The sequence below is a fragment of the Phacochoerus africanus genome, chromosome 1, assembly GCF_016906955.1.
Source record: "Phacochoerus africanus isolate WHEZ1 chromosome 1, ROS_Pafr_v1, whole genome shotgun sequence".
Taxonomy (NCBI): domain Eukaryota; kingdom Metazoa; phylum Chordata; class Mammalia; order Artiodactyla; family Suidae; genus Phacochoerus; species Phacochoerus africanus.
This window is the reverse complement of record NC_062544.1, coordinates 10,956,142-11,477,279: the sequence shown is the minus strand read 5'-3', so window position 1 is coordinate 11,477,279 and position 521,138 is coordinate 10,956,142. Positions and strand designations below refer to the sequence as shown.

General features: G+C 46.7%; 3 protein-coding genes and 1 long non-coding RNA gene across 13 annotated transcripts; 1 reads left to right on the top strand and 3 right to left on the bottom strand.

Annotated features, from left to right (window-relative positions):
- Positions 1–138,417: 138,417 nt before the first annotated feature.
- LOC125123593 (uncharacterized) lies at positions 138,418–239,859 on the bottom strand. 3 transcript variants are annotated; one of them, XR_007134097.1, is made up of 5 exons: positions 239,770–239,859; positions 233,821–233,926; positions 232,305–232,556; positions 153,658–153,845; positions 138,418–138,619 (listed from the first exon to the last, which is right to left on the bottom strand). It is a non-coding gene; the product is annotated as an uncharacterized LOC125123593 (long non-coding RNA). The 3 variants fall into 3 exon arrangements; XR_007134095.1 differs by lacking the exon at positions 138,418–138,619 and having other exon boundaries at positions 152,955–153,845; XR_007134110.1 differs by lacking the exon at positions 138,418–138,619 and having other exon boundaries at positions 152,955–153,845; positions 232,482–232,556.
- Positions 226,797–230,115, top strand: HAND1 (heart and neural crest derivatives expressed 1). Of its 2 annotated transcripts, none has more exons than XM_047773441.1 (2): positions 226,797–227,565; positions 229,079–230,115. In XM_047773441.1, exons 1-2 carry the CDS (start codon positions 227,014–227,016, stop codon positions 229,181–229,183), a joined length of 657 nt encoding a protein of 218 aa, XP_047629397.1. In that variant the 5' UTR covers positions 226,797–227,013; the 3' UTR covers positions 229,184–230,115. The 2 variants fall into 2 exon arrangements, with proteins under 2 accessions (XP_047629397.1, XP_047629484.1); XM_047773528.1 differs by having other exon boundaries at positions 226,811–227,565; positions 229,082–230,115.
- Positions 239,860–243,014: 3,155 nt separating the features above from the next.
- On the bottom strand, positions 243,015–256,852 carry SAP30L (SAP30 like). 5 transcript variants are annotated; one of them, XR_007134070.1, is made up of 5 exons: positions 256,653–256,852; positions 252,429–252,551; positions 250,137–250,235; positions 245,808–248,297; positions 243,015–245,305 (listed from the first exon to the last, which is right to left on the bottom strand). XR_007134070.1 is itself a non-coding variant. In XM_047773135.1 (4 exons), the coding sequence occupies exons 1-4, from the start codon at positions 256,848–256,850 to the stop codon at positions 248,169–248,171; spliced, it is 549 nt and encodes a 182-aa protein (XP_047629091.1). In that variant the 5' UTR covers positions 256,851–256,852; the 3' UTR covers positions 243,015–248,168. The 5 variants fall into 5 exon arrangements, 1 of the variants encoding a protein (XP_047629091.1); XR_007134054.1 differs by having other exon boundaries at positions 243,015–246,028; positions 247,119–248,297; XR_007134075.1 differs by having other exon boundaries at positions 243,015–245,757; positions 247,119–248,297.
- Positions 256,853–271,111: 14,259 nt separating this feature from the next.
- Positions 271,112–505,131, bottom strand: GALNT10 (polypeptide N-acetylgalactosaminyltransferase 10). 3 transcript variants are annotated; one of them, XM_047772930.1, is made up of 12 exons: positions 504,831–505,131; positions 399,902–400,004; positions 396,475–396,613; positions 369,020–369,186; positions 317,553–317,738; positions 313,266–313,449; positions 306,627–306,744; positions 287,959–288,066; positions 282,416–282,637; positions 278,192–278,308; positions 275,500–275,649; positions 271,112–274,964 (listed from the first exon to the last, which is right to left on the bottom strand). In XM_047772930.1, the coding sequence occupies exons 1-12, from the start codon at positions 504,987–504,989 to the stop codon at positions 274,806–274,808; spliced, it is 1,812 nt and encodes a 603-aa protein (XP_047628886.1). In that variant the 5' UTR covers positions 504,990–505,131; the 3' UTR covers positions 271,112–274,805. The 3 variants fall into 3 exon arrangements, with proteins under 3 accessions (XP_047628886.1, XP_047628965.1, XP_047628795.1); XM_047773009.1 differs by lacking the exon at positions 504,831–505,131 and adding an exon at positions 454,835–454,964; XM_047772839.1 differs by lacking the exon at positions 504,831–505,131 and adding an exon at positions 404,610–404,747.
- Between the last annotated feature and the right edge of the window lie 16,007 nt (positions 505,132–521,138).

The following is a 521,138-nucleotide window of genomic DNA, read 5'->3' as shown; positions in this document are numbered from 1 at the left end:
CGGCGCACCTCCGGCGCTGGCTGGTGAGGGGTACTCAGACCCGACGGGGGCGAGCACGTGCCTGATGCAATTCGGAAGGGGGGTGGGGCAGTTAGCCGGGCTAGAGAGAAGGGGTGGTAAAGTGGGGGAAGTGTCTTAAAGAGGTAGCGCGTGAGAGCGGCCGCAGGTGGAGCACATGGGAACCGGCCACGCGGCCGGCTGGGCCTGCTCGCGCTCTTTACGTTGGGTGCGCCAGATTCCAGGGAAGGAGCCATTAGTGTCACCCTCGATTTAAGGGATGGTGGAGGGGGGTGCTGCCGGCTCCCTGGCGTCCTGTGGGCCTGGCTCCTCCAAGCCCCGCCTGGGTGACCTTGGGAGAGCCCGTCTCACCTCCGCGGATTGTGCTCGGCTCCTCCCCGCCGCCCCGGCCGGGGACACTGCCCCGAGTTGGATTCGACGCCCGGCCTGGAAGGCGGGCCTTTACCCCTTGGGGGCATCGCGCGCCTAGGAAGTGAGCTAGGGATAACCAAGCGCTCCCAACCCAGCCAAGTTCTGAAACCAAGTTTTATGGGCAGAAAATGTCTTTTTTGTCAAGTGGATTTCATTTTTTATAAAGATTGCTTGGAGCAGAGATGAACCAATGCCCGAATGAGACTCAGGAGTTCTGAGATTTTTATACTGACCTTGATCCTGCCCTTTACCAACTCTGCAGTCTTTGGGCCTCAGTTTCCCTACTGTAAAATAAAGAATGGTGTGACAGCGGTTCCAAATTTTAGTGCACATTCAATTAAATAAATATTTACCGTGGAGGTCCTAGGAAACAGAGTTTGGAAGTAAACCAGGCTAACAAAGTCCCTATCCTCACGGAATTTACATTCTAAGATGGTGAGAAAGACAAACTGAGAAACAGGTGCTTGTCTTGCATCTAAGACAATAATTTACAGTAAGAGGTTAGACTAGATTAGTTTCAATGATGAGGGAAAACCCTGAATGCAGATTCCAAAGCATTTGGATCCAGAAATCTGCATATCTAACAAGACCCTTGGGTGCTTGTGGTTCCACACTTCACTTGGAGAAGTCCTGGCCTCTGGCTAGATGGGATCCCACCCGCTTAAGAAATAACCTAAAAGTTCCTGTGTGGCCCAGTGGGTTAAAGCTCTCAGGTTGCCAAAGCTGGAGCACAGGTTGCAACTGTGGTACAGGTTCCATCCCTGGCCTGGCATTTCCACATGCCACAGTTGCAGCCGAAAACAGAAAACAAACCAAAAAACCCATAAATCAAAACCCTGAGTGTTGGGCATCTCCACAACAGGGATTAGAACACACACCTGACAAAACATTGTAAATCAACTATTTAAAAAAAAAAAAAAAGGAGTTCCTGTTGTGGCTCAATGGGTTAAGAACCCAACTGGTATCCATGATGACAGGGGTTCAAACCCTGGCCTTGCTCAGTGGGTTAAGGATCTGGCATTGCCATGAGCTGTGGCAGCTGTGGTGTAGGCTGACAGCTGCAGCTTCAATTTTTTTTTTTTCTTTTTCTTCTTAGGGGCTGCACCCGCAGCATATGGAGGTTCCCATGCTAGGGTTTGAATTGGAGCTGCAGCTGCTGGCCTACACCACAGCTACTGCAATGCCGGCTTCTTAACCCACTGAACAAGGCCAGGGATTTAACCCACAACTTCATGGTTCCTAGTCTGATTCGTTCCCACTGCGCCACGACAGGAAATCCTGCATCTCCAATTTGACCCCTTGCCCTGCAACTTCTAGGTTTGGCCCTAAAAAGAAAAAAAAAAAAAATTTTTTTAATCTATTAAAAAAAACCACACACACATGACCTACTGGTTAGGGGAGAAGGCTTATTGAAAAGCATCTTGGGAATTCCCACTGTGGCTCAGTGGGTTAAGAACCTAACATGTCTATGAGGATGTGGGTTTGATCCCTGGCCTTGCTCAGTGTGGTGTGGCTTGGATCCACTGTTGTTGTGGCTGTGGTGCAGGCCTGCAGCTGCAGCTCTGATATGACTCCTAGCCTAGGTACTTCCATATGCTATAGGTGCAGCTGAAGGAAGGAAAGGAGGGAGGGAAGAAGGGGAGGAAAGGAAAGAAAGGAACGACCTCTTGGTACTGCCCCTGAGAGGCGAGGCCAGTTGTAAGGTTGTTGTAACCAGGACTACTGGGGAGAGGTGCTGGTGGGGACACCCAGGCCATCTGATGTCTAGTCCCAACTCTTCCATAATTCATAACTTGACCTCTCTCTGCTGGCCAGCTCTCAGCACTTCCCTGGACCCCTTTCCTGGTGGAAAAGTGGAAGTAAATTATGCTTGACTTGCTTCTGCCTTCTCAGCTATCGTGAGGAGTCAAGTGAGACGTTAGTCAAAGTGATGTGTAGAGTTCCCCTGGTGGTGCATCAGTAATGAACCTGACCAGTATCCATGGGGACTCAGATTCGATCCTGGCCTTGCTCAGTGGGTTAAGGATCTAGCGTTACTGTGAGCTGTGGTGTAGGTCACAGATGCAACTCAGATCTGGCATTGCTGTGGCTGTGATGTAAGCCAGCAGCTACAGCTTTGATTCGACCCCTAGCCTGGGAACTGCCACGTGCCATGGATGCGGCCCTAAAAAGACAAAAAAAAAATTCCTGACCTACTGTGGCATTTCTATGTGTGTGTGTGTTTTCAGCTACTTTTATTGAGTAACTACTCTATGCTAAGTTCAATGAGAAATGTTTAACATACATTATCTCATTTAATCCTCACAATAACCTAATGAGATAAATATTCTTTCCACAAATATCTATTGTGTCCGTACTATGTGCCAGGCACGTAGTTTAAATGAGGGGTGGCTTCTTGAGTTATCTGTGCTTGATAGGAAGAAAAATTTAACACAGTTGGATATTCAGAGTTTTATTCCTCTTTGAGGTGTTTTCTTTTTTTTTTTTTGTCTTTTTTACGGCTACACCCGCAGCATACGGAGGTTCCCAGGTCAGGGGTCAAATTAGAGCCATAGCTGCCAGCCACAGCCACAGCCACAGCCACACCAGGTCCGAGCTGCATCCATGACCTATACTATAGCTCAGTGTTGACGCTGGATCCTTAACACGCTGAGCAAGGCCAGGGATCAAACCCACATCTTCATGGATACTGGTCCAGTTCTTAACCTGCTGAGCCACAACAGGAACTCCTTTCTCTTTGTATTAGATTTTCTAAAGGACCTGGTGCTTCTGGATGAACATGGACTGTATCCCCTTTTTTTTTTTTTTTTTTTTTTTGATACCAGGAGTTCCTGGGCTTGAGGCCTGTCTATAACAACTTGGAAAAGTGGGTGGGGTTAGCAAGGATGGGCATTGGCCAAACAAACCGTATGAGCTCTGAAGTGTTTTCCCAAACCTAACTCTTGGGCCTTTGGGCACCTGCCAAGAAATTTGCTTCATGAAAGGAGGCTCAGCCTAGGTCTCCTCTTGTCAAGGAGATGCCAACAGTGATAGTTAATGTGTAAAGGGGCTAATGCGTGGGAGGGGGGGGGTACCAACTGTTCCCATGACATGTGGTTAACCCCAGGGGCAACGTTTTTCTCTAAGTATGATTATCTCCATTCTATCTATCTAGCTAGCTAGCTCTCTTCTTTTTCTGGCCACATCCATGGCATATGGAAGTTCCTGGGCCAGGGATTAACTTCAAGTCACAGCCTCGACCTAAGCCACATCTGGTGGCAATGTCAGAGCTTTTAACCCACTGCACCAAGCAGGAACTCCAAAAACCAACTTTTAATACATTCTGCACTCTGAGTTTGAGGCAGACACTATCCACGGCCTCTTTCTACTCCATTCTGCCTATGCGGCCCCCTCCCCCAGCGCCGATACCCTCCCTGAGGTCCGTGCCCTTTCTCAAGCGGTCTCCTGATGGGCTTCCCCACCGGCTGTTCTCTTCCCTGCCAAGTAACCTACCACACTGCCTCAGCCAGTTCTCTGGCTCTTTGATTGATGGGCCCTGCCTCGGCTTGAAACCTCTGCGTTCACATCCTGCCTGGCCTGCTGCCTTCCAAGCACACTCCCTACACTCCAGCAACAGTCGACCACTCACTGTTTCTTTCATTCGTCAAATATTTATTAAGCATCTGCAATGTACCAGCTACCATCTAGGTCCTGGACATGGAGAAGTGAGCAAGACATGCATGTTCCTTGCCTTCTAAAAGCTCCCGTCTAATCCCCTGTGGGCACATACTTTCCTGCCTCAAATCACGTTATTTCTTGCACTGTGACACATTGTGAGGTCTGAGTGTAAATCCTAGCTTGACCATCTCATGACTTTTGGAAAATATTCAACCTCTAAGCTTCAGCTTCCCCATCTATAAATTGGAGATAATTCTACTTTCTTAATAGAGCTTCAGTGAGCCTTAAATGAAAGAATGTGTATAACTGAATAGCACAATGACTAGCATATAGTATATGCTAAGTAAACATTACCTTTCGTTACTTTTTTTTTTTTTGCTTTTTTCAGGGCTGAACCCACGGCATATGGAGGTTCCCAGGCTAGGGGTCAAATCAGAGTGTAGTTGCTGGCCTATGCCACAGTCGCAGCAACTCGGGATCTGAGCTGTCTTTGACCTGTACCACAGCCCACAGCAACTCCGGATCCTTATCCCACTGAGCAAGACCAGGGATCGAACCCAAGTTCTTATTGATACTAGTCAGGTTTGTTACCGCTGAGCCACAATGGGAACTCCACCTTTCATTATATATATCATTGCCAATAATGCCAAACATTTTCACATGCCCAGAATTCTACTGGTCCTTCAAGGCTCAGCACAGAATGCCAACTTCTTCACAAAAATCTTATTTAATCTCCATAGCTGGAATAGATTTATCCCTACTCAACTCCTAGTGACAATTTCCCTAAAGCATTTAGTACTTTCTTTCTACACTCAATCATGGTTACCTATGAATATGCCTTATCCTCCATCTAGATTATAATATATTTCTTTCGTTCGTTCTTTTTTTTTTTTTCGCTTTTTAGGGGCACACCTGCAGCATATGGAGGTTCCCAGGCTAGGGGTCCAATCAGAGCTACAGCTGCTGGCCTACACCTCAGCCACGCCAGATCCGAGCAGCATCTGTGACTTACACCACAGCTCATGGCAACGCCGGATCCTTAACCCACTGAGAGAGGCCAGGGATTGAACCTGCAACCTCATGGTTCCTAGTCGGATTCATTAACCACTGAGCCATGATGGGAACTCCTGCATTTTTTTCTTTTTACGTCTGTACCTGCAGCATATGGAAGTTCCCAGGCCAGGATTCAAACTGGAGCTGCAGCTGTGGTCTGTGCCACAGCCATGGCAACACTGGATCCAAGCTGCCTCTGCAACCTATGCCACAGCTTGCAGCAGCACAGGATCCTTAATCCACTGAGCAGGGCCAAAGATTGAACCTGCATCCTCGCAGAGACAACATCAGGTCCTTAATCTGCTGAGCCACAGTGGGAACTCCCTATTTATATTTTTAAATGATAAAATATAATACAAAATGGGACTGATATTGGCAAAGAGAAAAAAAAATTAAGCCTAGCAAAGTAAAATCTACACATAAGCCCACAATCCAGAGGCAATTGCAGGCAAGTTGATATATTCTAGTCTTTTTTTCTTTCTTTCTCTCTCTCTTTTTTTTTTTTTTTTGCTTTTTAGGGCCACACCCATGACAAATGGAAGTTCCCAGGCTAGGGGTCAAATCAGAGCTGTACCTCCTGTCTGCTGCCACAGCAAGACCAGATCTGAGCCACATCTGTGACCTACACGACAGCTCACGGCAATGCCGGATCCTTAACCCACTGAGTGAGGCCAGGGGTCAAATCCACATCCTCATGGATACTAGTCTGATTCCTTTCTGCTGTGCCATCTTCTAGTCTTTTTTTCTATTTGTATTTCACATAATTGAGGTCATACTGCACATGCGACAGTTTTATTTTCTTTTTCCTCCTTTAACTTCGTACTGAAGCACTGTCTTCACATCACTGCACATCCCTCCACGTAGTCAGTGACATGTCATTGAGCATCTATGCTATGCCTTCCTCCACAGCAGCCCCCTTTCTATTTGATCACACTGAATCTCTCAAAGAGCTTTCAGGGAAAGAGGAAAGGGGTGATTGTGTGCCCAGTTGGCAGCTGAAGAACTGAGCCCTACAAAGTTCAGTGACTTGCTCCAGGACACTAGGGCAGCAGAATCAAGGTCGGAATCCAGTCTCGCCCCTCCCATTTCAGACCCTTTGCACCACACTGTAGGAACCACAGATGGCACGCATTGAAAATACAAAACTCCCACAGCTAAATGAAGGTGATGACAGAAGGACCCAGGGGTCAAAGAGTTGGGTTCAAGCTCAGGTTTGCCTCCTTCCAAGCTCTGTGCTACCAGACAAGTTACTTCACTTCTCTGAGCTTTGGTGTCTCCGTCTATAAAATGGTGAAAAAGAAACTACTTAGCTGATAAAATTCAGAGGTCGTTAAGTAAACCAATATTTGTGTAAGGGTTTTATAGTCCCAGCTCTGCCATCTACCAGCTCTGTAACCTTGGGCAAGTGCCTTCACCTCTCTTTGCCTGTTTTCTCATCTGTAAAATTGAGAAGATAACAACATCTATCTCTGAGGGCTACTGTGAGGACTAAATGAGTTAATACTTGTAAAGTGCCAGATAAATATCTGCCACCAAATAGTAAGTGCTGGATAAATAGTTAGTGCTGGATAAATGCCTGACAAATAGTAAGTGCTAGATAAATGCCTGACAAATAGTAAGTGCTGGATAAATGTCTGCTATTTTTATTTTTTAAAAATTTCTTTGGCCACACCTGTGGCATGTGCAAGTTCCTAGGTCAGGGATCGAACTCATGCCACAGTAGTGACTCGAGCCAATGCAGTGACAACGCTGGATCCTTAACCCACTGTACCACAAAGGGAACTCCAAATGTCTGCTATTTTTATAAAGAGGATACTGGTCATTGGCTTAGAGTCAAAGCAAACATTCTTCAAATCCTACAAAGAAAGCAGAGCTAGTCAATGTTCCCCTAAAGTATAGATAAGAAAACTGAGACTCAGAAAGATTAGGTATTTATCAGGACTCAACTGCTAGTTGGTGGCAGCTCCAGGACCTCTAAAGATTCCAAATGCAATGTCTTCTCCTAGATAATATTCTAGCTGTTGCAAGCTGCCAGCCCTCTGGCCAATTTCAGCCCACAGGCATGTTTTATTTGGCCTATAGTATGTCTTTTTAATTGAATTTAACTGAGATTAGATGGGCCCAGCACACACTAGTGAGCCTCAGGCCTCAGCCTTCTCTGGTGTTTGTCACTCACCCTCCTTTAGATCCCTGTACAGGCTGATGCCATGCCAATCACTAAACACATGGTAGAGACAAGTTTAAGAGACCAAAAGGGAGGCAGAGAGGAGTATAGGCCAGAGGGACATGGAAGAGGAGTCAGGGAAGACTTCTCGGAGGTGGTTATGCTTGAGTTAGGACTTAAAACTGCATTGCGGGAATTGTATACATTAAAAAGGAGGGTAGGAGTTCCTGTCACGGCTCAGCGGTTAACAAACCTGACTAGAATCCATTAGGATGTGGGTTCGGTCCCTGGCCTCACTCAATGGGTTAAGGACCTGGTGTTGCCATGAGCTGTAGTGTAGGTCGAAGACGTGGCTTGGATCTGGCGTTGCTGTGGCTGTGGTGTAGACCAGCAGCTGTAGCTCCAATTGGACCCCTAGCCTGGGAACCTCCACATGCCACAGCTGTGGCCCTAAAAAAGCAAATAATAATAATAATAAATAAATAAATAAAAGGAAAGGTAGGTGGCAGGGCAGACTGATGTGGCACTTGGTGACCTGCAGGGATGTTTATGAGTTTCCCTGCCAAGACTTCCCCAGGCCTTTTCCTTGGTTGAGAGGAGGAAAGAAAAGAGTTGCCCTTTATCTTAGATGAGGCCATGTGACTCAGGAGGTCCACAGTCAACACACACTGTTGGTGTTTGTTGATAGGATTATTGATCTGTGTTATCAGCCCTGAAGACTGAAGCACAGCACCAGGTACCAGGAAGGAGGTGTCATAGGAGCCAAAGTGTGAACTTTGGCCTAACAATGGCCACCTAGAACTAAGTTTCTTTCCATCTGGAGTTCCTGCTGTGGCTCAATGGTTAACGAACCCTGCTAGGATCCATGAGGACTCGGGTTCAATCCCTGGCCTTGCTCAGTGGGTTAAGAATCCGGCGTTGCTGTGAGCTGTGGTGTAGGTCATATATGCGGCTCGGATCCTGCATTGCTGTGGCTGTGGCTGTGGCTGTGGCTGGCAGCTGTAGCTCGGATTCAATCCCTAGCCTGGGAACCTCCGTATGCTGCAAGTGCAGCCCTAAAAGACAAAAAAAAAAAGTTTCTTTCCATCTGAGCAGTCTCGATAGTAGTTTCTAACATTTCACACCTCTGTGGCAAAGAAGGCTGGTTGCAGGAATAAGGTGGGGAAAGGCTGTGGCAAACTACTGAAGCCGCCTGACTTCAGTAACAGTTGCTGGGTCAGAGAGGTTTGCTAATTCCTATGGGGGTCCCACAGCACTTGGGTCTGGATATGTGACATCCGGTAGGAAGAGGGAACTTTAAATAATGGGATTGGCCTAATTACCTAATGTGGGTAAAAAGCATAGAGATCACACAAGACAAGGACTGGGCGGGCTCATTTTGCATTGATGTCACTGCCTAGTATGTTTTCTCCAAGCCTCCAGGGTAACAGGGTTCCCAGGGAGCCCCTCAATGGGGAAAAGTGGGAACTGTTACTGCACTGCCAGCAAAAAGCCCTCCAATGGCTTCATATTGCGACCTCTCACCTCAGCCCACAAGACCATGTGCTCCAGACTCTATCCACCTCAGACTTCCCTCTCTGCTCCTCTCCCCAGTCCTGCCCTGTGCCAGCCCCTCAAACACATGGAACTCACCCCCACCGGGGGGCTCTAGAGCATAGAGGTCTCACTGCCTAGAGCACATCCCCCAACAGATGCACACAAACAGAGTGCACTTCTCATAATTCAAGCCTCAGCTTAAATGGCCCCATCCCAGAAAGACCTCCCTGGATCACCTTGGTTTAAACACTTCCTATTCGTCATAGCACAGATTACAACCTCTGGTTTTATGTGTTTCCCTGCTTTTTCCCATTTCCTTCACTGTGTAAACTCCATGAGCCTGGAGCTTGTGGCTATTTTGTTCACCATGAGTATTCCCAGCTCCAAGCACAGTTCTTGGCACAGCAGGCCCTTAATATTTTTTTGAATGAATGCTGTGTGACCTCTGGCAAGTTGCTTTCCCTCTCTGGGCCTTAGTAGCCCCACCTGTGAAATGCAGTGGCTGGATGAGGGGCTGCTGAGAGCCTCTGGGACTCTGACTGTGATTCCGTGACTAACATCTGGGCCGTGGGCCCAGGAGTGAGCCCGGCACGCTGCATCTCCATAGCACTGCAGGCAGCACACTGATTTAATCAGGCAGCAGACACCCTGTAATTCAGGGTTCTGCTGTCTTTCCTCTGTGGTCCATGGGCTAGAGACCATGCTGTCAGATTTCCAGAATGATCCATGCACAGCCATCTGTTCTCCCGGCTCACTGACCCCAGTGCCCACAAGGAGGGGATGGTTGGCAGGCAGAACAAGCTAGGAGGGGATGTTCAATCTGGAAGCTTGAAGCCAGGAGGACTTGTCAGTGTCATGAACCAAAAGATTGGAATCAGTGAGAGATTTTATCAAATCCTATACCCTCTGGTTAGAAGGGACCTTCCAGGATGCCTGACAAGTTGTCTTCCTAAACCTTACCTGTCCTAAACACTGCTCAATAGTGATCACTGTCTCCTTGATTCTATATGCGAAGTACTCAGAACAGGGGCCTCGGCCCTTCTCAGAGCCGCTTATCTTATCAATGAACAGCTTTGTTTAAAAAGCTCTTTAATCCACAGCCCAGTGAAACAGGAGGCGGTGTAACACAGGGGCCAAGGGCCAGGGCTCTGAGCAGGTGGCCAGGGCAGAATCCCAGCTCCACAACCTCCTTGCTGTGAGGGCTTGAGCAAACCACAAACCCTCTCTGTGCCTCTATTTCCTCTTCTGTAAGACAGGGAGAACCCTCATCGGGCTGTTGCGAGAATTACGAGTGGGAGGGCAATGACTGTTACTATTAACTGCCCCTCGGAGTGTTCTTGTTGCTATTGTTTTTAGTCCTTCTTGGACTCTATTCTAGGGCCGATTTGTTTGCAAAGCAGACAGTGAAGACCCAGCCCAAAGACAAAGGCTGGGAAATCAGAGGGGTGTGCTTGAAGGTGGCTATGAGAACATTGACTTCATCTTTCTGGGGTTCAGGGTCCTCACCTGAAAAAAGGAGAGGGAATAATCCCCATTCGGCTTCCTGTCACAGAACCAATGCACAGCTCAAATGAGAAATGTACAAGAAGGCTTTGAAAAATGAAAAATGCTGTCTAAATGTGAGGGAGTCCGCTCATGTTGCCGGAAAAGCCCTTTCCTCTTTCAGCAAGGCACATTAGCTTCCAAACAGCAAAATAGCTAAACTATTTGGCAAACAGTGTGTTTTGGGTAACTTGTCATGAATCTGAAGCTAATCCCTCCAGAATCTTCTTTCACCAATGTACCAGAGCAAACACATTTGAGAAGGGTTTACTTAACAAGCATTTAGTCCCTTCCTACAGGATGGAGGACTTGGTTTGGCTGATTTCTGCCATCTTTGTTTATTGTTATTATTTCTTCAGTTTCTTTTTTTTTTTTTTTCAGCAATTTGATTGGTAGGATCCAGCGAAGGTTTATCCACTTTGCAAATGTCAGCTGGACACTAGCTCTGCATAATGTCAGGAATCTTGTGTGACCTCTGTCTACTACCTTAGCGCGCCATGTGGACCTACAGCTGGAGGAGGCCCCTAGAGTCAGCCTTCTCACTGTACCAATCAGAAACCAAGGCCCAGGAGTTCTCGTCGTGGCACAGTGGAAACAAATCCAACTAGGAACCACGATGTTGCAGGTTCGATCCCTGGCCTTACACAGAGGGTTAAGGATCCGGCGTTGCTGCGGCTATGGTGTAGGCTGGCAGCTACAGCTCCGATTGGACCGCTGGCCTGGGAACATCCATATGCCGTGGATGCGGCCTTAAAAAGACAAAAAAAAAAAAAAAAAAAGGAAAAAAGGAAAACAAACCAAGGCCCAGAGAGGCAAAGGCACTAGCCCAAAGTCACACAGCTGGTTAATGTCATAGGCCTGACCAGGTAATTAGGTCTCTTGGGTCCCAACTCCATACTCTTTCCAACAGTTCTGTGGACTCTTCTAACTTCTCTAAATCAGCTGATTATGTATCAAACTCATCATTCATAGGGGTTTACACTTGTCAAAACTCATTTGAATTGTACACTTAAAATCTGTACAATATAATGCTGTAAATTTAACATAATTTTAAAAAATGATAAAATGGCATAGCAGAGTCCTATTTCATGAGTGGGTCAGTGGCTAAGGTCAGCATTTAGCGTGAAAATAATGTATACTGTAAAGGGCTCAAGAAAAGCCCTTAGGAGGGTAGCACACAGGAGCCAGCAGAGGATCTCAGACAGGGTTTCTGCCGGCATTGGAACAGCCTGCTGTTTCTTCAGAGGATCCAGACTAGATACTGGCTTGCGTGTAGGGGTCAGGTTGTGAGGAAAAGAATGTCTCTCTACAATAGGGTGATATAAAGAATGTCTCTTTATATTCAATGTGGTGAGATGGATACGTGGGAACCAAGACTGCTGAGGGAAAGGCAGCTTATAGTTTCTCATCTCAGATACATACACACACGTACACCACACACACACACACACACACACACACACACACACACACTCACTCTCATGCCATGCACGCATGGGCTCTCCCTTCTTCTGCTGCCCGAGCAGGTTCCTGGAGCAGGTTAACTAAGGGCCTGAAGCCACAGGTAAGGATTTGAGAGTTCCTGGGACCCAGCATGTGAGTGAAGTCAGGGAAATTTCAGGGCCTCTGATGAGGAGGGCTAAGGTAAAGGGGTTGGAGTCCCGGGCTGGAAAGCTGGAACAATGGTGAATACCTCATTCAGGGGAAGAAGGCAGGGGTGGGAACCAGAGAAGGAAGAGATCAAAAGCTTGGAAGAAATCAAAGAGAGAGGAGAAAGCAAGAACCAAGAGCTGACCTGCTGGAGTTCCTACTGTGGCTCACAGTAACAAACTGACCAGCATCCTTGAAGATGCAGGTTTGATCCCTGGCCTTACTCACTGGGTTAAGGATCTGGCATTGCCATGAGCTATGGTGTAGGTCATATACTTGGCTCGGATCTGGCATGGCTATGGCTGTGGTGTAGGCTGGTAGCTGCAGCTCGGATTCGACCCCTAGCCTGGGAACCTCCATATGCCATGGTTGTGGCCCTAAAAAGACAAAAAAAAAAAAAAAAGAAAGAAAAGAAAAGAAAAGAAAAAAGAAAGAGCTGGCCTGCTATGGCATTACAAAACTAATAATTATCCTCCGATAAGTAAACACCCTAACATTTGGAGTAACAGGAGGATAACTTACAGAGCAGAATGTGTTTAATGAGCTTAGATGTGATAAATTTCAGAATGGTCTGTTAGCCATTTACATGTAAGAAGGAAGACCCTACACTTCTCAGTAACCAAAGGGTTTACTCTTTGAAGGATTTTTAAACATTCTCTCTGGAATTGTGTTAAAACAATACCTTTGTTCACCTTATACCCATTAGGATGGCTACTATCAAAAAGAAAAAGAAATTAAGTGCTATAAAGGATGTGGAGAAATCAGAGCCCTTGGACATTGTCAATAAGAATGTAAACTGGTGCAACTAATATGGAAAACAGCATGTAACTTCTCCCTTTGGAGTATATATTCAAAGGAATGGAAAGCAGGGTCCTGAAGAGATATTTGCACACCTGTGTTCACAGCACCATTATTCATAATGGCCAAGATGTAGAAACAACCCTAACGTCCATCAATGGAGGAATGAATGAGCAAATGTGGTCCATACATACAATGGAATATTACTAAGCCTTAAAAAGGAAGGAAACTGCCACATGAATGAACCTTGAGAACATTATGCTAAGGGAAATAAACCAATCACAAAGCAACAGATACTGTATGATTCCACTTTCATGGGGTAGCTAAAGTAGACAAATTCATAGAAACAGAAAGTAGAATGGTGGTTGCCAGGGGCTGGGAGGAAGGAGATCAGGAACTGTTTAATGGGTCTAGAGTTTTAGAAATGTAAGATAAAAATGCTCTGGAGATCTGTTTTACAACAATGTGAATATACTTAACACTATTGAACTGTACATTTTTAAAAGGAATTTTTTTCTTAGGTGTCTTCTTTTACAATAATAAAAAAAAAAGAACAAGCAAAAACTGAATACATTTGCCTGCATACCTCCCTCTACTCACTGAAAAACAGCTGGTTGTCAAACAGCTTGCTCAATATGATACCGTTAGTGTCAAACGTCCTTTTTTGTTCTAATATATGTATATCACTGTCATTAGGATATATACCAGGAGTTCCTGTTGTGGCGCAGCGGAAACGAATCCAACTAGGAACCATGAGGATGCAGGTTCGATCCCTCTCCTTGCTCAGTGGGTTAAGGATCTGGCGTTGCTGTGGCTGTTGTGTAGGCTGGTAGGTATAGTTCCAATTCAACCCCTCGCCTGGGAACCTCTATATGCCGAGGGTATGGCCCTCAAAAGACAAAAAGACCAAAAAAAAAAAAAAAGATATATACCAAAAGATAAACAGTGGTTATTTCTGAGTACTAACTTTGCTCCTTTGGTCAATCTGTGTTTGTTTGTTTTGGCGGTGCCTACAGCATATGAAAGTTCCTGGGCCAGAGATTTAACCCATGCCACATCAGTTACCGGAGCCACAATAGTGACAATGCCAGGTTCTTAACCTGCTGAGCCACAGAGGAACTTTGCCAGTCAATATTTTCTAAACTTTTTTTTTTTTTTTTTTAAGGACATGCCTGCAGCATGTGTAAGTTCCCAGGCCAAGGAGTGAAACTGCACCACAGCAGCCAGCTAGGCTGCTACAGTGATCTTTGCCCTGCTGTGCCAAAAGGGAACTCCCTATTCTAACCTTTTGGTCTTTCGTCTTTTTAGGACCTCACCCACAACATATGGAGGTTCCCAGGCTAGGGGTGAAATAGGAGCTGTAGCTGCTGGCATACACCAGAGCACACTGATGCCAGATTCAAGCTGTGTCTGTGACCTACACCACAGCTCATGGCTAAGCCGGATCCTTAACCCACTGAGCAAGGCCAGGGATCCAACCTGCATCCCTGGATGCTAGTCAGATTCATTAACCTCTGAGTCACGACGGGAACTCCTGCATTTGTATTCTTGAGTTTTATTCTTTATCTAATTAGAAATCACTAATAATTAATTTTAAGATAGTAATATTAATAGAATATTTCCCATGTAGGGCAAGCTTAATCTGTGCCAGACACTTACTCTTTTCATGAATTATCTCATACAATAACATTTTGAAGTATGTACTATAATTAAACCCATTCTGCAGATGAGGAAACAGAGGTTAAGCAGCTGATACAAACTCATATATAAATATTGACCCTATGTTGAAACCCAAAGCAGTCTGAGTCCTGACAGCCTGACTATTCTGCTAGACCCAAATGATGTACTCATCTGTCATCCAGTTTATGAGTGTCTTCATCAGCCACAAACATATAATTTTTGTGTTATAAAACTGTTTCAAACAACACCTACCACTCTCCCACTGGTTATGGGATATTTGTTTCAAAGATAAGACAAAGGTCAACATCCCTCCAGAAATTCCCAAGCCAAGTAACTTTCCAAGTGAGTCCAGACAGAGCTAATAAATGAGCCAGTCCTGGGGATACTGAGTGGTCTGGGATCCTGGTAATGTGCCCAGGCCACTCCCCTTCTTTTTTTTTTTTTTAATTTAATCTTTTTAGTGCCGCACCCACAGCATATGGAGGTTTCCAGGCTAGGGGATGAATTGACGCTGTAGCCACTGGCCTACACCGCAGCCACAGCAACACCAGATCCAAGCTGTATCTGCGAACTACATCACAGCCCACAGCAATGCCAGAGCCTTAATCCACTGATCGAGGCCAGGGATGGAACCTGCATACTCATGGATGCTAGTCAGATTAGTTTCCTCTGAGCCATGACAGGAACTCAGGCCACTCCCCTTCTTGATCTATATGCTGATTTCACTGTTCACAACAACCAATCCAGACACACGCTTCCCAGGAACAACTCCAACCCAAGGGGAGACAGGAAAGGCTGTCAAATATGGCAAGTGTAATAATATGATTGAACTCGAAGGAATGATTACGATTATGTAATTAATTCAGACATTTTCATCTCCAAGGATCTCTGAGAAGCTTAGGATTTATTTAAATTTATATCCCATACATTGCTGGAGACAAGTCTATAGTTTTAGAAGATAATTAAAATTCCTTCCCCTTTGGAATTAAGAGACTTGCCTATGGGATGAATAGTATGCCAGGCAGACACATGAACAGACCTAAACCTGACAACTCCACACACTGGACTGGAAAGGATCTTGAAGAACCACCTCTTTAGGAAAAACAAGGAAGTTTTCAATAAGCAATACCAATGTCAAAGCCCCTGCTCATGGCAGAAATTATTAATCAACCACAGCATTCTTCCCCACGAAGCCTGACCTTCCCTCAGAATCCTTCTCAGCATAGCACTCAAGGCTGCCACCACCACCCAATCAGAGTTGAACCCTGTTTGCTCTCCCAGAAATTAATCCACTTTCATCCCTCCAGTGTGACAGAGAGGGAAATGAAGTTCAGAGAGGTAAATTAACTTACTCAACATTGCTGGTAATACAAAGCTGAGGTTTCCAAATGCTTGCTGGTTTTTTTTTTTGTTTTTTGTTTTTTTTGGCCGAGCCTATGGCATGTGGATGTCCCCTGGCCAGGGGTCAAACCTGCGCCACAGCAGTGACCAACAACATTGGATCCTCTGGATCCTTAACCCACTGTGCCAAGCCTGGGATCGAACCTCTGTCACCACAGAGACAAGGCCAGCTCCTTAACCTGCTGTGCCACAGTGGGAAGTCGAAGATTTCTCTTTCTTGAATGAACTTTTTATTTTTAAAGCATTTTTATTTATTTTTATTGTTTTATTTTTTGCTATTTTAGGGCCATACCCATGGCATGTGGAGGTTCCCAGGCTAGGGGTTGAATTGGAGCTACAGCTGCTGGCCTACACCACAGCCATAGCAATGGGGGATCTGAGCCGTGTCTGTGACCCACACCACAGCTCATGGCAACACCAGATCAGTTTTCAACCCATTGAGTGAGGCCAGGGATTGGACCTGAATTCTCATGGATCTTAGTCTGGTTCGTTAACCACTGAGCCACGAAGGGAACTCTTTGAATGAGCTTTTTAGAATGCCTCTTCCAATGATTTTCTGAGTGACGATAGAAGTACTGCTTAACCTCTTTCAGCATCAAGTGCTTTTAAGTTGAAAATGGTGACAGTGATGTGGGTTCATAGTCTTGCCTTGCTTGTTGGCAAATTGGGATATTCTTTTGAGAAACGCACTGTTGCTAAAATTTCTGTAACACTGGGGAAAGGATCAGATACTTGGAGAGCACGATGGTCCTGCCGCATCGTGACTTTTGCCCAAGAAAGTGTAGAAATGAGTAAGACATTGGCCGAACATGGTGATCCGGCGATGCTACTTGGAAGGAGATAGCATTTGGGGAAGACTTTGGAGATCGACGGGATTAAATGTTTCTTTTGAATACATGGTCATCACACAATTACTGGCAAAGACAGTATGTCAAGAGGGGAAAATCACCCCTATTTCCTTTATAAACCATGTCAACATTTTGTTTTACTTCTTTTTTTTTTTTCAGCTGCACGCATGGCATGTGGGGAGATCCCAGGCCAGGGACTAAACCTGCACCAGAGCAATGCCAGATCCTTAATCCATGGCATTTCCTATTTTTCTCTTCTAATATCTTTTTATTCCATGCATGGGTGTTTGTTTGTTTGTTTGTTTGTTTTTTCTCCTTTCACATGGTTGTTGTTAATCTATGCACGTCTTGCTTGTTTGTTTTTCAGGGAAGCACCTGCAGCATATGGAAGTTCCCCGGCTAGGGGTTCAGTCAGAGCTGCAGCTGCTAGCCTATGCCCCCAGCCACGGCAACACGGGACCTGAGCCTTGTCTTCAACCTACACCACAGCTCACACATTGCCGGATCCTTAACCCACTGAGCAAGGCCAGGGATTGAACCCACATCCTCATGGTTACTGGTTGGGTTCCTTACCACTGAGCCATAGTGGGAACTCTAGGTTGTTCTGCTTTCTGGTTTCAGTGCATAGGCTCACATAGCCCCTGCTGTGCATGGTCTTCCCAGGCCCAGCCCCTCAGAAGAACGTTTCTTCCCCATCAGGCTCCTGCAGTTCACAGCAGCCAGCAGCTTCCCCAGAAATCCTTGTTGAGTGATTTTGTAGCAAGGTGTCCTCTGGTGAGACATTTCTCTGGGAATGACTTTCCTGGTAGCTGGCAGGGCACACACACCCAGCCCCTTTCAGAGGATGATTCCTATCAAGTCCACTGGCTTGGCCTGGTACCACAGTGACTTCTCTGCCATTCAGTGGGCATAGCTATGTCTTTTCCAATGAGATCAGGATCTCGGCTCAGGTTGCGGGTAGGCTCTTTCTCAGGTGCTTTATGCCAGCTCTAGGGAGAGCGGCCGCTCCTTATATCTGCTATTCCTATACTCTTTAGAGTTCTCTTTACTTCTTTTTTTGACCCTGCCTGCAGTACACGGAAGTTCTGGGCCAGGGATCAAATGCAGACCACAGCAGTGACAGTGCCAGATCCTTAACCCACAAAGCCGCAGGGAACTCCCTCTTTATTCCTTATTAGTGACTCCCTTGTTACTCCAACCCTGGTAGCAATGAATAATTATTTATATTAAACTTTCCCTGTTCAAAGTACTGTGTGGTTTCTCCGTCCTGGTTGGTTCCAGACAGATGCATGCTTCACTCATCTATTTGGCTACTGGCTGTGCCTTTCTCCCCATTGGCCTCCAGAAGGATAGGGTCTTTTTTTTTTTTTTCTCTTTAGGGCTACACCGGTGGCATAAGGAAGTTCCCAGGTTAGGGGTCGAATTGGAGCTGCAGTTGCCAGCCTATACCACAGCTACAACACCACCAGATCTTAGTAACATCTGTGATCTACACCGCAGCTCATGGCAACGCCAGATCTTTAACCCAGTGAGCAAGGCCAGGGATCAAACTTGCATCCTCATGGATGCTAGCTGGGTTGGTTACCACTGAGCCACAATGGGAACTCCAAGGCTCAATCAAAAAAAGAAAAAAAAATTTTAACATGGCAGCTGGGTTTCAAGAGGGTGAATGCTGAAAATGCAAGGTCTCTTGAGGCCAAGGCTCAGATGTCCCATAATACCATTTCAAGGGATGTCATTTCAAGCGAGCCAAGGGGCAAGCCCAAATTCACAAGGAGAAAAAAATAAACTCTACCTCTTGACTGGAAAAGTGGCAATGTCTCACTGCAAATGGGGATGGGTGCAGGAACGGGAGGAAGTATAGTATCACCACAAACAATCTACCACAGACCCTCCACTGCATCAGAAGCAGTAGAATATGTCTTTTTTTTTTTTTTGGTCTTTTTGTCTTTTCTAGGGCTGCACTCTCAGCATATGGATGGTTCCAGGCTAGGGATGCAATGGGAGCTACAGCTGCCGGCTTATGCCATAGCCACAGCAACTGGGGATCTGAGCCACGTCTGTGACCTACACCACAGTTCACGGCAATGCCAGATCCTTAACCCACTGAGCGAGGCCAGGGATCGAACCCACCACCTCATGGTTCCTAGTCGGATTTGTTTCTGCTGCGGCATGATGGGAATTCCTTTTTTTTTTTTTTTTTGGAAGAGTACTTCTTGAAAGTAGATTCCTCGACTCTACTCCAGAGCTGATAAATTCAAATATCTGGGGTGAGATCTGGGAAGCTAAGATGTTAACATTCCACTCCCTACTCCAGCCCAGATGATTCATACTCGTGTTAAAACTTGAGAACCATTCATCTAATATTTATTCACATTTGTCATTTTTTTTTTTTTAGCGCTGCACCTGCAGCACATTAGAAGTTTCCGGGTTTTGGAGAATCGCTCAGATCATCAGGGTCGGAAAGTGAGACACATGAACATGGGGAGATCTTGACAAGGCTGTTTACTTCTGCAGAAGGGCTCAGGCACTCAAAAAGCACATACGAAGAAGGAAAGACCCTCCCTATTTATTCCTAACGCAGGTGGTATACCTGTCCCCTTCCCATTGGGCAGGTCAGGGAGCACATTCTTCCTGGTTGGCTAACTGAAACAAACTGTTGCTGGGAGAAGAGGTAAAGAGGAGGGGGTCGCAGGAGGGCGTCTCAGCCGAAACCGGAGCAAAATGGAATAACCAAGATTTCCTTTGATAGAAAAGACATGTTAATTATCACATGGGCCAAGGGTCAAATCGGAGCTGTAGCTGCTGGCCTACATCACAGCCAATAGCAAAACCAGATCCAAGCCACATCTGCGACCCCAAGCCAAAGACTTCAGAAACTCAGGATCCTGAACCCACTAAGTGAGGCCAGGGGTCAAACCTGCATCCTCATGGACGCTATGTCAGGTTCTTAACCCACTGAGCCAAAACAGGAAATTCTCATTTGTCACTTTTATTATTCCATTGCCTTCTGGCTTTCATAATTTCTGTTGAGAATCTGTCAATATTATTACTGCTGCCTTCAAAACTTTCCCCTTTAATCTTTGGTTTTTAGCAGTTATAACATAGTAGGGCCCTAGTTCAATTTTCTCTTTATTTATTCTGCTTGGGGTTTAGAGTGATTCTTGAATCTGTGACTTAATGTCTTTTACCAGCTTTGGAAAATTATTTACCGTAAAATACTACTTCTGGTATCACTCTGCTTCTCCTATAGTCTCTCCCCTCCACCTCCCAATTCTACTTCTCCTTTCTTCCTACTTCTGCACTTTCTCTTCCTCTTCCTCCTTTTCCTGCTCCCTCTTTCTCTCTCTTTTCCTTCTCATGGGACTTCAGTTATTCATATTTAGACATTTTCACCATGTTTCATATGACTCTTTTTTGTATTTCATGTGGTATAGCTTGGATACTTTCTACCGGCCTGTTTTTCAGTTCACTAATTTCATTTTTAGCTGTACTGTAAAGTTATATCCATCTTTTAAGTGTTTGTACTTTAAAACTTGGAATTTCTATTTGATTCTCCTTGATAGATTCTAACTCTCTGTTGAAATTCTCCATCTTTTCATATAATTTATTGAATATATTAATATATATGTTTTTAAGCCCATGTCTTATAATGCCAATATCTGCATCTTCTGTGGGTCTATTTTGATTACTTTTTTTTTTCCTTTTGGTTTTCAGCCATTTGGTCATGTCTACTGTGGCAGGTAAATTTTGATTGAATGATAAATATTGCATACTAAAAAATTATAGGAACATTTGAGGGCCTGGATGGTATTATCTTCCTTCAGAGAGATTTTTACTTTTGCTTCTGGCAGGTATTTAAACCTAAGTCCTATAAAGGATTTAATTGATTAGATGCTAGACTTCAGTTTTTTGGGGTCTAGTCTCTTTCTAATTCACTTCCACTCCTAGGGTATAGCCCTTTGTGGGTTCATTTGAAACCCTGGAATGTTTATTAGGGACACTTCTCCTTGGTGGACTCTGAAATCCAATTTTTCTACCCTAGCTTCATAACATTTCCAGATGCTCTGCTCAGATTCTTAGCCATGTCTTGAGCAACAGCAAACTGACAGGCACAGGTGAATATAGGGCTTACCTCTCTGCATTTCCCTCTGGAATCTCTGCCCCTCAGGTCCTTCTTGTTTTGGTAGTTCTCTAATACCTCCAAATATACATACCTACACAAGTTTATTTTGTTCAACTATTTTAACAATTCCCAGTAGGAGAGTTGATCTTCAATCAGCTAACATAATTACTAGAAATAAAAGGCCCTTGTTCACCTAACATTTTTGTTGTATTTTTCAATAGGCTGGAACCATGCCTTATTCTTCTCTGTAGCACCAAGGCCTCACTTACTTTAAGTTCTTTTTTTTTTTTTTGGTCTTTTTGCCTTTTGTAGGACCACTCCTGTGGCATATGGAGGTTCCCAGGCTAGGTGTAATCGGAGATGTAGCCACCGGCCTACACCAGAGCCACAGCGTGGGATCCAAGCCACATCTGCAACCTACACCACAGCTCATGGCAACGCCGGATCCTTAACCCACTGAGCGAGGCCAGGGATCGAACCTTCAACCTCATGGTTCCCAGTCGGATTCTTTAACCACTGCGCCATGACGGGAACTCCTACTTTAAGTTCTTAATAGATGCCATTCCAATGAACAGGTAACAGTTTGTAAATTGCTTTCCATTTCATAATTTTATTTATTTTTTTCTTTTTACAGCTGCACCTGTGGCATATGGAAGTTCCCAGGCTAGAGGCTGAATCAGAGCTGCAGCTGCCAGCCTACACAACAACCACAGCAACCTGGATCTGAGCTGCACATGCAACCTATGGTACAGCTTGTGGCAGCTCCGGATCCTTAACCCACTGAGTGAGGGCAGGAATCGAACCTGCATCCTCATGGATACAAGTCAGGTTCTTAACCCGCTGAGCCATAAAGGGGACACCTCAATTTCATAATTTTAAATTGCAGGCAAAAATAGAATTACCTTTCTGTAGTCCTAGATATTGGGCTCGCAGAAGACTTGCCTAAGGGTTCTCTGACCAAGGTCTGCTAAGAAGTCACTGACCTGCCTGGGTCTTGAATCTAGAATCAGAACAGTACTTTTTTGCCCACTTTGCCAGATTGCACTAAAATATAATGGTCAAGAACCTCATGGGTTTGGGTGTCAAGTAGACCTAAGTTTAAATCCTGGTGCTGCCACTTACCAACTATGTGGCCTTGGAAAATTTCCATGAACTTTTGGAGCTTGAGGCCCCTCATCTGGTAAAGTGGAGATGCTAATTACAGGAGATACTCAAGGTAATATCATTGAGAAGATTAAAGTGAGCCACTGTGTATGAAGTAGTTGGCAGAATCACTGGACCTGTAAATAGGGGTTATTATTTAAGGGGAGCTCAGCATGGTGAACAAAGTGCCTTATTTCCATGAGTTTCAGACACAGCTGAGCAACCAGCGATGTCTCACTACCTTTCTTTCCCCAGGGGCTGGGGGCTCTACTGGAGGATCTCAGTTCTCGTCATGCAGAATACCCACTCCAAGTCCTGCCGAGAATCTCACAGGCATGATGGCAAGGGTGGGGGTGCTCTTTACTTCTTAAGGGTCTTTTTAAAATAATCTGTGGTGGATGGAGAATCAGCAACCCTGATATCAGGGGGGCAGGGCAGAGAGGCCCCCAGTCTTTCTTTGCCACTAATCTCCAAACAAGTCCACACAGCAGAGTAGGTAAGAGCATAGACTCCAAAGAAAGATAGAGTCACGGAGTTCCTGTCGTGGCACAGTGGCTAACGAATCCGACTAGGAACAATGAGGTTGTGGGTTCGATCCCTGGCCTTGCTCAGTGGGTTAAGGATCCGGTGTTGCTGTGAGCTGTGGTGCAGGTTGCAGACTCGGTTTGGATCCCGAGTTGCTGTGGCTGTGGCCTAGGCCGGTGGTTACAGCTCTGATTAGACCCCTAGCCTGGGAACCTCCATATGCCTCGGGAGAAGCCCTAGAAAAGGCAAAAAGACCAAACAAACAAACAAACAAAAACCAAAGAAAGATAGAGTCAGGCACAAATCATAGCTCCACCACTTCCTAGTTATGGGATCTTGGCTGATTTCCTTGATTTCATTTCCTGATTTGTATAATAGACTTGATAATAGGAGTTAAAGAGCTATTTGAAAGACAAACACAATAACTATATCTTTTTCTCCTGTTATTTTTTTCTCCCAGAATACACAAAAAATCAGAAGGGAATAGTACAGCAGCTAAAACTAGCAGAACCTGTGTCTTCAGACTCTCCCTTTCCCCATCTTTGCCCACACCACCCCTAAAAGTACTCGTGACTTAGGGTTAAGGCAGTGCTCCCCAACTTTTCCCATTACAGTACATTGAGAATATTTGCAGTCCCTCTGGGCTAATCTAATAAGCCTGTTTGATGCCTGTAGGTAACTGTCCCTTCAGAGTTGGGGGCTCTGGCTGCCCTGGGCTCCATCTAAGACCTAAGGGCTTGATATAGCTCAGCACACTTGTAACCTGTTACTGTCCCCCAGCAGGGGACCTTTTGGTTAAGGTTCTGACAACCCCTGGTAAAAGCCAGCACTGCATTGCCTAGAAGTGACACATTAACCCATTGCTGGTGAATCAGTCCTGGGCCAGTTACTCAGTTTCCTGGTGGAAGTCCAGAGGCCAGAGCCCAGGACAGGGAGACTGGGAAAAAAATCAGATGTCAGGCTCGGCCTCAAACTTGTGTGACCTTGGGCAAGTCATTTCCCCTTTCAGTTTGAAACAGAAAGGAGTTAGACTACAGGGAACATCTGCATAGTCCCCTCAAGCTCTGACATTCTAAGAATCCAAGATTCTATGAATTCCCCACTGCTCAGCTGTATTCTGTTCCTGGTGACCTGGTTCCTGCCTCTGATTTGAATAAGCATTGTGAATGAGAGACTCTCCCTGACAGCACAAGGTGCTCCTAGCTCTTTGCACCATTATTGGCTGGTCTCTGAAACACCCCTGGTCTGTCCCCTGCCGCCATCAACAGAACTCCTTGGAGTCCTCTGCGCCTTTGGCTCCTTCTGCCCACCACATCAGCCTCTAGGGTGGCGGGGGGAAGCGTTCCTAGTTTCCCAAATTACTGCAAAGACAGGGAAGAGTCTAGCAACAGGAGGGCAGCAGTCTCCTTGAAGGGGAGGTAAGGATGCTAGGAAAGGGAGAGTGTGGGGAGGTGGGAGGCTGATCCTGAGGCGACTGGGTGGCCATGCTCTGGAGGCAGGACTTGGCCTCATGTTCAGTGAGGAGACAGCATAGGCCTTGAAGCAGAAGGACAGGGCCAGAATGGATGGTCAGAATGTGTTTGGGGCTCCATGGAAGGCTGACTGGAGCAGAGAGACTGAGGGCTGTTAGAGAAATGTAGGCCAGAGATCATGGCACGACGGTAGGGACAGCCAGCAATGGGGAGGAATTTAGGAGGTCAAGCGGCAGCCAAGGTGACTGACCGATCGGCTATTAAGCCACAAATCTGACTCTGTCCCTATGCTGAGTGACTGAGATTATACCCTGTGGGAGAGAAAGACCTCAAGCAAGAGTTGAGAAATGGGTCTCAAGCTTAGAGATATGCATATGAAAATCCCTTTGATAGTTTTTATGTTAAAACTTTCCCATTTTGCATTTTGTCCCCTCAATACCCATGTATTATTGTTTCTTCCTTCCTTCCTTCCTTCCTTCCTTTCTTCTTTTCTTTCTTTCTTTCTTTCTTTCTTCCTTCCTTCCTTCCTTCCTTCCTTTCTTCTTTTCTTTCTTTCTTTCTTTCTTTCTTCCTTTCTTTCTTTCTTTCTTTCTTTCTTTCTTTCTTTCTTTCTTTCTTTCTTTCTTTCTTTCTTCCTTCCTTCCTTCCTTCCTTCCTTCCTTCCTTCCTTCCTTCCTTCCTTTCTTTCTTTCAGGGCCACACCTATAGCATATGGAAGTTCCCAGGCTAGGGGTCAAATTGGAACTGCAGCTGCTGGCCTACACCACAGCCACGGCAACAAGGCATCCGAGCCATGTCTGTGATCTATACCACAGCTCATGGCAATGCTGGCTCCCTAACCCACTGAGCAAGGCCAGGGATCAAACCCACATCCTCATGGATATTAGCTGGATTTGTTTCTGCTGCACCCAAATGGGAACTCCTATTCTTTCTGTTTTGCAGATGAGAAATGCAAGGCCGTGTCAGATCTGGGACCTCAAATTCAAGGCTCCTTACTCTTGGCTCTGTGCACGTCACAGCCGACGGCTTCTCTGAAATGGTTCCCAGGCAGAGGTAGTGGGAAGTTCACCCCCACCCAGCTGCTTCCCATGGCTGCCCTCGCACTCCACATCCTCAAACCTGCCACCAAATTCAAGGAGCCTCCAGTCCCCTCACTGCTCAAGGCCTCTACTTTGCTTTCCATCCTAAGAAGGGGTGGGCAGGGCCAAGCAAGGGTTTTTGACACTCAGAGACAAGTGGGTGAACCATCTTCTACAAAGGAATCTCATATGAACCAAATGAACTCAAATGAAACTCAAATGAAAAACCTGCTCAAGGGAGACAGAGGTGGTGGATTCAGAGGCTATCTGATGGGACAGTGGTCCTGCTTGCCACACACTTTGGCAGTCACTGTGACACATCCTGAATCCCCAGGGTTCCATGGCCCACAGTTTGCAAACCACTATGCTAGCAGACTCCTGCTCGAACATCCTAGAGCAAGGAATTCTCAGTCAGGGTCCACAGATTGAATTGAAGGTGTCTCTAAGCTTGGACAGAAAAAACTCCATCTTCATTTTGAATAACTCGAGCTAAATACTTTGTTCCATTTGCAATTTAGGCAACAACCACAGTAATACTTATGGTTCCTGGGACTATGTCATCAAGAGCAATCAGGTATTTTCATATCACTTACAGCCATCATACACTGTTCAAGATATTATTTATGCTACCCTTTACTTTAAAATTCCAATAGTTATTGTACCTGCCGCCTGATCTTATTTTATTTTTTGTCTTTTTGGGGCCGTACCTGAGGCATATGGAGGTTCCCAGGCTAGGGGTTGAGTTGGAGCTGTAGCTGCCGGCCTATGCCACAGCCACAGCCATATGGGATTTGAATTGCATTTGCAACCTACACCACAGCTCACAGCAATGCCGGATCCTTAACTCACTGAGCGAGGCCAGGGATCAAACCCATGTCCTCATGGATACTAGTCAGGTTTGTTAACCGCTGAGCCATGATGGGAACTCCTGATCTTAAATGTATTAATAAAGTACATATTATTATACCATAAACACTTTTTAAAAATATCTTCATAACTGTATTTTACTATGACTGATTTCCTTTGTAGGCATATGTATTTTATTTTATGCATTTAACAACATTCCAAGAAGGGGTCTGCAGACTTCACTAGATTGCTAGAGGAATCCATGGCATCAATAAGGTTAAGAACCCCTGTTCTAGGACTTACCTTCCAGAACAAAGGGGGCTGGGGAGGTTGTTGCCAAAAAGGGCATGTAGGACCCAGGGTCCCAGGAGGCAATGTGCACTCTCTGAGCCTGAGCAAAATGAGGCAGGAAACTGGGGCAGGAGCAAAGGGACTCTGAGAAGTGGAGCAGAAGCCAACAGGTCACCTGGCAGGGCTCAGTCTAGTGGGATAGAACTGAATTCCTTAGCCCCGACCCCAGCCAGGCTTCTTGGGGGAGCCAGGACTCCTGGGTCCTCAGCTTGCTTCTGTCATTTCCCATCCTCTTCTCAGTTTCCTTCTCTGAGCTAATATAGTGGAAACAACAGTGGCTTCCAGGTCAAGAGAAAGGCTGCTTTGGGATCTGACTCTTCTTTGTCTTGCTGAGTGGCTTCAGGCAAGTCATCTCTCCTTCCCAGCCCAGTTTCCCGTCTAATTTCTGGCATAGGTACTACTGCAACCCCTTGTCATGCTCACAGTAGATACTGCTGACAGATCTCAGTGTATGATCAGTCCATGCTCATACGTAGCTTCGGAAGCCTTTTCAGAGCTCTATTGATTGCTAGGAATTAGCACATAGAAGTAAAATGTATTTGCCGTTATTGAACAAGATGAGCGACACATTTCTATCTCGACTATTCCATGGTTCTAAAGATCTGACCTCACAAACCCAAACAAGACATTAGTTAGATGGGAAGAAGTATAAAGCATGGCTAGTTCCTTTTTTTTTTTTTTTTTTTCAGCCATGCCCTTGGCATGTGGAAGTTCCCGGACCAGGGATAGAACCCACACCACAGTAAGGACCCGAGCTACTGCACTGACAATGTGGTATCCTTAACCCACTGTGCAAGTATGGCCACTTGTGACCTGTATGTCATGTGTGCGCACATGTGTAACAGAAAGAGAGAACATTCTTAGCTGGGTTGTAGATTTTCACATACATGCCCTATAGCAAAAATGGGGTCAGAAAAGGACATTTAGATTATGAAATCTCAATCTGGCTTCCTAGAGCAGATAAACAGAGGCACGTAGACGTCAGAGTCTTTGATTAATGTGTTAGCAGTGGGCAGCAGGATTGGTGCAACCAGGCCCTACCTACCCCCAAATGTCCTGTGTCACCAGGAACATGAGCCATGAAGTGTAGTGGAATGGTGGTGATGAGGAGTGGATAACACCAGCCGGTCCTTGTGTAATGTACACAGACTCAGATCACACACAGCCAGGTGGCCAAGATGCAGATGTGCTTGAGATTATGATTTCTTCCCCAAGCAGCACAGTAAGCCACCTCAGACATCCTTCCAGAGTGTTAACTAGCCCAGGTTACAGCTAGAGTCTAGGTAGGTGCCATTACTTACTTAAAATCATAACCAGTTCAAGTGGTAGGACAAGAACCCAGGTCTCCATAGGCCTAGGGGGCCAGGCTGGTATCATCAACAAGAAAGTAGATTGGGTAGAAGTAGTAGGGAGTGGTGGGGACTGTGGCAACCTGGAGGTTACATGGCCAGTTTAAAGGCAGCAACTGATAATCAGTTCAAGTTGATTGCTGGCATCTGAGAATGTGGACCCACAGTGCCATTTCTTCCTTTTGATTTTTAAAGAGAAATCAGCCACAGAAAAGAAACTCATGGACTTGAAGAACAGACTTGTGGTTGCCAAGGGGAAGATGGAGGGAATGGGATGGACTGGGAATCTGGGGTTAATAGATGCAAACTATTGCATTTGGAGTGGATAAGCAATGAGATCCTGCTGTGTAGTACAGGGAACTACATCTAGTCACTTGTGATGCAACATGATGGAGGACTGGGTCGCTTTGCTGTATAGTAGAAATGGACAGAATACTGTAAACCAACTCTGATGGAAAAAATAAAAATTATTAAAAATAAAGAGAAATCAGAATCTAGATTTTTACATTAAATAGCTTCATTTTCAAATGTTGGCATCTACATTTTTTAAATGCTATAACAAAACAAAACAGTGTATAAGTCAAACAAAATGCTTCTGGGAAATTTAGTATTTGGACTGATTTACAACTACCAGTAGAATGCGTAAGAGCTCAGGCTCTGGATTTAGACATACAAAGGTCTGAACCACAGTTCTGCCACTTGTTAGCTGAGCAATCTTTTTTTTTTTTTCTTTTTCTTTTTATGGCCACACCTGTGGCACATGGAAGTTCCTGGGCCAGGGAGTTAATCCAAGTCACAGATGCAACCTATGACACAGCTGCAGCAATACCAGATACTTTAACCCACTGCACTGGCCGGGGATTGAACCTGTGCCTCTGCAGCGACCTGAGTTCCTGCAGTTGGATTCTTTTTTTTTTTTCTTTTGTCTTTTTGTCTTTTATAGGGCCGCACCCATGGCATATGGAGGTTTCCAGGTTAGGAGTCCAATCAGAGCTGTAGCCGCCGGCCTACGCCAGAGCCACAGCAAAACGGGATCTGAGCCATGTCTGTAACCTACACCACAGCTCACAGCAACGCTAGATCCTTAACCCACTGAACAAGGCCAGGGACCGAACCCGCAACCTCATGGTTCCTAGTCGGATTCGTTAACCACTGCACCACAATGGGAACTCCCTGCAGTCAGATTCTTAACCCACTGTGCCAGAGCAGAAACTCCACGCTGAGCAATCTTATTCAAAATAAAGTAAAAAAAAAAGTAAAAATCTTATTTAAGATTTGTAGCTCCTGTGAACCTCAGTGCTCTCAACTGTAAAATGGGAATAATAAAATGGGCTACTGTGAGGATTAAAGGAGGTAATGAATTTAGAACATGTAGTACAATCATTAGATCACAGCAGGCACTCAACAACTGCACAAGCTCCACCAAAATGCCTCTAAGCTTCACGATGAAAGGAGAAAACCCCAATCTCCATTGCACCCTGGTCCCGCCATCTCAAACTTATTTTTCTGCAAGGTTTGAGTATTCCATGTCCATGGAACCCTAACTCAGACACCCAAGCCCTTCAAACATGCTCACACACACACCGTGCGCCCCCTTGGGAGGATTTTGAGATGCCATGGCTGGTTACCAAGGAAAGATGTTTAGGAGGCTTCCCTGGGGTACAGCTGCAACCTTTCAATGCTGATTAGAAGAAAGTTCTGCACAGGTCAGGGGGCTGGCTAACATGGCCCCGCAGGGGGCTTCACACACCTTGAATTTTGTTAGCTCATGCGCACACACACACATGCACACAGACAAACAGCGCTGTTTCTGCCTGGTAGCCCCGTAAACCAGGCAAGCTCTGTCTAGGGGCTTCCCACCTAGGGTCCCCATTCTCTCAGATGTCTCACCATGCCCTGTTTCTATTTCAAGAGGCCAAATGAAAATCAAATATTGGCTCTAGATAAGATTGCACAGACAGACTAAAACGCTACATTTCTTTGCTTTGTTTAAATGTACATCAGCTCAGTGGTCCTGCCAGGGTTTGTTTCTGCTGACCAGAAAACACTGATTGGTTGTGATAGGTCCCCAATTAACATACAGGGGGGGAAACCAATTAACAACTTATTATGTAACAGGTACCGCTTAGCAGACAAAAATCTTTCCAAACAAGGGGTGTGACAGGGAAAAATAATAAAAAGGGCAAGCTGACGTGGAAGTTTGAGCTCCTCGTTATCCCAGATGGGACATGTGAGGGTCAGAGAGCTGGAGCAATTGCTCAAGGTCACACAGCGGGGCTGGACCGAGCACCTAAGTTTTCTGGCCCTGGGAGGCATCTTCCCCCACACCCTGCAGTGCTGAGGTTCAAGAAGCCCGGAGCATCAGGACTCACCAGGGTTGCTGAAGGGGGTCAGGACAGGGAAATGGCTCCTCCCTGGCACCTGTGGGCTCCTTCCTGGCGAGCAGCTGCCAAGGCCACGCTGCCTTTCCTCCCTGGGCGTCTGCCAGGCAGCCAGGCGTGGGAGCCTCCCGGAAAGCCGGCTCTGGGCAAGGTGGAGGAGGGCTCCCTGAAGAAAGCACTCCCCAGGACATGGAGTAACCGAGCGTGGGGTCACAGAGTGGCTGTGGAAGGCTGAGCTACCTCTGGCTTGCCCAGCTGCCTGCTGGCATCCTCCTGGGAGCTCTCGAGGTCACAGCGCTGGTTTTCCTGCCAGCCCCTGGGTGCCTTTAAGAGAACAACAGCATTTCATTGGTTGAGCCAAGCTCCCTCCACCTCTTTACCTGAGCAGGTGAGAGCTGCTACGCTAGGGGCAGACCAAGGAGTAAACACTCCGTGGCAGCCAGCTGACTCCCCCGCTCCTCCACAGCACTGGTCTGGGGCTCCCCGCTTCACAACCTCACCCCCACCCCGCCGGCTCCTAACTCCAGGAATCACCTGGGAGTCAAAAAAGGAAAAACATTCTGCACAAACCCTAGTGCTGTCTGTTTCAGAAGCTTCATTATTTCACTATCACCCTAGACCAGAGGTAACAGTACACCTCTTTCAGATGGAAAAACTGTGCTGGGAGAGGGGCAACAGCTTGTTGAGTCCGCCTGGCTCTTAGAAGGAAGGTTAATAGAGTAGGATGATGTGAGGACCCAAACCCCAGCCCCTGCTTTTAACTTCCCAGACAGTGCTACTGGACCATGCCTCTGCCTCTCTGGGAAACCTTTGGCAAGTCAGTCACTGCCTCAGTTTCCACGTCTGTAAAATGGTAGGCTCACGCTCGTATGTGAGCTTACCCTCACTGTATTGTATATCCTTGGCCTCAGAGCTCAAAAGGATTTTCGAGATTCCCTAGGCTATCCATTCGTCGACCAGAATTCATTCATTCAACAGGCACCACTAGTCAACCACCATTATGTGCCTGCTCAGCCTGTCTTAGGGCCTGGACACACATCAGTGACAAAGAAAGTCAAGGATGGAGTTCCTGTTGTGGTGCAGTGATTAACGAGTCCAACTAGGAACCATGAGGTGCAGGTTCGATCCCTGCCCTTGTTCAATGGGTTAACGATCTGGCGTTGCCATGAGCTGTGGTGCAGGTCACAGACATAGCTCAGATCCTGCGTTGCTGTGGCTCTAGCGTAGGCTGGTGGCTACAGCTCCGATTTGACCCCTAGACTGGGAACCTCCATATGCTGTGGGAGTGGCCCTAGAAAAGGCAAAAAAAAGACAAAAAAAAAAAGAAAGTCAAGGACCCTACTAGTAGGTCTTAAGCTAGACCTAAAAAGTAAACAGATCAGACAGGTAAAAAGACTCCTGAAGAAGGGAAATAGGCTGTGATGACCAAGTCATGGCTGTGGCTATTTTAGATTATGTGGTCAGAGAAGCTCTCTCTGAAGCAGTGATATTGAAGGCGAGACTTGAATAAGGACAAGGAACCAATCATTGGAAGAGCTGGCGTGAGAGTGTTCCAGGCACAGGGAACTACAAGTGCAAAGGCCCCGAGCAGGTATGTTTGGAGGACAGAAAGAAAGCTGCTGTGATGAGAATACAGGCCAAGCCCTGTCCCCACCCCACCCCCTTTTAACAGATAAGGAAATGATTCAGAGAGATGACTTGTCTTGCTCAAAATCCCCAACTGCAAGTTTCTCCTTCTTCTCTGTCTTTTTTTTTTTCTTTTTTTAAGGCATATAGAGGTTCCCAGGCGAGGGGTGGAATCCGAGCTGTAGCCACTGGCCTACACCAGAGCCACAGCAATGCCAGATCTGAGCTGCATCTATGACCCACACCACTGAGCGAGGCCAGGCATCGTCGAACCTGCATCCTCATGGATATTAGTCAAATTCCTTTCACTGAGCCATAATGGGAACTCCTCTCCTTCTTCTTCTTCATGTACTAAGGAGGGAAACCGAAGACTGGAGCTCACCAGCATACATGCATCACAAAACCAATAATCATCCCACCAACCTTCCCTGCAATAACTTCCTGTTTCCCACTTTCTAGATATGTCTAAATTCCCAGAAGGCAAAAACTATGATTTTAAGAGTTGATTGCACTGAAGAACAAAATCTTGACCAACAGAATATAGTATTAAAAATTCTAGCAATGGAGTTCCCATCCTGGTGCAGTGGAAACGAATCCAACTAGGAACATGAGGTTGCTGGTTCGATCCCTGGTCTCACTCAGTGGGTTAAGGATCCGGTGTTGCTGTGAGCTATGGTGTAGGTCGCAGATGTGGCTCATATCTGACATTGCTGTGGCTCTGGTGTAGGCCAGCAGCTATAGCTCCGATTACACCCTAGCCTGGGAACCTCCACATGCAGCGAGTGCAGCCCTAATAAAAAAAAAAAAAAAAAAATTCTAGCAGTAAAAGCAATTGCCAGATTTAACTAATCTAGGTTACTGTGAATTTGAAAAAAAAAAAAAACTCCAAGCACAGAGACTCAGAGCATGAATTCACTGGCAAAAATCTTATACTCAAAGTACATGTACTGGAGTTCCCACTGTGGCGCAGCAGAAACGAATCTGACTAGGAACCATGAGGTTTTGGGTTCAATCCCTGGTCTTGCTCAGTGGGCCAGGGATCCAGTGTTGCCATGAGCTGTGGTATATGTCCCAGACATGGCTTGGATCCCAAGTTGCTGTGGCTGTAGCACAGGCCAGCGGCTACAGCTCGGATTCGACCCCTAGCCTGGGACCCTCCATATGCTGTGGTGGGGCCCTAAAAATAGTCAGAGTAAATGCACTATCGGATTTTACACTGGAATAATGTGACATTAAACTCAGATTTTTTTGTGTGTGAGATGAAAATAAGCTGGTGGTTATAAGCTGACGGAAACATTGTACCAGTTTCAGATGTTGAGGTATTTATGGCAGAATGTGAGCCAGGATGTGAAAATGAAAGTGGAGGACATTTTGGTTCCTTCTCAGTTCCATAAAGGCATTAGGTCACACCACCTATCATAATGAATGAATGAGTGCATAAACTAATTAATTAATTTTAGCAAAATCTTTTTTTTCTACAAGCTGGTGTTCTATGTAATTTCTATTTTTTTGTTCATTTTTTGTTTTTCAAAATTTTCACTCTAAGCCATATTATTATTTTGACTTTTAACTTTTTACAAAATTGTTAATGTAGTATAATACAACAATATTAAAACATTTTTTAGTAAAAGGAGAACTGAGTTCAAATTCTAAAAAAAATTAAAAATAAAAAATTGCAGCAGTAAAGCAAACTGCCACACAGTCACAGGGGTCAGCACAGACTCTTGCCACAGAGGTCCTTTCCACTTTCATTTTCAGAATTTTTCATTCTGATGTTTAAAAAGGGCTGCCTGTTTTTAGCCATAATATTATTAGTAGTAGCATTGGAATTGTTATTCTGAGACTACGGAATAGGTAATGTTTCTAGTGCTGAGAACTAGGACTTGGCGTCAGAAAAAGGAGATACAAACAAAAGCTGAAAGGGGTTAAGTGAAACCATTATAATTCAATTTGAAATGGACGTTTCAGTGTGATTTTCTGATGTAGCTAATTGGAAAGCAAATACTATATTGCCTAGATCTGCTTACTGTTTTCAGGTCTAGAAACAAAGACCAACACGTTAGTAAGCACCATTAGTGCCCAGACTGTGGTCTCTAAATATCATTTCTTACTAAAAGGAATCAGGGCTCCTCCAATAAACAAACAAATAAATATGTAGCTGATACTAGCTTTGGGACTAAGCACAATATGTACTTAGACTTTCTTTTTATTTTTTCTTTGGCCACATCCTCAACCCACTGCGCCACAGGAGAACCTCTACTTAGACTTTTCTTTTCTTTTCTTTTCCTTTCTTTTCTTTTCTTTCTTTCTCTCTCTCTCTCTCTCTCTCTCTCTCTCTCTCTCTGTCTGTCTCTCTCTCTGTCTCTCTCTCTGTCTCTCTCTCTCTCTCTCTCTTTCTTTCGTCTTTTTGTCTTTTTAGGGCTGCTCCTGCAGCACATGGAGGTTCCCAGGCTAGGGGTCTAATCACAGCTGTAAGCCACCGGCCTACGCCAGAGCCACAGCAACGCCAGATCCGAGCTGCATCTGTGACCTACACCACGGCTCATGGCAACGCCAGATCCTTAGCCCACTGAGCAAGGCCAGGGATCGAACCCGCCACCTCATGGTTCCTAGTCGGATTCATTAACCACTGAGCCACGACGGGAACTCCTAGGCTTTCTTTTAATACCAAAAATCAAGGACATTAGTCATGGTAGAGAGACTTAGGAGGTGACCAAAAAGTCTCCCATTGGCCAAAGTCAGGACAATTTGAGCATCAGTAAAGGAAAATAACTGCAGGAGTTCCCATTGTGGCTCAGCAGTTTATGAACCTGGCTAGTATCCATGAGGATGTGGGTTCAATCCCTGGCCTTACTCAGTGGGTTAAGGGTCCAGTGTGGCCACAAGCTGTAGGTTGCAGATGTGACTCAGATCTGGCATTGCTGTGGCTGTGGTGTAGGCCGGCAGCTGCTGCTCCCATTTGACCCCTAGCCCGGGAACTTCCATGTGCCACAGGTGTGGCCCTAAAAAGAAACAAACAAAACAAAAACAAGAAAACAACTGCAATGAGTTGAAAAACATCATATATGATGGTTTTTTGTTTTCTTTTTTTGTTTTGTTTTGTATTTTTGGTCACACCTGCAGCATTTGGAAGTTCCTGGGTCAGGGATCAAAACTGCACTACAGTTGTGGCCTGCACCATAGCTACAGCAATGCCAGATCCTTAACCTGCTGTGCTCCAAGGGAACTTGAAAAAACATCACATGTATGTGTGTGTGTGTGCATATATATATGTATGTGTATATATATATTTTTTTTTCTCTCCTTTTTACATCTGCATTGCAGCATATGGAAGTTACTGGGCTAGGGACTAAATTGGAGCTACAGCTATAGGCCTACGCCACAGACATGGCAACACTGGATCCGAGCTGCATCTGCAACCTAGGCTGCAGCTTGTGGTGATGCTGGATCCTTAACTCACTGAGTGACGCCAGGGATCAAACCTGCATCCTCACCGTCAGGTCACCAACATACTGAGCCACGATGGGAATGCCTCATCAAATATATTTTAATCCATGAATCTACAATGATATTTTTAAAATAAACAAAAAACCGCAATGATCATCTTTAGAAGATATTAAGAAATCAATTCATTTCGAGACATGGTAAATAAAAGGAAACAAGCATTTATTCTATCTTTCCTGTAAGAACTGTACCTCGGGCAACCAAATAGTAAAGAGAGGGAGCTGCTCTTTTACATAACCATTTCAACAAATACAATGAAAAGGAAGGGCTGAATTGGAATACCATCATCTGTTATGAATTAGTTGAACTAACCAAAAATATTACAAAAAGAAGCAGCAACTAGATGCAATGGGCCTTTTGCGTGTGTGTCTGTGTATCTTTTTAGGGCAGCACCCACTGCATATAGAAGTTCCCAGGCTAGGGGTCCAATTGGAGCCGCACTTGCTGGCCTACATAGACCACAGCCACAGCAATGCGGGGTCTGAGCTGAGTCTGGGACCTAAGCTGCAGAGCTTATGGCAATGCTGGATCCTGAACCCACTGAGTGGGGCCAGGGATTGAACATGCCTCCTCATGGATACTAGCTGGGTTCTTAACCTTCTGAGCCACAATGAGAACTCCATAATGGGTCTTTTGATGGAATTAAACACCACCTCCTATGAAGAAATCATGCCTCCAAAAGCAATCAGGAGTCTGATCAAGACTTTAGACACAGAGGTTGCCAAACTTTCTCTCTAAAGTGCCAGGTAACAAATATTTTATTTTATTTTTATTTATTTATTTATTTTGGCTTTTTGCTATTTCTTGGGCCACTCCTGTGGCATATGGAGGTTCCCAGGCTAGGGGTCGAATCGGAGCTGCAGCCACCAGCCTACACCAGAGCCACAGCAACCTACACCACTGGATCCGAGCCACGTCTGCAACCTACACCACTGTTCACGGCAACACCGGATCATTAACCTACTGAGCAAGGGCAGGGACTGAACCCGCAACCTCATGGTTCCTAGTCAGATTCATTAACCACTGCACCATGACGGGAACTCCAACAAATATTTTAAACTTTACGGGTTATAAAGTCTCTAGCCTCTGTTGCAACTATTCAACTCTGCTGTTATAGCACAAATAGCAGCCATAGACAATATCTAAACAAACGGGCATGGCTGTGTTCCAACAAAACTCTGTTTACAAAAAAGAGGAGGGGCTGGATTTGGCCCATGAACCACAGTTTGTTAATCCCTGTTCTTGATCTCACCTCCAGTTTGCAGGAAATACAGGGACTGAGGAACACATGCAATGATACCCAGGGGGTGCAATAAGCAAAAGTTAAACTAGGAAAAAGTCTGACAGGAAAATCCATCTGATTTCTTTAAGAAATAAATGTCAAGATATTTAAAAGAGAGAGCGAGAGATTTAATCTGCAGAGTAAAAGAGACTTTAAAATATTAGCCAATCACAACGTAAGGACTTTGTTTGAATCCCAATTCAAACAAATATAAAGAAAACATGATAATATAATTGGAGAAATGTGAACAATAACTCGAATATTTGGTAATATTAATGAATTATTGTTGACATTTGGTGCTATTTGATGATGTGTTGTGCTTATGGGTATTTTTTTTTCTTTTTCTTTTTTTTTTTTTAGGGCTGCACCCGCAGCATATGGAGGTTCCCAGGCTAGAGGCTGAATCAGAGCTGGAGCCACTGGCCTACACCACAGTCACAGCAATGCCAGATCCAAGCTGCATCTGTGATCTACATTTCAGCTCATGGCAATGCCGGAATCTTAACCCCCTGAGTGAGGCCGGGGATTGAAACTGCATCCTCATGGATGCTAGTCAGATTCCTCACCACTGAGCCACGATGGGAACTCCTGTGCTTACGTTTTAAAAAGGGGAGTTCTTATGTTTTACATATATTTGTTGAAATATTTACAGATAAAATGATATGATATTTGGGATTTGGTTAAAAATAATGAGTGGTGAATTATAAAGGGAACAGAATTGCTAATAAGTTAGTAATTGTTGAATGTGGACAATAGGCACAGTAAAAATTCATTATATTGTTCTACTTTGCATAAACACTTGAAAATTTCCACTGTGAAAAGTTAAAATATATTTATGTCATTTCACAGGTCAGCCAACTGACAAAATTTTTAAAATCTGACAAATTCCAATTTTGGAAGATATGGGGAAAGGGTAGCTCTTACAAATGGTGGGAATGTAAATTTCTACAAAAACTTTTGAGAAGGAATTCCCATCGTTAAGAACCCAACGAATACCCACAAGGTCCAGAAAAGTTAATCACCTTGCCAAGGGCACACAGTTGGTTTGTGGAGGAACTACTATGAGTCAGGTCTCTGATGCTCAGAGAATCACGTGATCTTGGAGCCACACATTCTTTTTTTGTGTGAGTGTTTTAGGGCCACACCCGTGGTATATGGAGGTTCCCCGGCTAGGGTCCAATCAGAGCTGAAGCTGCCAGCCTACACCACAGCCACAGCAATGCCAGATCCGAGTTGTGTCTGCGGCCTACACCACAGCTCATGGCAACGCCAGATCCTTAACCCACTGAGTGAGGCCAGAGATCAAACCCACGTCCTCATAGATACTAGTCAGATTTGTTTCCATTTAGCCAAGACAGGAACTCCTCGGAGCCATGCATTCTTAAGTTGAATCTTGGCTATATAACTATCTGTGACCTTGGCCAGGTTTTTTAATGTCTCGTTCCTCAGAAGGCTAATAATACCTACTTCATGGGATGAAATGAGGATTAGATGAAGTGATACACATAACGCCTTTGAGTTAGTGACTGAAAAGAAATGACTTTAATGTATTATTTACTATTATTAGCACAAAGAAAGGCCTTAGCAAAAGGACAATTTGTTACCTTTTACGTTATTGTCAAAATAATTAACGCCACGCATCTCAGAGCCAGAATGGCCAAAGCTCTATACTAAGTTGAAGGCTGGTCCCAGGAGTGAGCTGCTTTCCATTCTGGGCTCTTCCCCAAGCAGCCGCATGTAAGAGAATCCTTCCCACCCTGACTCTACCGACAGGCTCTGCTCTCTGCGGGCTGTGCTGAGACATGACAAGGTAGCACAGCTCCGTAATCTGTGTGGATCCTGCCCCACGACCCCCAGCCTCAGCTCCCTGTAACATGAGAATAATAGCAGAACCTACCTCATGGGGGTTGTTGTGAGATCAAATGAAACAATGCCTAGCATATAGTAAGCCCTTCATATGGGATGAAAGACACCTGTCCCAGGGTGTCAGGATCGGGAGTTACCAAAAAGGAATGAAGTGCGTTCCCCTCCCTCTAAATGCTTCAGTCCAGTGAGGAATACAGTCAGAAGCCACTCCTTCCTTCCCACTTCCTCCCATGCTGTCACATTTCAGGTCTGGATCAGGGCCCAGGCGGCCAAGTGATCCTGGCTGCTTAGCTGCGAGGCTGCCTCTAAGGACAGAGCTCCTACGTCTGAAACCATATCCACATGCTCACCTCTGCTGCTGAGAACCCCATTCCTAGCTCTGCAGGATCGCTGACCGCCTCCGGCTGCCAGAGTCAAAGCATCATATGCTCTGAATAATAAAGCCATCCAGAAAGTTCCCTGTGGCAAGCAGCACACCACACTGCAGGCTGCACCCTTGGGGCCAGCCAGAAATATCACTGAAGACCTGCTCTCAAAGCCAAGCTCCTGCCCCCAGCAGGCTGGAGCCACGGGGCCCAGGGAGTTTCAATCCTCAGTTCCTTCCCTTTCCGCTTACTTTCTTCTCCCAGTGAGACTGTGTGTATTTTTCACCCAAGACCCTATTTTTACAGAGCATAATAAAACATTCTCAGTAGGTTCAGTGACCATTTGTCCCAATTTTTCAAACCCTAGAGAGCAGAAGCCATTGAGGGTCAGAGAAAGATATGGTAAGACTGATATGAGGCCAATGGAACCAGGTAACTACATCTGGTTCACCTGTGGAAGCAGGCATGACATTGTTCTTTCAAGCGGATGTCAAAGCTGTAAACTTGCAACTGCTATCCAGCACCAGGTGGGAGGAACAGCTGGTTGGATGGTGTATTTGTTGTGCGCGGTGAGTTCCTTGTGGGCAGGAGCTGAGCCTTGTTCCCCACTCTGCCCGCCACTCAGCACCAAACTCTAGAACTAAGCAGTCAATCCAAAAACACCTGTCAAATACGGCAGAAATTAATGCAATATTGTAAATCAACTATACTTCAATGCAATTTAAAGATTCAAACCAAAAAACAACAAACCACCACTCCCCAAACAAAAAACATCTGTCAAATGATCAAAGTTGCTTAGATGGAGAGTTCCCTTTGTGACTCAGTGGTTAAAACAAACCCAACTAGGATCCATGAGGATGTGGGTTCGATCCCTGGCTTGCTCAGTGGGTTTAGGATCCAGCGTTGCCGTGAGCTGTGGTGTGGGTCGCAGATGTGGCTTGGATCCCGTGTGGCTATGGCTGTAGCTGTGGTGTTAGCCAGCAGCTGTAGTTCTGATTTGACTCCTGGCCGGGGAACTTCCATATACCACAGGTGCAGCCCTAAAAAAAGGAAAGATGTTCAGATGGTTAGCCAATGGATTAAGATGATTTTTTTTGTTTGTTTGTTTTTTCTAGGGCCCCACTCGCGGCAGATGGAGGTTCACAGACAAGGGGTCTAATTGGAGCTACAGCTGCCGGCCTACATCACAGCCACAGCAACTTGGGATCTGAGCCTCGTCTGCGACCTACACCACAGCTCAGCAGCAACGCTGGATCCTTAAACCACTGAGCAAGGCCAGGGATCAAACCTGCAACCTCATGGTTCCTAGTCGGATTCGTTAACCACTGCGCCACAACAGGAGCTCCTAAGATGATTCTATTGCACATCCTCCTAATAGCCTGAACTTTTCCCTCCCATTACTTAGCATTCTTGTAATTAAATAATTGCATTGCAATTACGTGTTTAATATCTGCCTCCTTGGAGTTCCTGTTGTGGCTCAGCAAGTTAAGAACCCAACATAGTGTCCTTGAGGATGCAGTTTGATCCCTGGCTTCACTCACTGGGTTAAGGATCCTCTGGTTGCTGTTGTGGTGAGATCCCTGACCCAGGAACTTCCACAAGTCCCAGGTGTGGGGCGAAAAGAAAATAAAGTTAAAAAAAAATATGTGCCTCCTTGACAAAACTGTCAGCTCCCTGGAGGCAGGGACTGACCCCAGTGTTGTTCACCAGTTGTGTCCTCAGCACTTAGAATGGGATCTGGAGTATAGCTGGCACTCGATAAGTGTTTACTGAATGAATAGGTGATCAAAGATGGCAAAGACAGACGGCCTCAGTCAATGAGTTCCCCCATGGCCAATCTTGAAGGCCTGTGCTGCCTGGGTTGCTGAGCTTCACTACCAGGTCAAAAGAAGCTGGCCTAAGGTTTCTTACAATAAGATGCTGACAGTGCTATGGGAAAGTGTGGAGACACGGGTTTGCTAATGCCCAGGCTCGGCTGTTCTTAGGAAGAGTCTGCCTCCTAGAAAGTCTATTTACAAAAGAAACAACATGGAGTGGGAAGCAGGCTCACTGCTAGTTAACCAGGGCCCTCCCCATGCCTCTAGTTGGTGACTTGGGACATTTGGCCTGGGGTGGATGGACTGGCTTTCAGCTTAGAGCTAATAATGGAATCTACTTCGTAGTGTTGTTGTAGGACAGCATGAGTAAATAGATGTGTAAATATTTACTACAGGATCTGGAAACGGCACTAGCGCTCAGTAATGCTGTCTAGAGGTGTTGCTACCACTACTCTGCCTTCTGAGGCCGCCCCTGGATGAAGGTCGCCATCACCTGGAGGAAGAGCCTCAGGGTGGAAGTCTGATGCTGGGCTTCTCCAAGGAATCTCCTGGGAGCAGCTTGGCCAGACTGCAACTGCAGGGAAGGAGTGAATCATCCCCATGACAGAGACACTCTCAAACCGACTTGGGCAAAAGTTCACCCATGCATCTCTTAAGTCCAGAGTGAGAACTGCCTCGTGCACTGCTGGATCCAGGAGCTCAAGAGTTATCACTGGGATGTCTCATCCCTTTCTCCATCTGTTCCTCTCTACTCTGTGACCCAGAGAGGCTGCCCAAGGAGACTGACACCCTATCCTCAGCTATTACAGAAAAGAGAAAGTTGGGAGTTCCCGTTGTGGTGCAGTGGAAATGAATCTGACTAGCATCCATGAGGATGTGGGTTCCATCCCTGGCCTCGCTCAGTGGGTTAAGGATCCGGCATTGCCATGAGCTGTGGTGTAGGTCATAGATGGGGCTCAGATCCCAAGTTTCTGTGGCTGTGGTGTAGGCCACCAGCTACAGCTCTGATTGGACCCCTAGCCTGAGAACCTCCATATGCCAAGGGTACAGCCCTAAAAAGACAAAAAAAAAAAAAAAAAAAGATCAGACTAGACCCACAGAATTTATTTTCATTGGCTGTAACTGAGTCACATGACCATTTCCTGAACCAGTCATGGTGCCCAGGGTATGCAAGGCTTTGGTTGGCAGAGCTGAGCCACAGATGGGCAGCTGAGGTACCCAACCAACTTAGGGTTGCTGTTGCCAGAGAAGGGGAAGTGTTGCCAAGGCAGCAAAAAAAAATATCCACTGCAGATTTCAAATTTCTCTGCAGGTCAAGTGACAAGGACAATGCCACAGTGAGACCAAACAAACATCAATTCCATCAGACAAAGGGATAGGATCTGGAAGGATTCCCAGAGGACAATGGGGTATTACTCAGATACCTGCCCAAAAACCTGTTCTGTAGGGCCCAGATTAGGGTAAGGTGAGTGAGGCACCTGCCTCAGACACTAAATTAAGTGCGGCAGGTGGAGGAACTTCTTATTACTAAGCTCAAGAATACTTAGTATCCTAGATATAGAGTCCTTGAATGCAGTATTTTAAAAATCAAAAGTAATGCAAAAAATCCATGATGAACCAAACATTGTAACTTTAAATAAAAGCGAGATGAGTAATAGTGCCAGAGAGAGCCATATTGGAGCTTGTGTAAAAGAAAAAATCAGAACTACCAATTCCACTTTTATTTAAATTTTGGAGGAGTTTCCGCAGTGGCACAACGGAAACGAATCCCAACTAGTATCCAAGACGTTTGATCCCTGGCATCGCTCAGTGGGTTAAGGATCTGGCATTGCCATGAGCTGTGGTGTAGGCCAGCAGCTGTAGCTCTGATTAGACCCCTAGCCTGGGAATCTCCATGTGCTGAGGTTACGACCCTAAAAAAAAAATAGAAAAAAGAAACAAAGTAAAATAAAATGCACTTTTGGGAGTTCCACTGTGGCTCAGTTGGCTAGGAATCCAACTAGTATCCGTGAGGATGCGGGTTTGATCCCTGGCCTTGCTCAGTGGGTTATAGGATCTGGCATTGCTGTGGCATAGGCCGGCAGCTGTAGCTCTGATTTGTTCCTTAGCCTGGGAACTTCCATACGCCGAGGGTGCGGCCCAAAAAAGGAAAATAAATAAAGTAAGTAAATAAGTTGCATTTTCCATGACCCCACCTTAGTCCTAATGAATCTGAATCTCCAGGAAGGAGGCTAGAAGTCAGCATTTTGAATACCTTCCCTGCCAGTTGATGAACATCCACCAAAAAGTGTTTGGGTTCTTCCCAATTAAGTTATTTCCACAGAATCTCCTGAGGTATTTTATTCTGGAGCTTTATTTTTTTAATTAATTTTTTTATTTTTTTTTGTCTTTTTCTAGGGCCACACCTGCGGCATATGGAGGTTCCCAGGCTAGGGGTCTAATCAGAGCTGTAGCCATGGGCCTTCGCCAGAGCCACAGCAATGCCAGATCCGAGCTGAATCTGTGACCTACACCACAGCTCATGGCAACGCTGGATCCTCAACCCACTCAGCGAGGCCAGGGATCGAACCCACAACCTCATGGTTCCTAGTTGGATTTGTTAACCACTGAGCCACGGCAGGAACTCCTATGTTGAAGCTTTAAGTAAAACCACCTTCTGAATGACCAGGGAGAGGAGGGAAAGAAAAAAAAAAAACACTACAAAAATACATGAGCCCAGATAAATGAATGAAGGTTTGCCAAGTGGAAACAGATCACAGATCTCCAGGGGCTCTTCCCAGACAGAACATCCTGGCGGCTCCTCGCTCTGCAATCCCATAGTTTGTACCTGGAAGAAATCATCTGTGCATTTCTTTTGCTTTCTGGAGTGGAACTGGCAACCTCAGGAATTACTGAATTATCAGGTTTCTTCAATTTCCTAGCATATTAATTGGTTCCTGGGAGCTAAGAGTAAGCATGCCTGTAAGCCTGTTAAGGAAATTCACTTTATATTTTGCCAACATGGTAGATTTTTGTCAACGGCAAAGGGAAACAACCATTCATTCATTCATTTTTTTTGCCCCACTCAACTAGCTTAGATTCATTGGTGCATAAGATACTTCCTCTGCTTTTTTCAGCTTTATTCAGATATAATTCTTGCACCATACAATTCATTCATTTCAAATGTAAATTCAATTACTTTTGATATATAAAGACTGTGCAACCTTCACAATCAATTCTAGAATATTTTTATCACTCAAAAAGAATTCTTGGGAGTTCCCGTCGTGGCGCAGTGGTTAACGAATCTGACTAGGAACCATGAGGTTGTGGGTTCGGTCCCTGCCCTTGCTCAGTGGGTTAACGATCCGGCGTTGCCGTGAGCTGTGGTGTAGGTTGCAGACGTGGCTCGGATCCAGCGTTGCTGTGGCTCTGGCACAGGCCAGCGGCTACAGCTCCGATTCGACCCCTAGCCTGGGAACCTCCATATGCCTTGGGAGCGGCCCAAAGAAATAGCAAAAAGACAAAAAAAAAAAAGAATTCTTACACTAAAAGCTTTCACCACCCCATCCTCCATCCCCTCACCCTTATGCAAGCACTAATCTATTTTCTATCTCCATGGATCTGCTTACTCTGGATATTTATTTATTTATTATTTTCTGTCTTTTTAGGGCTACACCCTCAGCATACGGAAGTTCCCAGGCTAGGGGATGAATTGGAGCTGTAGCTGCTGGCCTCCACCACAACTCACGGTAACGATGGATCCTTAACCCACTGAGTCAGGCCAGGGATTGAACTCACGTCCTCATGTATAATAGTTGGGTTTGTTACTGCTGAGCCACAATGGGAACTCCTGGACATTTAATTTAAATGGAATCATATAGCTGCGGTGTAGATCACTACTGATTCAATCCCTGGCCTGGGAAATTCCATATGCCATGGGTGTGGCCATAAAAATAAATAAATAAATAAATAAATAAATGGAATCACAAAATATGAGATCAGCCTCTTTCACCTATTGAATGTTTTTGAGGTTCACCCATGTTACAGACTGTATCTTTAATTCATTAATTTTTTGTGGCTGAATAATATTCCACTGTATGGATATACCATATGGTGTTTATCCATTCATTAAGGTGATGCACATTTGGGTTGTTTTTACTCCTTGGCTATTCTGAATAATGCTGCTACTGATATTTGTATACAAGTTTTTGTGTGGACATATATTCTTTCTTCTGCTTTTTTTTTTTTGTCTTTTTAGGACTGCACCCGTGGCACATGGAGGTTCCCTGGCTAGGGGTCAAAATGGAGCTGTAGCTGTTGGCCTACACCACAGCCACAGTAACTCGGGATCTGAGCCGTGTCTGCAAACCACACCACAGCTCACAGCAATGCCGGGTCCTTAATCCATTGAGCCAGGCCAGGGATTGAATCTGAGTCCTCATGGATACTAGTCAGATTTGTTTCCAATGAGCCACAATGGGAGCTCCTTCTTTGCTCTGCTTTTGATGGGCTCCTTCAAAAATTGTGCAAGAGAGGGACAAGGCAATATAAGTGAAATGGTTAGAATGACATGCTTCTGCCCTTACTGATGGAATGATCTTGGGGGCAAGTTTCTTTACCTTTCTGTGTGTCAGTTTCTCATGTGTAAAATGGGATATTTCCCCAACCTTATAGGTTTGCTGTGAGGATCACAGGAGATAAGGCATGTTAGGGGGTTAGCACCAAGCCTGACACATAAGAAGTGCTTGATAAAATTTTGTCATTATCATTTTCATTCTGGAGATTACTAAAAGTAAATTTATTGACAGACCATGCCCTGCAGCAATAGTAAAGTCTTCAAATTCAATAAGTGTTGATTGAGTATTGATTATAAACTTGGCACTGTAGTAAATACAGTTGATCTAGACCTGAATTCCACTGCCAGGAGTTCTCGTAATCTGTAATCTAGATGGCAAGACTCATTAGCATTCATCACCTCCATATATTGTGATCTCTTCTTTAATAAAGGCCCAAAAACTTTCAGTGGGAGCCTCAGAGAAGAGATATTAAAAACAAAACAAAACAAAACAAACCTATTTTTATTATGAAAATGTTGAAACACACAGGATAGTAAGAATTATAAACTTAATATCTACATATAATCACATAGATTCAACAACTGTCAGTATTTTACCATATTTACTTCATCTTACTATGTGTTAAATTTGTGGGTGAACCTTTGTGTGTGTGTGTCTTTTTTTTTTCTTAGGGCCACACTCACAGCATACGGAGGTTTCTAGGCTAGGGGTTGAATCAGCCAGATCCTTAACCCACTGAGACCAGGGATCGAACCCACAACTTCATGGTTCCTAGTCGGATTCGTTTCCATTGCGTCACAACGGGAACTCCTGTGGGTGAACCATTTTAAAGTTGAGTACAGATACTCTGTCACTTCAGCCCTAAACACTTTAGCATACATTTCCAAACAGTAAGGATCTCCCCCATTTAACCACATCTCACAAAATTAGTAATTTCCTTATGTCATTTCCCAGTTCAGTCAGTTATCCTTATTGTCTAAAAATAGGGTCTTTATAGCTTACTTTAAAAATGAACCAAGATATAATCAAGAATCACATTCTACATTTAGTTGTCAGAGTCCAGGTTCTCGTTAAATCTAGAACCTCCTCCCTCACTGCCTTTGCTTTGCTTTTACAGTGTTGACTTTTTTTTTTTGTCTTTTTGCCTTTTCTAGGCCCACACCCATGGCATATGGAGGTTCCCCAGCTAGGGGTCTAATGGGAGCTGTAGCCACTGGCCTAAGCCATAGCCACATCAACTTGGGATCCGAGCCCTGTCTGCAACCTACACCACAGCTCAGGGCAATGCAGGATCCTTAACCCACTGAGTGAGGCCAGGGATCAAACCTGAAACCTCATGATCCCTAGTCGGATTCGTTAACCGCTGAGCCACAGTGGGAACTCCTACAGTGCTGACTTTTAAGATATCCTGTCAGTTGTCATATAAACTGTCCCACATTCTGAACCTATCTGATGGCTTCCCTGTGGGTTATTTAACATATTTCTCTATCCTCTGAAATTCTTGTAAACTGAAGCCAGCTCTAAAAACTTGATTAGGTTCAGCCTCAATATTTTTGTGGCAGGAGCCAAACTAGGTGGAGTTGTGTAGTCTACTGCGTCCTGTGGAGAGGGTGTAATGCTGCCTGTTCCACCATCAGTGACGTCAAGCGTAGCTGCAGGGTGACAGGGGTAGCAGGCAGAGAGAGAAGGAAGGAAGTGGGAAGGAGGGAAGTGTCTTCCAGGGCAAAGGCATTTGAATCAGACTTGAAGGGGTGTGTAGGAGCAAAGGCATTTGAATCAGGCTTGAAGGGATGGGTGGAGAAAAGGGGAGGGCTTTCCAGGTATGGAGGCCCAGTGTTGGGAAAGAATGCTGAGCTTCAGGAAGTAAGTGGGAGGTGGTAGCCAAAAGTGGTTGCCAGTTATAATAATAACAAAGGCACTTAAGGCCTATTAGAGTTTACTATGTTCCAGGAACTATGCTAAGTGATTCATTTCTCACACAGTCCTAAGAAAGGGGTGCTACCGCCCCCGTTTTAAGGGTATGGAAATCTAGGTTTAGTGATCGGTGGTCATTTGCCTGAAGTAATGACCTTACATCAGGTCTGGAACAGGCTGCCTCAGTATTTGAATCCAGGTGCCTCTGCTTTTAAAATCACGAATGTCTACGTTAGGGTGATGGGGCCAAAGAGTTGGGAGAGGTGGGTTGGGGTACAGGTGGAGGCAGTCATTCTCTACCATTCTTAGGAGTCTGGATGTTATTCCTGAGACAGCGGGGAGCCAGGGAAGGCTTCCTCACAGGAGCAGGCATGGCTGTGCCAAATAATACTCACCGGCTGCAGTGAAGAGGTGGAGAGTTGCTGGCTGAGCTCTTAGGCGCTAGGTTGGGTGCCCCTTCAGGCAAGTTGGGGCCCTAGGGAACAGAGATCTAGGGAGGAATTCAATTGCCTCCTGGACTCTGAGCATAGACCCTCCCTCCCAAGTGCACTGCCCCCCTGGGAAGGGTGGGGTGTGGCTGGGTTCCCCTCAGGGCAACCGAGAGCCTTCCTGCCAGCACACTCAGAGGCTGGGCATGGAGCAGGAGCTGGATGCCTGCAGCACCCACAGACCCTGCGCACCGTAAACGGGTCCAGTTCCCACCTAGACACCCTTACAGCCCAGCATCCTGTTAGCCACAGGGCTGCGATGAGAGCTGCGAAGTCCAGGTGAAAGGACCAGCTTTTTTTGGTTTGTTTGTTTTTGTTTTGTTTGGTTTGGTTTTAGGGCCGCACCCATGGCCTATGGAAGTTCCCAGGCTAGGGGTCCAATCAGAGCTGTAGCCATTGGCCTACATACACTACAGAGCCACAGCAATGCCAGATCCAAGCCACGTCTGCAACCTACACCATAGCTCTCGGCAACACCAGATCCTTAACCCACTGAGCGAGGCCGGGGATTGAAACTGTGTCCTCATGGACGCTGGTCAGATTCTTTTCCACTGAGCCACGACGGGAAATCCAGGACCAGCTTTAAGACCCAGAGGACCCATACGGGGAAAGTAACCAGCCCAAGATCACACAGATCAAGGCAAAAGCCTAACTGCAGCTCAGGCCGTGCCTCTTGATTCCAAGCCCCTCTTCTTTCAGGATGGAGGTGATTTCAGAAACAAAGAATAATCAAGACAAAATCACCAGAAGACTGGCCATGAGATGCCGAATGCTCTGGGGAATCTTTATTTTTTATTTATATTTTCCCATTTTGGGAATCCTCTCAGAGGGCTCTAGCTGTTGTCGTGCAGCCCCTGAGGCAGCACAGCATTGGGCCACTGCCTGGAGGACCTGGTGCACAACCAGTGGGGTGTCGCTGGGGCGGCAGTACAAAGCCTACTGCTCAGCCTTCAGGCAGGGAGGGTGTGTGGATGGAGTGAAGGAACCTCTCTGGGACCAGATGCCAGTGTTTGAACCTTGGCCGTGGTACTTACCACTTACTAGCTGTGTGACCTTGGGCCTGTCACTCCCCCACTCCATGCTTCTGGGTTTTTCGGTTTGTTTCTTTCTTTTTCCTTACTAGGGCCACACCATGGCACATGGAAGCTCCCCAGGCCAGGGGTCGAATCAGAGCTGCAGCTGCCGGCCTACACCATAACAACACCAGCTCTGAGCTGAATCTTGAACTACACCGCAGCTTGGGACAACACTGGATCCTTAACCCACCTAGCAAGGCCAGGGGTTGAACCCGAATCCTCATGGATGCTAGTCAGGTTCTTAACCCAATGAGCCACATGGGGGAACTCCCCGTTTCTTCACTTTTAAATCAGTGAAAATAGCAATGCTTCTCAGCTGGGTGTGAGGATTAAATACCTTAAGCGGGGTTCAAGGGCTTACTTATGAGACTTGTGACAAGATAAGTGCTGGTATTACTATTCACTTGAGAATTAGTAGGCTTGGGTGCCTGCCATTAACTTATCTATTTATTGGACAAACCTTCCAGACGCTGCATAAAAACTGCCTCTTCCACGAAGTACATTAGGACTAACTGTGCTCAGATTAAAGCCTCCTTGATTCCCAGAATTTAAAGCACAGCTGGCATTACCTAAACTAACTATATGGGGGTGAGGATGAGCAGCCTGGGTGCCCTTTTCCTCCCACAGCGCTAAGCCTAACTCAGAGGCCTGGGCCTTGTTGCCTAGCCCTGGGCTAACTGCTGGCCAAACAATTTTGGGTACATCCTTCATCTTTGTGACTCAGTTTCTTCAGTAAAATAAGGGTGATAATATCTCTTTTGCAAGATGAAAAAAGTCAGATTCCTGACTCTACTTTGAGAATGGAAGGAACAAAAGCATATTTAATAACCCAGAAGAATGATGCTAATGTAATGTGTTTATTTTTCCTTTCTGAATTTTCTTAAAGTTTTACAAGAAGATGCATTAATATGTTTTCATGGTGAAAGATTCATGATATAATATTAGTCAAAAAAAGGGCACGGAGTTCCCGTCGTGGTTCAGTGGTTAACGAATCCGACTAGGAACCATGAGGTTTTGGGTTCGATCTCTGGCCTCGCTTGGTGGGTCAAGGATCTGGCATCGCGGTGAGCTGTGGTGTAGGTGGAAGATTCGGTGTGGATCCCGCATTGCTGTGGCTGTGGTGTAGACCAGCGGCTACAGCTCCAATTAGACCCTTAGCTTGGGAACCTCCATATGCTGAGGGTGTGGCCCTAAAAAGACCAAAAAAACAAAAGGCAATCAGTTGTATATGAAATGTGAAACTAGCTTTGTTTTAAAAAGCATAAATAGGCAGGACAACCTGCAGCCAAGTGATTCGGACGAGCACCTCTGGATTGCTGTTGCCGGATCCCCAGGCAGGCATGGGGCCTGGTCCTATTCCCCATGGAGCACATTTCTTCGGCCGGGGCTGGGGTCTTCAAAATGCAAAATGCTGACGGTGGACCGTGGATCTTTGATAAAGGATCCTGGCATATTTACTTTTTTTCTAACCCCAGCCAGCGCGTACATTTTCACCAGAGTGAAGAGGCGTCCACCAAAGGGACAGATGAGCAAATATGGTGATGCAGTATACTTCCGTTTTTTTTCTTTTTAAGGGTAATATTTAAAATAATCATGCTGGGAGTTCCCTCTGGTGCAACAGGATGGATCGGTGGCGTCGATCAATTAGGTTAATTAAGCAATGTTGTCACTGCTGGGGGTGGCGGTGTGGGCAAAATAAAATAATACATAAAAGTGGGGGAAAAAAAGCATAAATACACTGAAAAAAAAATAAGGAAATCCACCAACATGTTAACAGTGGTGGCAGAATTACTGGTGATTATTATCTGTTTTATTTTTCTGTATTTTCCTTTTTTACTTATTTATTTATTTATTTTTTGCTTTGTAGGGCCGCACCTGTGGCATACGGAGGTTCCCAGGCTAGGGGTCTAATCGGAGCTACAACTGCCAGCCTATGCCACAGCCACATGGGATCTGAGCACATCTGCAACTGACACCACAGCTCTCGGCAACGTCAGATCCTTAACCCACTGAGTGAGGCCAGGGATCGAACCCACAACCTCATGGTTCCTAGTCAGAATCATTTCTGCTGCGCCACGACGGGAACTCCACTTCTTTTTTCTTTCTTTCTTTTTTTGCTGCATGCGTGCCATGTGGAAGTTCCCAGGCCAGGGACTGAACCTGAGCCTCAGTAGTGACAGCATCATAGCTTCGGCAACACTGGAATCCTTAACCTGCTGTATCACAAGGGAACTTCCAAGGAACTCTTACTTCTTGGTGCCAATTGCTACCTGGTGGGATATTTCAATTTTTCAAGAAAATCGAAAAATCTGGATTTTTATGGGAAATTGCCTTTTTTTTTCTTTTTTCTTTTTTTTTTTTGTCTTTTTAGGGTCGCACCTGTGACATATGGAGTTCCCAGGCTAGGGGTCGAATTGGAGCTGTAGCTGCCGGCCCATGCCACAGCTCACGGCAAGGCCAGGTCCTTAACCCACTGAGTAAGGCCAGGGATTGAACCTAAATCCTCATGGATACTGGTCAGATTCGTTTCCGCTAAGCCACAATGGGAACTTGGAAACTGCCTGATTTTAAAATACTGGCAGCTAATTCACAAAACACAGTTGGCCAGTCTGCGGATCCCAACTGGTGACCTGTCATAGGAACAGACTGAACTTTTCTCCCTCCTTTCCTTTGCTTTTGCTGATCTCACTGCCAGGAAGACCTGCCCATTCACGTGGGTCTCAGGAACCACCTATTCTGTCAGGCCCAGCAGAAATGCCGCCTCTTTTGTGAGCATCCTCAGGTGACCTCAGCTGGTAGCGACAACTCCCTCCCTGGGGCTGCACCATTTAGTCCACATCTCATGCCATGGTTATTTTGATGAGTCCTATCTCTGCTGGATAATCAGCTCCTAAAATTTTACTGATCCTGGAGCAAGGCAGGCATTACAGGCACCAACCATCCTTATAGTCGAAAACCTGCCTATGACTTTATAGGTGACCTCTTTATCTGCAGTCTGCATCCTCAGCTTCTACCAAATGTGGATTATATTAGTACCGTAGTAGTACTTATTGAAAAAAACAATCATATTAAGTGGACCCGGGCAGTTCAAACTGTGTTGTTCCAGAGTCAACCGTATTCAGCAAATATTTATGGAGCACATGCTTTGTTGAAGGCACCAAGTTATGCACTGGGGCTACAGCCTAGAGGAAGATGGATAGTCTTTGCCTTGATGGAATATAGTCTTGGACAAGGGACTTTTTTTTTTTTTTTTTTTGGTCTTTTTGCCATTTCTAGGGCCGCTCCCCCGGCATATGGAGATTCCCAGGCTAGGGGTCTAATCAGAGCTGTAGCCGCCAGCCTACGTCAGAGCCATAGCAATGTGGGATCCGAGCCACGTCTGCGACCTACAGCACTGCTCATGGCAACGCCGGATCCTTAACCCATGGAGCAAGGCCAGGGATCGAACCCACAACCTCATGGTTCCTAGTCGGATCTGCTAACCACTGTGCCATGACAGGAACTCCGGGACTAACTTTTAAATAAATCATTCCCAAGACACCTCATTCACACATTCGCATCCAATGTGTGACGAGTTTCATGGAGTTAAGAGAGTTTCTAAAAGGAACTTAATCCAGGCAGGAGGATTAAGCCAGTCACGAGGCTGCTCAGGGAAGCATTAGTACTAGGGCTGCCACCTAAGACTGCACAGTCTGTATTCTGCACAAAGGTGACAGGCAGATAAGGGCAGGTGAGAGCAGCGATCCAGTCCCATCCAAGCTGGGCCTTTTCCTAATTTGCAAAAAGGCCTTGTGTAGACTAATAGGGACAGCGTTTAGTTCCTCCTCCCTCTAATCCCCCTCTCCAAGAAAAACTGCTCTAAAGAAATGTAGAATCTGCCTGCTGCATAGCACCAGGAACTCTACCCAATATTCTGTGATATTCTATATGGGAAAAGAATCTGAAAAAGAATGAATATGTGTATAACTGAATCATTTTGTTGTAAGAAGAAATTGTCACAACATGGTAAATCAACTATACTCCAATAGCTTTTTTTTCTTTTTAGGGCCACACCCGAGGCATATGGAAGTTCCCAGGCTAGGGGTCGAAATGGAGACACACCACAGCCATAGCAACACAGGATCTGAGTCACATCTGCAACCCACACCACAGCTCATGGCAATGCTGGATCTTTAACCCACTGAGTGAGATTGAACCCACATCCTCATGGATACTAGTAGGATTCGTTTCCACTGCACCACCATGGAACCTCCTTCAATCAAACTTTAAAAAATTGGGAGTTCCTGTTGTGGCTCAGCGGTTAACGAAGCCAAATAGTATCCATGAGGACATGGGTTCGATCCTTGGCCTTGCTCAGTGGGTTAAGGATCCGGCGGTGCTGTGGCTGTGGCGTAAGCCAGCAGCTGCAGCTCTGATTCAACCCCTAGCCTGGGAATTTCCACATGCTGTGCATGCAGCCCTAAAAAGACAAAAAAAGAAAAAGAAAAACCTTTAAAAAATAAAAAAGAGGAGTTCCTATCGTGGCTCAGTGGTTAGCGAATCCGACTAGGAACCATGAGGTTGTGGGTTCGATCCCTGGCCCTTGCTCAGTGGGTTAAGGATCTGGCGTTGCTGTGAGCTGTGGTGTAGGTTGGAGACGTGGCTCGGATCCCACATTGCTATGGCTCTGGTGTAGGCCGACGGTATGGCTCCGATTCGACCCCTAGCCTGGGAACCTCCATATGCGGTGAGAGTGGCACAAGAAATGGCAAAAAGACAATAAATAAATAAATTAAATTAAAATAAAAAAATAAAAATAAATAAAAAAAGAAATGTAAAATCTATTAAAAACATTGATAGGTGTGTGTGTGTGTGTGTGTGTGTGTACAGATCCTCAAGAGATGTCCCCTGTGCTCCCTTTCTACCCCCTAAATCCTTACTTTAAAGACTGGAAGTAAGGGAAGGCATCTCTAAGGAAGTGACATAGGAGCTGAGACTGAAGGATGAGAAGGGGCCAGGCAGCTGAAGTATGAGTTCTCTGAGGAGAGAAGGACCACAGGTGAAGGGTCTAATAAGCAGCCAGGGTGGCTGAGTCAAGGATAGAGAACAGGAGAAGGGAGAGGATGGGCTGGGTAGTGCCAATACCATGCGTGGTCCCTTCCAGGCCCCATTAGGGGTTTAATTCTCATCCTGAAATGTCTCATACTTTCCCCTCCCTGACCATGTTGCCCACGGGCAGCCCACAGAGAATGCATGGTAACACAAACCACCCTTCCAGAGCGCCTACCATGAGCCACGCGCTGGGCTGACGACCCACGTCTATATTTCCTTCCCTGTCCTCAAGGAACTAAATATTCTTTGATTCCAATTGAGCAGATGAGAAAACTGAGGCAGAGGGGATGAGCAGCCTGCCCAAGATAACCTGGCTATCAAGAGTGGGCCGAGGAGTTCCCGCTGTGGCTCAGTGATGACAAACCTGACTAGAATCATGAGGACTCCTGTTTGATCCCTGGATTCACTCAGTAGGTTAAGGACCCGGCGTTGCTGTGATGTGTGGTGCAGGTCACAGATGTGGCTCGGATCTTGCATTGCTTGTGGCTGTGGTGTAGGCTGGCAGCTACAGCTCTGATTCTACCCCTAGCCTGGGAACATCCATATGCCAATGGTTCGTCCCTAAAAAAACAAAAAAGAAAAAAAAAGAGGTAGGCTGGGATCATCCCAGGTTTGTGATTCTAAGCCCTTCTCCTTGGATGCCTTGTAGCAAAGAGCCTAGTAAATAAGCAGAAGGCACAAGGCCTCCAGAGCCTGGTTATTCAAAGTAGGGCCTGGGGGCCTGCAGCGTTGGCATCACTTGGAAGTTTGTCAGAACTGTAGGAGCTCCAGTTCCATTTCAGCCCTACTGAATCACAATTTGCATTTTACAAGAATAATTACACATTCCAGGCCGAGCTGCACTACACCAGAGGATAATCCAAGCAAAGTAGCGTATTACCTGTGCGGCCCTTGCACAACAGTCTAGTGTCTCAAAGGCCAAGTCTCCAGTGCCTTGAAACCAACTTATTATAGCCAAATTTGCCAGAACTGCCAAGTTTTCCATCCATCCACCTGCCTTAGTTCTTTCTTCTATTCCAACTCCAAAGGAAAGTTCATGAGAGGCTACCGTCACCTCCAGACAGGGCCTGCTATACATTATGCTTCTGCTCAGTTCCTTAGTAAGCACCTGCCCTCATATAGGGAGAAATCCAAAGTTGTTTGACCCTTCTCAGGGTTAGTCACTGTTCCAAATCATCTTCCACGTGGGGTCCACTCTGATCCCTGAATCATTTCTGGGACCCACTTTTCACAAGTCAATTCCTTTTCTTAGCCTGCATGCCAAAGGAAGCAGAATGGTTTGGTGGAAAAGATTCATGCGTGCGGAAAAGCTGGATTCTCTTTCTCCATTAAGGCCACATGTTGTGTAATTAGGAAACTCCCATCTCCACTTAATCATTCCCATCTGAGAAATGGGTAAAATGCACTAGATTAGGAATCACTAAATCAGGCAGGTGACAGAGGAAGTTCAACAGCCTTGGTGAAATAGGAATGGGTAGCAGGAACTGTGGAAAATTACAAGATGCAATGCCCTGACTAAAAAAGCAGCCCCCCTCAGCATTAGACTATTGTTGTCATGGGCAATGTAGGTTCCGAGTTGGCACATATTCTAATTTTTCAAGAGTTAGGAACCAGATTTCCTCCCCTAGGAAATATCCTATGGTGTTTAAACACTGGCATCTGGTTAAAACTTAAGTAGACAAATGCCGTGTGAGCCACATAAAGATCAGGTGTGGGGCAGAACTGCCTGTGGGCCGCCGGCAGGCGACGCCTGGCCTGGATGCCACCTAAGGTTATGTATAAGCTGAGGATTCCAACGCGTGTGCGGCTCCTCCAGAATGCTGCAAAGCTGCCACCTTAAAAGCGGCGGAATCCGCGCCTTCCGGGGCGCGGCGCTCCTCCCCACCGTGTTGGGGCCTCCGTCCGTGCTCCTTCCCAGGCCTCTTTGGGAGACGGCGGTGCGCGGAGACTGCGCCCACTTCGGCTGCCAGCGGACGGGTCGCACGGCATCGCTTTCTTCACACCCTCCCTACTTGCTCGCCAGCTCTCTCGGCAGCGCCGCAGCGATGACTCAGCCTCCTGCAGCCCGCGCGTCCCGGGAGCGGAGGAGAAGGGGAGGGGAAGGGGACAGGCTGGGCGGGGCCAGTGGATCGGGGGAGGGGAGCAAGGAGGAAAGAGGACCCAGGGGAAAGGGAGGAAGACGGGGAAGTGGGAGAGGAGGAAGGGACTGGGAGGGAAGATGATCCTGGGGTGGCCGCAGCCCCCGCCTCCTCCCTCGGCGCGCAGATTTGGGCTGGGCGGGGGCAAGCGGGCCGGAGCGGAGCAAGGGGGGTGGGGAGAGGGTGAGACGACCCAGGGAAGGTCGTGATCTCCCGCCCACCCCCATCCCTGCGTGCCCTAGTTGGCACGCGGTTCCTAGCCACACCCACGGACTCGCCCCTGCCGCAGTTGAATTAGTGCTGGGAGAGGCACCTTTCGACACAGACCCTTAGGGAGCACTTCCCTCCGGTTGGAGGCCTTGGAGACCCAGCACTTAGAAATCAGCAGAGATGAGACAGAGCCTTGCTTCCTGGAGGCTAGCAAGGCAGAGAGAAAACGCACACGTTCTATCCGCATGTGGAAATTGGAAGGGAGAAATCATCTACCGGCGCATTTTGCTGGGCTGCACAGTAGCTGTAACACAAGGTTCATTTTGGAAGGTGGCCCAAGGAAGTTACCTTAGCAAATTTAAATAATATAAATGAGTCGATGAATGAATGACATGTGCTTCGGGATCATATCTGTGTGGATAGAGGCTAGTTTTTTTTTTTTAATGTTTTTTGTATGTCTCTGTGTTTGGAAGGATGAATAGGAGTCTATGTATGTATCCTGAATGATGTATGCTTATGGAAAAAGCACATTGATAACTGTATATGAGTATGTGTGTTCAGAATTTGTTTTTCTGTGTATATGTACAGATGTTTATCTTTCTGTGCCTAAATGTTAAGTGTGTGTGTGTGTGTGTGTGTGTGTAAGCTCTATGGGGTTTCCTGGGTGTGTATTTGAATATGTCTATCTATGTGACTTTGTGGGTTTGTGAATGTGACTGTATAATATGCTTGGGTATGTACTGCTCTTGTGTGCCAATGTTATTGCTTGTGGGGGTGGTTGGGACTCTATGTATCTTGGTGAGACTGCATTATGGTTTTGTGTGTGTGTTAGTGAGTGTATGAGAATACATTTGTGAGTCTGTGACCAGGGCCTGAGTGTTCCTTGAAGTTGCTTGTGTGTTTAGATGAGAACGTGTGTTTTTCATAGTCTGCAAGGATATGTTTGTGTAAGAGTCTGGATGCATCTCTGTAGCCATCCTATTGATTCCATCTATGATAAGGGCTGAGTGATTCTTAAGGGTTGGGCTGGTCAAGGTGCTTCTTGGAGGAGGAGGTGCTGGGAGGGAAGGGTGGGGATTGTGGAGGTAGGAGACCCCTGGGTGTGCTGGCCCAGTGACCATCCAGAGCCATGGGAGGCAGGGCGAGCAGTGTAGGCTGAAGCCAAACCCAGTGACCTTGAATGCCAGAACAGGTCATCCTCCAGGTCTTCCTGGGAGCCTCCTCTGCCTTCCTCCACCCTCTCAAGTCTGCTTCTCCTGTAGCCTCCTCACTATGTGCCTTGTCAGTGCCCTTCTGCAGAGGCCTGCCCTGTGTCATTAACAACAGCAACTGTATGGAGCACTTACTGTGTGCCTACCTCCTGAAAGCAGTGAACTGGCATTGGCTCAAGCTGAGTAGCCCCAGTTTTACAGAGGGGGAGACTGAGGAGATAAAGTGCCTGTTCCCGGTTACACACTAGTAAGGGTGCCTCAAACTCCCTGTTCAGCTGCTAGACCAGGTGGGGTCTCACAACCTCAGCACTGTTAACACCTGGGCTGGAGAAATCGGTGTTGTGGGGCTGCCCTGTACACTGTAGGAGGTTCACAGCATCCTTGGCCTCCTGTAGCCCCTTCCTTTCCCGTTGTGACAGCCAAAATGTCTCTAGGTATTTCCAATGTCCCCTGGGGACAAAATCCCCCCTGCCTGAGCACCACTGCGCTGGACTAGCCTTCCTCCCTGGATAAATGTTTTCTGAGGGGCTGCACCAGCTGCTCCCTGTCTACTGGCTTCAGCGGTCCCTCTTCTTTCACAGTGATCTCACTTCCACGCAGGTAGGCCCTTGCCTCTATCCCAGTCAAAGAGAAGATCAGCTGGGCCACCTTGTCCAGCAACTCACCCTCTCTAAGCCCCAGCCACAGAAAGCACAGGGCTCGGCACCTTGACGTTACCTCTAGGGTTCTTGTCATTAGCGATCGAGTTATAGGGATTCCCTGGGATCAGAGCTGGGAGGAAGAGGGTGCCAAGTCAGCTGACTCCAGCATGGACTGTGAATGATGCTGGTTCTGCCAGTTTGCTTTCCTGGTTCCGTGAGAAGGATACAGTGCTACGATGGAGTTGAGCCAAAGCTGGTCCCAACTGACATGGTCATATTTATGCTGTTTCATTTTTGCAAATAAAACAGCCTGACTTTTTCCACCAGCAGAACCTGATTTTGATGAGCATATGCTGTGTTGTGTTCAGAGCAGGCACTCAGGAGGGATGAGGCAGAGCCAGCAGCAGAACTACCATACATCCAGGCCTGACTCCTGTGCAAACAAGCCACAGGTGATAACACCTGCAGAGGACTTCCACACCTGCCCTGACACTGCCTCTCTTCTCAACTGTGTGTTCCTTTGCTGCATCTTCTCTCCTGCTCTTCTGCAATCCTGCAATGTTACTGATAATTACAGGGCTCTCTATCCAGTCCACTTGGGAGGTCCAGGGTGTGGGTTCGGATGCCTCATTGCTGAGCCTTTGTGATCTTGAGCAAGGCACTTCACCTCTTGGTGCTCCAGCTTCCTCATTTTGAAAACGGGGATTCTAAGAGGCCCTGACTGGCCGGATTAAGATAGTACATGTGAGGATGCTAGACGTGTAGTAAGCCCTTAATAAAGAGCAGCTACCATTACTTTTGTTAGTCTTCATTAACAATGAAATGCAAATGAGTGCTTACTAATTGCCAGGCAATGTGCTAAGCCCTAGACAATTCCTTCCTCATTTGATGCTTTCAGGAAGGTGCTATTGTTAGCCTGAGCAGGGAAGAGGAAGCTCAGGTACAATGATAAGTGACTTACCCAAGGTAACAGGGCTAAAATGAATCAGAACCAAATTTATTATTGCAGAGTCTCACTGCCCTGAGCTTCTCCACTGGAAGCAGATTTCACCATAGGTAGGAAGGGCCCCCAGAAATTTGAGAGGCCTGGAGTGGAAGGCAGTGAGAGGCCTGGATAGAAAGAACGGTTTGGCTCAAAATGGGTGAAGTTTCCCTTTTTCAGCTTTTGTTGAAATCTTCTCATATAGTGGACAGTGGTCTTATGACCTCTAAGAGGGTCTCCAAGTTTTTACTAGTGTGTAAAGTTTATTTTTATTACAAGGCAGAGTGTATATCTTTCCAGCGCTTTTTGTTTGAATTGGATTGTAGGATGGTACAGAAAGGTGTTAACTTGCTACAAGTCACAGGACACATGGGAGGCCCATTTTAGAGCTCATGGCAGAGAAAGATGGTTTGTTTACCAGGAGCTGTGAGAACCAGGCCAGGTGGGTATTTATAGGAGAGGACGGTCTTTGAGGAAGGGTTAGTTCTTCCAACCCATGTGCCAAAGGGGACAGAGGGAGCCATGCGATAACCGTTTTGTTTTCATTTCAACACAGTCAAGACATTGTTTTTCTTTGTACTGTAATGATGTATTTATTGCTATGTAGCAAATTACCCCAAAGCCTAGTGGCTTAAAACAAATGTTATTTCCCAGTTTCTGTGGCTCAGGAATGCAGGGGTGGTATAGCTGTGTAGGCTCTGGCCTGGAATCTCTTGTGAAGTTGCAGTCTGGCTGTCAGGAAGGTCTGAAGTCATCCGAAGGCTTGACTGCACCTGGGGAATCTGCTTCCAAGATGGGGCACCCACATGGCTGCTGGCAGGAGGCCTCAGTTCTTCACCACATGGACCTCTCGTAGAGCTGCTTGAGTGCCTCACATCATGGAAGTGGGCTTTCCCCAGAGCAAGGGAGAGTGGTGCAGAAGCCACACGGTTTTTTTGTTTTGTTTTGTTTTTTTGCTTTTTAGGGCCGCGCCCAAGGCATATGGAGGTTCTCAGGCTAGTTGGAGCTACAGCTGCCTGCCTACACCACAGGCACAGCAACATCAGATCCAAGCCGTGTTGGCAACCTACACCACAGCTCGAGGCAACACCAGATCCTCAACCCACTGAGCGAGGCCAGGGATCCAACCTGTGTCCTCATGGATCCTAGCTGAATTCATTTCCGCTATGCCTCAATGGGAACTCCTGTCTTTTTTTTTTTTTTTTTTTTTTAGGTCTGCACCCATGGCCTATGGAGGTTCCCAGGCTAGGGGTCCAATCAGAACTAGAGCTGCCAGCCTACATCACAGTCACAGCAACAAGGGAACCGAGCTGCGTCTGTTACCTACACCACAGCTCATGGTGACGTGCGATCCCCGACCTGAGCAAGGCCAGGGATCAAACCTGCAACCTCATGGTTACTAGTCAGATTCGTTTCCGCTGCGCCACAATGGGAACTCCCACATTGTCTTTTTTAACCAGCCCCAGAATCACGTCATCGTTTCCTGAATAACCTGTTGCTTATACAGGTCAGCCCTCCTTGGTGTGGGAGGGCACCAAGCAAGGATGTGAATAGCAGGAGGTGAAGATCCTGGGGTTGTCATAGTGGCTGTCATTGCCTCATCACTGCATCACCAATTGTTTACTACTGTATGGAGGACTCTGGATTTCAAATCAAATACAGTGTTCAAAGTGGGCTGCAAACACCAAAAAGTCGAGAGCTGCTCATTCTACAGCTTCTTCTTCTTCTTCTTTTTTTTTTTTTTTTTTCTGTTTTTTTAGGGCTGCTCCTGTGGCATATGGAAGTTCCCAGGCTAGGGGTCAAATCGGAGCTACAGCTGCCAGCCACAGCCACAGCCACAGCAACGTGGGATGGGAACTGTGTCTGCGACCTGCACCACAGCTCATGGCAACCCACTAAGCGAGGCCAGGGATCAAACCCTCATCCTCATGGATTCTAGTTGGATTCATTTCCACTGTGCCACAATGGGAACTCCCTTTATAACTTCATTTTATCTGGACCTGCCAGTGGTGTCCCCTTGGGGGCATGGCTCCAGCAGTGTCCCAGGATGACTCTCTCAGAAATAAAGTGCGATGATCCCATGACACTGAAAGTTTGTTATCTGTGCCAGGTGCCAGCAGGGTACAGTGGGTTAAGGAGTATGAAACTTGCAGCCAGGCAGAACTGGATTCAAATCCTGACTACCCTACTGATGACTTGGGGACTGTCATCAAGGTTTAACTTCTCTGAGCCTCAGTGTCTTCATGAATAAAAGGTATTAAGATCAGGGTTGTTGGGGAGATAAAATACTAGATGATAGACAGATGATAATAGGAGTCAGAAACTCTGCCAATGTTGGCCCATAGGTTGGTTGGTTGGTTGGTTTTGGCTGCTCCCATGGTATGTGGAAATTCCTGGGCTAGGGACTGAACCCAAGCCACAGCAGTAACCCAAGCCACAGCAGTGACCACTCTGGATTCTTAACCGCTAGGCCACCAGGGAACACCAGACCCATAGGTTTGTTAATGATAGTGATAAAAATAAAGTAATAATTACGGCTCCCATTTATCTGTCTCTGAAGCTTAGAGCAGTTAAGAACCTTGCCTAAGACAGACAGCTAGGAGAGCTGAGACTTAGACTCAAGTCTGTCTGTCCCCAATGCCAAACTGTTGGATAACTTGCTCTTTTCACTTAAGGGTCCATAATGATCTACACAACATTCCTTTAGCTCCTTCCTCTTTCCCCTCTTTTTTGGCTGTTTAGTAGGACATAGACATTGCTTAATTAGTTAACTATTTCCCTTATTATTGGATACATAGTTTCTAATTTTTTGCTCTTAACAGTGAGGCTTCACTGAGCATCTTTGCTGCCCAGGCAATTGCCTGGAGCTCACCACGTGCCGGGGTGTGCTCGGTATTTGAAGTATGTACCTTGTTCACTTCTCCACCAGCCCAAGGACACTCAGCTAGGAAATGACACTTTCAGGCTCTCAGGTTCTAACACAGAGTGCCTTTTATAAGGATTGAGAATCTCTTGCTTTCTCAGTCCTGAGGTTCCTTATCCCAATAGGACCCCCAAGGCGTACCTGTCTTTCTTCTGTAGTGTGTCCATGAAAGACCAGAGGGCTTAGAGTCTGCAAACCCAAGTTTAACAGAAGGACAGCTCTTGGTCACCAGGCTCACAGCAGCCGGGGCTCCCTGTAACAGACAGGACAGGACAGGTTATGCTGCAGGGATAGTGGCTTAAAATATCCATTATGAGGCTGTGATGGGTTCCTTTTTGTGTTGGCCTCACTCCAGGCCCCAAGTTGATAGAGCAGCCACCAACCTGAATAGTGCCACATGCCATTCCAGGAGGCAAGGGCGACTGCAGTGCACACAGGCTCTTAAAGCTTCTATCTGGATGGAACTAGTCCCTTACTTCCTCTTTTATTATTATTATTATTATTTTTGACAAAGGAAGTCACACAGTCACGTGTAACTCTGCAGAGATGTACATCCTTCTGTATGCCCTCACTGGGGAGAACTATTTGGTGAGCAGTACTGATGACTATGACGGGTCTTTTCCTCTGCTGACCATTTAGAAAGAGTCAGACCATCAAAACCATATTTTGGAACAATTGAGTCCAGGCCAGAAGTGCCCAAGGGTGTCTTAGCCTTTTGTCCTGGAGCAAAGACCTGCCTCTCAGCCCCCTCTTGCTCACATTGTGAAGTGGTGCTGGCCCTGAATCTCTGGGGGCCCAGGAGACCTGGCATGACCATGGGCGAAATTCTGAATTGCATCAGCTGCAGACTGACTATGCCTCTGTGCTTTTGGGCAGTGGAAACGGCATTTGACTCATGTGTGACCTCGGAAAGTCATCTAGAAAGAACCTAAATGTACCTTGAAGTGGAATAGCTATACCAGCCAGGAGGCTAAAGAGGAATAATCCAATGTTTATATTTATGCAGATATACCTCAAAGACTTGATGCTGAGGGGAAACAAAAGCAAGTGTTAGAATGGCATGTGCAGTTGCTGTTGATACCACTCTTGTAATTCTGAAACACATATGCTGAACGATACTACAATATTGTTCTTTGATGCATATACTATATGTGATAGTGGTTGGGGGGCTGGATGTGTGAGGAGTGGGGGGAGAGGCTAGGATAGAGAATTAAGAAGTCAAATGGGGCTCCAACTCTTTTTTTTTTCTTTTTGTCTTTTTAGGGCCAAACCCTTGGCATATGGAGGTTCCCAGTCTAGGGGTCGAATTGCAGCTACAGCTGCCAGCCTATGCCACGGCAACTGGGGATCCAAGCCGCGTCTGCGACCTGTACCACAGCTCATGGCAGTGCCGGATCCTTAACCTACTGAGCAAGGAAAGGCCAGGGATCAAACTCGAGTTCTCATGGATACTAGTCGGGTTCGTTAACTACTGAGCCACAACGGGAACGCCCATCAAATCTATTTGTAATTAAAAATAAACACATGGAATAAGCATACACAAAAAACAGATTTAGTTGTCAATTCTGAGTAGGAGGATTTGGATGCTTGTGATAATAATTGTTTGTATTTCTTATGTTTTTAGAATGAAAAAGAGGAAAATGTACTTGGTCTCCTAGGTCTCATTTCTAAAATAAGGTCACTGATCTAAGACAGTTATCATAGACTGGTGAAATTTCAAGGAAAAAAATTGGGCATAGGGTTGTCCATTTTAAATTTTGCTCAGAATGGAGTGAAGTCAGTCAGAAAGAGAAAGACAAATACCATATGCGATCACTTAAATCTGGAATCTAATATATGGCACAAAGGAACCTTTCCACAGAAAAGAAAATCATGGACTTGGAGAACAGACTTGTGGTTGCCAAGGGGGAAGGAGAGGGAGTGGGAGGGATTGGGAGGGAATGGGAGCTTGGGGTAAATAGATGCAGAATATTGTCTTTGGGATGGATTAGCCATGGGATCCTGCTGTGTAGCACTGGGAACTCTGTCTAGTCAATTATGATGGAACATGTAATATGAGAAAAAAGAATGTAGACATGTATGTGTGACTGGGTCACCATGATGTGCAGTAGAAAAAATATATATATAAAGGAATAATAAATAAATAAATAAATAAATAAATAAATAAATTTTGCTCAGAATGGGTTTTAAGAAAACTGAAGTATCGATTCTTTGCTGTTGTTGCTTTTTGTCTTTTTAAGGCTGCACCTGTGGCATATGGAGATTCCTAGGCTAGGGGTCAAATCAAAGTTGTAGCTGCCGGCCTACACCACAGCCATAGCAATGCCAGATCTGAGCTGTGTCTGCGACCTACACCACAGCTCATGGCAACACCGGATCCTTAACCCAGTGAGCGAGTCCTGGGATCGAACCTGCATCCTCATGGATGTTAGTCAAATTTGTTTCTGCTGAGCCAAGACAGGAATTCCTGAATTATCTATTCTCAGATCATGAGTTCATAAAAAGAAGGAATATTTGGACATGAAATGAGGGGGAAGGACACACTCTCAAAACAGAGAGTTGGATAAAATTTTATGCTTGCTTTTCAATAAATTCTTTAGTAAAAGAAACACATACTCATTGCAAACATTGCAAAACATTTGGAAAATTTATTGCGAACAGAATAAATCACCTGCCCCTTTCTCACTACCCGTGGGGGGGTGTTGATTGCTGTTAACATTTTATATGTGTGTGTATATATACATATGTGTAGTGTGTGTGGTATTTATAATTTACATATGACTTCTGTTCCTTTTTTCTTATTGTAAAATAATACATTAATGAGAATTTAGAAAAAAGATAAATAGAAGAATATGGAGATACTAATAAATTGAGATTTTTTTCCCCCAATAGTTATTTTTCTTATTTCACCTTGAACCAAACAAAACTTCAGGACTGGCATTTGGGGATAATAAGTAAAAGGCATAATAATAAATGATATTTACTGAGCCCTTACTATGTGCCAAGCCTTGTGCTAAATGCTGCTCATCCCACTTAATCCTCACCACAACTCTATGGGGTAGTTACGTTTACTGCCCCATTCCACAGATGTGGAACCTGAGGTTCAGAGAGGTTAAGCAACTGATGTCAGTTCCTGCTTCACACCCCGAGCAATTTGCCTTCTGCTCACCCTGGGCCCTGAGAAACAGCAGGTGGCCTGCGCAGAGTTTGAAGTTCAGCCCATGGTCAGGGATAAAGGAAGCTCTGGCTCAGGTCCAAGGGGCACGTGGTCAGGAGTGCGGTGGCCCTGATCAGAGAAGTCTTTTCTGAGAGGCACTTCTGTGGCTTGGCGGTAGTGGTAGAACTTGTTCTTCCCATCAGCCAAGGCCAAGGCCGGCTCATCTTGTCCCTCTGAATCAGCCTCTGGGCCTTGCACAAGGGTCAGCCCCACCTAGAAGCCCCTGGGAAAGCTCAGGCCAGCCTGCCCATACACTGCTGCCCCTAAAGGTCTGGACCCCAACTCCTATCTCCCAGAAACCAGGCAGCAGCCCCCTTCATTCGATCATCACATGTTCATTCATTCGCTTCCTTTGGACCGAAGTCCTGCCATGTGCCAAGTGCTGCAGTGAGTGTGGGGTGTCTGGTGAGGGATAAGAAGAGATCTCTGTTGTCACGGAGCTCAGTCTTAGGGAGAGAGTCTGAAGGTGGAAAGAGAAAGGGTCCTGGCACCTGCTCTTGGCTCACCTACGGGCTCCAGACCAGACGGGGCTGCCAGTGACACACCCCTCACAGCCCACCCAAGGGCGAATTAGGACAGTGCAATGGCCAACTTGCACTGGTTTGGTGAAGCCTGAGGCTCACACAATCTAGAAGAGTTCTTTAGGAAAAAGAGTGCAGGCGTTCCCACTATGGTGCAAAGGGCATTGTGGTATCTTTGCAGCACCAGGATGCAGGTTCGATCCCCAGCACAGTGGGTTAAAGGATCTGGTGTTGCCACAGCTACAGTATGGGTCATAACTGTGGCTCAGATCTGATTCCCTGGCCCGAGAACTCCATGTGCCATAGGGTGGCCAAAAAAGAAGAAAAAAAAAAGTGCAAAATTCACAATTATAAACACAAAATTAGCATAAACATGAATGTTTGCTTAGCGTGTGGAAAGAAAGCAGAGCACATAGCAAAATTTTTAAAAACTACCAATTCCATAAACATCACAAAATCCAGAGAAATAAAGTAAAACACTTTTTTTTTTTTTTCCTTTTTTTAAGGGCCGAACCTGAGGCATATGGAGGTTCCCAAGCTAGGAGTCAAATCAGAGCTGTAGCCACTGGCCTACACCACAGCCACAGCAATGCGGGATCCAAGCTGTGCCTCTGACCTACACCACACAGCTCACGGCAACGCCGGATCCTTAACCCACTGAGCGAGGCCAGGGGTCAAACCCATGTCCTCATGGATGCCAGTCGGGTTTGCTAACCACTGAGCCACGACAGGAACTCCCTCACTTTTATTAACTGTCTGACATGCCTCTATTATATTCCATCCTATGCTTTTGATTGCAAATCCCTTGATTGCTGTGTGGATGCATTTCCAGGAATCCTCCCATGGGAGGTGACAGGGCAAGTGAGGGGCCCTGAATAAGCTTCGTTAGCTTCTTGGTAAAACCACCTCTAGATTTATTTTTTTACCTCACCAAATCCTCAGAACAATTCTATCTTGTAGGCACTGTTATTATCCCATTTCATAGATGGGGTCACTGAGGCTCAGAAAGAGAATGGTTTGTCCAAGGTCATCTGTTCTCCATTGTGACCTTCACACCACTCTACCCTACCCTACATATACCTCCTGGGTTTTCTATATAGACTCAAACATATCCGTGGCCCAAAGTGCTTCCAAGCTGGAAAGAAAAGGCAAGACTTGGAACCTGGAAGAAACGAAGCTCTACCGCAAGGCCCTGACTTCCCTTCCTTCTTTCTCTCCAGATCTGATCAACTTCCACTGCCAGCAGGAAGCCTCTTGGGCTCCACGGGCCCACCCCAGCTGCTTCCTCTTTGCATCATTGCATGATTTCATGACCCCATTTTTCTTTCTTTTTTTTTTTTTCCCCATGGTGGGGGCTAGTCAGGGTCCCTCTCTGGGATACAGTTTCCCCAACTGGAAAATGGTCTCTAAGTTCTCTTTCAACTATAGAAACACAGGAATTTTGTTTTATTTTATTTTGTTTGGGGGAGAGAAGCCTTGACTTCCACTATCAAGGCTGCAGCCCCACCCCATCCAATCTATCACCAAGCCCTTTTCCCTCTCTGACCCAACGCCCAGCTACGGCCCTGGTGCAGCTGCCACCTTCTCTCTCATCTGGATTGTGACAACAGCCACCGTCTCCATAGGGCTGCTTGAGTCATCTTTTAAAAACGGAAAAAAGGCAAGAATCCCTGCCCCGGTTGCTGAGCTTCTGGTCCCAGCTCACCTCTCTCTGCTGCCCTCCAGCCCCCCTGCCACAGGCAAGCTCTTTCTTACTTCAGGCCTTTGCACAGGCTGTGTCCTCTGTCTAGGACACTCTTCCCCATGCTTCCCCAGGCTAACTGCTCGCATCCCTTCTAGTTCAGGTGCACCGTCTCTTCTTTGCAAAGGACTGTCTCTGACTCCTCAGTTTAAAGGAAGTTGCTGGCAACAGAAACAGATGTTACATACTGTGGTAGGCTGGAAATGGCTCCCAAAGATATCGGGGCCAACTCCCGGGGACCTGTCAATGTTACCTTAGTCGGAAAAAGGTAATTGAATTAAGGACCTTGAGATGGGGAGATTATCCTGGCTTATCAGGGAGGGCCCTTCAGTATCCTCAGAAGAGCGAAGCAGAGGGAGATTGGACAAAGACACGGAAAGAAGGCAATGTGAAGTTGAAGCAGAGACAGGTCTGAAGATGCTGGCCTTGAAGACCAGAGTGACGTGGCCACAAGCCAAGGAGTGCCAGCAGCCACCAGAAACCGGAAGAGGCAAGGGACGGATTCTCCTGGGGAGCCTCCCGAGGGAGTGCAGCCCTGCTCACACCTTAATTTCAGCCCAGTGATACTGATAGCGATTGCTGGCCTCCAGACTTAAGAGAATAAATGTCTGTTGTTTTAAGCTACCAAGCTTGTGGTACTTTGTCGTGGTGGCAACAGGAAACTAATACACAGACTTAATAACCTTTCTCCCTTTAATTCTTACAGAATTCTTATTTAGGATGCCCAGCTCATTTCCTCATTCGCCAGCCTCCTTTCCAGCCAGGAGTGGCTATGTTACTATGTTTTGGCATAGATAAGCAGAGAAGTTGTGTGGATTTCTGAGAAGGCTCCTTAAAAGGGGGATAGAGAACCAAAGTGTGCCTTTTTGTTCTCCCATCCTTCTTGCTTTCTGTCTGGAATACATGCACAAAGGCTGACACTCCAGCAGCCATCCTGAGAACATGAGGTGAAACGGAGACCTCCGTACCTGACCTGCTGAACCCATACCAGCAGCCACTACCTCTAAACTTCTCATTATGAGAAGAAAATGGACTTTCTCAGGCTGATGCCACTCTCCTCAAGGTCAGTGTAAATAATAGTTGTTCAGGAGTTCCCGTCGTGGCGCAGTGGTTAACGAATCCGACTAGGAACCATGAGGTTGTGGGTTCGATCCCTGCGCTTGCTCAGTGGGTTAACGATCCGGTGTTGCCGTGAGCTGTGGTGTAGGTTGCAGACGCGGCTTGGATCCTGTGTTGCTGTGGCTCTGGAGCAGGCCAGTGGCCACAGCTCCGATTCGACCCCTGGCCTGGGAACCTCCAAATGCCGCAGGAGCGGCCCAAGAAATAGCAAAAAGAGAAAAAAAAAAATAGTTGTTCACAATCCCCCCTGAAAAAATTTTCCTACTATTCCATCTCATACCATTTTTTTTTTCATGTAAGTCATCAGAATGTGTAATAATACCTGTACTTGTATGTTTATCTGTTTAATGTCTGCTTCCTCTGCCAAACTATACTCTCCATGAGAGTGGGAGCTGTCAGCTTTCTTCATAGTGTGGGACCTTGCACATAGTAGGTGCTCAGTAAGTATTTGTTGAATGAATGAATGAATGTTCCTGGAATCCTGATTAAGTGGAATGGAATACAGAGAACTGAAACTATCTGGGCTCCAGTGTGCCCTGCAGCTCGGTGACAGTGGGTGCTGAATACAGTTTTAATGAGGGACTCAGGAACAGCCTGGCCCTTTGGAGAAGGACTAGGATGTGAAGCCCTGAGAGGCCATCAGTGTCCACATCTCCAGCATCCATCAGTTTTGCTGCGTAGGCAGAAGCCAATGCTGAGCTGGACTGGGTGTGCCCATTTAAAATTCCTGGGATCCAAGGCTCAGGGAGGGCCGGACCTTCCTGAGGTCACTGGGGATATTGACAGAGCCTAGGTAAGGCCATGCAGATACCAATTCAACTTTTCCCTGTTTGCTGTTCTCACCTCTGCACGCTGGTGTCTTATAGGTGAGGGGACCACGGGGAAAGGAGGTCTGCAGGCTGAGGGCTTCCCAAGTCCCAGCTGGAGCATCAGCAAGCACGGGTTCAGCCTCCCCCCTCACAGACACCATTCCTGAGGCACCGTGAGGCTGCAGGTCCTGCACCTGAGTCTAGAAGCCCAGACCAGGTGACCTGTGCACAGAATGCTCTGTACACTGGCATTCTATCTCTTGACCGAGCCACAGTGAGCTTCACCTGGCCAGGCTGGGGCAGGGCGTGCATTCCCACGGCGGTTCTCAAGCTCCAGCCTCAAGGCTACCAGATTTAGTACCGACTGTTTACAGTTTCTCTTCATGTTTAACGTACCTGAGAAACCTGCTCAGCTGACTGCCTGTCCTGCAGGTGGAGAAAGTGGAAGCTGACAGCATCCAGGGTCTAGTCCAGGGTCACACAGTCACCAACCATGGTGGAATCAGGTCAAGGTCTGCCTTGTCTCTCTTGGCCAGTGTTCCACCACCCGTGGTGTAGCAACGATCCCTGGCAGGGCAGGCAGCGGAAGGGAGACTTAGCCCTGAAAGAGAAAAAAAAAATGGTGCATTTTAGCAAAAGCCCAAGGTCAGGGCCCCTCCTTCCACCACTGCAGCCAGGGCCTTACACTCTCACCTGGCTGTTCTCACACTTTCTGGTCTCAAGATCCTTTACACTCTTAAACATGACTGAACCTCTAAGATCTCTTGTTTATGGACGTTATGTCCATCAGCTTTTACTGTGTCAGAAACTGAAACTGAGAGAGTTCCCGTTGTAGTGTGGTGGAAACAAATCTGACTAGTATCCATGAGGACGCAGGTTTAATCCCTAGTCTCACTCCGTGGGTTAAGAATCCAGCGTTGCCGTGAGCAGTGGTGTAAATTTCAGACGCAGCTCAGATCCCATGTGGCTGTGGCTGTGGCTGTGGCGTAAGCTGGTAGCTGTAGTTCTGATTCAACCCCTAGCCTGGGAACTTCCATATGCCTCGGGTGCAGCCCTAAAAAGCAAAAGAAAAGAAAGATTAAAAAAAGAAATGGAAACTGAGACATTTAATAAAATTTGATGTAAAAATACCAATAAGCACTCTAACACAAACCTATTTTATGAAAAGAACCATATTTTATATTTTTAATTCATTTATTTATTTTAGGGCTGTATCTGTGGCAGAGAAGTTCCCAGGCTAAGGGTCGAATTGGAGCTACAGCCACTGACCTACACCACAGCCACAGCGACCTCAGATCCAAGCCGCGTCTGCAACCTACACCATAGCTCATGGCAACACTGGATCCTTAACCCACTGAGCAAAGCCAGGGATCGAACCCTCATTCTTAGGGATAACAGTCAGCTTCATTACTGTTGCGCCACAGTGGGAACTCTCGAAAACAACCATATTTTAGAAAAAAAAAAATCAGTGTGAAGAGTAGCAGTGTTTCACATTTTTCCAAATCTCTTTAGTGTCTGGCTTAAGAGAGGACAGCTGGATTGTCACATCTGCTTCTGTGTTCAATTTGCTATGAGATAACATGACACAGAGCCTCTGGAAAACTCCACGGCATGCTCATGAGAGAATGAGAGTAAAAAAGCCAAGTACAATCTTAGTCTGATAATGAAAACAATTTTGTCTTTTTTTCTTTAGGTTTTTTTAGGGCTGTACCTGCAGCATATGGAAGTTCCCAGGCTAGGGGTCGAACTGGAGCTGAGCTGCCGGCCTACATCACAGCCACCAGAGCTCTCGGCAATGACAGATCCTTAACCCACTAAGTGAGGCCACATCCTCATGGATACTAGCTGGGTTTGTTATTGCTGAACCACAGCAGGAACTCCATGAAAACAATTTTGACCTCGTGCATCCCCTGAAAGGGTTTTGGGACCTTCTGGGGTCCCTGGACCATACTTGGATAACCACTAGTCTCTACTCTTGATTTAAAATCCATGACAACTCTGTGAAGTGAATCCTGTTGTCATTCCCATTTCACAGATGCCCAAGGCCAGGCTCAGCGAGGTTGTGAGGCTTGCCCAAAGACACACAGCGAGTGAGTGGTGGTGGCAGGATTTGAACCCAAGACCACCAACTCCGAGGAACAGTGCCCTTAACAGCAAAACTCTACAGTAGCCCCTGGCTGAGGCGCAGATGTTGTAGGATGGATGGTATCAGGAAGGAGCCAGAGGGTCTAAGGTGCCGTTAGGTGGGAAGGGCGATGTGGTGTGGGGGTTAGTAGTGTGGGCTCGGGAACAGTCAGCCTGGATCCACATCCTGGCTCTGCCCTGTATGTTCGTTCTGTGAGACCTGGGGGAAAGCACTCAAATTCACAGTTCCCCTCGTGGCTCAGTGGAAACAAAACTGACTAGTAACCATGAGGACGCAGGTTCGATCCCTAGCTCTACTCAGTGGGTCAAGGTTCCGGCATTGCCATGAGCTGTGGTGTATGTGGCAGACACAGCTTGGGATCTACAGCTGTGGCTGTAGTGTAGGCCAGCGGCTACAGCTCCAATTCAACCCCTAGCCTGGGAACTTCCATGTGCTGCAGGTGCTGCCCTAAAAGACACACACACACACACACACACAGCACTCAAGTTCTCTGAGTCTCAGATACTCTCTCAGCAAAATGTGATAATATGATATAAACACTGTAGGGTCACTGGGAAGATTAAATATTAATTCACGTGAATGATAACAGTGAATAATAAGTGTATATACATAGTGTACCCATCTTTTGGTTGCCATAAATTTGAGAACAGGGCTGCCCACAGGGTTTTGCTGAAGCTGGAGGGAAGCAGGGGGCACCTGAAGCACGGATGCTGAAGGCAGGGGCCAGGGGAGCTAGGAGAGGGGGGACCTGGAGGGCGAAGGAGGGCTGGAGACTAGGGACGTCTTGCTCTCTGGGGCAGGGCATCCACTGATGCTCTGCTCTGTGGATTTCAGGCGCTCAAGCCAGCAAAGAAATGTGCTGTGACAGGAGGCCAGGCTTGCCTGCCCCAGAGGCCAGATCTCCTACTCAGGTCCACCATCCCAGCCATCAGGGACTGAGATAAGGCCTCCAGTTTCCAGCCCAGACCACCTGCCTCTCCTGACCTTGTTCAGGAACTGAAGCCATGAGCGCTTTTCCTGTCATGCTGGCTCTAGAAAATGGTCTAGAACCCGAGAGCCATCTTGCCAAACTGTCCCCCTTTCTTTCCTGTAGCTGAGGGACCTGAGTCCCAAAGAGGGAAGGGGACAGCCCACCTTCTACAGCAAGTTGGGCACAGAAGGCCCAGGCCACCTGGCATCTGATTCAGGTTGTATCCACGTGACTCATGTCGCCTTCCTTGCTCAGCAGGGACTCAAGACCAATGTGCCTTTGAGGGCAGTGGCTCTGGAGCTTCTCTGCCCAGCAGAAGCCTCAACTCTGCCACTTCCTGGCTGTGTGACTTCAGACAAGATGCTTAACCTCTCTGGGCCTCAACTTCTTCATCTGTAAAATCGGAATTATAGTTTTCCCTTCTTCACTGGGATATTGCGTGGATTAAGGTGAGCTGACCCACGCAAAGCACTGAGGACACTGCCCAGCATTCAGTACCAGCAGTTAACCCTGTGACTACATCGCCAGCACTGGCGTCATCACTGTTGTCATCAAGGTCTTGAACATCCTTAGGGGACACATTGGGGGTGTTCCTTGAAGAGTGCCCACCCTGCTTGGTGCAAGGCCCTGCAGAAAGGTGGGCAAAGGAGAGGTGGCTTCTAGCCTCCACAGAGAAAGTGATTCTCAGAATGATTTGGGGCATGTTGTCTGCCTTGTCTGGGCTTCTGGGTCTCCAGCTAGAACAAAAGGGGTCTATTGTTTCCAAATGTCTACTGTTACCTTATAAATGAAACTGATTAGTAAATCCAAAACGACTCAGGTTTCATCCCTGGCCTCGCTCAGTGGGTTAAGGATCTGGTGTTGCTATGAGCTGTGGTGTGGGTCGTAGACACAGCTCAGATCTGGCATTGTCATGGCTGTGATGTAGGCTGGCAGCTACAGCTCTAATTTGACCCCCTTGCCTGTGAACTTCCATATGCCCTAAAAAAGCCAAAAAAAAAAAAAAAGCGATTAGGAATTCTCCAGTAGCCTAGTGGCTAAGGATTTGGCATTGTCACTGCTGTGGTTCTGGGTTTGATCCCCGGCCTGGGAACTTCTGGTTGCCCCAGGTGCGGATAAAATAAATAAATAAAAATAAGAGAACGGAGTTCTCACTGTGGTGCAATAGGATCGGCGGAGTCTCTGGAGCACTGAAACAGAGGTTCACTCCCCAGCCTGGCACAATGGGTTGAGGTTCTGGTGCTGCTGCAGGTGCGATGTGGGTCAAGACTATGGCTGGGATCTGAGCCCTTGTCTGGGAACTCCACATGCCACAGAGTGGCCAAAAAAGAAAAAAGAGGAAGAGACTACTAGCCCCAAATGCAAATAATCCAAATGTCCATCAACAGGTGGAAAAAGGAAACTCACATTGTCCCAACCCCGTGGGGGACGCTCTCCTGCAGTGAAAAGCAAGGAACTCTGGTAACGCAACAACACTCAGAAACATTATGCTCCGTGAAGAAGTCTCGCCCCAGAGAGTGCCTGCCATGCAACGCATTCACATGAAATTTTGGAAAAGGGAAATCTAAACTTAGGGACAGGGAACAGTTTGGTGGTTGTGTGGTGGGGCTGGAGATGGGGGCCAAGAAATTGGTTACAAAGGGGCGTGAGGGAATTTGGGGGTGACAGAATATACATCTTGATGATGGTGGTGTTACACGGAAGTATAATTTCTGAAACTTACTGAATTGTATTCTTAAAAATGGGTACATTTTCTTGTATATAAACGAGACCACCATAAAATTGGTTAGGAAATAAATGATGATTCACACAAACAAGGAAAGCTTTGAATTTGCCCATCAGAGTGGGCATCATCTTTGGCACCGACATGGAAAGGTGCTGGCGTTGTGTCATTAAATGAAAAATAAAGGCAGTGACGTAACGACGCTGGTGACATTGAACAGTTCCTTTTTTTAGGGCCACCCCTGCAGCATGTGGACGTTCCCAGGCCAGGGGTTGAATCAGAGCTGTAGCCGCTGGCCTACCCCCCACCTACATCACAGCTCACGGCAATGCCAGATCCTTCTTTAACCCACTGAGCAGGGCCAGGGATCGAACCCGAGTCCTCATGGATACTAGCTGGGTTCATTACCCCTGGCTGAGCCACAAGAGGAACATACTGACAATTATTCAGAGCTCTCTGGGGGCTGGGCCCAGGTTAGATGCCACACATGCATTACTTTGTGTAATCCTGACAACATCCATGCAATACTTTTTTTTTTTTTTTTTTGGCCATGCCTGTGGCATGTGGAAATTCCCAAGCCAGGGATCGAACCTGCGTCCCAGCACTGACTAGAGCCACAGCTGTGACCAAAGCCACAGCAGCGGCGATGCCAGATCCATAACCTCCTGTGTCACAGAACTCTCCTGCAAAGTTTTATAGATGAAAAAATTGAGGCTCAGAGATGAAACTATGAAGCCACGTGGTTGGAGCCTATGATATGATTCCAATCTAGTAAGGTTAGCCTATGTGTACAAAAAAATCTGGAGATAACCCCAAACTGGGCCTGGGGATTATGTCTCGGAAACGTCTTATAGGCGCTTTCACTTTCAATGCCATCTCTTTCTGCTCTGTTAAATTTGGTGGAACATGCCTGGACCTTTCTAATCAGAGAAAGCAATATTTTGCTTAAAAAAAAAAAAAAAGATTTAAAAAAGTTACTAAAAAAAGTTCCTGTCCTGTATCTCCTTGGCCCAGGACCTGGGTACCCTCTCCCCACTGCTCCTTCTTCCAGATGGGGCCACCTGCTTGTCCAGAGTCCCAATCCCCACTGATAAAGGCTGGGGCCTACCGAGCCCCATATCAGGCCCGCACAGCCCCTGCAGTCCCATTCATCTGGTGACCCCAGAGAGGGTGGGCCCAGCCCCAGGAATCAGCAGGTTCCAGGGCCCTGGAGATAAGAGGAGCTTCAGGGGGTGGGTGTACCAGCGGGGCCAGGGTCTGCAGCAGGGGTGTGAGCCAGGGATGCTGGTGGGCCTCTCCCACTGGATGGACAAAGCTGCTAAGACCCAGAGAAGGTGTTACCAGCCTGGTCTGTCTGTGGATGTGACTTTTGTCTGCTGTGTGGCTCTGAGTACATGTCATCCCCTCTCTGATCCCCTGAGGTTCCCCTGAGAGTCTTTGGTTCCAGCCTGCTCCTCTTTTAGGAAGTCACCTGGGCCCGGAAAATACCACTGAGAGTCTCCAGCGTACAGGCCGACAGCAGGATGGACTGTCCTTGGGCCTCCAGGATCAACTCTGAGTGATCCGCGGAGGCCCAGCGTGACCCTGAGCCCTCGCAAACACGCCTGCCTGGTCATGCCCTAGTCGACCGGCCTCAAGGACAAGCCCTGCCACCCAGGGCCAGGCCAAGTCTTGTTTACACGTCCAAAGGTCAGATGCCGCCTTCCAGGGAGGGCCTCAGCGGGTGAGAGTGTGCAGCTGTGTGCCCAGGACTCAGATAAAGTGTGCCCTGGGGAGGGGCGGGCAGCGCCGGGGAGGGTGGAGTCAGAAGGACGCTCAGCTTGTCTGCAAGGGAGAGCCTCTGCCTGCTCCCTGCTGTGGGCCCTGAGGGTCGCCTCCCCAGCGGCGGTCCAGGACCACCCTCACGCCCCCTCGCTCCGTGTCCCCGGGCCTAGGACCGCCCTGTACTGCCCATCACCGTTCATGCCGGAGTGGGGGGGGGGGGGTGCGGCGCAGCATCCACCCCCCTGTGCCTCAGTTTCCTCTCAGCTGCGAGGGTGCGGAGAGGGCGGAGGAAGCCGAGGCAGGGTGGGTGGCTGGGGACAGGGGAGCGGAAGGCACTGCACGGGGGAGTCTCTCTCATTAGCGGTAGCTCCGTGTTCTGGGCGTCCCCCCTCCCGTAAGAGACCCGAGAAAGCCCCCTCGGAGAGGCTCCAAATCACAGTGTGGAGCCTAGAAGTCCTGCTGGTCGCCTTCTGCCCTTGAGGCATTTTCCAACTGCTTTCGAATCCTCCCTCCTCCTCTCCCCACTGCCCTATTGTGTCAACAAAAGCCTGGGGGCTTCCATTCTCCTTTCATTCTTCCATTCCTTTGTGGTGACGGATCTGTACGTTGAAACCTAAAAAGTGGTGCCTCTTCTTCCTTCCTTCCTTTTTCACCTCTCGGCAGCGAATGGAAGTTCTGGGCCATGGATCGAATCTGAGCCAGCAGCAACCTGCGTCGCAACTGCAGCAATGCCAGATCCTTAACCTACTGCTCCACAGCGGGAACTCCAAAAGTGGTACTTTTTCAATGTGTGTGTGCCCCGTGCACACAGAGAGGGTGTCCACAGAGGATGTCTCTGCCTGGTGGGGCGGGGGGAGGGGGGGGGAAGAGAGCTCTAATTCAACCCCTAGCCTGGGAACTTCCATTCGCACCTGGGCGAGACCCTAAAAAGACAACAAAACAAGACCAAAAAACCTTACTCTCTCTTTTTTCTTTTACCGCCGCACCTTCGGCATATGGAAGTTCCTAGACTAGGGGTCAAATCCGAATCCGAGGTGCAGCTGCTGGCCTACACCACAGCCTCAGCCACGCCAAATCTGAACCACATCTGCATCCTACACTGCAGCTCGTTGCAACCTGATTAACCCACTGGGTGAGGCCAGGGATGGAACCACAGTCTCACGGACACTATGTTGGGTTCTAAACCCGCTGAACCACAGTGGGAACTCCTCCTCTCTCTTTCCTGATAAAGGTAAAAGCCCCTCAGGTATACTGCCGTGGAAAAGTTCCGGCAGGAGTCACACCAAATGATTAATTTAACTCCTGCCATTTTCTTGCTCGGTGACCTCGGCAAGTTACTTAACTCTCAGCCTCAGTTTCCTCTTTTGCAAGAGGACCTCCTAAGGTTGTGAGCATTCATACAACTAACAATGGTACATCATTTGGCACATATCAAGCATTCCATAAATAGGGAAATAAGGCAGGAGTCAATATTCAGTGAAATTTATTTTCTGGAATCAAATGCTCAGCTTTACGGGGTCGAGGTTCGTCCGCCTGTCTTTGCTGCCACCTAGTGGTCTTAAGTGAGAAAGCACGCATTGGAAGGCTTGCCTGGTCCTTCATTCACTTCAAGGTACAAATTATCCAGGGCCTACAAAGTGTCAGGAGTACACAAGGTCAATTCCTTGGAATGTGGTAGGCATCAATGATCCCAGGCCTCTGTGAATCTCCGTTTTCTCAACCCAAGAAGGCGAGTGATAACCCCTTATGTGTTTCTGAGGATAAAACGCAATCATGCATGTAAAGCATTTAGCACTGGCCTAGAGCCAAAAGAAAGTTCTAGAAATGGTAATTATTGGTATTTACACATACTGTCTTATTCTGGAAGGCACTATCATACCCATTTCATGGGTGAGGCTTAGAGAAGGCAAAGTAAGTTGCCCGAAGCTAAGAGACAAAGAACTGAGATTAGAATCCAGGTCTGTCCTGGGATGGCCTCGCCTCCTTTAAGATACCATCTCACAGGCTTATCTGAAAAGGAGCTGTAAGGGCCTGTTTTTATCACCACAGGCACCTGAAGTTTGGATCCCACAGATTAGGAACCTTAAAAAGTGCTCAGTTGTATGGGTTATCTTTGGCTTCACAACGAAGTACCCTAAAACCCATTTGCCCCTACTGTCCCCACAGCTGGGCTATAGTGATCTTAAGGCTCCCCCAGGGAAGCGTCTGCTTCCAGGCTCACGAGGCTGTTGGCAGGATTCAGCTTCAATAACTGCTAGACTGACAGCCTCCGAGCTGCTGGCCAGAGGCCACCCTCCATTCCTGGATGCACTGTCAGTCTCTCCTAGTTGCTGTTTGCTTCATCAAAGTGTGTGTGCAAGCCAAGAGGGCATGAGCACAAGCCGCCCGGCATGATGGAAGTCACTGTAATGTGCCACCTAATCAGGGGAGGAACGGTGGCTGTATTCCAGTCTTAGAAGTGAGTCCCCAGGTCCAGCCTATTCTCCCAGGCAAGGGATTAAGCGATCCCCTTCATTATGTACTAGGAAGAGGGGGTCCCAAAATAGAATAGAAGGTCCTGTTCTAGAGCCTTCCTGCCACTCTAGAGTTGCTAGCTTTTCCTTTTGCTGAAGAAGAACATTTAGAGAATCAACTACCCCCTCTGGTTACCTTTATTCCATTAAAAAAGGGGAATTTTTTATAATGTGTCTAGATTCCAAGAGATAATTTCAGCTTCAAGGAGAGTGTCTTGTGGTCATACATGTAGTTCTATGAGAAACGGCCCTGTGGTCCTGAGTTTTCTCTCTGCAGTGCCCGGTCTAAACTGGGAGCCTCCTGCCTAGACTGGTATTCCCCACCAGTTTGGGGGAAGCAGAGTGGAGGGGATGGGGTCTGCCTGAGCACAACTGGGGCCCCCGCAGCACCCAACACCCCACATACTGGTTGAATGAATGAACGACTGGTGAATGAAACACCTGTCCCAGAAGTGTCACATCCACCCCAACCCTCACACTAGACCCGGGGCCTGGAGGGCTAAGTGGGTCTAGGGCTGCAGGGCTAGAGAGGAGGTGAATGTCTGCAGTGCGGCTTATTTGATGTAAGTCCTTTCTTACCTAAACCCATAGACTCCACAGTCCCCATGAGGGGAAAGAGGGTTTTGTTTCCCAGGCACACGGGTTCTGGGAGCTAAGTTAGGTAGCCTTCGTGGAGGGGGGATGGACCCAGAAAAGGCCAGGAGGTTCAATGGGAAAACAGCAAGGGGTCACTGAGCCGGGAGGGTCTGGCCTGGGGTCATGTGGCTGGGCTTCCAGACTCAGGTATCAATCCCGGGGGAAGGGGGCGATTCTGATGCTCTTCTCACTCAGCCGGGACCACCAGCTGTGCCCATCCCCTCCAAGAGGGGTAGAGGTGGCACTGCAGCAGGCGGCAGTCAGGCCCCAAGGGGAAGACTGTGAGAGCAAGCCACCAGGTCAGTCTGGAAACTCAGAGCTTCTCCCCAGGCCTCTTCGGGGCCAGAACTGCCCTGCTCATTCCCGGCCCTCCTCAGCCTGGGCCCTGGGCCCTGGGCTGCAAGGGCTGCTGCTTTCCCAGTTGGCCCTTTTACATGCATACATAGCCCCTCGTTTATGCCCGCTCTTGGTGAGGGACACCCCCCTGGGGTGCCCCCCCTGGGGTGCCCTCTGCAGCTCCAACCCCCAGCCGAGCCCCAGCCGAGCCCCTGACATCATGGGGATGGCATGGCCACACTGGCCGGCACATCCTGTATCCAGGAGCACCCACTCCCCACCAGCCCACATACAGCCCCCCAGGTAGATGCAGCTGTCATGCCTGCTTCCAAGAGATGGGGGCCCAGGAACCAAAAGGGTGGCCAGCGTGGGCCGGATCACAGAGCTGGGCTGTGTGGCCACAGCTGGAAGGAGAAAAGACCACAGCTGGCAATCTTTGCCTCTGGGCTCCCCTTGGCACCATATATGCTAAAATGGCAATAATACCAAGAAGAGCAGCAAGGCCCCCGTGCAAATACGTGAAGCATTTCATATTTTTAACTGTTACTCCAATAAAAAAAATGAATACAAATAAATAAGTATGGTTAAGATGATAACATTTTTCTTTTTTTTTTTTTTAATTTTTAAGGGCTGCACCCACAGCATATGGGAGTTCCTGGGCCATGGATTGAATTGGAGACACAGCTGTGACCTTTGCAATGCTGGCTCCTTTAACCCTCTGAGCCAGGCTGGGGATCGAACCTGCACCTCTGCAGTGACCAAGCTGCTGCAGCGGGATTCTTTTTTTTGTTTGTTTGTTTTGTTTTGTTTTTTAGGGCCTCACCTGAGGCACATGGAGGTTGCCAGGCTAGGGGTCCAATCAGAGCTATAGCCACAGCCACAGCAACCCTGCATCCCTGACACACTGAGCGAGGTCAGGGATCGAACCTGCATCCTCCTGGATACTAGTCGGATTCGTTTCCACTGCACCACAACCAGAACTCCCTGCAGTCAGATTCTTAACCCACTGAACCAAGGCAGGAGCTCCACATTTTTTTTTTTTTAAATAGAAAATCCCTTCCGCATGCAAGGGACTGTGCTGACACTTTTACAGGTGTTATTTCACTTCATCGCCGGCACATGGGGGCCACCACCAGTATCTTCACCTTGTCCTCGAGGAAAGGAAAGCTTAATTAAGGTCAAGAGACCTGCTCAAGCTTGTCGGGGTGGAGACTGGCTGCAGCCCTCGGCTGGCCCTGGTCAGCAGAACGCCCCACTGCCTGCAGAGCTGTGCACAGACACATGAGGCTTCTTCACCTATTAGGTCGGGGTCCTGGTTTGCTTTCTGTGGTTGTTGTCTTTGCAACCCTTGCCCTGTGCTGGGGGTTGAGGAGGTGACCTCTAGGGCCAGTCAGCCCGGTGTGGGATCCTGATGGGCACTGCAGGTCTGGGACGCTGGGAGGTCACTCTGCCTCCTTGAGGTTCAGTTTCTTCGTCTGTCAAGTGGGACCAGGACCATTATGGACCTCGCAGCCATGGTGTGGCCTCAGAGAGGCGGCGCATGTGTACACTGAGCGCCAAGCCTGGAAATAAGGTGACGTTGCTGTTCATTATTCTTACAGCTTATAAAACACTTTTGTATACATTGTTTGATTTAGTTCTCACAATAGCAATGAGAAGGTAGGCAGGGTAGGACTTATTCCTGGTTTTTCACAGGGGGCATCCAAAGTTTGGAAGATAAGGGCTCGTTCCAAGTCACAGGGTCAGGAATCAGGCCCAGGCTCACCAGGTCTTCTCACTCCTCCAGCATTCTTCACAATACTCTGTCCAGGATGCGGGTTTGATCCCTGGCCTCTCTCAGTGGGTTAATGATCCAGCGTTGCTGTGAGCTGTGGTATAGGTCGCAGACACGGCTCGGATCCGGCGTGGCTGTGGCCGTGGCTGTGGCTTAGGCCAGTGCCTCCAATTTGACCCCTTGCCTGGGACTCTCCATATGCCTCAAGTGTGGCCCTAAAAAAACCCGAAAAACCAAAAACCAAAAACCAAAAAAGCACAGTACTCTGTCCAAAGGAAATATAAGGCAAGTCACAAGCATAACTGCTACACTGAGAAAAGTAAAAACAAGTGAAAGCAATTTTAATAACATTTTATTTAATCCAGTATCTATAGAATTTTATACTTTAACATGTAATCAATACAAAATGGCTGAGATATTTTACTTTTTTTTTGTCTTTTGTCTTTTTAGGGCCACACCCACAGCATGTGGAGGTTCCCAGGCTAGGGATCGAGTTGGAGATACAGCTGCCAGGCACAGCAACACAGGATCTGAGACACGTCTGTGACCTACATATACCACAGCTCACGGCAACACCTGATCCTTAACCCACTGAGCAAGGTGGCCAGGGATCGAACCCGCGTCCTCATGGATACTTGTCCAGTTCATTAACTGCTGAGCCACAATAAGAACACCAAAATATTTTACCTTTTTTTTTAAAAAATTACAGTTGATTTACAATGTATCAATTTCAGCTGTATTGTGAAGTCATTCAGTTATACATATATAATTTTTTTTTTTTGGCTGTGCCTACAGCAGGTGGAAGTTCCCAGGCCAGGGACTGATCCTGCGCCACAATGGCAACCCAAGCCACTGCAGTGACAGTGTTAAATCCTTAAGCCACTGAGCCCTTTATAGTCTTTTCCGTTACAGTTTTTCTCAGGATATTGAATATAGTTTCCTGTGCTGCAGAGTAGGCTTTGTTGTTTATCCATGTATATATAATAGCTCATATCTGCTAAATTCAGACTCCCAGTCCATCCCTACCCCATGGGAGACCCTTCCCCCTTGTCAACCACAAGTTTGTTCTCTATGTCTGTGCATCTGTTTTGTACATAGGGTCATTTGAGATATTTTATTTTATTTTTTGGCCATGCCTGTGAGATGTGGAAATTCCCAGACCAGGGATTGAACCTGCGCCATATCAGAGACCTGAGTTGCTGCAGTGACAATGCCAGATCCTTAGTCCACTGTGCCACAAGGAAACTCTAATTTGTGACATATTTTAGATTACACATATGAGTGATGTATGGTATTTGTCTTTCTCTTTCTGACTGACTTCACTTAGTATGATAATCTCTAGTTCCATCCATATTGCTGAAAATGGCATTATTTTGTTCTTTTTTATGGCTAAGTAGTATTCCATTGTATAAATGTTATCACATTTTCTTCTTTTTTTCTTTTTCTTTTTTTTTGATCTTTTTAGGGCCCCACTTGCGGCCTATGGAGGTTCTCAGGATAGGGATCAAAACAGAGCTGTAGCCTCTGGCCTAAACTACAGCCACATCAACACCAGATCCAAGCCATGTCTGTGACCTCCACCACAGCTCACAGCAACGCTGGATCCTTAACCCACTAAGCAAGGCCAGGGATCAAAACCGTGTCCTCATGGAAACTAGTTGGGTTTGTTACCACTGAGCCAGGATGGGAATTCCCGTCTTTTTATTTATTTATTTTTAATACCACATTTTCTTAATCCATTCATCTGCTAATGAACATTTAGGTTGTTTCTGTGTCTTAGCTATTGGGAATAGCACTGCAATGAACATAGGGGTGCATGTATCTTTTTGAATTATAGTTTTGTCTGGATATATGCCGAGGAGTGGAATTGCTGGATCATACAGTAGTTTTATTTTTAGTTTTTTGAGGAAACTCTATACTGTTTTCCACAGTGGCTACACCAACTTACATTCTCACCAACAGTGCAGGACATTTCCCTTTTCTCCACACCCTTTCCAGCATTTGTCATCTGTAAACTTTTTAAATGATGGCTATTCTACTGGTGTGAGATGGTACCTCACTGTAGTTTGATTTGCATTTCTCTAATAATTAGTGATGCTGAGCATCTTTTCATGTGCCTATTGGCCATCTGTATGTCTTCTTTGAAGAAATGTCTATTTAGGTCTTCTGCCATTTTTTTTTTATCCAGTGATTTGGGTTTTTATTGTTGAGTTTTATGAGCTGTTTGGAAATTAAGCCCTTGCTGGTAGCATCGTTTTTAAATATTTTTGCCCATTCTGTAGGTTGTCCTTTTTTTTTTTTTTTTGTCTGTGGTTTCCTTTGCTGTGCAAAAGTTTGTGAGTTTGATTAGGTCCCATTTGTTTACTTTGGTGTTTATTCCTATTGCCTTGGGAGACTGACCTAAGAGACACTGGCATGATTTATGTCAGAGAATTTGCCTATTATTGCTTCTAGGAGTTTCATGGTGTCAAGTCTTATCTTACATTCCTTTTCTGAACCAAACCTTTAAAATCCAGTTTGTATTTTATACTTGCAACACTTCTTAATTTGGATGCTGAATTTTCACTGGAAATACTTGATCAGTATTTAAACTGTAAAGTCACAGTTGAAAAATAAATTCATAAACACACATTGTTCCACAGTTTTTTTGGTTGTTGTTGTTTGTTTTGTTTTTAGGGCTGCTCCTGTCCCAAATGGAAGTTCCCAGGCTAGGGGTCAAATCGGACCTGCAGTGGCTGGTCTATGCCACAGCCAGAGCCACACAGGGTCCAAGCTGCATCTGCAACCTACACCACAGCTTGCAGCAACACTGGATCCTTAACCCATTAGAGTGAGGCCAAGGATTGAACCCACATTCTCACGGATACTAGTTGGGTTCTTAACTCACTGAGCCACAACGGCAATTCCTAGAGGCCTTTCAAGTGCTCAGTAACCACAAGGGATTAGTGGCTGCAGTCCTGACTGGAGAGTTGCAGATGTAGGCTTTTCTATTATCTCAGAAATTACTTTCTTTTTTCTTTTTACACCCTTGCCCGCTGCATATGGAAATCCTTAGGCTAGGGGTCAAATTGGAGCCACAGCTGTTGGCCTATGTCACAGCCACAGCAATTCCATATCCAATCTTCAACTTGAACCCATGCTGCAGCTTACAACAACACCAGATCCTTAACCTACTGAAGGAGGCCAGGAATCGAAGCCGCATCCTCATGGGCACTATGTAGGGCTCTTAACCTGCTGAGTCTCATTGGTTTACCTATCTCAGAAATTTCTGTTGGATAACACAGCTTTGCAGTATCGCCTTGTTTTCATCACTTCCTGTGTCAGTTGATATCAAAAGCAATGATTGGAATAAAGAAAGGTAGTTTTCAATATGCTGAAAAATGATTTTGCATAGATAAGATAAAAGCTAAGTAACAAATACATTTCATGGAGAAACATTAGAAGCAGTCCCACTCATGTCAGAAGACAAGGGTGCCCACAATTCCTGCTCCAACCCCAAATTTTACTAGTGGTCCTAGTTATGAAATAAGACAAGAAAAAGGAAAATGTATAAATCTTTGAAAGGAAAAGAAAACTCTTTATCAATGATTGGATCAGGCATCTGAAAAGTCCCAGAGAACTGATGTTCAAACCTTTTTTTTTTTTTGTCTTTTGTCTTTGTTGTTGTTGTTGTTGTTGCTATTTCTTGGGCCGCTCCCGCGGCATATGGAGGTTCCCAGGCTAGGGGTCCAATCGGAGCTGCAGCCACGGGCCTACGCCAGAGCCACAGCAATGCGGGATCCGAGCCGCGTCTGCAAACTACACCACAGCTCACGGCAACGCCGGATCGTTAACCCACTGAGCAAGGGCAGGGACCGAACCCACAACCTCATGGTTCCTAGTCGGATCGTTAACCACTGCGCCACGACGGGAACTCCAAACCTTTAAAACCAATTACAAATTTCAGCAAGTGGTTAAATATGAGATCAACGTGGAAAAATCAATAGTTCTGTTGAAATCCATCAATAATAATCAATCATACATAGGTAGTAGGAAGGAACCTCATTCCACAAAGCAAAATGAAACAACAAAAACCCCAGAGAAAATTACGCGTCTAGAAAAGAATAACCAAAAAAATCCCCTAAAACCCCACCTTTACAAAGGCAATTATAAAACTTTACTGAAGGATGCAAAAATTCTGATTTATGGTAAGATATATCATGATCATGGGGAAAAGATGTTAGTTCTTCCCAGTTTATACCTGCAAAGCAATACAATCGAAACACTGGAGTTCCTGTCGTGGTGCAAAGGAACAAATCTGACTAGGATCCATGAGGATGTGGGTTTGATCCCTGGCTTTGCTCAGTAGGTCAGAGATCTGGCATTGCTATGAGCTGTGGTGTAGGTCTCAGAAGCGGCTCAGATCCCATGTTGCTGTGGCAGTGGGTAGGCCAGGAGCTATAGCTCCGACTGGACCCCCAGCCTGGGAACCTCCATATGCCTCGGGTGTGGCCCTAAAAAACTAAAAAAAAAAAAAAAAAAAGAGAGAGAGAGAGATAACACAGAAATACAACATGACATATGACATAGATTACTGGATAAATAATAAAGACTGCCTTAACCCTATCTTTCAGAAATAATGATCAGTAAAAGTTTTACTTTCCCGGCCTTTTTTCTGTGCTGCACAAACATTATTTTAAGAAATGGAATTATATCATATGTATTACTTCATAACTAGCATTCTACTTAACTATACAGTGAGTACTGTAACTTTTTCAAGAAGCATAGATTAGTTTTATGCTAAAAATCTATGTTTATTAATTTTTAACTTCACAGAGTGCATTCTCATCTAAGGACACAAACATTGTAGGTAAATCTAAAAATCTCTTTGCTTCCCCTCCGCAGCAGTCACCGTGTTGGATGTGCATCCTTTCAGATCCTTCCCCAAACTTTTCAGGCCATTTACATTCATGTGTATGCACACGTACACACATAGAGTTATGTATTATTTAGTAACTTGTTTAACAGTACGACTTGGAACTCTGCCAGGAGCCAGACAAATTTTAGTATTTTATTTGCTGTCTCATGTTCTATTTCCTTGCTGATGGCCACTGAACACTAAAAGAAGAAAAACAGCAGAATAAAAATTTAAAATAAAGCATTGATGAGGAAGGACGGGAGGGAGGGAGAGAAACGGAAAACAACGTAGCTTCCCTGTTAAAAAAGTTTGTAAAGTTCCCTCGATGTCCACTAGGGGGAGACAGAGAAAAACCGGACGAGAAGTGTCCCAACGCACCGTAATTGATGGGAAGTCTGCCAATTAGACAGTAGTCTTCCTGGGTACCCCATCACTTTCTACCCTCCTCCTCCCATCATACCAGCTTTTTCAAAAGAGCTTCTCATCTCTTTCTCAAGATTCGCGACTAAGAGATTTCGCGGGGCATTCACCTCGTTCATTCTCATACACTCAAACTCTGAGCCCACACCCACACCCACGCCCACACACGCCCTCTGGGACGCGCACCTGGAAGAGGTGTGGGACCATTAGCAGCTGTGCTATCGAAGGTCCACTTGGGGTGGGTCAGATGCGCAAAGGTGAGCGAATCTCAAGGTCCTGACGCTGTCTGGACTCAGCATTGGGTCTTGGTGTTTATCGCCCCCTCCTGGTGGGATTTTTTAGCGCGCCCTACACCCGCATGCTCAGAGCTGGTGCCGCCCCGGAGATCCAGATCACCGTGATCTTGGCGCTGCCCACTCACTGCTTCGGAGAAATACCCCCGCCCGCCCCGCCCTTTTTCAAGATTCCCCAAAGTAGATGTGTGAGCAAAGACAGTGGAAATACTGAACTCCACCCACCAAGCATGGTGGAGCGCTGTCTCCCTTAGCCAGAGAGAACCAGTTTGTAATCCCGCAGGTATTTTCCACAATTCCCATGTGCCCAGTTCTGTGCTAAGTTCATGGGTAGGGGGCAGGCAGGGGGTGCACAGTGGGGAGCACAACATAAGACTCTACCTCTATCCTCTAGTGGCTTCTGGTCCTCAACAGTTTTTATATTTTGCCTGTTTGTCACCCTCCACTCCTGCCCCTACCCTCATGCTAGAATATCTGCCCTTCTGAGAAGTGAAGCAGGTGGCCAGCTTCTCTGTGCCCTGATCCCACGCCTGGCTGGCCTGAATCCCAGCATCCCCCAGTATGGGGACAGAGAGCAGTGCCAAATCATCTGTGAGGTTTCCTGAGGGAGTGGAATGAGCCCTGGACAGGGAGCCAGCAGGTGGCTTCTGACCCCGGCTTGGCAGTTCCTTGCTGTGTGACCTTGCTTTGGTCTAGCCCCTACCTGGACTTCTCTCTCCACCTCCCCTGGAGAGCCCCTCAAGTTTTCATACTCCCAGGTCACCTCTCACCTGGATGACCACCTCTGGAAGCAGCTGTGGTCTGCCCTTGGACTTGATGAGCTGGGCCAGGGTTAGCCTCTTGTGCCAGTGGGGGGAGGCAGGAGGGACCACCAGACCTGTAGTCCTGCTGTTCTGAGCAGCACACAGGAGCTGGGGCCAGGCCACTCCTTTGGGAAAGGCACCTCCATCCCATCCCATGCTGCATGATTCTCCCTCAGTTCTTCACTTCTCAGTTTAAACTGGTTTTCTGAATTAGAGGCCAGCGTTTGAAAATAGAGTTACATACAAATTCCGAGCTCCTTGTATAAAATCAGAACCTCTGCCTCCCTTGACTTGACTTCCTAGGATTGGGGCTGAGGGGAGACTGCGCCCCTCAGGTGGGGGCTCTGGATGTTGGGTTACTGCAGGTCCTACCCAGCCCTGGACGGACGGACAGACAGACAGACAGACAGACAGACAGACACACACACACACACACACACACACACACACACACACGAGCTGTCTGTCCTGGGAGAGCTGTGGCCCCTGGGCAGGGTGGGGGACTTCCTGGGGTCAGGGTAGTGTCTGTGTCTCCCATGCCCAGCACCAGGTCTGCAGCTCGGTGGGAACTCAGTAAGCATTAGTTGAATAAATAAATGAATAACCACATTTTTGACATGAAATCGAAATTTTTGTCCTTCACCTTGGCATTCCAAGCCTCTCTGATTCTGTCCCAAACTAGCAATGACAATGACAGTGGTGACAGTGACAGTGGTGAATATAACAGTGATGCACTGTGTGGGTGACCTTGTAGTTCTTTATAAACTCCCACTTTCTCTTATCAGCACCCCTTTGGGGGTCTGTCTTACCTTTCCATTTTGCAAATGAGGACATCAAGGCTTGGAAAAGTAAAGCAATTTGCCAGGGGGTAGGGCATGCAGTTCCTTGTAGGGCAGGGATGGAGCTGGACCTCAGACCCGTGTGACTTCTGGCCCCGCTCTTTCTTTTTTTTGGGGGGGTGGGGCCCCGCACCTGAGGCATATGCAGGATCCCAGGCTAGGGGTCCAATTGGAGCTGCAGCTGCTGGCCTACACCACAGCCACAGCAATGTGGGATCCGAGCTGAGTCTGAGATCTACACCACAGTGCATGGCAACTCTGGATCCTTAGCCCATTGAGCAGGGCCGGTGTCAAACCTGTGTTCTCATGGATACTAGTCTGGTTCGTTACCGCTGAGCCACAGCGGGAATTCCATGGTCCCACTTTCCACTTCTCTCTCTGGCTGTGCTCAGTCCAGATTCCTCAGTTCCCTTCCAGTCCATTCTATATAGAACTGCCAAGAACCTCTGCAGGCAAGGCGCTGGGCTTGGTCTCTGTGGCAGAGGTGGGAGTACAGTGGCCTCCAGGGGCCACTGTTTTTCCTCCCCATGGGAATCTCCCAAGGCAATGGCTAAAATGCTTTCCAGCCCTCCTGCTTCAGGAGGTCTGGCTGTGGAGCCTGGGAACCTGCATTCCCTCAGGAGATTCTGGCGTCCTGGCGGGTTTGGGATCCTTGCCTCTGAGAATGGCTGTTGTAAAGACCCAAACAGGCACCTTAGGAAACCCTCTGTCCTTCCAGGTACCTGGGAGCCTTCAGGCAGAAGTGGGACATGTGTCCACTTATTTATTCTTCCATTTACAAGGCACTGTGCTGGGCACTCAAGAGTGAGCAGATCAGACCCTGTCCCTGCCTTGGAAACTTAAGAGTCTCGTGGGGGAGACAGACCATAACCAATAGGCAATCCAAGATGCACTGCGAAGGAAAACCCTGGAGAGAAAGGAGAGGAATCAGAGGGGTCCAGATCCTTCCCAGGCACTGGGAAAGCGAGCGCAGAGGGTGGAGGAAGCAGGAGCTAGAACATTCCCTCTGCAGGGTAAGGGGCATGTATAGGGCATTTGGAGCAGAGGGAGGAGGGCAGAGGGGATGGTTTGTTCCCTGTTGATACCGGCTTTCAGAACCTTGAGCAAGTCATGGCCAGTCTCTGGGCCTCGCTCTTCACATCTGTGAAACAGGTGTGCTGGGCAACATGAGCGACTGGATGAGGCTTTAGTATCTCTTACCCATGTGGGGAGGGAGTCGGGGTGAGGAGGGGCAGACTTTGTGCCTTTCCCCCTCTTCTCTGGTATGGAAAGTTTTCATAGCAATCCAGGCCATGATGGGCTCCTGTGATGCTCACTGGCCAGCGCTCCCTGGCACTCTGGTTTCCCTGCAGCCCCCGAGAGGCTGTGCTCGCCCTTCTCCTCCCAGGGAGAAGCCACCTGGGCAGGCCTGGCTCAGGGTGCTAGCCTCCGTCAGGCCTCAGAAAAACCCAAGCCCCTCCTGACATTTATGAGGTGCTGCTGGAGGAGAGGCACCCCAAACCCTAGAGGAATGTTAATTGGCTACAGCTGTGGCCCATGTACCCACCGGGGCCTGAGTTATCACTGTTTATTTTTATTTGTTTTCCCCAGAGGCGCCTGGCCCTGCAGCTGGCTGCCTGCCTCTCCGCACTGGAGCCAGAGATGGGAAGGAGCTGGGGACCAGCGTCGGGGGTGTGATGGGCACAGAGCACCCTCGGCTTGTCCCCAGCTCCCCTCAAGCTTCTACTACTTGTTGGGATCTCAGCTCAGGGAGGGGGTGAAGAGAAAGGTCTGGAAGGGGAATGAAATGCTGAGGTTGGCAGTGCGGCTTGGGCGTGAGACCCAGAGCATCCAAAGATCTGCTCTGCCCTGCTTGGCTGCGGGGCTTAGAGAAGGTGTAGCCTGTGTCTGAGCTTCTGCTACCTTGTCTGTTATACTAACATTCATAAGATCCCTGTGGCGTCCTGAGCAATAGAGGACAGACCTGCCTACTCAGCACATAGCCATTTGCAGTTATCACAGGAGAGGCCAGCTCTGGGGCAGGTTTGAGGACATCTTACTGGGTGAGTCACAGCTTCCAGAGGGTCTGCCTGAGAGCCAGGTGGAGAAACTAGCTCAGAAGAGAAGACGACCCAAGGGGGTCTCTGTGCGGTGAACGTGAACTCAGGGGCCAGGGCTTTCCTGGTCTGAGCCCAACTCCATGTCTGCCTGAGTCTAAGGAGTCAGCCCTCTGAACCTGGGGGTGTCACGTGGACAAAATGGTACCCCTGGAATCTCCCAAGAGGGTGATCGCAGGGGGAGGTGTGGAGAGGGTCTGGGCTTGAATTTGCCAGCCAGACCCCTCATTTCAAACCATCAGCCCATGTCAGGCTCAGAGCACTGCTCTTGTGCCATCAGACTGCCTCTTCCTTCCTCTCTCTTCCTTCCCCTTCCTTTCTTCTCTTTCCTTTTCTTCCTTCTTCCCCCCACCCCTCTTCCTGCCCTAGCTTACTCACAATGGATTACTTCATCTAATACCCACCACAGACTGAATGCTGTGCTAGGCTCCTTCCACTGTCACTTCTCAGCCTGCAGAGGACTATGTTGAAATTCTAGTTACAAAAATCTTACAAAGTTTTGTTTTGTTTTATTTTGTCTTTGCTTTTTAGGGCCACCCCTGTGGCATATGGAAGTTCCCAGTCTAGGTGTTGAATTGGAGCTGCAGCTGCTGCACTGTGCCACAGCCACAGCAATGCCAGATACAAGTTGCATCTGCGACCTACGCCATAACTCACAGAAATGCCAGATCCTTAACCCACTGAGTGAGGCCAGGGATCAAACCCGCATTCCTCATGGATACTAGTTGGGTTCATAACCTGCTGAGCCACAGTGGGAACTCCCTAAAGTTTTTGCTTTTTGGCTGCCCTGAGGCATGTGGAGTTCTGTGCCAGGGATCAGATTCAAGCTGTAGTTGTGACCTAAGCCACAGCTGCAGCAATGCCAGGCCAGGGATCGAACCTGTGTTCCAGCTCTCCCAAGATGCCGCCAATCCCGTTGTGCTATAGTGGGAACTCCTAAAGGTTTTGTGTGTGTGTGTGTGTGTGTGTGTGTGTGTGTGTGTGTGTGTGTGTGTGTGTGTTTTGGTCTTTTTGCCCATTTCTTGGGCCACTCCCACGGCATATGGAGGTTCCCAGGCTAGGGGTCGAATCAGAGCTGTAGCTGCTGGCCTACGCCAGAGCCACAGCAACGCGGCATCCGAGCCGCATCTGCGACCTACACCACAGCTCACGGCAACGCCAGATCCTTAACCCACTGAGCAAGTCCAGGGATCCAACCCGCAACCTCATGGTTCCTAGTCGGATTCGTTAACCGCTGCACCACGATGGGAACTCCAAGTTTTTAACTTCTCATATAATGAGACATTCAGAGCCAGGCAGTTTATGGCTGGTTCATCAAGAACCGAGGCCCCTTCTACCCTGCCATCTTTAGTGTGTGGCTTCCATCCTTGAGGTCACCCCATGGTCCAAGATGGCTATTGAAACTCCAGCCATCACTAAAGTTCTATACAAGAAGGAGATGAGTAAAAGGCACCCTTTGCACTAGTCAGTTGTCTTTCAAGAGACTTCCTGGAAGACCCACCTAATAACTTATTAGAACTTCATGGTCTCTCTGTCTGTGAAGGAGGCTGGGAAATTGAGTTTTTCAACTGGACATATTGAAAATTGGAACTCTGCTCCTAAGGAAAAGGAAACACAGATAATGGAGGTAGAACACGGACAGTGTATCCCACTATTCCCAATGAACTTTGCCTCCTATAGCCCTGGGAATGTCTCGTCTCCTATACACCCCCTGAGTGTGGACAGGTGTCCCCATAAGCATAGCTGAAGCCTCCCCTTCACGTCCATCTTATTCCCCGAGTGTCTACATGTTGTGTTCTGCGGGGGGGGGAGGGGGAACCACAACTGTCGGAGCCCTGCTGGAACAGTTAAAGGATACTTAAAAACTGTGAAATAATAATCACTCTTATTTGTTCTGCAACAGTGTTAGCATTTGCATCGAGAATGGAAAGCAGCAACAAAGGCAAAAATAAACACGTGGGACTACCCGAAACCAAAAACTTCTTCTGCACAGCCAAGGGAACCATCATTAAAATGAAAGACGACTGCAGAAAGTATGTATAAATCATACATCCGATAAGGGATTAATATCCAAAATACACAGAGAAGTCAAACAACTCAATTAAAAAAACCCTCAATCTGGGAGTTTGAGGGCACAGCAGAAACGCATCCAACTAGTGTCCATGAGGATGCGGGTTCGATCCCTGGCTTCGCTCAGTGGGTAGGGGATCTGGCATTGCCATGAACCATGGTGTAGGTTGCAGACACAGCTCGGATCTGGCATTGCTGTAGCTGTGGTGTAGGCTGGCAGCTACAACTCTGATTCGACCCCTAGCCTAGGCATCTCCATATGCCGCGGGAAACGGCCCTAGGAAAGGCAAAAAGACCAAAAGGAAAAGAAAAAAAAAAAAGGGCAGAGGATCTAAATAGACATTTTTCCAAAGGAGACATACAACGACCTCATGAAAAGATGTTTAAAATCACTAAGCAACAGGGAAATGCAAATCAAAACCACAGTGAGATATCACCTCACACCTGTCAGAGTGACTATCATCAAAAATAACACAAATGACAGATGTTGGTGAGGACGTGGAGAAGAGGGCACCCTTGGACACTGTTGGTGGGAATGTCAGTTGGTGCAGCCACCGTGGAAAATAGTATGGAGGTTCCTTAAAAAGTTAAAAATAGAACTACCATCTGATCCAGCAATTCCACTTCTGCCTATTTTCCCAAAGAAAACAAAACACTAATTTAAAAAGATATATGCACTCCTATGTTCACTGCAGCATTATTTCCAATAACCACAATACGGGAGCAACTTAAGTGCCCGCCCACAGATGAATGGTTGAAGGTGTGGTATGTATGTACGTACAATGCTTTATTACTCAACCATAAAAAAAGAATGCGATCTTACCATTTGTGATATACCATGGATGGACCTAGAGGGTATTAACGCTAAGTGCAATAAATCAGAGAAAAACAAATACTATATGATTCACTTATATGTGGAGGAGCCACACGACAAAATGAATGAACAAACATAATAAAACAAAACTCCTAGGTACCGAGAATAGGCTGGTGGTTATGAGAAGGGAAGGAGGTTGGAGGGTGGGTGAAGTGGGTGGACAGTATGGTGACAATGGCAACTAGATTTATTGTTGTGATCACCTCATAGTGTATACAAGGGTCAAATCATTATGTTCTCCTAAAACTAATGTATGTTATAGACCAATTTTTAAAAATTCAATTTTTTTTTTTTTTTTAGGGCTGCACCCATGGTCTATGGGAGTTCCCAGGCTCATAGGGGTCGAGTCGGAGCTTCAGTTGCCGGCCACAGCCCCAGCTACAGCAATGAGGGAACTGAGCCACATCTGTGACCTACACCACAGCTCACAGCAACACCGGATCCTTAACCTGCTGAGCGAGGCCAGGGATCAAGCCCACGTCCTCATGGATCCTCGTCAGGTTTGTTACCACTGAGCCACGACGGGAACTCCCTATATACCAATTTTATGTCAATTAAGACAAAAGAAAAAAGGCAAAAAAAACCCACACAAAAAACCCCCAAAAAAACAAAACAGCAACTACAAAAAAGCAAAGCAAAAAAGAACCAAGCCTGCCATGTCAAAGAGGTGTCTACCCTGCTGCACCCACATGCCTGTGGCCCTGCTCCCCTAAGGCCTGGCAGCTCCCTGGCACTGGCCTTACATCCCAGATGATAGCTGCTTGGAATTCTTTGCATTAACCTAAGCTAATCAAAGTCCTTCCAAACCACTAATCCTGTCAGTCCTCAGAATGCTTCTGCGGGTATAAATAGGAATATCGTCCTGTTATAGAGAAGAAACAGAAGCTCAGGAATTTGAGGAGCAATAACAATAATAAGATGAATAATTATAATTTATTGAGCATCTACTATGTATCAGACCCAGAGCCAAGCCCTTTTCATGTATCCATCCAGTATATATTTATCAAGGGGCCCGTTATGTCAGGCACTGGGCTGGGTGCTGGGGATAGAATGGCAGGTTTTTTTTTTCCCCTGAACCCGCGGCATATGGAAGCTCCCAGGCCAGGGACTGAATCCAAGCTGCACCTACGGCACAGCTGCAGCAGTGATGGATCCTTAGCCCACTGTACCAGGAAGGAGATCAAACCTGTGCTGCCTCAGAGAAAATGTGGCAAATTAACCCGCTGCACCACAGTGGGAACTCCTAGAATGGCAGACTGAACAGAGCACAAGCACCTTAGAAATGCAGGGAGGGCTGGGGAGGGGCACAAGGAACACGCAAGTAAGCAAACAGATCATCGTGTGTGTGTGTGTGTGTGTGTGTGTGGTGTGTGTCCGCCACTGAGCAAATGTGGGGGGCAGGGGCCAGAGGTCGGGTGAGACCCCTGTGGGGGGCAGGGGAGTGGCACTGGGTCAGACCCAGGAAGACATGCCTCCCCATGTGAAAGTCAAGGTCAACCAGCTAGTGAGCGAAGGAGCCTGGACATCACTTTGGTTCCCCAAGGGCTGGCACCTGCTATGCGTCCTGTCTGTGGGACTCCAGATTTCCCCTCCAGGCCTATGCTGAGGGCCGAGTCTCGTCGCTCAGAAGGGGGCTGCACCGCCAGGCTGGGCTCAGGCTCCTGGCTCCTGGCTCCTCACCCAGTGCTGTGCTTCTTATGATCTAGCCTGGAGCTCTCCAGGGACACTTCAGGGATCCCCTCGACCCACAAGGAGCCTCTGGGTGACTGTGGAGAACTTTTCAAACTTCAGGTGCTTCTGACAAATCCTAGCCACCGTCATAAACAGCCACTTCACAGCCTGCCTCTAGCCTGAGTAATACTTTACTGAGGAGCTTTAATCAAAAGCAGCCCTCATCTAATCAGTGTTCTCATCAAAAGCAGCCTTGGTTTCCTACTAGTTCGGGAGCCAGTTCTGTATGTGTTTGTGTGAGTGGGTGGGGTGTTTTGTCAGCCTGTGTGGCTCCCAGTTGGGAGGACAAGAACCCAATTCTGGACTTTTTAATTGCAAAAATTTCCAAACATACACAAAAGCAGAGAGTGCAACTGACATCCCAGCTCCAGAAACCATCTACATTTTGCCACACTGTTTTTATCTATGCTTTACTTTTTATTTATTTATTTGCTTTTTAGGGCAGCATCTGCCGCATATGGAAGTTCCCAGGCTGGGAGGTGGGGGGTGGAATCGGGGCTGTAGCTGCCAGTCTACACCACAACCACAGCCACTCCAGATGCTTAACCTAGTAAGTGAGACCAGGGGTGGAAACTGCATCCTTATGATTATTAGTCAGGTTTGTTACCGCTGAGCCATAATGAGAACTCCTTTACGCTTTTTTTTTTTTGTCTTTTTGTCTTTTTGCCATTTTCTTGGGCCACTCCCATGGCATATGGAGGTTCCCAGGCTAGGGGTCGAATCGGAGCTGTAGCCGCCGGCCTACGCCAGAGCCACAGCAACTCGGGATCTGAGCTGTGTCTGTGACCTACACCACAGCTCATGGTAATGCCAGATCCTTAACCCACTGAGCAAGTCCAGGGATCCAACCCGCAACCTCATGGTTCCTAGTTGGATTCACTAACCACTGAGCCACGACGGGAACTCCCTTCTATGCTTTTCTATCTTTGATTTTCTTTTCCTTTTTGGAGTATTACAAAGCAAATCTCAGGCATCATGTCTTCCATCACGTCTATTCATCATGTTCATTTATTTCTCTTTTCAAAAGTCTTTAAAAATATTTCACAGTTGCCCCCTCCCATTGTTGTGACACGGACTTGGATTTAAGTCTTTTTAACAAATATTTATGGGGTGCCTGAATAATAAATATCATAGGAGGAGTTCCAGTTGTGGCACAGCGGGAAACGAATCCGATTAGGAACCACGAGTTTGTGGGTTTGATCCCTGGCCTCGCTCAGTGAGTCAAGGATCCGGCGTTGCCATGAGCTGTGGTGTAGGTCGCAAATGCAGCTTGGATCTGGTGTGACTGTGGCTGTGGCGTAGGCCGGCAGCTATAGCTCCGATTCGACCCCTAGCCTGGGAACCTCCATATGCCATGGATAGGACCCTAAAAAGACACAATAAAATAAAATAAAATCAGAGGAGAAATAAATGAAATAGAGACTAAGAAAACAATGGAAAAGATCAGTGAAACTAAGAGCTATTTCTTTGAAAAGATAACAAAATCGATAAATCTTTTTTTTTTTTTTCTTTTTAGGGTCGCACCCAAGACATATGAAAGTTCCCAGGCTAAGGGTCAAATAAGAGCTGTAGCTGCTGGGCTGTACCACTGCCACAGCAATGCCAGATCCAAGCCTCATCTGCAACCTACACCATAGCTCACGGCAACGCTGGATCCTTAACCCACTGAGAGACGCCAGGGATCGAACCTGTGCCCTTATGGATCCTAGTCAGATTCGTTTCTGCTGAGCCATAACAGAAACTCCAAAATTGATAAATCTTAAGCCAGACTCATCAAGAAAAAAGGAAGAGGGCCCATATGAATAAAGTCAGAAATGAAAAAGAAGGAGTTACAACTGACACTACAGAAATACAAAGGATCCTAAGAGATCACTAGGACAATTATATACCAACAAAATGGATAAACTAGATGAAATGGGCAAGTTCTGAGAAATGTACAATCTCCCAAGAATGAGTCAAGAAAAAATAGAAACTATGAACAGACCTATTACCAGTAATGAAATTAAGTCAATAATTCAATTTTTAATTTTTTTTTTTTTTTTTTGCTTTTTAGGGCTGCACCTGGCATATGGAAGTTCCCAGACTAGGGTTCCAATTGAAGCTGCAGCTGCTGGCCTACAGCCCCACAGCAACAGGGAGATCCGAGCCACGTCTGCAACCTACACCACAGCTCATGGCAATGCCGGATCCTTAACCCACTGAGCGAGGCCAGGGATTGGACCTGCATCCTCACGGATACTAGTCGGGTTTGTTATTGCTGAGCTATGATGGGAACTCCTAAATCAGTAATTTTATTTTATTTATTTTATTTTTTAATTACTTAATGAATTTTATTACATTTATAGGTGTACAACAATCGTCACAACCAAATTTTACAGCATTTCCATCCCAAACCCTCAGTGCATCCCCCCACCCCCCAACCTGTCTCATTTGGAAACCATAAGTATTTCAAAGTTTGGGAGTCAGTACCTGTTCTGCAAAGAAGTTCACTGTGTCCTTTTTTAGATTCTACATGTAAGTGATAGCATTTGATGTTGGTGTCTCATTGACTGATTTCACTTAGCATGGTAATTTCTAGGTCCGTCCATGTTGCTGCAAATGCTGTTATTTCTTTCCTTTTAATGGCTGAGTCATATTCCATCGTGTGTAGGTACCACATCTTCTTGATCCACTCCTCTGTCGATGGACATTTAGGTTTCCATGTCACGTCTTGGCTATTGTATAGAGTGCTGCAATGAACACTGGAGTACATATGTCTTTTTGAGTCCTGCTTTTCTCTGGATAGAGGCCCAGGAGTGGGATTTCTGGATCAAATGGTAGTTCCCATGTTTAGTTTTCTGAGGAATCTCCATACTGTTTTCCACAGTGGTTGCACCAATTTACAATCCCACCAACAGTGTACTAGGGTTCCTTTTTCTCCACACCGTCTCCAGCACTTACTGTTTGCAGACTTTTTGATAATGGCCATTCTGGCCAGGGTAAGGTGGCACCTCATAGTGGTTTTGATTGGCATTTCTCTAATAATGAGTGATGTTGAACATCTTTTCATGTGTTTTTTGGCCATCCGTATGTCTTCTTTGGAGAACTGTCTGTTTAGATCTTCTGCCCATTTTTTGATGGGGTTGTTTGGTTTTTTTGGTATTGAGCTGTAGGAAGGGCTTATAAATTTTGGAGATGAATCCCTTGTCAGTGGATTAATTTGCAAATATTTTCCCCCATTCTGTGGGTTGTCTTTTCGTTTTGTTTAGGGTTTCCTTTGCTGTGCATAAACTTTTAAGTTTAAGTTCCATTTGTTTATTTTTGTTTTTATTGTTGTTACTCTAAGAGGTGGATCTGAGAAGATGTTGCTGTGGTTTATGTCAGAGAGTGTTTGGCCTATGTTTTCCTCTAAGAGTTTTATAGTATCTGGTCTTATATCTAGGTCTTTAATCCATTTTGAGTTTATTTTTGTATATGGTGTTAGGAAGTGTTCTAATTTCATTCTCTTCCATGTGGCTGTCCAGTTTTCCCAGCACGACCTATTGAACATGCTGTCTTTTCTCCATTGTGTATTATTGGCTTTTTTGTCATAGATTAGTTGACTGTAGGTGTGTGGGTTTAATTCTGGGCTTTCTACCCTGTTCCACTGATCTATATTTCTATCTGTGCCAGCACCATATGGTTTTGATGACTGTAGCTTTGTAGTATTGTCTGAAGTCCGGGAGCCTGATTCCTCCAGCTCCATTTTTCTTTTTCAGGATGTCTTTGGCTATTCTGGGTCTTTTGTGCTTCCAAACAAACTTTAAAATATGTTGTTCCTGGAGTTCCCATCATCACACAGCAGAAACAAATCTGAATAGGAATGATGAGGTTGTGGGTTCCATCCCTGGCCTCGCTCAGTGGGTTGACAATCTGGCATTGCCATGAGCTGTGGCATAGGTCGCAGACGAGGCTTGGATCCTGAGTTGCTGTGGTTCTGGCGTAGGCCGGGAAATGTACCTCCAATTAGACCCCTACCCTGGAACACTCCATATGCCACGGGTGCAGCCCTAAAAAGCCAAAAAGACAAAGAAAAATTATGTTGTTTCAGTTCTGTGAAAAATGTCCTTGGTAATTTGATAGGGATTGCATTGAATCTGTAGATTGCCTTGGGTAGTATAGTCATTTTGATAATATTGACTCTTCCAATCCAAGAGCATGGTATGTCTTTCCATCTGTTTGTGTCATTTTTGATTTCTTTCATCAGCATCTTCTAGTTTTCAGAGTACAGGTCTTTTGTCTCTTTAAGTAGGTTTATTCCTAAGTATTTTATTCTTTTTAATGGGATAGTAAACGGGATTGCTTCCCTAATTTCTCTTTCTGATCTTTTATTGTTAGTATATAGAATTGCAGTCAATTTCTGTGTATTAATTTTGTATCCTGTGACTTTGCCAAATTCGTGGATAAGCTCTAAGAGTTTTCTGGTAGAGTCTTTAGGATTCTCTAGGTATAGTATCATGTCATCTGCAAATAGGGATAGTTTTACTTCTTCCTTTCCAATTTGGATTCCTTTTATTTCTTTTACTTCTCTGAGTGCTGTGGCTAGGACTTCCAAAACTATGTTGAATAGTAGTGGTGAGAGTGGACATCCTTGTCTTGTTCCTGACCTCAGCGGGAATTCTTTCAGCTTTTCACTATTGAGAATGATGTTTGCTGTGGGTTTGTCATACATGGCCTTTATCATGTTGAGGCAGGTTCCCTCTACGCCCACTTTCTGAAGGGTTTTTATGAGAAGTGGGTGTTAGATTTTGTCAAAGGCTTTTTCTGCGTCTATTGAGAGGATCATATGGGTTTTTTTCTTCATTTTGTTAATGTGGTATATCACACTGATGGATTTGTGGATATTGAAGAACCCTTGCATCCCTGGGATAAAGCCTACTTGATCATGATGTACAATCCTTTCAGCTGGATTTGGTTTGCTAGTATTTTGTAGAGGATTTTTGCATCTATGTTCATCAGTGAAATTGGCTTGTAATTTTCTTTTTTTATGGTATCTTTGGTTTTGGTATTAGGGTCATGGCAGCCTCATAGAATGAGTTTGGGAGTGTCCCTTTCTCTGCAATTTTTTGGAATAGTTTCAGAAGGAGAGGTGTTAGATCTCTAAATGTTTGATAGAATTTGCCTATGAAGCCATCTGGTCCTGGACTTTTGTTTGTTGGAAGTTTTTTAATCACAGTTTCAATTTCAGTACTTGTGACTGGTCAGTTCATCTTTTCTATTTCATCTTGGTTTAGTCTTGGAAGATTGTACTTTTCTAAGAATTTGTCCATTTCTTCTAGGTTTTCTGTTTTATTGGTATATAGTTGCATATAGTAGTCTCTTATGATCCTTTGTATTTCTGTGATGTCTGTTGTTACTTCTCCTTTTTCATTTCTAATTTTATTGATTTGAGTCCTCTCTCTTTTTTGCTTGATAAGTCTGGCTAGGGGTTTATCAATTTTGTTGATCTTTTCAAAGAACCAGCTTTTAGTTTCATTGATCTTTTCTAGGGTTTTTGTTTGTTTGTTTCTATTTCATTGATTTCTGCTCTGATCTTTATGATTTCTTTCCTTCTACTAACTTTAGGTCTTGTCTGTTCTTCTCTCTCAAGCTGCTTTTGATGCAAAGTTATCTTGTTTATTTGAGCTTTTTCTTGTTTCCTGAGGTGGGCTTGTATTGCTATAAACTTTCCTCTTAGAACAGCTTTTGCTGCATCCCATAGATTTTGGAGTGTCGTATCTTTGCAGTCATTTGCTTCTAGGTATTTTTTTATTTCTGCTTTGATTTCTTCAGTGATCCATTGGTTGTTTAGTAACATGTTGTTTGGTCTCCACGTGTATGAGTTTTTTGCAGGTTTTTTTGTTGTTGTTGATTTCCAATCATATAGCATTGTGGTCAAAAAAGATGCTTGATATGATTTCAATTTTCTTAAAGTTACCAAGGTTGGATTTGTAGCCCAGGATATGATAAGTCTTAGAGAATGTTCCATGTGCACTTGAGAAGAATGTGTATTCTGCTGCTTTTGGATGGAATGTCCCATAAATATCTATTAAGTCCATCTGGTCTAATGCTTCATTCAAGATCTGTATTTCAGAGTTCCCGTCGTGGTGCAGTGGTTAACGAATCCGACTAGGAACCATGAGGTTGCGGGTTCGGTCCCTGCCCTTGCTCAGTGGGTTAATGATCTGGCGTTGCCGTGAGCTGTGGTGTAGGTTGCAGACGCGGCTCGGATCCCGCATTGCTGTGGCATGGCGTAGGCCGGTGGCTACAGCTCCGATTCGACCCCTAGCCTGGGAACCTCCATATGCCGCGGGAGTGGCCCAAGAAATAGCTAAAAAAAAGACAAAAAAAAAAAAGATCTGTATTTCCTTATTGATTTTCTGTCTGGTTGATCTTTCCATTGCTGTCAGTGGGGTGTTAAAGTCCCCCACTATGATTGTGTTACTGTTGATTTCTCCTTTTAAGGTTGTTAGCAGTTGCCTTATATACTGTGGTAAACTTGTGCTCGATGTACAGATATTTAAAATTGTTATATCTTTTTCTTGGATTGACCCTTTGATCATTATGTAGTGACCTTCCTTGTCTCTTAAAATATTCTTCATTTTAAAATATATTTTGTCTGATATGAGTATTGCTACTCTAGCTTTCTTTTGATTCTTGTTTGCATGGAATATTTTCTTCCATCCTCTCACTTTCAATTTGCATGTGTCCCTGGAAGTAAAGTGGGTCTCTTGAAGACAGCATATCTATGGGTCTTGTTTTTATACCCATTCAGCCAGTCTGTGTCTTTTGGTTGCGGCGTTTAGTCCATTAACATTTAAGGTAATTATTGATATGTATGTTCTTATTGCCATTCTATTAATTGCTTTGGATTTGTTTTTGTTGCTCTTTTTTCTTCCTTTCTTCTCTTGTTCTCTCCTTTTGTGGTTTGATGACTATTGTTAGTGTTGTATTTCAGTTGATTTTTCTTATTTGTTTGTGTATCAATTGTAGATTTTTTGTTTGCAGTTGCCCTTAAGTTTTGATATAGGAGTCTATATATATACATATATACGAGAGTATTTTAAGTTGTTTGTCTCTTAATTGCAAGTTCATTTCCAGTGTCCTGCATTTGTACCCTCCTCTTCTCATGATTTCTGGTTTTTGTCCAGCATAATTGCGCATGCATGATTTCATATCTTTACTGTATGTATGCCTTTATTGGTGAGCCTTGTCATTTGTGGTATTCTTGTTTCTGGTTGCACCCTTTTATTTTCTGCCTATAGAAGTTTTTTTTAGTATTTCTTGTAAGGTTGGTTTAGTGTTGCTGAATTCTCTTAGCTTCTGCTTATCTGTGAAGCTTTTGATTTCTCCTTCAAATCTGAATGAGAGCCTTGCTGGGCAAAGTAATCTTGGTTGGAGGTTTTTTCCTTTCATCATGTTAAGTATATCATGCAACTCCCTTCTGGCCTGCAGAATTTCTGCTGAAGACTCTGCCAATAACCTTATCGGGGTTCCCTTGTATGTTATTTGTTTCTTTTCCCTAGCTGCTTTCAAGATTTTCTCTTTGTCTTTAATTTTGGTCAGTTTGATTAATATGTGTCCTAGTGTATTCTTCCTTGGGTTTATTTTATATGGTACTCATTGTGCTTCCTGGATTTGAGTGTGTGGTTCCTTTCCCATGTTAGGGAAGTTTTTGGCTATTATCTCTTTGAATATTTTTTCTGTCTCCTTCTCTCTCTCTTCTTCTTCTGGCACCCCTATAATATGGATGTTGCTGTGTTTAACGTTGTCACAGAGTTCTCCAAGACTCTCTTCATTTCTTTTCAATCTTTTTTCTCTTTTCTGTTCCACATCCGAGATTTCCACTAGTCTGTCCTCCACCTCGCTTATTCATTCTTCTGCCTCCTGTATTCTGCTGTTGGCTGCTTCTAATGAATTTTTTATTTCAGTTATTGTCTTTTGCATCTCTTCTTGCTTAAGTTTTATATATTGTATCTCTTTGCTCAGGGTTTCCTATAAATTATCCATCTTTGCCTCCAGTTTATTTCCAACGTCTTACATCATCTTCAGCATCAACAGTCTAAAGTCTTTCCTGGAGGCTGAGACTCTCCTGATCACTTAGCTGATTTTCTGGGTTTTTTTCTTTCTCCCTTATCTGAGTAATAGTTCTCTGTCTTTTCATTTTTTATAGGTTTTTGATGTGGTAACCTTTTTGCAGACAATAGAGTTACAGCCTCTTCTGCTTCTTGTGTCTGCCCCCCTCGTGGCTGAAGTTGGTACAGGGGCTTGCTGGAGGCTTCCTGATGGGAGGGACTGATGCCTGCCCACTGGTAGGTGAAGCTGATTCCTATCCCTCTGGTGGGTGGGGCTTTGTCTCTGGATGGGATAAGAAGTGTGCCTGGGGGGGGGGGGTCTTTAGGCAGCCTGTTTACTGATGGGTGGGGCTGCAATCCCACCTGGATTATTGTTTGCCCTGAGGCTTCAGTCACCCCCTGTTTTCCCAGGAGATCCTCCAAGAACTGCAGTCAGGTTTGACCCAGATTCCTATGGAGTCTTCGCTTTGCCCTGGGACCCAGTGCAAGTGAAAGTTTGTGTGCACCTTTCAAGAATAGGTTCTCTGTTTTCCCCAGTTCCATGGAACTGGTGTGCACAAGCCCCACTGGCCTTCAAAGCTAGATGCTCCAGGGGCTCTTCCTCCCAGTGCCAGATCCCCAGGTGTGGGGATTTGATGTGGGGCTCAGAACTCTCACTCCTGTAGGTGAGTCTCTGTGGGGCTTCCCACCCAGGAGGTATGGGGGCTTCCCACCCAGGAGGTATGGGGTTGCTTATATCATGTAATTGCTCCTCCTACCTCATGATGTGGCCTCCTCTTTGTCTTCTGGAGTAGGATATTTTTTTGAAAGTTTTCGGTCCATTTGGTTGAAGGTTGCTCAGCATTTGGTTGTGATTTTGTTGTTTTTATGAGAGAAGTTGAGCTCTTAAATCAGTAATTTTTAAAAGCTCCTAAATCAGTAATTTTTAAAAGCTCCCCAGAATCAAAAGCCTAGGTCCAAACAGCTTCACAGGTGAGTTCTACCAAACAGTCAAAGAAATGTTAACACCTATCCTTCTCAGACTTATAAAAAGTGGAAGAGGAACAAATACTTCCTAACTCATTCTAAGAGGCATGCGTCTCCCGGGTATCAATACCAAACACACCACACCACACACACACACACACACACACACACACACACACACACACAATAATTACAGGCCAATATCCCTGATGAACATAGATGCAAAAATCCTTAATAAAATATTAGCAGACTGGGAGTTCATGTCATCGCGCAGTGGTTAACAAATCCGACTAGGAACCATGAGATTGCGGGCTCGGTCCCTGCCCTTGCTCAGTGGGTTAATGATCTGGTGTTGCCGTGAGCTGTGGTGTAGGTTGCAGATGCAGCACGGATCCCACATTGCTGTGGCTCTGGTGTAGGCTTGTGGCTACAGCTCTGATTTGACCCTTAGCCTGGGAACCTCCATATGCCACGGGAGCGGCCCAAGAAATGGTAAAAAAAAAAAAAGAATAATAATAATAAATAAATAAATAAATAAATCTTTAAAAAATATTAGCAGACTGAATTCAATGATACGTTAAAAGGATCATACATCATGATCATGATCATGTGGGATTTAATCTTAGGTATGCAAGGATGACCAATATCTGTAAATCAGTGTAATATATCACATTATCAAACTGAAGAATAGGAGTTCCCGTCGTGGCTCAGTGGTTAATGAATCCAACTAGGAACCATGAGGTTGCAGGTTCAATTCCTGGCCTTGCTCAGTGGGTTAAGGATCTGGTGTTACCATGAGCTGTGGTGTAGGTTGCAGACATGGCTCGGATCCCACGTTGCTGTGGCTCTGGCATATGCCAGTGGCTACAGCTCTGGTTAGACCCCTAGCCTGGGAACTTCCATATGCCATGCAAGCGGTCCAAGAAATGGCAAAAAGACAAAAAAAAAATTGAATAATAAAAACCATATGATTATCTCAACTGATGCAGAGCTTGTGACAAAATTCAATATCCATTCATGATAAAATCTCTCAGCAAAGTAGGTATGGGGGAAATATACGTCAATGTAATAAAGGTCATATATGACAAACCTACAACTAACATTATATTTAATAGTGAAAAATAAAAGTGAAAGCATTTCCTCTAAGATCAGGAACAAGAGAAAAAAGTTCATTCATCACTTTTATTCAACATATCCACAGAAATTAGACAAAAAAATAATTCAATTTAGAAAGGAAGAAGTAAACTATCACTGTTGCAGATGATGTAATACTATATATATAGGATATCTTAAAGATGCCTCCAAAAAACTTAGAATTCATCAATCAATTCAGTGAAGTTGTAGGAAAAATTCTGTATACAGAAGTCTGTTGCAAACTGTCAGAAAAAGATGTTAAAATAAACAATTCAAGGAGTTTCCATCATGGCTTAGTGGTTAACGAATCCGACTAGGAACCATGAGGTTGCGGGTTCGATCTCTGGCCTTGCTCAGTGGGTTAAGGATCCAGCATTGCTTTGAGCTGTGGTGTAGATTCCAGATGTGGCTCAGATCCTGCGTTGCTGTGGCTCTGGTGTAGGCCGGTGGCTACAGCTCTGATTAGACCCCTAGCCTGGGAACCTCCATATGCCATGGGAGCGGTCCTAGAAAAGACAAAAAAAAATTCAAGAAGAATAAAATACTTAGGAATAAATCTAACCAAGGAGATCAAAGAACTATAGTTAGAAAACTATAGACTGATGAAAAAGATGATGCAAACTAATGGAGAGATATACCATGCTCATGGATTAGAAGAATTAATATTGCTAAAATGACCAGACCCAAGGCAATTTACAGATTCAATGTAATTTCTATCAAAATACCAATGATATTTTTTCACAGAAGTAATTCTAAAATTTGTAGGGAAACATGAAAGACCCTGAAGAGCCAAAACAATCTTGAGAAACAACAAAGCTGGAGATATCACAGTCCCTGATGATTTCAAAATATACTACTATAAAGTATACTACAAAGCTGCAGTGATGAAAAAAGTATGGTGCTGGCACAAAAACAGACACAAAGATCAATGGAACAAACTAGAGTGCTCAGAAATAACTTATTTGGTCAATTAATCTACAACAAAGGAGCATACAACAAGGAACAGATAATCTCTTCAATGAGTGCTGAGGAAACTGGACTTCTACATGCAGAAGAATCAAATTGGATTACTTTCTCACACCATATACAAAAATAAACCCAAAGTACATTAAAGATCTAAATGTAAATGTAAGACCATGAAATGCCTAGAAGAAAACACAGGCCATACACTCTGTGACACTAGCCTTAGCAATATTTTTTTTGGATATGTTTCCTCAGGCAAGGGAAACAAATAAACAAATGGGGCTACATCCAACTAAAAATTTTTCTCACAGTGAAGGATATTATCCACAAAATGAAAAGGTCACCAACTGTTGGGAGAAGATATTTGCAAATGACAGATCTGATAAGAGATTAACATCCACAACATACAAAGAACTCATACAACTCAACATCAAAAAAAAACCCAACAACCTGACTAAAAATGGAATGGACAGAGGAACTGAATAGATATTTTTCCAAAGAAGACATACAGATGGCCAACAACCACATGAAAAGATGATTAATATCACTAATCACCAGTGAGAGGCGAAGCAAAACTGCAATGAGACAGCATTTCACCTCTATCAGAATGGCTATTATCAAAAACAACAAACAACAAATGTTGGCAAGGATGTGTGGAGAAGAGATCCTTTGTACATTGCTGGTGGGAATGTCAACTGATGCATCCACTATGAAAAACAGCATGGGAGTTCCTCAAAAAATTAAAAAATAGTCCTACTGTATAGCACAGGAAACTATATTCAATACCCTGTGATAAACCATAATAGAAAAGAATATGAAAAAAAAACATATGTACATACATATACACATTTATGTATAACTCAATCATTTGCTGTACAGCAGAAATTGATACAAATTGTAAATAAACTATATTTCAATCAATTTTTTAAAAATTAAATAAAAATTAAAAACAGAACTTCCATATGATCCACTTCTGAGTATTTTTCCAAAGACAATAAAGACACTATTTTTTTTTTTTTGCTTTTTAGGACTGCACTCCTGGCATATGGAGGTTCCCAGGGTAGGGGTCGAACTGGAGCTGCAGCTGCTGGCCTACACCACAGCCACAGCAAGCCCAGATCCAAGCCTTGTCTGTGACCTACACCACAGCTCACAGCAACGCTGGATCCTTAACCCACTGAGTGAGGCCAGGGATCCTAGTCTGGTTTGTTAACCGTTGAGCCATGAAGAGAACGCTTAACACTAATTTGAAAAGATATATGCACACCTATGTTCACAGCAGCATTATTACAATAGCCAAGAAATGGAAGCAACTTAAGTGTCTGTCAGTAGATGAATGGATAATGGAGAAGTGATACACACACACACACACACACACACACAATGGAATATTACTCAGCTATTAAAAAAATGAAATCTTGACATTTGGTACAACATGAATGGACCTAGAAGGTATTATGCTAAGTAAAATAAGTCAGATAGAGAAAGACAAATTCTGTATGATTTCACCTATGTGTAGAATCTAAAAAACAAATGAATCAACAGAACAAAACAGAACGGACTTACAGATACAGATCACAAACAGGTGGTTAACAGAGGAGTGAGGGGTTAGGGGATGAGAGAAATATGTGAGAAAGATTACGAGGTACAAATTTCCAGTTACAAAACAAATGAGTCACAGGGGTGAAATGCATAGCGAGGGGAATATAGCCAATTATATTACAATAGTTTTGTATGGTGACAGATGGTTACTAGACATATTTCTTAATATATATATTTGGTCTTTTTAGGGCCACACGTGCTGCATATGGAGGTTCCCAGGCTAGGGGTTGTAGCTGCCGGTCTACACCACAGCCACAGCCGCGCCAGATCCAAGCTGCATCTGCGAGCTACACACAGCTCAAAGCAATGCTGGATCCTTAACCCAGTGAGCGAGGCCAGGGACTGAATCTGTGTCCTCATGGATACTAGTCAGATTTGTTTCTGCTGTGCCATGATAGGAATTCCACTAGACGTATTTCTCAAAAAAAGAAAAAGAAAAAAAGAAAAAACAGGAGTTCCTATCATGGCGCAGCAGAAACGAATCCGACTAGGAACCATGAGGTTGCGGGTTCCATTCCTGGCCTCGCTCAGTGGGTTAAGGATCTGGCATTGCCCTAAGCTGTGGTGTAGATCACAGATGTGGCTTGGATCTGGCGTGGCTGTGGCTCTGGCTTAGGCTGGCTGCTACACTTCTGATTAGACCCCTCGCCTGGGAACCTCCATATGCTGCAGGCGCGGCTCTAAAAAGACAAAAGACAAAAAAAAAAGAAAAGAAAAAAGAAAAAATATATCACAGTTGCCCCCCCCCCCCATTTGTTATGACATTGTCTTGAATTTAACTCATTTCAACAAATATTGAGTACCTCTCTGCCAGGCACTGTGCTTAATGCTTTGTTATTATTAATAAAAATACGAGCTGTTCTTTCTTAGGTACTTACTATGTGCCAGGCTCTCTGTGTTAGCATACATACTTTTTTGTGTCAAAATCCTCTGAGAGAGATATTTCTTTTTTCTCTTCCTTTCTCTCTCTCTCTGCCCTTTCTTCTCTCCCCTCTCTCTCCTTCCCCCTTTCTCAATAGGTGGAGTCTTAGGGACCAGAAAGGCAAGTAATCTGCCCAAGGTCACACAGGTGACAAGGGACATAATTTTTTTTTTCTCTTTTAGCCACCCCTGGGCATATCAAGGGATGATGCCACTTCAGCAATGCTGGATCCTTTAACTCACTGTACTGGGCTGGGGATCAAACTTGTGTCCCAGCACCACGGAGATGCTGCCGATCCAGTTGCGCCACAGCAGGAACTCCCAGAACTGGGTTTTAAACTAAGCATTGTTGTCTCCAGAGTTATTATTTTCCCTGCTTTCTCTGCTATCTCTAAAAGCAGAGAAGGATAGTATTCTCAGTGTGAAGAAATTTGGGGGGATGCTTTATGGAAAAGGACTCCCCTAAGGTCAGGATGAAAGACTGTGCCTTTATTATGATTGACTGGAAAAAATTCTGCTTCTCAATATGATGTGAAATGGGGCTTAAACAAGGGAGAAAGAGATGGGAAAGGAGAAATATGGACCTCATTTAATTCTAAAGTGACCTTCTATATATGTATATGTCTATCTGTTTTTTTCAGGGTCATGTGTGAGCTGGGAGTTGGTTAGAGGGTTAGAATATGGAGATTTACACCAAAATTTATTCTGTGGATTAGCTGCATTCTTTGAGTTGTAAGGGATAAGAACCCAATTCTGGACTTAAGCAAAAATTATTGACTAGCTTAAATAACTGAAAAGATGAGGAATTCGGTTTCAGGCACAGCTGGATCCAGAGGCCCAACAAGGTGAGCATCATTAATACACCAAGCAAGAAGGCAAGCTCTTTCTATGTGATCCTCGTAACATCCTTCCAAGTGAGTAGCATCATCTCCCATGGCACTGTTGAAGAAACTGAGGCTCAGGAAGGTTAAGTGACTCTTCCGAGGTTGATGTACCTGGGAAGTGGCAAAACCAAGGATGGAACCCATTTCTTCCTGGAATTTGTCTGATTCTGAGGCTGTGCCACTTGCCACTAGGCAAATACTGGCTCCCCAACTAATGTTAGGCCCCATGTAGTGCTAGAGGCACTACAAAAGTCCATGGCAAGGCTCAGGTGAGCCTAACAGATCTCCGTGTTGGCTCCAAGGAACTTCCTCCCAATCCAGCTCGCTTGCACCCCAGCCTGTGGAAAGCACAGACCTTCTCACACCAGCCATTCCCTACCCTCTGCTGACCATGGCACTTCTCATTGTTCTTTAGGGGCATTATGTTCTGGGGGATGCAAAGGGGTCTGGCTGCACGACTGGTAAATGGCAGAATTGCAATTTGAACCCAGGTAGTCTGACTCCAGAGCCTGTGTCTTCCTCTCAAAGGGCTGACAATCTAGTGAGAAAGATGGAAACTTGGGAGTTCTCACTGTGGAGCAATGGGTTAAGAACCCAACTGTAGCAGTTTGGGTCACTGTAGAGGTGTGAGTTTGATCCCCAGCCTAGTGCAATGGGTTAGGGATCCAGCATTGCTGCAGCTATGGCGTAGATCACAGCTGTGGCTCAGATTCAGTCCCTGGCCTGGGAACTTCCATGTGCCGTGGGCACAGGCATAAAAAAAAAGAAAGAAAAGAAAAAGAAAGATGGAAACGTGAAAAACAATTGTGAAGGGGAAACAGAAACAGAGGGATTGTGAAATCAGCTGGGGGATGGGCACACCCGGTGTGCGGCGCAATAGATAAATTGAACGGGGGAGGCACGGTCCCTAACAGATTTTCCAAGCATGCTATCAGTGAAAAATCAAGTTGCAGAACAGTATGATGCCACTTATGGAAAATAAAATACTCTCGAAAGGTATATGTTTGTAAATGCACTGAAACAGATCTGGGGAAAAAAGCCACTTCAAACAGTGAGGCTGGTTGTTAAGAGGATTTAGGGCTCACCTGCATTATTTTCAGTTTTTACAAGAAAAATGCGTTCATAATTTTATTTATGAAAAATTTTTTCTTAGGCGTTCCCATCGTGGCTCAGGGGACATGAATCTGACTAGTAACCATGAGGACACAGGTTCGATTCCTGGCCTTGCTCAGTGGATTAAGGATCTGGTGCTGCTGTGACCTGTGGTGTAGGTTGCAGATGAGGCTCAGATCTGGCGTGGCTGTGGCGTAGGCTGGTGGCTACAGCTCTGATTCCACTCCTAGCCTGGGACCCTCCATATGCTGTGGCTGCGGTCCTAAAAAGACAATAAAAATAAAATAAAATAATTTTTTTTTTGTCTTTTTGCCATTTCTTGGGCTGCTCCCAAGAAAGCACTGAGTAAGGCCAGGGATCAAACCCACATCCTTACAGACACTATGTTTGGTTCTTAACCTGCTGAGCCATAACAGGAAATCTCCATGTCCATAATTTTTTATTTTTATTTTTATTTTTTATTTTTGCTTTTAGGGCTGCACCTGTGGCATATGGAAGTTCCCAGGCTAGAGGTCAAATTGGAGCTACAGCTGCTGGCCTACACCACAGCCACAGCAATGCAGGACCCAAGCCATATGTGAACTACACCACAGCCCATGGCAACGCTGGATCCTTAACACACTGAGCAAGGCCAGGGATCGAATCCTCATCCTCATGGATACTAGTTGGATTCGTTTCTACTACGCCACAATGAGAGCACCTCACGTTCATAACTTTAAAAGGAGAATCGACATAATATTTTACATATGCCAAGAGAGAGGTGGAAAGTCAGAAGGCTATGACTACCCAATCCAGTTTGAAGGAGGTGGTAATCAGAGAAGCCTTGCTGGAGAAGGGACTGTGTGCTGGGTTTTGAAGAACAAGTAGGGTCTTAACCAGATAGAAACCTGAACAAAAAGTGTTCCAAGCAGTGGGAACAGCATGTGAAAAGCCCCAGAAAGATTAAACATGATGTTAGGGGGAACCAGCCTACTCCTTCCTAAAGCACTGGGGTGAGGGTTAAAACTCAGATTTCCAGGCCTCACTATAGATGCTATGGAATCGGTTCTGGGAATCAGCATTTTGACAGATTTCAGATATACTTTTTCTTCAATATTCAAAAACAAACTGTGTTTCCATAGAGTGGCAATGAGAAAGATGAAAAGGAAATTAAGAAAACAATTTCACTTGCAACAGCATCATAAAAAATAAAATACTCAGGAGTAAATTTAATAATACTGCAAGATATCATTGAGGAAAATTGAAGAACCAAGCAGAAAGACATCCTATGTTCATGGATAATACTGCCCCAAATTGATTCACAGATTCAATGCAACTCTATAAAACTGCAGCTGATTTCTTTTTATAAATTGACAAACTGACCCTAAAATTCATATGAAGCTCAAGGGACCCAGAATAGCCAAAACAAGCTTGAAAAGTATTAAGCTGGGTCCCAGGACTCACACTTGTTGATTTAAACATTTACTGCAAAGCTACAGTAAAAGCAGGGTGATACTTGGATCTAGACATTTCTCCAGAAAAGATATGGAAATGATCAATAAGCACATGAAAAGATGCTCAACATCATTTAGGAAATGCAAATCAAAACCAGGGTGAGAGACCACTCACACACAGTAGGATTACTTTAATCAAAACAAATGTTGGGGAGGACCTGCAGAAATTGGAACCCTTTTACACTGCTGGTGGGAATGTAAAATGGAGCAGCCCCTGTGGAAAACAGGTGGGCAGCTTCTCAATAAAATAAACATGGAATTATCATACGACATGGCAGTTCTGTTTTTTTTTTTTTTGGTAGATACACTAAAAAAATTGAAAGCAGGGATTCAAAAAGATATTTGTACACCCGTGTTCATAATTGCACTATTCACAACAGCCAAAAGGTGGAACCAACTCAAATGTCTATCGAGGGATGACTGGATAAATATTATGTGGTGCAGCCATACAAGGGAATAGTACTCAGCAATAAAAAGAAATTTATACCGATCCAAGCTACAACAATGGGGGAACCTTGAAAACATGATAAATGAAAGAAGTCAGTGAAGTAAATGATGCCAAAGATCATTTACTGTACAGCCGCATGCCTACACAATGTCAGAAACAGGCAAATCCACAAAGACAGAAAGCAGATTGGTGGTTGCCAGGGGCTGGGAGGTATTCAGGGAAATGGGTACACTGGAGTGATAAAATTATTCTAGAATTAGATAGTGGTGATGGTTGCACAACTCTCTGAATACACTAAAACACACGGAATTATACACTTTAAAAGAGCATGTGAGTTACACCTCAATGGAGCTGTCCATCCTCCCTCCCCTCTTTCCTTCTTTTCCTCCCTCCCTTGCAGCCTTTCTTCCAAGCCTATAAGCCATCAGGAGAAAAGCGTCTGGAATTCAGGGCTGGAATAGTGTTGGGCGTTCTTAACCTGGAGGTCTGAGACCTCTGGGGATCTAGGAAGAGGCTCCAGGGAGCCCTGTCCAGTGCAGCTATTTTGTCTCCATAGCATCCTAAAAATAATCATATTAAAAAATAATTTCCTATTTGAGTCTTTTACTGGTGCCAGGTATGCTGGTACTGGGCTTAGTGCATTCTTTCTTCCTTTTTTTTTTGTCTTTTTTTAGGGCCTCACTTGCAGCATATGGAGGTTCCCAGGCTAGGGATTGAATCCTAGCTGTAGTCACCGGCCTATGCCACAGCCGCATGCCAGATCCTTAACCCACTGAGGAGGCCAGGGACCGAATCCACAACCTCGTGGTTCCTAGTCAGATTCGTTTCCGCTGCACCACGACAGGAACTCCTATTTCTCTTGGATTCTCACCTATTCCAGTGGGAAGTACTATTATCAGTTACATTTCACCAAGGAAAGGAGGAAGTCCCTGAGACCAAGAAAAGTCAAGTCACTGGCCAAGTGGTCCAGGCCACTGGACCCACGGGGTCGGAGCTGAGCCAGGGCTCAAACAGGGGCGGTCTAAGTTGCGGTGGCCCTGTGGGACCTGTATGGCAGCTAGATGCTTGGTCCCTTTTGAGCTGCGCGGATGAGTTTGAGGAGAACGGGCGAGGGTGAGCAGCGGCTGGGGAAAACTCCGGCTCCATCGAGAAGGCAGGCTGGGTGTGTGTGGGGGGTGGGGTGAGGTGGGATTCGTTGAGGGTAAATTTACAATCCGCGTGTTGGTAAACTCCTAGCCCTGGTTTGTTACTCACTCGGGCTTCTCGCAACTCACTCCCCAGAAGGCCCATTGGGGGAGGTGGCGCTTTGAGGACCGCAGGCGGAGGAGAGGGAGGAGCGAAGCCGAGAGGCTAGGGTGGAAACCAGACGCGCTAGCTGCGCGCAGCGGGCGTGCACATGCGTGCGCGCGCGTGTGTGTACACACTTGATGGGTCGCGGGCTCGCCTAGTTCTGTGACCGCGCGTGCAGCGTGAGGGGCGCCTCGGATCGTGCGGGAGGGTAAATCATCGCGACCTTGTGTGCGCGCTCAGAGAGTGTGATTGTGGGATCGGACGCGTCTGTGTGTGTCGTGACTGTAGTTCTACTTAAGAACGCTACAAGTGTTCTAGCTGCCAGTGCCATGTGGGATGCCCGGGGGACAGGGTGACAAAACAGTTGAGGACCTTGACCTCCTTGCTGGAGCTGACACAACGGGGAGGGCGAATTTTGTGTGGAGAAATGGAAAACAAATCAAGGCAGGGAAAAAACTTTAACTTGGGTGCGGGTGTCTGGATCTAGGAGATTGTGCGCGCGTGTGTGCGTGGGTGTGTGCATGCGCCTGTGATAGGTTTTGGAGCAACTGCTGTCCCACGAGTCCGGACAAGCAGCTGTGGATCTTGCCTTGGGGAGAGGAGAAGCCGAGCCTTGACCGCATCTTAAAGTCTTAAACCCCGGAGGACTGGGTCCTGCGACTCGCCCTGAAACAACGCCTCCACGAGGGATGGAGTGTGACCTGTGACCGTCTCGCATAGCACCCATGTCCGCTTTGGGAGTTTGCTTTCTGAGCTCAGGCTGAGCCATTTCCCCAGGGAAAGCATTCTTCCCCCTACCCCCTAAGACTCTGAAGGCCCCAAACTAAGCTGATGTGGGGGCCAATGGACAGCACCATCTCCTTTTAACGGATAAGGGGAGAGGCCCGTCCTGCGTAACGAGCGCGGGGAGTCAGGGCAGATCTGGGACTTGCTCCATTGCCCTTCTCTCCCGGACTGCAGGGTGCGTCATTCCGCTATTAGGCCAGTAGGTGGCGTTAGAGGCCAGGGCTAGGCCGGCGTCTCGCAGGCCCTGGGGGCTTTGGACTCCGGAAAAGAGCGGATGAGAGATACCTTCAATGGGCTTTGCTGTATGTCAGAGGCTGTGCCGGGGCCCTTCTTGCATTAACTTGTTTAACCCTCCTGTTATCTAGTTTCCTGTCCCTTTTTTTACAGATGAGGAAACTGGGGATCAGAGATTCCTTCTGTGTAACTTACCTATAGTCACTCAGCTTTGTGTGTGAAGCCCAGTTCAGAGGCTCAGGTGCAGGTGGGGGAACCAGGGCTTGAGAGTGGTCCCAGGTCTTGCTGGGAGTGGATTGGAGGCAGGCTATGAGATTGCCTCTGATGCCATGAGAGAAGTGCATCTGTGACAGGAGGGGACGGGATCCTGGGAGGAGCACCAGGGGGTCTGAAGCCAGGCCCAGCCTCCTCTTCCTGGGTCTTACCATAGCCCACTTTGGTGTCTTGGACTTGAGGGCAAGGGGAGATGCTCAACGGCCCCCTCCCTCCCCTCTCCCAGATGTATCTGTGCACCTGTTCGCAACACAGCTCTTCTAGGGAGCCCGCAATGACCACTGATGCCCAAGAAGGCCTCTATTCCTACCTGCTGCTGGAGGGACAGTCCAGGTACCACCTTGTAACAAGCTCCCCGCATCCTAACACATGGTCAGTATGGCACCACCTCCCCCATACCAGTCCCTAGAGTTTGCAGTGAAACCAGCAGCTATTGCTTGCCTTTCTAAACACACCCAACTGGTCTGCTCTACCTCAGTGGGAAGCACTGGGCTCCTCAGAGCAGGGATCCTGGTTTAGCCACCCTCCATCTCCCCACCCTCCCCTGCCCAGAGCCAAGGACTGTGGCTGGACAGGTCCGCAGCCTCATCCCTTCACCCTGCAAATTGCTTCTGAGCCCCCACCAGGTGCCAGGCACTGTCTTACACACTGGGGCAAAAAAATTTGGCTCCCTTCCTCATGGAAGAGGCAGATGATAAGCATGTGACATGAATTTTAGTTTCTGTTTGAAAAATGAAATAGAGATATGCTAGGGTGACAGTGGGGTGGGTGGGGCTCTCTTAGAAAGGTGGCCAGGGGCTAGGGAAGGCCTCTCTGGGACAGGACTTTTTGTTTCTTTTTAGGGCCACACCCTGGGCATATGGAGGTTCCTAGGCTAGGAGTTGAATCAGAGCCACCACAGCCACAGCAATGACAGATCTGAGCCACATCTGTGACCTACACCACAGCTCACGGCAATGCCAGATCCTTAACCCACTAAGCGAGGCCAGGGATTGAACCCGCGTCCTCATGGATACTAGTCAGGTTTGTTACCGCTGTGTCACAGTGGGAACTCCTGGGATATGACTTTTGAGAAGAAACCTGGAGGCAGCGGCTTGTGAAGCCCTCAAGGGGGTTCCAGACAGAGAGGGCCAGTGCCAAGTCCCAGGGCTAGAGCATTGGGGGTGGGGGTGCTGTCTGGAAGGGGAAGAAGGCAGAACGGAGGAGTAGGATGAGTTCAGAGAGTTGGGTAGGACGGGGGGTGGGCACAGTTTGGAGTTTATTCTCGATGTAGAGGACACCTGGGGAGGGTCCCCAGCAGGAGAGTGAGACGCTCTGTTTAGCATTCATCTCTCTGGCTGCTGGTAGTTCCATGGAAGCCAACCTCCCCACATCTCCCTTTACAAACCATCTGAAGCTGAGAACCCTGGGGCGCAGCTGGTAGCCAGGGTGCCTGACCCAGGCCAGCCCGGGGTCTGCAGAGTTAATCCTTTGGGCCCAGAGCGGCCTCTGATGAGCAGGCCCTGACACTCCTGGCTGATAAAGCCGCAGGCGGGCCTCTGGCTGGGGGGAAAGTGGAGAAATCCAGGCAGGAGGAGGAGGGGCGCTCCAAGAGCCCCGTAGGAGGGCTGGCCTCTTCCCTCTAAGGTGGTGAGTTTCCTGGGTGAGGGCCCACGAACTTCACAGCCCCTTCTCAGTTAGGGCCCCTCTGAATTTTACAAGGACCTACTTAAAGAAGAGAAGGCAAAATTAAGTGCAGGGTTTCAGAAGGGGCCCTGGGTGAGGCTCCTTAGCTGCAAGGTTAGCACATCCCTCGGCCCTTCCATCAGGGGAGAAAGCCTCGCATAGACAGGGAAGCCGGGGCTCCAAGAGCAGAAGTGTGTCCACAGCAGGGGCCCCAGACCAGAAGTGGGGGGCCCGGGGCATAGTGGAGACGGGTAGGCAGGTGGTTTCTTGGCGGGGAGGGCTAGGACCCACATCCTTCTGTCAGTTATTCCAAACCTGCACACTCCAAACTACCTGGGTCGGGGCAGGGGGTTCAGGGAACTGGCTGAGGATTAGAATCCCCAGGAATGGCTTAAAATGCAGTTCCTGGGCTTGATCCAGATCTGCAGAATCAGAACCCCCCTGGAGAGGCCTAGGACTCTGGATACTGAATACACTCGCCAGACCTGGGGACACTGATTTGGCCATTGGTCCAGAGTCCTACCTGTGTCAGGAAGGACCTCGACAGGAGTGATGAGGGACAAAGAGGGTGTGTGTGTGTGTGTGCGTGTGTGTGTGTGTGTGTGTGTGTGTGTGTGTGTGTGTGTCTAGGGGAGGAGGCTGACAACATGGTAGCCTCAGCTCTGGCCAGGATGGCTCTGGGACGAGGAGAACCAAGCCTGGAGGTGGTGGACTTTGCCTAGGCGCGAATCCTGCCTCTAGTGCTCAGAATGGAACCGTGTCAGGTCCTCCCTCTGTTCAGCCGCCAGAAAATTCCTGAGACCTCTCACAGGAATTACGAAAAGAGCCGTGATCCTTCCAGCCACCCTTTAGAGAACATGGGCTGTGTGCTGGCATGGTCCTGTGGGGCACGGGGGAGACTGTCCCTCCCAAGGACAGATGAGGAGGCAGGGGTCCTGAGAGGCTGGGGAGCTTATCCAAGATCACAGGCTGGTAACTGGCAAGACTAGAATTTGAACCCAAGGCCATCTGATTCCAGAGCACATCCTTTTAGGCCATTCTGTCGCTTTGGCTCCCTTTTTACTTCCTGTCTTTCTCTCTCTCAGTGACATACACTGAATGCCTCCCATGTGCCAGGCGCAATCGCGGCCTGGCCCTGTCCACTAGCTCCCGACTCCTGGGGTTGAGTCAGGTACAGTGCCCTCCACCACAGAGGGTGCTGGTTAACCATGCAGCGCCCCCGCTGGGGCCTCATTTGCCGCATCAGGGTTACCTGGAGAACTTGTCCAAATGCACATCACTCAGCCTCACCCTCGGCAATCGTGATTCAGTTGGTCAGGGCAGGCCCTGGGACTGTGCATTTTGACAACTGCCCAGGCTCTCTGTTTGAATGTCACACTTTCAGATACACTTTACCAGAAAGACTAATGTCAGGAGAAGGGCAGAGAACCTTGTGGCTTAAGTCTCAGAGGATGAAAGTTAAGACTTTCTGGAGTTCCTGTCGTGGCGCAGTGTTTAACGAATCCAACTAGGAACCATGAGGTTGCGGGTTCAATCCCTGCCCTTGCTCAGTGGGTTAAGGATCCGGCATTGCTGTGAGCTGTGGTGTAGATTGCAGACGTAGCAAGGATCCCATGTTGCTGTGGCTCTGGCATAGGCAGGTGGCTACAATTCCGATTGGACCCTTAGCCTGGGAACCTCCATATGCCACAGGAACGGCCCAAGAAATGGCAAAAAGACAAAAAAAAAAAAAAGAAAGAAAGAAAATTAAGACCTTCTTCTTAGAAAAACGGGCAAGCCCACCTACATACAAGATTTTGTTGTTTCAGGGGACCCCTGGATCCTTGAAGGTCAACCATGGGGCCTGGACCCCAAGGTAAGAACCATCCCTGGTTCTAAACCCTAGGCCTACCTCTCAGGTCCCCTTCCATGCAGCATCCCCAGACCTCTGAACAAAGCCACTTCTCCCCTGCCCTCCCACGACGCTTGGTGAGAATGTAACCCCACTGGGGTAGCTGTTCACATATTTGCTGCAGCTCCTGGACCATGGGCCTGTGGGAGTCATCTTCCTTTTCCCTCTGGGCACAGTAAGAGCACATTTCCCTGTGAGGCTAGGCAGAACCACGTGATTTACTCTAGCCAACGAAATGCTGGGCGACACAAACTCAACAAGTGAGCCTGTGATTTGCCATATTCTCTGGGTGTTTTTTTTTTTTTAGTTTATATAATGATTTTAATTTTTTTTCCATTATAGCTGGTTTACAGCCTCCTGTCAATTTTCTACTGTACAGCATGGTGACCCAGTTACACATACATGGATACATTCTTTTTTCTCACATTATCATGCTCCATCATAAGTGTCTAGACATAAATCCCAGGGCTACACAGCAGGATCTCATTGCTAATCCATTCCCAAGGCAATAGTCTGCATCTACGAACCCCAAATTCCCAATCCATCCCACTCCCTCCCCCTCCCCCTTGGCAACCACAAGTCTATTCTCCAAGTCCATGATTTTCTTTTCTGTGGAATGGTTCCATATTCTCTGTCTTGCTGGTGATCTTGCAAATGCAAGTCAAAGTGGCGGGTCCACAGCCACTTACCTTTAGTGACGAGGTAAACAGAAACTCCTGCCCACTCATGTTGGACAGGTAGCATAAGTGCAGACTAAACCTGTGTTACCTTAAGTGCTGGGTGGTCTGTTGCTGCAGCTTAACCTGGCTGGTCCTGACAGTGCTTTGAAGGCAGAGCCCTGCTCTGCCAAGCTTTGGGTCTTCGGTTCCTAGCCCAGGCTGGCACTGAGTAGGTGCTTAAAAATCCCGGCAGCTACTGTTTAATAAGGTCTTGCTAAGTGTCAGGCACTGCTCATGGTTATCTCATCTCCTGCTTTTCTCCCAGGCCACCTGTGGCATGTAAAGTGTTCCACATAGTGACTGGCGTGGACTAAGGGCTCGGGTGGCTATTATTTCTAATGATGATGCTCCTGGGGCTTTGGCTGAAAGTTGTCTGAAAGAACAAATGAATGGAAAAGGGTACAGTGAACTAGCAGCTGGAATGAGGTGTCCGAGGACACGTTAGGGGTCGAAAAGGAAATGTGGCTCTTTATTTCTGTGGCCCCGACCAATACTAGAGGTCAGTTCTGTCTGCTGAGCCCCCACTGTGTGCCTGGTTCTGTGCAAGACGCATGCCAGGCGTTAGCTTATTTCATCCCACGGGGAAGATGCTGTTATTCACACACACACACACACACACACACCCCGTTTTACAGATGAAGAAACTGAGGCTCAGGGATGTCAAGGACCCCTCCCAAGGACTCTGTAAGAAGATTCAGAGCCAGGCGGATTCCCAAGCTTGGGATACGAACCTCTCACTATGCGGGGGAAAGAGGGGAGGCAGGACAGTGGCAGAGCACAGGTCCTGGGCTTCTAGTCCAACAATCGGTCTTCTCCACAACCTTCTCTCCTCCTATTCAAAAGGTGTGAACAGCGTACATGCACCCCCCCCCCAAAAGAAAGCAAGCCAAGGAAACCCCTAGTGGCCGCGGGGCAGCCCCTCCCCGTCCAGGGCGGCAGCCCTCCCCACGCCGCACAGACTCCATGTCACCACTGTGATTGGTAGACTAAACAGCTGGAGCGGAGCCGGTCTCCTCGCTCCCTCTCGCCAGGGCGGCCGGGGGGCTTTCAAAGACCAGCCTCAGCTGCTATCTCCCCCATCAGCCCCAGCAGCATTTAGCCACTTTCTTCAAACACCCAGCCAGGGCATGATGGTTAATGTCAAATCTGGCAGCAAGTCATAACCTATAGGGCTGGGACATTTATCACGGCCCCTGGGGCCCCTGGGGACTTCAAAGGGGCCTGAGGGGTGGGGTCGGGGAGGGGGCTTTGAGGGGGGCTTTTCCTCCACCCAGAGCCTCAGATCCTTCAGAGTTGGAGGGATCAAGGGGCTACCTTGGTTGACCAGTCCCAATAATAACAATAATCATAAACATTAATGACTAATGCTAACTGTTGTATATTGAGGGATTATTACCTCCAGGCAATTTACAGGTTTTATCTCATTTAACGCCCATCGCCACCTCGTGGTGCATTTATTGTTATTTTAATCCTTGTTTTTAGAGCTCGGGAAATGGGGCACAGAGAGGTTAAGCCACTTGTCTAAGAGTCACAGGGGTAATGAAAAAAATAGTATCAACAACAATAATACCTGTCATTTATAGAGTGATTACTATGTGCCAGGTGCTTTGTGTGTTATCTCATTTAATCCTGCAAGTCCTCTCTGAGATAAGTCTCATTATTCTCATTTCAGAGGTGGGAAAAGAGTCTGAGATGTTAGGTAGCTTGCCTGAGGTGACACAACTGGTAAATGGCAGAGCTGAGATTCAAAAGCAGACTTTCTGGGGAGTTCCCGTCGTGGCTCCGTGGGAATGAATGTGACTAGTATCCATAAGGATGTGGGTTTGATCCCTGTCCTCACTCAGTGGGTTAAGGATCCTGTTAAGGCCACAGATGTGGCTTGGATCCCACATTGCTGTCGCTGTGGCGTAGGTCGGCTGCTTGTAGCTCCAATTTGACCCCTAGCCTGGGAACTTCCATATGCTGCGGGTGCAGACCTCAAAAATATTAAAAAAATTAAAAAATGTTAAAAAAGCAAAAACAAAAGACATCCCACTAAAAGCAGGTCTTCTGTTCTAAACCTGGCTCGCAACCACTGCACAGGGTGCTCTCTGGGGACTGGGGACTGGGTTCTGAGGGGCAGCCTGTCCTCATACCTGTCACGGCCTCCATCAGGCAGCAGGCAGTCCTGCTGTCAGATCCCAGGCCTGACCAGACTTGTTGGCATATCTTGGGACCCTCCAACTGGGGAACATGAGGCTCCCTGGGGGCAGAGGGAGAAGTGGAGGGGCAGGCAATTGACTTCCATCTAGCTGCCTGCCCAAGTCTGGGAGGGGAAGGGTCTCTTTCATGCAGGTGGTCCCCAAGGCTTTTTCTGGCTCTTGGCTGAGAGCAGGATAGCCCCAGCAGGTGTGGGGACAGCAGTGTGAGGCTGAGCCCTCTGGCTAGAGTCCTGCCCCAAGTCAACTTCTGGTGAGGGAGAGAGCAGCTGCCTACAATGGGAAGACTCTCTCCTTAAAGGCTCCCTGGGGCCACTACACAAACTGTCCAAACTCCACAAACACTATGTATACCCACAAAGCCCAGGAATCCCAGCGCTGCTGAGTCAAATGAGTGTTTGAAGCAAGGAGCAAAAATGGTTCCTACTCACAAGGATTACACTCCCTGTGTGGCAAGTTCCCATGAGAGAATGCTCCAGAAGGCTTCCTGGAGGAGGTGATACCTGGGCTGAGGAGACGGGGATAAGGTCTATGTAGAGGGAGTCAGGATTCTCCAGAGATGTATATATATCCTATATATACATGTATACACACACACATACATATGTGTGTGTGTGTGTGTATATATATATACACACACACACGCACATGACTGTGGGAGCTGGCAAAGCTGAAATCCGTAAGGTAAGCCCGCGGGCAGGAAAGGCAGCTAAGAACTGATGTTGCTAAACAAAAAAATGCAATGCAAAACAAAACAGCAGAGTTCTTGTTGTGGCGCAGTGGTTAATGAATCTGACTAGGAACGATGAGGTTGCGGGTTCGATCCCTGGCCTCGCTCAGTGGGTTAACGATCTGGCGTTGCTGTAAGCTGTGGTGTAGGTCACAGACTCGGCTCGGATGCCACGTTGCTGTGGCTCTGGCGTAGGCTGGCAGCTCCAGCTCCATTTGGACCCCTAGTCTAGGAACCTCCATATACCGCGGGTGCGGCCCTAGAAAAGGCAAAACAAACAAACAAACAAAAAAAAAAAACAACTGTTGTTGCTGTCCATCATCCTGAGTCTAGAAGCTGGAAACTCAAGGAGAATTTCTCTATCGCAGCCTGGAAGCGAAATTCTTTGGGGAACTTCAGTATTTCCTCTTAAGGCCTTCAAATGATTAGATGAGGCTCACTCCCATTATGGAGAGTCATCTGCTTTACTCAAAGTCTCCTGATGTAAAGATCAAGCATATCTAAAATATACTTTCACAGCAACATTTAGGCTGGTGTTTCACCAAACAACCAGGCACCCAGAGACTAGCCAAGTTGACACATACAATTAACTATCAGAAAGCACAAAAATGATATGAGTCCACTTACATGAAGTGCCTAGAATAGTCAAGTTCACAGTGACAGAAAGCAGAATGGTAGTTACCAGAGGCTCAGGGGAGGGAGAAGTGGGGAGTTATTATTTCCTAGGTACGAAATTTCGGTTTGGGATAATGAAAAAGTTCTGGAGAGGAATAGTGGTGATAGATGTTACAGGAAAAATGTGAATGTGTTTAGCGGCCCTGCACGGTTAAAAGTGTAAGTTTTTTGTTATGTGTATTTTACCACAATAAAACAAAAATTAAGGAGTTCCCATCTTGGCTCAGTGGTCAACAAAACTGACTAGTATCCGTGAGGATGCAGGTTTGATCCCTGGCCTTGCTCGGTGGGTTAAGTATCCGGCATTGCCATGAGCTGTGGTATAGGTCGCAGATGAGGCTCAGATCTGGCGTTGCTGTAGCTGTGGCGTAGGCCAGCATCTACAGCTCCAATTCAACCCCTAGCCTGGGAACCTCCATGTGCTGCGGGCATGGCCCTAAAAATACAAAAAAAAAAAAAAAATTAAGCATCACAGGCAGTGAGGGCTGAACAGCAAAGGGTGATGGGGAAGAAAGGCCTCTTGTGGATGAAGTGAACTCATCAACCCACCGGGTATTTAATGCTAAGCCGGCATGAGCCAGCACTGTGCTAGGGCTGGGGAGGAGCAGTGAGCGACAAAGGTAACTCCTGCTGCCATGTGCCCAGTGGTACTGATAAGCCCTTTAAATTCTTTCTCTCGTCTCGTGATCACAAAGAGCCCATTATCAATAGTCCCCTTTTACAGAAGAGGAAGCGAGGCTCAGAGAGGTGCTGTGATTTCCTTGAGGTCACACCATAATCCGGGGAGGAGGCATGAAATTCCGATCTGTCCGACCACAAAGTCTTTATGAGGGCACCGGCTGGACAGGACACATAGAATCCTTTTTTTTTTTTTTTTTTAAGACAAAGAATATCAGAATATTTAATTTTGACTTTGACCTTTCTAATTCAAGTATAACAAATATTCTGTCTACATACAATAAGAATCCTTTTTTGCCTGAAGAAATTTGGTGGGGAAATATGAAGTGGTAGAAGAAGTGGAGAAAGAAGTGGTAGCTTGAAGGAGAAAAAGAACTGGGGAGAGGATCTTTGGAGAATGGGGAGAAAGGGAGCATGTCTGTGGCTCTTGGGGGAAGAGCTTGTAGAGGAAGAGGGAGAAGGGGAGGGGTGGGTGGCTGAGGGGGCACAGTCAAGAAGGAAGAGGGGAGCAGGTGAAGAAGCAGGGGAGTCCTGCATAGAGGTGGAGAGCAGTAGCAGCTGCTTTGGGCCAAGGCCTCTCCTTGGTCAGGCAGAAGCCCAAGGCCCTGGCACCAAGTGTATGGGCAGAGTAGGGTTGGGTTTGAGGAGCAGGGGACCCAGGGATGGGGCACCTCAGGACAGGGTAGAGCACGGGCTCCAGAGTCAGAGGGTTATAGACTCCGAGTTCAAGCTGCAGCTCTTGCTGGTTAGTCTGTAGCCTTGGGCAAGCAACTTATGCTCCCCAGACCCCAGTTCCATCCCTGTTCAGTGGGTTATTGTGAGCATGAGAGAGGATACTGATGGAACCCTGCAATATGCCTGCACACAGTGGGTACCTGGGTCAATCAGAGAGGATAAGAGGATGTTCAGGCAGCTGTGAAGGCCTGGCTGAAGTGTTGAGAACGTTCTAGTTGGCTCAGATTGGCATCCTTCTCCACCTTGGCTGTTTGGGAGTCATAAAGCATGTTTAACCAGGGTGGGATTAGCAAGAAAAAAGTGCTTCTGCTTAGAGCCAATTCAGTCCACCTTGGATTCACACCATTCAATCCATCTTAGATTCATACAATTCAATCCACCTTGGATTCACACCATAAGGTTGGAACTTAATAGATACTTGAGGTGGAATGGACAAAACATTTGGCTCTGCTCTTGAGTAGCTATATGTCCCTGGGCAAGTGTCTTAACTTCTCTGAGCTTCAGTTTCCTTTATCATTCAAGTGAGGATTATAAGCCTAGCCCCAAACTCTTAACAACAACTATCTCACAGTAGAGACGATGGCGAGAGGCTGGTGGGAAGAATTTCTCCTTATATTTTTACCTGTCAGTATCAAGTGGAAAACTGGCAACATTTTGTGATCTGCAAAGATATTTTTTTGTGAAAAAAAAAATTACTCATCTGTTTCCTGCCTACTTCATGGGTATGCAAATAGGTGAGAAAGTCCTTTCTGACATGTAAATGGTGAAACAAATGAGAGAAAAATGTCAGCATTATCACTGGTAGAGCACTTTTTCCACTTTGCAAAGAGATTTTGGAGATTTCCAGGATCAGACCTCATCCTTCCTCCTTGCTGCTTAGTACATCTTTCAACTCATTCAACAAATGGTCATCAAGGGTCTCTTGTCTGCTGGACCCTGTACTAGTCCTGGTGATAGAGGAGTGAGCAAAGTAGAGAAAGCATCTACTCTTGTGGAGCTCACACGTGACAAGAGAGAACAAACAACCAAGCACATATCTACTACACTAAGGAGTGAGAAGCACTATTAAGAATACAGGCGGGCACAGAGTTGAAGAGTGTTCTATTTTAGACCAGACAGTCATGGCAGGCTTTCCTGCGGAGGTGACATCTGCCTAGAGCCCTAAATTAAATGAGACGTAAGCCAGGGAATATATTACAGAATAATGCAGGCAAAGAGAAGACCCCAATGGCAAAGGCCCAAAGGTAGGAACTCATTAGGCATACACCATCTAGGCACCTGATCTTCAGCCACACTTTCATCCATCCATCCATCCATCCATCCATCCATCCATCCATCCATCCATTCATACATCCATCTGCCTTTCCATCCACTTACCTATTCACCTGTCCATCTATTTATCCATCCCTCCACCCACCCATTCACCCACCTATTCACCTGTCCATTCAATTTTCCTACCCATCCATCCATCTCTCTATCCTTCTATCCATTTGCCTCTCCCATCCATCTATCCATGTATCTGTCATCCATCCATCCATCCATCCATCCATCCATCCATCCATCCAACATATACTGGGGCTCTGTCACCAATCAATCATGGGAAGCTATGAGGGAGACTTTCTGACAAATTAGACACCACCTCTACTGACGTGGAGAGACAGGGGCAAACAGAGTGTGGGCTGGCCAATGACGGTGTGTCCTCCATCAATCACTGTGCATTTTTTGCTGAGGGAGCTCTCTCGGTGTTTCCGAACTATGAAAGTTTTAGGAAATCTTGCTTGGATTTCACAAGTCAAGTCCCAGCCACCTTCTCTGTGAGAAAGTTTCTGACCCTTCCTCTTAAAATTCACTACCTCTTCTTCTTTGGACCTTCACTGTGCACTACATTCTTCATTCTCTTTGGAGGTCTTTGCATAAATTTGAGTCTCCACCACTGGCTCATGAACTTTTTAAGATCAGGGCCAAAATCAATCAATCAATAGGCTACTGTTTATTGAATGCTTAACTACATGTTTGGCATTGTGCAAAGCATATTTTGAATACTTTTATCTTATTTTTTACCTAAAATACACAGAAGGGGACCTTCCCTCCTAGGAGGGACTTGCTATTATTATTATTATTATTATTATTATTATTATTGTCTTTGTAGGGCTGTACCCATGGCATATGGAGGTTTCCAGGCTAGGGGTCGAGTTGGAGCTACAGCTGGCAGAGCCACAACAATGCCAGATCTGAGCCGCATCTGCAACCCACACCACAGCTCACAGCGACACCGAATCCTTAATCCACTGAGCAAGGCCAGGGATCGAACCTGAGACCTCATGGTTCCTAGTCGGATTCGTTTTCGCTGCACCACAATGGGAACTCCGGGACTTGCTGTCATTATCTCCATTTTACTGATGAGGAGAAACAGAGGCAGAGAGAATTAAAGCGACTTGTCCATGTTACAAGCTAGTAAGTGGCCAAGCTGGGACCTGGCCTTTCTGGAACCTGGAAAAGTCTATCTTTTTTTTTTCTTTTTTTTCTTTTTTAGGGCCACACCTGTGGCACATGAAAGTTCCCAGGCTAGGGGGTCAAATCAGAGCTGCAGCTGCTGGTCTACGCCACAGCCACAGCAATGTGGTATCTGAGCCGCATCTGCGACCTATGTGGAAGCTTGTGGCAATGCTGGATCCACTGAGCCAGGCCAAGGATTGAACCTGCATCCTCATGGATACTAGTCGGATTCTTTTTTTCTTTTCTTTTTTTTTTTTCCACTGTACAGTAAGGGGATCAAGTTATCCTTACATGTATACATTACAATTACATTTTTTTCCCCACCCTTTGTTCTGTTGCAATATGAGTATCTAGACAAAGTTCTCAATGCTATTCAGCAGGATCTCCTTGTAAATCTATTCTAAATTGTGTCTGATAAGCCCAAGCTCCCGATCCCTCCCACTCCCTCCCCATCCCATCAGGCAGCCACAAGTCTTTTCTCCAAGTCCATGATTTTCTTTTCTGAGGAGATGTTCATTTGTGCTGGATATTAGATTCCAGTTATAAGTGATATCATATGGTATTTGTCTTTGTCTTTCTGGCTCATTTCACTCAGTATGAGATTCTCTAGTTCCAGCCATGTTGCTGCAAATGGCATTATGTCATTCTTTTTTATGGCAGAGTAGTACTCCATTGTGTATATATACCACATCTTCCGAATCCAATCATCTGTCGATGGACATTTGGGTTGTTTCCATGTCCTGGCTATTGTGAATAGTGCTGCAATGAACATGCGGGTGCATGTGTCTCTTTTAAGTAGAGTTTTGTCCTAGTCGGATTCTTAACCTGCTGAGCCACAGTGAGAACTCCCAAAGCCCATCCTTTATTTATTTATTTTTTGTCTTTTTAGGGCTGCACCCACAGCATATGGAGGTTCCCAGGGTAGGGGTCCAATCAGAGCTATAGCTGCTGGCCTACATCACAGCCAGAGCAACGCCAGATCTGAGCCACGTTTGCGAACTACACCACAGCTCATGGCAACGCCAGATCCTTAACCCACGGAGCCAGGCTAAGGATCAAACCTGCATCCTCATGGATACTAGTAGGGTTCATTACCAACGAGCCATGACAGGAACTCCCCAAAGTCTATCCTTTAAATGTTGCGCCACTTCCTACCTTAGTGGCACCCATCAAACCACTCCCCACCATCCCCCAAGGTGCTGAGTGAAGAGGAGGAAGAACTAAGTTCCTGATCTGAGCGCACACCACCTGGTTTGAACTGCACCTTCACTGGGATTCATGCTTTGTGACTTTGGTCCTGGTCAACTCGATTCACCTCTCTGGGTTTCAATGGCTTCATCCAAAACAAGGGAAATCACAGAGTTGCCATCATGGCTCAGTGGTTAACGAACCCAACTAGTCCCCATGAGGATGAAGGTTCGATCCCTGGCCTCGCTCAGTGGATTAAGGATCTAGCGTGATGTAGGTCACAGACTCAGCTTGGATCCCACCTTGCTGTGGCTCTGGCGTAGGACAGTGGCTACAGCTCCGATTAAACCCCTAGCCTAGGAACCTCCATATGCCGTGGGTACGGCCGTAAAAAAAAAAAAAGACCAAAATAAAATAAAATAAAATAAAATGAGGGAAATCACAATAGCGGTCTTATAGGTCTATTGCGGCTTAAGATGATGCCCGTTAAAAAAAAGGCAGATGGGTGCCTGGCACATGGTAAGCAACCCGTTGACCCTAGCAATGCATTTTATCTAATAAAGATTGCAACCTCAGTTCTCACACGATTTGGCTTCTTTCTTCTTTCGCAATTTGCCTATCATATTTTATCATTCTTACTTGGCACTATTGGATAGGGAAGGTCCCTAAAAGCTCCAGAAGCTTTGCCTCTGGAACTTTTCTTAAACTAGGCCAGGAGGTTGCCAGAAGAGGAGCAGATGTGACCCACGCCGTGGGAGGGGTAGAGCAAGGACTCCCCCACCCCCTCACCCGGCACCAGCCTTCGTGGGGAAGGGGAGACGGCTGAGCCTGCTCAGGCGGCACTTATCTGCCCCTCCCCAGGGACCCGCGTCAGTAGGGCCTTCAGACCTTCCAGGGCCTCCCCGTAAATCACCCTGGATGATTTATAGGGAGACGCCCAGTCCGCTAATCCAGTAAACAGGATAAGCTGGGTCCAGCCGGATTTATGGGCTGCCAGAAGGGCCTTTCGCCGAGGGAGATGTGCACCCCGTGACCCTCCTCCTGACCGCTGGCCTGCAGCACCCTGGCAGGCGGGGGTCAGCCGCCTAGGTTCCAGGCCTCCCTCTGCTCCCTCAGCTGCTGTTGCTGAGGTCGCACTGGCGCCTTTCCCTCTCTGGGCTGCAGGTCCCCAAAGCCCAGGTGTTCACTGGGCGGCTGGTACATGCATTCGGCAGTAGAGAAGCTAAGGAACTGTAAGGAGGGCCACGGCGGGGACAGGCTTTGGAGCACAGGGATGCAGCTCAGGGGTGACAGAGCTGGGCTGGGCTGTGTTCAAATTCTGGTATGGATGTTTCCTAACTGAGCCTTAGTTCCCCTCAGATCTGAAGAGGCAATAATATTAATATATTTCCCACAGAGTTGTTAATGGAATAATACAATAAGAGAATGCATATAAAGTGCCTTCACAGGGGACCGGCCTGAGCTGTGTGTTGCAGCTTTGTTGTGTTCCTGGGGAACCGGAAGGAACCAGAAGTCCCTCACAGGTCAGAGGAGGGGACCCATGAGGGCTCTGCAGAAGTTAGAGATGACAGAGGCAGACCCAATGTTCACCCAGCAACATGGGTGGAGCTTGAACGTAGAGGGCAACAAAGATACAGCAATGATACATCACCCGAAGACTGAATGTAATCCCTACAAAAATCTCAATAGCATTGTTGGCAGAAGTAGGAAAGCCCATCCTCCAATGCATATGGAATTTCAAAGAATCCCAAATAGCCAAAGGCAATCTTGAAAAAAAACGACAACAAAGTTGAAGGTCTCACACTTCTTGATTGAAAAACATACTACAAAGCCACAAGACATAGACCTAGCAGCCAATGGAACAGAAAAAAGATCCCAGAAATAAACCCTCACATCTATGGTTAATTGATTTTCCAGTGGTGCCAAGATCATTCAATGGGAAAAGGAGGGTCTTTTCAACGAATGGTCCTGGAAAAACTACAGAGCCACATGCAACAGAACAAAGTTGGATTCTTACCTCATACCATGGACAAACCTAACTCAAAATGGATCGAACACCTAAACTTAAGCACTAAAACTACAAAACTCCTGGAAGAATATACAGGGGGAAGTCTTCATGGCAATTATTTCTTCAATACAACACCAAAAGCACAGGCAATACACACAACACACACAAAGGCAAACTGGACTTCAAGATTTAAAAGTTTTTACATCAGGAGTTCCCGTTGTGACACAGTGGTTAACGAATCCGACTAGGAACCACAAGGTTGTGGGTTCGGTCCCTGCCCTTGCTCAGTGGGTTAAGGATCCAGCGTTGCCGTGAGCTGTGGTATAGGTTGCAGATGCGGCTCGGATCCCGTGTTGCTGTGGCTCTGGCATAGGCCGGGGGCTACAGCTCTAATTTGACCCCTAGCCTGGGAACCTCCATATGCCGCAGGAGCAGCCCAAAGAAATAGCAAGACCAAAAAAAAAGAAAAAAAGTTTTTACATCAAAGTACACTATCAAAAGAATGAAAAGAAAGCCCACAGGGCAGAGAAAATATTTGCAAGTCGTACATCTGATAAAGGATTAATATCAGAATATATAAAGGACTCCTATAACTTGACAACAAAAAATCAAACAATCCAATTAAATGGGCAAAGGACCCGAAAGACATTTCTCCAAAGATGATAAACAAATGGCTAATAAGGCCATGAGAACATGCTCAACATCTTTAGTCATCAGAGAAATGCAAATCAAAACCGCGATGAGATACTACTTCACACCCACTGACTAGGATGGCTATTTTTAAAAAACCAAACCAAACCAAAACCAGGAAAATAACAAGTGTTGACTAAGGTGTGGAGAAATCTGAACCCTTGTGCATTGCTGATGGGAATGTAAAATGGTCCAGCTACTGTGGAAAACTGTTGGCAGTTCCTCGAAAGTTAAACACAGAATTCCAATATGACTAGGAATTCCACTCCTAGATACATACTCCAGGTAACTGAAAACAGGACCTGTAACAGATACTCAGACACTGATGTTCACAGCAGCATTATTCACAATAGCCAAAAGGTAGAAATAAGGCAAATATCAATCAACAAATAAATGGTGGTCTATACACACAATGGAATATTATTCAGCCATAAAAAAGAATGAAGTTCTTACATAGGCTACAATACAGGTGAACCTTGAAAACATTATGCTAAATGAAATAAAGCAGACACAAAAGGACAAATATTGCATGATTCTACTTATATAAGCTACCTAGAATAGGCAAATTCATAGAGACAGAAAGTAGGATAGTGGTTACCTGGAGCTAGAGGGGTGGAGAAATGAGGTGTATTGCTCATGAGTACAGAGCTTCCTTGGGGTGATGGAACAGTTTTGGAGATGGAAGTAGTGATGGTTACACAACATCATGCATGCATTTAATATCACTGAATCCTACACACAAAAATAATTAAAATGGTTAAACTTTTTTTTTTTTTTTTTGCTGAGCCCATGGCATGTAGAAGTTCCCAAACCAGGGATTAAACCCAAACTACCGCAGTAACTAGAGCCACAGCAGTGACAATGCTGAGTCCTTAACTGTTAGGCCACCAGGGAACTCCTAAAACGGTAAATTTTATATTACCTCTCTTTTATCACAATAAATATACATATACACATAACAATCATGCACATTTCACTCTAAAAAATGGGTGTATTCAACCAATAATTCTATTTGCCTTTGTATGTACTGTGTGTGTGTGTGTATATGTGTGTGTGTGTTAGAAGGGCAATGATGATAAAAAAGAAATACAGAAAACAAATATGTAAAATCCAGGCAGCAAGCACCAATGGTGGTAACATGTCATGAACACGGGAGGGTGATTAACTCGGTGCTTTGAATTTGAGGTCTAAGAAACAAACATGTAAACTCATCCTAGAGACAGAACAGTGGACAATAAAGGCTAAAATACCAGGTTACAAAGTGGGTGTATAGATTTCCATTACACTAACTTTGGTTTATGTCTGAGATTTTCTTTTTCTTTTTTTAGAGCAACACCCGTGGCATATGGAAGGTCCCAGGCTAGGGGTCGAATTGGAACAGCAGCTGCCAACCTACACCACAGCCACAGCAATGCCAGATCCGAGCTGAGTCTGCGAACCACACCAAGCTCGTGGCAACGCTGGATCCTTGACCCACTGACCGAGGCCAGGGATCAAACCCACATCCTCATGGACACTAGACGGGTATGTAACCCACTGAGCCACAACGGGAACTCCTGAAATTTTCAAAATAAAAGTTAATATGGTAAACCTTCAGGGCTGGACTTCACAGAGCACAGGAAAGCCAGGGGACTTGGGGCCAGAGGCTGACCTGTGCCTACTCACTTACTCCCTTTTGTGTTTGGACAGAGTAGCAGAGACTCTGAACCACAGTTATTTTGTCAGGAAAATGGGTCTAGTAACACTGCATGCCAGGTGTAGTGTGTTTTGTGTTTTGTTATTATTATACATGGTGGCTCTGCTTCCTCCAGAGGCTGTGGCCAGAAGCCACCCAGAAAAGTCCACGGTGAATGCAGAGCCCAAGGTCAATAAGGGGTTTAGATGTTGGAAAGAGCAGAGGGCCCTGTGCTCCCCTATGCTGGTTGGCTTCATGGAAGTGGTGGAAGCAGGGCATACTTTGGCCTTGAGGGCCTACGTGAAGTGGACAAATGGAGAGGAGGAGAAAGAAGAATAGGAGCAAAACAGATAAAAAGGACAGACAAGGGCAAAGAAAGGGCAGGGTTAGGAAGAAGGTGGGAAGGGAAGAAGGGAGGCAACAGGGAGAAGAGAAGGAAGTGGCTTGTGAGAGGGCATCGTGCACAGGGCGCTGCCGACCAGGCCCATCTCCTCATTCACTGATTCACTCATGTGTTCATTCATTCAACATGTACTGAACCCTTAGACGTACCAGACCCTGTGCTGGGGACAAGGGATGCCGCCGTAAACAAGACAGACAGGGCGCCTGTCCTCACGGAGCTGACATCTCCCAGAAGACTGATGTTAGAAATAGCCATGAAATGAAATAATCAGGGTGCAGGGAGACCACCTTGTCTGGAGACGGCCAGGAAAGGCCTTCAGGGAAGGTGCCGTCTAAGAAGGGGCCTGAAGGATGAGAAGGGCCTGCCCTATAAAAAGCAGGAGGACAAGCCTTCCAGGCAGACGGCAAAGATCCAAGTGTCCTCTGCCGTGGGAGAACTTAGGAGATGGAGAAAGTGGTTGCCATGGCAACTCCAGGCCCAGCAGCAGCAGGGATCACATCCCTTTTCTTCTCTTTTCTTCTGGTTTTTTCTTAGGGCCGCATGTACAACCTAAGGAGTGTCCCAGGCTAGGGGTTAAATCAGAGCTGCAGCTGCTGGCCCACAGCACAGCCGCAGCAACACCAGATCTGAGTCGTGTCATTGATCTATGTCACGGCTCATGGCAATGCTGGATTCTTAACCCACTGAGTGAGGCCAAGGATGCTCGTTGGGTTTGGTACCAGTGAGGCACAACCGGAACCCCTATATACCTTTTGTCTGAACTTTTACTTCCAGAAAGTACCCCCTGGATCACTGAGTCCATTACACAAATGGGGAAACTGAGTCCTGAGCAAGGCCTTTCTAATGTCACTATTTGCCCGTACGGGATGGCAGTTCCCTCAACTTCATTTAGAGTCTTTCCTCCTTCTTCTTCTTCCTTTTTTTTTTTTTTTTTTTGTCTTTTTAGGGCTGCAGGTGTGCCATATGGAAGTTTCCAGGCTAGGGGTGGAATCAGAGCTGCAGCTGCCAGCCTACACCATAGCCATAGCAATGCCAGATCTTAGCCACATCTATGACCTCCGCCACAGCTCACAGCAACACTGGATCCTTTAACTCACCAAGTAAGGCCAGGATCGAACCTGCATCCTCATGGATACTAGTTGGGTTTGTTACCACTGAGCCACAACGGGATCGCCCCTTTCTTTTTTGAAATGGAAATTTGTCTCATCTGGACATGGCCTTGGGAGAACTGGATGAGAGGGAGGTGGCACAAACCTGGTGACTCTGGCTCCCATATGCCTTGGGGATGTGCCACCAGAGCCCAATCATGCCACTGGAGCCCAAGGACTCAGGTTTGGGGAACAAGCCAGGCTATTTTTGCCACATAAAAACCCAAGATGCACACGCATCCTGGGAGGTAGCTAGAAGCACAGTGACATGGGAGGGTTTTCTTGCCTTTTCCAGAAATTTCCACCTCGGCCCTGGAAAGACTTGGGGTAGGGAGGAGAGTTGTTTTCAGAGAAGTGAAAGGCCCCTGGGGAAGAGGACAGTAGACGAAGGCACAAGTGGGTCAGCAGAGGCAGATTTCAGCCCCGCACCAGAACGTGCTTTCTGCCTCCTCACTGCGTCCACGGTGAAGGCCCACTGCCGGGGGTATTCAAGGGAAGGTGAAATTCTGAGATACTTTCCAACTAGGAGTCCATGACTCCGCAGCTTTAGGACTTAGGATCCAACCATAAGATTAGCAGCGTAACTACTAAGTACTAATTGAACTCCTAACTGAGTCAATGGTCCCTTCGACTCCCCTTTTCTACGGTTGTGAACTGCTCGGTGGACCCCCCGAAAAGGCATGTCATTGGGCCCCCGGATGTGAGAGGAGGGTCCCCAACACATTCCGGTCTCAGATTTGTTCTGAAGAAGGAGTATGGCCTAGAAATAACAGCCTCGAGCCTTTCCTTTCCTGCCGTCAAGGGTTTCAACAAATATTCATTGAGCACTGGGTTGTGGGCCCACCTGGAGGCACGGAAGCTCAGAAGAGCCCCGTGAGCGGTTCTGTAGTGTCGCTGACCCTAAGAACCTTGATTCTGTCAGCTCTGCGGTCAGTGGGAGGGGGGCTTTAAATTCTCCCCCAAAGACCTGAGCAGGTTTTCATTTGCATTTTCATTTGTGAGGCTGAGCTTAGGAAGTTCTGGAAGCGAAGACCCTGCCAAGTTCTCTGCAAGTTCTGAAGCAGAGCAGGAGAGTGTGTGTGTGTGTGTGTGTGTGTGTGTGTGTGTGTAGGCACATGCACAGGCCCTGCTGTTCATGCCTGCAATACTACGCAATTCAGTGACACAGTCCTCATTTCTAAAAATGGATTCCAGGCCACTCCAAACACACCCAGAAATCATCCCTCTGCTTCTCCTACAAGAAGGAGAATTCATGCAAAAAGCAACAAGGAGGTTAAAGAAAGATGGGGTGGGAAGCATTTCTCTTCTCTTTCCACAGACTGGCAACCACGCAGGACTCTGTGGACAGGTGGCAGGGTTCTATTCTCCAGGCCTCCCTGCGCTGGCTCCCCTCCCACCTACTCAGAGCTGAGACCCAAACCCGAGGACCCTGGACTTACATGGGGCTCGTCTGCCACATTTTCTGGGCTCTGGGTCTGAATGACGCTTTAGTGCCTTTCTACTTGATTCATTTGATGGATTTGTGGAGATTTTTTTTTTTTTTAACTTGGAAACAAATTGTAACTGAAAGGGGAGAAAAGGTGTTGCTTAATTTCAAGCTCAGTTCTGTTTTTCTAAGATGTGGTTCTTTCAAAAGTAAGATAAAACAAATATCTATTTACCACAACTAGCCTTTCTAATTAGCTCCCCTGTGCCCTCTCCTTAAATTTAAACCACTTGTCTCCACATAAAATCTCCCACAGTTTCCTCCATTAACACCCTTCTGAAGGAAGGGCCAGCCCACAGCTGGCAACCGCTGGCTCGTGGGCTGCAAGCCATGGAAGGTGTGGGGCTGGGACGAAGGCGTGTGGAGAGGGGGTGGGGGATCTCGGCCTCTGGAGCAGCCCTCTTTGTTGAGGCTGCAGAAGTCTCCGACGGTGGGATACCATCTGGGGGATGCCTTTTGAGGGACCCTCAAAAGGCCTCGGGATCCACGAGGTCACAGCAACTCCTAAGCACTCTTGGCAGAAGATGTTTGGTGCTCTGAGGGAAAAGAATCTATCCCCACATACTTCTGCCCTGGACGCCCACTAGATGTTTATACTTCCCTAGAAGAGGTTATCTGCTTTTGACTTGAGACAGGCCCCAAACCAGGCCTCTGATGGGTGGACTGGGGACGCTGTGAAAGATGGCTGGGAGTGTGTGTGTGGGGGGGGGGGGGGTAGAGGGTGGGGATTCAGAAGAGGGGCTCCTTGGAATCCAAAGACTTGTAGCATCAGCTCGGTTCCTGGCCCTGCTCCATCCACTCCTACCAAAGAAGGAAGGGGTCTCCTCTCAGAGAGGGCAAGGTCTGAAGGGGCCCACCGCTGCCCTTGGCCAGTTGTGCGACCTTGAACAAGTCATTTCCTTGTCCGAGGCCTCAATTTCCCCAGCTCTGCAGAAGAGCCTGTTCTTCACATTTTGGAGACCCCGGCCTTCTGGCAGCCAGATGTCAGAGTGTCTCTAGGAAGGACGTCTTACAGGTGCAGATTCCAAATTCTGCTTACACATTCGAGGGTTCTCAGGCCCCTGGAAATCCCTCTGAGGACCGGCCGGTAGGGGCCCTGGTGGCGGTGACCAGGGTCCCGCATGCAGCCTGCGTGCTGTTGGCGCTCCAGAAATGTCTGCAGAATGAATAGATGGTCCCTTCCCACTCTCACCTCCTATGAGTCTAGGATTCTAGGTGCCTGGGCTTGAAGTCACATTCTGCATCCAGGGACAAAGGTACACAGCAAAGACACCTGTCAATGTTAGAAGTGCAAGTGTGCACACACACATACGTGCACACAGACCCAAGGTGCATGCATGCTGGCCGACTGCCATTCCTTTGCCAGACATGTTTTATCAAGATCCTACTCTGTGCTAGGCACCAGGCATATGGTGATGAGCTGGACTGACCCTGTCCCTGCCTTCATGAAGCTCAGAGTCTGGCTGTTCTGGGCACAGATCCATGCCAGACCTGGGTGCCCAGCAAGGCACAGCCCCAGCCCCGTGGCCAGGGCTGGGCTGCCATGGGCCTCGGGTGCTTCTGCCTTCATGAGTCTTTTCCTCCATCAAAAAACATTTTAAAGTACTCCTGTCTTGGTATAACGATGACCATAATCCAGGCTGAATGCACTGTTAGACATTATTACAGCCCTGCCCATGGCTCAGCTTTACCCACGAGATAATGCACAATCTAGGGCTGCAAGCACGGGTTTCAAAATGAGAATCCCTAAGAGTCAGAGGAGGAAGAGGTCAGGGAGGGAAGGAGATGGCTCTTGAGCAGCGCCCTGGAGAGGGCACAGGACTGAACTGATGGAGCACAAGAGGCATCGGGACCCGGGAAAGATCAGAGAGGGCAAAGGCCTGGTGGGAGGACTGTGCAGGACACGTGCCAGCAGCAGCCGGGGCCAGAGTTCCAGTGCCCCTCAAGGCTGGACCTGGGGGTCATTCAGGGTCTTGCCAACAGCCCCCAGCCTCAAGACATGCACCTCATGTCTCCCAGTTCCACTTGTGGACTCTCAGAATGCTGAGAAGGATGAGCCCTTAGATAACCTCCACCACAACCCCTGTTTACTGAGGGTGCCCAGGCACACAGAACACTTCACCATTACCCCACTTTGCAGATGAGCACACCAAGGCTCAGGGAGTTAAATAACTTGCCTGCAGTCAAACAGCCAGGAAGAGGCAGAGCTGGATTCATACAGGTCCGTCCTCCAGAGCTCTACGCTCCTAGCCCTACAGGGTGGAAGGGTGGGGCGACAGCAAGGCCAGGGGTCCCCATGCCACGGCCCCTGGGAGGAGGCACAACTGTCTCTCCGAGAGCCTGAGGGAACCCCATCCCATCATCCCACAGATGGTCAACTGAGGCCCAGAGAGGAGATATGATTGGTCCAACGTCACAGAGTTGGGGACAGAATCCACGGATCCTGGCTGCAGCCCAGGGGCCCTGCCCAGCAGTGGGGACGAGCAGCACCCTCTGAATGATTCCACTAGCATCATTAGTCTTCCTCATCCTCTCAATGTCAGAGAGCACAAAGCTTGTTTCTACAATGGCTGTGCCCCCTTCCTGGTCCGCCCTTCCTACCCCACCTGGCCATGCAAGTTCCCGAAGAATCAGTTTCTGTAAGGATCAGACTGAGATCTCCTTTCTCAAAAGTTTGTTCTCAGAAAGGGGAACCTTTCTTCTTCACATTCTTTGACTCCCCGCCCCAGTACAGAATAGGCTCCTCCGCGTCCCAAACCCATCCTTTCAGCACAAGAAGCACTTGCCTCCCAGGCTGGCTGCGTAGATGTTATCATGAACACGAGGTGACTCACCTTCGTGACAGCTCAGCCCGCTGGGCAGGAACGCAGTTCTGGGCGCCACAGTCTTCCAGAGGTAGAGACACACCGGAGCAGTCCCAGGGTGGGGGCGACAGGAAGGCCAGGGGCCCCCACGCCATGTCCCCTGGGAAGAGGCACAATTGCAGGAACTGGGCTGTGGAGTCAGGGTGTGTAAAGCTGTCATCAGATCCTGGGAGAGCATCCTGTAGAAGAAGGGTGATAAAAGTTGGGGAGAGGATTTTGACTCTTCGTGGAAGTGACAGGGTATCGGTCCATTCAAGATCTTATCACCATCAGTGCTGACTAAGGAGGAAATGGGTTGTCTAGGGCACTACTGAGCCCCCATGTACTGGTGACGTGGAAGCAGAGGCTGGACAGGGATGCTGGGAGGAGATTTAGGTACCAGACGGGTGATACAGGAATCCATGGCTTTATGGATTGGAGGGCTTTATGAAGACGATGCCTCTTCTCTTCTCATTTTCTAGGGAGGCAACATAGTCGAGGGAAAAGGAATATTTCAGCCTTTGAAGTCAGACAGTCTCTGTTTCAATCCCAGTTTGTACTGCTAAAAGAGCCTTCACCTCTCTCTGTGACTCAGTTTCCTCTCTATAAGATGAGGACAATAAGAAACATAACAGCTGTTGTGGGCGTTAAATAAGAATGTATATAAGGGTTAATAATGTACATGATTAATAACCTACTATTAATAATAACTCTTATATACTGTAAGTGAGTTTCTCCTCCCATTTTACAGGGGGAGGGAACAGAGTGTGGAGCTGTTAAGTGACATGCCTGGCCATTGTTCAATGGCTGGTAGGGGCGATCAATGTAGGAGGGGAGCCCAGTTCTCTTCTAGCACAGTGGGCTGTGTCCTGCTTGCTTTGGTCCCATTTACTGAGAATCTGCAAGTGCCACTGAGTAGCTCCTCTGTGACCAGGTACAATCATTATCCTCATTCCACAGATGAGGCTCAAATAATTAGGCCAGTTGCTCAAGGTCTCACAAATGAAGAAGCAGCAGAGTTGGGATTCCAATTCAAGTCTGACTCCCAAGCCCAATTTCTTAACCAGGCGTTGGCAAACTACAGCCCGAGGAGCAAATCCTCCTCACCTCCTGTTTTTTGTAAATAAAGTTTTATTGGAACACTGTTCGTTCGTTTGATTATGTATTGCCTAAGATTGCTTTCCTGGCACAACTGCAGGGAGAGTTAATGCAAATGGACTATCCGACTTGCAAAGTCTGAAACATTTACTATCTGGCTATTTACCAGAAAAATTTGCCTAGCCCTACTTTTTTTTCCCCTCTTTTCCATATGCACCCAGGGCACATGGAAGTTCCCAGGCAGGGACTGAATCTGAGCCAGAGCTATGACCTATGCCACAGCTGCAGCTGTAGCAACACTGTAGCAGCATCTTTAACCCACTGTGCCACAGCAGGAACTCCAGGTTAGCCCCACTCTTACACACCATTTTATAGTCTCTTCTTGGGAATTTAAGGAGAAGGTGCTAAATACCAAGACACTTTTTTTTTTTTTTCTGGCCCCATGGCATATGGAGTTCCTGGGCCAGAGATCAGATCCAAGCTGCTGTCTCGACCTAAACTGCAGCTATGGCAACACTGAATCCTTAACCCACTATGCTGGGCCAGGGATCAAACCTGCATCTCAGGGCTCCCGAGATGCCGAAGTTCTCTTTGCGCCACAGCAGGAGCTCCCAAGATGCATTTTTAGGCAGGTGGGAAGTAGTGACATGAACACTTTGATAATTAGAGACTGAATTACTGACCATTCCACCTTTCCTCCATCTCTCCTTAGGCAGATCCTCTGGTCAAAGGGGATGGGTTGAGTAAAACAAAGACCAAATTCTGTGTCTAGAGGATCAACAATGCTCTGTGTTTTGCATCTCCGTATTGTTCTGTATTATGGTATAATCGGGGGATTAGTTTTAAATTTTTTATTATTTAAAATATTTAATTATATTACTTTTTTTTTTTTTGACATTTCTAGGGCCGCTCCTGTGGCATATGGAGGTTCCCAGGCTAGGGGTCCAATCAGAGCTGTAGCCACCGGCCTACACCACAGCCACAGCAACGGCAGATCTGAGCTGCATCCTCAACCTACACCACAGCTTACAGCAATGCCAGATCCTTAACCCAATGAGCAAGGCCAGGGATTGAACCCGCGACCTCATGATTCCTAGTCGGATTCGTTAACCACTGAGCCACAAGGAGAACTCCTATATTACTTACTTCTTGATGGATATTTAGAGTTTATTTTTATTATAACTGTCAGAACTGCATCTTTTCTTTTTTTGTGTCTTTTTTAGGGCTGTACTTGAAGCATATGAAAGTTCCCAGGCTAGGCGTTCAAGGGGAGCTATAGCTGCGGCCTATGCCACAAGCCACAACAATGAGGGATCCCAGCTATGTTTGCAACCTACGCCACAGCTTGCAGCAATACCCACTTAACCCACTGAGTGAGGCCAGGGATCGAACCCACATCTTCATGGATACTCTTTCCATTCTTTACCGCTGAGCCACAACAGGAACTCCCATCTTTTCTCCTTTTCAATATATGATCTCCACTGTGAATGTATAATATCAAGCACCACTTCATTCCCCAAGTGAACCAGGGAGTTAATAGATTTCGATATATAGGGTTAAAGAACCGATTCGGTCCACAAATAAAAGATATGAATCTGAGCAGAGAAAATACCGAACCAGGAGTCCAGAGACCTTGGTTCTAGAATAGCTCCATCTAACCAACTGGGTGATTTGAGTCTCAGTTTCCCCTTATATAATGGAGCTATTGGACCAAATGTCTGCTAATGGCTCTTCTAAGTATGGTAGTGCATCCCCATAGAAAATGCACCAAAATAAAGCCTTCGGGGGCAGTTCTGCCCAGAGGGAGAGACCTCACAGAAATGACCACTGATCCCCCAGCGGGGGGGTCTCTGTTCCGAACCCAGCCAGTCCTTTGGGAAGAGAGGACTGGGGTCTGCGTGCATCAGGCACCTTCCTGCTCATCTCGGGTTTTGTCACAGGATCCAGGGCTCCTTTTATCAGAAGAGGGGGATTTAGGGCTGGTGAGGGAGGAGGGGCCCTGGTGAGGGGCAGTGGGTCAGAAGACGCCAGCAGTTGGTCTCTATGACGGGGTGGCGGGGGGAGCTGAAGGAAGCGGCGACTGTCCTGTCATCTCCCCCCTCCTGGGGCTGGCTCTATCAGGGCACTGGGGAGCAGGGCAGGATGGGCATGTCATCGCCGTGAGGGGAGGGGGCGTCCCCACCTCCCTGCTAATCCCCACCGTGATTACCCTCTCCCTGGGCAGGAACCAAAGCCTTTTGGTCCTTAGGTCCTATCACCCTTCACAATTTGATCAGCAAAGAAAGAAATTTCATTGTTGTTTTAATGTGTATCTATTTGATCACTCCAAGAATTGGCCTTTTTCCTGTTTGCTATGTGTATTTTTACTTTGATGGCTTTTGTTTAAACTTTTTTTTCTTATTAGCGGTATTTATCTTTTCTCTTTTGAGTTTTTAGGTGACGTAACATGTAAATATATCTTTTATGTTGTCAAGCGTTTACAAAATCAGACAAAACTGGGTGTAGCAAGAAAAGAGCCTCTTCCCTTCCTCTGCAATTCCGAACTCCAGAGGAAGCCACTTATAATTAACATTTGCTGGGTAAATGCTGTTCATTTTCTGTATTTATAAAAATTTCTTCAAATACACACACACACACACACACACACACACACAATTTTTTTTTGCTTTTGCTTTTTAGGGCCTCATCTGTGGCATATGGAAGTTCCCAGGCTAGGGGTCAAATCGGACCTGTAGCCGCTGGTCTATACCACAGACACAGCAACACCCGATCTGAGCTGCATCTGCGACTTACACCACAGCTCACAGCAATGCAGGATCCTTAACTCACTGAGCGAGGTCAGGGATCGAACCCACATCCTCATGGATGCTAGCTGGGTTTGTTATCTGCTGAGCCATGAAGGGAACTCCTGTATATACATAATTTTTTCATGTTTCATAAAAGTGGAAATATGCTATATCTTTAATCTGAAAATTGTTTTTAACAATTCTACATTGTAGGAGTTCCCGTTGTGGCTCAGCGGTTAACAAACCCGAGTAGCATCCATGAGGACATGGGTTCGATCCCTTGCCTTGCTCAGTGGGTTAAGGATCCAGCGTTGCCGTGAGCTGTGGTGTAGGTTGCAGACTTGGTTCAGATCCCGCGTTGCTGTGGCTGTGGTGTAGGCCGGCAGCTACAACTCCAATTGGACCTCTAGCCTGGGAACCTCCATATGCTGCAGGTATGGCCCTAAAAGCCAAAAAAAAAAAAAAAAATCTACATTGTAAACTGAACGAGGTCTCTCTTAGATTCCTATGCCTCTTCTCTATTTTACAAGCTCTTTCTTGTCATCCTTACTTCAAGAGTTAGGAGGGAAAAAAGAGTCAGGCAAGAATCATTAACAGATTAGAGAAATTGAGGCTCAAGGAGGAAACCTAACTTACCCAGATCCTTCAAGAATTCAATACTGGATGAGATCCTAAAGGTAGGTGTCTTCTCTATGCTGAATGAATCAGACCTTCTGTCCCTAAAGTCACCCTCCTGAGGGACACAGGCTGGAGTTGGGGGTCAGAGAAAGCAGAGGTGCTAAGAGAGTCCAGACATAGAAATTCAAACTACCCCCCAAGGCTCCACTCAATTCCTGATGTGCTAGGGGACCTTGGGGCAAGTGGTTGGCCCTCTGCATTCCCCATGCTCATCTATAAAATGAAGGCTTTGGTGGAACCAAATTTCCAACTGTGCTCTTCAGGGCCACAGGGAACCCCCGCAAGTTACTGTTCCCCAAAACTGAGCACGGGGGCACGTTTGGGGATGCTCATCGAAGCACTGGGTATGCTGGTGAGAAGCTGGAAGCAACTGCCATGTGACCAGCAGAGGGTGGGTTCTATGCATCAGGTCATGTATCTTTTCTTTCCTTCACGGAATAGTTAGAGAGTAACTACTGCCAGACCCTGATTCCCTGCCAGCATGGGTGGCTGTCCAGGCCACAGGGCTGAGGGGAGGAAACAAGGTACCAAGACCTGGGTGGGCTGATTCTTTTGATACAAACCACCACCTTCTCCAGGATAGGTCTGGATGTCTGGCTACAGGTGGACAGAGAGATGAAAAGGTGCTGAGGAGGGTTTGCAGGTGTGTCTCCAAATGATGGTGCCACTTCAGGAACGGGGGGAGTCTGGGCACCTTGTCTGGGGCACTTTATCTGTATTTTTCTAAACAAGGGAGACATATTCAAATACTGTTTGCAATTAAACTATATATATATATATATAAACTGTATATATAAAGACTTCTCAGTCCAGAGAGAAAGAAAGGACAAAAAGAAACTTGCCATTTTCAGTTTCAAGGAGTCCTTCAAAATCTAGTAACGCTTAGGTTCTACAACCTACCCAATGCTAGAAAGCATCTTGGTTTGGGGATCAGAGATTTATTTTATTTATTTATTTTGGTGGCTGCACTCACAGCATATGGAAGTTCCCAGGCCAGGGTTCAAATCTGAGCCATAGCTGCGGCAATGCCAGATCCTTTAACCCACTGTGCTGGGCCGGGGATCAAACCTGTGCCTCTGCAGCAACTCAGGTCACTAGAGTAGGATTCTTAACCCACTGGACCACAGCAAGAACTCGATTTTAAAGTAGATAAATCAATGACTATTACTGCTTGGATCCAAGACCAAGCTGGCTTTATCATCGAGGCAGCATCCAGTATATTCAGCTGCAGCTGATCTTCCCTTAGCTGCTTAAAATCCCATCTTGGCATTGCTGGACAAGAACACCCCAGGACTTAATTTACAAATGAGGAAACCTAGGCCCAGACTTGTGATTTCTTTCAAAAAAGTTATTGAGTATATTTGATCTATAACATGGTGTAAATTTCAGGTGTGCAAAATGTTAAATGATTTCTCATTTTGCCAAGGACTCGATTAATGGTAAAACCCAGATTATACAGCAGGGCGCAAGCCTGCCCTGTCTGCAGATCCTGGGCCCAGTGCAGGGAGGAGGGAGAGGATGGGATGGAGGGAGAAGCCATTGTCCAGACTCCCACTGGAAGCTCCAATGATGAGTCCTGGTGTCCAGCACATGCTGAAAGGAAGCCTTGTCAACATGGAAGGAGATCAAGGTGGCCGGGGGGGTGCTGAAACCTCCTGTCGGGTCCAGCATCTCTGGGAGATAGGGACACTTCGGCCGCTGCCCCCGCCCCCTCCTTGAGCTCTCTCCACTCGAATTCCGAGGGGCTTTGGAATCACTAGACTGTCTCCCGCTCCCAGGAAACCCCAGGCTTCAGTGGAGCCAGGCGACTGGCCATCCATCATTCTTATCTCCTGGCTCTGGCGGCCCCAGGTCCCTGGCCTGGATGAGCCCAGGGGGCCAGGAGGGCGGGGGGGTAGGGAGGGGGCAGGGGGGGGCCTTGATAACAAGAAAAGCAGCTGTCCCCTGGGGGAACTTCAAAGTGCCTGGAGCTGAAATTTATGGGCAGAGTTGTTCACATTAGGTGCCAGAGGACCATTCATCCCACAAATATTTACTGAGCACCTACTATGTGCCAGGCACTGGGTTGGGGGAATCTTATGGGCACAAAGAGATTTTGTTGTCATTAGGTTAAATGTCTGCCTCAGTGGACTCAGTTTGATAACTGCATATGTTCATTCATTCATTAGGCATTTATTAAGCACCCACTGTGTGCTGGGAGTTTCTGGAAAACCAAGACTGTTGGCAAGGTTAAATGAACATGCCCTCTCCTGTGGGCAGGGTCTGAGATCTACTAATGTGGGGGTCCAGAGCTTCAGTGTCAGGCAGATGGGCAAGTTACGCAACCTCCCTGGCCCTCAACATTCTTAGTGTAAAACCGGGGTGATACTCCTTCCTATCCTGTAGGGACTGGCAGAGGAGGAAATGACCTAAGAAACTGTAGGTCGAAAGCTTAGCCTGAGCATGGTAGACAGGATCTTGCACCAAAGGTAGCTATTTTTGTGACTCCAAGAATCACTGCCATCATCTGATTGTTCCGCGTGTGTCGAGTAGCTGCTCCTTGCTCAGCAGTTGTTGGCGGGGCAACTGGCTTGTCGGCCTGGGAGGGTTTGCAAGAGTCCCCACCTCTTCCCTCTGGTCTCTCCTTGGCTGAACCTTTGAGGTGTTAAGGAAGGGTTCCTGCATGGGGCCCAGAAGAGGCATTTGGACTTGGCAACCCTTCAAATCCCTCTCAGCCCAAGACTTGAAGGGCCTCTGAGCCTCGACCTAGGAAGGATCCTGGCAGGGGACCCCCCCCGCCGCCACGGGGCCCATGAGGAAGGCCTTCCTTCTGGAGAGTCCCCAGCTCCCTCCTCTGGGCCTTAGCCCTACTCTTTGAGCCTCAGTGTATTCGTCTATAAAATGGGGTTACCGGCAGGATAAAATGAGATGAAGACAGACGGTAAAGCCCTCGGCACAACGTCTGCACAATGAAATCTGTGATAAGGGGCGGCCAGTAACAAGAAGCCACAGTAAAATAACCATTGCCGTGGGGAATCGAAAAGGAGGAGGGGGAGGAAGAGGAAGGAGAGGAAGAAGGAAGGGTACCAGAGCTGTACTTTCTGGGGGTAGGAAGCCGTCCTTAGGTCCTGGGAAACCTGAGTTTGGCAAAGGAGAGCACACGTGATTCCAAAGATGTTTCTCAGCTCAGAGTCGGGTCAACGTGGAAGGGGAGATGCTGGGAGTTAGTGCTCTTCCTCCCCCGGTCAGGGGAGTGTTACCACACACACACACACGGATGAGCATGAGAGGCCCCGAAGAGTCAGAAGCAGGGGGAGTAGGGCACCCCCAGAGCTTGTCTCCTCTCTCACCCCTACAAGGCAGCAGTATGGACAGGCCTAGAGGTTAGAGGTGTGCCCCCTCTCTAAAATTCCTGTGTTGGGAGTTCCCACTGTGGTGCAGTGGAAACGAACCTGACTAGTATCCCTGAGGATGTGGGTTCGATCCCTGGCCTCCATCAGTGGGTTAAGGAGTCAGTGTTGTCGTGAGCTGTGGTGTAAGTTGCAGATATGGCTCAGATCTGGCGTTGCTGTGGCTGTGGTGCAGGCCAGCAACTGCAGCTCCAATTTGACCCCCTGGCCTGGGAACTTCCATATGCCATGGGTATGGTCCTAAGAGGTAAAAAACAAAACCAAAAACCGATGTTAAAATACTAACTCCCAGCACCTCAGATTATGGCCTTATCATGGCCTTATTTGGAGACAGGGTCTTTACAGAGGTAGTGAAACTGAAATGAGGTCATTAGGGCAGGCCCTCATCCAGGACAATTGGCGTCCTTACTAAAAGGGGAAATCTGGACAGAGCTTGGCTGGACAGAAGATGATAGGAGGAGACACAGGGAGAAGACAGGTGTCCACAACCCAGGAGAGAGGCCTGCACCAGACCCTCGTAGCTCTCCAGAGGAACCAACCCAGCCAACACCCCGATTTAGGACTTCCCAGGCAGCATCGCCTTGCCTGCCCACTTGCATCTCTCAAAAGCATCCTATCTTAATAAATCTTTTCTTGCTTATCAAAAAAAAAAAAAAAGAGAGAGACTTCCCAGCCTTCAGAACCATCATTTAAGTCAACAGCCTGTGGCGCTTTGGTGGTGTGCCCCACGGGATGTGCCGAGGGCCTCTCTGCGTCCTGGAGAGGCTGGCTCCCCTCCAGAACCCTGGGATGTTGCACAGAAACCACGGTGCAGGCTTGGCAGCATCTGACCGCCATACCAGCAACTTCGCAGTGATTCTCCTCTTCCCTGTGGCTGCCTGAGAACTGAAAACCCATTTTCCTGGTGCCTTCTGGTGGCAGCTGGATTAACCTCACCGACTGCTCTCCTCTGGGAAGACCTGTCAGGCTTGCTCTGGTCCTCTTGGGACTAGGGATTTGTCAGAGATTCTAGGAATCACTGAGCCAGCTGCATCCATCTCCTCCTCTGTCATTTTCTGTCTCTTCCTTCCCTCCTTCTTCTTTGGCGCCTCCTCTTCCTGGACTGGGCTCACCCACATCCCACCCCAGGACTGCCTCCTCCCGATTCCCCATCCTCCAGGCCACCCTCAGCTGGTGGCCCTCAGCAGAGTGAGGGACAGTCCAGAGCCCAAGGTTGCCTGGGAGACAGAGGCAGGAAAAGTCTAAACTCACTTCTTTGGAGCCAGAGAGAAATTATCCAGAGCTGGTTTCTCCTCCCACCTTCCAGGGAGCCCTGGTCTTGTCCCTGGTCTGGATACATTATTATATTTGCTTTAATTGCATTAAAGCAAATGACTGTGTCACCCTGTGGTTTGGATCAGGTCAAGGATCTGATAATCCATCCTGGCACAGTCTAGACAGGAATCACTTTGATGCTGTTTTTAGCAGGATGAGAACAAACAATTTTTCCAAAGTGGTCACATAGGCAAACAGGCTGGTGGGTCATCTTTTTGGGAGGACGCATGCCCTGGCTCCAGGCAGCCTGCTGACTGACTCCCGGGCCCTTGGGGGAGGGAGGACTGCACCCCCTGGGATACAAGGAGCTTGATGTGGAGACATCACAGGCTTAAGCCTCCTAAGATGTGAAACCTGGCTCGGATGCCTCTTCCAGGAAGCCAACCCTGACTGATGTCGCCCCACACAGGGCATAAAGGTAGCATAGCGCAGTGTGAGACAGCTGGCCAGACAGATGGAAGAGCGGTGGAGTGCATAGAGGGTGCTGCTAGAGCAGGGAGCCCGTCCTGCCCAGTCTCTTTCCTAACTCTCTTTCCATCCTTTGGATTTCACTGAAGAAAGCCTCAGTGTCGTCTAATCTGTCTCTAACATGGCTCTCCTGTCTGCTGATCTCCCCTTTTAACAGAGAGAGCAGGCCCTGGGCTCTGCAGCATCAGATCAAGCTAGATTTTGATAACAGCACTTTGTTTTCGTTGTATTTATTTCCTACAGTCTCTTTCAAACAACACTGGTCTTCCCTGGACAGAAAGTGACCCATCGTTGGAGCACAGGAAGGTGGAGATGCTGAAGGCAGGAGCTGAAGGAGGATTTGGGGAGGCAGTGCTGGGGGATCTTGGGTGCGGGACCCACGCCAGCTCCGCTCTCTGCTGCTATGTGACTTCGGGCTGATAGCTTTGCTCCTGGAGCCTCAATTTCTCCATGTAAAATGGAGCTGACCATGTACTGCACCTGGTGAAGATTTTCGGAGTGTGTATACATATGAAAGCATCCAGATGGTGCTTGGCATGAAGTCTGCCCTCTGCCTGGTGGTCTCGTTCCTTGCAGGAGCCACCGTTCCCCTAAGCTGGTCTCAGAGTCTTCTCTGGTCCCGTAGTCAGAACGGCCTAGGCTCCCTGTTCAGTGGAAGCTAAAGGAGCCTGGAGCCCCCAGCCATGCTCTGGGTCCAGCTCCCTGGCCTTGGGCTGGCCCTTCCCCTCCCTGGGCCTCAGTTTCCTGATTTGTCAGCAGAGGTTCTGACCACACGATTTCAAGATCCCTTGCTCTGACATAAGAACATTTCAGAGTTTCAACTCCGCAACAGAAGAATTTCTGTTTTGCCGACTCAGTCTTGTGCTCCTCCCCACCTGCAGACTTGGCCACGGACCAGCGGCATGAGCCTCACCTGGGAGCAGGTGAGAAATGCAGACTCTCAGGCCCCACTCGGATCTCCTGAATCAGCATCTGCCTTTTTGTTTGTTTGTTTGTCAAAATTTTGTCTTTCTAGGGCTGCACCCGCGGCATATGGAGGTTCTCGGGCTAGGGGTCGAATCAGAGCTATAGCCGCTAGCCTATGCCACAGCCACAGCAACACCAGATCTGAGCCATGTCTGCAACCTACACCACAGCTCATGGCAACACCGGATCCTTAATCCACTGAACAAGGCCAGGGATCGAACCCACAACCTCATGGTTCCTAGTCGGATTCATTTCCACTGCGCCATGATGGGAACTCCAGCATCTGCCTTTTAACAAGATGCCCAGAGGACTTGAAAAGCTGATTTATACGGCCCAGTCTGACACAAGAGTTTTAAATGTTTTTCCATCTTCACTTACACTTATAGATTTCTTAGGAATTTTAAAAAACAATGAGCATGGAATTTTTTTCAAAACAATAAAGCTGTTGGAAAAATGCTAAAAGAACCCAGCCCAGTTCAGAGAAGAAATGGTTTCTGTAAATCTGGTAAACAGCTTTTCCCAGGAAATTCTCCTCCTGTGTAAGGTAGGGTCTCCCACTTTCCATAGGTTAGCCTCTTCCCAGCAAGTGTCTCCATCATGCCAGATTCCTGGAAGTCTGTGTTTGTGGGGTATGTGTGTATGTGTGTGGTGTGACTATGTCTTGAAGCTGATCCACTGAGCAGAAACTTCAGCCAAGTCAGCAAAACTGGAATGGAAAAAACCCCTAGATTCCTAAGGGCTTCAGGGTAAGCCTGGGGAGCTTGGGCAACCAGCCCTCAGATAAACCAGAGCAGCGCATACTGCGGATTAGTCAGGCATCTGGGCCTTCCAGTTGGGCCCACCTCCTAGAGGGCTTCTTGCCTCTCCCTCCTGCCCAGCGAGGGTCCTCTGTTTCTCCTCATCTCTAAAACAAAAGCCCCAAAGACTGGGCCATCCACGTCTTCAAGGAGTTTATCCCAGAGAAGCCATCCAATGGAGGCAAAGATCTTCCTGCAAGAATGTTCACCACATGCTGGTGATAAGAGTGAGAAGCCAGAGAGAAAATCCAAGTGTCCAAGAATAGGGCCCTGAGGTCACTTCGTGCTGTATTTCAATCCTCCGGGCAGCGCCTGGGCGTGGGTCAGCCGTTATGGGCAGGAGATGGCAGGTCTGGCTTTGAGGGATATTTGAAGCAAGTTATTTAGCCTCTCCAAGCCTCAGTTTCCTCAGCTGTAAAGTGGGGATGATCCCAACACCAAACTCACTCTCTTGTTTTGAGGATTAAATGAGGACACACCCAGAAAACATGTAACAATATGCCTGGTGCCCGGCAAGCGCTGGGTCAGTGGTGGTTTGCTGTGCACTGGTTCAGATACGGACAAATGTTGCAGGCAAATATTAATGACAAGGAAATATATATATGGTGCAGTGTAAATGCAACATGATCTGTTTTGTGAGGATATGTGTATATATTCACGTTTAACACAGTATGGAATTAATAAACATATGGCGAAGATGTGGTTGCTACAAGGACAGGAAACATTTGGCCACTGGGTAACCCTTTCTTATTTCTCAGGCTCACTTCCATCATCTCTGCCTGAAAGTGCCAGGGAAAGTCAGCTTTGGAGTGATCTTTGATTAGGACCATAAAGATGACACAGAAGTGGTGCCAGTTGAGTGCGAAGAGCCAGGCACCTTCTAGGTGTCCTTCCAGCCATTTACTCTTCATAACCACCTATGAGGGGATACTATTAGTATTCCCATTTTACAGATGATGAAACTGAGGCACAAGGGGGCTGAGTAGTAATCTGTTGAAGGGCTCACAGCCAACATGAGGTTAGAAGATAGTTTTGAACCGGGCTCTTAATTCCTATGCTATCCCACCCCTTAGGCGTTTCATTTACAAACAGTGCAACTAAGAACCCCAAGAACCCGGGGGTCAGGCCCGAGGCCACAGAGCCAAGCAACTGCAGAGGAGAAACTAAGACTGAGCACCTCGAGGCCCAGACTCTGAGCCTCCACAGCGCCCCCTTCAGCTGGGAAGGGCACCTGGGCAACTAGCATTTGCACTCCTCTGCACACAACCATAGGGCACGGAAGTGCAGTCTTTGGCGAGCAAAGGAGATAACCCAGAAACCCCTGGCACCATCCCCCCTGCCCAGCACCGCCTCCGCCCTCTAAATCCTGTGGCATTTAAGGCAAATGTGATCCATATGGCTCTGATTCATTTACACTTAAATCTTCAAAATACTGGATTCGAAGAGCTGTTACTTGCAAAGCCTTCAGAACCTGTTAAGTAAGATTCAGCTCCCTAACTCCTGCTCCCAGCCCCCGCCGCCAAACCCGTCTCCCTCCCCTTTCCCCATCTGGACTGGGGCTCACACCAGCATCTGGTAGCGCTGAAAAGAAACGCACAAACGCACACTGGGAAATGTGTATGTGGGCTCAGGAGACAGTTATGAGGATGTTCAGAGCAGCAGTGTTTGTAATCCCCAAAGCTGGAAACAAGGCATATGCCTCTAACGGGAGAGTGGACAAATAAAACTGTGGCCACAATACCACACAGAAGTGAAATGGATGCGTCTCACAGACATCCTGTTAAGGGCAGAAACCAAAACAGTTGCAGACAAATTCATCTAATAATACCATTAAACAACATTTTATTTTATTTCTTGATGAATTCTATTACATTGATAAGTGTACAACAATCATCACAACCAAATTTTACAGCATTTCCATCCCAGACTCTCAGGGCATCCCCCACCCCCCAACCTGTCTCATTTGGAAACCGTAAGTTTTTCAAAGTCTGCGAGTCAGGATCTGTTCTGCAAAGACGTTCATTGTGTCCTTTTTTTAGAGTCCACATGTAAATGATAGCATTTGATGTTGGTGTCCCATTGTCTGACTGACTTAGCATAATTTCTAGGTCCATCCATGTTGCTGCAAATGCTGTTATTTCTTTCCTTTTAATGGCTGAGTCATATTCCATTGTGTATATGTACAATATCTTCTTTACCCACTCACTCCTCTGTCGATGGATGTTTAAGTTGTTTCCATGTCTTGGCTATTGTAAATAGCACTGCAGTGAACATGGGAGTTCATGTGTCTTTGTGAGTCATGGTTTTCTCTGGATAGATGCCCAGGAGTGGGACTGCTGGATCAAAATGGTAATTGTATTTTTAGCTTTCTGAGGACTCTCCATACTGTTTTCCACAGCGGCTGCGCCGATTTACAATCCCACCAACAGTGTAACAGGGTTCCTTTTTTTCCACTCCCTCTCCAGCACTTATTGTTTACAGACTTTTTGATGACAGCCTTTCTGGCTGGGGTAAGGTGGTACCTCATAGTGGTTTTGATTTGCATTTCTCTAATAATGAGTGATGTTGAACATCTTTTCATGTGTTTTTTGACCATCTGTATGTCTTCTTTGGAGAACTGTCTGTTTAGATCTTCTGCCCATTTTTTGATGAGGTTGTTTGGTTTTTTTTGGTATTGAGCTGTAGGAGGTGTTTAGAAATTTTGGAGATGAATCCCTTATCAATTGATTCATTTGCAAATATCATCTCCCATTCTGTGGGTTGTCTTTTTATTTTGTTTAAATAAAATTTTAAAACACTGAAAATCATTACTTGCAAATATAGAAACTACCTTGGTAAAGTTTCCTTTTTTTCTTAGGTCTGCTCCAGAGGCACACAGAGATTCCCAGGCTAGGGGTCCACCGGCCTATGCCACAGCCACAGCCTCAGCAATGAGGGATCCAAGCCTTGTCTGCAACCTATACCACAGCTCATGGCAATGCCTTAACCCACTGAATGAGGGCAGGGATTGAACCCATAACCTCATAGTTCCTAGTCGGATTCATTTCCGCTATGCCACAAGAGGAACTCTGGTAAGGTTTACTTTTTAACCTAGTAGTGAGTACCTGGATTTTTGTTCCAGCATGTGAACCTTTTTGTATAATGTTAGAAAGCTACATAATAAAATTTTCAAAAAATCCTAGACTTAGCATCAGCAAAGAAATGTATCTTATGTATTGAGTTCAATTCCCTTATTTCACAGAAGAGGAGAAGGAAATAATTCAGTATTTGTTAGCTTTGTAACACTTCAGCATACTTACTTGCCAAGCCTGTCCTCATTTCATTTAAATTCTACACCCCTGCACTGCAGCATCTGCTATTACAATTTTCATTTTACAGATGAGGCCCGGAAGGCTCCAAAACTTCCTCAAGGTCATGTGGCTGATAAACCACAGGGTTGGGATAGGAGTCCTGACCTTCTGGCTCCCAAGGTCACACACACACCAGATCACATGCTGTTGAGGCCAGCACTGTTATTTGATTTTCCCCCACAATTCTCTGAGTTAGGTTTTACTATTCCCAGTTTCACAGATGAGGAAACCGAGGCTCTGAGCAGTCAAGTGATTTGCTAATGGTTGTTCAGGGAGTTATTCCACAGAGACCAGACCAGGGAGCTTCCTGACTCCAGGTCCAGTCCTCTTTCTAGTCCAGGCTTCACCTGGAAGATCTGAAGGTGGGAGAATGCAGCCATGTTTATTCTTACCTTCCATTCTTTTGAAGCTCTACACAGTTTAATTACTTCCAAGGAGAATGAAGCCCCCAAAGTTGCCTCGGCCAGGTGTGGGGCACTGAGTTGTCTAGAAGGGGAGAACCTGGCATCCTGCAGCCAAAGGAGCCAACTTCAATTCCACATTCATTCATGACCAGCATCCAGTCTATTTGTCAAGGTTCCTGCAGGAAACAGGTGGCACAAGCAAATTGGCTGATTTGAGGGGAGTTTAATAAAAGGACTATGCACAAATTTACAGGCAGGGTGTGGAAAAAGCAACCAGTTACAATGTAGTGCTCTGGGGCTGGCAAGGGCAGGGAGGTATCACCACCCAGGTCTGATGGGCAAAGGAAAGAGCCATTATCCACCCCAGGGGAGAAGCACTTTTCAGTGGGCTGCCTGACTAGAGCTGTGCCCTTGGTACAGGGCTCAGCACCTCCAAGGAGGGAGCTGAGGAAAGATAACCCAACCTCACACTCCTTCTTCCCGCAGAGCCCTTGCTAGCAGCAGATCCCCTGCTGATCTTTTGGCCAAATCCCATGGGAAACAGGGCAAAGAAGGCTCTTGGTGGAGTTCATACAGCTCAGCTTCCCAGGGCACAGAGCAGGCTGGGGAGAGCCAGAGACTGAATCCAGAGAGGCAGGGAGAAGATACCTCTCTATTCTACAGAAAACACTGGCTCTCGTTCAGACATGCTCAGACTTGCACCCTTTTGTATCACCTCCACGGCCAGCCCCTGGTATGAGTGTCATCCCTCGGTTGTATTTCTGCAATAGACTCTTGAGTTATCTCCCAGCTTCTACAGTCAGCGATCCTTGCAAATTGCACATCAAACCGTGACTCCTCTGCTCAGAGACTTCAACTGAAGGGTATGAGCCAAAGTCCTTACAAAACCTCACAAGTTCCTATACCATGTGTCATCCACCCTCACCCCTTGACCTCATCTCCCTATTTTTCTCCAGTGCTCATGCTACTCCAGCCACAATGACTTCCTTTCTCTGTGATATACCAGGAGAGCGCCTGCTTTAGCGCCTTTACTGATCCCTCTGCCTTTTCCTCCCCCTCCATTTTTCACCTTCCATCAGGTCTACTCAAGGGTCTCCTGCTCAGTAGGACCTATTCTGACCCTCCTTTGTAAAACTGCAAACTCTCTCCCCATCTCTCACCCCCTACCCCTGGTCTCCATCGTCCTGCTCTAGCTTTCTTTTCCTCCTATTACCTGTCCTCTTTTAACATGCCATAAAATGTACTTAACTGTTATATTTGTTTTCTTTTTTAAATTAAAAAAAATTTTTTTTTTCTCTTTTTAGGGCTGTGCCTGCAGCATACGGAAGATCCCAGGCTGGGGCTCAAACTGGAGCTGTAGCTGCTGGCATCTGCCACAGCCATACCAACGCCAGATCCGAGCTGCATCTGCGATCTACACCACAGGCCATGGTAACACCGGCTCCTTAACCCACTGCGTGAGGCCAGGAATCCAACCTGCATCCTCATGGATACTAGTTGGGTTTGCTACTGCTGAGCCATGATGGGAACTCCAGGTTTGTTTTCTCTATCTTTCCATTAGAACACAAGCTCTGCAAGCATAAGGCTCTGTTTTGTTCATCAGCGTGTCTCCGGAACTTGGAATTTAGTAGGTAGTCCACACATAGTTGCTGAATGTTGTTGAATGACTGAAAGGGAGGCGAGGAAAGATTAGGCTTGGAATTTTCTGATTAGAAAAGGGTAGATGCAAACTATTACATTTAGATAAGGATAAGCAATGAGGTCCTGCTGTAGAGCACAGAACTACATCCAATCACTTGTGACAGAACATGATAAGAAGATAATATGAGAAAAAGAATGTATACACATGTATAACTGGATCACTTTGCTGTACAGCAAAAATTGACAGAACATTGTAAATCAACTATAATTTTTTAAAAAAGGGTAGAGAGTGGGTAGAGCCAGTGAGAAGATTAATGGGTCCCATAGGAGGAGAAGGAAAAAAGTCAATGGAGAACTGTTCAATATCTACCATATACCTGTTAAAATTGTACCCTACCAACAGATATAAAAGGCCTGAACATTCTGTATACACTTTGACCTAGCAATTCCACTTTCAAGAATTTGTACAAGGAAGCAGTCACAGTTTTTTGGTAAAAATGTGGTCACAATGAAATTCTTCATAGTGTGTTTATAACAGTAAAAAATTGGAAACAAAGTAGCCATCAAATAATGCTTCTATGGTACAGCCATAGGTGGAATACCATGCAAATATTAGGTGTATTAATCCACTTGAAAATGTACTTATGATAACGCTTAGTGAGAAAAGCACATTATAAAACAGCATTATATTCTAATGTTTTGTTTTACTGAAACATACAGATGTCCCTTGAACCACATGGGTTTAAACCATGTAGGTCCAGTTATATGCAAATTCCTTCCACTAAATTCTTATGACAGGAGTTCCTGTCATGGCTCAGGAGTTAATGAACCCAACTAGTATCCATGAGGACTCGGGTTTGATCCCTGGCCTGGCTCAGTGGGTTAAGGATCCATCATTGCCGTGAGCCATGGTATAGGTCTCATATGCTGGCAACTACAGCTCCAATTCCACCCCTAGCCTGGGAACCTCCATATGCCTTGGGGGCGGCCCTAAAAAGACAAAAAAAAAAAATTCATGTGACAGTACATGATTCATTGTATCCTTAGATAGGGAATCATGGATACTGGAGGGCCAACTGTGAAGTTATATGCAAATTTTTGTCTGCATGGGGGTCAGCACCCATTGCCTTCACATTGTTCAAGCATCTGCATGTGCATTTTATTTCTTTTTTGTTGCTTGCTTGCTTTTTAGGGCCACACCCACAGCATACGGAGGTTCCGAGGCTAGGGGTCTAATCGAAGCTACAGCTGTGGGCCTACACCACAGCCACAGCAACGCCAGATCCAAGCTGCATCTGGGGCCTACACCACAGCTCATGGCAACGCCGGATCCTTAATCCCCTGAGCGAGGTCAGGGATCAAACCCGCAACCTCATGGTTCCTAGTCGGATTCATTTCCACTGTGCCACAACGGGAACTCCTGCAGGTGCATTTTTAAAAGTCTAGATGTGTTCCCTTCATGGTTCAGTGGTTAACAAACCTGACCAGGATCCATGAGGATGTGGGTTCGATCCCTGGCCTTGCTCAGTGGGTTAAGGATCTGGTGTTGTTGCCATGAGCTATGGCATAGGTCGCAGACAAGGTTCAGATCCCAAGTTGCTGTGGCTGTGGTGTAGGCCGGCAGCTGTAGCTCCAATTGGACCCTTAGCCTGGGAACCTCTGTGTGCCGCAGGTGTGGCCCTAAAATAGCAAAAGAAAAAAAAATCTAGGAAGCTATAACCCAAAATATTAATAGCACTTATCTCCAAATGGACACTATGCAGGTATCTTATTTCTTTTGCCTCAATTTCCTAAATTTGCTTCAAGGAACTTAAATTACTTACTTTAAAAACTAAATTTATATATTTAAAACAGCAGTTATTTATGAGATCTTGGACAAATAACTTGACTTCCTTTGGCCAGTTTCCTCATTTTTGAAAGGGAGATAAAAACAGTTTCAAGTTCCTCCACTTTAATCAGACCTGCTCTTAGATGTATATTGGAGGAACTGGCCAAAACTAAAATATAAGGGAAGAAAAGAATTAAGAGATGTAAGGATTGAAAGGGATAAAGTTAGCATTATTTGCAGTGACTATGTTTATTGACTTCAAAAAAAATCAAGCTGAACCTAAGAAAATTAATAACTACCCAGAAGATATAATTTTAAAATACAGGACATTCATGAATGGTAAAAAATATTATAAAGTCTCTGGGAAGTAATGAAGAAAAAAGCCAATCCAAATACACTAATTTATTCTTCCAGCACAGAGTAAACCTATTCAAAACTGTGTAATAATCTATATGGGAAAAGAATCTGAAAAGGAATAGATGTATGTGTATGTATAACTGATTTACTTTGCTGTACGCCAGAAACTCACATAACTTTGTAAGTCAACTATATGCCAATAAAATTTAATAAAAATGAGAGAGGGAGGGAGAGAGATAGAGAGAGAGGGAGAGAGAGCTAAGATATCCCCTTTTGTAATCCAAATGGACACTATGGGGCCTTCCTGGGACAGACCCCCTCCCCCAACCCTCTGCATTAGCTTCTCTCTGAAGAGCCTAGATAATAGTATCTGATACACATTTCCTGAGCTGTTTTACAGATGTTAAAACCCCCACCAAATGGAAGAAATTAACTACTTGATGACCACGTGCGCATAGCCCCCAGACCTACTGGCACCTAAGGATTGATAAATGTAACCCCTGTGACATCACCTGGTTACCTTGCCATCAACCAGTCAGAGAACTGTGCATGAGCTGATCACATACCCTAGGATTCCCCCTCCCTCATCTGCCCCTTAAAAGTGCTTTCCTGGGGGTTCCTGTCCTGGTGCAGTAGTTAACAAATCCGGCTAAGAACCATGAGGTTGTGGATTCGATCCCTGGCCTCCATCAGTGGGTTAAGGATCCAGCATTGCCATGAGCTGTGGTATAGATCACAAATGTAGCTCAGATCCCAAGTTGCTGTGGCTGTGGCTGCTGTGGCTGTGGGGTAGGCAGGCAGCTACAGCTCCTATTCAACCCCTAGCCTGGGAACCTCCTGGGTGCGGCCCTAAAAAGACAAAAAGGAAAAAATGCTTTCCTGAAACCCAGCGGGGACCTTGGGTGCTCTGAGCTGCCCTGGAGTCCTTGCCTGGTGCCCTGAAACAAATGCTGCACTGAACTTTAGCACAACCCAGTGTCAGTAGACTGGCTTTTCTGCACACTGGTGAGCAGACCCAAGTCTGGTTTGCTAACACTTTCACCATTTCTAGTCCACATTAAAGTGGTTATTTTAGCCATTGTAAAAAGAAAAGAAGAACTAATGAAGACATACAGCCTGGAAAAAGAGTAAAATTTTTTTTCCCACAGATGATATGCATAGAAAAACATAAGAAATCTACAAAAGAAACTATTAAACTCAAGACACAAGGTCAATATTTAAAAAATTAATTTTTGGAGTTCCTATTGTCGTTCAGCGGGTTAAGGATGTGGCCTTGCTGTGAGTTGCGCTGTGGGTCGCAGATGCAGCTCAGATCTGGTGTTGCTGTAGCTGCGGCATAGGCTCATAACTATAGATCTTATTCCACCCCTAGCCTGGGAATTTTCATATGCCACAAGTATGGCTATAAAAAGAAAAAAAATTAATTTTCATTCTATAGTAGCGCAAACAATTAAAAATTAGGTGAAAAATAATATTAATCATAGCTACAGAATCTATAAAATTCTTAGAAATAAATGCATCAAAAAATGTGTATGCAAGGAGTTCCCATCGTGGCGCAGTGGAAACGAATCTGACTAGTAACCACAAGGTCACATGTTCGATCCCAGGCCTCACTCAGTGGATTACGGATCTGGTGTTGCCATGAGCTGTGGTATAGGTTGCAGACGTAGCTTGGATCCTGTGTTGCTATGGCTGTGATGTAGGCTGGTGGCTATAGCTCCGATTTGACCCCTAGCCTGGGAACCTCAATAGGGGTGCAGTCCTAAAAAGGAAAAAACAAAAAAACAAAAAAACCCCAAAAAACCTCTGTGTGCGAAAAGCTACAAAATACTGGCTAAAGAAATCAAAAAACATAAACGAAGAGAGAGTTATACCATGGTCATAGATTGGAGAGTTTAACATTGTTATTTTCTTCAAACTTATTATAGATTTAGCATAATCCCAATCAAACTTATAGGAGGATGTTTTGAACCACAAATTAAGTCTAAAATTTGTATGGAAATGTAAACATCCTCAAATATTCAAATCATGGGTTGAAGGACTTATCCTACTTGATTTTAAGACTTACTATAAAGCCACAATAATCAAGACAATGTGGTAGTGGCCTAATCATGGATATATGATCAGTGAAAAAGGATGGTATCCAGAAACAGATCCACACGTATATACAGCCAATTAATTTTCAACACAAGTTCCAAGGTAATTCAACGGGGTGGGGGGGGGGAAGACTTTTTAACATACTGATATCTGGGAGGGGAAAAAATGAATCTCAATGCCTACCCCATACTATACCCCCAAATCAATTTCAGATGAAATCAGAGAGCTACTTGCCAAAGCTCAAATTATAAAGCCTCTAGGAACAAACAGGAGAATGTTTTCCACCTTGGGAGAGAAGAATACCTCTTGGAGACATCTCGATAGGTGCAATTTATAAAGACCGAGAAGACAAGCTACAGACTCAGAGAAAATATGTGCAAAAGGACTATCTGATAAGGAACTATTATCCAGTCTGTCTTTCTAGCCCTCGGAAGAATGGCTAGGATATATTAAAAAGTCTCCTGTGGCTCAGAGCATAATCTGGCAGTGACTGATGTGGAGACTGAGTCATAGAGAAATTGAGATTTAAAGATCCCACGGGGAGTTCCTACTGTGGCTCAGTGGGTTAAGAATCCCACTAGTATCCATGAGGATGCAGGTTCCATCCCTGGCCTCGCTCAGTGGGTTAAGGATCTGGCATTGTCGAAAGCTGCAGCGCAGGTCACAGATGCAGCTCGGATCTGGCATGGCCGTGGCTGTGGTGTAGGCTGGCAGCTGCAGCTCCAAACAACCCCTAGCATGGGAACTTCCATATGCTGCAGGTGTGGCCTAAAATGCAAAAAATAAAAATAATAATAATAAAAATAGTTCACACAGCTTGTGCCTAGGAGAGCCAGACTCTGAATCCCATGTAAAACTTCAGAGCTAAGACCAGACGACCAGTCCATAAAACCATGCTAGAGGTGGTATTTTACTTATCACTGTACCTCTGCCCACTTTGTTTGATACTTTAGAGAAAATAATACACAGACGGCTTTCTCCAGCTGGACTTAACTGAATCAAACAACCTATTCCTTCCAGGACAGGAAAAGGTACCCAGGACACAGACCTCTTCCCTGGAGAGGAGAAAGTCTATTTCTACATCATACAGGCCAGTAGTTGCCCAACCAGCTGATTCCCCTGGGGCTGGAGTGTCTCAAGATCCTCCACCCTCCTTGCTCTGCACCTATTAACTACAGATCTGTGGCAAATTGCAGGACACTCATTGGTGATGCCCAAAAAGCTAGACATGAAGTTGAAGCAGAGTATGTAGATGTGCTCTCAGAGCTTTAAAACGAGCAAATACAGGTAAACCACAGTGAAAGTGAAAAAGAAGGGGCCCAGAAGTTCTATAGAAGGCTTGCCTCTCCTGGAGCCTTAGAGCCTCTCTGAACCTCTGGCCTTTGCCTGTCTCCTATGTGTAGCCAGGGGAAAGAATCCCAAGCTGGGAGGAACAGAGATCTTTCTGATATTCTAGTGGGACAAGGGGACTAAGCTCACTTCAGAGAAGTCATTGCTTTTTCAGTAACCAGAATGTCTCCACTCCCGGTGGAGGAAGGTTTGGTGGGTATGCAAGGTTTTAACCAACGACTAAAGTTATCTCTTTGTCTGTGGCTTTTCCTTTCTCTCCATCGTGGGTCTGGGAGCCAGCACCTTGAAGCACGGTCCTTGATTAATTAATAAAGTTTTCTGCCCTAGGATGGAGGTGGTCAGTGGTAGGAGAGGGTGAGAATACTGTCCTTGATTTTTTAAAAAAACCCCTTCTATCTACTTTGTGTATCCATGTATAACGTTAGTCTCCTAAATTGATCTGTTATTTTTTGCCCTCAGTTTATCTGTAGAAAATAATTTTCCGGGAGGCATATGACCTTGTCCTTAACTACTGAGTCCATGTACATAAAATATGTCACATGTGTACTTATAAATGTATTTTGTTTTGTTTGTTTTTTGTCTTTTTAGGGCCACACCCATGACATATGGAGGTTCCCAGGCTAGGGGTCAAATCGGAGCTGTAGCTGCCAGCCTATACCACAGTCACAGCAATGCCAGATCCAAGCCACATCTGTGACCTACATCACACATCACAGCAACGCCAGATCCTTAATCCACTGAGTGAGGCCAGGGATCGAACCTGTATCTTCATGAGTGCTAGTCGGGTTTGTTAACCACTGAGCCATGATGGGAACTCCCATAAATGTACATATAATGCTTAAAGACAAAGCATTCTGAATTTTTGAAAGAAAAAGAAATGTACCAAGAACTCTTAAAACTCAACAATAATCAGGGGAACAACTTGATTAAAGAATGGGCTGAAAAACTTCACCAAAGGAGGTATACGGGTAGCAAATAAACAGATGAAAAAGCACTTGCCATCCTATGTGAGTAGGGAAGCAGATATTAAAGCAACAGTGACACACCTATTACAACAACAAAATACCGAAACACTTGACGATGCCAGTTGCTGCCAAGGATGTGAGCAGCAGGAACTTTCATTCATTGCTGGTGGGAATGCAAAACAGTTACAACCACTTTGGAAGACAGTTTCCTATAAAACTAAACATGATTTTGCCATATGATCCAACAACTGCGCTCCTTGGTATTTACTCAAACGAATCAAAAACTTATGTCCTTATGAAAACCTGCACACAGATTTTTTTTTCCCCTGAGCCTGCAGCATGCGGAAGTCCCCCAGCCAGGGGCTGAACCTGTGCCATAGCAGTAACCAGAGCCACAGCAGGGACAGCACTGGATTCCTAACCCGCTGAGCCACCAGGGAAATCTTGTACACAGCAGTTTACGGCAGCTTTATCCATAATTGCCAAAACTTGAAAGCAAATAAGATGCCCTTCGGTAGATGAATGGATAAATGGTGGGACATCCAAACAATGAAATTAGTACTGAAAAGAAACAAGCTATCAAGCCATAAAAAGACATGGAAAAAACTTAGATGAACATTACTTAAAGAAACTTAAATGGATTTCCATTTAAGTGAAAGAAGTAAATCTGAAAAGGCTACCTATTGCATGATTCAAACCACATGGCCTTCTGGAAAAAGGGAAAACAATGCAAACAGTATAAAGATGAGTGGTTGTCAGGGGTTGGGGGAAGGAGGGATGAATAAGCAGAGCACAGAGGATTTTTAATGGCAGTGAAACCATCTGTATGAAACTGGAGTGGGGAATACGTGTCATTATGCATTTGCCTAAACCAATAGAATGTTCAACGCCCAGGGTGAAACCCCAGTATAAACTATAGACTCTGGGAGACAGTGTGTCACTGTGTGTTCATCAACTGTAACAAATATACCATTCTGATGGGAAAGGTTGATAGTGCGGCGGCTGTGAGCCAAAGACTGCTCTTTAAAAATAGTCTATTAGGGAGTTCCTATTGCGGATCAGTGGATTCGTGTCCATGAGGATATGGGTTCAATCCCTGGCCTTGCTCAATGGATTAAGGATCTGGCATTACCTCAAGATGCTCCATAGGTCACAGATGGGGCCCAGATATGGTGTTGCTGTGTCTGTGGTGTAGGCTGGTAGCTGCAGCTCTGAACTGACCTCTCATCCAGGAACTTCCAAATGCTGCAAAGTGCACCCCTAAAAAAAAGGGCAAAAAAGAGGTAAAAATAGTCTATTAAAGAAGTTCCTTGGATGGGCAACAGGTTAAAGATCTGGCATTGTTTTTGCTGTGGTGTGGGGTCAATCCCTGGCCTGGGAACTTCTGATGCTATGGGTGGAGCAAAAAAAAAAAAAGTCTATTAAAAATTGGTAAGTTAGACTTCATTAAAAATACAACCTTTTGCTCACCGAAAGACATCATTAATATATGAAAATATGAGGCTTAGATGGGAGAAAATATTTTCAATATATATGACAAAGGACCTTCATCCAAATTATATAAAGAACTCCTACAACTCAACAATAAAAAGACAATCAATCCAATTTAAAGCAGAAGTTCAGAAGATACAAGCACTCTACAAAAGAGATAGACAAATGGTCAAGAAGCAGGTGAGGAGTTCCCGTCGGGGCGCAGTGGAAAAGAATCCAGCTGGGAATCGTGAGATTTCAGGTTGGATCCCTGGCCTCGCTCAGTGGGTTAAGGATCTGGTGTTGCTGTGAGCTGTGGTGTAGGTCAAAGACACGGCTCAGATCTGGCACTGCTGTTGTGGTGGCTGTGGCGTAGGCTGGTGGCTATAGCTCCGATTGGACCCCTAGCCTGGGAACCTCTATATGCTTCTGGTACAGCCCTACAAGGACAAAAGACCAAAAAAAAAAAAAAAAAAAGGAAGCAGGTGAAAAGGCGTTCAGCATCGTTACACATAAGGGAAAAGCAAATGAAAACTAACATGAGATACCACATGCCAGAATGGCTAAAATTAAAAACATGGACAATATCAAGTGTTGGTGAGGATGTGGAGTAGCTGGAACCCTTTTATTTTTCTGGTTGGAGTGTAAACTGGCGGAAACCATCTTGGAAAACTCTTTGGCAGTTTCTTCTGAAGGCAAAATATACTCCCTCCATGACTCAGCAATCCCATTTTTAAGAACGAAATATGCGTATGTACATATGTACACATAACATAAAGAAGGCTTGTATGTGAAGGTTTATAGTAGTTTTGTTCATAATAGCCCAAAGCTAGTAACGGCGCTAGCATCTATAATTAGGTGAATGGATAAACAATTTCTTACAATGTTATACTATTCAGCAGTAAAAGAGAACAAATTACTGAAACATGCAATGACATAAATAAATCTGAAAAACACACTGAGTGAAAGAAACCAGCCATCAGAGTCCATGTGTGATTCCATTTACATGCAGTTCTGGAACAGGAGAAGCTAACCTACAGTGATGGACATTAGAACACTATTTGCCATTAGTGGGGATTGAGTGGCCAGTGGCAAAGGGCACTCTCTGGGGTGATGGAAATGTTTTATATCTTTATTGTGGTAGTGTCACATGAGTGTACACACCTGCCCAAACTCATCCAACTATACGTTTAAACTCTGCACATTTTTTGTGTATACATTAGAACGTAATAAAAATTAAGTAAAACTCAGAGGTTTCTACTGTGGCTCAGTAGGTTAAGAGCCCAACTAGCATCCATGAGGATGTGCGTTTCATTCCTGGCCTCGATCAGTGGGTTAAGGATCCGGCGTTGCTGCCATCTGTGATGTAGGTTGCAGATGAGTCTCAGATCTGGCATTGCTGTGGCTGTGGTATAGGTTGGCAGCTACAGCTCCAATTTGACCCCTAGCCGGAGAACTTCCATATGCCTCAGGTGTGGCCCTTAAAAACCTAAAAATAAATAAATAAATAAAAACTAGGTAGAACTAAAAAGCACTCAAGGGGTTCCCATTGTGACTCAGTGGGTTAAGAACCAAATATTGTCTCTGTAAGGATGCGTGTTCGATCCCTGCATTCAGTAGAAACAAAAAGGATATTAATATATCAAAATTAAGTTTTTTTTTTCTTTTTTAAGGCTGCACCTGTGGCATATGGAAGTTTCCAGGCTAGGGGTCAAATGGGAGCTGCAGCTTCTGGGCCTACATCACAGCCACAGCAATGTGGGATCTGAGCCACATCTGTGATCTATATAGCAGATTGTGGCAATGCTGGATCCTGGATCCTTAGCCCATTGAGCAAGGCCAGGGATCAGACTCAAGTCCTCCCAGAGACTGTGTTGGGTTCTTAACGTGCTGAGCCACAGAGAGAACTCCAAGCCTTTTAAACGGAGAAAAACATAGATGTAGCAAAGAGATGACAGATTGAAGGAAGGTAACTTGCATTGTCAAAACCTAGCAAGAATTAAAAAAGATCTCTTGACAATTGGCAATAAAATGACTCAATAGAAAATTGGGAGTTCCCACTGTGGCGCAATGGGATTGGTGGTGTCTCCGCAGTGCTGGGATGCAAGTTTGATCCCCAGCCTGGCACAGTGGGTTAAGGATCTGGCATTGCCACAGCTGCAGTGTAGGTTGCAACTGCAACTCAGATCTGGAAACTCCATGTGCCACGAAGCGGGGAAAAAAAAAAAAAAGACAGAAAACTGACTTGACCAAGGGTTTGAGTTAGCAGTTCATAGTTCTCAGTCAAATCAGGAGTGCATATATATTATATGACCATTCCATTCCTGGCTATAGATTCTAGTGAAATTTTCACACAGGTGCATAAAGGATATGTTCCACTATGTTCAAGGTCATATTGTTTGGGGGGCAGAGTGGAAGGCAATTCAACAGTGAGGAGTTGTATTAACTCTACCCTCTGTACCTAAAGTCTCACACAGGTACAGGCACACACACACATTTATTATGGACATGCTGCTCTATTGCAGTTATTGTTGTATGTTACATAAATTAACTCATTTAGGCTCCATAATAAGAAAGAACTACTGTCATCATTCCCCCTTTTACAGATGGGGAAACCCAGGCACAGAGAGGTTAGGTAAGGTTCTGAAGGTCACACAGCTTGTCACTTGCAGAACTTAGATTCTAGCTGAAGCCCACACTGACAATGGCTGGCTCTGCCTCTCTGTGCTTCCTGTGTGTGACTGCAGAGGAGGACACTCAGAACTTGAGGTCTAAGGCCCAAGGGGTCCACCAAGTAATGCAAAAGCCTCTGCAAAAAAGTTTAACCCAGAGCAAGCAGGGTCTGTGCCTTCAGCCCAAATAAACATCCCACCAGCATTTCCTCACATTCAGCCATCAGAGGGAGGGAGCCAGGTGGGAGCCCATGTGGTTTTGATAGAACATCCATTCAAGCGGAGCTTTAAATATTAGAGTGGCACTGTTGGTGCAGTTAAATTTAAGGATCTGTCAGTTTATGATGAATTTTTATTTTTAAAGGTTGCAAGTAAGCTGTAAACAATACACTCCAGACTGAAAGGTCCCCCATTTCACACCTGGAAGGGGCAGGGCAGGAGAGCCACGTGGGGGTGGGTGGAGGGGGGTGGCTGGGAGGTGAGCAGGGAAGGGTTGAGAAGGGGTGATCCTCCCCACTGGTACCCCCAGGGAGGGGTGTGAAGGGCTGCATGCCCTAAAATGAGGGAGGCAGGCTGCTACCCCAGAGAGAGCAGGACTGTTCTCTTCGCAACTTTAGTTTAGTTTTCCTTTCCCCATTTCCAGAAAAGCAGGACCCTAATGGGCATTTAAGAATAATCCTTTGGGAGCTCTGTGCAATCTGCTGCTGGAGGAAGGGAGGAAGTGGGCAAGTTATGCATGGTATGGACATACTTTTTTTAAAAGTATATATGTATATAGAAAAGGGGCTAACAATCTTATACAAGATTTTGTGTGTGTGTGTGTCTTTTTGCCATTTCTTAGGCCGCTCCCGCGGCATATGGAGGTTCCCAGGCTAGGGGTCTATTGCAGTTATTGTTGTATGTTACATACAGCCTACACCAGAGCCACAGCAACGCGGGATCCTTAACCCACTGAGCAAGGCCAGGGTTTGAACCCTCAACCCCATGGTTCTAGTCGGATTCGTTAACCACTGAGCCACGACGGGAACGCCTACACAAGATTTTTATTTCACATCTTTGGGTTTTAAATTTTTGTTTGTTTGGAGTTTTTGTTTGTTTTTGTTTTGTTTTTTGCTTTTTAGGGCCACACTTGCAACATATGGAAGTTCCCAGGCTAGGGGTCGAATCACAGCCACAGCAATGAGGGATCCAGGCTGCACCTGTGACCTACCCCACATCTCACAGCAATGCCAGATCCCCGACCCTCTGAGTGAGGCCAGGGATTGAACCAGCAACCTCATGGATACTAGCTGTATTGGTTTCTGCTGTGCAACAATGGGAACTCTGCATTTTGGGGTTTTTAAAAAGATGTGCTGGACCGTAAACACTCACGGCTTTTGCAGTCACCACAAAGTTGTTGCTAGGCAAACAAAACGCAGCTCCCCAAATAACGTGCTCCCAGTGATGACTAACCTTTTCTGTCCTTTAGCCTTGTGCCAAGCCCCAGGCACCCCTCTTCACCCGCTATCCTATTTAATCTTCAGCCTCCCCTCCGAGGTGGTTACTATTTTGAATCCCCATTTTATCATCAAGGAAACTGAAGTTTAGGGAGGTGAAGTTCCTTGATGGGGGTATATAGCTAGAGAAAATGGAGTTGCTGAAACATAGGGAAACCTCGTTGAAGATTCAGCTTCAGCAATTCAAGCTCGGCCCTGGCGTAGCATCTCATTCTTGTCTTTAGAGGCATTTAGGATCACTTCCAGGAGATGGAGACGCAAACCTGGGTCCCCTGGTCTCCTCCCAAGCGCTACCAGCCAGGGAGGTACCCTCTCTACCAGGCTTATGTGCCCTGCTTGGCTCTCCCACAGCTCCGTTTGCCCAGCAACTATTTGGCCTCCTCGTTTCTTCAGAGATAGAAGGATGCAGGATGAATGACACAGGAAAGAGTCACTTACCGTGAATCTTCTAACAGTGGGGGCCACAAATTCACACCCAAGTGTGTATGTCTGTGGGGCAGAGACTGATTGGGCCTCTCCCCTGGAAAAAGAAACCAAACATTGCAGAAATACGCTTAATCAAATTTTGAGTAATTGCGACTATGTGTTCATGCTTAACATGAACGAAGAAATCCAGTGCTGCTTGTTTGAGCTCTGGTGGCACTTTTGTTTTTCTAATCAAATCATATGACAATGTGTTTCGCTTTACTTATGTCTCGGCATGATTTACAAAGAAAAGCACTAGTGCAAAAATATTCGAGGGTTTTATCAATTTCCCGAAGCGTTTCTTGTAATCTTTTAAGAGTTAAACTGTTCTCTTTGGAAACCCCTATCACCATGTCCTCTTTAACAATGGTAACTGGCCTAACTGCTCTGTCCCAGTTTGTCCATGGCATTGCAAGAATTTGAGTAGTTCATGACAATTGTCTTCATTTTCATATATATATATATATATATATACAAACAATATTTGCAGTATCACTCAATGACCAATATATACTATTAATTTATTTTTGTATTGACCAGGGAGAAACAGTTGGTGCAGTGGGTAGAGATAGAAATCTGTACTAAGGAGGCATGTGAAGAAAGGTGACTGATTTTTAAAAGTATCAGTTCCATTAGTGAGTTGTTTCATGTTTCAATGCACAACTGCTTCCTTCTGCAAACCTGTAACCCTAGGAACCTTCTATAATGAATATTCAAATAATAGGAGAGTCCCTGTAGACTTATTAAATATATAGCATACTTTTAAATGTTAACATATACTTGGTAAGTATATGTGGAAGAAACAGAATGCCCACGTAGCTCAGAAAGTGCATCCACAATGGCCATTGTGGTGGGTGATGGTTTCTCTTTCGAGGTAACCGAGAAACTGAGCTCGGAAGGCTGAGTTCCATGTTTGCTGCCAGTGAGATGAGTCACTCTGAGGTGTCCCGGGAGATGGAGACCGAAGTCGGTCTAGATGCTTCTATGATGGGAAAGAGAATGGCCAAGGAACTGGGATACCCCGCACCACGGCCACCTGCAGCACCACTCTGTCCTCTCTCCTGCCTCTGCTCTCCACATGAGCAGAAAACTTTCTGCCTCTGGTTGGAGTATGCGGATGAGGAAGAACAGGGACTAGTGCCAACAGCTATCATTTCTGAGCAGCACCTCGAGTGTGTCAGGTACTCTGCCAGTATCATTTTTAATCTTCACAGCAGTCCTATGAGGCAGGCGTTAGGGCTATGTTATTTGGAATTTTCTGATTAAAAATGACAGAAAAACCAGTTGGGACTAATTTAAGCAAATCAAAGAAACCTATCAGCTATTGCTACATAATAAACTTCCCCCAAATGCAATGCTTAAAATAATTATTAATGGCTCATGAGTTTACAGGTCAGCTCTTCTGGTTCTTCTGGGCTCAGCTCTGCTGATCTTGGCTGGGCTCTCTCATGCATTTCCAGCCAATAGGCCATAGGCTAGCCCAAGAGGCCCAGGGCTGGGATAACAGGCTTTCTTGTCCTCCAGCAGCACAGCCCAGGGTTGTTCATGGGTCCAAGAGAATGAGTGTAACGGCATAAGACCACTGAGATATAAGCTTGGAACTGGCCCACCGCTACTTCTGCCCTGTTCTGATGGCCAAGGCAAGTCTGGAATGATGACCATTCCAGATACAAGGAATAGGGAAGAAGACTCCACCTCTTGATGGGAATTTTGTGTGTGTGTGTGCTTTTTAGGGCTGTACGCGAGGAGATTCCCAGGCTAGGGGTCAAATCAGAGCTACAACGCCAGATCCTTAACCCACTGAGTGGGGCCAGGGATTGAATCCACAACCTTATGGTTCCTAGTCATATTCGTTTCCGCTGTGCCACGATGGGAACTCCTTGATGAGAATTAGTACAAATCCATATTATAAGAACGTGGATACAGAGAGGGGTGGGGACGTATAGCCATTTATGTAAATAATTTTCCACAAAGTATGTATTGGTTGGTGTGTCTGGAAAGTCAAAAGAGGCTGGCTTCAGGCACAGCTTAATGTAGGCACTCGAATAATATCACCATCTCCTGGCTTGGCTCTGCTCTGGGGGTTGCTCCCTTCTCAGATGTGCTTTTCCTTTAGGACAACCAAACTATGAAAGTGACTTCACGTCACACTTCTTCACAGCTGTACAGCTTCCGAAAAGAGACAGCATCAGCATCGGCCTCTCATGGCATTGGTCTCTCATTGGCTAGAACTGGATGACGTGTACATTCCTGAACCAATCACTGGAGGGGGTGAGGGAACTGTGGGTGGATGAGTCCCCGAGGGGAGGGTGGGATTGCCTGCAGACCATATGGGCTGAGGGTGGAAGAGAAATGATGCTCTACAGGAAACTGGGGGAACAGGTGGAAGGCTGCTGGGCAGCAAAATTCGAGCTGTGCACTGTGTTCATTACTTCTGTTTTACAGAGGAGAAAATGGTGCCTTGAGGGAGCTTACCCAACGTCAGACCAGGGTTAATTCATGTACCTTGGGGCCCAATGCTTTCTCCAAGACCTGGCTCTCTCTCCTTCCAGAGGGAGAAGATCCCTTAACCCAGGCTGCTGCTAACTCCACTCTCCAATTTTGTGTCCTCTCTCTGCCCTGACCTCAGAAGGCAGCAGCCAGCATGAGGAGGGGCTTAGAGTCCACGTGGTTTGGGGAACTGATGAAGGCATTGAGGGGCTTGGAGAAGACTCAGCGCTGAGGTGCGCCCCCAAAGTCACAGCGCTTTCCTAGGAGAAGCCCAGGCAAAGGGAAGAGCTGGGCCAAGGGGTGCCAAGCACAAGGAGGAAGATCCAAGAAGAAGGAGACACGTGAGGACCCTCTCAGGGTGGAGGAGGTAGAAGGGGAAGGGGCCCAGCACAACAAGAGGACAGAGGGGTGGGAACAGAAGGAGTAAACAGGGGCCCATCAGGTACCCCAAACGCAGCCAGTTAATTCCCAGGGCATCTTGTGCATTGGACCCTTAAGGTCAACTCTGTGACACAAGATTCTCAGACAGTGACTGCACCAAGGCGGGGGGAGAACCCAGACAGGAAGAGCCATCTCCTAATCCTCCATCTCTGAGCCAGGGGACCCTTTCTAAATTCCACTGCAGATGGCTCTAAGGGAGCCCCAGTGACAAGAAAGCGCAGTGGTGAGACCTCAGCCTGTCTTCTGTCAGAGTGGGTGTGCACCCTCCCTGACCTGTCCCAGCTGTGTAACAGGGAGCAAGCTGCTTCACTTCTCTGAGCCTCTGGCTCCTCATCTGAAAACAAGAATAATTCCAACCTCCCAGGGCTGCTGTGGGGGGAACCAGTGAGCTAGTGCATATGCTCGCATGGAGTGGAACCCAGTACACCTGCAGCCACTGCGCATCTGCAACCCCTCGGGGTCCTCCCTGCTTTAGGCCTGCACAGTGCCCTCCACTGATGCAGAAATGGGTTCCAGGTGCCATTGGCAGGAAACTGAGGGGGCCCCCAGCCCTCCTCTCGCCTGCCCCTCAGTTCTCCCCCTCGCCTCCTGGTGCCCACCGACACACAGATCTCTTTCACCTCCAACGGCAAGAACCCAGCAGCTGATTTAGGAGTGTGTTCAGGGCCCAGAATGTAAACCGTTTCTCACCAGGAATGTGTAAACAACCCATAAAGCAAAGGATTTGGGGCCTGGTCACGTGGCCTGGCTGCTCATAAAATCAAAGCATTGATCTCTACTCTCCAGCAAGCCTCTAAGCCACGGGAATGGCAGAGGGGCTGCGCCTTGGGAACCCGTAATCTCCTACCATACATCTGAGATGGCGTGTTTGAAGTCCCAGGATGAGTTATTTACATCGTTCTTGCAATGTGTACTGAAAGGGTGTTACACTCCTGGCAATGGGGCTTTACAGGGACCTGGCCACCTAAAAATAGAAGGGGAGCAAGTGCTCCTCTGGCAAGTCACTTGCGAGCCACAGTTTCTTTGGGCAGCCGTGTAATCAAAGCCAGATCATCTGGGCTAGTCTTCTGCATGCCCGGCTGTTCAAGGACCACCTTCTCAATTTCTGCCACATCCAAGTACCCCCTGATCTATTATTTACTGACTGGCGTTTACTTTAAATCATTCCCTTTTTACTTAGCTACATTCCAAACAATATCCGTGAAATCACGTGCTTGGTATCCAGGTTTTATTTTTTTCCTCTTACGTGTTCAAATATATTCAGGACTTAAAAATAACACACATTGGCTTTGTGTCACTTCAAACCGTCCAGCTTACCCCAGTGAACCACAGCTGGGGAAACAGTGACCCAGTCGAACACGTTCACTGTACAAATTGGGAGGCTGAGGCTCATAGAGAAGAGTCTCATCCAGGGTCCCTTAGCTATTTAGGGGAAGAACTGGGAGCATAAGAGGTTAGCAGTAATGGCTTCCTATTTATTGAGCACTTACTATGCATTCAGCACTGTGCCAAGTCTTTTTTTTTTTTTTTTTTTCCCTAATGGCTGCGTGCATGGCACATGGAAATTCCCAGGCGAGGAACTGAATCTGAGCCTCTGCCACTGCAGTAACGCTGGATCCTTTAATCTACTGCACTGGGCAGGGCACTGAATCAAACCTGCACCTCCATAGTGACCCATGGAGTCTTTTTTTGCCATTTCTTGGGCCACTCCCGCAGCATATGGAGGTTCCCAGGCTAGGGGTCGAATCGGAGCTGTAGCCGCTGGCCTACGCCAGAGCCACAGCAACGTGGGATCCAAGCGCATCTGTGATCTTCACCACAGCTCATGGCAACGCCAGATCCTTAACCCACTGAGCAAGGCCAGGGATCGAACCTGCAACCTCATGGTTCCTAGTTGGATTCGTTAACCACTGCCCCACGACAGGAACTCCTGCAGTTGGAGTCTTAACCCACTGTGCCACAGCGGACACTCTTGTGCCAAGTCTTTTATGCATATTTCCTGATTCACGTAACAGCAATGAGACAGTGTCATTCACTGTCCCAATTCTGCAGATGAGGGAGCTGAAGTCCAGAAAGGTTAAGTGACTTGTCCAAGGCCACACAGCTAGGTGCTTAACCAGCACTTTAACTTAGGTCTGCCTGACTTCAAAGACTGGCTCTAAATCACCCAAAGGAAAGGGGGAGGGGGAAAAAGATGGAAGGGCTGGAATACTTGCAAAGTGCTAGCAACTTTTACTATTAGAAAAATAGTAGGATCTATTGCTGGATCCTTCTCTGCTCACCTCTTCAATGTCTTCATCCCATAAAATCTTCACCATAGCCTAGAACTGCCACAAATAAGAGTGTGTCACCCCCAAAGCCTTTGGGTAAAGGAATAAATGTTTAAATTCCAAGGCCCCAGGGGTGGATGCCCTCCAATGCTCATGCCCTTAGCAGAGGCCCCCGCAGAGCTGTGGCTGCTGTGGGCATACTTGGGAAAGTTGGGCTTTGGATCCAGCAGACCTAAGACGGAATCTCAGCACCTCTGCTCCCCAGTTAAGTAAATCGGGCAAGCCCCTCCACCTGTCTGAGCCTCTGTGCCCCGAGAACTGGATGGGAATGGTGGTAATGCCTACCTCGTGGGATTTTACTAAAGGTGAAAGCACTGCTCTGTGTAAAGTGCTTAGCACAGTGCCTGAGACATGGTGCTTAAAACTCTTTAAAAAGGAAACGGGGAACAGACCCCTATTTTCTGCAGGATGCAAGAGCAGATCCGCAGCAGGCCATGCAGCTGGCAGCCACCACATAGACCACGGTCCGGGAAGAGGGACAAGAGACGCTGAGGCACGGAGAAGACGGCTGGGAAACAGAAAAGATGGGCCCAGGACCCAGCTCCACCACCAAGGAGCCCGTGTTTTGTGCCAGTCCCAGGGTCCTGCTGAGTCTGTTTTCTCCACTGCCAAATGAAGGTCACCTGGAGCTCAAGTTTAAGTGACCATCTCTGTGTTCATGGAATCGATTGAGACCTTGGCTTGGCAGGGCATGAGGTGCCGTCCCAGGCCACCCAGATCAACTGCTAATTTTATACATTTGGGAACTTTTCATGCATGTGTGTGCATAGAGAGTGCTGCATGTATGTGAGCATTTGGGGTTCTGATCTTACCCTTGCTATTACTGTAGAAACCACTGGCCTTGGTAAATCTCAGTTTTTCCAGGTGTGAAATGGGCACAGTCGAAAGCCTCTTAAAGGACTGGTTTGAGGGTTATATGGATGAAGTTTACAGAACACTGTACAGTTCCTGACATATGGTAAAGGCTTAATACACAAGTTACTATTCCTTATTTCCAAGCCACACATCTTCATGGCTTGATTTGGGAAATAAAGTACTGGGAAATGCTTGCTGGGTTCTTGAAAAAAGGAAATTAAAAATGTGGATTTCACCAAAACCATGAATGGTCAAATAAATACTAGCCACGAATAAATATTACTGTAAAGACTGGTTACACTTCCTTATTCAACGTCGTTTTTTTGTTTTTTGTTTTTTGGTTTTTTTTGAATGCTAAATGAAGGTGCAGGCTGCCTGGGTCTAGGGCAAGAACTCTGAAGACTGGTCAAACCTCCCAGTGAGACAGGAAGACACTGAGCAAACAGCATACAGTCTGCACTGTTAATGACACTGTTAATGGGGGTTCAGGGAAAACATGAATAATTCCAACTAGAAGGATCCAGTAAGCAGGAAGACTGACTTGAGTTGATCCTCTAAGAATGGGAAGAATTTCCTTTTTACAAAAAAAAAAAAAAAAAAGGGAAAGAAAAAAATTTTGCCCATGGCTACATGTCCAAATTCTCCTCATCCTTCAAAAGTCCAAGGCTTTCAGGAGCACTCCTTAATGGAAGTGTCCCTTCCGTCCTCTTTTGAAATCCCATTCATTTGCCCAGCTCATTGGGCCCTTATCCACTCCTATCTGGTGTTCATGCATTTCTGGGGCTTTTTAAGGAAAACTCCCTGAGGTCCTCTCTGGCATCCAGTGGGCACTCAATAACTGGACTGGACTGAATGGACATGTGTGTTCTAATGGCCAAATCTGGGCGCTGAGACCAAAGCCAGACCAGAGGTCCTTGGGATGGAGTTCCCTGCCCGCACATGTCCAGTCCCAGTCTCCTCTGGAGGGCCTCATCCCCCACGCAGTCCTGGACCTTCTCCACCTCCACCTTGCCTTGACGATCAGTGCATCCCAGGCCCTTGCCTACCCCTGGGTAAACCCCCAGAACATGTGGTCTTCAGGGCGACTATGAGACTCTACCAAGCAATCTCTGGTTGTTAGGTGGCTGCTTCCTGGCTGAGTTACTCGGGCATGAAAGGGGGTGATGGGCATTTTGTATGTTCCTTCATTTCACCTCCACAACTCAGTGAAACAGGAGCTATCATGACCCAGTTTCAAGGTGAGAGAATGGAGGGACTCAAGATCCCTTGGTTAGGAGCAACCTGGGATTCTTCTTTCGCTCACCACCCCACAAGTCAACCCATTCCCTGGCTAGGCCATTTGATCTGCTGGGTGTTTCCCAAGCCCTTCCTTTTGTTTCCATGCTCACCGCCAGCCCCCTGGTCCATGCCACCATCTCCCCTTGCCTGTGAGAGGGCATAGCCTCCCAACTGATCATCCTGCTACCAGGCTGTCCTAACACTGGAGTCAGAGACCTTCTGTTTTAAAAACCTTGGAAATTTGATTTCTTTATGCTTACGCCCACAAAACATACACACATATATACAAAAACATACACATATAATTTTTATGCGAATACCTTAAAATGCTCAGAAGTACAGCTCACTTAGTACAGTTTTCTTTTCTCTTTCATTTGGCTCCTCTTTTTCTAGCTCCTCTTACCAAAACACCCCACACTCCATGCCAACAACCCAAAGTATGTCCTGTGTTTTTATCAACTCATTCAATCCTAAACAGACTCATTCAATTCTAAGCATGTATGCGGCACGTCCTGTGTGGCTCGCAGCATAACTACTTGGCGTTGCTTCTACAGTGGCTGTGGCTAATCATGCATGCATATTCACATTTACACATAGTTTATACGTCACTGTTGCTTTTTTTAAAAAATGGGACCATATTATAGTATTCTGCTCCTTGCCTTCTTCACCCAGCATTACTTCACAGACATCTTTCCAAGTCATCTAGCGCAACTCTAATTCATTCTTTCTTTCTTTTTTTTTTTTTGTCTTTTTGCCATTTCTTGGGCCATTCCCGCGGCATATGAAGATTCCCAGGCTAGGGGTCCAGTCAGAGCTGTAGCCACCGGCCTATGCCAGAGCCACAGCAACGTGGAATCTGAGCCGTGTCTGCAACCTACACCACAGCTCAAAGCAATGCCAGATCCTTAACCCACTGAGCAGGGCCAGGGACGAACCCGCAAGCTTGTGGTTCCTAGTCGGATTCGTTAACCACTGCGCCACGACGGGAACTCCTCTTTTTTCTTTTTTTTTCTTTTTTTTTTTTTGTCTTTTTAGGGCTACACCCTTGGCACAAAGAAGTTCCCAGGCTAGGGGTTGAATTGGAGCTGCAGTCACCAGCCTACGCCACAGCCACGCCAGATCCAAGCCATGTCTGCAACCTATGCCGCAACTCACAGCAATGCCAGATCCTTAACCCACTGAGCGAGGCCAGGGATCAAACCCGCATCCTCATGGATATTAGTTGGGTTCATTACCACTGAGCTACAATGGGAACTTCTAATTCATTCTTTTTGATGGCTACTTAATATTCCATGGCGTGGATGTAATGCAATGCAGCTTATTCTGTAGGTGTCTTGTTGATGGTCATTTCCCGCTTCCAGGTTTGAACTACTAGGAAACGTGCTGCAGTAAGTGTTAGGCAGGTGTCTAAGAAGCAGCCAATCCTGTTTCAGCTGGAGGCCCAATTTCTACGATCAAAGTTTTAAACCACATCATAGATTAGGGAATAGTGAAATCACCAGCTGTGGTGTCATGAAGCCTTCCCCTAACCCCACCCCACACCACTGTGCACCTGGAATTCCACCTTGAAGCCCCTAGGAGTCTGCCACTGGTGCTACGACCACCAGAGCCAGACTCTCCGTTTGTCCCTGAGCCAGCACAAAATGAGGGACATCTCACTGGGCATATCTGACTGGTGGAGGCTGCTGGGATGGAACATCTCAGCAGCAACTTTAAGGTTCCTCAACTGGGGGGGGGGAGCTCCGACACGAGGATTTCCCCAAACATTAGAGAGACGCTATTCAAAAGATGACGGGCAACTATAAATATTCTTGCACATAAGTCCTTCCTTAGTAGCATCTTTATTCCTATGGGGTAGATTCCTAAAAGTTGAACTGCTGCTTTCCAAACATCTGTCACACCTCACATTCCCCCAGCAGTGTGCGGGAGTACGACCTTTCTTACTGCCCCACCAGCAATAGGGGTTACAGCTCTGATAGACACAAAACTCTATCACATTGCTAGACTTATTCACATTTTCCTGACCAGTAGCATACATGCGTTTTTGGTAATCTTTTTTGGGCATTTAATTTGCTCAGTCATTAGCCATCTAATCATCACCTTTGCCCATTTTTCTATTGGGATGTTCTCTCCCTTCAGGCTACATGTTGAATATCTTCCATTTGCCCCTCCAGATCCATGCTCTCTGCCTTTCTCCATCTGCTCTGTGCCTCTTACACCATAGGGACTATACAGAGCTCCCAGTCCTCAGCTTCCAGTTGGATTTGGCCAATGGGAAGCACAGCTGGAGGTCACCGGGCAAGAGGAAAGAGAGGCTGGGGTGTTTATTCCCAAGCTCTCCCCATCCTCCTGCTGGGCACAGGTTCTAGGTAGAAACAACTCCCTTCTGACACCAGCTCTCATTCACCTCCCTGCGTGTGCTTCCTCTGCTCTGCCCGCACCTCTGAAAACGATGCCTCCGTGTTGTCCCTTCATGACAGCTCCTTCAACTACCCAATTTTAGTGTGCCACCCCCCTCTTAGCAGGACCCCGAGTGATACAAGATAGGAATCCCTTCTCCATGGTCAGTGTTACAGTTGCTATTTTCAAGTTCAACTTTTTTCCCACTGACTTTATTTTTAGTGTCTTCTGCCATAGTAAAGATTATATATATGTTATTTAATATATAATATATATATTATATAATAATATCCTATTGTATAGCTAGATCACATTTTATTTACACATTTATCTTTAAGGAACATTTGGGTTACATAGATTTTTATACATTATATAATCTTATATGTATATATTATATGTATCATATATACACACCAAATGTATATATGATACATATGATCATACATATAGCCAGGTTTATTTTTTAAATAATATCTCTTTCTTTTATAGCATCTTGATTTTCAGCCTTGAAAGGTGAGGTCTTCCCTGCCTCTAGATCAGGAGTTGGAAAACTTTTTTCTTCTGTAAAAGGCCAAGTAGTACACATTTCAGATATTGTGGGATGTACAGACTCTGTTGCAACTACATGACGCTGCCATTGTAGCAAGAATGCAACCAGAGACAATACATCAACAAACATGTTCCAATGAAACATTGTTTACAAAAACATGCGGCAGCAATTCTGCTCCTAGGTATCTGCCCAAGAGAAGCTAAAGCTTAGGTTCATCAAAAACCTCTACATGAATGTTCATAGCAGCATTAATCCTAATAATCAAAGTGTAGAAACAACCCAACTAGCTATAAACTGATGAATGGATCAAGAGCCACACAATGGAATAGGATTCCTCTGTAAAAGTGCTGATCCATGAACCTGGGAAACATACTCAGTGAAAGAAGTCAGACATGAAAGGACACACACTCTATGAAATGTCCAGGACAGGCAAATCTATAGACAGAAAGGAGACTGGGTGGTTGCTGAGACCTGGAAGAGGATAGGGGATAGGGGTTGATAGCTAATGGGTACGGAGTTTCTTAAGTTAAGAAAATGTTATGAAATTGACTTTGGTGATGGCTGCACATATCTATGACTGTACTAAAACCCAGTGAGTTGTACACTTTCAATGAATGACTTATGGTATATGAATTCTATCTCAATAAAAGGCAGCCATGGATGTGGTCTATGGGCAGCAGTTAGTTGCTGATCCCTGCTCAACACATGCAGGCTCCTAGAATCTCTGACAATATTTTTTTATTATTTTAGCTCTTACATTAAATTTTTTGATCCACTTGAAATTCAGTATTGGATGATATAATATGGGGGTTCATTTTTACTTATTGCAATGGGCTACATTATTGGGCCTGCATCATTTGTGAAATAAACTATTCCTTTTTCTGCTGAGATACCTCTTCTGTCAAATATTAACACTTATATCTTGGGATCTCTTTCTGGATTATTTATCCTGTTCCACGGATCTATTTGTCTATGCCTTTCCTAATACCAGAGTGATCTGACTTCAGTGACTTTATTGCCTGTTCTGGTTTCTGTAAAGGAAGCCCCCCCTCATGTTCTTTTCTTCCACACTTGACTTGAAGCCAGTGGGCTTATCAAAATGGATATCACTCCCTGCTTAAAAGCCTTTAATGGATTTCCAATGCTCTTACAATTGTAGCCCAAATCCTAACTGGCCCTTCCTGAGTGTTGCATGCTTGGCACTACCTAGCTCTCCAGCCTCATTTGGCCGAAGAGGCTTTGCCTGGACTCTGGACCTCAACCGCACACAGTTACTCAAGTGCTCCTGCTCCCTCCTGCCCCAGGGCCTTTGTACTGATGGTGTCCTCTGCCTGGAACATGCTTTCATCCCCTTTGTCAATTTAACTTTTCCTCTTCTTTAACCTCAGTTTGATCATCATTCTTGGTCAGCCTATGCTGACCTCCCTGACCAGAGCCGATTCCCCTCCCCATGCTGTGAACCTCCACCATTCTACACTGGTAATATTACATTTATTTATATAATGTTTGGGAATTCCTGTTGGGGCTTAGTGGTAATGAAACCCATTAAAAAGACAAATATACATACACACACATATAATGTTTGGGCTGATTTCTTTTCTTTTTTTTTTTTGTCTTTTATCTTTTTAGGGCCACACTCGTGACATATGGAGGTTCCGAGGCTAGGGGTCCAATCAGAGCTGAAGCCGCTGGCCTGCACCACAGCCATAGCAATGCTAGATCCTAGCTGTGTCTGTGACCTACACCACAGCTCATGGCAATGCCGGATCCTGAGCCCACTGAACACGGCCAGGGATCACACCCGTGTCCTCATGAATTCTAGTCGGGTTCGTTAACTGCCGAGCCAGGAGGGAACTCTATGTTTGGGCTAATTTCTGCCTCTCCTAGCTCCCCTCTGCCCTTCTCAGGATTTCACACTGCATCCCACACATAGCACTCAAAAAAAAAAAAAAAAAGGTTGAAGGCATGAATAAGCAGGTAGAAACTGACCTCAGGCACCTGCCACCTGGCTCTGAAACCTGCCCTTTCCCCTCCTCGGGCTGTGTGCTGCCCTGCAGCAAGCCTGGGACAGGATGTCAGGCTATCAGGACACCTGGGTTCTGGACCCAGCTCTGCCTCTGGTTGAGGCAATGCCCTAAATCCGTTTGCAAGGTGCTCCCCCTTCCTTGCTTCTGTCTCACAATCCTCATGGCCACCTTGGGAGGCAAGCAGAGTGGGGATAAATTTCCCCCTGTTACAGAGAAATCTGAAGTTGGGCATGAGGTGACTCATTCACGGCCACAGAGTCCGTCAGAGGCAGAGCCAAGAGCCCTGCCCTTTGGGGCCCCAAGTAACAGTTCATCTTGGGAGAGACTCTTTCCTTTGCCTCAATGGTGACAAGGGGTTTGGTTGGAATGGTGTCAATAGTGCCCCAGACCTCAAGCACCCAAGTGTTGCTATATCTGAGTGCCATCTGTATTATTACTGACCTAAATTTTTACTTAAAAAACTCTTTTTTTTTTTTTTTGGTTGCGCCCATAGCACGCACACATTCCTGGGCCAAGGACTGGCCCTCACCATAGCAGTGACCCAGGCCACAGCAATGACAATGAGGGACCCGCTGAGCCACCAGCAAACACCTAAAGGCCTTTTTAATAACTTACTTTTATTTTTAAATTCGCTTTTTTGAAAAGAAACTTATAAAAATAAGGAAATACATTTTTATTATGCCTGTCATTCCACTGTAACCACTAGCTGCATTTTATCTGACACATTGTATTTATTTTTAATTTTAAATGATTTTTATTTTTTCCATTATAGCTGGCTTACAGTGTTCTGTCAATTTTCCTCTGTACCACACAATGACCCAGTCGCACATACATTCTTTTTCTCACATTATCTTCCATCATGCTCTACCGTAAGTGACTAGATACAGTTCCCAATGCTATACAGCAGGATCTCATTGCTTATCCATTCCCAAGGCAATAGTTTGCATCTATTAACCCCAAACTCCCAGTCCATCCCACTCCCTCCCCCTCCTCCTTGGCAACCACAAGTCTATTCTGCGAGTCCATGAATTTCTTTTCTGTGAAAAGGTTCATTTGTGCTGTATATCAGCTTCCAGATATAAGTGATATCATATGGTATTTGTCTTTCTCTTTCTGACTTACTTCACTTAGTATGAGAGTCTCTAGTTCCATCCATGTTGCTGCCAATGGCATTATTCTGTCCTTTCTTGGGGCTGAGTATAAGACACCCTTTAGTAAACACGTATCTCTCTGAGACAGCTGGGCTCACCTGGGGACTAGTGATAATCTCCCCATCCCTTTGGCAGTGGAGGGGCTGTGCTGAGGGCAACTGTGGCCTGGGGCTGGCTGAGGACAGACACCCCTCCATGAAGCTTTCACGTGTTCCATCAAGAAACCAGTGTCTGTTTAGGGCTGCGATGTGCAGAGCACCAGGCCAGGACCACATCTGGGTGGGATGCTGGGCCCAGCCGGGGGCTGTCCCGAGGGAAGGTGGGCACAGCTGCGTGCCGTCTGGCTGATGCCGGTGTTGGAGCCCACGTGCCTGCCGTGTGTGCCCATCCTTGTGAGCTCACGCGTTTCTGTGCGAACGCCAGCCCACAGGCCCTCTTCCCTGCACTCCCACCACAGCCCTTCCTTCCGGGCCTGGGTTGGGGTCAGCCCACGTGACCGCCCGGGTGGGGTCTGCTTTCTCTCAGGGCCAGAGCTGCGGAGTGAGGGAGACAAGGGGGGGCCACCAAGACAGGCCCCGCGGCCCCGCCCCATCTCCTGAGGGCCAGTCAGCAAAGCAGGCCCCTCGGGAGGGCTTACTGGGACCTGGAATTCTGGGATGGTCCTTGTCTCACCCCCTCATCCTACCCACGGGGAGACAGGCCCTGAGTGGGGAGAAGACGCGCCAGAGACCCTGAGCATGCGAGGGGCAGGGCCAGGCCTCAGGAGTCCCCTGACCCTCTGCATCTTCTCCACATGCTTCTGGGGGTCACCCAAGTCAACGGGAGGAGAAAAGAAGTATTTCAATCTAATTCACAGAAAAGCTCACGGGTACTGAGCACTGTACTCATTGGAAATGGGGCATGACTTTAAATGCATGAACACATTTAATCTTCAGGCAACCCTAAGAAGTAGATACATCATTATCCTGTTTTCCAGATGAGGAAACCAAGGCACAGAGAGGTTCACTAACTTGACCAGAGTCACACAGCAGATGACTTGGCTTCACGGCCAACATTCTTTACTTCGACATTAAGCGGAGGAATAGAGGCTTGTGGACAGAAAGATGTCTTCCTTCATCTGACACTGGGTTGAGAATTGCTAGAGCCCTTCTGCCCTTCCATGGTATGTTCTGGAAGCCTAAGCTTTGCCTGTGCTGCCTGGCCTCACCTCTCAGATGAGGAGACCAAATGCAAGGAGGCAAAGTTAGGAACATGCTCACGATCACGCGGCTGTGCTCCATCCCCTCACCACTTGCCATCATTGTGCCAAACATTTTCTGTGCTTTGCTTCACTTAACCACCACCACAAGTCTCTAAGTATGAATTGCCATTCTCCCCATTTTTTATATGGGGAAATGGAGGCTCAGAGTGGTTAAGTAACTTGCCCAAGGGCACACAGCTAGTAAGGGGTCAAGGCAGCACTTGAATTCAGGTCCCTCTGATCTGCAGCCTGTGATCTTAACTGCCAGGGGCTCCAGCCTCATGTGTCCCTGCCTCACATAACCAGGCACAGGGAGGGCGAGGCACAGACACTGCCTCTTCTTACAGAGAAGGATGCGGGCAGCAGCCTAGGAGCACACAGCTAGTGAACATGGGGGCTGGGACTCAGAACTCCAGGTCCATCCGGCTCCCTGGCCAGTGCCCTCTCCTGGGCTCCTTCAGGAACACTCCAGAAAAGGCCCCAGCTGTATGTTTGTCTGTGGTCAGCAAGGCACTGCTGCCAGGGATTCTTTCCAAAGCAGCTTTCTCCCTTATTACCCCCCAAGCCCACGAAGGTCAGAATATGGTCCATTGCACAGATGGGCAATTAGAGGCCCGGAGAAGGAAAGAGACTTGCCCAAGGCCTTGAACTAGGGTCCCTGACTCTAGCTGTCCAGCGTGGGAGGTCTCAGGGAGGGTGTCTGCCAGGGCAGGCTCTAGCTAGCTGGTCTCTCTGCTCTGGCCAGAAGCAGGACGATGAGGTTATGGCCTTATCAGACTAATTGCCCCCCTGCAGTCAAATCCTGCTGCTCAGCTGGAACTTGCAAGAACAGTCTCCGGAGACAGGAGCTGTTACTGTCCAGATGAGGGGATGGGGGCAGGGAAGGGGCAAGCTGACCCTCAAAATTCCCCTTGAAGCAGTTTGCTTTCTCAGCGGCCTTCGTAGAAAGACATTTCTCAGGCTTTCTCTTGGGTGGGACTGAAGCTTTCTGTAGCTTTCCCGTGCAGGGGGCCATAGTAACAGAAACAGCAGTGAGGCCCCCCACTTTCTATAAATAGACAAAAGAAGCCTGCAGTAAACTCAGGGGGCAGCCATTTCTCTCTGATGCACAGTGCACAGGAGTTGGCCATCGACAAGAGTTGAGCAAGAGAACTTGGAAAATGTTAGCACAGGGGTCCCTCCGCCCAGCTGGGGAGAGCTGAAGGGGCTGCTGTTGGTAAGTCACAGGTGGCCGCACCCTAACCCTGGGTGTTGAAAGGAGGGACTAAGGCAACAGTGACAGTCATGGGACAGCCAGCCTGGATTTAGTGTGGCCAGTGTTCCTGGCTTTATAAACAGCGAGTAGCTGCAGAGCCCACTGTGTGGTTAGGAGCCCCAGAGTCACACGGGCCTGGGTTTGAATCCTGGCACCACTACTCCCTGTGCAGCGGTGCTAGACTAGGCTGAGGTGGGGGCAGGGGGGAGCTGGGATACAAAATATAAGGCAATGCAACCCTGTGACTGAATGGCCCCCACATTTGTACACCCTGGCTGCCTCTCTTGCCAGCCCTGGTGGCAACCTGCTTCCCCTGTAAACTCCAGAACTCCAGTTCTGTCCTTGGGATGGAGATGAGAATAACAGCTCCTATCTCAGAGGACTGTGAGGAGTGAGAAGAGGTGGAGAAAGTGCTTAGCACGGAACGCCACACATTTAAAGCCAGCTCTTAATAGTTCTCACACAGGGTAAGGGGCTGTTGCCGTGTGCTGGGCTTACAGAGGTGAAGGAGGCTGTGATGGACTCAACGTTTGTGCCCCTTCCCCCAAATGCATATGCTGAAACCCTCATCCCCAATGCCATGGTATGAGAAGGTGGGGCCTTTGGGAAGCAATGAGGTCATAAGGGTGGAGCCCTCACGAAGGGGATCAGTGCCCTTGTAAAGAGACCAGAGAGCTGCAGCACAAGACGACACAAGGGGAAGTCGGCAGCCTGCAATCTGCAACCAGGAAAAAGTTTCTCCCCAGAACCCAACACTGCTGGCACCCTGGTGCTGGTTTTCTGGCCTCCAGAACTAGGAGAAATGAACGACTGTTGCTTATCATCTCCCCAGTACTTTGGTACTTGGTTTTAGAAGCTTGAATGAACGAAGAGAGAAGCACACCTCATTCCTGATCTCGTGGTGCTGACAGCAGAACCCGGAGGACATCAGGGATAGACTGTGATGAGAGAGGACGAGGGAGGAGGGAGTCAGGGAAAACCTGAGAAGCAGGATGAGAGGAAGAAAAATCCATTTCCCCAAAGATGGTCCCTTAGAACCGAGAAAAGCGTGTTCTGACTCTGAAAATTAGCAGAATTGGAATGGCATCCTGCATCTCACTCAACTTATTTAACCCTCAAAATAATTTTGGGCTATCCCCACTGGATGAATAAAGAAACTGAGGCTCAGAGAGGTGAAGTGATTTGCCTCAGGTCACCCAGCTTGGGACTCAAACCCAGCCTGCCTGATTCCTCAACAAGTTGACTCCGCTGCTAGCTGGATGCAGGATCTCGGGAGAGCCACACCTCTCTACCCAAGGCTCAGTCCTGTAGCCCTCACCCCTCCCCTGCACACACCCACCCACACCACAGCAAGGTGGAAGGCGAGAGTCACAGGAGGTCATGGATATGGGACATTGCGAGCTGCTAGCTGTGACTGAAGAATTATGAGTGCAGAGTGTACCAAAGAGTCCCTTATCTTTGATGACCCCCCGGGGCCCCCTCTATCCCTACGGGATCTTCCTGTGAGTCAGGGTGCTGAGTCTGCCCAGCTTTCCTTTACATCTGTCCTGCTCTTAGGAGCAGAGGCACATGGGAGCATTTTAATCTGCAGTTGTGACTACACCTCCCTGGGAGAAAGTGCTCATGCTCGCATTTAACAGATGATGAAACTGAGGCACTGTGAGGTAACTCAGAGCCCCAGAGGTTACAGCTTGTGGCTGAGGAAGAACCTGGGAGCATACATCAGTCCCCAGACACCTGTGCTGTGGTGTCCAAGTGGGTGAGATGCTCCTGGTGAGCAAGCTGGAGGATGGCACCTCAAGGATGAGGACCAACGAACTGTTCTGCTTGTGGGGGTGTGGGGGGGTAGATAAGCCCCACCCAACCTTCCAGCTCCTGCCTTCCACCACTGCCAGCCTTTCCTGGGCTGGAGACTTCTTGGCCAAGCCAGCACACTGCCCCGCTCCCCCCAAGTGCAAATACCCAGGGCCCTTTCAAGCTTCATTCTCACCTGCTTATGAATAACTTTAAGCCCACATCTTGGCTGCTTTTTCATGGGAAAGAGGAGAAGCTTGGAGTAGAGGACCAGTCTGATTTTAGGGAGTTCAGGATGGAGGGGGATGGGAACAGAGGATGAATGATGAAACAGGACCCCAAGCTAGTCAAGCTGACACCTTCATTTTTAAACTGGTGGAACCCAGAAAGGGGCCCAAAGTCTCACAGTAAGTCAGGGGCAAAATCTGGGCCTGAACCTAGGTGTCCCAAGCTCCAAGTTCAACAGCCTCGCCCTCCCTGGCTTTGTTGCTGTGACCTTCAGATGGCAAGAGCCTTGGCTATCAGCAGGAGAGAGGCACTGACAAATTCTCGATGTACATCAATGAACAAATGAATGAAGGAGCAAATGAAAGAATACTGGTCCTTCCTCTAGGAGGAGTATGGGGGTGCAGTGTTGACTCCTCCCAGGTATGGGACCCTACCTGGATAGGCAGGGCTTACCTCTCTAAAACCATCCCTCCTTCCTGTGGAATTTTCACCCCGGTTCCCGACTTTCCCCAGAGAATTGTGCGCCACCTAGAGGAATCTGGGAGCCCAGCACCCTCATCCCTTGTGGAAAGTGACAAATACGACTAAGGTGGCCCCTCCCTACTTCCAGAATCTTACCTGATGCCAGCAGGCATCACTCTGGCCAAGCTCAGCTTCAATACACCTCTAGTGAATGAGGACATTCTTGCAGCAGGAAAGACTTAAAGTAAAGCAAGCCACATACATTCCCACCTCAGTGTCTTCTATTCAGAGGCCACTTTTTAGACCTTTCTCTTCCTGCTTTCCCATCTCCTCGTTCTCCTTTCCTTTAAAAACATGCTTGCAGAAGAAACAGCATCACATCTCTGGTGTTCCTTCTGCATAACCTGAACCGAATCAGATGGAACCCAGTTAAGGGATGTTCTACAAAATAATTGGCCAGTAGTCATCACAAGTGTCAAGGTCATGAGAGTCACAGAAAGCCTGAGAGATGGTTCCAGGCTGAAGGAGACCTGGGAACTTGCAAGAATGGAACGCCGCACGTGTTTCTAGTGCATTGCACAGTCTCGGATGGAGTGTGATGATGCTGTGGTAGGAATGCGTCAACGGTAATCTCCCAGAGTGATGGCTGATTATGGTTGGGAGGAAAGGATGGATGATTGTGGAAAAGAAACGAGCAAGTGTTCAGGGGACACTGGGCATCATATGAGCAACTTATTCTCAAATGGTTCACGGGAAAAACTTCTATGTATTTTTTTTTTTTTTTACTTTTAGAAGTTTTTATAAACTTCTAGACATTTACTTGCACCTTTTCTATACATTTGAAATTGTTTCCATTTAAAATATATGTAGCATTAAAAAATGAATCAAATTAATGTATTACAGGAAAAAAAATTCAGACAGTAATAACTCCTTCAGACTGGAATGGTGATGATAGGAAAATGTGCGATTTTGATGCTATTTATTGAGCTCCAATTAAAGGCTTTCTGAACCTCTACCTCACATCTGCTCTGTCTGTGAAGTAGGTGCAAGTAGGATCACCCTCCTTTTTCAGGTGGAAGAAATGGGATTCCAGGAGTTGAAGTGACCGGGCCACCGTGGCTGAGTTTGCGGCCCTTGGTCTCCGCACTGCACTGTGCTCCTTCCCCCGGGCTGTCCTCAGCTCAGTGTCCACCCCAAGGCCCAAGCACATCCCCTCTCCTTCTCTCCTCTCCTCCCGCCAAAATCCTTCCACTCAGCAAGACCAGGCTTTAATGCCATTTCTCCAGCATCAATCCTTCTCATGGTTTACTAAAGAAATGTTAGTTCAGAGCCTTCCACGTGGCAAGCACTCTGCCAGGGCTGAGGATGTGCTGATGCATAAAACAGCGTCCCCACCCCTGTGGACGTGGACACTGAAATCATCAACAATCAAATACACATACCGTCCCGAACAGATAGGAGCCATCAGGGAAAGACAGCAGGGTGAGGGCGGGGCCTCTGGAGAGGAGTCCACCACAGGCACAAAGGGGGTGAGGGGAAGCGCTGGCACAGACACATGGCCAGCTGGCCAGAGGGGCTGGGGACAGAGTGCGCTAGAGGATGGAGATGCCAGAGCCGAGGTCCAAGCCAACAGTGGGCAGGAGCAGGATCCCATGGGGCAGAGACCATTTTTAAGGAAGCTGATCTTTACTCGACTGCAAAGGAAGCCACCAAGGGGTTGTTAGGAGAGCGCGACGGAAATTTACATGTTTGAAAGACCACTCTGGTGCAGCTGTGGGAGATCAGAGGGGACAAGAGTGGAAGCAGATGGGTCCTTATCTCTCCCCCCTGTTTTCTGGTTGAGTTTGGGTCTTATCTTGCTTTACTAGAGAGCTGCTTGAGGCCAGGAACGGCGTCTGTCTCGGAGTCACCAAGCCCAGGCTGTCCTGCAGAGGCCCGGCCGGAAGGCTCCGTCTCTGGGCCCAAGTACGGTCCCTGGGGACAATCCGGGACACACTCTGCTCTCGGCTCCCAGGGGCTCTGTGGCCCCAGCACGGGTGGAATGTTTGACAGAGGAGTGCACGTGTTCTCCAAACAGACCTTGATTCATGTGTCCAGGAGAAACGTGCAAACAGACTTCTGCCGGCTGCATCCATCAGAGGAGAGATGGGCTCTGTAAACAAAGACCCACAGGCTGTCTCGAAGCTTTGCAGGCAGACACGCCTCCCAGTGGGTCACGGGCAGCACCCTGCCCCACCCTGGCCGCTGGGGCCACACTCCATGCCAAGCCCCTCTCGAGAGCCACAGAGACATACTGCCACCCACAGCCCCATTTTGCAGGTGAGAAAAGAGGCACAGAGATGTTAAATCAGTGGCCCAAGGTCATGGAGTCAGAGCAGCTACTACAAGCGAAAGCCAGTATCCTCCTACTGTATACTAGTAAGAAAAATACCAGCAACTCGGGGTTCCCATTGTGGCTCCACGGTTAACGAATCTGACTCGCATCCATGAGGATGCAGGTTTGATCCCTGGCCTTGCTCAGTGGGTTAAGGATCTGGCATTGTCATGAGCTGTGGGACAGTGTGGTTGCAGATATGGCTCAGATCCTGCGTGGCTGTGGCTGTGGTGTAGGCTGGCAGCTGTAGCTCTGATTCAACTCCTAGCCTGGGAACCTCTATATGCTTCGAGTGTGGCCCTAAAAAAACAATAAATAAATAAATAAATAAATAACAGCAACTCACCCTCCCGAGACCTCACGTGCCAGACACTGTTCCAAATGCTTTATCGGATTAACGTGTTTCATCCTCAGAACTCTATGAAGTAAGGGGCCTTGTCTTCCTACCTTTTCTTATGGGGAGACCAAGGCAAAGAGAGGGAGGCCAGGTGATCATCCAGAGTCACGGTGACGGTAGTTGGGACGGTGGGACTTGAATCCCAACGCAGTGAGTCTAGAGCCCACGAACCCCGCTCCACTCTTTACTCCACTGGCTTCCTGGGAGCTAAGAGCGGCCTGTTCTGCTCCCTTACTTCTGTCTCTGATGGAGAACAAACCAAGGCTCCAAGAGGGAAGTGACTGTGTCCTGGCCCCCGGCTTCCATGGCGGCGGGGCCTGGGGCCTGTGCACTCTCCTTCTCAGAAGCCAGGACAGGTTCTACCCCCCAGCAATTCCTCACCCTTGCTGTGTGGCCTGCACCAAATCACATGCCCTCTCTGAGCCTCCGTTTCCCTATCTGCTCAATGGGAATGACAATGACAGCCCTTGCGCCCAACATGAGGCCTGCCGTAAAAACAAACGGGTGACAGGGTGGTGGGATGGGATGAGTTTCCTGGCTTAGAGCCCTGGCCCATGAACGGAATGTCCAAGCAGCTGTTCATTTTGGGGTTGAAAGCCCCCGGGGTGGGACAGGGCTGGGCCGCCTCCATCGTGAGACCCCCCACCTTGGGCTCCAGTCCAAATTGCCAGACACAGACCTGAGAGGAGGGCTTCCCTCCCTGGGGGTGACCAGGAGCCAGCCGGCTGGCCATTTGTCCACAGATGGGTGTGTAGATAACAGGCGTCTGGAGATAAGGCAGGGCCTGCTCACAGCCTGCTGGAGAGCCAGGCCAAGCCCCAGGGCGGCCGGGGTAGAGAGGGCTAGACCCCAGCCCTGAGGCCCCAGGCAGACTCTTTCTCCTACCCCGAGGCACAGGGCCAGTGCCCCCTCCCCACACCTCCCACCAAAACCAAACAGAATAAAGCAAACATAAAATAAACAAACAACGTACACTTTCTTTTCTTTTTTTGGGGGGGTGCTTTTTAGGGCCACACCTGCAGCATATGGAGGTTCCCAGGCTAGGGACTGAATTGGAGCTATAGCTGCCAGTCTACACCACAGCCTTAAGAACGCGGGATCCAAGCTGGGCCTGTGACCCACACCACAGCTCACAGCAATGCTGGATCCTTAACCCACTGAGCGAGGCCAGGGATGGGACCTGCGGCCTCAAGGTTACTAGTCAGATTCACTTCCACTGAGGCATGATGGGAACTCCAACAGAAGTGCTGCTTAACCTTAAACAAGCACTGGATTCCAGTCTGACCCTGCCACTGACTTCCTGGGCACCTACCGGCATCAAGTCACTGGCAGATCCAAGTCTTAGTTTCCCCACCTGGGTGGGTGGTGGGTGCGGGGATGCCACCCCAGCCTTCTTCCCAAATATAGAAAAGCCCAATAATAAGCAGCTAAGACTGAACTCCTGCTGTGAAGTGGGTACTGTTACCATCCCCACTTGACAGGTGGAAAAGCTGAGGAGGGGAGGGGAGGGTCACACAGCCATAAAGGGGTGAGGTCAGGAGGAGGGGAGGGGAGGGTCACACAGCCATAAAGGGGTGAGGTCAGGAGGAGGGGAGGGGAGGGTCACACAGCCATAAAGGGGTGAGGTCAGGATTCCCACCTAGACAGTCGATACGAGGGGTGGGCTCCTCCCTGCCTGAGACGTCACTGCTAATTTTATGGTACGGACAAAATAAACCAAAATTCGAGCCCATTTCCCTTTAAAAAATGCACACATTTATATGTGCATATTCATAGAGTTTAGGGAAAATAAACCTGCAGATATTTACAGCATCAATATCCAGAGCAGGGTTTTCAACCTCGGCTCTGTTGACATTATAGGCTGGATAACACTTGGCTGTGGAGGTGCCCTACGCACTGTAGGATGCCGAGCAGCTTCCCTTATCATTAAGTGCCAGTAGTGGCACTGCCACGTGCCCCACTCCCCAACTCTGTGACAACCAAAAATGTCTCCAGATATTCCCCAGTGTCCCCTGAAGAGCACCCTCCCCCCCGACCCCGCTCCACTGAAAACCACCAATCTTATGACTAGGAGGGACGTCCGCTTTCTCAGATTCTGTACTGGGAATTTTGCCAGGTGCAAGCAGGACACCTTGAAATGAGAAGAACTGCCAATAAAGATGAAAAAATAAAGGAACGCCATTGATGAGTGACGGATGGGTAGGCAGAATGTGGTCAAAAGGAGCCAGATGGAGATCAGAGCCCATGTGTTCTGGGGGAGCATTTTGAATCCGGTCACTTGAGGCATTTCACAGAGAGGAAAGGGGGGCCACCGAGGCAAGGGGTTCATCTGATTCCACAGAATGAGCTGCCGCAGGGGGAGCTCAAAGGCTGGTGTGTTGACTCCCGGTCCAGTGCCCTCAACCCCAGAATGTGAAAACGCCAATGAGAGAACAGGCAAGCTGAGAAAACTGCTTTTGCAGCCGGAGGCTCCTGGGGCTGCAGGGCAGAGCCACCAATCAGCCTGATGCTTTCAGATGATGGCTGGAACATTCCAGAGGCAAGTGACTCCACCTGTGACCTGGCCCCCATGGAGCCCTCATGGGTAGGGCAGACACGTGCACACACACTGCAGCTTGTGCCAAGGGCCAAATGACAGGGGAAATCTGTTCCGTGGCCAGCGGCATTTGCAGGAGATGGAGACGGCGGGGTGGCTAGGGCTGCTGAGAGTGGGATGACCCAAGAGGTGAGCAGGACAGTTTTGAAAGGAGAACTCTCTCCTAGAGATGGCCGTGTAAGGGTGACAGCTCTCCTTCACCGAACACTTCCTCTGGGCCCACGGTGTCCCCAGGGCAGAGGCAGGACTCAAACCTAGGTCCCTCTGGCTCCGGAGCCTGTGCTCCTAGCCTTGCTGCTCTCCTCTGGTACAGCCACTAGGAAGGAGGTGGCAGTGGCACTTGTGACAACAGCAAGAGGTGCAAGTGACCCAAGTGTCCATGCACGGATGAACGGACAGCAAGTGTGGTCCACACATACAACGGAATAGGACTCAGCCTTAATGAGGACGGCGACGCCGACACCTTGGCAACATGAGAAGCCCTGAACACACACTCAGTGAAATGAGTCGGTCACAAGATGACAGTCCCTGAGGAGTTCCCATTGTGGGCTCAGTGGTTAACGAATCCGACTAGGAACTACGAGGTTGCGGGTTTGATCCCTGGCCTTGCTCAGTGGGTCAAGGATCCGTCGTTGCCGTGAGCTGTGGTGTAGGTCGCAGATGCGGCTTGGATCCCGAGCTGCTGTGGCTCTGGCGTAGGCCGGTGGCTACAGCTCCAATTCGACCCCTAGCCTGGGAACCTCCATATGCTGCAGGAGCGCCCAAGAAATGGCAAAAAACAAACAAACAAACAAAGACGACAGTCCCTGAGCGATTCCACTCAAAGGAGGTATCTAGGGATGTCAATTTCACAGAGACAGGAAGTAGAGTGGCGGTCGCCAGGGGGTGGGAGGGAGAGGGGTGGTTTAATGGGTGCAGAGTTTCAGTTCTGCACACGAACTGAAGAGCACCCTGGAGAGAAGCCGCCCAGCAAGAGCACTGTCCTCAACGCAACCACAGCGGAACTGCGCACTGCAGAACTTTTAAGACGCTAAGGTTCATGTTATGCAGGATCTGCCACAATTAAAAAGGACGAGGCGGGACATGGGTGAAAGGGTCAAGGCTCCCTCAGGCAAACACAACCCTGTGATTTCTGGAATGAGGCACTGCTGCGGGGGGAACAATTGGGGCAAAGGGGATTCAGGAGGGAGGACCCTGGAGGGTAAGTGGCAGAAGTTCCTCTAAGTAAGATGTAAGTTCCTCCTGATCTGAGGAAGCCGCAAGCTCAGCTGCCCTGGGAGGGCTGCAGGAGGCTGTGCCTGGGCGGCGGGTCCTGGCCCCGGCCCCCCAGCTGGCAAGAGGAGCTGGACTTGAAAAGAAGGCGGAGAAGCACCACCAGCTCTGCATCTGCCCACGGGGCATCTGACCGCCACAACCTTGAGAGAGGTGACCTCTTGGCTCCCGCTTCCCAAGTCTCCACAAACTTCTTCTGACTCCAACCAGACACCCCACAGGGAAGGTGGTATGTGTTTTGTTTGGGGAAACAAAGTTCGCAGCTTAACCAAGATGACCAAGAACACATCACCACATGCGGCAATGGTAGAATAACCTACTAGACAGTTAACTGAAAAAGACGGAGGAAAATATGGATGGTAGGCACATTATGATTTTTGTCTTTCTAGGGCTGCACCCGTGGCATATGGAGGTTCCCAGGCTGGGGGTCAAATTGGAGCTCCAGCTGCTGGCCTACACCACAGCCACAGCAACACCAGATCTGAGCCGCGTCTTCGACCTAAACCGCAGCTCGTGGCAACACCTGCTTCTTAACCCACTGAGCAAGGCCAGGGATCAAACCCGAGTCCTCATGGATACTAGCTGGACTCGTTAACCACTGAGCCATAATGGGAACTCCCATTATTTTGTTTTTAACTGTAGTAAAAGACACAAAGAATGTTCCTTCCTTTTGGCCGTGCCTCCAGGGCCTGAGAGTTCTGGAGCTAGGGATTGAACCCATGCCACAGCAGTGACCCAAGTCACAGCAGCAACAATGCTGGATCCTTAACCTGCTGTGCCACAAGGGAACTCTGTAAAGTTTATCATTTTAACCAATTTTACATGTAAAATTCAGTGGCATGAAGAATATCCACGTTGTTGTGCAACCACCACCACCACCACCACCACCCTTCTCCAGAACTTTCTTAGCATCCCAAACTGAAGCACTAAGCACACCATTTCAGGACACACCCATGCACAGAGGCACCCCTCTATCTCTGTGTGCACAGAATCTTTCTAGAAAGATAGTTGGGAAACCAAGAAACTCTCAGGGTTGTCTCTGGAGAGGGCGGCTGGCAGGTAGGGGTGGAAAGAGATTCACTGCTAGAGACTTCAGTTTCACTTTGTCTTCTTCTGTGCTGTTTGAACATGTATTTTTATTCATTTTTTTCCCCCCTGGAAGCTGCTCTCATCCCTTAATTCTGATAGAGTCGAGAGGGGCAGATCCTTCCCCGTATGCAATCAGATCAGAGCACCGCAGCTGCCCTCCTCCCCCAGGAGCACAAGGCCTCCGGCACAGTTTGGTGTGGAATACAGGTGGCTGGACCGTGTGACTCACGGTGTGGCCTTTGGCCAGCACCGTCCCTCTCGGGGCCTCAGTGTCCCCGTCTGTACAAGGAAAGGCTTGGAATCCATGGCGCCTATGAGTCTGTAATGCTCAGGGATGTCTTGATTCTAATCAAAGTTACAGAATTTGCCTGGAGGCTGGGTCTTTGCAGTAGGCGAGGAAGCAGAGATGCAGGGAGATAGAAAGACTTGCCTGTAACTACCTGGAAAGGCAGCAATGGGGATAGGATGAGAAACAAGAGTTCCCAGTTACCTTCTGTTCAGAGATAGCCAGAGGCTGGCCGCAGACAAACTCAGCTTCAGTAATGGAAGCAGCAACTCCCATCAAACCATCATGGGGCATGGCAGGCTTCCGTGTTACCCTCCTTTTATCTCTTCTCTTACATATAAAAATATATTCATAACTATTAAAACAAAGACGCTCACTTTGTACAATGTAAAATCATTTAGTTTATCATACTTGGAGAAACACTGATTTGGTCAAATGCGATCATTGTACAGTGGGTATGTTTGGTGCCCAGGAGACGGCAGTTCAGGGTGTGGCTAATACCTTCAGATTTAAGCAGATTTCCATTTCAGCTCTGCCAGCACATGATAAATGCCACCTAAGTGGTAGCCGTTACTATTATTATGCTATAAAATGAACTTATTACACACTGTAAAATGTAAAATAAAAAATGATCTTATATCTTGTGTTTAAAAACTAAGATGGATATCACCTATACTTAATTAGACCTAGAAAAAGCTCTAGAAAGATTCGTGGTATGTTGAAAGATTCACAGACTGCCTCTAGGGAAGGGGTTGGGGGTTGGGAGTATGTTGTATGTTGTATACTTTAAAGAATGGCTTGACTGGAGTTCCTGCTGTAGCGTAGCAGATTAAGGAACCAGCATGGTCTCTGCAGCAGCACAGGTTCAATCCCCAGCCTGACATGATGGGTTAGGATCCAGCATTGCTGCAGCTGTAGCATCGGTCACAGCTGCAGGTTGTATTCAGTCCCTGAACTGGGAACTTCTACATGCCACAGGTATGTCCAAGAAAGGAAAAAAGAAAAAAAAAAAAAAAAGAATGGCTTGACTTTTAAAACTTAGAACTACAAAGCTTTTAAAAATGAATTAATAGGCTGATTCCAGGCGAGGGGCAGGAAATGTACAAGATGAATGTGGAACATCTCGTAATTAATAAGAGCAAAGCTCTCAGAGATACTGGGGTCACGCTAAACTGAAGAGGATCCAACTGCTTAAAGACAGGAGGGGAAAAAAGGAATTTTAACAAGGATAAATAACTGCAATAAATCTACAGTTCATAAAGAAACATAAACTAACCAACAAATAAATACCTCATTGGTCTCCTGTGGAGGATGCCGGGTTTGGCTAATGGCAAAAATGGACCCATTTCAAATGTAAATGGGTGCAGGTCCTTTGGAGAACACTATGAAGATTCCCCAACAAACGAGAGTTGCCATATGATCCAGAAATCCCACTCATGGGTATATATCCAGATAAAAACTATAATTCAAAAAGATGCATGTACTCCTATGTTAATAACAGCACTATTTACGATATCCAAGACATGGAAACAACCTAAGTGTCCATCACCAGAGGAGTGGATAAAGAAGATGTGGTACATACATACAATGGAATATTACTCAGCCATAAAAAAGAATGATTATCATACTAAGTGAAGTAAAAGACAAGTATCGTGATATCACGTATATCTAAAATGTGACACAAATGAACTCATCTATGATTCACAGACACAGAGAACAGACATGTGGTTGCCAAAGGGAAGGTGGGTGGGGGAGGGTGGGTTGGAAGTTTGGGATTAGCAGATGCAAACTATTACATAGAGAATGGACATACAACAGGGTCCTACCGTATAGCACATGGAACTATATTCAATATCCTCTTAAATGAATATAAAAAAGAATGCATATAATATGTGTATAATTGAATCACTTTGCTATATAGCAGAAATTAATACAAAATTGTATGTCAACTATATGTCAGTACGATTTTTAAAGAAAAAAAATGGACCCAATTCTTCACCCTTCCCTGAATCTATGGAGAATTCTGCAGCTCCTTCCATTGGGAGGTGGGGTCTACCCCACACCTTGAAGCTGAGCCACGTGACTTGCTTTAGTGAATGGATGCTGGTGAACATACCCCAGCAGAGTTTTGAAATGTGCTTGCATGGTTGGGCTTGCTCTTGAGCTGCTGCCCTCAGTGTAGGGACACGTCCTGGGGTCGTTCACTGGCCCCAAGAGAATAAGAGACACACATCTGAGCCCAATGGCAGCCTATGGCGAAGCCCGCCTACTTCAGTCAAACCCAGCTTCCCCGGCATGAGAAAGAATCACATGCTTGTCTCCTATGCCTGAGTGTGGGGATGCTTTGTTACACGGCATCACTGTGGCGTTAGCTGACGGATACAGATGCAACAATGGTATGATGGTTTAACAGAAGACACTGCATTTTAGAGTTATAAATGAAAATACTTACAAATTAAAAAGTGAATTCATTTTCAGAGAAAACTTGTACTGTTGTCAGACCACATGCCAAACCATGTGTCCCACCTTGAGGTTATTCAAACTCAGTGCCCCTGAGGCACGTGTCTTCTCTCCTGCAGTGATTCTGGGGGTCTGGAGTCCTGGGGGGGTCAAAGTGAGGAGGGACTGTGGTCTATGTTTTCCGTGAACTAACTGGGGGAGTCTGCAGACCGTAGAGGTGAAGGGCCTTGGCAAAGGTCCCCATGACGGGAGATTGCCACGCAGGACCCCTGATGCCTCTGCCTTCACTCCTCTACACTGCTAAGAGCAGGAGACCACAGCTGGCTCTGGGCATCTCCTCCCCTTCCCAGGCTCCATCTCTGACTTGGCCTGGAAAAATACAGAACTGCCCATGAACCCAAGGCGCTATCTTTCAGTTTTCACCCTCTGGCTGAGCAAAAGTCCCATGAAAGGCCATGTCCAGATCCCTGAGGGTCTGGTACAGATTTAGGACATCCCCAGTTCTAGACAAGGGGATGGCAATGGAGAGCCAAGCTGTGCCCCCCAATCCCCTCTCCCACCGCACCCCCCCCCCCCCGCCCCATAAGGCCCAAACCAGCCCATCACCATCAGCCCCTCTCACCCATACTGGGCTTTTGATGCACAAAGGCTCACAGGCATTGGAATGTCATTCCAATTCATGTGAATGGAGGAGACAAACGAATCCCCCCAGTTTTGTAGATGAGGATACTGAGGCCCCAGGGAGCTTTCCAAAGTCTCCTGGATGTCAGAGGCTGTCTAACCACCTCCTGTGAGGGCCCATACAGCTCTGCAGCAAGGGCTTCACATCCGTGCTGGGCAGCCTGGGGTTCACTCCTCTCTGCTCCAGGTGCCATCCCCCCACACCCTCACAGCTCCTAGGGGCCTGTGCCCCAGACTCGGCCACTCATGAACCTTGACAATATAATGCTAAGAGGGAAACGCCCGATACAAAAAGTCACATTATGATTCCATTTACATGAAATATCCAGAAGAGGCAAATCTACAGAGATAGAAAGTAGCTCAGTGGCTTCCAGGGGCTGGCGAGGAGGAGGGAGGGGGAGACACTCCTGCTGGCTACAGAGTTTCCTTTTGGGGTGATGCAAATATGCTGGAATTAGACTGTGGTGATGACCACATGACTTTGCGAAGATACTGAAACCTGGTGAATTGCACACTTTTAAAAGTGAATTGTATGACTTGCAAATTATAACTCAGAGCTATTTTTTAAAAAAGAAGAACACAAGAGTTCCCGTCGTGGCGCAGCAGAAATGAATCCAATTAATATCCATGAGGACATGGGTTTGATCCCTGGCCTTGATCAGTGGGTTAGGGATCCGATGCTGCTGGGAGCTGTGGTGTAGGTCACAGACACGGCTTGAATCCCATGTTGCTGTGGCTGTGGAGTAGCTCCAATTCAACCCCTGGCCTAGGAACTTCCATGTGCTGTGGGTGCGGCTGTAAAAAGAAAAAAAAAGAAAATAGAAAAAAAAGTCTTTATGAATGAAGTTTTCCCTATTTGAAACTGCAATCCCTCCGCGCCCCTCACACTTAGCCTCATTCTGCTTTGTTTTTGGCTATCACGTTTCTACCATTTGCCATGTTATCCACGTTTTTTTTTTTTTTTTCCCCTCATCTCTCGCCTCCACCAGAATTTGTGTCTGCCTCACGCAGCACTCTATCCGCAGGACCTGGAACAATGCTTGACATGCAGTAGGTACTCAGAAAACAGCTGGTGAACTCACTACCCAGCCCATTCTGGACAAGCTTTCCTACCCAGGGGTCCCTGAGCAAGGATGCCTTTTAAGTATCTCTGAGTCAAACTTTCAGAGTGACTCTCCCTTGATAATCCACCTCCCTCCCTCTGACTCTTCCAGCCCAACGGAAGGAGGGGCTGCTCCCTCCTGAGCTCTGAATCTCTCACCTGGACAACATCCCACCCAATCCTCTCCCTCCCGCCTCCTCCACACCCGGCATTCTCCCCTCTCCACACAGTGCACCAACCCTTGAGCAGATGCAACCCTGATGCGCACAGCCCTTTCTTTAAACTCTGCTGTGACTCCCCACCCTTCCAGGATAAAGGTGGCGGCCTCAGGTTCACAGCCAGCCTCATGAATGCTTTTGAGGTCTGCGAACAAAAATCCCTCTCTCCTGCAGGTGGTCTCTGCACTGTTTCCTCTGCTTGGAACCCTTGTCCAGCCCCCTTTTCCTTCAGGGCTCAGTTTAAGTGTGGCTTCCTCCAGGAAACTTTCCCTGACCTCTGGTCGACTCAGGGACACCCAGGAGGCCCTGTGTATTCTTGTATCTCTTTTTCTATCATATTTGTCTGTTCCACTCCTTATGACAGGGGGGTCTCTGGTCCAGCACAGCGCCCCGCCAAGGCCTGCTATGTACAGGGTGCTCGTTAAACATTCCAGTAAGAAATGAGTGCATGAATGAACACGCCCCTTCTTCCAGGCCTTCCCTCATCCCATTCTTCCTGCCTCCTTTCCCGCAATCCTGCCCACTCAGCCATGTGACGTTCGAGTACCACTTCCTCTAGGAAGCCTTCCCTGATGACTCTGGCAGAAACACAGCTCTCTCCCTCCTGCCTCCCATGGGCACTGGGATGGCATATCCTGAGCCTTGGTCCCTGGCCTGCTCTGTGCCCTCTTCGAACTGCCAGCAAAGTGAGGGAAGCAGTGTGGCCATCCCCAGCACCAGGGGCATAGAGATGATGCAGCAATGCTGCTGAGTGCAGACTGTGGTTGGGAGACACAGTCAAGGATGTTCAAGCAAGTGCATGTGGCTGCCACCTGAGAGTTCACGTGTCAGAGCCTGAGGGGCTCACAGCCAGAAACGGTCTTTAAGCGATGCCTTACACCTGACTTTCGGATGAAGAAAATTTATTGATGACTGTGCAATGCTGACTGCCTGCCAGGACCTGGTTACTTTCTTTATCAGAGCATCTCATACAATCATCACAAGCGCCTTATGCATTAGGTACTACAAATGCCCTCATTTTACACATGGAGAACGTGAGATTCAGAGAAGCATGGTAACCTCTCCTGGCCTGGGTCACACAGTGAGTGAGGACCAAAGCAGAGAATCTTGGGGGTTTTTTTGGGTTGCTGCATGGCATACGGAGTAACCTGGCAGCTGGGACCTTGGCCGCAGCTGCAGCAAAGCTAGATCCTTAACCCACTGTGCGGGGCCAGGGATCCAACCTGCGTCCTAGTGCTCTGGAAATGCACCACAGCAGGGTTCTGAAAGCAGAGCATCTTTTTTTTTTTTTTTTAATCTTAGAGTGATTTTTACTTTTTCCATTATAGCTGGACAGTGTTCTGTCAATTTTCCACTGTATAGCAAAGTGACCCAGTCACACATACATATATACATTCTTTTTTCTCACATTCTCATGCTCCATCATAAGTGACTAGATGTACTTCCCAGTGCTACACAGCAGGATCTCATTGCTTATCCATTCCAGAGGCAATAGTTTGCATCTATTAACCCCAAATTCCCAGTCCCTCCCACTCCCTCCCCCTCGGCAACCACAAGTCTCTTCTCCATGTCCATGATTTTCTTTTCAAGCAGAGAATCTTAATTTCTCTTAATGACTAAGGCATATGCCACCTCAACAGAATAGGCTGCAGATCATCATCTAGCTTCCATTTGCATCTCACTGTTTTCAGACTACACACTAGGTCATTCTTTCATTTATTCATTAAGTTAATAAGTATTTCCTGAGCACCACAGTATTTGTCACTGGGGATGAGGGAAGCATGAGACATCTGCTCTCATGGAGTTTACACTTTAAAAAGTAGTAGGAGACAGAGGACAATGAAAAGGAAAAATGACGATGGTAAATTCTAAGCAGAAGTAAAACAGGCTGAGGTGACTGGTTTCCTTGTGGGAAGAGCACTTGCTAGGGACTCAGAGGACAGGGTTTGAGTCTCTATGACCTTGGATGACCCTCTCCGGGCCTCAGTTCCCTATCTGCAAATGGCAGGACTTAGAACTTGTTCCCTAAGCGTTTCCCAGGCCTGAGATGGAGACCTGGCCTCCCACAGGACTCTGGGAGGTGGGCACAAGGAGGACTGGAGAGGCCACAGGTGGCCTCCTGGGACCAGAAACAGAGACACAGGAAGGACTCCAGCTTTGATCTCAGACACATGTTCTACTTCCTGGGACCTTCCTCTGGGACCTTGCCCCAGAGGTGCCAATTCCCTTCCACTTCTCAACAGTCCAAAGCTGAAAAGAAGCTGGTGGGAGGTTGTGCCCCCTATCTGAGGGGGAACCTCAGGCAGGCCCTTCACTTCTCCAGGCCTCAGTTTCTCCAGCTCAGACCTTCCTGGCATCCAGGAAAGGCTCTCTCAGTGGGCCTCCATTGGCGGCAGCGGCGCCATGGTGACAAGCTGACCTACACCCAGGCCTCTGTCAGGGTCGAGGTACCCTGCACGCAGGGTGATGGTGCCTCTGTGGGGCCCTTTATCGGGAGGCCGCCGGCAAGGGAGGCCTGCGGAGGGAATGTGCTTTACCCACAGGAGCAGGCCCGGGTCGGGTTGCGAGTCTGGTTAATGCCTCCCTGCATTAGGCCTGTCGCCCGTTGACAGGATTTTTTGTTTAATTGGAGGCATAAGAAAACAATAACATCTGTCGGCATGAGGAAAGTGGCAGGAGCCCAGCAGAAATTGCTCCCAAGGAGGCAGGGATGGAGGAGTCTGAGGTCTGGGCTCAGCCACTCGGGCTGGGTGACCCTTCTCCATGGGCCTCAGTCTCACTGACGGGTGATGAGCAGACTGGACCAGAGCTGGTTGATTCCCAGTGTGGTCCAAAGAGCACCTGTATTAGGATTTCCCCTGAGCCTGTTAAATTCAGATTCCTAGGCCTGGTCCCACTCTACTGACCCCGAGGGTCTGGGGGAAGAGGCCCATGAACCACCACGTCCTGAGTGTGACTTGGGAGGACCTGTATCATGGGGCAAGAAGAGCACTGTCGTCCCCATACGTTAGCATAGGGTCTGGCGCACAGGAATGGTTATCTGTCGTTATGAGTGGAAAGTCAAAAGGATATGTACTGGAATGTTAATTGGTAGTAATTCTGGTAATTTCAATTGTTTCCTTTTTTCTTTTTAACTTTTTCAGCACTTGCTGATTTTTCTATATTGAACATGCAGAGACAGCAGTGTAACTGATAAAAATACTTATGGACAAAGGAGGTGAAAGACTTATAGACCAAGAATTTTAAAACATTAGTAAAGAATTAAAGATGATTCAAAGAAATAGAAAGATGGGGTTCCCGTCGTGGCGCAGTGGTTAACGAATCCAACTAGGAACCATGAGGTTGTGGGTTCGATCCCTGCCCTTGCTCAGTGGGTTAATGATCCAGCGTTGCCGTGAGCTGTGGTGTAGGTCACAGATGTGGCTCGGATCTGCGAGGCTCTGGCTCTGGCATAGGCCGGTGGCTACGGCTCCAATTAGACCCCTAGCCTGGGAACCTCCATATGCCTCAGGAGTGGCCCAAGAAATGCCAAAAAAAGACAAAAAAAAAGAAATAGAAAGATATCCCATGTTCTTGGTTGGAAGAATTAATATTGTTAAAATAGCCATACTACTCAAAGCAATCTACATATTTAATGTGATCCCTATCAAATTACCCCTGACATTTTTCATAGAACTAGAACAAATAATCCTAAAGTTTATATGGAAACATAAAAGACCCAGAATTCCCAAAGCAATCCTAAGGATAAAGAACAAAGTAGGAAGCATAACAGTCCTAGACTTCAGACAATACTACAAAGCTCAGTAATCAAAACAGCATGGCATTGGCACAGAAACAGACATATGGATCAATGGAATAAAACAGAGAGACCAGAAATAAACACACAGATCTACAGTCAATTGATCTTCAACAAAGGAGGCAAGAATACACAATGGGGAAAAGACAGTCTCTTCAGCAAGTGATATTGGGAAAGCTGGACAGCCACATGCAAATCAATGATGTCAGAACACTCTCACACCGCACACAAAAAAACACCTCAAAATGGCTTAAGACTTAAATATAAGACATGGCACCATAAAACTCCTAGAAGAGAACATAGGCAAAACATTCTCTGACATAAATTGTAGCAATATTTTCTTAAATCAGCCTCCCAAGGCAAAAGAAGTAAAACCAAAAATAAACACAAGGGACTTATAGCTTTTGCACAACAAAGGAAACCGTAAACAAAAAGAAAAGACAACCCACAGACTGGGAGAAAATATTTGTACATGATGCGATAGACAAGGACTTAATTTCAAAAATATGCAAACATGTCATAAAGCTCAATATCAAAAATCACAAACCACCCAACCAAAAACAGGCAGAAGACCTAAATAGACATTTCTCCAAAGACAGACAGATGGGCATCAGGCACATGAAAATATGCTCAACATCACTAATTATTAGAGAAATCAAATCAAAAATACAATGAGTTATCACTTCACACCAATCAGAATAGCCATTATCCAAAAGTCTACAAACAATAAATACTGGAGAGGATGTGAAGAAAAGGGAGACCCCCTACACTGTTAAGTGGGAATGTACACTGGTACAGCCACTATGGAGAACAGTATGGAGGTTCTGTAAAAAATTAAAAATAGGAGTTCCTGTTGTGGTGCAGTGGTTAACAAATCCAACTAGGAACCATGAGGTTGTGGGTTCGATCCCTGGACTTGCTCAGTGGGTTAAGGATCTGGTATTGCCATGAGCTGTGGCGTAGGTCACAGACGTGGGTTGGAACCCATGTTGCTGTGGCTCTGGTGTAGGCTGGCAGCTACAGCTCCGATTGGACCCCTAGCCTGGGAACCTCCATATGCCGTGGGAATCGGCCCTAGAAAAGACCAAAAAAAAAAAAAGAAGAAGAAAAATTAAAAATAGAGTTATAATAGCACTATTGACATAACCAAGACAAGGAAACAATCTAAGTGTCCACCAACAGATGAATGGATAAGGAAGATGTGCTACATATACATGGACTATTACTCAGCCATAAAAAAGGATATAATGCCACGTGCAGCAACATAGATCTAGAGATTACCACACAAAGTGAAGTCAGACAGAGAAAGACAAACACTGTGTGATACCACTTATATGTGGAATCTGAAAAATTGTACAAATGAACTTATTTACAAAACAGAATCAGACTCACAGACATAGAAAATAAACTTACGGTTATCAAAGGGGAAAGGGGGGAGGGATTAATTAGGAGTATGGGATTAACATATACACAACAATATATAAAATAAACAACAAGGATTTGCTATATAGCACAAGGAACTATAGTCGATATCTTGTAATAACCTATAGTGGAATAGAATTGGGGAAAAAAGAATACGTATATATATGAATCATTTTGCAGTACACCTAAAACCAACACAATATTGTAAATTATATATACTTCAATAAAAAAAGAATTATGGTGGAAAATGAGACGGCTCTACAGTTTGGATTATAGTCAGTCTTCTTGGTAGGTGCTCTTGTAATTGTATTTAATTTTTTTCTTAATCACAGGGCTTTGAAAGTGCAACAGTAGTGCAGGCTTACCAAAGCAAGTGAACAACAGAACACACCTATAGGCACATGAGACCTTGTTACCCAGCCTCCCCCCCAGGTAACCAATGTTAACAGCCGATGGGGATCCCTCCACACTGTTCCTCTGGTTCATACACAAACCTGTACACCCTGGTATATGGTCTCTCTGCGATTTGACTTATTGTTGCTTTTACTGAAATCAAATCACCTCGTACACTAGCCTGCAACTTATTTTTCCTCTCTTGACAATATATCCTGGACATAACCAACTGTACGTCATTTCTTTTTAGACTCACTCAATAAATACTTAATTTTCTTTCTTGACTCTATGAATGGAAATTAATGAAAATGAAAGCTACTCTGAAACTACAGCGTTCCAGGTTTGTTTGTTTGTTTTTTGGCTGAGCCTGTGGCACGGGAAAGTTTCCCAGGTCAGGGACTGAACCCTTGCCACAGTTGCAAGCCAGGCCACTCCAGTGACAATGTCAGAGCCTTCACTCACTGAGCCACAAGGGAACTCCCAGGGTTCCAGTTTTGAGCTGGACCATTCCATACTCATCCCCCTCCAATATACACACACCCCTTCTTTCCTCTCCCTACATTGTTGGTGAACATGAAGTCTCAGCACGCAAACACCTACCTCCTTCAAGAGCAGGAATGTGAGTCGACTTGGGCTCAACTCATGTTATGAAGCCAGACCTTCCTTCTAAAGGAACATCTAAAACCAGTTATGGCCAAAGGCAGAGGCAGCCCCCAAACCGGCCCTGTCTTAGGCTCTGGAGATGGATCCTGCAGATGTGGGGAGAGGGCAGCTTTTGCTTTTACACAACCATCAACTAAAGCCTTTAACCTAGAGTGGCAAACGGAGGCCACAAATGGGACGAGTCTAGCCCAATCAGCATTAAAAATGTGCTTTAAGGGAGTTCCTGTTGTGGCTCAGTGGAAACAAATCTGACTAGCATCCATGAGGAGGCAGGTTTGATCCCAGGACTTGCTCAGGGGCTTAAAGGGCCTGGCGTTGCCGTGAGCTGTGGTGTAGGTTGCAGATGCGGCTCAGATCTGACGTTGCTGTGGCTGTGGTGTAGGCCAGCAGCTACAGCTCCGATTCAATCCCTAGCCTGGGAACCTCCATATGCCGAAGGTGCAGCCCTAAAAAGCAAAAGAAAAAGAAAAAAAGAAAGAAAGAAAGAAAAAGAAAAAGAAAGAAACTGGGGTTCAGAGAGCATATGTAGGTCACTTGCCCAGTTGACACCGTTTTCAAGAGGCTGAGCTTGAATTCCAACCTAACTCCAACACCCAAGTACTTAGACTGCTCTGCCCACTGCCTGGAGGAGGGATGGCGACGTGCTCATTTCCATGCCCACACCAGCTTGCCCTGCCACGTGGAGATAGCACGTCAGAGTGGTTAAAAGCAGGGCTTTGCTGTTAGACCTGAGCTCAAAGCCCCACTTCCAGTAATACCATTTACCCGCTGTGTAACCTAGAGCAAGTGGCGAAACCTCTCTGAGCCTCACCTTCCTTATATATGAAATGGAAAGGATTTTAACGCCTGCCACTGAGGGTGACTGCAGGATTGATAGAGTGCATTTACAGGCTGTATCTTTGCATACATGCATATATGCATCTATATGCACACAAACATGTATTTGCATGCAGTTCTTTGGTGGGAGGTATAACAAAGGGAGTCTGGCTGAAACATGAGCCAAAAAGGGATAGAAGGATGTGAAACACTCAGAATCCAAAAAACCCCTGAAGAACTAGGGGGTCTCCAGGAGTCAAGATGGCAGGAGTAACAGACAACCTAGTCAGGGAGCCACGACTGGCACGGTCTAGTTCTAACCTCTTTTTCACCCCCATCCTTTATTCAGTGTCCCAGGAGACTGGCCTGCCTGGGATCCTACCCCTATCTGTGCTATGCGAGGCTCTCTTGAAGCAGAGCTTGAGAAGTAGATGCTTGGGCCATGTATCTGTTGAGACCGCCTGCAGGAGCAGAGGAGGCCTCCGGCAGAACTGGGTAAGGGAAGAAGCTGGTCAAAGATGAGGAGAAGTCCAGTGTCAGCGGACCCCAAGGACAGTGCTGGATCCTGGATGACATGAGTCTGTCCTCCCCTTGAGGCCAGAGAGGCTGGGTTTACCCTATTCGTCAGCCATGGACCACACCACCCTGTGACCCCTCAAGCAGCTGCAGGTGCAACCCTCTTGAGAAGGAGGCAGCTGCGACCCATTAGCACCCAACATTCACAGCACCTGGGAGAGGGGACACCAGCCTGGAAGGGAGTCTAAACAGGGCATCATGAGCGCTGCAGTACACCCACTGCTAAACCCCCAGCAGCCCACACACAGCCAGGAGAGGTGATTACCTGAAACAAAATCAGCATGCTGTGTGCGGAAGAAGGAGAAACGAACACAGAAAGCTGAAAAAAAAATTCACTACAAATGGTCAGCCCTGAGCCTGCTCTATGTAAGCATCCAATGAACGGTGTTCCACTATTATTGTAAGTGCAACAAGATGTTAAAATGGAAGTGGCAGCTGAGAGGCCAACATACCAAAGACGCCGCTTCCCAGGGCGAGGTGCCAGCCCATGGTACGCAACTGGCAGAGCAGACAAAAACTGGCTGTTCCCAATCCCCAGCTCCATTAAAGGACTGGACAGAGTTGAGGACGAGAGAGAAATTTTTGAAGACAGCACTTGGTGTGCTCTGAGTACCCCTCCCCTCAAAAAGGAGTAACGGGGTGGGGGCGGGTACATTTCTCCTTTATCTCAGGATAGGGTGGTCCTATGAGCAATTACTCTTAAAGCTCAAAATGTGTCTCCTACAATTCAGTGGACACAATGAGCTGTTCCTTGACCTCTGCCTGTTCCACTGAAAGGGCGATCTTAGTGCTGGCCCAGGGCTTTGACCGTGGAACAGAGGCGTGGTGGCTGCGCTGGGTAGCTCACTCAGTTTATTGGAGCGAGCGCCTAGAAGGGTTGGATTGGGTTGGGGGGTGGGGGGGACTCACGTTGGCGAGGTAGAGAGAGCCTGTCCAACAGGGATTCCAGGAGAGCAAGCTAAGGTCCTGCGGGTGCCTCTGGCTGGGGAAGGAGAGCCGCCTGCCAGTAGAGAGCTACGTTCATCTGTCCTGCAAAGGACCTGCAGGTGAGGGGCTTCAGAGATAGGGGGGGAAGAGCGAGTCTCCAAAGGCCCCAGGCCAAGGCCCCACAAGGGTGTCTGCTGTAGACGCCTGCCCAGTCCACTGCGCCCCAACTCTCAGCTACTGGGACAGGACCCATCACATAAGAATTCTGGCCCCTGCTCCAACGCTGGAGGGTTGAAAATCAAGCTTGCCAAATTCTGAGCAGAGGTGGAGATGCACAAGGCGGAAGATAAAGAGAGAAGAGGCCAAATACCCTCTTTCCCTAACTGCAGGCTTCTGCAGACCTGCAACAAACCCATTCTGGGGGGAGGCCACACGGAGAAGGTTTCACTTTGAGTCTAGTGTGAAGACGATTTGGGGGATTCAATGAGACTGTATTTAGTGACTGGATGTGGTTGTTGGGCCTAAAATGAGCAGAAGAATTCATCACTAGCCCCAAAGAACAAACAAAAAAGGAGTGGGGGCAAAATTGAAGTTCCTTTTGTGTTAAACCCTGTGTTCCGTGTGTTCCAATAGTGGCTACTTGAAGAAAGGCATTGGAAATAACATTTCATTATTATTATTATTATTATTATTTTGCCTTTTTAGGGCCACACCTGTGGCATATGGAAGTGCCCAGGCTAGGGGTTGAATCAGAGCTGCAGCTGCCAACTTTCACCCCAGCCACATGGGATCCAAGCCACATCTTTGACCTACATCACAGCTCATGGCAACACTGGATCCTTAACCCACTGAGGGAGGCCAGGAATCGAACCCATGTCTTCATGGATACTAGTCAGGTTCTTTACTGCTGAGCCATGACGGGAACTCAGTAAACAACATTTCAAATATGTGGCTTTGGCAGACCGGGGCCTGAATATTAGGCCTGAAGGTCTCTTGGGAAAACTCGGACCCATCATTTTGAAGTTTGATGAGCCTGAGCCCAACGTTGCCCTACACTCTGAGACCTAGGTTCCAAACAGGCATGAACAGCCCTAAACCTGCAGAGTGCCATCTCTAAAGGGTCTAGTCTGGGAGTTCCCATTGTGGCTCAGAGGGTCAAGGACCTGAGCAGTATCCACGTCGATGTGGGTTTGGTCCCTGGCCTTGCTCAGTGGGTTAAGTATCAGGCATTGCCACAAGCTGCAGTGAAGGCAATGGATGCGGCTCATATCCTGCATTGCTGTGGCTGTGGTGCAGGCTGGCAGCTGTAGCTCCAATTCGATCCCTAGCCTGGGAACTTCCCTATACTGCAGGTGCAGCCCTACAAAGAGAAACAAATAAATAAATAAAGGGTCTAATCCTTTCGACATATCACACCCCTCAGGTGAGAGAAGGGAGTGTCCAAGTGGGCAAATGATGTCACCAAAGTCTCCAGGCTGGGATGGAAGAGGCCTGCGGACTCTGCAGTCTCCTGACCCTGAATTCTCAAATTCTGGCCATGACACGATGGCTCCCATGGTGCTGCTCCAACATCACAGGCTCTAAGTGAGTCTGTGGGTTACGGTGCTGGGGTGACACATGGGACTTCCCAGGAACAGACACCAGGTATGCATCAATGAAGCCAGAAGCCAAGGGGAGGACTGTCTGGGGCTCACTCTGGAACCAGTGACCTGTGCAGAACTGGAGGGCCTTAGAAACCATCCAGTTTCCCAGAACATTTTACAGACTGGGAAAAGCAGGCCAGTGTAGGGCCAGGGACTTGAAAGGGCTCAGTCTGGCTCAGGCATGAGTAGATCTGGGTACCCCCCATCTCTGGAGAACACTAGGAGGAGACACAATGGGAGTGGAAGGAAGAACTCCAGCCAAAGCACCAAGAAGGAACAGTTGGAGCATGAGGGTGGGAAGGGGTGGAGTTAGGGATTGTTCCATTTGACTTTGACCAGAGGCTGCAGGGCAGGAGTGGACAAGAGCTGCTGAGGGCTGGCTACCAGCATGGGGACTCCTGGACATCACCTATAGGCAAAAGCTGCCTGAACCAGAGGTGTAATAATAACAGCAAGTATTTGGTGAGTGTTTTCTGCCACGTTGGGTGCTGTTCAAAGCACTTCAGCGTGTGTTACCCCAATTAGCCCTCCTCGCTTGACCCCGTTAAACATCCGTCTAACAAGTGACTGAGACACAGAGAGGTGAAGCTGCTTCTCCACAATTACCCCCTGTTGGAGTCAGGATTCCTACCCCAGAAGTCTGACTCAGAAGCCTGGGAAAGCCAGCCACATCGCCTAAGAATGTTTTAGGAAGAGCACTGTGGTGGCCAGAGATGGATTGGGGGTGGAGTCTGGGGCAGGGAGAGGGGTTAGAAGCACATGAAATCTTCTCTGTGAGCCAAGGCAGAACTATAGGGCCTGTGAGGACCACACAGAGTTTGCCAGAAATGCCTGGGCTGGAAGAATCACAGAATAGAGTGGGAAATCCTAGAGGTCAGCTGGCTTAACCTGTTCATGTTTGCAGGTGGGGACACCAAGACCCAGACAGGCAAGATGAATTTTCCCCAAGGCCAGGCTAAATCCAGAAGGCAGGAATCCAGTGACACGGACATTCGCTGTACTTTCTGGGGACAATGTGATATTCTGTAAGAAAAGCCTTTTTAAAGTAGGCGTATCCTTTGCTACTTGGAGGAATTTAATACACATGCACAGACATATGTCATAGAATGTCTTATTAATGATTATTATTGTAAAAAATTTCCAAGAATAAAGGGACTGGTTAAGTGAGTCATGATGTATCTGCTTGAATACTATGTCATGTTTTTAAAAATTCCAGTGGTAGGTCAGGAGTTCTTAACCTAAACTGAAAGAGTGGGTTTCAGGGGGACTGAGAACCTCCTAAAATTGTGGGTGTGGTTGGAGAATGTGGACTTTTCTGAGAAGTGGATGCATAGCCTAAGGATTCTGTGACCAAAATGGGAAAAAAACCCAGTATTACAGAAGAATATTGAAAAAACCTTGTAGACAGCAGAATATCAACAATTACTAACTTATTTTTTAATTTGGGGTCTTTTTAATTTTTTAATTTTGCAAACCATGCACTTCATAAAGGTGATAAAGTTATCTGGAGGGGTAGAATTATGTGCTTTCTTCTCTTTCCCAAGTTCTCTGTATACCACTTTAAAAATTTTTTGTATTTTTATTTTCTGGTAATTTTTTTTTTGGCTTTTTAGGACTGCACCTGCGGTATATGGAAGTTCCCAGGCTAGGGATCGAATTGGAGCGGCAGCTACCAGCCTATGCCACAGCCACAGCAATGCCAGATCCAAGCTGTGCCTGTGACCTATACCACAGCTCACAGCAATGCCGGGTCCTTAACCCACTGAGTGAGGCCAGGGATTGAACCCACAACCTCATAGGAACTAGTCGGATTCGTTAACCGCTGAGCCATGATAGGATCTCCTGTATTATTTTTTGAATTAAAGAAAAAAAAAAGAAAGAAATAAGACTAAGAGGGTAGATTTCTTTTTAAAAGTCTAAATTCTCTAGTCCAGCGTCCAAGTTTCCAGAGTTCATCCTGTTCCATCCTGAGACTGAGAAGGCCCGGCCCCCCAGAGAAGTCTGGGGTTCAGCCACAACTTGCCAGGGAGGGGAGGCTGTGGAGGGAGATAGGAGGGTCCTACTGGCTTTCCCAGCCTTTGGGAGGAAATGCAGAAGCGGCGGTTCTGGAACGTCTCTCAAGCTCTGGTCCCTGATGTCCTGCCACCTCCATCCTCTTACCTTCCCACTTTTATCAAGCCTCACACGTTTGGGCCACTTTGCTGCTGGAGTTGACAGACCAAACGAAACAGAGGCGGGCGGCAGATAACCAGAGCCCTTTCTAGCCACACATAGGCCTGTTGGCTTGTTGGGCCTGGAAGAAAAGGCGTCTTGTTTCCCCAACACATTCCACAGTCATGTCCCCCAGGCAGCTTGGCCTCCTGGCCAGACCTCCCCCAGCTTCCCAGGTCTTTCATAGTTGGGACAAAAAAAGAATGAAAGATCTGACATTGTTCGGCTCCCCTTTCCCAAGGCCTAAGTCTCCGTTTTGCTGTGTGACCTTGGGCTAGTCTCTCCCCTCTCTGGGCCTGGGTTCCTGCATCTGGACAGGAAGATAGATAATCTCTAATTCTAAACCATCCATCCTTCCTCCTACCCACCTAATTGTTTCATTCAGAGTTGCTACATTTATCAGAAATAGGAAGTAGATCCACCACACCTCCAAGTGTCAGCTTGGAATTTCATGGCTTCCTCAGGCCACGGTGTGAAGGCCAGCTGCTAAAACTTTTTTTGGCAGAGAGTATATGAGACAGACATAATATCTCAAGACCCAGTCCCCCCCACACCCTTGAAATAAATGTTTCATGTACTAACACTTGCCCTTCCTTTGTGAGATGCGCTGATATTTTCTATTTCTTTAAAAAAAAAATTTCAGATTGCAATCCATTAAGGTATTTTCCCAATCCATGAAACAGATATTACAACACTGGTTCATACAATTATGCCCCAATTTCTGACAAGGTGGTACCTGTCCAGACAAACGCAAATGGATTCTGCATTTACTATCTTCAATTACTGGGCTTCCCAAACTTGGAATCCCAATAATTCACAAACAATATCTTGGAATGTTTTTAAAAATGCAGATTCTAATTCAGCAGGTCTAAGGTGAAGCCAAGATTTGTGCATTTCTGACTAGCCCCTGAGGTGATTCCAGTCTTGGGTCAGACGACAGATACCTCAGACATCCACTCCGTTGTCGATTGCTCTTAGTAAAGGGACTAAGTTTTTCCTCGTGTCTTGTCTTCCTCTCTCCCTCTCTCTTTTTTCCATCCTTTCGTAAATGTGTTTCGAGAATAGGTTTGAAAAATCACAACTCTCCCTTTTACCAGCTAGAGAACCTTGGACATATTACTTATATTCTCCATGCCTGTTTCTTTATCGGCAAAATGGGAACAATAACAGCACTTTTTTGATCAGGTACTTTTGAGATAAATGAGACGCCGTAACATGGAAGCAACTAGAGAGTCTCATACTAAGGGAAGTCAGTCGGAAAGAGAAAGACAAATACCATACGATATCACTTATACGTGGAATCTAAAATATGGCACATGTGAACCTATCTACAAAACGGAAACAGACTCACAGACGTGGAGAGCAGACTTGTGGTTGTCAAGTGGGAGGGAGTAGGATAGATTGGGAGTCTGGGGTGAGTAGATGCAAACTATTATATTTAGAATGGATAAACAACAAGGCCCTACTGTATAGCTCAGGGAACTATATCCAGTCTTCTGGGATAGACTATGATGGAAAAGAATATAAAGATTGTATATGTGTGTATATAAAACGGAGTCACTTTGCTATATAGCAGAAATTGGCACAATATTGTAAATCAACTATAATTTAAAGAAAGAAAGAAATGTGATAATCTATGTAAAGTGCTTAATACATTGCCTACCACGTTATGAATGACAAATAAATGTTGTCGTTGTTGTGGTCGGTTTTGTTGCCAAAGCTGCCATGGTACTTTTTCTTATTGACTGTCTCCCACCACAGGAGTTATATTTTAGGTTGTATATTTAGTTTGGCATATGAATTATTTTAATTCTAGAATTTTAATTATAAAATACAACAAACAATATGTTTGGGAAATTACAAAAAGGCAAAAATACCATCCATAATTTTAATGATTCCGCCAACGATGAGTGTTGTGGTTTGTCTTTTTCATATGCTTATTTGATCGTTCTGGTTTTTGGTTGATACCCAAGTGCATCTTTCTCTTATAAGACCCAGTGAGAAAAAAAAAAAAAAAAAAACCAACAAAACCCAGTGAGGTCACTCACTTTCATTTAGATGTAGGTTTACGCTATTTGTTTTGTCTTAAAAATAAAGCCTTTCTTGGAGTCCCCTTGTGACACAGTGGGTTAAGGATCTGGTGTTGTCATTGGTATGTGGCTCAGGTTGTTGCTATGGCATGGGTTTTAATTCCTGGCCCTGGAATTTTTATGAGCTCTGGATGCAACCAAAAAAAAAAAAAGAGGGCTTTCTTATCTTGAAAAAAATTCCAGTATGTTTACTTTTATATCCTTTTTCTTTTTTTTTTTTTTTTAACTCAATGTTAGATCATACTCACCTTCTCCCCAAAAATTCATTCTAAAAGTGTAATTGGGAGTTGGTGCAAAGTATGACTTCTGCAATCAAGGACTGGCTGCAAACCTCAAATCACTGCAACTAACTTGACTGAGGTTTGACTCCATGCAGTGTCAGACCTGGCAGTGGACACATGACTTAGGACCAGACAAACTGGATGATCCCTGGGAAGGATCTGGAGCCTGGAATTACATAATGAGATCAGAAACCATGAAGGAGGCAGTAAGGGACTTAACTAAGGTGGAGAAGCTGTTTTAGTTCTATTTTACTAATTTAGGTGAGACGTTACTTTTTAATTTTATTTATTTTTGCCTCACCTACAGCATATGGAAGTTCTCAAGCTATGGATCAAACTGTGCCACAGCAGTGACCCAAGCCACTGCAGTGACGATGCTGGATCCTTAACCCACTGTGCCACAAGATAACTCCAAGACTTTATTTTAACAATTCCACGTGCCAGCTCTCCTCCTGAAAGATTGTTCCTTCAACCATGTCTTCCTAAGCACTCACCATGTGACAGGGCTGTACTTCTCGGTAATCATACAGCCAGAGGCATCTCCTCAGAATTGTCTGTATTAAGCAAGTTACCATTCATTCATTCATTCAACAAATATTTGAGGAATTTCTATGTGTAAGCACTGTGCTAAGTACTGCGGATACATTGCTGAGTAGAAGACATTTGACTCTTCTCCTCATGGGGTTTATAACCTCATTAGGATGAATCATCTCTTAAGATGCTACCTGTTGAACACCTGATGATACCACTAAAACTGATGAATTTGGACGCTGTATCAAGAAAGATTCTTAGGATATAGTGTTTGGGGGGTGAAGGAGTGAAACAGAGTTGCATTGTTTGGGGGGCAGGTTATATTCATCTTTCATGAGAGTACATTATTGTTAAAATACTGTTGGAGAACATTTTTCCAAAGAAGAAAGGTAAATGATCAGCAGGCATACGAAAAGTTGCTCAACATCGCTAATCATCAGGGAAATGCAGATCGAAACCACAATAATATATCATCTCACACCTGTCAGAATGGCTATTATCAAAAAGAACACAAATAATAAATGTTAGAGAGGATGTGGTGAAGATGGGACCCTTGGACACTGCTGCTGGCAATGCAAACTGCTGCAGCCACTGTGGGAAACAGCAAGGAGGTTTCTCATAAAAACTAAAAACAGAACTGCCATATGAACCAGCAATCTACTCCTGGTGTACATACCCCAAAGAAACAAAACCACTAATTAGAAAAGATACAGGCACCCCGCTGTTCATAGCAGCCTTATTTACCATTGTCAAGACATGGAAGCAACGTAAGTGTCCATCCACAGAGGAACGGATAAAGAAGATACGGCAAACATATACGTGAAATGGAAAATTTTCCATTTGCAGCAACATGGACAGACTTGGAGTGCATTATGCTAAGTGAGACAAGTCAGACAGAGAAAGAGAAATACTGTGTGACATCACCTATATGTGGAATCTAAGAAATACAACAAGGAGCAAATACAGCAAGAAATAAGCAGACTTTTAAAACAATAAGGGTATTTTGGATTAAACACACACACACACACAAAGAAGGAGATGTACAGATATAGGAAACAAACTAGTGGCTACCAGTGGAGGAGGAGAGGGATGGTACAGGGGTGGAAAAGTGGGAGATATAAACTATCCGGTGTAAGACAGGCTCAAGGATGTATTGTTCAACACAGCGAATAGAGCCAATATTTTGTAAAAGGAAAGTAACTTTAATTTTTGCTTTGTAGGGTCACACCCACAACCCCAGGCTAGGGGTCTAATCAGAGCTACAGTTGCCGGCCTACACCACAGCCAGATCTGGGCTGCTTCTGCAACCTACATCAGAGCTCATGGCAATGCTGGAGCCTTAACCCATTGAGGGAGGCCAGGGATCGAACCCACAACCTCATGGTTCCTAGTCAGATTCGTGTCTGCTGTGCCACGACGGGAGGCCTGAAGTATTTTAGCTACACCCTTCCCCACCTTGCTCCAACACACAGCATTGTCATCATTAAAAGCAAGGCCTTTGGAGTCCAGGAGACTGGAGACCTGGGTTTCAATTCTACTTTTCCAATGCCCTGGCAGAGAGGCCTTGGACATTAACTCCATACCCATAAAGTGGAGTTAATTGTGTTGCTGGGAGGATTCAGTGAAAGGCTCTGTAAGGTGCATGACGTACAGTAAAAGCTTAAAGCTACTGTCACTACTGTTAGTACACTGTGAGACACAAGGAGAGGGGCTTGCCTCATGGTTTGGGATAAGAACTGCACATTTGTGAACTGCAAACACCCCACCATCCTGTTTCGTGGGCTGTCTGTGCAATTTTGCTGGCGTCTTCAAAAATCCAGCTGTTCTGTTTGGTACAACTCAGTTCCAATCCACAGTGATGGCTGGGCTGCCTCAGGCAAGGACAACCCTAAACTAATATCAGATAGAGCAAGCAGAAAGCTGTCAGACCAAGCGACAAGACATGGAGAAGAAACACACACATGTCTAAATGTCAAGAGATGCAGTAACAAATATATCTGAATTTATGCAATTACATTTTTTTCCTAGAACAGAGAATGAAAAATAGAATGTTAGGGTTGGAAGGGATTTTAGTGAGCATCCAGTCCTACAGCTTCGTTTAACTCGTTATTTCTTTCAGTAGATATTTTTCGGAGGTCCTACTGTGTGGCCAGTGTGTGCTGGATGCTAAGGGTAGGACAGATGAAGACAAGATTTGGGATTTGGTGGTGAAAGCTATAGCCCAGGGAGCTTAAAATATTGTTAGGATTAAGGAAATTTTTTTTTTTGTCTTTTTGCCTTTTCTAGGGCCTCACCCACAACATTATGAAGGTTCCCAGGCTAGGGGTGGAATTGGAGCTGTAGCTGCTGGCCTACACCAGAGCCACAGCAACGTGGGATCGGAGCTGTGTCTGAGACCTAAACCCCAGCTCACAGCAACGCCAGATCCTTAACCCACTGAGCAAGGCCAGGGATTGAACCCGAAACCTCATGGTTCCTAGTTGGATTCGTTAACCACTGAGCCATGACAAGAACTCCGGATTAAGGAAATTTGGATTTTTTCTTCCTATGTTTTTCTATATCTTCTTAATTTCTCACAATAGACATGTATCACATTTAACTGTATATATACATAGAGAGAGAGAGAGACTTTGCTGAAATGTATATATTTTGCTAGAGTCACGGAGCTAACAGAAAATGAATTTATGTCAGTCAATAGCTTGCTCTTGAGTCCCTACCAGGACTGTACAAGCCCTATTCTCAAACCACGGTTCCTGCCTCTAAATCTGCTAGTGAACTTTATTGAAAATGCTGATCCCAAGCCCACTCCTCCCCTACACAGCTCCCTGTACTAGAAACCTGCTCAGCAAAGGGACTGAAATACCCACTACGTTTCGAGAATGACTGCCTGCTTAGGATGATCCCCACGTAGCAAAGAAAGGAGTACTGATTTTTTTTTTTTTTAATTGGCCCCAGCAATTTAAATTAATGAACTAAGTTCACGAAGACAAACACATTTATCTTTTATTGGGAATAAAGTCAACTCTTCCCATTTTTTGCCTCTAGTGCTACAGCTAATTGTGGCCATTACGTGTTTTTAACAGGTGCTATAAATCAGTGTGCCTGGGAGATGACTGCGATGCGGGGAGGGAGGTGGAGGGGGCGAGGGTGAGGGCGGGGTGGGGGGGGCGTCCCCATCTCACAAAGCGGAATGTGAAACTAGCTACACATTTCCTTGGAGCAGGCAGCCCAAGCTCTCCTTTCTGGGCGCTTCTCCACTCCCCAGGGCTAATCCGCTCTCCCTGCTTGCTGAGAGTGGCGGGACAACGTTTTTGGGGGTCCTACAAATCACAGCCCTGTCCTAGCTCCTGAGCAAGTGCCCTTTACACTGCCCAGCCTAACAGCCCTCAGAATGTAGAGGCTCTCTCTCTCCCAGGTTATCATCATCTGTCAGATCTGAAGTTAAACAACAAGAAACATGTCAGGTGAGTGCCTGGGAGAGACACTTGGCTGTTTACGAGAAATATTCCATTACAATCTGCCACAAAATGTTACAATGCCTCTGCCAGCCCAGGCTCAGAAAGGTTCCCCTTCTCAGCAGGCAAGCTGATGAGTGTGTGGTTCCAACCAATGTTTATCCTCTCTGGCTCCGTGGCAAACGCCCTTGGAAAATCCTGGCTCACTGGATGCCTGGTCGCCTGGTACATTCAGATTCATCCAATTAGGATACCCAGTTTCAGACATAATGGGTTTGGTTTTACACACATGTACAGAAAGATCTGATTTCCTCTGTGGAATTTATGGCAAGGGAGAAGAGGGAATTAAATTAATTTCTGCTCTGGTTTCTAGGCTTTCCTTTCTGTTCTCTCTTTCTGCTGCCACCTTTGCTGCTCCTTTTTTGTGTGTGTGGGGGGGGAGGTCTTTTTAGGGCCACACCTGCAGCACATAGAAGTTCCCAGGCTAGGGATTGAATCGGAGCTGTAAAGCTGCTGGCCTACAGCACAGCCACAGCAATGCAGGGTCAGCTGTCTACGACCAACACCACGGCTCATAGCAATGCCGAATCCTTAACCCACTGAGTGAGGCCAGGGATCGAACCGAGTCCTCATGGGTACTTGTCAGGTTTGTTACTGCTGAGCCACAACAAGAACTCCTGCTGTTCCTTTTTTAAAGTGACTTTTTGAGGATGCCTTGCCTGCATGGATGAAAATGAATTTAATAACCACCAGCAGTTGGCTTGAGTTTGGGGACTGGGGTCCACTGTGACTTTTTTCTTGTTCTTTGCTTTGTGTTCCGAATGGTTTGGGGATGCTAATGGGGACAATCTTGTGTTCTGCCGTGTGTAGGGGTGAGGTGATGGGGGGGGGTGTCCATGTGGCTAGGGAGCAATGTCACACCAGGTAGAGGCAGTCAAACTCAGACTTTCTGGAAGGAAACCCACTTTGATCATTGATAATGAGATAAAACCCAAGTGTCCTTCCCCTTTCTCCAATCACCTTCATGCCTCTTGCCTTTCTTTTCTGATTTCTGTTTTCTCCCCTCATTCACCTACCATCTCATCTCCCCCTCCACAGCAAGGCTCTGCTGCAGCAAGGGGAACAGTAGGGCAGAGAGAGGCTGAAACTGAGAACAGTGCTGGGAAGAAGATTGACAGGGACAGAGAGAACGATTAAGACTCAGTCAAGTTTGCAGGTTCCTATTCCACTCACTTCTGCTTCCCAAGCTGAGGTCCTTAGACTCACCCTTGACTTTTTAAGGCAGTACTTCTCTTGTTAAATTAAAGAGACAAAGAAGACCCCCAGGAGATTGAGAAATTCAATGGAAAAAGAAGAAGAAAAAAAAACACTCAGCACTTAACTTCTCTCCCAAAGGACGGAGAGCCTGCCAATTCCCCAGCAACGCCAGTGCTAAGCATTTTTCCAGCATCAACATTAAATCCTTTTTTTGTTTTTCTCTTGTAAAGTGTGTTTACAATTAACCATTATGGGAAAGATGACAAATGTAGTCTGGCCCCCTTTAAAATAATAAGACTAATAATGATATGGTTTCTTGCTCACAGGCTTGGTTTCTGAATGCTTATATGCAGAAAGAAGAGTTGCGGTGCTGGGAGTATTCACCCCTAAGTGTCATCAGCCACACTGAGTATTCACCAGTATGTGTAGCGGGCCCCACAGCCCCCTGCTGAAAGGCTAAGCAAAGAGTTCCCAAGATGAATATCTCTGTCTCCAAGCAACTTTGAAAGCCCTGTCCTGTTAGGGAGTTTTGGGTGCAGGAGAATGTGCAGATCCCACAGCTCATCAGAGAAAGGCCATTTTATTTTATTGATTCATTTTCCCGCCGCACCCCCAACGGCATGCGGAAGAACCTGAGCCACAGCAGTGACAACTCAGGATCCTTAACGTGCTGAGCCACCAGGGAACTCCAGCAAGGCCATTTTAGACTGGGTGAAAGAAGGCCCTAGGAAGGAAGGCTATCCTTCCTCCACCAACCCAGGCCGAGTCCTAAGGGAAAATAGTGGAAGAGGAGCCCTCTGTTCCCTCACCGCCTCTGACCGGTTCTACGTCGCACCAGTTTTTAATCTCCCAGAACGGCGGCGCTAGGTTGATCCTACTGGGTTTTCTCTACCGGAAGGTACTGCGTTTCTTGGAATCACGCGCTACGGTGGTATCAGCAGTTAACTACTCTCCCAAAGGACAGGAGAGCCTGGGGAATTGGCAGGCTCTCCTGTCCTTTAGGGAAAAAGTTAGGTCCCATCAGGTAGTGGCTGAGGGCGCGGCTAGCGGCTAGCGGATGGGCTTTAGAGGCAGGTGGCCGCGGCAGGACGGACAAGTCGGGATCGGTTACCGCGCCGTCGCCGCCGCCTCGGATTCCCGCAAGACCCTGCAGCCACTTGCGCGCAGAACTGCGTCGCTCCAGCGCGCTCCTTTGCCGCCTCTGGAGAAAGGAGCGCGGAAGTTTAGAGTGAATCCCCAAAGCCCTCTCCTCTAGATAGCAGCGCTTAGACGGACAAGCCTGGAGCGGAGAGTTTGCCTTGCTCCCCTTGGTACGCTGCCAGAGCGGCGCTTGATCCTTAGTAAAAAGGACGGAGAGATAGGGCTCAGCCCAGCGTTTCCAGGAGAAAGCAGACTCGGTGATCGCTGGAGAAGGCCCTACGCTTCCACCTCTGCCTGGACTACAGGTCTCCCAGCCTGTCGGGCCCGCCGCGTCTGTCCTGGGGGTACCGTTCTCAGCTCCAGTTTTCCTCCAGTCCTCAGCTGGGATAGGCTGGCTGAAGGGTCGAGGAGCTAGGTGGAGCGGGTTAATTCCATCCTCCTGCGGGATTCAGTTTGGACTAAAAGAAAAACTTCCCTGACCTGGGAAGCAAGTCAGGCAGTGAAACTGATCTTCATGACACTGACCAGAGAGAAAACTCTTGGCATGAAACAGCTTGGCACACAACTGATCAGTCGGTTGGGGATGGGCTACAAGCAACCAGCGAGCACTTGACAACAACAACAAAAACCCGATATACCAAAAGCAGCCTGGCGCAGACAGAGCACCTTTAACTGACCACCTGAAACAGATCGCTGTATGGTTGACCTGAAAGGAATTGCCCAAAGCAACCTGTGCGAAAGGAAACAGAATGACATCCACCTGCCTGCTAGCACACTACTAAACCCCAGCAAGGGACGGGAGCAGGGTGGCTGAAGAGGGCAGCAGGGTGAAGCGGAGAGGGCGCTCTTCTCCCGCTGCGCTGCTTGCAAGATCCTGACTGGTGCTGCCTCGGGGGCTTGATGGAGAGTAGTGGGGGTGGACAGGCGAGGGGTTGTCCAGTGCTTTTTAATTTATGACTGCCGCGCCCCAAGCGATCCCATAAATTTGGGGGCCGTTTTCACCAAAGCTGTGAGTTACGATTTTTCAAATAAATACATTTTCCAATCAGACGGGGTTCTGTTTAGGTTGAATGCGTCCTGAAGCAGACATCTCTCTGTGCGGAAAATACACAGAGGAGGAAACGGAGCCGGGACGAAGCTCAGACGACATAAAAACTTGTGTAAACACGTTGTCATTTAAGGACTTCGGAAGAGAAAGGGAAAGGGGGAGGAAGATGTTTAATTCTCCCTTGAATCCTCAGGTCCCGGCCCCAAGGGAAAACACGGAAACTTTAATATTCTTTTTCCATAAGCTTGATTTGTGTTACGAATTAGACAATGGGCAGCATCAAGGTTTACCTTAAGTCGATTTTGTAATTTTGAGGCTGTTACAAACCTAAGCATGGGATGCACTCCCCCCCTCTGCACCCCCAGGCATGCACAGACATACAGTCTCATTTAGTTTTTCTTTAAGAAAGAGTGTGGGGAGATAAACTAGAATGTACTGTTTTATATAGCAGGAGGGTCTTCAGTTTCTAGCTGTGTGCCCTGTCCTCTGGACCTGTATTTTGTCACCTGTAAAGCAAGGGGGGACAAGACTAGAGCTCCCCCCCCCCCCGCCACTGCACACAATCGAATTCACACATAACTCAGTGCACAGTTGCAGGAATCTTAGGGATTCTCAAAGTTAAATGGTAGAGAATGCAATGTCAGCTTGTGGCATTGACACCCTCTGGCCAGACCACCGCGCATCCCAGGAAAGGGGGGTCATAAGGGGAGACAGAGGCCCCAGCTGATAGGACCCAGGTCTTCCCTAGATGTTTGGGCTTTAGCTGTTTTTCTGCCATCCATTGGCTGTGTGTTCTTACAAGCCGCTTTCTCCCCCTGAGCCGTTTTCCTTATAGGTCCTAACAGGAAATTTCAGTAGATGTGCTTCTCTCCCATACCTTTGCAGGCAAGGAGGCCTCTTACCCACGAGCTTCTAGGGGAAATCAACCCCCTTTCTGTCTCTTCCCTGCCCTGACTCTCTCCCACCCCTCACCCCCACCTGGCCCTGGGAGCAGCTTGGGCCAAATTGGAAAGTCCTAGGCACTCTAGATGCGGCAGAGAAATGTTTAAGGGATTTGCGCGCTCAAGCTGCGGGGTAAATGGCCCGCGGGCTGATTTATGGCGCGTTACTGCGCGACGCGATTCCCCAAGACAGCGAGAATATTTTACACCGTGCTAATATAAACAGGCGGCCGGCCGGGTCCTTTTTATGGAGTTCCTGTAATTACCCGGGCCCTGACAGATCCTTGATTTACGGCCCTATTTAGATAAGGGGTCCGGTGCGGGGATTGCCGGTGGCGTCAAGGTCACGGGACACGGCGGGAGAAGGTTTTGCGGTAGGCGCCGTGGCGCGGGCTCTCCCAAGCCTGCCGGTTTCGGGGCGGGGGAGGAGTGAGGGGAGGAGCGGGGCTGGCAGGAGAGAGATCCTGCCTGAGGCTGAGGCCATTGTCACCCCAGAGCGTTTGAGGCCGGAATAAGCAGGGCCACTGTACAGATGAGAGAACTGAGTCCTGGAGGAGGCCGGAACTATGCCCAGAAACCATACAGCAAATGAAATAGGTGGGAGTGGGACCTGGAACTGGAATTCAGGTCCCTGGCGACATAATCCCCCGGGAACCTGGCAGGATGCTGATGCTCCTCTTCCCCATCTCTGGCCTCCTGGCAGTGAGGTTCTGAATGGTCGGTGGGGGGAGAAGGAGACCCCATGTGGTCAGAAACAGGGGTCTTCCCATCAGAACAGAGCATTGCAAGGAGAGGCCTGGACTCCCTCCCTATCCTGGGCCATGTAGTCACATGTGGGTAACTTGATTTCATCTCCTATGGAATTCATAGTCCTAAAAACAGCCACCATTTCCCCAGGTTTACTGTTACTGCGCTAAGAGCTTCACATACACAATTTCACTTAATTTTAAACCAGACTTCCACTGGAGGGTATTATTGTACCCCAATTCACAGAGGAGGAGAATAAGAATGAGAACTTTCACATGGGAAGAATGACAGAGTTCTAGCGCAGGGGTTGGGGTGAGGGGGTGGCCAAGATTCTTCCTCCAGGCTCTTTTAAGCACTCCTTTAAGACAAGTTTTGAACCTCTTTGTGCTTAAGATCCCTACCCTGTAAAATGGGGCGAGGATTCTTGCCTGACCTCACTAGCGTAATTGGAGGAAGAACCATGCATTTGAAAATGCTCAGAGTGCCAGACTTTCTGAAGGTGCTGTCTGGGTGAGTACCGGGGTGGGGGGGGGAGGGAGGTGGGGGGTGGTATGAGACTGGTGGGTAGGATGCCCTTGACTCCAGGTCCTTGGTCTGCTGTTGTGGGCTGGGGAGGCTAGAGTCCTTTCATTCGGAGCGCCTAGTCTGTGAGCCGGGAGAGAGGAACCAGAACAGGGGCCCATGCAACAGCCTGGAGCTGGGAATTACAGAACTCCTGACTCTCCATCCTATTCGATTTTTCTGAAAATGGGGAAACTTAGGTTCAAAGATGGACAGGAACATAATGAGGTACTAGTAGAGCCAGAATTCAAGGCACATCTTTCCCCTCTCAGCTTTGAATGATTTTGGCTGAACTCCTGGGTCTGAGACCACCTACACTGCATAGCCTGGGGCAGAAAGAACACCTTCACCAGGTCCCCACTGTCTTTCCAAATGCACCTGATCCAGGTTGGAACTAAAAGCATATTGGGGTCTCCCAGAAGTCTGGGTCCGGAGCCCCAGCAATGCCATCCCTAAGGACTAGACTCCCAGAGTGGGCACCACTTGAAGGATTACTTGGACTCCTTGGCTGGGGTGGAGAGCAGCACTTTCTGGAGCCCAAGTGGCTGCTGGCACCCCGCTCGTTAACCATCCTTGGGGGAACGCTGGGGGATCTGAGGGTCCTCAAAGCATCCAGTGGGACTGGGATTTATCATCCAGTACTGATAGTGCATTCCCCACCACACTAACCAGGCTGGATGGTATAGACAGCCCTGAGTGATCTGTGTAACCCTGGAAAACATCTGGGACACATGAGGGTGGGTGCTGGAGCTGTGACTTTGTGACTATGTGGGTCATTGTGTGTACCTACCTATGGGGTGCTCCTCATTCATCGGGGGGCTGAAAATGTCTTCTTGTTCAATTTCATTTCCAGGGTTTGTGACTGTGGCTGTTTAGGTAAGATAGAATAGATGTCGGCTTGTCTGAGTGTTTGGAATTTGTGTGCTTCCGGATAATGGACAAACATGTGAAAACGTATTTCTGAGCATCTGTGTGTATATAGTAGTCATTGTGGCTGTGGACTTGTGTGTGTTTATGGGAACTGAGGGTTTGTACTGCCAATATAATTGTAGGGTACTGTAGGAAACAAACAAACCAGTTGTACCAGTGCACAATTGTCACAGTAAGTGTATGTGTCAAGCCCTGCAGCTGTGGTATCTGTGTGGAATTGATGAGCCTCTGCTGTAAGATGGTATCTGCACACATGCCCGCATGGAGGATTGGGAGTGGCTCAGAGCTGTAACGCGTCTCAAGCGAGATGTGTGCCCTGTGGGTGACAGAGAGACAATGCGTAAAATCCCAGGAATGTATGAATACTGAAATGCCGTGTGTCGCATGGGTGTAAATATGTAACCAGGAGAATACACATACTCTGTGGCGTCTATGTGAATTTATGGACTTGTGTGTATGCGTATGATTTGGGGGGAGGCCACGTGCGCATATATGTGCTTGTATAATGGTGGGCCTGCGGGGCGGCGGGTGAAGATCTTGAAAGATTAGGACCAAGGCGGGGTTGTGTGAGGCCTGAGGTCCTTCTCCACAGAGTAATTACTTTCTCTACCCGCACGCGGAGCCGCGGGACCCCGAGGAGCCGCGGCTGAATTGGGCGTCGGGCTCTCCCTCCCCGCGAGCCTCCGGCTCCGCGCTCGGCCCAACCCCAGCGCTGCTGGCGCCAGGCGCCCGGGAGAGCGGCGAGTTTCCAGCCGCCTCGAGCAGCAAACAAGCACCTCCCTCCCCCCACGCACCTCTAGGGCCCACAGCCCTGCCGAGCTCCCGCAAGGGGAACCGGCTCTGGACTAAGTGTTTGTCCGCTTCTCCCCTGCAGCGCCCCCATCCCATCCATGTATTCCCTGGCACACGGGAGGAATACCGCATCTCCAATCGCTACCTGACCCCCAGGAAAATCGTTCTCTGGGCCTCACTTTTCCCATCTGTACAATGAGCGAGTTGACCTTTCTTCCTGTACCTCTGGGCCGCTGAGTGTGCCAGACACGTAACTGGGAGTCAATAAGTACTTGTTGACGAAATGGGTAAAGGAATGACTTCACCCTCTAAAAAGAGCAGTCGTGTATTTCTCTTCTTTCCCCCTCACCGCCGCGTTGCTTTTGAGGGAACCGCACACTTCCCCTACCCCAGCTAGGGAAGGGGCTTGGATGGGTAAGGTTGATGAGGATGGAGGGACCAGGCAGGAGGACGTCAGTGGGGGAGCTACCCGTCGGGAGGGTAAGGCAGAGAACCCCAGCCGCAGGCGCGGCCACCCTGGGCTTCCCAGGTCCCGCCGCCAGCCCAGGGAAAAGCCCCTGCGGACAGAATCGGACCGGCCGGGAACTGCCCTGGCCGGGAGCGGAAGCAGGGAAGGTCTGCGCGCCAGGACCGCGTCTCCGCGCCTGTGGGTGTGAGATGCCGGACGTTGGGTTTCTCACCCTGCGTAGGTGAGCTGCGCTAAGAGTGGTCTCCTGGGTGTGTGTTTACCGCCGAACCTTCTCAAGCGGTGGTGGTGACCTGCATGGAGTGACCCAATGTAGCCGAACTCTGGACCCTCGCGGGGAGGAAACTGCCTCTGGGTCCGCGCGTCGGGCCTTTGGACTGGATGAGGCGCCCGGGAGACGAGAAGAGTGGGTCTCAGGCCCTGGAGCTCGGGACAAACTGGTAAAGGCCTGTGAGCTTGGAGCCTGCCTCGCCGCATTCTCCTATCACCCGTTGTCCCTGGCTTCTTAGGGGGTGGGTGGCCTCCTGCGAGGTAGAACACAGGACTTGGCCAGAGGTGGCGGGTGCTCTTGGGGGTGCAGGAACGGCTGCAGTCCCAGCGGATGGGCCAGTGACTAAAGGCTGCGGGTGCTTAGGGACGAACTAGGGACCTACCCTGTGTGCAGCCACGCACACAGATGGGAGCTTAGGCCTGGAATTCCTACTTTGGATTCTGGAGGGTCTGAAAACAAGAACCCTTCTTTTCTCTGCGCCTCAGTTTCCCTATCTGTACAATCTAGGTGAAGGCCTTTCCCCTCTACCATTCTAGCGATTCTAGATTCCTTTCCTTGCGCCCAGGGGAGGGGGTGGCAGACGCGGTCCTGGGCGTTGACAGGCCTGTGGCTCAAGTACGGAGCCCTCGCCTCGCTCCAAGCCCGGAACTGCGGGAGGGGGAGGGGCGAAGGCGGGGCCGCCTCCCTGTCCCCTCAGGCGGCCTAGAGTCTAGTGGCGCTAGCAGAGCTTAAAACCAGGGACCGCCACCCCCCTTCCCCCCGCCCCGCCCCCCTGCCATTGGCTCCAGGGAGAGGTTGACATCAAAGCCGCGGCCTTATATAAGCCAGACCCTCAAGGGGAGGCCGCAGAAGGGTTAAACAGGGCTCTAGACCTCCTCGTCCTCGCCTGCGACAGAAAGAGGCAGGAAGTCGGCGGGCTGCGCGTCTCATCTTCAGCCTTGCCCAAGAATCTCTCAAAGCCGGTGCCCGCCAGAGCGCCGCCCCAGAGCCCACGGGTGGGCCCGGCAGTCTCTGGGGCGCATGGGGCGGCGCTAATCGGGCTGGCGGCGCAGGCCAGGGGCCGCTCCAATATGAACCTCGTGGGCAGCTACGCACACCATCACCACCATCACCACCATCACCACCCGCACCCCGCGCACCCCATGCTCCACGAGCCCTTCCTCTTTGGTCCTGCCTCGCGCTGTCACCAGGAGCGGCCCTACTTCCAGAGCTGGCTGCTGAGCCCCGCAGACTCTGCCCCGGACTTCCCCGCTGGAGGGCCACCTCCCACAGCCGCAGCAGCCGCCGCCTCCTACGGTCCGGACGCGAGGCCCGGCCAGAGCCCCGGGCGGCTGGAGGCACTTGGCGGCCGCCTGGGCCGGCGGAAAGGCTCAGGACCCAAGAAGGAGCGGAGGCGCACAGAGAGCATTAACAGCGCGTTCGCCGAGCTGCGCGAGTGCATCCCCAATGTGCCGGCGGACACCAAGCTCTCCAAGATCAAGACTCTGCGCCTGGCCACCAGCTACATCGCCTACCTGATGGACGTGCTGGCCAAGGACGCACAGGCCGGCGACCCTGAGGCCTTCAAGGCCGAACTCAAGAAGGCGGACGGCGGCCGCGAGAGCAAGCGGAAAAGAGAGCTGGTAAGGCCGGGGGTCTGTGCGCCCTAGCGAAGGGCATGGGCACGGTGAGCACCCGCGGGCCAAGTGCGAAAGGGGAAGAGGCTGCGTTGTGGTGCCTGCGATTTTGAGAGGCTGTGGGGAGTTCTGAGATGGTTGAAATATAGGGTGATGTGCGTGAAGGGAGGCACATTCGTCCTTGAAGTGATTTGTGATATGGAGAGCATTTGTAAGACGGTGAATAAGGACAGAATCTTAACCCTTTTTTACCGGGTCATAGGGTCTCTTAAAATTGGAAGATTCAGACCAGGAGAAAATGCACACATAATGCTTCGCTTCCAGTTGCAAGGGGTCCCCGATTCATCTCCCCACTTTGCTGGAAGCCAGGTTAAGAATGCTCTAGGATTTCGTAGTTTTCATTTGCCTGAATGTGAATGTATGCATATGGGCTCAGCTACTGTTTTCAAAGGGCCTTTGCTGGAGAGGTTGGTCTACTTCTGTCATTGTACAGATAGGGAAACTGAGGCTCAGAGCCCGGTAAGAGGGGAAGGCCACCTAGTAGAGGACTTATTAACTCGCGTTTACTCCCTGTCCAGAGCACAGTTTCACCGCTCCACCTCCCCGAGGGTGGTTTTGAGGACCACCTTGGCGGTTTTGTGTACAAACTCACACAAGCAAGTCACTCGCTTCTTTGGCTTTGGAGGTGGTGATCCCTACTTGGCTTTCTCTGGCCTCTCCAATGAGGTGACCCTTTTTGGAGCTTGGTTCCGCTGGCCCAAGGCTCTGGGACCACTGAAGAGAGTGGTTTCCAGGCTAGTGAACTGAACTAGTTTCTCTAGGTTGGTGTGCTCAGGACCGAGGCATGTTGGAATTGACTAGAGAGCTCCCCGGGTTTTATCTGACCCACACAGGGCTGTGGTAAACTAGGGAGATCACCTAGGGAGACAGAAAGACCGGAGTCGCAGAATCTCTAAACCGCTGCCCTGGGCTGGGGGTGATGCAGGCCTGGGCAGGGCGGCACCTCCTTGGAAGCAGTTATTGGGCATATCCCCACCCCCAGCATATCTCAGCCTCCTTCAAGTAGTGGGAAGGGGGGTGCTGACGGCCCCCCTACCCCTCCTTTCACATAGCCTTCCGAGAGCCCAGTCCCAGAGCCAGTTGGAGGGACCCAACCCTGTATCCGGGCCCAGGCACTAAACTAGGTCGGAAAGCAGTGTGACACGTCGGGGGGAAGCACATCCTCCCTTTGTCACCATAAAGCCAAACCTACCAGCACCAGAGGCAGAAAATTCTCATCGCCAAACCCCTAGAAGCTGCCCAGCCCAACCGGGCCCCGGGAACTCAGCGCATAAAGGCAAATTTATGAGCCTGTTTGCCTATTTTGCAAACAGAAATTCGTCACTTATTTAAAGGCTCCCAGTTACTGCTCCCGACACCTTTCATCCCCACCCCACTTTTACCCCACACCCTGGCGACTGGAGCAGAAACATTAAAACCTGTCTCTCTCGCCTCTTTTCTTGTGTGTGTCCTCTGGCAGCAGCAGCACGAAGGCTTTCCTCCTGCCCTGGGCCCGGGCGAGAAGAGGATTAAAGGGCGCACAGGCTGGCCGCAGCAAGTCTGGGCGCTGGAGTTAAACCAGTGAGCGGAGGCCCACGCCGAGGACCCCGCCACGGCTGCCCGACCCTGGAGTTCCGGGAAAAGAGGAAGGCTGTGGCGAGTGCCAGGCCCTGGGTGCCAGGGGCTTGTAGGGGAGCATACTGCCCAGCCTTGATTGCGAGCAGGCAGGTCACTGGCCGCAACTACACACTTGGATCACACGTGCAATGTCATTTGAAATTGTTTTTAATACATGAAGAGAAAGAGAAATATATATATAACCACCCCCACCCCCCACCCCCACCCCCACCCCACGGCAACCGGCAACCGAGAGGGCGGCACTTGGCTGCATGATTGGAGAAGGAGAGACTGCAGGACCCAAACGTGCTAAGATGTACCCTTCCAACCCTTCTGGGGCGAATTTAGAACCCCTAACGCCTTCCCCACTACGCTCTCTGGCTCTCTTTCTCACTCTCTTCTCAGCTTCAAGTCAAAACCCTCTATGGGCTCTCCTTCCTAATTAAAATGCAATAAGAGGAATCAATAGTTTTCTGCCAGGGAAAGAGAACCAAACCAGGAAGACGGAGGGCTGCCTTTGTTGTTCTTCTCCCTCAGACGTGATGTTTTTATTTTATTTTTGTCACTGCACTCCCTTCTTAGTTCCGAGGGAAATGTTCTTTCTTTACTTTTCTTTCCTTCCAGCTTTCGTTCTTTTTTCTTTCCTCTTTTTTCCTTTCTCTTTTCTTTCTTTCCCTCCCCTTTCCTTCCTTCCCTCCTTCCTTCCTAAATAAAAGCTTTTCCCTATGTTGAAAAGTTTTTATGGATTTAAACTACCTACCGTGCCTGCTGAGCTCAGGTGTTTGTTTATCCCCCATCCTCACCCTTTTTCTACCTCAAATCTGTATGACCAGTCACCGTCCCTTTCCTTTGCCAAAGCAGTGTCTATGCTTTTGACTAATAAAACATTTTCTGAAATCAGCAGAAGCCTGTGTGATATTTCAGTAGGTATCCCCTCCCGACTCCATCATTTCTGCTGGGTGGAAAGCCTCCTGTTCCTACTTCTCTTTTGATAAACGTCAAACCAAACTAGAAATCAAGTCAAAGGAAGGGAATAGACAAAGGATGTACTCCTGAAACAAGGAGCAAAGTTCTCCTTAGAAGATACTGGGGGGACAGGATAGTTTCTTGGTTTGTTTTTTTGGCTACGCCTGAAGCTTGTGGAAGTTCCCAGGCCAGGGATCAAACTTGTGCCACAGCAGCAATCTGAGCTGCTGTAGTGACAACACCAGATCCTTAACCCACTGAACCACAAGGGAACTCAAGTACAGGATAGCTTTAATGACCCCACAGTAAAGAAAACTGCAAATGAATGAGACACAGAGGAGACCAGCTAGGATTTATGTGGGTCAGTATTTGGGCCTGTCCATGGGATAGTATGCACATCAGTGTCTGCAGGCTGAGGTTTGGGGCTAAAGGGGAGGGGGGGGGGTCTGTCACACAAACGAATGGCAATTCGAGGGCAAGGGACGTTGGGAAGAGGGGAATGCTTTTGGTAATACTTTCACGGATGTGAAATTCTGAGCCTACAATTGCACATGCAATGGTGCAAGAACTCACACAGAGCCCCGTGGCAGGGCAATGAGGGTCTACTTAACACGATCTCAGCACACAGTTTAGGACTCGGCAAGGTGTAGCAGCTTTTATTTTCATACGTAAGTGAGTGAAAAATGCTTGTGAGTGCCTGTGGTCAAAGTGAGGCATTTAGGTTTCTCTCTAGTAACAAAGAGCTCAAGTATTTGTGAGAGTGTATGGATTTGTGCGAATGGATGGGGAAGCGGTTTGTGTAGGCTAATTCGGGCACTTATGCAGGAAAGCCAGCCTCTGTGCCTCCACGTGAGCACCTGTGGCAGGGTGTGGAGATAAAAGTGGGTACATTTAGCAAAAGGCTCGGGTGAGTGCTGGGCCGAACTGGGGCGGGGGGCATGTAGGCGTTTATGTGTCCCTGAATAATAGCATACAGACCAGTTTGGTTTGTGAGGCTCTCTGCTAAGCGCTTTTATGTCTCCTAATAGCTCACACGATCGCCCGAGGGAGTGCACGGTCTGCAGCGCTGGCATACGTCCTCCGCGTGCAGCGCGGGAGGCGCGCGTGTCTCTTGGAGTGTTCTCGCCTGGGGCCGAGAAGGGGCAGCTCCGGAGCCAGGCGTGCTCCAGGCGCCTCGTCTTGGCATTGGGGTGAATACGGGACCCCATTCGTTTGGGCTGTAAACACCCTGGCAGGGCTGAGTGACCACGCGGGCCTTTCCGGACGCGAAGGAGTTAATAAAAGGTGTTTTATGGGCGCGAGGAAACGGGCGGGGGAGGTGTGAGCTTCTCTCTACTCTGACCCCCCTACTTTTTTCTTTATTCCCTCTCGCCACCCGCTGCCAGATCAAACGGGCCGAGATTTAACTAGGGCAACACCTCGCGGTAATGAGCCGTCCGGCACACCCCTCCCCGGCCTCAGTACCTGGCCTGGGGCCCCACGGCCCCTCGGGGAGAAGCAGAAAAGAAAAATCGAGTTTTCTTTTTTTCTTCTCCTTACCAAGAGCTGAGGAGCCCTTTAGAAATGCAGACACGCACGGGGAAACTGAGACAGGGAGCAACCGATTGAGGGCAGCCAGCGCGGAGGGGACCTTTTCTGGATTCGAACCCAGGACTCGAGTTTAATTTACGAACCATTCGCTGGCGCTACGCAGAGCACCCCGCCCGCGACTATTTTTAGCACGACGAAGTATCCTAGGCATGGGAAGAATGCGCACCCGGGTTCTGCTTTTTTGTAGCCAGTGAGAGGAGAGAGGGTACCGAGGGGTACAACGCGCCAAGTTTGGCCTCCTCCGAAAACCCCATCTGGCTGGCGCAGACCCTCTTAGAGAAGACAGCGGGGGAGCCTCGCATTCGGTCCAACCACGCCGGGTCCCGTCTCAATCCTAGCACTCGTGAGCAGGGACAGGGGGCCAGTGCTCGTGGAGGGGCCCGCCCGGACGTCCTCCCATCTCCCCCAAGCCTTACTCCACGCCCAGAACGCCCGCCCGCCCGCCGAGCCCCAGTCCCGGCCCTCCCTCCAGCGGCAAAAACCGAACCCCGGAGCAGAACGGAGTTGCGAGTTGCTCCCGGGGTTTCACAAACCTGCCTGTGTCGTCGTCGTCGTCGGGGCTCCAGATTCGGGGGTCCAGCTCTTCTCCCCGCTCAGGGCTCACAGGCCTCTCACCCGACTTTGGCCCTCCCTCCGTGGAGCAGCCTTAGAGACTGCCTTTTACTTTCTTATTCTCTCCCAGGGTGCAGCGTGCTTAATCAGACACCTACCTCCACCTGGCTGTGGCAGAGAGCGGCGTCATTATTAACTTTGGAGTAAGGACATCTCTCTCTTTTTTCTTAAATCTAGGAGAGAAAATGGAATGATCACTAACTTCACAGTAAATTCCAGGAATTTATGGCAAGGAAATACTGATGTTACGAAACTTTAACTATAGGACTGTTTTACTAGAGAGTGAAAAGTGTGAAAGGACCTCCAAAGTGTGACAATGACAGAACTGGTTAAATAAATCTCTCAGTGGGTTACTATTCAGCCCTTACCAAAAATATGGGAATTGATACGTAGATTGTTCACGATAGAAGTGAGGGGGCACAAAAAAACCCCTCTCCCGTTCCTAAAGACTATCCATAGTGACGGGCTTCACATAAAAATAAATAAATATCATTCATGGAGAAAAAGTGGAAGGATGTACCTCAAAACATTTACACCTCAACCTCTGAGCTGTGGGAATAAGGATAATTTTGAGTTTTCCTCCTGCTTAGCTACGCATATAAAACAATGAATAAGTATTACTTTTGCAATAAAAGATTAAGCTGCAATATCCTTCGAATTTCCCCTGTGGCCACTACTTTAGTAGACTGTTTATTCAACATGCAGCAATTGAGTGCTCACTTTGTGCTAGGCTCTGTGGGTGTAAATAATGAATAAGAAATAATCCTAATAATCACCATCAATTAACATACAATAGTAAATATTTGTCTTGAAGGGTTTATTACTTCCACACAGTACATGTGGCTTTTTCTTACATTTAAAACCTATTAATACATGAAATAATAACAAGTTAAATTTTGTTAAGGAAATTATTTAAGCCTTTAGCATGTGTTATTTCATTTCAGCCTCACAAGGCTTGTATGAGGTTCATACACAGGCAGCTGAGGCTCAGAGCAGTGAAGAACTTTGTTCAAGGTCACATACATGGTAAAAGGCAGGCTGGGCTTGGATCAAAGGGCAGGTCTGTCTGCTTCCAGAGCCCTAGTTTCTCCCTACATCTTGGAGCATCTCGTGTGTGTGTGTGTGTGTGTGTGTGTGTGTGTACGTGCACAAATACAGCCTCTCCTTGTCTGATCTTCTTTGGTCCCCAAAGTAAGTAGAGAACGAGAGAAGGGGGTTTTGAAGGGATCCGGGCGTCTAACTGCAGCCTTCCCCTGGAACCCGCTTCCTCTGCTCTGGCTCAGAGTGGGTCCCATCTGTAAAATGAGGAAGAGGGCTGCTCCTCAACTTCTAGGTTCTTTCCTGACTGTAACACTGGCTGTAAGGACCTACTTTCTGCTGGTGAAAAACTCAGCATGTTGTTCTTTGCAGTCCACAATGTGTGTATAGCGCATTCACCTTTCCACGGTACTTTCACTTCTACAGGCACATGTTTCTCCTTCAAGACGAGAAGGGAGAAGGGCAGGAGTTATGCTTCTCATGGACAGGAGGAGAAAGGAAGACCCTGCAAGGGAAATGAACAGCTCAGGGTCACAAAGCAGTCAAAGACTGAGCTGGGACTCTCTGGCAGTCTGCAGACTGCAGGCCAAGGCTCTCTTGCAAAAGGCTCTGGGACCTTCTTTCTTTTCAGGGAGCCAGCAGTGAAGCTTATGGTTTTTGCTAAATCTTCATAAAGAAACAAAACTAAGAAATCAGCCAGTCTAATTTTTAAATGAAAAGTGACTGCTAAGGAAAAATATGCAGGCTCTAAAGTGTTTGAAACCAGCCTCCTGCTTTAAACCTAATTTGTTTGAAAAAAAATTTTTTTTCAGCCAAGAGAGTTTTTACAGCTGAGCTCTCCCAAACCCATAAAAAACAAGGGTTATATGGGAAATAGTGAACGACTCTTAACTATAATACACAGCGTCTAATGTAAGCAGACATAGACACTATATAAAGCTCCTACAGATGTTATTAAAACAAACAGAAATGCACATTTATCCCCACAGAATAGACAACGGAAGACATCAGACTTTCGAGGAGAAATGTTAAAGCAGCCCCTCACACTGGGACCCCAAAGATCCTTACCCATCGGGGCAATCCCTCTCCCATTTTACTGGAAGGGGAAAAAAGAGCCCGCACGAGGGAGGGACCTGCCCAAGGTCACACGGGGAGTGGCACTTCTTTTCTTCTTGTCTGCTTAACCCCTCTACTTCTGGGGCAGGGTGTGGAATCTGACAGTGCCTAGGAGACCCTGCACAAGTTACTGAACACTGCTGAGCCTCAGTTTCTCATCTCCAAAGTGGCTGAGATCACTGCCCCAACCTCCTGGGGTTTGTGAGGGTCGAATGAGATAAGGCGTGCAGAGCTCTTAGCATGGTGTTGGGGAGCAGACCTACTTAGTGTTTCATTGAATCCTTGCAATAGCCTTGGGAGGCATGGAGGATTTACTTTTGCTTGCCTGTTTTGGAAAGATTGGCACGGAGGTTGCAATGACTTGCCTATGGGCACACAGACAGGGGAGTGGATTCCTGAATCAAAGCACTTACATTCCACATCATTAAGGTAAACCCAGAGCGGCAGGCTGCAGCGCTTGAGTTTTTAAAACTGTCTAAGGTAGTACTCTACAGTAGTATAGTGCTCTTAATCCATGAATATAGTAGTACATTTCTCCTAATGCAAGACATCAATGGGAGCCATGTATGTAAATACAATTTTTCTAGTAGCCACATTAAAAAAATCAAGGAAAACAGGTGAAATTATTATTAAATTTAGTAACATTTTATATTATTTATATGTCTAGTCAACTCAATATGCCTAAAATATAATTTAAGCATGTAGTTAATTATTAATGAGGTATTTTACACCCCCCCCCCTTTTTTTTCATACTGAGCGAAATCAGGCTTAGTTTTATTCATCTTACAGCACATCTCAGTTTGGACCACATTTCAAGCATTTAAAAGCCAGCACACATGGCTAGTGTTACCATTTGGACAGCGTAGGTCTTACAGTTCACATAGCAGAAATATTAAATATGGAGGTTTAGTTAATCATATCAATAAACAGCCACCATTCTGGGGGGTTGGGATGGAAATGTTCTAAAATCAGGTTGTACGAGTATAAAAATAACAAAGGTAATTGAATTATTTAAAAAACTATAAAAAAAATAGCCACTTACTGAGTATTTCCTATGTACCCAGCAGCAGTGCTCAACCTATATTGGCTCATTTACTTGTCCCAACAACCACTGAGGGCATATATATAATTTATTCACAGTCACATGACTATTACGTGGCAGGGCTGGCAGGCAGACCCAGACCCGGCTGGCTCCCAAACCTGCACTTTTAACTGCTGAGTTCCTGGACTTTCAGGGACATCAGCAGGGATATAGGTTGGCTGGCCAGTGAGATGTGGAGTGTCCTGCCCAGGGGTGGGTCCTTGGGTTCCAGATCCAAGGATCCTATGAGTCAGGTGACCACTCATCCTCTTGAGCAGTGTCTAATCTCTAAGATGGGCTAACACTTCCTTTCCTCACCACACTGAACTGTTGTCAGGCAAAAATGGGAAGTTATTTGACAGTGGTTTGAAACGGACAATATAGTATAAGAGACTGGGTGAATGTCAACAGCGAGGTCTGGACTGGCCCACAGGCCTGTACTCACAGCTAGATGAGCTGGCTAGATGAGCTGTGTGACACTGGGCAGGTTTCTTAACCTCTCTGAGTGTTCTTCTGTAAAAGGGAAAGCAGAAGAGCTTGCAGAGACGTTGTGAAGATCCAGCAATGATTACATAATGACTGGGAAACTTTGGCCTGGCCCAGAGTAGGGAGGGGTAAACATGAGCTATTATTACTGCTGAGGCGGTTGGGGTTGGACTCCAGGGCCTGGTTAGGAAGCAACAGGGAATGGCAGGGAAGGTAAAGGGGCCCTGAGAGCCAGCTCTGGCTCAGGGTAGAATTTTAGCAGTCCCAGGGTGGAGTGTGGGAGCTGTCTGTGGGAGTGAGAGACAGTAGTGTGGTGGAAAAAGCATTAGACCCAGAGGTCAAGAGAAGGGGTTTGGCCTACTGTGTGACCTTGGGTACTTCCTGGCTCCCACTCGCCCTTGGTGTCATCTGTAAAATGAGGGGTGGAACCAGAGATCGCTTTCTGCTTCGACTGTCCAGATTTTCACAATGGTTTGAATCAAGGCATTCACCAGACAGGAGCCAAGCACCGGTCAGGGAAAATAACCCTATGCTTTCCTTCAGGTGGCCTGCGGCTGCCACTAAGGGGAGGGCGCCACCTGGTGGCCACGCCCCTCCTCTGTTCAGTGTAGAGAAATTAGCCAAGATTCCAGACTTCCCTAGGCAGTAACCCCAGAGCGCCAGGGCACACTTTTTCTAGCTTTCTTTAGCAGTTCAGAGGAGCAGCGAGGGGGCTCAGAGTTCACAGAGCCAGGAGTCCTGGGCGTGAGGCTAACTCCCAAGCGACATTAGGGTTTTGCAGTCTAAAATCTCTGAGTCTTCCTCCTCTGAAGGTACCTTGGGGCAGGGGTCTTTGGTTTCCCTACTGTGTAAAGTCCAAAATGCATCACACATTTTTTGTTTCTTTGGATAGGAACCACTGAGCAAAACATAATCTCTTGGTAATCCTTCTGTCACTAATGCTCTGGGCTAATGGAATGCAGTGGGCTCTTTCCCCCTCAATGCCCCAGACCACTGGGATCCTGAGTTTCTCTAACAGCTTTTATTACCCTCCCATCCTCTCCACACTGTTCATATTGTATTTCTGTCCATGGTAGAGGCTGCATTGTGCATGGGAGGTCAGGCTGACATGTGTTCAAATTCCGGCTCACTATAAAGTTCTGGTTTTAACTTCTCTGTGGCTCAGTTTTCTCATCTGAAAACTGATCATAGCTTCTTTGCAGGTCTATGTGAGGATTACAACCATGCACCTAATGAATGAACAGCACCTATTCTAGCCCAGTGTCCAGCACCTAGTGGGTGTTTAATAAATAATAGCTATATGGCTGCAGGTATGTCATCCTGACCACTTTTTCATATTCAGTTTTGGAAGTATTCCTGGATAGAAACACGAAGAGTATGCATTTGAAGATGATGTGGGCAACCAGAAAGGAATCGCCCTTACCACTGAAGATGGTAGAACGTCCTTGGACAGTTTAAATTGCCTCATCCAAGTTCAACTTCACCTAGTTGAGCTTCACCCCGTAGGCAGGCTGGAGTCTCTCAGTCTTTGTTCTCTGGGCAGCATTAAGCTTCATTAGATATGATTTCGCTTCAGGCAGTAGCTTACTGACACGGCTGGCTGACCCCTGCCCAGCTGATTGCTCTACTCCCTCTGGGGCCCAGCCTCTTAGATCCTCAGAGGGGTCTGGCCAGGCACAGGTGTCCTTCCTCTGCTCTCTTAGCACAGTGCAATCTTGCTGGTGGCCATGAGCCCTCAGGAGGTCTCATTAGCTGCCTTAGCCAACTTAAGCAAATGTAATGCTAAGCCTTACAGCTTCTCCCAAGATGACATGAGCTCACTATGCCCGGTTTCCTCATCAGAACACAAAAGGCTCCAAGGCTTCTTCATGGATCCTGGGATTTCAGCAGGACTGCTTTCCACCCCTGTCGGGGTATGAACTCCTGTGAAATTCCCAGCTCCTGGAAGATAAAGTCCATTTCCAAATTCCCCCAGCCACCTGGCTCATGGCAGAGCTCAGATATCTTCTTGACCACGTTTCATTGCTGGGTTTGGTTTTTCGTAAGAGCAGGTTTGGTGATGCCAGTCTAAGCTCGTTGCTCTGACATGTGAGGCTTTGCAATGGAATTCCCCTCAACCTGTCTCCTGTCAAAACTTTACTCCTTCAAGGGCCTGCTTAGAAGCCTCTTCTTCCAGGAAGCTCCCTTGATCTTCAGAAAACCCTTTCCTTCCTGACATTTGCCCTTGCTCTGCATCGTAGATACAGATGGAGGATGGCTGCCTATACATGGAGTTGGGAGATAGGTGCTTTGACATGCCTACAGATACGGCCATTGTCACAGATGCAGGCATGTGTGTGTGCAAGTACATGTGTGTGTGCTATTATTCTATTTTACAGGCAAATAAAATAGATAACTGTACACACACACACACACACGCACACACACACACACACTGTAGGTACAGTCTTCCCTTGGTATCCATAGGGGATTGGTTCTAGGACCCCTGCAGATACCAACATCTGTGGCTGCTCAGATCACTCATATAAAATGGCTGGTACATGGGAGTTCCTGTTTTGGGGCAGCAGAAATGAATCTGACTAGTAGCCATGAGGATGCAAGTTCAATCCCTGGCCTCACTCAGTGGGTGGGGGATCCAAAGCTGCCGTGAGCTGTGCTGCAGGTCACAGACACTGCTTGGATCTGACATTGCTGTGGCTGTGGTGTAGGCGGGCAGCTGTAGCTCTGATTCAACCCCTAGCCTGGGAACCTCCGTATGCTGCAGGTGCAGCCCTAAAAAGATAAAATAGATAAAATAAATAAAGTAAAATAAAATAGCTAGTACAGTTAGCATCTTGTAACCTTGGGTTCAGAACCCATGGACCTGGAGGGCCATCTGTATATCTGTATATATACAATGTATACATACAATGTATAGATATGCACATCCACACACATATATACTCATACACATACATGCATCCATATCTGTATTTCTAAACTGATATGAATATCTTCCTGTCATTAAGTATTATTTTATAATTTTGATGTATGTACAATAATTTAAAATCAGTCCCCTATTCTTCGACAATCCTTCACTCTTCTAAACAAAGCTCCTGTGAGAAATCAGCTTATTAGTAGGCAAAAGGGCACAGGAGGCTCTGGTGTCACACTGACCTGGGTTTGACTCACCCCCACCACTTTCTGTGGACCTTGGACAAGCCATTTCACATTCGTCTATAACACAGAATAATTGTACTTACAGTAAAGTCCTTAATGGTGGCCCTGTCACACCGTAAGTGCTCAGTGAAAAAACTACACTAGTCTGGGAAGTGGAAGAGGAGGATCTGCCTTCCCCACTTTGTGACTTTGTACGTTACTATTTCATAGTGTGCGACAAAAACCCACGGAGGTAGCAGATGACCGCCCTCTATTAACAGTAAGGAATGTCCCAACTTAAGGTCGTCTTGTTGTTGTTTCAATTCTCTTAATGTTTTCAACTGGTTTTAGGAATGCGTAACAAACCATGCAAGCAGAGAGTAAGTGATAGGAGAACACTTCAAAAACTGTTTTGCTATTTTACAGTTTTGGTGCAAATGGTTCACGTCTACAATAAACAATTTCGAGAACACCAAGAAAGCAGAAAGCAGAAAGTAAAATTCCAAATCCCACCAACTAGGACTCACCCTGGTTGGCATGTTGGTTGTGGCCTCCTTTTCCTTGCTACCCATGGTGCCCGAGGCAAGCCTGGGTAGGCTCCCGCTGTTTAATACATGTCTGCTGCCCTCAGCCAGGTTGACGTGTTAACGGAGGCGTGCTCCAGCTCTGCCCCTCTTGGCCGACCTCTGACAGTTTCATTAACCCCATTAACTCGCACAGGTGCCTTTACACCTCCTGGGTCTGTTCATCTCTGTTCAGTTCTAGTAAACTAAAATCTGACTGCAAAGCGGGATGTACCTTGTTAACCTCCATTAAACTCTATTATGTTTCCCAACTAGAGTCTCTGACTTCTAGGAATTCCTCATTAAAGTTTACTGAATGCAGTGGACCAGGACGAGGGGAACTCCTGCGGCTGCAAGGCTTCAGCACATAATGTTCCTGACTCTTGACGGCGGAGTTGACAAGTGTCCCCAGGATCAGATGCCCCTTGGATCCAATCCCAGGAGGGCTTTTCATTCTGTGGGCAGTTCCTCAACCTCTCTGAGCCTGCATCTAGCCTCTATAAACTGGAGTTGGTAACAGTTCCTACTTGCTGTGACTGTAGAGAGGTTGGATGCATGGATGCTGCACTTGATGGCTACTGTTCTACCTGGACGTGGAAGAGCCTTATAAACTGAAAAACTGTTGAGTAAACAGAAGATGCGATTCCAGACATTTGTCGTGCCCTCCTACATGCCAGGCACCGTGCTAGGAACCAAAGATTATTTTCATTCTGTTCCTCCCCGCCCCCCACCCCCAAGAGTGAAGATTATCTATTCTGATGATTCATTCGTCTGAATAGTGTCTTTGCAGCTGTGCAAGTCACTACATTTGCTCGGGCTCTCGACTTTCTGAGCCATCTGAGACTGAACACAGCCACACTTTCCCCCTCTGGCCTTAGGGGGTTAGACTCAGTGGTTTCGAAACCTGATGTGCAAATTCCCCAGGAGTTTTTGTAAAAGTAGGTAGGTCTTGCTGGGAATTGCGAACCAGCATTCCTGATGAGGATGAAGCTGCTGGACTGGGAAGCCTCTGGATCAGATTAGTACTTTTCAACTTTATTGAGCTTAAGTCTTACTTGGGAAAATTTTAAAATTTCATATTCCTGAAATTCAGCCCCTGGACTTTTCATGCTGAGAATCTGGGAGGGGAGCCCAGGAACTGGCATAGTGACAGAGTTCTTAGGGGATCTGGATGAGGGTGGAAGGTGGCAAGCGCTGCCTTTCCAAAAGGCTGGGCCTCGACGGATCTAACAGTCAATATTCTAGAGGTCTATTTTGGAAAAAGGTATCTGGTTCCTAGTGGAACTTCTGTCCTAATGCTACTACAGTAAGATGTAGGTTTATCCTTCCATCATGACTGGTCCAAGGAGGTCGACTCCAGCAGAGGCCAGCCAGTTTGTGGGAAGCCTGGTGACAAAGCACCTGTCTGAGGTGCAGCGTGTGATGGGTTAGAGGCAGCCCTCTGTGGTCACCTATGAAAGAAAAGGAGGGCAGCAGACAGGAGCGGTAGGAACGATTTCTGTTATACCTCAAGTCAAGGGACAACATGGTATGAAGACTGGACCTTTGCTTCCTGAAGGAAGTCAGCTCAGGGATCCTCTAAAAGATTCAGCAGCAATCCACCACTGACCCTATGGGCTCGTAGTGGCAGCTGAGCTTCCTCACCCTTCTGCCCCCCAAAATGCCTCCTTAAAGTCACCCTCTACCTTTAGTTACGTGGGAGTGGAAGGAGAGGGTGAGGGTGCTGAGGGGAGGACTCGCACTTGTAAAGCTCGGTGCTGTTTAAAACGTTAGAGCTAGCGCGTGTTACTTCTAGTGCACTAACCTGAAGCGAAATGTTTGTCGCATTTCTTCCCTTTCATTCTGCTGAGGACAGAGGTGGAGTAAAGTGACACTAGAGACAGATTGGAAATGAAAGCCCTGCGTCTGAAGCTTGGCTGGGCAAGGGGCTTCATCCCAGAGGCCTTAGGGCCTCCAGCTCAACTCAGAGAGCCTGGCACTAGCATGTGACTTGTCTGGGGCCTTCGATTCGGTGGCTGGTTGGCAGGTGAGGCAGAGCAGCCATTCTCTATTTCTTTTTTTTTTTTTGTCTTTTTGCCATTTCTTGGGCCGCTCCTGCGGCATATGGAGGTTCCCAGGCTAGGGGTCAAATCGGAGCTGTAGCCACCAGCCTACGCCAGAGCCACAGCAATGTGGGATCCGAGCCGCGTCTGCGACCTACACCACAGCTCACGGCAACACCGGATCATTAACCCACTGAGCAAGGGCAGGGACCGAACCTGCAACCTCATGGTTCCTAGTCGGATTCGTTAACCACTGCGCCACGACGGGAACTCCCATTCTCTATTTCTAATAAGCGTTCGGATGATGGACCAACTTTAAGCAGCAGGGCTCTACTGCAGGTGAAGAAATGTGAGTCCTTACACTGTTAAAGATAAGTTTTTGAGACATTTAAACACTGGAATATTTATATGAAGTTGTTTCTGTATTTCCAGCTTCTCTTGAGAAACTGTGACAGCTAGTCACTCAGGGCTGGCATTCCTCTGGGGCAACAGGAAGCTGGAGCTGAGTGGCAGCTGCCCTTAGAAGGGACCTGTTTTCTAGTTTAAGCACACTAATCCCCACCCACCCCCGGCATTTCAATTTGCAACCCGCCATCCAATTTACTCAGAACTTTTGTTTTTGTTTTTTGTTTTTTTGCCTTTTTAGGGCCGCACCTGTGGCATATGGTGGTTCCCAGGCTAGGGGTTGAATCAAAGCTGCAGCTGCTAGCCTCCACCACAGCCACAGCAACATGGGATCCTTAACCCGCTGAGGAAGACCAGGGATCGAACCTGCGTCCTCATGGATGCTACTCAGATTCGTTTCCGCTGAGCCACGACGGGAACTCCGGAACTCTTGTTTTATAGAGGATAACTGGAGACCTAGAGTGAAGCTATGTGGCCAGGGTACCTGGTATGGCACATGGCACTCAGGGCAAGACTCAGGTGGTCGACCTGCAGTCAGGGTGAGTGGGAGGCATGCGAGTGAGTGGGAGGCCAGGGCCAGACCTCTGTGACCTGGACCTGTGCGGTGCGTCCAGGGAGTGGAGGGGGAAGGGGGAGCAGGCACGTGGCACCGGGAGGAAGGACTGCTGTCGTCAGTCACTGTCCCGCACAGCCAGGGCCACATGCACAAGTGAGAGCATCTCAACTCCAAGTGGACATTCAAAGAGAACCACAGAGTGTGTCTCTTGTTTCTCACTCAGATCGTTTATTAAGAGCAAAAGTCGGGCTGTCCCATCTGTGTGATATTGCAACATGAAAAGTCACATACATACCAAGGAGACCCCACAGAATCGAGAGCCTTTCAACAGTACAGAGCCATAGATTACAAAATTAAAATACAAATGATCCCCCCGATTTGGCAGGAAACACGTACAATATGAGGAGGCCTGGAATGGAAGGGCACTTGCTTTTCGATAAGGCAGTTACAAAACGGAAAAATAAAAACAAACCGCACCCCCGCCAACACTCCGATGGGCATAACACATAACAGACACGTGAAACAGGGATTCTGTACAAGCCTCTGTCATCAGCAAAGATGTGTTCGTTAGGCGAGAGCAACCGAAAGGCTTGTGCTTGAAGATGCAAGCTGGGTGAAGCAACGAGGGTAGACCACCCGGCCCGAAGAAAGGGCCCACCTTGCCCCTGGGTGGATTCCACCTCAAAACATGGGATCAATTTACCCTTCCTGACCATAAGCTTGGAAACAATCTGTCATGAAAGGAGAGGACTACAAAGGCACCCCTAAAGCACCATGCTTCCCAGGGCATGATCCTGAGTTCACCTGTCCTTCAGTTCAACGGCCTCTCTCCCTCACAGGGACAGGGCTGCGGATGGCAGGGCCACAGAGCTGTGTCTGTCCAAGTCAGGGTCACCGGAATTACCCAACCTCCAAGGGCCACCTGAAAGGCGGCCACTGACCACACGGCAAGTGTATTTCATGAGAATTTAGATTCTAGGACAACACCACATTTCCCGCCAGGACTTTTGAACCTTGGTCTGAAATTATAGGCTACTTCTATTCTCCCCTCCCCCGGTTTGGCAAACTCACCTGACTGCCTTCCTGATCTTTACACACAACCTTGCGTCCTACAAGTTGGTTCCCAGTCCCTGAGAGCCACGCTGGCCTTGCAAAACTCTGCTCAGTGGCAAGGTCTCCAGGATCCAAGGGCAGCTCACTTCAGGCTGGGTTACAGCTATGCTGCAAGTTGGAAACGAGTGCCCGGCAAGTCAGGAGGAGAGGCTGGCCCAGGTGGTGCCACCGCACTCAGGTAAGTAAACCCTTTCGAATTTCTGTTTCCTCATCCCTAAAAATTAATGACTAGGCAGCGGCAACCTTAAAGGACTTTCCAGCTTGGAAATACGGTACTTCTCTGACCCTGAGACGTGTGGTTCCCCCAAGTTCCTAAGCTTTGTTTTCTCGATAAAAACAATGAAGTGAAGTTGTTCTTGCAGGAATCTTAAGATACAAGCCCTCGGTGGCCGTGTAACCTTTCGATGCCACACAGAGCAATGACCACATTTTTAAATCTCCCCGCTAAAACTTTTCCTTAGAGATGAGAGCATCGGTTTTTGTGAGCCAAGCACAAAACTAAGGCCTCTTCTGTCTTCAGGTAAGTTTTAGCAGGCAGATAACACTTCCTCCCCCCGACCTCCCCCATCAGCTTCAGCAAGGTCAAGGAGTGTAATGAGCCTGATGGGGGTTCCGTGACATCTCCAACAAGGAACTGAATGGGCCCATACTCAGGGGAAGGACAGACAGCCAGGACACCAAGGTGTCTATCTGCTAGCTGCTCTTTCCAAAAGATAAGCACTGTGCCCTGGGACAGTGCCAGCAATGAGGTCCTTGGCCAACTAACGTGGCCCCCTACTGGGCAGAGGACTCAGATGGAAGTTATGGAGAACACAGAAAAGCCAGAGGTTTACAAAAATAGAACAGGCTTCCCCAGGAGGTAGTGAGTTCTCTGTCCTCAGAGGTGTTTAAGCCCAGGCTGCTCAAACCCTTGGTGGGCGGTCGTCAGCAGAATGTCAGCACCTATGGGGAGGCTGGACTGGGTGACTTAAAGGCCCTTTCCCAACTTTTGGATCTTGCCAGTCATGGTAATGACTGAGAGCCTTCAGCTGATTTCCACGCAGCAACAGCCCTGGGGTCCGTGGCCGGGCCCCACGGTGAGAGCCCTCTCCTACTTTCTGCTTTCCACCAGGCAGGTGCCCTGCGGGATATTAACAAAAAGCTCCCACAAAATAAACAGCTGAAATGCCAAGGTAGCTGCAACATTCCAGCTATAAACAGTTCTGAGTATCTGTTCTCTGGAAGACTAGCTGTGACTGTTTAGCCATGACAGGAACATCTAACAACTTGGCGGCTGTATCACATCAGTGAAATTCCTCTTCCTTTAACACCACCGATCTTGAATCCTTCAGTTGCTTTCTTTCAAGGGATTCAGCCAAAATCTTTTTCACACACTGTTGCCAACCTAAGGGTTCATTTGTTGAAATAAGAAGTTTTGTCCACTTGTTTTTTAAAGACCTTAAAAATGAAGCATCATGAGTAGCAGGATATTGACAATTCCGAGTGACAAGCTTCGGAGCGTATGAAAGAACCACACCAGGCCGGAACGGAGGCAGGAGCCGTGCTCTTAAGGCGCCAACACCAGTTCTGGAGTTTATATTCCAGTTTCGCCCAGGAGCACCAAGAGGGGAGAAGGCAATGCTGCAATGTTACAGGTGGAGCGAAGTGCAAGTCCTTGACAGGTGAGATACAAAGCCGCCCTCCCCAAACCCCACTGCTCCCTGAAGCCAGACCCGGTTGCTTTGGAGGGCCCACCATTTCTAACAGGCAGAACTCTCCTGCCCGCAGATGAAGCTGTGGGAAACTGCAGAAGAGGCTAAGGCAAGTGGCTTGGTGGTCTTATCAAAGAACAGATTTCTGCACACAAGAAAAAACATAAGTTCAGAGAGCTTTGTCTTTTCTCTCACCTGACATGTTTTCAAAGGTTGAAAAGACACCCACAACTTCCACTTTCCGAAGTACTTTAGAGGGAAGAGGGCCTGGGCCTGGAGTGCACACAGCATCCGGCTGAGGCGGGAGAGGTTCCCCAGGCTCCACGCAGGAAAAAAGCACTTGTACAGACACACAGGAAGAGATGGGGCCGAACACCACAGCTTCTTGTGCAGAAATGCCCTGCGGTCTCTCTCGACTGGGAACACAGATTTGCTTTTAAAGAAGCAGTGCCGTGACCTACACACCCACAGTTTTGGTTCAAACATCAGAAAGATACATTTTTCTTTCCCCTCAGTAAGATGTGGACATTTCCAGAGAGCTGGCTACCAATGCCTTAACCCCATCTGCCCCCAAAGGCCAGCCTGATGAGAAAACACTGCCCATGGCAAAGAGGGTTTGCTGTTGGATGTCTTCAAAGCCCTTCTAACTCAGCTTCTCAGGGAAAAACCAACACAAGCCACAGGCGTTTGAGCCTTCTTGATGCCTACCCACCAACAGCTTTCAGCTGTAAATAGTGAGACACTCTCTAAATATGTACTGAATCTCAATGACTAAAAACAGGCAGAGAGCTCACCGATGTGCCATTCACAGTCAGGTGTATGAAAATAAGACCCCCTCACAGTCTAGAGTTTGCTCTCTCTCTATTCATTTATACGTATTTTAAAAGGCTGCAATCTGCTAGACATGCACTGTGAACACTGGTGAAAGCGTAGCTGCAATGGGACCCACGGTGTTTTAGTGCGAGTGGTGGCCCCGTCTCCGTGCAGGGAAAGCATGCTCCACAGCACCAAGACCTCTGGGCGCTCCACCACCCTGCTGGGGGCGCGGCTGTTCTGACTTCTCTCTGTGGATGCTTAGACTCAGCCACCTGTGAGATATTAAAACTCCCTACCAGGCCAGGTTGTCCACTGCTGCTCATATTCTTTAAGGCTTAAGAACTCAGAACTAAAACTGAGTAAGACAGTGATACTTCTGACCACAGTATGTGTGGAGATGGTCAGAAATTAGAATTCAAGTCCTTTCTTCCCTTTTCTTCCCAATCCCTGTCCACACCCTCTGGCCCCCAACACAATGACTAGAAAATTTTGCAAAAGCATACTTCTGGATATAAAGCTTTGTTTTCAAAGGATACTTTGGCTTTGATAGAGAATCTGCGTCTTTAAACACACACACACACACACAAAATCAGGTAATTCCTAATCCTTTAAAAAAAATAAATTTTAGCAATCTTTCCCCCTAAAAGAGAGGCAAATTGCTCACAAAAATGAAAATTAGATGGCACTGACCTTTGTTGCTCAAACCCATGATTTGCTGTTGACCCCCAAGTCCAAGAAGTCACGGCCGGTCAGATTTTCTATCCCAGAGCTGGGCTTCTGAGCAGGAATCACACTGTCCTTGGCGGCCTCTTGTGGTTGTGAACTAAGTATTACTTCAGAAAAACATGAGCCCCAAACCACTAAATATCTCTCTTTGATAAGTATTTCTGGCCCAGGAGAATGGCTCAAGTCAAATACATAGCTTCACCCCGAAGAATGAAGCGTGGAGGGCACACAGAGGGCCAGGACTCCGGGGGCAGGAAGGGGGAAGGCCTCTGCACCAGTGTTTCTGGGGCCTCCACGAATGCAGTTTGGCGCCTGAGGCTGCCCTGCTGTCCTCGTCTGCCCTGAAACCTCCTGTCGGTGCATTAGGACTTCCTCCGCACTCTGGAAGTTAAGTGGTGAGCAACAGAAACAGCAGAGGTCTCAATACCTAGAGGTGGGAAGCAGATCATTATAAGACTGGCACTGTTAGTGACAGCTGGACCAGCCACCAAATACTGACTGAGTGCCTACTGTATGCAAGGCACAAGGCCGGTGAGGGGACCAGTGTCAAGCTGATTTGCTGATAAATGACAAAGCCTGCAACAAAGCGGGGTGTCTACGATCCCAGCAGACGTGCTCATACACCTCCACTGCCAGCCTCACCCTGCCACCGTTCCTGGGCTACACCTCACCTGTGGCAGTGTGGGACTGCAAGGTGCCTACCAAAGTATTTGTCCGTCTACATTTCCGGCAGAAATGACTTAATGCTTTGTTGAATGTGGCAGTACACTGCGTTTCTTTCCTTCTCATTCTGATCTTTTTTTTTTTCAGTCCAGTAGTTGCCTTAAGAGAAAGTCTGTGTATAACATGCTGAATCATGAGAATACAAGCCTCCTGACCGAAAAGATTTAGAGTATTCGCCATTCAAACATTTTTATTTACAATAAAATTTAACAGTCTTTATGGGTGTAGATGTAGCAGATGTCACCTGTGCACTAAGCATCACACCTCATTCCCCGGAGACGTGCTTCACCCTCACTCGAGCTGCTTGCCGCCCTCTGATTTCTGGTCCAGTCTACTCTTGTTACTCTTCACCATGTAGATGAAGTACGCCAGGGTCTCCTTTTCGTTCACGGGTATGTTCCTGAAGTGTCGACTGACAGTCTACAGGGGAGGGGGAAAAAGAGAGCCCGTTAAACTGTGTATAAGTCAGGGCCACAAATTCTACATCGTGCACAAGAGGAAAGGGCGAGCTGCTTCCAGAGCAATGGAGGCGGTGACGGTCCCTGCACAACTTCCTGCAATGCCACACAGCTCAGCATGCCCTGCCTTCCCAGGTGTAGGTGATGTGGTTTCCAGGCTGCCAAGAGCGGCACTTTAACCCACAACACTCCCAAGGTGCAGCTCCATTTCAGAGGCAGCCAACTGTCCATCATGGCAGAGGCTCAAGGTCTTCCCTGTGGAGGAAGAGACCGGGACTGCTCTGGTTGCCCAGCTGCTGCCATAACCGCTCTGGTCCTGGAACTGGGCCGAAAAGTGTTTTTTAAAAATTGTGTCAAATAACCAGCCAGTTGAACAGATGCTAAATGTCTGACCCGTCAAATCATCTACATAGTACATAACTACCTCTTGAAAGACACATCAGACCTGAAGAAAAACTCACCATTTACTATGCAGACCCGCTGCTCTGATTTATTTTACAGCTCCTGAGAATGCTGGTCTCCTCCTGCCCCACCTCATCCCATCCCACCCACTGGGGGCGGGAGGATGACACACTGGCAAGTGGGTAATGCTATCTTCAAGTAGGAAAGGCTTATGTGCTTCTATGTTTTATCTGGACGCTGGATAGTTAAGGAAAGGTTGATAGGAGTTCCTGTCGTGGTGCAGTGGTTAACAAATCCGACTAGAAACCATGAGGTGGTGGGTTCGGTCCCTGCCCTTGCTCAGTGGGTTAATGATCCGGCCCGGCGTTGCCGTGAGCTGTGGTGTAGGCTGCAGATGCGGCTCGGATCCCGAGTTGCTGTGGCTCTGGCGTAGGCCAGTGGCCACGGCTCCGATTCGACCCCTAGCCTGGGAACCTCCATATACCACAGGGCCCAAAGAAATAGCAAAAACACACACAAAAAAGAGGTTGATGAAAAAATGATGGGTCAGCAAGAAACCTCTAAAGGAAAGACCAACAACCAGTGGGGCAGTGAGGCTTTAAGAAAATCTCTGGATGGCCCGAGGTGTATAGCACAGACAACACCTGGAGTCAGGGAACTAGAACTACAGGGCAGTTGTCTCTGGATGGTAGGGTTGCATTTTTCTTTTCATCATTTTCCCAGCTTTCTACAAAAGGCAGAAAAACACGTTTAGAAAAGAAGGATGAGAGGAACCCCCACAAATGCAAGAGGACGGAAGTAGCTCGGCTCGAAGTCAGACTATTAAAATAAAGGCCAAAGGAGCACTCCCACCCCACGCCCAGAACTGTGTTAAGGATTCAGCGCAGGAGAAAACATTCTTGCACTCCTTTCGCTACAATAAATACTTCCATTACCAACATCATGGTAAAAGAAAGCGAGAAAAAAAACAAAGAAAGAAAAAGAGCTCCTAGAGAACACGAGTGAAGGTTCCGGGGTGATTAATCTGACACACCCCATGTGGAGAATGGAACATATCTAGAAAGAATCTTGCAAAACAAGATTCAAATAGATGAACAAACAAAAGAATACCCAGGACTTCGAATCAGGAGTCTTGAGATTCCAACCTATCAACCTGCTGTGTGATTTTAAGCAAGTCCTTTCTTTTCTCTGTGCCCTGGTTTCTTTTATGGAAACCAGGCCATTCTAGGTCTAAAGCTGGGGGATTCCAAACTGCGTAAAAGAGGAAAGAGGAAGTTGCTTCCAGAGCTCTGGAGGGGATTATGATCAACAAACACACAGAGCCGTAGGGAGAGTCAAGGTCACCGTCAGAAGCGCAATGCTGGCTCTCCCTCTTCTGAGGGCAATTTTGTCCACCTACTTCTGCTAACTGGGCCTTATTGAAGCCTGGTCTGGTCTGCAATTTGTAGTGTCGTTTATAACGTCGGAGAGTGTTCACCTGCAGCTGGAACAGATCAACCTAGAAAGAAGAGGAGAAACACATGATCCATCGCCTGACCAGCCAGGCCGCACCGAGAGCCCACTATGTGCCTAGCACTACACCAGGTAGGGTGGGGATAGAGAGGACTGCAAAGAAGTCTTAGAAATGGCCACTGCTGACTAGTAGGCTGGGAGGACAGAACAGTGGAAACAGAATTCTGGCCGGGGAGGGGTGGTCCCAGAAGGCTGATGGTGGTGATGAAGCTTTCACTAAGGAGAGGCAGCGCTTAGAAAGGCAGTGAGGAACAGAGCTAGAATAGGGAATGAGAGAAGGCCATGCACGCAGAAAGCCAGGAGGGGAACAGATGGGCTAGGGGGTCAGAGGCGCTCATGATGGGTTTTAAAGGTAAGCCAGGCTAGGAGCACGTCTTGACAAGCAGGAGCTATCCAAGCTTGGAGGTACTGTTCCAGGGCTGGATCTGCTGTGGTTTGTAGGAAGATCGATCGGGACAGGGCGGGAAGTGGGGGCGGGGGAGAAGGGTGTGGCAGAGGAAGATGCTATGGCAATGATCCAGAAATGAGACGGTGGAGTTGAGCTCAGGAGGGGTGGTGATGCTAGTGGCAGGCAGCAGGCGTGGAGGGCAAAGGTAAAAGCAGACGGACGTCCTGGAGAAAGACAGGCCAGAGCTGGGCAGACTGGACAGAGGGGCATGAAGGAGGACTGAGGGAAGCGCCGCTGTTCTCAAACCGTTCTCCGCTAGGCGCAGCCTTCCAGTACGAGAATCCTTAACATCCCTCCAGGGAAGCTCAGAGCGACCGCAGCGAGTGGGAACATCAGGCTGGGGTCAGGGTTTCTGCCGATGACTGGGTAACAGAGGGGAAAGGGCCCTCCTTTTTTTTTTTTTTTTCTAACAAAGGAAGAGAGGAAAGCTGCACAGTCATGAAATATTGAAGGCCCAGAAAGTTGGGCTGCCTTTACCTGCCTCTAAAAGAGATGTTCTTGCTTCAGGCAGGTGGAGAGCACTTAAAAAACAAAATGAATGATCAATATGAGGGACCAAAGTCCTTCATTCTTTTCAAACATTCCTCAAATCTTTTTTTTTTTTTTTTTGGTGAAAAGCATTTAGAAAGTGAATACATCCATTTCTTTGTAAAATAATAATAATGCTAAAGGCATTAGAAAGATACGGTACACCAACGCTAGAAAAGGGGACACAGGGAGGGGCAGAGGGAAAGGACCGTATTTCCAAAGGTTTCCTTGGCCTCTGCAGACAAAGGCCCGCCTACTCTTTCTATTCCCACACAGTCATTTTCACTCTGAGTGCTAACAGGCGGTTGCCTTATGAAATATTCATGCGTCAAATATTCAATGTACATTATAAACGGTTCTTCTTTTGCTGAGTCTTAAGTGAAAACAATTTAGAGAGAAAAAAATCGAATATTCCTTCCTGTAGCCTTGCTTAATAGATAGTGGCACCTTCATGGAAAGGCAGTCTTCTGGTTTGAGAAGCCAAGGGCTTATGGTCTAGTGCAATGGTTCTCAGCAGGGGATGATTCTGTCCCCCAGAGGACACTTACAATGTCTGGAGACATTTTTGGATGGTCACGACTCAGGGGGTGGTGTGCCTGGTACCTAATGGACAGAAGCCAGGGATGCTATGAGGCATGGGACAGCCCCACCACAAAGAATGATCTGGCCCCAAGTGTCGACAGTGCCAGGGTTGAGAAACTCTGGGCCAGTGTAACTGACCTTGGACTAGGTCTTTGGGAACAAGCCTAGAGCAGGAATCAGAGCTGGTAGAACCTGACAACTCAGGTTCTTTATTTCACAGACCAGAAAAGAGAGGGAAGTGACTTCCCCCAATCCACAGACACACAGTCTCCAACTTTAAGGGGAAAACAAAGTTTTACAAATCTGGACAGGGTGGTTGTATTTAAGCACTTGTCAGGGGCTTCTTGCAGAAAGGCAGCACGGCTTACTAGAGAGGGCACTAGACTAGAGCCCCCAAACTGTGTGACTGAGTGTCTGTAACACGGTGGGGCAGTTGGACCAGCTGATTTCTAAGCTTCCAGCTCTCAGACTCCGTATTACTGGGATTCTACGATTCCCTTTTCAAATAAGCCACAGCAACACCAGGGGACTAGAGTTACCTCATAGACAGCCCAGGCGAGGGAAGGATCAGATCAGAGCCCACCCTTCCTGCCTTCTCAAACTGCCGTGTTGGGCTTTTACCTCGGGAATGTCTGTGTCGTGCTCAGGAGAGTCTCCACCATCGTCACTTGTCTTCCTCTTCCTTTTATTTCGTACACTCTGGATGAAGTTTTTGTGGAAATCGCAGATATATAGGTGCCTTACCTGATGGAAAGCAGATTAAAGTCAGAGTTGTCAATCCCATGGAAACAGCACCAGGTACCTGTCAAATTCTGGAGCTTCTCTTCTTCGAGAGGCATTGGAGAAACAGACGGGAGAACCATCATTTCCACAAGTTTACTACAGAGTTGCACAAGGAGACCCCCTCCAAGAGAAGGCTACCATCACACTAGGCGGTGCACCATAAACCAAGTCCCCTGAATGGTAAGGACAACAAATGGTGCCGACGTGGCCAAGGGCAAGGGCCCTGCAGCTGTGCTAGCCCGGGGGGAGGCCTGACTTTGTAGGTCGTAGGTAGACAAGAAGCATCCCAGATGGGAAGAGCCAAGACTTAAGTTTCAAGCGAGGCTGGCAGAATGCGTGTCACTTAGGTGGAGGTGACTGCCTGTGTAGGAGCATCATGAGACATCCAGGCGTGGGGGCCATGAGAACAGCTTAGACATTCAGACAAGACAGAGTCCCCACCCTCGCCCCCCAGGGTTTTGAAGAAGGGCGTAAGGCAACATTTTCAGATCTGGAGGAGTTATGAACTTCCAACGAGCTGGAACACATTGGCCCTGGGAGCATGAAAGAAGGGACTGTGGTAAGGGTAGGCGGGACATCCTACTTCACGTTGACAATAGCTATGATGACAGCTCTCTGAACAACTTTCTCTCTGTGTATCAATTTATAATTCCTGCATCATCACACAAGTGATCCACAGAGAAGTGGGAAGAGGTGCAGAAACTGTCACAAAGTGGAACCACAGAAAAGAACCTGGATACTAACTAGCACTGATTTTCTAATGCAGGCTGGAGGCGTGATAGTAAGTGAAGGCGGCAACCACAGCTGAGATGGGAAGAACGTGTTTTTATTAAGAATAAAGTACCGGGGTGGCTGGAGGAGCTATTCAAAAACCTAGCAAACTGAATGCCTGTGTAAATGACTTGGGGTTGTTGACACTGAACCAGATGTTGCACAAATGTTCTTGAGAGACTTCTGAATTTCTTCCTCAAATGCTTAAAGATAAAAGGAAGCTGATAGGAAACCAGTGTAATTAATTCAGGCCTTTTCATGGAGAAAATAATGAAAATTGCTTTTTATTCAGATGAATTAGTACCTTCATGTGGTTGGATTAGTGAGTCAGGAGTAGCTTTAAGTTTATTCTGTGATGGTGTCTTGCAGAGACTGCAGGTATCCAATAAATGCTGTTGCACCTCCAAGCAGCTTAGGCCAGGAAAAGTCCCATTTACATATGGTGACAAATTGGAATAGCTTTGCCAGATTCCACTCTGTCAAAGGACTTTCAGACACAGCATGTGTCATGGTTTCAAAGAACCCCGTCTAATTGATGTACAAACTACTGGACATGCTTTTATCAGGGAAGAAAGCACACTCACAGCACACTCCACATCCCTGATAGGAAGCTGGCTCTCATGTTAGCTAGTTCCACATGTAAAATCTGAGAGACTAAGCTGTCCCTCAGATTCACAGAGTGACAGACTTGGAAAAAGAATGGGCAGAAGAAGAGATTCCTAAAGCTGAGGCTGGGAGATTCCAGGTCGAGATACCAATCACCAGGGAAACTCCCTGGGCTTCCATCTCATTTTACAGAGGGGTAAAGGGAAGCCACCCAGAGTGAGGAAATGACCTGGCCAAGGTCATCCAGGCCTTCTGACCCCTGGCACAGGTCCCTTCCTTACTGCAACATTTTCCTCATACTGTTCTCCACTTCCACTTTTCTCTCCGGATAAAAGCAGATCTATGTTAAGTGAAGGGATGTTTGAAAGCATGTTATATCTTTTTTTTTTTTGCTTTTGCTTTTTAGGGCTGCATCCTCAGCATATGGAAGGTCCCAGGCTAGGGGTCTAATCGGAGCTGTAGCCGCTAGCCTATGCCACAGCCACAGCAATGCCAGATCTGAGACGCATCTGCAACCTACACCACAGCTCACGGCAATGCCAGATCCTTAACCCATTGAGCAAGGCCAGGATTGAACCCGCAACCTCACGATTCCTAGTCGGATTCGTTTCCTCTGAGCCACGTCAGGAACTCCCAAAAGCATGTTGTATCTTAATAAATCACAGAACACTGCCAATACCTACGTGAAAGGAGTTAAAACGGACTGAGTTGTATTTAAGGTGCCATTATTTAAAAAGGTTCTCTCCTAGACCCTTTTACAAGATAAATAGTCATTATTCCTCCCTACCATTTTCAAGTACATACTGGCTTTCAGAAATTTCAGAGCTCAATGGCCTTTGGGGAGGTGGGGGTGGAGGAAGGGAGGAGGGTGGTGGAAAAGGCTCCAGGGTTTTTTTTTTTTCTGTTTCACTTTCTGCAACAGCTAAAAATTCTTGTAACACAGCAGTTACTTAGAATTGAATTCCTGCCCAAGCCTGTGAGAATGAAATAGAATCCCTTTCAGAATTAATGACTCTACAACACCACCTTGAAACAAACTGTGAGTGATTCCACCTCAAAACCCTACTCCTTCAAAAGCATTACCTTTTGGGAACCCTAGTGCCAGGCTCAGGCTGCCTCTCTTCCAGCACATGTGAAATGGTCAACATGACCCAACAAAGATTTTCCAGTGGGGTTACCGGGAAAATGGAGCCTCAGTTACAGCAGCACAACTGTTTGAATGGTGGGTTTGAAAGAACAGGGAATTTCTTTTTCTTTTTTAAGAGTGTAAAATATTATTATAAGCTGCTCAAGTAAAGGCTCCCAACAACCTACACAGTAGGTGGGCAGTGTTTCCATGAGGATGAATTCATTCCTGTCTTAGAATTAAGCATTTCACTTCAATACATGTCCTAATCAAGGCCACTGTAGGGTCTAGCCAGTCGTTCATGCAGATGAATTCCTTTCATTCATTTATTCATTTACTGATAGAGATTTGTAGTAAGAAAGCTATCAACTCACCCTCAATCATTTAAAAATAGCATCTTTCCATTCAAGAGTTGCAAATATAATTGTTAAAAAAACAGGGGGGGGGGGTGGAAGGGAAGAGTCTAGAAGAAAGGGCAGGGAAATTTTTTTTATTCATTAAAGATGTGGTTATGCATTGGGCTTGCAGGTAAATCAGACAATGGAGTTAAGAATTTAACCAGCCTCACAGGTGCTGTGTGACTTTGGCACCATCACTTCCTATCTCTGAGCCTCAGTTTCAGTTTCAAATCAGAGGTGGACAAGTGAGGGTGCTTTCAGTTTAAGGAACAATCTCTGATCCCCCCAAGAGCGAAGAAACTTTGGTTCTAGAAGAGAATGGATGTGAAGCACTTAGCCGGTCTACCCGAATATTAAATACCCCTCTAACTCATTTCCAATTCCTAATCACCAGGCAGACACAGAAGACTTGCAGCAACAGATGTCAAACTAAAAAGTTCTCAATTGGTTGACAATAGGCACATCTTTAGAATAGTTAACTGGTGAAGTGGTGGAATCACACAGGAAAAGTTTTCTATTCAAATTTAAATTACCCACCCCACCCTCCCCGGCATTTCTAAAGAAGTGAACCCTATAAACATGGATTTTCTTCCTTCCAGTCACTTCGACTGCCAGAGCCACCTCCCAAGAGCAGGTCTCGGCCCTAGTGCTGCCACATCCTTGAAAATCCCATTTCTCCACCGCTGCCTGCGAAGCGGCGAGCCTGGTGACCCTCTGCGGCAACCGAGGCCGCCGCATACAGGGAAGTAACTGCCACCTTTCCGTTTTGGAAGGAATCACAGGGATCCGGGAAGAAGGGAGAAGTTGGAGGAGAGCCGGCTCCCTTCATCACCCCTCCCTAATACCTGCTCCTTCAGGGGCCAACGAAATGAAGCCACCTCTTCCTGCTCCCCTATCTAAACCAAATAAACGAGCTAAAAACTGGTGTCAAATCCTCTCGGGCGGGAAGGGTCCTCCGAGCCTCCCGCCACCAACCTCCCGGATTTGGGCAGAGCCCCAGTTAGAGCTCGAGCGGCCTCTGCAAGCCGGAGTCCAACTCCTCAGTGTGCAGATAAAGGGCGGCGAGGCCCAGGGCGGGGAGGGCTCCCGAGTCCCGCCCGCAGCCCCGGGCAGCGGCCGGAGAGCGGCCCGGCGCGGGGGCCCAGGCGGGGGTGGACTCACGCTCTTGTCGATGTCCAGCTTGAGTTTCTTCTGCGAGATGCTCTTCTGGACCCTCTTGCTGAAGGAGGCGTTGCCCGCGGGCCGGACGCAGCGCTCGCCGTCCTCGATGAGGCAGCAGCTCTGGCCGTAGCCCGGGGCGGCGGCGGGGGCGGCGGGGGGCCCTTCGCGGCTGTCCTCCTCGGTGCTAAAGCCGTTCATTTCCCCGCCCCGGGCCGGCCCCTCTGGGGGAGGGTCCCCCGCAGGCCACTCCGCGGCCGCGCTCCCCGCGGGGCAGGTCGCCGAGGCCCCCGCTCTCGAGGGTCCCAGAGTCCGTCTCCAGACGAGGCGCTGCCCTGCCCCGCGCCAGGGAGGCCCCGCTCCGCTCCGACGCGCTCCGGGTCCTTCGGTGCCCGGCCCCGCGTCTCCGCCGAGCCCCTTCCTCTCCGCTCGCGGCGCCGGGGTTGGCTCCCGCGGCTCGCAGGGCCCCGCCGGGAGTCACCCGGCGGCGCCTTCTGCCGGGGGCCCTGAACCGTTACCCTTCGGCGAGGACGTCCGAGAGAACGTCCCAGGAAGAAGCCGCTCCCCGGGGACCCCGGGCCGGGGTTGCCAGGGGGTTCCGAGGGCCCCCGCCGGCTCCCGCCTTCTTTCGGCTGCTGGGCAAACTCGCCACTGGGCAGCTCTCCCGGGGTGGCGCGGCCTCCCCGCGCGGGGCCCGGCCTCGAACCCGCGGCGCCCGGGCCCCGCGGAGCGTCGAGCCCGCCCCACCCCTGCAGCAGCTCGGCTGCGCCCCGAGTCCCGCGGCAGCCCCTGGGCCGCCTGGCCGCCGCCCGCCCAACGCTCCGCACCACAACAGTTCGCTCCCCCGCCCTCCGCGGGACAGCGGAAGTCCCGCCGCCGCACGCCCATTGGTGGCTTTCTCCATCTGGGCGGGGCCATCGCCGCCGCTGGCGCGTCCCATTGGGCGCCATCACCGCCAGTCCCCGGCGCCTGGCTACTTCCTGGACTCTGCTGGGATGGGTTCAAAGTAGAGAAAGTGGAAAAGGGAAGAGTTCCCCGGGTGAGGGAGGGGAACCGGGCCGTAGACTCTTCGGGCTCGGGGAGGATGGTGAGCAGGGTCCCGGTTGGACCGAGGGCCCCACTCTGGAAACAGAGGATCACTTCGGGAGCGGACAGAGTACAGACGTGGGCGGGGGCACGGAGGGACATATACACGGAGGGCATGTGAGGGGGGACCTAGAGAGAAGAGAGGTACTGTCATGAGAGGGACAGACTGGGCAAAACGGAAGGACCAGGGCCTGAGGACCTGCAGAGCTGCAGGAGTTAGGGTGCGTGAAACAGGACAGAAGGACAGCCATGGCGGGAAAGACAGGGGGACAATCGGAGCAGATACAAGGAAAGACGTGCGGAAGAGGTGAAGGTGGGTGGGTGTCTGATGGCGGGTCTTGAAAGATAGTCAGAAGCTTGTGGGTGGCGGACCCTCGCCCACTGCGGAGACAGGGACTGGCTGGGTCTGCTCGGAAAGAGGAGAGGGGGAAGGGAACCCGAGGGGCTTGGGTGACCCTTCCGCTGGGAAGAATCGGAAGTCGAGATAAGGTCTAGAGGGTGGACTAGGCGAACCGCGGTAAGAGGAGGAGCTGCGGAGGAAAATGCAGAAAGGATGGGCCAATCTCGGCAAGGGGAAGTGCTTGCTGTATTTTGGGCCCTCCCTGGAGCTCTGTAAACTGTAGCTCCTATGGCTTTAAGCCTCCGGGTTTATCCTGGAGGTGACCGCGCCCTGAGGAGCCCCAGCGCATGGGGTTCGGTGCTCAGGGCGTCACACACACCCAGCGCCGCAGGAAGAGCCTCTAATCTAGCATGCCTAGTCAGGCCACCTCTCCATTGGTAGCCTGGGGACAAGTGAGGGCCAAAGGCCCGAGGAGACTAGCCCAGGATCTTGCAGTCTTTCAGGACTGGGCAGCATTTGTGGGGACGGGGGTTGTGCGGGGGAAGGAGAGTGAAGGGGAATGTGACCGGGAGTGTTAGGGAAGCACGTGTCCCTATTTTGGTGGTACTAGGCGGCACTGAAGAGGCTTCTGGTTTGTGTCTTGTAGCAAAGGGGAAGCTACCAGATTCCATGTTGAGAAGCAAATGCCCTGTGATCTTCAGTTTTCCTCACTGGCCTTAAACGTATTTGTACCCTCTAGCCTGGTAATTTCACATATGGGATAGCCATTTCAGGAAATTGGCCTGCGGGAGGAAATTTTAAACACAACAATGTTCGTTATGGGATTAATTATAACAGGAAAAAAAATGTAAATGCCTGAACGTTCCACAAGGGAAGTGGTTAAATCAACAACCTAACATCTTCAGAATGAGATATTTTGCAGTCCCTTTATGATGCCTTCAACCTTTAAGGTAGCTTCAACATCAGTGTGAACAGGTTCTAAATATGACAATTCACCATTGACTCGTCAATGAAGAGTTGATGAGTTGGAGAAATGCTTTATGTTAAGTTTGAAATGCAGGATACAACTTTGCATATGTGTGTACATCTATGTTTAAAACAACAAAGAAAAACGACTATTTGTGCATAAGAAATACGCCAAAGTCCTAACAGTAATTATTTTGGGGTGGTGGAAATATGATTGATATTCTTCTCTTTTTATTCTACCTTTGCATTTTCCCCAACAAGCATTTCTTCCCTTAACAGTAGGGAAAAAATACAATAAAAAATTAATGGCAAAAAGGCAAGTTTAATAGGATTCTTCCCTCAGCGTTCATATATTCAAAAGTAAATTATTGAGCAAATAGTGTACATTCATTTCAGGCTTGGCCACAGGAGGAAGATGAAATAGAATCCTTGCCTTAAAAGAGTATATGTTCTAGCAGGGGAGCTGAGACATGCACACAGGAAACAGCTGGGTATCCATACAAGGCAGTGTGCGATGTTGGTATCAAAGTTGAGAGGTATGGATAAGAGCCCTTCCATTTCCCACGTATATTTTTTTCAAAACAGCATTTGCATCCAGCACCAGACTCCCGCAGTACATACACACAGTTTCTTCAGCACCACTCCCCCCACACTACCCCTCTGGCTGTGGAGGGGGATGGGGGCCTTTTTTTTGGATGCTCTCTCAGCCCCAGGGGTTCTGTCTGCTCCTTATAACTGTTATTCCTGTATTCTTTAGAGTTCTCTTCTTTTTCCCTCTGGGCAGCGATAGAACTGGGCAGTGACCCAATCCACTGCAGTGACCCTTGACCCATAAACTGCTGTGCCACAAGAGAACCTGGAGTTCTCTTTACTTCTTAGCAGGCAGTGTCTCCTTACTGTAGTCCCCTGTTCTGATGAATAAATCTCTATATTAACCTTTCCCTGTTCAAATTACTGTGTGGTTTCTCTCATAATTATGCCTAGCCTCTACATATTTTTTTTGTTGGTGGGGGCGGGGGGGGGGGGAATGACACATGCTTTTAACCATCCTTTACATACAATTTTGTAGTCTTTCTTCAAGGAATGTTTTATCATAAGCTTTCCCCATGTTATTATATAGATTGGTTCCAAGTAGCAATATATGGGGAAAAAATTCCGATCCCCTTGTTGGGGAAGTAAATCTGTAACTTTAGAAAGCAGATATAAATAAATATTCAGATATTGAGGGAATGGATACAGGAGAGACGCTTCTGTGATTTTGTTCTGCTTTCTGTAGGATTTAAGAGTCTGGAAATGGCCCAGATAATCTGACTTGCTACATTTATAAGTTTAGGTAATTAATTTATAACCATTGCTTAAGTGCTTAGAAAGATCTGGCTGTTTAGATGTGTAAGTCTGCCCTGTTGGGCATTTAAAGTGTTTGAAAAAATCAGGCATATTAAATTTGTAATTGTAGCCTGAAATGTCTAAGGAAATCTGATTAATTAAGGCTGTAAGTCTGTTAAATGTTTGAGGACTGAATCTACTAAACTTAAGAATTAATTTAATAGTAATCAAAGAACAAGTGAAAGTGATTATTCTTATCTTTATATGAAAAATTACTAGATTTGCAATGGAATAGCAAGATTTGTAAGCTGAACCTAAAGCCTTTAAGAAAAGCTAGGTTTTAAAATGAGCAACTTGGAGTTCCTGTTGTGGCTCAGCAGGTTATGAACCCAGCTAGTAACCATGAGGATGTGGGTTCACCTCCTGGCCTTGCTCAGTGGGTTAAGGATTCGGTGTTCCTGTGAGCTGTGGTTCAGGTCGCAGATGCAGCTGGGATCCTGTGTTGCTGTGGCTGTGGTGTAGGCCAGCAGCTACAGCTCTCAATTGAGCCCTAGCCTGGGAACGTCCATGTGCTGCAGGTGTGGCCCTTAAAAAAAAAAAAGGCAAAATAAACAAATAAAATGATCAACTTGAGTCAGTAACTATAACATTCTTTATACCTATCCCCAGATATTTAAAATTGTACATCAGGAGTTCCCTGGTGGATTAGCAGTTAAGGATTCAGTGTTGTCACTGAGTAGTCCATCCCTGGCCAGGGAACTTCCACATGCTGCAGGTGTGGCCCAAAAGAAAAAAATCGCAGGTCGATAACCCCCAACTTTACAGATCCTAGTTGAGACCTCTCTTCTGAGCTCCAGATAACAACATTCAGCTCTTTGCTTGGAAAGCTCCAGAGGCATCACAGACCAAGAAGACATTCAAGTTAACCTTCTCTGGCTCCCAAATCCATAAACTGCACCCTGCACTACCCTTGATCTCCCTTCCTCTCACCCCACTCCAAGCCAACCCATCATCGAGGCACCTTCTTTTATTTCCAGTAGATATTTACAATCTGTGCCTTTTGCTTCATTTTCTGCAGCCAGCAGCCCACTCCAGCCCAGCATCGTCTTTTGCCTAAAGTGTTTCACTGGCTCTGACCTGGTCCCTAAATCACTCTTTCTCTAGGGAGCCTCTACACAAAGCAGACCATACCACACCCTCTTTAAGGCCCCTTGCCAGCTTCCCAGTGCACCAGCTTCCCAGTGTGTTCTCAAAGTGCCCCTTGCCATCTCCTTGCCTCAACTCTGTCTTTCTTCCTGAAGCTCCTCGAATTAGCCAAGCTCCTTCCTACCTCGAAGTTTTTGAATTGGCAGTTCCATCTTCCTGGAATACTCTTCCTCCTGCTCTTCTATGGCTGGCTCCATCCTTCAAGTCTTAATTTTTTTTTTTTTTTTTTTGCTTTTAGGGCTGCATCCTCGGCATATAGAGGTTCCCTGGCTAGGGGTCAAATAGGAGCTACAGCTGCCAGCCTACACCACAGCCAAAGCAATGCAGGATCCGAGCCGCATCTGTGACCTACACCACAGCTCATGACAATGCCACATCCTTAACCCACTGAGCGAGGCCAGGGATAGAACCTGCAACCTCATGGCCCCTAGTTGGGTTCATTTCAGCTGGGTCACTGCAAGAACACCCAAGTCTAAATTTAAATGTCACCTCCCCAGAAAGTCTTCCCTGATTAAGAGCAGCTGGTTTCCCCTTGCCCATCTCTGTTCTCTATTCAGTATCTTTTCTTTAGCATTCATTACAATATGCAATTCATCTCTTTTATTATTGTTGTTGTTGTTGTGTGACTGTCTCTCCCATTTCATTATAAGCTCCATGAAGGCAGGGACCATGTCTGTATTATTTGTCGCCGTGGCTCCAGTGCATACAACAATTCTCCAGTGCTGGTGGGTGGCTACCAGAGTAGGGACTCAGTTAACACTTTTTCAATAAATTAAATATATTCAACAATATCAAGATATTTACTTATTTACTTATTTATTTGGTTGCACTTGTGGCACATGGAAGTTCCCAGGCCAGGGATCAAACCATAGCAACAACCCAAGCTACATCAATGACAAGGCCAGATCCTTAACCTACTGAGCCACCAGGGAACTCCACTGAGCTAGTTATCAAGTGGGGGAAAAAGATAGAAAGCAGTATGTAGAGTATAAGTTCCATCTGTAGTTCAAGAGAATTTTATGCACACATACATACATGTACACATGGAGGACACACGAGGAACTAGTCATTGTGGTGGCCTCTACGGTAGAGACTGCAGGTCAAGGGAGGAAAGGGAGAAAGATTTCGAAGTTAATAATCCTTTCTCCTACTTGAATGGTTTTCCGTGTGTCTACATTTCCCTTATAATAAGAAAAATACCATCTTTTCATACTGTTAGCAGACAATAAGGAACACCCAAAAAGTAGGAAGACTCAGAATAAAGAACAGTCATCCAGAAGTTCCCGTCATGGCTCAGCCGTTACCAAACCTGACTAGGACCCAAGAGGATGCAGGTTTGATCCCTGGCTTCATTTGGTGCGTTAAGGACCCGGTGTTGCTGTGAGCTGTAGTACAGTTTGCAGAAGTGGCTCACATACAGCGTGGCTGTGGTGTAGGCCTACAGCTGGAGCTCCGATTCGACCTCAGCCTGGGAACTTGTCATCCAAATGGAATATATTTAGCTTTAACGAAAAATCCACAATGTGGTCCTTATTTTCCTCATTCCACTGAGGACCTATGAAGGTTTCCTCTGGCTCTGGCTGTGGACTGCATTTCTGGCACTTGACAGCTATCATGCTTCTTGGCATTGTGAAAAAGAGCAGGGCTCCCTACTCAGAAGCCCTTGGTTTGAACCCCAGGTCTGCCACTTTATTAGCTGTAGAATCAATGACAATGTAAACTATAGAGCCTCAGTTTTCTTCATCTATAAGAGATGATACGAGTACCTCTCTCAAAGGCTTTTGTCAAGATCAAATGTGATAAATATTAAGCACTTAGCACAATGTCTTGCTCATAGTAAGTGCTCAATAAGTGGTGGTTGTTATTTTATACATTACGTGCTGACATGTCTAAGCTTCCCACTGAATTCAGGTTGCTGCATGTTCAGGAGGAAGACATATGACAAGGTGGCTGGGTGGCACTGTCTATCTGCCAACTGTTCAGCTTCCGCATGGGTGTTCCCCATATCCATCTGCCCAGCAATGACTGGGAAAGTACTTGATTATTTTATTGCACCTTAACCTCATCTTGTAAAATCGTGTGAATGGAAAAATGAAAGTACCAACAGTAGTGATGGGAAGTATGTACAAATCAAGCAAATGAGAGCAACAATCCACAGAATGGGAGAAAATGTTGCCAAATCATATGCCTAATAAGGGACTTGTTTACAGAATATATAAAGAGCTCATGTTTCAGTAGCAAAAGAAAAGCCAATTAAAAAGTGGGCAAAGGGTTTGAGTAGACATTTCTTCGAAGAGGTTATACAAATGACCAACAAGCACATGAAAAGATACTCAACATCACTCATCATTAGGGAAATGTAAATGAAAACCACAATGAGATATTACTTCACACCTAGTGGGATGGCTACAGTCCTAAGACAGGCAACAGCAAGCACTGGCGAAGATCTGAGGAAACGGAAACCTGAATATTTGCTGGTAGGAATGCAAAATGGTGAGGCCACTTTGGAAAAATTGTTTAGCCGTTCCTCAAAATGTTAAACATAGAATTACCATGTGACCTAGCAATATATATCCAAGCGAAAGGAAAGCGTACATTTACACAAAAAACCTGTACATGAATGTTCACAGCAGCATTATTCACAAGAGCCAAAACATAGAAATAACCCAAATATCCATCAAGAGATGAATGGATAAACGAAATGTGGTATATCCAGACGTTGGAATGTGATTCATCTATTAAAAAAAGATGTACTAATACATGCTACAATATGGATAAACCTCAAAAAATTATGCTAAGTGAATACCAAACAAAAAAGGTCATATGCTTTATGATTCTATTGATTTGAAATGTCCTGAAAAGTAAATCCATAGAGACAGTGGTTGTCAGTGGCTGAGGGGCTTGGAGGGGCTGGAGTGGGAAGTGACAATTAATAGGTAAAGGGCTTCTTCTTCTTCTTCTTTTTTTTTTTTTAGGTTTCTTTCTAAGGGTATAAAAGTGCTCTGGAATTTGCAAGTGATGATAGCTACCCAACCTTGTGAATATACTAAGAACTTTGAATTATATCCTTTAAATGGGTGAATTACATACAGCTCAGTAAACTTCTTTAAAAAAGGAAGAATGTGTACTATTAATTCTTTCTAATTGATATAAACATAGAAATAAAAGGATCTGTTGAAATGGATGAGTTTTTAGCCTCTACTGGATGTTCTTCTTCTTTTTTTTTTTTTTGTCTTTTTGCCATTTTCTTGGGCCACTCTCGCAGCATATGGAGGTTCCCAGGCTAGGGGTCGAATCGGAGCTGCAGCCACCAGCCTATGCCAGAGCCACAGCAACGTGGGATCTGAGTCGCGTCTGCAACCTACACCACAGCTCACGGCAACGCCGGATCGTTAACCCACTGAGCAAGGGCAGGGACCGAACCCGCAACCTCATGGTTCCTAGTCGGGTTCGTTAACCACTGCGCCACGACGGGAACTCCTTTTTTTTTTTTTTAAATGGAAGTATAGTTGATTTACAGTGTGTTAATTTCTGCTGTACAGCAAAGTGATTCAATTATACACCACACACACACACACATATATACATTTAAAGAATATTCTTTTTCTTTAGGGTTTATCACAGGGTATTGAATATAGTTCCCTGCACTATACAGTAGGACCTTGTTGTTTATTCATTCTATATGTAATAGTTTTCATCTGCTAATCCCAAACTCCCAATCCATCCCTTCTCCACCTCCTCTCTCCCTACTTGTCAACCACGAGTCTGTTCGCTATGTCTGTGACTCTTTCTGTTTCACAGATAAGTTAATTTGTGCCATATTTTAGATTCCATATGTAAGTGATACATATGGTATTTGCCTTTATCTTTCTGATTTACTTCATTTAGTATGATAATCTCTAGGTCCATCCTTGTTGCTGCAAATGGCATTATTTCATTCTTTTTTTAGGGCTGAGTACTATTCCATTGTGTATACGAACTATATCATCTTTATCCATTCATCCGTCAATGGACACTTATGTTGTTTCCATGTCTTGCTATTTCTACTGGATGTTCTTAAGCCTGTTTTTTGATTTGCGAAGGAAAATAATCAAATTGAAGACATATTAGCAGAGACTAGATATATATTATCAAAGATTGTATCTAAAAATGCAGGTACAATTGCATAGTGTTATACCACGTTTTATTACCTAGGAACAGATGGGCCCTGTTGACGATATATTTGTCATTTGACTTTTGACATTAGTCACATTTTCGGAAATGAATTTCTATATGGAAATAGGGGCCTGTGCATGCTGTCATGGAGAAAGCAAAAAAAAACCTCTTTCTTTCAGGCTAGTTCACCAGACGAGGAATAATTCAGTTTCTAAGGAATAATTCAGTTTATTCCTTAGAATAAAGAGACAGCACAAATTATTTGGATCACTGGAAAATTCTAACACCCACGAAAAAAATCAACTTTTGATTTAGATATCAATCTTCTATTAGCGTGGTTAGGAAAAAGCCTGGAAAGCTGTTTTATTTTGACCTCAACTAAAAATGCAACTCATGGTGACATAAAAAATGAGTATTAATAAATCTCAAAAAACTACAATTCCAGAGGTAGGTGTTTGGTTCATCAGTAGCGTACCACTTTCCAAATTCCCAATCAGCTCTGCTAGGAGCTGCGGGTAAAATGACGCTCTGCACAGAGGGAGCCTTACCCCCATGCAGTCAAGTGGAGGAGAACGACCTCAAACAACCGAATGAAGGAATAAAATCATTAATAAGGAAAATAAACCTCATTCGCTAATTTCATATTTGCAGATTCGCCTACTCACTGAAATGTACTTGTAACCTCAAAACCGAGACTTGCAGCGCTTTTGAGTTCACTTGCGCAGAGTGGCAAAAACTTGGAGTCACCCAACACACGTTTCCAGCTGAGGTCAGTTCTGCTCTTGTGCTATAAACGGGAGTCCTTCTTGCATCTTACCCTGTGCTATACTTTTTACATTTTTTGTGTGTTTTGTTGGTGATTTCGGTTTAAAAAATGCCCCCTAAGCATAATGCTGAACATAATGGCTCATGTTCCTAAGCACAAAAAGACTGTGGTGTTCCTGAAAATCTATGTGTTAGCTAAGTTTCCCTGAGGCGTGAGTTCCCGCGTGGTGGGCCGGGAGTTCAGTGTTAATGATCTATAACAAATGAGGTGCACAGAAAGCAAGGTTCTGTACTGACTGCTTGGCGAAAACGTTGTGACCAGAGGCTGGCCAGGACCTGACCCTGTGTTTCCCCTCGGAGTGAGAGTTCTGTATTCGCTCACTCAGTGTCCGCGGTGACTTTATAGAACAAACCACCGTGAATTACAAGGATGGATATGTATCAGGATGAGTGCCAGAAGAGGAGCTACAGAGGTGCCGAGAATGATGTGGGTGAGCCTGTTCTTGAGAGAGAAGCCTCTTGGAGGAGTTGACAGTTGAGCTGAGACCCAAAGGTGAAAAGAAGCTGCCGAGCAGGTGGAGAACATTCCCAGCAGAAGGACCAGTGGGATCTGGAGGCAGGAAAGCCTCGGCCTCCGTGGGTACCTGAGCCCTGTTGGGACATGATGGAGAAACAGGCAGGGGCCAGCTCCAAAGGACCTTGTGGACCTGGCTAAGAAGTTTGGGTTTCATTCTAAAGGCCTGGAGTAAAGCTGCAACCTGGAAAGAAGCGCAAGCTGCAGCCTGCAGGCGATGCAGTGGAAATCAAGTGACTCTTCTCAGTTGGCTGGATCCTTGTCTGTTCTCCCATCACCAGGCTCTAGAGGTCACAGATTGTCCCTATTCGCTGTCTTTTCGGGGCCTAGGATAGAGCCAGGACCAACCACTCTGGGCCCAGGGCATGGACCACCACAAGCCTACACACACGTGTCTGCTGACGGAATTCTGCAGAGGTAGGTGTGAAGACACCATAGCGAGGACTTTTCCTAGAACCAGGACAAAACCAGAATTCAGGCCTCTGCCTCCCAGGCTGGCTGACAGGCCAATGGTGGGAAGCTGAGCTCTCAGCTCCAGCAAAGGCAGACCCGCCCTCCCCTGCTCCTCATCCCCGGGCAGGAGCTGGCAGGAGATCAGACGCTGCTTCAATTCCAAGGAGCACACGAACAAAGGCTGTAAAGTTGCTAAGAAACCTGCTTTCGCTGAGGGCTCACCCAGTGTTCTTTTGTTTCTCTGGCGTTGTGTGTGTGAGTGAGAGTGGGTGTGAAGTGCGCCTAGGGCTGTCACCCTGCCAGCCCCAGATCACGTCAAACTTGAAGGCAAGAGCTGTATGCTACTCTGAGCCCCATGGGGACCCCAGGTATCGCCAAAACGGGCAGTGAAGGGGGAACAAAAGAGGAGCCAGCTGCCTGAGGGCAGACGCTGGCAGAGCTGGGAGCAGCTGCAGGAAGGATGCTTTGGATGCTGAGTCCTGGACCCATTTCACAAAAGCCCAGAAGCCTGAGGGTGGGGGACACCACTAGTCACACCAGGGGAGGAGGGGGGGTGTCCCACTCCCATCCCCCAGCTGAACTTGGAAAATAAATCGTTAACAAGACTCAGGCCATTGGAGACTACTTGATGCACGATCTGTAGAAGTGTAAGGTTCCAGGCAACCATCTAATTTGTTCGTCTTCTCATTGCTGTAAGGAGAATCTGAGGCCTAGGGTGGGGAAGGGACTTTCTCAAGGGCATATAGCTTATGATGGATGTAGGAGAGCTCACTATAGGGTCTGCAGCCTGTGAGTAGAGGAAAAAAAAGGCTTGGGGTGTAATCTGAAAGTACACTATTCATCCATGTGTCCACTCATCAAATACTCTTTCTTTCTTCCTTCCTTCCTTTCTCTTTCTTTTCCTGCTTTTTAGGGCTGTACCTGTGGCATATGGAAGTTCCCAGGCTAGGGGTTGAATCGGAGCTATGCCACAACCACAGCAACTCAGGACCCGAGCTTCATCTGCAACCTACGCCACATCTCACAGCAATGCCAGATCCTTAACCCACTGATCAAGGTCAGGGATTGACTCCGAATCCTCATGGATCCTAGCTGGGTTCGTTAACCGCTGAGCCACACAGGGAACTCCCCATTCATCAAACACTTATTGAGCCCTTACTAAGTGCCAGGAGCCCCAAATCCCCAACCCCAGCCAAACAGCAAGAAAAGGAGAATGCAAACCTTTGAGCAAATTGCCAGATTCTCTGCATCTGTTTCCCAGTAAGTGTGCCCACCCCACTGTGGAGCTCCCACTGTGTCTGGACAAGGGCTTTGTTTACCGTGGGCCTTCCTCTTGCTTGCAGCCTTGGGAGGACGAGGAGCTAAAATGGATAGGAAACATGATCTTCCTCCCTGTCTCCCCACCTACTCCAGGGAAGAAGAACCCTTTTCCCTGGTCAGTGACTTGGAGGAGGCACCCAAGGGCTGGCTGTCCTGGATTTGTTTCTCCCTCTGCAGGCCCTGGGTGCCTTGTAGGTACCCAGCACCTTGAGCAGGTCATTCCTGGCTCCAGATGTCAGTGAAGGGCACAACTGACACTCTCACTCTGCCCAGTTTAAAATCCTTAAAATCAAGACCAGAGGCCCTGTGGGGTCTGGCTTCAGCCTGCCCTTTCCTTCTCTCCTGTTCTGCTCCAGCCTTGCTGACCTTTCCACCTGCAAGCTTTCCCAGGGGCTTTGCCCATGCCGCCCTACACCTGGAATGTTCTCCTCTCCCCCCTTTTTCTCCTAGTAAAATATTTTTTTCCCCCTGTCTTTTGAGGCCCACGCCCACCGCATATGGAGATTCCCAGGCTAGGGGTTGAATTGGAGCTGTAGCCACTGGCCTACGCCACAGCCACAGCAACATGGGATCTGAGCCGTATCTGCAACCTACACCACAGATCAAAGCAATGCTGGATCCTTAGCCCACTGAGTGAGGGCATGGATTGAACCCGAGTCCTCATGGATACTAGTCAGGTTTGTTAACCACTGAGCCATGATGGGAACTCCCTTAGTAAAATCTTTAAAGAAACCATTCAAACTTTTAGAACTCATGGATAGATAAGAGATTTTTCAAACAAAAAAAAAAACCTTAGTTGCAAAATATCTACTCTCTTGTTCCATAATTCAAACCTGCCTCAGCGCGGCGATCCCTCATTCTGGTAATCGGCCTTCTTCAAGCCACGGTCCACAGCACCCTCTGGTGGGCCCTGAGCGACAGCACCGGTGGATAGCTTGCGTTCTTGGTCACCTGCAGCTCCACACGGAGATTGACCATAGACCAGTGGAGCAGGAAGCATCCTTGAAAAACTTATTTCACTGTGCAACGCTGAGACCTAGATGGGGGGGGGGGAATTTGCATAAGATCTCACTGAATTTGTTGCAAAGCCAGGACAGTCAGTGTTCTTTCCACCGCATGGTGTTATATAATCTAATTAATATTCCAAAGCATCACGATGCTTTGGTGAAGCAGGCACTTGCAGCTCACGGGTGAGCATAAGAAATCAGCTAAGGAGTTCCCGTTGTGGCACAGTGGTTAACAAATCTGACTAGGAACCACGAGGTTGCGGGTTCGATCCCTGCCCTTGCTCAGTGGGTTAACGATCTGGCGTTGCTGTGAGCTGTGGTGTAGGTTGCAGACGTGGCTCAGATCCCGAGTTGCTGTGGCTCTGGCGTAGGCTGGCAGCTACAGCTCCGATTAGACTCCTAGCCTGGGAACCTCCATATGCCGCGGAAGCGGCCCAAGAAATGGCAAAAAGACAAAAAAAAAAAAAAAAGAGCTAAGCTCGGAGTTCCCATTGAGGCACAGAAGAAACAAATCTGACTAGTATCCATGAGGATGTGGGTTTGATCCCTGCCCTTGCTCAGTGGGCTAAGAATCCAGCGTCTCCACAAGCTGCAGCATATGTCACAGATGTGGCTTGAATCCGGCGTTGCCGTGGCTGTGGTATAGGTTGTAGATGAGGCTTGGATCCTGTGTTGCTAGGGCTGTGGTGTAGGCCGGCAGCCACAACTCCAATTTGATCCCTAGCCTGGGAACCTCCATATGCTGTGGGGTGTGGCCCTAAAAAGCAAAGGCAGAAAGGAGCTAAGCTAGTTTCATATTGCCGATGAAAGCCTCCGTGTCTGTAAGGTCCTTTGTGGGCTACCCCACTAAGTCTGTGAGCTCACCTCCTTTTGTGCCTCCAACCCAGGAACTCCTTCCTGCCTCAGGGCCTTGGCACTGGCTGTTCTCTTTGCTCAGAACACTCCTCCCCCACTCTGCCTCTTGGCTCATACTCTCCCCTCACACCATGCCTCTCACACAGAGGCATCCCTGACTATCCTACCTCATGTGAGTCTCCACCCCAGTCTCTAAAATAACTTGTTTTATATCCTTCACAGCCCTGTTCACATCTGAAATCATCGTGGTTAGTGGTTTTAGGTCTGCCCTCCTCTCAGGAATGGCGGCTGTCGGGAATTTATTCAGGACCCAGCAAAGGGTGCCGGGTGAAGAGGAGGTGCTCGATGAACCCCCAGGGAGTGATGGCATGGAGAACGGCGCAGGACAAGGAATTAGCCAGAGACCACGTTAGAGAAAAGTCTGGAGATTTACTCAACGACAGTCATCGTCACAGTTGTACATGGGGAGTCAGGTCTTCACAAAGGCTCACTTTTTCAGGCAGGAGATGAGGGGCTGGCCGACTCGAGCTTTCTGTGAGGAACCCCAAATTTGACGTCTCAAACATTCCCTGCCTGGAATCCCTTTGAGATGTACCTTTAAGCCCCTAACAGACCGAGAACCCGACCCTGTTGGCTGGAACGGTGGAATCAAAGCCATTTTGGGAGCGGATGTTAAGAGGAGCTTATCGCTTGGAATGTAGGTCCCACTCCCACCCCAGAGATGACCGCAGGCCTTGGCTCCAGATCAAGTTTGAACTAAAGCATCACTTGGATTTTCACACAAAAAAAGCATCAGCTGAAAGCAGAAATGAATTCCAGAACAGAACTCACTCTGTGCCCCCCCTCACACTTAGACATCTTCGGAAAACTTAATTAAAAATGCGCTGTCTCCTAAGAATTATAAAAGACTGCCCAATCTGTACAAACGAGGGATCCTTGAAGCAAGGAGTCCAGAATCCTCAGGTACTGTAAAGTGCTTGGCCATCCTTTTGAATCTTTCATCAGAGTCTAGAAAAATGGAGATGCACAGAAAGAAACATGGAACCGTCTTCAAGGATATCACCTCTTCCTTAAGGAGGAAAAGAAACTCAACAGGCAGGAGGTCAGAAAAGCGAACACAAGGTGGACTTGGGGAATCCATATGTTACATCTCTGACAAGAATGCTCTTTCTCCCCCAGTCCTAAGGTCGCATTCCCCATCAGATCGCTTCCACGGATGTGCTCCCTTCTGCCTCTGAGCTATTTCTTCCACAACTGGGGAGTGGATGGTTCCTGGGTTCTTTTAAAAGGTGAAGGCCCCAACTGGAGGCACCGGGTGGAATAGCTTTTCACTTTCGGGCCTGCACACTTAACAAGTGTACTTACGGCAAAGATGCTCTCTGCATTCTGAAGTGTTGGCGGGGTTCCCCTTTGGAAAGGCTGTGGGTGAGCCACACAGGGATCATACTTCCTGGCCACACCCTGTTTGGTGACCTCATGCTCAGGAGAAAGGCTTTGGAGGAAAAGGGGGCCACAGGGTCACCTGTTACGAGACTGACGCACCTCCACAGGTTCCTGGAGACAGGCGGTTTTCCAAAATGAAGACAAAGCAATGCGTGGTGAGGATGTGCCCTCAGCTGGTCAGTGAAGGAATGAGCTTCTCTGGTCCTTCCCTGATGACAGGCTACGTGGAGTCTCTGCACCTGCGGATGTGGGCTCAGCAGTTACAGACGCCAGAGTGCTCAAGGAGCCGCCCATTCCTTGGTGGGGGTGCAAAAGCAGACCCAGGATAACCCAAGGAGGAAAGGAGGGCTGCTGAGGACGGCCTGCTGCTGCTCCTGCTTCCCACACGCGTCCTGGTCTTTTGGAGAACGCGGTCCCCTGCCTGGAGTGGGACAATCTGGAAACGTAGCCAGTGTTCCACACTCCACCTGGGGGCTGGGATGTCAAACAGGGCCCTCTCCCAGGGGCGGCTCAGGCCCTTGTTGGCCCTGGATTAAACGAGCCATTCAGTTGTCCTTTAATTTGGGGCGTTACACGCACTAAATTAAATGGAGTAACTTCTGGCCTCTGGCTCTTGGGGGGCACTACTGTCTCAGATCCTGCTTTAGGCCCAAGGTGTCCTGCTTGAAATTAGACTTTAACGAACACGCACTCACCCAACAGGAACTGCACACTCCACCCAAAGTGCTTCCCCTCCCCCTGCCCCTTTATTTTGTCTAGCAAGGCACTAGGAAATGATTCAAGTTTAGGGATTGGCTGTACATTTGCATTTTTTCTTTTTAAAAGGCACAGTTTTTAATGATGCTGCATTGCCCTCTGATGATGAACCCTAACACAACTCTCCCAGGCTGCAACACCCTTGTTATCCTAAATTCTGGAAGAGGCCTCATCTTCTGACTCTGTCTTACAGAGGCCACTTCTGAAGATAGAGTTCCCACTTGGAAAAGATACTAGGGATGGATAGGCCAGCTTTGCGAGCGCAGGGCCATCTCTCCTGTGGACAGGTGGCCAGAGCAGGGCTTGTGCCGAGGCAGAAATGGAAGTGATGTTTTGCCGGCTCCGCTCCCAGATTTATGTCTCAAGTTATTTCACTGGTAAATGACCCAATCAAGAGGCTCAGCTCTAATTGGAATACTGAGTTCAAGGACTTCCTGGGCTATAGCTGGCGGAAGCCATGCACCATAGACTGTGATTTCCATTTCTGAATCAGTGGGTGGCAGGCTGGTTACAGAAACGCTTCCTATTAGTTTGGGAGTCCCCTGGGAGTCTGACACATGATTAACAAAGTGAAAGGTAAACACAAAGGACCAACAAGGAGCTGGGTGCACCTCTATTTGTGGGACACTGGGGCCTGTTCTCCACTGCAGCTGTGACCGTGGTGGGAGGTGGCAGAGCTCCCTCTGGGCTGAGGACTGTGTCACACTGAAGCCCCTGGTAAGAGCTGATGGACACGGGTCCCCCCTCCTCCAACACCACCAAGCCTGGATTTCACAGACTGTCTCTAGGCTGGGGGATGCCTTTATGCACTATAGGAATCCGTATCAGATGCTAGAATGCCAGCATCCTATGTGGCATTCTAACTTGTGGTCAAATGACAGAGTTCCTTAAAAATTCTAGAGCTCCCTGCGAGAACCAGACCCATGATGAGTCAGAAGCTGGGCATCCTGTCCATGTCCACCCCGGGGCCTCTGGACTTTGTGAGATGAGCACCTCACATCTCTGTTCCTCTCTTGAGGTGGGGAGAGAGAGGGGGCGGGGGAGAGGGAGAGAGGGAGAGAGACAGAGAGATGGAAGCACTGATGAGGGAGATTCAGCCAGAATTTCTACTAGGCTGTGCCACAGGCCCAAACACAGCCCTGAAAACCTGCGGGCAGGGCTGTCCCTGTGCCTGGAAGGCACTAACGCGGGAGCTTTAAGTACCCTGGGAGCAAGGGCAGACATCGGCATGTCCGTGGCAGCAAAGGAATGACTTGCAGCCCCCTTTCCAAACCCAGGCCTGGCATTTGGTCAGTGTTCAGTACTGAACACCCAGAAGCCCCAATATGGCCTCTGACTGCATCTCCTGGGACTGTGACAGAGAAGAGACGCTGGGCAGTAATCACAGTTACCCCAAGCCAGGCAAAAACTAAAACCATCAGCCCCGAGAAAGACGTCTTCCTTTCTGATGTAGATGAAGGGTGCCAGCGCTAAGAGCTGCCCCCCTGCAGATAGGACTGCCTCTCTTCTGACAGGGCCGACACGTCCCAGCCACCTGAGGCTGGGCAGCCCTGGAGGAGGACTTTTTTGGGGCTGCCCTGGCATTCTTCCTGCAAAGTGTCCCAAGGGAACGTGGTGACCATGCTGAAAAGGCTGTCCTGGATTTCCATGGTGCCATCAGGGCTGGAGCAGGCTCTGCTCAGGTGGAGCCTCTGGTGGGGTCTGCTGTCCATCCCATCGCCACTCAGGGCCTTCAGGACCAGGCGGACAGCTGGCCCAGCCGCAAGAGCCCTCTCTGCCCTGACCTGGGTGGCCAGCACCTTTTACGTGACGGGGCTTGCAGAAGCTCTGCCCCCCTTGGGAGGTGGAGGCTGTGGTGAGCGCCAGAGAGGACCCTGCCAGGCCCGCCACGGGAACGTGAGAGCTCAGCTGCTGTTGAATTTTTCCAAGACCGTTGAGTTGACGTGTTCAAACAGCCACTGCTGGGTGGGAGAGGAGGGGTTGCAGGTGTTCATGAAGATCCTGTGGTCACTTTCACTGCAGTCCATGCAGCTGCCGCTGACGGGGTGGTACATGGTCTGGTCCTGAAAAACAGGGAGGCTGTTGGCTGTCCAGCACTGGGGAGGTGAAAAATAGCAGCAGTAACAGCAACATGGGGCAGGTGGGGGTGGGGGCCGGGGAGGCCTGTTTTCCTGTCGGGCTCTCCTCCTGAGCACACAGGGGACACGGCCCGCCTCCCTTGCCAGATGCCTGGGCTGTGCCTGCTGGGATGTGCGCAGCAGCATGTATGCCACTTCCCAGCCTGGACCCTCATCACTGCCCGTGTCCCGTCAAATTTCATTGGTTCTCATGGTGGTTACTGTTTGTTTGTTTTTAAGATGCTCTCGGTTAGCAACATTTAAGAGTCTAGAGATTTCACATAAAAAGCTGGATTTCCGGCTTGTCTTGAATGACTGGGGAGTCGGGCATAGTAGGTTCGTGGAACAAATGCATGAGTGAGAGGGCTCTGGGGAGAAGGAGTGAGGTACCTCACTGCCTTTTTTTTAATCAGGCAGACTCCCTGTCCCCCCCCGCACTCTTCTCCTCCCCCCCCACCCCGCACCCCTGATCCTGTCTTACTTTGCGGTACTTCCACAGCTGGTTGCCCTTCATGCTGTGGCAGTCGTAGAGGGTGACGGGGCTGGTGTGGGAGATGGCGTCAAAGCAGAACTTCTTGGTGTGCTGGGGGTCCCCAGGCCGGATGTCTTCCCTCCAGGTGAAGGTGAAGACCTGGGCACACAGGGTCATCATGATGGGGACAGCAAAGTTAGGGGACTCTTCTTGTTACTATGGAAATTTTTATACACAGAGGTCCAGAAAAAAATATACTGGCCACACCTGTCCCAGTGACCCAGCTCCAATGATTATCAACTGTGGTGAATCTTGTTATAACCCTCTCCCTCCCCTCCCCCAAATTATTTGGAAGCAAATCCTGGACACCGTATCATTTCGGGTGTAATTACTTCACTAAGTGCCACAATAACAATGAAAAGTTACCACAAAGTCCTCAGTGTCATCAAGTGTCCAGAGTTCAAGTGTTCTCAGACTGCCTCACACATTGCTTTTCACAGTCCATTTGACGCAATCAGGATCCAAACCAGGTTCACATACGGTATTTGATTAGGAACACTTTTTTTCCCCAGCAGCTTTATGGAGGAGTACTTGGCATGCTATTAAATTGCACCCATTTATTTATTTATTTAGTCTTTTTTTTAGGGCTGCCCACGTGGCACATGGAGGTTCCCTGGCTAGGGGTCGAATTGGAGCTGTAGCCACCAGCCTCCACCACAGCCAGAGTAACTTGAGATCCGAGCCGTGTCTGTGACTTACACCACAGCCCATGGCAATACAGGATCCTTAACCCACCGAGTGGGGCCAGGGATCGAACCCGAGTTCTCATGGATCCTAGTCAGATGTGTTTCCACTGAGCCACAGTGGGAACTCCTAAATTGCACATATTTAAAGTGTATGGGTTGGCAAGTGGGGAGCTGGTTCTTTGGGACATGAGTCCACCTTGTGCCCTGGATTGGCAGCTTTCTCAATAAAACGATCTTTCCTTTTTCCTGCCCCACCACATAAATAAAGCGTATACTTTGATATGCGTAGACATAGTTTACACCTGTGATACCACCACCATCATCGTCAAGGTAATGAAGGGTCCTCCTGCTCCTCCCCACTCCCCAGGCCTCTAGGCAACCACTCCTCTGTTTCCCCATTAGTAGTGATTAGGTCACAATTTCTAGAATTGTATATACATTCTAGAATGGTATATAAATGTACTCTTTTTTGTCTGACTTCTTTCACTCAAATCAACACAATTCATCCATGTTGTAAGAGCATTTATCAACAGTTCATTCCTGAGCAGTATTTCACTGCATGGTACGCAATTCACCTGTCCTTGGACATATGTTTGTTGGTTATTACAAACAGAGCTGCTGTGAACATCTGTGCACAAGCCATTGTATGGACATATACATAATTTTTTCTCTCCTGGATAACTCCCTCGCAGTAGGAGGGCTAGATCCCATGAGAGATCAATATATAACTTTCTAAGACGCTGCCAAACTGTTTGCTAAAGCTGTTGTGCAGTCACATTTCCACCAGCAGTGTGTGGTTCCAATTTTCCAATTCATCTACATCCCTGTCAACCCTTGGTATTGTCACTGTTTTTGTTTTTGTCTTTTTAGGGCTGCAGTTGCGGGATATGGAAGTTCCCAGGCTAGAGGTTAAACCAGAGCTATAGCTGCCAGCCTATACCACAGCCATAGCAGTGCCAGATCTGAGCCATGTCTGCAACCAACACCACAGCTCATGGCAACACTGGATCCTGAACCCACTGAGCGGGGCCAGGGATGGAACCCGTGTCCTCATGGATACTACACGGGTTCTTTACTGCTGAGCCACAAGAGGAACTCCTTGATCAGTCTTTTTTAAAAGAGGTTATAATTTTAATTTCCATTTCTCTAATAACTAATGAATTTAAGCATTTTTTGATGTGTTTATTTGCCATTGATATGCCTTCTTTGCTAGAATGTCTGTACAAAGCTTTTGCCCATGTCCTCGAGCCAAGGTTCAGTGCATGCTGTACGAGGTAACTGCTTGTGGGAAGGGAGCTCAGGGAGCTAATGCAGTTTCCTGGGAGTGGCAACTGCTCCCGCGTGGCTGGCTTGCACTCCTCACCCTCTGATGACATCCCTTGGGAACCAGCGCTCTCTCTCTAGCCTTCAGCTGGAGCTGACAGTACCCCAGGCTCCAGGGAGCAGGCATGTGACCCAGATCTGTAAGAGGGACTGTCTCATACCCTTGTCATAACCGACTAAGGAAACTCGACGTGTGAGAGCCCCAGGGCTTCCACAGAACTCTTAGAAGGGATTTTCCACTGGGGCAGGGAGCTGGAAGCCTTTGCTGCTGGTGGTTACATCTGCCACCACATGGGAAGAAGGCCAGGATAAGAATGAAGTCAACAGAGAGGGAAGCAGAGCTGGGACCCAGGAGAGATCCTGATGACATCACCTAGACTTTGAAGTGATAAGAGCCAATGAGTCCTTCTTTCTGCTGAAGGCCATTTGGGCTGGGTGTCTGTCATTTGTAATCAACAGTCCAGATTGACAGGTAGGGTTCCTTTCTCTAGGGTGCTCAGGAAGCTCCTGTAAGGCATCGTCTAGGCCTCCCTGTCACTCATCACTGAAGTGTGGCTTCTCCCTCCCAGCCCTGACCACTGTAGGCCAGGACAGCAGAGAGCCCAGCTGTGGTTCTGAGGAGCGGCCCTTACCTGCATGTTGTTCCAGGCGGCCTCCCCACGGCCCCGGACGCAGCTCTCCAGCCTCAGCGGGGAGCCCAGGGCCCCATGCTTCGTGTCTGCACACAGTCCGGTACCCACATTGCGGATCTGGACGAGAAAGAAGCAAAGAGTGGATCGGTGAGGCACCTGGAGGTGCCCCCTGGGCCCCTGCGGGGTGAGACGAGGGAATCAAGACAGAGGATCATATAGGCTGAGCTCAGAATTTTCCCAAGAGAGCTTGGCCTGGCTTGGTGGACAGACCCGGGTCTCTCAATAAAGGAACACTTGGTCCAGAGAGCACAGCTCCATCAGAGCTTGCAGAGTCCCGGGGTGGGGGCCTGGAGATGAGGGGGTGTTAGAAAGAGGACTCACCAGCTCTTCTTCCAGAGGTTTTGATTCAAGAGGCCCTGGAATCAAATTTTACACTCATTCCAGGTGATCTAGAGGCCACACCTAGAAAACCGCCTTAGAAAAGGTGTACAGGCTTTGCTGTTGGGCCTTGGGCCTCTTAGGGCAGGGGAACTGGAGAATCCAGAGAAGAAGGGTGGTCTCACTGAGATGGAGGTGGTGTGGTGGGGAGAAGTGGCAGTGACGATGGGCAGGTCACTGTGCCAGAGGCTGGTGTCATGTCGTGTAGCTCCTACTTCATATATATCACGCTCCTGGGTTTGACTGAGGGGTGTGGCGTGGGAGCTTCGAAAAGGTTCCACTGCAACACCCTGTGGCAGGGAGTCTGACTGTCCAGTGCTGGGCATCCACCACTGTGTCCAGAGGAGCCATGCTCCCTGGGGCTGCTTCTGGCCAGCGCCTGAGGGAGGTGGGCCCCTTCCTGGGAGCTGTGGACTGCCCTGGCAGGTGAGCTGGCGTGCAGACCCTGCCGCCCAGCCCTCCCTCCCTCTCCAGACCCTTATCAGGGTCTGACGGCTCTCCTTGCCTCCCCAGCCTCCCCATTCAGTTTTCCTCTCAGGCATTTCCCCGGAAAGTCTCTTGCATGTCCAATCCCATCTTTGTGTCTGCCTCTCGCAGGACCTGAACTAACACAGGGTGAACACCAATCAGGAGGCAAAGAAAGGAAAAGCTTCACCAGGGAAATCAAGATAACATCTCATTTAGAAAACTCATGTTGTGATGGAATACTACTCAGCTATAAAAAAGAACAAAATAATGCCATCTGCAGCAACATGGATGGAACTAGAGACTCTCAAACTAAGTGAACTAAGTCAGAAAGAGAAAGACAAATACCATATGATATCACATGTGGAATCTAATATATGGCACAAATGAAACTTTCCACAGGAAAGAAACTCATGGACTTGGAAAACAGATTTGTGGTTGCTGAGGGGGAGAGGGAGGGAATGGGATGGACTTAAAGTTTGGGGTTAGCAGATGCAAACTGTTGCATATGGAGTGGATAAGCAATGAGATCCTGCTGTATAGCACAGGGAACCATATCTAGCCACTTGTGAGGGAACATGATGGAGGATGATATGAGAAAAAAAATATATATATATGACTGTCATTTGCTGTGTAGCAGAAATTGACAGAACAATGTTAATCAACTATAATAGAAAAAATTAAAACTATGTTAAAAAAAGAAAATTCGTGTTGGAGTTGGGTGGGGCTAGGCAGACAGCTTAGTTGGGAATGGTCCCTCTAGCTCACTTGTGAATCTGAACAAGTGACAGCTGGGGTTTCTATCCGCCCAAGGCACCGCTCTCCTCCTCTGGTATTAATGCCCTGACTTTCCATGGGGCCTTGGCTCCTGGCCCACCCCAGGCATCCTTCCTACCCTGCTTCCCCTCCCTCCAGCAGCCAGAGTGATGGGTACAGGAGCCAGGAATAAGGCCTCGATCATAGCCCTTGGCTGGCTTTACTGGGAAAGAGATGCTGACTTTCTGCTGGGCTGGCCAGGCTGGGAGTTTGGCAGCCTGAAGCCTCTGGGTGCATTCTTGCTACTCTCAGCATGAGGCCAACACAGAATGAAGCAACATTAAATAGGAGGAAAAGAGACTGATGCCATTGGAACCCCTAGGTCCAGGTGCTCACGGCTGAAGCCATAGCTAACCAAGAATCAATATATCCCCGTTTTCACTTTAAAATGGGCTTCTGTCTCTTATAGACCCAACGCCCACACTCCATCTCTGCGAGCCCCCATATATCCATCTCCAGGTGAGCGGGAGACACGGGAGCCAGGTGCCAGTGCTGGAGTGTTCCTCCCTGAGGTACGACTGCCTGCCTCCTCCAGCTGGTCCAGCTTCGTGGGTGTGTGACATGGGGAGCAGCACAGGGCCCATCCCTCAGAGTCTGTGTTTGGTTTAAAGTTCGGCATCTTAAACTTTTTTTTTTTTTTTTTGGCTTTTTAGGGCCACACTCATGGCATATGGAAGTTCCCAGGCTAGGGGTTGAATTGTAGCTACAGCTACTGGCCTACACCACAGCCACAGCAATTTGGGATCTGAACTGTGTCTGCAAACTACACTGCAGCTCACAGCAACGGTGTCAGGTCCTTAACCCACTAAGCAAGGCCAGGGATCAAACCCGTGTCTTCATAGATACTAGTTGGGTTTGTTACTGCTGAGCCACAACGGGAACTCCATCTTAAACTTTTCAATAATTTCATCTTTGGACCAGTAGATGAAGTAGATGAAGTCTGAGTGAGCAGAGGGGGCAGAGGCTCTACAAGCATCAGCCGTTCCCCTCCACCGAGTCCCACAGAATGTCTCCTAAGTCTCCACAAGCACAGAGCCTGGGGTCCCACGGGGGCAGGAGTTCAGCGAGACTCAAAGCAAGTATAGACTGAGGGTGTCAGAGTTATGACTAAATGTTGGGGTGCGGGGGGCAGGCGCTGGCCTGTCCCAGAGGCTGCTCCCCCCCGCACTGCAGCAGGAATTGGCTTCAGCTGGTGGTTCAAGCCACCGGGCGCTATCATGGTCCTTCTTTCTTGTATTACTTCCCTAGATGAGCCAAGCACTTCAGCAGCAGAAGACAGCACAGAGGGAAAGGGAAGGAAGGAGCAACCCAAGTTCCTTTTCTTTCAGCTCCTCCACACCCATCAGCAAGCCCAAGGTAGAGACTATTGGCAGGATGTGAAATAAAAACAGCTGAGTTAGTTTTGTGCAGTGTTTCCACTGTTCTGGTAAGAAATACATATGCATGGACAAGGTCTGAAACAGGCTGTCCAATTTCACCAACTGTGCATCTGATTTAAATGCTCTCTTAACCTTTGTACCTGGTGCTGCAGAATATAAAGATGAATGATAAAATTCATGCTAATAATTTAAACTTTTAGGAACCCTCCTGCACTGTTGGTGGGAATATAAGCTGGTACAGCCACTATGGAGAACAGTTTGGAGATACCTTAGAAATCTATACATAGAACTACCACATGACCCCACAATCCCACTCTTTGGCATATATCCAGACAAAAGTTTCCTTGAAAAAGACACATGCACCTGCATGTTCACTGCAGCACTATTCACAATAGCCAAGACATGGAAACAACCCAAATGTCCATCGACAGATGATTGGATTAGGAAGATGTGGTATATATACACAATGAAATACTACTCAGCCATCAAAAAGAACAAAATAATGCCATTTACAGCAACAAGGATGGAACTAGAGACTCTCATACTGAGTAAAGTCAGAAAGACAAAGACAAATACCATATGATATCACTTATAACTGGAATCTAATATCCAGCACAAATGAACATTTCCACAGAAAAGAAAATCATGGACTTGGAGAATAGACTTGTGGCTGCCCAGGGGGATAGGGAGGGAGTGGGAGAGATCGGAGCGTGGGGTTATCGGATGCAAACTATTGCTCTTTGAATGGATTTACAATGAGATCCTGCTGTGTAGCACTGAGAACTATGTCTAGATACTTATACTGCAACAGAGCAAAGGAAGGAAAAAAAACGTATACATGTAAGTGTACCTTGGTCCCCATGCTGTACAGTGGTAAAAACAAATAAAATTAAAAAATTTAAAAAAATTAAACTTTTGATTTGTCTCTAAACATTAAATAGCAAACGAATGAACAACAGCAAACACCACAACAAGGCTAAGACAGATCACAGAAAGAAAGGAAAAAGTTTTATATTTTATACCTCTACCTGCACTTCTTTCCTGGAGCCTTGGACCAGGGCTCCGCGCGCGCACGCATTTGGCATCGGGCCCCCGTCATCGGGCTGGCCCTGCCCTCCAAACTCACCTCGCCCCAGGCTGCGGCGGAGGGCTCCACCGGCGGGTAGAATTTGGGCAGGTCCCAGGCGATCTTGGTCATAAACCACTTGAAACTCTTGCAATTAAGGGAGCTACGGAGCTTCTTCTGGGCGGCTACGTCACCAGCGGAGAGGTGGCGGTACTCGGGCCGGCGCTGGTAGATGTGTTCCGCGTACTCGTCCATCCACACCTCCGCTACTCGCTTCAGGTTCTGAAAGCACCAGGCAGGTACGAGGGTCAGGCACTCTGACGGGCCGAGGAAGGCAGAAGGTGCAAAGGGTCCCGGAGGTTGAGGACAACCTTTTTTATTTTACGTTGCATCAAAGACCCTAGCCCCACTGTGCTTAATTTAAGCCTTCTACATTTATTATTTATGCATCTTTTAAGGACTCGACAACTTACATCTGAATAATATACACTGCTGTGGGTTTTCTTGATCATCTGGCATCCCCTCTTTTTTTTAGAAATCACCTCCCTCCGATTTTCCTTTAGGGACCAACCCCTGCCTCATCTTTATCTCACAGGTCTGGGGGAAAGGCATCTGACCCAGCCTGGCTAACAGGAATAGACAGCCCGGGATGCAGGGTTTGGTCAGCAGTGAGCATGTGACCTAAGCCAAGCCAATCAGAATAAAGAGGCATTAGTGGTCTTGGAATTTTTATTTCCGTAACTAGGGGAAAGAACGGCTGGATAAGGTGCCAAGCGGAGCTGCTGGGCCTCACGGAGAGCCTATCCAAGGTTGATGTCAAGCCAGAAAGAAGCAGAGCTGAAGGTTAGAGCCAGGAACGCGTTTCTTCTTTCAGTTTCCGCATCCAGCCATGTCTGAAGCCAGAACTCACTCCCTCGGGGCTGTCCATTTACATGAGTCAGCAAATTACCTTTCTGCTTAACCCAATTTGAGCTGGGTTTTGTCCTATTCAACTAAGAGTGCTGCCCAAGTTGCCTGGTAAAAACGAATTATATTTTGCTACGGGAAGGTAGAATTCCCTCAGCAGCTGGAATTTTTAACAAACCTTTGACGTGTGAAGGTTGCTGCTTTTATTATGAAGCACAAAGACAGTCAATAAAAAATGACAACCACATTATTGGCAAGTAGATGCAGCAGCAGGTGAGGAAACATCTTGTTTGTGAGTAGACTTGGGAAGAGAGGGAAAATTCTTCTGTGTAACCGTGATGAAAATTCCCCGCTCCGTTTACAGCATAGATCCCACCTGCTGAGAACCTCTTACTTGGAAGAGCACAACCTCAGGTTCAGGTGAGATCCTCTGCTCCCAAACATCTCCTCTAACCACCCCCCCCCATTTAATTTTCTAGGCTTTATCATATTTTTTTCCTTACTGCAACCCAAAATTCCTCCTGGAGGGTAAAATCGAGTTAGCCCTTGAGGCTGTTATCAGTTACTCACACCTCAGTGTAAATGACTGCTCTAGAGGTAGAAGGTAAGGCTGCGGTTGACAAACATTTTCCATAAAGGGCCAGGCAGTAAATATTTTAGATGTTGCAGACCATGTGGTCTCAGCTCTGATGTAGCTACAAAGCAGTCCTAGACACTACGTAAGTGAGTGGGTGTGGCTGTGTTCCAGTCAAACTTTATGGACGCCAAAATGTGATTTTCTGTCCCAAAATATCACTCTTCTTTTGAGTTTCTTCCCCCCTCAGCTATTTAAAAATGTAAAAACCATTCTTAGTTCATGCACCCCACCAACACAGTTTGTGGACTCCTGAGGAAGGAGGCCCACAGGAGGGAGGCCCTGGTACCAAAGCTAGAACCCTCTCACTCCTCACTTCTGCTGCCTCTGAGCTTGGGACTAGGAAGCTGTGAGATCTCCTTGACGTTGCTGAGGAGGTCAACAGTGGGTAAGAAACCAGTGCAGGAACAGTGCTATCCCTGCCAGGCCCCTGCATGGCAGAGGCCGGATTTAATTTACAACTGTGCCCAGAGGAAGCTGAAGGCCTAAATGGGCTGGCACATCTCAACACTCTCCTTTTCCCAGTCTGCCACTCAGGTCCTCTGGCTCACTGTCTGATTTGTTCAAGCCCGAGGGACCAGGAAGGACCAACCATTATGGTTTCCTCACCAGCCACAGGCAAGGATGGCCCGATGGCCAAGGAAAAGTGCTGAAATTCACCAGGTTTATTTGTAAAGGATTAAATCAAATGATATTCTAACTGATATTTAAATGACTATTTTAATGACTATTGCATTTCCAGGCCTGGGTTAATAAGCCATTTCTCCTAGATTTTGCACTTTTGTATGGTTATTGGACCAGTGTAAAGACTTTACACTTCTATTACCTCTCTCCTTGCTAAAGTCGTGGAGAGGACTCTGGGATTTTAGTGGGCTGTGTGTTCCTCTTATCCCTACTCCTAACACCTTCCTAGTTCTGGGTCTCAGTCCTGCCTGAGCCCCGCCCCCTTTCTTGTGCTCAGATCACAGAGATTTGCCCAGAATCTTGAAGAAAGTCTCCAAACAAAAATCAACTCTTGTTTTGCCAAGTTTGAGTGGCTTTCTCTTGCTGCCTTTCCAAAGACCCTTTTCCAGAGGCCAGATGAAAAGTATTTTAGCAGAGTTCCCGTCGTGGCGCAGTGGTTAACGAATCCGACTAGGAACCATGAGGTTGCGGGTTCGGTCCCTGCCCTTGCTCAGTGGGTTAACGATCCGGCGTTGCCGTGAGCTGTGGTGTAGGTTGCAGACGCGGCTCGGATCCCGCGTTGCTGTGGCTCTGGCGTAGGCCGGTGGCTACAGCTCCGATTCAACCCCTAGCCTGGGAACCTCCATATGCCGCGGGAGCGGCCCAAGAAATAGCAACAACAACAACAACAACAACAACAAAAAAGACAAAAGACAAAAAAAAAGTATTTTAGCAAATTTAGTGAACAAATTAAGATTGGCTGCTTGTTCTTGAGTGGGTAGGCTGGTGGCCAGCCCATCCCTCCTCAATTGCTACTCTATGCTGCCTGGCTGTTTGCCCTTCTGGCCCTCTCAGGGCTTTTAAAACAGCCCTCCTTGGAGTTCCCGCTGTGGTACAGTGGGTTAAGAACCCAGCTGCAGAGGCTTGGGTCACTGTGGAAGCACAGTTGAATCCCAGCCTGGCACAGTGGGTTAAAAGATCTGGCATTGCTGCACCTGGAGCACAGGCCACAGCTCTGGCTCGGATTCAGTCCCTGCCCCAGGAACTTCCATAAGCCATGGATGTGGCCATTAACCCTCCCCCCCAAAAAAAACCCCACTGTCCTTAAATCTATCATTACAATGTTTTAGGAGATAATGCTTTATAAGGATCTGGTTGGTCAAACACTGAGTAAACAGGTAAAATATGATCTGCAACTAAGTGAAGGTAGATCCTGTCATAAAAAGTTAGGAGAGGAGTTCCCGTTGTGGCTCAGCGGAAATGAATCTGACTAGGAACTGTGAGGTTGCGGGTTTGATCCCTGACCTCAATCAGCATTTTAAGGATCCGGCGTTGCCGTGAGCTGTGGTGTAGGTCACAGATGCAGCTTGGATCCAGCATTGCTATGCCTCTTGCGTAGGCCGGCGGCCTCAGTTCTGATCCATCCCCTAGCCTGGGAACCTCCGTATGCCATGGGTGCGGCCCTAAAAAGACAATAAAATAAAGTCAATAAGAGACTGATTCAGCACTGACAGGTGAAAAAGTTAAAATGTTAAAACATGGAATTCAGATAAAATGTTCAAAGCAACTTCCCAGTCTTGTGATACCAATGTTGACACTAATGTTGCCAATAACAATAGCCGTCGCTATTTAAGGGACAATCACTCTGTGCCAGGCACCAAACAGAAATGGGTTTGAATTCTGGCTCTAGTTACTTTGCATCTCTACATTTCACTGTCTTCATCTCTAAAATGGGGATTAAAAACAAGTGAGACTTAAGTTATCTAAGTATGTAAGACGCTTTGCATAATGCCTGGCTCACGGGAAGTTTTTATGGGTTACTGCAGTTCGCTATTAACCATTGTACTCAGCTATGAATCAACAGACAGGAGGTGGTGGTGTGTCTTTACAGGAGAGGTCTTACACGTGACAGCCCTGTCGAGGAAAAGGATGCTTTGGGAGTGGTCATGTTCAGGGTTCTGTGGTGTTTCAATGGTCCCACAGTCCCTAGTAGCTGAGAGAGTCACAGTCTTGGGCTTACGGAGCGACTCTGAGTAGTTTTTCCCCCTTGGCACTTTCCTCTGGGGCTGCCAACGGTATTTCAGATGAAACGTGATTCCTGCCTCTCCTGCTGAACCAGATCTCGCCTTTGGGACAGGGCTGTCCAAAGCGCAGATGGCTGGTGCGGCTGTCGTTGGAATCTTCGACCACTAGAGGGCACTGCCGGCCCTCTTTTCTCTAAACGCCAGTTCCCATAGCAGCCTGGGCCACCCCTGGAGCCGGACATCCCAACCGCAGGATGGAGCCCCGGGAGACGGCTGCCTCTCAGGGCCTCTTGGTCTTCCTTTTAAGTCTCAGGACAAGGGCTCGTCTGTGACTCAGGGGCTCCAATTCTGCACGTCCTCGATTGTCAGGTGATGAGGGAAGGGGAGGCAGCAGCACGAGCAGAAGAAAGCTGGGTGAATTGAAGCTACAGTGGCTCACAAGGGTGTCTCTGTAGGGAGAGGTCTCCACGGGGTGGGGTGGGGGGTCTCCATCACGCAGAACTTTCCAGGTCCCCGCAAACCTCGCTGTGGCTCTCTTCACCCTCTGGGGTCCCTCCGGCATCTTCACTGTTCTTTTGCAGTAACCTTGATTTTTTTTCAAGGTACCTAATATTTTTAAACTTATTATTAAGGTTTAGTGAAATATCACTAATACAAAACAAAAACCTCTGGCTAACACATCCATTTGTGATAGTGGCTAGTTTAATTTGAGAAATGATGGATACAAACCATTTTAAGGCAAAAAGCCAGTTTGACACAGAATTTTTGGCATGAAAGTGGAGAGAGGTGAGGAGACGAGAAAGATGCTAACATTTATTAACCACTGCTGTGCCAGCTTCTTTTCAGTACTGTCTTGGTTTTTCCCAAACACACCACGCCACCTGTCTTAAATTTCGCCTGACATATTTCTTTAAATCACCCCAGTCTAACTCTGCCCCTACTTTAGCTTTATCCTAAAAATGAATGTGAAATCATAAATTTGCGACACTAATCCACATTAATTGAAACACGTAAATAAAAATGTCCCTATACCTACCACCTCAAATCACTTCATCGGTCACACTATGGGAAACTGCATCATCTCCTTATTATTTATTTTTTATTATTATTGCCGGGAGCGGCAATGCTAAGAGTCTAAGAGTTGGAAAATAAGCTTTCTTGAACCAAAAGGGTAAACAGAGGCTTAGAGTAACCCTCCCAGGGTCCCAGAGCTAATGCTTAAGCAGGGCTTTCAGTAAGTTCTTGGAAATTGGAGTTCATCTGGAGAGTGGGGGATGGGAGCACACCTGGGGATCACTGGGCCTAGGGTGGGGGTGCCTCTGTTCTGCGGATGGTCGCAGGTCCACCTCTCTTCCCTAGGGAAGCCGCCAGCTTACCCGGGCCAGGCTGACTCCAGCGGGCACCTTGTAGGGCACGTACTTCCTGTAGATATGGCCCACCCTGGAGCAGGGAATGTCCTCCATGCGGCCTCCACACATCCACACCTGTGGGTGAGAAGCCAGAGATGTTATTTCTGCCTCCAATTCACCGCCTCCTCAAAGGCCAGCGTTCCTTCGGGCATTCACGGAAAGCATCCGCTTGGATGGTGTACTAAAGCCCCCATAAAGCCCCCACTTGCTGAACCAAAGATGTAGGAAAACACTGTAGTGACAAGAGCAGTAAAAAGAGATGAAGTGGAGTTCCTGTGGTGCCTCAGGGGAAACGAATCTGACTAGTACCCATGAGGACACAGGTTTGATCCCTGGCCTCGCTCAGTGGGTTAAGGATCGGGCGTTGCCATGCGCTGTGATGTAGGTTGCAGATGGCTCAGATCTGGCATGGCTGTGGCTAGGGCGTAGACCATCAGCCACAGCTGATTAGACCCCTAACCTGGGAACCTCCATATGCCTCGGGTGGGGCCCTAAAAATGAAAAAAAAAAAAAAAAAAAAAAGCTGACAGCATCCAGTGCTTATTTGCAGTCCATTGCTGTGCTGTGGGCTTCACACGCACAGCTGCATGGAGGCCTCGGCAGAAAAGCCACCAAGTAGGTAGAAACAGAGCTCCATCTAAGAGATGAAGAAACTTCTCTGAGGTCACATGGCTTGTACATAGGAGATCCAGAATTAAACCCAGTTTGAGCTGACTCGAGTCTGAGCTCTGGACACCTGGGAGAATTGCCAGGGGGTGTTGGGGCCTCAGTGGGAAAGACCGTGGGGATGGCTCTGTGGTGTTGCCTGCAGCTCCAAGAGGGGAGAAGGAGGCACTTAGGCTCTGTGCACTTGCTGACTCTGGCATTAGATTCTGGACTCTCCCCCTACCTAGATCTGCAAGCCTCTTGCTGGGTCCCTCTGAGCAGTCGCCTGCCTCCCTGCCCTGACTCCTCTGCAGGCTGGCTGGCTAAGCCAAGCACTGGGCACTGCTGCCCCAGGGCGGGAGCTGATGCTTCTCCTCGTGTCTCCCTCCACAGCCGCGTCACACAGATCTCCTGACTTGAAATGCAGGTCTGACACAGTTCAGGAGTTCTTATCAAGTGCAGTCAGCACCAAGGGGCCCAGTGCAAAGAGACCCCAGCTCCCTTGGCAGTCTTGGGTCCAGATCCTGACTCAGCCACTATCCAGCTTTGTGACTTGGCACCTAACTTCTCTGAGGCCCATCTGGGGCAGGCTTGGGATGAGATATTGCATGTAAGGTGCTTAAGCACAAGACCCAGCGCCTCGTCACGGCAGTCTTAGGGGATACAGTGATGCATGCATACATTTGACTAATGTTCATGGAGTGCCTGCTAAATGCCAAACACTGTGCTGGGCACCTACAGCGATGCGTCAGTTGGCTATGGGCTCTGCTCTCGTGGAGAGGAAGTGTGGTGGCCAGCCTGAAAGATGGTCCTTGCCTCCTGTTATTTGTGCCCTTAGGCAGTTCCCTCCCAAATGAGTCCCAGGAGGACCAGCCTGTGTGACCAACAGGATAATACAGAAATGGTGGCCATGAATGTGGCTCCCATCTTACTCCCTGGGGTCACTTGCTTGGGGGCAGCCAGCTGCCATGTTGTGAGGACACACAAACAGCCCCCTAGAAAGGGTCAGGAGGTGAGGAACTGGGGCCTCCTGCTAATAGTGCTAACGTGCCCACCACAGGAATGAGCCATCTCAGAACTGGATCCTCCAGCCTCAGTCAAGCCTTCAGATGACAGCAGCCCTGGCTGATGCCCTGACGACAACCTCAGGACAGATCCAGGCAGAACTATCCCAATAGGCTACTCCCACATCCCTGACCTACACAGACTTTGAGATGATAACTTTATGACTGCTTTAAGATTATTTTTTTCAGTGGCAGTAGAGGAGTTACATAAAGATCTGAGGTGGGAGAGATGAGCATGTGCAAAGGCCCTGGGGCAGGGAGCAGAGGGACGTCAGAGAAGTGAGCAGGGACGATCATAAGGGACAGCAATGCCAGACCTGAGTCCCTCTGTGAACTATACTACAGCTCACGGCAATGCTGGATCCTTAACCCACTGAGCAAGGCCAGGGATCAAACCCACATCCTCACGCATACTAGTCGGGTTCTTAACTCACTGAGCCACAACAGGAACTCTTCCACTGGTGTTTTAAAAACATGACTCTGTGGAGCGGAGGATGGCCTGGGGGGTACAGGGCCGGAGGGGGGAAGGCTCGGGGAAGAGGTATGAAGCAGTCGTGGCCTTGGGTGTGTGGGGCTGTGGCAACAGTGGGACGCAGCTGGATTTGGGACGTTTCTTATTAATCTTGATGCCATATTCCCTCATTTGTGGAGCGAGGAGGGGGAGTGGGAACATCTATAGCCCTGATTCTGTGCCAAAGAGCCCTTTCCAGCTTGAATTGCTTCCTGGGGCGGTGGGGATTCGGCTCCGAGTCTTAATTCAGGGGCTCTGGAAGGTTTGCTCGTCCGCCATGCACGCTTGTGGGTCCTCAGCCCCCCCACCGCCTCCCCTACCCCAGATGTGCACTATCCTGGGCTTCCCACGAGGGGATAGGCCTGCATGGGGCTGCAATTAATGGAAATGTTGCCTGGAGAAACGCAATTCTATTCTGATCTTGGGGGAGAAAAAAAAATCGAGTAAGTCAATAGAACAGAACATTGGTCTCCAGATAATGGGCTCCTGATGGTAGATTAATGTCAAGGCCAAGCCAAGAAGTTTATTTTCAAAGCAGGAGATATTGATCAGGCGCCAGCATCCGATAACAATAACTCTTCCTTTATACAAAGTGACTGATGTGGAAGCGGTGCTTTTGTCTGGCGGATATTGCCCAGGTTGCCGCTGGGCCGCCCCTGCCTTTTGGGAGGTGGAGTGTCCCCGAGCAGGTGGGGGACACCTTACCATGCTCTATTTTTGAATGTCTCCTGGGCGGCTGACCAGGCTGGTGTCCAGCTCTCTCAACTCCATATTAAACTCGCATTAGCTAACGAGGCTGTGTCTCTGGCTCTGCCTGGCAGGGAACCTGCCTTTATGCAGACGGATGGATGATCAATTTCCAAATCCTCCTGTGTGCCGTGACCTCAAGTTTCTTTGGCCCTGACCATGCTGGCCATCAGCCTAAACGTTCCCAAGGGACCAGGGTGACCTTGATCTACTGGGAAGTTTGAGGCATTCAGAATGCCCTCGGATTCCTGGGACGTCTGGAGCCCAGCAGGAGTCCTGGCTTTGGACGATGGGTTGACTCCATGGCTCCCCTGCCCTGGACATGATTCACTGATGGCCGAGGCAGAATGTGAGCTGCCTTCAGAGACATGCACACCTGTTCAGTGAGAGGTCTGAGAGGGGCTCAGTGTGTGGCATATTCAGCTCCTCAGAACTCCCTCTGGCTGCCCAGAACACATCATACACAGCAGGCACCAACCCCACAGTGTCTGCAGGTAATCTGGCAGGATCCCAAGACAGGAGGGGACTGTCTGTCCAGGGTTATGAGAGCTGGAGGCACTGAATCATGTCATGACTCGCTCTGAGCCGGGGAGCTGGTCCCAGACCTCAGGGTCAGCTCATGGCACAGGTCACCTCTCTGTGGACCTTCAGGCCCCCCACCTCCCTTCACAGCTGAGGCAGCAGCCACCTAAGCACACGGGTCATGAGCAGATGCTGCTGTCCATTCTTAACGCCACCCCTGCAGCCTTGTGACCCAGGGGTGATAGTTACTGCTACCTTGCAAGGCTGCCAAGATGGCATGAGACAACCTGTGAGGAGCACTTAGCCTGAAGCCCGGCCATAGCAAACCTGATGAGTGTTAGTCATTTCTATTTGCCAAAGGATAAGAAATACCACCACCTTGAAATGATATAGCTGCCCTTTTGCCCAACACCGTCGTGGTTTTTATCCTATGATCCAACTTCCCAACTGAAGGAAGTGAGGCTCAGAGAGATGATGCAGTTCTTCTAACTTGGTGGCAGAATCTACAAGTGACCAGGAGAATGACAGGCCAGGCAGGCGGGCCCAGTCATGGGACCTGGCTGCTCAGGGGTGTGCCCCTTTCCCCCAGGTAATATACCAGCATGAGAAGAGCCCAGCTGGTGGCAGAGAGAAGGGAGTTACAGAGCTGGTAGCAGCCAGAAGCACATTGGGCCAGGACCCCATCATATCTGGATGGAGACAAACACAGACCACGGAGACGATATCTTTGCAGCCTCTCTCTGCTGTCAGCTTTCTTCCCTTCCTCCCCCCTCCATGCCCTTTCCACGGGGGGGGGGGTGCGGAACGTCGGGGGGATGCACCTCTCCTACTCGGGGAGCCTTGTTCCATCATAAAGAGCTTCCCAACAGCCTGCCAGCTTGTTTCTTGGGGCCGTTTCCTCCTGTGGAACAGTCTTCTCTGGAAGCCCCTTGCCACTAGACAAGCACAAATCTAACTGCAAAAGCTTGCTCCCCATTCATTTTCACTGCTGCTTTGATTTACCTTATTAGCAAACTTCTTTTGTGTGATGACAGGCCTCATTACAGTGTCTATAAAAGACAATCACTTGCTCTCATCTCCTAAACTAAGGAGGAAAGAACGAGTGGTGATGAGCACCGCCAGGAGGACACCACCGGACCCGGGGAGAGAGCACGGCAGAGGGGCCCGTCTTGCTGAGGGGACCGTGAGCAAGCAGGGGCTGGGGCAAAACCTCCCTCTCCAGGAAACAGCTGCCCGGGAACCAGTCAGGAATGGGTGGGCACTCTCCTGGTGGAGAGGAGCCGCCAGCCAGCCCTGACTTTTGCTGCTGGCTGCTCGGCCGAGGAGCCCAGTGAAGTCCAGACCCTATTCAGTGGTGCTTGGGAGCTGTAGCATCAACATGCAATTAACAGAAAAACCATCACCCGCTATTCCGCCTCGCCTGTATTCTTAGGAAGAACACAGGGTAGCCATGGTGAGCTCGGCTCTGGCTCTTCCGTGAGCTTTGGGAATCTGAAAAAGCCTTGGTTTCCTCATCTGCAGAACAGGATGAATTATTTGTGCCTACCTCCCAGGGTTGTGATGAGGCTGGCAAGTCTGAAGCACAGAGGACTCTGAGAATCCGGATGCTGTGACCTGGACACACGGTGGTGGGCATCACATGTATATTTGCCCCACAGTTCCCAGAAAGGAAGGAATGCCTGGGCCCCTGTCTTCCAGAAGTTCAGATTATTTAGATATATTTGTTCTGAACAACAAGATACTGTTTCAGGATACCTGCCAGCCTCAGAGGACCCCACTCATGTTAGTTTTAGACGCTTACTGTGGTTACTGGGTAAGGCTGGTAAAAGAGGAGACAAAAAAATCCCAATTTTATTTTTGTTTAAAAAGTCGCTTAAACTTACTTCTGGTATATTATTATTTAATACAATATGGCTTTACGGACATGTGTATCTAAATTAATACATTAAATACCTGACTGTTTCAGCAATATCCTGAAGTGTTTATGGTCAACTTGGAAAAAAATGGGGGGTGGCTGCCTTACATTAGGGTTTCTTCCTGGATTAAATGAATTTAGTAAAGTTGCAGGATATGTTAGGTTTTAGCTCATATGTGAAACAAGCAATCTTACAACCACCCAGTGTGGGGGGGTAACCAGCATGCCTCTTCCACGTGAGGAAAGCAAGGCCTAATGAGAGCCAGTGCCTTGCGCAGGGCTCCTCAGCTTGCAGGTGGCAGAGCCGAGTGGAATCTGGGTTGGGGCCCCCAGATGTCGGCAGTTCTGCAATGACACTTTCCTGGTTTCATCTTTCTAAAGCCTGGTCCTGACCCTATCATGGTTTTCCACAAAGTCCTCCCGGCACTCGTACTGTCTGCAGAACAAAGGGTCATCTTGGGCTTACAGTCAAGGCTCCAGTCAGCCCAGACCCCCTCCACACCCCCTGGGTGCCCTGTGTGGGTGCTGCTGAGGGCCAGCCGCAGTGCACCTAGGCTTCTGCTCTGCTGGGCACATGTGCTTTTCCTTCCATAAAAAATGCAGCCCAGGACAAGCATTCATTCATTCACTCACATGTGGCCTGGTCGTGCCAGCCTTGCTCTAAAACCCTGTTGGAAGAGATGGAATAGAAGCTGACAGCCATGGGTGGATCCAATGATACAGAACCTCGAAAGTGGGGTGAAGGTGCTGGGGCCTTTGGGCCAACCTGCCAACCAACCTCCCCATTACTCTGTCTTTCCACCCCTGGGCCCAGGCACCCATCTGTACAAGACCTCACCTACCTCGGTTTTCCATCTCGAGTGCTCAGGATCACCCAGAGAGCTTGTGAACCAGACTGCTGGGCCCCACCCAGAGGATGTCTGACTCAGCTGGTCTGGGGTGGGGGTCTGAGAACGTGCATTTCTAACAAGTTCCCAGGTGATGCTGCTGGGCAGGGGACCATGCTGGGAGAGGAGAACCAGTTCATCCTGGATTAGTGACTAGATAATGGTGCCTGGCAGTTCACACTGTGTCTCTAGACAGTCCTGTGAGTATGGGGTTATTAGTGTCCTTTCAATGAAGAAATAAAGGTTCAGCAGAAAGGGCAAGTGAGCTGTCCAAGGCCGCACTGCAAGTTCATTCCAGAGCTGGGCCCGGAGCCAAGGTCTCTGGCCTCTGTCTTTTGAGCCTCAAAGCTCCTTCACTCCTGTCTTCCTGCAGTCGTAGCCTAAACACATGGACCACGATGCCAACATTAACAGCTACTGTAATTGATTATTTATAGTGTGCCAGGCGCTGAGCTAAGCTTTTAACACATTTTGATTAGCACCATGCTCATACTCACACTATGAAGTAGGGATCATTCTATTGCTGTTTTACAGATGCACAAGTCCAGAGAGGTTAAGTCACTTTCCCAAAGTTACACAGTGATTAGCTGATAAAGCTTGCACCTGAACCCAGGTGGTTTGATTCCAAAGCCAATGTATTCTACCCTATGCTGTTCTGCCCTTCCCCCCTCCTTTTTTTGCTTTTTAGGTCTGCACTTGAGGCCTATGGAGGTTCCCAGGCTATGGGTCAAATACGGAGCTATAGCTGCCGGCCTACGCCTCAGCCACAGCAACGCAGGATCTAAGCCACGTCTGTACCTTGCACCACAGCTCATGGCAATGCCGGATCCTTAACCCACTGAGCGAGGCCAGGGATCGAACCCGCATCCTCATGGATACTAGTCAGGTTTGTTAACCACTGAGCCATGACGGGAACTCTGAGTTCTGCCTTCTTTTTTAACACGAAGGTTCTGATCTAAACAGCTACCACTTACTGACTGCCTTCTTTTTGCCTGTCTCCAAGGCAAACACTTCATCCCATTCAGGTTTTACCACAAGCCTGTGAAGAAATTATTATCGCCGTTTTTAGTGATGAAGGACTGAGGCAGGAAGAGATGGATATGTGGCTGGCTAGTGAGCCACATACCACAGGCAACCCTTGGGCCTCGGAGTCGACTTCCCGGAGGAATGGTGGGAGGGGCAGGTGCCCACAGAGACACTCACAGAATTTCAAATGGCTGCTCAAAGTCAGGAGCAGAATGCCTCCCCTGTTCCTGGCAGACAGCTCTTGGAAAGTCTGGGTACATGTGGCTGGGAGGAAAATGCTGCATGCAGCAGAGCAAGTTCTCAGCATCCTCGGATAACCCAGCAAAGGAAGGAGCTAGCCCGGTTCCCGGCAACGAGCTGCAGCTGGTCTGAGTCAGAGGGGGCCGTGGAAGGGATGGGGAGAGGCGATCCCAGGCTGGCACTTGCAAGGGGGACCCAACAGCCCCGCTGGGTGGCAACTTAACCCCTCAGGGCTGGTCCTGACCTCTTGGGCCCTCCTGGAGCAGTGGCCTCTCTCTGCCCCCTTCTTCCACGTGCAACAAGATAAGCACTAGGCTTAGAGTTGGGACATCTGGGATTTAGCCCCGGCTCTGCAACCTTCCGGCTGCGGGACCCTGGCCCTGCCACCTAAGCACTCAGGCCTTGGGTCACAACATGACCCCTCATTAGTTTCTGGGGCATTGTCCTACCTTCTTTTCATACAGCCTATGAGTTTCAAGGAAGAGAAATTTGAGTTTTTTCTCTTTTTTTTTCAACCTGCTCAAGGCTGTCTGGGACTGCACTGTCCTTGGTATCGCGGTCAGTGTCAAACAAAACAAACCCACTCACCCCCAAAGCTCCTGCCTCTACTCAGATGTGCTGGGTTTCCCTCTGGGATCAAGGCTATCCCTCGTCCCCTCGTGTGACTTCCTGTCACTTCCTTGCTCATGCGCGCCTGCCACATGGCTCCATCTCTCTCTCTGAGGGGGTCAGGCTGCTGCTTCTGCCTCCTGGAGTAGACCCCATAGTTAGGGGGCTCTGTCCCCCACCCCCCAGGGGACACCTCACCATGACTCCCCTTTCTGTACGCCCTCACTTATGGGGACTCTCATTCCTGAAAATGCAACTGGCCCAAACAAAGCATTGGGGGTGTATGTGGGAGGGGCTGGCTGGGAGGCCTGAAAAAATGAGTTTCTCCTTATTCTTAAAGAAAATCTTAATTTTTCTCCTGACTGGAGACGTTCTAGATATTGATGATGAATGCATTCTATGTTACAGAAACACATCAGTAGAAAGAGCCACAATGTCATCCTCCCACCCCCGATGCCCCAAAGGATGAGACGGTTTCATGGCACCATGGGTCAGAGGACATCAGGGCAAAGCTCAGTCTGAAGTCAGAAAGCAAGGCTGAAATCCCTATTCCAACGATGTGACATTGGGAAGTGATCTGACCCAAGCCTCAGATTGCTCATCTGTAAAATGGGGGGCAAAGGCACCCACACGTTACTGCACTCGAATGCTCAGTAAATGACAGCTGGTAGGGGATGGGATTAAGATGGCAGAATAGAAGGATTGGAGCTCAACTTCTCTCCTAAAAACAACAAAATTCACAACTAAATGCTGAGTAATCTTCAACCAAATCAACCAGAAAGTTTCAAAAAGATATCCTACTCCAGAAGACAAAGAGGAGGCCACATGAAGAGGTAAGAGGGGTGATTATGTGATATAAGCAACCCCATACCTCCTGGGTGGGAAGCCCCACAGACTGGAAACTAACTGGTTCATAGAAACTCATCTACAGGAGTGAGAGTTCTGAGCCTCACATCAAATCCCCACACCTGGGGATCTGGCACTGGGAGAAAGAGCCCCTGGAGCATCTGGCATTGAAGGCCAGGGGGCTTGCACACAGGAGCTCCACGGGACTGGGGGAAACAGAGACCCCATTCTTAAAAGGTGCACACAGACTTTTATGTGCACTGGGTCCCGGGGCAAAGCAAAGTCTTCATTGGAATCTGGGTCAAACCTGACTGCAGTTCTTGGAGGACATCCTGGAAAAACAGGGGTGAATGTGGCTTGTTGTGGGGGAAGGACATTGGAAGCAAAGCTCTTGGGAATATTCATCAGCATGCCTTTCTCTGGAGGTGGCCATTTTGGGAAAATCTGGCCCCACCCTTCAATCAGCACTAAGAAGCCCCAGGCCAAACAACAATCCAAGTGGGATCACAGCCCCGTCTATCAGTAAACAGGCTACCTAAAGAACCCCCAGGCACACAGCCACCTCTAATCTCATCTGGAAACAAAGACCCACCCACCAGAGGGATAGGAATCAGCTTCACCTACCAGTGGGCAGGCATCAGTCCCTCCCATTAGGAAGCCTACGGCAAGCCCCCATACCAACTTCAGCCACAAGGGGGGCAGGCACCAGAAGTAAGAGAGGCTACAACTCCATTGTCTGTAAAAACGTCACCACACCAAAAACCTATACAAATGAAAAGACAGAGAACTCTCATGAGGGAGAAAGAAAATACCCCAGAAAATCAGCTAAGTGATCGGGAGATTCTCAGCCTCCAGGAAAAAGACTTTAGACTGTTGATGTTGAAGATGATGCAAGACATTGGAGATAAACTGGAGGCAAAGATGGGTAACTTACAGGAAACACTGAGCAAAGAGATACAAGATATAAAACAAACAAGAAGAGATGCAAAATACAATAACTGAAATAAAAAATTCATTAGAAGCAGCCAACAGCAGAATACAGGAGGCAGAAGAACGAATAAGTGAGGTGGAGGACAGATTAGTGGAAATTACGAATGCAGAACAGAAAAGAGAAAAAAGATTGAAAAGAAATGAACAGAGTCTCAGAGAACTCTGGGACAATGTTAAATGCACCAACATCCGTATTATAGGGGTGCCAGAAGGAGAAAAGAGAGAGAGAAGGGGACAGAAAAAATATTCCAAGAAATAATAACCGAAAACTTCCCTAACATGGGGAAGGAACCACTCACTCAAATCCAGGAAGCACAATGACTACCATATAAAATAAACCCCAGGAGGAATACACCAGGACACATATTAATCAAACTGACCAAAATTAAAGACAAAGAGAAAATCTTGAAAGTAGCTAGGGAAAAGAAACAAGTAACATACAAGGGAACCCCGATAAGGTTATCGGCAGATTTTTCAGCAGAAACTCTGCAGGCCAGAAGGGAGTGACATGATATACTTCATGTGATGAAAGGAAAAAACCTCCAACCAAGATTATTTTGCCCAGCAAGGCTCTCATTCAGATTTGAAGGAGAAATCAAAAGCTTCACAGATAAGCAAAAGCTGAGAGAATTCAGCAACACTAAACCAGCTTTACAACCAACACTAAAGGAACTTCTATAGGCAGAAAAGAAAAGGCTGCAACAGGAAACAAAAATACCACAAATGACAGGGCTCACCAGTAAAGATATATATACAGTAAAGATACAAAATCATCCACACACAATTATGCCACCAAAATTAGAAATCATGAGAAGAGGTGGGTACAAATGCAGGACACTGGAGATGCACTTGCAACTAAGAGAACAACAACTTAAAACAATATCATATATATATGATACAAAATCTACAAAAATCTACAATTGACACACAAACAAGCAAGAAAAATCAACTGAAATACAACACTAACAATAGTCATCAAACCACAACAGGAGAGAACAAGAGAAGAAGGAAATAAAAAAGAGCAACAAAAACAAATCCAAAGCAATTAATAAAATGGCAATAAGAACATACATATCAATAATTACCTTAAGTGTTAATGGACTAAACATCCCAATCAAAAGACACAGACTGGCTGAATGGATACAAAAACAAGACCCATATATATGCTGTCTTCAAGAAACCCACTTCACTTCTAGGGACAAATACAAATTCAAAGTGAGAGGATGGAAGAAAATATTCCATGCGAACAGGAATCAAAAGAAAGCTGGAGTAGCAATACTCATATAGACAAAACAGACTTTAAGATGAAGAATATTTTAAGGGACAAGGAAGGTCACTACATAATGATCAAAGGATCAATCCAAGAAGAATATAACAATTTTCAATATCTACACACCAAACACAGGTTTACCACAATATATAAGGCAACTGCTAACAACCTTAAAAGGAGAAATTGAGAGTAACACAATCATAGTGGGGGACTTTAACACCCCACTTACAGCAATGGACAGATCATCCAAACAGAAAATCAGTAAAGAAACACAGGCCCTGAATGAAGCATCAGACCAGATGGACTTAATAGATATTTATAGGACATTCCATCCAAAAGCATCAGAATTCACATTCTTCTCAAGTGTACATGGAACATTCTCTAAGAATGATCACATCCTGGGCTACAAATCTAACCTCGGTAACTTTAAGAAAATTGAAATCATATCAAACGTCTTTTCCGACCACAATGCTATACAACTGGAAATCAACAACAAGAAAAAAACTGCAAAAAAACACGAACACGTGGAGACTAAACAACATGCTACTAAACAACCAATGGATAACTGAAGAAATCAAAGAGGAAATTAAAAAATACCTAGAAGCAAATGACAACAAAGATGTGACACTCCAAAACCCATGGGATGCAGCAAAAGTCAGTCAGACAGTGAGACACCAACATCAAATGCTTTCACTAACATATGGAATCTGAAAAAAGGACAAATGAATTTCTTTGCAGAACAGATACTGACTCCCAGACTTTGAAAAACTTATGGTTTCCAAAGGAGACAGTTCGGGGGGTGGGGGGATGCGCTGGGGTTGTGGGATGGAAATCCTCTAAAATTGGATTGTGATGATCATTGTACAACTATAAATGTAATAAATTCATTGAGTAATTAAAAAAAAATGACAGCTGGTATAAGGATATTCTTCTCTGCATTTGTCACTTTTTTTTTTTTTTTTGGTAGTGCCTCACCCTCGGCACATGGAGGTTCCCAGGCTAGGGGTCGAATCAGAGCTACAGCTGCCAGCCTACACCACAGCCACAGCAACACCGGATCCTTAACCCACTGAGCGAGGTCAGGGATTGAACCTGCAACCTCGTGGTTCCTAGTCAGATTCATTTCCGCTGCGCCCTGACGGGAACTCCACATTTGTCATATTTTTAAACACTAAAAACACACACACACACACACACACCCATATATTTATATATATATATACACACACTATTTTTCACATCTTTCAAAACTTAATTTTGGAGGCATCTAACCTCTTTATATAGTATTTCATTGTTGGGATGTGATCTAACTTATTCATCCCCTAAGGACATACATTTGGGTCATTTTCAGTTCCCCTATCATAAGTAACGCTTCATCAAATAGCTCCTACCTAAATCTTTGCTCATCTCTGAAGCTGTCTCTCTTAGCTAAACTCTAGAGCAGGGAATTTTGGGTCAAAGAATGTGCTTGCTTTGAAATGTAACAAATTTTGCCAAATTGCTTAACAAGAGATATATCCACAATCATTTCCCCAAAGTCCACGTCTTTCTCACGCCACCTCTGCCATGTTGTCCTGTAGCTACTTCTCCTCTCCTGGATCTCATGAAAGATCTCTTTACCTCCTGGGCACACTGTGCAGACCCTTTTCTGCTCATCCTGCACCACCACATCTAATCCAAACCACCCTCACACTCATGTAAGTCCAGGGACTTTTTCCACAGCATCTTATTTGAGCTAATCTCAGGATGGAAAACTCTATCAGCACCATCTGAGATGCGAGGGGTGAGAGGTCAGGTGACTGATCCAGGGTTCCAAATGGACAGAGAGCAGAGATGAGAAGCCAGAGCCTTGCCTTCTCAGCGAGTACCTTTCCTACAACATCCCCATCACCCAAAGATGGAGATGTAAGTCTGGGAAGGGCAGGATGACAGAAGATGTATCAGGAATGGATGCCACTAACAGTTATTTAAAACACTTATTGTGGGGATGGAGTTCCCATTGTGGCACAGCGGTAACAAATCTGACTAGTATCCATGAGGACATGGGTTCGATCCCTGGCCTTGCCATGGATCTGGCATTGCCGTGAGCTGTGGTGTAGGTCACAGATGTTGCTTGGATCCTGTGTTGCTGTGGCTGTAATGTAGGTTGGCAGCTACTGCTCTGATATGACCTCTAGCCTGGGAACCTCCACATGCTGTGGCTTTGGCCCTAAAAAAACAAAACAAAGCAAAACAAAACAAAACAAAACCACTTATCGTGGGGAGTCCCTCTTGTGGCTCGGTGGGAGTTCCTCTTATGGCTCAGTGGGTTAAGAACACGACATGGTGTCTGTGAGGATGTGGGTTCGATCCCCGACCTCGCTTGGTGGGTTAAGAATCCAGCATCACCACAAGCTGTGGCATATGTCACAGATGTGGCTTGAAGCCAGCATTGCTGTGGCTGTGGCACAGGCCAGCAACTGTAGCTCCAACTGGACCCCTGGCCAAGGAACTTCCATATGCCGCAGGTGCAGCCATAAAAGGAAAATAAAAATTAAAAAAACACTTATTGTGGGCCAGAAAGTGGGGTACAGAGGTGGACAAGACCCACTCTCTGACTCCAGAAAGCTCAGAGTCCAGTGTCTCTCCCTGTGACAGGCCAGCTTTTGCAAAGATTATGTCAACAGGAGGTATTCAGAGCCATGCTGGGAGTGATGCTGGGGTGGTCCCTTGTAATCCTAGGGAGCTTGGGCAAGGCTAAGAGGAGGTCAGTTATATTAGTTGAGCCCAGAGGATAAGTGTGGGTTGGCCAGACCAAGGAAGGGCATTTCAGGAAGAATGAACTTCGCATGCCTCCAGAGAGGACCAGGGGCTTGTCAGCAGTTATGTATGGCTGGGTGAGGTGGACATCTTTGGTGTGTCCTGCCTCACCTCCATCTCCCCTTCTGGGCATAGTGCCCACCTGGACCTTCCTTTGGGGAACCAGCCAGTCCCACTTTCCTGACTCCAGGATGGACATGTGATTGCAGCTGACCAATCAGAACACTGCTTGGGGATGCGAGGGACCAGAAGGCCAATGAGATTCAGCTTGGAGATTTCTACAGGATTATAGGAAACAGAAACTCTTTTTCCGTTGGGTGGCTAGGTATTTCCATGAGAGAAGGCTTGCTAGAGAGGGAAACCAACCCAGATGGAAGCAGAGCTGAGGGACTAAGGGAGACAGAGCTTAGATGAGATGGGTTAGTCTTTTTATCCAGCCAGGCCTGGAGGTCTACCCTGGAATTTCAGTTGTGTGGAACAAACAATTCTGATTTTGGGGGGCTTTAATCATATTGTCTAGGGTTTTGGTCACCTGTAAGCAGGAGTCCAGACTAATGCAATGGGCTGGAGGGTGGAGAGGACGCAAGGGACGGTTAAGTAGCTCCTGGAGGTGGGTATGGGTCAGGCTACAGAGTTCAAGATTCATCCGACCACTGGAACTGGGAAGAACCTAACTGCCAAGCAGGAGAACTCTCATAATATGACTCTGCCTTTTGGAAACAAAAACTTTGTAGGCTACGACAGTGAGAGAGAGAAAGAAAGTCAAGTCAATGACTCAGACATTTCAGAGCCTTTGGAACATCTTTTCTGGACTTTCCCATCAGGATAGATGGCCTGGTCTGAAATTGGAGCCAAGTTATTAATCCATCAGCCCTGATGGCATGTATCCATTTATCTTAATTTCTGAAAATACACTCAGGCCTTTCAGACCAGTGTCTCTTCTCTGTCACCAAGAAGAAAAGGGATCTCAGTGGAGATTAATCAGAGGGAATCTGGCCCTTCTGTGAATTGCCCTGCTCTGGCTGAAACAGAACACCCGACATTTCAGGGAGGTGATGCTGGCAGACGAATGGGCTCTCCTGTGTGCTCAGCGCTGTGGGCAGGCCTTCCACTGGGGCCTGGGAGATAGGGCACTGGCAGAGGGGCTGCCGCTGGCTCCAGGAACTCGAGCTCTCAAAGCCTGGAGAGAGAAAGCCGAGGGAGAAACGTCTCCCTTCCAGACTTGGGGGATCCCTCATTACGCTGTCTCATTTCCTCTCCAGAGTGAAGGAGATAATTGGATCAAATGGAAACAGGAGCCAGCCTCCCTCCCCCTCCAGATGAGACACTTCCAATGCGGCTTCATTACCAAGTCTTTTGTAAATAAGCTGTGGGGGGGAAATGCCATTTGTTCTGCCATAATTGCCTGATGAGCATCATCAGATGGGTCCTTGAAACACACGGAATGAAATCATTTTGGGTTTAGAAATTCCTTTGTGCACATTGTTCTCCAATCACTACTCTCCATGGAGGGAGTTTATGAAGGGAGACTTTTTGACCAAGGAGCCTGATCAAGGAGGCTGGTTCTGGCCAATGATACACCTGCTCCAAGAATTCAACCAACAATTCTTTTTTTGGCTGTGGCACATAGTGGCCTGATGTGGGATCTCAGTTCCCAGACTAGGGATTGAATCTGGACTGTAGTGATGAAAGTGCCAAATCCTAACTACCAGACAACCAGGGAACTCCTCAACCAACAATTATTTGTTAGCTGCCCTCTCCCTGTCAGGCAATCCTTTATGTACTTGGGATACAGCAGTGAGAAAACAGACAAAGAGTATTACCCTACTGAAGTTTATATTCTGGTGAGAACTCTGAACTGTAAAGTTAAAACCCTTCTGATTCCTTAGGTGTGATTTCACTGTACCTATAAGGATATGACATTTGGAAAACTAGATTGCTAGAGATACTAAATAAATGATATATCACTCATCACACCTGCACCCATGGCAGACATCACTAATCAATCACCATTCCTTTTCTGATAAGCTTGGACACAGCCTTAGGATACATATTAACACAGAACTGGAGCAGCCCCTAAAAATCAGTTTGTGGGAAGAGGAAACCTGTTTGCTATTTTTAACTTAGACTAATTCACTTCACCGAGAGGCTGTAGAATATACTAGTAAATTAAGAATAACCCCAGGAGAAGGCAAAAACTGAGAAGAAAGACTAAGATACTGCAACCAACTTCTCAGCCTTCTTTTCTTCTCAAGTGCTCTGTAGAGGCCTCCACCTTGGCAGGTCAGAGGGGAGGCTTTGTAGTTGGGCAGACCTGGGTTCACGTCCTGGTTCTATCAGTTCCAACTATGTGGGGGACCTTTTTCTGAGCCCCACTTACTTTATTGCAGAGTGTGTGTAATAATGATACCACCCTCCTAGGGTCATTGTGAGGATTAAAAAAGCCAACATGGGTGAAGGGCTCGGCATAGGGTCCTGCCAGCTCTGGTCATGGCTGAAATTGAGTTGCTGCACACAAGAGTGGATGTTGATTGATTGACTGATTGATTGTCTTTTTAGGATAGAACTCATGGCACATGGAAATTCCCAGGCTAGGGGTTGAATTGGCACTACAGCTGCCAGCCTACACCACAGCCACAGTCACAGCCACAGCAATACCAGATCTGAGCCACATCTGTGACCTACACCACAGCTCATGGCAATGCCGTATCTATAACCCACTGAGCAAGGCCAGGGATCGAACCTGCATCCTCATGGATACTAGTTGGGTTCGTTACCACTGAGTCATGACAGAAACTCCAACACATAGTTCTTTACATCTGGTTGGTGCTTGTGCCATTTTATCACTATTAAATATTTTTAGTATCGCTGCTGGCCTTTAATATTAATTGTATTCAGGAGGCTGATCCCCTTATGAGAGACAACTTCAGAACTGTGCAGGTAAAATGAACACAGGCTGCTTTTCCAACCAAAATAATGTTTCAGTAGAATTCTGTTATTTTCTTGCTAATCAAGAATTTACAGGGGGGAAAAAAAAAGGAGTTCAGTTCTCCTATGGTGCAGTGGGTTAAGGATCTAGCATTGTCACTGTAGCAGATTGGGTGCCATGGTGCAGGTTCAATCCTTGGCCCAGGAACTTCCACATGCTGTGGTGTGGCAAAAAAAAAAAAAATTTATGTTCCCCAGTTTGGAACTGCTCATCCAGGGGCATACATAATGACAATGACAATAATGAAAATAATTTTTAAGATATTTATTAAGAAGCACCTAACAAGAATGGTCTTACTTAATCCTCTCAACAACCCTGTGAGGATTAAAATATCATTAAGCCCACTTTATGGAAGCAGAAACTGAGGCTCAGTGAGGTGAGAATTCTTTGTCCAAGATCACACAACTGGCACGAAGTAGCAGAGCTAGATCTGATCTAGGCAATCTACTCAGACCTGGGGCCTTAAATGCTCTGAGTGACAATCATCCTTTGCATGAAAAGTGGATGCCCGACTCAGTGGGCATCAAGGTTGTGTATTAACAGGGTTTGACCAGTAATGGAGCTGCATCCTCATGGGCTGGGGCTATGAATTATCTGACTTCTTATGTCAGAAGCAGACCCTAGTTGAACACAAGGACACAGGACAAATGAACCTTCCCCTCCTCAGGGGCACCAAACCTCTGTTTTTCACCTGATATCAACACAGAAATCCCACAAAAATGAGGAAAATAGAGACTCAGAAGTTTGGGTGATAAACTATTAACACTATCTCTGTTACTGCCATTGTCAGAAGCTTCTATAGCACATGCGCTGGTCTTCAGGTTACAGCAAGTATTTATTCACTGGCTCTTTAATAATTTCTACCAATTATTAATTGTTGGTTGTGTCCCCTGGTGGGGTGCTAACCATTTTCTAGATATTATCTCATTTAATCTTCACAAAAACTCTGTAAGGTAGGTAGTATTATTATTCTCTTAGATGAGGAAAGAAAGTTCAGAAAGGTGATTTAATCTGCCCAAAGTCACGCAGCTACTGAGTGGTAGAGTTGGGATTAGAACTGCAGCTCTTAGCTCCTGGTGTCTCTATATCAAACTCCAGCAGTTACAGATACAAATGGAAAACCTGGGAGGGGTGGCCTGGAACCACTAGGGACAGGGAGGCCTCTGTGAGGCCAGGGGACCCTCTCACCCAGGACTTCCTCAGGCCTCCGTGTCTTGTTCGGCCTTCCTGGTTTCTCTTGCCCTCTGCTGGCTTGCTGGGTGTCTCAGTGGAAGACACATCATCTTTATTGGAAGAGAGGCCTGTCTCTTCCAACACTGTCATCTTAGAAGGGACAAACTAAGGCACACACCAGCCAGAGCCGTGGCTGAGGCCTGCTTTTGGCAGCCTGAGGACACCACTCCACCCACAACACACCATAAGCAGTGGCCAGCGGCTCCTGACTTGTTCGCCTGAGGAGCAGAAGGGCTGCAGAACCTGAAGCCTCCAGGGTCTCTCCAGGCCCAGACACACACCAAGCAGGCAGCCTGCTGGGCAGGGGCCAAGGACAAGGGGGCTTCCCGAGAGCAGTCTCACCTTGAATGAGATTTCATACTGCTCCCCGCCCCAGATCTCCAAGCCTGGGTCGTACCCGCCCAGCTCCCAGAACCACTTCCGGTCCACAGCAAACAGTCCACCGGCCATCACGGGAGACCTGCAGGAAGAAGAACGTAGTGAGAAGACGGGGTTTCCTGGGCCTGTGATCCTTCTGCTCGCGGATACTGCTACTTCCCCAGAGCTGATGACCCCGCTGCTCTGGGAACACAGCCCATGTGTCCAGCAGGGAATCCAAAGCCCGTCTTGGTGGGGGCCCTGGCCTTCTTCTTTCTTACCTATGTTTTAACCAAAGGACCCCAAATTCCTCCACATGGTTAACACCTAAGAATACTTGTGAAATGACTTTGCTGTATACTTGACACTAACACAGCATTGTAAGTCAACTATGCTCCAATAAAATGTATAAAGAAAACACTCGTGAAATGAAATCATGGTGCTTTTTCCCTGTGGGCCATGTAGCAGCACCATATATTATATATATTATATATATATATCTTCAGTCCTCACATTTGGTTAAATGGTCTGCATCAGGTCTTTCTAAGCCTGTTTAGGCTGTAGAATGTCTTAGAGAGATGAAAACACGTATAGCTTCCTGGCCTGACCCCAGACCTATAAAGCAATCTCCAGGGATGGAGTTTGGGATACTGTTTTCAGATAAGATCCTTTGATGATTCTTACTCTGTCAGCCCATCATGGACATTTTATCTGCTGCAAGTTCATAGAAGCCACAGTCACTGTTCTTCCTTATTTTTTTTTTTTCAGTCTTTTTGCCTTTTCTAGGGCTGCTCCCGAGGCATAGGGAGGTTCCCAGGCTAGGGGTCCAATAGGAGTTGTAGCCGCTGGCCTACACCACAGCCACAGCAATGCAGGATCCAAGCCGAGTCCACAACCTATACCACAGCTCACGGCAAAACCAGATTCTTAACCCACTTAGCAAGGCCAGGAATGGAAACTACAACCTCATGGCTCCTAGTCGGATTTGCTAACCACTGAGCCACGATGGGAACTCCTGTTCTTCTCTTTTTTTTTGGCTTTTTGTTTTTTTCAGAGCCTCACCCAAGGCATGTAGAAGTTCCCAGGTTAGGGGTCAAATCCAGAGCTACAGCTGCTGGCCTACACCACAGCCACAGCCACAAGGGATCCAAGCTATGTCTGCAACCTGTACCATAGCTCATGGCAACACCAGATCCTTAACCCACTGATCGAGGCCAGGGATCGAACCCGAGTCCTCATGGATCCCAGTTGGGTTCATTAACCGCTGAGCCACGAAGGGAACTCCCACAGTCACCATTCTTTCAGTTAAATTGGAATAAGATTAGCTCCACGTATTCATTCTCTCATTAGCTTGTTCATCGAGTGCCAACTGAGAAGCAGATGCTGGAAGAACCTGGAGGTAAGTCAGGGTCAGACCAAATCTTTAGGGAATGCCAATGTCGTGAGGCAGCCACCTCAGGACAGAAGGATCTAGAAAACAGGTGGGGCATAATGAGGCCTCTAGGAAGTGCAGCCTGCACTACAGGAAAGGAGGGAGCGTCTGCCTCTAGGTTTGGGGGTGAGGAGGAAGGCTGGGGCAAGAGTCAAGGAAGGATGCTCAGAGGTGTGGCATTCAAGGTGGGTGTGGGCAAAGTGGGAGCTGGGGGTGGGGGTAGGCACCTGGGAGGAGAAAGCATGAGCACAGGCGCATAGATGATAAATCAAGGGGTGTGACTGCCCAAGTTCCCCAAGATGCCTCCCACGGGGCCAGCACCTGGGAGGGGCCAGCAGCATTTGCTGTGTGAAAATCTCTCGGAGTGGCTGTGGCCTTGTCCGGCTCTACTGGGAAACTCCAAACCCTCAAAGAAAAACCACTCCAGCAGCAGCCTCCACAGCCCCTCTGGCCTCAGGAACCGCACACACTTGTGGGAAGTGGACTGATTTGGAAAGAACTCTGTTAACCTGAGAGGCTTCCTGCAGCAGATAAGCCTGGGGTGCCTTTAGCAAGAGAGTCCCTTGATCACCCTTGAGTGAGGGCTTCAATGGCCAGGAGCTGTACTGAACTAATTGATTACTAAAATAAATTTACTCCTCACACTGACCTCATGATTCTTTTTTTGTCTCTTTAGGGCCACACCTACAGCATATGGAGGTTCCCAGGCCAGGGGTTGAACTGGAGCTGTAGCTGCTGGCCTATGTCACAGCCACACAACTTGGGGTCCAATTCGAGTCTGTAACCTACACCACCAGCTCACGGCAACACAGATCCTTAACTCACTGAGTGAGGCCAGGGATCGAACTTGTGTCCTCATGGATCCTAGTCGGGTTCATTAACCACTGAGCCACAACAGGAACTCCTCGTGATTATCTTTACCCCGTTTTATGCACATAGAAACACCAGAGTATATATGGGTGCCCCGTTCAAGGCTTCACAGCTACTGAGCAGCACCACTGAGATGTGAATCTCTATTCTACGCCGAGCCACACCCCACTCGGCCACAGTATACTATCCCTCCTCCCGCCCCCCCATCAGGAAGGAACAATCTGGAAGCAGGTGATGAGTGAAAAGGACAAGGGATCAGAAACAGGGAAACCCGCACTCTAACCCATGACCTGGGATGAAGAGTTTAACCCAGAACCTGGTGCTGTCCAGTATTGAGCCACTGGCCACACGTGGCTACTGACATTAGACACATAGCCGGTCTGAATGGAAGATGCCGGCAGTGTGAGATCCACACCGGATTTCTCAGACTTAATAAGAAGAGGATAGAAAAGCTCTCATTAATACTTTCAAAGTGTTGGCTACATGTTAAAATGAGATTATTTTAGATATACTAGGCTAAACAAAATATATTACTAAAATGAATTTTATCTGCTTCTCTTTACTTTTTTTTTTAGTGTGGCCATAAATAATTTTTTTTGGGGGGGAAGAGGGGGCTGCATCTGTGGCATGCAGAAGTTCCTAGGCCAGGGAATGAATCCAAGCCACGGTAGTGATAACACTGGAACCTAAACTGCGAGACCACCAGGGAACTTGAGGAAATTTAAAAGTACATATACGTGTGTGGCATTACATTTCTACAGGCCAGCACTGGTTTACCCTCCCTGAGCATGTTTCCCCACAGCTTGACGTGTGGCTACACTTCCTAGCTCACAATGCTAGTATAGTTTTGAAAGTATCCAGTACTAAAGGAAAATCAGGTGTTATTAGCACCAACTTTCCTCTGTCTTATGAAGGTTGTGGGCTCTGGGGTTTTTCCGGCTGGATGGAACGCGTGGAGGAGCAGAAAGCGGTTCTGACTCGCTGCTTCAGGGGAAATCAAACCTGAGACTCTGCACGAGAAGATCAGCCTAAGCCGTGGATACCAGCCGTCAGGCATCCTGGATATTCCAGGCTTCGCCTCCAGAGGGCGGCCTCTCCGCCAGCCTGGACTGTTTCCTGCTGTGATCAACTGTAATAGTAACAATTCTGAGCCTCTAGTGTGTGCCACTCGTCTTGCCAACACTCTCTCTGGCTCTCACAAAGCCCTGTTAGTAGCCTCCTTTTCACATGGAGAAGTTTGAAATTCAGAAATGCTAGGTTCTCCACTTAAGGGCATGTAGTCAGTAAGTGGATGAGTGCGATTCAGTCTGGCCACCAAAGCCCGTGTCTCTCACCTATCATGACACAGCGCTGTGCCTGCAGTGTGCCCACTCGCTGGGCACAAAACAACCAGGACCTCTTGGTGGCCTCTTCCTGGGGTTTTGTCTTGGGTGCAATGCAGAAGAGAGATTCATGGAAGGAATCCGAGGGCACAACAAAGGGTGGAGCGTCCCTTGGGAAGCATCTGGGTCAGTGGCTCTTCACCTGGTTGCACATCGGCTTCATCTGGGAGCTGATGCCTGGATCCCCACCCTGAGACACTGGTGTAACTGGACTTGGGGGCAGCCTGGGTTGTTGTTCTTCCCCTTTTTAAATTAAATTAATGAATTGTCTTTTTGCGCCTGTGGCATATGGAGGTTCCCAGGCTAGGGGCTGAATCAGAGCTATAGCTGATAGCCATACCACAGCCACAGCAATGCTACAACTGATAGCCTACACCACAGCCACAGCAACACTGGATACCCAACCCATCGAGTGAGGCCACAGAACAAAGCCATATCCTCATTGATACTAGTCAGATTTGTGACCTCTGAGCCACGAGAGGAACCCCCATTCTTCCTTTTCTTTTTTTTTAAAATCAACTCCTCAGGTGATGCTTACATGAGGCCAGGGTTGAGAGCCTCTGCTCTTGGGCTGGGCCAACCCCTTTAAAAATCCAGATGAGACGATGGAGGCTCCAGACGAAACGAGCTGGGCTTCTGCTCTGACCTGCACCCACCTTTCCATCCTGCAATGAGGAGGATGAAGAGGCCAAGACCCATCCCCAGGTACCTTTCAAATCAAGGGCCTATGAGTCAGTTTAGGGCAAAGATACAAACCAGAAAAGGGTGTCCTGGTTACCCTGAAAATTCCATTTTCTGGTGCAGCCCACTTGACCTCAGCCTCTGTTATATGTCACCTTGGGCCAGGGTCCTTTCCTCTCTGAACCAGAGTCCCCATCGGTCAAGTGGAGAGAATTCCACTTACCCCCCAGGGCACATTGTGAGGATTATGGCACAAAAATGTCAGCTGGAATTGCTCTGCCAAGTCAAGCTGAAGGTCAGTTACTCCTGTTATTAGTCTTCCCCAAGAATTTGGGGTAACTGGGGGCTGCCTCAGAGGGACCTGGCTGCATGATGTGGTCCAACGGTAGTGTCTGACCATGTTTAGGATACAGGAGGTCAGGACAAGAACACAAGCCTGATGAGGAAGCAGAGGGACTCCACTCACACCCTCCACTCTCAGCTCGTGCTGCCCTATTTCCTCAAACAAGCTCACCTCTTCCTACCTCTGAGCCTTCCCTGGGGCCCACAGTGTTAGGGGCTCCCCCCAGGAACTCCAGGGGGCACCATGCTCATGAAGATGGCTGAGCTGCCATCAGCCCCCTTCCTCAGACAGGGAGAGTGAGGCAGGAGCAGCTGGGCTTCACTGGGGCTAAGCCGTGGAAAGGCAGGTGTGGTGGACAGAACGATGGCTTCCCAAGGAAGCAAAAGTCTGAATTCCTGAGACCTGTGAATATGCTGCCTTACACAGCAAAGGGCCTTTGCTAATGTGATCAAGTTAAGGATCTTGAGATGGGGAGACTATCCTGGGGTAATCACAGGGCTGCTAACAAGTGAAGGAGGAGGAGGAGACGTGATGACGAAACCAAGAGACAGGGAGAAAGACGGGGGAGGGAGGTGCAGGGGGATGGGGGGGGGGGAGGGAGCAGGAGAGGGAGGAGGGGAAGACGGGACCACGTTGTGTTGCTGGCTTTGAAAATGGAGGGAGCCGAGAGCCAAAGAACATGAGCACTGAAAGAGGCAAGGAAATAGATTTCCTTCCTAGAACATCCAGAGGAAGCACAACCCAGCCGACACTGGGTGACTGCGATTTAGCCCAGTAAGACTTTTGCAGACTTCTGTACTCCAGTACTTTAAGAGAATAAGTGTGTGTGTGTGTGTGTGTGTGTGTGTGTGAGTGAGTGTGTGTTTTGGCTATGCCTGCGGCATGTGCAAGTTCCCAGGCCAGGGATCGAATCCGTGCCGTAGCAGTGACCTGGGCTACAGTAGTGACATCGCCAGATCCTTAACCTGCTGCACCACAAAGGAACCCCAAATTTGTGTTGTTTTAATAAGTCAGTCAAGCTTGTGGTAATTTATTACTGCCAGCAATAGCTAGGAAATGGATCAGGAACCTAATACAGCAGGAGAGGCTGGACTTTGTACTTTGGATCTTTGTGCATCTCTCTGGCAGGAGAGCTGGACTGGCTTATTCAATGGCTGTAGGAGAAAAGCTCCTTCTGGAGCTTGGGGTATCAGAGAGGGACCGGCTCTACTTCTGGCTTAGCCCTATGCCCCCAGGAAAGCCCCTCCCCGTCCTGAGGCCTCAGTCTCCTCATCTGCAAGGGTTGGAGTCCATTACCTGCAGGTTCCAACCAGCTCTCACATTCTAGGACGCTATGGGCCCAGTCCACACGGCCCCACACTTCGACTGTGGGACTAGCTGTTATTTCCCTAATACTTCCAAGAAGGTATGACTACAGGATGGCCAAAGTTGGCTCCAGAGGCAGACAGACCTATGTGGCATCGAGCCTTTGCCATTCAGAGCTGTGTGACCTGGACAGGCTGCTTAACCTCCTGGAGCCTTGGTGTCTGCACTAGGAAACCATGGATAGTGATTGAGGGTAAAACAGGGTCAGTGTGTAGTGTGCTCAGCACTGTGCCTGGCACTTAGGAAATACACAATAAATGGTGGGGACGCTGACAAAGACGATGAGGATGATGAAGAGGATTACAACTGGTACAAGGCTGGCCCCGCGGCTGGCAGGCCTCGGTGCACAAGGAAGAGGAGATCAGCTGGGTGGTCCAGGAGCCAAGGCTCCGTGCCAAGCTGGGAGGGGCTGTGCTTCTGGTTGGGGACAACTGCCCCGGCCCCTCTGCAATGGACTTTTGGGGGAGGTGGCAATCCTGAGCTGTGTGTGTGTTGGGGAGGGGTCACTGGCTCAGCCACGGGGACCGGCCTGGGTCACTCCTTGTACTTACTCAAACGGGTCGCTGGGGTCAGCTTTCTGCAGTTCCGGGGGGATCGGGATCCGCTTGTAGTACATTTCCCAGTCAAAGGCGCCCCGCATGGCATCCCCGGCCTGTGTCTCGTATCGAAAGTCATCGTGGTCAATCACATCAATCATCGGGCACACGATGGTCTTGCGGTTCCGAGCAATGCGGTCTGCAGAAGCCAAGAGATGCCCATTAGGGAGGCCAGACGGGGCAGCAGCTCCGTGCTTGACACTGCTCTGCAAGTTACTCACATTTTTAACATGTTCCCTGGGTGATTTCTCTCAACACTCAAGTTTGAGAGTCCAGAAGGAAGAAAGAGCACAAGTTTCAACCGAGATGGACCAGGACTGCCAGGAACAACCTGCCATCCATGGGGAGTGAGGATGTCCCGCAGCCCCAGCGTTTTCCTCTGTGAAATGGGGAGAAGCAGCTCTGGCTGCAGGAGTACTGGGTACAGTCATTTCCAAAGGTGCTGAGCACAGGGGCCTGGCGTGCTCAGCACTGCTGTGGAAGGAGATTCATCTCCTTCCTGGCCGGGTTCTGCCAGGCTCCCTGTTCTGACTCCTGAACTTGATTTGTGGTCCAGAAGCCAGATCCCTCAGCACTTGTCCCTTAAGGCAGACCACCTGTCCCTGAAGCTCCCCAACACTCCTGGCTGCTGTCAGAGGACAAATGGTCCTTGCAAGAGAGACCATCTCACTTTTATCAACTGTCAGAACTGCTAAGGAGCCCATGGACGACTCCATGAGCTCGTCAGGGCTGGAGGTGTGGAAGATGGGTCTGGTGGACCTCTGCCCTGCAAAGATGCTACAGGTAAGGTGATTCAAGATGGCAAACACTGGAGTTCCCATCGTGGCGCAGTGGTTAACGAATCCGACTAGGAACCATGAGGTTGCGGGTTCGGTCCCTGCCCTTGCTCAGTGGGTTAACGATCCGGCGTTGCCGTGAGCTGTGGTGTAGGTTGCAGACGCGGCTTGGATCCTGCGTTGCTGTGGCTCTGGCGTAGGCTGGCAGCTACAGCTCTGATTAGACTCCTAGCCTGGGAATCTCCATATGCCGTGGGAGCGGCCCAAGAAATAGCAAAAAAAAAAAAAAAAAAAGATGGCAAACATGTGCCTTAACCTACATGGCTCTGCGTTCCTTTCAAGCCAGGGAGAGACTGACTCTATAAAATAAAATTCACTCTCCGCCCTTCAGTGTGCCTCCTGCCGGAGAGCCCTGACTATAGCCAGTTAGCACCAGTGACTGGGGGCAGATGATCTGCCACGAGGGGCAGGTAGGCTCTGCTGGGTGCCTGGCTGCTTGGACCGGGAGTCAGGTTCAAGGCTTGGAAGGGAAGCCTGGTAGTGCCACTATAGGCTGGCAAATACCTAGGGCCCAGGCTTCATCAAGCTACAGCAGACTTTTCTTCTAGGAGAGAAAGCAGCACTTTGGCCTTTTTCTAAACTGTAAGACAGAATCCATAGGTGGGCCACGCGATTGTGTTTGCGATGAAGCACAAAAGAATACAGAACGTCAGGGTGCGTTCTAGGTGCTGAGGGACAAGTACTGTCTTGGGAATGAAACATGCTCTAGTCACACTGCAGTAGTGTGTGCATTTGTGCACAGGACTGACACGTCCAGCATATTTCTGACTGTGGCACATGGTCCAAAAAGTTTGAGAAATGCTGCCTTAGTCCCCAAGTGTCAACAGGGCCAACCAATGCCGGAAGCACCCAGGGTGCGTTAAAATCCCCCTAGGGCCACCCCGCCCCAGGCCCACTGAATTAGCATCTCTGGTGTAGAGCCTGGAACTGCTGTGTGGAAAGGCTCCCTAGGGATTCTTGAGGAAGCTGAAGAATCTCTCCAGGGAAAGATCTAGAGAAGGGCCTCCCTTCCTAATTATTCATGGGCACAAGGGGGACTTCACCAGGGACATGGTGCTGTGTTGGACGCTGGCCGAATGTGGGAGGCAGTACTCCACAGTGCTGTGCTGCCTTGGAGACAAAACGCCCGGGTTCCCACCCTGGTTTTGTCACCTACTACTAGTATAACCTTGGGAAAGATTATCTGATGCCTCTGAACCTTGGCTTCCCGGCCGACAAAATGGAGGAGATGGCATCTATTGCGTGGGTCTCTGTGAAGACAGACTGGGATAGTGAACCGAGACGCTTAGCCCAGCCCTGAGCATGCAGCCATCCCTCGGCCGACATTCTCGCTGCCCAGGACTGCTGGAAGCAGCTCAGAAGCAGGGGCTGTAAGGCTGAGAGTTGCCCTTACTCTCTCTGCCCTGCAGTTACCTTATCTGCAATATGTGGATAGTGACGCCTGGCCTGTCTGCTTAACCACGGAACTGTCACATTCAAATGAGGCTGTGGCCTAAAAAGCTAAGGCACTGGAAGAGCTGTGATGATGATGAGGACGCGGTGAGAGAAATGATGAAAATGACGATCAACAGTGGCTTCCTTTGTGGGGGCTGTACCCCTCTCAGGCTCAGAAACGCCTAGTCTCCGAAGAAGGCAGAGTGAGCCATGTGTGGAGGTGTTTGTGGCTTCAGAGACATAAGCCATGATGGGCTTGGTCAGCTGCTCACATTAGTGGGCACGAGCTCTTCAATCGACACCACTGGTTCATATGACTATTGGCAAAAGGCGAAAAGAAAAAAAAAGAGGAAGAATGTTTCTTCCATGTACGCCTGCAGATTATGAAAATTACCCTCATATATTTCCATAGAAACAGAGTTAAGGCTATTAGACGACAAGCTCAGCTTCGTGCTCCACCACTTCATCCTCTTTATGAGTCACTCAATGACCCACCGAATGGGATGTTCCTTCAGGACTATAAATTAGGCGATTTAGAGTGAGTTTTTCCCCTTTTTTCTTTCAGTGATGAGAGGCAGATGCAGATCTCTTGGTTTAATCAAATAAAGAGTTTACCAGGAAATCTAGGTTATGGATTTTACCAGAAAATCTATATTTTCCCAACCCAGTGGGATCCCAGACCCTTGGGATCAGAAGGCATATAATTCTGACATTCCATGCTGATCTGTGTTAGGAGGCACATTTGCTAGGTTATCCCATTCAACTGTGTGGGTTTTGCTTTCGGTCCTCACTTCCGGTGAGGCAGCCCAATCGGTGCCCCCCAAAGTGGAGTCCCTGCACCAGCGGCACCGACATCACCTGGGTGCTATTGGGAAGGCAGCTCCTCAAGCGCCACCCTGAGAATCGCAAACTCTGGAGTGGGCCCAGCACTCTGTGTCTTAACACCTCTTCTGATACAGGCTTAAGCCTGCCCTAAACCTGAGTCCTCTCTGTTCCCTAAGCTTTCTGTCGCGGAGAGCGTACCCATCCATCTCTGAGGCGTTCACTGTTCTCTCTGCACTGACAGATCTTTCCTAGACTGCCTCCTTCCGTGCCCCTCACCTGACTCCCGGGCCTGACAGGACATTTCCTCTTTTTTTTTTTTTAGGACATTTCCTCTTTGATGTCCACCTGTCGGCAGCCGCTCACTGCCTTCCTCAAAGCTGAAGACCTCAGGATGCAGACCTGGTTTTCATCCAGCCACGAGACCCTCACTGCCTGGCATCCAGTCCTCATGTCTCCTTTCTGTGCACAGGGCCACGTGCATGACTCCTGCCAAGTCCAAAGCCCTTCCCTAACAGCACTGAGAAACTCTCTGAAGAGAAAATGAATTCAGGGAGGCAGCGTGGAGTCCTGGAAGCGGATAGACTTTGGAGCCAGACAGGTGGTGTTTGACACTTACGGCCCAAGGGAACAAGCGAGTCACTCAATCTCTCTGAACTTCAGTTTCTTCTACTATGAAAGGGGACACTTCAGCCTGGCACGGTTTTGTGAGGATTAGAGATAAAGCTTACAACCTTCCTGGTTCACGTAGCAGTGTAGTGAATGATAACTGTGCTAAGCTGATATGATGATGTCGCCTACAATTTGGCTCTCAGCAGTAGGCAGCCTTGGCTTGCGTTCCAGTAACACTGAAGTAACCTGGGGGAAGCAATCATGTCACTAGACACCAGTGTGCCTTATGACATTGAACAAGTCACTTCCCCTCTCTGTGTCTCAGCTTCCTTTTCTGTGATGAAGGGACAGGACTGAATGGATTTTTTAAGGTCGCTTTGATCACTCTCGAAGACCTGACCCCCTCGTGGCGCCTGACATTGTGCTGCGTGCATCTCAAGCAGGCCAGGGAAGCCTTGTGGATGCCTTCCTGCAAAAGGCTGGGGCCAGTGGCCGCCTCCCTCCAGGCCGCTGGCCTCACCTTGGGAGCCTCCCTTACCGAGCAAGGGGGGGAGCCAGTTGACATTGGCTTCACAGTGTGAGTCCAAGAATGTGATGACATCCCCAGTTGCTGCTGAGGCCCCCAGCATCCTGGTCCTTATCAGCCCTTCCCGTTTCTTGGTTCGGAGAATCCTCACGTTGGGGAACAGGGCCATGTAGTCTTCGAGTGGCTTCTTCAGGTGCTCTGCGAGGGAGAGAGAAGGGGACAGATGGACAGAGGGGTAAGAACAGCTGCTGGGCCATCATTCTTGCACCGCTGCCCCCCCTCCTTACACGCACACTTCACAGTGGAGACAGGGCTTTCTGGTACCCTGCCTCACTGGACCTTTCAGATATGGCCAAGAAGGGCAGGTGTCACCACCTGCATACTGCACATGAGGAAACTAAAATTTAAAGAGGTCCAGTGTTAGTACACAGGGAGAGGGCTTCTATATGAAGGAGGTGGCAGCTGTGGTTTATGCCTGGTTGAGACCCATTCCCTAATTTTCTAGCAAAAATATTTTGATTTTTCTTTGGAAAATTCCCCCTCCCCTTCTCAGTCCATCAGACTTGGTGGGCCTGACCCCATCTCTTGGTTCCAAGAGGGAGGGGCATGTGGCTTGGGCTTGACCAGTCAGGTCACTCCATTCCTTGGCTATGGTGATTGGCTCAGGGATGGCCACATGACCCGAGTTGGTCCAAACAATGAATCCGGAGAACTTTTTCTCAAAACTATTGAAAAATGAGGCCCTTTCTTCTTTAGAGGTGATAGGCTGGCTGGCCATAAGTTTGGAGCTACTCGTGACATCTTTAGCAAAATGAGATGATGAAAGGTAGAGGAGGATCTGCTGAGACTGAAGTGGAGGTGTAAAAAGAGAAGGAAAAGGTGTTACACTGAAGAGATTTTGATTCCCCAGACCCTGCTGTGCCCGCAGCAGACAGACTCCAAGATGTTCTTATTGCACACGACAACCAATTCCTCCTTTAATTTATTCTATTGCAGGCTGGCCTCTGTTCCATGCCTGGAAAAGCTGTGGTAAGTAAATCTCAAAGACAGTCTCTTTCTACTAAAAGTGCCAGCCTTAACATTGGTGTCTCTTGATTTTAAACAGGGTTAGGACCCTTTATGAAAGATCTAGTATGGCTACCAAAAACTCCTACAGTTTATATCATACTTAATGGTAAAAAATTGAATGCTTTTCTCCTATGATCAGGAGAAAGCCTATACATTTTTTTCACCATGTCACTATTGTTCTAAAATTCCTAGCCAGTGCATCTGGTAAGACAAAAATAAATACATAAATAAATAAATAAAAGGCATAAAGATTGAAAAGAGAAAGGCAGCAGTGTTTTTTAATTGTAGATGACATGTTTTTTTTTACACAGAATATCTTAAGAAATCTACAAAGAAACTAGAACTAACAGGTAAACTTAGCAAGATTTCAGGATACAGGTCAGCATTTAAAAATCAACTGTAGGAGTTCCCGTCGTGGCGCAGTGGTTAACAAATCCGACTAGGAACCATGAGGTTGCGGGTTCGGTCCCTGCCCTTGCTCAGTGGGTTAACGATCTGTCGTTGCTGTGAGCTGTGGTGTAGGTTGCAGACGCGGCTTGGATCCTGCGTTGCTGTGGCTCTGGCGTAGGCTGGCGGCTACAGCTCCGATTCAACCCCTAGCCTGGTAACCTCCATATGCCGAGGGAGCGGCCCAAGAAATGGCAAAAAAAAAAAAAAAAAAAAATCAACTGTAAGGCTACACACTAGCAAATAAGAAAGCAATTGGAAAATGCAATTAAAAATGGTAAAAATACCATCTACAATTTAATAAAGGAAGTATAAAATGTATAAAAGTATAAAATGTAAAACACCCTTGAAAGAAATACACAAAATAAATGGAAAAATAGTCTATGTTCGTGAATTGGATGATTTAATGGTGTTAAGATGGCAATACCTCCTATGTTGATCTACATATTCGATGTGATTAAAATCAAAACTGGCTTCTTTGCAGAAATTGACAATTGACAAGCAGATTCTAAAATTTATGGAAATGCAAGGGATCAAGGGATCCAGAATAGCTAAAAAAAACTTTTGATTACTTATACATGAAAGCTCATAGCAACACTATTCACAATAGCTAAATGGTGAAAATAACCCAAATTTCCATCACCTCATAAACAGATAAATGAATATGGACTATATCCCTACAATGGAATATTAGTTGGCCAAAAAAGAAATGAAATACTGACACATGCCACAATGTGGATGAACCTAGAAAGCATGATATTAAGCAGAAGATAGAAGACACAAAAGGTCGCATGCACTATCATTCCATTTGTGTGAAATTCTAGAATAGATGAATCCACAGGGACAGAAAGCATATCAGTGATTATTATGAACTGGGGGGAGAGGAATGGGGAGTGACTGCTTAATAATTATGAGGCTAACTTTTGGGGTGGTAAAAATATTTTGAAACTAGATAAAGGTGATTTTTGCATAATATTATGAATGTACGAAATACCAATGAATCCTATACTTTAAGAGAGTATTATATATTTTAACATGATTAACTTTATGTTATGTAAATTTTACCTCAATTTTTTACAAAGGCTAAAGGATATGAATAGGCACTTCTCCAAAGAAGATATACTCATGGCCAACAAACACATGAAAAGATGCTCAACATCATTCGTCACCAGGGATATAAAATCAAAACCAGTGAGATACTATTTCACATCCCCTAGGATGGCTATACTGAAAAAGTCAGGTAATAACAAGTGCTGACAAGGATATGGAAAATCAAGAATTCTCATATACTGTTGGTGAGAATGTAAAATGGTGCAGCCACTTTGGAAAATAGTCTGGCGGTTTCTCAAACAGCGGAATGCAGTTATTACCATATAACCCTGCAATTCTACTCCTAGGTTTATATTCAAGAGAAATGAAAATATGTGTCCACACAAAAACTTGCATACTACGGTTCCTAGCAGCAGTGTTCATAGTATCCCCAAATTGAAAATCACATCATCCACATGTCCATCAACTGACAAATGGATAAAAATGTAATATACCCATAAAGTGGAAATACTCTTCAGTAATAAAAAAGAATGATAGACTGCAATAATATGGATGAGCCTTAAAAATAGTATGCTGGGTGAAAGAAATCAGACACATAAGACTAGACATTATATGATTATATTTACATGAAATTTTGAGAAAGGCAAAACTAGAGGCAGAAAGGAAATCAGTGGTTTCCTCGAGCTGGGATGGGCATGGGGATTGACTGCAAACATGCAGAAGGGAACTTTTCAGAGTGATGGAAATGTTCTAAAACTGGATTATGGTGACAGTTTTATAACTATATAATTCAGTTAAAAACACAGGCTTAAAATGGGTGATTTTTATGATATATAAATTACACCTCAATAAGTTGTTAAATTCTTTAAAAAAAAAAAAAGAAAAAGAAAAAATCAATTGTGTTTCAATATCCTGGCAAAGAACAATTGGAAAGTGCAATAAAAACAGCATTTACAATAGCCTCATTGGGGTAAAGACCCAAATAAATGGAGAGAGAAATCATATGTACAGATTGGAAGACTCAATATTATTAAGAGTCAATCTTCCTCAAATTGAACTACTGATTTAATATAATTCTAATAAAATCATAGCTAACCTTTTAAAACCAAAAACTTGACTCTAAGATTTATATGGAAATGAAAGTACTTAGAATAGTCAAAACAACCTTGAAAAAGAAGGACAAAGTTGGAGGACTTACACTGATTTCAAAACTTATTATAAAGCTAAAATAATCAAAACAGTGTGGTATTGGCAAAGAACAAACATAAGGGAGTAAAGAACAGAAAAGAGCAGTCAGAAGTGAACCCGCATAGATATTGCCGACTGATTTTTGACAAAGGTACCAAGGCAATTCAATGAGGAACTAAAAGAATTTTCAACACGTGTGCTAGGATAACTGGATAAACATATGAAAAAACATGAACTCAATCCCTACCTCATATCATACAGCCCAAATAAATTCAGATAGATCACAGACAGACTTAAACATAAAGGCCAGAGCTATAAAGCTTCTTGAAAGCATAGGACAGCTTTGTGAACTTGGGGGAGAAACAGATTTCTAACCCCTGAAAGTGCTAATCCATATTTAAAAATGAGACATTAGGCTTGATTAAAATGAAGAATGCTCATTATAAATAAAGAGCAAATAAAGACTGCTCTTTAAGAACTTGCTCATGAAAAGACACCAGTAAGAAAACGACAAAGCATGCAGTATTCTGGGAGAAAATATTCACAATACACATATCTGACAAAGAATGTGTATCTAGAACTTACAAAGAATTCTGATGAAGTCAATAATTAAAAGAGAACCAATTAAAAATGGGCACAAAACTTGAAAACACATTTCACAAGAGGATTGATATACAAATGGCCAATAAGCACATGAAAAGGTGTTGTGCAAATTCAAAGCAAGAGATACCAGTCACTACACATCCCTCAGAAAGGCAAAAATTAAAAACAGGGACAGGGAGCTCCGGTCCTGGCTCAGCGGTTAATGAACCTGGCTAGCATCTATGAGGACGCGAGTTTGATCACTAGACTCACTGAATGGGTTAAGGACCAGCGTTGCCATGAGCTGTGGCGTGGGTCGCAGACATGGCTTGGATTCCGCATTGCTGTGGCTGTGGTGTACGCTGGCAGCTGTAGCTCTGACTCAACCTCTAGCCTGGGAACCTCCACATGCCGTAGGTGGGGCTCTAAGAAGACAAAAGGGAAAATAAATAAATAAATAAACGAACGAACGAACAGGGGCAATTCACGTAGTGGGGAAGAAATGAGTGCGAGGCGAAATCCTCACTCATTGCTGGAAAGAGTACACAGTGGAACAGACACTTTGGAAAGCTGTTTGATTTCTTCTTATAAAGATAAACACACAACAATCCTATGCTCGGCAATTCCACTACTAGGTTTGCACCCAAGAGAAATAAAAGCATACACCCACATATTTAGCCAAAGAATGAAGACATGAATTAAAAAGATATCTGTACCCCTAGGTTCATCAAAGAATGATTTATAATATCCACGATATGGAAATAACCAAAGTGCCCACTGACAAATGAATAGATAAAGAATATGTCTCACACACACACACACACACACACACACACACACACAATCCCTGGAAAACACAAAAGGAATAAAAAAGAAAGAAGTCCTACCATTTGCAACAACATGGATGGACCTTGAAGGTATTACGCTAAACAATATAAGTCAGACAAAGACAAACGCAGCACGAGTTCACTCATATGCGCAATCCGAAGGAAAAAAAAAAACCCAAATAAATGAACATAAAGAAAACAAGCACATGTGGATTACAGCCGAATGGTGACCAGAGGGGAAGGAGAGTGGGGCGAAGGCGAAATGAGGAAAGGAAATCAACCGTATGGTGACGGACGGTAACTAAAGTTTGGTGGTGAGCACATTTTAGTGTATACCGAAGCTGAAATACAAGGTACACAAGAGGAGTTCCCGCTATGGCACAATGGGATCAGCAACATCTTGGGAGCACTGGGTCATGGGCTTAATACCTGGCCTGGCACAGTGGGTTAAAGATCTGGCATTGATGCTGTTCCAGCTTAGGTTGTGACTGCGGCTCAGATCTGATCCCTGGCTCGGGAACTCTATAAGCTGCGTGGCAGCCAAAGACGACAAAAAAAAAAAAAAAGGCAATATACACACGAAACTTGTATAATGTTATAAATTAGTGTTACCTCAATTAAAAAAATACAAGCACAAAAAGACTAACACTGTTTCATACTAGTTTATTCATAATAGCCCCAGACTAGAAACAACCTAACTGTCCACCAGCAGGGGAAGAGGTAAACAGATTGTGGTAGCCACACCACAGACTCCTACGCAGCAATAAAAAAAAACATTTTGGTACATCCAACCACATGGATGAATTTCAAAACTATTTCGTTGGACCAAAGAAGCCAGACACACAAAAAATTTAGTGTATTGTTTCATCTGAAGTTCATCAACAGCCAGAATATTCTATGATGACAGAATTAGGAACAGTGTTTGCCCTTGGGTGTGGGGACTAATTAGAGAGAGCACCAGGGAACTTTCCAGGGAGAGGCAATTCCTTAATCTTGATTGGGGTGATGGCTTCCCAGGTACATACATTTGTTAAACCTTATGGAATTTTATACTTATATTTTTCACTGTTTGTAACTTCAACGTCCATTAAAAAAAAATACTTGTCAAAGCACACTCTTCCTCTCTCTCAGCTGGTAAAGGAGAAGTGTAGTAAAGTGTCACTGACCAGGAATCAGGAAAAAACTGGGCCGTACTCGCACCTCTGGCACAGTGAGCCCATCAGTGAATTCCTCTGGGCCACAGTGCTTCTCTGAATCAGGGTCTGGATCAGAAGGTCTTCAGGGGCCCTGGGCCAGGTCTCTCAGAAGCCCAGGTAAGACATGACCGGAGCTGCTGGGCTCTCTGTCCTTGCCAGCCCCTGGGGTGATGGATCACCTTCCCTAACCCAATTCCTGAATCCTGCTCTGAATTCACTCCATCAGGGGTTAGAGCTGGAAGGGCCCTCCTAATCAGGGGGCATGGCCGAATCACTCAGTGAGCTAGCATCCTCCCGGGTGGCTGTGGTTCACTAGACTGACGGCAGCATTAGCATCTTTGGTTTTACTTGACCCACAGCTAATTTTAATGCACAGGAGCAGGCCTGGAAACCACAGGAGCAGTTCAGTCTCTTCATTTTACAGATAGAAAGCTGAGGTCCAGAGAAGGGAAGGGCACACCTCTGGTGCACAGCTAACAGAGTCGGGGTCCCCTGCTTGATCCAGAGCCCAATAAACTGTTTATGTTTCTAACCCTGTATAGAAATGAACCATTTTCATTGGTGAAGCAGACTATGACTCACAAAAGGAGCTTCACCTATTTTATCTCCCTTAATTCATATAATCATATTCTGCATTATGGTTCTCCCCATTTTTTTTGTTTGCTTTTTAGGGCCACACCTGCAGCATATGGAAGTTCCCAGGCTAGGGGTCTAATCAGAGCTGCATCTGCCCACACCACAGCCACAGCAAAACCAGATCTGAGCCGAGTCTCTGACCTACACTATAGCTCACAGCAACATCGGATCCTTAACCCACTGATCAAGGCCAGGGATCAAACCTGCATCCTCATGGATACTAGTCGGGTCCATTACCACTGAGCCACAACAGAGACTCTCCTCATTTGACAGATAATAAAACTGATGCGAGAGTTCCCATGTGGCACAGCAGTAACGAACCTGACTAGCATCCATGACGATGAGGGTTCAATCCCTGGCCTCATTCAGTGGGCTGAGGATCCAGTGTTGCCTTGAGCTGTGGTGTAGGTCATCCATGGCTTGGATTCTGAGTTGCTGTGGTATAGGTCGGCAGGTGCAGCTCCAATTGGACCCCTAGCCTGGGAATTTCCGTATGCCACAGGTGCAGCCCTAAAAAGGCAGAAAGAAAGCAAGAAAGCAAGAAAGAAAGAAAGCAAGAAAGAAAGAAAGGAAAGAAAGAAAAAGAAAGAAAGAAAACTGATGCTCAGAGAAGCTAAGAAACTTGCCTGAGGCGTACAGCCAGTAAATTGCCAGGTTCTCTGCAGAAACCCGAGGCGTTCCCCTCTCTCGTGGTGTTTTCCCAACCTCTCATAATCATATACCACAGGCACAATTTTTGCCACATCCACCTACCTTAGTACAATTAACTTAAGGATTTTTTTAAATCAACTCAATTTTTTTAAATTAAAATTTTTATTTAGCCAATTTATTTAAAAGGAAATGTTAAACATCATAAACGGAAAATCAGTACCACTTGTGAAAAAGAACCCAAGCAAATACAAGACTTGAGCAGATCCTCCTGCCTCTGTGACTGGGAGCTTAAGGTCTGCCTCTCCCTTTGTCAGAAGGGAAATAGGGGAAACCAGCCGAGACTTCCCGTCTGAGCTCATCAGGAGAAACAAGAGAGCAGGAGAGAGAAAGCCTTCTCTCCCCATGAGTCCACATTACTTCATGCAATCTTTGAGCCACATGGGATCACGTCAGGTACCACTTAGAATCGCTTCCATGCTGTCACACCGAAGGAAACACTGCTCCAGACACGAGTGTCCAGGAACTTCTGAGAGGGGAGGTGTGTTTTGTGTCGGGTTGTCTGGCCTTGGCAAGTCAGTACGATTAAAAGATATACAGAGCAAGGGTCACCTCCCTATACAGCCCGAGGCTGGAAGGCTGAAAAATACCCCAGGTGGCTGCCTCGCTTGCTCTCAAAGATGAATTCGGCCTCCTCTGCCCTTGCCCTTGCCTCTTTGGAACACTGGCTCTGTAGAGAGCAGAAATCAATTTGCCCTAATTGAGGGACGAACTCTTTCCAAAAGAGACTTTCTTGGGCAGTGAGACAAGATAGCAAGAGGTATGATCACGCCCCGGATAGGCTGCTGTTGAGGCAGGAATACTATTTCAAAAATACAAAAAGGAACACTCAAGAGTCATCGTCTGTGACCAGCGCATCTTCCTGGCTGGATTCAACTGGTAGGTCATTAACACGAGGATGAGATAATCTCCTTTACCACAGACCACTACGCCCATCAGAGGGAGAAATACCGCCTCGTCCGGCTCTAATCATCGAGGGTCCAGCTCAGGCAGAGCCCCGTCGCTAAATCACCCCGAACGCAGATGGCCGCCGTCATTACAGATGGGCCAATTACGGCCTTTTGACAGCTTGTGGGCAAGTCGGCACAATTATTTAGGGGCAATTATGCTCCTCCTGTCCTCATTGGAAAGAACACTCACACAAAAATCAGGACTGTTGCCTTATTTCACGACACCGTCTTCTTGGATGAGGGCATTCCATAAAGTCACAGAATTTCAGAGCTGGAAGGGACTTTAGAGAAAGATGAGGATGGTTATGATGATGGCAACCACAGGGAGCAATTTCTGAGCCCTGCTCACACACGAGCTCCCTACTTTATCTGCATAATCTCTGTCGTCTACGACACCACTGCTAATGGGGTGTTAAAGCCCTGTTTTATTGAAAAAGACACCAAGAGGCTCAGAGCAGATGCCCAAGGAACACAGTTTACAAATGATGCGGCCAACATCTAAAACTCATCTCTGCTCGCCTGTACAAGGGCAAGCTCTTCCAACTGCACCAAACCCTGGCCTCACTTCTGTCAGTTCCTCCATTCTTCCACCCAAAGAGGAAGGGTGAGGGCCAGAAGCCCCTGGATTTGCCCACAATCATACAGTGAGTCTGTGACACAGCTTTTTCCATGCTGGGATTTCCCCCAGCTTCCTAAGCCCTAAGACAGGGATGGCAAACACAAAGTCACGAAAGTGCCTGCAAGTGCGATGGGTTTGTATTGGATACCCTAAGCAGGGTTAAGAAAGACTCTGAGGCTATACCCTGGCTCTAAGTGCCAGGGCTGAGATGTCTGCCCTGAAGACCAGCAAGGGCCACAGAGGCATCATTCCCATTCCAGGGGCTGCTCTGATTGTACAGCAATGCAGAACTGCTTTTGCCCCCCCACCCCCCCAATTCCATGATGAGGCAGAGTCTTCCAACAAGGGGTGGGGTGGATTCTGAAGGTGAGCCCCCATCAGTGTAAGGCTTTTAAAGCAGGTGTTGGAAGGGCTCCTATCAGATCGCTCACAGCTGGATGCCATGCCCCGCCCACACCACTTCAGCCTTTTGTTCTGTCTGCCCAACTCCCAGCTGCCAGCACCTGCTGCTGCCTGGGGTTCTGTGTCCACGTGGTGGGCCTCAAGTCAGGACCGCAGTGTGTGTGGATAACCACCCCAGCTTCCTCACCCCTCAGGTGGAAAAGCCCTGAGCGTGTGCCCTGTGCTGGCTCCCAGGACTCCCCACAAGATCACCACGGTGTCCACCATGGTGTCCACTACAGTGTCCATCACAGGCACCCTTCCTGGCTGCCTCTTCTTACTTCCCTACTCTCTTGCTGGTCTTTCCTGAAATCTCCTTTCAAAGGAACTACCTGTACCCAAATCCTGTCTTAGGATCAGGAAACGTAACCAAGACAGATTCCAAGCAGCAGGTATGAGTTAGAGGATCTGCAAGGCTGAGTGTAGGATCCCTGGAAGCTGATGGTGACGACATGGGATCAGCAACATCATGATCTTTGGGACCGTTATTTCTGTAAGTAATGGTCACTACATGTTTAATACGCACCCTCCAGGCATTTACTCATCGAATTTCCACAAACACTCCAAGAGGCAGGCTGTGGTTACTGTCCCTGTTTTACTGACGAGGAAACCGGGGCACCAAGAGGCTTGGTAACTTCGCCAAGGTCGCAGCGTAAGTGGCAGGTATCAGATTTAAACCCAGGCAGCCTGACTCCAGAGTCTGTAACCTTCTTTGTTAACTCTTCTTCTTCTTCTTTTTTAATAATTTAAAATCATTCAAACAGATTTAGGAGTTCTCTTGTGGTGCAGTGGGTTAAGGATTCAGTGCTATCACTGCAGAGGCTGTGGTTGCTGCTGTGGTTTGATACTTGGTCCTGGAACTTCCACAGGCCTTGGGTGTGGTTTTAAAAAAAAAAGTTTAAAAAAGCAGAATAATGAAGCTCCGAGGACCCATAAATCAGCTTCAGAAACTGTCACCCCCTGGCCTCTCTTGTTTCATCCTTGCCCCTGCCCCTGGATGACACTGGCGCTGATGGTGTCTGTTCTTTTTTCTTTTAAGGGCCACACCTTATGGACGTTCACATGGAAGTTCCCAGGCTACAGGTCTAATTGGAGCTACAGCTGCCCGCCTACAACACAGTACATGGCAAAGCCAAACCCAAGCCACATCTGTGATCTACACCACAGCTTGTGGCAGCACCAGATCCTTAACTCACTGAGCGAGGCCAGGGATCGAACGCACATTCTCATGGATACTAGTCGGATTCTTAACCCACTGAGCCATGGTGGAAACTCCTGGAGTCTGTTCTAGTATCCACGCTGCTATTAGAGGGGAAAAGCCAAGGGATCATTGGAAGGATGTTACAGCTTCCGCTGGACTAGCTGTCTCTCTCCCAAGAACACTCCCAATGAATTACCCCAATGCTGGGCACACAGTATCTTCTCAAGAACTACTTAATTATCTCACTAGACTTCCCTCAAAGCCACTGCAAGGAGGGCAGGCAGGTATCATCAGTTCTGGTGTGACGGGAGAGGAAATCGAGGCTCAGAAAAGGGAAGGCCTTGCCCCAAACCTCCCAGCCGCTGAGGTCTGAGTGAGGACCAGAACGCAGGGCCTGCGCATCCTAGGTCCTCCCTGTATCTCCCACCTGAGATACACACCCTTCCCTGGGAAGCGCAGCCCTCCCAGGGCCTGTGGTGGAGGGAGTCTCTCCCTCCTTCTGGTCTGAAGGGGCCCAGGACTCTGAGGGTGGTTCTCTCTGGTGGGCTGTGGCATGAGGAGCCGCACTTGGAGGAGCTGCTGAGAGCTCAACTGTGTCTCCCGGCAAAAAGATATGCTGAAGCCCTGACTCCTAGTACCTGGGAGTGTGACTTTACTTGGCAGGTGTGTCTTTGTGACCTTACTTGGGAAGAGCGGCTTTACAGGTATAATCAAGTTGAGATGAGGTCATAGTGGTTTGGGGTGGGCCCTAATCCGATGGCTGGTAACCTTCATAGGAAGAAGGACATCCGGACACACAAGGAGAAGGCCATGTGATCCCAGAGGCAGAGACTGGAACACCAAGCATTGCTGGCAATGCCAGAAGCTAGGGAGAGGTGAGGAAGGACCCTTTCCCAGAGCCTGCAGGGAGAGCACGGCCCCGTCCACAGCTCAATCTCGGACTTCTAGCCTCCACGACTGTGACAGATTTAAGTTCTCGTGTTTTAAGCCACCCTTTGTGGTGCCTTGTTATGGCAGCCTGAGGACACCGGGACAGAAGGGTGAGGTTCTCACACACTGGCATCGAAAGAGTGACACAGCAAGAACATGGCCCAGGACCAGGCCACTGCTGTCCCTTGTCTGGACCACTACAGTCTGCGGAAAAGCCAAAGTAGCCAGGACTGCTGTCCCCGCACCCACTCTGTCTCTCCTTAGTCCAGTCCAGGTGGTCTCTAAAAAGTGAAGTGGATTGTACCTTGGCACATTTCCACTCTTTTGCTTAAAACACTTCCAGGGCTTCTGCTGGCTCTTGGAAGCTTTGCTCAGTGGCAGAACTGTAGCCAGTGAGGTTTCTCTGGGGCAAGAGTATTGCTGATTGGCAACTTTTTCCAGTGGCTCTCGGAAGAAGGTCCAAAATCCTTCCCAAGAATGACAGGCAGGGTATGGCTGGTCCCACCCCCTCTCAGCCTCATCTGCCCCTTCCTTTCTTACTGTCCGCACCAGGTCATCCTCTTTCTGGTGTCCAAGGCCCCATGATGACCTCGTCTGCCTCAGAGTCTAGGTCCACCTTGTCTTCCTGCCTAGACTGCCGAGGGCACGTATCTCCCTGGTTAACTCCTGCTCATCCTTCAGACCTTGGTTCATACTTGAACTCCTCACTAAAGCCTTTCCTGCCCTCCCAGACCAGAGCAGGTCCTAGGACGGATGGTCACAGAGCCCCAGAGCCCTGCAACTCATCTTTCATGCCGCTCAGCTTAGGTCATGGATCCATATCGGTGGGATTACTTACACTGTCTCTCTCCACTCTAAGCTGCAGGAGAGAGAACTCTTTGACTGCTCTGCTCGCCAGAGCATCCTTTGAGCCCAGCGCAGGGCCAGAGGCTTCTGCAAATCCCTCCTGAATCCCCATGCTTTCCTCCTCCATTGTTTCATTTGATTTGATTTGATTTGATTTCCCTGTGAAGAAAGCAGGTCACGGTTCGTCATCCTCATTTCAAAATGAGGGAAGTCAAGTTCAGAAGACGTTTCTGGTCCAAGGTTACACGGTCAGCCAGGTAAGTGGTAAAGACGGGACTCAAATCTAATTCAGTTTGTTCAGAAATCTTGGCTCTATTGCTGTGTGCAATCAAATTAATTCCCAGAGAATTCCAGAGTTTCAATCTCTAGCGGCATCGAGACTCACAGAAACACCTGCTGAGGAGTACCAAAAATAAAGGTGCTCTGTGTGTCCTGAGCGCTGGCAGGACACACATGTGGGAGAGGGCTCCACGGATGGGACTGTGAGGGGGAGGAGGAGAGGGAGGAGAAAAGGAAGGAGGAATTACGCTAGAAGGCCTTTTTCATTCTCCCTTGACGGAGGTCCTCTTATAACTCATTCTAAGGCATAACAGATACTTCTGATGTGTGTTTTTGAAAAAATAACCATTTCTTCCTCTCTTCCCTCCTCTTCCTCTCCCGTTTCTTGACAATAGCCTTATTGAGATATAATCCACATACCACACAATCCACTCATTTAAACAGCATACAATTCCATGTCAATGGGCCATTTCTTCCACTGTTCAAAGTAACGAACCAGCCATCCCTTAGTGAAGCCCTTTCTGCCAGGAAGAATTCCGTTCAGTTTAATCAAGAAAGCGTTTACCTCATTCCTGCTGTGTGTCAAGAATTCTGCTCAGCACATTCTTCTCTGCTGATCTAGCACGGTAGCTTTCAAAGTGTGATCCCTGACCAGCTTCAGCAGTGTCATCTGGGAACGTATTAGAGATGCCAATTCTTAAGCCTCAGTGCAGACTTACTGAGTCAGATGACTGGGGTCTGTGGATCTGGAATTTAACAAGCCGCCCAAGTGACTGTGCTGCGTGTCAACGTTTGAGAGACACTGATCTAACGGAATGTAGACCGTGCACTCCGAAATAAACTTAGGCGATTATCATCATACAGTCACCCTCTGTGTCTGTGGGTTAAGCATCTGCGGATGCAACCAAACATGGATTGAAGATATTCAGAAAAAAGGAGTTCCTGTGTGGCTCCACGGATAAAGGACTCGACACAGTGTCTAAGAGGATGCAGGTTTGAGCCCTGAACTCATTCAGTGGATTAAGGACCTGGTGTTGCTACAAGCTATGGCATAGGTCACAGCTAATGTTGCCGTGGCTGTTGTGTAGGCCTTAGTTGCAGCTCCAGTCTGACCCCTGGCCCAGGAACTTCCATATGCCATAAGTGTAGCCATAAAAATAAAATAAAATAATAATAATAAAAAGAAATAAAATATACCAGGGAAAAATCCAGGAAGTTCCAAAAAGTAAAATTTGAATTTGCTGTGTGCTGGCAACTATTTACACAGCATTACATTGTGTTAGGTATCATAAGCGATCTTGAGATTTAAAGTATTTGGATGTGTGTAGGTTACATGCGAACACTACACCATGTTATTTGAGGGACTTGAGCAGCCACGGATTTTGGTATCTGCGAGGGCGGTGGTGGAGCTGGTCCTCAAACCAGAATCCAAGGATACTGAGGGATGACTATACCACGGTCTGTAAAAGATCAGGAATACAATCCTATGTTTCCTGCTAGAATAACAGAAAACTAAAGCTCTCCAAGGAATCCAAAACTATTTCCTGGCCGGAGCAAAACCGTGAAGGGGGTGGCGCTGGCCAAGGGCCATCCGTCCATCCCTCCTCCTCACACTGAGCGGTCCCGGCCTGGCCTGGCTTCCCCTCCCCTCCCTCCCCCACCCCTCCTCTCACCTTCCAGTGAGAAAGGAATCTGACAAATGAATGCACCTCCTGAGAGGCTCACAGCAAGGCTTCTCAAACCACCTAAGAACCCCCAGGGAAAGTGGTTTTCACACACATGCCGGGCAGATTCTGACTCCCCATGTCAGGGAACATTGGCTTCTAAACCTTGTGAAGAAAAGGACCCAAAAAGAGGAATACATTTTATACCACGACCTGGTACACATGCACACAACTGAAATACAGGGTGTGATGCACTTGGTGGTGGGTTTTTGTTGTTGATGTTGTTTTCCTATTCTATCCTCTTGTATTTCATTTCTGTTAAAAAGCTGGTCACGACCCCAGGATTTCATGACTCTCCAATAAGCCTACCATGGTCTGAAAAACCATGGCCCAGGGCAGAGGCTGGAACCTACAGTGTTTAAAAAAAGACGCTCCACTTGGCCCTGAGGCCCTCGGCCAGGGCCCCCAGCCCCAGGCTAGTGCTCTACAAGACCTCGTGGTTGTTGTTGGTTTTATTACTGGACTTCTGAGAATGTGTATAAATGTACTCAGAGTCCAGGTCTATAAGCAGGACTGTTACTGTACCGATTACCTTGACACGTCATTACTAGAATTCCTGTGTGTTGATCTGAGATATTACAGCACAGAGGTGGAGAAAGTCATTAATCCCAAATGGCCAATTTCCTTCTGCCAAAAACTTCAGAGAGCATGTTTTAGGTATCTTTCTTTCACCAGAAGAACTTCCAGGAAGATGTGTGTATCAGGGTTTTTACATCTAAGGGTGTACTGTCTCCAGCTGGAAAAGATCAAGGACATACCACATTTGAGGGAACTGGGCCTAAATCCTGTAGCAAAAGCCAACATAACTCTAACATCTGGCTCTTCTTTTTTTTTTTTTTTTTTTTTTTTGGCTGCACTCATGGCATAAAGAAGTTCCTGGGCCAGGGATCAAATCTGAGTTAAGGCTGCGACCTACTCCACAGCTGCAACAATGTCAGATCCTTAACCCACTGTGCCATAGGGGTAGCTCCTGGCTGACTCACCTTCTGATTCAGGGGTTTCAACCCTCTCCTACTCAGTGTCCCTTTATGTGACAGTTGTTTCGTATGGTCCCCTCTAATATCCTAAAATAAACGCACTGGGGGAAATTCTACATAATGCCCCAACTGTGATATAAAGAATAATAAAATAACATGTTTTTCAATACAGAAATGCTTGGAATGGCTACAAGGAGACAGAGAAGTAGTCAAATGCATATAATTACAAGTATCTTATCCTGAGCACAGAGTTCACCTTACAGAGCAGCACAGGTACGTGGGTCGGCAACGCAGGTACCATTGCAGCACTGGGGCTGATGTAATTTCCCAGAACGCTGAACAACTTGTGGTGGAGTTCCAGCCCCCACAAGGACAACCTTCCCTTGACATACATGTACCACTGGAAAGTTAGCACTGAGGCACTCCTGGGGAGGGGAGGGAACTCACTCTCGGGAGGATACCGCATGTGTCCTGAGTGGTAGCTGGCACAAGGGGAGGAGAAGCTGGGTGAGATGTGTCTGCGTGTGTTCCAGTAACAAAATTTATTTCTTTGGGGGGGACCTTTGGGAGGAATTGAGGGGAGCCAGTAAGGCTGGGCATTGCCTGGAGGGAAGAGTGAGAGCGAAGAGCCCCAGGTGTGTGATCCAGAGGCCATAGGAGAAAAGGGATGTCTGGGGAGAGTTGTAAGCGGGTTGCTCTGGAGTCCGTAATGAAAACTCCTCCTTTGCCTCTTCCTTCAAGTGTTCGGTGAAGTCTAAGGCCCTCCCTGATACTTCTGTACACACAGACTCTTCTCTATTCAGGCTGCAAACAGAGTGAGTCCCTGAGCAGAAGCCAGGAGCTAACAAGGAAGCAGCAGACTCGGGCTTACACCTTCCAGGCGCCAGGCATTGTCCCAGGCACATGGCTGGCTCCGTTCCACACACATCCTTCATCACCACCCTACAACAGATGCTAAGACTCAGGAAGGGTCTGCCACTGCCCATGGTCGCACACTCTGAATGCAAGTCCTAATCTGTCTCTTTTCACCATCCATTGCAACTGGTGGCTTCCTGGTCTCATGGCTTAAAGTAACATGTGAGGTTTACAGGCAGACCTCGTTTTATCACACTTTGCTCTATTGAGCTTTACAGATAGTGTGTCTTTTACAAACTGAATGTTTGTGGCGACCTAACACTGAGCAAGGCTATTGGTACCATTTTTCAACAGCATTTGCTCACTTCATGTCTCTGGTAACTCTTGCAGTATCTCAAGATTTTTCATTGTATTTGTTACAGTGACCTGTAATCTTTGATGTTACTACTGTGACTCACTGAAGGCCCAGGTGATGGTTAGCATTTTTTGGCAATAAAGTTTTTAAAAATAAGGTATATACATTGTTTTCTTTAGATATAATGCTACCGCACACTTAAGAGACTACAGTAAACATAACTTTTACATGCACTGGGAAATAAAAAAAAATTGGTGACTTGCTTTATGGCTACATATGCTATATTGCAGGTGTCTGGAACTGAACCTGCAATAACTCCAAGATCTGCCCATATTTCTCTGGTATTTTTGTGAGAATGAATAGTAAGTAATTTGACCTCCAACCTAAAGACAAATTGTAAACCTTCCCCAAACATTTGCTTTGAAACCTCAAGCCCCTCTGTTCCTTGGCATCACATTACAAATTACCCTACTCTTCAGGGCACAGGTATTCGGCCTGAACATGCTTTTGGTGATTTTAAGAATGAATTACGCTCCTACCTCAAGCAATCACCTCCACCAGCCAGCTCCCAGAAATAGAAAGCACTTCATCACACAAATTAACTCCTCTCCCTATTTCACAGAAGATGAGTAATCTATTAAAAAAAGAGATGCTATTATCTAAACAGGCAGCCTTATCTGCACTTTTAATTTCAACTAAATGCGTTGGTCCCTTTTCAGTGGGTGGGTAGGGCCATAAATCTGTTTAATAATCAGATGACAAATAAAAATGCACCAGAAACTACCACTATCAAGTTAATTACAGTGTCCCCGGTTTTTTGAAAGCAACTCCCCACCAATCAGCTACAAACGAGAAGAGAAGGCTGGGCTCCTTGGACTTGGCCGTCTCCACTTTTCACCCAGTTGGAGCGCATCCAGAGGAACAGATTCATGGGCAGTTTCAGCTGTGGGTTCTTGGTAGCTGCTCTTAAATTATGTCAGGTTGTCGGGTGCTGGAGAGCAACATGTGTTTCATTTAGGATGCTGGCTTCCACGACTATCGTTTAAGGTGTTATTAAAAAAGAAAAAAAAATTCTTCCACTTTAGCAACAGTGTCAGCCTGTCAGTTTCATATTTGTTAAAGGGCAAAAGTATTCCCCTGGGGAGATTTTCCCGCTCGCTGCGCAGGAAGAGAAAGCTGAACATATGTCAGAGCTTCCTTACCAGCCCCTCTAACTACTGCCACCCCATTCCCCCAGATCCCAACCCCGCCTCTGGAAACTGCTCTGCGTGCGGGGTCCTGAGACTTCTCTTGCGGGCCTCCTCCCTCTCTACTTCCTCCCAGGTCAGCACAGACAGAGGAGTGGCGGGATCTTTGGCTGTTCATAGAAACTTCCACATCAGGGATGAACCTGAGCACACAGGTCACCCTGGCCTCCAACCCCTCATCTCTCATTCCACCCACACGGCTGCTACAGCACAGGTCTACTGCTATCACCTGGTCACACGGCAGGCCTCCCAGCCAGGCCCAGAGCCCACCTATCCAGATTCATCTCAACCCTCTCTCTGCAGACACCAGCTCAGAGCATCCTTCTCTGCCTCTCTGTCCCAGGGAATCCTATTCTTCCCTCCAGCCTCAGCTCTAAATGCTCGTGAAGCAGAATCCGTGTGAATGATACTCTCCCAGTGCCACCAAGTGCAGCACATGCTCTACTTTCCAAGCACATTTGCATTCCGGACTCCCGTCTCTCTGCCTGGCAGCACGCTTCTTGAGGGCAGGACTGAGAGTGATTTATTTTCCCGTCCCTCACAGCACCTGCCATGTGGTAGCACCATGTGGCAGGTGCTAACAGATGTCTGGTGAAGGATCCTGGCTTGATGTATTTTCCTTGTCATTTGCTGCTTTTATTTTTAAAAATCCATGTCACCATGACATGACTCGACATGTCACCCCTGGGAGGACATCAAGCTTGTTCATGGGCCTCAGCCATCCAGATATTCACTTGTGAGTCTCTAAACATAGGGGGTAGCATCGGGAAGCAAAAGTCATCTGTCTTCACAGCTAACGTTTATTAGTGAACTTAGCACTCATGAAAGCCCCACTGAAGCTTCACTCCCCACTTGAGGAAAGGGTTTATCTCTGCTCATCACATCCAACTCTGTTTGTGAGAATGGCTGTTTCAGATGTGAACATGCATCAGGATGACACAAGCTGATTACAAAGTGCTGCAGAGGGAGCAGCAAATGCAAAGGCCCTGAGGCAGGTGGAGGCAGGACATAAAGCAGCCACTGATTATTTGGTTAATGTTTAAGGCCATTTCCTGCAGGTGGACACACTTGCATGGAATCCTGTTAGGGCATGCCTCAGTGACTCAGCCCACAGGGAAAAAAACACAAATGATCCAGGTAGACTTTTTTTTTTTTTTTTTGGCTTTTTAGGGCTGCACTCGTGGCACATGGAAGTTCCCAGAGTAGGGGTTGAATCAGAGCTACAGCTGCCAGCCTATGCCACAGTCACAGCAACGCAGGATCCAAACCGGGTCTGAGAACTACACCACAGCTTAAGGCAACGCCAGATCCTTAACCCACTGAGAGAGGCCAGAGATTAAACCCACAACCTTATGGTTACTAGTTGGATTCATTTATGCTGAGCCATTACGGGAACTCCTGACTTCATTCTTTTGATGTAACATGTTCTGAATGTTTTATCTTTTTCTTTCTAAAAAGGAAAAGTACTTACTATTTTTTGTGATTCTAAATATGATGTCAGAGTCCCATGGTGGTTTAGTTGGTTAAGGATCTGGCTCTGTCACTGCCGTGGCAGAGGTTCAATCCCTGGCCTGAGAATATCTATATGCTGTGGGTATGGCCAAAGAAATAGAATTAAAAAAAAAATTTTTTTTTAAAGATGCATCTATTGTAAAAAAAAATTTTTTAAACCATCATGGAGGAAGGTAACACCTGAGTGTCAAGCCACTCTGGTCTCATCACTAGAAAGGGCCACTCTAAATACTTTGGTGTACTTCTCAGCCAATTTTCCAGTGTTTTTATGCTTCTTTCCTCTGAAACTTGTTTTTTTCCTCACTGAACAATACATCACAGTCATCTTTTCTTTTGGTCATTTTAGGGCTGCAGCTGAGGTATATGGAGGTTCCCAGACTAGAGGCAGAATTGGAGCTATAGCTGCTGGCCTACACCACAGCCATAGCAATGCCAGATCCAAGCCATGTCTGTGACTTACACCACAGCTCACGGCAACACTGGATCCTTAACCCACTGAGCAAGGCCAGGGATCGAACCTGTGTCCTCATGGATACTAGTCATATTTGTTTCCACTGAGCCACGATGGAAACTCCCCAGAGTCATCTTTCCACATCAGTACGTGTTGATCTAGTATGACCTTTTCCCCACTGTTTTGATCCTTCCACCACTTAACCCACCTCGTGAAGAGAACAGCCCCATTTCACCTAGCACAGAGACTGAGGTTGGAAGAGGTGGAGTACTTTGCCCAAAGCCAACAACTGGTAGATTAGAAGACCAGGCTCTCTGATTCCGTAGCTTATGTCTTGTCTCTGACACCATGCTGTTTGCCTCCACAAGAAAGGACCAGAACCAGAAGACAAGATTTGCAGAGAGCCAGTTCAGTGCAAAGTAAGGAAAGAACTTTGTAACAACAGCTATCCAATAAAGGAATGAGATGGCTTGTAAGACAGTGAGCTGTCCATCACTGGGAGAATTCAGAGGCTGAACTATACAAACCACAGAAAAGACTCAAATGCTGGAGAAAGCTGATGTGGCCTTGAAGGCTCCCTCCTGCCCTGGGATTGTGGGATTCCACGGCTCTAAGATGATAGGTCTGTTAATACAACTGGCCTTTCCATATAACTGGCTCCAAGACTGGGGAAGGTCCAGCTCTAAGGACCTAATCCTTTAGCCCAGTGGCTCCTTCCAAGATGCATTTGGTAATCAGCATGGACAGAACGTGGTCTTTGTTTCATAAGCTCTAGCCTTTTTTAATCTTCCACTGTAATTTTCTCCCTGCCCCAGCTGGGAGCAAATTTTACTTTTCAATGTTGTATTAGATTCATTTGTCAAGGTCCAGAAAACACATGGAATGCTGCCTCCAAGGGAACTCCACAGCATAGGTGTGTGCGAGGCGACGTGGGCTGGGGGTTTGTGCATCCTGAACCCAGGGCAGCACCGGACAGATTTTTCCAGTCCTCTGATTGTGTGTGAATTGCTAGATGCATGTAATCTGTCATGTTAACCCAGACTCAAATATGAACACACACACACACACACCCTAATGCCTGCTGCCAGGCAGCCTGTGAGAACAGAATAAGCTGCTCATCACTGGGGTATCATGAGCTAAAAACCAAACACAAAGTACTGGCCTAGGCCCGCTGTGGCCAGGGGCTCTCAGCAGCCCTGGTGAGGGATCCTGTCCCCACACAGAGATCAGGATGGCCGTCTGGGTTGTGGAGCCATAGATGCCTGGCATCACCCAGAAGCCGGGTAGCATGGTCTGAGGCATGTCTGCAACGACTCCTGGCTCCTCAGTGTCTTTTCTGTCTGAATCTGTCACGGGGCCTGCCTCTCCGCCATTGGTGGCCCCATTCCCGTGGGTCACCACTGCCTCCCTCTAGGTAGGAGGAGCATTTAAAAAGGTACACAATGCATACTCGTTCTGAAAACTGTTGAAAGTCAGATATGTAAAAATAAGTGAAAGATCACCAGTTAACCCATTGCTTGGGTGGCCCCTTTTAAAATTTTATGGTCAAAGGGCTTCCATGTCCTCTTAGAGAAAATCCCCAAGCTCTGGAACACTAGTCCCCCATATTCCTTACTGCACAATTCAGCACAAAATAACATTTAAGTGAGCCTCCATTATCTGCCAGGAGGGCATGAGCAGATCAGAAACCAAGTCAACCAAGCGCAGGCCCCAGGTCTACTGAGGTCGACAGATCTACAAGGATAACACCAACAGCTGACAACGGTGAGAGTGATTCTGCAACAGACACTGTGGCAAGCATCCTACTACTCTTATCTCACTGAACGTCCACAACAACCGACAAGGTGGGACTATCATCTCCATTTTACAGATGAGAAAACTGAGGCTTGGAGATTGGAAGATCTTTTATATATTGCTGGTAAGTGGCAGAGTGGGGCCTTGAATCCAGGCCTCTGTGACTTCAGGGCATGTGCGCTACCTGAACAGTGGTCGCACGTGCAAAGATTGGCAGCAGCACCCTAAGAACAGATACATGTTGGGGAGGGGACCAAAGGGAGCAGAGGTCTCTGAGGCGGAGCTCCAACGGAATCATCAGGGTGGTAAAGCGGAAGGACATTCTAGGCAGAAAGAACCCATGCAGAGGAAACAGAGCCTTAAACAGGTAGGCATCCGGATAACTCGACAGAGGGCAATGTCTTCTCACCAACAATAAATGGATAAATCTTGTTAGCCAACAATGAACAAGTAATGTGCAACTTCTTTCAATCGAAAAGAGTATGTTAAGTATGTATGAGAAGCAAACAGAGGCTTTGTAAGAAACAAAAATTCAGCCTATAAAGGATTGAGACATAATCCTTTCTCCCCAGGAGTTCCTCTTGTGGCTCAGCAGGTTAAGAACCTATCCGCAAGGATGTGGGTTCAATCCCTGGCCTCACTCAGTGGGTTAAGAATCTGGCATTGCCACAAGCTGCGGTGTAGGTCAAAGATGCAGCTCAGATCCAATGTTGCCATGGCTATGGTGTAGGCCAGCAGCTGCAGCTGCGATTTGATCCCTAGCTTAGGAACTTCCATATGCCACAGGAATGGCCATAAAAAGGAAAAAACAACACAAATCAATCAAACAAACAAACAAAAAATCCCCTCTCCCCTAAGCCCAGAAAGGAACATGTTAAAATCTCTAGAACCTTGCAGGAAATAAATTGCTAGGTTAACCACTTTCCTTTTTTTCAAGACAGTATTATTTTTTAATTAAGTGATAAATAATATACGTATTCTCGTTTTTTAAAAAACCTATAAATACAAGAGGGTAAAGTTTCCTTAGTTTCGGTAGCTATGATCCTTGATCCTGGTTAACTCCCCTGCCTCACAGGTAATCAGTGTCAGCAGTTTGGAGTATATCCATCCTGCCTTTTTCTATATGTTTACTTAAACATGTGCATACACATTGAAAACATACAATACTGCTTTTGTTTTGTGCGTGTGTTCCTGAATAAACTGTTTTTCATGTTAGAGTTCTGTTCATGTCAGCTGGATTCCATGCCTTGTCTGTAACACCTGCATCAGAGTCCACATTGGGGATACATCACAGTTTATGCCCTTCCCCTACTGATGGGTGCTTGGTTGTTTCTGATTTGGTGCTATAACAAACAGTGCTGCAATGAGCACCCTTATATGTTCCTCAAGGTATGTATAGGGGACCATTTCTCTAGGACAGACACGGAGACATGGAATTCCTGGATTACAGAATATGCACCTTAAAATCTGGGGGTACTTCCCAACTGCCCTCCAAGGCAAAATTCTCAATTTTTAGTCCCCCTCAGCATTTTCTGTTTAGAATGCTAAGGCTCTTGGAAAGGAAAGTGGGGTGGAGGGAGGAGAGAGGGTATACTTTATTTACTCTTAAAATGTTTTTATTTTTTTTGCTTTTCTTTTAGGGCAGCACCCGCGGCACATGGAAGTTCCCAGGCTAGGGGTCAAACTGGAGCTGCAGCTGCTGGCCTGCGATACAGCCACAGCAACCTGGGATCTGAGCTGCATCTGTGACCTACTCCACAGCTCATAGCAATGCCAGATCCTTAACCCACTGAGCGAGGCCAGGGATCAAACCCACATCTTCATGGATCCTAGTCTGGTTCATTAACTGCTGAGCCATGAAGGGAACTCTGAGGGGATATATTTTAAATGGCATATTTGAAATAATAAAATAATTATTTAGAAAAATAGCTACTGCTTTCATAATACAAACTAGATAAAGTGGAGCTCGACAAAAATCTTGCCTTGGGCTGATAGATACATAAAGGGGAGGCTCTCAAAGATTCCTCTGTCCTCCAGGAATCCCTGGTGAGGGCTGGGGAAGGAGAGGACCTGCGTGGTTTTTTAAAGGGAAGTAAATGTTCAGAAAAAGAGAGAAAGGGAAAAACCAGAGTCCTGTTAGGATCTGGGTGTGTGGGGGTATCACTGATAAGGGCTGGGGAGGGTGGGCAGGGGCAGGGGACTCAGCTCTCCTTCCCCAGGCTCCTCCCGGCTCCCGGGACCACCTGTGTCTTAGGAGGGCACTCTGGTCACCATCCAAACCAAGGCGTTGGGCCTGAATTCCCAGGGTGAGGCTGCCCCACCGACCTCACACATCTCTCCCGGGGCCAGATGCCCCCGCCCAGCTGGTCTGACTGAAGAAGCCTGTCTAACTGGGACGGCCCAGAATTTCAGGGGTGAAACGCGGTTCCTCGGGGAAAGCTGCCTCTGTGGACAGCGGTGGTTAGGGAGGCACGTTTGCGTGGCTTTTGACGTGTTAATGGTATGCGAAGGAGGAGACAAGCCTTCAAACAGAGCTGGGCTCTGCTCCGAAGTGAGCACCAATTAAGATGATTACTGGTTTCTTTACAACACAAATACTAATGGCCTGTCACGCTCTGGCATATTTTTCTTGGTAACCTTCAACTCCGAAAGATTAATAAGGCTCTTGTGGCAACGCTCATACACACGGGCGGAAAGCGGGGAGGGGGGAACCCAACTCTGACGACTACACGTCTAACGAGGCAGAGGCGTGTGGAAACGGGTTCTGAAGGACCGTGACCGTGTGGGAGAGCCTGGCCACGGTCAACTGGGGACACTCTGAAGAACTGGGATTAGGACTAACTAGGTGACCCCAGCCCTCTCTGGGCCTCAATTATCACCTTTGTTAAATGGGGTAGTAATCCCTTGCCTGCTTGCCAGGTGGGATGTTTATATAAGAGGGTGCTTTGAGATGCCAGGGACGCAAATATCATTATGAGCAATACAGAAAATGAAAGGGGGCACACAGATGGGGGCACACAGCACAACAGCTAAGAGCCAGGCTGTCAATCAGGCAGAATTAGGTCGAGTGTCTAGCTTTTCTATAGACCAGCACTGCCAAGATGACTTAAGTTTCCCTAAGCCTCTGTTTTCTCATCTGAGAAGTGGGACAATATAGAACAACCTGTCTTCGGGTGCTGGATGAAGTGAGATCACGGATGCCTGTGCTCAGCAAGCCCCTGATCTGAGACAGGCTGAGCATCAACACCATTAGCCATCCTTCTTATTCCTGGTGTTACAAGCCAGGAAAAAGGCTCCAGCCTTGGAGCCCCCAAAGAAAGCTCACCTCCCCAGTTTACATTTCCTCAAAACATTCCCCCCACACCCAACACTTCAAATTCCATTTCTCCTACTTCATCAAGGCCAGGCGGCACCTGATTGTCCTAAACCCAACCCCTTCCATGAGTTTTGTCTCTGGAGAAAAATGGTAAAGACTGTTTTCCATTAGGCCTTTTCAGAAATATAAACTGCTAGGTAGTGGTACCAACACCTTGCTGATGCTTTTGATCTAATATTCAGTACTTACTGAGGACTTAGAGGCTCTCCCAAACACTCTGTTTTTTTTTTTCCCCCATTTATCTTATGTAAAGCACTGTATAAGAGGGTCTCAAAACCTTCTCTTCCAACCCAGTCACTGCCCCTAAATCCTAAATTTGGGAGCACCCTGGGCCTCATGTAAGTCCCCACCTGGGCTCACAGGGGGAGCAGACCCTACAGGATGCTAAGAAAGCCCCAGGATGGAGAACAGAGGGGGGTCCACAAGCTTCCAGGGCCAGGCAGCGAAGGGATATGTGTGAAATGGGCCAAATAGAAACCCGCAAACCTAGCTGGGGTCACAGAGATGGTATCAGGAGAACCAAAGGACCAGGTTTTTATTCTCTCAACATTTTTTTTTTTCTTTTTATGGCTGCACCCACGGCAGATAGAAGTTCCCTGGCTAGGGATCAAATCAGAGCAGCTGCCAGCCTATGCCACAGCCACAGCAATGCCAGATGTGAGCCGTATCTTTGATCTACACCACAGCTCATGGCAATGTCAGATCCTTAACCCACTGAGCAAGGCCAAGGATCGAACCCACATCCTCAATGATACTAGTTGGGTTCGTTATTGCTGTGCCACAATGGGAACTCCCTCTCCCAACATTTAAATACTGGAAATTCAGTCAGACTTGTAAAATTATTTAAGGCCAAATAAGAAGGTCTATGGGGCTGTATCCAGCACCTTGAAAGGACTATAAACTCTTCGAGGCCAGAGTTTATTACCTAGAGCAAAGGAGCAATAATTTACCAAATAGAGTTCTCTAAGACCAAAGGAGTTTAACGAATCAGAAAGAAAGAGGACAATAAAAACCACGTGTAATTCCATCACCCAAACCACTACTAACATTTTGATCTATATACTTGCAAGCACTGGAAGAATGAAAAATAAAACAAAACATAACATGGTTACAGATGTTTTGCTTGGTTTTAGGATTTGACAGAGATAGCCTCCAGGTGTGCATATCAGTTAGTAGCCCTTTCTCTTCTGCAAGGTCCCCTATATTTCAATCACTTCTGCATTGTGTCCTCCTTGGCCGAACCCTCTTACACCAAACCCTCTTCCTTGTTAAAATGTGCTCACTCGGCAGTTTTTCTGGCATGAACTGAGCCAACGTTTCTCAGACTTAAGTAATGAAGAGAATATCTCGCTCTCTCTTTTGGCACCACTCACGGCATGTGAATGTTTCCAGGCCAGGGATCGAACCCGAACCACAGCAGCAACCAGAGTTGCTGCAGTAACAATGATGGATCCTTAACCCACTGTGCCACAAGGGAACTCCAGACAGTAACTTTTTTTTTAAGCAACAAAATAATCTTTATTAAAAGATATTCAGAATTTTCAATGAATAGACAATATTTTCTAAATCAGTATGTATCAATAATTACATCCACTCCCTTTTAAGCCTACAGGTTAACCCATAACTCTATGGTTCAGAACAGTAACTCTTAAAAAAAAACTACAGAGGCCTCTTCCATAAACACACCCAGAGATTTATCTGAGAATACTAATCAAAGAAACCAAGGTTTCTGACTTTGACATCTGAATTTTCATGGCAAAGAGAAGTGTCTAGAGTTGCTAAAGTATTTTAAAAGATTAAAAATCAAAATGAAAAAGGGGTGAGGGGATTGGAGATTCTCAGTGAAAAGGCTGGGGGACCAAAAAATCGACTCTCTGATGCACAGTAGGAATTGTTGCCTCAGACACATCACTTTTTAACCGATGCTCAAGTAGCTGACAGGCTTTTAGGGCACACCCACCTCCACTGTGCCCTGGCCCTTTGACTGCTTACTCCCCAGCTGGAGGGGTAGGTGCCAAGTCGGGAACAGGAGGGACCAGACACTGAGGGTCCACCCTGCAGGCTCAGCTTTCAAGCCTCAGGACCCGAGGGAGGGGAGACCAGCCTGGGCTGGGGCATCAGAGAAGCCTTCTCAGAGGCGGGAGGACCTGACTGCCTTGGACTTGGAGGATGAGGAGGAAAGGAAGGAGGCAGAAAGGAAGTGATGACAAGGAGAGAGGCAGGTACTGGGGGGTGTGAGGTCAGAGATGCAAGTTGGGCTCTGAGCCTCGATCTCCTGGCCACGTCAGTCTTCCCCTGTGAGGGAAGACCCGGGACCCTGAGCTGCAGCCCCCGGCCCTCTGTCCCAGCCCTGCCCCACACAGTGCCAGACGGACAGCATGTGCTCATACGTCTCAGGGGAGCCTCCTAATCTATCACACATGCTTCAGAATTCAGCACGATCCTCTGAAAGCACCACCACAACTTGACAAACTGGGGAGAGGAGGAGACAAGCAAAAACAAAGCCCAATTTATCGGATGGACTAGGAGTTGAGATGATAGCACACGTGACTGACAAATTTCAGGACCGCAAGGATGCTCCCTGGGGTCATGCACAACGCCCATGCCCAGAGCACTCAGGGCTGTGATGCACCCCTTGTTCTCCAACCCAGGAGAGCACAGGACCAGCAGAGGTTTGAGTGCCACCATCATGAGGATATGCCGGATGCAAAACTGTGTTTTCTCAGAGGTCCCTCGCTGACCCCCCTCCATTCCCACCTCTTCCTCACCCTCTCAATCCCTGCACCCCATCCCCATCAGGGCACATGGGGACTTAGATAAAACATCACACATCACAGCAGGGAGTGGAATCTGGGTTCCTGAACAGCTGCCAAGGTCTGGAAGTTAGTTTGAACTTTGACAGATAGGAGATGAGAAAGGCAGAAAAATCTCCCCTCCTCTTGCTCGTCCCCTGTGACAGCAGATCCCAGATGTTGTTACTCCCTGCAGCCCTCGGGAGAGGCCCTCCCACCCCCTCGGGAAGAGCATGCCTGCCAATGCTGGAGGTCACTGTGCAGTGGAAGCCACTGCTGTAACCACCTCTCCTTTCTTGCCTCTTCTCCCCCTTTTATCCTCACCCTCACTGCCACGGGCTTGTAATGCCTTAATCATAACTTAGGTTCTGTTTTCTAGAGGACAGTGGGCTAATAAGTAAGGCAAAGAGTAACCACACATCTGCTCTGATATATGAAATAAAAGTAAGTCATTCACAAACATCGATGCTTTAAGAGTTGTCAGGAACAAAATGGACTGCGTGCGACACACCTTATCATACATCCCAGCCCAGGGTGTCCCAAAGCTAGAGAGGAGAATGTTCTTGACTCAAGGACTCAAAGGCGCTCTTGTATTATTTAATAAAATTCCTTAGACATTTCATGTCGCCATAAGCCTGGCACTGTGTGGGGGTACCAGGGACGCAGAGGTAACTAAAACATGGTCTGTGTCCTCAGGGAACTTACAGTGGAGTAGGGGAATTAACATGCAAACACTGGGGTCAGCGCTATATGCCAGCCAGGTAATTCAGGAGCAGGGCCCCGAGGAGGTAAGGACCCTCCCTGTCTTGTCCAAGGACAAGTGAGGGGGATGAGATCAGCTGTGCAGAGCTTAGTCTACAAGAGTGAACGGTTTGCCAGGAGGACAAGGTGAGTGGGAAGAAGTCATTTCTGAATCCCCACTACCCGTTGCCCATTCTCATCTGGCAGTACAGACATCCCTCGCCTGTACAACCCCAGCCCCTCAGGGCAGGGACCACGTTGTACGGTTCATCAGGATACCTCTAAGGTCCCAGTAGAAACCTGGCTTGCAGTAGGGGCCCAGTGGAGATTCTGGAGCCCGGGAAAGGCACAGGTGGCCTGGCTCATTGACTCCGACTCCAGCCTAGGGCTGCCATGATTCCCACAGTCAGGTTCCCTCTGGGGAGCAGCAGAGGGGTGAGGATTGAGAAAAGGCCCCTCAGCGGCTTTGTTCCACAGCACTGGGTGGGATGGAGAGTGCTTCTCTGTGACATTGGTGACATTAAGTCAGAGTCATGACTATCACGCTTTACTAAGTGCTGCTGCAATCTCTCCATCAAAAACAACCCCCTCCCCACCTGCTGAACATGTACAAACAGAACAAAACCCAAACCACCATGGCCTCCAAGCGCCCCAGGAAAGGGGAGCCAATAACGAACATCAGAAAACAAAAACAAACAAAAATTCTTAGCAAAGCCAAGGTCCTGGTACAAACACCATATTTGAAAGAACACCTGCTGGATGGGCTTCCAGCCCCCATAGCCCTCACTACTCCCCAGATCTAAAACCAGGCCTGAGCTCAGGGCAGTTACCAGAGAGGAGATGGGAAGGTCAAAGCTGTGAGGGCCTCTGGATCCAAGTATCACTTTCATATGACATAGCGCTTATGACAAAAGAAAATGCCATTTTTTTTTTTTAAGTGGGTTTCTTTTTGCCTGCCTGAGCTGGGGACTCTGCAAAATTTCTTCCCTGCTAAACAACATCTTGATATAAAACGCCGGTGCGATTAAAGGCTTCCTCAAGCCAAAAATGTAAACAAAATTTCCTGAGCAGCTGCTGTGGAAGTTTGGCCTCTTGAAATGTCCAGAAAATAATGAGAGTGCAGCTGTGGCTTGGGGGAATGAAGTGACGTGTCCAGGCACCTGGCAGGGCTCAGAGCTCCCCATCATTGTACTTGGTAGCCAACCCATCATTCACACACCCGTCAGTGTCTCTGTCATTCAACTTGGGCTTTATCAATTAACGCTAGCCACTGACAAGGCTTCTTGGCATTAAGTGTCACTAAACAGATGTCTGCAAGAACCCAGACATGTAATTGGCATAACTCCAAAAAAATGGCACATGTCAGTGACAGGTCCAAGGCTAATACTATTCTGCTGCCTGAATGACAGGTAAGGCCTCTGGGAGCAGGCAGCGACATAGCAGAAAGCAGCGATAAGGACCTGGAGCCTGCCCAGCCCAGGAAAGCACCCAGCTCTATACTTAGCAGCTGTGCGATCTTGGGCAAGTCAATTTGCCCCTCACAGCCTCAGGGTTTGCACAGAGGAATTAGGATTCAACTACCTCCATCTCCCAAGCTTGCTGTGAAAAATTATTAGGAATTAAGGGCAAACCACTTAATACTGTGCTTGGCACAGAGTACAGCACTCTACTGAAGGCCAGGCTCCTCAGGTGAAAACCCTGCAGAGTAGAATTTTGTGTCCATCTGGGAGGGGGTTCCCACCAGAGCTGCCGCACTGAGTTCAGGATTCTTAACAGTGGTCTGAGCCCAGGGCTGGCAGAGCAAGCCCTCCCACTGTAAGCCCCACCAGGTCGGGTACTGGGTGCAGAGACAGGCCAGGAATGGCCCACGTCAGAAATTCAGGTATCTGGTGAACAGATACAAAGCGTCTTATAAATGTTCTCCAAATGAGTCAAAGGGCTTTGGACTCATAAAACTGCCTGTGCATCCTTACGCGTGGCACTTAGCCTGCGTCTCCTTTACATCCCTAAAAACGTGCCAATAATATCTTACTTCCAGGGTTGTTGGGAAGTTAGAGCCAATCTGTAAGTAAAAGGCCTAACATGAAGTAAGTGTTCAGTAAGTGGAAGCTACTGAGGGACACTGTGAACCAGGAGTAGGAGCCAGAAAACATGAGTCGTGACTCAAGGACTGTGGACTCCGGATCCTGCACTGGCTATAGCCATGCTGAATTACAGGGCAAGTCCTGATGTTGTGGACAAGCTCTGCCTCCTGCCCTCCTCTCCTCCCAGCTCCCGCTCTGTGGGGGATGAGTGTTGACTGCTCGTTCACACTTGGTTGTCTAGAGGAGCGCTAGTAGATGAAATTTTCTGTGATGTCTGGGTCTGTGCTGCCACACATGGCAGCCGCTGGTCATGTGAGGATACTGAACACCTGAAAGGTGTCTTACAAGACCGAGGAACTGAATTTGTACTTTTATTGAACCTAAATTAATTTAAATTTAAATAGCCACAAGTGGCTAGTGGCTACTCTACTGGCACAGCTCTGGGGATTCAGGAGGGACTGTGGCTTATGGTTCTTCTATAATTGATAATCATGGTGACCTGAGATCCTATATTATTTGCCCCAGCTCTGATTTCAAATTTTCTGTTCTCATTGGCCCATAAACATTGACGTACTGGAATTTCTTAAATGTCTGGAAAATCTCTCTCTCTCCTTTTTTTAATGATTTTTATTTTCTCCATTATAGCTGGTTTACAGTGTTCTGTCAATTTTCTACTGTACAGCAAAGTGACCCAGTCGCAGATATGTATGTGTGTGTGTGTGTATATATATATATATATTCTTTTTCTCACATTATCCTCCATCATGCTCCATCATAAGTGACTAGATATAGTTCCCAGCACTCTATAGCAGGATCTCCAAAGGCAATAGTTTGCATCTATTAACACCAGACTCCCAGTCTATCCCATTCCCTCTCCCTCCCCCTTGGCAATGTCTGGAAATTGATGTTTCAGAATTTAAATTACATTCTCCAAGACTGCATTCCCTGCATGGAATCCTTCCTCAGATTATGTCCCTGAAGGGACTGGGCAGTGGAGAAGCCCAGAGGTCATTCACTCAAGGGGCATCTCCTCACAATCACTACTATAAATCTCACTGACAGACCACCCTGCCTCTCTGCTTTTGCTTCTTCTGTTCTCTTGGCCGAGGGAACCGCCTTCATTAGGAATGACACCTCCTCTAGGAAGCCCCCCTCCATTACTCCTCTTTAGAATTAAATGTCAATATAAGTGGTCCTCTGTGAGGCCACTAAACATGGCTCATGGATCATGACTTAGGCAAGAGCCTTGAGTTACCCACTTAGGACCTATTTAACCCCCGCGTATAATAAAATTCTAATAACGTTCACAACTGGATTCTTAATCCAAAACTGTTTTGAAACAGCAAATTAGAGAGGGAAAGAGTCCTAGGGACAGACACACTGGAGGTGACAAGAAGTAAAAGATCTAAGAGTCATGAAACAAGGGAGAAGTTTGTTTTTTTTTTTTTTAAAGATAGCAAACATGGGCTTCTGAAAACAAAGACACTGGGTCATTTTGTGCAAAGGCAAATACTTCTCCAGACCGCAGCTGTTCTTGAGGGTAGTGTGGTATATAATAACTGATACTCATTAAGACAACCCTAAGGCATCAAATTTTAACTCTCAACTCTAAAGAAGAGGTGAGGAAAGGCATCCTAAAGTTCTCAGATTTAAAGCTTGACAGGATGTGAGAAGTCATCCATACTTTATAGATGCAGACGCTGAAGTCCAAAGAGATGATGTAATTGCTCAAGGTCACTGGCAGGGCTGGAACCAAAGCTGGTCTATTTGTTCCCTATCAATACCTGAAAAAGTCACTTGATGAACTTTTTAACTCCCTAATTCCACTGAATTGATGAGACGTTTATGGAGGAAAAAAATGATGTATCTTCCACCCCCACCCCCACATGAATATATTTTCTCTTGTCACTGATTATTAACACTAGGAAAGGCTACCTCTCTCTATGGAAACAGGTGTCAAAAGAAAAAAAAAAGGTAAGAGATGGCATTTTTATCTTTATGATGAAATATGGTGTGAACAGCACGACTTGGGGGTGAAATAATTTTTGAAAGTGCATTCCCTAATTGGGGTGGTTAATATCCAAATTGGTATTACACATGAGCTAAGTGATCAGAGTCCATAATGAAAATGAAATCCCTCAAATGCATGGCTGTCCATCAAGATGCAAATGACAGAAGAGAAATAACCCACTGATGAAACACAAATGATTTCAATGCTTTGTGCATCACCAGACATTTATTTGGGGCTTGGGCTGTGGAGGAAGAATAATAGGACTGATCTAAGGCAGTTATAAACCACACAGATAGATAAATATACATCTTCTCGCTCTATGCAGGGGCAGGTATTCAGAACAAGGTGGTTCATGCAGACAGACAGCTCTTTAAATGATACCTTGCAATTACATTACAGCCTTCCAGCAGATAATAAACCCTCAATGTCTTGAATAATTTAAAATTTTCCAGCAGCATGAAGGTTGAAGGGAGAGAAAAATCACACTTTGCTTTGGAAGGGGAAAATTCCTCAGCAAATCAAATGTGGAATTCGGGCAGAAAAATGTCCAGTTTTTCACTCCTTTTCCTGATAGGTGAGTATTCTGTACCAGGTCAACCTGCCCCCTGATTTTCAAAGTCAAGGAGTCAAGGGAGTTCCTGTTGTGGCTCAGTGGAAACAAATCTGACTAGGATCCACGAGGATGAAGGTTTGATCCCTGGCCTTCCTCAGTGGTTAAGGATTCAGCATTGCCATGAGCTGTGGTGTAGGTTGCAGATGGGGCTTGGATCTGGCATTGCTATGGCTGTGGCATAGGCTGGCCACTACGGCTCTGATTAGACCCCTAGCCTGGGAACTTGCTTATGCTGAGGGTGCGGCAAAGAAAGAAAAAAAAAAAAAACAGCGAAAGTCAAGGAGTCAAGAGTAAGTAACGCTATAAGAAATAAAATAGGAAAATATAAAGTATGAAATCCTTTCATGTTATTCCTACTGTCACAGTAGAGGCAACACATAACAGTGTACTACTGTGGCTCCAAATGAACTTGAGTTTGGACCCTGTTTGCCACTTGCTGCATGAACTGAATCTTTCTAATACTTGGTTTTGTCATCTGCAATATCAGGACGATAATGCCAATCTCCTAGGACTCAGTAAGATCATGAATTAGCACTTCCTGGTACATATTAAGTGTTAATAAGTAGTGGCACTTATGACTCTTTTCATACATCATTATTACTAATGATGAGTTTAAATTTGGGGACCCATAGGATGCAGCTACAAAGGTGGACAGATAAAGAAGAAACAGATGAACACAGAGGAGTCCATAATCATGGCATCCAGGTCCATGCTTATGATATGGTTAACCCATGGTTGCTCTGAGTCAGCCACTGTTTGAAGCCCTCTATGAGCAGTACCTCAATTAATATGCACAATTCTTTAAGAATGGAGCTAAGTTTTACTCATTGAGGCACACAGAGGTTAAATACTAGTTTAATATTACCCTACTATCTGACTTTAAAGCTAGGGTGCTTATAACCCAAGGATTCAAAGCCCAAATAAGTTATTAAGGTCTTGCATTTAGTTGTTGTTGTTTTTGTCTTTGTCTTTTTAGAGCTGCACCTGCGGCATATGGAAGTTTCCATGCTAGGGTCGAATGGAGCTGCAGCTGCCAGCCTACACCACAGCCACAGCAACACCAGATCTGAGCCATGTCTGCAACCTACACCACAGCTCACAGCAATGCCAGATCCTTAACCCACCGAATGAGGCCATGGATTGAACCCAACTCCTCACAGATACTAGTCAGATTTGTTACCGCTGAGCCACAATAGGAACTCCCTCGTCTAGTTTTTTTTTAAAAAACAATTTGTACATGAATAGTCTTATGCTGTTAAAAAAAAAAAAAGCAGCATCTAAAGGGAGTTGGTGGTCATAAAAATTTGATTCTTGGTATTGCCAAGGTAGGCTTATGTAATTAAGTTGGTTATAGACACTGGCGAACATCCAAAAAAAATTGTCAAAAAAAAAAAAGCTGTCGCAAGAGATGCCGCCTACTGCCTTTGTTAGATGACTACGAGGGTTGTTTAGTTCTGTCGAAAGGGTGTTCTGTACGTGCTGTGTTAGCAATTAGCTAACACGTTACAATGGGGCTAACACTCACTCGACTGTACTAGTTGGGTCTGAAATGCATTCAAAGATGAGCTTTGGTTCATATATTAAGACAGTAAGAGGGGAAAGAAAAAAGAAACCGGTGTCTATACCTGCTGCTGCAGCCTCGCCCTCTGAACACAATGGATGGTCCTGCCAGCCATGGCATAATGACTGGAAACAGTCTGGACCGTGGGCTGTGACGCGTGCCTGACTCCTGGAGGTGCCAGACAGCTCTGGGGGCTGCGCTCAGACAGCAACAGGTGCTCCCTGACTGGGAGCAGGACTTTGTCGTTAACCAGCCACCTGACTAAAGAGCCAGTGTGACTGCCTTTCTCAGCTCTAAAATGCAGAGGGTTGGGTAAAGATCCCTGAGAACAGAGCAGAAATTCCTTGAACTCTTAAGTCGTGCTGCCTGCTACCCTCAGTGGAAAGCCTTGATTTCTTCCAGATTTAAAAATAGACTGTGTGTGGGGGTAACTTGCAAAGCCTGAACTCGAGGTTTTACATGTGGAGAGCTTGCTGAGAGCTGGGATCCGTGGGAGTATGGAAGAAATATTTAAAAATACAGGTTGAAATGTGAATAGAACTGGAGTGTCTGTTCCTGAACTTACTCCACATTTTTTAGGAATTTATTTTGCCGTGGAAGGAACTTGGGGGTGGGGATACAAACAGGGTCCTCAGAAACCTGGAGGGAGTTGTGGGAAGATCAGGGCAGCAGCAGACCCATCGATGGCAGTGACAGGAGGATGGGGGTAATTCAATATGAGAAAACACTTCCTAAGAGCTGTCTAGTTAATCGTGGCCTTCCGAACTGCCTACCTGGTCTTACAGGTCACTGCAGCAAACATCAACAGATGAGTACCCTGAGATGAAAGAACCAAAACCCAGGTTTTTGTTTTTTTTTCCCTTCTTCCTTTTTACGACTGCACCTGAGGCACATGGAGGTTCCCAGGCTAGGGGTCCAATCAGAGCTGTACCTGCTGGCCTACACCACAGCCACAGCAACACCAGATCCGAGCCACATCTGTGTTTCATGCCACAGGTTGCAGCAATGCCAGATCCTTGACCTACCGAATGGGGCCAGGGATCGAACCCGCATCCTCATGGACATTATGTCAGGTTCTTAACCTGCTGAGCCACATCAGGAACTCCAACCTGGGTGTTTTGATTCAAGCTCTTCTATTTCTGAAGCCATGAAAATGGTTAGAACTGAACTCATACGGAGGAAGCACTTTTAGGAGCAAAAATGTTCACTGTTAAGTATTAAATGTTCCAGGAAAGACCAAAAATCCATGTGCTGAAAAGCAGGGCTTTTAAGGCAGCTACCCCCAAACTGGAGGAGATGGTGGTCCACCCCAGAATAGACAGGATAGCAACAGAAAATGAAAGAAGTGTCTGACTGAGGACCCAAGCACATTCTCATATCAAAAAAACCATTTTATTGGACATTTCAGGAGGAATTTACTCCATGCCTGGTGAATTTAGAGTTATGGGCTTGGTTGGGGCCTCAAACAGGTGATTATGGTAATTTAGAGAGAAAGTACCAAGCCATTTCTGTCACAAGGCCATTCCAGCTTGAAAATAACAGTGCCTCTTTGCATTTATAGTGTGCTGAATACTTTCCAAACTGCCTTCTAATCTATTATCCCATTTGATCCTCACAACAGCCCACAGATGTGAGTTGTGGCTCTGCTGTGTGGCTTTGAATGAGATCTTCCCCTCTCTGGGTTTCACTTTCCTTATGGAGGTCCCAGGACTGCCTGGATCAGAAACCCCAGGAAGCTGGTTATGATGCAGATTCCCAGGCTCCACCCAGACTGAAAACCTGGACTCTCGCCCCAGTGAGGGGAGTGCTGGGACTCTGCCTGTTAAACCTACTTCCCAGGTGATTCTTACATGCACCAAAATTTGAGAACCTTTGCTCTAATATTTCAGAACTCCTCAGCAATGAAATCCTGTCATATGAAACACACATACTCAGCAACTAACAAAATCCTGAAAAAGTGTAAAATTCTGATGAGTGGGGAGAAAACAGCCTGGTGTCGTCTGAGTGTATGTGATCATCCAGATAATAACAGCCTCTCAAGGATATAATTAGTGCCCTCTAAATTGGAATATGCCTGTTTAATAATTTAAGTGAGATCATCAGGATTAATGAATAGCGGTTGAAATTAAATGTGGGACCATAAATCCACAGAGGCCTGTTACAGTGAGGCAATTATTTATGATAAGGCATCCTGAAAAACAAGGGTCTGACTGAGACTGAAGGCATCTTAGCTCTCCCGTCAGGGCCATGCGTTTCTGCATTTAAGGTAATCCAGGGTCGATATTCAAAGAAATCACCATCTAACTGTATCACAAAGTATCTATTTGTGATATACGCTCTGCTGCTCCTATAATCCAGTGTTTTCCAAGTCTGAGCAGAATTTCAACTCTATCAGAATAATCTGAGATGCCTGTCAGAATGCAGATTACCGGGGCCCACCCCAGAACCCCGGAGTCAGAATCTCTGTGAGTGGCCCTGGTAAGCAGCATTTTTTTAACAAGCTCCACAGTTGGTGCTGCTGTGGATGAGAGTTGAGAAGCCCTGCTTGGACCTGGATGGAACTGGAGACTCTGGGGGACACATTCCAGGTGTGGGGTGCCTGCCTTTGAGGTCACTTCTCTTTGGCCACCAGACTGGAAGGTTCTCCTCAAGGTTCGTTCCTTCTGTGGAAATCAGCATCCTCTTCTATGTCTTCATGGCTCTTTTTAGTTCCTTGGGCTCGTCCACATTTCTCACTTCATCTAATCCCTACAAGGAGACTCTGAGGCAGATGGGGTAGCTCCGTGCTCATCCTCTTGTGCTTCAGTGAACAGTAGTCTTAACTCCCACGACCATAAAGGCATCACTCACGAGGGCCATTTACTGAACTGCAACTGTTATCTCACTGAATCCTCACCCGACTCGTGAGCCCACGGCTTTTGGGTTGGGAGTGATGGAAACCCAACCCCAGCTAGTTTACATGATAAGACAACACATTGGTTTGTCCAGGGAAAGGACAGGGGTGTTACTGGCCTGGAGTTAGGTCGGGCTCAGCTGGCATCACAGCCACCTGATGAATCACCATGACCACGGGGATGGGTCGGCACTGGCCCACTGGGCTGGAGCTGCCCTCATGGCCCGGTGGTGTAACCTCCAGGATTACAAGGAATGAGCGGCAGGTGAGGCGCGGTTCACTACATCCTGCATCTTCCTTCAGACAAAAGCGGGGTTAGGAGACGGGGCTCAGTGTCCACAACAAAGAATACTGAGTCAACTCTGCTCAGGAGGAAGGTCTATTTATAGTTCATCTTCATTTACTCGTAAGTTAAAGTACTGCTTCTTCTGTCATATGGCAATAGAAACACGTTTTCTGGGAAAGGTCAGAGCTGGTCTTTCCTCCCGCCTGGTTAAAACAAACCTGAGGGCTGTTGTGGAGGTTTCTGGGAAGGTAACTGTTAGAGCCTTCCATTAACAGAGACTAGAGTGCAGCTATTGTTTAGAATATTCTAAACCAAATATTCTGACAGCACACAGAAAAAAATTTAAAAGTTTCTGAGAAGACTGGGCAGAAAACTGCCTTATGATTCCGCCTGTTTTCACCCTCACTACAGATTATTAGCAATGCCCAATAAATCTCACCCATTAAAAGGCACAGGGATGGAGGACACACAGTAGATGGTGGGAGTTACTGTTTATCTGGAGATTCCTAGTTGCTCATAAATAATGTGGGCATCCCTGAAGAGGTCTGCACTTACAAAGAAAACAAAGTTGAAAAAAAAATTTTTTTAATCATTCTGGGAGGAATGAGTAGTTTTTCTTTCAGGAGAAGGAGGTGAGCATACACAAGGATCCCAAAGGTTGAAAAAGGAAGTATGGGAGTTCCCATTACGGCACAGCGGAGAGAATCTGACTGGTATCCATGAGGATGCAGGTTCGATCCCTGGCCTCGCTCAGTGGGTTAAGGATCCAGTGTTGCCATGAGCTGTGGTGTAGGTCGCAGATGTAGCCTCGATCTGGCATTGCTGTTGCTGTGGCTGTGGTGTGGCCACCGGCTGCAGCTCTGATTCAACTCCTAGCCTGGGAACCTCCATATGCTGTAGGTTCGACCCTAAAAAAAAAAAAAGAAAGAAAGAAAGAAAGAAGCAAAGGAAAAGAGGATGTCTGCAGGTGTTAATACTTGATAGGAACCAACATCCCTAAATAGCACAAGAGGAAAGAATGTCACTACGATCTTCACATGCCTGTTTCTTTGTTCTATATAATGATGCAAAAATTACATTTTCATGAGATTTTCCTATTTGAGAGAGTTAAGCAGGAGAATGAAAAGAAAAGAGAAATCCAACTTTTAAAACCCACAAATTCTATATTGATTGACAGGGTTGCAATTTTCTCCTTTTAATTTTTGGAATAAATAAGAGATGTATAAATGTGTGTCTGTGGCTTTCCCGATCGTGAGAACTGTCAGGCATTGCCTATTTGTGGCTGTGAACGTTTGTAACAGGTTAGCCAGGTGCCTCTGGGTTCAAATCAAACCAAAACTGGCTCTGGAGCTGTGGCTGCCTGATAGACATGACTGAGCCTTTGGGGGCGGTGGGGGTGGGGGTGGAAGTTTTGCAGTGAAGTTGAGAAGAATCCCCAAAGTATCTGTGGGCAATGAGTCCATATCACAGCTGCACATGGGTCTGATGTTGGGCAGTAGGTTAGAGCTAATGCCAACTTTTTGGCCAATGTGCTTCATTAACCCGATAAAACCAATATTACTTAGAAGAGCTGGCTCCCCTGCATCTCAAAAGGCTGGTTCAGGAGTTAATGATCAGGAAATAGAAGATGCAGAAGGTAAGTGTTATTTGTGGGCTGAGAAACTGGTAACAACTATAAACCAGCCACAGAGCAGAGTCACCAAACTCCCAATTGCATGAAAGATATAAAGGTCTGACACACATTCCTAAGATGACAGAATCCAGACCAAATGCAACCAGAAGATGAGGAATGCTTGAAACCTCATCCTGATGCCAACCCATCCCAGAATGGTGCACAAGGTGGTCCTGCACCCTGCAGCCCCCTTGCTCATATCACCTTTAACACTTTTATCTGCTAACCCACAGCTTGGAGATGCTCTTTGGACACTAGTCTGCCATCTTCCCAGGCTGCTGGCCTCCTGAATAAAGCAACTGTTCCTTTTCCATTAACACTTACCTCACGAGTACTGGCCTTTTGAGTGGTGAGGTGAACCCAAGTGGGTACCATCCCTGTTTGGCTGCATTTATGGTGAAGGAAAAACAGCAGAATATACTTCTCAGACACGTGGATGTGTATCAAATGTCATGACTAAGTATTTCACAGCTTTACACGGCAGCTTTGTCACCGTTTTTACCTAACAGTTGTTTTATTTAGGAGGTGGGTTATAGAGAGGTGAATTCATAGTCTTTGGGTTGAATTTTCTACTAAATGTGAATTTTCCCATTAGGCAAATGTTGGCTCCTAAGAGGCTCCAAATAAAATTAGGTATGGTAATTTTAAATGGCTCACGACAGTGCCTGGCACATGGCAAGTGCCGTCTAGGTGTTATGCAGCATCATCATTATTGCTGAGATTGCTTCTTCCCCTCTGTGAGGCAGACAAAACCAGCCCTTTCAGCTCCCTACCTGCTGAGAGAAACGGGAAGGAAAAGGGCTTGGCTGGTCTGCACCCGATCGAGTTAGCTACTATGGAACCTCCGGCTTTCATTTCAGACTCAAATCTCATCTCCCTCTAGACTCTGAGTAAATAACAATTCATGTCAGACCTGAGCTGGCAGAAAAACCCAGGAGCTTTCTGAAGACAGGCTATGATAGAGGGGGGCAGCTCTGTGGCTCTCTCCCTGGGGACCTTATTCCAAGCTCCTCCAATCACCTGTTTCACTGGGTTCTGCTCCCCCCCATTATGTTTTTAAGGGAATACTAAAACAGTGGAGAAGGTTAGACTTTAATCCTCACATGAAAATGAGGAGAATATCAGCACTTTAGCACAGTTTCGCTGTGCCAAGTTTTTAAAATGTTGAAGGCTCACCTGCCTCAATAGAAGCGTCACCTTTTTGAATAAAATGCATCTATTTTCCACTACGGAAATGAATCTTTCCCAAACATCACAGCTTTTGATGCTTCAGATGTAATCTGAGCGATTTATTTGATTTTTTTCCCCTCTCCCACTATATCATTTATACAGTGCTGGATTCACAAAACGCTGTTTTTTTAAAAGATGCACAAAATATCCCATAAACATATTGACTCTTGCATCCTGTGCTCCTACCAGGTAACCACCAAAAGGTGTATAGATTTCTCTCATTATAAACTAATTGATATTCTGTAACAGCTTTAATCTTCTTAGCAGTTCTCTCCTTTGGAGTCTGAGAGAGGTGCATTCCCGATGTTATATTAAAGGAGAAGAGAATCAAGAAACCTGTGGACTTTCTCAGTGGTAAGAAAACCAAGAGACTAATGCTTAAGAAGCGGGATTCTAGAGGTTACAGAATCCACAATGGGGAAGAGGGATCCCTCCCGTCAAAAGGGATGTGCAAAAATAGAATGTGCACATGTATGTGTAACTGGGTCACCATGCTGTACAGTAGAAAAAAAAAATGTATTGGGGAAATAATTATTAAAAAAATTAAAAAAAAAAAAAAGGGATTACCAACCAGGAGGAAACTGCACCAAGGGCAGGAAAGCATGTTAGGACACTACCTGCTGATCTCTCTGAGCCTCAGTGTTGTCATCTGTAAGACAGAACTGCTTCTCCTGCCTTCACATTTCCAAAAAGGGAACAATGTCTTCTTTCGGGGTGGCCAGGAGACGGGACACTGGGCGGGCCAGAGTACAAACTCTCATCCTGCCTGCATGGCCTGCTTTATGCATTCCCCGCTGTGGTGTGCTCACCTGCACAGGCTCTGTCCTGCTTGGGAGGCCCAGAGCTGCCGGTCAGTTCAGGAGGAAGGCGGCAGGAACAGATCCACGCTGTGCTCTCCCAGTCAGCCTCTCCAACAAGGCATCTGATATTCTGGGGTCACTGATAAAGTGAATCCTGTCTATTTCACAACGGACTCAGAGGAGGAGAGCCACGACAGTCATTTTATAATGACAGGGGAAAATGACTGTAGAAAACTGAGGAGTTCCTGTCGTGGCTCAGGGGTTAACAAACCCAACTAGTATCCATAAGGACAGAGGTTCAATCCCTGGCCTCACTCAGTGGGTTAAGGATCTGGTATTGCCATGAGCTGTGGTGTAGGTCACAGATGTAGCTTGGATCTGGTGTTGCTGTGGCTCTGGTGTAGTCCGGCAGCTATAGCTCCAATTTGACCCCTAGCCTGGGAACCTCCATATGCCACGGGTGTGGCCCTTAAAAGACAAAAAAATAGAAGAAAAGAAAAAGAAAACTGAGTGAAAGAAACCTGGATACAAAGTTAAAATGACTGGATGTCCTCGACACAAATTGTAACGTAAAGGGACTGAATGCAGATTCACACGATGGAATGTGACCTGCTAGTAAAATCCAGATGAGCTAGCACTACACCTACTGACCTGATGGAGGTCTGTGACACATTAATGGGGAAAAACAAGAGCAAGGTGTACAGTATGATCCCATTAAAAGGGGAGGGAAGAGCATTAAAGATCAGGGCAAAGGTTCTAAAAATCAGAATGCCTGGATTTAAACCAAGCTCTGCCTCTTTAAGCTAAGTAGACCTTGGCCATTTACTTAACCTCTCTGTATCTCCGTTTTCTCATCTGTAAAATGAGCATTAAAACATTACCATTTTTAAACAGAAAAAGGAAGTTTGAGACCACTGAGTCCAGGGGGTTTCACACTGGGAATGACAGAAACCACAATAGTGCCATGGTGACGAATGGGCGAACGTGCTTAGGACAAACGCGAAACGAGGAGTAGCTCTTGTTATTACACTTTAGTATTATGATGCGGAATTGTCTAGAAGGATAAACCTCAGACTGCTGACATGAGTTACTTCAGGTGGGGTGCTAGAGGGGGGTTGGGAGGGTACGGAAGGAAAACGGAAATGAACAGCCACTGGGAACCAAAGATCTTCAGATGGCAGACTGGATGCTCAATGGCAAATGTCATAGGCCTATAGATTCAAACAGAAATGAGAAACCACTACATACCTATGAGAAAGTAAAAAATCCAAAACACTGACAATACCAAATGTTGGCCAGGCTGTGGAGCAACAGGAACTCTGCGTAATTGCTGGTGGGAACACACAATGGTGTAGCTACCTTGGAACACAGCCTGGCAGCTTCTTACACAACTAAACATACTCACACCATATAATTTGGCAATTGTGTTCTTTGGAATTTACCTGAGTGAGCTGAAAGTCCACACAAAAACCCATACATTGATGTTTACAGCAGCTTTATTCATAGTTGCCAAAACTTTGAAGCAACCAAGATGTCCTTCAGTAGGTGAATATCTAAATAGACTCTGTGATACCTTCAGACAATGGACTATTATTCAGCACTGAAAAGAAAGGAGCTACAAGCCATAAAAAGACATGGGGGGGGACCTTAAATGCCTATTACTAAGTGAAAGAAGCTGATCTGAAAATACTGCATGCCCTAGAATTCCAATTTTATTACTTTCTGGAAAAGGCCAAACTATGGAGACAGTGAAAAGGTTAGTGGTGGCCAGGGGTTAGGAGGGGGAGGGATGAAGAGACAGAGCACAGGGGGTCTCAGGGCACTGAACTACTCTGCATGACATGGTCATGGTAGACACACATCATTCTACATTTGTCCAAACCCTCGGCATATGTAACATCAAGGGTGCACCTTCATGTGACGTATGGATGCTGGGTGATAATGACCTATTAATGTAGGTTCATCCGTTGTAACAAATGTACCCTCTGGTGCAGGCTGGGGGTGGGGTGGGTGTGTGTAGAGGGGGTGCAGGGGTGGATGGGAACTCTCTGTGCTTTCAGCTTCGTTTTGCTGTGAACCTAAAAATGCCCTAACCCTAACCCTAAAATGCTCTAAAAAATAAAGTCTATTACATACAAAAAAATAGGGAAAGTGAGGAAGCCTAAATAGTAATAGTAACTGCCTCCAGAGGATGAGGTTATGGATGGTTCTTTCTGTACTTTCCACGTTTCCTCCTTGACTCCCAGCCTGTGCTCATGCTGTCCCCTCTGCCTGGAATATTTTTCCCCCTCCCCTACCCCAAGGGGCAATATCTACTTATCCCTTAGGATTGAGTGTAGCTGGAATTTTCTTTGTAAACTCTTCCTTGATTTTCTCCATGCTCCATAGCACCTGGACCTCCACCAAGTGGCACATATTCCCTGATCTTAAGATTGCCCCTCAGAGTTCCTGTTGTGGCTCAGCAACAGGAATCTGACTAGGATCCGTGAGGACACACGTTGATCCCTGGCCTCGCTCAGTGGGTTATGGATCCGGTGCTGCCATGAGCTGTGGTGCAGCTTGCAGATGTGGCTTTGATCCTGTGTTGCTGTGGCTGTGGTGTAGGCCGGCAGTTATAGCTCCAATTAGACCCCTAGCCTGGGAACCTCCATATGCCTCAAATGCGACACTACAAAAGGCGAAAAAAAAAAAAAAAGATTGCTCCTGACCTTGTCTGCCTGCCCTTGCTGGATGTAATCCTTAGAAGAGAAGTCTATTTTATTCCCACTGTAGCCCTGCACCTACTGTAGCAACTGGCACAGAGTCATTTCATGAGTTTTACTGAATATATGAATATGAATTAAATCAGGACAAATGTGGAGAAAAACAAAAAAAGCAGCACAAGATTCAAGGTGAAAAGAAATCAAACAATACAGTGAAAGTGGGGAATGGCCACCCTGATGGCTGTGGCGGTCCTGGGAGCACACTAAGGCTGCCAGAGTGACAATAAGAAATGAGGAAGAGATGCTCATGGCCCACGTCAAGACTGGTATGTTGAAATGCAAATCGCGTTAGGGCAAGCAGACCCTCTTGACGTGCCCCCAGGACTGGCATGGTGTGACGGGGCAGGTCAGAGTTACTAAGCCCATCATGGAAGGAAGACCTTGGACCCTGGTCTCCATGGTGAGCGTGTCTACCATGTGCACCAACGGGCCCTGCAAAGGCCGCATTCTCGCCAGCACCACTCCCTGCCAACAACCCATCGACAGCCCCGCAAATGCTTGCTTAAGAATCTCCTGGAGTTCCCATGGTGGTTCAGTGGTTAATGAACCAATTAGTATCCATGATGACTCGGGTTCGATCCCTGGCCATGCTCAGTGGGTTAAGGATCCAGTGTTGCCTTGACCTGTGGTGTAGGTCACAGACATGGCTCAGATCTGGCATTACTGTAGCTATGGCTGTGGCCAGCAGCTGTAGCTCCAGTTTGACCTCTAGACTGGTTCAGACCTCCAGATGTCGAGGGTGTGGCCCTAAAAAGGCAATTAAAAAAAAAAAAAAAAGAATCTCCTTTCAGGGAACTCTTCCCTGTACATTTTTGTTTGTTGCTAATAGGGAGCTGAGTTGGGGGAAGGATGTCATTGAGACCTTACCATGGCCTTTCATTTCTCATCACTGCTGGTGGCCCAGTGTGCAGCCAAAGAAAATAAGCCCTACCATTAGTACACATCTTTTTTTTTTTTTTTTTTTTAAGGGAGGCACCCTCAGCATATGAAGTTCCCAGGCTAGGGATCAAATCAGAGCTGTAGCCACTGGCCTACACCATAGCCACAGCAACACAGGATCCTTAACCCACTGAGCAAGGCCAGGGACAGAACCCATGTCCTCATGGATACTAGTACGGTTTGTTACTGCTGAGCTGTGACGGAACTCCCTGTCTTAATTTTTTTGAAAATCAATACTGTTTGGAAGTGGGGAGGGGAAGGAGAAAAACAGAAAGAAACAAATGAACAAAGACCCCTCTTGTTTTCCCTAATAAAGATTTTCTCTCTGGATAGTGCGATCCAGAGGCAGGTCTGCCACCCTCCGCCCTCACCTCTCCCTCCCACTGGTGCAAAAACACCTCCGTGTCCACCTAAGCCTCAAGCCAAGCCCCCACATTTGAAGAGCTTTTGGAGCCCCTGGAAAACTGCAGCGCGCTGTCTGCGAGCAGGGCTGGGATTATTCTGGTGTCAGTGTCTGCCTTCACTCTAAGTCCCCGGTGCTGCCTGCACAAAGCTCTGGGTCTTATTTCAAGAATTCATCTGCTCCAATTTTGTCTCCTACCCGAGGTCTCGACCCTTAGCTGAATTACAATTAGTTGCCCTGAGGATCCTGGAAGAGGCTCATTTCAGAGGAAAATGCCTTCTGCCAGGCGGCGCCAATCTAGCCCATAGTTAGCATCTGTGAATTTCAACTCTGGGAACTGCCTCTGCTCACATGGCCTGGAGAAATCCGTCTTTCACCATGGCCCACATTTGCTGCGCTTTAGACAGGCCTCTCTATAATTCTGAAATTGTTTCTCCCAAATCTCATTTTTAAAACAATCACTGCTGAGTAAGTTTTCTTCTAAAGCTGGCTTGAGAATTTCTTCTTGAAACAAGAATAATGATTGCTTTTCTGAAGAATGTAGATTGTAAAATCTGACAGCTAATGTGCAGGACAGGGGGGCATATGAGGTAAGAACTCTCCTCTGGGTTCTATGCTCGACCCCCTGAGAAAAAAGGGCAACAGTCAGGGGCCTCAGTTCTCATTCTCATCTATGAAATGGGATAGTATTCATTTTCTTCTCTTTCTCTTTTTTTTAGGGCTGTACCCATGCCATATGGAAGTTCCCAGGCTAGAGATTGAATTGGAGCTGCAGCCGCTGGCCTACGCCACAGCCACAAAATGTTAGATCTGAGCCACATCTGCAACCTACGCTGCAGCTTGCAACAATGCCAGATCCTTAACCCACTGAGCAAGGCCAGGGATCGAATCTGCATCCTTATGAACACTATATCAGAGTTCTTAACCCACTGAGCCACAGTGGGAACTCTTTTCTTCTCTAATCAGGGTTTGGGAACAGTACTACATTGGATTAATATATTTGCTTTCTGCAGAAACAGATGCACTTGGAGAATGTCATTCTTATGACATTTACCTTTTCTTTCTCAAGACTTTTACAGTCCTTTTTATGAGGGGTGGCAGGAATCGTGTTGTTTTCATCACTGAGTACAACACTGGCAAATTGGGATATTAGATGTGCAAACCACTATAATCCAGGATTGGTTGTGTTTGATAACAGGTTTTTTTTTTTTTGGTCTTTTTTTTAGGGCCGCACCCGTGGCATATGGAGGTTCCCAGACTAGGGGTCAAATTGGAGCTGTAGCTGCTGGCCTACACCAGAGCCACAGCAACTGGAGATTTGAGTGGAGTCTGTAACCTACACCACAGCTCATGGCAATGCCGGATCCTTAACCCACTGAGTGAGGACAGAGATTGAACTCGAGTCCTCATGGAGACTAGTTGGGTTCCTTAACCATTGAGCCACGACAGGAACTCCAATAATGAGCTCTTTTGAGTAAGAAGTTTGCTGTTTAATGGGAAGTGATATACTGAAAAGCATCCTGGGGTGGCCGGGGGTCAGAGGGGGAGGCGGAAAGGAATAAAGGCTTCTGTAGAAGTTTCACACAACAGCTGAGGCGAGGGGGCAAGGCTGTCCTGGGAGCCCAGGGTGGGGATTCTTGTCCCTCCTCTGCAACCAGCCAGGTGTGTGCTCTCAGTCAAGCCTGTCTACTGCTCCAGGCCTCAGGTTTCCTAACTGTAAAATGAGCAAGCTGAGTGACAGCTGCGATTTTCACATAGTTTTAAGCAGTGGAGCTCCTCTCAGTGAATAATTTTATGGCAACAAAGTATAGACCATGCCAGGAGAGGGACCTGAACCCTGCATGCTGCCTGAGGCACCCCTGGGCCCTTGACTGCTCTGAGGCACATGCTGAAAGCCAGTAGCCTTGAGGACCTTGGAACTCTTCTCTAACCCAACAAGGAGAGTGGCTCCTCCTAATCTGGCTGATGCTTGGTTACTTCCCCTCTGAAGGACTAATGCCCTGTGATGCTCAGAGATGGATCCTGCCACTGCCAAGTGTTATGGCTCTCCCCCCAGGGCAGCTGATGCTTCAGAAAACAGGCGACAGGGACCTGAGCCTGAAACAAAGACACAAGCTAGCATCAAAGGAACAGCTATGTCTCCCATATCTACCCCTCTGACTGAGGACAATTCTGCAGCTGGCAATGGTTTTCTGTGTGTGGCTACAGCTGGAGCTGCCATATATTTCCCTTCTTTCCTGCTCCCCTCATTCATCCATTCACTAATTCACAACCATTTATTAACCACGAATGATCTAGAGAGGAAGACTGATAAGGAACAATCCAGCACACAGTCCTGTGACCCACATGGAGAGGAAAGCACGGGGGGTCGGTGACGGGGGACCAAAGTGGAGGTGGAGGGAGAGGAGCCAGCCAGGGAAGGCACTGGGAAGAGGATATCCAGACAGAGGGAACAGCACGGGAAGATCCTGAGGCAGGGTGGAGACTGGCGTGCTCCAGAGCGGAGGGCCCTGCTGTGGCTGGCATGTGAAGAGGGGACACAGCACTCAGGAACCTGAGGGCAGGCCCAGGTGCTGGCTCCGAGGAGCGGGGAATGCATCTACTTTAGCACAGTCAGTGGACATCAATTTATCACTTGAGCGATGTGCTCAATTATTTTCATTTTTACCACTCAGCCAAGAGCCTGTGGCCTGTGGGTGGCAGGCCCAAACTGGGGAAAGGATGAGGTTGGGAGATGAGATGGGAAAGAAATAAAGGGAGGAAAGGCAGGGGCAAAGCCCAGGTCCAGGGATCAGAGTCCATGGCCTGGGTGTTCTGCCCACTAGCTGTGTGAGTCTGGGCAAGTCACCTGACCCCAGCTCCTTCCTCATAAGTGACCCAGAAACTCCAGGCCCTCTCTGAGAGGTTGTCGTCAACATTAAATTATATAATGTAGAGGTCCGGCACATAGAAATGGTCCCCAAAATAGTAAATGGACATGGAGACAATTTAGACAGAAGAAGGGGCAACAGAACATTTGTTTACTATTTCACAATTTGCAAAGCTCTTTCACCCACAAAAAGGGGAGGGGGCAATATCTCGAATCTATACATTTATTCCTGACTCCCCCTCTGACAAAGCAAATGTCAACAACAATAATGATAATACCATGCTTAATTTTTTTTTTTTTTTAACAGTCACACCTGTGGCATTTGGAAGTCCCCAGGCCAGGGATCAAATCAGAGCTGCAGGTGCCGGCCTACACCACAGCCACAACAACACTGGATCTGAGCTGCATCTGCTACCCACGCTGCAGCTTGCAGCAATGCCAGATCCTTAATCCACTCCGCCAAGCCCAGGATCGAACTCACATCCTCACAGACACGGTGTGGGGCTCTTAGTTTGCTGAGCCACAATGGGTACTCTGCAAATGCTTATTTCTAATGTTCACTTTGTGCCAGGCATGTCCTAAGCACTTTACACGTATTATCCCACTTAACAGTCACAGCCACCTAGGAGGTAGATCCCATTTTACAGATGAGGGATCCAAAACACAGAGAGGTCAAGTGACTGGGTCAAGGTCACAGAGCTAGTTAGTGACAAGGCCACGATCAAATCTGTAACTATTGCTAAAGAATGGTGCTACAGAGACAAGGAGGCATTACCAGCAGGTGACCTCACAGACCTTGCTTTGTGGACACAAATACGTCTCATACATAAGGCACCAGACGCTATGGTAACCCATGGCAGAAATGCTAAGGGAACAGAGGAAAACAAGCTCTGATCATTCAGGTGCCAGACATGTATTAGGCACCTACTGTATGCCAAAGGAGCTGGGGACGTGTGGTAAATAAGACCAGTGTAGAACGTGGAGTCTAGGAAGGGAAACACGCAACAAGTCAATATTTCTACACACAATGCTGACACGTTATGCTTATTTTTAAATACGCGTGTGGTGAGTGCTAAGAAGGAAAATTAGTGGGTCCCATGAGAATGAGAGCATGTCAAGAATTAGGGGGGACATACCAACGTCATATGCTATCCACTTACATGTGGGATCTAAAAAAAGGACACAATGAACTTCTCTGCGTAACAGATACTGACTCAGACTTTGAAAAACTTACGGTTTTCAAAGGAGACAGTTTGGGGGTGGGGGGCTGTGCTGGGGATTTGGGATGGAAATGCTATAAAATTAGATTGTGATGATTGTTGTACAACTATAAATGTAATAAAATTCACTGAGGAAAAATAAAGAAAAAAGAGGGGAGACATTTAGAGGTGGTAAGAAGTGAGTTCCAGGTGTGTGAGTATGTATGAGTATGCGTACACACACACCACGTAATTGGGGGTGCAGTACTAAAATGGGGTGACAGGCAGCTCAGCTTTGATTATTCTAGAGTGTACTTAGATGCCCTCTCTTCACTACTGACTGGTGCCTCTGTAAGAAGGCAGGCAAATTAAAGGGCTTCTCTTGATTTTGCTGCAAGTGATGAAAGCTTTGATGCAAAGAATAAGCTTAAGACCACTGGCTGGAAGTAAAATTCTTCTCAGATTTCATTTCTGGCTCCACCTCTGTGTCTCTCAAACCCACGGGCAAGACAGCTAAGAAGCTCTGCTGTGTGGTATAGTGGTTAAGATCACATGCATGGGGCCAAACAGACACGACTAGGTTACCACATTACCATCCAAGAGCTCTGTGACTAAGGGCAACACTTAACCTCTCTGAGCTTCAGTTTTCACATCTGTAAAAAACCTCTCTGAGCTTCAGTTTTCACATCTGTAAAACAGTGCGGTGGCTACTGTAGGTGGGCTAACCCGATGCAGTCTCTAACACACTCCTCCCTTTCTTATCTCTACTAAAGAGATCAAAAATAAAAACACGCATATTCCCAGCCACCCTTGCAGATAGGGGTACCCAGATACCAGAGTTCTGGCCAAAAATTTCTGGAGTGACTTTCCTGCGTAAGAAGGCAGTCGTCGAAGGAATAGGCTTTGTACCCTTTGCTCTTCCATCTTCCTCCCTGAAAAGCTGACTTCCCAGAGGTAACAGCAGCCATTCTGTGACCATGAGGATGAGGAAGCAGGAAGAGATATGAAACTTGGTTCTTCAGTGAGAGACTCAAGCAGCTGCAGCAATCCTGGATCTCATTATGAAAGGAATGAATGCTTTACTTGTTTATGTTATTACTTAAAGCTCTCTGTTACTTGCAGTTTAATACATTTCTACAATGACACAAATGGAATAAAAACAGAATCTACTCCATGGGTTGTTGTGAGGATTCATTCAATGAGTTAATGTATGGTCAGTGCCAGGTTCGTGGCCAGGCACGGTGCCAGCATCAGTACACAGTGGCCCATACGCTGGTGCTGATGAAGAAGGGAAAACCTGCCACCCCTTTGGCAAGTCACTGGACGGAATGTGGGAGGTAGGAAACTGGGTGGGATGGGCCCTACCTCGGTCACTGAAGTCATCGACGAGCACGATCTCAGCGATCAGCTCCGGGGGCGAGCGGTTCAGCACGCTGTGCACGGTGCGGAGGAGGGAGGACCAGCCCTCATTGTGGAAGGGGATGATGATGCTGGTGTTGGGGAGCGTCTCCAAGTAACGTTTGCTGTTGCAGCTAGAGGGAGACACAGGGGACAGGGAGAAGACAGGTTCAGCTCTCACCTTGCCAAGGGAACTAGAGCACATGGTTCGGCCAACTGTTCCTACTTCCCCTCCAGTCTTTAGGGAATGAGTGGGAGCCGAGGACGCCACAGAACTTCACTTCAGAACTTTCTTCCGCTTGGCATCCTGAAGTCCTGCCTGCAATCCCTGTACAGTGCACAGGGATACACACACACACACATACACACACACACAATCTTCCCACCCCCCAAGAGCTCTGTTTGTGAACAGTTACAAAACAATGACCCCCAATGGTGATGACACAGCACTGGGGTTTGGTGTTTTACACCCACTAACTTGTTTAAACCTCAACAGTGGTAAAAACACATTGTCTATCCTCATGATCCATGTGGAGGTCAGCCCTTCAGTAACACTCCTGCCTCTCTCACCACCCCTTGCACATTCCTCCCCATGAAGGAGAAACCATGTATCCATCTACTTGGAGGATTACACTGGGCTTCACTAGCTGGGCCCCTCCTCCCACCCTCCCTGGGCATGTTTTTCTCCTTTGCTCTCTGCCAGCCCAGTGGGGAAGCTTGAGGGTGGAAGGCCCTGTTCCTGCGGGCCTTCAATAGCATAATAACACCCCAAAGAATTAATGGAGTTCCTTCCGATCATCAAATATCTAGTTGGTGTTCAAACTTCCCTGATGTTCTAGTTTGTTTCAGTCAGGATCAAGACAAAGCCACATGCTGCCTTTGGCTGATGCTTCTCCTAGGTCTCTCCTCCCCTTACCATTTATTTAAGAAACTGGGTCATTTGTCCTACAGTATTTCCCATAGTCTACATTTTTGCTTCATGCATTGCTGTGGTGTCTCTGAACATGTCTGCTCTGTCCGCTCTGGCTCCTGTAAACTATAGAGGCTTGGCCTAATTTGATGAGATATTCCGGCAGCCTTTTCCTGGGTGCTGGTGTGAACATTCTTTTTTTTTTTTTTTTTTTTTTTTTTCCCTTTTTAAGGCTACACCTGGCATATAGAAGTTCCCAGGCTAGGAGATGAATTGGAGCTGCACTGCAGCTTGGAGCAATGGCAGATCCTTAACCCACTGAGTGAGGCCACGGATTGAACCTCTATCCTCACAGATACTATGTCAGGTTCCTAACCTGCTGAGCCACAACAGGAACTTGGTGTGAACATTCTTTGGGAAACATAATGCCCAGGTGTCTTTCCTTTTGTGATGTTGGCGGCCCTTGCTGATTCCTATCTAAATTCTCTATTACACCAAGGGTTTGAAAACTGGTCATTTTCCAATTCTATCATTCTTTCTGTACTAGCTGGAATATATCTATGGAGAAACTCTCTCTACCACATCAGCTATCTGGCTACCTTGAAGTATAGGAAAGACAGGTTAAGTTCTTGATTCTTAATTAACTGGTTTTTAGAAGGACTTGGTTCCTTAGCATCATCCAAAGATAGCCAATTATTTGTTTTCATTATGAACTCATAAATTTCAACATAATTGGTATGTTTCAATTCAGTGCAAGTATTATTCTTCTTGGTTCCCAAATAAGCCCATCTTTAGTCCAAGGCAGTCTTCTCAAGTTGGTTCCCAGTCCTTTGCACATGACCACAGAGCACTGAGAGCTTCCTTGCTTTCTGGTAAAATATATCCAAAGATTCTCCAGGCTGAACGTGTATGTTTCCTGCTCTAACATGGAACCAACCATTCTGCCAAGGAACCCTCGGCATATTAAGCATCCTTAATATTATCATTATAACCACTAGATACTGCAACAAATTCACTCAGTATTACTGTGTTGGTTTTGGTTTCTATGATTTTGCAGTGGTCAGCACTAGAAATACATTTGAATAAATTTCATATTAAATACATAAAATTACAGCTTTACTGAACTTTAATTTTATATTTTTCACAGAGATATAATTCACTCACCATAAAATTCAACATAAAACTCACCCTTTTAAAGTGTGTAACTCAGTAGTTTTTAATATATTCACGAAGTTGTAAAACAACCACCGCTATCTAATTCCAGAAGATTTTCATCTCCAAAAGAAATTTCCTATCTATTAGCAGTCACTATGAATTATCCACTCCCTCTACCTTCTGGAAAACACTAAATTGCTTTGTTTCCATAAATTTTACTACCCTAGACATTTTATATAAATGGAATTATATAACATGTGGCTTTTTGTGCCTGGGTTCTTTCACTTCTAATATTTTCAAGGTTCATCCATGTTGTAGAATGCATTAGTACCTCAGTCTTTTTCATGGTCAAATAATATTCCACTCTATGAATACAGCACGTTTTACTTAGGCATTCATCAAGTGATGGACCTTTGGGTTGTTTCTATCTTTCGGCTATTATGAATAATGCTGCTGCAAACATTCACATACAAGTTTTTGTGTAGACATAAGTTTTTAATTCCCTTGGGTATATAACAAGGGGCAGAATTGCTGGGTCATAAGGTAACTTCATGTTTAACTTTAAGAAACTGCCAAACTGCTTCCAAAGTAGCTGCACCATTTTACATTGCTGCCAATAATGGATAAGGGCTCCAATTTCTCCACATGCTCACAGACTCTTGCTGTCCATCTTTGTGGCTTTTTGTTTTTGGTATTTTAGCTGCCCCATAGCATATGAAGTTCCCAGGCCAGGGATCAGATCCAAGCCACAGCTGCAAGCAATGCTGCAGCTGCAGCAATGCTGTATCCTTTTTAATCCACTATGCCAGGCCAGGGATTGAACCTGGCCCTGGTGCTGCAGAGACACTGCCGATCCTGTTGAACTACAGTAGGAACTTCTGATTTGCATTTTCCTAATGATTAATGATGTTGAGTTTATTTTCATGTGCTCATAGGCAATTACTATTTTTTCTTTTTTTGGAGAAATGACTAGTAAATATATATTTCATTTTTGATTGTTCCTTGCTAGTGTACAGAAATATAACAGATTTTTTTTTTTTACACTGAGACTGTATCTTATAGCCTTGCTGAAATAATTTATTGATTCTTTTTTTTTTGGTGTGGATTCCTTACGATTTTCTATATACAAGACAATGTCATCTGCAAAAAGAGATAGTTTTACTTCTTTCTTTCTGATCTAGATGTCTTTTATTTCTTCTTCTTGCCTGATTGTCTAGAAATTCCAGTACAATGTTGAATAGAAGTGGCAAAAGCAGACACTCTTCTACCTTTCGGTCTTTCACCATTAAATACAATGTTAATGAGGGTTTTTCATCAATGCTCTTTATCTGGTTAAGTTCCCTTCTATTTCCAGTTGGTTAAATTTTTTTTTATCATGAAAAAGTGTTGGCTTTTGTCAAATGCTTTTTCTGAATCTACTAATATAATCAATCATATGGTTTTTGTTCTTTATTCTGTTCATACGACTGATGCATTACATTGATGCTTTTCATATGTTGAACCAACTTTGCATTCCTGGTGTAAATTCTACTTGGTCATGGTATATAATCCTTCTTCTATGTTGCTGACTTCGGTTTGCTCATATTTTGTTGAGGATTTTCCCATCTATATTCATAAGGGATATTGGTCTGTAGTTTTGTTATGTTTTTGTCTGGTTTTACATATTATAACTGTTTTGCTAAAATTTTGATTCCTTTTTTTTTTTTTGTCTTTTCTAGGGCCGCATCCGTGGCATATGGAGGTTCCTAGGCTAGGGGTCCAATCAGAGCTGTGCTGCTGACCACAGCCACAGCCACAGCAACATGGGATCTGAGCCATGTCTGCAACCTACACCACAGCTCACGGCAATGCCAGATCCTTACCCCACTGAGTGAGGCCAGGGATCGAACCCACAACCTCATGGTTCCTAGTCGGATTCATAAACCACGGAGCCACGACGGGAACTCCTGATTCTTAACATTAACAGTTACTTATTTGTTTTTTTCCTAAGATATATAACGACTTCAGAAAAACAATATCAATATTATTGCTAATAATACGATTATAGAAAATTGAAGATTCCTTTTGTCCTTCATTTCTTTTCATCTCTGAGGTATACTTCAACAGAGGTACTAGAGATTTTCCCAAGGCCCAGAAAAGGGGAGCTGAGGACCAAGCAGTCTCAGAAGGAATGACAATGACCAATTTGTGCTTCCAGCCAGAAGCCAGGTATGATAGGCAGAGCAGTGGCCCCCAGAGATGTCCAAGCCTCAATCCCTAGAAACTCTGAACATGTTACCTCACATGGCAAAGGGGACTTTATAGATGTGATTACAGTTAAGAACCTTGACACTAGTTTGAGGATCTTGGATTATTCAGGCGGCTCCAATGTAATCACACATGTCCTTAAGAACAGAGAATTTTTCTGGTTAGGTCAGAGAGATGAGAAGGAAGGAGTTAAGATTTGAGATAACAGAATGGCTCAACTCCCCACTGCTATGCCAGCTTTTAAGACAGAAGATGGGAGTCATGAGCTAAAGAAGGTAGATGGCCTTTAGAAGCTGCAAATGGTCCTCAGCTGACAGCCAGCAAGGAAACAGGAGTCTTACTGCTGCTTATACCTGAATTCTGCCAACAACTCAGATGAGCAAGATTCCCACAGAGCCCCCATAAAGCAATGAACCCTGGCCAACACCTTGATTTTAGCCCAATAAAACCCACGTTGGGCTTCATATTACAGAACTGTAAGAATAAACGTATGGTAATTTGTTATGGCAGCTACAGAAAACTCATAAATAGGAGTCCTCCTTGATACCCTTTGCCCATATATAATCACTATCTGCAAACATTGAAAAAGTAAAGGATTTCATATAAAAACCTTCCTGAGCATCACACAGCTGCAATGAGCTGAAGCTGACGGTGGATGCCTCTCTCTATGGGGCAGGTGCTCCCTGGTCCCTTCAGCTCTGCTCCACAGTCTTATTCCAGAGCTGCTTCACTCCTTTACACTAACTACCAGACCCTGGAGACGTGGAAAAGTGAAAAATTCATGATATCTGGGGCACGGAATATAAAAACAAAACCTCTCTTTCTTTTTTGGGGGTGGGGGAGGGAGGCAGGTGGGCTGAGGCACGTGGAAGTTCCTGGCCCAGGGATCAAAACCTGAGCCACAGCAGTTATGGACAACGCCGAGTCCAGAACCACTAGGCCACCAGGGAGATCCCCAAAAGCCATCCTTTCACATGCTACTGCAATCCACTGTTCAACTGTCCGAACGGGCCAGGATCTCTTTGTAACTTACTGTGACACGGATCAGAAAGTAAAAGGGGTTTGACGGGTAGAGGTGATGGATGTACCTGTGATAAAATCAGAGGAATGTTAACTGCAGACTCTGGATGGTGGGAACATAAGTGTTCTTTGCATAATTCTTTTAGGTTTTCTGTATGTTTTATAATTTTTAGAAAGAAATGCTGGGAGGAAAACAGGTCAAGGGCCAACGTCTCCTTAGCTTTAAATTCTACCTCTGCTACAGGCACTGAGAGAAGCTGAGGGGCGGGATGGGGCAGGAATGAACCCATGGTGTTTGGCTGTGAGCCCAGTTCCAGCTGTATGGACAGAATGGCCCTAATTCGGGCAGTACAGTTCTGATGGACAGCTCAGTCTCTCTCTTTCCCCTTGAAACCTCTGCACTTCTTTCACGTCCCCTCTTGCTCCTCCATCTGGCTGGACTGCTTTTATCCAGACCCCACATAGCCCTCCTCCACCCCTTCCTCCACCCCCAAACTCCTCTGATCATTTCAGCCAGCTTTCTGGGGGAGCCTTCTCCAACTTCATTTTGTTGGCCTTCACAAATAACAAAAGCACCTCTTAAAAAATCCCTTTCTCTTAATTTGGCTGAGTCCTCTGTGGCCAAGAAAGACAGGTGCTATCTAATTTTCTACACAAGCTTCTGCCTTCCATCCAATTTTACAGGAGGCTCACTTGACTGAAGCAGGGTTGGAGTGGGGGTCAGCTATAATAAGTTGCCTGGAGTCTACGAGGTGAAATACAATAGAGCAGGGAGCCCTGGCTCTCTGGAACCCCCGAGCTGGGCCCTGCAGCCTGCCAGTAGATACACAGACACCACCACTGCCATGACTAAGTTCACTTATAATTTATTCCAATCATGGAATTAAAGATTATTCAGAACTCCAATAAAAGGCTCAGCTTGGATCACAGCCTTGACACCATGTGCTTTTTGTGGGAGAGGGTATACACTTTTTCTCTCTCCTCGATCCATCCACTCATTTATTTAGTGAGTAAATACCTAATAGCACTTTGACTTTAGCTGGGAGCAGGAGTCATTAGCTTGGTCCCAGCTTAGGAGAGTCTCTTTGTTTAAATAAAAAAACAATGACAACTGTGTGACATGCTGAAATGAATCTCTCCAGTATCCAGCAGGAGACTTGGTTCCACACACTTGCCCACAGGCTACCTTCCTGTTGGGAGCACATGAGAAAAGTCCCACATCCCCTCCTCTTCTTAGACCTCAAATTGCAGCAGACAGAGGCCTGGGGATGGCAGGGAGGAAGAGAGAAGGCCATCACGCACCCCAGTGATACGCTATCTCAGCCACCCCCCTTAAGACCTGTCCGTGTGTTGTGCCTTAAGATCAACACAGGACGGTAGAGTGTGCCCAGTGTGTGATAAACGAGAAGCGTTCCCTTGCCCGATGCCTTCATAAAGTGGTCTCCGGGAAGGGGAAGCTAGGGTACCGCTCCCAATGCAAAGAGGCTGGGTTTAGCTAAGACCAGACAGTAACAGCCTCCGTGCTCCCCACTATCTCCCCTGCCCCCCAGTGCCAGTTCATTGTGCCCAATCCTTTACAGAACATGCTCCCTTCTCTAAGCTGTACCAACCTCCTGCTAGGGAGGCAAACCAGGGAGTAATCACTCCATTTTCCACACAGGGAAAGTAGAGCCCAGAGAGGAAAGTGACTTGGGTCCAAGATGCAAATCTAGATAGTATATACTTAAAGTAACACTTATAATGTGTGTGTGTGTGTGTGTGTGTGTGTGTGTGTGTATTTGTCTTTTTAGGGCCACATCTAGGGGTTCCCAGGCTAGGGGTCTAATTGGAGTTATACAGGATCCAAGCTGCATCTGTAACCTACACCACAACTCACAGCAAAGCCAGATCCTTAATCCACTGAGCAAGGCCAGGGGTCGAACCCACACCCTCATGGATACCAGTTGGGTCTGTTACCGGTGAGCCACGACAGGAACTCCCTACAATATATATATATATTTTTTGGCGACAAAATGATAATTGCTCAGAATGAAAGTCTGGGAAACACGGAAAGGCTAAAAGACAACTGATAACAACAGCAACATCCTGCCACTGGAGGCTGACCTCTGTTAAATATCTAGGGTATGTCTTCTTCTGTGCTCTTCTCTGAACATACATTTGTTCCTACCACACGGCATGAGGCACCCTGACTGATGGCCTCCCAGTCTCTGTGGGCTCCCGGATACAGTGTGGCCTCGAGATCCTTGGAAGAGCCCCTCTGGGGGCAGGAACTGGTGATGCCCTCAGAGAGGGTCAATGCAGGGACACTGACACTTCCATCACACAACATCAATCTTGATGCCCTCGTGGCTCAGCATTTCTGTCCCCAGAAGACGCCTGTGGCATTTCCAACCTTTGACTAAGAGCGGAGTGAAAGACACCGCACTCCTTGCCCAAGCATGTCCCTTACCATCTGGTTCACAGTCCGACTAGGTCCCAGCCCCTCAGTGCAATGTTCAGTTAGACATGCACAGTGTGAGAACTAAGGCATGGTTGGGGGGTGTTCCCTGACACACTCTGAAATGGAGCAAAGAGTAGAAACAAAGCGAATGTCCATCAAGGGGGAAAGTTTAAATAAATGATGAAAAATTCAAACTATAGAAAACTCATAAGCAGTTAAAAAATAAGGTAGACAATGACAATGATGGTAACAGAATATATCTGTTAAGGATTTCTATTATGTCAGGTGGTGATCTAAGCACTTTATATGCATTAAGTCACTTAATGGTCACAAGGCTCTTACCAGGTAGGGGCTATCATTACTCCCACTACAGCGAAGAGGAAACAAAGCAGAAAAGTAACTTGCCTAAGGTCAAACAGCTGGTGTGAGGGCTGGAGCCTGGATTTAAACCCATCCTTCCTGTATACATAAATATTTTTATAAAGATAATGCACCAATGCTATTAATTATACAAGCAAAAAGAAGAATGAATAGATAAAAAGCAAAAATTGAGGGAACTAAGTAGGGGTCTGAAGCTGCTGGTCTGCCAGGCAACATTCCAAGTCCCATCATCTCACTGGATCCCAGGTTCCTCTTATATTGATAAGGGGGCTGGACAACGGGCAAGTCTTGTGTGTCTGCTCCATACTCCTTCTTCTTTTGGTAACAGCTCCTGATTTTCCTTGGGGACTCTCCCATCCCTCAGTTCCACAAGGTTTGGGGGAGGTCCTCGCCTTGCCTTGAGAATGGGCAAGGGAGTCAGGCTCAGCCAATCAGAGCACTGCAGCTCCCCGGCCCCAGTGGTTGGTTCTGGGATGGGTATCTGTAAATCAGAGTAAATCTTGGCTGAGACAGTTGGGAGATGGGTAAGCTCTCTTCTGCTGAAATTGAACAAGATAGAAGTCTGATCTGCCTGGGACCACCAGATGGACAGTTCCCTATCTTAAAATTAGTTAGCAGGATAAAAAACAGCCAAGAGTTAGAGAGAGAGGTTCCTGCTGGCATCATTTGGGATCTGGATCCACCTACGGCTGAAGCAAGGTCTACCCCCTACCCTGTTCAGGTACGCGACTCAATACATTGTCTTCAGTTAGTTTTTTCCTCACTTAGCATGACTTAGGTTTCTGTCACTTGTAACTATAAGAATCCTTGCTGATACTGGATAATCTCTAAGCCCTGTCAGTCACATGAATGAATCTATTTTGGGCCTAAGGATGGCTTTTGCAGGACAGAGGTAGAAACTGTTGCCCAGCTGCTCCCTCTGACCTGAAGCAGGCAGCCTCGCTCCTGTTGCATGAAGAGAACTTGGCTCACTCACTGAGTGGGAGAAAGAGGCCTGGCTGAGGGCTAGGTGGGAGGCAGTGGGAGGACTCATCCGTGATTAAGTAGCCTTCAATTTAATATTCCCTAAAGGATTTTGAGCTTTGGGGCACAAAGTCGAAACTAATATATGAGCCCTTAAGATGCACCATCAGGGCTTAATGCTGGAGCACCAGAAAAAAACAGAAAGGAAGTCAAAATCAAAGGGAAGCATTTCAAAAATCTTCTCTCCAAGTCAACTTTGAGAGAGAACGGTCCAATCATTTTGAAGGGAACTATTTTTTAAAAAAATCTAATTCCCTAGCATGGGACACTATCCACAGACCAAACTGAAAAGCAAGGCCATGAACAAACCTGATATTGTAGGTACCTAAGGGAGCAAGAGTGCTCTGGACCTGGGTTCACATTCCAACTCTGCCTGATTGCAGCTGCAAGTCCAGGAGAAGGTTTCACTCCTTGCTGAGCCTCAGTTTCCTGATCTGTGGAGTGGGGATGGTGACACCTCAAGGATGATAGAAGAACTAGGTGAGACACTTAAAACAGCCTTGAGGAGGGAGAAGTAGCCAGCTCTGGCCTTGGAGATGGGTAAACGTGGAGAATACTCTTGTTTAATTCTCTCGGAATCAGGGATGGCTCTCGCAGGAAAGAGCATGGAGCTTCACTGAGACCTAAATAAGGGTTTTGCTCTCATAGACATGAATCCCAGGCTTCAGCCAGCTCATGGATCAAAACATTCTCATTTACTCACCCCCATAATCATTCACAGATTCAAGAAATGTTTACTGAGCACCCACTATGAGACAGATGCTACGCTAAGCCTTGGGATTACAACAGTGAGGAACAAGCTGCTGTCCCTGTCCCAGATACAGAGTCAAATGGGAGGCAGACAAGTAATAGGAGCAGTCATCAATTACAATTTTTCCTGCCTTGGTGCAAATGGCTATGAGGTGAGAACAGAAGAAAACAGCCTAGAAAGACAGAGTAAAGGTATCCTAGGAAGTGCATCGTCACACACAGCCCTGGGCCAGCCAGCAAGCAGCCAACGGATGGTTGCTGGGTTGAAGTGGAGCTGGAAGGGCCTAGTCCAAACTGTTTGCTTTCCAAGTAACGGAGTGCAGCTTAGAGAGGTTAAGTGGAGTGCCCAGACCATATGGCCAGCTGGTGTTGGACCAGGAGGTGGAGATGGCTCTTCAGTTTATTTGCAACACAGAAAGTCCTTTGGAGATACTGGACGTAAGTAAAAAAATATGTCTTCCATAGTTTCAAGGAACTGGTGTCAGCATCTGCCATTATGTTCCAAGTGCTACCTCTCGGCTTGGCAGGTCCACAGGGGGCTGGACTACCCAGTCTAGAGAAACTGAATCTTTGGGGGGTTTCAATGAACCTCAGTATAGAACTCTCACTAGTAGGGATGTGGTAGCTTTAATCATGCTTGCTGACATCCATTCACTGTTTGTTCTTATTTACCAAAAGTAGTTTGGTATGAAATTGAAGCAGAAAAGACCACTTTCTAACTGTGTAAGTGGGCAGGTTATCAAACCTCTGCAAGTCTCAGTTCCTCCCTTTTTCAAATGGGCCTGTTTTACATAAAGAAGGGCCTTCCTTCTTTGTAAAATGGATTTGCAGGTTGAAGTTGAGAAGTCAATAAAAAAGAACAGGTTGGTGCTCTGTAAACACAAGGGTTCAACAAGTGCCATCTTAGTCCAAAAAGAAACATTGGGGCTGGTCAGGTCAGTCAGGTGCCTACCTTGTCCACACTCTCTCGCTAAGCAGAAATGACCATGCCTAAGCAGGCCGAGGAAGGAGTCCAGGATGGGCCCGTGACTGTCCCTTTTCTGAACATGATAGTTACCTGGGGCAGAAGCAGAGCCCTGGCCCAAGGGCAGACAATCCACTGACTTGCCAACGTGCATGGCTTAGCAAGAAGCCTGTGTCCAAGTGGGGTTCACCAGGTAAATCAAATTCTTCTTGGGGACAAAACCTTAACATGTAGAAAAGCAGTTCCAGAAATAATAGAGGAGTAGATACAGAACCACACAGAAAAAAGCTAAGACCTCTTAATGACAGGATCCAGAAGTTTCTGCTGTTGAGGCAGTCATAAGAGAATCTGGTGGCTAGACTAGGAAGGATCTTCCCATTTTAGGCCTGAGAAACTTGGCTGTGCCATGCCCTCCCCTGCTCCTCAGGGGAGCCTAGATGGCTGTCTCCACATTCCTGCTTCCTTTTATTACTCCACCTCCTTCCTTTTAAGACTCCCCTTAACTGAAAGTCTATCCTATTCCTCAGTCTATCTCCTGGGGGAAAACACAAGCATCTAGAAGTTGGACTAGAGCTGGATGAAGTGTTTTTAATTTTTCTTTGTAACTTTGAAAAAAACAGACTCATAGAATTGAGATTTCTAAACTCCAGAAATATCACTAACACAGAAATCTGGGCTTCCAGGTCACAGACACTGAGACTGCTGCGTCACACTGCTGCTGTCTCACAACAATGCTATTGTAGTTCCTAAGCAATGCCCTATCAATACGGCACCAACTGGACCACCAGGACATCAAGAGAAATCACCTGTAACCCATAGCATTTCACCACCACTATGCTCTACACACTATAGCAAATTGTTCCTCCATGGTTACAAGGGTGAATTTTTGCTTGTTTGTTTTTTTAAGGGAATGATCATTAACAAAAAAATTCTTGTGGATTAACTCTGTTGTTTGAAAGTTCCCCCGTGCTTGTACTCTTGGATAAACAGTCTTCTTCTAGAAATGGGCACCATTTTAGTGCCTTCTCAAGGAACCAAACTCAACATGCTCTCCTCCACCAAAGAGATAACAATTTTGGCCAGATGGGGCTTGTTGGCAGCTGGTTTACTGGGGGTCGAAGAAGGCAGGGTCTTTTTGGGTTGAGGGACAAGGCAAAAGACCAACTATTGCTCCCAGGCTGTACGCACAGCTTCAAATGAAAAGCCAGTGAGAATCACGGAATATGAAGATCAGGAAGGGCCTTGTCTGCACTCCCTAGTTTTACAAATGAGGAAACTGAGGTATGTGATGGGAAGGGACCTTGCCAGGGTCACAGAGTAAGACAGCATCCCATATATCAAAGAGCAGGTACTTTCCAAAGTTGAAACTGCAAGAGTGGTAAGGGAAGGGGCATGGACTGAAGAGACCCTCAGACCTGGGTTCAAATCTCACCTCTGTCACTTAGCAGAGGGTCACTTTGGGGAGGTCACAACCTCTTTAAGCCTCGGTTTCCATGTAAAACAGAGATAAAACTCTTTCCTATTAAGGCTGTCCCATGGAATCAAAGACATACCATATGTGAATTCACCTGGTATAGCATCTGGCTTAGGAATATGAGCTTCCACTTCCCCTGGGGTCACAGTATAGGCCATTTTCCAGCAAATGGCTTACATTCAAAATCCTGAAATTACCCCCTCTCTATGCTGCATAATGGAAGCCCCTTATAATACAACATTCTCAGAAAGACTGTGTTGTATGGGCTCTGGAGCCACCAAGAAAGAAGCTAAGTGTAAGTTATAAATAGCTCCAGGCTCTGGAACAAAAGGAAGAAACTGGGTCTTAGCGGGTAGAATGTGAAAAGCTCCTGTCCCCTCCTCTTCATCCCTCCAGATAAAGGTTTGGGGCATCTCCTGATATATGCCACAGCAAGCCTTCCCTCCACAGGTGTGATTCAGCTCCCAAGCCCTTCTTTACTGCTCCAGGGGGATGAGACAGGTGTGGGCTTCTTTTTAACACAGTCTGACCAGAACTAGAAGAGCAAGAAGATTTGTGTGATAACATACGCCAAGGCTGACATCCTTATGAAGGTCCTTTTCCATTTAGGGGAGATTTTGCTGAGAACCAGCCACACTCACCTGCTTCCTCCTCTCAACAGTCAGTTACGAGAACCACAAAGGTTATTAGTATTAATGATGCACCTCTAATCACCAGTTCATCACAAGTTTTGTGCCCCCTAATCTGCACCAGAGACTTCAGATACAAGCAGCATTTAAGGATCTTGGTCTGTGCAGTCTTTGCCTTTCCCTTTGAACTCACATTTTGGAAAGCCCTTTGTTCAGATCAAATCTAGGTTTAAGACAGGTGTGAAAACAACAATAAAAATTTTAAAGCACACCAGCAAAATCCAACAGTTTCTTCACACAGCTGCTCCACAGGATAAAACTGGTCCTTCTGCAGATATAACAGGCAATGTGTTCCATGAGCTTGAAGTTTAAACACAGGCTGACAGCAGAAAGGAGGAACTCTGGTTAATCAGTACAGTGTGTGAGGTCAAGATGGCTGGAATTATCAGCATGAAACAACAATCATAAGAATCACATCTCCTATCCCAATTAGATGCCAGATGCCAGGCCAACATGGTAAGGAGGGAATGGGCTTTAATATAAAGATTCTTTATGATGGGAGCTCCCGTTGTGGCTCAGCAGTTAGTGAGCCAACTAGCACCCATAAGGATGCAGCTTCGATTCCCGGCCTTGCTCAGTGGGTTAAGGATCCAGCATTGCCATGAGCTGTGATGTAGGTTGCAGATGCGGCTCAGATCCCATGCTGCTGTGGCTGTGGCATGCACAGGCAGCTTCAGGTCCACTGGATCCCTAGTCTGGGAACCTCCATAGGCTGCAGGTGTGGCCCTAAAAAGACAAGAGACAAAAAAAAAAAAATTCTTTATGATATATGAAAGAGGAGAAAGAAACCAAAATGTAAAGAAACACGTTCCAGAATGGAAACATGTATCAAGAGAGGAATGGCTGAACTGATTAGATTCCTGTGTAATATTGCACAACTATTAGAAATGTGTTAGAAACACAACCAATTTGACCCCTAGCCTGGGAACCCCCATGTGCTAGAGGTACTGTCCTAATAAGCAAAAAAAAAAAAAAAAAAAAAAAAGTGACCATAATATAAGTGAAAAAGCCACCTGTGGAATAAAATACATATATACAACCACAGTTTTTGGGGAAAAAAAACAAAAACAAAACCCCCGAAACCCCTTGCTATCTATGTATGCTGCACAAGCAAAGGAAAAATCTACAGAATGCTAAACTGTTACCATTCACTACCTGGGCAGATTTAGGGTTGGGGGTCGGCGGGGTTACTAACTGATTTCATCCCCCTAAAAAGGCATGGAGAAGGAGGCTTACCGTCAGAGCGAGTTATGTTCTATTCCATGTAACAGAGCTTGTCTCATCATCATGCCGCCCTTGATACCATCTTAATGAAGGGAGAGAACTGATAATTGCCTTTATCTTCCAGTCATTATTCTCTTTTTCCTTAAATCCTTTCAAGGCCAATACCACTTAGAAATTAAACTCATCTCTGTAACCAATTTCACTGAGTGCAATTTATCTGCTCCAGGACAAGCATGTGTTACCTTCAGCAGGGTAAGTGAAAGGCAACCTGAGCAGTGCCTGGGCTGCTTCCATTTCTCTAGCCAACCTTGCTCACTCCGCATGGCCCAAGCACCTTCCAGCACAAGGGATTCAATTTAAAAGCGTCTCCCTCCTTCCCTGTGAGGAATGAGCCTTAGTCTTGTGTGATGCAATAGAAGGAGCACAGGCTAGACTCTGGGTTTGAGTTTTCTTTGCGTTCTACTGGCTATGTGAACTGAAGCAAAGGACTTAGATTTCCTGAGGTTCAGTCTGTGCACCTGCAAAATGGAGTCAGTAATCCCTGTTAGACACAAACAATTTCAGAGAGGCTGGAATCACAACAGAGTTGTGGTGGTGTTTTTGTAAATGAGAAGATAATGTTGAAACATAAAGAAAAGAGAAATATCATCAAACCAAACCTCAAAGTGGGAACAAGTGAGCCGAGGCTGGCAGAGTGCTCAGCACAGTGCCTGGCACATAAGCACTGGGTAAGTCACCACTCACAGTGTCCATTTCAAGAAGACTCAGAAAATGAGTCTGTTTGCAGAAATGATAAAAGTATACAAACTACACAAAAGCTCATGTGGATGTCGAGTGGTTTTCACCCCTCATAAATCATAGGGAATAGATGCCCATTTCATTTTCAGTTGTTTTCAGTGGACAGGCAGCTCCCCCCTCCTTTTTTTTTTCATTTTAGGGCTGCACCCAGGGCATATGGAGGTTCCCAGGCTAGGGGTCGAATCAGAGCTGTAGCCACTGGCCTACGCCACAGTCACAGCAATGCCAGATCTGAGGCACATTTGCAACCTCCACCGTAGCTCACTGCAACACTAGAACCTTAACCCACTGACTGAGGCCAGGGATTGAACCCGCATCCTCATGGATACTAGCTGGGTTTGTTATTGCTGAACCATAATGGAAACTCCAACAGGCAGTCATTTTTGTGTATAAGCCATCTATTTCTGTAATTTCAGACCAAGGGCTGAATTCATTGAAAGCTGTTCTAAAAATTACAGAAAAGAAGTCAATTTGAGAATTTTTATTGCCTGTCATTTCATTTTAAGGCTTATGAGCACCTTTAAATCCCCAAATTAGGTCTGATGGATCAATAACTGTTGTCTTAAAAGAAACACTATTGTTCAGGAAAGAGAAATTTAATTTCAGAGAAGAGTCGACTGAAGTTTCCTGAAGAATTATGGATGTTCCAAGGAAACCTGGACTCTCCCCTTTCCTAGCTCACAAATTATTCAGGCTACAGCCCCTTTCCACCACCCACCCCTTGCCCCTCCTTACACAACTGCCTTGCCAACAACCTGCCAAACGAGGAAGTCGCCATCACTCACATGCTGAGCATCTCCAGGCACTAATCTCACACTCAAGTACTCTATTACAAAAGTGTCAAGTGAGCTTACCCCACACACAAGTCAAGGTAAAAAAGGTAAAAACTGAAATACGTACTAAATACGCCTTCCAAGCCTGTCACTGTTGTGCAGAGGGTCTGACCTACCTCTGGGCACTGCTGGGGTGGGGTGGGGTGCAGACTCCAGCCTTTCACTCCCACTGTAGGTGGTGGGAGGTGTGCATGGCCCTCAGCTGAACCTGAAGGTCCTATATGCCACACCACAGACCACAGCTGATCTTGGGTCATTTTTAGAAGTACTATCTGTTATGACTCTTGCTATGTGAGGAAAGTGAGTTAATTAAAACCACAATATAAAAACACAGCAACTCAGAAAAGGACCCTATCACCATTTTCACAATACAAATCCAGTCATTTATTCAACTGCCTCTTTGATACCGTCATCTGGATGTTTTAAGAACATCTTAACCTTGACTGTAACATACTCCTAACTAGCCCCCCTGTCTCCACCCTAGGCTGCCTACAGTTTAATCTAACACGGAAACCAAAGAGACCCTTTGCAAATGCAAACCAGATGATGCTGCTCTCTGCTCACAACCCTCCAGGGCTTCCCATTTTTCATATTTTGGGAAAAGGTAAAGCCCCACCATGACCTGGCATCTCTCCAGCCTTGCTTCTCATCCCTCTCCTCCTGGCTCACTGGGCACCACAGCCAAGGGTGATAATTTCAGGGCCTTTGCACTTTTCTCCTCTGCCTGCAGGGCTCTTCTTCCAGTTAACTGCCCTACTAGGTCCCTCCTGTCTTCATTTCTCCATCCTTCGATCATCTTACCAGTGAGGCCTTCCCTGATCACTGAAACAAATACGTCTCATTCCTATCACTTTTCCTACCTCTTACCCTGCTTTTTTCCTCTTCATCATTGGTAAATTAATATGTTCATTTGTTGTTTGTGATCTTTCCCATCCAGCAGAATGTAAGCTCCAGGAGGGAGGAGGTTTTGCCTATTTTGTTCTCCGCTGTTTCCCCAGGGATCAGCTTTTGCAATAAGCACACACAGTGGACACACAATAAATACTTGCTGAATTAATGAATGAATGACTTGCATGGACAGTTGCAAATGAATATTAGGCTTGAGATCTCAAGGCAGGGAATGATACTTGATCATTTTAGTATAAATGAGTAGGGGCAGGATGCATTTTAGGTGCGCTACAGATTTGGGATGGAGGGTAAGAAAGGGTTCCCTAACACATCACGGTTACCTTAAATTCCTGATTTAATTAGTTCTGGGTACATGCATGAGGTGTCCACAGGAGGAGCCCAAGAACACAGGCAGTCATTCTGCCAACATCTCCCCTTGGTCTCCTAGAGTCCCGTGAATGCACAACCGGTGATGCTTTCTGCCAGGAAAACTCAACTCTCTTCTACCCCTGGCCTTTCTCATGCAGGTAAGCCACTCCAGAAGATTCCCCTTCTGTTTCTGTGAATATTTATAAACACTAGGCTTTCCTGGTTCTCAGGCTGCCAGCGTCACCGAGGCCACATTATCATGGGAGAAAAGTGGTGGTCTCTGAATAGGACCTTAGCCACTGGCTATCCTGGGCCCAGGGAGCCATCTCCCCTCAGGGTTCTCCCTCTTCCTGATCCCCTACACTTTTATCTGGATGTTTTGGATACTGCAATGGTTGGCAAATGGACCAAATCCTTTGCCAACTGGATTTGACTGTTTCTAATAGTTTTTTGGCAGAGTCTTTAGGATTTTGTATACATACAGTCATGTTATCTGCAAAAAGTAACAGTTTTACTTCTTCCACTTTGGATGCCTATTCTTTTCTTTGCCTAACTGCTCTGGCTAAGATGCCCAATACAATGCTGAGTGAGAATGGTGAGAGGGGGCATCCTTTTATTGATCCTGATTTTAGAGACCTTTTTCCATTATTGAGTCTGATGTTATGCATTTGTCATATATGACCCTTCTTATGTTGAAATAGGTCCCTGCTATACCCACTCTGTTGAGAGTTTTTTCTAATCATAAATGGGTGTTGGATCTGGTCAAATGCTTTCTCTGCATTTATTGAGATGATCATATGGTTTTTAGCCTTCATTGTGTTAAGATGGTGTATCACATTGATTTGTGGGTAATGAACCATCCCTGCATCCCTAGAATAAATCCTACCTGATTGTTGTGTGATCCTTTTGATGTATTGTTGAATTTGGTTTGCTAATATTTGGTTGAAGATTTTTCCATCTATGTTCAGAAATATTGGCCTGCCTTTTTTGTGTGTGTGTTGTCCTTGTCTGGTTTTGGTAACAGGGTGATGTTGGCCTCATAAAATAAGTTAGGTAGTGTTCCCTCCTCTTTTCTGGAATAGTTTGAGGAGGGTAGGTATTAAATCTTCTTTCAAAGTTTGGTAGAATTCATCTGTGAAGTCATCTGGTCTAATGGATGTACCAGCACTGCCTAGGATGTACCTGTGTGACTTTGGCCAAAGACCACTCTTTATCCCTTTGATTCTTCTATTTTGCTTATCTGAAAAAAGTGAATAATTACAATGATGAAATAATAGCATCTGCCCATCCCATTCATGTGTTTGTAATATTCTTTTCTTGTAACATCTTTATCTGGTTTTGGTATCAGGGTAATGCTGGCTTCACCATCCTCTCTAAGAAAATATTCCATCCTCTCTAATTTTTCACAAGAGTTGTATATTTCACAAGAATTTGTATTATTACTTAAATTTTTCTGAGAATTCACCAAGGAACCTATCTGGGCCTGGTGTTTTCTTTGTGGGAAGGTTCTTAATACAATTTCATTTTTTAAAAGCTAGATATAGGGATATTTACATGAATAATTTCTTCTTGAGTAAGCTTTGGTAGTTTGTGTTTTTCAAAGAATTTGTCATTTCACTTAAGTTGTTGAATTTATAGGCATAAAGTTGTTCAGAATATTACTTTATTATTCTCTTAATAGTTGTAGAGTCTGTAATTATGCTACCTTTCTCATTCTCGATACTGGTAATTTGTGTCTTCTCTCTTTCTTTTCCTCATCAATCTAGTTTGATATCATCAATTTAATTGACCATCTTCAAAAATCAGTTTTGGGTTGAATGAATTTTCTCTATTGGTTTTCTATTCTCTATTTCATTGATCTCTGCTTTGCCCTTTTAAAAATTTCCTTCTTTTTCTAGTTTTTTTAAGAAGAAGCTGATATCATCAATTTGAGACCATTCTTCTTATATTTTCTTTCTTTCTTTTTCTTTTCAGGATCATACCTGTGGCATATGGAAGCTCCCAGGCTAGGGGTTCAATTAAAGCTGCAGCTGCCAGTCTACACCACAGCCACAGCAATGAAGGATTTGCATCACATCTGTGACCTACACCGCAGCTTGTGGCAACACTGGATCCTTAACCCACTGAGCAAAGTCAGGGATCGAACCCTCATCCTTCTGGGTAATAGTTGGGTTCTTAACCTGCTGAGCCACAATGGGAACTCCCATTCTTCTTTTCAATATAGGCATTTAATGCTACAAATTCCCCCTTATATACTGCTCTAGTGATATTCCATAAATTCTTTTTTCTTTATTTCTTTTTCTTTTTTGCTTTTTAGGGCTGCACCTGTGACATATGGAAGTTCCCAGGCTAGGGACTGAAATGGAACTACAGCCGCTGGCCTGCACCAAAGCCACAGCAACAGCAATGCAGGATCTGAGCCGCATCTGCGACCTACAGCACAGATCATGGCAATGCTGGATCCTTAACCCACTGAGCGAGGCCAGGGATTGAACTTGCATCCTCATATATCCTAGTAGGGTTCATTAACTGCTGAGCCACAAAGGGAACTCCCCCATAAGCTCTGATATATTCTGTGTTCATTATTATTCAGTTCAAAATACTTTCTGATCTTTTGATTTCTTCTTTGACCCATATTTTATTCCTAAGTGAGTTACACAGTTAACAAACATTTGGAAATTTTAAGAGATTTTCTGTTATTGGTTTTTAAATTTAATTACAGTGTGGTAAGACCACATAACTTCTACCACTTGAATCTTTAAAAATTTTTGGAGACTTGTTTTCTGGCTCAGAATACGGTCTATCCCAGTAAACATTCTATATACATGTGAAAAAATTATATATTCTGCTGTTATTGAGTGGAGTATTCCATAAAAGGTAACTGGGTCACACTGGTTGACAGTGCTGTTCAAATCTATTATATTCTTGCTGGTTTCCTGTCTACCTGTTGTATCAATTATTGAGAGAGAAGTGTTGAAACTTCATAATTGTGGCTATGTCTATTTTTCTTTGCAGTTCTATGAGTTTTTCCTTCATGTATTTTGCAACTTTCTTATTAGGTACTTAAACATTTAGGATTGCTATGTCCTCTTGATGAATGATCCCTTTACTATTATGAAATGACCCTCTTTATCCCTGGTAATTGTCTTTATTCTGAAATCTGTTTTAACCGATATATAGCTACTATGGCTTTCTGTTGGTTAGTGTTATTTAGCCCACATCTTTTCTATTCTTTCACCTTTAATGTATTTGTATTTTTATCTTTAAAGTGTGTTTCTCGAAGGCAGTGTGTAGTTGGATCTTTCTTTTTTTCTTTTTTTTTTTTTAGGGCTGCACCTGTGGCATATGGAGGTTCCTAGACTAGGGGTCTAATCAGAGCTGTAGCTGCCAGCCTACACCACAGCCACAGCAATGCCAGATCTGAGCCGTGTCTACGATCTACACCACAGCTCATAGCAATGCTGGATCCTTAACCCACTGATCAAGGCCAGGGATCGAACCCGCAACCTCATGGCTCCTAGCTGGATTCGTGTCTGCTGTACCATGACAGGAAGTCCTCGCTTTCTTATCTAATCTGGCCATCTGCTCTGTGATTATTTAATGTGATTATCGATATGGTTAGGTTAAAGTCATCATTGTGGTACCTGCTTTCGACTTTTCCTTCCTGATCTTTGTCCCTTTTCCCCTCTTTTTCTGCCTTCTTTTAGATTAACTGGATATTTTCACGATTCCATCTTATCTCCTTTGTGGGCCTGTTGGCCATAATTCTGTTTTGCTATTTTAGTGCTTATTTTAAAGTTTATAACATGCATTTTTATAAAGTCTACTTTCAAATGCTATTACACCACTTCATAAATAACATGGAGAACCTTACAACACAACATTATCATTTCTCCCTCTAACCTTTATGAGGGAGCATATTTTACTTTTATCTATGTTTTAAACCCAACACTATGTTATTACTTTTGGTTACACAGTCAGATACCTTTTTGAAAGAGTTAAACAGCAAGAAAAAAATTAGTTTACATTTGCTCACACAGTTACTATCTCCAGTGATCTGCATTCTTTGAGAATGAACGTCCCGATGTCTGTCTGATACCTCTTTTCCCCCAAAGGACTTCCTTTAACAGAGCTTAGAGTACATGACTGTTGTGATTAATTCTTTGAGCTTTTTTTGGTGTGTCTGAATTCTTTATTTTCCCTTTATTTTAATATTTTCATTGAGTAGGGAATTTTAGGTTGCCAGAGTTTTCACTTTCAGTGCTTTAAAAAATGCTGCTATGCCGTGCTTTTGCATGGATTGTTTCTGATGAAGACTCTGTTGTCTTTATCTTTGGACCTCTGTCTAGATAACATGTTTTACTTCTCTAGCTGTTTTAAAATTTTTTGTCTTTATGGCTGGTTTTCAGTAATTTTATTATGATATGTCTCAGTGCTGTTTTATTCATGTTTCTTGAGACTGGGTTTCACTGAGCTTCTTAGATCTGGGGTTTCATGGCTGTCATTCAATTTGGAAAACACTTGGCCATTATTTCCCTCCTCTCCTTCATGGACTCCAATTACACAATATTCAAATACTTAATTTAATGTTGTCAATGTTCATTAATGTTCTCTTCATTTTTAAAAATGCTTTTCCTTCCTTTGTTCTGAGTAATTCTCTCCCTCAAGATCACTAATTTTTCTTCTGTATTATCTGCTCTGTCATTCATCCCATTTACTGTATTTTTCACCTTGGACCCTGCTAGTTTCATTTCTAGAATTTGAGTTTCTATATCTTCCCCGTCTCTAACTTTTTAAACACATGGAACAGAGTTATAACTGTTTTAGTATCCTCTGCTAATTCAAAAACCTGTGTCAACTTTGGGTTGGTTTTGCTTGGGAACTTTCCTCATTATGGGCCATCTTTCTCTACTTGTCTGCATGTCTGATAATCTTTGACTGGATTTTACATTGGTTGGGGCTGAATTTTTTTTTTTTTTTTTGTCTTTTTGCCTTTTTCTAGGGCTGCTTCCTGCAGCATATGGAGGTTCCCAGGCTAGGGATCTAATCAGAGCTGCAGCTGCTGGCCCACGCCACAGCCACAGCAATGCGGGATCCGAGCCGCGTCTGCAACCTACACCACAGCTCATGGCAATGCTGGATCCTTAACCCACTGAGCAAGGCCAGGGATCGAACCCGCAACCTCATGGTTCCTAATTGGATTCGTTAACCACTGCGCCACGACGGGAACTCCGGGGCTGAATATTTTAAGTATTCTTGAGCTTTGTCCCGGGATATCGTTATGTTGCTTAACAGTTTGATCCTTTGGGGTCATAATTCATGCTTTTATAGAGTGCTGCAGGGCACTGTTCAGTCCAGGGCTAATTAGTCCCCAGACTGAGGGAAAATCCTTCTAAAGTGCACCACCCAATTCCTCCTGAGTTACAAAGTACGGGATTGCCAGTCTGAGCGGTGGGAAGAGGCGCAACTGTTGGCCCTGAGAGAGTGCTGGGCACCCTTCCCTCTAATCCCACAGCCTTCCCCACACTCATCAGTACTGTACTCAACACTCAAGGGGACCCTCTGGAGCTCTCTCCTCTCGACATCTTTTCCTGGGAACTGTGGCTTCTTTGGTCTCCCTGGACTCTCAGCTCCATCCTTTGAAGCTCAGGAAGTCCTCCGGGCTCTACCTGGGGACCTCCCTGCATCGTGTCCTGGCAACTCTTTCAAGGGAATAAGCTGGGGGCACTTGTAGGGCTCAATTGCTTCCCATCTCTTAGGGATGACTGTCCTTCAATGCCTGGCATTCACTGTTTTAAAACCGTTACTTCACATATTTTGCTTTTTGTTTTCTTCTGGTCATTCCAGGGAGCAGGTAAATCTGGTCTCTATTATATCTTGGCCCTAAATAGAATCTTTTATATTCATGTGTACATCCATAGTAGAACAGTGTTATTACTACAATTACTACAATTACTACTACCACCATTACTATTACTACTGTTACGACGACTACTACTACTAGCACAGATATGGTTGACTTAGACTTCCTGTATTGGCAAGTTATTTTTTCAGAGTATATACTTCATAAATATTTGTCAAAGGTAATAGGCTACAACCCCTTCCTTGCTGGCTTTGTAACCTGGGGATGGAAAGGCACTCAACAGAATACAGGTCTATTATAATATGAGCTTATAAATTCTTTTGAAGAAATTGAGCATATACCATAAATGAACCACATTAATTTAGTAAAAAGGAAAAGGCAAAAAGGAGCATGGAACCAGGAACCTGGTAGACTTGGGCCTTTTATTGCAACAAAGATGCCATTCAGGTTTACTCATTACTGGAAACAATACTCGTGGACTGGAGAAAGCAGGTCAGGATTATAGGCTGCTTCCATCCCTACCATGGATTTTCTCTGCATGGAAGAAGCTACTCGCCCAACAGAGGGGTTTGCCCAGGAACCTTTAGACCTGGGACACTTCCAGCAGTTGGCACTCCATTGTCATCAGCTCTGTGCCCTGGAGGGGTCTCCACATGCAGTTGCCAAGCATCCCAGGAAGAAAAATGTGGGTCAGCCTACCACTCATTCTCTGCTCCCGCCCCCTTGGCAGGAGGTGCATAGGGCAGGCCCACCCAGAGCCAGCTGGCCACCTCCCGCAGGCAAACCCAGCAAGTCAAGCCAGACCGGCTAGTCTCCATTCTCTGCGCACCTTCCTTGGTGCAGCTTTGGTGGAAGCAAACGCAGCTAGCACAAACAAAGAGCCCTTCAATCCTGTCCTTGACATGCTGTTGCCAAAATTCAGTTTGAAGGAATATAAGGCAAACAGAAACCTCAGCTCCTGCTGGAGAAGTTGTTTAAGCTAAAAGAAGCTGGAAGGAGTGAGCATCTCAACTGCTCATATCCTCACACATTTCTGCTGTCAAACTGCAGGAAAAAGTCCCCCTGCTCCTCCTGGAAAAAAAGAAAAGCTCTTAAAGACATCTGTCAACTCATTTATGAAAAGTCAGCTTCCACAATGAGATTCTACAAAAAGGAAGGTGGTATCAGGAGTGCTAGATTTAGCAACATCTTTCACCATAACTTGGATACTGGCTGGGAGGGTAGGCTGGTCATAGAGGAGCCTCAGGCTCAGCTCACATCCACCCAAACCAGGGTTTCCTCCCCTTAAACCAAGACCCTGAACCCCTTTGCTGGGCTGGTGAAGCCTATGGTCCCTTCTCAGGGCAAGGTTTACAGTAAGGAAAACAAAATGTATGAGCTTGTGAAGGAAACTCATTAGACTAAAATACAGTTATCAAAATAATAAAAAAGTTGAAATACAGCCATACATGTGCTTCTTCATTCGTACATTAAACAAGGTCTGGAGGTGGTTCTAAAACCACCTCCATTCCAAAGCAGTGGTGAGTATCTGCGACATTTCAAGATAATCTTAAAGTGATGGGAAAGTAAATGATTTCTTTTGGTGACAATATCACAGGTGCTTCGTTGCCTACATTCATAACTACAGGGAATACCAGATTGCATTCAGAGGTATTAATGAGAAGAAAAACGCAATGTTCTTCTCAGCCAAGTTTACAGACTCCTGAATTCTATCCAGAGACCTACGATTAAAAAGACTTTTCTCTTTCTGTCTGCGCTGGGAGACAAAGGGGCGGGTCCCCATCTGGCTCCTAATAGCTGGCAGACTCATCCCTTTAGTTGTTAAGCTGAAGAAGGCACAGGGTCTTACCTGGTTCTCTATCTGTAATGTCCTCCTGCAAAGGCTGGAGCAGGGGATGGGGGGTCCTCTGCCCAACACCCGGCGCCAACCCCACCACTGGTTCTCCTCTGTGTCCAATGACCTGCTTCTGCCATCTGCCCCCACTTTTCGCCCTCTCGCCCAAGGCAGCAATAATGGCTTATTATTCACTGTGTTCCTGGTATGAGGCACAAGGCATGGCCCATGGGGACCATTAATACACGTGTATTGGATGAAGAGAGGGACAAATGGATGAAAGCTTCTCTCACGGTAAAAATACTCCTTACTTCACACCAGCAGCTCTCAATCCTGGATACATGTGAGAATTGCTTTCTGAGGTTTTAGAAAATCCTGAGACCCAGGCTGTCTCTCCAGAAACTCTGAATCCTCTGGTTTGGGGTGGGGCCCTGGCTTCCACATATATATATATATTTTTTTTTAACCACCCCAGGTATCACCAGAGCTGGGAGCTCACCGAATCACAGAACAGCAGCTGAGGTAAGAGTATAATGATCCCAGAGGAACTTCTTTCCGAGGCTTAGAAAGATGAAATTAGTGTAGAATTCTGAACTCTGCAAGGGGCTAAACATATAAATTGAGTTTCTGACCCTCAGAGTCAGGTCACAGTTCTGAATCCAGCAACATCAGTAATATCTGAACTACATTCTCAAACTGAGATGAAAAAATCTTGGGCTTGACAGGGAAGACCATGAAACAAACTGCAACCCTCTCGGGCAAGCCCTGCAAGGCCCCTCGCTCCCTCCCTTCACTGTAAAAAACTCTTAGGAACAGGACCCAGTCCTGGGCAAGCAGCACACTTTTGGTTCCTAGCTGTGTGATTTCCCCAACTACGAAGTGTAGATAACAGTAATAACGCCAACCTCAAAGGATTCTTGCAGGCACTGAAAGATGTAAGGGGGCAGAAAGCATTTTTAAGTAGCCAAACCTGCTACCACGCTTTTTTATTATGACCTGCTACCGACCAAGTTCTTAGAGGTGGAAAGACCTCATGACTTACAGATTCTAGGTCAGACTCCCTGTATTCAAATTCTGGTGCCACCTTTTACTAGCTGTGTCATATAATGCAAATGGTCTCAGCTTTTTTTACCTCAATTCCTCATCTGTAAAATGGTAATAATAAAAGTATTTACCTCATGGAGTTTTTACAAGGTTTGGCTGAACAAATGCATTTAAGTACCCAGAACACTGGTCCTAAAACTTAAGCTATGCATCAGAATCACCTGGAAGGCTTGTTAAAATACTGATTGCTGGGCCCCTCCCCAGAGCTTCTGATTCAGTAGACTTGGGCTGGGGTCTAGGAATCTGCATGTCTAATGAGCTGCTGCTGCTGGCCTGGGAACCACCGTTTGAGAACCACTGGCTTAAAACAATGCCTGGCACAGATTAAGTATCTAACAAATGTCACTATCTTTTCCTGGGCTCTACTGTCTTAGTCCTCAAGCAAAACACTTTATGCTCCACTGCTACTCGGTATTGCCTTCATGTAGAAGCAATTCTGAACTCCGCTTGTAGTGGTTCCCAAAGTGTGGGCCCAAGATAAGCCCCACAAACTCACGTGGGAGCTTACTTATAATGCGAGTTCTTGGGCCCCAGCCCAGATCTACTGACTCAGGAATTATGAGGATGAGGCTCCTTATCCTGTGTTTCTAACAGCACCCCTAGAATCTGTGATTCTAATGCAGAGCAACTTTAAGATGTACTGCTCTACTAGAAAACCCCCATGGCCAGCACAGTATCCCAACTGAAAATGGGGGCGGGGTGCAGGATGGCTTAAGACCCAGAGTAGTTTGCAGATGAATTGGAGCACAGGAACTGGCTCGGCTATGTCACAGTGTGGTCTTGTGTGCATTTAAGCGTATACAGGGGTGTTTGTGTGTGTGTGTGTGTATATAAATATATATATAAATATATATATATATATTTAAAGGGGTATAACGCCCCTTTAAGCCTCAGATTCTGCATCTGTAAAAATGGGCATCATTACAGGGCCCACCTCATGGGAAACTAAGCTGGTGTAAACCAAGTGCTTGGCACATGCTACCTGTTCAAAGAATGTCAGCTGCCACTACTACCTGTATAATCATTGTGATATGTTCTCTCTCAAAATGATCTGAGATAGCTTATAACAAAGACATAGATACATAGGTACACAGGACAGCTAAAATAAAGATTAAAAAGAAAAAGAAATAAAGAAGTCACATTCAGGGAGTGGAGAGAGGGAAGACTGAACTGTCACTGCAATTGTCTTGCCAACTGAGATCCGGACCTCTCTGGGGGCCAGAGCCAAAAGGGGATATATAGAGGTCACGGTTCCCACTGGGAGACAGTCCTGTCCCTCCGCCATGCCAGCTCTAAATTCTAGAAGAATCTGCTCACATGAACCTGTGCACCAAGGCCCTTGGTAACAGAAAGCAATCTCCACCACAAGTGTTTTATGTACCTGTTTCTTTAATTAATCCTCAACAAGAGCCAAGGGCAGAATTCTTAGATCCCAGAAGATGAGAGACATACTCACTTTGGATGCCGGATATCAGGGAGAGAGCGATTCAGGGAGATTTTATCACTGACATAAATGTTAAATCCATTTTCTCGGTATGCCTGATCCACTCTCTCAGCATCTGTCATGGGGTAGGGCTTCCCTTGTTCTCCATTACCTAGGAGCAAAGAGCAAGGTCAGAGTTGCCAATTAATCGAAGTGGGAGTAGTTCCCGTTGTGGCTCAGCAGAAAAGAATCTGACTAGTATCCATGAGGACACGGGTTCAATCCTGGCCTTGCTCAGTGGATTAAGGATCATTGTAGCCATGAACTGCGGAGCAGGTCGCAGATGCGGCTCCAATCCCACATTGCTGAGGCTGTGGCATAGGTCAGCAGCTACAGCTCTGATTTGATCCCTAGCCTGAGAACCTCCACATGCCATGGGTGGGGTCCTAGAAAGATAATAAATAAATGAAGTCGGGAAGGGAAGATGACAAGTACGGTTAAAACACCAAGATAAACTTTACACGTGATACAGAGGGTTCCTCCAGATTTGGAGGGGCTGAAGAGGGGAGGGGAATGAGCATTTGTTCAGCCATGGCCGTGTCATGCACTTCAGCCCTGTTTTTATGCAATGTCCATGGTGAGGTGTCAGGGTAGACACGTGGGCCCTAATTCCACAGACAGATAAGCGAGGACTCAGCAAGGTTATCACACCAAGTCTCTGAGCTCCAAAGCCCATGTCTTCCCTCCTCTGCAAGGAGCCCCAACATCCCTGCTCCTTAAGTCTCATCACCTGGCTGGGAGGCCCGGTCACTTGCATATGACCTGATCAACCTTGAACAAGCCGCACTACCTTGCTGAGCTGTAGTTTGCTCCCATCTGGTACCCTCACCATGCAGAGAAAACCAAATGAGAGGGTGCACACATGCAAGCTTTTTGTAAACGATCAACCCTATTAACCATGGGGGGAAACACTGTGATTAATCTCCAGGCAAGGCAAACTTCATATGTCAATCAAATTTGCCACAAACGATAAAAGACGCTTTGATTTTTTTCTAAGCCAGCAAACAAGTTAAGATCTGCCTGAAAAGTGTCACTCTGAGTTGTAGATTTGGGTGGATCCAGTGCTAGCTTTCCTCTGTACAATCCACCTGAGGAAAGAGTCCCTTGCACTCCAGGAAATTTGTCCCCTGGGTTCCCAGGGTGTAGAGGGTGAGTGGGGATGTCCACCCCAACCCCTGCAATAATAGCTCAAGCATCTGCCATTGGTGTGGGTCTGGAAGAAACGAGTTTTTTAAACTCGGCTGCTTAAAAAAAACACCTCATCAGACTTCCCATTGTGGCTCAGTGGAAATGAGCCCAACTAGTATCCATGAGGACGTGGGTTCGATCCCTGGCCTCGCTCAGTGGGTTGAGGATCCGGCATTGCCGTGAGCTGTGGTATATATAGGTCACAAATGCAGCTCAGATGCTGAGTTGCTATGGTTGTGCTGTAGGCTGGCAGCTGTAGCTCTGATTCGACCCCTAGCCTGCGACCTTCCATATGCCCCAGGTGCGGCCCTAAAAAGCAAAAAAAACAAAAAACAAAAAACAAAAAAAAAACCACAAACCAAAAATCCACCCCCCCCACACACACACAGAAAAGTGCCTCATCTTCTGGGGCTCATAGCCTGAGCAACGTCCCATTTACTTTGCAGAATAACTGTTGACATCAGCTTGATGGGAAGGTGCAAGCTGAGAGGTGGAGCCCAGGGACTGCACCTACACCAAGCCAGTGAGACCAAGAAGAGGATTCAGTGGCCTGTATCTTGCATTGCTCTGCGATAAGACACTGCCGGCCAGTGCCCAGCACAGGTTCCATAAGGGACACAAATGCAAAAAGCAGAAAACGAAGAGTAGAAGCATCTGTTTGGGCAGAGAGGGAAGCTTTGGGAAGGCAATGCAGTGGCATGATTCTGAGTTCAGGCCAGGGAGCTAGGCAGAGTGGAGTCTGAAGCCCAGCCCTGGTGCTCCCAGCAGGGTCATCTTGGGCAAGCCTTTAGCCTTTTTCTATCTTGGATATTGCCCTTTGAATTCACTGGGATGAGAAAGTTCAATGTGATGATTAAGGAGAGGATGGAGGGCAAGATGCCTGGCACACAGTGAGTGCTCAACACATGCTGGTCATTATATTAAGAATGTCTCCACTTTGGAATGGCTAAGCAATGAGATCTTGCTGTATAGCACTGGGAACTGTATCTAGTCATTTGTGATGGAGCATGATGGAGGATAATGTGAGAAAAAGAATGTACATACGTATGTATGACTGGGTCACTTCGCTGTACAGTAGAAAATTAACAGAATGCTGTAAACCAACTATAACGGAAAAAATAAAAATCATTTAAAATGCAAAAAAAAAAAAAGGAATGTCTCCACTGCTTACTCTTTTCTTGCTAGTTAAACCCAATGTTCTAATAATTCTTAACTGCCTAGAAATCAGCTCTTTTCAAATGTTTCCTTTCTTAATTTAAGCAGCACCCCCACACTTTCATTTTAAAGTGCTAGCATACATGTCTTTAAATTTCCCTGAGTATCAGTTAGGTTGTTATATCAGCTCCACTCAAAGCCTTATTATAATCTGGTTTTGTCACAGTGTAATTAAAAAAAAATATCATTAGTGGTGGGTGCCTCTAACTGAGAGGGAAAAATGAGTAAAATCACAATCCCTTATATTTTACAGTGCTTCCCAGTGCTGTAAAGCTACACTCTACCTGTCACCTTCACAACAACCCCCTGAGGCTGTCAAAGAAGGAAGCATGAGCCCCGCAGACAGATGGGGAAACCAAGGCTCCAGGAGTATGGACGTTATCTGATGGACCCATGGCTGGTAGGTGGTGTCAGAGCTGCTCTCCTGGCTCTTAGCCTGGGCTCTAGAGATGATGCCACATAATTTCTGTACCACCCTGTCCCACCCCTCCCCCCCCACAGTGTAACAGGATCTGTTCCAAAAGTTACGTCTGGGTTCAAGTCCCAAGGCTGCCTCTTTCTCACTGTGTGACTGTAGGCAAATTACTCCACCTCTCTGAGCACCAGGTCATTCTCATCAAATAGGCCACAAAGACTGGTTAGGAGTTTCACCAAGAAAATGTGCAAAGTGTGGACCACGGGTCTTGTTGACCATAGGTGTTCAGTAAGTATTGACTCTTTCTATGAGTGGAAAATTATTTTCTAGGAGGGAGACATTTTTCTATTACCATGGAGGGAGCAGGGAAAATTCCTGAAGGCAGTGGATCTGGTAATGTGAGTGAAGAAAGGGGTCAGTTAACAGGTGAAGAGGGGGATCTTGGGAATCCCGGGAAGGGATGATGGCAAAGGGAGATGGAGTCAACAGAGGATCAGAGGCCCCACTAAACACACACACACACCCCTGTGCATGCAAACACTCTCCAGAGGACCCGACTGTGGACAGCCCAGCTCTCCGTACCTACTCGCTGAGCATCCCTCCTGATGGCTTCTTTGTCGTGCCAGTCCTTCAGCTTCTGCCCATCTCCCAAGAAAAAGGAGTTCTTTTGTTGAATGTGTGAGCCCTTTAAAAAAAAAAAAAAAGACATAAAAATACGAAAAAGCAGAAAAGGTGAAATAAGTTTAATTACAGAGATCCAGAAATCACACTATTTAAGGGAGCTTTGATATTGACTGAATGTCTGCCATCATTGGTTCATTTATTAATTCCCTCGGTATGGCTCTGTTTGTCCTGCCTGTGCCAGCTAGGTGTGCAAAAGTCATAAAGATGACAGGCACACAGTGTCCACCCTCCTGGAACTCACAAACCTTCAGGAGATAAAATAGATGAGAGAAAGTGGTAGGTATGACACTGTCCAACAGAAACATAATGCAAGCCACAAAGATAAGATTTTTTAAAACAGATAAAGTGAGATTTTTGGTGGTTTTTTTGTTTGTTTGTTTGTGTTTCGTCTTTTTAGGGCACACCCGTGGTATATGGATTTTTTAAAACAGATTTTTTAAAAAGATTTTTAAAAACAGATAAGTGAGATTTTTGGTGGGTTTTTTTGTTTGTTTGTTTTTTGTCTTTTTAGGACACACCTGTGGCATATGGAAGTTTCCAGGCTAGGGGCTGAATCAGAGCTGTAGCTGCAGGCCTACACCACAACCACAGCAACGCCAGATCCTTAACCCACTGGGTGAGGCCAGGAATCGAATCTGCGTCTTCATGGATACTAGTTGGGTTCCTTACCACTGAGCCATAGTGGGAACTCCTGAAGTGAGTTTTGATCGTATATTTCATTTAGCTCTATATAATCCATCTAAAGTATTATCATCTCAATACACAGTAGAAAAAATGTTGAGGTATTCTATATTTTTTTTTTGGAGGGGTACCAACCCTTTGAAATCAGGTGTGTTATTTTACTCTTGTGTTCATCTCAATTCAGCCTCATTCCAAATGCTCGACAGCCCCAGGTGGCTCATGGCCACGTCCTGGACAGGGCAGAGGAAGAGAACCTTGGGTGAGAAGCCCAGAGAACGTGCTACAGCTTCTACCTGGGAGAACTGGAGGAGGTTTCATAGACATGGGGGCCTTTGGGCTGGGCTTCATTTTTAGTTTTGTCTTTTTAGGGCCATACCTATGGCATATGGAGGTTCCCAGGCTAGGGGTCAAATCAGAGCTGTAGCCACTGGCCTATACCACAGCCACAGCAATGTAGCATCTGAGCCGTGTCTGCAACCTACTCCACAGCTCATGGCAATGCCAGATCCTTAACCCACTGAGCAAGGCCAAGAATCAAACCTTCGTCCTCATGGATGCTAGTCAGATTCGTTTCCGCTGAGCCACAATGGGAACTCTTTATTTATTTATTTATTTATTTATTGTGGGATAGGCTTCAGATACACTGCAAGGAAATGCAGGCTAAGTACACAGTCTGGGCATAGACTTCTGGGGGCGGGTGGAATGCAGCAGGGCTGGGATAGGCCCAAGGAGCATGGAGCACTAGAGGAGAAGTTGGGTCCTGGGAAAGCCCAGTCCCAGAGAGGGGGCACAGATGGCGAATGTGTGTGGAGGGTCTGAGGAAGAACCTACAAGGCTGAAAGAAAACAGAAATATATAGCAGCTGCAGGAGAGCAGCCCCCAGGGGCTGGGTGCTGAAGGCATTTATTATGTATTGTGGGAGGTGAGTCTATCCTGGAAGCAGATTTTCCACAACAGCTCCCTAATTAAGGAGGATGCATTTCTGTGTCGGGGGTCATCAGAAGGTGCCAGATGCTTTTCCATGCCAAGAGTCAAGCTGAAAGACTTGGCCCCACAGCTCAGTAAGACCCTTCCCAAGGTAACACTGTTCCACATGGCTGTTTAAATATTTTCTGTGTTCACCTAAATAACAACAGCTTTCCACATCACCTTCCCCATTAAAAACCCCACAGACCTGTTCTTGCCACAGTGACATGCAGAATCCACCAGTCCTACTTCCCAAATAATTAACTACAAAGGCCCTGAATGTGTGGCACGCTGGAACATTAGCACTAACAAGAAGCCACTGGAATAAAACCATCCCCACAGCTGTTTATTCAGTCTCTGGCTATCCTCGTGTTAGCAGATTTTCCACAACAGCTCAATATCCTTACAACAGCTCTAATGATAACAACAATCCTTGGAATTTCCTCTCCCACAGACCTCCCTGAGTTGCAAGAAGAAAATTCTGAAAGTGGGCATGCCAGATGTTGTGATCAGAGGGGAAAGGAAAACTGCAAAAAAAATGAAGGCCACCTGCCTACAAACAGTTCTCGGGGTCTTAGAAATCACAACAGCTGAGCCGGAATTCTCTTCAATAGGTTTCAACTGTGTTGAGCTGCATTTCTACAGGAGACCCCTCAGTGCAGCTGTGGGAAGGTGGAGGCTGAGAGTAAGGGCTGACCCCACATCCCTTCAATGAGACCAGGCACGCCTCTGTTTTCTATACCAGGGTTCCACATGAGAACTGATTTTTAAAAAGTCCTCTGCTAAAAACAAATTGACAATCAAACTGAACATGTGAACACGGACTTGGAAACTGAGCTGGGGCCACTACCCTGTTGCACTGACAGGGACAGAGTCTTAGAATGGGTCAGGGATGTTACCAAGGTAAATATGCTACCTCGAGATGTCAGGTCAAGGGTTGTTTAGCAATCCTTCCTCCAGCCCTCCCTCCTAATTCCTTTTCTGTCTTCTGCTAACAAAGACTGGAAACTTCCATCGACTACTTTAGGTCACTGATGGAACTAAAGAGGTTTTGCAAACGAAGGCTGCCTTAATGGAAGGCACCAGTCTAAAGTGGTTCTCAAAATGTAAACCAGCAGAATCTATAGCAGCTGGAAATGTGTTAGAAATGCTGAGCCCTGGGTCTTGCCCAGGAAGTGGCAGCAGCAGCTCTGGGGGTGGGGTCTGGCAATGTGGACGAGGCCTCTGAGAGATTCTGCTGCACACTCCAGTTTGAAAACCATTAGTCTAGAGTGAAGGAGGCCGTAATCCTGCCCACGCTCTGCTGCTCAGACCACACCTGGGCTACTGTATCCAAGGTGAGTAGACACTTATACCATCAAAGGTCATAAAAAACCTTAGATGTGGTCCACTGGCAAACACAATTTGTTGGCTTTTGAGGGTTGCTGTTTTTTGTTTTTGTTTTTGTTTTTAATTGCCAGTGTGAAAAAAACATAGCAAGACTTCTTATTGTCTTATCAAGATTCATTGGCTTTTCTTGAAAACCCAAAAAGCACAATGATGCTCAGACTGTGCTGGGCCAGCACCATCAGCTGCCATGCTAGGCAGGGCATGGCTCTCCAGTTTGCCACAGTCCTCACCATTCCTTAGTGCATTTCACCTGGTGTTCATCTCTCACTGTGTTACCTGGCCCCAAAGAGTCTGCAATGTGCTGCCACATACAGGTGTGTATCTTGGATAAGGAAGGTTAGAAAGTATGTTGTATGAGGATTAAAGGCACAGAGAAGGATTTATCTTGTTCTGTGAGGTCCTGAGGCTAGAATGAGTGCAAAGGTGGAAGTTACTAAATGAATGAGGGGTTAGCTTAAGAGAGAGAAGAAACTCCAAAACTGGACTGGTGTTAGGATGAAACAGGACCACTTGGAAGAAGATGTTAGAAGAGGCCAGAAATGGGACACTAGCTTGTCCAATAGGGTGTGAAGAAGGGGAGTCAAGTGCTGGGCCAGGGCTAGTGCTGCTCAAAATTTATTGTACAGAACAATTATGTGGGGGAGCTTGTTAAACATGGATTCTGATAGAGGAGATCTGGGGCTGGGCCTGAGATTCTGCATTTCTAACAAGCTCCCAGGTGATGCTCATGCCGCTGGTCCCTGAAGGGCACTGAGCAGCAAGGGTTAGGCGACCTTCACAAGGACATTTCGAGAGTCTAAGATTCCAGAAAAGACAGTGTTTCCTCCATATGTTTGTGAAAGTCTTCCCACACGGCTGGGGATGACGCATAGCGTGGGATCTCACAGTTGCGACCCTAGAGATGTAAACTCCCTTGAGTCTCATCCTCAGAATGAACAGTGAGATACTGAGAACCAAGGTGCCAAAATTCTGGAAATTTCTTTTCTTATGGCTTCTACAACCTCACTGCCTTTGCCTCAGTGATGTACATCTGGAATGATCCGCAGAGACGGCCTGTTTTAGGTGGTATCATTAGTCCTTACTCTCTTCTTCCCTAAACTAAGAGGACTTCAGAGCTTGCCCACACAGGGACTACTGCATGTCTAAGCATGCAGTTAGAGGGAGGAACCTCAAATATCCAGGCCACACAGCTGCTCAGAAACAATTAGTCCATCCTTCTCCCATCTTACAGGTGGAGCAACTGAGGACCAAAGAGGCCGACCTACCCAACCGAGGCCACATAAGCAGGGCAGAGGATAAGGGCCATATTCTTTGATGGACACGCTGGTTTTTAGTGGAGTGGCCTTGGACAAGCTACGAGCGTCACAGGCACCTTGATTTTCCTACTTGGAGAATAGAGACAGCGCCACCAGCCCCAAAGGTACTTTCAGATGAAGGAAGAAAAGCATAAACTGTGTACTGGGAGCACTAGAATTTACACATACACTGTGGGTACCAACTCCTATAGGATTTCAAGAATCCACTGTAGGAATTCCCGTCGTGGTGCAGAGGAAACGAATCTGACTAGTACCCATGAGGGTGCGGGTCTCCATCCCTGGTTCGCTCCGTGGGTCAGGGATCCAGCGTTGCTGTGAGCTGTGGTGTAGGCTGGTAAGTGTAGCTCTGATTCGAGCCCTAGCCTGGGAACCTCCATGTGCTGTGGGTTCCGCCCTAAAAAGCAAAAAAAAAAAAAAAAAGAATCTAGTGTAAATTGACATCTCATCAGGTCACCTTGATACAGGCCTCAAATTTTACTACACAGGTTAAATAAAAAGATTTCCAATAATAGGTCTGAGCTTTTGGTAGGAGAAGGAGTTGGTTTCAATCATAAAACCATCCAGCGTTCAAGAGCCCAAAGGGCCCTTAGAATCTGATTCAAAAACCTTTACAAAAACTGTGGTCAGCAGCCTCTGAGGTCCATCCATGGAAACCCCACAGAAAGGTCACTCCAACTGTCACCAAACGTTTATTGAGACCTACTCTGTGCTCTGTGGTGGGATGTAGGTGACAACACACATCCCGCGTAGGTGCTAATGCGGTTTACAGCCAGATCAGTCTCTCTCACAGGCTGGTTCTTCGGAGACCTGAGCCTTCATTACAGAAACAAGTTCCTGGACCCCACCCTGAACCTCTTAAATCAAAGTACCTGGGTGTAGAAGGCCAGGAAGATGTGTCTTTTCTCCGGCCTACACCACAGCCACAGCAACGCCAGATCCGAGCTTCGTCTGTGGCCTACACCACAGCTCATAGCAACCCCAGATTCTTAACCCACTGAGCGAGGCTAAGGATCCAAACTCAAGGATCCTAGTCAGGTTCATTAACCACTGAGCCACGGAGGGAACTCCAAGGAAGATGTGTCTTTAAACACATTCCTCATGTTATTCTGATTCACAATAATGATGGAAAACCACTGGTCAAAATCCAGCTGCCTCATTTACGGATGTGGAATCTAAGGCTACAGAATAGAACAGACTTGCACTAAATCTCATAGTCTCTCAGCCCCAAAGACCAAACCAGATCTGGCCGTTCCCTCTCTGGGTTAGACTGCGAGCTCCTTGAAGGTAGGGAGGAGTATGTCTGTTTTGCTTTGTCACTGTGTGTTCCTAGGCCAGTGTTTTAGGCCTTAGTAAGTATCAGCTGAATGATTCAACGAATAACTGCTTATCAATGGGGCAGGAAGTCTAGTTTGGGGACTCACAGCATTCTGATTCCAAAGTTGCAAAAACTTAGGTTTTACTTTCTGGGCAGGTGAACCCAGTTTCCTGGACTGCTAAATAGAGAAAACTATCAGAATAACCCGCAGGTCGTGGAGGGAATGAACTGAGCTCATCTATACAATACATCAAGCTCAGCGTCTGGCTCAAAGTCAGGCCTTCTCCATAAGGGAATGCAACTAAGAATATGTTATTTTTAGAGAAAATTTATGATCCAGTTTTTGTGATGGCCGTGTTTGTGGGAAATGGAGAGGGATGGGAATCTAATAATAAGACCTGAGCCCTGCAGAGGGAACCTATTTCACACCTGAACCAATTCAACTGGCGACAGCAGATAACGGGATTTAGAGAGCTTCCTCATTAACAGGAGGTCATGTGCCCGTGTGGAAATTCACTGTTCGTCAGGAAAGAAGAAAGTTCTTAGTTAACAGTGGCATTCTACAATAGAAACAAATGCCAGAGACCTTTCACAACAAGGAAATCATGAACAATGCTTCTCAAAAGACAGCGATTCTTATGCAACAGCCATCACAATGTTGTGCAAAAAGGCATGTCTGGATTTCAATTCAGAGGTAATTTTAAGTTTCTTCAATTCTACAGACTCACAGATTTGTCTATAAAAGCTGTGATTATTTTCCTTCAGCAACCGTCTAAGGTTACTTTCCTGCCCCTCTGTTTGCAGGTGTCCTTTTGCTACAGGAAGCAAAGGGGTTGGGAGGCAGCACAGGGCAGGGAGGTGAGGGATCGCTGTGGAGGAGGCTGGCAGAATTATGTGGAAATCACATTAAACTAAGTTGGAAACGGATTTTGATTGGCTGCTCTTAATAACTCCTTCTGGTATCTGTGTGCTTTTACTTAACATTCCACTGAAAGAATCGATGAGTGTTCAAACAGCCACACACACACACACACACACGCACACACACACGCACACACACACACAGATGGAATTTTAATCTTTTGTTTAATCATTGTTTAGTGTGCCTGGCATCCTTTGGAAGGAGGGAAGAAAGGTGGTAAAGTGAACCAACTGTATCCTGCCCAAGGAGAAAGCTCTGTTGAAGAACATACTCTAATCTTGATCGTGGCTCAGCAGAAATGAATTTGACTAGCATCCATGAGGACACAGGTTTGATCCCTGGCCTCGCTCAGTGGGTTATGGATCCAGTGTTGCCATGAACTGTGGTGTAGGTCGCAGATGCGGCTCAGATCTGACGTTGCTGTGGCTGTGGTGTAGGCCAGCGGCTGCAGCTCCAATTTGATCCCTAGCCTGGGAACCTCCATATGCCATAGTGCAGGCCTAAAAAGACAAAGGGAGGAATTCCCGTCGTGGCGCAGTGGTTAACGAATCCGACTAGGAACCATGAGGTGTGGGTTCGGTCCCTGGCCTCGCTCAGTGGGTTAATGATCCGGCGTTGCCGTGAGCTGTGGTGTAGGTTGCAGACGCGGCTCGGATCCCGCGTTGCTGTGGCTCTGGCGTAGGCCAGCGGCTATAGCTCCGATTTGACCCCTAGCCTGGCAACCTCCATATGCCACGGGAGTGGCCCAAAGAAATGGCAAAATGACAAAAAAAAAAAAAAAGACAAAGGGAAAAAAAAAAAGAACACACTCTAATCCCAACACTGCAGACTCTATAACTCCTCCTCAGAGGGCACCTGTATGTCTGGCCCAGTGGCTAGTGTCTTCAAAACAATGGAAAATGGCCATGCTGAAAGGAAAACTGAGCAGGGCATCTGCTTCATCCAGGGTCTGAGGACGTATAATGGATTAGATTCTGCCACAAATTTTAGGAGAGCTTCCCCACCTCCAACCCTCCTCTCAGATAACCCTACAAAGGCGCTGGAATGATTTTGCTTTAAGGCTTAAGTGACTCTATATAATTCCAAACATTTGTTTATCTGCTAAGTAGATTATTCTAATAACCTTCATACACACACAAAGACATGCAGCAAAGCATTCTCGTCAAGGTTGCCTTCAAGGTTATACTTCAAAGAGGGCCAGGTAGGAATTCATTTAGTCAGAAGCACAGTTACTTTAAGCAAGGGGGTTCAGGATGACTGGATGAATGTACTTTCTTCATGAGTTTTGAGGGCATAAGCTGATTTGTTTTTATCTTTTCATTTACCACACAAAAGAGGATGACTCCAAAGATGAACTGAGGACCTATGATGTCTAAAGAACCATGGGGGAAATAAGGGTAAATAAGATAATTCTTAGTCTTAACAAACAGCATGAATATAAGCAAGAAAACACACAGGACACAGGAGTTCCCGCCATGGTGCAGTGGGTTAAGAATCAGACTGCAGTGGCTCTGCTCACTGCGGAGCTGCAGGTTTGATCCCCAGCCTGGTGCAGTGGGTTAAAGACGTGGGTCACAGCTGTGGCTCAGATTCATTCCCTGGTCCATGAGTTTCCATATGCTGCACGTGCAGCCATAAATTAAAAAAAAAAAAAATCGTTGAGTGCCTTGAAAGTTGTACAGATAAATTCTATAGGTACTTACAAGAGCCAAAGGTTAAATTCTAAGACCATCAGGGGAAATTTCATTCCTTTAGAAGCAAGGTCTTTGAGAGTTGCCTGAAAGGATTGATAGGACTTTCACTGGCAGCAGTGGGGAAATGGAGTCTAGCTGGAGGGAAGCATGTGCAAAGAGATGGTGGTTAGGAAGGAGGAGACTCGTTCACTTCACGGCCAGGAGCCTCACTTGCTGGAGTGAGTGCGATGCAGAAGTGAGTCAGGAGCAAGGAGGCCAGGGAGTCTGGACCAGAATCTGAGGGCCTTACATTTGAGCTGTTTGGCAGGTAGGAGCCATAAAAGGTCTCTGAGCAAGAACAGGCTGAGTAGAGGTCCAAGAATAAAATGTAACTACCTATCCACCTGAACTAACTCTCAGAATCCCCCTCCTCCTGGAAGATATCCAGGGAGAAAGACAATCTGGCTTTCATTCAGAGGAAATGTTCCCTCCTTGTCGGCTAGGGACCACTCTCCAGCATGCTACATCAGGCTTAAATAAGCTGACCTAACACCAGCGCTCACCCAGGAGGCTGCTGTTCTGACAAAACCTACCTATCACTGCAACCAGGACTAGGCAGTATGAGAGGACAATCACTCCTAAAGGGCACTGTTTATGAATGGACAGAGACACTATAGCCCAGCAACCACAAGGCTGACGAAGTCAGCCGGGCTCAGTCAGGCAAGCCCTGCTGTTCTACCTAGTAATCGGGCAGGTCAATTTTTCTCGCTCCAATAACTCTGTGGTCTCAATACCAGGATGTTGGAATCTGAAATCTGGATAGGGCCCCATTCCCCAAAAGGGCAAGGTCATTCATAAACAGAAACATTGTTTAAAAAGGCTGATCCTATGCTTCCAAAGGCAGAACCATCCTACCCATCCAATTCACCCTTTTGTTTCGTACAGATGGCTTTAGAAAAGGTCATGTGCTACTTACGGTGCGAAAGCTCATTAAAAGACTTTTTACACAGCAGAGAGAAAAAGAGCCAAGATATTTCGTCATATCTATTATCTAAAGGGCAAATGGAGCCTTCAGTAACTCTCCTCTTTCATTCTCCAAGAATGATTGCAACTGGTACAATTTTCTTCAGAGGATGTTTCCAAAGGTTTTATCACAGGAAAAAACAAACAACAACAACAATCTGATGATTTGAACACATGTTATTTTCAAGTTTTGATCCTGTTCAGAGACAGCAAGTCAGGAAATCAGACCTAATGGAACTGTATCATATACATATCTAAGCTTCAGAAATCCAGACACATGGTCAAAAAGAAAAAGAACGGCAGGGTGAGGAGGGAGAATGAGGCAGGAGGATGAGGGCCCTCCTGGCACGGTGCTCAGTGAGCCTACACCCTGCCTTGTGTCCCCAGGGGCCTAGCTCCCTCTGGCCTCTGAGACTCTGGGCACTTTGGTGCCAAGCGAGCCTACTCTTGGAAGATAAGTATTTTCATTACCTCAGAAGGCACTGTGATGACTTCAACCAAAGAAAGAGCCATCGGTTTTCATGCTGCAGGAGAAACTGCCTAAATCGGGCTTTTGAGAGGTAGTTTGTTTTTCTATTCCATAGGCGATTGTCAAGGGTGATTCTGCTTTTATGTTATTTTCACCTTAAGTGATGAGTTTATTATAACCTAACCTTTTCCAACGATGAGACTTTCCTATATTATTATTGTCATTAGAGCCACTTTGTAGATGACAAAACTGAGGCTTGGAGAGAAAATCAACATGAACGTGTTCTGCAAACTGCCAACCACCCCACGAGTGTAATTATCACAGCCAGTAGCTCCCACTGCACACATCGGCCCGCTGTTCCCCGCATCTCAGTGCCCGGAAAGATACCAGGAGCCTGACAGGCTCTCAGGAAAGGACCACTTGCGGAAATGAATCATCCTTCCATGCCTTGTTCACAAGAGGTCTTGACCATCTCAGTCTAGCTGACGTGTGAACAACCACAGGAAGCCTTTTAAAAAGTGCTCTTTGCAGAGGCTCAGCAAATGAAACATAACAGGTCATTATATTGCCCTGCGGAGGATGTGGATGGGCAAAGAGAAAGGCAGGTGAAATTGGTAAGCTGAACAGAAAGCAAGTTCCAACCCTTCCAAGGGCCAAAAATGGCTGCAAACACATCCCATTAGCAGGGGAATTGGGGCTGAGCCACCAGGTAACAGAATAGTTACCCTATTAATAGTAACAATTACAATCATAATCCCCTACATTCTGAAGACAGCAAAACAAAGTCTCTAAAAGCACTTGCTCTGGATCCAGAAACACCTAGGCTTGTGCCATGCTTCTACTGCTTACTGGCTCTGCAACCTTAGGCAAATTGCACTGCTTTTCCAAGCTGTGGTTCCTCAACTGTAAAAGGAGAAGTCTTAACAGTATCTAATGTAAAGGTTATTGTGAGAAGTAAAACTCAGCAGTGTTTGGTATTTAGGAAGCACTAAAGATCATAGCTATCACTACTAGTTATTATTTGGGTGGCACTTGGCAATTCACAAAGCATTTTTACATATATCAAACTATTTCTTCCCCATAATCAAACTAGGATGAAGTCAGGCATCACCAACCTGTTGTAATACTCTTCCTATGGGTCCTAGACTCCAAGAACCCTTCTCAACACAGTGCTCCAAGCCACCCTTACCAGTCAACCAGCGTTGGCCAGAGGACAGGACGCATTTGCCATGCCACCAGATGGGTAAGCGAACTCCCCCAAGCTGAAAGAGTGAATTCCCAAGTACACCTGTAGGTTGCTGTCCACTGGTTGAGTCTTCAGGCTCGCTTGCTGCTCGCTGCTTGCGAAGGTTCCCCCAAGGCAGGGGAAAATGAAGTAGAAGGTGACGAAAGGCCATCCCTTCGTCTGGTGCTGCCCTCCTCTCACCCACAACTGCTAGTTCCTTGCCTTGTGCCATGTTTCAGAGTCACAGAGTCTAAATGCAGAGCAGGAAGTGAGATGCTACCTTTTCTGATGGTCCACCGGGCCCAGGAACCCTTTCTCTGTTACAGCCCATGGATGGTTCCTAGGATTGTCTTGAGTGCTTAGGGGATGGGAAGCTCTCTTCCTCCACATAGATGATTAATTATTAAAAATTCCTCTGGGCCCCCCAAATTCTCTGGGCTCCTTCAAAGTCTCTGACTGGACTATGATCCTGGCCTCCTGCCATCTGCAGTGTGGAAACTTCTGAACTCTCTTCCTCTTCCCCATTTCATTTGGGGTGAAACTCCCTGAGCAGTATGCCCACTCCCCCCCTCCCTCCCCGCATCATTCACTCCAGCATCCTGGTTCTTAAATGATGACCTCCTGGACCAGCAGTGCCTGGGCAGGATACCGAAAGTACAATCACAAAGGCACAAAGGATGGTTTTCTCGGAACAAAACACTTTGCTATAAAAGCAGATGCGCCTGCAGAGATGAATCCAAACCCGAGGTACACCTTCCCTGACCTCCCTGACCAGATCCTAGGCCCCGAGTAGGCCCCTGTAGCAGTCTTAGCATTCTTCCGTGATCTTGTGTTCATTTGGGTGCTTATTTCATTACTGTGTCTCTCCTCAAACTGTGAGCTCCAAAACAAAATAAAATAAAGTATTTTTAAAAAGGAAAAAAAAGAAGAGTTCCCATTGTGGCGCAGCGGAAATGAACAGGACTAGTATCCATGAGGATGCAGGTTTGATCCTTGGCCTTGCTCAGTGGGTTAAGGACCCAGTGTTGCTGTGGCTGTGGTATAGGCTGACAGCTGTAGCTGTGATTCAACACCTAACCTGGGAATTTCCACATGTCGAGGAACAACAAACAAACAAACAAAAAACCTGTGAGCTCCATGAAGACAGGAACAGCAATTCTTGTTGATTAAATGAATGAGGGGGCATCTTGTGTTTTATCTTCTCCAGATGAAGGAAGGTCATCCATGATTAGATGTGTCTAATATAGTCACAAGGATTTAATACCATAAGGGGTTCTGAGGATTAATTTTATCCTCTAAGTGGCCTCAGGTCAACTTAATAGGCTGCGAAACTAAAGAGAGCTGATCCTAAAATGATCTGTCAAGATGCAAGAGACATTGGACTCTTCAATCTTTTTCCGCCTTTCATTTTCAAACTGTTTTCTTTCTAGATTCCTAACCTTTAGGTTGTGGCAGAAACTGCTGTTCTCTTTTTCTTCCACAGTAACAGAAAGTGCAATGGGGGATATGACTGCCCAGAATAAAGATGGTATTTCCCAGGCATCCTTGCAGCTAGATGTGGCCCGGCTGGGTTCTATCCAATGAGATGAGAGTGCAGGTGCTGTGTGGCAGGCCACAGAGTCTACCTGAGGAAAGCCCTGTGTGCACCTTTTCCCTCTTCTTTCTCCTTCGATCTTGCTGTCTACAATGCAAATGCCACCATATTGGATCGTGAGATGGAGGTGCACCACCTAGGAACGATGAAGCTATTTGTGGAGAAAAGCTTAGTTTCCTGAGGATTTTACAGAGCAGAACTGTCATACCAGCCCTGGAATGCAAACTTCTAGACTTTTAAGAGGGAGAAAATGAAACTTCTTTTTTGTTTAAGCTATTCAAATCTAATCTAAACTGATAGGAGCTTCTTTTCTTGGCATCTGAAATCCTGAGAAGCAACTTGGTGTGTTGGAGAGGACCCTGAAGGAGGATCCAGAGACCCAGGTTTCAGATTCCTGGCTCTGCCTGGTGAACAGTGAGACAGCAGGCAGGTCCCCTGTCTTTCTAGGTCTCCATTCTTTGACTGTAGAGGTTGAAACAATATCTGCCTAAAATGCCATATGATATCATTTACATGTGGAATCTAAAACATGGCACAAATGAGCCTATCAACAAAACAGAAACAGAATCACAGACATGGAGAACGGACTCGTGGTTGCCGAGGGGGAGGTGGAGGGAGTGGGATGGACTGGCAGTTTGGGGTTAGTAGATACAAACTATTACATTTAGAATGGAGAAGCAATGACGTCCTACTGCATAGCACAGGGAACTTTATCCAATCTGGTGGGATAGAACATGATGGAAGATAATATAAGAAAAGGAATATATGTGTATATATATAGGTATATATATATGTGTATGTGTGTGTGTGTGTGTGTGTGTATATATATGTATGAATGACTGGGTCACTTTGCTGTACAACAGAAATTGGCACAACACTGTAAATCAACTGTAATTTTTAAAATGTAAAAGAAAAAACAATATCTGTCTATAACAATTATCTATATTAAAAAAACCCTAAGGAATCTATAAAAACACTAGCAGAACTAGTAGGTTCAGCAATGACACAGGATATAAAGTTCTTATACGAAAATCAATTGTATTTCTAAATATCAGCAATGAAACACTGGAAATGGAAATAAATATCATTTATAATGGCATCGAAGATATTAAATACTTAAGGGATAAATTTAAGGAAACTATGCAAGACCTTCATTGAAAACTACAAAATACTGCTTGAGAGAAATCAAAAATCTAAATAAACAGAGAGATACAGCATGTTTATGGATCAGAAGACTTGATACTGTTAAGATGTTAATCTTTTCAATCTAGAGACTCCGTGCAAACTCTGTAGAGAATCACATGCAAGGAGGTCTCTTTCAACGCAGTGGGTTAAGGATCCAGTGCTGTCATTGCAGCAGGTTGGAACTTCCACATGCCGTGGGCGTGGCCAAAAACAAATGGAAAAAGAAAATAACATGCAAGAGATCTAGAATAGCCAAACCAATTTAGAAAAAGAGGAACAGGAGTTCCCGTTGTAGTGCAGAGGAAACAAATCCAACTAGTATCCATGAGGACCCGGGTTGGATCGCTAGCCTTGCTCAGTGAGTTAAAGGATCTGGTGTTGCCATGAGCTGTGGTGTGGGTTGTGGTCGTGGCTTGGATCCCATGTTGCTGTGGCTGTGGTGTAGGCTGGCAGCTACAGCTCCTGATTTGACCCCTAGCCTGGGAACTTCCATATGCTGTAGATGCGGCCCTAAAAAGCTAAAAAAAAAAAAAAAAAGCAAAGAAAAAAAGACACAGAGGAACAAAGTTGGAGAATTTAATATGTCCTAATTTCAAGGCCTGCTCTAAGGCTACAGTGATCAAGAGTGTGGTACTAGAATAAGAAAAGAGATGTGATCAATGGGAATGGAGTGCGGAGTCCAAATATATAATCAGCTGATTATGAACAAAGACATTAAGGAAATTCAATGGGGAAAGGATAATTTTATCAAAAGAGTTGTCAAAAAATTAGGTATCCATATGCCCCCAAATAAACCTCAATCCTTAGCTCATAGCATACACAAAAATTAACTCAAAATGGGTAAGAGACCTAAATATAAAAGCCGAACTATAAAATTTGTAGAAGAAAAATACACGAGAAAATTTTAGTGGTCTAGGTTTAGGCAAAGGTTTTACACCGTTTCATACATAAACAATATAAGACATGGATAAACTGGAGTTCATTACAACTAAAAAGTCTTTGTTCTTCAAAGGACAAAAGTGGACTTGGAGACACATTTGCAAAACAGGTATTTGATAAAGGACTTATATTCAGAATGCATAAAGGTCTCTTACAGTTCAACATCACTAATTATTAGAGAAATGCAAACCAAAACCACAAGGAGATATCACTTTACACCCACCAGAAGAGCTATAAAGCAAAATATGGAAAGTTAACAAGTGCTGGCGAAGAAGCTGGAACCCTCACGCACGGCTAGTGGGGATATAAAATGGTGCAGCCTCTGTGGAAAAGTTCGGTGGTTTCTCAAAAGTTCAATCATAGAAATATCATATGACTAAGCAATTCCACTCTTAGGTATGTATCCAAAAGAACGGAAAGCAGGAATAGCAAAGAGATATGTGTTATGCCAGTGTTCACAGCAGCATGTTCACAACAATCAAAAGGCAGAAATAACCAGTGTCCATCAACAAATAAAGGAATAAATGCAGCCCATACACACAATGGAATAGCGATAATTCAGCCACAAAAAGAGTAACATTCTGAATTATGCTACAACAAGGATGGACATCAAAAATATTACGCTTAGTGAAATAAGCCAGACATGGAAGGACACATATCACATGATTCCACTTGTGTGAGGTGCCAACTAAAAATTGTCACTTGCCATCTGCCTCCCTAAGGATTAACTCACTAGCCTCTGCAGCCACTGACCTTCAACACAAGCAGAAAAGAGTTTAGGGTGGAGATCAGGAATGAGGTATTCTGTGCTCTGGGAAAAACTGGCAGAACAGGTTTTCAGATAGTTAGCTATCTTCAGAAGATTTGATGAACCCAATTCTTGCATTGCCTCCTATCTAGAAAAGCACTAAAATCATTAACGGAGACATCTGCTCCTCGTGACTAGACTAGCCCTAACATTCTCGAGATGAGCAGCAACCTTCTGCAAAAATGTGTGCTTGACTGCATGTACCCACCCCCCTCACCAAAATCACACATATACTGATGTTCCCCTCTACCTCTTCGGGGCACTTTCTCAGAGCTCTCTGAAATGCTGTCTCCTGGGCTAGACTCCTCATTTTGCCTCAAATAAAACTTCACTCATTAACTCTCACGTTGTGCATTTTTCAGTCAACAGTGGCACCAAGAATAGGCAAACTCCTAGAGATGGAAAGCAGAACAGAGGTAATCAGGGGGAAAGGGGGAGTTATTGTTTAAAGCGAGTTGTTGTTGGGGATGATGAAAAAGTTTGGGGTTGAGTGGTAATGGCTACACAGCACCGTGAATGTATTTAATGCCACTGAACTGTACCCTTATGAATGGTTAAAATGGTAAATACTGTCATGTATCACCACAATTTAAAAAATTATACTGCCTTCCTCCTCACACCCCTGTCCCCCTCCCCCTACAAAGAGCTAATGCTTCCAGTTTTCAACCTTGGCATACTCTAATGCTCTCTTGGAGATATATTAGATGTACATTAGCACATTAAAGGCTCTGTGAAGTCTCATAAAAAAAGAAAGCTGCCTAACTGTTTAATCCCACATTCCACAATTGCTTTTTGTTTTGTTTTGTTTTGCTTTTTAGGGCTGCCCCGCAGACACAGGGAAGTTCCCAGGTGACAGCTGCCAGCCTACGCCACAGCCACAGCCACGCGGGATACGAGCTGCAACCTGCACCACAGCTCACGGCAATGCTGGATCCTTAATCCACTGAGCAAGGCCAGGGATCAAACCCCCATTCTCATGGATCCTAGTCGGGTTCGTTAACCACTGAGCCACAAAGGGAATTCCTGCACAAATGTATCTGATGAAAAGTCCTCCCTCACCCACCCACCCCTTCCAGCTAGAGAACGATTAATGTCCTCGGGAACTCACGGACCTTGGTTTGAAATGCTATGCTAATAATGACGGGGTTTATGAGGGAGAACACAACAGGGTTCCTCCCCTCTGCAATCTGTTCTCTGGGTTTTTCTTTAAAGCACACAGACATGGAACAACTACAAAAGACTTCAAGTTGGCATACTGATTTAGAAGGAAGGAAATAAAATTTATGATAATATCAGATTCTTCTAAAAGAAAGCTTCAGTCAACTGCTGAAGCATCTGCCATCCATCTGTTTACTCACCCACCCATTCATTCCTCTCTTCCTCTGACAACCGTTTATTGTGCAGTTACTATTTGTTGGCCTTGGGTGAGGTGCTTCAGGGAATATTGTAAAAGACATTTTTTTTGTTTACGTCAAAGGTCAGATTTGAAATTATTTCATTTCAACCTGGGAAAAGAAGTATTCTCCCAAGATAAACATTCTGGAAGCAGTTCTGCAGAGAGCACTGGGGCTGGGCATTGAAGGAGGAGTATAACAGGGTCTGGTAAAGACACCACATGAGTCACCACATGAGGGAAGGTGTCAGGGTTGCCCTGAATGTTCCTCTCTTGTCTTCTACTCACACAGAAGACTTCAGACTGTTTTAGAAGCCTGGCTTCTTATAACTCTGGTTAATGAATCACTTTATATTTTCCCAATGGTTTCTCATAGGTAAATTTTCCCAAAAACCTTTGCTTAGCTTGAGAAGCAATGGATTTGAAGGTGGGGAGGGGATCTCTGTTCTTATCATCTAGAGAATTTAGTAATGATGAGAATTCAGGATGACTGTGCTGGATAGACTGAGAAGAGTGGCCCCATTCCTCCACCCCTGCCTGTGTCCACCCCCTTTGCAATGGGATGCTCTGGCTCCTCCCATCAAGAGATGGAGTCAATTTCCCACCTTCTGAACCTGGGCAGGCTTGGTGACTTGCTTTGAACAAAAGAAGGAGGCAGTAGTGACAGTGTGATAGTTTTTCAGCTTAAGCCTCCAAGACTTGCACTCTTTCACCCTCTTTTTTGTTCTTCTGCCTCCTCTCAGGGAATAAGCCCAGGCTGATATGCTAGAAGGATGTGAGGAGCAGGTGGGACTGCAAACGTGGAGAAGAACTGAGGTGACCCTAGACTAGCTGACAGCCATCAACGCCCAGATAGGAGAGCCCAGGGAGTTCCTGTTGTGGCTCAGCAGGTTAAGAACCTGACATAGTCTCCCTGAGGATGCGGTTTAGATCCCTGGCCTCATTCAGTGGGTTAAGAATCCAGCGTTGCCGCAAGCTGGGGTGTAGGTCACGGATGCTGCTCTGATCTGGCGTTGCTGTGGCTGTGGCGTAGGCCAGCAGCTGCAGCTCTGATTCAACCCCTAGCTCCCTGCAGGTGTGGCCAGGGCCAGCAGAGTCACCTAGTCCACCCATGGCTGATCAGAGATGTAGGAGAAAGCCCAGCCAAGACCAGAGAAACCACTCAACTGACCTGTAGACCCGTAAGCAGTAACGTGTGACTGCTATCTGAAGCCACTGAGCTCTGGGGAAGTTTATGTCACATTGTTTGTGGTCATAGAGAAGCAATAAAATGACTTTGGAGAGGATTCAGAGGATTCAGTTCAGTTCTGTGTTTGCATCCAAAGGTGCTGAAAAGAAATATAACTGCTGGAATCCTGCCTTATTTTTTAAAGATCCCAGCCGCATCTGTCTTAAAATGCTCAGTTCAAACACCACATCCTCAAGAAACCCTAAGTCTGTCCCCCCTCCACTTACACAATAACCTTCCTTCCCACTGACCTCTCGCTGTACTCTGTCTACCCTTCTCTTTTTGGAAGTTAGCGCTTTAAGGTCTCAGATTATAGCCTTTTGTATACATGTCATTCCTCTCTACTGGGTTCCAAACCACTGCTTTCAAACTCTCTGTGACGAAGAACCTCTTTGTTTGAATTTCTAATTCGCTGTGAACCAAGCCATCTGCGGCAGGAGAATTCTAAGAGTACCTTCCAAGGACCTCGTCCTCTTACACCTCCCTCCCCTTTGAGTGTCGGTGGAACCTGGGAACATGATGAGATAGTGCTCCTCTACGACATTATGTTACCTGGCGAAAGGAGACTGTCCAGCTCGGCATAAGCTAGTCACAAGAAAAAGAAGAGTTTTCTCCATCTGGCAGTATCAGAAGTCAGAGTCACTCAGAGTGAAAAGAATTTGACAAGGCATTGCTGGCTTTGAAGATTCAGAAGCCAGGTGTGGGTGGCCTCCAGGAGCAGAGAGCAACCTCTGGCTGACAGCCAGCAAGGAAACAGGGACCCCAATCCTACAGCCACCAAACCTTAAATCTGACAACAACCTGAATGAGCCCTGAAGTGGCTTCTTCCTCAGATGCTCCAGACAAGAGTCTGGGCTGGCAACACCCTAATTTCAGGCCTGTAAAGACCCTAAGCAAAGAACCCAGTTTTGTCAACTTGGACTCATGACCTATAAGACTTTGAGCTGAAGAACACGTATTGTTTTAAGCCACTAAGTTTGTGTTCATTGCTACACAGCAAAAAGTAAAAAAAATAAATAAAGTAAAATAAAACAACCTAATACATCTCCCTGTAGTGTGGCCGATTATATTTTCCAAAGGTGGCAGCAACAAAATCTTATGTCCTACATGTTCTTCTAGAACTTTGCCATGAGTGCATTAAGAGGTGGGATCTAGGCCCTCTCCCTTTGAAGTTGAGCAGAACTTTGTGAATTCTGCAGAGTCTGGTGGAAGACATGCAGAGTGACTTCTGAGACTAGACCATAACAAGGCCATGCACTTCCGCCTTGCTCTCTTAGGACCTGGGCATTCAAGATGCTCTGAAGAAGCATCCTGGTGGAAAGGCGAAGGCCAGCACCAACTTGCCAGTCATGTGACTGAACCACCTTGGCAGGTGAGAACTCTACCACTGAACCACCAATGTGCTGAGTGAGCCACTTTGGAAGTGGACCCACTGGCCCTGGGGGAGCCACCCTGCAGGCAGTCAGTATGTGGAGCAGAGGTGAACTGTGCTGCCCAGCCCCACTCAAACTGTAGATTTGGGAGCAAATAAATGACTGCCGTTGTTTTAATCCACTAAGGGTTGGGGCAGCTTGTTAAACAGTGGAACTTGGAATGAGTACACAGCTTGCGCCTCCTGTAACTCCTCACAAGTTCAATAACATGTGAACTGATCTGTCTGTTCAACAAAACAAGTCCACGGAGCACCTATTGGCTGTCATGGCAAAGTCCAACTGCCATAAAAGTTTCTAAATGCTTATCTTCCATTTCTGTGCTGTGCACCAGTGCCATTCTGTGGTCTACACCTCGGGTGACCTAGCTATAAAAGATCTCTGGGCTACACCCATTTTTATTGCTTTCTGCATCCTCCCAAATGCTTGGTAAAGTTCCTGGAGGGATTTTTAAATGCTCTTACTTGGCAAGGAGGGTTTTAGTAAATGTTTATGGACTGACCAGAACATTCAAAGAAAGCTGAGGCTGGAAGTTCAACTCACTCATTTTACAGAGGGTGAGATGAGAGAGATGAAGGAATACACCCAGGGTCATGGGATAAGCAAGTGATGTGGCCACGATAAAGGCACAGAATTTCCCAAACCTGCTAACTTTGCCAACTCGAATGTCTGCAGGTGAAGAGGGCTAGCTAGGTGTGAGATAACACAGAGGAAGGAGGCTGGCGAAAGGCCTTGTTATATGCTTTCCCACGTAAGGCAGGGCAGTGGCCAGCCCAACCTCAGGTGACTGCTGCCAAGTGAGAGCCAGTTAAAACATATGTCCAGTTTTTAAAAGAGAGTCTGGGAGTTTCTGTTGTGGCTCAGCAATAACAAACCTGACTGGGCGCTGATTCGACCCTAGCCTGGGAACCTCCATGTGCTGTGGGTACCGCTCTAGGCCAATTAATAAATAAAAAGGAGTCTGGAAAATTCAGATTTCTAGAAACTATTTCTTGATTTTTTTAACATATTACCTGAATAAACAAATATGTCTGCATATTAGATTTAGTCCAGTGGGCCACCAATTTGCAATTCCTGAATACCTCTAATTCACAGGTAAGGAAACTGAGGTCTACAGTTTTAACTCAGAATATATGGGAGGTGGAGTTCCAGTTATGGCTCAGCGGTAACGAGCCCAACTAGTATCCATGAGAATGTGGGTTCGATCCCTGGTCTCACTCAATGGGTTAAGGATCTGGCGTTGCTGTGGCTGTGGGGTAGGTCAGCAGCTGTAGCTCTGATTTGACCCCTAGCCTGGGAACTTCCACATGCTGTTGGTGCGGCCACACACATATAGATACATATACACGAGAAGAGACAGCAAGGCATTTTCCGACCTGCTAGGAACAGGGTGATGATAAGGACTACCATTACCAACATTTACTGAACACCTGCTATGTGCATGGCACTACACTGGGCACTTAGACTTATAATCTCCTTTAATCCTTTCAACAGTCCTAGAAAGTCGGCTCAAGTGTTTCCCCAGAGACTCAGAGAAGCTAAGTAACTCACCAAGACCACAGTGTAAATAAGCACTAGGCCTACATTCCTGACCATGCTTTTTTCAGGCGGATGAGCCTTCTCCGGCCTCAAACCATTTCATTGTCCTCTTAGCATCCTGCCTATCAAAGCCCCAGGTTCAGCTTTCCATGGAAGAGCTGCAAAATCCACTTGTTAACATTCCTCTATCATTTCAACCCATCTCAGGGGGACCTGTTTCTTGTCCCCTAGAGTCTATATGACGTTCAGCCAGTGCACAGCTCAGCCTCCCCAGGTGCTGACTCCCAGAGGGGCCGGATGCATCTGCAGCTATGCATGGAAGCAGCAGCTTGAGCCTCAGGGCTAGGATGCCCCAACTTCTTTGCTAAATAGAAGGGAAGCATTGGACTGGGGAGGTGGGAGGGGCCCGAGAGAAATCATTTAGACTTGTTATTTCCAAAGCACACCCAATGGATCTCTTGGAGAAGCTGCAACTAGGAGCTGGGGGGAGGGAAGTCTTGGCAAGAAGGGCCCCAGTTTCTTCCTTGTCCTACACTCATTAGGTTTCCAAGTAAGATTATATGACAAGTGTTCCACCGCCAAAAAACAAGTTTGAAAACCAGCGGTCTAAGCCAACACTTTGCTGCATTTTTTTAAAGACAAACCCTACAGTTTGATTTGCAATTATAAAAATAATAAAGGCACATGGTGAAAGATTCAAAAAGTCAAAAGGGTATACAATGAAAAATAAAAATCTCTTCCCACTCCCAACCCCTATACCCGCTCCCTAGAGATAAGCACTATTAACAATTTATTGAGCATTCCTTCCAGCACTTTTTTTTTTTTTGCCACTTCTTGGGCCTTTCCCGCGGCATATGGAGGTTCTCAGGCTAGGGGTCGAATCAGAGCTGTAGCCGTCGGCCTACACCAGAGCCTCAGCAACGCGGGATCCGAGCCAGGTCTGCGACCTACACCACAGTGGGATCCTTAACCCACTGAGGAAGGCCAGGGATTGAAGCCGCAACCTCATGGTTCCTAGTCGGATTCGTTAACCACTGAGCCACGACAGGAACTCCCCTTCCAGCATTTTTAATAAGGAAACTGGGCCCCTGAGGTTGGCTTTTCTGAGATTACTCAGCCAGGGCTGTCCTGGACATTAAGCTCCTGGCATTCCTCTCTTCCTTTACAACTTGCAAAAGTCTTAAATGTTTCCCCAGATTGCAAACCCTCTCCCTAATCCACCTGCAGCTTTGGAAACCATACATTATGCATCCTCTGGTCTCACTCACTGAAGAGGGAAAATGTCATGTCTTTTTCATGGGACTGTATTTCCCTGTGCTCTTCGTTTCATAGGATGAAGAAATAACCAGAATCATATTTTCAGCTGGCCAGTGTTCAGGCCAGGAACAGCATCTGTAAAAAGTGCGTGTTCAGCAAGCCACCTAGAAGGAGCAACCTCTCCTTATCTTTGGCCTCAAGAGACCCTCCAACAGCTTCATTTCCATTCTGGGTGCACGGCCGACCTCTCCCCTGGTCTCCTGGCCCTCAGGCAGCTGCCCCAGTTCTCAGCCTTCCCGTCTGCGTCCTGTGCCACAGTGGTGCTCCTGGCAATTCCCATTTGTGGCCCCCTTTCCTATCTGCCTCCCATCCTGGACCTGCCTCCTGGCCGAGCCCATTTTCTTCCCAGAAGTAAAGAGCACCTTAGAAGACACAGCACCCAGAGCCTCTTTCTCTCCTCGAGAAGAACCAGAGGGCCAATACTTATTGGGCTTCCTATGTTCTAGGCTATGCCAGACACTCCACAGGTCTGATTCTCACACCGAGCCTGGAAGGTGGCACTATGTTTGTCGTCCTATTTTACTGGTAAGGAAACTGATTAAGACGTGGCAGCTGGCATAGGAACACAGAACTCACTAACTCAAGGCTTGGGAGGACTTCGAGTTCCTAAAGCTGGAAGTTGCCCCTGACTCTATGGCCTCTGACATCATGTCTGTCCATTACACTGCCCACATAATGTTCCTGAAGGCGACAAAACACCTACAGTAACCACAACAGACTATCAGCAATTCCCCTCCTCCTGTTACCCAACAGCCCAACTCCTTTTCAAGGCTCCTGAAGTGGACTCTGAGCACAAGAGAAGGTCACAGATCTGTGAAGAAACTGATTCCACGTCACTAGTCAATGCAAGTGTAGACACCCAGCTGTTGCCTAGGTTACCCATCTGGAGCTTAAGCCCCTGCCGATCACACCCCTATTTACCTTATTAATCAGTTCCTGGTGTGGCTCCCTCTGGGGTGGGCTCAGCCCTCCCCAAATCCCTGCGAGAAGGAGGTTGGGGGGGCCCCTCTTGGTGAAGTGACTGAAGAACTATGGGCAGGCAGTCCTGGAGGCCAGAGTGGGTAGGAATATGGCCACAGAGGGGCCACCAGGAACCACGGTGGGAAAACAGAGGCTCTCTGATGACGGTGTTTGCTTGCCAAGGAATTTCAGCCGTCACTCAGAAGGCAGAAATACGCTGCCAGGCAAGGCATAATTGTAAGTTGTATTATTCGGGCTATTCAAAAGGAAGGCGTGAGACCTGAGAAAACAGCTGTCTCAGATGTGAAGGGCCCTGTTTCATTTCTCATGCTTTTAAAAATTAACACAAGAGGGAGGCAGAGCAGGTGGGGCAGACTTCACTCTGCAGGGGGCATGACTGCTAAGAACATGCTCTGTCTGCTGACCTGAAGTGTACCATGGACTCCACCTGCATTTCTGACTTTCAACTCTTCCCTCTCTTGGTGTGCCTCCTGGTTTCCTGAAGGAGTCACAGATAACTGGACATGTGACATTGACTGGATCACGGTGCAAAATACACCAGGGCTCAAAGAATGCTAAGTTTATAGACATATCCACTTGAGCTTCCCCACCAGACAGACATGGACACAAGACAGACAGGTGCACCCACACTTGCCCTTGGACTTGGAAAGCCTGAATGCAGCAAAATCATCCAAAGAAGCCCTTGACTCTACTGTTGAACCCCACCCTAAGCACTACCTATCTACATACAGCCCTGCCCTGGGGTACAGGATTTAAATATTTGTTCAGGCTATCTAATCAAGTCTCTAGTCCAAGTTCACTTCCTCTCTCTCTCCCTCTCCATTGCTCTCTCTTTTAACATGTACAGCAAGCAACACAGGCTGCTCTGAGCAGCTTAACCCCAAATGGCCACCTGATGTTCCAGGAGCTGTGACTTCATATGTGATCCTTAATGACCAGGCCTCAGTTTCTTCATCTGAAGAAGGGAGAGAATAACAGCTGCCCAGAAGGGAGAGAATAACAGCTACTTCCACCAGCAGATGGAGGCTCAAAGGAGGTGGTGAACACAAAAGCATTCTGTGACCACGAAGGGCCCGACCTATGGAAGCAGTCCTTACCATCCTCTGAACTGGGTCACCCATGAAACCAGCGGTCTCAGACCATCCAGCTGAGGAGGCAGACATTGCTCCGCCCACCTGCTTGTCTATAAAAAGCCTGCTGAGTCTGTGGGTCCAGGCCGCCTCCAGCCTAGCCCTGCCCTTGTTCTTGGGCAGAGCCACGCTGAGTTTGGTTAATTCTCTGACTGGTTTTCTAGTCCCACACTAGACTGGAGCTGGATAAAAGCCTGCCGTAAGGAATGCATACCGTCCTGTTTCAACTTCAGGATGCTCCACAGGAAAAGGATGAGATGAGTGGATAAAGGCCAAAAGACATGGAACTCAAGTTTTGACAGGCTGCAGAGTTTCCGGGAGCTCTGGTTTTGAACCAAGCAGGTAATAAGAGCACCCAATAAGGGCCATCGCATACAGATGTGTCAAATACGTTCTGAAAGCTGGGATCACTTGATCCCCACCAGCAGCCTCAGCCAAGCCCCCTGGATTGGGGGCTCAATCTGGCCTCTGGCAGGAGGAGGAGGATCACTGGGCCTAAGATCTGGGGACTCAGCATCCTCATGTTGGTCAGACACGCAGACTTCGTGTCCTAGCTTCAGTGCCCTGACTCTTCTTCCTTCAGACAAGGGCCCACCTTCACCTGGGCCTCCTCCTTGGTGTCTGACCCACAGCCCAGTTCCCTCTACCTTCTGCGAGTCCAGCCCAGAGCTCCCTCCCCACGGATCCCGGACTCTCTTATGCAGATGTCCTGCTTGCTTTGACCTTATCAGGCTCCCTCCCTGGCACCATTCTCATCCCCCTAGCCTGCATCCACCACTGTCAGAGGCCTGGGGATGGCCTGGCACATGCTGTGGAAGTTTATCTGGTTCAGCTGGTTCCGGCCATGTCCAACTTGGCCCTGCCCCAGTTCTCAGGATGTCACCTTTCTGTCCTGGATACAGGTTCCTTTTAGTCCCCTTCTAATCCCACCTAGAGGAGGAAGCACATCCTAATGGTGCAAGTGGCTCCGGCATATTACAGATCCTGCCCTCAGACCACCAGAAGGATCAAAAGGTTTGCTGTTTTTTTTTTTTAAATTATATATTTGCAGAATCCAGTAAAAGAGCTAACATTGTTGGGATGTAGGATAAAGGTTCCTGGAAAAGAACAATAATAGCTAACATTTATTGAGCTTAATAATTTTTGAGCCCCTGCTTAAAAACCTGCAATGGCATCTACTGCCTCTTATGATGAAATCCTTAACAGCCTTACAAAGTTCTACACAGCCTGGCCTCTGCCCACCTTTCTAGCACATACCACACATGTTCCCCTGGGTCTCAGAGCTCTAGTCACTTTCCCATGTTCCTCAAAGGCACCTCCTTTTTTCCTACCATGAGACCTTTCACACGCTGCTTCCTTAAGGATGCTTATCACACTCCATTCCTGCTCCACCAAATTAACTTCACATTTCAGCTCAGATGCCATTTCCTCTAGGAAGTCCTCCCTGAGCTCTCAGTTGAGGCTTCTAGCAAATACAGCATGGTTCTATGCTTCAGAGCACTTAGTTAGTAAGGAGACTTTCATTTATTTAATTAATTTATATAATCAATGCATCTCTGTGCCTGGGTTATAAGCTCCGAAGGGTGGAAGCTCACCGTAACACCTGGCTTGCTAACACCTAGCATAGCACCTGACAATATATGTTGGGGGGTTAAACGGAATGGGTGGACAGATAATGGGTAAATACTATGTGCCAGTCTCTGCAAAGATTCTCTCTTGATGCAATACCTCATTTTATCCTCAAAACAGCCCTGTGAGGTGGGTACAGTGATTATCTCCAAGCTGCAGAGAGTAGCCAGGATTTTACAAGGGTTTAGTAACTTGCCCAAGGCCAAAGATGTAGCAAGCGGTAAACCTAGGTGTGCCTGTCTCCAAGGCTTGTCCTCTGCTTTGTAGTCTGATCCCCAGGCAGGCAGTAGAAGACATCTCAAACTTCCTCCCTTTGTTTCAGAGTACAAACTCTGCCAGTGGGGTGAACACAGAGGAAAAGAGAGTTCCCTTCTCTCCATATGCTGGATCTGAGCCATAAGAAGAGGAGAACATCTCAGATTTTTATATTTTCCCAAATGGATTTTAACCAAGTTCCCTGGGAACCTCTCAATAATTCCCTTTCCCTTCTGGATGCTCTTGAGACCTGGGCCAGAGTGTAACTCATGGGTGAGAAATAAATTTCTGTGGGGTTATGACATTGATGTTTCCGAGTCGATCTGTCATATCAATGAACATTACCAGTAAGAATGTGTGTCCAAAATCATACACCAACATGCTTTGTTGAGAAGATTTTCCTGAATGGAACTTCATATTCTCTTGCCACCTTTTTTGAACTTAAGGCTGTCCTGTATTGCTGCTGTAATGTGCAAGCTGTTGGCCTAACTCAACTGCTCTATTGTCTCTTCCTCTGAGATGCTGTCATCTGTTACTCCCTAATTCTTCTCTTTCCTTGGCCATACCATGGCAATGTGGAAGTTTCTGGGCTAGGGATCAACCCAAGCCACAGCAGTGACAGTGCCGAGTCCTTAACCACCAGGCAACCAGGGAACTCCTGGTACTCCCTAATTCTAATGTAATATTTAGTCTAAGGTGAAGCCAACCCTCTCATGAGCAGTAAAGTGCTTGGACCTTTCTTGGTGAACCTCTTCAGCCCCTCTAGGAGTGTAGCCTTGTACGCAGGCCCACAGGAGTCTGAAGCTCCGTGAGTGGGGGGACCCTGGAACACTGCAGTGTTTAGCGGACTGCAAATGTGAATGGACTGCACTGTTTCCAGCATCTGAAATGACCTCAGGAGGAGGAACCTGTTCCCTCACAAGGTGCTTGGCTAACTTTGCTCTGGTGATGAAGTCTGCTAATTGCATTATCGCACATACCATCTGACCTTGCTAATAACTGCTCAAGCTGCAAACTTCCTACAAAAGTCACCATGTTACAAGCAATTATTTGGCTCTGTGCAAAAATGTTAATTTCATGCTTTCTAAACACATCTCTTGTAAAAGACCAACCTGCCTATAAAAACTGCTTTTGACGTCCCCAAGATAATCTTTAGGGGAAGAGGGGATAAAAAGAGGGGTATTCTATTAATCAGTGTTTACAACCTTCTTTCCCTTGAGCCTTTTTTTTTTTTTTTTTAAATGACAAAAGAGAGGTGTTGACAGGAAGATTCAGGAATGGGGCAGACTAACTTCTAAGGATGCTAAAATTGGAAGGTGCACTTCCAATGAGGCAAAAGGAGTTTGGGAAGCCTGGAAAAGTCACTTGCTGCAAGCTGACTGATCTTAGCATCTTAGAGGGAGAGGGCCCTGGGTCTGAACAGCTCATTCTGCTGGTGAGGAAAAGGAGGCCCAGAGATATGATGTCCTGCCAGGCTCCCACAGAGGTCAATCCTGGGGTCAGGAATCCAGCCCCAGGTCCCTGACTCCCTGGTAGTGTGCCTTCCAGCAAGACTTGGCCTTAGAGCAGAGAGAAAAACTAAGCAGGTTTTCTCTCTCTCTTTTTTAAGTTACAGAGAGGGATTCTAGTCTTTCTCTTCCCCGGTGATCTCCTACAGTACCGTGTGCTCCCTGACCGCTCCCCCACCTCCAACTGGGATAAGAAGCCAGCTGAAGAAGCAGACGGCAAATCCAATTCAAGAAGCATTTCTTCAACAGCTACTAGCTATGCCTCTCAAACAGGGACTTGATTTTGTCTTAAATATTCATCTCATGTCTCAAATCTTACTTTCTACTCTATAATAAGTATTTATTTTAACTTTAATGTAAAATGATGGTGTTTCTGTTCCTTTTCTCCAAAGAGTTTGAGTAAATCTGATGCTTCTGGAAGGTATGCCTTGTTTCTCCAACATGAACTCATTGTACAAAAGCCCATGTATAGGCAGAGATCCAATTAACTACAATATCAGCAGATGTTGAGATGCCAGACAAGGGGTTCCGGAGGTACAGGGAAAGGGGACATTGATTACAACTCAGAGCAAAGTTCTTCAAAAGAATGACTAAGCATTTGATTTTGTTTTTGATTTTTTTGGCCACATCGGTGGCATGCAGAAGTTCCCAGGCCAGGTACTGAACCTGAGCCACAGCAGTAGCAATGCTGGATCCTTAACTGAGAGGCTATCAGAAGACTCTGAATACGTTTTTTTTTTTTTTAATGACAGTCCATGATTTTATTTTCCCGATTGTAGATTTCGTTGATTTGTTTTTTAAGTTTTGTTTTTGTTTTATTGTGGATTACTTGAAAAAGAGAAAAGCACAAAGAAAATTTACACCCCTATAAGAAAATGGATAAAGGATATACCAGATTTCTTTGAAATATTTTTACAACTGCATGTGAAAGCTATAATTATCTCAAAATTTTTAAAAATTAATATAAAAAAATCCTCTATAATTCTACTACCCAATAAGAATCGCTGTTAATAATTTCGTGGTTATCCTTTTTATCTTGTTTCAATGCATGTGTACGAAATCAGAAATCTGAAGACCTAACTGGAGGCCTGGAATCAGCATTTCTTCACCTATCATCGTGTCAAGACACATTTTCTGTTATTAAGTTCTTTAGGGAGTTCCTACTGTAGCTCAGCAGAAATGAACCCAACTAGTATCCATGAGGACTCCAGTTCTATCCCTGGCCCCAACTCAGTGGATTAAGGATCAGGTGCTGCTGTGAGTTGTAGTGTAGGTCACAGACATGGCTTGGATCCAGCGTTGCTGTGGCTGTGGTGTAGGCCAGCAGGCAGCTCCGATTCAACCCCTATGGGAACTTCCATATGTAGCAAGTGAGGCCCTAAAAAAAAAGTTCTTTAAAAATGTTTTCAAAGGGTGCATTATATTCTAATAAATGGATGAAACACGTCACCTGCTGCTAGACATTTAACTGCTTCCAATTTTCCAATATTAATTTTTTTTCATGTTACAGATATTTCACTACAGTAAAAAAAAAAAAATTATCTTCGGCTTCAATAAACATCCCATACATCCTCCAGAAAATTTCTGATTACCCCTCAGGCTGGACTCCCAGAAAGAAAATTCCCAGATCATTTTTTCTAAGGCTCTTGTCGCACTATTAAAAAGTTCTTTCCTGATGCGAGTGGAGGGAGGTGGGCAACATATTTTTTTTCCAGAAATAAAGCGGAAAAATGCCTCAACAGAAAAACTCCAGGAGACTGTCAAGTGCTTTACTGGTGATTTTCAAATGCAGAGCCATCTGGGAGCAGGGTACAAGGGTCCAGAAAACCCACAAACCCACCTGCCTGCGAGCTGGGGTGGGCTCCTCAAACAGCTGTCACACCTTCCTCACATCTCAATGCAAAATGATCTTTGAAGAGAGATGCACTAAACCAGGACATATGGGACTGTCTTTTGTAAAAAGAGGTTGTTCACTCTTCTCCTAGGAGGGTAATAACTTGGGAAATATGCATAAACCATTGCTGCTAGGATATAAACAGCATGAAATTATCCAAACTTGGAGCCATTAAAGATGCACGTTGTGAATTTAGAATCAAAACACTCTATAAATTCATAGCAAATCTGCACATTGAGAAATCAGCCTGCAGACTGTAAAAGCGATTGTTGGTTTAAAGGCTTTCTTCCCCTGACTTTATTTCCTGGAAGGGCACGAGGTGTGAGAGTGGTGGGTTCTGCTTGTCGAAGGCCTCGAAGACATCAGGGACATGAGGCAGCTCCTAGGTCCCTCCCAGGTCTGGGATTCTCTGTGACAGGTTTTACCATTTGTTCTGGAAGGGATGAGTCTAAAGACTCCCTGAGACCCGGCTGATTTGCGTGCCTACTTGGGGGAGTGGAACAAGAAACAACACACTTGATAAGATTTGGTACATCCCTTCCCTAAATTTAAATAATAGCCAATAAGGGAAGAACACGTAAGGCTTAGAAGACTCACTGAGAACTCTTTCCCTTCAGAAACTATGCTTGCTGGCGATTTCCCACGGAGAAGAGAGAGAAAATGGCTCCACCTCAGAATGAGGTCAGGGAGGGAGCTGTGCGTGGGGGGCCACCCTGGCCATCACGTCTGGCCCACGCATGGTCAGAAGAGAGCCTCCTCTTTGACCGTCAACACTTGAGCCCACAGCATTTGGCTGTGGGTTTTAGGCACTCCCTAACAACAGCTGACTTGGGGTCTGTACTGCTCAGAAATGGAATTCAGAAATGGAATTCACAAGGAAGGCTGAAATAAGTGTTTAGCCACATCTTGGAGAGTCTACAAGGCCAAGAGGACAGCCAAAAAACCTTCCGCCTTATGTCTGTCCCTTGGAATTCCAACATCTCCACCTCCCTGTCATTTAAAAATAGGACTTGCCAACCCACTGGACAATTTCAATAGAAAAGTTGTAAGAATTAGTAAAAAGAAAAGCAGTATACCCTTCACTTATGTTTTTACCAATTATTAATAGGTTACCACATTTGCTCACCAACCTATCAGGGCATAGATGTGAATCATGCGAACATAAATTGCAGATGTCATGATGCTTGGCGCCTAAATATCCAGCATGCATCTCTCAAGCAAAAGAACATTCTCTCATATAACCACAATTCCACTTGCCACGTGGATATAAACTGGGATCCAATATACACTCCACATCCAAATTTCCCCATTGTCTCCCAATTACTATTTTTTTTCATTTTTATTTACATATTTTTTTAGGGCCACACCTGTGGCATTTGGAAGTTCCCAAGCTGGGGGGGAATGGGAGCTGTAGCTGCTGGCCTACGCCACAGCCCCAGCCATGCCAGATCTGAGCCCCATCTGTGACCTCATGGATACTAGTCAGATTCTTAACCCACTAAGCCACGATAGGAAGTCCTTTTTATTTATTTTCTTAAATTGACACATAATTCATCTAACATAAAATCCACACTTTTCTCTCCTATTTCTTTTTAGGGCCACACCTACAGCATATGGAGGTTCCCAGGCTAGGGGTCGAATCAAAGCCTTAGGCATTGGCCTAAGCAATGCAGGATCTTTAATCTACTGAGTGAGGCCAGGGATCAAACCCACATCCTCATGGATACTAGGTGGTTCGTTACCCCTGATCCACAATAGGAACTCCAAAATTCACACTTTTAAAGTGCACATTTCAGTGGGTTTTGGTATTCTCACAAAGTTGTGCAATCTTCACCACTATCTAATTCAAGATCATTTTCATTTCCCCCAAAAGAAACTCTGTATCATTGTTGGTCCCTCCCTATTTCTCCCGCCCCACCAGCCCTTAGAAACCACTCATCTATGTCCTATCTCTATGGATTTGCCTACTCTGGACATTTCATATAAATGGAGTCATGTATCATGTGGCCTTTTGTGTTTGGCTTCTCTCAGGTAGCATCAAGTTGTAGCATGGATAAGAACTTCATTCCTTTTGCAGCTGAATAATGTTCCACAGTAGGGAGGCACCAAATTTTGTACGCCCATTCATAATCTGACAGACATCTGAGCTGTTTCCACGTTTGTCTATTATGAATAATGCTGCTATGAACATTCATGTCTAAGTTCTCGTGTGGATTTTGTTTTCTTTTCTCTTGGGTATACACCTAGGAGAGGAATTCCGGGGTCATATGGGAACTCTATGTTTAACCTCTGGAGGATCTACAGGCTGTTTTCCAAAGCAGCTACACCATTTTAGTTTTACCGGCATCGAATAAAAGTTCCACTTTCTCTACATCCTCATGGACACTGCTTTTGTCTGCCTCCAAACTGCTTGCAGAGCTACCTTTCCCTCATACCAGGATCCAATCACGGGTTCTGTACTGTATTTACTTCCCCTGTCTCTTTTGTTTTCTTTAATCTGGACCAATTCCCTAACCTTATTTTGCTGTTCCTAGTGTTAACATTAGAAGAATAAAAACAGAGTCTAGTCCAGAGAAGGCACTCCTTCCCGATTCTGGGAGATCCTGATGCACCTTTCTCCTGCCTGTTGCAATGACAGCTTGGGGCGCTGAGCCCGCAGCCTCCAGGGAGATAACCTTACCAGCCTGGGGAGAGTTCTGGCTGGAGCCCTGCTTACTGATAAGCAAAGTGATCTCATGCCTCTTCACCGGGAAATGTTTCTTAAGGTTTCCATGCGGTGTTGACAGGGAGTTCAGGGGAAGGGCAGCAGGTCAGGCTGAGGTGGAAGAGAGCACATCTGAAGGGCGCTGGGGAGTCTGGGTGCCTGCCTCCTGGTGGCCTTCCATGACGCATGCGCAGCTGGGCTGCTTCCTGTGTTGGAGTTAAGTGGGGGCCCCTGAACTACACCAGGGTATAGCTAGCCCTGGAGAGGAACACCCACCAGCCCCACCACAGTAATGAGCTCTGACATGCAGCACATCGCAGACCAGCTAATTAAATACTCCACAGCTTCTCCAACAGGAATGAAGACATGGAGCACGGAGCTGAGGGGGTGGAACCAGGGAACCTGGGACCAGGTCTTGGCTTAGCCTCAGCACTCCTATATGATTGCTGGGAGGTAAATCAACCTTTCTGCAGCCCTCCCGAATCTATAAAGTGGGGGGAGAAGAATGCCTGTGAGGTGCCTTAAAACTCTAGGAGCTAAATACAGTGCAGCTATATAACCACCATTCCACTGCCACACTCATATAAACTAGGAGCCAATATACACTTCACATTCAAATTTCCCCATTGTCTCCCAATTACTATACATATATATATATATGCTTTTTTTTTTTTTTTTCAAGGCAACACCTGTTGCATATGGACATTCCCAGGCTAGGGGCTGACTAGGAGCTGTAGCTGCTGGCCTACACCACTGCCACGACAATGCCACATCTGCAGCCTACACCACAGCTTGTAGGGGGGCCCTGCACCCTCATGGATACTAGTCAGGTTCTTAACCCGATGAGCCACTATGACTGGAACTCCCTTTCATTTATTTATTTATTTTTTTTTAATTTTTATTTTTTTGTCTTTTTGCTATTTCTTTGGGCCGCTCCCACGGCACATGGAGGTTCCCAGGCTAGGGGTCGAATCGGAGCTGCAGCCACTGGCCTACGCCAGAGCCACAGCAACACGGGATCCGAGCTGCCTCTGCAACCTACACCACAGCTCACGGCAACGCCGGATCGTTAACCCACTGAGCAAGGGCAGGGACCGAACCCACAACCTCATGGTTCCTAGTCAGATTCGTTAACCACTGCGCCATGATGGGAACTCCTCATTTATTTTTTAAATTGACACATAATTCATACAACACAGTGCAGCTGCAGCCTGTGCTATCACACTATCACCAGTAACTCAGGTGAACCACTCCTCACGTTTCTCCTCTTCTTCGAATACTATCGCAGTTATCCCTGTAGAGGGTAGAATTGGGTCAAGTTAGCCCCATTTTGTGGATGAAGGCTCGCAGCTCTGGGGTGATCTCATTCATTCTTGGATTACAATCGAGGTGTCCACCATGTGCCAGGTGCTGTGTCAGGCACTGGTGTCCAACAGCGAGTTACATGAGGAAGGATTTCCCCTCTTGAGCTTTCAGTCACGTGGGAGAGACAATTAAATAAACAACAACAAAATGTGGGCACTGCTAAGCTGAGGGAACTGCGGAGTCCACGCAGGGCCCCTCACCTGGGTTCAGGATTTGCCTTCATGTAGTTCATAAAGGGCAGGATTCCAAGTCCAGGGCTCTGCCCCATCTTCCGAGGTGGCCACGTGCCCCAGGTCACAGGAGCAAAACTCTCCCCTGCGGCCTCCCTATCCAGGGGAGAAAGGTAATGGAACACAGAGCTGCAAATGAAAGCGCTCCCATGCCCAAGGGCCTTGTCTCCTAAAGAGCCATCAGCAAACTCCCTGAGGTCCGTGACTTCACAGGCAGCATATGACGCCTCTGCTGGATGGTGCCAAGAGCCAGCTCCCTCTCCCTCTGGGCCTTGGTGTCCTAGGTCCTCAACGTGTGAGGTGAACAGGCTGAACTAATAATGCTTGGTCTTTAGTGCAAATCTATTAGAAGGCTTCAAAACAACATCTCTTCCTTTATCTATCAAAAGCCAACAACAAAGCATGAGTCGGTGCGTTTCAATTACGTCTCACAAAATAAAATTAACAGTGTCAGGAATCTTTCCTGACCTCTGAAGTCCAGTTCTTTAAGGTTGACTATCTGGATGCAGATGCTTAATAATGGGTCACCCCCTCCTGCCCCACCTCACACTCCTGTGCAGTTAATAGGGCCATCCCATAACTCATCCCATGAGAGAGGAGAGAAAACGGCCGGCTGTCTACTTTCTGCAGAACCTGGTTCATAAAGCAATATTTATACATTCCCTTTAACCTGACATTGCATAAGATCTATTACCACTTAATTAAATTGTAACCCTTTTACACATCGCCTTCTGATTGTGATCAGCATCTGAATTTATAGATCCGCAAGGCCGCACTGACTTACTGAAGAAGCTAAATAATATTCACTTAAAAGTGAATTAAACTGTGCAGAATGATCATAAGCAGTCAATAAAGGCTTCGTATTAAACAGAATTTAAAGAGATGGTATTTGCTACTTTCCTCCCCTGAGAAACATATGCCTTTAAAAGTGATTTCCCACCCTTGAACTCCCGGTGACTAGAGCAGTTTTGACAATTTTCAGATTTGTTCAAAAGAAATAATTATAAAACTTCGTTAGAGGCATTTGCATTCTAAAAGGAGGATGTGTCCTGGATCCTGCCACTGTCATGAAGGGAAAAGAGGCAAAAGACTAATTAAGTAACAAAGGCAGCCAGAAACCTCGTTTCAGAGGCATAATCTCCTTTGCCAGGCGCGGGGCCGATGATGGGCCGCTCACTCGCTCCAGCCTCCTCAGCTTAATCCTCCCTCCTCAGCAAGAAGCACTCCGATGGTGTCTGGAATAATAATGTAATTATGGACAGTTAAAACACTTCATCCATGAAGGACGAGAATTTGGAGTCTTTTAAATATGGGAAGGAGACTCAAAGGACCAAAGGGTGGCTATTTTGTGGGAAGGAGTGGTTAGAACTGTCTCCCCCCTCACACACACACACACACACACACACACAGTCTATTAAAGATGCTTCTCTGAGGGAAAAGTACTGCTTCTGACCAAGACATGACGGCTAGTTAAGTCAAAGTGGCCTCTGCACTCAGTCAAAACACAAACCCCAAATCCTCAAGTATTCCCCCCGACACATACCCTCCCATAAGCCAGGTTTTTGTTTGCCTATTTGTTTCCTCCTTTCGCATTTCTTCCTTGGGTCTACATTATAAAGTCTGTTCTGTTCTGAAAGAAAAGAAGCACGATTAATGGGTAGGGGTTGTGTTTTGTGAATTTTATACTCTTTAGATTGAGCACAGTGACTGATACACAGAGGTGCTAAATAAAAGCCTGCTGATAACTTCACACCGTTTAAATGAAATCTAAGTTGGCTAAGGTCAATTTGAAAGAATACCATCTTGCAGAATATTTTGAGTGCAAGGGCTTATAGCATATGTACCTATTGTAAAAACCAAAAGGCAAACACCACGGTCCAGAGACATGATTTTCAAAGGACATCCATAGATGCTTAGGGGTTCATCAGATAGGACTCAGGGGTTATTTTGGGGGGGGGGAGAGGGTGCTGGGCCTCTGCCCCCATCCCATGTCCACTTCATTAAAAGCAAGTCACTTCTACCTGTTTTCTATGGTAGACCTTCCCTTGAAGAAAAATGTTCTAAAGTGGACATTCTCATAGTCCCATCTCCCTACAAGAGACTCCTTAACTTCAAAGGAGAAAGTAGGACTCTCCCCTGGAGATACCTGGCCTACATGGCCTCAACATCACAGGTACTAAGACATCCTGCATCTCAATACCAGGCACCGAGAAAAGCACATGTCACTTCTGTGGTATTTTTGCTCAAATGTGTCAAACTGATCATGAGAAAACATCAGACAAACCCAAATAGGGGGACATTTCTACAAAATAATTGGCTACTCTTTTCAAAAGTGTCAAGGTCATGAAAACCAAAAAGACTGAGGAAACCTCACAGACTGGAAGAGACTAAGGAGATGTGACAGCTAAACGTAACGTGGGATCCAGGAACAGAAAAAAGGACATTAGCTGAGGAAAAAACTGGCAAGGTTGAAATAAGGTGTACAGATTGGTGAATACTGTTTCATGGTCTAGATAACTGTGCTGCGGCTGTATAAGATGTCAACCTTAGAGGAAGCTGGATGAAGATACAAAAGATTTAGTTTTGTAACTTTTGGGGGGTAAATCTAAAATTATTTCAAAACGAAGAGTAAAATAAAAAAACATTTCTGAACTAAATAAAGTTTCAAAAATTGCCATCCAAGAGAAATACAATTGGCCTTTTGGACTAAGCTTCAAACAGGACAGAGGCAGGCCTTGAGGAGGACCAATAATAGTTCAACATCATGATCAAAGCTATGAGTTTTGAACAGTCACAAACAGCCAGGCCATTGGTAGTCAGCATCTCAAAGACTTCACCAATCTCTTCCCAGTATGAGTCCACATTGGACAAGTCCCACAGCCGTTGGGTTTATATTTTATGGAAAAATAAAACAAGCCCTGTCCTGCCAAGTCTACTAATTTAGGTGTATGTGTGAAAAAATTTTTTTCCTTTTTGGTTGCCCTATGGCATATGGAGTTCCCAGGGCCAGGGATCAGATACAAGCCTGACCTATGCCACAGCAGTGGCAAGGCCTGATCCTTAACCCACTGTGCTGGGCCAAGGATGGAACCTATGTCCCAGCACTCCAGAGACATTGCTGTTGTACCACAGCAGGAACTCCAGTACATGTGTGAATTTTAATGTTATTCATTTTTAAAAGCTAGACTATCTGGTCTCTCCTGGCAATGTTCAATTGTTCTCAAAACCAAGCAGTGATGGAGAATAGCTCAAGACAATACACACTGAAGAAGAAAAAAGCACTGCAGCTTAGAGACATCGGTGAAGAGGCAAAGAGCCTAAGTAGCCCCTGAACACAACAGGCATCTACTTCTTCCTAAAGACACATGGGCATGAACGGGAGAAAGGGATGGGTGAGGAGGGAAAGTGGAATCCGGCTGGCAAAAAAGCTATCAAAGATTAGTGGGACATGTCAAGGACTCAGGATCCAACTTGAAGAGACGCCCACTGAATAGACGAAGAAGAAACAACAGAATGAGAATACCAAGACACTTTATATGCTTCCTGATGAACAAGCATAATATCATCTAAGATATATACTCTTACCAAAAGGATCACCATCAGTCTGATCAAGGCTCTGGATCCAGCTGCCAATTTGCAGGGAAAAAACAAAAGCAAAAACAAACAAACAAAAAACTGAGAACATGTTTTTGTGTTCATTTATTTTTTGAAGAACCCAGGCTGGTCAAGTTTACATGTTGACCAGCCTGGGTTCTTGACCAGCCTGGGTTCTTCAAAAAATAAATGATAAGTAAAAGAAAGAACTGGAGGGGAAACTTGTAGATTAAAAGAGACCTTGTAAACATCACATTTAAAAAGTGGTAATACTGGGAGTTCCCGTCGTGGCGCAGTGGTTAACGAATCCGACTAGGAACCATGAGGTTCCGGGTTCGGTCCCTGCCCTTGCTCAGTGGGTTAACGATCCGGCGTTGCCGTGAGCTGTGGTGTAGGTTGCAGATGCGGCTCGGATCCCGCGTTGCTGTGGCTCTGGAGTAGGCTGGTGGCTACAGCTCCAATTCAAACCCTAGCCTGGGAACCTCCATATGCCGTGGGAGCGGTCCAAGAAATGGCAAAAAGACAAAAAAAAAAAAGAAGTGGTAATACTAAACTGCCAGGCATGTGCATGGATGTGACAAATCTATTTTTTAAATGAAAGAAAGTGAAGACTGTAAAAGTAACATTACTATTAGGGACAGAGAGGGAATGGCGACTAAAAAGAGCACAAGAAGGGGTTTCTGGAGGGACTGGCAATGTTCTACTTTCTGGGGTGTGGTTGCCGCAAGGGGATTCAGAGTCAATAATTCATTAAGTTTGCAGTTGTTTTGTGTGATTTTTATCTTTTACTTTGCAATAAAAAGATTGTTTTTAAAAGACAGAAATGGGAGGGAGAAGACAAAGTCTCCATTTCTATACCTGTCCCTTGACAAGTTTTGTGTTGAGAGACAGGAATCACAGACAAGGTTTATTCCAAACACAGGACACAGACTAAGCAAAGGCAAGGAGGTAGAAATGAAATGTGTGGCCAGTTCTTGCAGCAGCAAATGGTCCTACGTGGCTTCCCAGTGGCTCTACGCAGAGAACAACATAAAATAAAAGTAGGAAATGAGAGTGGATGGCATAAGGTAGAAGTCTTGTTATGCCAGGACAAGATGTCTCTACTTAACGTCTTGGGCAGAAAACAAAGGATAAATGTTTCTAAATAAGGACTGACCTCTAGCTTGAACAACCCCAGTAGTGATTTCTCTCACTCCAATCCCTTCCTCCTTCCTAACAGAACTCTGATTTTTATCCAATTATCCATTCTCCAGGCTTCAGGGTCTGCAGGTGATATCTGGAGCTACAGCAGCCATCTTGCAACAATGAAGAATTTTAACCTGGAGAGAACTTGCTGAGTATGGCAAAGCAGAAAGATGGCAGGAATACAAATCTCTTATGATGGTGCTGAGCCACTGAGTTAATTAATCTCGCAATTGCCCTTCTGCTAGGGTTCTTGTTATGTAAGATAATAAATCTCCATATCATTACTTGCAGCTGAAAGCAGCCAAAATTATAAATAGGTGTTAAGACGAAATCATTAAAAAGCCCACCTGGACACTGATAGATAAGACTCCAAGAAATACCTTTAAACAGGCCCTATATTCTTAGTGGTCCAGAGGACTCATGACCCATTGATTGCCCTAAACAATCAATCTCCCAGTTCTGCAGAAACACACAGAAGGTTCCAGCAGCCAGCTTAAGTTTACCACTTAATCACACAAGTCTAGGCTGGTGTCAAGCTCTTAAAGGAGTTGATCCCAGGGAACGAGGAGAAAAATGAAAAGGAAATAAAATTGAACAGTTGCCTGCAGAGAACACCAGCTGCGTGTGATTGATTTCCATGTAATCTCCATTTGTCTCCCTGGAATTTCTTCATCAGATCTCTGGCACAGGGTCACAGAGAGGCGCAATGCTGCTCATGCCTGGAGTGTGGTCAGGAAAAAACCTTCCCTTATGTGCCCTTCCAGGCCCAGGGGGAAAAGATAAGTATTCTGGGGGGAGAGCAGGAGAGAGATTTTCCTTGCTTTGTCCCAGAGGCAAAGCTCAGGCCACAGGTGCTGCAGCCCAGGTGGAAGTTCAGCCTTTCGGCAACCCTATTAGGACTATGATCTCTCAAGCCGGTAAGCCCCTAAGATCTGGGGAGTTTATGCCCATCCTGGGCGTTTCCAATCCATCAGCTGCTCAGGGCAGGTGTCTTGGCCCTGACAATAGCTGGTAGGTAGGGTTCCGCCAATAATCCATCCACCTGCAAAACCACACACGGAAACATGGTATCACAGGACCTGGACTTGGGGTCAGTGGTGGTAGGGAAAGGTTAAAAGAAAGCGTAGAAGAGGATGGAAGAGCAGGGTGGATTGCACCCTGCTGTCATTTCAAAGTGCCACCCCGTTCACTGGTTTGGCGCTCTGTGCTATGGACTGGACGTTCCCTGGTATTAATATGACCCTGCCCACTGGGATGGAGCACTTAGGACAGTGGCGCTGAAGTGCGGTCCCCACTCCAACAGCAACAGCATCCCCTAGAAAGTGGTTAGAAGTGCAAATCCCCAGGCCCTACCGGTTGCATCACAACTTTAGGGGTGTGTCTCAGAAATCTGTGTTTGAACAAGCCATCCAGGTGATTTTCATGCACAGGAGGACAAGACCAACAACCTCATTATGCAGGAGGAAAAGGCAGGCCGGGGACTTAAAGCGACTTCCCTAGGACCCCGTGGCTGGAATGTAGCAGAGGCTAAACTAGTCTGACTCCCAATCTCACCCCTTTTCCCACAGCATCAGAAAAGCAAGCAAAGCTGTGACACTGCAAAGCCACTGCAAGCTATTTCAAAACCATATTTAGCCATTCCCAGTGTTTCTGCATACCTCTCAGCAACTTATCTGGGGCCCCGAGCCCCAAACACTTCCATTTCTAACATGGGACAGCAAGACCAGGGCACCCTCTAACCTTTTGGCTCCTCTATATGGCTGGCATCAGAAGAAAGTGGCCACATTCACTCAGCGACAGAAGCCAGAAACCCCAGTAATTGTGGTCCAGAATAATAACTTAAGTTTGCCTGCAGGCAAACTTCAGCTACGCAAACTGTCCTCTGTGTCACTGCGAGCAAGTTTTCACCTAAGCCAGTTTCCCAGCTGTAACCACAGCATGTTTACAGGGACAATACCTATGGTGAGGCTGAGATGAGAGAGCCTGTGTCAGGTGCTAAGCACTGGGCCTGGCACACAGCTAAGCACTCCATGCGTGTCAGCTGTCACTGCTCTTCTCAGCATCACCTTGTCTCTCCTCCCCAGGTGCCCCTTGTGACCGAGTCATGCTGACTCTACTCTTTGGCTGGCCCCACATCCGGCTTCTGTCTTTGCAGGTTCATTCCCACTGCCACAGTGCAGTTCTGGTCCTCATCTCTTGCCCCTGCTCCACCACGCAAGTCTTCAAACAGGTCCCCTGGCCTCCAGTCCCCTTTTAGTCTGCTCTCTGGCTTTGTAGCCCAGGGAGCTTTCTAGATTGCAAAGATGAGCAGTACATCCTGCCTTGTGAGCTTCCCGAATTCCCACTATCTTCAGAGTCGAGTTTCAGCTCCTGGGCAGAACCCACAAGCCTCCTGGGGATCAGCACCCCCATCTTTATCTTACATCTGGATTCCCCTTGACCCCGGGATCTACACCTAATTATTGTGGGGACACAAAAACTGTGGACTTTTCATGCCACTGTGCTCTGTTCCCTCTGCTGGGCATGCCCAACTGCCATCTGCCTGGGAAATCCACACTCATCCTTCCAGATGCAGCCCAGAGTGGGTGCCTCCTTGAAGTCTTCTTCTCAGGGGGACATGACTGCTTTGCACCCTCTCTGGCTGCTCTACCTGCTTCCCTCCAGGACCTGTTCCACTTTACTAGCCTTACATGTACCCACGTCTGCTGCCCTTGCTGTCTGCTGGACTGTCACTCTTCCTCGAGCACTCTCCCTCATGTGGAGAAGGCATTCTAAATGTATTTATAAACAATGGATTCTCCTGTGAAATCAGATTGTTATGATCACTATACAACTACAGATGTGATAAATTCATTTGAGTAATAAAAAAAAATGAAAAAAAAAAAGAACTTCCATATGCTGCAGATGTCACCATTAAAAAAATTTTTTTAAGAAAGAAAATAAATTTCAGACTAAACATTAAACTTTAAAAGTATGAAAGGGAAAAATTTATGCTAAATATTTACTTTTTGTTAAACATAAATGTACAGATTTTACAAAACCATAAAGAGTAAAACTTCTGTACATTAAAAATGATATAACCAGACTAGAGACTTCGTCTTGGTCACTACTTTATCTCCAGAATTTAGAATAGTATGTAGATCTTTAAGCAATTTACTTTTTCCAAAGGATAGCATTTGACTCCATTCCTTTGGATCAAACTTAGATTTTTTTACGTTAAAAAATGGTTTAAAATATCTATACTTTCTATCAAAAAAGTTAGCTGAATTGTGATAGTAGTGATGCATTGAATCTATCAATTTGGGAAGTATTGCCATCTTAACATTATCTTCTAATCAGTGAACATGCGATATTTTTCCAATTACTAAATAATAATTTGTAGTTTTCAGAGCATAAGTTTTGCTCTCCTGTTAAATTTATTCCCAAGAAGTGTATTCTCTGTGGTGCCACTATAAATAGAATTGTTTTCTTGCCTTAATTTTTTGATTGTGCACTGCAAGTGTATTGAGATACAATTGATTTTTGCATCCTTATTTTTTCCTGCAACCTTGCTGAACTAGTTTGCAGTTCTAATAGTTTTTTAGTGAATTCCTTAGAAATTTATATGTACTTGATCATATCATCTGCAAACAGAAATATTTTTACTCTTAAAAAAAAAAAACAAAACAAAACAAAAAAAAAAACAACGGACTCTCCTGGTCTCACCAGTCCCAGCATTGCCCCCTCTGGGCTCACAGGAAAAAACCTCCTCTGGTGGTCCCAGGAAAGCCTCTGGGGAGGTGGGATGCCATCTCTTGACAGAGCAAGTTGGAATGATACTCAATAAATACCTGGCTATTGATTAGGCAGTGCATAAAGCAGGCCACAGGAAGGATATCTAACTATGTAATCCATCCATCACCAGCAGCCATTCAGTTCCCAGGATGGGCAAAAGTGGCCCCCTCTCAGCCCTGTTTAGGAGAAAACCAGCCTTCTCGCCCCTACCTGGTGTGGGATGAGGCAACAGAAACGAAGAGTTTACCATCATGGTCCCACACTGGGCTGGAAATGTGGCTTCTGGTTCCTGGCGCTGCCACGCACTTGCTGGGCCTCTGATCCTTGTCTGTAAAATGAAGGCTATGGACTAGAAGCTCCCTAAGCACCCTTTAGAGCCCAGAGCATGAACATTTCAGAAATTTAAATGCCACTTATAAAAAAAGAATAGGGACCACTCCTACTTTCTACCCTCCCTTCCTTCCGAGCACTGTGCAGTTCAAGGAGAAGACAGATGGGAGACACTGTATTCGCTGAACAAATGACCTGACTCCTGTTTCATCCAGTTACTCTTTAACTTAGGACTGCGCTCAGGCGGACATGAGTGTTCCTGGGATCGGCCGTGGGTTCCCTCGCGGGTTCCCTCGCTTGAGATTTAACCAAAGGAGGCAATATTCCTTAGTGGTTAGTAAGGCACGGCCCAGAATCAGACAACCTGGGCTTGATTCCCGGTTCTGTCATTTAGGAGCTGTGTGACCTTGAGCAAACTGCTTAACCACTCTGTGTCTCAGTTTTCTCATCTGTAAAACCTGATTAATAATTCTACCAAATGGGGTCCTCATGAGAATTCAAATAGTTAACACAGTTAATTGCTTGAATAGTGCCTGCCACAGAGTGAGCACTGGACAAAAATTATTAAGTTACGATGTTTTTCTCAAGTGCCCTTTGGGAAAAGAGTATTGCTATCGAAAGGTGTTTCAAGAATGGCACTAACTCATTCAAGAGAGCTCCAACCTCATGAGCTAATTACCTCCCAAAGTCCCCACCTTCACATGCCATCACACTGGTTTTGCTTCTGTGTGAGGGTACAGTGAGTCTGCAATGTGGAAGAGGGTCCCCACCAGAACCCGCCGTGATGGTACCCGATCTCAGAACTCTAAGAAAAATGTCTGTTGCTTACAAGCCCCCCAGTCTTTGGTACTTCATTAGAGCAGCCCAAACTAAGACACAACAATAATAACAACAAAATGGGAATGGAGAGATACTAAAACATAACTCCGTATCTTTGGTGGTCCAATAACTGGGGATTATCCCTTTGTGTTTGAGCTTATCTGTGTTTTGCAGCATCCTACAACAGGCTCCCCCTCCTCTCAAATGTCTCTTTCCACATTCCAAGAGCTCTGCGCTGGCTATGCCTGCAGCCCCACTCCCCAGCTCTGGCAGAGCATTCCAAAGAACTGCCAAGCTCCTCAGGAATGGGCTGGGCTGGAGTCTCCACAAGGGCCTCATCTAACTGGCAAAACCACACTCTTTCCATGGGCACTGCCAGAAAAAACCGCAGTCAAAAGTGAGAATGACACGTGTCTGAAATAGACCATCCATCAGGCAGAACTCTGTGGGACTCAGATTCTTGGCAAGGAGCCCCCTTGAATAATATCTCCAGCCATTTACTGAGCATTTAAGCTCTGCTCTGTCCTGGAGAGCTGTGCTAAACACTCACTGGGCATAATCTTATTTGATCTCCACAACCTTGCAAAGCAGGTATCCACACTGCCCCCCCCCCCAATTATGGATGAGGACACGATGTTCTGTGTGAGTTGTTTTACATGTAGGTGTGTTTTTTTGATGTGTTTGTGGGAGAAGGTGAGTGTGACACCTTACTCCTCCGCCATCTTGGTCCCCTCTCCTCTGGATGAAGATGCTGAGACTCTGTGGTTTCTTGTCCTAGTCACCCATCAAGGAAGTAGCCAGAGGAACTCCACCCTAAGTTTGACTCTGCCACACACCACAGTAAAACAGCTTCTCCTTGATGTTTTAGTTGACCTTGGTGTACCCAGCCTTGAATTTTCCTTTCCCTATTCACGGAGCCGGGCTCTTGTCAACACTTGAGACTCCTATATAAAACACCGACAGTGCCCCCTGCATGGCTTTCTGTTTTTGTTTTGTTGTTGTTGTTGTTGTTTTGTCTTTTGTCTTTTTAGGGCTGCACCCGCAGCATATGGAGGTTCCCAGCCTAGGGGTTTAATCAGAGCTGTAGCTGCCGGCGTACGCCACAGCAACACCAGATCTGAGCCGAGTCTGCGACCTACACCACAGCAACACTGGATCCTTAACCCACTGAGCGAGGCCAGGGATCGAACCCACAACATCATGGTTCCTAGTTGGATTCGTTTCCACTGTGCCATGACAGGAACTCCACTTCTGCATGACTTTTCACAACGTCCCAGACTCTGCTCCCAGCCACGAAGCAGAACTGTTGTTTTCAATCATTCCGCAAGCATTTATTCTGTGTGCTGGGAAGGCCACATTCAACCCACAACCCAAAACACTACCAGAAATGGTCCATGTCCGTAAGCATCCAAACATCTCCTTGTAAATATAAGACTGACAGAGAGGTCCCCAAAATTGTGTCAGTCTGACCCTAACTAAGTACGTTAACCTGTGATTAGGGTCTTATTTATTTATTTTATTTATTTATTTATTTATTATGGGCCCTACCATATACTAAGTGCTTTGCATTCTTCCTCTCTTCTAAACCTTATCATAACCCTGTGAGACATTCCTCACCATTATACAGGTGAGGAAACTGGGGCTAAGTTGAAAGATTTGCCTGAGATCACCCAGAACCAGGACCTGCCCTGTAGCATCTCTCACACTCAGTAGCACTTGAGGGTTATTTTTGCATCACCCCATCAGCCTGTAGGCCCCAAACAAAGCAGACACATTCTGTTCAGAACTGTGTTCCTCACTGACCTAGTCCTATACCTGATATACATAAGTGTAAGCTTGCTTATGTGTGTGCATGTGCACACACACACACACACACACGCACATACACACACACAGAGGCAATACTACAAGGGAAGCAGTCAAGGTAATTCAAAAAGGAGCTCTGGATTCAGCTAGATCTGGATCTAATCAAAGCTTTTCCAGATCCTGAGTGTCTGTCCTTGAAGCAATTCCGTTTTCTCTGAGCTTCAGTTGCCTCACCTTTTATATGGGGATTCCAGCAAACTCACCTCTGAGAGAGGAATGAACACAAGAGTCAGGGATCTCTACCTCTGAGCAGAAGGTCTGGCATGTAGTAATTGCGTACTAAAACACAGACATCTATTACCCCAAGGCCAGAAACAGAAATGCCCAAGTAATGAGACCCCTGCAACTCCAGGCGTTCTGTCCCCCAGGGTAGAACATGAGCTCTCTGAGGGCAGGGAGGGAACGTTCACATCCTCAGTCCCAGCAGGAGCCAACAAATGGTGTTCAACAAGTGGCTGTTGATAGCAGAGACCATTCCTGCCCAGGACGGTCAGTCTGAGCTGGGCAGGCAAAGGGCTCCAGGGCCAGCCTCATCTCCAAAGTGGGAATGAAGACCGCCCCTACCCTCAGAGTTCTAATGAGGCAGAAATGACGTATCCCGGAAGAGCCGTCTACCCACCTGACACTGACAGGAAGCAGGGGAGAGGACATGGTGACACACGGAAAAGTGGGAGGTGACAGAGAAAAGAGGCTCGCAGGGCCCTGAATGGTGGACCAAGGACAGGCACGAAGAGGGAAGGCTTTGGAGCCCTAGTCCAGGGTTTAAGTCCCGCTTTACATTTCCCAGCCTTGTTCTTTTGCCTCACTGAGCTTCAGGTGCCTCATCTCTACAAGGACGAAAGCCACAGAGCTGCCCCGAGGAGGCTGCTGTGACTCAAATACAAGGTGTGCTGAGCACCTGGCACATAGTAAGAGCTCAATAAATGGTAGGTGTACGATGGAGGATACCCTTTTCTTCCCGAAGGTAAAAGCCCTCAGACAACAACAGAGCCTAACAGGAATTCAGCTCAGTGCAACTAAAATAAAAATAGGAGAGCCAAAACCGTTTCCTGAGGATGACTGTTTATGAGACCAATTTCAGTTTCCAAGAGCTGATGAATCCCCCACAGCAGTCTCTGTGCAGCACGAGTCCAGAGCTCAGGGACGGGCCCTCCCCCAAGTTCCTGGAAGCGCCGCAGATGCTCGAGGTGCCCCATCAGCGTTTAATAATCACGGCAATAATCCTAATAATGATCGGGGTAGAGTGCAGGGAATTGGGGGGAAAGTGCAGGTGGGAAGGAATAACACTTAAGCTATTTTGCTTCCTCACGACAAACTTCTGCCTGAAATAGATTAATTCAATCTGCATATTAATGTGGGTTACTAATTAATGACTAAAAGATGCTTTCAACACGGAAAGTGCGACAGAGATGCTTAACAAAATACCAACCAGGAGTCACAGGGTAAGTACGGAAAGGAAATAAGCTGGCCTCTTTTTTTTTTTTTTTTCCTTTTAAACATTTAAAATTTTATGGTTGAAGGAAATGGAGGGCAATTAGGAAAATTCACTTAAAGCACAGAAACATAAAATAGGAAAGCCTGGTGTGAGGGGACTTCTTTTGTGCTCCTGTGGAACCTTCTCACGGCACTTACGGCAGGGGCTTGTGACGGCAAGCCTACTTTCTGTCTTGTCTTCTAGACCCCGAGTTCCCTGAGGGCAGAGGCCCTGTCTTCCATCCCTCCACACTGCTGATCCCCACCGCTTCCCCAGGCAGGGAGGTAGTAGTCAGCAGTGTATAATGAAACAAACGAACGACCCCACAAGAGGGGGCAAGGGCTGGGCACCGTGACTGCTTCCTGAGAGTACAGTATGGAAGGAGGAAGAAGAGGACAACCTTACTGTAGGGAAGTCTGACAAACCATACCGCAGCCACAGGGTCAAGGTCAACATCAGCAGTGATAACTCATGTGGAGAGGACGTACCCTTGATACACAGGGTGACAACGGCACTCTAAGCCTCTGTGGGCTTCCTTTCAAAAACTTCTAACTCCCATCTAAACATCAGAAAAACATCAAATTCCAACAGACTCTATGATATCCTCAAGCAGGACTCCTAGACACTGTGAAGGTCACCAGAAATAAAGAAACTCTGAGAAACCATCACAGCCAAGAGGAGCCTAAGGAGACCTGGAGATTTAATGTAATGTGGTCTCCTAGAGGGGTGTTCAGAGGGAGAAATGGGTCTGGGAGGAGAGACCCATCTGAGGTCTTGCAGACTCCCTGGAGGACAGCTTCTCATCAGCATGCTGACACATTATAGAATGATGAACATGCTACTCCTTTTCATACACAAGGAATGTCTTTTTTTTTTTTTAATTTGCAACTTAGATGTAATTTCCTCCCTCCTCTGAAAGCCCTCAACTGCTATTGCCCAAAAGTCCTGTATAATTCGGCAGCCACCTCATGGGAATCAAGAAACTCCATGGGCTGGAAGAATAGTCCTCAGAGCTCACCAAGACCAAATCCTCCCAATGAGCAGAGAAAACAGGTCCAAAGCAGGAGACAGTGCCTTGCCTATGGCCAGGGTAGTACGTTGGTGTCACACTTAACTCACGCTCCTTCAACTGCAACATCCCAAACTCTCTACCTAGACACAAAGAACCAGTTTAGGGCCGTGGAGGACTTCCTGCCTAAGCCTAGCTCTGTCTTGGCCAACCTCTAGGCTGTTAAGGGCAACCATGTGGAAGATGGTTTGGTATTTAGCTACATGTCTTTTTCCCCAGCCCCTAGTCATTGCCAAGCAGAAAGCCCAGGCCTGGCAGACTGAGGTCTGAGACACAAAGACAGCTTCCAATTGGGGTTTACAGAAAGGGCATCACATGGCCTGGCTGGCAGGCCACACTTTGCCGTGAAGCCCCATCCATCAGCCACCCTCTGGGGGATCTCATTTTCCAGCTTGGCGTAGGGTACATTTTCTAAATGTGACCCTATTTCTGTTATGAGAATCAAAGTGCTCCTACTGCAAGACCATAAATACTCAAAAGTGACAGCTAATGGCAGTGGCAGTTCGCAAAATGCCAAATGGCAGCGAGAAGTGGACGCCATAAATTACAGCCCGACTCCTCCATTCTCACTGAGGTGTTTTGTGGGTTTTTAGTGATGAGATCTACTTTCAAGTGGATTTACAGGGGCTCCATGTGAATTCAGGCAGAGCTTTTAAAAGTACTTCTAACAGATGCCAAAAAGAAAACCAGAAGAGCCTACCACTTAAAGCCTAAAAACAAGTTAATTAAAAATGCTTTGAGGAGTTCCCATCGTGGTTCAGCGGTTAGCAAACCCAACCAGCATTCATGAGGACTTGGGTTCGATCCCCGGCCTCGCTCAGTGGGTTAAAGATCCAACATTGCCGTGAGCTATGGCATAGGTCGCAGATGAGGCTCAGATCTGGCATTGCTGTGGCTGTGGCATAGGCCGGCAGCTATAGCTCCAATTGGACCCCTAGCCTGGAAACATCCATATGCCGTGGGTACAGCCCTAAAAACACCAAAAAAAAAAAAAAAGTGTTGAATGTATAATGGCCAAAATATGGAAAGTAGCTCATTTGAAGATGGAGACATCTAGTGTGTAAATGCTAATGATTATAATAACAGTAACGATGACAGCTAAGATATACTGGGTCAGGCACTGGGCTAAGCATCTTACATGGATTATTTCACTGAATTCTTACAAGAGCTTCACATCGTAGGTCTACAGTTGTCTTTATTTTACACATGTGGCAATTCAGGTTCTAAGAGGTTATTAAGCCATTTAACTTCCCAGGTCACGCAGTGAGCTAGTGAGTGACAGCCTGGAGCCATGCACACAAGGGGTCTCGATTTAGAACTCAGGATCCACGTGGCCCTGCCTATCTCCCTCCCAGGCCCGCCGTCCCGAGACGGAACACATCAACGGCTCACAAACCACAGTAGATGCCCTGGTGCACTCAGTCTATGGCTGCATAAGTGTCAAACCGCAGAACCCTGACATGAGCCAATGAACAAAAGGACCAACTTTTAGAAAATACAAAGGATCCCTATTTTCGTGAAACTGTGAATTCTAGGCCTGACCTTTTAGCCTCAGCACCCTCATCAATAAAATGAAGGCAATACGACCTTCTGACTTTAGAAAAATTTCACGTATGTGAAAAGATCCTTCAAAACCCGAAGGCACTGCACAAATTGTGCTGTTAATGAAAACGCCAAGATAAAACGGATCAAGTCAACTGCCAGCAGGCCTTCACTCCCATCCCCTCTCGGGAGGCAGAGACTAGAACCTGCTCAGGGTCACAGAATTGAGAGGCAGTGGCTCAACCTCGGGGCGTCTGACGGGCCATTTGCTCTTTCCGGTCTCAGGGGCACCCTCGCTGCCCCCGTATCCCCCACCACACACCAGGGCTCCAGGAAACAGAGTTTGAGAACTCCTGAAAAAGTCAGCTCCAAAAGGTCCCCCCGGGGGCTGGAGCTCAAGTCAGCTTTCCTGTCTCCAGGCAGCAGTGCCACAGAGTGCAGCCTGAGGACGGGCATCACTGCGGTGTCAGAAAGAGCCCATCTGTGCTGCCCTGAGCACAGTTTGCACAGCTGCTGCTGTGGCCTGCGACCCGAAGGCGGAAACTGCAGGCTCCCCAAGACCAAGAGGCCCCCTCTTTTCATGCTCATTTGGCTTATCTGCAGCTGGATGGGGACAGTTCTGATGAGTGTGGGGAAAGGAGAAGGCCTGTGCAGGGCTGTGAGGGGACCAGTGCTACCGCCAGCTGTCTAAGGACACGTCTCCAGGTTCTGTCCTTCCACAAATTTCTTTCCTTTGGGAACTGTCCCACTTTTTCACAAAATTCTATGCATCAGATCATTTCCCCCAGGCCCTGTTTCTTCTATTTTCTGACTTGCGTAAAGCTGTTGAAAGGAAAATTACAGAATCATGGAATCTCAGAGCTAAGAGGATCGTAGATGCTAAAGGTTGTCTGCCTCAACCTCCCACCCCCACCCCTTCCTCCTATCTGGCACTTAGGTCCCCTCTAAAGCATTCCTGCCAAAGGGTCATCCAGCCTTTGCCTGAATACCTCCAAGGACGGGTCAGGCACTGGGCTGTTTGTTCCACATTCCGCCTATCATCAGAATGATGTAGTGACAGGTCAAGAGCACAGACCCTGCCCAGATCTGATGACATAACCTGGCGGGGATCAGGGCAAAATGAAAACATGGAGACAGACCCTTCTTTAAAAATTAAGAATTTCGAGGTGGGAACGCAGAGCAATGACTCAGGCACAGGGCCCTTCTATGCGTGGGAAGCTTTTAAGCAGGGGGCCCTGGGCGACAGCCCTGGTTGCAGCCCATGTGACCTGATACTGATGGCAGATTCCAAGGGCTTGGATCCCACACACCGACCGGGACTAGCCTCATGTGTGAAGTGAAGGGAATGATGTCTATCTCATAACTTGTCTTGCGAGTGAAGCGCTTAGAGCAAAGCCTGGCACAGAGTAAACACCACCATTTTTGTGCCCAAGTTACAACTATGGACAGAAAGAGAAGTACACAGGGCAACCTCCACACCAGAGCTTTTGTTATCTGCACATGGTGTATTCAGCCTCGAGAGCCTTTTCTACACCTGGAGCAGAGCTGCTGGCTCCTGGCCCCACGGCCGGCCACTAAGGTCACGGGTAGAAATAACCACAGCCACGATCAAGGGCAGATCCAGTTTTGTGGGACCTGATGTTTAAGTTTTGGGGATGAGGACAGGGGCGAGGAAAGGCTCTGTGAGAAAAAGAATATGAAATAAAGGCATGTACATAACATACTTTTTTATATGCTGCTGGATGTAGTCCCAACTCAATTTTCTAACCGCAGAATTCTAAAACTGCCTGTGGCCATCCCAATACCATGGACCATGAAGAGGAGTCAGAGGTGAGAGAAGCAGCAGTCCTACAGCTGGCTGTGGCTTAACCATCACGCTTTTGCAAATTTTAAGAGGACGTATGACCATGGGACATGTTGCTGGGCCCCTCCAAGGACTCTGGAGAGGAGGTGCCCCAAGCTCCATGTAAACTGATGCTGGTACCACAGTTCATGTCTGAGTAAGATACTCCATGGAAAAGCAATCCGCCCAAGAAGCAATGCGCAGTCACAAGTGCTGCTGATTCTAACCCTTGAATGCCTGTGTCATGAATATGTCTGCTCCTTTCCACTACTGCCTGCCTGGGCTTCACGGCTCCCAGATTGCTGCCCCACTGGCACCCTGGCCCCCTCCTGGTCAGTCTCTACAGAGCAGCAGTGGTGACCCGCCCAGAATTCAAACCTGACCATGGAAACCCTCCAACAGTTTCCCACTGCCATTGGGATAAACTGCTTACCACGCAGCACACAATCCTTCCAAGACCCCCCTAACACTCTCTTCCTGGTCCCAAACCCTTCAAGGCCCAGCCCCAGGCAGACAAGCAGGACACTCTGTCTGGAATCCTCTCCTCATCCCATACTCCAACCTGGTGAATTCATCCTTTAATATTCACTTAAATGGCAATTCTTCCAAGAAGCTTTCTGTGGGCCTCCCCAAAGCAAAAAAAAAAAAATCAAATCTGAGTTTGGCACCTGCCATGCACTCCCACCACACCCTCTACTTCCTCCATGGAAGCACTTGTGTCACCTTCTTGCCATTACAGTACTCAACAGCCTGCCTCCCAGTGATGCTGTGCGTGGCAGGAGAGAGGGCCCTGTCCACCCCGCAGCCCCAGGGCTAGCACAGTATTGGAAGCATGGTAGGTACTGAACACCATGCACTGGTCAACAGGGAGCATCTCAGAATGCCAAACCCAGAGGGCTGTGGTGTCCTGAACCCTGGGTTGGCGTTCCCATCCCAGCATTGCTGTCAACCTGCTGGACAACCCATGGCAACAACCAGGCCTCCACCATTGGGGTCGCACACTGTGTTTGGAGACTGGGGCCTTGGGTCTGCCAGTGCTGCCAGCAGAGAGCCCGCTTCTCCTTGCAGAGACGGCACCACGAGGCCATGTCCTTTCTGCTGAATTTCCTCCGCACGGAAATCGTGCAGGAGCAGCCTGACTTCAGAGCCCTTCATTTATTATTCATTTACTTCCTTGTAATATCGCTGCTGCAGCACGCGAAGGACACAGCCCTGGAACAGGCTTCCCACTGGCACATTAGCACGGATTCACCCCAGCCACAGTGCCTCATATCTGAGGTGCCTCTTTTCGACAGCCCAACAAGCACAGGATGCAAAGAGCCAACCTGGAGTCAAGACAGCCTCTCTCCCATTAATAATGCTCTTTAAACACTCCACGCATTTTCATATTTATCAGTTCCTCTAAAATAGCTTATTTTCATAACATTCCTCTGATGGATAGAGCTTAGGGTTTGTTACCTTCCTGTTACAGGTGAGGAAACTGAGCCTCAGAAAGGCTGAATAACTTGTCCAAGGTCAGAAAGTCCCAAGTGACAGAGCTGATGAGAACCTGAGGGGCATCTGACCCCAGAGCCCACTGTCTACAGTACAAGATTCTCCCTTCTGCATTCCAAAGATATTTTTAAGTGATTTTTAAAACCCAGAAATATCTTGTAAATTAACTTTCATTCCCCAAGACAAATACACATGAAAAATAGGAAGAAAAACATGAAAGGAAGTTGAAGCTGCATCACACCTTATGAAATTAACCATGTGTCTGGTACAAGCCCCGGCCCTCTAGCCACCGTGCATGCCTTTCCCGTGGTTCATGCCTTCCCGGTGTTCAAGCAAGCCAGCTCTCTGTGGCCTCAGGGCCCTTGTCCTCGCTGTTCCTTCTGCCTGGATCTCTTCTCCTGACTTTAGGTCGTGCCTTGATCATCACCTCTTCACAGAAACTTTCTCCAACTCCCTCCCCTGACTCTCTTACACCAACCTGTTTATTTCCTCAGGGCACCCATCATCACTGTCTTATTAATGTGTTTGCTTATTTATCATCTGTTTCCTCCACTGGAATGTACACTTTCTGAAGGCAGGGAGTGGTTTTCACACCAGTGGACCTTCATGCCATAGAACTACGCCTTGCACATAGCAGGCACTTAGTAGTAAGTGTGCTAAATAAATCAATAAATCTTACTGGCATTTGGCTATTGTGAGAGCCCAAGGTATCTCATTTATAACAGCCAAATTACATACAACAACTAATAACCTTAAAACAATCAATTAAAGGGAGAAGGAGAGATAACGGTCTCCTCTTTTTTATTAAGCATAAAAATAAGAGGCCCAGAGAAATGAAGCAGCTTGCCTGAAGTCACACAGCAATGAGGGATGTGGCTGGATCTTGAATCCACCTGTGACCTAGCTTTCTAGTACTGTCACATTTTAAAATAATCTGCCTAAAATATTTTTTCCTTCAGTTTTTTCCCACTGCCTTAAAGAGTCTCAGAGGTCACTATGCTGTTTGCTGAGCCCTCTGGCTCTCCCTCCCATGAGGGCAGAGAGCCGCCCATGCCCGCAGCATTTCTTTGAGCTGACATATTGCAAGGGAATGTGAATTAACAGGCTCTCTGGGGTGAAGCTAATCCACAACCCGAAGTATCCAGGATCCTGTGCAAAAAAGCTGATGGGCACAAAAACCTGGGTTTCTAGGATTCTGCAAAGGCAAGCACGAAAGTGTCAAAGGATTTATCTGTATCCCAGAGAGCTAAAAGAGGTACAGAGGCAGAGACAGGCCAGCAATAAGGCCCTTACCAAACCCATGACCTATAAAACACATGCATGACCTTGAGACAATGGACTAAGGTGCAGCCCCACCATGGCCTCATTCCTCCAAGTGGGCTTCACTCTCCTTCTAATACGCCCGTGGTAAAAAATAAAACCCCAAACTAAATTAATCAAACCTCAAACTTTCCAGCTAATAAGAAAAGTCATCTCTCTACCTCAGCTCGCTGGAAAAGCTGAAGCTGTTCAATTTCAGAGTCATCTAACATGGCAGTTCCTTGACTTCTGATTTCGAGGGACTTGAAAAAGATCCCCTCTGATCCCAAAATGTTGGGAAAGTACCTGGGGCTATCAGCTTTGTGTTCTGCTCAATAAATACATTCGAACCAACCAAGAAGACAAACAACCTATAGTCTACCACCATTTCATAAAGTAAAAGACATATTATACCAAAGTGGAAAAATACCCACGTGGGATCAGTAACCCGGTGAGCTTTTTTTGGATAAAACTCACTGCTCTCTCCCCATTTTCTCCTTCCTTTTATTTTGGGCTGGTGAAGATTTTAACAACTGGAACAAGTCTGTGGACCAGTGACTCGTAATTATAGATTCAGACCATCTTCCTCATCTACAAATAAGAAAAGGTTCACAAAGCTGGTTAGGAATAGGCCCTCAGGAAGAAGAACATAGAGTATATAATAAGCGGCTGACCCTAGATGTGGTGAAGTGCAGATAATTTAATCACACTAAAACAAAGCCTCAGCCCTACTGGCACAGGTCACTCGGTAAAAGGGAAAGATGTAAAATCCCAAGAGTGCATTAGGTGGTCTTAATACCACTATGTATAGACCACAACATAGGAAAAATAAGCCTCCCTTGGTTCTCCAGTGCTTACCAAAGGAAACGAAAACACAGACTGACAAAAATGCCATTAATCCCAAAGAAGAAACAATTTCTAACAACCACAACATAAAATGTTTGAGACTTAACTTTCATTTCCAGAAATATGGTAGACTGGATAGCAGACTGGAGACTCTGACAAACCACTAGCTGAAAACAACCCCAAAAAGTAGACTGAAAAGCAACAACAGAAACAAAATCATGTATTTTCAAAGGTACTGGTAAGTTTGCAAGAAAGTAAGAAATAATCAGAAACCAAAGATTAAATGAAAATAGGAGCCTAGCAGTAAGTGGGGAAGGGCATTTCCTAAACCAGTTAACACCAGTGTTGATTTGCACATCCTCCTACAACCCAAGACACAGAGGTCAAAGCCAGAGTCCATACCAGGTAGGGAGCTGGAATGGGGTCCACTCCATACCAGCAATCACATACAGCTAGGACTCCCTACATCCTTGGTATAAAAATAAAATAGAAAGAAAACCATCTTACCAGAGGATTGGCTAAAATTTAGGCAAAGAGTAAATGGGGTAGGAGAGAGTATCTCTTGAGAATTTGTTACCACAAGCCAGTCCTCATACAAGTTTGTGGTCCATACTCAGAAGACCTGGGAGGTACAAAGACTTCAAATTGAGAACTTAGCATAAAGGGATCCCACCACATATGTGGCAGAACCAAATGCCAATCTTTCCTGAAGGAACACACTTTCAAAGAACCTCCACAGAAAGGTTCCAAGAAATACGAATCCATGGTAAAACAAACATATAAAATGTATACAGAAATGAGGTACCAAATAAGCTGTGAAAAATAAAAACACACTGCAAAATCAGACCCACCAAAATCCCCTTATCAGACACAGAGTATGATTAATATGCTTTAATAAAAAAGATTTAAGACATGGAAAAATAAAAGGCTATGAAAAAGAACAAGTAGGTTTGAAAAAACAAGTAGATTTGAAAAAATCCAAATACAACTTTTAGAACTAGACTAATAGAGAATTTTTTTAAAAAACACAGAAGACAAAACAAACCAAAAAACTCAATAGGTAGGTAAAGAGTAGTCTTCTTAGCTCAAATAGCTGATTAACTGGAAGAGAACTCCAAGACAACTATTTAGAAAGCAGCACGGGGAGGTGGAGGGGAGAAGACATGAAAGAAGAGACATAGAGGAGAGAGTGGAACAAACACAAAAGCAATATGAGATCTACAGAATAATATAAAGTGGGCCAATCTACACATAATAGGAATTCCAGATGGAGAAGAAAAAGAAAAAAGGATTGAAAATATATTTGAAGAAATTATGTCTGAAAACTTTCCAAATCTAAAGGATACTATTATCAAGATACAGCAAGCACAGAGGGCCCCAAACAATTTGAACCCAAACAATAGGCCCACACCAAGACATTACAATAAAAATGGCAAAAGTCAAAGACAAAGAGAGGATTCTAAAGGCAGCAAGAGAAAAACTAAGCATTAATTATAAGGGAACCCCATAAGGCTAACAGCTGATTTCTCTACAGAAACACTACAGGCCAGAAAGGAGTGGCAAGATATATTTAAAGTTCTGAAAGGAAAAAATCTGCAGCCTAGAATACTCTATCCATCAAGAATATCATTTAAAGTAGAAGGGGAAATAATTTCTCCAACAAACAAAAGCTAAAAGAGTACAGCAATAATAAACCCATTCTAAGAAATACTGAAAGGGCCTCTCTAAATAAAAAAGAAGTAAGAAGAAACAGGATGGAGGAAACCACAATTGGAAAGCAATCACTTAAATAAGCCAGCATATAGATCTAAAAGAGAAAAGGAAAAAAAAAAAAAACAAAACTACTGCAAAAGCAATGATAAACACAAGGAAAAGCAAAAGGATACACATGAAGATGTTAAAAAAGGACTACAAAATCATAGAGTGTGGAGAAGGAAAGTAAGAAAATATAGATTCTTTTTTTAAAAAATAATAATAATGAGCCTATAGGACTTTCAGGCTAAAGCAAGCAGATATAGGAAGGGGTTAACATACTTAAAAAACAGGGCAACCACAAATCAAAACCAAACATTACATTCACAAAAACTAAAAAGAACTCAAGCATAAAATAAATGGAAATTATCCAACCAAAAAAAGACAAAGGAAGAAAGGATAAACATAGAGTCAACTGGAAAACAAGGTTTAAAATGGCAATAAATACATATTTATCAATAATTACCTTAAATGTAAATGGACTGAATGCTACAATCAAAAGACAAAGAGTGGCAGATTAGATAAAAAAGCAAAAACCTACAATCTGATGTCTCCAAGAAACTCACCTTAGGGCAAAGAACACATATAGATTGAAAGTGAGGGGATAGGAAAAGATATTTCATGCTAATGGACAAGACAGGAAAGCAGGAGTTGCAGTACTCAAATCAGACAAAATAAACTTTAAAATGAAGCCCATAAAGAGAGATAAAGAAGGACACTATTTAATGGTTAAAGGATCCATTCAAGAAGAGGATACTACAATCATCAATATATATGCCAATATAAGAGCACCCAGATACCTACAACAAATACTAACAGACATAAAAGGAGAAATTGATGGGAATACAATCACAGTAGGAGGCTTTAACACCTCACTCACATCAACGGACAGATCTTCTAGACAGAAAATCAATAAGGCAACAGAGGAGTTCCTATCGTGGCACAGCAGAAATGAATCTGACTAGGAACCATGAGGTTGCGGTTCAATCCCTGGTCTTGCTCAGCAGAGTAAGGATCAGGCATTGCTGTGAGCTGTGGTGTAGGTCAAAGAAGTGGCTCAGATCCTGCGTTGCTGTGGCTGTGGCATAGGCCAGCAGCTGTAGCTCTGATTTGACCCCTAGCTTGGGAACCTCCATATGCCAAGAGTGCAGCCCTAAAAAAGACAAAAAGACATAAATAAATAAATAAATAAAGGCAACAGAGATCCTAAATGACACAACAGAAAAATTAGACTTAATTGACATTTTCAGGACATTACATCTAAAAAAATCAGACTATACATTCTTCTCAAGTGCACATGGAGCATTCTCAAGGATCGATCACACACTGAGGCACAGAGCTAGCCTTAACAAATTTAAGAGTATAGAAATTATTTCAAGTATCTTCTCTGACCACAATGGAATGAAAGTTGAAATCAACCACAGGAAAAGCAATGAGAAAAAACTAAGTACATTAAGACTAAGCAACATGCTACTAAAAAAACCAATGGGTCAATGAGGAAATCAAGAAGGAAATTAAAAAATACCTCAAGACAAATGATACTGAAGACATACCACCCCAAATCCATGGGATGCTGCAAAAGCAGTGCTCAGAGGGAAAATCACAGCAATACAGGCCTTCTTCAAAAAAGAAGAAAAAAATCTCAAATCGACAACTTAACCCACCACCTAAATGAATTAGAAAAAGAAGAACAAACAAAACCTAAAGTCAGAAGAAGGAAGAAAATCATAAAGATCAGAGAGGAAATCAATAAAATATATTAAAAAAAAACAATAGAAAAAAAATCAATAAAACCAAGAGCTGGTTCTTTGAAAAGGTAAACAAAACTAACAACCTCTGGCCAGACTCACCAAGAAGAGGAGAGAAAAAAACCAAATAAACAAGATAAGAAATGAAGAAGGAGAAATCACAACAGATACTGCAGAAATACAAAAACCCATAAGAGAATACTATGAACAACTGTATGTCAACAAATTTGACAACCTAGAAGAAATGGACAACTTTCTAGAAACTTACAGCCTGCCAAAACTGAATCAAGAAGAAATAGATCAACTGAACATACTGATCACTAGAAATGAAATTGAATATGTAATAAAAACACTCTCTACAAATAAAAGTTCAGGACTGGATGGCTTTACAAGCAAATTCTACCAAACATACAAAGAGGAACTTATACCCGTCCACCTTAAACTTTTCCAAAAGGTTGAAGAAGAAGGAACACTCCCAAAGACATTCTATGATGCCACCATTGCCACAATACCTAAACCAGAAAAAGATGCCACGAAAAAAGAAAACTATAGTCCAATATCTCTGATGAATATAGACGCAAAAATTTTCAACAGAAATTTTAGCCAATCAAATCCAACAACATACAAAAAAGATCACACACCACGACCAGGTGGGATTCATCCCAGGTTCACAAGGATGGTTCAACGTATGCAAATCAATGTCATACACCACATTAATACAAGTCAAAAAGCACATGATCATCTCAATAGATGCAGAAAAAACATCCAACATCCATTCATGATCAAAACTCTTACCAAAGTGGTTATAGAGGAACATACCTTAACATAATTAAAGCCATTTACAACAAGCCCACAGCAAATATAATACTCAATGGAAAAAGCTGAAAGCCTTCCCACTAAAATCTGGAACAAGACAAAGATGCCCACTCTCACCACTTTTATTCAGCATAGTATTGGAAGTCCTAGCCACACCAATCAGACAAACAAAAGAAATAAAAGGCACCCAAATAGGAAGAGGTAAAACTGACACTGTATGCAAATGACATGATACTCTTTCTAGAAAACCCTAAGGACTCAACAACCCAAAAACTACTTGAACTGATCAACAAATTCAGCAAAGTAGCAGGATACAAGATTAACATTCAGAAATCAATCACATTTCTGTATACTAACAATGAAATATTAGAAAAGGAATACAAAAACACAATACCTTTTAAAATTGCATCCCAAAAAATCAAATACCTGGGAATACACCTGACCAAGGAAGTAAAAGACTTATATGCCAAGAACTATAAAACATTAATCAAGGAAATTGAAGAATATATAAAGAAATGGAAAGATATTTGATGCTCCTGGGTTGGAAAAATTAATATTGTAAAAACGGCCATACTACCCAAAGCAATCTACAGATTCAATGCAATCCCTATCAAATTACCCATGACATTTTTCAGAGAACTAGAACAAACAATCCAAAAATTTATGTCTTTTTTTTTAATCCAAATATTTATATGGAACCACAAAAGACCCAGAATTGCCAAAGCAATCCTGAGGAACAAAAACCAAGCAGGAGGCTTAACTCTCCCAGACTTCAGGCAATATTACAGAGCCACAGTCATCAATACAGTGTGGTACTGGTACTAAACAGACATACAGACCAATGGAACAGAATAGGGAATCCAGAAATAAACCCAGATACCTACAGTCAATTAACCTTCAACAAAGGAGGCAAGAATATAAAATGGGAAATAGTCTTTTCAGCAAGTAGTGCTGGGAAAACTGGACGGCAGCATGTAAATCCATGAAACTGGAACACACCCTCACACCGTGCACAAAATAAACTCAAAATGGCTTAAAGACTTAAATGTAAGACAAGACACCATCAAACACCTAGAAGAGAACATAGGTAAAACATTCTCTGACATCAGCCTTACAAATGTCTTCTCAGGTCAGTCTCCAAAAGCAACAGAAATAAAAGCAAAAGTAAACTAATGGAACCTAATCAAAGTGACAAGCTTTTGTACAGCAAAGGAAACCATAAAAAAAAAAAAAAAAGACAACTTACAGAATGGGAGAAAATAGTTTCAAATGATGCAACTGACAAGGGCTTAATCTCTAAAATATACAAACGACTTATACTACTCAATAGCAAAAAAGCCAAGAACCCAACTGAAAAACGGGCAAAAAGACCTGAATAGACATTTCTCCAAGGAAGATATACAGATGGCCAACAAGCACAAGAAAAAATGCTCAACATCCCTGATTATTAGAGAAATGCAAGTCAAAACTACTATGAGGTACCACTTCAGAATGGCCATCATTAATAAGTCCACAAATAACAAATGCTGGAGAGGGTGTGGAGAAAAGGGAACCCTCCTGTACTGTTGGTGGGAATGTAAATTGGTACAACCACTATGGAAAACAGTATGGAGATACCTTAGAAAACTATACATAGAACTATCATATGACCCATAAATCCCACCCTTGGGCATATATCCAGACAAAACTTTCCTTGAAAAACACACATATACCTGCATGTTCACTGCAGCACTATTCACAATAGCCAAAACATTGGAAACAACCTAAATGTCCATCAAGAGATGATTGGATTAAGAAGAAGTGGCATGTATACACAATAGAATACTACTAAGCCATAAAAAAGAATAAAATAATGCCATTTGCAGTAACATGGATGGAACTAGAGACTCTCATACTAAGTAAAGTCAGAAAGAGAAAGACAAATACCATATGATTTCACTTATATCTGGAATCTAACTTATGGCACAAATGAACTTTTCCACAGAAAAGAAAATCATGGGCTTGGAGAACAGACTTATGGTTGCCAAAAGGAATGGGGAGAGAGTGGGAAGGGCTGGGAATGTGGGGTTGATAGATGCAAACTATTGCCTTTGGAATGGATAAGCAATGGGATCCTGCTGTATGGCACAGGGAACTACGTCTGGTCATTTGTGATGGAGCATGATAATGTGAGAAAAAAAAATGTATATATGTATGTGTGACTAGTTCACCCTGCTGTGCAGTAGAAAACTGACAGAACACTGTAAATCAGCTATAATGGAAAAAATAAAAATCATTATAAAAATAAAAAAACAAATGATCAATGAAACAGAATAGAAGATATAGAAATAGACACACACATATATGAACAACTGATTTTTGACAGAAGTGCAAAGGCAGTTAAGTGAAAAAAAAAGATAGTCTACTCAACTACTAATACTAGAACAGTTGGATATAAATATGTAAGAGGAGAGGAAAAGGAGGACTTTGACCCATACATTACCCTAAAAATTAACTCAAATGGATCGCAGCTATAAATTAAAACCTAAAATATAGAACTTCTAAACAGAAACATAAGAAAAAAAAAAGCTTTGTGACTTTAGTCAAATAGTTCTTAGATTTTTTTTTTTTTCCATTTCTGGCTGTCCCTCAGCATATGGAGCTTCCAGGCCAGGGATCAGATCTGAGCCACAGTTGTGACCTAAGCTACAGCTGAGGCAACACCAGATCCTTTAATCCACTGTCCCTGGCCAGGGATCAAACCCATGTCCTAGCACTCCCAAGATGCCACCTATCCCATTATTCCACAGCAGGAGCTCCAAATGGTTCTTAGATTTGACAATAAAGGCATGACATAAAGGAACAAACTGATAAATCAAACTGCATCAAATTTTTTTTTTAATCTTTTGTCTTTTGAGGGCCACACCTGTGGCATATGGAGGTTCCCAGGTTAGGGGTCTAATCGGAGCTGTTGCTGCCAGGCTATGCCAGAGCCATAGCAAAACCAGATCCGAGCCACATCTGTGACCTACACCATAGCTCACAACAATGCCAGATCCTTAACCCACTTAGAGAGGCCAGGGATTGAACCTGCAACCTCACGGCTCCCAGTCAGATTCATTTCCCCTGCGCCACGACAGGAACTCCTCAAACTGCATCAAAATTTAAAACTTCTGCCACTGTTATGAAAATTACAAACATAGAATTCTCATGGTAGTAGAGCAGGTTAAGGATCTGGCATTGGCTCTAAGGCAGCTCGGGTCACTTCAGAGGTGCAGGTTCTATCCCCAGCCTGGCACAATGGGTTAAGGATCCCATGTCGCCACAACTGTGGCGAAGGTCACAACTGTGGCTTGGCTCTGACCCCCAGCCGGGGAACTCCATGTGCCTCAGGGTGGCCAAAAAAGAAAAGAAATACTATATACTGCCAAGCATATATCTGATAAAGGATTTGTATTCACAATATAAAGAACTCTCAAAATTTAATAATTAGAAACCAAGCAACCCAGTTTCTAAAGAATATGCAAAAGATTTAAACAGATACATTACAAAGAAGACATACACAGGGCAGATAAGCACATGAAAAGATGTTCAACATCACTGATCATTAGAGAAATACAAATTAAACCCACAATGAGATATTACTACATACCTATTAGAATAGCTAAAATTGAAAAGACTGATCATTCTAAGTGTTGGTAGGGATGTGGAAGAACTGGAACTCGCAAACACTGATGCCGGGAATGGAAAATGGTACCACCACAATTTTTAAAAAGTTAAGTAAGGAGTTTCTGTTGTGGCACAGTGGTTAACTAGGAACCATGAGGTTGCGGGTTCGATCCCTGGCCTTGCTTAGTGGGTTAAGGATCCTGAGTTGTTGTGCCTCTGGCGTAGGCTGGCGGCTACAGCTGTGATTCGACCCTTAGCCTGGGAACCTCCATATGCCACAGGAGCAGCCCTAGAAAAGGCAAAAAGACAAAATAAATAAATTAATTAATTAAAATTTTAAAAAAAGTTAAGTACCAAAAAACACATGAAAAGATAATTCAACATCACTCATCATTAGAGAAATGCAAATCAAAACCACTATGAGGTACCACCTTACACCGGCCAGAATGGCCATCATCAAAAAGTCTACAAACAAGAAGTACTGGAGAGAGTGTGGAGAAAAAGGAACCCTATTATACTGTTAGTGGGAATGTAAATTGGTGCAACCACTGTGGAAAACAGTATGGAGATTCCTCAGAAAACTAAACATAGAATTACCATTTGATCCAGCAATCTCATCCCTGGGCATCTATCCAAAGAAAACCATGTCTCGAAAAGACACATGTACTCCAATGTTTGTGGCAGCACTATATACAATAGCCAAGACATGGAAACAACCTCAATGTCCATCGACAGAGGAGTGGATCAAGATGTGGTACATATACACAATGGAATATGACTCAGCCATTAAAAGGAAAGAAATAATGGCATTTGTAGCAACGTGGATGAACCTAGAAATTATCATGCTGAGTGAAGTCAGTCAGACAGTGAGACACCACCATCAAATGCTATCACTTACATGTGGAATCTAAAAAAAGGGCATAATGAACTTCTTTGCAGAATAGAAACTGACTCACAGACTTTGAAAAGCTTATGGTTTCCAAAGGAGACAGGTTGGGGGATGGAGGGATGCACTGAGGGTTTGGGATGGACCTGCTATAAAATTTGGTTATGATGATTATTGTACAACTATAAATGTAATAAAATTCATGAATTAAAAAACAAAACAAAACAAAATGTAGAAGGGTCTTTGTAGCCCCAGATCCTCTTGCCCTTAGTAGGGAAAAAAAAAAAAAAGCTAAGTAAAGTAGACGCTTGGTATCTGTGGCGTATTGGTTCCAGAAGAATACCAAAATCCATGAATGTTCAAATTCCTTATATAAAACGGTATAGCATATCCCCCAATACACTTTAAATCATCTCTAGAGTACTTAATAATACCTGACACAACGTAAATGCTATGTAAATAATTGCTGGCCTGTGGTAAATTCAAGTGTTGCTTTTGGAACTTGCTGGAATTTTTTAAAAAGTTATCTTCGATCCGGTTGGTTGAATCCACAGATGTGGAAGCTGTGGATGTGGGGGGGCCAACAATACACACCTAACACATAATCCATAATTCTGCTCTAGGAAAAATCAGCCTACACAAAGACTTCAACATCAATGTTCACAAAAACTCTGTACTAGCCCCAAAGTGGAAATAACCCAAATATCTACCAACAGGAAAGTGGATAAATAAATAATCACGTGCCCATACAAAGGAATACTACTGACCAACAGAGAGGAACAAACTATTATACATGCTACAATAGGATACATCTCAAAATAATCATGCTCAATGAAAGAAGCCAGCTTTACAACAAAACAAAACAAAAGAGTACATACAGTATGGCTCCATTTGTGTGAAAGTCTATAAAATACAAACTAGTCTATAGTGATAGAAAGGAGGGCAGCGGGTTGCCTGGGGAAGAGAAGAGGATGGAAAGAACAGGCTCGAGGGGTTACAAATAGAAAGAGACACAGAAAATTTGGGGGAATGATGGATATGTTCACATTATCTTGATGTGATGATGGCTTCATGAGTAGCTATACACATGCCCACAAAACCTACCAAATTATATACTTTAAACATTCAATTTATGCCAATTGTACCTCAATAAAGCTGTTTCTAAAAAAATCTACATCACAATGAAACTGCGCAACATCAAAAAGAGACACAATCTTATAGCCAGAGAAAAGACAGATTTAATTTAAAGAAATAATCATTATATGATCCTTGACTTTTCAACAGCTATAAGAGAATCCAGAAATCAGTAGAATAATGTATTGACTCTACAAGGGTAAACAACTGTCAAACAGAATTGTACACCCAGCAAGAACAGGAGCAAATTAAAGAAATTCCCAATCAAAATCTACACTCTGCTATCAAGAGACTCTTGCTTAAAGAGATTTAAAAGAATAATACTTCAAGTAGAAGGAAAATGATTCCATTTGGAAGGCTTGCATAAAACAGGAAGAGTAGAGTCTCATGGAATTAAAAACAACAAGTAATGGAGGTCCCGTCATGGTAGAGTGGAAACGAATCTGACTAGGAACCATGAGGTTTCCTGTTTGATCCCTGGCCTCTCCTCATCAGGTTAAGGATCCAGCATCGCCACAAGCTGCGGTGTAGGTCGTAGATGCAGCTCGGATCCCACACGGCTGTGACTGTGGCTGTGGCATAGGCCAGCAGCTGGAGCTCAGATTAGACCCCTAGCCTGGGAACCTCCATATCCAGCGGGTGCAGCCCTAAAAAGACAAAAAGACAAAAATAAATAAATAAATAAATAATAAAATAACAACTACGATACATGACAATAGCATGGAAGTCAGAACAGGGGTTGATCAAAGTTGAAGGGTTCACTAAGCTCCTATGTTAGCTGGGAGTAGGGTAAGTATACTGATTAATTTTAGACTCAAACACAGGTTAAAATTTCTTGGTTTACATTCAAAGTGTAGAAACAGAATATTGAACTTTCTTAGTACAAGAGAAGAAGAAAGTCAAATGAGAAAAAAAACCCAAAAGATGATAAACAGAGGAGGAAAAAAAAATATGAAAAGGTAAGACAAAAAGAAAACCCAGAAGAAGAAGACAGCAATAATTCTCCACGAAAATGTGAATTTCTTGTGGACAGAGGCTGTACCATCATCCACTGTATTTTCAGCCCCTACCACAGTGTCTGGCTCATATTAGCTACTCTGATAAATATCATATGACTGAGAGTTTGCAGAATGAGTAAATGTTTGGATGAACAGAAGGTTATGGTATAATGATAAATATATTTGGTCTTTGTCCCAAGTTCCTGGTACAAAGATCCTAAAACCCTTGGAATTTCCAGAGTGAGAGGAGTGTCCTTTGTCATTCGTAAGAAGCCCTTTAAAAGTACACTTGAGTTTATGGTAATGAGGTGACTTAGGGTGCCCACCCCCTTAAATCCCTAGGATTGGCCTGGTCACCAGAAAGTCTACCCATCAACCTCTGGGAAGGGGAAGACGGATGGTATAGACTGAGGTCTATGAGAACCCTTGAATAAGGAGATTTTGATGAGCTTCTGGGGTGAACATGAGGGAATCGTGAACAGCCAGTTCCACAAGGACAGATGCTCCTGCTCTCAGGACACTTTCAGATCTCATCCTATATACCTATTCATCTGGCTGTTCACCTGTTTCCTTGATAATATCCTTTAAAATGAAATGGTAGACATTAAGTTGACATTTTTCTGAATTCTGTGAGCTATTCCACCAAATTAATTGAACCCCAGGAAAGGACTATGGGAATCCCTTTGAGTTACAGCTAGAAAGTCAGAAGCAGAGGTGACAATCTGGACTTGCAACCGACGTGAAGTGGGACTGAGCCCTTAACCTGTGGGATGTGACACTAATTCTGGGTAGGAAAGTATCAGAATTGAGGTAAGTTTGTAGGACACCAGGTCAGTGCCACTGGAAACTGGAAAATTGCTTGGTGGTAAATGAATGAATATGGTTAGCTACATGAATAAAGGAAGGCATGAAAAACATGAAACTTCATTTTGGCCAAAAGTTTCAGCCTTTTCCAGGCACCCAGGCACCACTTCATTTATCAGAATTAGCCAACAAATTACAGACAGGACAAATTGAATTTCTCTCATTTCCCCGGACACTGTCTGAGAGCAATGAAGTATGTAAGATACAGATGGACAAAGAAGGAGAAGACAGCAAGGACCAGGTCAGATTAATCCCAGACCCTAGAAAAGTTGACAGAATGAAAGTCATGTGTGGAAGGGAGGTAGCTTTTAGCTTAGAATAATGTATTTATCCCTTCCTGTCCATTTCTATGCCTAATGCCCTAGTTGGGACCCTCCATACCTACACAAGGGCCCACAAGGTCCTCAACAGCTTACTGTCCCTCTCTACTTTCATATCCACCTCGACCTCATCCCATTATAATACACAGCCACCTTGATAGCAGTCCCCCCCTACCTCCTGCTTAAATGCTTCAATGGATCACAAATGCCTTCCAGAATCAAATTCAAACTTCTTAGCCTGATTTTCAAGGCTCTTTAAGAGCTGGCTTTCACCACCCTTTCTCTCACCATTCTCCCTGAGGAATATAAGGCTGTAGTCAATAGGTCCCATGACCATTCTAGCTCTGTGTCCTTGTTTATGCTGTTCCCTTCAACTGTCATTCCCCTTCTCCATCTTTGCTACTAAGGTTGTGTACATTCTTTGAGGCCCAAATCAAATGTTTACTCTTCCATGGTGCTTTCTGGTGCAGAGCCTAAAATAAATTTGTTCATTTCTTATTCTCTAACACTCTTTTTACAACTCTACTGTGATCCTTAACACAGCCTCTCTTATGCGCTATTGGGGAGGCAATTTAGCCTAAAGGACTCTGGAATCAGACAGAAGAGAGTTGAATCAGGTCGGCCATGTCCTAGCTGTATGAACTAAGGAAATTACTTAACTTTTCTAAGCCTCAGTCTCTTCATCTGCAAAGTGGGGGAAATCTGTACCAGAGGACCGTTCTGAAGACTGAATGAGATGATGCCAATAAAGCATATAGCATGTATAGTAATTATTATCAGATACATGCCTATGCCTCCTTTTCCATGGATGTGTGTCTCCTGAGAAAAGTATCCATATCTGATGATGTTGCTACCTTTCCTTCTATCTCTTCCAGTACCTAGTACAGGGCCCCACATGGTATTTTCTCAAATTACACAAAATAATTTCTAAACAAAGAATTCGTGTGATATTAAATATACTTTCATTCATGTTGGTACCAAATTAGGTTCTATAGGACTCGCTAGGTTTACTGCACTTGTTAAATATTCAATGCCTTTCTTATCCCTGGAAATCCCATATGCTCCAGATTATACTAGATGATACTGACGCTTTATTAGGAAAACAAAAAGGAAAAACAGTTATGGACTGGGAGGATGTATTCATAAAACATATATCAGACAAAAGACATGTATTACAAAACGTGTTTTTAAAAAAAACCTCTTAAAGCTTAACGAGACAACCCAATTAAAAATTGGCAAAAGGTTTTAATATACACTTCACAAAAGATACAAAATGGCCAATAAACACATAAAGAGATGCTCTTCACGAAAGCATGTAAATTACATATGAGAAATGTAAATTTCATTCCTTCACACCCATGAGTACAGCTAAAACAAAAGACTGATCATTCCAAGTGTTTTGAAGGATGCTGAGCAACTAAAACTCTCAAACACTGATGGTGGGTATATACAGAATGAGACAGCTACTTTGGCAAACAACCGGCAGCTTCTTAACAAATGAAGCATAACGCCTACCATACCACCCAGCCATTCCACTGCTTTGTAGGTATTTACTCAAGGTAAGAAAAACATAAATGCACACAAAGACTAGTACGCAAATGTTCACAACAGCTATATTTGTAACAGCCAAAGCCTAGAAACAACTCAAATGTCTCTCAACAGGTGAATGGATAAATGATAGTCTATCCATGTAACATAATACCACTCAGTAATAAAAAAGAACAAGCCACTGAAACACACAAGAACATGAATGAGTCGCGGTATCACCATGCTTAGAAAAGAAAGGCAGGCAAAAATGAACACAAACTGTATAAATAATTCTACATAAACTTCTAGGAAATGCAAGCTCATCTAGAGAGACAGAAAGCAGGTCAAGTTAACTACATGGAGACAGAGGGAGAAATAGGTTATAAAGAGGCACAAAGAACCTTCTGGGGGAAGGTGGAAATGTTTATTTTGACTGTGATGATCTTTTCACAGGTATGTTAAAACTGATCAAGGAGTTCCTGTTGTGGCCCAGGGGAAACAAACCTGACTAGTTTCCATGAGGATGTGGGTTCAATCCCTGGCCTCACCCAATGGGTCAAAGGATCCGATCCAGCACCAGCTGTGGTGTAGGTTGCAGATGTGGCTGAAATCCCATGTGGCTGTGGTGTAGGCTAGCAGCTGTAGCTCTGATTCGACCCCTCTAGCCTGGAAACTTCCATATGCTGTGGGGGCAGCCGTAAAAAAGGAAAGAAAAAAAAAAAAGGATCAATTTACACACTTTTATTTTTTATTTTTTATTATTATTATTTTTTTTTTGTCTTTCTGCCATTTCTTTGGGCCGCTCCCGTGGCATATGGAGGTTCCCAGGCTAGGGGTCGAACCAGAGACGTAGCCCCCAGCCTACGCCAGAGCCACAGCAACGCAGGATCTGAGCCACGTCCGCAACCTATACCACAGCTCACGGCAACGCCGGATCGTCAACCCACCAAGCAAGGGCAGAGACCAAACCCGTAACCTCATGGTTCCCAGTCGGATTCGTCAACCACTGCGACACGACGGGAACTCCAATTTACACACTTTTAAAGTGTGCAGTTTATTGTACTTCGAATACACCTCAACAAAGTTGTATTTAAAAAAAAGTACTAATACTTTAAAAACTTTACTTAAAACATTAACAAAATTAAGCAAGCAAGCCACTCACTTGGTGAAGGGAGCCAAGCTTAAAGATGGTCTGAAAGCTGCTCATGGAAGCAGCATCTCAGCATAAAGAGAGGCGGGAAGGCTGAGAGGCAGGAAGCGAGGCAGACGGGCCTGGAGTCACAGTCTCAGTGGGGCGCGCCATAATGTGGTTTGGATATGACTGGCTTTTTGAGATTGGTTTTGTGGCAGAGCTAATTTATTCATTGCCCAAGTCCCTGGCAGTCCAGTACTTCGAGCATGAGCCAGATGTCAGGTTGCATTCCTGTGGCCTTTCTTCTTTTCACTGTGTGCATTTAGAAAGAAGGCCCTGAAGCCTTCACCCAAAAGCAGAGTTATAATGGGAGATTTCAGATCCTTGAGGGAAAGGAAAGGCAGAGTTTTCACAGGCTCCAGCGTGAAGGTGCAGACTGAGCACAGTGCAACCCCAGGGGGCGCCTCTCATAGTCACCATGAAGCACGTGGTGCCCCTGCTCCAGCCCTACCCTCAGGAAGAACTGGGCCTTCCCAATGCTCCCTTCATCAAGTGTTATTTTTACGAGAAAAGCTTAAAAGCAAAATGTCACTATGACAGGCAAGGCAGGAATCTGCACCTTTCCATTCACCCTGCTGAGCCCGATTCTAGGATTCTAGCCCTCGACCATTACTACCCTTGGCTGGATTTCTCTGGAAGCCCCTTAACCTCCAGGCATCCTGGTTTCCTCATCTGTTGGATGAAGAGATAATCCCTACCCTGCCCCCCCCCCCACTCATTTCACACACACACACAGACACACACACACACACACATGCACCCAAAGACTGGAGAACAGAGAGGTCAAACTGGCAAGCCACAGCCAGGACCCGGCAAGCACAGATGGCTTTACTTGGCTCATACAATATTTAAAACTCAGGAGAATGCATATAAAAAAATACAGAAGTCTGTCTTTCCTTGAAAACCCTGAAGATCTGGACTTGCTGGATCTCTCAAGCCATCAGTTGGAAGTAAGCAATGAGCCCCTTCTCGCTTGCCTGCAGACTCCCCCAGAGAAGTCTCCCCTCACCGAGGCCTGGGTGGGCCTGTCTGCTCTGTGTCAGTGAGAAGGGGACCTGGACTCCACTGCTCTGATGGACCCTCACCTGAGATCTCTTGTGACTGACCTGTAATATGGCCCCATCTGGGCACACTGCTCTTGATGAGAGAGCTCATTCCCATGGAGGACACTCGCCACAGGATGCCATTGCTGGAAAGTTCTTCCCTATCCTCCAGGGCAAGGCCTTTCTCACCCTCAGGTCTGGGCTCTGTTTTCTTTCTTTCTTTCTTTCCTTCTCTCTCTCTCTTTTTCCCCTTTCTTGGCCACCCCGCAACATATGGAGTTCCCAGTTCAAGGATCGACTCTGAGCCAGAGTTGCGATCTAAGCCACAGCTGCAGCAACAGATCCTTAACCCACAGTGTCAGGCCAGGGATTGAACCTGTGTCCCTGCCGCTGCAGAGACACTGTGGATCCCACTGCACCGCAGCGGGAACTCCTCTGCTTCCCTTCCATGCCCCCTCCCTGCCAGCACTTCAGGTACTCACAACCTGTGGTTCTCAGCCCTTCCTCATGCCCTGGCCTCCCCAGGTTTTCCTCTGAGCACATCCTGCCTTATTTGTCCCACGTGGACGTGGTAGAGTCTCCCTCCCTGTTCTGTCCTAATGAGCTGGTCGAGAAATTACAAACACATGTTCCCACATGGCTTCCCTCCAGCAAGCTTTAAAGAGAAGGCAGCATCACAACAGTAAATACGTCCTCTCGGCTTTACTCTCAACACCCTCATATGGATAAAAATAGACCTCGTGGCATCAGGCAGGATAATTCACACTCTCTACAAATCACTTCTGAAACAGAAAAATGAAACATCAGGGATTTCCGACGTTTTAAAAAAATCACATACGTCTTGGAGTGAAAGTAATTGTTTCTAGCTTTAGAAATAAGTAGCCCATATTCTGAGGTAAGTGCTTTTTATGGAAAGGAAATAAAAATATGCCAAGGTTTCTTAGTTCAGATCTAAGGTTAGAACAAGGACAAAAGACAAAAAATTCTCTCCTGTGCTTTGCATGGCTTTCTTGAAGATCAACGTTTTAGGCGTGAAAAAAGTGCTGGACCTTAAAGAAAAGAGTGTGTGTGTGTGTGTGTGTGTGTGTGTGTGAGAGAGAGAGAGAGAGAGAGAGAGAAGGAGGGAGAAGGAGGGAGAAGGAAGAGGTAGGGGGCAGAAATCTTGCAGAAATCACTTCCTGTCTGTCTCTGGCTCTCATTTTCCTGTCTTGTAAAGTACAAGCTTGGACCAGATCACTGAGAGGACCTCCAGTCTGCATCAGAACCACCTGGGTACGGGCTCTGTGAAACATGCACAGTCACACCCACAGAAATTCTGCACCTGGGCTGGGGTGGGATCAGGAAGCTGACGTCTGCCAAGTGCCCAGGTTTCTCATCTGGTGGTAACACTCAAAGTGTACTCTTCACTCCATTACGTGGCATGAACTCTGTGGCAGTAGGCATGCTAGGGGCCCAGGGCTATGAGGGTAAACAAGTCATGCAGGTACCCCTGTCGAGAAACTCAAGCACCAGTGGAGGACAAGCAAGATGGGAGGAAACTGCCAAGGAAATGGAGCACTGTCCTGGGATACAGATGGGACCACAACATCCAGAAGCATAAGACGCCAGGGAAACCCACCCAGACTAAGGAAGGCAGCGCTGTCAGGGAAGGTTTGCTGGGGGATGTGACGTTTCAGCAGAGACCTAAAGCATGTGGAGGACCTACCAGGGAAAGACCGTCCAAGGCCTGGCGACCAGGTGGAGAACATGTGTCTGGGGAGTGGGTGGGCTACACTGGATCCTGGGGAGCTGGAGAGGGAGCAGGACTTGGTAAATGCGGAAAAAAGACAGGGCCTGGTCACGCAGGGCCTGAGCCGGCACACCAAGAACTCTAGATTTTATCCTACAGGCTGTGGGAAGCCATGGGAGAGCTCTGCACAGGGCAGCCACACGGCCAGACTTGTACTTCAGAAAGACCACCCTGGCTGCAGTGGGTAGAATATGCTGCAGGAAGAGGGAAGGAGAGGCCGGATAAACAAGGCTTCTGCTCTTGGCTGTAAAGGCTCAGTGCCAGAGGATGTCAGAGCAGCTGGGGCTAGGACTCTCAGCCCAAGCCCCAGGCCTTGGCTTCTTATCCCAGGCCCCACTAGTATGATCACCCTTCCTTGATGGGGAAACTTAGGGCTGAGAGAGCAGGACCCTCTCTACATACCCACCTGCCTGATTCTGAGCCTCAAAAAGGGAGATGGAACTGGCCAGTCAGTCATGAGGTATCAACAAGCAACAGCAAGAAGGCTCTAGAAATGGCTCAGAAGAGAAACATCCCTGATGCAACTATAAATACAATCTTTTTTTTTTTTTTAATCTTTTTAGGGCTGCACCCGCAGCCTATGGAGATTCCCAGGCTAGGGGTCGAATTGGAGCTGCAGCTGTTGGCCTACACCACAGCCACAGCAACACCAGAGCCGAGCCGCAGCTGTGACCTACACCACAGCTCATAGCAACACCGGATCCTTAACCCACTGAGCGAGGGATCAAACCCGCATCTTCATGGATACTAGTCAGATTCATTCTGCTGAGCCACAACAGGAACTCCTATAAATACAACAATTTGCTTGTGGCCAGCACTCTGCAGTTTATAACACATTCCAGCACCCTACCTTTCTGGAGATGCCCAGCACTCCCGGGGAAAACGCGGCACTCCCATTGAGGGAGGAAGAAAAAGAGGCCTGAGGGCTTGAGGGACTGACTGGTACAAGGTCACAGAGACAGCCGGAAACAGAGCAGAGGCTACGAATTCATCCCACGGCTCTTTACTGCTATTGATCGCAGAGCCCACGGGGACTGTAATTAATTAAAATGTCTTTTCGACACTGGAGACAGCGAACTGGAGAATTCAATGAAAACGATTTGCCCAGGGTGGAAGTGTTTCATCTTGAAGTCCTGGGAGGGCTTTTAAAATGAGAGAGGGGCCTGGAGGTGGGGAGGGATGGATGCTGAAAGCCTGTTAGGATACTTCTGCTCCATGAAGGCAGAACGTGCCTCTGGGAGGTGGGAGAGTCAGGCTCCCATCAAACAGGAGGGTCAGGGTTGGGGTGGGGAAGGAAGCTGGCAGGAGGAGTAGAAGGGACAAACCACATGGAATGCTCCCCTTTCTTTTACCCTTATCCCCAACATTTCTATCCAGGGAAGGTCAGGTTTATTTCTAGAAAGGAAAACGGGCTTCAAACACCAACTAACACCAGAAACTTAATAGCTATTTTTGAGCCCTCACAAAGTGCCTGGCAAAGGCCTGTCTATAGAGAGAGTCCCACAATGAATATTTAGCATAAGTCTATGACATTGGTAACACCACCTCCATTTTATAGGCAAGAAAACTGAGGCTCAAAAATGGTAAGCAACTGCCTTAAGGTTTCACACATCTATACCAAATGACTGAGCCAAGATTCAAATCTAGGCTTTTATGACTGCTGAGCCTGTGTTCCACTCAAGGAACAGGCGCTGTTTAAGGAAGAAGCCCCTTAAACAGGCTTGTTCTCATGATGGACAAGAAAGATGCTCTGACCTTGTATAGGGGGAACTTTCATGGATTTTAGTTCATTTAGAAGGAAACCTGGAACTCTCTTCATCTCCTTTCTCTTTTACTGCTTTCCTGGGATAAGAAAGGGGAGAACAGATGTGCCATCAGACAGAGCTGGGGAGCCAAAGGGTTAAAGAGCACGGGTACCAACTCCACAGGGAAGAGGGGGCAGAACCCCCAATTCCCACTGCACTCCAGCCCTGCACCACTGCTCCTCCGCCTCTGACACCCTGTGAGTAGGAAGGGTCAAGTAATATCCTCATTTTCCACTGAGATCACACGAATCTTAGCTCCATCACCATCACCAGGATACAGATCACAGCTTGAGGTTGAAGCCACTGTGGTTCACAAAGGTTGGGTAGGAGAGGAGTGAGGGCAGGGAGGCCTGCCAGACAGACTGAGAGGATGGAAAAGCGACTCAATGAGAGAAGAAAGAAGAAGGAAATGGAGGGTGCCCAGCCTCCAAAGGCCTAGGCATCATCTATCTATTTATCATCCTGGGTGCTCTGTGGCTGATGGAGTAATTTTTATAGGCAAATTGCCAAAAAGGCCTCTGAGCAGGTGGGAAAGAAAGTGGCAGGTGGTAAAAGGTTATGCCCTTATAATCAAAGCATGACCGCTTGGTGTTGGGCAGAGGAAAGAATTTCACACTCATGAGGACAGGAGGGTGGAATTTTGCTCTTTCATAGGTTAACAACATTTAGAAGGGAAAAATCTGCCAGGGTCCACTCATAAGTAAAAAGCAGTTACCTGGACATGAACATGAAAATATAAATGTAGTGGCCAATAGGCAGTTGTTCTAATGCAAATAGGTTGTTATCCAACCTACCTGGGACATAATTTAATAAGTGATAATGAACTAAAAGAGGGTCCCAAACTATAGACAGAGATGGCAATTCTATGTTCGTTGGAAGGATGGTAGGTTTTCAGTGAGTAGTCTTTCATTACTAAGCCAGGAAGTTATATTCGATTATTATACATTTAAAATTTTCAAATTAACAGCATTTCCTTACTGTAAAGTTAACCAATGAGGAAAAATGAGGTTGTTTTGATCAACACAAATAATCTGACTTCAAGAGTAAGACACAATAGCTTGCACCTTACACCTGCCTCAAAGTACCATTTTGCTTTAGTTGTCCAATGTTGAGAAAAGTTTTCTGATGTAAAGGATAGTATACATGCATTTTTAAAAAGCACAACCTGCCCTATGACATTAGGATTCTCCTCAATTAAACAGATGTTGAGAACGGATTAAGATGGTAGAATAGAAAGACTGGAACTCAACTTCTCTCCTAAAAACAACAAAATTCACAACCAAAGACTGAGCATTCTTCACCCAAATGGACCGGAAACCTTAAAAAAGATATCCTACTCCAGAAGAAAAAGAGGAGGACACATCAAGAGGAAGGAGGGGTGATTTCGTGATATAAACAACCCCATACCTCCTGGGTGGGTAGCTCCACAGACTGGAAACTAACTGGTTCACAGAGACTCACCTACAGGAGTGAGAGTCCTGAGCCACACATCAAACTCTCATGTGTGGGGATCTGGCACTGGGAGAAAGAGCCCCTGGAGCATCTGGCATTGAAGGCCAGTGGGGCTTGTGCGCAGAAGCTCCACGGGACTGGGGGAAATGGAGACCCCATTCTTAAAAGGCGCACACAGACTTTCACGTGCACTGGGTCCCAGGGCAAAGCAAAGTCTCCATACGAATCTGGGTCAAACCTGACTGCAGTTCTTGGAGGAGCTTCTGGGAATACAGGGGTGAATGTGGCTTGTTATGAGGAAAAGGACATTGAAAGCAAAGCTCTCGGGAATATTCAGCAGCAGTGCCTTCCTCTGGAGGTGGCCATTTTGGGAAAATCTGGCCCCACCCATCAGTCAGCACTGAGAAACCCCAGGGCAAACAACAATCCAGCTGGGACACAGCCCCACCCCTCAGTAAACAGACTGCCTAAAGACCCCTCAGGCACACAGCTGCCTCTAATCCCATCCAGAGACTAAGCCCCACCCACCAGAGGGATTAGAATCGGCTCCACCCACCAGTGGGTAGGCATCAGCCTCTCCCAGCAGGAAGCCTACAGCAAGCCCCCCATACTGACTTCAGCCACAGGGGGACAGACACCAGAAGTAAGAGAGGCTACAACTCTATTGTCTGGAAAAAGGTCACCACACCAAAAACCTATAAAAACGAAAAGACAGAGAACTATAACTCAGATGAGGGAGAAAGGAAAAACCCCAGAAAATCAACTAAGCCATGAGGAGATTCTCAGCCTCCAGGAAAAAGACGTAGACTGTTGATGCTGAAGATGATGCAAGACATTGGAAATAAACTGGAGGCAAAGATGGGTAACTTACAGGAAACACTGAGCAAAGAGATACAAGATATACAACTTAAACGAGAAGAGATGCAAAATACAATAACTGAAATAAAAAATTCACTAGAAGCAGCTAACAGCAGAACACAGGAGGCAGAAGAACGAATAAGCGAGGTGGAGGACAGATTAGTGGAAATTATGGATGCAGAAGAGAAAAGAGAAAAAAGATTGAAAACAAATGAAGAGAGTCTCAGAGAACCCTGGGACAATGTTAAACGCACCAACACCTGTATTATAGGGGTGCCAGAAGGAGAAAAGAGAGAGAGAAGGGGACAGAAAAAATAGTCCAAGAGCTAATAGCCGAAAACTTCCCTAACATGGGGAAGGAACCACTCACTCAAATCCAGGAAGCACAATGACTACCATATAAAATAAACCCCAGGAGGAATACACCAGGACACATATTAATCAAACTGACCAAAATTAAAGACAGAGAAAATCTTGAAAGCAGCTAGGGGAAAGAAACAAATCACATACAAGGGAACCCCAATAAGGTTACTGGCAGATTTTTCAGCAGAAACTCTGCAGGCCAGAAGGGAGTGACATGACATACTTCATGGATTGAAAGGAAAAAACCTCCAACCAAGATTACTCTACCCAGCAAAGCTCTCATTCAGATGTGAAGGAGAAATCGAAACCTTCACAGATAAGCAGAAGCTGAGAGAATTCAGCAACACTAAAGGTTTACCAGCCTTACAACAAATACTAAAGGAACTTCTCTAGGCAGAAAAGAACAAGAGAAGAAGGAAAGAAAAAAGAGCAACAAAAACAAATCCAGAGCAATTAATAAAATGGCAATAAGAACATACATATCAATAATAACCTTAAATGTTCATGGACTGAACGTCCCAACCAAAAGACACACACTGGCTGAATGGATACAAAAACAAGACCCATATATATGCTGTCTTCAAGAGACCCACTTCACTTCTAGGGACACATACAAATTCAAAAGTGAGAGGATGGAAGAAAATATTCCACTCAAACGGGGATCAAAAAAAAGCTGGAGCAGCAATACTCATATCAGACAAAGTAGACTTTAAAATGAAGAATATTTTAAGGGACAACAAAAGACATTATATACTAATCAAAGGATCACTCCAAGAAGATGATGTAACAATTTTCAATATCTATGTACCCAACAGAGGTTCACCACAATATATAAGGCAACTGCTAACAACCTTAAAAGGACAAATCAACAATAACACAATCATAGTGGGGGACTTTAACACCCCACTTACAGCAATGGAAAGATCAACCTGACAGAAAATCAATACGGAAGCACAGGCCCTGAATGATGCATTAAGCCAGATCGACTTAATAGATATTTACAGGACATTCCATCCAAAAGCAACAGAATACACATTCTTCTCAGGTGCACATGGAACATTCTCCAAGATGGATCGCATCCTGGGCCACAAGTCCAACCTCGGTAACTTTAAGAAAACTGAAATCATATCAAGCATCTTTTCCGACCACAATGCTATACGACTAGAAATCAACAACAAGAATAAAACTGCAAAAAGAACACAAACACGTGGAGACTAAACAACGTGCTACTAAACAACCAACGGATCTCTGAAGAAATCAAAGAGGAAATTAAAAAATACCTACTAGCAAATGACAATGAAGATATGACACTCAAAAACCTATGGGATGCAGCAAAAGCAGTTCTAAGAGGAAAGTTTGTAGCAATACCAGCCCACCTCAAGAAACAAGAAAAAGCTCAAAAAGACAAGCTAAATTTACATCTAAAGCAGCTCGAGAGAGAAGAACAGACAAGACCTAAAGTTAGTAGAAGGAAAGAAATCATAAAGATCAGAGCAGAAATCAATGCAATAGAAACAAAGAAAACCATAGAAAAGATCAAGGAAACGAAAAGCTGGTTCTTTGAAAAGATCAACAAAATTGATAAGCTCCTAGTCAGACTTATCAAGCAAAAAAGAGAGAGGACTCAAATCAATAAAATTAGAAATGAGGAGTTCCCGTCCTGGCGTAGTGGTTAACGAATCCGACTGGGAACCATGAGCTTCTGGGTTCAGTCCCTGCCCTTGCTCAGTGGGTTAACGATCCGGCGTTGCTGTGAGCTGTGGTGTAGGTTGCAGACGCGGCTTGGATCCCGCATTGCTGTAGCCCTGGCGTAGGCCGGGGGCTACAGCTCCGATTCGACCCCTAGCCTGGGACCCTCCATATGCCGTGGGAGTGTCCCAAAGAAATAGCAAAAAGACAAAAAAAAATTAGAAATGAAAAAGGAGAAGTAACAATGGACATCATAGAAATACAAAGGATCATAAGAGACTACCATATGCAACTATATGCCAATAAAACGGAAAACCTAGAAGAAATGGACAAATTCTTAGAAAAGTACACTCTTCCAAGACTAATCCAAGATGAAACAGAAAAGATGAATGGACTGGTCACAAGTACTGAAATGGAAACTGTGATTTAAAAACTTCCAACAAACAAAAGTCCAGGACCAGATGGCTTCACAGGCAAATTCTATCAGACATTTAGAGGAGAGCTAACACCTCTCCTTCTGAAACTATTTCAAAAAATTTCAAAGGAAGGGATACTCCCAAACTCAGTCTATGAGGCCACCATCACCCTGATACCAAAACCAGACAAAGACACCACACAAAAAGAAAACCACAGGCCAGTTTCACTGATGAACATCGATGCAAAAATCCTCAACAAAATACTAGCAAACTGCATCCAACAATACATTCAAAAGATTATCCATCATGATCAAGTGGGATTTATCCCAGGGATGCAAGGGTTCTTCAATATCCACAAATCCATCAGTGTGATACACCACATTAACAAGCTGAAGAAAAAAACATATGATCCTCCCAATAGATGTGCAAAAAGCCTTTGACAAAATCCAACACCCATTCCTGATAAAAACCCTTCAGAAAGTGGGCATAACGGGAACCTACCTCAACATGATAAAGGCCACATATGACAAACCCACAGCCAACATGATTCTCAATGGTGAAAAGCTGAAAGAATTCCCACTGAGACCAGGAACAAGACAAGGATGTCCCCTCTCACCACTACTCTTCAACATAGTTCTGTAAGTCCTAGCCACAGCAATCAGAGAAGTAAAACAGATAAAAGGAATCCAACTTGGAAAGGAAGAAGTAAAACGATCCCTATTTGCAGATGACATGATACTATACCTAGAGAATCCTAAAGACTCTACCAGAAAACTGTTAGAACTCATTCACAAATTTGGCAAAGTCACAGGATATGAAATTAATACACAGAAATCGATGGCATTTCCATACACTAACAATGAAAGGGCAGAAAAAGAAATTAGGGAAGCAATCCCATTTACCACTGCATCCAAAAGAATAAAGTACTTAGGAGTAAACCTACCTAAAGAGACAAAAGACCTGTACTCTGAAAACTAGAAGACACTGATGAAAGAAATCAAAGATGACACAAATAGATGGAAAGATATACCATGCTCGTGGATTGGAAGAGTTAATATTATCAAAATGACTATACTACCCAGGGCAATCGACAGATTCAATGCAATCCCTGTTAAATTACCAAGACATTTTTCACAGAACTTGAACAAAATAATTTGTTTTGGCTTTTTGCCATTTCTTGGGCCACTCCCGCAGCATATGGAGGTTCACAGGCTACGGGTCTAATTGGAGCTGTAGTTGTCAGCCTATGCCAGAGCCACAGCAATGCGGGATCTGAGCCACGTCTGCGACCTACACCACAGCTCATGGCAACACCGGATCGTTAACCCACTGAGCAAGGGCAGGGATCGAACCCGCGACCTCATGGTTCCTAGTCAGATTCGTTAACCACTGCGCCACGATGGGAACTCCTTGAACAAAATATTTTAAAGTTTATTTGGAAGCTCAAAAGACCCAGAAGAGCCAAAGACATCCTGAAAAAGAAAAATGGAGCTGGAGGAATCAGGATCCCAGACTTCAGACTAGACCACAAAGCAACAATCATCAAAACCGTAGGGTACTGGCACAGAGACAGAAATATAGATCAGTGGAACAGGATAGAAAGCCCAGAATTCGACCCACACACCTACAGCCAACTCATCTATGACACAGGAGGCAAGCATATACAATGGACAAAGGACAGCTTGTTCAATAAGTGCTGCTGGGAAAACTGGACAGCCACATGGAAAAGAATGAAATTAGAACACTCCCTAATTCCATACACAAAAAGAAACTCCAGATGGATTAAAGACCTAGATAGAAGACCAGACACTATCCAACTCTTAGAGGAAAACATAGGCCAAACACTCTCTGACATAAACCACAGCAACATCTTCTCAGATCCACCTCTTAAGAGTATTGACAATAAAAACAAAAATAAACCAGTGGGGCCTAATCAAACTGAAAAGTTTCTGCACAGCAAAGGAAACCCTAAACAACACAAAAAGACAACCCACAGAATGGGAGAAAACCTTTGCAAGTGAGTCCACTGACAAGGGATCCATCTCCAAAATTTACAAACACCTTCTGCAGCTCCATACCAAAAAAACAAACAACCCCATCCAAAAATGGGCAGAAGATCTAAACAGTTCTCCAAAGAAGACCTACAGATGGCCAAAAAACACATGAAAAGATGTTCAACATCACTCATTATTAGAGAAATGCAAATCAAAACCACTAGGAGGTACCACCTTACACCAGCCAGCAGGGCCATCATCCAAAAGTCTACAAACAGTAAGTGCTGGAGAGGGTGTGGAGAAAAAGGAACCCTAGTACATTGTTGGTGGGATTGTAAATTGGTGCAACCACTGTGGAAAGCTGTATGGAAATTCCTCAGAAAACTCAAAATAGAACTACCATTTGATCCAGAAATCCCACTGCTGGGCATCTATCCAGAGAAAACCGCGACTCGCAAAGACACCTGTACCCCGATGTTCATTGTAGCACTATTTACAATAGCGAAAACATGGAAACAACCTCAATGTCCATCGACAGAGGAGTGGATCAAGATGTGGTACATATACACAATGGAATATGACTCAGCCATTAAAATGAATGAAATATTGGCATTTTTAGCAACATGGATGGACCTAGAAATTATCATGCTAAGTGAAGTCAGCCATACAATGGGACACCAACATCATATGTTATCACATATAGGTGGAATCTGAAAAAAGGACAGACTGAACTTCTTTGCAGAACAGATGCTGACTCACAGACATTGAAAAACTTATGGTCTCCAGAGGAGACAGTTTGGGGGGTGGGGGATATGCTCGGGCTGTGGGATGGGAATCCTGTGAAATCAGATTGTTATGATCATTATACAACTACAGATGTGATAAATTCATTTGAGTAATAAAAAAAATTTTTTAATTCTTAATCACAAGAAAAAAATGTAAAAAAAAACATGTTGAAAGAAGAATAAGCTGGTAACCTTTGACATATACAAATGTAGTATATGACACAGATATTGCTTTCAAGTTTTTCTTGTTATTACAGCTTTAAAAAGAATTAACACAATTTGAAATGATGTTTACCCTGAAGCACCTACAAGTTACTTCCACAGTTTGTGAAGTGCTCACTGGGCTGGTGTACAAGGTCCTCCCAGCTCTGGCCTCCGCTCCCTCACCATTACACCCTGAACATAAAGGATTAAAAACCCCAGTGGCAGATGCACCCCTGAAGCAAACAGGCTTTCCACGCCTTTCCATTTCAGAGGGGAAAGTGAAGAGGGGAAGGTGAGAAGGTAACAATTACTGCCACAGACTGTGCCTTCTCAGACAAATCTGTACCTACCGAGACTAGAAAAGCCACCAGCTGAAAAAGAGGAAAAAAGGGATTCAGAGCACAGAGCAAAGTGGGCCCTGCCAGGTCCTTCTCTCGCTGCAAGGCTGCAACCTTAGTCCTGGTAACTCAGTAGCTTCTGGTAAAGAAAACACCAGATCGCCCAGGACAAGCAATCCAAATACTTTGAAGAGCAGCAAACATACCTCCAGCAGCCGTGGGTAGAGACAGCCAATCTGCATAATGCATGCCACGGCACGCTCATTCATTTTTAACCACGACATTATTCTTATGCTGTCTGTCTTAGGGAAAGGAAAAATCTCTGGTATGCCCTATATCCAGAAAAATGAAAGGGCTGGGATGATGAAGAGAAAGAAGAAAAGGGAGAGGTGGTGACCTCCACGTCCCTGGAGCTATTCAAGCTGAGACTAGATGGCTACCTTTGAGGCTGCTGCAGAGAGGGTCCCTCCCTGGGGTGAGATGTTGTAGTGAATGATTCCAAAGGATCCCCTCCAACCCAAATTCTGTTTCTGAAAATAAAGGCAACTCTTAAAAAAAATTTTTTTTTAAATCACTCAAGTTACAGGTACACAATCATCTCTCAGTATCACGTTCCAATAATGGCATCACCACGCATTTTTCCCACATGCCTTTGCTCAGGTAATCATGGCCACAGGCCTGTGACACCTCGACTGCTGTCATCTCCCCCATTTTAGAGGTGGAACAGTGGTTCTGAGTTTAAGTAGATGCTCTGAGGTCAGACGGCTGGAGAGCAGAAATCACTGGCAGCACCAACATTCTCAAGGACATTTCCCCTCCTCCTCCTCCTCCTCTCCCCTTTCTGTCTCATGGTGGGGACGGTTTAACAATGAGAAAATGGAGAAAAGATGCTGAGAAGGAGCCTCCTGCACAGGTAGCTGCCTGGAGCCCTTCCCATCACTTTGTGCCACCCGGAGATTCAGGGAAGACTTATAAGTTGGGGCGGTGGGTGGTGGCGGGGATGAATATCCTGAGATGTGCAATCATTTTTTAAAAAATCAGTTCATGCATGTGCGAAGTTTAAAAAGAAAAAATCAGTCCCTTTCTTAACTTAAAAAAAAGGAGAGAAGGGTTTTAGACTAAAGTGAGAAAATGAAAGGAGGAAGAGCTTTTTTCCCCTTTCTTTCAAAGTAGGTTCTGCCATTCCCACGGGTCGTGCCTGAGTGCTTACTGTGTCTGAGATCACAGTGAATGGAACATTCGGGTGAATTCCATAACGAACCAGCACGGAAGACAAATGCCAATTCATTAGAGAAGAAAAAAAAGATTAATTCTAAAAGATGAGTCCCCCAAGTTGGAATTCAGGTTTGAACTATCAAAGAGAACCATGTGTGTTTGAGCTTTTAATGACAGCCATAGGAGCTAATGCTTATCCCATGTCGGGTGCTGTACGGAAAACATTAAACAGTTTCATATGCATATGACCAAGGAGGTAACAGAGACACAGAAAGGTTAAAGTTGCTTGCTCAAGGCTCCAAAGCTTTAAAGCAGGGAGCTGAAATTTATACCTCCAGAGCCTGTGGTCTTGAGACTGTGCTACTTATGAGTGTGATTTTGCAGAAGTTACTCATTTCTCTAAACTTTACCCTTGTCATCTGTAAAATGGTGATGACAACAGTGATGCCATAAGGCAGTTCAAAACAATAACTGAGTTAACATAAATGAAGCACTTGGCATCAGGACTGCCTCATTTCACAATTCAAAGGAATGCTACTCACAAACGGAGATGTGCTATATAAGGCAATCCTGCTCGGTACAGTCCTGCCCATCACGGCGAAAATACCAAATGTTACCATCAGTATTTGTCATCATGGACAATGGGGCCAACAACCAAAGTCAAGAACCAAAGGAGTTATTGCTCACCCGTGAAGGCTCAGCCCAGGTGTCACCTGCTCCAAAGAGCTCTCCTTTGCTATTCATTCTGACATGGCTTGCCTTGGATAGCCTGGTTCTAAGGACCAATTTCAGAGCATGTCTCACTTCCCTAAATAGATGTAAACTTCTAGAGGACAGACACTGATCCACGCCTTGCATCCCTTAAACCACCTTCAGTACCAAGCATACAGTGGGCCTTCAGGAACTCTGGAGGTTTTCTTTCATACTCCTCCCTCCAAGAGGTGGGGTCAATTCTCCTCTCTGCATGTAGGCTCAACTCAGAGCCTCATTTCTGACAGAATAAAGGGGCAGTGACAATGTGCAACTTTAGACACTAGGTCACAGAAGGTCTGTGGCTTCCTGCTTTCTCTCCCTCTCAGCTCACTTGCTCTGGGGGAAACCAGGTGGTGTAGGACGCCCAAGCTTCCTCACAGACAGGTCCAGGCACTGAGGAACTGAGGCCTCCCACCAACAGCCAGGTGAGGGAGCCAAGCTAGAAGCACATTCGTCAGCCCCAGCCATCATCCAAACTACAATGGCATGAGAAACTGAACATGAGCCACACTCACTCAGCTCAGCCCACGTTCCTGCCCGGTAATTGTGAACTGGAGTTTGGCACTTGCCATCAGCATCTCCATGGATTGAATTACAAGCCGCTACAGCTGCTGACCTGCAGCACCCTTCCCTGAGAGCAGCTCTGGGTGGAAATTGGGAATGAAGCACTCTGTGCTCTGCTCTGGGAAAACTGAAGAACAGGTCTTCAGATAGTCAGATATTTTTAGGAGAAAATTTTATGTGCCCAATCCTTGCATCTCCTCATATCTAGAAAACCACCAAAATCCTCATGGTGCGGTCTGCTTCTTGCGACTAGTAGTAACCTTCAAGAGACCAGCAACAAACTTTTATAAAATGTGTGCACACGGCTTCATGCACCTCCCCCTCTCATTTATCACATACACTGATATTATTTCCCCCTGCCTCTAGAGGGTGGTATTTCAGAGCTATCAGGGCTGTAGTTAAATGCAAAAAAACAAAGGATGTCATAGTCATCTGCCAAGGCTGCCACCTGCGAGGGTGAACCCTTGGGAAAACTCAGGATTCTGGCCAGACGGCTGAGGTGCATATCAAAGGGACTTCAGTGAGCCCAGACTTCTTTTGTTCCTGCTACCTGCACTTTGTTGCAAAAGCTCCTATATGTCCAAGCTCCCCTCACCTCTTTGGAGTGCTGTCGTAGGGCTATCTGAAAGGTTGTCTCCTGAGCGTAAGTCCTAATTTTGCCCCAAATAAAACTTAACTCTCAACTTTCAGGTTGTGCTTTTTTTTTTTTAAGTCGACATAATCAATTATGTTATTACTGTTACCATCAGTATTTGTTAAGCCACCACACTTCTGGATAATTTGTTATACCAGAACCAAGCAGTGAGTTTAACAGCAAGCTGGTAGCAGGAAAGGCATGGTTTTCTGGTGGAAGGGGTAATCCTCATACTTGGATGAGAGCTTCCCTGTTAGAAAACTAAGAGAGAAATCAGGAGACCCAAGTAGGCAGGTTTCCTGCATTCAGGCTTTTGCTCCATAATCACACACAGGGAAGGACGTCCCGTGTGGCTCACAACGTAATCACACACAGGGGAGTCCAGATATAAGTAGGACTGGCTGACCAGGGCTCAGCCCTCCACTCCCCTGTGCAGCATGAGGGTTCTGGCTCCATCCTGGCTCCATCCTCGTCTGGTCCTGTCCCAGCCCCAGGGCACCCTCCAGCTACAAAGCCCTCCTCAAAGTTCCCAAAAGGGATCAAGCCCCTCTCTGGTCCTCCTGCCTTTGTTCTTGGGGAAGGAGGGTCCTCCTTCTAGCATCCCTTTCCCCTTTTGTTCATCTCTCTCTCTCTCTCTTTTTGAGGGCCACACCTGTGGCATAAGAAGGTTCCCAGCCTAGCGGTTAATCGGAGCTACAGCTGCTGGCCTATGCCATGGCCACAGCAACACAGGATCCGAGCCGTGTCTGCGACCTACACCACAGTGGCAACGCCAGATCCTTAACCCACTGAGCAAGGCCAAGGATCGAACTTGCAACCTCATGGTTCCTAGTTGGATTCACTTCTGCTGCGCCACGACAGGAACTCCCATTCATTTATTTTTTTCACCAAATTTTTAAAAACTTTGTGCTGTGGAATAATTTCAAACTTACAAAGAAGATGTAAGAAAAGCCCAATGAATCTTTCATCCAGGTTTGCAGTCACCATTTTCCACATTAGTGGTATCTTTGTCTGCCCCATCTACCTGTATCTATAATTTTCTTCTGAAACATCTGAAAGAAAATTGAAAATATAATAATCCTTTATTGCTAAATTATCCAGTATATCTCCCAAATATAAGGTCATCAAAATCAGGAAAGGTGAGAGTGACACAACATTATTATCTAATCTACAGTCTATATCCAAATTTTGCCAATTGATCCTATGTCCTTTATGCTAATTTTTTATGTGGCTCAGGATCCAATCCAAGACTGTTGATTCATTTTCTCCCTGATCAAATATGTCATATGCCAGGCACTGTGGTAAGTACTGGGGATAAAATAATGAGGGGGAAAACAGACACAGCCACTGTCGCCAAGGCACTTACAGTTTAGAAGGGAGACATATTAATAAAAAAAATTCACATTAATTGTAAGTTAATTAATATAAGTTTGTGTAACCACAAACTGAGACCTGTGCTGAGATTAAAGGATGAGGCAGCGTTAACCAGATTGTTTGTGTGGATGCATGCGTACACATGTGTGTGTGTGATGAGGTAGCTAGAAGAGAATCCAGGCGGTGAGAATGAGCTATGGAAAGGCTCTGTGCAGAACACATGGCTTGTTCAAGGTCAGAAGACCGGAGGGCAGGGATGGAGGTGGGGGCAGTGTAGGGAGTGGCCTGGAGTGGAGGTTAGCTTCAATCTCAGAACTACAGGAAGCCACTGATGGGTCCCCAGGCGAGCCAGTGACACAATTTACATTTCCAAAAGACCTCTCTGGCTGCTGTGTGGAGAAAGGTAATGAAAACAATATGAGTAAACAATCCTTTAGCGTGGATTTCAGAATCCAAAAGCTTTTTTTAATACTTATTTAGTGACAAAGCCTGACCCGAATGGACATGAGGCTACTTAACGGTCTTCATTTATTCACTTACTGTGAAGAGTCTTACATTTTGGCCACAGAAAAAAATAATGTGTCATGATTACAGGGAGCAACCACAGACCCTGCTGGGGCAGTATGTGGAATATGCGCAGTGTACTAATTTTCCTAAATCACCAAGATCCTTGTGCTACTCACTGCCTCTCAACTTCAAATCCACCTTCTCTGACTGCTGTGTGAACACGGATCTGGGCCCTTTAAACATTTTTCCCTTGCCAGATAACATGATGTCAACAGCGACCAGTAGATGCTGGAAAGCTTTGCAGGAGGAAGGGGGTTTTTTCATATTTCTTCATCCTGGTGCTGGTGTATCCGCCAGGCAGGAAGCCTGGATGGCTTCACCAGCCCAGGATCCGGCAGCAAAGCACACCTACTCCGTCATCCAGCTTGAGGGACCAGCAACATTCAGTTGCCAGAAGCTTCCCCCAAGACCTACCCCCTTGAGTGGTTTTATAGCTGAATGTGTTCCTTGAGGCACCTCACCAAGAAGTCCTTACCCCACCATGAACAGCTCTCCCCAGCACAGTTCATTGGTGTGGCCCCAGTGCTGCTTCTCTGCCATTCACTAAGCAGAGCTGTTCCCTCGAGACAAAGTCAAGATCTCAGCCTTAGGCAGGAGGGGGATGGGAGGGCCTCTTCTAGAGCCCACTATCAGCCCAGGAGTGGGCTCTTCCCCAGGAATTCTCACACTGGGAGAGGGGGTATGCTCCCTGGTGCTCTTCTCTGCTGGAGGGCCAGTGGCTGCCCCTGTATCTGCTATTCCCACATTCTTTAAAACATACTTAGAGCTCTCTTTACTTCATGACAGCCAATCCTTCGATAACTCAATCTCCTGTCACAGGTAATAATTCTTTGTATGAAATGTTCCGTGTTCAGGTTACTGAGTGGTTTCTTTCTCCTGATTGATCCCGGACTAACAAAATTCTGAATCCTACAATGTACCTCATACAGAAGGGTCAGGCTTAGGGATGCTGGACCTGATATAATAACAGCATCTATGAACCCATTTTTACCTGTCAGGCACTATTCCAAGTGCTTTGTGTATGTGAATTCATGTCACCCTGGTAACTATGCTGTGAGGTAGGTATCACTATTGTGCCCACCTTTTTTTTTTTTTTTGGTCTTTTTTTTCTGTCTTTTAAGGGCTGCACCCGCGGCAAATGGAAATTCCCAGGCTAGGGGGTCTAATCAGAGTCAGAGCCAAAGCAACGCGGGATCTGAGCCACATCTACGACCTACATCACAGCTCACGGCAACGCCAGATCCTTAACCCACTGAGCAAGGCCAGATATCGATCCAGCAACCTCATGGTTCCTAGTCAGATTCATTTCCACTGCGCCATGACGGGAACTCCTATTGTGCGCATCTTAAAACAGAGGAAAGGGAGATTCGGTAACCTTCCCCAGGTCACACAGCTAGTAAAGAGCAGAGCTGGGATTCAAACCCAGGCAAACCTGTGGCCTTAGAAGCCTGGGGTGGAGGAGGAGACAAGGAGAGAGGGGGACCGGGGAGATGGGCTCAACAGCTACGGTACAGCCCCCACCCTGCTCTCGGGGAACTGTGCCCACCCCACCAGCTGCTCACATCCCAGTGCCCTGGAATTATCTGCTGGGCAGTCCAGCAAGTCCATGAGGGCAGAGACCATGTCCTTTCCTCCTAGAATGTTAAGTGCTTAGCAGAGAGCCTGCCTGGGTACATTCAGGATTCAGTCAAAATCTGCTGGATAAATGACACGCTGGATCAAGTAGAACTGCAGACCCAAAAGCCAACTCAACACCTTTCTGGGTCACAGCCCTGCTTGGAGTGCTCGGGCCCCGCAAGTGCTGTCTTGAGAGCTCCTCTGCCCAACCTGGCCTTACATGCAGTTGACAAAATAACTTTCTAGGTCTTCTTCTATTTGACCTCTAGGACCCATCAGAGAACAAATCTGGTCACAGGACCTCTCTGCCTGACACCCTTCATGTCTCTGGGAACCAAGGGATGGAGTGCAGCCCAGGGATCTGATCTCACCAGCATTCCAGTGTCTCCCAGGCCCATGTCTGGCTTTACTTTTCAGAGGCCAGCCACACTGACCTTGAGAGACCTGGCACACACCGAAAACCACAGGACTTCCCCACTCTGGGCTTTTGACTGTGCTTCCCCTGTGCCGGGAAGCCCTGTGCTCCTCTCCCCACCCCTGCCCTGCCCCCGCCTGGCTAAACCATCTCACTTGCCTTCAGAGACTTAGAGCAGAAGTTCCTCCTTGAGGAAGCCTTTTCTGTGCCACCCACCCTGCCCACCTGGGGTAGCGGACTCTTCTATGTGCTCACATATAACCCTGCACCTGCAGCTGCCAGACAGAGACCCCGCTGCGGCCTGAGTGAACTGGTCAATGTGTGGAGCCAAGCATCGGAGGCTCAGGACACTGCAGGCCAGCACAGCTCCATCAGGGACCAGCTGTGTGACCTTGGGTGCAACATTTCCTCTCTCTGGTGCTGAGGGCTCTCACCTGTAAGATGGAGACATTTATAGCATGTTTGCCTTTGGGCTGCTGTGAAGATGAAGAACAATAAAGATGCTTCATCTGGCCGAAGGGGCCTGAAGAGAAGTGACCTTCATGAGTGTCTAAAGCTCAGAGGCTGCTAGTTACACATCTCGGTGGCCTCACTGCCTGGCACGGTATCTAGACCACAGTATGGTGTAATGGGGGAATGGGCGGATTCATTCTCCCTCCACTCCCACAGCCTCCAGTCTGGCGCCCTGGTCTCCAGTGCCTCCAGCACTGTCATATCCACCTTTCTGAGACACACCTCGGATCAGGCCATCTTTGGTAAAAACTCTATTCCTGGCTTCCACGTGGCCTGAGGCCAAGCCTCCTGGCTGCCCAATCAGAGCCCCTGTGACGCAGCCCTCACTTCCTGCAGTTACTCTGTAAGAGCATCTGAAGGTTCAGTAACTCTAGCTTACTCCATTCTAGACTAAGTTCCCCCCTTTCTGCTACCTGAGAGACCTCCATCCTAATATGCACACTTTGCTAAATTCCTAACCTTCCACAGAGCCACCTTATAAGTCACCTTCTTTCAGAAGCCCTTCCTGACCTCCTCCTCAGGGCACCCCACAATGCCTGGCTCTCCCCTCCCACAGAACCAAGGCTGCTCTGCCCTGTGCACCATCACTGCAAACTTGACTATGTCCCCTGCAGACTAGGAGTGCTCTGGAGGCAGGGGCTGTCTTCTGTACCCAACACACAGTAATAACCCTCCAAATCAACTGAGTTGGGACCCAGAAGAAAAATAAATGGTTGACACTCAAAAGACAACACAGTTAAGTAAAAGGCTGTTATGTACCATATGTTTACTCATAATGGTATTCGAGGCTAATGGGTAAGTTTTAAAAAAAGAAATGTAAAGAGGTTGGTCTCTTAACAAGGAGAACAGCTTTGGTTAAACAATATATTCATGCAAGGTAATCTGCTAATCCTCATAGGAAGAGAGGATTTTTCCCATGAATTAAAAAGGAACTGAAGTAGCCAAGAAAGATTAAGACAGTTATCCCTGCCTTTGCAAAGACTTGTCCACCCAAACACAACACACAAACACACCCATGCACACACATAAAACAATCCGATCAGAAAAGGGAAAATGGCCGATGTAGTGGCTTAGTAGGGCTGCCAGATAGCTTAAAAAAGAAATTTACAGTGTTCCCCTTGTGGTTCACTGCAAACGAATCTGATTAGTATCCATGAGGACGCAGGTTTGATTCCTGGCCTCGCTCAGTGGGTTAAGGATCCTGTGTTGCTATGAGCAGGCTGCAGACACAGCTTGGATCTGGCGTTGCTGTAGCTGGCTGTGGTGTAGACTGGTGGCTACAGCTCCAATTTGACTCCTAGCCTTAAAACCTCCTAGCGCCACAGGTCTGGCCCTAAAAACACAAAAAAAAAAAAAAAAAAAAAAAAAGAAGAAGAAGAAAAAACAAATTTACTGCCTCACAGTTCAGGAAGCTATAACGTTCAAAATCAAGGTACTGGAATCAAGGTGCTGGCAAGGCCAGGCTTCCTCCAGAGCCTCTGGGGAAGGATGTGTCCTTGCCCCTTCCAGCTGCTGGAAGTCCCACGCCTCCCTGGTTTATGGCAGCACAGCTCCCATCCCTCCCTCAGTCTTCACATGGGAGCCTTCCCTCTGTATCTCTCCGTAAGGACACCAGTCAATCATATGAGATTAAGTCACATGAGACCATGCTACTCCAGCATGACCTCACCTTAACCAAATACATCTACATGACCCTAATTCCAAATAAGGTCACACTCTGAGGCGCTGGGGGTTAGAACTTCAACATATCTTTGGGGGGACATGATTCAACCCATAACAGTCCATTCATCCATTTAATGGGAGATGCCGTCCTTGGTGACCCGCCCAAGGTCACCCAGCAACTGAAGGCATTTCCTTCACCAGGAAGAGACCAGAACAAGGGTGAACAAACCAGGACCTGCCACCCAGTCTGCTGCCTGATTTTGCATGTCAAGTTTTATTGGCACAAAGCAATTACTGGCCCTTCCGTTTATATATCGTCTCTGGCTGCTTTCACACTACAATGGCAGGGCTGAGGAGCTGTGGCAGAGACCATGTGGCCCATAAGGACTAAAACAGTCTCTGGACTATAAGAATACATAAACTACACTGGCCACATTTGGGGGGCGGGGCAGAGTGGCTTCCAGAGACAGGAGGAAGTCTAGATCCACATGGCAGCTCTCTGGGACCCTTCTGTGCAGCTGGAAGCCCACCAAGGGGGCTGTCTTGCTGGGAAAGCACCTCCAACAATACTTCTCTCTGCCTAGAGAAACGACGAAATAGCACTACAGTATTTGTTGCCACTAAAGTTGTACAAATTAAGTTCTATGAGCTTTTCCAAGAGATAGAGATTAATTCTAACAGGAAGACCCCTTCTGAGAAAGGAAAGACTTGAAAGGAGCCTAAAGGTGGTTAGCAGACCCACAAGAAATCCTCTAGGCCACAGCAGATTACCCAGGACCCTGCTCAGCTAAAGGAAGTGACTTCCCCATCACTGGAGACGTTCAAACCAAAGATGGCTGGCCATTTGGGGGAGATGGGACACGATGAAAGACTGCCCCTTAGCACTGTGGATTTCACAGTGGTGGGCTGATGGCTTCTTCAGTCTCATGTCTCATCATACTTGCTGAGAGACACACACAGCACAGAGATGGCTGGGGAGGGGATGGGGGTAGAGGGAGAGAGAGAAACACAGAGAGAAGAGAGGGTGAGACTCAGGCCTGAAAGAGGAGTACTCACAGCCAATGCCAAAGACAGCCCACACGAACCAGAGGGAGGAAGTCCACACCCAGGCTTCCCACACCACTCCACCCCCACCCACATAAGGGAGAAAAAAAGAGAGAGTAAAAACTCAACAACTAGGGTTAAAACTAATCAAATGTCCCTTTAATACCTCTGGCTTGGCACCTGGCAGCCTCCTTAATGTGCCCCATTGTTCCCTGGCAGGGCTCACGCTGCCTCTCCCGCTGCCAGGGGCAGGAAAGAGCAGCAGCCCAGCCAGGCTCCAGGCCCAGGAGGTGTGCACCAGACCCACTGGGCTGACTCAGCAGGGAAGACCCTGCCACCCCACGCGGTGGAGCCCTGCCCTCCCCAGTGGGCAGACTAACACACCAGATGGCAAGACCTGACCACTCCCCGAAGTGAGGAGGGCAGGAGGAGTTCCAGGCCTGAAAGTCGACACGGCCCTCTTCCCCACACTCTGCTCATATGCCCGGAAAGCAGAATCCCCACTTTGAAGGTGAGGACGTGGAGGCCAAGGGAGGTTAAATGACTTGCTTCAGGCGTCAATAAAACATCGTAGTTAAGAGTCAGTGAAGCAAGTTTTGAGAAATCTGAGTCCTCCCACCTGCTTCCTCGGCAGACCTGAGAAGTTACTTAACATTCCCCAGCCCCATTTCTCCCACCTCCAAAACAACCACAGTAAGAGCGCTTGCAACATGCAGAAATGTAATGGGCACAGAACGCAGTGTTCGGCAAGAGTGCAACGATTAATGGTGATTACTGCTACCACTGTGGAGCCAGTGTGCAAAGAGAGACGGAACTCTCAGCCCGGGACCGGGTGCCACACCGACTGTGGCCCATCCCCACGTCCCGCTGCCACACCCGGAGCCACCTGGAACTTCTAAGGGAAGGGTCCTGAGGTGGGAGACAGAGCCGCAGCCACGCCTGCCCTGCCCTGGACTCAGAGACCTGGGTAGCTGTGTGCCTGAACTGCCTCACACAGGCTCTTTTCCAGAAATGCCTCCGGATGCCTCTAACACCCGCTGCCACAGGCATGTGCCATTTCTGCTGGGAAAGCCGTCTTTCCTCTCATTTCACAGACTTCTAACACTCCCCGATAACAAGAATGTACATACTGGGGTTCCCCAACTTGCCAAGAGGCACAGGCAGAAAACAAAGAAGACTCTGTGCTCACATCATTTCTAACAAACCTGCAGCAGCCCCTGACACAGCTAGAACAAACTATATTAGGGTGGCCCTCAATTCAGAATCCCCAGAGACAGAGAGGCAAGGCAAAGGTTTGCAGGCTCAGACAGAGCAAAACTCATCCAGATACAAACTTCAGTGAATCTGTTCAAGAGCCTACGGCTTCTACTTTCTATTTCCACTTTTTTCCCCCACTGCAAAGTCCATTAGGCTTATAGTCAGAAGGACTAGCCTCAGCTCACTGGCTCTGTAACTAGTCAATGTCATTTATGCTCTTCCAACCTCAGTTGTCCCATCCGTAAAGTGCGGGCCATAAACCCCACTCTGCCTCCATCATGAGATGAAGAGAACAAACTGGACATGGGTTATAAAGCAAAGCTCCCAAGTGTCCCCACAGGCCAGCAGTTACATGGGAAGGTGAGGAACCCAAGTTTGAGACCACAGGATGCGGCAGGGGCCATGGCCAACTGAAGAGCCGGAGTCTGTCTCTAGACTCCGCAGGTTGCCAGGCTGCTACCCAGATCCAGTCATGTTTTGCGATGCTATAACCCAGGCCCAGCTGCTGAACTGTTCCATTTTTTCCCCAAAAGCCAGAAAAGATAATTTTTTAAAATGTGAAATAGTCCACAGTTCCCTCGTGGCTCAGCAGGTTAAGGATCTGGCATTGTCACTGCTGTGGCTCTGATAACAGATGCGGCATGGGCTCGATCCCTGGCCCAGGAACTTCTGCATGCCTCAGGCATGGCCAAAAAATAAATAAATGTGAAATATTTCAATGTTTAGGTTCCATTGTTTAGGTACTGACAACTTACCAATATTTTAAAAGAGACACCCAATCATCTATGGGCCCACAGTGGGTAAACCACACAAAACATAGTTCTGGGCTACATACAGTCCACAGGTTGCCAGCTGCAATCTCCATTTAAGGTACACATATAAGGTTTTTTGTTTTTGTTTTTGTTTTAAGTAATACATAGGTCAAATAAAATAATGAAAGAACTCCTCTGCAGGAAGATAACATTAAGGTTTATTATCAACAAAATTACCAGGAATTCAAATTATAGCCCCTGGTGCCCCCAAAAGAGTCACTAACTTTTCACTGAAGTTGGATGCCAAATTTAGAAACTGGTTATTTCATAAATAGATGAGCACACATACACATTTTAACTGTCAGCAGCTGACTCTGATCAATACTCAGGAGGAAACATGCAGAATAACAGTTTTCAGTTGAGCACATACAATGTGCTTGAGCAGCAGGAAGTAATTTTCACACACACTCCCCTGCCAGATGTTTCCAACCTGTTCCCTTTAAGAAACCTCTTTCCTCCCATGTCCCACCAGCCTCCTCTGCTCAGCAACACCTCCTCCAGGAGGCCAACAAGTGTAACCAGTGGGAGACCCACCCAAACGCACAACTGTGGTTAACTGGGCTCTTAGGAGGCCCCCAGGTGGCCTGTGGGGCCTGCTAGAATCCTGGCTGGAGCATTTGGCTCGTGGAAGAGCTTTCCAGAACCAGCACAATGGATACAAGAATCAGGCTCCTGAGGGCCTCAGCAATATCCTCCCGCTGTGGCCTCCTCCCATCCAGGGAAGAGGGTGCACTCACCCAAGGTCAGGGCCAGTGGGTGGTAAGGCAGTAGGAGGAGGCCTAGGGCTGTGAGCTCTGGTCTGCTGGAGGGAGACCCCTGGGCTGGAGTCCTGTTCCCATTACCTCCCAGCTGTGTGGCCCTGGATATGTCATGGATCCTCTCTGCCTCTTAGTTGTCTCATCTTTAGTGGGACATAAACATCACTACAACACGATGAAAGAGTGCTGATGGTGCCCATTTTAGGAGAAGGCAGAGCTGGGCCTGGGAACCGGGGGTGCTGGCTGTCAGTTGCACACTCGGTCCAGCTCAAGGGAAAAGCTCGCAGGGTTTTCCTAATGTAACCCCTTCCCAAGAAGGCCCTAGTGCAGCACCTCCACACACACTTCCAGGCACCTCACCCTTGTCCCCACAGCAGGAAGGCAGAGCACCCAGCCTGGAAAGGCAACAGCTCACATGTGCCAGCAGAAAACAAAGCTGCTGAGCCCCAGAGAGTCCCTGGGGCCCACTGCAGAGGGATTTGCAAAGTGCACTGCCCAACTCAGATACCAATCCCGGATTCTGAGCTGTTTACATTTGATATGGTGCCACTACTAACAGGCACCACAGTGTTCCCCTGGGGACGGCTGGCTTGCAACTCGGGGAAACTGCAAATAAAAGCACTCCCCAGGAATAGGTGTGCAAAATGCTCCTGGAGGGTGCACCTGGAGAAGGCGACATCTGCCTCCTGGGGTGCTGACAAGCAGGGAGGTGGGCGGAGAGAAGAGTTACCTGCTGCACTCAGTAGGATTTGCTGGACAGGTGGCCACCCTAGACTCAAGCAGTCTCCATGGTGGATCCCTGATAACAGGCTCCTGAAAGATGCTGAAGCACCCTGAGATTCCACAAGATGGATTCCAGACTTCCTGCACCGGGCCAGGAGTCACCAAGAACCCACTTATCAGTCACTCACTCATTCGCCTGCTTCTTCATTCCCTCAGCAAATACTTCGGACAATTAAGAGAGGGTGATGAGATCGAGGTTTGCTCCTGCATGGACAGGTCAAAAATGATGACTACAGTGCATGATACATTCCCATAAGGCTCCCCCAGCAGGGGTGAGTCAGGCTTAGGGGCAAGGTGGCAGGGAGAAAGGTGTCAGCAGCAAGGGAGCAGCACGTGTGGAGGCCCAGAGGCTCACACGCACGCACGGACACAAGGACAGAGGCAGGGAGGGACGAAGCAGAAACACAAGTCCACACCTTCCTGGACTGGCAGGAAGACCACTTCCTGGTCTAAGTGGGCAGAGGAGAAGGCCAAGGAGCAGGGGAACTAAGGTGGGTGAGCGACCCCTGGGGGCTGGAGTGACCGAAGAACACTTCCTGGAGGAATCAAAGAATATTGCCTAGAAGGACGCAGAGGGTCTGGGTTCTCTCCCAGGGGAGGAAATGGCTGGGCACCCCAATGACTGCTTCAGATCCAAAGAGTCAGGGAGTGGGGTACAAAGAGCAGCCTACATGTGCACCCCTCCTCCACCCCTAATAATGAGACATGTCTGGTCCTTCTCTGCTGCCAAAGCCTGTGCCACGAGGCCACCCACCTACCAAAGAGCAATGATGACACAGGCATCCCTCCCTACCTCTGCCCCAGGGAGGCCAGAAGAACAGATGCCTCCTCGAAGCCAGGCATGGCCCAGGAGCTGCCCCACCACTCCCTGACCCCTTCTGGACCAAGCCTCATGCTCAGGGCTCCACCCCCAGCGACACATCCAGTCTTCAGAACTCACCCCCCACCTCAGTATAGTTAACATTATCCTCCTTTTACAGGCCAGGAATTCCTGCATGGAGGTCAAGGGACAGTGCCCAAGGCTAGGCATTGGAGTCGGGCAGTGCAGCTCCAAAGCTAGAGCCCCACATGCTGCCCCACAGGGTGTCAATCTAGGGGGACTGAGGAGCCCCTTTGCCAAGGGGGGCTTCAGCAGCAGGTAGGGCAGAGGTTCCTCTTCAAGGTCACCGAGTAACCTTGTGGGCTCTTCATCGGCCACTGAGGAAGTTCAGTCTTAAGAGTAATGGTCTCTCCCCTCTGCACAGACATCATCAGGGTTGCCACGCTGGCCCTGCAGGAGAGGAGAAGAGGTGGGGGGGCGGGGGGATGCAGGGCTTTGTCCTGCCGAGGCGTTGGGTCAGAGACTCCCAGGCTAGAACACCAGCTCCACAACCACAGGCTGAGCATCCCTGGGCAAGTACCCGCACCTGTGAGCCCTATCGCCCTCGGGTTCCCACCTGTTTATAATTGTGAGTATTTAACAGGACATGCAGGTAAAGGGCTTATTAGTCCAAAGCCTGGCAGCATAAATGATAAGTAAATGGCAGCTGCTATTACTATCGTTAACATGATCCTTTTCATGATCATCTTTCTTGTGTCATTTCATACTGCGGCTTATATCATCTGAGAAAACCAAAGACTATTTCAGCATCTGAAGCTCAGAATTCTCTCAAAACCAAAGGGAAAGAAGAAATGGGCCTGCTTTTCTCCCTTCCTTCTCCTATCTATACTCAGCAGAGGGCAGCAAACAGGAACCATCCAAAGATAAGAAAAGGGAGAAGAGAGACACATGGAGAGAAAGCTACACACTCATAAATACACACCCACCCACCACAGCAAGTGGAATTGTTTAGCTTCCTCTAGCTTCCAAAGTATGAACACTCCGCCTCCTCCAGCTAAGAAGGGCCAGGCAGGAAAAAAGTCGAAGCTGAAGAGACAGAAGTTCTTTTTCAGCTTGAGAAAATTTTTCAATGAACTGCCTTTTAATGTGTGGGAGTGGGGGCGGGAGGGAGAGGGGCAGCTCACAGGACGCCTGTAAGGGGAAAGGAAGGTGGCAGCAAAACTCATAAGTGAGATTCAATAAAAGCAGCTTTTATCTGCTCTTCATCTTAACCCTCTCCTTACTCTGTGCTGGAAGCCTTCGTGCCTGAGCTTTCCCAGGAGAACCCTGAGGCCCACAGAGTACAGGGTGGCAAAGAGGTTTTGTCTCCAGGACAGATCTGATGCCCCCACAGCGACTGCCTGGGACACGGAGTCAGCAGGATTCCGGAGCAGCTATTTGTTGGCTTCATCCCTAGGTTTCATTTCCCCTGCTTCCCACAAGAGCATCCAGATTTTTCTCTGGGAAGCTGCTCCACAATTTGGAAGGCCTGACCCCACCCCTAGCTCCAGGGTGGGGTGGGTCAAATCAGCATAGCTCATCCTCCTGACAAGTTTTCGTGGTTCAGAGAGCACATCTGCTCCAAATTGGCCCAATAACACCTAAGAAGGCTTGCTAGAGTTTATAGGAAAGAAGTTTCCTCTCTCTTATAAAGAAGCTACCAAAAGAGATAGACTTGCTCCTCTGGGTGTGACTATGAGGTCAGAAAGAGCTACAACCCTTTTTTTCCTGCCTTGGGGCTCAATCTATCACACGAACCTCTGGATTGTAACACATCTGAAGTCCATTGCAATTACAGGAGCTAATATAGTCTCTTACTCATTTCACCGCATGTGGCGTAATTCATTCTGTTAACTGCAACTGGCAGAACCTGAGATGGCTCTTAAACTCAGATGGGCTCTGTCTGCCACCAGGAGCAAGTGGGGGACAGTAATGGTGCCACATGTGATGCATCCTTTTAATTCCTCTATTCCCCTGCTGGATTCCATTGCCACCTTAAAATGGAATCCATTTTACTTGCCATAAAACTGATAAAAATTCAGGAAGTAAATTGACAAAAATAGATGTGCAAAAAAGCCTGATAAGTTCCAGCAGATAATCGGTCTTGATAAATACTGGGCTCCAAAACCTGACGGGATCATCTTGGCTCTTGAGGGATACAACCATAAGAAGGGTCAAATATTAGAATATGGGGGCAGGGGGATACACTGTGATGAACCAGAGCAAGAACTTGGAGAAACTGCGCTTGAGTCTGCAACCCTCTGAGAATTCATCTCCCCTCACCTAAGCCTCACTTTCCATAACTACTATATGAGGGGCTTGGACTTAGATGACTTCTCAAGCACCCTTCCCGCTCTGACACATATGGATCACTCACCAAACACCTTCTGACTGTCTTCCAAGTACCAAGGCTTATGCTATTTGCTAGAAGAGGATGTGGTTCCTACTCTAAGACATTCCCGGGAGAGGAAGAAGTGATACACTCCTCAGCCACAGGAACTCGGGCAGGTACAGGCGACCTCATTTCCCCACCCCGCTGTGCATGTGGACAGCAGTTCTCTGGGAAGCAAGATTCTTATTTAAATCCTCCCTGGGGGCATCAGCTCTTCCTTTACTGGCACTGACACACATATGGGATATGGTCAGATATATGCAAAATACAGAGCCTACTGCAGACACCATCATGAGCTTTTAGCCGCCACTGGACACGCTTCTGGCTGCCAAGTTTGCCTCAGGGTGCTTTTTAGTGATGAGATCCTGATGCCCTCTCTGTGTAAGAGCTGACCACGGACAAGGTACAATTAGCAAGTGAGATGGTTATCCTTTAAATGGGCCTTTGCTTTCTCATTTCCGATTCTATTATTTGTTATCGTGTCACTGGAGCCAACAGATTAAAGGCTGAACATCCTTAGACCTAGAAGAAGGCACTGCAGTACGAACACCTCTCTAAATAGAGGTCTCATCACAAGGTAGATACAGAGGCCTGTTTAAACACACTTCTGGGAGTTCTCATTGTGGCTAAGTGGCAACGAACCCGACTAGTATCCATGAGGACTTCGGGTCCAATCGCTGGCCTCACTCAGTGGATTAAGGATCTGGCATTGCTGTGAGCTCTGGTGTAGGTCACAGATGCGGCTCAGATCTGGTGTTGCTGTAGCTGTGACATAGGCTGGGCAGCTGCAGCTTTGATTCGACCCCTAGCCTTCCATATGCCTCAGATGCGGCCCTAAAAAGACTAAATAAATAAATAAACACACTTCAACTATCCAGGCCTTTCCAATACAAGCTCCTGAACAAACCCCAAGGTGCTGGAGTTGGAAAAGTCCTAACAAAGTATCTATTCCCTACACTGCAAGTGAGATGCAACATGCCACGGACTCCCCTTAAGTAGCAGTGTAGAGAAAGAGTCTGAGGTCAAGTCTGGCCTTTGTGGGAAAGAGACCAATTAGCAATGCAGTTGCTGGCCGGGAGAGCGGAAGCACTTATGATACACATTAACCTTTTCATTCTGAATCTGAGCGCTTACCTCACAGATGGAGAATCTAAGGCCCAGAGAGGTTACACCACTTCCCTGAGGTCATACCATGAGTTCAAGGCAAAAGAGTGAACTGAAACACAGTCCTGTTCCCAGACCTTCCAGGATTGGCCTCCCCCAGGAGATGGCAAGACTGGGATGAGAAAAGAATGAAGTCAGATCTGTGCAGGTAAATCAACAACTCTTCTCCATCGGCATCAGATTTCAGCTGGGCGTGGAGACAGAGAAGTGATTAGTAATCTAAAGGATCCCACCCCCTCTGTGGAAAAATTAAAGAAATCATTCCAAGGCTGCATTTCCATGGTACTTCACTTTCTGATGGGTGAGGCTCTGCCACCAAGAAGACTAAAAAATGGGAGGAGAGTTAAGTATTGATTTCTGGATGTTCTAAGAATAAAGTTCAGGTCTGACACAGTGAGAAAAACTATTGACATTTGAAAATCAAAGTCATTGGTATTCCATTATCCCACCAATTTCTATTTCCACACTTGCTATTATCCAATGAAGTCATTTTTCACGAGAGATTATGGCTCAGAAATTGGGAGGGACTGCATCACGTTTCTTTAGCACAGGTTTTTAATAGCCTGTTCCCGAGCCTAGAATATGAAACAGACCACAGAATTAAACCAAGATGTTAAGCAGATTGGGACCAGGAATGAGTGGCACCCCCGAATTAAAATGAAGATGGCTTCAAGATTGGCTTTTCTTACTTGGTTTTGCGACTTTCCAAGAAGCCAGCTGTCTGACCAGATGAGTGCTCAAATCCTAGATGCATTATGTGTCCTTTACAAATCAGCTGCCTGACCCAGCTCCAGCGGTACACCCAGGATGAGCTAGCGTGAATTACAAAGACTTAGGTTCTGAATTTGAAATCCTATATTCTTTAGTCCAGTGGAGAAATCAAGGAGTTAAAGGACTACTCAAACAGCAAGTATGCTACCCTTCTCTCAAAGCCACAAGGAAACTTCTCTCAAACCCACAAGGAATATAGTTTTCATTTGGATAAAGTCCTGTCATCTGACGTCCCCCCTAGAGCCTCTGCAGTTATTTCTACTCAAAAGATCAATGAGGAGCTCTGGGATAATTCTCAGCAATTACAAGAATGACAAGCTGAGCTCAGAACTGGTCAGCCGGGTCGACGGCAGCTCTGTGTGCTCGAGATGCCAGAGTCCCCAGATCGCAGCCTGATGTGCACGTCCCAGTGCACTGGGATGAGGGACGGAACACCAGCGCTTTGAGAAGTCAGCCTCCTCCCTCGAGGCCAGGCTGACATTCAAACAAGGACCGGGGGCCAAGCCTGGTGCTGTGCATCTGCAGGAGAGTGAAACAAAAAGGAGCTGTGTGGAAATTTGGCAGAGTGTTCCTGAAAGGCAGCAGATGAATGCTGAATCCTATAGCATCTACAAGAGCAAATCGTTGGGGAAACAGCTCCACTCTGTTGCTCCCAGGAGCCTCAGATTTTTTTTTTTAAAGCAAGGATCATCAGCTGACACCCCCTACCACTATCACCAAGCCCCTTTACCACTACTTCCTTTTTGCTTTCATGATATTCCAGAGAAAAAGAAATGAACAAGAACTAGACCTTCCCAGATGAGCTTCTCTGTCCATTTCAGTGAAGGGCTCAGAGCAGCGCCCAGCTGTTGCTCCCCTCTCTCTCCGCCCCAAAGGCTGCCTTACTCCATCAATCCCCTCTTGCACAAGTGAATAATTTACTTTGAAAGCTCAGGCCAAACTGGCAGTTAACCTTGACCTTCTCTCTACACATCTGGGTCTATAGAAAATGAAAATCAGGTCGTCTCTGGCATCCACAGCAAATGAAATACGAGGGCTTTCTCCAGGCAGAAGGAGGATGTCAGGGCTATTTTAGAACTGGCTACAGCTATTCCAAAGGAGAGTTTGCTCTTGGGCAGGATACAGCCCCCTTGATGTGGGGCTGCGTCCAGTACAGACCCCCACTGCTAAGGGATGTCACAAGGGACTCCTGCCTCAGGAAAGGAAAGAGAAGTGGCCAGTATCCTCCACGTTGACTAAATGATGGTATCACAGAAGGCTCGGCCAATAACCACATTTTACAGATGGAGAAAGGGAGGCTCAGAGGAGATGGGAGGTGATCAAGGACACACACAGCAAGTTAACAGTAAAGCTGAGGACAGAACCCTGACCTCCTGTCCCTAATGCTGGTGCAGGGTAGGAACAGAAAAAAAGAGATTTCATGAAGTAAAAAACCAATCTGGATATAGAATTTAAGGAAGAGGGGTCTAAGTCAGCTGGCAGGGTTTGACAGGGGGTTAAGAAAGGAGTTGGGGCCTTAGTTTCCAAACAGTAAGATCTACCAGAAAGATCAACCAGGCCCTTCAGAATGGTTTGCAACAAATACTGGACAGGTTGCACTTAAATTGGTCAGCCCTGTAGCAAAGAGCCCTCTGTACTCAAGAAGCCAGACTCCTCCAGACAGCAGCCTGATTCTGATTCCTTTCCGGAGAGAAAGGAAAACCATCCAAAGTCAGCCTCTTCTCTTGTCCTGCCAACCATCAGTCAAGTTCAACCCTGATGCACAAATTATGCACTTCCCATGGGACTGAATAAATCTCACAAGAAAACCTGAAATGTCCCACTATGTGAAAGACCCCAAACATATATACTCTCACTGGCACTACCTGAGCCAGGAGCTGGGAGCAGGAGGGATCTGATAGAGCCTTGGCTATCAGTCTATATGTACTCGTCACACACATACATGGGTGAGTTTAGAGGAGACAAAAACAATCAAGAGCAAGTCTTGGCAGCAAGAAACACCACACCTGATCAACCCTGACAAGTTCAGTAGGGGTCTTAGTACTCTGAGAAGGGACAGGGACTGCATGTTCCATCCTCAGGGAACTGGCCACAAACAGCCCCTGGAAAATTTGGGGTTCCTTCTGCCACAGCCCCCACTTCTGGATTCTCAGAAAGCCAAAGGCAGCTGGCCCCTCAAAGACAGAGCACAACCACCCTCAGCCCCCAGGTCCTGAAGCTCCAAGCATGATCTTTGCATCCTCCAAGGAATCCACAGGGTCTACGGAAGAAATAAAGCTGGGAAGGAAGGAGGCTGAACAACGGGAAGGGGGGGGAGGTCCAGGTGTCTCTTAGGGCAGAGGGGTAAACAGGAAAGGGGCTGGCCTGAGAAGGTAACACCAGGATCAGCAGGTGAGGGGAAAAGAGAAAAAAAGACCTAGACACCAAACAGAAGGACTGGCATCTCCAGAAAGAAGAGTCATCCTGGGATACAGGGATGCTGACTGGATTCTCCAAGAGAGAGGTAGGGTGGAAAAGGTGAGGGGACACCAAGGAGGATGGTAACCTATGGTAAGAAAGAAAGCACCAGACTGGGCTTCAGAAGTCCTGGTTTCTAGCTCTGGTTCGGTTTCTAAATGGAGCAGGGCCGTGGACAAATCCCGGTCTTCCTCTGAGCCTCGGTTTTCCCATCCAAAAAAATGGGAAGAATAGAGGCTTCTCTGGCGCTGACTCTGAGGAGACAGACAGGCGACGACAGAAAAAGGAACCGAAGGTTAAAGTGATTTCGAGGAGAGCGTGCTCCCAACTCCATGGCAGCTGAGGGACTCACCTGTCCAGCCGCCGGGGCCACCGCTGCCCCGGCTCCCCCGGGGGTGCCGTCGGGCTGCCGCTCGCGGTACAGCGCCCAGAGCCCCACGTTGGGCAGAAGGACCAGGGCCGCCAGCACCAGCGCCACCGCCTGCAGAAGCCGCTTCTCCTTCCGCCTCATCGGGGCCGGTCAGCCCCGCCGCGCCCCGCCGGCCCCGCCGCGCCGCCCACAGCTCCGCGCGTCCGCCCGTCCGCCCGGCGGCGGCAGCAGCTCAGCGAGAAGAAGCGGCCGCGGCGCCGGCCCCGCTCCAACTCCGCGGCACTTCCGCCGCTCGCCGGCCAGGGAGCCGGGCTCAGCCACCGCGCCGCCACCGCGGGGAGGTCGCCACCAACACCCACGCCCACGAGTTCCGCCGAGCCGCGCGCTCTGCCCTGGCCTCCTGGGGATCGGTGGCAGAGCATGGTGCACCATGGGCCCCGGCCTTCTCATGGCCCTTCGTGCTCCGCCCGGACTCAGCGGGCCCCTCTGGGGACCGCTCCCCCCTCTTGGACCGCAATGGTGCGGCCCGCTCCTCCGCTGCTCCCCCGCCCGCGGGAGCTTTGCGAAAGTCCGGGAGTTGGCGAGTTGGGCGCTAACTGGTCCGCGCTGGGACCCGCTTGCGCGGACCCCAAAGTCCCGCCGGCCACCTCGGCTCCGGACTCCAGTCGGGAGTTTTTGGGCTCCCATGGGATAAGCAGAGTGTGCTGGAGTCCCGCCGGATGCTCAGCGCCTGCAGCCCCCAGGGCTGTGGCTTCCCACCCCTCTAAGCTCGGCCACAGGACCCGCGGACCTCCCTTGCACCCCGGGCCTCGGCATTCCCAGGCGGGAAGTGGGGCCACAGCTGCGCTGTACGCGCGCGGTACTGTCGTAGTTTTCTTCCCTCTGAGGTCCTGGCTGTACGTGTGAACGCCCTGTGTAAAGTGGGGAGTGCGGTTTGCACCGGCTACCCGTCTGTTGTCCCTGCAGACTGCGGGACCTTTTCTTACTGCAAGTCCAGCCTCCTTGGAGTTGGAATGCCCTCCAGTACTACAAGTGCTTCTAGGCACTCAGCTCACGGAGCACTTTCTCGAAACCTCTTGTCAGTTCCTATCTCCCGTTCAGCTTCTAAGCAAACTGTGTCAGGTACCAGGAGGAAGTGAAAACAAACTCGAGCCCTGACGTCTGGGATCTGAAACATTAAACGTATAATCACATTAGGCGAGCGAATGTGTCTATAATCGTAGTAAGGGCTCTGAGGAAGTTGGCCGGCCTAGGCGCAGGGAGCTGTGGCCAGCGGCCGGGGTGCCTGACTCCCGAAGGTGACGCCTGTGGCTCGTCAGTGCTCTTCACTTAATTGCTTCCTGTCTGATGCTGAGAGACATTCGCCCTTTTGGTTGCCTTCCTTTTTGATCAACTACACTTGTGTCCTCTTGATTTTCTAAGTCTCCAGCCCAGCTTCCTCCCTCCGCCCCAGCCTTGGCTCAGCGTCCTGGTGACTCCTGCCTCCCAGTTCTTCCAGCTGCAGGCCACGGGGACTCAATTTTCTGAAATCAGCTCGGACCTTGACATCTGCTACAAAAACTCCAAAACGTCATAGCCTAAGGCTCTATAGAGGCCACACTCCTCTCTGTGACCTGCTAGAGCTGATCAAATATTCTCTTCCCTCTGCTCTGCCCTGACCAGTTGCATAAAGGCTGTTTTCCTTTATGTGCTGTTGATGATGCGGTTCCTTTCACCTAGAAAGCCCTCTCCTCATCTCCATCTATGTGGGGGGAAACCTTGTCCACTTCCATGTCTAGTTGAACTGCCACCTCCTCCATGAAGTCCTCCAAAACTCCTCCTCAGGGGGGCTGCTGTCTTGGATTTGTCATGGTCGTGCTTACCTTCTATTGAAATGTTTACTGTACACCAGGCACCATGCTAAACCCTTGACAAGCATTACCTTCTTTTAATGAGGTAATAAGTGCTTTTCTTATCCTTGTTTGCAAGTGAAATTCAGGTTCAAGAAAGCGGCAGCCAGAATGATCCTGGTTTAGCAAAGATCAGAGAGCATCACTCCTCTGCTCAAATCCCTCCATGGCTTCCCATCTTCCACTGGATTCCCATAAGAAACTACAAGATCCTACAAGGCCATAGGTGAACAATCCTCACCCTTTAGCATCTTTGCTGTGCCCCAGCCCACTGGCCTTCATGCAGTGCCTCAGAGCACACACACATTCCTGCCTCCCGGGCTTGCTCTTGATATCACCTCTGCCTAGAATGCCCACTCTACCATCCCTAGACCCTAGCCCTATACCTTTTTTTAAAAAAATGTTTCGTGGTAAAACATGCATAACAAAATTTACCATTTTAAACATTTGGTGGCATGAAGTACATTCCCATTGTTGTGCAACCATCACCATTATCCAACTCTAGAACTTTTTCATCATCCCAACCTGAAACTCTGTATCCATGGAAAACTTAACTCCCCAATTCCCCCTCTCCCTCAGTCCCTGGTAAATACTCACCATTCTACTTTCTGTTGTTAAGAAGGTGACCATTAGAGGTACTCCTTCTAAGTGGAATCATACATATTTGTCCTTTGCGTCTAGCTTACTTCACACAACAATGTTTGCAAGATTTACCCCTGTTGTAGTATGTGTCAGAATTGCACCTCTTTTTAAGACTGAATAATATTCCATTGTATGCATGTACCACATTTTGTTTATCTGTTCAACCACGAAGGGACATTTTGGATTACTTTCACCTTTTTGGCTATGGTGAATAATACTTGAATAGCCCCCTGGTTTTTTTATACTGCAGTTGATGTGCAGTGTTTATGCTAGTGGATTTCCATCCTATCTCTTTGACAAAAGTGGAAGTTCCTAGAGGGAAAGACAGTGTTGCAACACTTTTATGCACCTCCACAGCACCAAGCACAGTGCCAGAAACAGTAGCTAGAGTGATCCTTTTACAAACATGAGGCTCACTCTGCTCCTGGGAATCCACCTAGGACTTCCCTTCAAGTTAGAATAAGCTCAGGAGTATCCTTAGCACAGCCTGTGAGGCCCTCTATGATCTGACCCAACTTCTAGATTTTTGCCCTCTCTCCTTCTCATCCAGTTACACTGGTCTTCTTGCTACAATTCTTCAAATACACCAAGTTAATAATGATCTCAGGGCCTTTGCAAATTGGCTCTGCCATTGAATCTCCTCCTCTAAATTGCTGCACAGTTCTCTCCCGCCCATCATTCAGGAACCAAGTCAAATGTTCCTAGAGAGAGCCTCCCTCACCAGCTGATCTAAAATATCAAAGAACGCCTCCATTATCTCCTCTTGCTTGATCTTCTTTAGAACAGGTATCATTTTTGGTTCCCCTCTCTACAATGTGAGCTCCAAGCAAGGAGGAACTTTGTAATTTTTCATCCTCTACTAGCACATACTTCTCTTTTTGTGAATTAGAAAACCAATCCTTCTAGGTGGAAGAATTTGCAAAGAGAGTGCCCACCTCCCCCTGGGCCAAAGCAGAGCTGGTGGAGCCAGGGCACATGGATTTCAGCTCATACTCCTGCTCAATCACATAAAACTAAACTGTGGCTCCTTCCAGTCCTGGAACACAGTAGGTACTGAATAATTACTGATAGAGGGAAGTATAGCAGCTGAAGTCTTGTATGGGAAAATCTTCAGTGTCTCCTGCCTACCCCTCCCAGCTCCCACGAGGATTCTTCACAAAATTGGATTTGAGCTTTTTCTTATGTTTCACCTGAGTGACTTGTTGATCAAAGCTGCACACCAGCCGGGTCAGCTCTCAATAGAAACTAGCCAACGAACCCAGCTTTAATCCGAGGACGCTTTGATCACAATACGGGATGCGCCAGGCATGGGCCCTGGGGTTGGGGAGATCCTCTTAGGGCTTTATTCCTCTCACCGAGACAACACCATTGGAGATGTGTGAGCAGCACATGTGCTCTGGCTGTTTTCCTGGGAAAACTTATCTGGACATCAACTGAAAGTGATCAAGAAATGTTTTCAGAGTGAGCCCTCCTAGGCCCATTGTGGGCATTAAATAAGACCATGTAGATAAAGCACTTACTGCAGACGTTGGTCCAGTGTGACTAGTGGCTATGGGTAAAATAAAAGTCCAGCACCCAGAGAACATCAATGAGGGATGGACAGGATATCAGCTGCATGACAAAAAAACCTCCATCTCTGGCCCGAGCCTCTCCAATCTCATCAATCGCGCTCCTTGTCACTCACTCCAAACCAGCCAGCCCCACCTTCATCCTGGTCCTTGAAAGCGTCAGCACATTCCAGCCCCAGGCCTTTAAGTTAGCTCTTGCCTCTGCCAGGAATATTGTTTCCCCCAACTTCCCCCAGTGTTGCTCCCTCCTAGCTTTCAGGTTTCAGCTTAAACTTCCCCTCCTCCCAGAGACTCTCCCTGACAGCATGCTAGAAGTGTTCTCCTCTGTACTTGACCTCTTGCTGTGTTTTCTTCATAGTGTATATCCCTCTCGGCCATAGATCTATGTATTTGCTTGTTGACTCTTTTTTTAGCCCCTCCAAATGGATTGTCACCGGCAGGGGGCAGAGACCTCATCTGCTCATTCTTACTCTGTCGCCACATCCTGGAACATACGTGCCTGGCACATAGAAAAGGTTTAAGACACACACTTGATGAGCATCTTCTCTCTTCCCCCACTTTCCCAACTGTACTTCCTTTACTTTACTTTCTTTTCCTTTTTTTTTTTTTGTCTTCTTCAGGTTGCCCCTGAGGATATGGAAGTTCCCAGGTTAAGGGTCAAATTGGAGCTGTATCTGCTGGCATACACCACAGCCACAGCCATGCAGAATCAGAGCCACATCTGCGACCTATACCACAGCTCACAGCAACGCCGGATCCTTAACTCACTGAGCAAGGCGAGGGATCAAACCCTCATGCATCCTCATGGATCCTAGTCAGGTTCGTTAACCAGTGAGCCACAACAAGGAACCTCCTCTTTTCCTTTTTTAAATGATCTGCTTATTTTCTCACTCACTCTTCAGTTGTCCCTTTTGTCATCAGTTACCTGCAGATCTTTCAGGATCCCGCCAGGATGGCCTTCCGCAAGAAGGCTCAGCTAGAAGAGAGGCAACAGGACAGGAAAGCCATCAGACTTCCTGATGAGGATATGAGAGCCCTTCCTACTAGATGGCCTCACCTTGGCTTTCACAGTAAGGCTGATCCCATTTGCCAAGGTCTGTACCCTCAGGCTGGTATGGCCTAGGCCTGCACTGAGGGGTGTGAAAGTGGAACAGATCAGCAAGTCAGGAGGTGTTGGTCTGATAATCAGTCAACCTCTAACATCGTTAACCTTGGCCAAGCCCCTTAGCTATTCTGAGCCTCAATTTCCTCATAAGCTAAATGCAGATAATAATGACTCTGTAATGATATAATTCCCAAGCTGGTGAAAGAGAGCTCTGCTTGACTCTAAGCAAAATCCAAGAAGCTATGGGTGTTGGACGTCTGTGCGTGCGGCAAACCTAAAGACTTCTTGCTCCTCCTCTCCTTGGAGCTCGTCAAACACTCTCAGAAAAACTAAGCTCCCTAATTATGCGACCTCTTGGCAACGGCTTTCCTTAAGTCAGAGTGTTTCTGCTTATGGGGTGATTGTTTGCTATGTCTCCACCACTGGACTATTAGCCCCATGAGGACAGAGATCATGTTGTTTCTGTTTGTTTGTTTTGCTCAATGCCTAGTACAGCATATCCTCAATGCCTAGAATAGTACCTGGCCCCCAACAGGTTCTCAACAAACACTTGGGAAGTGAATGAATGAATCGATTAATTAATCAACCTCCTTAAAATCTGCACTCAAGAAACTCATTAACACTCGAGTCTTTGACCCAAACTGCTGGGTCTACCAGGCTGGTCATTTAACAAGGGTCACAATTCTAAATATAAAGCAAAAGGACACAAGTTCTGGAACTGAAATTTCCCTGCATGGCTCTGATAAGCCCGCATCAGTCCAGACTTTGCTCCCACCTTCCTGTGCAGCTTCAGACTGGCCACTCAAATTCTCTGAGCATCATATTTATCATGAATGGATCCAAGAGTGTATGCATTAGCAAGAATTAAAGATATCTAGATAAAAAAAGAATATGGTCATATTAAAGTAGTTAAACCAGATGCTTGTTGAGGTCTTTTTTAGTTCTAAAATTCTGGGACTCAGTCTTGCAAGGTAGGATGGGAGGAGGGCAGTCAGACATGGAACACCATTCTAGTGCTTCAGTCCGGTGTGTGTATGTAGCGGCATTTCAGCTCCTAGTCTGAATAAAAAGAAAGGGTTTGCAGGATGCCTATTCAAAATGACCTCTAGACAGAAAATTGCTTCTCTCTTGGAGTCTACTTTGTCATTTCCACACTGAGATGCCAATTAAACCAATCCTGCCAACCATAAAGGAATGTTATTGAATCAAGACTGATTGTGGAAGGTGCCTCAAGTAGGATACATTTTGAAAGAGCAAACAGAGAAGGTCGTACATTTCAAAGAGCAAATATACTACATCACAGAGTGGGTATAATTCAGACTATTAGTCAGAAGGGTCAGATTCAAATGTCAAATGTAGAGGAAGCCATCCTCCTTCTGTTTCTGCCATTAAAATGTTTGTGTGTGTGCATGTGTGTGTATCAGGGTTTGGGAAATGAGTGATTCCTGTTCAATTACTTTTCATTTTCCATAAAGGAAGAACATTGTACAAAGTACAAATAAAGAGGTGGTGGGGTGCAGAGGCAAGGGGCTTCCTAGAAGTTTAAGGCTCTTGGAGAAATGACATCATCTGTGGGCACTTCTGTGAAATAAACTTGGATACACTATAACCCAGTGGTCTTCACTTCTGCTGCTCTTATCTTTGGAATCACCTGGGGACCTTTTAAAACTCTAGAGGCCCACCCTGCACCCTAGACCAATTAAGTCAGAACCTCTAGGGGTAGGACTCAGCCATTCCTAGGTGCAGCCAAGTGTAAGCAAACTCTATAGCTTTCAAGCTCTAAAACCCTTCTAGGTTTCCTTTGGCCTAAGCGGCATGTCATCGGATGTTCCACTAGGTGGCACCTTCCAGCAAACTTAAGTGGGTCCGAAGAGGTCTCTTCTAGGTCTACCTGAAAGGAATGATTTCAGAAAGCAAGGCTTGGTGGTCCTTACTGGAGACAAAGGGTCTGCACTCTTGATGAGAGGCTAAACTTGTTGGTTAACGACTGGCCGGTAAGCGCTAGAGCCACAGAATATTAAAAGATTCCTCCTTTATTAGGAAACTGAGGCCTGGAGGGGGCGCAGCTCCAGCTCTGACTGCTGGGCTCACCACAGTCTCTTCCCGTATAGGTCCAACAGGAACAACAACACTCCGTACCCGCAACCCCTACCTCCCACCCCTGCTCAAAAGTCCTCCATGAGTCTTGCCATGGGCATCGGTGAACATCCGTCCTTTTCATCCGGTCAGTTGACGACACTCTGGTATTCTTCTAGGGTTTACCTTCCTGCACCTCAGCTGGGAGGCTGGATCAGAGCTGACTCCACCCTCAGCTTCTGGCTTAGCCAATCAGAAGGTGATGCTATTTACTCCCCCTACGTGATTGGTCCAAGCATGGATACCTGACCTACCCAAGGCAAAGTAGAACAATCGCTATGAATTTTGCGGAGGTTTTTGGGTTTTGGTTGGTTTAGGAAGCAGTGGTCCCTTCCAGATCCACCATGAGGAGTGGATTGGACATCTTTGTCCCTCCTGGCCCCAGAGAGGTGCTATAGGATGCATCAGTGGGCTTCCTTGCTCTGTCATCCTGTTGGAGTCAGCCCTTGGGGAGCCAGGGCAGGATACCAAAGGGAGGCAGAAGAGCCAGGTCAGGATGTTTCTTCTCCCAGCTTCCTTACTGGGATGATGCCACAGGCTGGCTGTAGCCACTACTAAAGGCCACAGCTCCTGTCAGGCTCTCTTGATTCTGAGAATCCCTCTCAGAATTCTGAGAAGTGCCTTCCCCTACCCTTCGGGACAGCACACCACTGTTTCTAGCCCAAGGGTACTACACGGTCCTTGGCTGTTACCCTATACCCTGTCCCATGGGCCTCTTAGTAAATGTGTCTCACATTTCCCAGAGTAGGAAAACCATGCATTTTCTGCTGGGACCCTACCTGAATCAAGGGGAGAAGCTTCCCGAGAACCTGAGAACGGCACCCACACAGAGGAAAGGAGCTGAAAAATCTCCTAGTTACCCAAGCCAACCCCTGATGTCATCCTGGCCTCCACTCCAGCTCACCTCCCACATTCAAACAATTATCTAATAATGCTAATTTTATTGCCTAATAAATTTTAAATCTATTCCTTCCCCCCAGGCCTACTGTAGGAAGCGTATTGCAGGTGCCGGCAAGAAGAATCCCTGATCAGAACTCTGCTACCTCAATGGACCAAAGTCCTTACATCGTGGACTGGCTCCACCCCTCAGCTACCGGCAAACCCTTGGCCTATGCTCGCCTGACCTGGATCAAGAGGATGAGCAGAGCCACTCAGATTAGGTCTCAGAAATTGGAATCAAGTGGCAGAGAATGGAGAAGGCAGCTGGCGGTGGGTCCTAAAAGTGGAAGTTCAGGTAGCATCAGGGTGGAGATTCTTCTCGGGACAAACAATGAGAAGTTACTGGAAAGGGGATATCATCACAAACAAGAAGTGCCCTAGTCGAAGACACAATGGACCAGAGGTGCAAGGAACAGAGATGCTGAGAGAGACAATTACGAAGGATAACTGCCTTGACTCTTGGTTTTCTAGTTCCAGATCCCTACCCTACGGTGTCTATGGGGTTTCCTGCTGTATACCCTTTCCTTGACGTCATAAGCGAGTCTCTGTCCCTTATGATCTAAGGAGCCTTGGCCTTGATACTCTAGATTCAGAGTCCAAGTTAAAGCCTTTATCATCTCATTTGAATTGTTGCAGTAGTCTCCTAACTCCTCTACCACTTGAGTCCTGAATCTATCAGAATCCATCTTCCCACCACCACAGTGACTATTCTGGTACATAGACTTGCCATGTTGCTTCCTGCTGGTGGTCTTCCCATTGTATTCACAGTAAAGTTCAAGGATTGGCCTTGCAGTCTGTGCTAAACTGCTCGTAACTGCTTACCTTAATCCTGTGGCTTCTGGCCTCCATGCCCTTGCTCATGCTGATCCCTCTTCCAGGGCTGCCCTGTACACCCTTTGCGTGGATAAACTCTTAGCCATCTTGAGGTCCTCGCCTCCTCCGCACCTCCCCACTGACTCCTTCCTCCTCCCAGCCAGTAGCTCTAAGAGCCCATCCCTTTTGTGTAGTTTCTATTTTAGCATTTACATATGAATAAAGATGACAGGATGCTGTTAGCTAACTTTGATGGAGATTTTGTTACAAACCAAGCTCTAAGTTAACACTTTACAAACATTATTCCTTTTAATCATCACCAAAAATCCTCTGAGGTAGGTTTGATTATTATTCCCATTTTCCAGAGGAGAATACTGAAGCAGAGAGGCGCAGTGACTTGCCCATGTAGGAAGGAGTAGACTCAGGTCTACTCTTTCTTTCTTTTTTTGGTCTTTTTAGGGCCACACCCACGGCAGGTTCCCAGGCTAGGGGTCAAACTGGAGCTGTAGCCGCTGGCCTACACAACAGCCCCAGCGATGTGGGATGCAAGCCACATCTGCGACCTACACCACAGCTCACAGCAACGCCGGATCCTGGCACTGAGCAAGGCCAGGGATTGAACCTGTGTCCTCATGGATACTAGCCAGATTCGTCTCCGCAGAGCCATGGTGGGAACTTCTCTTTTCTTTTTTAATAGCTTTATTGAGATATAATTCATACGCCATTCAATACATTCACCCACATCAAGTGTCCAAGTCAATGGATTTTAGTATATTCACAGAGCTGTGTGTAACCACAATCAGCTCTAGAACGTTTTCATCACCCCAGAAAGAAATTCATACTCATTAATTACTCATTTTTTGCTGCTGGCATGGTGCCCAGCATGTAGTATCTGTTCAACCAGCACTTCCTGAAGAAGGGATGGCTGCCCTACTTCTGAGGACGGTGGAAGGTGCAGAGAGTCTCTTTGTGCAATTTTTGCACCTCAACATCAATCAAGGGATTTATTTACTTGATTCTTCAGGTTGTTTCTTTCATGCTATTTCCCTCTAGTAACAACCTCTGCTTACTGTTTATGTGCCAAACCATACACTGAGGGATTTGCCTGTGTTATCTCATCAGTACCCAACCACCAGGAGTTCCCGTTGTGGCTCAGCAGGTTAAGGACCTGATGTTGTCTCTGTAAGGATGCAGGTTCGATCCTTGGCCTCACTCAGTGGCTTAAGGAGTGCTGCAAGCTGTGGCACAATTTACAGATACAGCTCAGATCTGGTGTTGCGGTGCCTGTGGTGTAGGCCTCAACTGCAGCTCCGATTCAAACCCCCTAGCCCAAGAACTTCCATATGTCACAGGTGTGACCGTAAAAAAGAAAAAAAAAAATTACCCACAACAACACCTGGGAATAGGTATTACTGCATCCATTATTCAGATGAGAAAACCAAGGCTTGGAAATTTTATCAATCTGCCTAAAGTCATACAACTAGTAATCACCCCATCCCAACATTAAGTAAACTTCTACCACCTGTAATTGAAAATGACACCAGGCCTGGGCACTATGCTCAGTTCTTTATGTCCATCACCCATTTAGCCATTTAGTCATTCATTCAGTAGATATTTATTAAGAACCTACTACATGCCAGGCACTATGACAAGTACTAGAGATTGAGTGGTGGGCAAATAGATCAATCATGGTCTCCTAAGGCTCACAATCTAGTGGCAGAAAAAGCATTATAAAAAATGAACATACAAATTACAATTGCATTTGGTGGGAGGAAGGAGAAAGGTCTTCTGGGCTGCTGAGGACAGAATTGATATTAGAATCCAGCGCAACAGCCTTTCTGCAAAGTTACACCAACGTGACTCCCCTAGGCCATTCTAATGGGATTTTGGAAAATGCCTTCTGGGTAGCACTTGTCCCCGAAGGAGGTCTACAGGTCCTTGTCCCTTACTGTGAGAAGTGCACACGCACGCGCACACACACACACACACACACACACACACACCACACCCCCAGCTTCAGGGAGAGCTAGGAGAAAGCCAATGAAGTGGGCTTTGCAAATGCTCTCTGTCCTCACCTGGAGGATTTGAGTTTGAAGAGCACTTTTCTATACACTGTGCTGCACTTTGCTTTTATCATGTACCTGGTCTTGGAGATCTTGCCGTATAAATACTTCGAGATTGTCCCACTCTTTTTTCCAATGCAAAGTACTCCACAATGTATGGAAAAAACAAAGTTCAACAGTCCCCAAATCTGAAAAGGAAATTTGAAGTTGTTTTCAATTTGGGGCCATTAAAATAATGTCATAGTGAATAACTTCTTGCCCCCCCTTGTTCTGGAGTATGGAAGTGAATCTTCAGGAGAAATTCCTAGAAGAAGGATTTGCTGGGTCAAAGGGAAAAGGCATCTGTAGTTTTGAAAGACTGCCACATCCCCCACCATCGGGTTTGAACCTTTTTACATTCCCATCAGCAATATATGAGAGTATTTGAATCTTCACAGCCTAGGTCTATAAAAAAAATTTTTAAGTGTGCATTTTTTTAGAAAAATGTACACTCCCGACTTCTTTTAAAAATTGCAAGACATGGCCTTAACAAGCTGGGGCTGAGTGGTCACTGAGACCAAGTCACCACTATAGCCCCTGTGGGTCTTGGAAGTTTCAGCTCCTGATTTGGTCCAGCCCCTTCATGATGAAGATGAGCCCAACACATTTCTAGAGGAACTGGACACTAGAACCCAGGTCCCCTGCCTCCTAGTCCACTATGCCATGTGGCTTCTCATGTAAGTACAAGAGAGATGAGAGGCGAGGGACAGTAGGTGTATAAAAGCACGGACAATGAAAACTATTGCCTTTGAAGTGGGTAAGCAGTGAGATCCTGCTGTATAGCACTGGGAACTATATCTAGTCACCTGTGATGGAGCATGATGGAGGATAATGTGAGAAAAGGAAAGTATAAATATGTGTGTGACTGGGTCACTTTGCTGTACAGTAAGGAACTGACAGAACATTGTAAACTGACTATAATGAAAAAATGAAAATCATTTAAAAAAATAAAAATAAAAGCACGGACAATTCAGCATTAAAATTGGACTTTTTTTTTTTTTGCAGCACTTAACTTAGCTTAGTAAATATATCACACCACCCTATAGTTGATTAAATTGTGACTAATCTGCATAGAGCAGAGTGACAAATTGGTTTCTATTTCTTTTGAACAACCCAAAAGAGGGCTGATGTCACAGCAGAAGGATTCAGCTTATATACTCATTTATTCCCTCATTCATCAAATGCAGACTCTGTGCTAGTCCTTGATCCAGGCACTGGGGGTTCAAAGATGAACAAGCATTTAAACACAGGGACCTGAACAGACAACCATGCAAAAACGTGATATAAATTGTTAAGTGTTTCATTGGAGGAATGTACAGGCTGCCATGAGAGCCCAGAGAAGGGAACTTCTCATTCTTCTTAGGGGCCCATGGGAGAGGTTACAAGGGAGATGACATTTGGGTGGATCCTGAAGGATGTGTAGGAGTTTGCTAAGAAAAAGAAGGAACATCTGACTAGTATCCATGAAGATGAAGGTTCAACCCTTGACCTTCTTCGGTGGGTTGAGGATCCAGCGTTGCCATAAGCTGTAGTGTAGGTTGCAGACGCAGCTCGGATCCCATGTTACTGTGGCTGTGGCATAGACCAGTGCTCCAATTTGACCCCTAGCCTGGGAACTTCCATATGCCACAGGTGCAGCCCTAAAAAAGCAAAAAAAGAAAGAAAAAAAGAAGGAATATGAGAAAGATTTTCTTGAAGATAAACAACGTTCAAAGACAAAAAGGACCAGTGTTCCCATTGTGGCTCAGTGGGTTGCAAACCCAGCTAGTATCCATGAGGATGCAGGTTCAATCCCTGGCCTTACTCAGTTGGTTAAAGAACTCACATTGCTGTGAGCTATGGTGTGGGTCATAGAAACAGCTTAGATCTGGCATCACCGTACCTGTGGCATAGGCCAGCAGTTGCAGCTCCGATTTGACCCCTAGCCTGGGAACTTCCATGTGCCTTTAAAAAAAAAAAAAAAAAAAGACAAGGAGGACCTCAGAAAGTGGCAGAAAATCAGTTCAAAAAAGGTTTGAGCAATAAACAAATAAAGAGAAAAAGAAGGAAAGAGCATATATCCAGAAAAAATGAATACTCTATAAATTTGAAAAGATAGTTGCATTCCAAGGTTTGTCGCAGTGCTATATACAATAACCCAGATATGGAAGCAAAAATGTCCATCAACAGATGAGTGGAAAAAGATGTGGTATATATACATATAATGGAATATTACTCAGCCGTAAAAAAGAATGAAAGAATGAAATAATGAAATAATTTGTAGCGCCATGGAGGGACCTAGAGATTATCATACTAAGTGGAGTAAGTCAGAGAAAGACATATCATATGAACTCACTTATATGTGCAATCTAAACTATTATACAAGTGAACTTATTTACAAAACAGAAACAGACTCATGGACATAGAAAACAAACCTGTGGTTACTGAAGGGAAAAGGTAAACAGGGGTCAATTAGGAGTTTGGGATTAGCAGACACATTCTACTATAAATAAACTAGATAAACAACAAGGATCTACTGTATAACACAGGGAACTATATTCAGTACTTTTTAATAACATACATATATATGTGAAAGGTTTTACATATATATAACTTATTTTAAGTTACATGAATATAACCGAATCACTTTGCTGTACACTTGAAACTAACACAACACTGCAAATCAACTACACTTCAATAAAAATAAATGTTTAAAAAAATAAAAAGGAAAGAAATTTACTGCCTTATTTAATTGAAATGCCAAAGGTAGTTTGCCTTCAGGCACAGCAAGATCCAGGTGTTTAAAGAATGTCATCAAGCCCAAGAAACTTTCTCAACTCTGTTTCTTCTTCTTTTTTTCTTCTTGCTTTTTAGGGCCGCCCCTGCGGTATATGGCGGTTCCCAGGTTAGGGGTCATATCTGAGCTGCAGCCACTGGCCTATGCCACAGCTACAGGAATGCCAGATCCGAGGCCGGTCTGCGACCTACACCACAGCTCACGGCAACACCAGATCCTTAACCCACTGAACAAGGCCAGGGATCGAACCTACCTCCTCATGGATCCTAGTCAGATTCATTTCCACTGAGCCACGAAGGGAACTCCTGCTTCTTCTTTACACATATTCTTTGCCTTGCCCTCAGGCAGCTTACTCTCTTCAGGTGACAGGGTGCCTTCTGGTAGCCCCAGGTTTACATTATCCTGACTGCTAGCAATGCTTGGGAAGCTGACTTTTTTTCCAATAGCTTCCCTAAAAATCCCAGGACTGAGTCTCATTGTCTAGGCCTGGGTTACTCACTGACCCCTGCCCCAAAGGAAAACCAGATGCTGGCTGTTGGGCAAGACCACCAGACCCCAAAGCAGTGGGGGACTGGGAGTGCACCTGTCTCATGAGGGCCAGAGGAGCCCAGCTAGAGGAGTTGGACCCACATCGCCATCTCCGAGGTGGGAAAACAAGAGCTCAAGGTTCCTAGAGTGAAAAGATGGAGGAAGAAGGAGCAGGAGTTAGAATGCAAGTCTCTTAGGACAAATGACTTCATATTATGAGGAGGGAATTAAGAGAAAGGGAAGTGACTTGTCCACAGTCACGCAACACAGTAGGGAGGGAGCCCAGGAGAAGTCCTGGTGCCTCGAATCCCAGGACCCTCATGTAGTGAGCTGTCACACATCTGAGTAGGCAAAGAGGTCTTGGAGAAGGATGTGGACATTTCTAAGAGTCCCTGGGATCACTCACCTTATGGCAGATGCACAGCTTACAGGCCCAGGTGACACCGTTACCCCAGACATGTGCCTGATATTTGACCTTGGGCCTCATAATATCATTGCAACAGGTTCCTGGGCCCAAGGGGCCAAGTGACTCAAGGACACTATTACAGGCTAAACTGCAGGCTCCCCAAATTAATACACTGAACCCTTGACCCGCCTCCCCCTCACTCCAGTACTTCAGAATCAGTATTTAGAGAAAGGGGCCTTTAACGAGGTTGTTGAGTTAAAATGAGGCCCTTAGAATGGTCCCTAATGCAATGTGACTGGTGTCCTTCTAAGAAGAGAAAATCTGGACATACAAAGAGACACCAGGGATGGGTGCACAGAGGAATGGCCACATGAAGGCACAGCAAGAAGGTGGTCATCTGCAAGCCAAGGAGAGAGGCCTCAGCAAAAACCAAGCCTACCAACATCTTGATCTTGGACTTCTAGCTTCCAGAGCTATGAGAAAATAAATTTCTCTATTTAAACTACCCTCTCTGTGGTATTTTGTTATAGTAGTTCCAGCAAAGTAAGACACCAAGTGCTATGGAGAGCAGTTACAAGTGAGTGACAATCAACACAAAGAGAAAGCAAAGGAATAAGGAGGGGTGGGGTGAGGGAACTGAGGGTGAAAATGGGGCAGGGCAAAACTAAATATAGAACTACTGTGCGATCCAGCAATCCCTCTCCTGGGAATATATCTGGACAAAACTATAATTCAAAAAAAAAAAACACTCTATAATTCATGCACCCCTATGTTCATAGCAGCACTATTCACAAGAGCCAAAACATGGAGACATCCTAAGTGTCCATCAGAAGATGTGGTACACATATACACTGGAATACTACTCAGCCATAAAAAAAATAATGCCATTTGCGACAAGATGGATGCAACTAGAGATTCCTATACTAAGTGAAGTAAGTCAGAAAGACAAATACCATATGATATCACTTAAGTGGAATCTAAAATATGGCACAAATGAACTTAGCTACAAAACAGAAACAGACTCACAGACATAGAGAACAGACGTGTGGTTGCCAAGGAGGGGGCAGGCAGAGGGAATGGGATGAACAGGGAGTTTGGAATTGGCAGTTGCAAACTATTACCTTTAGAATGGATAAGTAATGAGGTCCTACTGTACAGCACAGTGAACTCTATCCAATCACTTGGGATAGAACATGATGGAAGATATTATGAGAAAAAATGTATATAAATGTATGATTGAGTCAATATGCTGTATGGGAGAAACTGACACAACACTTAAATCAACCACACTTTAATAAAGATAAAATAATATAAAAAAGAAACAAAATAGGGCGGGGAAGGGGGAGGAGTTTGAATGTGGCCAGAGTGGAGATATTCAAGCCAGAA

Excerpts from the sequence above, each read along its gene's own strand:
- HAND1 (XM_047773441.1), top strand. The coding sequence starts at position 227,014 with ATGAACCTCGTGGGCAGCTACGCACACCATCACCACCATCACCACCAT. Across the intron at positions 227,566-229,078 it reads GCAAGCGGAAAAGAGAGCTG|CAGCAGCACGAAGGCTTTCC; the intron begins GTAAGGCCGGGG and ends GTCCTCTGGCAG.
- SAP30L (XM_047773135.1), bottom strand. The coding sequence starts at position 256,850 with ATGAACGGCTTTAGCACCGAGGAGGACAGCCGCGAAGGGCCCCCCGCC. Across the intron at positions 252,552-256,652 it reads AGCTGGACATCGACAAGAGC|GTAAGGCACCTATATATCTG; the intron begins GTGAGTCCACCC and ends GCTTTCCATCAG. Across the intron at positions 248,298-250,136 it reads ATAAGGCCCAGTTAGCAGAA|ACTGTCAGTCGACACTTCAG; the intron begins GTAGGTGGACAA and ends CCTCCCCTGTAG.
- GALNT10 (XM_047772930.1), bottom strand. The coding sequence starts at position 504,989 with ATGAGGCGGAAGGAGAAGCGGCTTCTGCAGGCGGTGGCGCTGGTGCTG. Across the intron at positions 400,005-504,830 it reads TGGCCCCGGCGGCTGGACAG|GGCTCACACATTCAACAAAA; the intron begins GTGAGTCCCTCA and ends TTTTTTTTAAAG. Across the intron at positions 278,309-282,415 it reads CCGCCGCAGCCTGGGGCGAG|ATCCGCAATGTGGGTACCGG; the intron begins GTGAGTTTGGAG and ends TTTCTCGTCCAG.